We start from the raw sequence: 576,716 nt of genomic DNA, 5'->3' as shown, positions 1-576,716 counted from the left end.
GCTAATGTGATAAAAGACACATTCCTTTATGACCATAATTTTTTTATGCTGCATGTATTTGACCACAGAGTGACCAGGAGTGGTACCGCTGCACCCTGAAATCAACAGGAACTAAGCCAGGCAGAGTGGCAGGCAGAGTGGCTTCAAGGTGCTAACACAGTTATCCATCAAGGAAACACCGGGATGCACACTTAAGGACTTGTGGAACTATGACTTCCCATAGCCGAGTGTTCTGCCTCTACCAGACCAACAGCTCCCCAACTGACCATTCCAATAAACCTCCCAGTTTAGGGGCACAGCCCTCTCGTCTGGTCCACCACCCCCCTTCCTGCTTGGAGGAAAAGTAGTTGTGAGCTATCCATTCTGTCCTTAAGCTTTTTAAAAACCCAAGAGTGGGTCCTGTACATGGGGGACTAAATCCAGGTAATCTCTATGGATTGAGAAAAGGTGAAAGAGAAAGGAGACTAATTGTGCTGGGCAGAACCATAGAGTTCAAATCCTTTTTTCGATTGTATTTAAAGGCTGTGCAAAATACTCACTTATATATGTGATCAAGCAACGGGAGCGTTGCAAAATGCGTCGTAGCTCTGTCATGCCTTTAATAAAGCTGGAGATGGTATAAGAATTTTGTGGCGAACGGTGGATTTATTTTGGGAGACAATTATTGACGTCCTGACAGCTCCGAGTGCCGTCCCAGTGTGGAAAAGTGGAATTACCTTTCCTTTTGTTTCAAATATATATATGTATCCCCCTGGACGAATCCTTACCAAACTTTGCAAAAAATGTATATGGGGTACTCTGATTTTTTTGCATTTTGGTAATGTTTGGTTCAGGGGAGCAAACGTTATGGGGGGCTAAAAAACATCTTTTTTTCCCATAGACAGAATGGGGGGAAAACTTTGCGCACGCCTACAGGTCACACCGTTAGATAGATTTTCACCAAATTTGCGGCAGGGGCAGGGGCTTGGTCCCGAAAACGTGCTTTTGTATATTTGCTGACAATCCGTCCAGTATCCTTTAAAAGGAACAAAACATATGTCTAAAAAAATCAGTGATATCTATGTCCGCTCCGCGGTCACACTTCCCTGTTCGCTCCGCGGACAAGATACCGATTGGCCAGGTGGTGGTGTCATGACTGCGGACACGCAATGTTTTCGCCGATTGGCTGCAGCGAGCCGTGATGTGAGTCAGAATGTGTAGATGCGCCCGACATCTTGGATCTGAAGTCAGCGCGGTCGCCACCAGAGTCGAAATGCTGTTTAGAAATCTATTTTGATCTCCTACAGTGCTTTGGGAGGTTTAGAGAGTAAGAGATGGGTGAAATACTGTACTTGTTTGGGCAGCAGGTGTTAATGATGTATTCTCTATGGCCACCTTTTTTGGCAAGTTTGTACATGTAGAAAATGAGGGGTCTAATAAGGGTAGTATTTCAGTCCGTGCTGTCTACAGGTACCTTGAAACTGTTGTAAGGACACACGTGGTGTTAGCCACCATTACAATTGCGTACATGTCGTTATTACATTATTTTTTCCTATGGGTGTGCTATTGATTAGTACGCAGACATGGGTGTGACATGCTGCAGTGGTTGTGGCCAGGGCCTAGAGTCTTGGATGCATGTCCGTAGGCCGTAGGCCAAAGGCCATACTTCCAAGACTGTAGGCCCTGGCCACAACCACCGCAGCATTTCACAGCCATGGATACACCTGAAGTATTGATTATCGATTAGATGGTTGTGGGGAGTGTGTACAGTCTTGGGTTCATGGCCGTTTTGTTCGCAGGCAAGTTGAATCTGTTCTAAGAACACATCATGTGTCCTGGGATGTTTGTCCATAAACAAAATGGGGGTGTCCTGAGGACAGTGGATGTTCATCAATAAACAAAATGGGGGTATCCTGAGGACGGTATGCCTGTCTGTACTGTTCGCAAGCAAGTTCAAATTGTTCTAAGACCACATGAAGTGTCCTGGGATGTTTGTAAATAAACGAAATGGGGGTGTTCTGAGGACACTACACCTATATGTATTGTTCGCAAGCAAGCTGAAACTGTTCTAAGAACAGATGCTGTGTCCTGAAATGTTTGAAAATAAACTAAATGGTGTGTCCTGAGGACGGTAAGCCTGTCCGTTTTGTTCGCAGGCAAGTTGAATCTGTTCTAAAAACATATAATGTGTCCTGGGATGTTCGTCAATAAACAAAATGGGGGTGTCCTGAGGACGGTATGCCTGTCCGTACTGTTCGCAAGCAAGTTGAAATTGTAAAAACACATGAAGTGTCCTGGGATGTTTGTAAATAAATGAAATGGGGGTGTTCTGAGGACACTACACCTGTACGTATTGTTCGCAAGCAAGCTAAGAACACTCGCGGTGTTCTGAAATGTTCGAAAATAAACTAAATGGGTGTGTTCTGAGGACGGTAAGCCTGTTTGTTTTGTTCGCAGGAAAGTTGAATCTGTTCTAAGAACACATCATGTGTCCTGGGATGTTCGTCAATAAACAAAATGGGGGTGTCCTAAAGACGGTGGATGTTCGTCAATAAACAAAAAGGGGGTGTCCTGAGGACGGTATGCCTGTCTGTACTGTTCGCAAGCAAGTTCAAATTGTTCTAAGAACACATGAAGTGTCCTGGGATGTTTGTAAATAAACGAAATGGGGGTGTTCTGAGGACACTACGCCTGTACGTATTGTTCGCAAGCAAGCTGAAACTGTTCTAAGAACACTTGCGGTGTCCTGAAAAGTTTGAAAATAAACGAAATGGGTGTGTGCTGAGGACGCTGTCCGTAATGTTCGCTGGCAAGTTGAAATTATTGTAATAACACATCATGTGTCCTGGGATGTTCGTAAATAAACAAAATGGGGGTGTCGTGAGTACGCTATACCTGTCCGTACTGTGTCCTAAGAACACACGCGGTCTCCTGAAATGTTCGAAAATAAAGGAAATGGGTGTGTCCTGAGGACGGTATGCATGTCCGTTTTGTTCGCAGGCAAGTTGAAACTGTTCTAATAACACATGAGGTGTCCTGAAATGTTCGTAAATGGACGAAATGGGGGTGTCCTGAGGCCGATGTCCGGCTTGTTCGCTGGCAAGATGAAAGTGTTTTAAGAACACATCATGTGTCCTGGGATGTTCATAAATAAACAAAATGGGGGTGTCCTGAGGACGCTCTGCCTGTCCGTACTGTTCGTAGGCAAGTTGAAACTGTTTTAAGAACACGCATCATGTCCGCGGACATTAAAAGTGCCCATATAGCATAGTTAAAATGTTTGAGTCTATGGGTGTGATATGCTGCGGTGGTTGTGGCCAGGGCATAGAGTCTTGGGAGCATGGCCATGCTCCCAAGACTCTATGCCCTGGCCACAACCACCGCAGCATATCACACCCATTGTGGCTTATAACTTTGGGATCCAAGAACAAATTTATAAGCAATGAAGTTATAAGCCACTATGGGTGTGATATGCTGTGGTGGTTGTACTTATTATAATATAATTACTGTTTGGTTTAGTAACTGGATTACATGTATTTCTTGTTGATTTCTGTGATAAAAGAAAAGATCATGTTAGTATTGGTATTTTGTAACAACTTATAACATTGAATAATCAACATTTGTTTTGTTTACCCTAATATTTAGTAGATTACAAACCAGTGTACTGTGCAATTTGCTCAGTTTCTGTGTTTGTTGCTAAAAATATTGAGTCTGTGGGAGAAAATAGAATCCATGTTGGATTAAAAAAAATGTTTTTGTTATGCTACAGTCTATTTGTTTGTTTGTTGTCAGTGTTCACTTGTTGTTTCTGGCTAATGCTCTATATATTGGCTTGTTGCAGAATTTTGGAGCAGTTAGATACCTGTTGACATATTCTAACAGTCTATTTTTTGTATATAATGAAGTGGTATTGATTTATCTGTTTGGATATTGTAAAAATTTGGGGCAGTTAGATACCAGTTGGTGTATTCTAATTGTTTATTGTTTGATATAATTTAGTGGTATTCATTTATCTGTTTAGTTGTTGTAGAATCTTGGGGCAGTTAGATACCTGTTGGCATATTCTAACTATCTATTTTTAGACATAATTTAGTAGTATTCATTTATCTGTTTAGTTGTTGTAGAATCTTGGGGCAATTATATAGCTGTTGGCATATTGTAACAATTTATAGTTTTTTAATAGAAGTTTAGTTAATGTTTAAGTACAGTTTATTTAGTTAATACATTTTGGTTTTAAGAACATTAAATAAGCGTTTGTAAGGTTTTCAGGTAATCTCTCCTTTAGAGTAATGGTACTATCATTACATTCAAACCATCCACATGTTTTTGTATGTATGCAGTATAGTGAGTGACCTGCATTGGTTGTGGCTCCTGTGTGGTAGATTATACCTATTGTTGTGAAGGTTTTCTTACCAACTGATACTTGACCATGTTTGAATCCATTCAGCTTGCAGTTGTTTTTGGTACCATCTGCATTGTAACATAGAAGCATTAGTATTACGTATTTAGTATGTGTTTGTATTAGTAAGGTGGAGCGATTATCCGACTTGCAGGTAGTACATAATCTACCATGGTTTGCATTTTGTACAAGTTGCTGAAATGGAATGGATTCACAATTAGGTATAGATACATACACAAAGCGCTCATTGGGGATTTGTTCTTGTGTCACATTGTTGCAGAGAGTGCATGTATGTTTCCACATGTATGAAATCTAGAAGATTTCATTTATAGGTATGTTTTTGTTTTCCAGTACTTGTAGTAAGTACATTAGACATTCTCGTGACTCTTCCTGTGAGTTTATAGTGAATTTCACCATTCCAGTAGTCCAATTGTTGTCTTATTGTATAAACACTGTACCTGTTGTCAGGATTGTTTGTTGCTTTTTTATGAAGTACTAACATTTGCAAACACCATTGGTCTGTACTGTGTAAGTAAATGTTGTCAACAATTGGTGGTAATTGACATAGAATATTCATTGCCATATTTGCATAGCAATTTACACCAATTACAATTGAAAGATTAAATGGACCAGGTAGTTCTGTATCTGAGTGCTTTTTTGGAGTTTGTCTCCCTTCTTTGAAGAAGTACCTGGTTTACTTTCCCTAATAGGTTCTTTTTTGATTGTGGTACTTGATGAAGTATTCGTTTCTTTTAATCTCTTTGGAGGATTTGCAATGACATCTTGTTGCATTTCTGTTTGATTTAGTTTTCTTTTAGAACATTTTACTTTTTGTGGAACAGGATATGGTTTTAGATGGGGGTGTATAGTGAACAAAGTCTATTGTATTCTAAAATGCAAGGAACATCAGCGTTTACTTTACTTGCATCAAAGTTGATTAGAAATAGACCATCAAGTGTACGTAAGCGTGACAGTGCTACGTAGCACATGCCTTCTTTAAAGACTGTGTTACCAATGTCTATCATTGCTTTGTCTAGGGTAAATCCTTGTGATTTATGAATGGTGACTGCGTATGCAAGAGTTACAGAAAATTGTTCTCTGCGTACATACATGTCTTTGAAGAGAAGGAATCGAGCTGTTGAGCATCCTATCCTTTTCACTTCTGAAAGTTTGTCAAAGAGAATATTGACAAACTGAATGTTCTTGTCATGTGGGTATGTTTGAAAGCCTACAACTGTACCCAGTGCTCCATTAACTAGTCCTTGATCCACATCAAGGTTACATTTAAGCATTACTCTGCAATTTAAGGATAATTTTAATATTTTTCGCAATCCAGCTGTGTTGGAGATTGAATTTTGTAAACTATTTAGTCTTGTTGTGGCATGTTCACACATGGGTAGTGTCATACCAATTATGTCTAGTTTGTCTGTGGCGCTAATTTCAATTATTGGTTGCATTTCTTTTTTTAACATTGTTTCATTTAATTCGAAACAGCTTGCAAGAGTTGGCATTAAGGCCATACAATTAACATGTTTGTAGGCTAATTGTTCCATAACATCCATAGCATGTGCATTATCGCCATAAAGTGCATGAATGTGCCGGGTTTTCAATATTGCTTGTGCTTCTTGAGATAATATACCAACTCTAATACTTTTGGAGATGTTGGAATAAGTGAGATCTGCAGATTGCTGCATGTTTTCTGTTAATTCTCTGTATTGGAAATGTTGCCAAAGGTTGACATTTAAAAATGCTGCCAACCGTTTTACGGCAGAGTTTGTGTCCTAAGGTTTTAAAAATAGGCTCACCTTTCACTGGTGTAAATTGAAGAAGATCTCCAAAAACAATAATGTGTTTTCCTACAAAGAGCTCTTCGTAGTTTGTTTTGAGTACTTCTTGTAATCTGAGGTGAATCAAAGCCAACATTAGGTTGGAGACCATGCTCACTTCATCTATTAGTAACATTTTCATTTGTTTTAATACTCTGCGTAATTCCATTGCAGCTTCTGTAGAAAGTTTGAAATAGTCTAATTTGTTTTGGTGTTCTACTGGCAGGAGTAACAACCAGTGAAAAGTGACACCGCCTATATGGTCGACAGCTAAACCTGTGGGGGCAGTGACAACAGCTGACAGTTTGTTGTTTGTCAATTGTTGAAGAAATTTACTGATGATTTTCATTAAGAATGTTTTGCCAGAACCAGCTTCACCACTGACATACAGTAGCATAGGTTTGTAATTTTGGCAGGTGCATTCTTTCTTTTCATGTTGTAGACCATGTGCAATTTCTTTTCTTACTTCTTCAAACATGCTATGTTGTTCATTGTTTAGTTTTGATTGTAGTATAGTTAAGTCTTCTTTATCTTCATACTGACACATGGTGTTTTCTACTTCCGTCATAGCTAATTCTGCCTCATTTGTTATTAGTGGCTCTCCCAGTGGTTCTTAGCTTCCAGTTACAGAAGGTTGTACAGAAGGTTGACTACTGTCAGGAGTGTCCTTATGTAGTTGGGCCTGGAGTTCTTCTTCGTGTTGCTGTTCATTGTGCAACATTGTTTTGTACTGTGTGAAGTTTACATCGGTTATAGTGCTTTCATTTGCTTTGAAAGTGCCTTCATAGGATTTTATTTTTAAATTTGTTTATTGGCATTTTCATTAGTATCAATACACAATGGTCATTTGTGCCATACACTTGTAGCGATAGTGGTATTTTATCTTAACATTAACATTATACAAACAACAATAACCGTCTCCTAGTTTAGTTCGCCTCTTGTATTGTCTCTTGTCCTGGGGGGGGGAGCAAGGGGGTCCATCTGGCAACATCAGAGGGGGATGGTTCCCAGGGAGCTTCCATCTGTCACAGTTCTGCAACCTTGGTTGACCCTTGGGCGAGTCGAGAGTGGGTCTAGTCTAAGCTCTAGCTCAAGGGGGCTTATCATCAGAGGGGCGAAACATATGTCTAGTGAGTTCCTTCCATGCCTCAAGTGACATACTAGAGTCATCCGTAGATCTAGCAACACATTCCTCCCATGCCTTGGTCTCAGCTAGCACCCATCGCTCAGTCTCATTGTGCCATAGATTGTATTGTGGGCCCGCAGGCTTCTTCCAGGCCATTGCAATTGTTCTTTTGGCCAGTAAGCATTATATGTCCATGAGTCTTATCACATGTGTAAGCTTGGCAGGTCTGAGGTAAGATCCTAGGAGGCACTCCTCAGGTGTCCAGTTGTATTTGCCCAAGCCTGCTTTTTCACATGCATGTTTCACTTTGTCCCACAAGGTTCTAGTTTTGGGGCATTCCCCTAGCATGTGGATCAGATCCGCTTTTTCCCCATGCACCATATGCAGGTTGATTGTGTCTGCTGATTGAATTTAGCTAATCGGCATGGGGTCAGATAGGTTCTGTATAGTATATTTAGCTGGATCTGTCTGAATCTATGATTCCTAGATACCTCTCTGCAAAATGCAAGAGCTCTGTTCCACTCCTCCTCATACATTTCTCTGCCTGTGTCCCTTTCCCATTTGTTTTTCATTTCCATACTCTGAGGATTAGGTATGTCGCTTAGGTGGCCGTATATTTGAGATATGGGTCTGCAGCCCTCCTCTAAATTGTACATTAATGTTAGGAATGGATCTGTTTCTGGTTCTTCAGGCCATGTTTCCCATTTGTGTCGAGTTACAGTGCGTAGTCTTTGATACCATAGGAATTGGCCGGGGCAAATTCCTTCTTTCTCCTGTAACGAAGCAAACTCTCTAAAGGTGCCCTCATCATACAGGTCTCCCCAGGTGTAGACCCCTTCCCTTTCCCATAGTCTGATTTGTTTCAGGTCTGAGTTGGTCGTGCATAGATCTGTGATCAGTGGTATTTCCGGGACGTAGGGGTTTCGCAAGTGGGTAAGCGTTTTCACTCTGCGCCATATTTTCCTCCCAAGATCAGCCAGAAAGGGTATTGTCCCCAGTTTGGTCGGTGCCCAGATCAGCTCCTTCATGTGGAACAGAGGTATCAGGGTTTGCAGCAGTGGTGTTTCTGATGTAGGTTCATCATCCAGCCACTTGGTCACAAAACTAAGGTGTGCTGCCAGGTAGTATCCCTCCAGGTTCGGAAGTTAAATTCCACCTTGTCTATATGGCAATACCAGCGAGGACAGCGCTCTCCTATGTCTGCCTTTCCCCCATAAGAACTCTCGCACTATGGTCTCAAGCAGTCGGAAGAAGGGCTTGTGGATATAGTAGTGTATATTTTTGAACCCATAGAGGAATCGTGGAAGGACGATCATTTTGACTATCGAGGCCCTGCCCATCATTGAAAGGGGGAGTTTCGCCCAAAAGTTCATTGATTTGCGCAAAGCCGGAAGTGCCGCCTTTGTGTTGCGTTCATGCATTACAGCACGGGTGTGCATTATGTGCACTCCGGCGTATCGGAATGATGTGGTCTGCCAACTGATCCCCACTGCAGGGTGTGCCTCCACGTCCACATCTTTCAGTGCCGCAAGGGGGAACAGGCAGGACTTCAGCTTGCTGAAGTGTATCCCAGAGACCCTGGAATAGTTATCCAATACCTCGAGCATGGTCGGCACGTTGAGGTGCGGGTCCCGAACATACAGAAGGACTTCTTCTGCATATAGTGAGATGATGTGGTCCACGCCTCCCAGTCTTATACCTGCATCAGAAAACTGCTTTCTAAAGTATATGGCTATGGGTTCCTGTCCTAATATGTAAAGCATTGGGGATAGTGGACAGCCCTGTCTAGTCCCTCTGTGTATGCCCCAGGCCTCTGACACATGCTTCCCAGTCTTCACTCTTGCCCTAGGATTGGTGTACAGGATATTAATCCATCTAATAAACCCAGGACCAAAGCCGAACTCCCTGAGCACCGTGACTAGCCACTCCCAATAGATGGAATCGAACGCTTTAACTGCATCCAGAGACAGCAGTGCGTAAGAGTCCTTTTCATTATCAGTTTGTGCTATAACGTGTTGCAGCCTGCGCATGTTCATGGATGTGTTGCGGCCTGGTACAAAGCCACACTGATCGGTGTGTATTATGTCTCCTATTATTCTGGACAGCTGCCTTGCCAAAATCGTGGTTAGAATTTTAACATCATAATTTAGCATTGCAAGGGGCCGATATGAGTCACATTGGTCTGTTGGTTTGTTGGGTTTAAGGATCAGACAACAAGCATCTCTCTCATGCTCTCGGGCAATATGCCTTCTTCATACGCCTTTTGGTAGACTGCGTGTAGTAGGGGGGTCAAGGATGACTCATATGTCTTGTAAAACTCTGTGGTTAGCCCATCAGTACCAGGTGCCTTACATGTGGCCAAGGATCTGATAGCTTCAGTGATATCTTCAGATGTGATTTCTGCTTCAAGGGAGTCGGATTGTTCTGGGGACAACCTGGGGAGCCCTATCTCCTCCAGTGTTTCTGCTAGCTGTTCCTGGGGGACCAGTTCCTCGTGTGAGTATAGATGTGCATAAAAATGTGTGAATGTGTCATTTATGCTCTGCTGTGTGTGGTGCATGTTCCCTTCTGCATCCTGTATTGAGGTGATGATGTGTCTGGGGTGCTCCTTCCTGCAGAGCCAGGCCAGTAACCTGCCTGGCTTGTCCGCCTCAATGTGTGCTCTATTCGTCTTGGCAGTATAGTCAAACTTTTCTAGTGTGTTCCATGCATTTGTGTTCCTCACCCTCAACTTCTGCAGCTCCGCCTCCCCCTGTTGGGTGTTTATGGGAGTGGCTTCCAGCTTTCCGATTTCCCGCTCTACTTGATCTAGTTCTTTTCTGAGCAGCCTCCTGATGCCCCCTGCCTTCGCAATGTTTTCTCCCTAGCTACTACTTTCAGAGCATCCCACACTGTGCTTATGTGGTCTACACTTCCCATGTTAACCTCTAGATAGGCATCAATAGAGTCTTGTAATTCCTCCTTGAAGGATGGGTCTTTCAGAGCTTCTGTAGGCATCTTCCACATAGGAATCGGAGGTCTGGGTCCTCTGTGATTCCATGTCACTAGGAGCGGGGAGTGGTCAGAGATGGTCCGTCCCAAGTACTGTGCCCCCTCCACCCGGGACAGGTGTTCCCTACCTGTGAGGATATAATCTAATCTGGTATGTAGTGTATGTGGGGATGAGTAGTATGAGTATCCAAGTGTTCCTGGGTGCTTTTCACGCCATATATCCGGCATGTCTAGCCTGTTCAGCATGGCGGCCAAAGCCATCGTAGCTGTTGATGGGCCTTTTGGGTGAGGTGCGATCCTGTCCAGCATTGGGTTATGGACACAATTAAAGTCTCCTCCCCAGATGAAAAGGTCATTTCTATACTGTGCGACTCTGGGGTACAGTGTTTAGATATGTCGGTATATTGTTATTAGGAAGATATGAGTTCATAATGCATATTGCTTCCTGTTCACTGAATCCCCATATTATAACAAACCGGGTCTATCTCCGATTTGAGCACCCGGAGCGGGAGCTGTGGGTGAATCCAGGTATAGACTCCTCTTGCATATTTAGAGTAAGTGGTGCCAAATCCCTGCCCTCCCCAATGCGTTTGGAGTTTGGTCATAGAGTCCACTGTGCAGTGGGTCTCCTGAAGCAATGCTATCATCACCCCTTTTCTGTATAGGTAGGTTTTAACTCTATTCCTGCGGAGGTAAGTGTTCAAGCCTCTTACATTCCATGACATTATGTTGATTGTGGTCGTAGCCATGGTGGTTCAATGCGGTTTATATTGTTCTCCCGTTTCTCCTCCCCAGCTGCCCACGGGCCTGAGCCGACTTCCCTGAGGTCGGCCGGTGTCTGGATCAGGGCTCGGGCCCCTCTCTTCCCCCGTTCCCCTCTTCCTCCCCCATCGGTGTCACCAGGAGACTTACTAACAACAACAACCTTCATTTTAGTGAATGGAAACAACAAACCTTTCAACTTTAAACTGCCCCAGCAGTTGCCTCAAACTTGCAGCGCTCAGGGGCACCCGAGCCTCTCAGGCCTTTCAGGCCTCCTGGTCCGGGCAGTGTGTTGGCAGTCGGCCTACACGTGTTCCAGGGGGGTGTGTAGGCTTCGTCGTCGCACGTGTGGGTAGGTGCGCTCCTGCCCTTTGTGGCGTAGAAGGTGTTGTAAATCTTAATGCGGTCCGATGGTTCGTTCTTTGGGTATGCGCTCTTTGGTCATATTCCTGTTGCTTGGGGTATTCATTGGCCCGTGACCTCCTTCACCTTTCTTTCCTCATCATCTGTGAGGTTGTTGTCTTCAAGCCACATATTTGCAGCTGCTGGAGTCTCTAGGAAGATAGCTTTCCCCTTGTAAAATACTTTAAGGCGCGAGGGGTACATTAGTATGTACTTGAGGTTTAACTTGCGTAGTCTTGCTTTCACAGGCACAAATGAGTTCCTTGCCCGTTGCACCGCAGGGGTATAGTCTGGATAGATGACTATTTTGGCATCCTGCCTTTCGATTTCTCCGCCCTCCCTCAAAAATCTCAATATGGTTCTCTGTCTCGGAAATTGAACTTTTGCAATTATCGGGTGCGTACGCGAACCCGGGAGAGGTCTTTTTTGCAATGACCTATGGCCCCGTTCTATCGAAAAACCCTGGGTGAGTTTGCCAGCCCCAATTTCTTGCAATAGCATTGTCTCTATAAATTCTGTTGGATTTGGGCCCTCCATGTCTTCTGGGACCCCCAGGATTCGAATGTTGCTGCGGCGGGCGCGCCCTTCCGCGTCTTCTGACCGCGCTTCCAGCCGCGTTACTTGCAGTTCAAGTTCGTGGACCTTAGATTTAAGCTCTGTCATGCTGCCAACATTGTCCTGTAGTGTTGCTTTCGCTCTGGTCACCCTTTCAGTGAGATTTTGGGCGTCTAGCCTCATCAACTGCATGTCCGATTTGATTTTGTCTATTCTGGTTTCGATGGACGTGCGTAGCGCCGCTATGGCCTGTAGCACTTGCACGTTCGTGGGATCATCTTCCTTGGTTTTTGGATCATCCGCAGCCCCTGCTCCCAGTCCCTGTTTGGGTCTAACCGTGGTAAAGGTATCCATTGTCACTGCTTTCGGTTTGTTCTTGGGGGGTGACATCCCTTATCTCCGGGTTCTTCCCTCAGCCTGTCTCGGGGGACAGTTATTCTGCGCTGATTGCGAAATTAGTGGCAGCCTTATCTGGGTTAGGTGGTCTTTAAGTCATTGGTTGTAGATGGGCGTTGTCAGGGCTGGGGCAATTGGGAGTGTTTTGGGTGCTATGGGGCCGGTTACAGCCTCTGTTGGTGCCTTTGGGCGAGTTAAGGAAGCCCTCAGGTGTCCAACCAGCTTTTCCAGGCGAGTTCTCCACCCTTTTTGCAGGAACAAGGCCCAGGGATGGAGAACCGCCTGGAAACTACATTACCCAGCACATGCTTCACGGGCCTGCTGGGAGAAGAAGGACCACAAGCGCGCTAATTCGCATGCGCGAGCCGTGCCCAGAAAGCACCGCTCGCAATCCTGACCACCGGCAAGAGAGGACGTCTGTATCACGAGCTCCTGAAGGCACACCTACGTGGGGCACCACCCGCCTGCTTCAACCCCCGGCCCCGCGTACATGAAAAGCTAAGTACTCGTCCTTATTAGAATAGCTGATTTGTCCCGTCGGAGGGGGACGCGCTACGCGCCACAGGGACAGTTTGTTAAACTATCCGGAAGCATGAGAAAATGACTTATTAACCTTTTGCATGCAGTGCATGAATATTAACCCAGTGTTGGAGCTAACCTGGCGGTGAAGTAACCGCACCAGTAACAATCGTTAACCCTTTAGGGAACGTTCATAGGAACGACATTTTGCACGCACGTGCACTGACTTTGTCTTGCTATTTTCAGCTCTTTGACCTGATCGGATTGGGGAGATGTATCACGGCCCACCTGCACGAAAAGGCCGAAGGACCTAGTACTCCCGCAGAAGCCAGAGCTAAGTGTTTTAGCACCTAGTGTGCATGTTATTGTTTTCTACCCTCACATGGGGAAATGCGGGGAACTTGGGGTTTGCATATTGGAGAGAAGTGACCACTTATATGACATGATGTGGGGAGGGCTTTGTTGAGCACACAAGGGGATTGCCTACATGAAGTAATGTGGGGAAGGTGCTGAATTATCTGTGTTTAAGGGTGGCAGTGCCAAAGCAAAAGTTGCACTAGTGAACTAAACACGTTTGGTTAGAGGCTCCAATACAAAGGCCTCCCATCTGTGTAACTCCAAGGAGAGTGGTTGTTTGGTGTGAGCGTGCAAGGGCGGAGACACTACCAGCAACCACCAGCAAGAACAGCACAGGAGTAGAGGAGCATGTTTCCATAATTCCCCTTTCCAACCCATTGATATTCCCTAAACCTCTTTCCGGTTATCCTGAACTCCCTCTACCCATCCACTCAATGGACCATAACCCTCTTTCCCCAGAGGGTTGCGGTGGCCTCCGGTTTCTATTTCCCGGGTGCCAAGACCCAATGGGGAGGGAGGAGTTTGTGCTGCCTCTGCGCCAGTCAAGAGGAGTGAGGATCAGACAGGCGTGCTGCGCTCCTAGTCCCATGTGTGCTTGCGATTGCTGCATGTCAGTGTAGCTGCAATTCTGTTCTTTGTTCTGTGTCCAGGCCTTGGGTCTATGGCGCATTAATAAGCAGTCTTTCGTGAGGCCCAATGCATCGTGTGGAGGACTGGATCTATTGCAACCAGCCTCCCATGACTTTGCTTCCCTCTCACTCGTGGCGGAGGCCCCCTGTTAAGTGCTGGCCCAGAAACATGTAACCAGGCACTCAAATTGCAACTTGTCTGGGGGCATTCAGATGCTACCCATTTTTGCGCACCTTTAGGTTCTTCGCGCCACCTCAGGCCTTCCAGGCTGCCCCCGGGATCTCTGTCCTGTTGCCCCGTGGGCTGTTCAGTGGGCGAGGGGCTTTGGCGACTCACCGTCAGTCAGGAGCCGTCCACTTCCCGATGTTCCTCGGCCGGCGATTCCGGCCAGGTGCACCTCCCGGCCCACTTCTCCTCCTCCCTGCAGATGGTGCACAGGCTCCTCGTCTCCGCTTCATGAGTGGGGCCTCGGTGGTCGGCGACAGCTCTTGGCGGCTGCGTGTCGTGGTCCTGTCTCTCCGCCTTCCTCCTTCTTCAGCTCTTTCGTCTTTCGGCGCCATAACCGCCGCAAGCCGCGATCTGAGTGGCAAAGGAGCAGGCTGTAGTCTGCAGTGGGGATCCGCTCCTTCCAGGGTGCAGTCGGTGTGCAGGGCTGGAAGTATCGGGCCTTACTTCCTGCAGCCTGAAGGCTATCCGCTCCTCCGCTATGCAGTTCTGACGGAAACCGCGGGCGCCGCCATCTTGTCGGCCGGGGGTCACGTCTTTGCCTGCTCCGTTTACCAACTATCTCAGTCCGATTTTGCACAGGATCTTCACAGAGGGTGAGGAAACGGTTCTCCTCCTCGCTGCACCCCTATTTGTGTCTGTACATCGTGTTGAAGCTGAATGGTTCGGTCCGTTGTAGGATCTCGGGCAGGAGCGATGGGGATGTTCATCCTCACTCCATGCATGCTGGCCACGCCCCCAAAGCGTCTTCATAGGAGTCATAGTTATCTAGTATTTCTTCTTCTTTTCTCCATGGTTTAAAGAGTTGTAGCAGGGACATGTAATATAGTTTTTTTATGTTGAGGAGACTTTAATGACAATTGGATATGATTAATTAAATTTGGTTTGGTGAGTTTTACTAAGCTGCCTTTACAATTTGAAACTTTGTATTTACCTTTTTTTTCATTGGGTTTTATATTATTTGTGTATGTGAAGTTTAGGGCTATGTGCTATAAACACATGGTTTCCAAAGTGGTACTTCTGTTTGGGTAGTATGTGTCTAGTATATTGTTTTTTAAAATGTCTTGGCTGTTGGGATCATGTTTGGCTATTGTTTCTATATCTTCGTATGATTTTACAACTCTTTTTCTAGATTTAGGAAGGACCAAGACTTAGCCATACTATATTTTCAGATTTTCCATACAAAGCAGTACCAGTTAAACGATCTGCTGCTTCATAGGAGCCACATTCTCTATTGGAGAGCATTTTTATGCCCAAGCTGTATAATTTCTGAGACAGTGTTTTGTCTGATGACAGGTCATTCCAGAGGTCTTGGAGCTCTGTTTTTTCTGCTTTGGTTAAGTATGATGTAACATATCATGCAACTGCAGTGGAATCGTCTGCAATGTACTGCACATCTATGTTTGCATTCCATAAGTGGGCAATGATTGCATTGTAATCACTGATATATTTTTCTTCTTCTGTTCTTTTTATGTAATATGTATTTCTTTAACACTATGTCTAACTGAAGACATGAAGTTGTTCACTTGACCTGTTTTTGTAACCGGTCTAGGGAAACCAAAGCGGCATTTGGTGTAGTATTTCCCTTTGTTTTTGTGTTTGCAACGACAATATTTGCCACATTTATGTCTTTGAAATTGTAAACTTTGTGCATAAAGATCACTATTTGTTGCTTCGGATGGAATTTCACAAGTGACATATTTTTCAATAAACTGTAACACAGTGGCGTCATTGTCTTCACCAAATTTAGGAGCATCTTTAATCCATAAAAGCATGTGGATATGTGGTGCTCCTCTGGCTTGGTATTCTTTTCTCCAAAAGAAGTGTTGCACTTCCCCGAGGAGAGGAACAGTTTTATTACAAATAAAGTGTAGCATAGCAATGAAGCGATGGTGAAAATATCTTGAAACATTAACAGGATCTAGAGAACAAAGTTCTCCAGGTGTTAGTATCTCTATTTTTGTTTTGTTTTTGTTTGATATGCGTAGGAAATCATGTAAATCTTCCCATGCATATTCTGCACAACTTAATGTAACAAACCAAGTGGGTGGGCCAAGGTTTCTTATCATACAACATACATCTCCATGACATCGAAACCAGTACTCTTTAGTACCACGCATGTTTGCTAATAGATTTGTAATATTTGATTGTAAAACCTCATCCCTTTGTTGCACTTTTTGTAATAATTGTGTAGCTGACATATTTTGAAAGTGGGATCCTGATTTTAATGTGTGTGCAACTCTGTAACATAAAGTTGCTAGTTCACTTTCAAAGAGTAGGTGGAATATGTATTCCACATTTTGTCTAAATCTGGGATCTTCAGAATACATCCTCAACGAGCGGTATTCTGATGCTGTTATTTGAATAGGTCTATCATCGTACCTTCCTCCTTTGCCAATAGGAAAGAGTAGAGGAAAAGCATGTGCTTCTATACTTTTTCCCATATGCTGATTGGTGATCCTTTTGTTTGGTGCATTTGGTACGTTTCTAGTGAATCTTGTACTGTGTCATTAGAGTGCAATGGATGAATTGTATAATGGTCTAAAGTATTGGATACTGTAGCAGGATCTAGGAACTCAAATTGACCAGCTTCTTGTGACTCTTGAATTGTTTCAGTGGTATCCTTCAAGTTTTCTTCAATATTAATTTCTTTGTAGTATTCATTATTGTCTTTTAGATATTGCAAGGCTTGTCTAACTTTATGTAAATCTACCAGTTGTTGCCAAATGTGTTTGTCTTTTGTAGGTACACCATTTACAAAGATAATTAAAGATTGCTCCATTGGACGTTGCACTCCTAGAGTGTGCACATTTTATTTTAGATCTAATGGTAAATACACTACTTTTCCACGAATACCTTTCACTAATTCAGAGGGAGGTAATTTTGCTGTTTTTGGTTGTAGGCATATTATTGCTTGAAAGGGGTGCACTGTTTGAATTATGATGTTATCATATAAATTGAATTGTTGTAAGGGTTTTGCTAGTAGAAATAATTCAAAATTATTTGTGATAGCATGTGAAGGAGTTTGGTTGTTGTCAAGTTTTGTAGTGCAGTAACTGCAAAGTATTAAGGGGTCAGTTATTTCGTATTTGTTTTCTGCTATAAGGTAGAGAGCTTATTCAAACCATTTAGAATCTTCATTGTCTTCTATTTTGTATGTTAGGTCTACAGTTTTTGTGTGACTTTTATAAAGAGTTCTGAGGCAACATACACACACATGGTTTTGTACTTCAGCAGATGTACTTTTAAATGTCAGTATTTCTTTTTTGTATGTGTGTAGTAGAAGGTTGCCATGCATATAATTTTACTAATTTGCTTTAAAGCTTGTTCATTCTGTAATTGGCTTTCATTTCCAAAATATTTCTTCTGGATATAGTCGATTTCTTCAAGTAGGTCTTTTGCTGTGCCATGTAGAAGAATGTTATTTAAATTGGCTAGTGCTAAAGCAGGACTTTTAGCATAGTACAGTTTATAGAGTAGATTCTGTATAGTTGAATGATGTGTTGATATCATTTTGATATAATGGAAGGTGGTTTTGCAAGTAGGTCCTGAAAAGCAGGCCAACGAATGTCCTTGTAGTCCTGTGTACTTGTGCACTGGACAGGTATCCATATTTTGCAGTAGTTTAATTTTGATTTTGTCTTTGCCTTTCACATATTGATTGAGGAATTGGTGTAAAGATTGGAAAGATTTTTTGGGAATGTTACACATTGATGGGGCTATTTTTGTATATTCATGTGCTGTGTGCATGAGTGTCAGTAAAGATGTATGTGATGGTGTGTGATTGTGCATTGGGCAATTACAACTAGTTGGGATGGGTATTCTTGAATTTATATGCTACTAAACGGGGGTTCAGATGACAGTAGACAGTAAGCTAGTGGTGTGGAGAAGTACAAATAGTAAATATAATGGTATACAATTAAAACAGTTGTTTGTTCTATAATATCAAAATTCTAGGGGCTGAGTTGGGTCATTTGTGTGCCGAAAAATAGGAATTTGTGTGCCATTCTGCCTGTAAATCTGTTTCAGAAATGGGGATTTGTGGACAGAATGGTGCACAATCTCTATTTTAAGATGCAGAAATAGCATGAATTAACCTTACAGTGTGTTTGAGTAAATGTAAAGCAGGTTTCTTCTTAGTTGTTCTTTGTACTTAAATTCGGCTGCTGCTTTTCAGGAGAGTGGTCTTCACTGCAATTGTAAAGCAAACACATTAGTAATTTTGTTTGTATATAGCACTGATTTTAATTTAGACATTGATTTTTGTGTTTTTGTGCAAGTATTGTTGTTTGATATTTGAACATACTGTGTGCATGCAATTTTGTTTGAGTATGTTAACTCTTTATATTGTACTTTAAATATGTTAGTTCAACATGCTTTGCAAATGTGTGTGTAAAAAGAAATTAAATAGCAGATAGGTTTGGAAGTGACAGTTGATTATAGGAGATGGAAAACATGACAGTAAGTTCATTTTATATGTTATACAAGCTAAAAGTCAGTTCATCTGTTTATATGAATCTATAAGAATTGTACATGTACTGTACAGAAAATATGCAAACCTGTAGTTTGTGTTCATGCATATGGATATGCATGCAGCTGCAAGTAGAAATCTTGGAGACATGTACAGTATTTCTTGTAGAAGGTGCTTTCCAATGATATGACACTTGTACTCAGAGAGATTAACAGTACATTTGAAGTGCTGATCTATGATGATGCAGTTAGATGTAAAGGTCTTGGATGTGATTTGTGGATGGTTGTGTGACTGCTGAGCTATATCCAATGAGGGAATGGCACAGAAAGTGCCATGGAAATGGTAGAAGGACGGTCCATGTTACGATATGTCCGTGGACATGGCGGTAGTCTGCAGACATCACGTGTTACATCCGAGGATTTTGGGGTGGGGAGGCATGCAAATGGGAATGAGCAGAGCAAGGGATTGGTCAGTAAAGTGTAGTGGGTGTGTTGTGCCATGAGAGAGTTTCTCAGAAACTCTTTTTGCTGAGAGAAGAACAGATAGATATGGCTCTGTGTTTCATAAAACAGATTGTTTGGATTTTGGGAGACTCGTGGATACATTGGTTGAAGGTGCATGCAGAAAGCTGTGGAGTAGCTGTAGATCTTGGATTCCCACATGTGGAAGTGCACTGGCATGGAGTATGTGGAATGAAGTGGTTGGACTTGCTACCTCTCTGTGCTACTTTGGAGACAGAGCAACATCCAGACATAATTGTAATTCATTGTAGAGGGAACAGTTTAGGACATGCATGTATCTGGAATTTCTTTGCAATTTGCAATGAAAGAAGGACTTGGGAAGGTCATGGACATGTTTCCAAATTTTCAAGTAATTCTTTCACGGATTGCGCAGAGACAAATATGGCTTAGTTCTTCTTCATTTGGTCCACAAATGGAGAAAGCAAGGCGCAATGTCAATAAGGCTGTTTGTGCCTTTCTAAGAGATGTTGGCATGTCCTCTTTTCACAATGAGTCCATGTTACTTATGATGGCAATCAGATTTTTCTGAGAAATGTACAAAATGCATTAGAATTGCAGCATCCATTTTGTAGTAGGTGTTGAGCATTTCAAATTTTTCAAAAACAAACAAACACCACCAAAAGACTCTTTCAGAGCCACCACTTCCTCCCAGACAAAACTTCAATGGTTATGATAGGGCAGCACCCCAAATTTTTAGATGTTCGCGGACTGTCCGCGGACTTTTAAAAAATACACAGGTCTCTGCTTCATTTATTGTCACTTCTATTTTTAAACTTTGAAAGGCAGCTCTGAAAAAAGCCTTTTTTTATTTTTGTTGTTTTATATTTTTTGAGTTTTTTATACACGACACACTAGGAGAGGAGGGAAAAAGAGGGTAAGGGGGGTCACCAACCACGGGGATAAGAAAGGGCGGGTGGAGAGAGGAAGCTGTAGAGTGGCTTTTACTTGGGTAGTGAGCCGATATTCTCGTGCTCTGAGACCAGAGCCTCAAAAGCACTTCAAAGTCTCTCCCCCCTGCAGAGTACTGCGTCACAGTACATACATACAACTGTGACCCTCGAAAGGTAAGGGTCATCAGTATTGCATATGGCCTGTGAGGCAGTTTGAGGAATATGCTGTCCCACAGGAGTGTTCCTTGTGGTGACAGGATCGGAAACGGAGGATGTAGTAGAGGAAGTCAACCTACTATGCTCCTCGCAAGGTACAACCTTGCGAATGGCCCCAGTGTGGAATGATTTTAGGTGTCGCTTCATGGTAGTTGTCCCAAAGCTGTATGAACCAGGCCTCCCGCGACTGAGTACCATTTTGCAATCGTTGCAGGTGACTCGGTTCGCATGCGCCTTAGGTACATTACCATGAATGGTAAATAACCGCCACACCAAAGACTCACGCCGAGTGCTGGTAGTAGGGAGTTCCTCTACCTCATTCTTTTCATCCTCTTCCTCCTCCTCTGCATCCTCACTCCTGTTCCCCTCTTCAGGCCCTTGGGGAGGTGGTGGTTGTGAAGGGGGTGGAGGTGGTGCTGAGGCCGATGTAGCACCAGGTGGCAGTACTGCAGCCATGGATGCCATCAGGTTTCAGATGAAAATCTGGAAAGTTGGCAACAAAATGCACTGTGTTCTGTAAGATAGCCAGAAACACAATGAGAATGAGCTCTAGGATGTAGCCTTTTATAGGAGTGCTTGTGCGCAGTTCGCGGATATGCGATTTGTGACGTCATCTTTGATGTCCTGGGTGTTAGTCTTAGCAGTGCACAGTGGTGGCGCGAGTTATGGTTGTTTAACTTACCATAACTGGGGAATTTCAGGGGGTTTTCGGTTTTACTTGGAACCATAACGTCCCTTTAGCAAAGTTTTTTTTACTGAATTTCATAGGTTTTTAGTAGCGCAACTTAACCATAACGTCCCTTTAACAAAGTTTTTTTACTGAATATATATATATGTATATTACATGGTCTGCGGTAGCGGCCATGTAGTTATGGTTAAGTTGCTAAACCCATATGAAGAGCACTTTTTGGGTGGCTTATAACTTCCCTCTCCCTGGATGAATCCTCAACAAACTTTGCAAAAAAAGTATATGGCCCACTCAGATTTTTTTTTGTTGCAAAGTTTGCTGAGGTTTGGTCAAGGTGGGGCCAAGTTATAGGTGGGGTCCCAAAATTTCTTTTTTTCCCATAGACTGAATAAAGAAAAAACTTTGCTCACACCTACAGCACAAATCGCTGGACTGATTTCACCAAATTTGTGGCAGGAGCGGCGGCTTGGTCTCAGAAGCATGCTTTTGTAAATTTGGTGAAAATCCGTCCAGTATTTCTTTTCAAACGATGAAAAAGTAGGTCTCAACAAATTTTTTGTATCTTTCTGCTCTGCAGAAACACTTCCCTGTTAGCTCTGCGGAAAGGACTCTGATTGACAAATCGGCGTGTGTCGTGTCCACGGACAAGTGACATGTTCTGTGATTGGTTGGGATGAGGTGTGTGGCGCGTCACATTGTTTTGATGTGCCCGCCATATTGGATCCGCAGACATCTGTGGACAGTGCCGCGTCGAACTGAGCAAAAATGCAAATTTGGGGAGTGTGTTTTTGTGTAGGAGTGCTTGGGGGGTAGGGGAGTGAGAGATGGGCCAAATCTTGTATTTGTTTAGGTGGCAGGAGCTCTTGATGTGTTTGCGGTGTCTGCAGTCACCGCGGCTCTCCGCGAACATACCAAATATTGGGGGCACTACTAGTTATTTTACTTTAGTATGATGTTGGTTTGGGGTTATTAGTAGAGCATTGATTGTAATAACTATCCCCTATAAGTAGTCCACATACCACAGCAAAAATGTTTGGTAGCATAGGTGTGTTATGCTGCAGTGGTTGTGGCCAGGGCCTAGAATCTTGGGTGCATGGCCGAAGTATCAAACACCCATCAAATATCCAAAACCCAAAGGTTTGTGTACTGTTTCATTTATATTATTCAGTTAAGATTGTAGAGTTTGGTACAAGGACTGCAGCATAAAATACCCAAGGAAGAAAACATTTTGGATTGTGGTCTAGGGTTAGATGTTTGCTTGAATGGGTGTGTTATGCAGCGGTGTTTGTGAGTCCATTTATTATATACTTACTGTTTGACTTTTTGTGGTTGTAGGAAGATTTTTCATTACATGGGTAATTGGAGCATACATTTTTTTTCAATCTCTGTGATAAAAGAAAAGATCATATGTTAGTGTAGGTTGTTCATAATGAGTTATTGCATTGCATAATAGCAATTTCTGTATTTTTTCAACCCTCATATGTAGTACTTTTGAAGTAATATAGTTCAAACCAGTGTATTATGCAATTTTGTCAGTTTCTGTGTTTGTTTATTAAATCATTGGGTATTTGGGATAAAAAAATCAATGCTGGATTTAAAAAACTTTTGATGTTGTGGGACAATATATTTTGTTCATTGTTTTCCGTGTTCATTTCTTGTTTCTTGCTAATCTTCTATTTGTTGGCTTGTTGCAGATTTTTGGGGCAGATACCTGTTGGCGTATTCTAACTGCATATTTCTGATTTGATTTTAGTGGTATTTATTTATCGGTTTGCTTGTTGCTGAATTTTGTGGCAATTAGATACCTGTTGGCATATTCTAACTGTTTATTTCTTGTTAAATTTTAGTGGTATTCATTTATCTGTTTGCTTGTTGCAGAATCTTGGGGCAGTTAGATACCTGTCGGCGTATTCTCACCGTTTATAGTTTTGAAATTGAAGTTTTTTTTAATGTTTATGCACTGATTAGCTATTGCATTTTGGTTTTATGAATATTAATTAAGTGTTAACAAGATTTGCTGGTAATCTTTGTTTTAGAGTAATGGTAGTATCATTACATTCAACCCATCCACATTTCTTTTTTATATATGCAATGTAGTCACCTGCATTGGTTGTGGCTCCTGCATGGTCGATTATTCCTCTTGTTTTGAAGGTTTTCTTACCAAGTGATACTTTACCATGTGTGAATCCAGTCAGCTTGCAGTTGTTTTTGGTACCATCTGCACTGTAACGTAAACGCATTACTATTGTGTATTTACTATGTGTCTGTATTTGTAAGGTGGAGCGATTATCTTAATTGCATGTAGGACACAATCTGCCATGGTTTGCAATTTGCACAAGTTGCTGAAATAGAATGGATTCACAGTTAGTTATGGATACATACACAAAGCGTTCATTAGGGACTTGTTCCTGTGCCATATGGCTGCAGAGAGTGCATGTATGTTTCCACATGTATGAAATCTGGAAGATTTCATTTATAGGTATGTTTTGGTTTTCCAGTACTTGTAGTAAGTACATTAGAAATTCTTGTGAATCTTCGTCTGAGTTTATAGTGAATTTGACCATTCCAGCATAGTAATCCAATTCCTGCCTTATTCCAGAAACACTGTGGGCCTCATTACGACCCAGGCGGTAAGTTACCGCCTGGGCCGTGACTTTACCACCATGGCGTAAACTATATTTACGCCATGGTGGTTGGCGGACTTACCGCCCCATTCCGAGTTTGGCGAGGCGGTAAGTCACCAATCCCCATTTACCCTTCCCCATTCCCATTTTTGCCCCATAGGGCATAATGGGAGTGGGGAAGGCGTTAATTACGCCACCGTAAATTACGGTGGCATAATTAACTCCATGGTCCCTTACCGCCATGGATTTTAACACCTGCTAAAAGCAGGTGTTAAATCCGCCATGGCGCTAAGGGACCACGTACTCAGGCGGTAAGGGTCGGCGCTGTTTACGGCGCCATAAACCCCTTACAGCCTGAGTTGTAATGAGGCCCTGTAAGTGTTGTCAGGATTGTTGGTTGCATTTCTATGAAGGACTAACATTTGACAATACAATTGGTTTGTACTGTGTAAGTAAATGTTGTCAATAATTGGTGGTCATTGGAATAGAACATGTATTGCTACATTGCGTATTAATTTACACCAGTTGTATTTGAAAATTTGAATGGACCTGACAGTTCTGTGTCGAAGTCATTTGTTTGGAGTGTGTGTTGCTTCTTTGAAGAAGTAGTTGGGTTACTTTGAGCAGTAGATTCTCTTTTAGTTGTGGTACTTGATGAAGTATTAGCTTCTTTTACTTTCTTTGGAGGAATTGCAGTGAGATCCTGTATCGTTTCAGTCTGAAGTAGTTTTCTTGTACAACGTTTTGCTTTTTGTGGAACAGGATCGGTTTTTAGATGTGGGATGTAGAGTGAACACAGTCTATTGTGTTCCAGAATGCAAGGAATATCAGCATTTACTTTAGTTGCATCAAAGTTGATTAGAAGTAGTCCGTCAAGTGTACGTATGCGTGATAGTGCTACATAGCACATGCCTTCTTTAAAGACTGTGCTACCAATATCTATCAATGCTTTATCTCGGGTAAGACCTTGTGATTTGTGAATGGTGACTGCGTATGCTAGAGTTAGTGAAAATTGTTCTCTGCGTACATACATGTCTTTGAAAAGAAGGAAGCAGGCTGTTAAGTGTCCTATCTTTTTAACTTCTGCTAGTTTGTCAAAGAGAATATTGACAAACTGAATTTTGTTGTCACATGGGTATGTTTGAAACCCAATAACTGTACCAAGTGCTCTATTAACTATTCCTTGTTCCACGTCTAGGTTACATTTAAGCATTAGTCTACAGTTTAAAGATAATTTTAATAATTGCTCCAAACCAGCTGTGTTGGAGATATAGCTTTCTAAGGTATTTAGTCTTATTGTGGCTTGTTGGCACATGGGTAGTGTCATACCATGTACGTCCAGTTTGTCTGTGGAGCACATTTCAATTATTGGTTGCATTTCTTTTTTCAACATTGTTTTATTCAATTTTGAACAGCTTGCAAGTGTTGGCATCAAGGACATACAATTGACATTTCTGTGTGCTAATGGTTCCATGACATCAGTGGCATATGAGTAATGCCCATAGAGTGCATGGAGGTGCCTGGTTTTTAATATTGTGCGGTAAAAACCTCAAAATACCGGCATGGCGCTATCAACTAATAGCGTACCATTACGAGTAGGCGGACACGAGCATAGCGCCATGCCGATAAACCCCCTACCACCATGGCGATAAAGACCCAAAAAAGTAACTTACTGCCCTCGACGAAAGTGCAGATTGCACCTCCGCCCTCCTGCTGCATGCAAATCGCAGTCACCGCAATTAGCGGTGACTGTTAAATTGCAGAACCGGAAATAGCGTCATCGCACAGGAACGACAAAGAGCACGGCGGCCATCTTCAAACACACAATCCATTGACACCCTCTGCCCCCTGGACCTGTTTGGAGTCGTTAGCAGTTGAAAATCATCCGGGACACCTTCAACATGCCCAAGGCATTCAAAAAAAGCACTGACAGGCAGCGCAAAGAAATATTTACAGCAGAGGATTTGAACATGCTGACCCAGACCCTGGCTGACAATGCTGAGGTTGTTTTTGCCAATGACATGCAACGGCTGACACTACTTAAAAAAAAGCCATCTGGGAAGAGGTTGCGGTAAAAGTCAGTGCAGTGGGCACCAGCACCCGCACTGTGCGGGAGTGCAGGAAAAGGTGGGACGACCTCAGACTGCGGGTGAGGGGCATCCTTGCCGAAAACCACCGAATAGCCAGTGCAGGTGGATCTGGTTCACCCATCAGACTAAAAGAATGGGAGGAGACCTGTGGAAACCTAATCACTGTGGAATCCACTGAGAGAGTAGGCACCATGGAGCTAGACGTTGGTACCACTTCGGATGGAGGTGAGTGTACACATGACAGGATGCTATGTGAATGTACTGTTCCCCCCATATGTGAGCACAGAATCCTCTCATGCATGGACACACATCCACACATGCATCCATCCCTCACCATGTCAGTGTCAGACCCAAACACAAACACAGGCACACATCACCAGAGACAAGTGCCAAACACAAACATGCATGGATGAGGCACTGAACTGGCACATCACCTACATCCACAACTACTAAGTCCCAATGGCCACAACTGCATCATTGATGTATTCTGCATTAAGTATATTGAAATGCAACCAATGCCATCCCCCTTCCTGTCCCTGACAGGCTCACATACAGATGGTGAAGATTCCGCAAATGCATCCCTTGCACCAGCTACGAGTAAGAGGCCAAGGGCACAGGACTCGGAGGACACCCCCACAACATCAAGGGGCAAGGGGGGAAGGTCACACCTGATGAGGGTGAAACATCGTAGGAGTGCCACTGCCAGAGCAGAAGTAGCTGCACCACAAACTGCAGCCCCACCACCGGAGGTGAACCCACAGCCACCAATACCAGCCACCGAGGGCCCACCATCAGCTGTGGCAAGCTCCGCTGGAGAGGCAGCCGCCACTGCCCCCCTATCTGATCCTGAGGATACTATAGTTGGCCCAATGGAGATGCACACCCCAAGCCCCCCTAGAACCCCGGAGCCAGCACCATTCCAGACACCTGGGTCTGATGTTACTGTTGAGGACAACATTCCAGCCATAATGTCCCCCATGGTGGCTTCACCTGCTGCAATGGATGCATCTGAGGGCACAGCATCCAGTACACATCACCCAGCACTGCCCTCCATCTGCCCACCATCCTGCAGCGTCAACAGGAACTGACTGTGCTGGTTGGCCAGCATGTTGAGGAGGCTGCCCATATCAGGGAGGATATTGTGGAGACGGCAAGGCACTCCACTGAGAGGATGGACGCCTGTACTGACAGGCTGTGTGACGAGATATCCAGGCTCAGGGAGGTCCTTACTCGTATAGCCGACACAATGGACCGCCACTTTTCACAACCAGGACATTCTGCCCCATCGTCATCTGCCGGCTCAACACAGACAAGCCCCCTCCGCCGCTCAACACGCACCACCAGGCGCACGTCTGGCCATCCTCCAAATGCTGCTACAGACAATGACCAATAGGGGGTTAATGGCAATTCCTCTGCGTGCATGGGGCAACGCAAACATGGCAGACACATGAGGAACTGTTGTGGGGGGTGGGGTGAAGGGTGTCATGGGTCTGTTGTGGGGGGTGGGAGGAAGGTTGTTATGGGTCTGTTGTGGGGGGTGGGGGGAAGGGTGTTATGGGTCTGTTGTGGGGGGTGGGGGGAAGGGTGTTATGGGTCTGTTATGGGGTGTTGGGGGAAGGGTGTTATGGGTCTGTTGTGGGGGGTGGGGGAAAGGGTGTTATGGGTCTGTTGTGGGGGGTGCGGGGAAGGGTGTTATGGGTCTGTTGCGGGGGTGGGGGGAAGGGTGGTGGGATGTTTGGGGACATGCACTTTTTTTATCTTTCCGTTACTTAATACACTGGTGTCTAATCAAAACACAGGCTTGGACATCTTCATTGTGTTTGTGTACTTTATTGGAGACAGTGTTCATTGCGTACTTCTAAACATACACCAGTGCATCACTACCCATGTCCATGTGACCGCACCAAAACATGTCCCTCAGAATATTTGGTTGATCAGATACTGTCTCACAGCACGTCCCTCCTGGCCATCCCCTCTTGCATGTCCTGCATCCTCTTCGTCTCCGTCCTCATTAGCTTCATCATCCTCATCAGGTGCTTCTATTTCAACATCAGGGGGCAGTGGCACATTCCGTCTGATACACATATTGTGCAGCATGAGACATGCCATGGTGATCTTGGCCACTTTCTCATGGCCATACAGGAGAGCGCCACCAGGCCTGCTAATGCACCTAAACCGTGATTTCAAAAGGCCAAAAGTATGTTCGATCATGATGCGGGTACGGGTAGGTGCACGATTGTATTCCTCTTCATGCCTGTTCTGTGGGTTCCGTACAGGTGTGAGGAGCCAGCACTTCAGGGGATAGCCTGGGGGAACGAATGGGGTCCTGTTACTGTTCACCTGTAGAGCAGCCTGTTCATATCACACAAATTGACATTGCATAGTGATTCCAGTACACAGTCAATGGCATACATGCAGATGGTCCGTGTGACAGCAATGTGCAAGGGTGAGCTTGACCCTGCAAGTAGACATGCCCCATTACTGTCTACTACACTAATTGACATGTCCTGGATGAGGCAAGGTGTTAGGTGTCTCTGGGCCCAGGCAGATTTTGTTCCTCACTGTTGTTCTACTGCCATTCCAACATAGATGTTGCCATGCAGTGAGGCATCGCTTCAGTGGTGGTAAAGGTGTGTGGTGAAATGCAATGTGTATGGCTAGGGCTGATCCTTTTGCATGCATCATACGGCACATTGCATTATTGATGTTGTGCTGGACTGATTCCGGATGACTATCTTCATGGCACGTATGGAATCTGGCCATTTTGTGGCGTACAATGTTGTGCAATGTGTATGTGAATGGATGTTTAATGCTACTAGACCTGGAATTTCTGGTGTGTAGTGTAGCTCATACTTGCATGTCGGTTCATCTCTAGTACGTTGCGGACTTCCCAGATGGACATTGGCGTACATCTTTATGTGCATTTCCCAGACAGATGACAAGCCACACCCAGTTGGAATATGTTCCTCTCCCCCCCCAATCACACCCAGTTGGAGTATGTTTCTCTCCCCCCCAATCACACCCAGTTGGAGTATGTTCCCCCCCCCAATCACACTGCCATGTGCTTGCCCTGCTACTCACCAAGTAGCCACGAACGTTGTGCGGTTTGTCGCTCCATGTAGCATGGGATAGTTGAGTTCCGCAGGACCATGTAGTCATGGGTTGATCCGGGAAATCGGGCACAGCAATGTGTGATTATCTTGTTGGAGTCACATACCATTTGGACATTGATGGAGTGGAATTGCTTCCTGTCTCGGTAGACCACTTTGTTGCGATGTGGGACCACCAATTCCACATGTGCACAGTCGATGACCCCGATGCAACTTGGGATGCCTGCCAGTGAATAGAATCCAATTTTGGTGTTTGCAATCTCCTGGGCAGTCCGTGGCATGGATATGTGTTCAGGTGCATGCTTCAGGAGGGCATCAAGTACCTGATTCAGCATGCGTGAGAATACTGGTTGGGAGATGCCATGCATCTGGGCCACTGTATGCTGGTAGGTGCCTGTGGCCAGGAAGTGGAGCACAGTCACCACCTTGAGTATAGGGGGGATGGCAGTTGTGATGTCTATGAGGCTCACAATGTCGTTGTGTATCATGTCCACGATGCTGGTAATGGTATCCCGGTCCGACGGTACAGGGTGTGTATCTGCACAGGGGTTAGGTTAAATGGACTGGCTCTGGTCCGGGGGATTGGTGGGTACCTCTGTGGTATGATTAGGTGCCGTGGTGGTGCTTGCAGTGCCTGTCTTGCCCTCCTCCTCCCCCTGCGTCTTCTTTGTGCTGCCTGTTGTTGTTGCAGCTGCGCTGCAATCATGTCCCCCACCCCATGTAATGCTGCTAGTGGTGGAACCATCTTGGTGTTGGAAGGGGTATGTGAAGGGGTGTGGTGTGCTCCTTTTGAGCTGCCACAGTCTCCATTATCTCCGACCTGTGCTGATTGTGTCCACCTGTGGCAGGTTGGAACACTGCTCAGTTCTCTTAACGTGTGGTTTGCGATGCCGGTATTTGCGCCATGGCGGTAAAGGGTTTGGGGGGCTTTACCATGCCGCTATTGGCGTGTCCGCTCAACTTGTGATGCTGTGCTAATAGCGGCATGGCGTAATTTACGGGATGGTGGGTCGCGCACAAGCGGACTGCCCGTTATTAGTGGCACCGTACTTAGCCGTGCCGCTAATAGCGGTGTGTCGATCGTGATTCACATGGGAATTTAACGTTACCGGTATTTCATTACCGGTAACGTTAAATCCCTACCGCCTACCGTGTAATGAGGCCCTTACTCTAATACTTTTAAAAATGTTGGTGTATGTGAGGTCTGCAAACTGGTGCATGTTTTCAGTTAATTCTCTGTGTTGGAAATGTTGCCAAAGGTTGACATTTCCTATGCTGCCAAGAGTTTTATGGCACAGTTTGTGCCCTAAGGTTTTAAAAATAGGTTCTGCTTTCACTCGTGTTAATTGAAGAAGATCTCCTAAAACAATAATGTGTTTTCCTCCAAAGAGTTCTTTGTAGCCTGTTTTGAATACCTCTTGTTATCTGAGGTGAATCAAAGCAAACATTAGGTTGGAGACCATGCTCAGCTCATCTATTAGTAGCATTTTAATTTGCTAGAAAACTCTGCGTAGTTCCATTGCAGCTTCTGTAGAAAGTTTGTAATAGTCTAATTTGTTTTGGTGTTCTATTGGAAGGAGTAGTAATCGGTGTAAAGTTACACTATCTATGTTGTAGGCAGCTAAACCTGTGGGGGCAGTTACAACAGCTGACAGTTTGTTGTTTGTCAATTGTTGGAGGAAATTGCTGATGCTTTTGATTAAGAATGTTTTGCCTGAACCAGCTTGATGACTGAAGTATAGCAGTACAGATTTGTAGTCTTGGCAGGTACAGTTTTTATTTTCATGTTGCACACCATGTTCAATTTGTTTTGTTATTTCTTGAAAAAAGCTACGCTGCTCATTGTTCAGTTGTGATTTTAGTACAGCCAAGTCTTCTGTAGATTGTTCATACTGACATATGGTGTTTTCTACTTCTGTCATGGCTAATTCTTCCTCATTTGCTGTTAGTGGCTGTCCAAGTGGTTCTTGGCTTCCTGTTACAGAAGGTTGACTACTGTCGGGAGTGTCCACATATAGTTGGGCCTGGAGTTCTTCTTCATGTTGCTCTTCATTGTGCAACATTGTTTTGTACTGTGTAAAGTGTACATCTGTTATAGTATTTTCATTTGCTCTGAAAGCGTCTTCATAGGAGTAATAGGTATCTAGTAACTCTTCTTCTTTTCTCCATGGTTTAAAAAGTTGTAGCAGAGACATGTAATACAGTTCTTTATGTTGAGGAATTTTAATGACAATTTGATATGATTTATTAAGCTTTGTTTGGTAAGTTTCACTAAGCTGCCTTCTAAGTGTGTTGCTGAGAAGCAAAGGACTGCTTTTGTTACAGAAACACTTACCTGAATCCATGTGTCAGCCTACAGCACTGTGAGCTGAGCGCTCTTGCTGTAATTCTTCCTGCTTCCTGGAGGAGGCGGGATCAGTCCGCATCACGTGACTGATCACGTGATAATATCCGAATATTTACTGAGGCCTGAGCCGCCCGAGCGGCGTGTGTTGCTGAGAAGCAAAGGACTGCTTTTGTTACAGAAACGCTTAACTGAATCCACGTGTCAGCCTACAGCACCGCAATCTGAGCGCTCTTGCTGTAATTCTTCCTGCTTCCTGGAGGAGGCAGGATCAGTCCATGTCACGAGACTGATCACATGATACTATCCGAGTATTTACTGAGGCCCGAGCTGCCCGAGCGGTGTGTGTTGCTGAGAAGCAAAGGACTGCTTTTGTTACAGAAACGCTTACCTGAATCCACGTGTCAGCTTACAGCACTGCGAGCTAGGCGCTCTCGCTGTAATTCTTCCTGCTTCCTGGAGAGGCGGGATCAGTCCACGTCACGTGACTGATCATGTGATACTATCCGAGTATTTACTGAGGCCCGAGCCACCCTTGCAGCGCTAAGCCCTTCGGAGCCAAGGCCATTGGCTGTTGTGCGGCTTTTAGGTGCAGGAGGCGCGTACTACAAAGGTAGAAAAAATTGCAGTCCGTACATAGATCTGGGATACTAAACTCTTGTTGATGGTGAGGGAACCCTCATCCTCAGCACCATAACAACCTCCTGCTCTGATTAGAGAAAGGTGTCATTGAGGTAGACCTAAAACTAGGAAAACCAGGAAGATTTCTCTCTTATCTTTTATAGATAAATATTAAACCAAATCTTATATAAAAAAAATGTCCTTTTTAATCCTCTACCAACACATCAATATTCTGTGGGGGGACTATCTTTTTAAATACTTTTAGCAACTATCAGACCCACCAAATGAGACTTTGTAGTTCGCCGGATATCGAAGACATGCTCGATCAGGAAGGCTCATATCTGGGCGAAGGGGAGAAGATGGTGAACGATGCCCAAAATACCCCCGTCCAAACCTTAATTTTGGCAGCCCCCGTTGTTACACAAGCCCTCATCCACATGAATGGGCAGCAAACAAGGGAGGAAACTGCCCTTACCTCCCTAATTCAGAAAGGATGGAAACGGGGATTGGAATTCACAATCACAACTAAGAAGATTCAGAGTCGAAAAAATGATCATTTTCCCAGGAAAAGACATAAAAGTACAAACAGCATGGCTGAACTATTGATTAGTACCTGGCAGCCTTCTGAATATATCCAAGCGGATGAAGAAAGGATACCCTCCCTGGAAAGATCTCAAAATAGCCTCTCGCCTGTAGATACCAATATACAAAATGAGATACTATCTGCCTCTCCCCAAGTTCTCCTGGAAGGCCCTGTGATTGTTCCGAGCAGAGATTCCTCCCAGACCAGTGACAGCACACTGGCAGCACTCAGCTTTGTTCTAAACTCCCTGGTTTCAGTCTTTGAACTTCTAAAATCTGAAGTGCAGACGCAGGCTGGCCTATTGTTGGAATCAACTAATGAAATGTCCAAGAATGAGTCAGCCATGGTATCCCTTAGTAACATCATGAACACTATTCTGGTCCCAACCCTAAAACATATGCAGGTGGAAGGAGTGCAACAAGGGTTGGACATCACCCAATTCTACAGCATATTGGAGGAGGGTACCAAGGGAAATACTGTTACACAAGAACTCCTAAAAGATCTCCCAAGGAAAGTTTCAAACTACCAAAGCTGGGGTCAGCCTAGTAGGGCAGAGGCCCTTAAGGATGGTACAATATTTGATGATACCCCATTATCAGACTCAATCCTAGATGAATTCAGGAGACTGGCCAATATGCACATTGATGAGTTGGTGGAGATTCCAGATGTTTCTGTGGATGGGAAGGAAGAGGCCCAAAAAGGCTTGTCAAGTAAGCAAACAAACTGGATTCCAGTGGACTCTCAGGACTTCAAAGGGAGAAAGAGGAAAAAAGGAAAAGAGGGCACAGTGCAAAACCTGCAACGTCATTTCCGCAGACAAAAAGAGCCCAAAAAAAAAACCAAAAAAAAAATCCAGTTTTGAAAAATACAGGTACTAATTCTTATTTTTTTTAAATCTGGCTCTGACAATCGATCAGCATTTGTCAGAAACCATTGCATCTGTCACATCCATTCCAGAGTTACCACAGAGCTCCAGTCCAAACCAAACCCTGTCTACCAAATCAGTTACATGGAAAAAAGGGAACAAAAAGCATTTTTTGCACCAAAATACTGAACCCCAGAGTTCAAAAGTGAAAACCTCAAACGTTGGTCTACAAACAGATCCTGTAACATCTCCAAAAAAGGATCCGAAGACACAACTGAAGTGGGAGAATGGAAGACCAGGCTCCCGTCCTTCACCTCTCGCGCTTGGCCTAGAGAGTCACGACCCAGACACCCGCCACGAGAAGAGTTTGTCCATTTACCAGATGACCAAATACCCTGGTATAGGAACATACGGATGTGTCCATCTGCCTGCCCAACAGCCCGCACTGGCCATGCCGACACCTGCGGCACGGACCAACTAGACTAAAATCTACACGTCGTTAGAGATGCCATGACGACCTAGACAACGGGAAGCACATCTGTACAAATATACACATTGGACATTCCCACACCGATCTACACGAAGAATATACTCAGTGCTATGACGTAGGCGACAGGCATATTCACGGACGTGCATCTTTATTATTTTTACATAGGCTTTCAGAATGCAGAAACGCAAGACGCGTCATGACCTCATCTACAAAGCTTGCTCACGCTTCTCTTGAAACCAGTTACCACCATAAGAACTATAATGAAGACACGATACTGGTCATGGAACTATATGCTACTATAACTTAAAGCACCCATACACCAACCGGACCACTTATGCACCAGGCCCAAGTAGGCCTCAAACAAGAGCTCCCGTGGACATTAACAAAGCAAGAGTCTGGTTGCTGATCCTGCAGAAGGGGCCCGGTGAAACAACCAGCCAAGGTCGCGATGTTGCAAACCCACATTCCATGAACAAAGCATCAAAGGCACGATGTTGCAACCTCGCACTCCGCGCACCAACGTTAAGGTCACACCTGCAAATTAAACCAGACACACAGTGGAAAAGCAATATTAATTGTGCAGAATTCTGCCTCAAACACGGTCCCTCCCCACGTGACCAAGCCGAACCTGACGAGATGCCAAACCCAGGAGAGAAAAGGCGTCTGGGTCCCTCGCTACGAGACACAGGCAGATACACTTGAAAGGCTCAATGGACATCTGCTACAGTGGGAGCGGTCAGCCTTCCAACTATGAATAAATCCTCACATTGTCTGCACGTACCCATATTGAAACATTGTTGCAATCGCAGGTACACCGAGAGCTGGGAACAACGGTGGTCCCAGGCTGGGAAGCTCACGGGTGCACCAATCAGAACATGGGGCTCTTATCTCAGATGTCAGTAATATTAACCAATCCTCAGGAGTCTTCATGTAACAATTTTAATGTATCTAATTGTAGGGAAAACCCAGATATATCACCTGACTACCCTTTGTCCACTAACATTGTCCTCTATATGTGTGCTATACTAACCCTACCACTCGAGCAACCAATTAAGAGTGGCGATAGGTTTTTTGTTAACTTTCTGAAGTGACGCAAATAGCGCGTCATAATGCAGTAAAAAGGGCCTGCGAGCCCCACGATTGTGTGTGTGTCAGGACGGACACGTACGCTCCTTGACCCATCCCTGCCGTTTTTGTCTAATAAACAGCAGAGTCACCTTGCTCCTTGTGTGTGTCTCATGCTCTGTCTCAACTGGGATATACGGGAGGAGTTGGGGCCTCCCTGCCTGGAGGTCCGCGGACGGCCCGGCCGACCCCGGCAGAATTTCCCCCCGACAAGTTGGAGGCACTGCTGAGATCTGTTTAAGATCGACTTTTTATTTTTTACTTCGACCTTCTATTTTTAATTTTTCCAGGCACTCCCGTTGCGAGGAGGCCCGGCGGCGCGGCCCCCTCTGCCGTTGCCCCTTCTGAGGACTACAGGACCATCGCGGAGCTGAGAGAAGACCAGACAGCGCAATCCGGATATTGGCCCTCGGGAGCCGGTTGAGAAGTATCCCGCCCGCGGTTGGCGAGTGTCCAGACGTGGTCCAGACGAGGGGAGGTGGCGAGCCGCTTGGAGGGGTGCACGCAGTCGAGCGGCCCTGCATCGAGAGAACTTGGTGAGCATGACACGCACAACAAGCAATGCGAAATTGTGAGGGAGGGGGGAGGAAGTAAATGAGGGAGGTGTTGTACAGATGCGCGGCGAAGGTCTAACAACTTAGTGTTGCAAATGGAATAAATGGTAGCGAAACGAGTGCGAGAGCAGTCGGCTACGTTACGCGGAAGAGGGAGGGCAGAGCACGAAAACATCACGTGCGGCCGCTCGTAAGGCACTGATTGGCCTAAGTCGTGACTACGTGTAAGGGTGGGGTTTCCTACGATTTGGCATTTATTGATCAATGAGTAGACGAGGATCCCTATTGTTCGAGCAAGAAACTCTATAGGTAGATGACGATTCCCTGTAGGCGGTGGCTAGTTAACTAAGTTGCCCAATACGGAAGATAATTGGCTGGTTAAGCCCTCCTGTTGAGGGGCGTATCACACGCGAGGCGACGCAGCGTGCGCAGTCCAATTATATTATTGATTTGATTACCTTGTTCCAGGAGTGACAGGAAGACAGCTGTAGGGTTAGCGGGGGTAGGTTGCAAGTGTATTTTGAACTTAAAAGAACATAATAAGAATGTACCAGTAGCTCGAAGAGATCGGTGACGTCACCAGTAGGGATTTAATAGGATAGCGCGAACACAAGGAAGTTTGGTTTTGGGAGTGGTGGGGAAGAGAAATGTGATAAGGGAGCGGGCGCGGAGATAAACGATAAACGAGTGGATCGGGAAAAGGAGAAGGGGAAAGGGGCGTGGCTGCGCACGGAGAACGCCGGCAACGGCAAGTGTAACAGGGGGAGGAGAACGGGGAAACAGGACGACTGTATAAGAGCGTCGTAAAGGGTACGCAGCCGCAGGGGGCTGTGTGCGCTTCGGCCGCAGGGGGCCGTAAGGGTGTAGTAACAGAAGGGAATCGACAAATGTAAAACCATACATAACGGATTGTCGTAAGTCCCCATACTTACGGGGCCAGGTAAACAATATAAGGTTGTATATTGTAAACTACTAGTGAAGGGAAGGATAACAAGTGGAGCGTCACTATGTCATACGGGACAGGGTCGGGAGGGTGGGGGAACACCCTCACTACACCATTACAACACATATGCACCACACTGCCACCCCATAGGGAGAAATTAATTAAGTACAGTATAGAGTGGACCCAGGGGACGGATAACAAAATGTTAACACCATGGCCGCCTAATGGGAGTTTCGATCCATATGCCCAACATTCACTGCTAAACCATCTGCACAATACATACAAGGGGAAGAAGTTGGCAAACCATGTGGAGGTGTTTAACTTATGGAGGATGTTCCAGGGGTCCCTACCGGGACCAAATGGAATGTTCACTATGGGGGGAAACACCGGAAGAAAAGGAGATTAAGAAAGAAGGAGAGGATGGGAAACAGGGGCGTGAAAGCACAAAGAATACGGGGAACGGAGGAGAAGGAGGAGAAAAGATTGTTAAATCAGATGACATAAAAAAGGAACCGAACAACTAGATACCCATAACACCGGGAGTGAAAACGGAGGGAGGAGGGTTGTACCCTTTAAGAGAATTAGGAGAAATAGAAGGACAATTAAGGGCGGCTGAAGGATACTCGAACCCGGCATACAGCCCTCCACCATATGTGGCTCATAGGAAAATGGCAGTGGGGGAGGGGAAGATTGGAGAAGAGCAGACTGTAGAGATAGGACATGATGAGTGGGTAGCTGCACAGATATTATTAAAATTACGAGGTTCACTAACTGGAGAAGAGAGGGAGGTAGTAAAGAGAACAGACAAGGATAGTGCAAGAGAGAGTGAAATGAGGGGGGAGGAGCTATTACGGCAAAAGGAAGAGATTTTAGAGGAAAGATTAGCAAAGCTAAGGGATGAGCAGAATGAACTGATCAAACAGCTTGAGAGGGAGGAAAAAGAGAGAGTGAGGAAAAGAAAAGAAGGTAAGAACGAATTGGAAAAATGAAGGGAACAAAATGAGGAGCAAAGGACAGAAGCTGAAAGGGTAAAAGCAGCAGCAGACAGGGTATCAAGAGTAGTGTTGAGAGAGAAGAAGAAGGAAGAAGAAGAAAGAGAAAAGGAAATGCCAATATGGAAGAGGAGGGTACTATCAGAGACAGCTAAGAAATATGAAGAGGGGAAAATAATAGAAAGTATAGTAGAGAGAGAAAGAGTGAAATGGGAAAGGAAGAAAGAGGATGAAAGAATATTGGAACAGATGAGCAACGAAGTGATGGAGGAATTGAAAAGGAAGAGGGAGGAAAATAGTAGGAAGATGGAGGAGAAAAGTGAAGGAGAAAGAGCAGGGAGGAGTAGGGAGAGTGAAAGATGGGGGGATGTATATAGAAGTAGAGAAGTAGCAACAACATCAGCACTAGGGGGAGCGGTTGATAACAAAGGAAAAGGAGAAATAGACCTAATAGACTTAGAGACAGTAACAATAAAAGGGAAAAAGGCAGAGTGGGGGTGCCAGTTATGAATGATTTTTGCAGTGAGGAGGAAGAAGGAGTGGAGAGAGAAGAAAGAAAGAGTGAAAGGGAAAGCTTAGATAAGCTATACCTCACTCGAACAAACATAGACTCGCCATGGATCAGTAGGAGAAGGGAGGACTTGGAGAGAAGTGAGGAGGGAGTGAAAGGACTAGTGGAAAGACAAACCCATGAAAACACACCATCCCCATCTCCATCACGCCCTCCCCCATCGCACCCTACATGCTCAACCACCGCACGCTCGCTGCGCAGAATAAAGCTCGCGCCCTTCATGGACGAACTGACACCCTATGCATGTCGGCTTAGAGACCTCCCTAGTCGCAGGCAAGACAGACAAATAAACACGCCCACATTAACTACAGGAAATGACGAAAGGGGAAAGGATGGAGAAGGAGTTAGGAGCAGGGGTAATAAGGACGGAATTGAAGAGGTAAAGGAACCGGAAGAAGAGGAGGGGTGTGAAGACTCGATATTGTGGAACATAAAGGGTGACACAAGACACAACTTAATGCCACTGTTGGAGAGAGGAGGGGTTAGACCACAGTACGTCCCTTGGAAGCATACGGATAAGGAAAATATAAAATGTAGGCTCCCATCACTAAGTGGAGGTGCGGGTAAGTGGATATATGAAATGGAAAAACACACCGCAGGACAGAAACTAGCAGTAGGAGATGTAAAGGGCCTGTTAATATCAATATTAGGGGATAGAGCGGATGACATTTGGAAGAAAGCGGGATTCCATGTGGTAACAATAACAAACACATCGCATGATGGGGCACCATTTGCAAACTGCAGACATGCGCTATGGCAGGCACTGAGAGTACAGTACCCAGACACATCAGACATAGGAGCAATTACTTCCCGTAAGATGCGTGAGAATGAGGATCCTGTTGATTATATCCAGGATATCCAAGAGAAGTGGCGCATGGAAACTAGGGAACAATGGGACAAAACACCAGCCATATTTTATCATATACTAGTACAAGGGCTCCCAGAAGGAGTTCAGAAACAACTAAAGAAAGTAGTGGGAATGGAAGCAAAACCATGGCCAGAAATACAACTGACTATAGTACATCACTGCAGGACATGGCAAGGAAAAATGAAACAAAAAGAAGAGGACAGGAAAACAGAAGAGGCTAAACTAGTACAGAAAAAACTTACTAAATACACAATGGAAGGGGCACTAATAACTACGCCCACACCAATGGCCCAAAGCCCCATACAAGTAGTGGCTGCACAAGATCCTGCTCAAATAGCACCTCCACAGACTATAACACAACAAGTCCCAGTCCCGCCACTGCAATTACACGCACCAAACATGGGAGGAGGGTACCCAATGGAAGGAGCTGGGTATTATAGTTATAATAGGGGGAGAGGAGGATTTATGAGAGGGAGAGGATACGGATATAATGCCCAACAGCAGGTGGGAGGACTTAGAAATTCCTACCCCACAGGGCAACCAGTATACCAGGACAACACAGGGAGCTTCCCATGACAAAGCAGGGAACCACCCGTGTGTTGGAGTTGTGGGTTATTAGGACACATGTCACGTACGTGTAGGGTCAGGCCAGGAACACCAGCATGGAATGAACAAGCACAACCTAGGACCTCACAAGAACAGCAGGGCATACAACAACAGCAGACGTTACAACAGGGAAGTGACCCACAACAACAACAAATACCACAACAACCGCCACTGCCACAACAACAAGTAACGTTAACACAGCAACCCCAAACTCAACAAATGCAATTGGGTAGGGTGACGGTCCTGGGACACAACCCTTACACAGGGAATGGCCAATCATTGTACCCACAATAGGACAGCCCACAGACGGCCTTGGTGTGTCCCATCCTGTCAGTAACACCTAATAGTGGGGAGGAGCCACGCATAGAGGTAACGATAGGTGACAAAGAATTATCATTCCTTGTTGACACCGGGGCAACCCGGTCTTGCATAAGGGAAGGTAAATTTAAGATGTCAGGCGAAGCCATGAACACCCAAGGATTTTCTGGGGCTAAAGGGTTGGTTCCCTTTACTGATAACGTTCCCTTATCTATTGGAGATTATGATCTGTCAGTTCCACTTTTATATTATAGTGCCTCACCAGTGAATATACTAGGGAGGGACATAATGAACAGGTTGAATATGACGATCTCCTTTACAGAGGATGGCATAATTTGCTCTACTCCAGGGATTAACATGCTCGCAGCACGACAGATTATGCAAGCATACTGTGGACAGACAGCGATTAGGGCGGAGCCAGTAGATGGCGAGCTATTCCAGTATGGAACAGACATGGCGTTTGCATGGATGCCAGGGATAGAAGGGAAGATATGGAGGAGGCCAGCAGCCTATCTGTTCCGACCAGAAACACATGTTAATGAACCAGAAGGAAAGGTGTTTGTAATGGACATTGAGAGCATTATTGCAACAGCTGATTATATTGCTGTACATGCCCAAGACAAAGAAGAGAGAGCATGGAGGGCAGTGATAGCACTAGCAGAAGGATGTAGGCTGACCCAGGTGTCAGATGAGGAGCTGTTCTCAGAAGAAAAGGAGGAAGGTGAAATGGTGTTCCTGATGAGTGTAGGAATATGGCTAAGGGTGGCTCACAAACAAGTAGCACAGAAAATTGCAATGGCACTTGAGGCACCCGCATGCACCCCAGTCCCCTTCTTTGAGGAGGATATGTCAAAGGTGCCCAAATCGTTATGGACTACTAGCCCTTATGACGTGGGATGCATAAAAAGCATAGGGGGTGTAAGGATAAAATTGAAAAAAGGTGCAATACTACCAAGAGTGAAACAGTACCCACTGTCAAAAGAGGCAGATGAGGGCATATATGAAACTATAACGGCCCTTATAAACAATGGCATATTGGTCCCCTCAGAGTCGCCCTGTAACACGGCTGTGTACCCAGTGCGCAAGGCTAAAGGGGGGTCTTGGTGCTTCATACAGGACCTCAGGCCCTTGAATAACATAGTAGAAGCAGAGTATCCAGTAACAGCAAACCCGGCCACAATATTGTGTGGCATTCCAGCAGAAGCATCACGGTTTACAGTGATTGACCTTAAAAATGCTTTTTTCCCAATACCATTACACCCAGACTCAGAAGATTTGACAAGCTTCACTTATCGAAATACAAAGTGGAAACATACCAGATTGCCACAGGGGTATTGTGAATCACCCTCAATTTTCAATAGAGTAAAACAGATGGATTTGAGTAACGTTGAAATGGAAAGCACAGTGTTACAGTATGTGGATGACATAATAATTTGCAGTACAAACGAAAGTAAATGTAGAGAGGACTCCTTAAAAATGTTGACGATATTGGCTGAAAAAGGGTACAAGGTAGACATGAATAAGATACAATACTGTCAGGAACAGGTACTTTACATTGGCCAACTGATATCCCAACATGGAAGAAAGATTGCACCACAAAGAGCACAGGCCATTTCAAGCACTCCAATGCCACAGACTGTGAGAGAACTGCAGCAATTTCTGGGGCTGTGCAACTACTGTAGAGCATGGGTATTTGATTACAGTTCATACATAGGACCCCTGCTTGAGGGTTTGAGAGAAGCAAATAAAGGGGAGAAAAAGTTGAGGTGGACTATGGAAATGAGGGAGGCCTTTGATGAATTGAAAGACGCAATTTCAACTGCTCCGGTACTGGCATCCCCAGACTATGAGCGACGATTCTTTATATTTTCACATTGCGACTCAGCAGTGATGAAGGCAGTATTGGCCCAAAAAACGAGCATGGGCTATAAACCAGTAGCATTTTACAGCGGTCACTTAGACCCTGTGATGTTAGGCCACTTCCCTTGCGAACAAGGTCTCGCTGCAGCTGCTTTTGCAGTGGAAAAAGCATCAGCAATAACCATGGGGTGTCCGACTACACTGTTTGTGGAACATGCACTATTTGCAATATTGAATAAACCTAAGTCCACACTAACAACGCAAAGGGCATCAGGTTATGAGATCATCTTGTCTAGAGCTGAACTAGCAATTGTTAGATGTAGCACGGTTAACCCTGCAAGGTTCCTAGCAGAAGTAATTGAGGAGGGAGATTATGCCCATGACTGCACCCAAATAACTGAAATGTACTCGGGTACTAGAAAAGTTGAAGAAAACGCACTAGAGGGAGGTGAGCTTTTGTTTATTGATGGGTCATCAACTATTGATCAAGGAGATGGGATAAGGAGGACTGGGGCAGCAGTGGTTAAAATGATGGAGGCGCCGGTGTGTGTGGCTATGAAATGTGTACAATTACCACAGCATTATTCTGCTCAAGCAGCGGAACTGGTTGCACTAATATTGGCATTGAAGGAAAGTTTTGACAAACGAGTAACCATATATTCCGACAGTGCATATGTTACATCCACTGTCCACTCAGGGCTATCAAAATGGAGAAGAAGAGGGTTTAGGAGAGCTGATGGCACTCCAGTGCAACATGCCCTCTTATTGGCTGAATTAATTGAAGTAATAAACGACCCCCAAGAACTAGCCCTAGTAAAGTGCACCGCACACACCAATGGAGAAGATCACGTCTCAAAAGGGAATGCAGCAGCAGACGCACATGCGAAATATGCTGCATACTTTGGTGAGATATGGAACCCCACAGACTCACAGAGAGGGAGAGGGAGGGGAATGGCTAGGGAGATGTTGATAAGAGAAGGGTACACCCATCTTCCAGCCACACAGATTATGGAGCTACAAGCGGCTGCACCAATGGCCGAAAAAGAAATATGGGTAAAAAGAGGATGTACAATGTCACCAACCGACGCATTATGGCGCCAGAGTGGCACTGGGAAAGTTGTAATACCGTTGGCACTTTTAAACACCGCCCTGAGCCAATTACATCACCCAGCCCATACAGGCAAGGAAATAATTGCAGCACGAATTAGAGAAGATTGGTTCTGTCCTGAATTAAATTCTTATGTGTCAAATTTTATCAGCAATTGTCTTACATGTCAGCAGTTTACGGCCGGTCATACCCTAAAGGTGATAAGAGGTACCATACCCCGGCCAGAGGGACCTTTTCGGCACCTTCACATTGACTATGTTGATATGATCAACATATGTCAAGGTAATAGGTATATGATTGTAGTAGTGTGTGCATTCTCTAGATGGATTGAAGCAGGGCCCTGTTCACACCCAGATGCATTTAGAGCAGCCAAATTCCTAGTAAGGGAGGTCTTCCCCAGGTGGGGAGTGTGCGAGGTGTTAAGGTCAGACAACGGCCCACATTTCGCAAACGAAATGTTCCAACATATTACATCCTTGCTGAGCATAAAACATAAATTTGCATGTGCATACCACCCACAGGCTAACGGTGTATGTGAACGCCTGAATGGCCTACTGAAGGAGGCAATTGCAAAAATACAACAAACAACAAAGAAAAGCTGGTTGTATTGCCTTCCATTAGCCCTATTTGAATTGAGGAATAGGCCAGGGTCCGACCACCACCTCACCCCTCACGAGGTGGTTGCTGGACGTCAAATGCGCCTTCCCCTAACGCCAACGTCAAGGGCATTCACTGACCACGAAAGTTCAGCAAGTGTGTTAGGTGATGAAATGTATCAATATGTGTCTTCTTTGATTACTAGTGTTGTGTTTGTGTCTCAACAGCTCGAGCGCACACGGGGCGGGTCTACCAGCAATCCAGAAGAAGGCGCCAGTACCGAATTGGAAAAGGAGAACTTGTGCAAACTTGCCAAAGGTGACCACGTGCTACTTCGCAATTTCAATAGAAAGTGGAACGATAAGAGGTTCACTGGCCCCCATCTGGTAGAGGACGTATCAACAAGAGCAGTAAAACTAAAAGACAAGCGTGCCTGGAACCACTTACATGATGTAAAGATCTACAAACTGCAGACCCGCCCCAGGGCCAACGACAGGTCCAGTGGAAGAGCAGCAACAACATCCCCGACAGAGGAAGGAAGTTCTACCACAGACAACGACCCAATTGTTCCCTTACCGTGTCACTACCCAGCTTCCCCGGAGACAATAACTGACGAAGAAAGGGGTGATCCCCATACTGCCCACCCCATGGTCACACGCTCAAGGAGTAAAAATACTTCCGCCACCTGAGCCCAAACCCCCCGCCCATTGACCCCCAAGTATAGTTATAACTGACCTGAAAGACATTGCCTCACAAATACACCTGTAAACACGTGAATGTTCTCTTTTTCTCTCGCACATACAGGAACTGCGTATTGTATTGTTAAGAAAATAGCTTACTAACAAGTTCACTGCCCAGGTGTAGATGGTACTCCCAGACGATAACTACCCAGAAGAATTGTCACACCAATTTGTATACGAAATAAAAAGGCCAACGTACCTAAAAAGGAGAAGGGTGCGTGTCTACTACACAGCATTCCTCTTGGCCATAGAATATTCCATGCCCCACCTCCGCCCATACTTGCCGATCCTAAGAGACAGATCACTTAGAGTAGCGTGGGAACAGCTCTTCGCCTGGGCACTGAATGACTATTTGATAGGGAGAGCTTAAAGGAAACAAAACACTAACATTTAATAACAAGCATTTTGAGAATTTTCAGGCGGGCAACTTTAACGTCGCAAGAATACGCTGCCAGGACTGCAGCAAGGTAAGAGCAAAATGCCGGTGAGACTAGCATATGTAATAAAGGTAATAGGGATTTTGATGATCACCGGGTTCTTGGCTGCTTCTGTATGGCAGTACAGCTATGCTATTAATTTTATTGCTGCACCTAAACCTAATATACCCCCGTCCCCTGCTGCAACAGGTGTTACGTCAGGTGATAGTAGTAACTTTGCACCCAAGCAAAATAGAGTTAAACGCAGCACATACTCAGACAATAAAGGTATTGATAATTTTATACAAGATTCAGCACACGTCACAAACAACATATGGTACCAACACATGACCCGCATTGGTAAACAGACAACTGAGGACAGCTGCTACGTTTGCTCATTAATACCATACGCCATGAGTGCTTCACGAACATTTGTTGCCACAGAAATTGATGAAAAGATAGCACAATGCATAATATACTTGGCACTGTTCCAAACGAAAGGAAGATTTCAAGGGACGGTAGTGCACATGACATGGAAAACACGAGACTCATATCCATATGAAAACAACTTCCTCAAGACCTATTTGAGTTACCACAAGACCAGTTTACATGCAGAAGCATTCAGATACATAACAAGTGGCCCTGCAAAAGGAGAAACAAAGAAAGTAACACTGCAGTATGCAGTGATTGGTACGCCACCGAAGTTCCGGGTAAACAAGGATGTTGGGAGAGGCCGCTGGTGACGATAACAGGAAAGGTGTATCTGGACAACAGCTGGGAGATAGGAGTGATTGGCAGCAACATGGTAACAAAAGAAACTATCTCAACTATCGAGGCCCACAATCACCGATGTTGGACGACGTGGATCAAGTATGTACCAATGCTCACGTGGGTAGAAACAGATGAAGACCCAATAACAATACTACCGCTGACTGCGCCCAAGGTATGCTACCAACATAAAGGAGAGGTGGACGTAGGATATAACACCAATTGTGCAAGTGTGACGGAGTTACCTGAGGGGGGAGCAGGAACAGCAGTAATAATGGACCATTATTGGGCCTGTGGAGAAAAGGCATACCATACACTGCCCCCCCTGTGGAATGGTGTGTGCACAATGGTGCACGTCAATGTACCATCACTAGTGGTACCTAAGAAGCATGTTAATGTGGCGAACTTTCCCAAAATGGATGAAGGGGACAAGAGAAAAAAGAGATCTGCACCACTTCAGGAGGAGCAAGGGAACAGGACCAACAACAATGATACTGTCCTAAATAGAAGGAAAAGACCAGGAGAGCCACTGACAGGAAATTACCTGTGGGGAAGGTCGGAAACGGAACTAACCTCCATACCGCCAGAACACAGACTATTCAGCAGAGCAGCAATGTTCTTCTCCTCAATAATACACCCGGGACTGCAGGCTTACGCAAACGCGAAATGGCTCCAAATAACTAGATGGGAACTAATGATGACCATCAATTCTACAGTAAATGGGTTTAACGCAATAAAAGAGGAGCTGCGAGCTATAAGAATGGTAGCACTCCAGAACAGATATGTATTGGACCTTCTCACAGCAATGGAAGGAGGAGTTTGTGCAAAGATAGGACAATCATGCTGCACGTTCCTACCTGCCAACGATGCTGATAATGGTACACTGACTGAAGCAGTTTCACAATTGGCCCAGATGCACTCCAAAATGATGGATGAAAGTAACGGTGTAAACAAGGATAAGAGCTGGTTCTCAATATTATGGTCATGGATGCCATCCTGGCTGTCAGATGGACTGAAAATAATAGTGGGTTGTACTATTTTGGCTGGAGCTACGCTGATCATAATTAGATTTTGGAAGGCCCGGAAGGCACGCACCACTGACGAGTTGCTCGAAATGGTGGGAATGCACCCCCTGATGCCAGCAGATGACGGCCAACATGCAGGTGTGATAATACAGGAGAGGGAGAAGCTGCGCACACAAATCATCACCAACCATCTAGACCCACCATCAGTGAAGATCGAGAACCCAAGAAACCCCAGGAGTTACATAGGGAAATGGGTATACTGTACTCCTGGAGGAACCTGTGAATATATGTATTGGTCATTTGAAGATCATGTGAACCATTATGGACATCTGGGAGGAATAACTAAGATATGGCGAGTAAGAGGAGACAACGAGAAGGATATGTTTGTGGTCGACAAGTCGACCAGAGGGGGGACTGAAGTGGGAGAATGGAAGACCAGGCTCCCGTCCTTCACCTCTCGCGCTTGGCCTAGAGGGTCACGACCCAGACACCCGCCACGAGAAGAGTTTGTCCATTTACCAGATGACCAAATACCCTGGTATAGGAACATACGGATGTGTCCATCTGCCTGCCCAACAGCCCGCACTGGCCATGCCGACACCTGCGGCACGGACCAACTAGACTAAAATCTACACGTCGTTAGAGATGCCATGACGACCTAGACAACGGGAAGCACATCTGTACAAATATACACATTGGACATTCCCACACCGATCTACACGAAGAATATACTCAGTGCTATGACGTAGGCGACAGGCATATTCACGGACGTGCATCTTTATTATTTTTACATAGGCTTTCAGAATGCAGAAACGCAAGACGCGTCATGACCTCATCTACAAAGCTTGCTCACGCTTCTCTTGAAACCAGTTACCACCATAAGAACTATAATGAAGACACGATACTGGTCATGGAACTATATGCTACTATAACTTAAAGCACCCATGCACCAACCGGACCACTTATGCACCAGGCCCAAGTAGGCCTCAAACAAGAGCTCCCGTGGACATTAACAAAGAAAGAGTCTGGTTGCTGATCCTGCAGAAGGGGCCCGGTGAAACAACCAGCCAAGGTCGCGATGTTGCAAACCCACATTCCAAGAACAAAGCATCAAAGGCACGATGTTGCAACCTCGCACTCCGCGCACCAACGTTAAGGTCACACCTGCAAATTAAACCAGACACACAGTGGAAAAGCAATATTAATTGTGCAGAATTCTGCCTCAAACACGGTCCCTCCCCACGTGACCAAGCCGAACCTGACGAGATGCCAAACCCAGGAGAGAAAAGGCGTCTGGGTCCCTCGCTACGAGACACAGGCAGATACACTTGAAAGGCTCAATGGACATCTGCTACAGTGGGAGCGGTCAGCCTTCCAACTATGAATAAATCCTCACATTGTCTGCACGTACCCATATTGAAACATTGTTGCAATCGCAGGTACACCGAGAGCTGGGAACAACGGTGGTCCCAGGCTGGGAAGCTCACGGGTGCACCAATCAGAACATGGGGCTCTTATCTCAGACGTCAGTAATATTAACCAATCCTCAGGAGTCTTCATGTAACAATTTTCATGTATCTAATTGTAGGGACAACCCAGATATATCACCTGACTACCCTTTGTCCACTAACATTGTCCTCTATATGTGTGCTATACTAACCCTACCACTCGAGCAACCAATTAAGAGTGGCGATAGGTTTTTTGTTAACTTTCTGAAGTGACGCAAATAGCGCGTCATAATGCAGTAAAAAGGGCCTGCGAGCCCCACGATTGTGTGTGTGTCAGGACGGACGCGTACGCTCCTCGACCCATCCCTGCCGTTTTTGTCTAATAAACAGCAGAGTCACCTTGCTCCTTGTGTGTGTCTCATGCTCTGTCTCAACTGGGATATACGGGAGGAGTTGGGGCCTCCCTGCCTGGAGGTCCGCGGACGGCCCGGCCGACCCCGGCAGAATTTCCCCCCGACACAAGGTAAAAAAAAAGGGCTTAGAAACATGGAGATTGCCCCGATATTCTTAAAAAAAAACAAGACTCTGAAGATTGATCAAGTAAACCCCAATCAGGAACCCATAAAAGGATCTTCAAAAGTCATTGTAAAATTGGCACTGATATTTTTAAAGCCTATACTAAAACCAGCTCCATTATCAGCTCAGATTGTCTCTCATCCCTTGCCCAAGAGGAAGTGGGTCAAAGATCTACGCTTAAGGAAATTGAAAGTCAGAATGGTGTGGGTAAGCATAGAACACTCACACCATCTACTCAGGGGAATGAGGGATTCTTGTATACAACACCTGAAAAGACAAATGATGAACAGAATGTGGGAGACTTTAAAATCCCTAAAGTATGGCTAAGATTGGTCAAGCAAAATAAGAATAAATCACTTTGTAGATCTGTGTTACTATCTGAGATAAAAGAAAATCATAATCTATTCCTCTTCTCATCTGAGGTGATCGAATATGTTACATTTCCACAAGGGGAAGAACTATTTTTTGTAGAAATCGGACTAAACTCGAGCAGAGCCCAACAAGCCCTGCATAACAACAAAAAGGATCTTGCCAAAGAGGGCCTGATGGTCTATGAGACTAGTGAGGAGACACTATCTGATACTGTTCCTAGAATAAAGCAAACAGGCGGGGGGGTCCCAAAAAAACAAAGTACCATCAGAGAACACAAGAGACCTAGGCAGAACTAAGGTACTGGGTCCAAGCATAAATGAGAACCTTATAGCCAAACTACCAGAGATTATCTCTCAAATAATTCTGAAACTGGGTGTCACGGAAAATAGTCTTTAGGCAAAGGGGCTTACGGGCAATCTCCTGGAACACAAGAGGACCAAGTTTCCTGAAAATTAAGAAAGTGAAAGAAGAACTCTTAGGTCCGAATGACATTCTTCTGCTCCAGGAAACATGGCTCGTAAACCCTATTGAGATAGAGGGCCTCACAATCTTAAACCTCCAAGCTCAACAAAAACTAAAAGGAAGACCAGCAGGTGGGATGATAATTGCACTTAAAAATTCCAGCATAAAATAAATTATACCTTTATGTAACAATGGAGTGGTGATTCAAGCCTGTATAGTAAAACTGTTAATAGAAGCCCCTAATTTTACCATTGCAATTATCAATATCTACTGGAACCCGGCCAATTCTAAACTCCAACACTTCCTAGAAATCTTGGACTCTGTGCTCATAATGGTGAAGACTGAGTGCGAGGGAGCACATATCCTATTAGCAGGGGATCTAAACACAGATCACATATACCCTGGGAGCAGTCTGTTTGCACAACCAAAGTTGAGTAAACTACGAAAAGCCAAATTATGGAGAGACTTCTTGAACTCTTGAGACGTCAAAATGATCCTTGTAAAATCCAGGGGTGATGATAAAGCAGGCACAACATGGCAGCAAGGGTCCCTAGAGTCCACTCTGGACTATTTTTTGTTTCTCCCGGCCTCTCAGTCCTCTGTCCAGAACTTTCCCTTAATTAGAAGGGGGAAGTGATCACGCAAAGTTACAACTTCTATTTCCTGACATACAGAAGCCTACGCACTCTATCAGTACGCAGGAAATCGAAGGTCAAAAGGAAAACTGAGAGTAGTAAAATACAAACAGGGTGGAAAAACACTGAATAAACTTCTTGAAAAAGTTCCCTCCTCAATATGGCAAGATAAATTTCATTCAGAGAAATTTGGAAACTTTGTTTGGTCCATCTGTCCGCCAAGTGAAGTAAAAGCTGGAGATAAACAAGTTCATATACACCCTTTTGTTGAAGAAACACATAAGAAAAAAATAATTTTAAGAAAAACCCTCTGTTGTATAAGAAATGGACAAAACGATCCAATCCTACGCAAAGAAGATCTAAGGCTAGCCAAGCAGACCTACAGATATTGGTAAAAAAAAACGTAAACATCAGAAAACTCAAGAGGACGGAGAGAAAATGCTTTATCTACTAAATGCAAACAATTGTAGAAACTTCTGGGTGGCTATGAATCAATTAGAGTGTGGTCAGAATAGCTCTCTTTGTAACCTGGTCCCAGAGAAAGAGTGGATGGCTCACATGTCCAACAACTTTAAACAAACAGGGTCCATTGACTTTATCTTACATCAGACACACACTGGGCTCTCACTCTTGAGGAACAGGATATTTTAGACCTTATTTGTTTGTCCTCTACATCGAAAGCGGCAGGCCCCAATGGACTCACCTATCAGGTTCTCAAAGACAACCCAAAAAAGTGGGCTAAACTACTATACTGCCTCTTTAAAGAAATCCTGCAAAACAGGGTATTCCCACCATCATGGAAAAATGCTTTGGTAATCCCATTTTTTAAAGAGGGCGATCGGTTAAGTCCAGCAAACTATCGCCCCATCGCCCTTCTGGATATCGACAGTAAAATGTTCATGCGGTTGCTGCTAAAAGATCTTACTATCCGTGTGGAGTCTAAGTAGATTCTCTCTCAACATCAAACAGGATTCAGGAAAGGTCTTTCCACCAGCCTCAATGGGCTCATCCTGAACCTCCTCAGTGAAAGCACCAGTGAGAAAGAAGGTGTCCCCCTCTATGGTGCCTGGGTTGACCTGTCTAAGGTATTCAATCAAGTAGATAGATCACACCTGTGGCGGAAACTCCATAGTTGGGGGATTCCCCCTTCTCTACTTGCAATGCTAGTGGAGCTGCACAGGAAGACTACCATCAAAGTGAGGTTGGATAATTTGGGTAAATTGTCAGAAAGAATACAGGTCTTCAAAGGGGTAAGGCAAGGTTGTCTTGGAGCCCTCCCTGTTTTTCAACCTATTCTTGTCAGATTTGGGAGATTTTCTGGTGTCTTCTTCAATGGCCAGCCCGAGGCTAAATGGGAGGAGAATTCATTGGTTGGCATATGCAGATGACCTGGTTCTGTTGGACAGCTCGGCGATTGGCATGCAGAGGCTTCTGTCCAAATTAGGGGAATATGCTACACAAAATGGACTGTTAATCAACCCTTTGAAATCCAAGATTCTCATTTTCAAACATCCCAAAAAAAGTCTGGGTTCTAGAAATTGGGTCCTGGATGGAAAAGCAGTCCCCCGGGTTGAAGAACTTACTTATCTTGGTCATGAAATTCTTGCTTCCCCTTCTCTGAACAAAGCGTCAACAGTTGTTTTGAACAAAGCCACAAATATGATCTCCCAAATGAAGAAACTGAACAGTAAATTTTGCAAATTCTCACTCCTTCCACTCGTTAAATACTATATGGCCAAAGCAGTCCTGGTTCTCTTGTATGGGCTAGAAGCAAAGCCTTTACTCTGGCATTTCAACTGGGACAAGGTTGAGGGGCTCTTGTGGAAAAGAATCGCTAAACCTTCCAATGTGTACCCCACTAGTAATCCTTAGATTTGAGTTGGGATTGACTTTGTTGAATTGTCGAGCCGATTGGAAACTTCTCTCCCAGTACCGTGAAATAATAACAGCTGGTCGGTCCACTCTTTACTTTGAGGTAAACGAATATCTCAAAAAAGCTAAATCAAAGCAACTCGCAGGTTTGAAGAAGAAAGTGGGAAGCATCTTGATTGGGCTTGAGACAATGCCAGAAACCCTTATCTGTAATCCATCGAAAGTAAAAAAGCTTCTGGAGACAAAAGACTGGATTACCACCATCGATGGAGTAAGAAATCTGAAACCACCAAACCATTTTTTAAAAGTGGACAGAAAACTGGGTTCTCTTCCTCGTTATCTTCAGAAATATCCAGACAGAGCTATAAGAAACAACTTTATGAGAGTAAGACTCAATATTGCACATTGAGGGGGAAATACTGGCCAGAAGAAACCAGGGCGACAAAGCTATCATATTCTGCATACACTGCGATCCTCAAAGCCATCAATCCCTCAAACATTTGCTAATGGAGTGTGAGGGCGCTCGGGAAATAAGATCACAGCTGCTTGGAAGATTTGTGGCAAAAGAGGAGCGCTTAATCTGTGATCTGTTTCGGCATAGACTGATCGGAGGGCAAGAAATTATGCTCACGGCCACAATAGTAAAAGTTTTGGAAAAACTCTTCACACTATTGAGCCCTAAAGACCTGAATAAGTCGAATGAGCATAATAAGGGCTGAGCTAGGTTCCAGTCAGGTCACCCGTGGCTACTTCTGGCCTTTACTAGTTTTATTCTGGGTTTTTAAACTCTTGTTTTGTATCAAGAAGATTTCTCTCTTTTTGTAAAGGTTTTTCATTTAAAACCAAAACAAACAAATTAATAATAATAAAAAAGTACAGCCAAGTCTTCTGTAGATTATTCATACTGACACATGGGGCCTCATTACGAGTCCTCCGCGCTGGAAAGCGGTGAGTCTGTGTTTTGACGGTGACTCCGCTTCTGCAAGGTTGCGGAAAGATGGGCCGATTACGGCCTGTGGGTCGCGCGCAACACACCGAGGCGGAAACGGAGTCACTGCCGTCACGCAAACACCCACACGAGCGGACCTAGCGGCACATTAAACGGTGCTACAACCGTGTCCGCCACCGCTGACACGGAAACACCGGAAGCGGAAATACCATGACTACGGGAAAAGACCAGAAACAGAGAGGCGGCCATTATATAAAGCACAATCCACTGCCACCCTGAGACACCACAGGTCAGATCACCTCCCTGAGACTGACAAACCATCCAACAGCATCATGTCATCGGGGATACCAGCACGCAGGCAGAGAAAGCAGCACTTCAGTGAGGCTGAGCTCACAGTACTGGTGGAGCACATTGTTGAGCATGCTGAAATGCTTTTCAGTGCAGATCAGCGGCGTGCCACTCAGCAAAGGTGCAAGGAGGTGTGGGTGGAGGCAGCATGCAAGTGCACAGCAGTTGGCGTGACCACACGTTCAGTGAAGGAGTGCCACAAGAGGTGGGATAACCTCAGGCTCCGGGTGTGCAACCTCATCACAGCACACCGCCAACATAGCACTGGAACTGGTGGAGGCCCTGCATCCCCTCTGAAGCTGCAATCGTGGGAGGAGCGCTGCAGCAGTGTAATGCACCTGGAAGGTATCCATGGCATAGGAGAGGCAGAGGCAGGAGTGAGCCCACCTGCGGATGCGGGTAAGTTCACAGAGTACAAAGCCATACGTGTGAATGGGAGGGACCCAATGGACCCACTTCTAATGCCCCCCCAACAGAGCTGCAGTGACCCAATGGACCCACTTCCAATGCCCCCCCAACAGAGCTGCAGTGACCCAATGGACCCACTTCCAATGCCCCCCCAACAGGGCTGCAGTGACCCAATGGATCCACTTCCAATGCCCCCCAACAGGGCTGCAGTGACCCAATGGACCCACTTCCAATGCCCCCCCACAACAGGGCTGCAGTGACCTAAAGGACCTACTTCCAATGCCCCCCCCCAACAGGGCTACACTGACCCAATGGACCCACTGACTGGCCAAATGATGAGTGACACATCCCCAAGGAATGACCACTCAACATTCATACCGTGCGTGCCTGACAGGAAGCACAGACACACTCCTGTGTGCATAGTCAAAAGTGTTGTAATGCAATTGGATATGGATTGTGATGTCTGATGAAAGTGATGGACACATAATGTACAACCACACAATTAAACACATATCCTCTGTATCCCCATAGTTGTGACAAGTGACAGCGACAATGGACAAGATGCGACGCAGCGGCCACCTGCAGGCGCACAACGTAGCACTCAAGTCCAGGACGATGATGCAAGCTGCTCTGGCACACAGGCACCAGCAGAACCAGGCACACCGGCAACATCAGGAACTCCGGCAGAACAAGGCACACCAGCAGAAGACACTACCCACATGCAGCCAGCCAACCATGCCCCGGATGATGAATCACAACCCATCTGCACAGCTGAGGAGGCAGCATCAAGTGATGGGAGTGGTCCGGCCATGCAGGCCGAGCAAGTGCAACAGGGTGATGGAGAAAACATGGATGGCGTGTCACCCATCCATGGGCTAGAGTTCAGCCCCGAAGAAATGCACAGCCCCATGCACTCCCCAACACCATCCATGGGCGAGCTATGTGCAAGATTGCAGCACATTGAACAACAGCAGGCCACCCTGATGCAGCTGGTGGAAAGACAGCTGGAGGAGGCCAGGCTCCAGCGTGAGGAGGCCATGCAGCAGCGTGAGGAGGCCAGGCTACAGCGTGAGGAGGCCAGGCTGCAGTGTGAGGAGGCCAGGCTGCAGCAGTAGACCAAAGCCACGTCGGTCCGTCGGCTCACCAGGTCCATTGGCAGATTTGCAGCCACAATTCTCACCCTGGCACGCCATGTCAGGGAAGGGAACAACATGCAGTCAAGCATTGCTGAGTCCATGTTGATAGCCCAGCAGGCCTTTCAAGGACACTTGCCCATCATCACACCAACGGTCACCTCAGCCAGCACCACCCCATCCAGCTCTGCCACTGGCAGCCCACAGAGGCGTTCCATTCGCTTGACTGGATCCACGAGCAAGGACACACCTGCAGACAAGCATCCCCGAAAATAGTGGCATGTAGGGATGCCAGTGAACATGGCATTTGTGGACACCATGGTTTTTGGATGGGTGGGAACATTTGGGTGGCGTGGGTGGTGGCGGTTAGTCATTAGGGGGTTAGTTGATAGGGTCCTGTTTGGGGGTTGGAACGTTTGGGTGGTTTTGGTGGTGAGTGGGCATGGGTGTACAGCTTCCCTAGACCCAATGCACCTTCTACCCTGTTGAAATGATAATACAAAACCTTTCAATACTGCATCATTGAGTGGACATCTGTTATTTCATTCACAGAAAAACATAATTTAATCATTGGCTTCGTCATATCCATGCTTTGATATCAATGTGTAGTCTCTCAAAAGTAAATGCAAATGAGTGCATCCCGTGCTTGTTGGCCATCTTGGGCACCCCTGGGAGGTTGAGCTGCCACTCCATCCTCATGCCCATCCCCTTCCCCATCGCCATCCCCATCTTCATCTTCTGCATCTGGGGGAAGTGGAATGTTCCTGCACAAGCACAGATTGTGCAGCATGGCACACACAAGCACAATTTTACCCGTCTTAACTGGGCTGTACAGCAGTGATCCTCAAGATCTGCTCAAGCAGCGGAACCTGGCCTTCAGTAGGCCAAACGTGCTCTCTATCATGCCACGTGTGCGGATGTGTGCCCTGTTGTACGCCTCCTCATGCCTGTTCCTTGGCCTCCGCACAGGTGTCATCAGCCATGGCGTGAGTGCATATCCAGCATCACCTACATGTGAAGTAAATGTGTGGGTCATGTCAGTGTTTGTGGTTCATCTCACGATCTGATGCAATGCAATACTGTGTCATCATACATTCATCCATAAGGGCCTTGCCATGGTCTGAAGGGCAGGCGATTACCATCCAGCGGTGATTGTTGTAGCTGGTGTCATTTGGACATAGCACTATTACTTGTTGTGCATATGAAGTGGACCTTATACGCGATAGTGGTCGTGACTAATGCACTGTGCAATGCCAGGCACACATAGAAGACGAAATCCATGGCCTGTGATGATTATGCTTTTGCAGGATGTCACATGAGCAGACAACATGTGTATTGGCGGGAAGTGGACCTAGGTGTGGATGGCTGCATTGAGAGGATCCACCTGTATGGCCTGTTGGTAGCATTGGTCGTATGTATCCTTATGCAGGTGTTGTACAGTGGCAACCTGTCATGTCTATATTTTAGATGTGTGGGTTATGCTGACCGTCCATTACATGTGCAAGGGGTTGATGCATGTACAGTTGTGGAAGCCCTCTTACACGGGTCATTGGCCTAGACATTCAACACACTTCCATAGGACATGTGCATTGGCAGAAGTACTCACCCAAAAGCCATGTGCTTTGTCCAACGTAGCGTTCCATGTAGCGTGACAATGTTGAATTCCGCAGAACCATTGAGTCATGTGTTGAGCCCGGAAAACGTGCACAGCAATGTGTAATCAGCAGTCTGGCATCAGATACCATCTGGTGCATACTGGAGGGAGAGCCCAACACAGACCCAGGACTAAGGGCTAAGGGCCATAGACAAATGTGTACAAAAGGGGATGTGTCCTGGCTGTAGGAGTCAAAGCTAATTAGAACTTGTTTCTTGTAAATAAGATTCTTAGACAATACACTATCCTATGGTGGCATAGTTTATGCATACCTAGGTTAGGAGTACATGAAAAAACAATAATCCACATGGGCTAGATTATTAGTAGGAAGTGGAGCAGTTTTTATTAAGTAACTGTCCTCAACCATTTAGACATTTTATAAAATAATTATGCATTCAATGTACAAAGGTGTAAACATTCCACCTAACAAACCACAATTTCAAACAAATGTAGGTGATCAGAATAGAACGGAGACCAAAACAAATTGATACATGAACATGCTGTAGGATAACCAAAGGAGAAAAAGACACGAGAGACATGAATATGAAGGCATCATATTATTTGTAATGCATTCTGTTCTTCTCATTGTTACCCATGCTATGGTAGGTATTAAACACGTTTAACCAATCACAAGGTGGAACTAGCAAATAATTATTGGTCACCCTTTAGCCTGGCTATGTTAGACCCCCTTCCAAGGTCTTCATTCTAGAGGAACAATAGGTTTTGCTTGTTTTTTTATGTACTCCTACCCTAGGTATGCATAAACTACGCCACCATAGGATAGTGTATTGTCTAAGAATCTTATTTACAAGAAACAAGTTGTAATTAGCTTTGACTCCTACAGCCAGGACACATCCCCCTTTTGTACACATCACATACCATCTGTGCATTCAGTGAGTGGTACTGTTTCCTGTTGTGGTATACCATCTCCATTGCACGTGGTACTGTCAGCTCTATGTGGGTGCAGTCTAATGCACCTATGCAATTTGGCATTGCTGCAATGGCATGGAATGCCAACTTGGTTGCAATGACCTCTGCAAGTGTACGGGGTAGGGCGATGTGTTCGGACACATGGTGCAGCAGAGCGTCCAGTACCTGTCCCAATATTTTAGAGAAACAGGGTTGTGAGAGCCGATACAGCTCACCAATTGTGTGCTGATAGGTTCCTCTGCCTAGGAAAAGAAGTACTGACACCACCTTCAGGAGGGGGGGAATTGCAGTCGAAATGGCAATGTGGCTGCTAATGTCGTCCTCAATCATAGCGGTGTTGTACATGATTGTTCGCCGGTCCAGCCGGTATAATGTGTGGATCCTTCCTTGGCTCAAGTTCCACGGTGAGGCCCTGATGCAGGGTATTGCAGGCTGCCTGCGGGGCCGTGCCGGCTGTGCATTTGGGTTGGGCATAGGTGCAGGGTTTGCTAACTGACGCCTGCGCCTCCTCCGCCTCTGCCTCATCCTCCTCTGCAACATTGCTCCCACTATGTGCACTGCTGCTGTAGGTCCAAAAGTCCCAGTCCCAATGCTGCTGCTGCTGCCTGCATTGTTGTGTTTGGAGTTGGCCAGGGTGTGGGTGTATCCCTTTTGTAGCCTCCCAGTGAGCTGCTGGGTCTAGCTGGCCTCATTTGGGGCACCTGTGGCCTGATTTGCCTCACCTGGTACTGTTTAACGTCATGTTCGCGGCAGCGCCGTTACCGCCTCCGTGGCCACGGTTTTTCTGCCATTTTTTTGACAGTGTTTCCATGTCGGTGGTACTCGTGATGGCCATGGTATTTTGTGTTGGCGGTAAGTGGGTGGTTTCACAACCGTCGCTCTTTACGGATTCCTTATCTACGCGGCAGCGGTTTGTGGTGGTGGTGTTTCCGGGTCCATGGGTTGTGATTGCACGGTCGCAGAAACAGCGCCGGTATGGTTTTAGCAGTGAGGTTAAGTCCGGGTCGGCGGACTCGTAATGAGGCCCATGGAGTTTTCTAATTCTGTCATGGCCAATTCTGCCTCATTTGCTATTAGTGGCTGTCCAAGTGGTTCTTGGCTTCCTGTTACAGAAGGTTGACTACTGTCGGGAGTGTCCACATATAGTTGGGCCTGGAGTTCTTCTTCGTGTTGCTGTTCATTGTGCAACATTGTTTTGTACTGTGTAAAGTTTACATCTGTTATAGTATTTTCATTTGCTCTGAAAGCGTCTTCATAGGAGTAATAGGTATCTAGTAACTCTTCTGTTTTACTCCATGGTTTAAAATGTTGTAGCAGAGACATGTAATACAGTTCTTTATGTTGAGGAGTTTTAATGACTATTTGATATGATTTATTAAGCTTTGTTTGGTAAGTTTCACTAAGCTGCCTTCACAATTTGCCAATCTGTATCTGACTTTCTTTTCATCTGGTTTTATATTATTTTTGTATGTGAAGTTTTGGGCTACGTGGTAGAGACCCATGGTTTCCAAAGTGGTACTCCTGTTTGGGTAGTATGTGTCTAGTAAATTGTTTTTTTTTTTAAATGTCTTGGTTGTTGGGATCATTTTTGGCATTTGTTTCTATGTCGTCATATGATTTGAGAACTCTTTTTCTACATTTAGCAGGACCAAGACTTAGCCATATTATGTTTTCAGATTTTCCATACAAGGCAGTACCGGTTAAATGGTCTGCAGCTTCATAGCAGACACATTCTCTATTAGAGAGCATTGTTATGCCTAAACTGAACAATTTCTGTGACAGTGTTTTGTCAGATGATATGTCATCCAAGAGGTCTTGAAGCTCTGTTTTTTCTGCTTTGACATATTATGCAACTGCAGTGGAATTGTCTGCAATGTACTGCACATTTATGTTTGCATTCCATAGTAGGGCATCGATTGCATTGTAATCATTGATATATTTTGATTCTTCTGTTCTTTTTTGTAATATGTGATCTTAGGTGATTGACCTTTGACACTATGTCTAACTGAAGACATGACGTTGTTTACTTGACCTGTTGTTGTAACTGGTCTAGGGAAACCAAAGTGGCATTTGAACAATGTTCAAAGATTGCCAGGGTTAAATCCCAACTGCTGCAGTTCAAATGTACAATAGTTCTACTCCTCCAAGTACTTTCAAGTCTCAAACTCTCTTCAGGGAGGCTGTGTAGGCTGTGTTCCCTTTCAGGGCATAATAACCCCAGTATATAAATAGCATTCTATTATGAAGTTCTATCCAGTATACTAAGCTACTCATGCAGAAACATAGGCATTGTGTGCAGCATACATGATGAACGTGCAATATTCATAATCTTGCCATGTTGAATAGTGAAATGATAACTGCTTTCTTATTAGAGTTTTACATACTGTGAAATATGTAATAAGTAGCTAATAAAACCCACTTAGTACATAATTGCATTATTACAGACAAAACACAAAGAGACAACAACACATACAAATATGAGTATATACAGGGAAAGTGAAGTAAGCAAAAAAACAGAACTTAGTAGCAGAAAGAGTTCATAACCTAACTGATTATCTTTATGCAGAGAACTGATTGCTCTGTTTCAAATCTGCTACTTACCCTATGTATGTGTATCACATGATGTGACTGGACACTAAGGAAAGTATTGTGAGTACAATGTATACAAATATGAGCATATACAGGGAAAGTACAGTAACACAAAAAAAAACTATCAGAAAGTGCTGATAACCCTACTGATTAACTTCATGCACAGAAAGCCTTGCTGTCTTTCAAGCCTGTGTCTTCCCTTATGTATGTTTCATATGATGTGACTTGACCCTAAGGGAATTACTGTAAGAACATACTTGAAGGATAAGTCCACAAATATAGTACCTTTTACATTTTTAGTTCCTGACTGTTACTGAACAAAACCATGTGGCCTAGATATGTCAGTAAAGGAAAAAATGGGGAGCCAGACATGTGATGTCATCAGTGATGTCATCAATGACATTTGTGATGTCATCTTTGATGTCCTGGGTGTTAGTCTTAGCAGTGTACGGTGGTGGCACAAGTTATGGTTGCTTAGATTACTATAACTGGCGAATTTCAGGGGGTTTTCGGTTTTACTTTGAACCATAACGTCCCCTTAACAAAGTTTTTTTACTGAATTTCATAGGTTTTTAGTAGCGCAACTTAACCATAACGTCCCTTTTACAAAGTTTTTTTACTGAATTTCATAGGTTTTTATTAGCGTAACTTGACCATAACCTTCCTTTATCAAATTGTATTTTACTGAATATACATATTCATAGTGTAAATTTGAAAGATGTTTACTAGGATTCCCTTACTTTATATACATGTAACATAGAACATACTGAACCCACAGCTAGTGTTTTTGATGTCCGCCGACTGTGCGTATATCTGCGGACGGATGAGGACAACATCAACACTACCGAAAAACTCAGGGGGTATCTTTAAGTGTTCTATCATGCCATATGAACACTACACACGTTCAAAAAGCAACACACAAAAACATTATGTGTAATAATAAATTAGAAGTGGAACCTATATATCTAACACATCAACCATCCATTTAAATACCGTATGTACTAAAATGGAATATACCAAAACCAAAAAGATACGCTTCATTTTTCTTATATATTTCTAAACTTTCTGTATTAGATACAATAAAAGTAATATATATTTTTTTTACACAGGAATGTCCAGTACTTTAGAATGGCTTGAGGAAGATTTCCCACGTGAGGAAATGTCTGAAGATAGTGATACTAATGATAGACACTTCTCTATATAACCAAATTAATAAACATGACTTTATGTGCACTTAACTTATATATATTTCTTTTTAACAGACCATACAAACATTGAAAATAATACATCAAAAGAGACGTTAGAAAATACTCTGCAGTGCATGGAACAAACAATGGACATGCTCATGTAAATTTAAATCTTTTGAAATATTTTGTGGAAGACCACATAAAAGAAAAAACTAAATATCATTGTCCCACATGTACCTGTCCCCCTTCTCCATATCCCAGTCAACTATCCCCAAACCCTCCCCACCAAGAAAAACGTTATGATAAGACTTGCATCCCTTCATCTCCTCCTATCCATTCTCTTGAAACCCCCAATTCCCCTGTGTTTGTGTCAGTTTCTGCTTACGCCTTTCTTTAATAAATTTTACATCTGTATTTAATCCAAAAAAATAGTATGTGTGTTTTAATTCAGTCCTTTGTGTCTTACTTTTTTTTAAAAGGCAGTTAAGATGTCTGCGCACAGGACGGGTGTCCTCGATGTCCGTAATTATCCAAAATGGGGCTGTCCTAAGGACACTATACCTGTCCGTACTGTCCGCAGGCAAGATAAAACTATTCTAAGAACACACGCAGTGTCAGGGATGTCTGTAATTAAACAAAATGGAGGTGTCCTAAAGACACTATACCTGTCCGTACTGTATGCAAGCAAAACAAAACTGTTCTTAGAACACATTCGGTGTCCGGAATGTCCGTAATTAACCAAAATGGTGGTGTCCTAAGGACAGTATTCCCATCCGTACTGTCCACAGGCAAGTTGAAAATGTTCTAAAAACACGCACAGTGTCCGGGATGTCTGTAATTATCCAAAATGGAGGTGTCCTAAGGACACTATACCTGTCCGTACTAACTATAGAACATCTACGCACATTGCGCACCACACCCATGAGTCCTACGAACATTGCGCCTGTCCGTAACTGTCCGTCTCACTTGTGTCACACTTTTAATTACTTTCAGGACCCGAACATTGTCCATAGAACACTGGCGCGCATGCGCACAAACATTCCTGTCCATTTGGTGTCCTGCAGACACACATTCCCTTCGCTGACGTGTTTGCAATGTCATCATGTGACCGCACCCACGCTGAGCATGTGTTCTGAATTGCGGACAGTGTCTGGGTCCCTGAACATTTTAAAAGTACTTTTTCAGACAATCCAATGTATTTTAAAGTAAAAATGCACCATAGCACATGACCCTGACATTCTACATACTTTTTGGAATTTTTGAGCCTTTTTTAGGTGTTCGATCTGTCCGCGGACAGTGCAGATGTCCACGAAGCGCACACCAGCACCACTATAAAAGGCCACACCCCAGAGCTCATCCTCATTGTGCTTCTAGCTATCTGACAGAGCATTGTCTACTTTGGCTGCTAATCTTCCAGATTTTGCTGCTCTTGCTGCTTTCCATCAGACCTGATGGCATCAATGTTTGCTGCTCCAGCTGGTGATAAATCTGTCTCAGCACCACCCCCAACCCCTCCAACACCACCACCTCCCCAAGGGCCTGAAGAGGGGAACAGGCCTGAGGAGGAGGATGAAGCGGATTACCAGGATGAGGGAGTGGAAGTCCCTTCTACCAGCATGCGCCGTGAGTCTTGGGTGTGGCGGTTGTTTACCATTCATTCTGACATACCAAAAGCACGTGCGAATAAGGTCACATGCAACCAGTGTAAAATGGTGCTGAGTCATGGGAGGCCTGATTCGTACAGCTTTGGTACTTCATCTATGAAGTGACACCTAAGGTAGTTCCACAGTGGGGTCATTCGCAAGGTTGTACCTTGTGATCAACGTACTAGGATGAGTTCCTCTACCACATCCTCTGTTTCCGTTCCTCTCACCACAAGAGAAACTCCTGTGCGAGAGCGTATCCCTCCAGCTGCCTCACAGGCCATTAATGATGCTGTTGATCGTTACCTTTCGAGGGTCACAGTTTTGTGTATGTACTGCAACGCAGTACTCCCCAGGGGGGAGAGTCGTGGGAGGCCTGGTTCGTACAGCTTTGGTACTTCATCTATGAAGTGGCACCTAAGGTAGTTCCACAGTGGGGTCATTCGCAAGGTTGTACCTTGTGATCAACGTAGTAGGTTGAGTTCCTCTACCACATCCTCTGTTTCCGCTCCTCTCACCACAAGAGACACTCCTGTGGGAGAGCGCATCCCTCCAGCTGCCTCACAGGCCATTCATGATGCTTTTGATCCTTACCTTTCGAGGGTCACAGTTTTGTATATGTACTTCTTTCTTTTACAATTGCAGTGAAGAACACTCTCCTGAAAAGCAGCAGCATCTGAACTACAAACAACATATCCGAAGGAACGTGCTCATTCCACACAAGAAGAGTAAGTACAATACTACCTTAATATTCTTACTGTTACTCAAACACACCGTGTGGTTCATTCATGTAATGTGTGCACCAAATAAACAGAGCTTTCTGAACCATTCTTCCCACAAATCCCCATTTAATAAACAAGGATTAGCAGGCAGAATTGCACACAAATCCCTGTTTTTTGGAACACAAATAACATAACTCAACCCCTAGAATCTTAGTATTACAAAACAAAGAACTGTTTTAATGTTATACCATTAGATTTACTATTAGTGCTTCTCCTCACATTAGTTCACTTTCTACTGTCATCTGAACCGCAGTATAGTAACACACAAATAGAAGAATAGCCTTTGCAAATAATTGTAGCTGCCCAATGCACAATCACACACCACCACATACATCTTTACCATCATACTCAGACACTCATGCACACAGCACACATACATTGCAGAATATCCCAACCCCTACCTTCTTTTATTTTTCAACAGACCCCAAAGAATGCCTACCAAAAAGCAAGTCTGTAGAGAGCAACGCAGAAATAGAGCAAATGAAAATAAAAGTGTCCAAAATAAGCATCCATCTCTAGCAGAGTTTGTACAAAAAGTTCAAACAAAACAGCTAATACAGTCATTTAGCGAAGCAAAACAACATTCCATTACAGAAATGTTGCCTCCTCTATCAAAATGTAAAAAAGAAACAGAAAATGATTAACACAAATTCAGCTACCACTACTGCTAAAACTGCTCCTATAAATCTTCATAAAGTGGCAAGTAATCATATCAAAAAAAGTCTTTTAGCAAAAATGTTCCGCCACAGACTCCTTCAGAAACTTATAAAAGCAGGAGACAAATCATGCACAACCCTTAAAACCTACCATAGAAAATGAATCTTAGAAGCTTTGATAGACAGTGCAATCCTTCTCAAAAGAAAGTTGTTTATTTTAGTGTTAAACAGAATGAAACCACTAACAAAACTAACTACTAAATTACAAAAAAGACTTATCAATAAACGTAATGTCAACAAAAATAACTTCTTAAATATCTGTGGGGGTGAATGGAGTCACACCATGAGCACAGAACCATATTTTAGTAAAGAAGCATACAAACAAAACCAAACAAACACAGTTGCCATACATAGCAGTGGACGAGATTATGAAAAAATTAATAATACCATAATGCAACAAGAAATACTGCTTACAAAAATATCCCCAGAAAACTCATTATTACCTCTCTATTCGACTGAACCAGAATGTCCAGTTTACAAATGGCAATGCACGTCAATGTGTAACATTGCCAAAAAATCTTTCAAATCTTTACGCCAGTTCCTCAATCAGTATGTGAAAGGCAAAGACAAAATCAAAATGAAACTGCTGCAAAATATGGATACCTGTCCAGTGTGCAAATACACAGGACTACAAGGACATTCATTAGCCTGCATTTCAGGACCTATTTGCAAAAGCACCTTCCATCATATCAAAATGATATCAACACATCATTCAACTATAAGAAATCTAGTCTATAAACTGTACTATGCTAAAAGTCCTGCTTTAGCACTAGCCAATTTAAATAACAATCTTCTACATGGTACAGCCAAAGACCTCCTCGAAGAAATCGATCATATCCAGAAAAAAATATTTTGGAAGTGAAAGCCACTTACAAAATGCAATAGCTTTACAACAGGCTAGCAACAATTGTACAGATGGCAACCTTCTACTACACACATACAAAAAAGAAATACTAAAATGTAAAAGTACATCCGCTGAAGTACCAACCCATGTGTGTGCGTGTTGCCGCAGAACTTTTTATAAAAGTAACACAAAAATTATTGACGTAACATACAAAATAGAAGACAACAAAGATTACAAATGGTTTGAATTAACTCTCTACCTTGTATCAGAAAAAAAATACGAAATAACTGACCCCTTAATAATTTGCAGTCCTTTACGTGCTATTACAAATAACTTGGAATTATTCCCACTACCAAAACCCCTGCAACAACTCAATTTATATGAGAGCATCATAATTCAAAAAGTGCACCAATTTCAAGCAATAATACGCCTTCAACCAAAAACAGCAAAATTACCTCCCTCTGAATTGGTGAAAGGCATTCATGGCAGAGTAGTTTATTTACCATTAGATTTAAAAGAAAATGTGCACACTCTGAGAGTGCAACGCCCAATAGAGCAATCTTTAATTGTCTTAGTAAATGGTGTACCTACAAAAGCCAAAACATTTGACAACAACTCGTAGACTTACATAAAGTTAGACAAGCCTTGCAATATCTAAAAGACAATAATGAATACTGCAAAGACATAAATATTGAAGAAAACCTGAGGGAAACAACTGAAATAATGCAAGAGTCACCAGAAACTGGTCAATTTGAACTTCTAGATCCTGCTACAGTATCCAATATTTTAGACCATTATACAATGCATCCATTACTCTCTAATGACACCATAGATGATGCATTAGAAACATACCAAATTCAACAAACCAAAGGATCACCAATCAGCATATGGGAAAAAAGTATAGAAGTACATGCTTTTCCTCTACTCTTTCCTACTGGCAAAGGAGGAAGATACGATAATAGACCTATTCAGAAAACAGCATCAGAATACAGCTTATTACGAATGTATTCTGAAGATCCCAGATTTAGACAAAATGTGGAATACATATTCCACCTACTCTTTGAAAGTGAACTAGCAACTCTATGTTACGGAGTTGCACACACATTGAAATCAGGAACCCACTTTCGAAATATGTCAGCTACGCAATTAATACATAAAGTGCAAGAAAAAGATGAGGTTTTACAATCAAGCATTACAAATCTGTTAGAAAACATACTTGGTACTAAAGAGTACTCGTTCCGAAGTCACAGAGATGTACGTTGTATGATAAGAAACCTTGGCCCACCCACTTGGTTTGTTACATTAAGTTGTGCAGAATATGCATAGGAAGATTTACATGATTTCCTACGCATATCAAACAAAAACAAAACAAAAATAGATATACTAACATCTGGAGAACTTTGCTCTCTAGATCCTGTTAATGTTTCAAGATATTTCCATCATCATTTCATTGCTATGCTACACTTTATTTGTAATAAAACTGTTCCTCCCCTCGGAGAAGTGCAACACTTCTTTTGGAGAAAAAAATCCCAAGCCAGTGGAGCACCACATATCCACATGCTTTTATGGATTAAAGATGCTCCTAAATTTGGTCAAGACAGTGATGCCACTGTTTTACAGTTTATAGAAAAATATGTCACTTGTGAAATTCCATCAGAAGCAACAAATAGTGATCTTCATGCACAAATTGTACAATTTCAAAGACACAAATGTTGCCAATATTGTTGTCGTAAATACAAAAACAAAGGGAAATACTACACCAAATGCTGCTTTGGTTTCCCTAGACCAGTAACCGAAACAGGTGAAGTGAACAACTTCATGTCTTCAGTTAGAACATATATTACATAAAAAGAACAGAAGAAGCAAAATATATCAATGATTACAATGCAATCATTGACCTCTTATGGAATGCAAACATAGATGTGCAGTATATTGCAGACTATTCCACTGAAGTTGCACGATATGTTACAGCCTGCTTAACAAACGCAGAAAAAACAGAGCTTCAAGACATCTGGAATGACCTATCATCGGACAAAACTCTACCTCAGAAATTGTACAGCTTAGGCATAAAAATGCTCTCTCATAGAGAATGTGGCTGCTATGAAGCTGCAGATTGTTTAACCAGTACTACTTTTTATGGAAAATATGAAAGTATAGTATGGCTAAGTCTTGGTCCTGCTAAATCTAGAAAAAGAGTTCTCAAATCATACGACGACATAGAAACAATAGCCAAAAATGATCCCAACAGCCAAGACATTTTGAAAAACAATTTACTGGACACATACTACCCAAACAGGAGTACCACTTTGGGAACCATGTGTCTATACCACATAGCCCAAAACTTCACATACAAAAATAATATAAAACTCAATGAAAAAAAAGGTAGATATAGAGTGACAAATTGTGAAGGCAGCTTAGTGAAACTTACCAAACCAAGCTTAATTAATCATATCAAATTGTCATTAAAAACTCCTCAGCATATAGAAATATATTACATATCCGTGCTACAACTTTTTAAACCATGGAGAAAAGAAGAAGAGATACTAGAAAACTATGACTCCTATGAAGACGCTTTCAAAACAATGTTGTACAATGAACAGCAACATGAAGAAGAACTCAGGGCCCAACTAGATAAGGACACTACCGACAGTAGTCAACCTTCTGTAACAGGAAACCAAGAACCAGTGGGACAGCCACTGATAGCAAATGAGGCAGAATTGGCTATGGCAGAAGTAGAAAACACCATGTGTCACAATGAAGAAGATACAGAAGACTTAACTGTACTACAATCAAAATTGAACAAAGATCAGCGTACCATTTTTCAAGAAGTAACAAAACAAATTGCACATGGTGTACAACATGAAAATAAAGAATGTACATGCCAAAATTACACACCTATACTACTATACGTCAGTGGTGAAGCTCGTTCAGGCAAAAGATTCTGAATCAAAATCATCAGCAAGTTCATTCAACAACTGACAAACAACAAACTGTCAGCTGTTGTAACTGCCCCCACAGGTTTAGCTACCTACAACATAGGCAGTGTCACTTTACACCGATTACTACGCCTTCCAGTAGAACACCAACATAAATTAGTATATTACAAACTTTCTACAGAAGCTGCAATGGAACTATGCAGAGTGTTAAAACAAATGAAAATGCTCCTAATAGATGAAGTGAGCATGGTCTCAACCTAATGTTGGCTTTGATTCACCTCAGATTACAAGAAGTACTTAAAACAAACTTTGAAGAGCTCTTTGGAGGAAAACTTATTATTGTTTTCGGAGATCTTCTTCAACTGACACCAGTGAAAGGTGAACATATTTTTAAAACCTTAGGACACAAACTCTGCCCTAAAACTGTTGGCAGCATAGGAAATGTCAACCTTTGGCAACATTTCCAATACAGAGAATTAACAGAAAACATGCACCAATCTGCAGACCTCACTTATGCCAACATTTTAAAAAGCATTAGAGTTGGTGTACTATCCCAAGAAGCACAATCAATATTAAAAACCCAGCACATCCATGCAGTTTATGGCCATAACTCATGTGCTACTGATGTCATGCAACAATTAGCACACAAAAATGTCAATTGTATGTCCTTGATGCCAACTCTTGCATTTGTTCCAAATTCAATGAAACAATGTTGAAAAAAGAAATCCAACCAATAATTGAAATTTCCTCTACAGACAAACTGGATGTCCATGGTATGACAATACCCATGTGTCAACAAGCCACAACAAGACGAAATACCTTAGAAAATTCTATCTCCAACACAGCTGGTTTGGAGAAAATATAAAAATGATCCTTAAACTGTAGAGTAATGCTTAAACGTAACCTTGACGTGGAGCACTGACTAGTTAATGGAGCACTGGGTACAGTTGTTGCCTTTTAAACATACCCACGTGACAACAACATTCAGTTTGTCAATATTCTCTTTGACAAACTTTCAGAAGTAAAAAGGATAGGGTGTTCGACAGCTCGATTTCTTCTTTTCAAAGACATGTATGTACGCAGAGAACCATTTTCTCTAACTCTAGCATACGCAATCACCATTCACAAATCACAAGGTCTTACCCTAGATAAAGCATTGATAGATATTGGGAACACAGTCTTTAAAGAAGGCATGAGCTACGTAGCACTATCATGCTTACGTACACTTCACAGTCTATTTCTAATCAACTTTGATGCAAGTAAAGTAAACGCTGATATTCCTTGTATTTTAGAATACAATAGACTACGTTCACTATACACCGCCAATCTAAAAACATATCCTGTTCCACAAAAAGGAAAATGTTGCAAAAGAAAACTACTTCAAACAGAAATGCAACAGAATCTCACTACAAATCCTCCAAAGAGAGTAAAAGAAGCTAATACTTCATTAACTACCACAGCCAAAGAAGAATCTATTACTCAAAGTAACTCAGGTACTTCTTCAAAGAAGTAACACACACTACAAAAAATGACTTGGACACAGAACTATCTGGTCCATTCAAATTTCCAAATATAACTGGTGTAAATTGCTACACAAATGTAGCAATCAATATTCTATTTCAATTGCCACAAATTGTTGACAACATTGACTTACACAGTACAGACCAATTGTGTTTGTAAATGTTAGTCCTTCATAGAAATGCAACCAACAATCCTGACAACACATTTAGGGGGTAATTAATAGAATTCAGCGCACAAGTGGTGCACGCGGCTGGCGCACAGTGTGCGCGTGCGACAGTCTGCACCAGCCGTGTGCGCCAAAATCCATTTCCACGCACAGCATATTCATGGATTTTAACATCCAAAACCAGCCGTGGCACAGAGTGGCGCAGCGACCCTGCAGCAGCGCCAGTTATGCCCCCAACCCCTCCCTGTGCACCATGCACAGCGCACATATCCCGTACATGGCGCACAGGCCAGTGGACCAGCATACAACCCCCAACCATGAAAACGCCTGCAAAACTCCTTGCGCACCCCTCCGAATACATGTACACCCCTGCTCAGGGAGAATCACACGCGAATGGGCCTCTGCGAGCGGTGTATGTGTATTACTTGGGTTCACGGGAGTTTCACACGTGATTGGGCCTGTGCAAGAGGGGTACGTGTATTACTGCGGTTCGCAGGGAGTTTCACACGCGATTGGGCTTGTGCGAGCGGGGTACGTGTATCACTGGGGTTCGCAGGGAGTTTCACACGCGATTGGGCCTGTGCGAGTGGGGTACGTGTATTACTGGGGTTCGCAGGGAGTTTCACACGCGATTTGGCCTGTGCGAACAGGGTACGTATATTACTTGGGTTCACGGGGAGTTTCACATGCGATTGGCCCTGTGCGAGCGGGGTACGTGTATTACTGGGGTTCGCGGAGAGGTTCACATGCGATTGGCCCTGTGCGTGCGTGTTACGTGTATTTCGAGGATTTGTGGGAAGTTTCACACGCGATTGGCCCTGTGCGAGCGGGGTATGTGCATTTCGAGGATTTGTGGGAAGTTTCACACGCGATTGGCCCTGTGCGAGCGGGTTCGTGTATTTCGGGGGGTTTGTGGGAAGTTTCACACGCGATTGGCCCTGTGCGAGCGGGGTTCGTGTATTACTGGGGTTCGCGGGGAGTTTCACATGCGATTGGCCCTGTGCGAGCGGGGTATGTGTATTACTGGGGTTCGCGGAGAGTGTCACATGCGATTGGCCCTGTGCTAGCGGGTTACGTGTATTTCGGCAGTGCGCGGGAAGTTTCACACGCGATAGGCCCTGTGCGAGCGGGGTATGTGCATTTCGGGGGTTTGTGGGAAGTTTCACACGCGATTGGCCCTGTGCGAGCGGGTTCGTGTATTTCGGGGGGTTTGTGGGAAGTTTCACACGCGATTGGCCCTGTGCGAGCGGGGTTCATGTATTACTGGGGTTCGCGGGGAGTTTCACACGCAATTGGCCCTGTGCGAGCGGGGTACGTGTATTACTGGGGTTCGCCGGAAGTTTCACACGCGATTGGCCCTGTGCAAGCGGGGTACGTGTATTACTGGTGTTCGCAGAAAGTTTCGCACACGATTGGCCCTCTGCGAGTGGGGTACTTGTATTTTGGGGGTTCACGGGAAGTTTCACATGCGATTGGCCCAGTGCGAGCGGGGTACTGTATTTTGGGGTGTGTGCAGGAAGTTTCACACGTGAATGGCCCTGTGCGAGCGGGGTACGTGTATTACTGGGGTTCGCGGGGAGTTTCACACGCGATTTCTCTGTCAGAGCGGGGTACGTGTATCCAGTGGGGTGCGCAGGGAGTCCCACACGTGAATTAGCAGTGTGGGTCCTCCCAAGTGTGCCCTTTACTGCCTCCATGGACCCAGAAGGCATCCCACACCACAGGGGACTACCCAGCACCCCTGGTCATGTCCCGCACACAGCCCATCCACCATGGGCATGCCCCCCCAGCCAGCCCACATGTCACCTTGCACTAGTGATCACCAACTCATGTCCCCCAGCACCCCCACCCCCCAGCATTGAGGCTCAGGCCCCGACTCATGTCCCCCAGCCCCTCCACCCATCCAGCAGTGAGCCTCAGGCACTGACTCATGTCCCCCAGCACCCCCACCCACCCAGCAGTGAGCCTCAGGCCCTAGCTCATGTCCCCCAGCACCCTTACCGCACAGCAGTGAGGTTCAGGCCCTTACTCATGTCCCCCAGCACCCCACCCACCCAGCAGTGAGCCTCAGGCCATGACTCATGTCCCTCAGCACCCCCACCCACCCAGCATTGACGGGCACCTGCCAGCAGGCCCTGACTCATGTCCCTCAGCACCCCCACCCACCCAGCATTGACGGGCACCTGCCAGCAGGCCCCGACTCATGTCCCCAAGCACCCCCACACACCCAGTATTGATGGCACCTGCCAGCAGGCCCTGACTCATGTCCCCCAGCACCCACTCAGCAGTGAGCCTCAGGCCCTGACTCTTGTCCCCCTGCACCCTGATCCCCCAGCTGTGAGGCTCAGGCCCCGACTCATGTCCCCCAGCACCCCCACCCACCCAGCAGTGAGCCTCAGGCCCTGACTCATGTCCCCAGCACCCCCACCCCCCAGCAGTGTGGCTCAGGCCCCGACTCATGTCCCACAGCACCCCACCCCCCAGCAGTGAAGCTCAGGCCCCGACTCATGTCCCCCAGCACCCCCACCCACCCAGCATTGACAGGCACCTGCCAGCAGGCCCCGACTCATGTCCCCCCAACATGTCATCATGATCCACAATCATGGGCCTTATGGCCTCCCAAATCCCACTACACGCCACCCCTGTGCAAAGACCCAACCAAGTATCCCATCCACCCCACATTGAAATGCCCATTACATGATACAACCCAAATGGCAAGAATGTACATCAACACATGTCTGTCACACACACACACAATGGGTGCTGGTGATTGTGAAAACCTACACTGTGACATGCATGAAACCAATGAGAGAATACCACACATCAAAGTAATAAACCAAAATGTATTGGGCACAAAAAGAATGTAATCAAATGAAAACATGAACAAAAAAATTGAAAAAAGATGAAATGCAGCATGTCCAAAACACAAAAAGAAAAACATGAAGTCTGAATCCAAATAAATCGAAATGAAAATGTGTCCAAAGTCTCCGGCCACCAAATCAAATCCAAAGGAAACGGAAACAGTAAAATCCATTGCTCCATGGTGAGAAAAATAGTAATAGATAAATCCACTGTTCAACTATGTACAAAGAAGTAATCCAGGGTCCATGAGCCCAACAAATGAAATGAAACCTAGCAAAAAAACGACCTAATAAAGAACTATATAGAAAAAGGCGGGGCACAGTCCAAGCGCCCCAAATGAATGAAAAAGATAAAGGAAACCTAAAACTACAAACTATATACAATGGCAGCAGGCTAGTCCAACGGCTCACTTCCCGATTTCCCGGGCGAGGGCATCATCGAACTCCTGCTCGATGTTCTTGAGCCGGTCCTCTTCCATGGCCCCGAGGGTTCGCAGGAACAATGCCATGTTGACCTCCAACTCCCTGCGAATTGCCTTGAGGCACTCGGCCCGCCTCAATGCCCTCAGCATGGAGTTCTCTGCCCTGACCATTGTGAGCCGTGCCTCTTCCGCCCGCTGCCACTACGCACCTATGGCCTGGCCCAACCGCTGCCACACGGAAGACACTTGTAATCCTGTGTCCTCCTCCCCTCTGGCCGATGCCTGCCCCTTGGATGTTGAAGGCCCCGAGCCATCATGGCTCCCACCTTGTTGCTGCTGCTGCTGTGCCTGTGCCCTGGCTCTTGCTGCCTGCACATCCTCCTCCGGCTGGGGTGCAGTTGTTGAGGTGGCCACCGCTGCTGGACGTCCGACTCCAGACTGTGGCAGGGATGTGTCCTCCACCAGCCTGGCCGCAGGGTCAGAGGCAGCTCCACAGGGTACCCAGGTGATACATGGGTGGGAAGAGGGCATGGAGGACGACTGGCGCAGAGGGGGTTCAGGTGAGGAGGGGGTCGGAACAAGGTCCAGCATACAGAGGAATCCAGCCTTGGTGACCTGTCCCAGTAGGTCAATGCAGTCAACGAGGCATCCGAGATGACGTGCAGTGTCTTCATGAAAACGCTGCAGACAGGGTGAGATAGAACACAGGCATCAGGGCACTGTACAATGGACTGATACACACATGACAGTTGCACATGAATGGCAGTGTAAAACTGCAGACATGGCATCACACTCCACAACACACATGTCATTTCACCTCACACACATGAGCAAATCAACAGGAATCTTGCACCAGGCAGCACCGTCCATACACAAACAACAGCACGAGCAGCCGAAGGTGAGCCTGAGGTCACATGAAACATGGGGAGTGCACAACACATGCACACACGCCACCAGACTTACATGCATGTGTACATCTCCACCAACTGTCGCAGTGACAAGATCACTCCTACATGTCAGTGTCACATGCATCCATGTTGTATCACAATTGCACACTTGTCAAATACACACACATGCACATGTACACAGTGCAGATACATGCAGCAGCAACCACCATCCATGTGTGACACCACAACCCTGCCAACGTACATACACAGAAATTCAAACATGTTTGCTCCCACACCTGCATTTGTCCAGCATGCTTAGCAACACATACTCCATTGATGTGTCTCACACATGAGAGGACTCACATGTGGCAGCCTCATGCCCCTGTACATACACATCCATACATGGTCCTACAAAAACACATGTGCAACCTGCACACTACTGGCACACCACAACATGCACAGCGCCCAATCAGCATGCATGTACACTTACCGCTCGACTCCAGATGGGTCTGCCTCTCAAGGATGTGGACGTGGAGCGCTGGGCGTATGCGTTCCAGGACCCTCATTTGGTGGTCGGACAGGTGGCCCCAGCGTCCCTCCGCATCTGCTGCCTTCAAGAGGTGTCGGTCTTGTCGAGGGTCCTGGACCTGAAGTCCTCACAGCGCTTCCGCACATGTTTGATGTCACGGACTGCCACCCCCTCCACATTGATGGCAGTCACAATGTCCATCCGGATCCTGGTACGTCCTTCATTGTTGGTGTGCAAACTTCCAAAGAGGGCATCATACTGCCCCAGGACTTGCTCCACCAGGACACCAACCTCATTGGCACTGAAGCTTGCGGCCCTCTGCCTCTCTGGCTGGGGGTTGCCAGTGGTGCCAGATGATGTTGTGTCCGACATGGCAACCCCAGAGGCAGGTGTGGGTGGGCAACTGGGTCCTGGGGCTGGGCTGTGGAGCGATGGTATCCCAGTCGGGAGTCTTCAATTCCAGAAGGGGTGGTCACAGCAACTGCACCCCTGGCTGACGTGCAGGCACCAAATAGCAGGGCACATGGGCTGCAGGCAGGTAGGCAGCAGCAGATGGCAGGTGGGAGTGTGCTCGGGGCTCTGGGGAGCAGTGATTCAACCTTCTGGGCAGGAGGGTGGTCTTCCGTGTGTTGTTGTGTGACCAGCTTGATACGGAGTGATTTGGCACGTGACAAAATTGCACGTCAGCGTGTAATTCGAGGAAAGGCCCTTTGCGCGTAATCGCGTCTGACGCGAGGCGCTCGGGCGTTTCAATCGTAAAAGTGGGCATAGTGGTTAAGTGCATGCGTGAAAAAACTGCATGTCCGCGTGTGAATGCATGTAATCTGAGGAAAGGGCCTACTCGCGTAATTGATGCGACGCGCGCGGGCGTTTCCCTCAGCACGGGTTAAAGGTGAGCGGGGCCAGCTGTTCGCTGTATGTGCCTTTCGTGGAGACCGACGTGTGCTGCTACTTCGTGTTGTTTCGCACGCCATCACAACTTCACAGCGGATCAAGGACGTATCTCTTATTTTGGCGGGGGTATTGGCTACATGTGTTTTTCATTATCACACTAGTCAGACGGTGAGTCGCGCACGCTATTTTTCCCACTACGGGTGCCCCTGTGTATCACACCCATTTTCGAGGTCATAGTAGCCTGCGTGTCCCTGCGTGTCCCACGCGTATGCGTTTTTCATGTTACTGGGTGCCACCGCGTACTGCGAGAGGTTAATTCCACGCACGTAGGCTGCAGGGTTGCGTGCACGGTTTTACTGCAGTTTTGGGGTGCCTGAGCATTGCGTGACCCGTCACTACATCACTGGGGTCACATACAGCCTTGATAATTTGGACCAATTTTCTCTTTCAACTAAATAAATCAACAGAGCGCTCTCCAGCACATCCCCCGTGCATCCTTCCCCTTCCGTGTTGCATTCCATCCCGCCCACCTCCAACCCTTCCCACCACCCTCTGATTGACCCTGTTGTTGGAGGCCTTTACTCTGACAAAGTCCTAGCTGGCTTTGAGTGACTGTGTGCGCATATTTGTCCTGATGCCTCAAGGGTGAGTAAACCAGCCTCTCTGCTGGTGTCCATAATAATTTGGCCCAGTTTTCTCTCTCAAACTAAATAAATCAACTGAGCGCTCTCCGGCGCCTCCCCTTTGCATCCTTACACTTCCTTGTTGCTTTCCATCCTACCCAGCTCCAAGCATTCCTACCGCCCCTGATTGGCTATGTGGACCCATTTAGTCCAACCTCCCAGGGCAGGCCCCTGCCTGGGCAGCCCCACTGGCAAAGGACTCAGTGGCACAGGACAGCCCCTGAAGAAGAAGCATCCCGAGACCATGTTGGCCTGCGTTACCCTGTGGCGCCTGCAGCTGTCACCCAGCAGTGACTGCCAATGTAGGCGCGGTCTGGACAGGTGTGATCAGCAATCAATGTTTCCCATTAGACTGTACAACCCCTCCTATTAAAACTAGTTTGGTTGTAGAGGTGCACATGTTAGTTACTCTTGTAAAGTCAATGAGTTATCAAACTAAATACATTTTAAGGTGCACCCTGTTGGATCTGTACTAGCAGAAGGGTTTAATGCCGGAAGTGTGTAGTATATGATTGGTGGTGTACTCTTAAGCCTATTCAGATAGGTATCCCCTGTCTAGATACCATGATATCATGCAGTCTTCAGTAGAATACAAAACTGTTTCTGTAAATCAAAGAAACTGATTACCAATTTTTCTGTTGATGAATTTTCACAAAACCTTCTGGTTTTGAAAATGTGTGTATTGATGTTTATAAAATGCAAATACTATTATTGTTTTGTGATTATTAAAAAAAAGTTTTCTTTTTATTCGAGAATATAATCATTGAAAATGAATTGAGAGTAATTTCTTACATGACTTGTTCATGAATATAATTTACAACTCTTTGAGTTGTTTATGCTGTGCCTCTGTTTGTATCTCAAGGTGTTTTGAGGTACCACCCCTTTCTATCATCGGTCCAACCCCTCTTATTATCCTACTATAACATTTTCTAAAAGACTGTAGTTTGCTGCACATGTGTCCCTTAGCCATATTTTGCATCTTGGTAGATTGTGTCCCTTAGCCATATCTTGCACCTAGATAGATTGTGTTAGCTAAACATATGTTGCATCAGGTGGATTGGGTAAGTTAGCGATATCTTGCATCTAGGTAGATTGTGTTTGCTAGACATATCTTGCATTAAGCTGGATTGTGTCCCTTAGCCATATATTGTGTCTAGGTAGATTGTGTCCCTTAGCCATATCTTACATCTAGAGAGATTGTGTTAGCTAGAAATATGTTGCATCTAGGTAGATTGTGTTAGCTAGACATATCTTGCATCTAGGTAGATTGAGTCACTTAGCAATATCTTGCATCTAGGTAGATTGTGTTAGCTAGACATATCTTGCATCTAGGTAGTTTGTGTTCCATAGCCATATCTGGCATCTAGTTAGATTGTGTTAGCTAGACATATCTTGCATCTAGGTAGATTGTGTCATTTAGCCATATCTGGCATCTAGGTAGATTGGGTCACTTAGCCATACCTCGCACCTAGTTCAATTGTGTTAGATAGACATATCTTGTTTCTTGGTAGATTGTGTTAGCTAGACAAATCTCGTATTCTGACAGATTGAGTCTGGTAGAAATGTTGCACATCTAGGCTTGCAGCAAAGGCATTTTGCCCTCCACACTGGTATGCCAAAACTTGTAGCCACTGCCTGCATTGCTACACCATCATCTAGGCATGTAACCATCTTTCCAGGTGTCCCTAAACTAGGTTCCACTGCATATTACTGTCTACAAATGTGAGTGCTACTGTATCTTACCGTACACTTTTGCAACCCACCCTTGCTCATTTCTCCCACTATCCAGGTGTCCCGGATATAGATGATACAATATTTTACTTCCTATTGCTGCATTCCCAGTTAGGCTTCTCTCACAATATACAGGTGTCCCAAATCTAGGTGCCACTGCATATTACTGTCTACAAATCTAGGTGCTACTGTATCTTACTGCCTACTTTTGCAACCCCCCTTGCACATTTCTCCCACTATCCAGGTGTCCCGGATATAGGTGACACATTATTTAACTTCCTACTGCTGCACTCCCAGTTAGGCTTATCTCCTAATAATCAGGTGTCCCAAATCTAGGTGCCACTGCATATTACTGTCTACAAATCTAGGTGCTACTGTATCTTACTGCCTACTTTTGCAACCCCCCTTGCACATTTCTTCCACTATCCAGGTGTCCCGGATATAGGTGACAGTATTTTACTTCCTACTGCTGCACTCCCAGTTAGGCGTCTCTCCCAATATCCAGGTGTCCCAAATCTAGGTGACACCCTTTTTTACTATCTACAAATCTAGGTGTTAATGTATGTAACTATCTACTGTTGCAAACCCCCCCCCCCCCTTAGACGCTCCTCCCACTATCCAGGTGTCCCAAATCTAGGTGTCATCGTATTTTACTGTGTATAAATCTAGGTGTTACTGTATTTAACTGTCTACTGTTGCAACCCCATTTGGGTGTTTCAGCCACTGTTCCGGTGTCCCAAATCCGGGTGCTACTGTATTTACTGTCTACGATTGTATCCCCAGTTAGGTGTTTCTCCCACAATCCAGGTGTCCTAAATTTAAGTGCCAGTGTGTTTTACTGTCTATAAATCTAGGTGCTACTGTATTTAACTATCTACTGTTGCAGCCCCCATTTGGGCATTTCTCCCACTGTCCAGGTGTCCCAAATCCGGGTGCTATTGTATTTACTGTCTACAGTTGTATCCCTAGTTAGGCGTTTCTTCCACTATCCAGGTGTCCCAAATATAGGTGCCACCATATTTTACGATCTAAAAATCTAGGTGCTACTGTATTTAATTGTCCACTGTTGCAACCCCCATTTAGGTGGTCTCCCACTATACAGGTGTCCCAAATCTAGGTGCCACTGCATGTTACTGTCTACAAATCTAGGTGCTACTGTAGATTACTGTCTATTGTACTGTACTGCTACTGTATTCACAACTCTAGTTGCTAGTTTATATCATTATCTAAAGTACTATATTGCTACTGTATTTACTTTCTACCACTGTACTCCCAGTTAGGTGTTTCTTCCACTATCCAAGTGTCCCAAATCTAGGTAACACCCTATTTAAATGTCTACAAATCTAGGTGCTACTGTATTTAACTGTCTACTGTTGCAACCACCGTTTAGGCGGTTCTCCCTCTACCCAGGTGTCCCAAATCTAGGTGCCACTGCATATCACTCTCTACAAATGTAACTGCTACTGTATTTAACTATCTACTGTTGCAACCCCTGCTGAAGCATTAATCCCACTATCCAGGCATCTCAAATCTAGGTAACACTGTATTTTACTGTCTACAAATCTAGGTGCAACTGTATTTAACTGTCTACAGTTGCAACCCCCATTTGGGCATTACTCCCACTGTCCAGGTGTCCCAAATCCGAGTGCTACTGTATTTACTGTCTACAGTGTATTGCTAGTTAGTCATTTCTCCCACTATCCTGGTGTCCCAAATCTAGGTGCCACTGTGTTTTACTGTCTGCACATCTAGGTGTTTCTGTATTTATTTAATGGTCTACTATTGAAACCCCCCCTTTAGGTATTTCTCCCACTATCATGGTGTCCCAAATCTAGTTGCTAGAGTACTTTACTGCCCACTGTAGTGTCCGCATTTAGGCATCCCACTTGATGTCCCAAAATCTAGGTACTAGTACATTCTACTTTTTTTCTGTAGTATCGCCTGTTAGGTGCCCCCTCTCTATTGGGGGTGTCCCACAACCCACTCCAACTGCCCTGAACAGGTCCCCAATGCTGGGTAAGTACACACCTAGTGTTGCACCCCAGTTGGCCATGCCCCCACTACTCAGACACATAACCAGATGTACCCTTCTCAAAGGTTAGTCACCATGCCACACACTGGCCAAATCAGAGCCGCAAATTGGTGCACCGCTAGGCCAGACAAGATCCACCATACCCTAACCCAGCCACCACCAATGCACAGCCCATCATCCCAACCCTCCACCTTGTCTCATGGCCCTCCTGAACCCCAAGATACACATCTCCCCTCTCCACCTAATCGGCGGTCCAGCTCCCTCTCCCCGGCCTGCTACTTCATCAACATAGACTTCGCTCTGCTCAATCAAGAGGGGCAAAATGGAAAGAGGGCACAGAAAACATTGTCCCACAGAACATACCAGACTACCCAATGACCCAGGTAAAACAACCATCCCACCCCAACCCCACCACTAACTACTCTCCTGCACCCTCTGCTTGCACCTCTTGGGAACAACAAAGCACCCCCAACTTGCCTGTCCCCTCTCTTTGCGCAGAAAGAGCAGCTCTGGCCAAAACCCCAAACTCCACAACACCCCACAGTTACCCTGACCCCATGGCATGTCCGAAAGTCAAGGAAAGGGCAAGACGAAGGCCACCTCAAGCCCCTCCTAACATCACGCTTTCTCCAGCCCAAATACCAAACCCTGACACCACACCATAGTGCCCAAACCTCATCAACAACACCCAATCAGGTCCTAACCCTATTCACTTCTTCCCCATCCTCCATCCCTGCTGGTCCACGTCCACTACACTATGCTTTGCCCCTCACCACCCGACCCTTTTCCCTTACCCACTGCAACCGCTCCCCTTCCCCTAACAACCCCACCCCGTAGTCTCACTCTTCACCAACCCCACTCCTTAACTCTACCTCCTTTTACCATTCCCAACCTCACCCGTCCAGCACTTGCATGTATACCCCATCAACTCTCTTGCGGTCTCATCAACACCATGTCAGTTTCCAAAAATAAATCCTACATCTGTGACCTCATCACAGAAGAAAATCCAGATGTCCTTTCATCAAAGAGACCTAGTTTGCTGATGATTACAAGCTCATTCGGCACAAGGACTTCCCACCCGGTTACTGTCTGGAACAGATCCCAAAGGGGTGGAGAACTTGTGGCACTACACAAACACCAACTCCCACTAATAATTAAGAACATCTCAACCAAAACCACAGACTACAAATCTCTTCTGGTAAACTCCAACTCTCACCCTCTACCTCGCATAGCTTTCTACTCATGTACAGACCCCCTGGCTACAACAAAAACTTTGCAGACATGCTCTGCAAAACTCTGACAACAAACCTCAACCTCCATCAAGCACTTACCATCCAGGGGAATTTCAACATCTGGTTTGACTCACCCTCAAACCATATGATCCGATCTCTCACAGACAACCTAGAAGCAATAAACCTGACGCAATACATCTCCACACCAACCTGCATGGAAGGTCACACCCTCGATTTGATCTTCAGCACTACAAAAATATCCACACTGCCCTCACACCTCCTACCATGGACTGATGACACAGTAATGTTCTTCTCTGTACCACTGACCACAGTGGGCTAAGGCCATGCACAACCACCGCCAAACCCCATTCCCACACCCGCTATTGAATAAAGTCATTATTTAATGTATTTAATTGATTTTTTATAAGGCGCTTAATATCTTAGTTTGGTTTCTAAGCACAGATCTGGTATTCGAACATCTGTGCTCTGCGTGGTTTTGCTTCCAAGACCCGCACGTTGCCCCTCTGCTATCCTCCATTCACCCCAGATCTAGCCAACTCCCTGCTCCCTACACTTTCTCTCCAGGAAGGACTGTTAGGGAGAATTCTCCAGAATGGCTAATTTCCCTTACCTACTGAGTCCCTCAGCAGCTTTGCTGGATTTCTAGGATTAATTTTTTTCACCTGATAAGAGCGTGAGCCTTTTTTCCCACTCTTACATGTGGTTTTCTGTGTGTGTTGTAACATTGTTGTGTTCATAGACTGTAGAGCCTGACCTACTCCATTGGCATCATCTTTTTACTGTGTGTTACACAGCACCTTCAGTGCAGTGGCACAGGGTTGTCTTTTAGACTTCCCAACTCAGACTGCATTTTCTGGGACTGACTACTGTCTCCCAGAACATGTAAAGTTTCCATTGACTTTATTAGTCTCTTTAAAATCCACAGACCCAGTGCAAACTATCTTACATAGAGTACTGGAAAGGGTTAATACTTATCCTTTTTTGTCTGTTTCTCTTGGAGCATTGTTTTGCTCCATTTTCATCAAGACTTGATGGTGGCAGTGGTAACTCACCTATTTTTCCTACAGCGGTTATCTTAAATAACCTTGGTATTGTTTTAGGCTATCTTGGTAGCCTCGAACTTAAATCCGCTGGACCATATACGTTTTTATATGGTTCTGGCTGGGTTTATTTGCCATTTCTTTTTGAAAATGTCTTTCTTGTGGTTTACTCTGCACGCCAAACCAGATTTGGTTGCTTTGTTCACCGTCTTTTCGCTGGCTTCTCAGTAGAAGCCCTCCTTAGATGCCTGAAAGTCTGGGTAGGCAGGATGTGAGGAAGGGGTTTTAGGACCCCTGCCATGGGTTCCCTTGGTAACCCAAGTCATACTCCTGTTTGATTGGCTAGGTGACTGTCCCACCAGGACAGCCACCCTGCTGTGTGATTGACAGCCAGGCTCTGTGAATGGGGGAAAACTGCATAAAAAGCAGGTCTCTGGGATTGGAAAGGCAGAGTCGCCACTGGAACGAAAGAACCAACGAGGAGCTGACAGAAGAGGACCCCTGCAATGACTGAACCGCCCAGTGAAGCCCTGCTGCAGGTCCGAATCTTCAGATTCCAACTACAGAGAATATCTACCAGGAACATTCTTCCCCTGAGCTTGTGGGACTAACCAGTTCACCCAAACTGCAAGCCAGGGCTCCCTCCTCTGGTCTAATTTGCTGTACAGAGCTACAGTGAACCGGATAGACAGGAAGGTCGGACCCTTCTTGGGTTTTAAGGAACACACCTTTTATGTGTTGCTTTGCTCTGCTGCTGGTTTCTTCCCTGGGCAGTGCAGGACCCTCCAGTCTTCCTACTTCATGTCAGTCCGACAGTCGCTTCAGGAACCATGAGCCTGCAGGACCTGCCAGGAACGTGCGCCTCAGCTACAGCTTCTTCTCCATTTAAAGGTACTGTGCAAATCCAGTTGTTCGTTTCGTTCAGCCACAGTGAAGGTGTGTGAAACCTTTCGCCAATCTGAGGGCATGTCCTCCTCTACTCTTTAAACTAACTTTTCTGCCGACCAACTTCGTCCGGAACTCTTGGCAAAGACTTAACCGCGAACTACCCTGAACTGTGTGATCTTGAGCAAAAGACTTTTGTCCTATTGACTTTGGCCCTAAGCCTTTTTGATTTGATTCCATCACTGTAGTTTCTCTTTCTAGATTGCACTGCTTACTTACCTGTTGGTGCTGCTCAATTTGTATCTAACGTTGTCTTTCCCTCCCTTTTTAAATTGTTGGAGTGCCATTTTGCTCACACTTCATTTTTGAGCTTAACCTGTCCAGAATCTGTTGGGAGTGGTGTGGTGTATTAAGAGTGTGATTTTTCAACTGCTTTATTTAAGTGAGATGTTATACAACTGATGTGTGAATAAATGTATATTATTTTACTCAGAAACCTTGAGTCATTGTTTGTTTGAATCATAGTAATTGCTGTCCTTTGTGCAACTATTGATGCTGCTAACTTGCTCTTGAGATAAGTCTGGCTGCTCAGCCATCGCTACCACTTTACTGTGTAGTACAGGCTTGTACCAAAGGTGAATTTGTACTGTCACTTGTAGTCTTAATTGTGTGTGGTGTTCCCAAAGGGTACTGCATATAATTCTGCCTAACAAGGACCACCCCCATCAAAATCTTTGACCTCTGGCTCTCAAACACCCTTACAGCCCTCACTCCAACTAAACAAACCTCTCAGAGATCAGGACCCATACCCAGGTGGTTTACCGCCAATCTCAAATCACTAAACATCCTCAAGCACCCTCTGGAATGGACCTGGACAACCAGCCCAGAACAAAACCACCCTAGCAAGACTAACCAGGGCTGCAATTGTGACAATCTCATTTTTTCAATATTCTTAAAGAACAGAGAGTTCATACTATGTGGACAGAGGCAATGCTGGTACCTATTGACTAGAAAGAAAGATCTGTGGATCTGTGGAACTTCACTCTTATTTGGTACGTTACCTTTAAAAGATACCAGAAGTTACCAGACAATGGGCCTCATTACAACTCTAGCAGTAGCCGTGCCGGTAAAAACGGCAGGCTGACGCCAGAGTTGTGTATTTATTCCGGTGCCTGGCAATGGAGAATCACTGTGGCATTACAGCCCCAGTGGTCCCTGAAACCAGGCGTCGGAAAAAGTATCTCCCCATTCCCATTTGAGTCCAATAGGAATAAAATGTCATGAAAAAGACACTGTAGCGAGTGGAGGAACCGTTGGTCTAGAGTGAGTATCCAATCCTTTAACGCAAGTAGGCCTGATAAGTGGGGACCCTTAAGCTAACTATCAGAAGGTTTGTGGAACATGTTTATTTTTTTATCATTAAGCTGCGGGTCGAATTCTGGTGAGGCTGGGCTATCGATTAAGATGGCTGCATGGCCCTGAACGAGTGAAACTGGGAAAAGAGCACTTGATTTTGACAGAGCTGTGTGCAGTTCTCTGTGGCCCTTTCCAGTAAGCCCTTAGCACACGACAGAGCTGCCTGACTGACTAGCGGTGTGAGGTCACCTCTGAAGAGGGGCCCTATTTATTTCAGCTGCGTGGCACATGATGATGCGACCAGCGGCTACTCACACCAAGATTGTTACGGCTGCAATCCTGTCTGCACAGTATTGTCTGCTGCAAGATGCCATAGCGCACAGACAATTTGAATAAGGGACGTAGCGATTTTCTGAAGCGCACAATGCAACAACTGTTAAGTGTGGACTGGAGCTGGAACGATGGGTTCCCAACACAAACAAAGATGGAGCACTTCACATGGGGGCCACCATCTAAGAAATACTCTTCACCCAAACAGCTCCAGTCATTGGATCGCAGTCCTCGTTTACATGCAAACACACGTATGATTTGATATGATCGTTTATTTATATAGCGCCTGTAAACAATGTGTTTCAAAGCGTTTCACGACAAGGGAGGGAACAAAGGAAAATACACAACATTCTTACAGGCCATGAACAACAAAATGTGAAATTAACTTTCGTACTTGGCCTAGCGACATTTCAAGTGCTAAGACACAGAAAAGAAGGAAATGGGAACAGACAGGCGACTACCGTACTAGGCCTGACGACATTTCTGGTGGAGCCGGAGAATTACACGCGGTGAGGTAGCGGGGAGGAAAGAGGAGGGAGAGGAACAAAACAAGCAACTAGAGTACTAGGCCTGATGACATTTCAGATAGTGCCTGGAGGGGGAATAACAAGTAAGGGGGGAGGAGACAAATGGCAGTTACTATCATACTAGGTCCAGGGACAATTCTGATAGAGTAGGTGCACAGACAAAAGTAGGGGAGGAGAGGGGGAGAGAGAGGGAGAACGGGAAGGGAGAGGAGAAGAGAATAGAATAAAAACAGTGAAAAGAGCAGAGAAGCAGAGGGGAGGATGAAAAAACTTTGAAACTGCAATGTTCAGCCAGTGGGTCTGCATCACTGTTCTCATCTGAGGCTGTTCCTGGTATGGGCATTGTGGAAGAAGTGCAAGCCTTTTTATCCCTTGAATGGCCATCAAGGCACAAAACCATTAAGTAGTGCCTCCCGCATACACGTGCATTCATGCTTTTATAGTTAATTGCATATGAACACTGCATGACTTGTGTTACATAATGGACTATCAAAAATTGTTATGCTCTCCAAATTATCGCCTCTATCTAATTAGATATTAAGTGCTGTGATTTTCCATGGAAACCTCACATTTTGCAATAATGTATTTTCAAGAACAATTCAAATCATGAAAAAGAATGAAGTACATTATTGTATTTGCTCTCGTTGAGAGTAATTATCATGTTTCCAGCGAGCAAAGCAGACAAAGGAAGATGCAGTAATATTGCATATATCCAAGGGCGACCTGTTTCCTCCATAACTACACTGCTACGTTACCTCCTATAACCATAGCACTTTAATACAAAAGATAGTGACACATGTTTCTGACTCATTAGTTATAATGCTGTTACATTGACAAAAGCAAATCTTTGTGCACATATTGTAGGCTTGACTGCAATACACTTTTTACAAAAATCAATTTTCCTAATTTACTGAAGAAACTTCATGAAATACTTCAACCCCATCTTTTCTTTTCCAGATTTTATAAATTGTTATTGCAAATTAAGATTCTAGTGCTAACTTGCATGTCTATGATATGTTGCTCTAGTGATGTTAAACTGCACTGCACTACATTGATTATGGTGTGCATAACTAACACTAGTGACTTGTTTTGTGTTTTTTTCTCTGGGTTTATGTCTCATGGGTAGTCAGTATGAGTGCTCAACAACTGCAAACACACACGCACAATTCTCCTGGCATATTCACTGGTGCCCTCTACAATTTAGTGGCACTGAAGTAAACTCATAATGTAATGTAGCACATTTATCTTAATTTTCTCACACTCATCCTTAACATTGTAACTGAAATACATGCTCTTTTGTTGACTTTTCATTATGAACACTGAACAGTCATTAAGGCTTGCTAAGGGTACTCCATGCTAGAAATTCTTTATTACAATATATTTCCAAAAGAACAAGTGCAGTTTGTGCATGCACACATTAATTTAGTGCCAATGCAAAGGAATCAGAGCAAATCCAGCTCTACCCAGCAATCACAATCAAAGAGAATGCAAAGTCCTTTATCCACAAAGCCTATTGGTGAGCAGGTCCATGATACACTCAATAGAAAATCCTCTGCCCTGCACAGGAGGTAAGGTTGCCAACTCGAAGTTTTTGTAGGGTCTGGGAACTTCTCCTGGAATAACTCTACAATCAAGCTTCTCATCCATATCTCTGGAGAGGAATATATAATCTTAACCGTATTATATAAGCCCATACTGTTGGCATGTTATAGACATGCGATTTATTTTTCATTTCTCAAAATATTTAAGGGGCTAGAAACATCTAACAAACATTTTTGACGATTTCCTTTCTTCCTTCCCAGTGGAATAGCTATCCCTTATTAAATCCCTTTTTAACCAGAGGTGTGGCTATCCCATGTATCATATCAGTAGAGTAGAACCCAGATCCCAGTCCAATGTAATTCAAGCTCATGGTATTTTAATAAAGGGTTTTTTTGTGCAAAAGAGCAGATTAATTCACTTGTTTAATCACTTTCCTATTGATTTTCACAGACAGTGTACCCATTAATATAACATTAAAATTAAAGTTGAAGAACCCATTCCATTTTATCTTGAAAATCAACTTTTAAATTGAGATGAATATGGAAACCAGGCATGGAATATGGTAAATATATAAAAAATGTCCATATTAACGATGGGCGAGAATTAGATGCTCGACTCGAGACCCAATTCGAACCCTTGAAAAACATGGCCTCTATAGTGTTCCATGGATCAAGGTGGATTAAAAAATGTTTTGGAATCCATATGGATTTTAAGAAAGGATAGGGCAGATTTCCAAAATATTTTAGCTCACCTGCGAAAAATACAAGTACCAGAATCCTTAGAGCTAATTAACTTGCCACACCTGAAAAAGAAATGCAGACCTGCCTGAAATAACTAAGAAACTCAGCCTCCCTGAAGATTGATGAAGTCATGAAAATGTGCGTTAGGAGTAGAAGCTAAAGAATGGTAACAGAGCGCCTGCCTTTACAGCTTTAAACATTGTTCCAGAAATCCCGGCAAAGGCAGAAGCAGCAGGGCCATCATGCCTTACATTGGAGAGCCACAACCATGGCTTTCCCTCTCCCCCCATCAAGGGGAAGATTTGTGCTATGGAGGGAGTTGTTTCCAGTCACCTGCCATCAAAATCAAGTGCGAAAAATACAAGTACCAGAATCCCTAGAGCTAATTAACTTGCCACACCTGAAAAAGAAATGCAGACCTGCCTGAAATAACTAAGAAACTCAGCCTCCTGAAGATTGATGAAGTCATGAAAATGTGTGTTAGGAGTAGAAGCTAAAGAATGGCAACAGAGCGCCTGCCTTTACATCTTTAAACATTGTTCCAGAAATACCGGGAAAGGCAGCAGCAGCAGGGCCATCATGCCTTACATTGGAGAGCCACAACCATGGCTTTACCCCCTCCCCCATCAAGGGGAAGATTTGTGATATGGAGGGAGTTGTTTCCAGTCACCTGCCAGCAAAATCAAGTGCGAAAAATACAAGTACCAGAATCCTTAGAGCTAATTAACTTGCCACACCTGAAAAAGAAATGCAGACCTGCCTGAAATAACTAAGAAACTCAGCCTCCCTGAAGATTGATGAAGTCATGAAAACATGAGTTAGGAGGAGAAGCTAAAGGCTGGTAACAGAGCGCCTGCCTTTACATCTTTAAACATTGTTCCAGAAATCCCGGGAAAGGCAGCAGCAGCAGGGCCATCATGCCTACATTGGAGAGTTACAACCATGGCTTTGCCCCTCCCCCCATCAAGGGGAAGATTTGTGCTATGGAGGGAGTTGTTTCCAGTCACCTGCCAGCAAAATCAAGTGCGAAAAATACAAGTACCAGAATCCTTAGAGCTAATTAACTTGCCAGACCTAAAAAAGAAATGCAGACCTGCCTGAAATAACTGAGAAACTCAGCCTCCGTGAAGATTGATGAAGTCATGAAAACGTGCGTTAGGAGGAGAAGCTAAAGACTGGTAACAGAGCGCCTGCCTTTACATCTTTAAACATTGTTCCAGAAATCCCAGGAAAGGCAGCAGCAGCAGGGCCATCATGCCTTACATTGGAGAGCCACAACCATGGCTTTCTCCCTCCCCCCGTCAAGGGGAAGATTTTTGCTATGGAGGGAGTTGTTTCCAGTCACATGCCAGCAAAATCAAGTGCGAAAAATACAAGTACAAGAATCCTTAGAGCTAATTAACTTGCCAGACCTAAAAAAGAAATGCAGACCTGCCTGAAATAACTGAGAAACTCAGCCTCCGTGAAGATTGATGAAGTCATGAAAATGTGCGTTAGGAGGAGAAGCTAAAGACTGTTAACAGAGCGCCTGCCTTTACATCTTTAAACATTGTTCCAGAAATACCGGGAAAGGCAGCAGCAGCAGGGCCATCATGCCTTACATTGGAGAGCCACAACCATGGCTTTCTCCATCCCCCCATCAAGGGGAAGATTTGTGCTATGGAGGGAGTTGTTTCCAGTCACCTGCCAGCAAAATCAAGTGTGAAAAATACAAGTACCAGAATCCTTAAAGCTAATTAACTTGCCACACCTGAAAAAAAATGCAGACCTGCCTGAAATAACTAACAAACTCAGCCTCCCTGACGATTGATGAAGTCATGAAAATGTGCGTTAGCAGGAGAAGCTAAAGACTGGTAACAGAGTGCCTGCCTTTACAGCTTTAAACATTGTTCCAGAAATCCCGGCAAAGGCAGCAGCAGCAGGGCCATCATGCCTTACATTGGAGAGCCACAATCATGGCTTTCCCTCTCCCCCCATCGAGGGGAAGATTTGTGCTATGGAGGGAGTTGTTTCCAGTCACCTGCCATCAAAATCAAGTGCGAAAAATACAAGTACCAGAATCCCTAGAGCTAATTAACTTGCCACACCTGAAAAAGAAATGCAGACCTGCCTGAAATAACTAAGAAACTCAGCCTCCTGAAGATTGATGAAGTCATGAAAATGTGTGTTAGGAGTAGAAGCTAAAGAATGGTAACAGAGCGCCTGCCTTTACATCTTTAAACATTGTTCCAGAAATACCGGGAAAGGCAGCAGCAGCAGGGCCATCATGCCTTACATTGGAGAGCCACAACCATGGCTTTACCCCCTCCCCCATCAAGGGGAAGATTTGTGATATGGAGGGAGTTGTTTCCAGTCACCTGCCAGCAAAATCAAGTGCGAAAAATACAAGTACCAGAATCCTTAGGGCTAATTAACTTGCCACACCTGAAAAAGAAATGCAGACCTGCCTGAAATAACTAAGAAACTCAGCCTCCCTGAAGATTGATGAAGTCATGAAAACATGAGTTAGGACGAGAAGCTAAAGGCTGGTAGCAGAGCGCCTGCCTTTACATCTTTAAACATTGTTCCAGAAATCCTGGGAAAGGCAGCAGCAGCAGGGCCATCATGCCTACATTGGAGAGTTACAACCATGGCTTTTCCCCTCCCCCATCAAGGGGTAGATTTGTGCTATGGAGGGAGTTGTTTCCAGTCACCTGCCAGCAAAATCAAGTGCGAAAAATACAAGTACCAGAATCCTTAGAGCTAATTAACTTGCCACACCTGAAAAAGAAATGCAGACCTGCCTGAAATAACTAAGAAACTCAGCCTCCGTGAAGATTAATGAAGTCATGAAAATGTGCGTTAGGAGGAGAAGCTAAAGACTGTTAACAGAGCGCCTGCCTTTACATCTTTAAACATTGTTCCTGAAATACCGGGAAAGGCAGCAGCAGCAGGGCCATCATGCCTTACATTGGAAAGCCACAACCATGGCTTTCTCCATCCCCCCATCAAGGGGAAGATTTGTGCTATGGAGGGAGTTGTTTCCAGTCACCTGCCAGCAAAATCAAGTGCGAAAAATACAAGTACCAGAATCCTTAAAGCTAATTAACTTGCCACACCTGAAAAAAAATGCAGACCTGCCTGAAATAACTAACAAACTCAGCCTCCCTGACGATTGATGAAGTCATGAAAATGTGCGTTAGCAGGAGAAGCTAAAGACTGGTAACAGAGTGCCAGCCTTTACAGCTTTAAACATTGTTCCAGAAATCCCGGTAAAGGCAGCAGCAGCAGGGCCATCATGCCTTACATTGGAGAGCCACAACCATGGCTTTCCCTCTCCCCCCATCGAGGGGAAGATTTGTGCTATGGAGGGAGTTGTTTCCAGTCACCTGCCATCAAAATCAAGTGCGAAAAATACAAGTACCAGAATCCCTAGAGCTAATTAACTTGCCACACCTGAAAAAGAAATGCAGACCTGCCTGAAATAACTAAGAAACTCAGCCTCCTGAAGATTGATGAAGTCATGAAAATGTGCGTTAGGAGTAGAAGCTAAAGAATGGTAACAGAGCGCCTGCCTTTACATCTTTAAACATTGTTCCAGAAATACCGGGAAAGGCAGCAGCAGCAGGGCCATCATGCCTTACATTGGAGAGCCACAACCATGGCTTTACCCCCTCCCCCATCAAGGGGAAGATTTGTGATATGGAGGGAGTTGTTTCCAGTCACCTGCCAGCAAAATCAAGTGCGAAAAATACAAGTACCAGAATCCTTAGAGCTAATTAACTTGCCACACCTGAAACAGAAATGCAGACCTGCCTGAAATAACTAAGAAACTCAGCCTCCCTGAAGATTGATGAAGTCATGAAAACATGAGTTAGGACGAGAAGCTAAAGACTGGTAACAGAGCGCCTGCCTTTACATCTTTAAACATTGTTCCAGAAATCCCGGGAAAGGCAGCAGCAGCAGGGCCATCATGCCTACATTGGAGAGTTACAACCATGGCTTTGCCCCTCCCCCCATCAAGGGGAAGATTTGTGCTATGGAGGGAGTTGTTTCCAGTCACCTGCCAGCAAAATCAAGTGCGAAAAATACAAGTACCAGAATCCTTAGAGCTAATTAACTTGCCACACCTGAAAAGGAAATGCAGACCTGCCTGAAATAACTAAGAAACTCAGCCTCCCTGAAGATTGATTAAGTCATGAAAACGTGCGTTAGGAGGGGAAGCTAAAGACTGGTAACAGAGCGCCTGCCTTTACATCTTTAAACATTGTTCCAGAAATCCCAGGAAAGGCAGCAGCAGCAGGGCCATCATGCCTTACATTGGAGAGCCGCAACCATGGCTTTCTCCCTCCCCCCGTCAAGGGGAAGATTTTTGCTATGGAGGGAGTTGTTTCCAGTCACATGCCAGCAAAATCAAGTGCGAAAAATACAAGTACCAGAATCCTTAGAGCTAATTAACTTGCCAGACCTAAAAAAGAAATGCAGACCTGCCTGAAATAACTGAGAAACTCAGCCTCCGTGAAGATTGATGAACTCATGAAAATGTGCGTTAGGAGGAGAAGCTAAAGACTGTTAACAGAGCGCCTGCCTTTACATCTTTAAACATTGTTCCAGAAATACCGGGAAAGGCAGCAGCAGCAGGGCCATCATGCCTTACATTGGAGAGCCACAACCATGGCTTTCTCCCTCCCCCCATCAAGGGGAAGATTTGTGCTATGGAGGGAGTTGTTTCCAGTCACCTGCCAGCAAAATCAAGTGCGAAAAATACAAGTACCAGAATCATTAGAGCTAATTAACTTGCCACACCTGAAAAAGAAATGCAGACCTGCCTGAAATAACTAAGAAACTCAGCCTCCCTGAAGATTGATGAAGTCATGAAAACATGCGTTAGGAGGAGAAGCTAAAGTCTGGTAACAGAGCGCCTGCCTTTACATCTTTAAACAAATTATTAGTGACACAGGTAGGCTAATTCTTGTTTTTGTGAAACAGTTACCAATGTATCGATATTTCATTGTGGAGAGTACCCCAGCATAAACCTTTCATTTTCTTTTATTTAAATACGTTCATATTTTAATTAAACACACAACCTGTTTTTGTTCCAGAATTTTAGTGTGGCAAAGTATATTAGGAGGCTTTAAATGGTGCACTTTGAGATGATAGTTATAACATAGACAAAATATTTTGACAAGGTGTTCACCTATTAACTGCCAAGGACAAGTATGCTTGTCCTTTTTTCATAGACTTGCATACAAGCCTGGCACTTAATTAAAGACTAAAAACATCATGGGCCTCATTACACTTAGGCAGTAGCGAGATAACGGCGCCGGTAGAGCTGCCGGCCCGTTATCCCTCTACGGCCTCATTACCAAGTCTGCTTGTGGGTCCCGCAAAGGACGTCTGGAAAAACCAGGCAACCTTAGCGGGACCTGCGAGCAGACCAGGATGCTAACAACGGGCCCGTCATTAACGGACCTGTTGTTAGCATACTCCCCATTCCCATTGAACCCTATGCGGGCTCAAATGGGAATGGGGATTTACCGGGTCCGGGTTGAATGAAAATATATGACCCTATTTTCTTGAGTTGTTGGCGACTAATTCCAAAGATGGTGCTCTTTTTATTGCCAGCTAGTAATTTTGTGTTTATATTGAAACCGTTAAAATGTTTAATCACCAGATAGTAATTTCCAATCTGTTCAAATTCTCCCACAGAAATAGCCTGTCAACCAGATCACGGGAGACACACTTACATTGGGAATTATTATTTATCAACAGATTGCTCTTGAATAATGAATTCAAGATTAAAAACCTGAGCCAAGTTTCAATGGTGCTTCAATCATTCTCTTTTCAACAGTCATATCATTTTATTTTCTAGAAGCCATTTTTTTTAAACTTGCACTAATGCTGTTGTAGTAACGTCTGTCACTGCCTATTCGGTACATGCAATGCCATTAATGCTGCGCACAGGCCTTGTGACAAACTAACATGCAGAAATTCAATATATTTTGAAGGAGAATATATTTCCTCAAATTATGTTTCCTCAAATAACCTTCCTGGGAAAATAAAAGTATATCATAGAACTTTTTATACCCCGCAAAAATACATATAACAAACACGTACTACTGGGAGACTATCTGCATGTCAAGAAATCAGTAAGACTGATTAACATATCTGTAGAATTATGGGAGTTATTTAACAAATTACATTCATGAAAATGAATGCGGACAAGGTTTTGTTTGCTTAGTGTTTGTGTCTCTATGTGTGTTTTTTCTCTGAAAATAAGCCTTCACTGCTGTTCCTCATGGGACCTAATCTTTTGATATGATATGATATGGCATTTATAACTCGCCTGTACACAAGTGTTTCTAGGCGCGACAAAACAAAGAGGGGGAAACGAAGGGAGGACAAAACAATGATCTCACTAGGCCTTGTGTCATTCAGATTGCGCAAGCACAGTGAGGGGGAGGTGAGAAGTGCAAAAGATAATGGGGTTTGGAGAAGTGTAAAAAGGAAGGGGAGATGGAGAAGTGCAGGCAACAGAGTGCAGCCAGCAGGTGGCTAAGTGCCGGTAATCAGAGGGTGCAGACAACGGGTGGCTCATAAGTGCAGAGAGAGGGTGAACTGTAAGGTTACAGGTACAGACTACAAATGCTGGGGGGCAAGAGGCAGTGCAAGGTGCAACGGGACAGGCAAGGAACTGGGCCCAAATTCAGAGGGTGGCCAGGTGACCAGTGAGTTGAACAGACAGGTCATCTGCAAGGAGAGGAAGAGAAAACGCAGACGCGAAGAGGAAGGTCTTGATTTGCTTCTGGAACCAAAGGTGGTTCTGCTGAGGTTTGAGAGAGGCATGGAGGCTGTTTCATAGGGAGGCCCTAGACGAAGAAAGAGATCTGCCCCCAACTTTCTGCTTGCAAAAGTGGCTGAACCTCAGAGAGTAGGAGGTGGATGAGTAGAGAGCTCGAGCAGGGAGATACTTAAGAAGAGAGAGTTGGAGATAGTGTGGGCACAGGCCCCAGAAAGCCATGTGGACAATGTAGAGGGTCTTGAATTGATCCGCGCTGACACTGGGAGCCAATGAAGAGATTTAAGAGCTGGAGGGATACGATTCCTGGTCTTGACGCCAAGGACAAGTCTCGCAGTCCTCTTCTGGATATGTTGTAAGGGACGGAGAGTAGAGGCAGGAAGATTTAGAAAGAGGCCATTGCAGAAGCCCAGCCTTGAGAGGACCAGAGCACTGGAGACAGTGAGCTTCTGGGGGAAGTAAGGAAGGAAAGAATACTTCTGAGGGGGTGCAGCTGATAGTTCGACTTCTTAGAGATGTCAGAAATGTGAGGAGAGAAGGAGACGGTGGAATCGAAGATGACCCCAAGGCTCCTAGTCTCACAGGTAGGAGAAGGAAGAGCTCCCTGAGTGGGTGGCCAGAGAGAGAGGGGAAAGGAAGGAGCTGGGGTTCTGATGAGGAGGATCTCTGTCTTACTGACATTAAGGCATATATCATTAGCGGCACACCACTCCTGAATTGCAGACAGACAGTCAGGAATGAGAGAAGGAATAGAGGCGGCTGAGGGGAGCCTGAATGACAGCTGGTTGTCATCCACATACCACTGAATGTTGGAGCAGAGAGCAGCTATGCAGTGGGCAAGAGGAGCCAGGTATTGGTTAAAACAGCCAGGGAGATAGGTTAGACCCCTGGAGAACACCACATATATATAGAGAGAGAGATAGAAGATAGGAAGGACCCCAGTTGGACCTGACAGGGTTGGTCGTTTAGAAAGGTTATGCATTACTAATCTCCCACTAGTCTCCAAGTAAAGTTTATGCATTGCTAATCCCCCATTATCTTAAAGGGCATTGTTGCAGGTACAAGATTATTTTCAAAGATAGTGCTGGAGATGTGGCACTGATTTAAAACGATGCTGTCTCAATCTCCTTGTTCAAAACATGTATGCACCTGGGTGTGAATCAATGCTTATCCCCATGAATAAAACACCTTGATATTCTTATCTTTCCTCCTCATCGACAGGAAGCCAGGTTATAATTTAGACCTTAAAACATAGAAAAATGTTAGCTAATTTCACCCCTTGGACTCTTACTCTGCACCCTAAACATTTAATCTGAGGAAATTTCAACAAATGGTTGGAACAACTTTAGATTAGGGCGAGCAAGTGATTAATATTCAGCGTAGAGTGCCAACACTTATACGTCTTAAAACTGAACCAGTCCACACACTTTAGATGCCGCATTTGAGCCTCTTAACTTCATGCATACCCTCGCTCTAATTAATCTACAATGGGATGATCATTCAGGTCTATGCTTACAAATATCCCAGCTCCTACCGTATCAGCATTTACCAGAACAAATTAGTTTTTACAGAAATTGGCAATCAATCATTATCATTATTGACCTGATTCCATTATTAGACCTTTCACTTCCTGCAGTTTGTACCTTCTTGGATCAGTGGTTCAATGGATGCCTGAAGAAAACTCAATGAAACAATAAAACATTGAAGGCTCTTGCTGGAGCAAACGGAGTAAACAATCTAAGTCCGTTTTCCTTTAACATATCAGAGGATACCACATGGAAATCTTAATACTAATAAGGCAGACTTGCCAAGACCATGAACTCTCAGAGAGCCACTTTCAAAATTATAGCTTACAATCTGCAACCCTTGTGCACTTTCAACATTCATTTCACCTTCTACATCTCTTTGAAACTCAGTGGAAAAACAATATTAATTGTGCAGAATTATGCCTCAAAAACGGTCCCTCCCCACGTGACCAAGCCGAACCTGACGAGATGCCAAAACCCAGGAGAGAAAAGGCGTCTGGGTACCTCGCTACGAGACGCAGGCCGACACACTTGAAAGGCTCAATGGACACCTGCTACAGTGGGAACGGTCAGTCTCCCACCTATGAATAAATCCTCACATTGCCTGCGCGTACCCATATTGAAACACTGTTGCAACCACAGGTGCACCGTGTGCTGGGAACAACGGTGGTCCCAGGCTGGGGAGCTCACGGATGCACCAATCAGAACATGAGGTTCTTATCTCAGACGTCAGTAACGTTAGCCAATCCTCAGGGGTCTTCATGTAACAATTCTTATGTATCTAATTGTAGGGACAACCCAGATATACCACCTGACTACATCTTAACCACTAATATCATTCTCTATATGCGTACTATACTAACCCCACCACTCGAGCAACCAATCAAGAGTGGCGATAGGTTCTTTTGGTAACTTTTTGGAATGACGCAAGTAGCGCGTCATAATGTAGTAAAAAGGGCCTGCGAGCCCCACTATTGTGTGTGTGTCAGGACGAACGCGTACGCTCCTTGACCCATCCCTGCCGTTTGCATAATAAACGACAGAAGTTGCCTTGCTCCTTGTGTGTGCCTCATACTCTGTCTCGATCCGAGATATACACGGGAGGAGTTGGGGCCTCCCTGCCCGGAGGTCTGCGGACGGCCCGGCCGACCCCGGCAGAATCCCCCCCGACAAGTTGGAGGCACTGCTGAGATCTGTTTAAGATCGACTTTTATTTTTTATTTTTCCAGGCACTCCCGTTGCGGGGAGGCCCGGCGGCGCGGCCCCCTCTGCCGTTGCCCCCTTCTGAGGACTACAGGACCATCGCGGAGCTGCGAGAGGACCGGACAGCGCAATCCGGATATTGGCCCTCGGGAGCCGGTTGAGAAGTATCCCGCCCGCGGTCGGCGAGTGTCCAGACGTGGTCCAGACGAGGGGAGGTGGCGAGCCGCTTGGAGGGGTGCACGCAGTCGAGCGGCCCTGCATCGAGGGAACTTGGTGAGCATGACACGCACAACAAGCAATGCGAAATTGTGAGGGAGGGGGCGGAAGTAAATAAGGGAGGAGGGAGGTATTGTAAAAAGGTGGGGTGAAGGTTTAATTGAGTGATGATAATGGAATGAATGGTAGTGAATTGAGTGCGAGAGAAGGCGGCTAACGTTACGCGAAAGAGGGGGGCAGGGCACGAGAACAACACGTGCAGACGCTCGCAACAAAAAGCTAACGTTACGCGAAAGAGGGGGGCGGGGCACGAAAACATCACGTGCAGCCGCTCGAAAGACACTGATTGGCCTAAATCGCGACTACGTGTGAGGGTGGGTGTGTGTGGTTTCCTACGATTTGACATTTATCATTCAATGAGTAGATGAGGTTCCCTATTGTTCGAGCAAGAAACTCGATAGGTAGATGAGGTTCCCTATTGTTCGAGCAAGAAACTCGATAGGTAGATGACGTTTCCCTGTGGGCGGTGGCTAGTTACGTAGTTGCCCAAAACGGAAGATAATTGGCTGGTTAAGCCCTCCTGTTGAGGGGCGTATCACACGCGAGGCGACGCAGCGTGCGCAGTCCGGTTATAGTATTGATGAGATTACCTTGTTCCAGGAGAGACAGGAAGACAGCTGTAGGGTTAGCGGGGTAGATTGCAAGTGTATTTTGAATTTAAAGAACATAACACGAATATACCAGTAGTTCGAAGAAATAGGTGACGTCACCAGTAGGGATTTAGTAAGATATCGTGAACACAAGAAGCTTTGGGTTTGACATTGGTGGGGAAGAGAAACATGATAAAGGAGCGGACACGGAGATAAACGATAAACGAGTGGATCAAAGAGGAGAAGGGGAAGGGGGCGTGGCTGCGCACGGAGAACGCCGGCCACGGCAAGTGTAAAGGTGGGAGGAGAACGGGGAAAAAGGACGACTGTGTAAGATCGTCGTAAGGGGTACGCAGCTGCAGGGGGCTGCGTGCGCTTCGGCCGCAGGGGGCCGTAGGGGAAGGAATATAATATAACATCATAAATATATTTGTTTTATAATTTTTTTTTTTTTTGTGATTATTATCATTGCATAATTTGTCAAAGGATTGTCGTAAGTCCCCACACTTGCGGGGCAAGGTAAGCAATAAAAGGTTGTATGTTGCAAACTGGTAGCAAGGGGAAGGGTAAGAAAGGGTGCGCTAGTATGTCATACGGGAGAGGGTTGGGAGGGTGGGGGAATACCCTCACTACCCCACTACAACATATATGCACCACACTGCCACCACATAGGGAGAAGTTAATTAAGTACAGCATAGAGTGGACCCAGGGGACGGACAACAAAATGTTGACACCATGGCCGCCTAATGGTAGCTTTGACCCATATGCCCAACATTCACTATTAAACCATCTGCACAATACATACAAGGGGAAGAAGTTGGCAAACCATGTGGAGGTGTTTAACTTATGGAGGATGTTCCAGGGGTCTAGACCAGGACCAAATGGAATGTTCACTATGGGGGAAACACCGGAAGAAAAGGAGATTAAGAAAGAAGGAACGGATGGGGAAAAGGAGAGTGAAGGAACAAAGAATATGGGGAATGAAAAACTGGGTGGAGGAAAGGTTGATAAATTAGCTGACATAAAACAGGAACCGAGCAATGAGATACCCTTAACACCGGGAGTGAAAACAGAGGGGGGAGGGTTGTACCCTTTAAGAGAATTAGGAGAAATAAAAGGACAGTTAAGGGCGGCTGAAGGATACTCAAACCCGGCATACAGCCCTCCACCATATGTGGCTCATGGAAAGGTACCAATGGGGGACGGGAGGAGAGAAGAGCAGACTGTAGAGATAGGAAACGATGAGTGGGTAGCTGCACAGATATTGTTGAAATTACGAGGATCACTAACTGGAGAGGAAAGGGAGGCGGTAAAGAGAACAAACGAGGATAGTGAAAGAGAGAGTGAAATGAGGGGAGAGGAGCTGCTACGGCAGAAGGAAGAGATTTTGGAGGAAAGATTAGCTAAACTAAGGGATGAGCAGAATGAACTGATAAAACAACTTGAGGGGGAGGAAAGAGAGAGAGTGAGGAAAAGGAAAGAAGGTAAGGACGAATTGGAAAAATTAAGGGAGCAAAGTGAGGAGAGAAAGAGGGAAGCTGTAAGGGTAAAAGCAGCAGCAGAAAGGGTATCAAGAGTAGTGATGAGGGAGAAGAAGAAGGAAGAAGAAGAAAATGAAAAAGAAATGGAAATATGGAGGAGGAGGATAATATCAGAGACAGCTAAAAAATATGAAGAGGGGAAGGTAATAGAGAGTATAGTAGAAAGAGAAAGGGTGAAATGGGAAAGGAGGAGAGAGGATGAAAGGATATTGGAACAGATGAGCAACGAAGTAATGGAGGAATTAAAAAGGAAAAGAGAGGAAAATAGTAGGGAGATGGAGGAGAGGAGTGAAGGGGAGAGAGAAGAGAGTAAGAGGGAGAGTGAAAGATGGGGAGAAGTATATAAAAATAGAGAGGTAGCAACAACGTCAGCACTAAGGGGAACAGGTGGTAACAACGGAAAGGAAGAGGGAGACCTAATAGACTTAAAAACTGTAACAATAAAAGGAAAAAAGGCAGAGTGGGGGGCGCAATTTATGAATGATTTTTGTAGTAAGGATGGAAGGAAGAGTGAAAGGGAAAGCTTAGATAAGCTATACCTCACTAGAACAAACATAGATTCGCCATGGGTGAGTAGAAGATGGGAGGAGCTGGAGAGAAGTAAGGAGGAAGTGAAAAGAATGGGAGAAACACAAACTAACGAACACACGCCACCGACGCTCACCAACCAACACACGCCACCCACATCACCATCACGCTCTCTAACGCCACACCCCACATGTTCAACAACTGCACGCTCTCTGCACAGAATAAAGCTCGCACCCTTCATGGACGAAGTTACACCTTATGCATGTCGGCTTAGGGACCTCCCTAGTCGCAGGCAAGACAGGCAAACAGACGTGCCAATATTGAACACAGGAAAGGATGAAAAAAGGGGAAAGGAAGAAGAGGGAGGTAGGAGAAGAGGTAGTAAGGAAGGATTTGAAGTAGTAAAAGGAATGGGGGAAGAGGAGGGGTGTGAAGAGTTAACATCATGGAGCATAAAGGATGACACAAGACAGAATGTAATGCCACTGCTGGAGAGAGGAGGGGTTAGACCACAATATGTACCTTGGAAACATACGGATAAGGAAAACATAAAATGTAGGCTCCCATCATTAAGTGGAGGTGCGGGTAAATGGATATATGAAATGGAAAAACACACCGCAGGACAGAAACTAGCAGTGGGAGATGTTAAGGGCCTGTTAATATCAATATTAGGGGATAGAGCGGATGACATTTGGAAAAGAGCGGGATTCCATGGGGTAACAATAACAAACACATCGCATGATGGGGCACCATTTGCAAACTGCAGACATGCGCTATGGCAGGCACTAAGAGTGCAGTACCCAGACACATCAGACATAGGAGCCATTACTTCCCGTAAGATGGGTGAGAACGAGGATCCTGTTGATTATATCCAGGATATTCAAGAGAAGTGGCGCATGGAAACTAGAGAACAATGGGACAAAACACCAGCCATATTTTATCATATACTAGTACAAGGGCTCCCAGAAGGAGTTCAGAGACAATTAAAGAAAGTAGTGGGGATGGAAGCAAAACCATGGCCGGAAATACAACTGACTATAGTACATCACTGTAGAACATGGCAAGGAAAAATGAAACAAAAGGAAGAGGACAGGAAAACAGAAGAGGCCAAATTAGTACAGAAAAAACTTACTAAATATACCATGGAAGGGGCACTAATAACTGCGCCAACACCAATGGCCCAAAGCCCAACGCAAGTAGTGGCTGCACAAAATCCAGCTCAAATAGCGCCCCCACAAGAGGTAATAGAGCAAGTGCTGCCTCTGCAATCACACGCACAGAACGTGGGAGGAGGGTACCCAATGCAAGGAGCTGGGTATTATAATTATAATAGAGGGAGAGGAGGGTTTATGAGGGGAAGAGGATACGGATATAATACCCAACAACAGGCTGGGGGACTCAGAAATAACTACCAGACAGGGCAACCAGTATACCAGGACAACACAGGGAACTTCCCATGGCAAAACAGGGAACCACCCGTGTGTTGGAGCTGCGGACTATTAGGACACATGTCACGTACATGCAGGGTCAGGCCAGGAACACCAGCATGGAACGAACAAGCACAACATAGGACATCACAAGAACAGCAGGGCATACAACCACAGCAGATGTCACCACAAGGGAGTGACCAACACTATTCCCTACCACAACAACAAATAAAACAATACCTGCCACAAGTAACTGGTGCAGCGTTAATACAACCACCACCACAACCTGAACGAACGCAATTGGGTGGGGTGACGGTGTTGGGACACAACCCTTACACAGGGAATGGCCAGTCATTGTACCCCCAATAGGACAGCCCACAGACGGCCTTGGTGTGTCCCATCCTGTCAGTAACACCTAATAGTGCGGAGGAGCCACGCATAGAGGTAACGATAGGTGACAAAAAATTATCATTCCTTGTTGACACCGGGGCAACCCGGTCTTGCATAAGGGAAGGTAAGTTTAAGATGTCAGGCGAAGCCATGAACACACAAGGGTTTTCTGGGGCTAAAGGGTTGGTTCCATTTACTGATAACGTTCCGCTATCTATTGGAGATTACGATCTGTCAGTACCACTTTTGTATTATAGTGCCTCACCAGTAAACATACTGGGGAGGGACATAATGAACAGATTAAATATGACGATCTCCTTTACAGAGGATGGCATAATTTGCTCTACTCCAGGAATTAACATGCTTGCAGCACGACAGATTTTGCAAGCATACTGTGGACAGATAGCGATCAGGGCGGAGCCGGTAGACGGCGAGCTATTCCAGTACGGAACAGACATGGCATTTGCATGGATGCCAGGGATAGGAGGGAAACTATGGAGGAGACCAGCAGCCTATCTATTCCGACCAGAAACACCAGCTAATGAACTGGAAGGGAAGGTCCTTGCAGTGGACATTGAGAGCATTATTGCAACAGCTGATTATGTTGCTGTGCACGCCCAAGATAAAGAAGGGAGAGCATGGAGGGCGGTGATAGCACTAGCAGAAGGATGTAGGCTGACCCAGGTGTCAGATGAAGAGTTGTTTTCAGAAGAAAAGGAGGAAAATGAAATGGTGTTCATGATGAGTGTAGAAATGTGGCTAACAGTGGCTCACAAACAAGTGGCACAGAAAATTGCAATGGCACTTGAGGCACCCGCTGGCACACCAGTCCCATTTTTCAAAGAAGATATGTCAAAGGTGCCAAAATCATTATGGACTATTAGCCCTTATGATGTAGGATGCATTAAAAGCATAGGGGGTGTAAGGATAAAATTAAAAAAGGGTGCCATACTACCAAGAGTGAAACAATACCCATTGTCAAGAGAGGCAGATGAGGGCATATACGAAACCATAACAGCCCTTATAAACAATGGCATATTGGTCCCCTCAGAATCCCCATGCAACACAGCTGTGTACCCGGTGCGCAAGGCTAAAGGAGGGTCTTGGCGGTTCATACAGGACCTCAGACCGTTGAACAACATAGTAGAAGCAGAGTATCCAGTAACAGCAAACCCGGCCACAATTTTGTGTGGCATTCCAGCAGAAGCATCACGGTTTACAGTGATTGACCTTAAAAATGCTTTTTTCTCAATACCATTACACCCAGACTCACAAGACTTGACAAGCTTCACTTACCGAAATAGGAAGTGGAAACATACCAGATTACCACAGGGATATTGTGAATCACCTTCAATTTTCAATAGGGTAATACAGATGGATTTGGGTAACGTTGAGTTGGAAAGCACAGTGTTACAGTATGTGGATGACATAATAATTTGCAGTACAAATGAAGATAAATGTAGAGAGGACTCATTAAAAATGTTGACGATATTGGCTGAAAAGGGGTACAAGGTAGACATGGAAAAGATACAATACTGTCAGGAACAGGTACTTTACATTGGCCAACTGATATCACAATATGGAAGAAGGATTGCACCACAAAGAGCACAGGCAATATCAGGCACTCCCGTGCCACAGACTGTAAGAGAACTGCAGCAATTTCTGGGACTGTGCAACTACTGTAGAGCATGGGTATTTGATTACAGCTCTTACATAGGACCCCTGCTTGAGGGTTTGAAGGAAGCAAATAAAGGGGAGAAAAAGTTGGGATGGACTATGGAAATGAAGGAGGCATTTGATGAATTAAAAGAAGCAATATCAACTGCTCCAGTACTAGCATCCCCAGACTATGAGCGACGATTTTTTATATTTTCACATTGCGACTCAGCAGTAATGAAAGCAGTATTGGCCCAAAAGACTAGCATGGGCTATAAACCAGTAGCATTTTACAGCGGTCACTTAGATCCAATAATGTTAGGACAATTCTCTTGCGAACAAGGTCTTGCTGCAGCTGCATTTGCAGTAGAAAAAGCATCATCAATAACTATGGGGTGTCCAACTACACTATTTGTAGAACATGCACTATTTGCGATATTGAATAAACCTAAGTCCACACTGACGACACAGAGGGCAACAGGTTATGAGATTATTTTGTCCAAAGCTGAACTGGCAATTGTTAGATGTAGCACGGTTAACCCTGCAAGGTTCCTAGCAGAAGTAATTGAAGAGGGAGATTACGCCCACGACTGCACCCAAGTAACTGAGATGTACTCATGTACTAGGAAAGTTGAAGAAAACGCACTAGAGGGAGGTGAGCTTTTGTTTATTGATGGGTCATCAACTATTGATCAAGGAGACGGGATAAGGAGGACTGGGGCAGCAGTAGTACAAATGATGGAAGCGCCAGTGTGTGTGGCTATTAAGTGTGTACAATTACCACAGCATTACTCTGCTCAAGCGGCGGAACTGGTTGCACTCATATTGGCACTAAAGGAAAGTTTTGATAAAAAAGTTACTATATATTCCGACAGTGCATATGTTACATCCACTGTCCACTCAGGGCTATCAAAGTGGAGAAGAAGAGGGTTTAGGAGAGCTGACGGCACTCCAGTACAACATGCCCTCTTGTTGGCTGAACTAATTGAAGTAATAAACGATCCCCAAGAACTAGCCCTAGTAAAATGCACAGCACACACCAATGGAGAAGACTATATATCAAAAGGAAATGCAGCAGCAGACGCACATGCAAAATATGCTGCATATTTTGGTGAGATATGGAACCCCACAGACTCACAGAGAGGGAGAGGGAGGGGAATAGCGAGGGAGATGTTAATAAAAGAAGGGTACACCCATCTCCCAGCCACCCAGATTATGGAGTTACAAGCGGCTGCACCAATGGCCGAAAAAGAAGTATGGGTGAAAAGAGGATGCACAATGTCACCAACCGACGCACTATGGCGCCAGGGTGGCACTGGGAAAGTTGTAATACCATTGGCATTGTTAAATACCGCCTTGAACCAATTACATCACCCTGCCCATACAGGCAAAGAAATAATAGCAGCACGAATTAGAGAAGATTGGTTCTGTCCCGAGTTAACATCCCATGTGTCAAATTTTATCAGCAATTGCCTTACATGTCAACAGTTCACGGCCGGTCATACTTTAAAGGTGATAAGAGGTACCATACCCCGACCAGAAGGACCTTTTCGGCACCTCCACATTGACTATGTTGATATGATCAACATTTGTCAAGGCAATAGATACATGATAGTAGTAGTATGCCCATTTTCTAGGTGGATCGAAGCAGGGCCCTGTTCACACCCTGATGCGTTTAGAGCAGCCAAATTTATAGTAAGGGAGGTATTCCCCAGGTGGGGAGTGTGCGAGGTGTTAAGATCAGACAACGGACCCCATTTCGCAAATGAAATGTTCCAGCATATCACATCCCTACTGAACATTAAACACAAATTTGCATGTGCGTACCACCCACAGGCCAATGGTGTATGTGAACGCCTGAATGGCCTATTGAAGGAGGCAATTGCTAAAATACAGCAAACAACAAAGAAAAGTTGGTTGTATTGCCTTCCGTTAGCACTGTTCGAACTTAGAAACAGGCCAGGGTCCGACCACCACCTCACCCCACACGAGGTGGTTACTGGACGCCAAATGCGCCTTCCCCTAACACCAACGTCAAGGGCATTCACCGACCAAGAAAGTTCTGCGAATGTGTTAGGTGATGAAATGTATCAATATGTGTCTTCTTTGATTACTAGCGTTGTGTTTGTGTCTCAACAGCTCGAGCGCACACGGGGCGGGTCCACCAGCAACCAAGAAATAGACGAAAATACAGAATTGGGAAAGGAGAACTTGTGCCAACTTGCCAAAGGTGACCACGTACTACTTCGAAATTTTAATAGAAAGTGGAACCAGCAGAGGTTCACTGGCCCCCATTTAGTAGAGGACGTATCAACAAGAGCAGTAAAACTAAAGGATAAGCGTGCGTGGAACCACCTGCATGATGTAAAAATCTACAAACTGCAGACCCGCCCCAGCGCCAACGACAGGTCCATTGGAAAAACGCCAACAACATCCCCGGCAGCGGAAGAAAACACAACCACAGACAACGACCCAATTGTTCCCTCGGAGAGAATAACGGACGAAGAAGGGGGTGATCCCCACACTGCCCACCCCATGGTCACACGTTCAAAGAGTAAAACTGCTCCCGCCATCTGAGCAAACCCCCCCCCCCATTGACTACTAAATACAATTGTAATAAAAACTAAGGACTTCGCTTGCACCAATACACATGTAAACACGTGAATGTTCTCTTTTTCTCTCGCACATACAGGAGCTGCGTAATATTGTATTGTTAAGAAAAGTTATCTAACAAATTCAGTGTGCAGGCGTAGATGGTGCTGCCAGACGATAGTTACCCAGAAGAATTGTCACACCAATTTGTATACGAAATAAAAAGGCCAACATACTTAAAAAAGAAAAGGGTACGTGTATACTACACGGCCTTCCTCCTGGCCATAGAAAATTACATGCCCCACCTCCGCCCATACTTGCCGGTCTTGAGAGACCGATCACTTAGAGTAGCATGGGAGCAACTCTTCACCTGGGCACTGAATGACTATTTGATAGGGAGAGCTTAATGAAACAAAACTAACATTTAATAACAAGCACTTTTTGAGAATTTTTAGGCGGGCAACTTTAACGTCGCAAGAATACGCTGCCAGGACTGCAGCAAGGTAAGAGCAAAAATGTCGGTGAGGTTAGCATATGTAATAAAAATAATAGGGATTTTTATGATCACCGGAGTTTTGGCTGCCTCTGTATGGCAGTACAGCTATGCTATGAGTTTTTTTGCTGCACCCAAACCTAATGTACCCCACCTCCCTGCTGCAACAGGTGTTACGTCAGGTGGTAACAGTAACAATGAACAAAAGCGAAATAAAGTTAAACGCAGCACATACTCAGACAATAAAGGTATTGATAATTATGTACAAGATTCAGCACACGTCACAAACAACATATGGTACCAGCACATGACCCGCATTGGTAAGCAGACAACTGAGGATAGCTGTTACGTTTGCTCATTAATACCATACGCCATGAGCGCTTCACGAACATTTGTTGCCACAGAAATAGATGAAAAAACAGCACAGTGCATAATATATTTGGCCCTGTTCCAAACGAAAGGAAGATTCCAAGGAACAGTAGTGCACATGACATGGAAAACACGAGACTCATACCCATATGAAAACAACTTCCTCAAGACCTATCTGAGTTATCACAAGACCAGTTTACATGCTGAAGCATTCAGATACATAACAAGTGGCCCTGAAAAAGGAGAAACAAAGAAGGTAACACTGCAGTATCTACCATGTGATTGGTACGCCACGGAAGTTCCGGGTAAACAAGGATGCTGGGAGAGGCCATTACTGACGATAACAGGAAAGGTGTTCCTGGGTACCAGCTGGGAGATAGGAGTGGTTGGCAGCAACATGGTAACAAAAGAAACTATCTCAACCATCGAGACACACAATCATCGATGTTGGACGACATGGATCAAGTATGTACCAATGCTCACGTGGGTAGAAGAAGATGAAGACCCGATAACTATATTACCATTGACTGCGCCCAAAGTATGTTACCAGCATAAAGGAGAGGTGGACGTGGGATATAACACCAATTGTGCAAGTGTGATGGAGTTACCTGAGGGGGGAGCGGGAACAGCAGTAATAATGGACCATTATTGGGCCTGCGGAGAAAAGGCATATCATACACTGCCTCCCCTGTGGAGTGGTGTGTGCACAATGGTACACGTCAATGTACCATCACTAGTGGTACCTAAGAAGCATGTCGATGTGGCGAAATTTCCGAAAATGGATGAAGGAGACAGGAGAAGAAAGAGATCTGCACCACTCCAGAAGGAGCAAGAAAACAGGACCAACAGCAATGATACTGTCCTAAACAGGAGAAAAAGACAAGGAGAGCCATTAACAGGAAATTATCTGTGGGGAAGGTCGGAAACGGAACTAACATCAATACCGCCAGAACACAGACTATTCAGCAGAGCAGCAATGTTCTTCTCCTCAATAATACATCCGGGACTGCAGGCATACGCAAACGCAAAATGGCTGCAAATAACCAGATGGGAACTAATGATGACCATAAATTCGACAGTAAATGGGTTTAACGCAATTAAAGAGGAGCTGCGAGCTGTAAGGATGGTAGCACTACAGAACAGATATGTATTGGACCTTCTCACAGCAATGGAAGGAGGAGTTTGTGCAAAGATAGGACAATCATGCTGCACGTTCATACCTGCCAACGATGCCGACAATGGTACACTAACAGAAGCAGTTTCACAATTGGCCCAGATGCACTCCAAAATGATGGACGAAAGTAACGGCGTAAACAAGGATAAAAGCTGGTTTTCACTATTATGGTCATGGATGCCATCTTGGCTGTCAGATGGACTGAAAATAATAGTGGGATGTGCTATTTTGGCTGGAGCTGCACTAATAATAATTAGATTTTGGAAAGCCCGGAAGGCGCGCTCAACTGATGAGTTGCTGGAAATGGTGGGAATGCACCCCTTGATGCCAGCGGATGACGGCCAGCACACAGGTGTGATAATACACGAAAGGGAGAAGTTGCGCACCCAAATCATCGCCAATCATCTAGACCCACCATCAGTGAAGATCGAGAACCCAAGGAACCCTAGGAGCTACATAGGAAGATGGGTGTACTGTACTCCTGGAGGAACATGCGAATACATGTATTGGTCATTTGAAGATCACGTAAACCATTATGGACATCTCGGAGGGATAACCAAGATATGGAGAGTAAGAGGAGATAACGAGAAGGATATGTTTGTGGTCGACAAGTCGACCAGAGGGGGGACTGAAGTGGGAGAATGGAAAACCAGACTCCCGTCCTTCACCTCTCGCGCTTGGCCTAGAGGGTCGCGGCCCAGACACCCGCCACGAGAAGAGTTTGCCCATTTACCAGATGACCAAATACCCTGGTACAGAAACATACGGATGTGTCCATCTGCCTGCCCAACAGCCCGCACTGGCCATGCCGACACCTGCGGCACGGACCAACTAGACTGAAATCTACACATCGTTAGAGATGCCATGACGACCTAGATAACGGGAAGCACCGCTGAACTATTATACACGCTGAACATTTCCACACCAATCTACACGAAGAACATACTCAGTGCTCTGACGTAGGCGACAGGCTTATTCACGGACGTGCATCTTTATTATTTTTACATAGGCTTTCAGAATGCAGAAACGCAAGACGCACCATGAGCTCATTTATAACGCTTGCTCACGCTTCTCTTGAAACCCGTTACCATCATGAGAGATATAATGGAAACACGATACTGGCCATGAAACTGTATGCCACTATAACCTAAAGCATCCATGCACTAAATGGATTACCCGTGCACCAGGCCCAAGTAGGCCTCAAGCAAGAGTTCCCGTGGACATTAACAAAGCAAAAGTCAGGTTGCTGAGCCTGCAGAAAGAACCCAGTGGAGCAACCAGCCAAGGTCGTAATGTTGCAAACCCACAGTCAAGACACAAATCTTCAAAGGCACGATGTTGCAACCTCGCACTCCACGTACCAATGTTAAAATCATATCTGCAAATTAAACCAGACATACAGTGGAAAAACAATATTAATTGTGCAGAATTATGCCTCAAAAACGGTCCCTCCCCACGTGACCAAGCCGAACCTGACGAGATGCCAAAACCCAGGAGAGAAAAGGCGTCTGGGTACCTCGCTACGAGACGCAGGCCGACACACTTGAAAGGCTCAATGGACACCTGCTACAGTGGGAACGGTCAGTCTCCCACCTATGAATAAATCCTCACATTGCCTGCGCGTACCCATATTGAAACACTGTTGCAACCACAGGTGCACCGTGTGCTGGGAACAACGGTGGTCCCAGGCTGGGGAGCTCACGGATGCACCAATCAGAACATGAGGTTCTTATCTCAGACGTCAGTAACGTTAGCCAATCCTCAGGGGTCTTCATGTAACAATTCTTATGTATCTAATTGTAGGGACAACCCAGATATACCACCTGACTACATCTTAACCACTAATATCATTCTCTATATGCGTACTATACTAACCCCACCACTCGAGCAACCAATCAAGAGTGGCGATAGGTTCTTTTGGTAACTTTTTGGAATGACGCAAGTAGCGCGTCATAATGTAGTAAAAAGGGCCTGCGAGCCCCACTATTGTGTGTGTGTCAGGACGAACGCGTACGCTCCTTGACCCATCCCTGCCGTTTGCATAATAAACGACAGAAGTTGCCTTGCTCCTTGTGTGTGCCTCATACTCTGTCTCGATCCGAGATATACACGGGAGGAGTTGGGGCCTCCCTGCCCGGAGGTCTGCGGACGGCCCGGCCGACCCCGGCAGAATCCCCCCCGACAAGTATATCAAAGATTGCAACATGGATCAAAAACAAGATATGTGTAATGATCACTACAAACCGTTTCCGGCAATAAATCAGTCTTCTTGCATTGCAACACAGAAAGCGTAGAATCTCCTACCTGGAAATAGATGAACGACCAAATCGTATCTCCAGTGGTGTACCAGGTTTCAAAAAGAAAGGATGGAAAGATATATCCCAGTAGAACATAGGAATCCCCCTGGCAACCCCTTAGGAGCCCGGTTAAGTACTTGGCGACCGTGGGAAAACCAGGGAAACCCTCATGGGGGAGAAAACCCTATGAAGAGCTGCTGGGGAGCGTTGGTATAGGCGAGGCGGACAGGAGGAAACTGAAGGACCTCAGGTTCCGATGATAACGTTATATGTTGGTTAAATGCTGGAGAGGTATAAGGGTAAAAACACAAGGTTCAATTGAAAGATGAGAAAACAACACAATAAGGAATGATGGTGAGATTGGAAGAACAGAAATTACCATTCAAACATCAAGACAGGGAGTTTAGTAGCTGAGGAACCCGGGGAACCGAGCCCGTTCAAGAACTATTCCTGTGTATGAAACGGGAAGTTCTGGGAAGCAAGATATAAAGAATTTAAGGATCAAAGAAGGATGGATGGTAAAGATTGGAGTGTACGAGAAAGAAATCTACCTTCAAGGGGAACACAAAATAATGTCGAGATTAGCCGCGTACTGTGGGGGCGTGGCTTAATCGTTACCAATACGAAACCCTCGATCCGATCGTATTCCGGATTCTAAGAACAAGCAGATGCATGAATAAGAAGAAAACAAGGTACGGATAGAAAGAAAAAAGGGAAGCAATGAGATTAAAGGCTGAACTAGCTATACTCACTGAGCGTCCGTATACTCCTAAGAGAGTAGCAACGCGCCGGTATCCAGGACTTCCCGGCTGATATGCCGAAGAGAGATCGACTTCCGCATCCTGCGTGGCTCGAGGCAGGGAAACAACTAGACCGTTGCTAGGGCTGCCGCGGTCATAACCCGGTGCGGCCATCTTGGAATAGGTATAAGAGGAATGATTCGTCCTCACAAACATTACAGTATGCCCCTTCTTAGGTCCATCCCCTCCCGGCTTGTCAGGATGTCTGGAGTGAAATAGTTTTACGAGACGAGGAGCATGTACAGCGTCTTCCGGCTCCCAGGTACGATCTGAAGGGGAATAACCCTTCCAATTGATCAAATATTGTAAATGTCCTCGATGAATACGAGAATCACAAATTCACTTCACCTCAAACTCAGGACCAGATGAGGCCAAAATGGGGGGAGGATGAGTCGTTATCGTTGGATGAAATGAATTTCGATTGTCCGGTTTCAATTGAGAAACATGGAAAACAGGGTGAATTCGGGACCAGGTTTTAGGAAGAATAAGTCTAAAGGCAGCACTGCCAATGGGTTTATCCACCCGGAAAGGACCAAAGTATCTTGGAGACAGTTTGGATGGTACCAGGTGTCTGGGGAGAAACCGTGAAGACAACCATACCCTGTCTCCTGATTTGATGATAGGTGCAGGAGAACGAGAACGATCAGCAAATTTCTTCATTCTATCCTGGGTTTGCAATAGGGTATCTTTAGCCCTCTTGTGGCCCTGTCTGATTTGATTCATTAAATGGTCTACATCAGGAAATCTGTGTTCCGATCTTTTTAGTATCGGAAATGCTGAGGGACTGAATCCATAGGAGCAGAAAAAAGGAGAAGTGCGAATGGTGGAGTGATAGGAGTTATTGTAAGCATACTCTGCCAAAGGAAGTAGATCTTTACAGTTATCCTGAGCTGCCGAAATGTAATTCCTTAGATATCCCTCTAGAGTTTGATTGAGCCGTTCCGTCTGCCCATTGGATTGGGGGTGATAACCGGAACTGAGGGCACGGGAAATCCCGAGATGTTGACAGATAGAGAGAGGTATATTGTGTTCCACGGTCAGATATGATTGTATCTGGTAGGCCATGTAACGCGGAAATGTTATTGGTAAAGATACGGGCCATAACGGCCGCTGTAGGAATCCCGGCAAGAGGTATGAAGTGAGCCATCTTTGTAAAAGAATCGATCACCACCATTATTGCCGAACACCCCTTTGAGGGGGGAAGATCAACGATGAAATCCGTTGAGATTATCTGCCAAGGACGCGATGGAATGGGCATCTTGACCAGTAGTCCTAATGGAGACCTTCGGGGAGACTTGTTCTGAAGACAATCTGGACAAGATCCAATGTATCTTTTTATGTCCTCCCGTAGAGTTGGCCACCAGAACCAGCGTGAAACCATTTCTTGTGTGGAAGTGATTCCACGATGTCCCGCTACCTTAGATTTGTGACACATATCCAATACCTCCTTCTGGAGGGAGGTTGTAGGGATGAAAGCCCGATGACCTAGGAAATAGCATCCATCCTCCTTGACCAATGTGGGTAGCGTCCCTAGTGATATTCCTGATTTTCCAACTGATTCGGATTGATACCTCAGACGTGTCAGGAAGTCATGGGAGGTATGTAACCCTAACGCCATCTTAGGAAAAATCGGTTCAGATCTAAAGGAATCATTAGGGAGCTGTTCTTTATGTGATAAAGCGTCAGCGATTACGTTATCTTTCCCAGGTATGAAGGAGAAAGTGATCCTAAAAGGAGAAAAAAAATGAGCCCACCGGGCCTGACGACTATTGCAAGTCTGGGCGTACTGTAGAATACGAAGGTTGTGATGGTCCGTTCGAACTTCCACCGGGTACTTAGCTCCAAGTAGTAAATGTCGCCACTCTTCGAAAGCCCTTTTGATGGCTAACAGCTCCTTCTCCAATACCGTGTAATTTAATTCTGCAGGTGCCAATGTCTTAGATAGGTATGCCACTGGATGTTCCTGTTCGGAATTATCAGACTGAAGAAGAACTGCTCCCAAAGCATATTGAGAAGCATCAATCTCCACGATAAACTGACGATTCTGATCAGGTGTCTGCAGAACAGGGGCGGACGTGAACAGATCTTTAAGTCTCTTAAAGGCTTGATCTGTAATCTCAGGCCAAGAAAAGGATACCCCCTTTTTTAACAGATTTGTCAGTGGTTTAGTCAGGCTTGAGAATCCCGGAATAAACCGCCGGTAAAAATTGGCAAGGCCGATAAACCGCTGAATGTCTTTCCCTGAGGTCGGGATAGGCCAATCCAATACGGCGGAAACCTTCTCCGGGTCCATAGCTACACCTTTGGCCGATAGAACATAACCTAAGTAAGTGATTTGAGGTTGGTGGAAGGAGCATTTCTCTAATTTGCAGAATAGGTGATTTTGATGAAGACGACGAAGAACCTCTTCCACATGTTTAACATGGTCCTGTAGAGTATAGGAGAAAACCAAAATATCGTCCAGATATACTATTACATTATGTAAGAGTAGATCAGCGAAGAGATGGTCCATAAAGCGTTGAAATATCGCCGGGGCATTAGAGAGTCCGAACGGCATAACATGGTATTGGTAATGGCCAAATGGTGTCCGGAATGCCGTCTTCCATTCATCTCCGGCCTTGATCCTTATCAGATGGTATGCTCCCTTGAGATCCAATTTAGTGTATAAATTTGCCCCCCTGACTGCTTCCAGAATATCCGGTATCAGGGGCATCGGATATTTGTCTGGTATAGTGATTTTATTGAGACCCCGGAAATCTATGCAAGGGCGAAGTTCCGTTGTGTTCCGTTTAGATACAAAAAATAGGGAAGCGGCTGCCGGTGAAGTAGATTCAGTGATCAACCCATTCATAAGATTTACTCTAAGATATTCTCGTAGGACCTCTTTTTCATTATGAGATAGGATGTACATTCGACCAAAGGGTAAAGGTTGGTCAGGTATTAGATCGATGGCACAATCGTCTCGTCTATTAGGTGGTAACTGTGAGTACTCAGAGGTGGAAAAGACTTCTTTATATTGATAGTACATGTTGGGAAGACCTGTGATTTGATTGAGAGTAGTGATTCCCTGAAATTTAGGAGAGGAAGAGCTGGTGTCCAACAGAACCTCTTGTTGATCTTTTATGCAGTGGCCAAGACAAAATTCGGAACCCAAAAAGAAGGACCCAGCTGTCCAATTAATAAAGGGGTTATGCTTCCTGAGCCATGGTATGCCCAAAATAATAGGATGGTGTGCTGCCCGGATGATGTCTAGAATTATGAGTTCTTGATGAGAAGAGATAGACATAAGCAGAGGACCAGTATGATCTGTAATGGGTCCAGATGTCAAAGGACTGCCATCAACACTTTCCACGGGAATGGATTCTATCTTACAAGACCGTGGGATACCATGAGAAGAGGCCCAGTGATCATCGATAAAATTCCCGGCAGCACCACTATCAATAAGGACCGGGATATCTTGTAGGACCTGTTTCCCAAAGGTTAGAGATACCTTTACAACCACCATGGTAGTATCCGAGGGATTGTTACAAGTGGATGTATGGACAACTTGTGAGGAACCTTGTTTAGTCATAGGATCCCGAACCGTGGTTCCCCTTACGGTCGGGCGTTTGCGTTTCCCGATCTCCTTGGTGGTGCGATTGGACACTAATGTACGGTGTGGGTATTGGAACCACAATACATACATAAACCAAGGGATCACCTTCGACTCCGTTCCTCAAAGGAAAGAGGTCCCCTGCCTGTTGCACCTAGTTGCATGGGTTCCTCGGTGGATGGAACCCGTGGAGCAGCAGGCAGATTAGCAGGAAAACGGGGCAACCATCCTTTCCTTTTTTCACTGGTGCGTTCCTTCATTCGATAATCAATCTGAAGGACTAGTGCGATAAGCTCAGTTAAAGAAGAAGAACGAGGAACCCTGGATATTTCATCTTTCAATTCTTCTGACAGTCCTCTCCTAAAGATGGTTATCTGTGTGTCATCGGACCAAGTAGTTTCGCTTGGCCATTTGCTTAAATCTGCTTATATAAGCCAAAATGTCTGAATTTCCCTGTTTTAAGTCTAGTAAGTGTTCTTGGGAAGCTACTCGAATCTCCTGCCGGCCAAACATAGTACGAACACTATTACAAAAGGCCGTATGGGAGTCTAATATAGGGTTATTACTGGTGATTAGGGGTGTGGCCCAGGCTAAAGCTGGACCAGTCATTTGGGACACCATGTAACCCACACGATCCCGATCAGTATGAAAAAAGGCGTTTTTAAAAGCAAACTGAACGTAACAGGAATCTAAGAATTCTTTCACCTTACGGGGATTCCCATCGAATTGGCCTCCAGGAAGAGGCCCTGGAGGGACCTCTGAACAGTGAGGAACCCGTGAGGCAGCAGTATGTTGTGCTAGTTGTTGGGCTATCTGCTGAGCTGCCTGTTGTTGATTCTGCTTTAGGGCAGTATTCTCCTGCTGCAGTTGTTGAACCTCAGTGGTTAAGGATTGTACTGCAGCGATCAGCTGTTTGATCTGCTGTTGTTGTTGGGGATCCATTATGAGGATTTTCTAGGCTCCTAGTTGCAATGACTAAAAGACAAAGTTTGTTTTAGGCGTTGCTATCTGTAATGATCACTACAAACCGTTTCCGGCAATAAATCAGTCTTCCTGCATTGCAACACAGAAAGCGTAGAATCTCCTACCTGGAAATAAATGAACGACCAAATCGTATCTCCAGTGGTGTACCAGGTTTCAAAAAGAAAGGATGGAAAGATATATCCCAGTAGAACATAGGAATCCCCCTGGCAACCCCTTCGGAGCCCGGTTAAGTACTTGGCGACCGTGGGAAAACCAGGGAAACCCTCATGGGGGAGAAAACCCTATGAAGAGCTGCTGGGGAGCGTTGGTATAGGCGAGGCGGACAGGAGGAAACTGAAGGACCTCGGGTTCCGATGATAACGTTATATGTTGGTTAAATGCTGGAGAGGTATAAGGGTAAAAACACAAGGTTCAATTGAAAGATGAGAAAACAACACAATAAGGAATGATGGTGAGATTGGAAGAACAGAAATTACCATTCAAACATCTAGACAGGGAGTTTAGTAGCTGAGGAACCCGGGGAACCGAGCCCGTTGAAGAACTATTCCTTTGTATGAAACGGGAAGTTCTGGGAAGCAAGATATAAAGAATTTAAGGATCAAAGAAGGACGGATGGTAAAGATTGGTGTGTACGAGAAAGAAATCTACCTTCAAGGGGAACACGGAATAATGTCGAGATTAGCCGCGTACTGTGGGGGCGTGGCTTAATCGTTACCAATACGAAACCCTCGATCCGATCGTATTCCGGATTCTAAGAACAAGCAGATGCATGAATAAGAAGAAAACAAGGTACGGATAGAAAGAAAAAAGGGAAGCAATGAGATTAAAGGCTGAACTAGCTATACTCACTGAGCGTCCGTATACTCCTAAGAGAGTAGCAACGCGCCGGAATCCAGGACTTCCCGGCTGATATGCCGAAGAGAGATCGACTTCCGCATCCTGCGTGGCTCCAGGCAGGGAAACAACTAGACCGTTGCTAGGGCTGCCGCGGTCATAACTCGGTGCGGCCATCTTGGAATAGGTAGAAGAGGAATGATTCGTCCTCACGAACATTACAATATGCTGCACTCCTGCCTTGATTACAACCCACATTCAAACACTATTCAATGACTCTTTCATTGGATTTAGACATCTCTTTTCATAGAAATTCCACTGTTTAGTGATAGGAAGTGGCATACTATGTTCACTGATGGACCCTTGCCCCCACCCCTTTTTAAAGCTTTATTTCAAACTTCCCACTGGACGGAATGAGGCTAAGAAAAATATTGTTGCTTATTTCTTGCCTGGGATCTTACCAAAAGAATTTAAAGAATCTTTTTGTGGACCATTAATTAAACAAATGAATACATACAAAATAAACACTCCTAGACCTTTTAAATCTCAACAATTTTAGGGCGTTTTCCAATTACAGATTTTTAACAAAATTGGCAGCCAAAGCATCATTCAAAGAACTCCATGTCACCATCAAATCAGTATACTATCTGTATGAGATTACAAGAAATTAATTGGAGAGCGGGACAGGGTTGCTGGTCTCACTCCCTTTTTTCCAGGATATCTAATTTTATCATGTAACCATTATGAATATGGCACACAACGGGTTGGCTAAACTACCAAAAACCAATGTGGCAGAGTGTATTCAGTTTATTCAGGTTATAGACAAATGGATTGCATCATACCACCTCCTTCTAACCACCAAGAAAACTCAGATCATGATCAAAGGCAAACCTTCCTTACGGCACTCTTTACTGGGAGATCTGTAACTCTTCTGCACAGGTTAGTAACGTAGCAATAAACCAGTGCTCAAACTTGTCTGACATACCCGTGCAGTCGACAGACAAGACTTTTGTCACCTCAAACCCTATGAAGAATGTTTCCTTTGCTAGCAGTCCTTCAAAAATGCAAGGGCATGATTGCAATCATCCTTTCCAGATTAGACTATACAGGTAGTCTGCATTTAGCATGTCCAACATGCATAATATCAAGGCTACAAAGATTCCAAATGACAGCAGCTCACAAGCTGCTTGGTTTAGTACTAAGGGGCCCTATCCCACCTACTGTTTCTCCCTTCACTGGCTCCCATTTTGGAACATAATTGTTTTTGCATCACCTTTAAAACAATCTTTAATAGTGTTTTGGCTAGTGATTCTTCAATTGAAATTATCAGGACACTTTGCTACTAGAAATCTGAGGTCATGCTCTCATATAGCCAATGTTGTCCAATTCTTCTGTAAAAGAAAAGTATCTTTGTGCCTCATAATTCTCTATTCATGTATCACAACCCTGAAACTCCTTCCCACATAAGATCCAAACCCTCAAGGAATTATTTTACAAAGGCCAGCAAAACATGGTGTTTTACATTCTCATTTTCCTCATTCCAAATTCAATTACTACAACCTGACTAATTGTGTATACTGTCACTTTAAAGCTAACCTTTTATTTACTGATTTACCCAGACCAATGAAAGACCTCACTTGATTTTCTACTTGACCACCAACTTGCCCCCAAACATTATTCGTGCATGTATATTACAGTAGCTATTTGGGCAGTATAATTTCAAATGTGAAAGCCAAAATATAGCGGGGCATGCCAAAAAAGAGAGATATCCTGGACCGAGGAGGAAGTGTGCACAATATGTTCAGAATACTGAGATCTTTTGGAAGCTGTGTGCACAATTCTACCTCCTGCTATTGAATAAAGATCTGGTAGAAATATATAGAGGAAGTAGATTCATTAAACTAGTAATGATAGCAAAAGGCAGCTACTTGCGAGCAGCAACTTTTTGATAAATCCTTAAACAATGCGGTGGAAAAGGGGGGAACGGAGAAGAAATAATTATAGAGTAATGAAACACATGGGGTAAAGATAGTTGTATAGCAGATGTGTCTTTATTTGTTGGTTACTTATAAAGCTATGTAACACACGGTAAAAATAATATTAATAATAATAATAATAATAACAATAATCATTTGAATAATTTCCTGACAATACATTCTGTAAGCATTTCTATTCATTTTTAACTTAGTTACTGCATATCCAAGTTGATATGCTATAGCCTACTACACCATACTCAATTGCAATTCATCAGATCATGCCATGGCAATTTGTTCTACCACGATTTTATGAAACCATAAATGTGCTCAGTGTGTCTAATTCACAATAGTACCTGGCATGGGTGTGTCCACGGGATACATGTAACGTTATTGGCTTGTTTCCGAGCCATAACATGGTGTAATCCCGTGGACGCACCTACGTGCCTGAGTTTGTTCCCAGCGGGGGGAGGCGTGGCTGTCCCTTAGCCAATGAAGAGGCTCGAAATGGGGCAATCCCTGCTTCAAGCCTCCCCAAGGCCGGGGACTCAGGTACGTTTTTCTTTTCCTCCACCCCCCTCACCTCCAAACTATCCCCTCCCTACCCTCCCAAACCCACTTACATTCTTTTTTCTTCTTTTCTCGGAAGCATCCGCTCCTGATGGCCGCCATGGAAAGGGAAAACGGACTACGTTTTCCCTTTCCCGGCGGCCATTTTATTTGATTTTTTTTTCGTGTTCCGAAACGCTATGCTCGGGCCTGTAACTACGGCCCCGGGGGCAATACCTGGGCCGGTATTGGCTCGCCGTCTCGTGGTTTATTGCCACAATAATGCATTTTCTGTTATTTCATAGTCCCTTAGATGTTTCTTTGCATAATGCTGTTGATAGCAGGGGCTCTGTTTGTCAGGCTTTCTTTATTAAATACCTCAATATGAACTATTTAAATAGGAAATAATATTGAGAGCTTTAACAATTGCAGTGTCCATCGGTCCAGTTTTTTTATTACATGGCAACTTAAAATGTTTTGCGTAGCATACTTTTTGGCAATGCCTCCATATCTGCCAGGGTCAACTAACTTTATGGCACTGTCAAAACATGTGTTCCGAGTATGCTCCTTTGGCAAGACAGTTTTGACCACTAGCACTTAAGTGGGTGTTGAACCAACAAATCATTGAAGGATTCAGATATAAAATATATTTGCCCTCATTACGAGCATGGTGGTATTTACTGCAAAATTCCCACCATACTCATTTACCATAACCACCACTCATATTGACAGTACATGTGTTGTGGTAACTCAGTGTTAGTCAAAATGCATGGAGTGCAATAAGGCTCAACACCATTGTGGACCTAGAGAATTAATCATGGGTGGCAATTCCCCAAAAAATAATTCCACCAGTTTTGCGAGTGCTGTTCGTATTGCCTATACTATATCTTCAAACTTGTTGGATGGTGAGTTGATGAAAGTGGGAGTATTTCAATTCTGGTTAGATTTTTTATGCAATGCCGTATTCGTAATGCCCCCCCTTTGTGTCCAATAATGTAATCAATGAGAATGATACCTAAAACAGCTCTCCACAGAGCCTTATTAAATTGCTTCCATTGGTGAATCAAAATATTCCTATACAATCTCAAATTACAGTACCTTTAAATTCAGAAAATATTGATGCATGCATAACACAAAGCCCAATGATAATTGTGGCTGCTTACGATGAGGGGTCCCCACCTTACCCCTCACCAGGATTGTGTCACAAGTGGGGCCTGTAGATAGTGTAGTAGGGCCCAGCCTAAGGGCAGCCTGCAAAGGGACGAGCATTTGTTCTAAATGCGCAGGAATGACAAAACAGAGATAGGAAGCTCAAACCATTCAAGGGGGGTTCATTCGAAGATCCAGGTCACCAACAATGCACATAAGAGGATTCCAATGCATTTTCATAGTTTAGTACCTTTCCCCTACACCAACCTCTCTCTCAAATAATAACCCTCAATTTGGATTTTTTGCACCCATAAACATGCCATGCCCCTGTTAAAAACTGTTGACCCCCCACCGGGCCCCAGCCTCTCATACATAGACACACACACACAAATACACACACAGACACACCAAACACATAAAAAGACACACACAACCACATAGACACATACAAACACACAAACTCATGCACATTTATACACATTCATCCACCAGACACATATCCATACAGTTGCTCTGTCATTCACACACGCACTCAGAACATTCATACTGCATTCTCATTCACACCCGTTCTCGGACCAATGTACACCATTCACACTGCATTCATTCATACATACACACATATGCACTTAAACACACCCTCGCGAGCATGCACACATTCATTAATACCTACATACAATCCTCGCACACACGCATACAGAAACACTAAAAAACGTTTTCTTCCATTACCTGTTTCCCTCACCACGCTACTGCCTCCTCAGCTTCTCCGTAGGCCTCCGGCTCCTGCACAGACAGACACCAGGAAGCAGAGATAGCTTCCTGGTTCCTGACATGCACGCAGCAGGGTCTGTTCTCCGGCTCATCTGCACAATGCTCTGATTTCCCGGAGAGCAAACCCTGCTGCTCAGACTGCACAGTGGCAGTTGTAAATGCCCACTCAGCAGTGCTGAGTGGGCATTTACAGATTTTGGGTGGGCCTTGCCCCTCTGGGCCCTACCCTGTCTAAGCCTCTGCCCCTCACAGAATATAGTTGCAGACCTGTAAAGATCTAGTAATAGCCGCAAATATTACTCTTGATACAGTCAAATACAATATTTGTAACTTGCTGACATCTCACCCGTCCCCAGCCTTCAGCAATTGCTTTTGTGTAAGAGTTCCAGATCGTTGCCTCTAAGTGTTATACCTTTCTGTTTCTTGTAAAATCAAAATTAATTGAAACTTTGTAGACATTGATAATAATAAGATAGATTGAAAAAAAACAAAATTGATAAGTCATACATTGCAAACATTTCAGGATTAATCAATATGCATTAAATGTATTATTATTGTATTTATAAGGGCGGGCCTACCTTTGGGAAGCAACATAGCGCTTTACAACCATAGAGGGAATAACACAGTGAGGGAAGCAGAGAAAAGCAGGGAGCTAACAGGGGAGGGTGAGGGTGGGCAATTGGCAGCAAAGGACCTATATGCATCTGGGGGGCAGTGTGGAGCAGGTCATTGAGTCTTGGATAGGGTGGGAAGTGCAGGATGTGTGGATCTATGTGTTAAGAAGGAGCCATTCCTTGAAGAGGAAGGTCTTTAGCTCTTTCTTGTACTGTGGAAGTGATGGAGTAAGTCTGATGTTGACGGGGAGGTGCTGTGACAAATCAACCTCCGGGTGAACCAGTGGTTCAGGGATTAATATTGGTTTCTAAACCATCAATCAAGCCGACACCTCTAGTACACCAGAAGGCATCCAAACAGATTGGAATACAAGTGAATTATAAGACCTCCTTGTTCAATTTTTGGCAACGTGGACGGAATGGCAGGCTTATCTCCACAAGGTTGTGGCTAGTTGGTTAGTTGGAACACAGCAAAAATACAATTATTACCGAATGATAAAAGGGACTGTCCAGTCAAGGTTGTTTAAAACTAGCTACGTTATTATCACTACAACAGACAGTTCTAGCACACTACACATACTACCACCCTGTAAAGGAACACAGAGGACAGACAGTTTCACAAAGGAAAAGGGATGCACTCTGGATACTTATAGGAGGGTAATTGGCTAAGTAATCAGTTTTACAGTTCAAGGTTATTCGGTTTCACCACCACAGGGGCAGAGGGTCATAACTGTCTCTATGGGCCTTCGGAGAAGTATGGCGGGGGCAGAACCACAATTTACCTAGTGCTAAAGAAGGTCTTTATGCTCGGCAGCATCAAGGTGGTTCCAGGGCGCTTTGCAGCCCTTGAGACAGAGTTGGTGGCGGGAGACAGCTGTGGGTACCAGGTGGCAGGCAGTTTGTAAAGCGAGGCTGGACAGATGTCTGCACGCTATCCAGAGCGGTGGCTTGGGCCAAGAATCATCTTTGTGCTGGTTGGCGGATCTGGAATGCTGACAGGGCATCTTGAACAGCACTTGTGACTGCACTGTGACAACAGTCAGCGGTGAAGCCGGGTGCAGTTCGAGGACTCGACTGTTTGGAAAATGTCCTTAAAAGATGGAAGCTGAATGATGCTTGTGTGGCAGTCCTCCTAGCTACTTTGCAGGGCTTGTGTCATTTCAAGGCGGATAGCCGAAAGCTCAGCAGAGTGTTTGCAGGCAACAGCCTTGTACTTAGTTCAGATACTCTCAGGCGCTTCCCACCTCGGAAGCTTGCCGGCAGAACCTAGCAGGGCACACTGTGTGCTTTCTGGGTACCGGTTCTGGAGCTGCTGGATGGGTCCTATGAGTCTGGCATCTCCCTCTGTTCCCCAAGAGATGATTAGGGGAGGGATATTGCTTCCCTCTTGGAACTCCTGGCCTTGCTTCACTGGCAGAAGATGTAAGGTAGACTGTACCTTCAGATCGGGTCCAAATGAGTCCTTCTTCTTCTCCTTTTCAAAGTCTTCAGATGATCTGCTAAGTGAGGGGTTCAGCCCTCCTTTAAATCCATATGGGCCCCAGTGATTGGTGCAGGCTAAGCCTACCTTAATAAATCAATCCTGGGTCCCCACCAACAATCTTCTGTTATGCATGAGGTCAGGACCAGAGCTCTCTGCAACAGGACAGACAAGTAGGTGACAAAATATACCTAAATAGATGCGGACAAAAGAGAGCAAAGCCTACGAGCCTTCATGTGGGCCGCACACACTGATGCCCAAAAAGGTTTAATCTATTTCAAAAATGTTTTTCTTGTTTGTAATATTCAGCTAGATCAAACTAATAAATGATGATTCTGTCAAATTTGTTTGTATCAATTAATGTATCTTCTAATCCAATAGAATGTACGACACAATGCTACACATTTTTATAGCAAAGAGCGAGAATAGACCTATGCATTTCAGACCATCTGTCCTTCATCAGGGCCTTGTGCCCTAGTTTGTAAACTAAAAAATCCTTGTAGTGTATACATCATCACAGACTACCCCTTTCCCCTGTATTAAACCAATTTGTAGACCCAAACCTGTCACACAAAGATTAACACGTTTATCAATGTGTATAGACCCAACTCCAACACTGCATGTTTTTACAACGGAATCATACATTTATTTATTTTACAACTGATTCCCTACGTTCAAGGTGTATTCTTAAAGCATATAACAACATCATGATTTTCAACAACAGAGCCAACAATTACTCTCATTCTATATGGGTTAGTATACAAAACAATGGCATACGTCTTATGCCAAGGAATCATTGATTCTACAAAACATTGCCAGGAGTTCACATAGGTTACTGAACGTCTTGCAAATGAAAAACTCGGAGATAGGGGCACATTTCACAAAATAATTTCAAACCAAATAAATAAATGTACATAACATTGTCTTCATCCTATTATATCACAGACCCATCGACAACAAAAAAAATAGAGGGTGTGACCAGCTATATATCTTTGTATAACTCATCAACATATTAGAAAGCAATCAATTCATACATTATATCATTGTTCAATCAAACAACACACAGTTGGTATTGATTTCATATTCAAAATTGAATTAACAGGGCGCCAACAAAGTGGAAAGAAACAAAACATCACATATAACATATAAACAAGAGAAAACAGATGGAAACATTTAATTAGGCTTATCTCAGCCATTAAATATAATGTATTTCATAATTAGTCACTATGGTAGTGCAATTAGTTTCTCTCTACCAGCGGTAGCGACAACATATTGTGTATATTAAAGAGTTTGAATGTTAATTTATGACAATGGACATTTTGATGTGCATATCCAGATTACCCAGCTGTCAAAAAGGTGCTCTATGGGGTGTTTCAGTTAAAACGGCATAGATATATACACTTAACGTGTTGTGTGTATTCTCGAGACTGTAGTTTATATGCTGTGTAAGAAAACTTAGGTAAATAAAACATGTTGTATCTCTATAACCTAAATGCAGTGCCTTCTGTTTTACATATACACAATTTGATGTTGCTACTCCTGGTAGAGAGAAACTTAATGCACAACCATAGTGACTAAATATAAAGTGCATGATATTTAACGGCTGAGATAAGCCTAATTAACTGGTTCCATCTGTTATCTATTGTTTATATGCTATATGTGACATTTTGTTTCGTTCCACGTTGTGGGCACACTGTTAGTTCAATGTGCATATAAAATCAATAACAACCGTGTGTTGTTTGATTGAACAATGATATAATGTATGAATGTATTGCTTTCTAATATGTTGATGATTTATACACTACAAGGATTTTTTGTTGACAAGCTTGGGCACGAGGCCCCGATGAAGGACAGATGGTCCAAAATGCATAGGTCTATTCTCGTTCTATGCAATTAAAATGTGTACCAATTTTTGGTACATTCTATTGGATTAAAAGGTACATTAATTGATATAAACAGATTTGACAGAATAAAAATGTTTTACTTTGATCTATCTGAATATGACAAACAAGATTTTTGTTAATATAGATTAACCCTTTTTGGACACTACTACAGTGTGCAGCCCACATCGAATGTTCATAGACCTTGGTCTCTATTATCTGCATCTACTTATAAGTCCCCTCCACAGTGGTACTTGACAGTGGACTGCACCCCACAGAAGCAATTTAACTGAAATTTTCTTCAAATAACTACCATTACCTAACTAGCTGCGCCCACTCACCCACACAGTTTAACATATACCTAAGTCCCACCCATCTCCCTGTCTGTTGTAGATCAAAGAGTCTCTCTAGTTAATTGAGCCATCTGTGACTCTTGATTAAAGCGCTGGGTTCCCTTGAGGTTTGTGCTGGGAGCAGACTTACTGTCTTCCCCAAACCGCATACTCATACCCTCTGAAAGGGGTCTGCTCTGCAGGGACAACTGCGGTAACTGCTGGACCCAGACAGGCCATTCACTGCCTTTCATACAGAGAGGTGAGAAGTAGCTTCAAGTTGACAGATTGCATACCAAAGCGGGTTCAGTCCTGCCTTCCTGTTGTCTCTTCGGCAACCAATTCCACTCAGCCGGCTTGCCTCAATTATCTCAGTATTATGCACTGCCACCAGCCGGATGACAAAAGGAATGCAGATCCATGGAGCCTTTGATATTTTAATTAGGCTGCCCATGCTGGAGGAAGGTGTGCCTTTCCCCTCCTTGAGAGGCTTTGATTTGCCAGGGGTTGTCATATTCCAGTTGAATATGACAGGAGAATATTGCACCTGTAGGGTGTGTCTTCCCGGATAAAATGTGACTGTGCATTTTGTGCGGGAAGCAGAGGGATCGAGCGGAAGGGCCTCAGACAGTCCTTGGAGGTTGATCTCCCATCATTCATTTTCATTTATCAAAAAATCAAAAAGCCCAGGTGAGCGCACTCTCCCTGTGCGCAGGGTCGAATTCCTCACAGAAGGTTCCAGAATCGTGGAGAGTAGACAGAGAAGGCCTGTCTTTTGATTCTTTCCTTCCTGTACCATCAGTATTCAGGTCTTCAAATTTGCTAACTTCTGGTGGATCACAGGCCTGCAGAGATGCTGAGTTTCTCAGTGAGGTAGCTTGGGAACTTAAGAGTGACAGGGCCTCATTACGACCCAGGCGGTAAGTTACCGCCTGGGCCGTGACTTTACCACCATGGCATAAACTATGTTTACGCCATGGTGGTTGGCGGATTTACCGCCCCATTCCAACCTTGGCGGGGCAGTAAATCCCCATTTTCCCATTTACCCTTCCCCATTCCCATTTTGCCCCATAGGGCATAATGGGAGTGGGGAAGGCGTTAATTACGCCACCGTAAATTACGGTGGCGTAATTAACTCCATGGTCCCTTAGCGCCATGGATTTTAACACCTGCTAAAAGCAGGTGTTAAAACCTCCATGGCGCTAAGGGACCTCGTACTCAGGCGGTAAGGGTCGGCGCTGTTTACGCCGCCGTAAAACCCTTACCGCCTGAGTTGTAATGAGGCCCACAGCCTTGTAGATGATTCAACAGGGTTTGGAGATGACATGGGCTTGCAGCATGAGCTACAGCGGTTCAATAAGGGTCGGGGTGATGTGGTCGAATATGCACACCCCATTAAGTGTATATATCTATGCCGTTTTAACTTAAACACACCATAGAACACCTTTTTGACAGCTGGGTAATCTGGACATGCTCATCAAAATGTCAATTGTAATTAATTAACATTCAAACTCTTCAATCTACACAATTTGATGTTGCTACTCTGGTAGAGAGAAACTAATTGCACAACCATATTGACTAATTATGAAGTACATGATATTTAACGGCTGAGATAAGCCTAATTAACTGGTTTCATCTGTTATGTTTATATGCTATATGTGACATTTTGTTTGATTCCATGTTGTGGGCACCCTGTTAATTCAATGTTGCATATGAAATCAATACCAACCGTGTGTTGTTTGATTGAACAATGATAGAATGTATGAATTGATTGCTTGCTAATATGTTGATGATGTATACACTACAAGGATTTTTTGTTGACAAGCTATGGCATGAGGCCTTGATGAAGGACAGATGGTCCAAAATGCAAAGGTCTATTCTCGCTCTATGCTATAAAAATGTGTACCAATTTTTGGTACATTCTATTGGATTAAAAGATAAATGAATTGATACAAACATATTTGACAGAATAAAAATGTTTTACTTTGATCTTACTTTGATCTATCTGAATATTACCAACAATATTTTTTTTTATATAGATTAACCCTTTTTGGGCACCACAGTGTGTGCCCTGCACTGAATGTTCATAGACCTTAGTCTCTTTTATCCGCATCTACTTATAGGTCCCCTGCACAGTAGTACTTGACAGTGCGCTGCACCTCACAGAAGCAATTTAACTGATATTTTCTTCAAATATCTATGATTACCTAACTAGCTGCACACACTCACCTACACAGTTTAACATACACCTAATTCCCACCCTTCTCCCAGGTTGTCGTAGATTCAAGTGTCTCTCTGGTTAACTGAGCCATCTGTGACTCTTGATTAAAGCGCTGGGTTCCCTTGAGGTTTGTGCGGGGAGAAGACTTCCTGTCTTCCCCAAACCACATACTTCTCCCCTCTGAAAGGGGTCTGCTCTGCAGGAGCAACTGCAGTAACTGCTAGACTCAGGCAGGCCATTCACTGCCTTGCATACAGAGAGGTGGGAACTAGCTTCAAGTTGACACATTGCATACCAAAGGGGGTTCAGTCCTGCGTTCCTGTTGTCTCTTCGGCAACCAAGCCCACTCAGCCGGCTTGCTTAAATTATCTCGGTGCTATGCACTGCCACCAGCCGGATGACAAAAGGAATGCAGATCCATGGATCCTTTGATATTTAAATTAGGCTGCCCATGCTGGAGGGAGGTGTGCCTTTCCCCTCCTTGAGTTGCTTTGATGTACCAGAGGCTGCCACATTCCAGCTGAATATGACAGGGGATGATTGCGTCTGTAGGGTGTGTCTTCCTGGAGTAAATGTGACTATGCATTTTGTACGGGAAGCAGAGGGATCGAGCGGAATGGCCTCAGACTGTCCTTGGAGGTTGATGTCCCATCATTCATTTTCATTTATCTAAAAATCAAAAAGCGCATGTGAGCGCACTCTCCCTGTGCAGATGATCAAATTCCTCACAGGAGGTTCCAGAATCTTGGCGCGTAGACAGATAAGGTTGTCTTCTGATTCTTTCCTTCCTGCACCATCATTGCTCAGATCTTCACATTTCCTAACTTCTGGTGGATCACAGGCCTGCAGAGATGCTGAGTTTCTCAGTATGGTAGCTTGGGAACTTTAGAGTGACAGCCTTGTAGATGATGCAACAGGGTTTGGAGATGATATAGGCTTGCAGCATGAGCCAGTGCAGTTCAATGAGGATCGAGGGATGTAGTCGAATTTGCAGAGCCTTTAATAAGTCTGGACACAAATCAAGACTGCCAGTCGCCAGAAGGCCTTCCAAATGGGCATTGCCACCATTCAGGAGAGAGAGGACCAAGACTTGGACAGCAGATCTGAAGTTGTTTTTTGTGGTGAAGGGCTTGATTTTCTGCAGGAGAGAAAATTGGTACCATGCCATTTGTGTCTTCCTTGCTATGTGCTGTTTGCACGTGAGGTGTCTGTCGATGTTGAACCCAGGGGGGACTTGGCATGGGGGGCCAGCTGGTTTGTGAAGCCCTTGAGGTTCATAGCAGAGAGCCAGGTCTGGATGTCAGGGTGTTTGTTGTTGTTGGTCAGTGTGATGCTGGAAATGGATCTGAGGGACAGGGCCTCTGAATCCTTGTCCTATTACTGTTTTTACCGTGTGTTCTGTTATGTTTTCTGCCCAGGAGTCCATGTGGGACTCCTGGCAGTGCAGCTCTCTCTTTTGGTTTGGTGAACAGACCCATGGGATACCCTTATGGCACCCATGGGTAGGGGTACAACCCTGTGCCCCTAGTGTATGTTTTTCTGGGCACCTGTGGGTGGCCCACAGAGCAGGGTATGGGCTGGTGGCAGCTCCATGCTGAATTTGACAGGTGCTCTGGGTGTCCTCCATTTTGGGATACCCAGGCCCTGCCATTGGGATCAGTTGATTCCTGATAGAAAACAAGATGGCCCCTGTGGCCTCTTGCTTTCTATTGCCTGTTATCTTGTTTTTCCCAACGTCCTGGGAAGCCCTGACTCTGTCCCTTCCCCCTGACTGGCTGTTGGGTGGAAGGTCCATATATGGTGTTGTTGTGAAGGCCCAGCTAGACTGACTGGAGCCTTCCCATTGTCTGTATGTTGTGGGTACCTCCTGTGGGTGGGACATGGGTGAATGGAGTGGGTGACCAATATACACTCCTTGTTGTGGTTGTCTGGTTTCTGGCATGAGAGACAAAGACTGAGACAGCCCTGCCCGAAACTGGCCTGAATGCAGTGTGTAGTGTTGAATGGCTGGGTACTTGCCCCAATCCACATTCCTTGTTGTGAGTGTCTGAAAGGGAGGAGTGTGGCCTGAATGCACTGTGTGCCTGATTGGCTGACTGACTGCATGAATGCCCTTCTGTGTGATTGGCTGCTGTGTGTGTGCCAGCAGTGTGGATGAGAGACAGAATAGTATATCTGGGGACCTCTCACCACTGAAAATTGTTCAGAAGCGTTCGGAAGCTGAGTCTCCACTCAAGAGTAACTGGAACTGCTGATCCTCGACGTCCAGCTGGAAGAAGAAGACTTGCTGTGGCATTTGCTTCGACCGATCCGAAGGCTGACGAATTCGTCGAGGGCTGACCCGAGAGAGGACCTGGTAAGGCGCCCTCTTCCCGTGCTCCGAGGGACCATCGAGCACCGCTGAATCTTCGCCGAAGCGCCCTGGAAGTCAGACCCTCGAAAGGCTGCCGACCCGAGACGGGACCGCCGAGGAGATCGAAGTGAAGCACCCGGACATCGACGCTGTCGAAGTCCATTGCCGTCGACCAGGGTTCGCAGGTTTGTGTAACCGCTGGAGGCCCGTCGAAGTTGTGTTGCCCAGCCGTGGGAACCACTTGACGCCGTGCCGCCGACGACCGGAGCAGTCCGCTCCTTTGCCTAAGAACACTCAATCGAAGGACTCTCTCGACCGCTTCGTCGACCGCTTATCCTGCTGGAGAAAGTCGAGGACGACCAACGCGCCGAGGAGAAACCTGCCGGTGGGTTTCCCGCCACCCGACGACCCCAAAGACTCGGACGACTCGACGCCCTTGCTGGGCTCCCGTCTCTACAATCTTTGCGGTCCAGAACTATTGTCATCGAGGTGCCCCGCACACCTCCGCCTTGCAGGACGCCGACGCCCCGACGCCGACGAGCACCGCTCCGACGAAGCTGCCGCCTCTTCGACATCGTTCTACCTCGTTTGTCGACGGACGTTCGACACCCCGTGCCTCCCGCTTGAAAGGGAAGGCATTCAAGAAGGGCCGTCGATTCCCCGTCGCCGAACAGCGAGTCCCTCGAGGTTTGTCGACGCCTTTTCGAGGAACTCGACTCCACCAGGTACATTGGGGGGGTAAACACATTATAGGAGAGAATAAGACTTGCAGAGCAATATATGGACTGGGCTTGTGCTATATCTTTCTTTACAGGTTGCCCAGGTGGGGGGATCTCCACACAGAACTGTGCCTAGTGGTAGGGGTCAGTATTCTGCCTATTGCTCAACCATCTTATTTTCTCTCCTCTCTCTATTGCTGGTTTCCCTCTATTGGTCTGTGTGACATTGTACAGTATTGTTCATGCACTTCAATGAGATCTAGGGTGGTACCACTTTAGGATTGTAAATATTTGCCATTGTAGATTTTGCCAGAGTACAAAGTGAGTTATTATGATAAATGTACATAACCTTAACTATTGATTATATAAAGACTGTGTTCTAACCAATACAGAGTGTGGATATTCCTTTGTGGGGGCTTGGGGATACACTGTACTTAAGAACCAGCCTGCATCACCTCCTGAGAAGCTAGGCCTTGATTGCTCGACCATTGCTACCGAATAGAGAATCTTGGCTGGGGTCTCCTGTGCCTCTCCTCCACCATATAGGGAGTGGGAGTACAGACACCCCCCACCGGTCGTTGAGGCCCGTTCTCTCACACTGGTGGCAAGCGGTGGGATGCTTATGGTTTTAAGAATCAGTGTATAACCGTGCCACTTACAAACGATATTGGCTCTTTATTAAATTAAGGTTTAGTTGTGTACAAGGTAACTGCATTACAAACAATGGAGTCTATTGCGAATGGCAAATTAACTCGGATGAGCTTGGAGGCTCTCCAGAGTGCTTGTGAAGCTAGGGAGTTAGACTTTGTGGATAAGTCTAGGGCTGAACTGATAGCTGCCCTGGTGGACTACCAGACTGATAGTGAAACTCTTGATGAGGGGGGAATGCAACCAATGAGGACTCTGCTCCTGGGGTTTCTGCTGAATCTGTTTCTGGGAATGCCGCCATTCCTGCTGCCTCTATTCCAAACTCCAGCAATTCCTTAGAGCTTGAGTTATTAAGGATGAAATTGGCCTTTGAATACCGCAAGTTGGAAATAGATGCTGAGCTTAGGAAAGAGGAGTTGGCTCAACAAGTGGAGCTCAAGAATAGGGATCTTGAACTCAAAAATAAGGACCTTGAACTCAAGAGCCAGGACACTGAATGTCAGAGGATCCAGCTAGAGAAAGCTAGAGTGGAGACTTCAGCTAGAACCAGTGAGAGTGTCAGGTCCCCCGCCACCAAGTTTATGAAAGATTTGGTTGGTGTATTTGTGGAGGGTTCGGATATCCTCCAATGGATTGAAGCGTTTGAAATGGCTTGTGAGATTCATGATGTGGATAAAAAAGATTGGGCGAAGTGTTTGTTAAGCAGAGTGCCTCAAACCGGGTATGACTGTATTCTGAAGCTGAGTGTGGAAGAAAGGGGTCAGTACGAGTGTATGAAGTCTGCTTTGATTGCCAAGTTCGGCAAGACACCTACCCAATACCTTAGAAGGTTCAGGGATTTTAAGAAAAAGGAGAATATGTCTTGGGTTGACTGGGTGAGTGCTGCGCACATGAACATGATGGGGTGTATCGATGGATACAAGGTTAAGACTTTTGTTGAATTGTCCCACCTCTTGTTTTTTGAGCATTTCTCTGAAGCCTGTTCACCAGAGCTGCGTCAGTATGTGGCTGACCAGAACATTTTGGACCCCTTTAAGCTGGCTAGGTTGGCTGACATGTGGGTCTCCCACCGGGTGTCCCCTAAGGACTCCAGTGGGAAGGACAAGGACAAAGAGAAGGGGGCCTCTCAGAAAGCTGAGGAGTCCCCCAAGCAGTCACAGTCGGGTAAACCAAAACCTTCCTCTCCTAAGACCCAAAAATCTAGTGGGGATAAGTCATCTGGGGGTGGGAATAAGAGTAGTGGTCCACCTGCTGCAAAGCAGGCTCCCAATGGTTCCAGTACCGTACCCCGCACTCCTCGCGCTTGTTGGGACTGTGGGGCTCTGGATCACAGAAGGGGTGACCCCAAGTGTAAAGGTAAGGCACTTGGAGTACAGGCTGTCAGCCTGACCTACCCTTACCCCGTGTCTGAGGTGGAGGCCACTGTCCTCCCCTCCTCTGCCGGGATCACATTTGGTGCTCCGGTGGAGATTTCCTTAGTGTCCCTTGGGGCCTGGGACCAGTATGCGGAAGTACTGGCGACTATCCCACAGAACACCGGTAGGTTTTTGAGAAGTGTCCTCTTGAATGGCCAGCCTTCTACTGGTTTGAGAGACACTGGGGCAAGCATGACAGTGGTGGACAGGACCCTGCTCAGGCCAGAGGACTATGAAGGTGCTCCTCTGCAAACCACCAGGTTAGCTGGTGGGCCTCCCAAATTATCACCTGTAGCCTTAGTCACACTCATCATTGGCGACAAGACAGCGAAGCTTCCTGTCCTGGTTCAGGACTATGTCCCTGCTAACATTTTGTTAGGGAATGATCTAGTAGAGTTGGGGTTGATCTCGGATGGTCTTCCCATGACTGCTGCTGCAGTCACTAGGTCACAGGTGACACCGGGTCTGGCTGTGGGTCAGGTACCCGAGCCAAAGGCGAGGCCTAAGGCAAGAAGGAGGAAGACCAAGAAGGCCACCTCTGTGGAGGGAGCACCTTCTCTTCCTGCTGCACCCATTGGGATCCATGCTCCGGACGGGCTGGGTCCAGTGGAAAACCCCAACTCAACTCCTTTGGGAGAAGAGACAGAAGACTCTCCTGTGGGAGAGGTTCTCAACCCGGAGGATCATCCCGACCTTCAATGCTTGTTAGCTGAAGGGGGACCCTCCCGGGCAGACTTCTGTAAGGGACAGAGAGAGTGCCACTCTCTCGAGGGACTGAGGAAACAGGCCCTGGCCCAGGCACAAGGAGAGGTGCCTAGGAATTTCCGGATTTATTGGGAGGGTGAGCTCCTTGTTAGTGAGCCCACTAAGCCTGAACCTGGTGCCCGCAAGAGGTTGGTGGTACCCGAGGTTTACAGGCTCTTCCTACTGCAGTTGGCGCATGAGGTGCCCTTGGCTGGTCATCTTGGGACCAAGAAGACTAAGCAGAGGCTCTCTGCCCATTTCTACTGGCCACGGATGGGAGTAGAGGTGGAGTCCCACTGCAGGACCTGCCCAACTTGTCAGTTGTCTGGCAAGACTGGAGGCAGTGTCATTGCCCCACTGCAGCCATTGCCAGTGGTTGGCACCCCATTTGAGAGGGTGGGCATCGACATCGTCGGTCCCCTTGACCCTCCCACTTCAGGTGGACATCGGTTCATCCTGGTCTTGGTAGATCATGCCACCAGGTACCCTGAGGCGATACCCCTTCGGACGGTTACGGCCAAGGTGGTTGCCAGGGCTCTCCTGGGCATTTTCACCCGTGTTGGATTCCCCAAGGAGGTTGTCTCTGACAGAGGATCCAACTTCATGTCGAGTTACATGAAAACCATGTGGAAAGAGTGCGGGGTAACCTACAAGTTCTCCACCTCTTACCACCCCCAGACCAATGGTCTGGTTGAGAGATTTAACAAAACTCTCAAGGGCATGCTAGGTGCTTTGGAAGAGCCCCTAAGGAGGAAATGGGATCTCCTCCTGCCATGCCTGCTGTTTGCTTACAGAGAGGTACCTCAAGAGGGTGTTGGTTTCAGCCCCTTTGAGTTACTCTTTGGACATCCCGTGAGGGGGCCCCTCGCCTTGATCCGAGAAGGCTGGGAAGCCACTCCTCCAGGTCCCGCCAAGCAAGTGGGGGACTATGTGTTAGGCCTCAGGCGGAGGATGACACAAATGATGGGTCAGGCAACAGCAAATCTCAAGGCCAGCCAGGAATTGAATAAGTACTGGCATGACCTTAAAGCTTCGCAAGTGGATTGGACTCCGGGACAGGAAATCCTTGTGATGGAGCCTACAAAGCCTAGGGCTTTGGCCGACAAATGGACTGGACCCTTCAGGATAATCTCCAAGATGGGCGAAGTCAATTATCTGGTTGACATGGGTGCCTCTGGGGTAGCTCCTCAGATATTCCATGTCAACAGGCTCAAGCCTTTCCACAGGCGAGCAGAGGTCTCATGTCTCTTGCTAGCTTCAGGGCAAGAAGAGGATGAGAGTGAGCCCCTTCCTGATTTGCTGCATAGCAACCCTCAGGATGGCTCAGTGGAGGGAGTACATCTCTCTCCAGATTTGACAACAGAGCAACAGAGGGCCTGTAGGGCTTTGCTCCAACAGTACGCCTCTCTGTTTTCACTGAAGCCAGGCCTTACACCGTGGTGTAAGCATGAAATTGACACTGGTGACAGTGTACCTGTCAAAAGCAGGTGCTACCGTATGTCAGATACCGTCAAGAACCACATCCAGGCTGAGGTCGCCAAGATTTTGGATCTGGGTGTTATTGAGCCCTCAGCCAGTCCCTGGTCCAGTCCAGTGGTCCTTGTCCCCAAGGCAAGTTCCCAGGCGGGTACCAAGGATTGGAGGTTCTGTGTGGACTACCGAGGAGTCAATGCCGTCACCAAAACTGACGCGCACCCATTGCCCCGGGCTGATGAGCTCGTGGACACCATCGGTGCTGCCAAGTTTGTGAGCACCTTTGACCTTACTTCAGGCTATTGGCAAATAGCTCTGACGGACCATGCCAAGGAAAAGACGGCATTATCCACACCTGAGGGACTCTACCAGTTTAGGGTCATGCCTTTTGGGTTGAAGAATGCCCCTGCCACCTTCCAGAGATTGGTCAACCATGCGCTCAGTGGGCTGGAAGCCTTTTGTGTGGCTTACTTAGACGACATTGCCGTCTACAGTTCCACCTGGGAAGAGCATTTGACGCATCTGGATAAGGTGTCGCAGGCCTTGAAAAGGGCTAACCTCACTATCAAGGCCACCAAGTGCCATATAGCTCAGGGGAAAGTTACCTATCTTGGTCATGAGGTAGGAGGGGGTCAGATCCAGCCTCTCTCCAGTAAGGTACAGGACGTACAGAACTGGGAGACTCCCACTACTCAAACCCAGGTGAGAGCCTTTTTGGGCCTCACTGGGTACTATCGCAATTTCATGGCAGACTATGGGACCATAGCTGCCCCCCTGACAGCTCTATCTTCGCCCAAACAGCCTAGGAAGGTTAAATGGACCGAAGACTGTCAGAGGGCCTTTGATGGCTTGAAAGAAAGTCTGTGTAGGGCACCTGTGTTAAGTGCGCCTGACTACAGCCGACCCTTTATCGTCCAGACGGATGCCTGCGACACCGGAATTGGAGCTGTCTTGTCCCAGTTAGATGACAAAGGGAGAGAACACCCTATCATATTCATCAGTAGACAACTCAAGGGTAGAGAACTTAGGTGGGCTACTGTTGAAAAGGAGTGTTTTAGCATAGTTTGGAGCCTTAGGCGTTTTAGGCCCTACCTTACCGGGTCTACCTTCAACGTCCAAACAGATCATAAGCCCCTGAAGTGGCTTATGCAGATGAAGGGTGAGAACCCGAAATTGCTCAGGTGGTCCATTAGCCTGCAAGGGTTAGACTTCACCATAGAGCACAGACCAGGGAAGAGTCACGATAATGCAGATGGCCTTTCCAGAAGGTATGTTGACCGTCTGGATGAGGGTGTCTATCCCGTGGGAGATTAGACACCCTCCACCTCAGTCTGGGGGGGGGCGACTGTGATGCTGGAAATGCATCTGAGGGACAGGGCCTGTGAATCCTTGTCCTATTACTGTTTTTACCGTGTGTTCTGTTATGTTTTCTGCCCAGGAGTCCATGTGGGACTCCTGGCAGTGCAGCTCTCTCTTTTGGTTTGGTGAACAGACCCATGGGATACCCTTATGGCACCCATGGGTAGGGGTACAACCCTGTGCCCCTAGTGTATGTTTTTATGGGCACCTGTGGGTGGCCCACAGAGCAGGGTATGGGCTGGTGGCAGCTCCATGCTGAATTTGACAGGTGCTCTGGGTGTCCTCCATTTTGGGATACCCAGGCCCTGCCATTGGGATCAGTTGATCCCTGATAGAAAACAAGATGGCCCCTGTGGCCTCTTGCTTTCTATTGCCTGTTATCTTGTTTTTCCCAAAGTCCTGGGAAGCCCTGACTCTGTCCCTTCCCCCTGACTGGCTGTTGGGTGGAAGGTCCATATATGGTGTTGTTGTGAAGGCCCAGCTAGACTGACTGGAGCCTTCCCATTGACTGTATGTTGTGGGTACCTCCTGTGGGTGGGACCTGGGTGAATGGAGTGGGTGACCAATATACACTCCTTGTTGTGGTTGTCTGGTTTCTGGCATGAGAGACAAAGACTGAGACAGCCCTGCCCGAAACTGGCCTGAATGCAGTGTGTAGTGTTGAATGGCTGGGTACTTGCCCCAATCCACATTCCTTGTTGTGAGTGTCTGAAAGGGAGGAGTGTGGCCTGAATGCACTGTGTGCCTGATTGGCTGACTGACTGCATGAATGCCCTTCTGTGTGATTGGCTGCTGTGTGTGTGCCAGCAGTGTGGATGAGAGACAGAATAGTATATCTGGGGACCTCTCACCACTGAAAATTGTTCAGAAGCGTTCGGAAGCTGAGTCTCCACTCAAGAGTAACTGGAACTGCTGATCCTCGACGTCCAGCTGGAAGAAGAAGACTTGCTGTGGCATTTGCTTCGACCGATCCGAAGGCTGACGAATTCGTCGAGGGCTGACCCGAGAGAGGACCTGGTAAGGCGCCCTCTTCCCGTGCTCCGAGGGACCATCGAGCACCGCTGAATCTTCGCCGAAGCGCCCTGGAAGTCAGACCCTCGAAAGGCTGCCGACCCGAGACGGGACCGCCGAGGAGATCGAAGTGAAGCACCCGGACATCGACGCTGTCGAAGTCCATTGCCGTCGACCAGGGTTCGCAGGTTTGTGTAACCGCTGGAGGCCCGTCGAAGTTGTGTTGCCCAGCCGTGGGAACCACTTGACGCCGTGCCGCCGACGACCGGAGCCGTCCTCTCCTTTGCCTAAGAACACTCAATCGAAGGACTCTCTCGACCGCTTCGTCGACCGCTTATCCTGCCGGAGAAAGTCGAGGACGACCAACGCGCCGAGGAGAAACCTGCCGGTGGGATTCCCGCCACCCGATGACCTCAAAGACTCGGACGACTCGACGCCCTTGCTGGGCTCCCGTCTCTACAATCTTTGCGGTCCAGAACTATTGTCATCGAGGTGCCCCGCACACCTCCGCCTTGCAGGACGCCGACGCCCCGACGCCGACGAGCACCGCTCGGATGAAGCTGCCGCCTCTTCGACATCATTCTAACTCGTTTGTTGATGGACGTTCGACGCCCCGTGCCTCCCGCTTGAAAGGGAAGGCATTCAAGAAGGGCCGTCGATTCCCCGTCGCCGAACAGCGAGTCCCTCGACGTTTGTCAACGCCTTTTCGAGGAACTCGACTCCACCAGGTACATTGGGGGGGTAAAAACATTATAGGAGAGAATAAGACTTGCAGAGCAATATATGGACTGGGCTTGTGCTATATCTTTCTTTACAGGTTGCCCAGGTGGGGGGATCCCCACACAGAACTGTGCCTAGTGGTAGGGGTCAGTATTCTGCCTATTGCTCAACCATCTTATTTTCTCTCCTCTCTCTATTGCTGGTTTCCCTCTATTGGTCTGTGTGACATTGTACAGTATTGTTCATGCTCTTCAATGAGATCTAGGGTGGTACCACTTTAGGATTGTAAATATTTGCCATTGTAGATTTTGCCAGAGTACAAAGTGAGTTATTATGATAAATGTACATAACCTTAACTATTGATTATATAAAGACTGTGTTCTAACCAATACAGAGTGTGGATATTCCTTTGTGGGGGCTTGGGGATACACTGTACTTAAGAACCAGCCTGCATCACCTCCTGAGAAGCTAGGCCTTGATTGCTCGACCATTGCTACCGAATAGAGAATCTTGGCTGGGGTCTCCTGTGCCTCTCCTCCACCATATAGGGAGTGGGAATACAGACACCCCCCACCGGTCGTTGAGGCCTGTTCTCTCACAGTCAGCAGTAGGAATTCAGTCTTGGAGGGGAAGAGCTTCAGGTGAACACTGGACAACCAGGACGGGATCAATGAGAGACAGACCTTGAGCCTGTGGATATCTATGATGGAGAATATCTTGAGGTAGCGCTGTGTTCCATCTGTGTATTGGTGAATGTGGATGTTTTGTGGAGTGAGGAGGGTTCTCAGTGGTTCCATGTGAAGATTAAAGATCATGGGAGATATGATGGATCCTTGCGGGACTCCACAGCTGATGGGTAGAGTTGGTGAACCAGCTGAGAATGATCTCACTGATCCCCATGCAGCAACCCAGATTGTTAGTAAGTGTCTGGTTGTCTACTGAGTCAAATACCGCTGAGATATCAAGGAGAACTAGGAGGCAAGATTGGCCATCATGGAGGATATTTAGGGCATCATCAGTCACCTTGATGGTAGCTGCTTCTGTGTTGCATTTCTGTCTAAAGCTAGATTGGTAGGACTGAAGGAGGTTTTGTGTTTCATTGTGTTGAAGGACTGCATGGCTACTGCTTTCTGAAGGATTTTACCTAGGAAGGGAAGATAGGTGATGGGACAGTATTTGCTGAGATTGTCAGGGTCCAGTGTTGGTTTCTTAAGAAGCAGGACGATTTGTCCATTCTTTAGGGTTGTGGAAACGTTGCCTTGTATTAGGGAGCTATTGATGAGTGTAAGGTAAGGTAAGAGTGCTTCAGTCACATGGGTCTTGAGTACAGAGGCAGGGAGGATATAATCTGCATATAATGTGGCCTTGAGCAATGCTAAGGTTGCATTGAGGTCTTCCATAGTGTCTTGAAAGTTGTCAGGGTAGTTGTGGTTTTGCAAGATGGGATGTGTAGTGTGCTGTTGTTAGTTGTGGCATTGGTCTCTATGTGATGGTGGATCATGTTGATCTTGTTGACAAAGAACGAGGTGATGGCAGAGGAATTGTAAATAAATTTGGAGAGCCCAGGCTTCTAAATCACAATATAGTTTTAGCAGACTAAATGCAGGGGTCGATTATTGTTATTATTGTTACTAGTAGTAGTAGTAGTAGGAGTAGTAGTAGGAGGAGGAGTAGGAGTAGGAGTAGTAGTAGTAGTAGTAGTAGTAGTAGTAGTAGTATTAGCATTATTATTAGTGTTATTATTATGATTATTTTTATTATTATTATTATTGTTAGACATTTTGATAGCACAAGCCTAGCTCGGAAGCAACAGCTTGCTGTACAGTCCTATCTCGCCACACAAATGTCAAAACTAGAATATGCCATTTGAGGCAAGTCTCACATGCCACAGCACAACCCAATTAACATCACTGGAAGTGTTCTTCCGTCTTAGAGAAACAAGATCCAAGCACATATGCTAATATGCCCAATTGCAAGCCGTTAGCTCCAGAAAAATGTGTTTGTTTAACAGAACAGCGCTATGTTACACTTAGCTTCCTCAACCCCACACAGAGTCTACAGTAAACTACATGGTTAATTCACCCTTAACAGGGATCATCAGTAAACTATAGTGTGACAAACTTGGGGTTTGGAACTTTGCTGCAGGTATAGCAAATACCTGCAGAGTTATGTTTGGATGAAAGAAAGCTTGAAACAAACCTTACAATTGAAATGTGAAAGTAGAATAAGACATGTGAACGAAGTCACACATACCACAGTGCCACACAGAAGCCATCACTGGACGTTCACCTCCAGTTCAGAGGCACATGAGCAAAGAAAGCATTTTGGATGAGCAAATTAGCCCAAATGCAAGCCTTTAATACATAAAAAAGTTCTTTTGTCCAATAGGGCAACACTATATTATATATAGCTTCTTCAACACAAGCCAGACAGTTCTCAAGGCTACAGACATTGTTAACTCATTCTCTGACACTTATTTGTCTATAGCTTGAACCATTTTCCCATGTTTGAGGGGCTTTTTGTTATATGTGACCATGCCTCTTGCCTTCCAGTCAGGCTAATATTCTACAAAGCTATTTCGTGCATAATCAAATCAGTCAACAGGACAATTTAACTGAATTTTTTAATCAACTGCAGTAGTAATTGCTTTATAAATAGCTGCTAAATCTACTATCTGGCTACTCCTAGCCCCAATTCTCATTCCTATTCTAGGAATGTCCTCACATCTCAACCAGTCATTTCCTATCCCTGACACAATTGTTTATTGCTGTCATTTTCAATGAGAAAAGGACAACCGGCAACATACACAATTGGAAATTCCTTGCATGTATTTTCTTCAAAAGCTTTATGTGGTGATTGTTCAAACTCTTGTAAACTGGACTGTAAACTGGACTCCATCTCTACCTCATCTGATAGGCACTCAGCTGCACAGTCATGTACATCTGCTAACCCTTGAGCAATTGTGCTCTTTTTATTCTGGCCATATCTCACTTCTACAGGAAAGCCCTGCAATGCCAATGTCCATGAAGTACTTCTGGTCTGTGCTAGATTGCCCAATCTAATCCTTTTACTCTGTAAAAACTGCAATGGTTGAGGATTTGTCTCAATGATCGCCTTTTCCCCTTAAACAATGGGACGAAAATGTTGCAATGCCCATACGGTGGTCAGAAGAGCCTTTTCACATTCATTAAATTTAGTTTCAACCTGAGAAAAGGCCTTACTTTCATAAGCAATAGTTTTATTGTTCAAATCATGTTTTTGAGATAACACTGCTGACATGCACTGCTCAATGAATCCTATTTCTATAAAGAAATCTTTATTCTTAATGGTATGGGCCAAACATGGTGCCTTTATGAAACATTCCTTCAATTTATCAACTGCCTCAGATTGCTCCTTTTCCCATTTCCAGAGCGTATTCAGCTTCAATAGTTTAGTCAATGGTTGAGTGATTTCAGCATAATTTTCAATACATTTCCTGTTATATCCCGTCATTGCTAATACACTTTTTAAATCTTTCATGTTTCTAGGATCTTTCAACTTCTGTATTGGCCTCCACCTTTTTCTTTTTTGGATTTAACCCATGTTCAGCTACTTCATGGCCTAAAAAATTCACCTTTTTCTTTTGTAAAGATACTTTGGCACCCGCCTTCTGCAATTGGTCAAGTATATGTCTAATTTCATCAAAATGACTAATGGTCCCTCTTTCTGCGGCATCTGGCATAGCTTTTTCTCAAAAATATGCCAAATTCGCTCCCACTATTGACATACTCAACTGGTGTTCTGGACCAAGCGTATTGCATTTTATCAAATGAAAATGTAAATACAATCTGAATGTCTTCTGCCAATGGCACACACCAGTACCCAGATGTAAGATGTAATGTGGTAAATACCTTTGACCCATGCACCTTAGCAAAGCCTTGAACAATGAATGGCATCGCCCATCTAGACACTGGCACTCTTTTATTTAATTCCCTCAGGCCTGCACACAGACCATTTGGCTTCAATACACCCAAAATGGGAGTGTTGGAGATACTATGAATGGGTCTAATAATTCCCCTAGACTCCACGTTTTTAATTATCTTTGCCAATGACTCCAAGCATGCCAATGCCAATCAATATTGGCGCACAAATACTGGATTTCTACCATACCCCTCTGGTATTGTGGCAACATGTAAATCAGTTAGGCCGCAATCATATGGTCTTTGGCCAAAACTTCCTAAATTCCATAAATATTTTTCTAAAATCATTCTTATCCTCTTCGCTATTTTAGGCACCTGCTAACAGAATCTGATCCTCTACCATTTTTGAAAATTCTGAGAAATCCTCCAATGGAGGAACCTCTGTGCTTTCTTCCAACTGTGTGGCTGTATCTCTCTGCAGAGTTGCCACTTTTAGATATTTTGGCATATCAGCCTCCATTTCAATGTGATGATTTCCTGTTTCATTTTTATTTAAATCAAATAATATACAATTCTCCTGGTGACAGCACACCGTCTCAATGGAATCATAAGGGTACACAGATTGAATTTTGAACTTCCCTTTGGGTTGAGAATGCAGGGACTCTGGCAACACACCTGTACATCTACCTATCTCTCAGGGATATTTCCAATCACCATATTGTTGACATCTGCAGTATAATGTGATTTTTGTATTGCCATCCTATCAGGGAATTCTCTTCTAAATGAACATCTTGACATTCTTTATTCACCATAATTTTGACGGACCACTCCTCAAGATCTACCAATGGGGTATATTCATAGTCCAACCCTTGCTGTTTCATGGATTATTCAAGCACACAAATGCAGCAGAATCCTACATTTGCTCTCCATTTGTGCACTTTATTGTTATAGCAACCTTCCCGGTGAATGCAGGAATAGTAATATCCTTCTTCACCTATAGTTCAATTGTATATGGCACCAATTGTGCACAATGATAAGCCTTTCTTTTGTCTTCAAATTCAGGCGCAGGCCCGCCCAGCCGAGACCATCCTTTTTGGTTAAGGAAATCTAACACCATGCTCATCCTGTGCATGATATCATTGCCCAGATAAAAATAATTTTGTGTTCCACTCACTATCCATACATTGTGGTAGATGGATTTTTGTCCAACAGTAATCGATTTTCAACATCTGGATTGTCCAATACAGAGATGTATTGGTTTTTAATTCTAAACTTCGGGATCTCCTCCCTTTCCATCATTCTCTGAAGTAATTTCTCATTAATAAAACTAATTTCCTGTTAAAGTGCCAAGGTGGCTTTTATCACTTCAGAATGGCCATTTATAACAATATGAATCCATGGCTGCTCATCTTCTATATGTATTTCAGCAAGAGTGGTGATGTGTTTTTCTGTGTCTGCTTTAGGGATGGTGTTCTGTTTGCACTTCTTTTCTTTTAAATAGAAGTGCAATGTGTGTTAATCTATTTCAGTTTGCCATTTCTTCCTAGGATCCAAATAAATCTGCATGGATTGTTTTTCTTTTTCACTTTGCATTTTGTCCTGACACATTAAAATAACGCTGACACTAGACACACAGCTATTTTGGAGGTACACTTCCACTGCATCATTTGATTTGGCAACAGTATGGCATTCATTTACACTGCCATTTTGCGACTTTATTTTCTTAGGCCTTAATGGTTTTTTGGTTAAAGACCACAGAACCCCATTTCCCCCATCAATGAGAGGAGACAATCTTTTCAGGCAATCTGTTCCCATCATGAATGGAATTTCACAAATAGATGTGATCAATACTTCCTGTTTCATTCTGTGTTTTCCTATCTTTATGTCAACTTCAGTGACACCTTCAATAGGCACCTCCTCACCGTTAAAGTTTAGGTACTGGGCCTTCACTTTGTCTTACTTTGATCTGATTCTGTGGAGATCTCCCTTCGTTGATACTTTATACCAATTCTTGTGGCCTGTGCACCTGTGTCAATTATTGCAAATATATTGCACTTTTCTTCCATAGTAATGAAGGTATAATATCTGTTCTCAACTTCCTCTAATACACACAAAAAGTGTGAATTTATACTGATTTCAGGACTCACTTTTCTTAGACCCTTCTCACTCTTAGCTAAGCACATTGGTAAATGAAAGGGCATTTTTCCCTCCTTTTTGTCCATTTCCATTTGAGATACCTTGCCCATCTCCCCATGTTCAGAGGTCATTTGGAGTGTGGCCACTGTTCACCCTTCCATCCTGTAATCATCAGAGTTCACACTGCAATTCTCCAACTGAATATGCGCATACACATCACCTGATAGGTTGTCATTTTCTAATTTTGGACATTTGTTGGTATTTGACATGATATCAATCTTTTTAATTTCTTCAAAAATATGTGGCTCAGAGAACTCTGTACTGATCTGAGACTGATCTGTACCCTCCTTTTTAATACGTATTCTTCCTGCCTGCATTTTATTAGCATCTTGATTGTCTAGGGAGGGTGTTCTAACATTCACATCTACTCCCTCATCAATTTTTATCAGTGCATCCATTGTCTTTCTTAAATCTGTCTCTTTGTTCCTTTGGAACTTTGTTTTTCTCCTTTTCCTTTTTTATTTGTACAGATTTCCAACGTTTGATTCAATGCTAGGTTAAACCAAACCTCTTTTTTAGATGTGTTTGCAATCCCTGCCTTATGTTCATTTGCAGGTATTTTCATTTTTAAATCATCAAGCAGCTATGGGTCATTATGCAAAACCAGCTAAGGGGAATCTGTCTTTTTATCATTGCAGGTGTCGTGAATATTTAGTCACTTATTATCAGAAGCCACCAGGTTACTTCTATGACCTTCTGCCCCTTCATTTGATGACTGTTTTTGAACTGTACAGAGTGTTCCTATTTGTTCAGACAACATTTTTACTTGGGCTTCGAGACACTGGAACCTTTCCATTTCTCTAGAATCTTCTCTTTGCGGCCTGTGCCGGTATTGATTGTTCTCCCCCTGGTTAAATCTATTCTGATATCTCTCAGGAGAGTGATTCCTTTTTGAATTGTTTCTGAACTCTTGATTCATGTGAGGCGGGGAGCGGGGTGTACCTATTCTTTGGTTGTAATCCCCTGGTAGTGGTGATTGATTGTATTGACGTGGAGCATAGTTCATATTCTGCCTCATGTTCTGTCTCTCATTTTGTGAGTACTGCTCCCTAGGCTGATTCCCATTTTCAATAAATCGATCCACATACCATGGTCTGTCCTGGTTACCATATATCATGGTGTTGGGGTCAAATCTGCTCTGTTTTCCCAATGTCTCGTAGGGACTATTACCTCTTTGATCTTGATTTTGTCTCTGATTGTTGTTCATGCCTGACATATAAGGTCGTTATCCTACCCGGGGTCTGTCTCCTAAGTACCTAGGACTAATGTAACTCTCTTTACTACTAGGATCATGTGACTGAAACATCGGTGCAGAGGGCAGCCACCTCTGTGGAGTACTTCTCTGTTCGGGTGTCATATTATTTTTGCCTGTACTTTGATCGGACTCAAGTGACATTTTACCTGACCTGATCTCCATTACTGTTGCCGGGGATTCTTCAGGTTTTGATCTTGTTTCTTTCATTGTATCACCCTCTCTACCCTTACAGTAAAGCACCTCATACAGTTTGGTACTTTGGTGCACAATCCATTCAAGTGACTTCTCACGATCAAACTCACGGACTAACTGTATAATAAGGTCTTTCTGCAAACCATAAAAATAGGCAGTTTTAAATTCATTGGAATTGGGATTAAAAGATACATCAAAACGAGAAAAAGCTCTTTTTAAGTCTTGAAGAAATTGGCGAGGTGATGTATTTGGCCCAGCTGTGATCGTGTATGCAACTTTCTTCGCCTCCTGTAATGACTGGAATGGCGGAAAATGACGCCTAACTTCCCTTTCAAACATATTCTCTTATTCATTCAATCCTCTGAGGATACTCGCTGTGGGAGCATCCAGAGTTAAGTGAAAGTATTGTCTGTATTGTTCCTTGGGTAGGTTTAGGGCTTTAACTATATTGTGCAACGCTTCTAAGTGGTCCTCTATAGAGCACTCCCCTCCTTTTTTGAACGGTTTGATTGAGTTCATTATCTTGATAGGGCTACTTGGCGCTATATTTGGAATTGCATTACTTTGTGGTTCAACCCTTGTCTCAGGTGTATGGAATTGGTGGTAACCTTCAATGGGTGAGCCAACCGCCCAAAGGCGCTGCAACCAAGTCCAGCCACCGGAACAGCCACCTGGATGCTAGTTCCCCATGCAGAAATGGAGTTCACCTCAATCCCATTGAATCTGGTGCCTTGTCACTTGTCCTGAGATCTGAAATCGCATATCTGCTGTTCCAGATCTTTGCACTTTTTAAGGAGTCGGTCTGCCTCGTTACACAGGTAAGTGTTTTCATCACCCATTTCATTAATAACATTTTGCATATTGCTCATCTGCATTTGACATTCATTAAATTCTTTGTCCCGCTTGTCCCTTTCTTGACACATTTTAGCTATCTCTTGTTCAACAGTCTGGAGCTCACCTTCTTTCTCTAGATTCTCTCTTTGTAGAACTTGTATTTCTAAAACAGCCTCCTCTTTATCTTATCTAATGTGACCTACCAGCCCTTTCAGACATTTTAATTGCATGCCTTTTTGACATACCTCCAGTTGTGCTCTTAACTTTTTCTCCTGTTCACTAGTTGCATCTAATTCGACTTTTCGTCTGCTAATTAGCTTGGCATCATTTTCTTGCATTCGTAGAGACCTATATAAAATGAACCATGTTTTGGCACAGAGCTGTATCAAACAGTCTTTCTAAGAATGTTTGTCAGCAGCATTAAATAATCTCAGAAGACATACCTGAATTATGCTACCTTCTTCAAAAATGCTGTCCAGTGGTTCTTTCTGAACTTCTCCATAGATACACTCTTGCCATTCTGGGGCATCATTTGATGACCTTGTTCCATGTGCATATAATTTTGACTCCAAATATTTCACCAATTCTGGGAATGTGGCATTAATTTGAGACATTTTGAGATTGACTTTCAGTGTCACACTGCTCTCACAAAATGAGTTCCCTTTAATGCACGTATGGCGGTGTGGAACACACTTGCTACGCCCAGTAATTGCTCCACAGGGCCAATGCACCATTTTGTTGGAGGTTTTGTCTTATTGGAGCATTTTGTGATTTGGCAGTATTTTCTTATTGTGATATTTTGGTGGTAAACTGGCAGTAAACTGGCCTTAGCATTAGAGATAATTCTGTATTAATCTATTGTGGTGAGCTTGTGTTGGTGGTAATTTTAGTGGTATCTTACCTTGTGGTATTTTCAGAATTACCTTATTTTTGTGGTATAGTGGTGAGCATCACTACAGCCCCATCATAAAACAAACCTTTCCTCTCTATTAGAATGTCTCTTGGTCGCCTGTAGAGAACCCCCCAGACCTATCACACTTTTAGAGAACCCAGTGAGTTTATTCAGAATGCCATCTATTGTGTGTGGCTTGTATTACTGGCTTATTTACATCCAGTAATCTATTTGTCCAGATGACACCGCTCTCTCTAATGCACACCGAGAAAAGCACATTCAAAACACATACACACACTTTCCTACCTTGCAGGTATTTATTCACTCTTCCATGCTTGCTACTTTAACTACACTGGCAAAATAGCAAATGCTTTACCGCTCTGCTATAAACATCAAACCCTTGTGATTCCCTTGTATGGAAATGATTCACAGTCGCATGAAATGACACCAAAATCCCAGCCTTTGTTTTTTGTAGACTATGTATTACACAACCATTATAAACATAGTTCCATCTTACCACATGATATCACAGCATCAGGCCTACAAAATATAAAAGAGAACAGAAAAAAACAGGCACATTGCAAAAAAACAAATTTGGTGTTCATCACTTTTAAAGGTGGAGAGATATGAACATGCAGTATTATTTTTTCTAACTCCCTGCACTGCCAACAAATTACGTCATTTCCCATTCATTCTCATTCCTCACTTGGCACCTAACTCACCACGGACAAGCAAAGTTTGAAACTCTCATTGTCAGGACCTTATCTGCACGACCTTGCTGCTTTGCAGACCCAGTGCTAAGGACTCCTTCACATCAAAACCGGCAACTCAACCTCCTGGTGTGGGGAGCTCCCAGCTGTTTAAATTTGTAGCCAGTGCTCACACCCACATGGAATCCGGCAGCATTTCCTTGGAAGAACCGTCTGTACCTCTGTCTCAGCTTGAACTAACTCTTCCTACCGCCTTATTCATCAAGAAAACTCCTCCTGTCTATCACCCCTAGGTCATCCCTCTATTGATGTGGCCCATCCAGCTCCCATCCCTGCCAATCAGAATAAAAGAATATGCCCTGTACCAGCCCTTGTTTTTCAAGACAATGAAGAGGTCAACCCTGCAAAGCAACTGTTTCTGTTTGCCTTCCTGCTAGTGACATATTTCTGCTTTCCCGGAAAACACTAACATGGTATGAATTTCACAGTGTGCATCTCTCAATGGAAAAAATAAAGTACATTTTAAATCGTTCATGTCGAATTGCATTAACATGTTAGAGGGGCAGTTGGTATATTAGTAGGACAATTGGTATAAGGTTAATTAATTATGTATTTCTAATGCAGTTCGCACACATGAAAATATCTAATTTGTAAAAATGTGCACCTGTGCATTTTAAATGACAGCACACTGTGCTAAAACGTTTTACTAAATACTCTGAAAAATTGCCTGCTGGCTGTTTCCGAAAACTGCTTTGCAACTATTGTGCACCTATTTTGAAATGGCTGCATTTAGATATTGCATACTGCATACTCCCAACAAACTAAATGCTTTTAAAAATAATGCCTGCAGTTAGAAAAACTGTGCCTGGCTGCATTTCCATACTGCATACTGTCAATAAAATCCCCAAATATATCCTTACATTGTGAATATGTGTATCAAATAAACCAAAGGAAGGTCAATGCAGTGAATGTCACTAACTATATGCTCATCAACCCCTAAGGTGAGTCTCAAACAAATAATAGACCCGAATATCACCAATTAGATATATAAAACACATTCCTCAATTTTATTGCATAAGTGATAACAAATACATTCTACATACAAAAGTGGTAATGGAAACTACTAATATCTATACATAAAACCTATCATCAAGAACACATTGTATACACAAATTACACAACATGTTAATGTTAATTGTGTCGGGAGGTCTATTGTTTGTGAATCAACCTACGGATTGATGAGAATATAAGTAGTGACACCCACCTTATTGACCTTCCTTTGGTTTATTTAATACATTTGGACACACCAGGCTGAAAATCATACTGCAAACACAGCAAAGCAACAGCTTGCAAACGAACAGCACTCGAACACTGGCAGCTTTTTTTGCCTAGTTGTGTCCTAGCTTCACAAGGAATCACCCTCAATGGACCCTGGCATGATTCTGCACTGACAGTGTGATGAGACAGGAGACTGGAGCCAATCCCATGCACTGAGAGTGCCGTCTGACTGGAACCCAAAGAAGCTCCAGAGCATGCCTAAGGGAAGCCCTGTTGGCCACACTATGTGTACAGCCCCATCCCTCAAGGAAGATGAATCTGGAGGGGAACCCACAGAAACCTACAACAAAGCTACAGGAGCCTTCTGTCAGAACATCCCCAGTGTCAAAGGCACATCAGCCTAGAACAAACTGGCATTGGTGTAAATTGGAGCAAATACCACTGAGAAACACAGTGCACATTCAGCACAGCTAACAGTACTGTGTCCACTACAAATACAAAGGGAGACTAAGTAAAGGAGAGAAAAACTTTTCCCAGATGACAGTTTGCAGGGAAGCAACCGTGCAGTGCAGTCAATACTGTGGATATTGCATATGAGAAGACACATACGTAATGGATCTATGGTCTGCGTTGTGCAGCTAATTGTGTAATGTTTAGGTGATCATTGGTCTGGTAACAGCTTTTCATGTCACAGCATCATTATAACATTTCAATATATCAGTAAGTTGTTTATTGTCACTGACAAGACCATATGACTGTGCAATACCCAGGTAACGTTGGCAGGTGTCAGCAATCTACAGCACTTGTAGAAAGTGCTGAAGAGTATGGTTTATTGAATTCCAGTTGTAGACAGGCAGGTGTGCATGTCATCTATGGGGCTGACACCCTCACTTCCATCATATTAGAAGAACAGCAAGAGAACACTGTGCATGGAACCTGCTATCATCCCAATACCACATTGATGGTGCAAGAGACAACCTATACTGAATGTACCCTCAAAAGGATGCAGTAGACATAAGCCTGTAGATACCACTGGACAAGGTCGGATTGGCCCCTCTGCCTCTCGGCCCGTGGCCGGGCCAAAATTGGACCAGAGGAGTGAGGGCCGGTTTCTGCCCACCCCTGGGCCCGTTTGGAAATACAAAAAATATAATAATAATAATAATAATAATAATAATAATAATAATAATAATAATAATAATAATAATAATAATAATAATGTTGAAGAAAAAAAAAAACACCTGAATGGGTATAATTCATCAAAGCAAGGTAACAGATGTTGATGATTGATTATCCCAACCCAAGAGTGCGGCACCTATTCAGCATGTTATGTTACTCTGCTTTTTTACTGCATCGAAGCAAATGCTAAAAGTAATCTACAGTAAGCGGTGGCGGCCTGCACAGAATAGCACAGGACATAGGCAGGTGCGTCAAGTGGCATTGCACTAGAGTGCCAGTACCAAGCCAAAGCAAGGGTTAAGCAGTGTGCAACAATAGCCATGACAAGCCCTGTGCAAGAGTTGGGAGCTCATGTACGATCAATGGGCAGCACTCTGCAACGGGTGGTCACCAGCATGAACCAGACAAAGGCAAGTGTGGTAAGTTCACCTGCATAGTATAATCAAGCGCAGTCTAGTGCATGAGCTACACTTTGGCACAGTATAATATGTGGGCAATGCAATGAAGGGCTGGGTAGCCACACAACTTGGGCTATTGGCAGTCTAAATCACCTGGCTCAGCACTGGCACAGAGGTAGCCAAAGGGAGCCTAAAAGAGGACAGCACAAAGCCATAACATGAACCTTGTCCAATACAATGAAAGGGCAGGGCATCAATGAGGCATAAGTAACCCATTGAAAATCACAGGAAACACAATCATTATAATTATTGGCAGCAGTGAGCATTCGCTGTGCACTAACAAGTAGTAAGACAAATCTGGTAAATGCCAGGGCCATAAGTGTCATCCTGATAAAAAGGCAGGACACCCCCAAGCCTTCAGGTGTGTACAGTCTAATGAAGGTGATAGATAAGTGCAATGCGTGAGCCCTGTATTTTCTAGGCTCATGACTGGAAACTTTCAGAGCTTAAAAATGAATAGGCCCAGGAACAGACTTGGCATTAAACATATCATGCAAAATGCCCGGTAGGACAGCTGCATAAATGGCCAGAGGGCTAGTCCCTTGCTTATTAAGGGCTGCATCACAACATTGTATAGGTCAAAACTGGGACACCTGCATCAGTATAATTCATCAAAGCAAGGTAACACATGTTACCTTGCTGGATGATTGATTCGCATGCATGATGTGTGCATCATAAATGATGATGCATGCATCATTCACATGATGCTGCAGCATGCAAAGTTGCGAGGACGGCGCCACCGCCGGGCTGGCGGCTGTCACTGTGCCGACACTCCAGGGGGCACAGTGCCCCCTGGAGTTGTTGTGCTGTTGTGCTAGTGATAATTATGTCTTAGTGATATTAGTGATAAATGACCAAATCTAGAGTAAAATAAGCATCCATTTCAAACTATGTATTTTGCCTTTTGCAAGTTGCAGTGTAGCATGTTTTTTTCTGCCATTGTCTCTGTTATGATCATCATAAGACATTCCATCTCGGTGTCCTCGGTCACTTGACAAAATCCTTTTGCCTAAAAGCTTCTGTACAGTGTAGAAATATTTCACCACAGCACATCAAGTGGCTATTGACTTAATTGTGCCACAATGAATGCTTTGTTGTAATGTGTCTATCTTTCCCATCTCCCTGGCATGCTATTCACGATGTTTGTTTGCATGTATGAGGTAACGAGTGTTCAGAGTATGGGATGTCCTGTGAGTGCGCTGCTTTCCCTATTTTGCCAACCTCTGAAGCCTGAAAGTAGATGCATGCAGGCTTAATCTGTGGCCAACTTTGCACCAGACCTGCAGATGAACTTAAGTGGTCTGCTGTTAAATCTCAATTACCAGTGTAATGGTATCCACTACAGAATAATTGCTCATTGTACTATAGCCGATGTGATACCTCAGTCGGTTGAGCGTTCGCCGCTGCGGTGTGTGTGTGATCTGCAGTTTCGAATCCCAGCAAGGCCATCTCAGCCTTTCATCCTTCTTAGGTCGATAAATGAGTACCAACGCAGGTTGGGTGATATTGCATGCATATTTGTTCAATAAAAAAGAGCTTTACCATAAGTGCTATACAATAACATATTATCATTTGGTGTTGGACGTCTGCTTGCATTCACAGTAATTTGACAATATGGATCTATACACAGAGATATTAATGATACATATGGTGCTCCATTCTTGTATGAAATGTATATCACATTAGTGAAATCATAACCATATTTTTTGTAGTGTACTTAGGAACAATGCTATTTGATGCCACTTCCTGTTTTGTCAAGGGGTGAAAGGTCGTGTTTCATCGCTCCCCGGCTTGTCACTTAGGGGTGGGGCCAAATGACATCACTTCCGGTGATGTAATCAGAGGTCAAGGGTAATGAGGCGAGGGGTGGACCACTTTTCTGAGGCGAGGGTTGGGCTACTTTTATTTTGGGTGTCCAGGTCTATTTCTTGTCCCAGTCCGACCCTGCCGCTGGATATAGAAGAACTATAAGTAGAGTCTGACAAGTGTGAAGTGACGTCATATCATTAAGCAGACTAGATATTGATGACGAGGAAAGGGATAACAGACATACCATTTGGACTATAATGATGTCAGATGAAGAAAGAGAAGAAAACGAGAGAGCATGAGAAAACGGTGCATGTGGCTCTTTGATAGACCCAGACGAAGGAAAAGGAGTAAAGTGGTCAGAGTTAGGAGAACCGTAAACAAAAACACCAGCACCTATAGCATATCCTGAAGGATGGTTGCACAATTTAGGGGAAATGCCCCTGCGTTATGTAAGTAGATTGAGGTCATTGCGAGGATGAAGACGAGCCACAAATGGAAGACAAGAAGCGTAGGTGGATACGATTGTAGAACAGGGTTTGCACAATTCACATTATTAGAGAAACGGGGAGACAACCGCAATGTATACCATGGCCGCAGACGGATAATGATAATTTAAAATTCAAGTTACCTAGTTTGCCTGCAGTAGCAGGAACGTGGGTTTATAAGTTAGAAAGAATGACAGCTGGAATTACATTAGCAGGGGGTGATATAAAATGCCTTCTAGCATCTATCTAACGAGAGGCATATGCGAATATGACAGCAAAAAACACAATACACGATGAAGCGCCACTTAATAATTATAGAGCAGCCACATGGAGGGCAATTAGAGTACAGTATCCTGATACGTCAGTCATGGGTGCGATTATGATACGGAAAATGCGAGAAAATTAAAATCCTGTTGCATATATTCAATAGATTCAAGAATGTTGGCTTCTTGAGACGAGAGAACCATGGGATAAAATGGTAGCATTATTTTATCATATTTCATGTCAGGAACTGTCTGACCAATGCAAAGGTAGATGAAAAAAACAGGTAGGGATGGAAGCGAAGCCATGGCCAGAAATATAGTTGACTACTGTTCATCATTGTTGATTGTTACAAGAGAAGAATAAGAAAAAATCAAGGAATAGGAAGCTTGAGGAAGCAAAGTTAGTTCCGAAAATATAGTAAAAATTCACCAAAGAAGGAGCAGTACTGACGAGCAGTGAAGGAATGGTTACACAAGAGTCACAGCCTACACAGCCAATCAATGTAGGGCATCAATAGATCAGAGTGGGTACAATTCCTGGACACTTGGTAGAGAGAACAGGCCCAAAGGATTTCAAAACCCTCAAGTGTGAGGAGGATTTAAGAGAAGGCAAGCACTAAAGTGCTGGAGTTCTGGAAGAATCGGACATATGGCCCACACATGTAGAAGTAGAGGGGGCATGCAGCAGAACTGGCAAGCTCCAAGAGGGGGATGGGCTATTTTTCATCGTATAGTACGGAACCACCAGAGTATTATGCCCAAGATCACACGCAGTATCATACATGTGAGCCGCAAGTACAGCAAATGCAGCAAATTGCGCTGCAATCTCAGTCACCACAAGAGCCACCACAGCAGGCGCCTACGCAAACACAACAAGTATAGACCCAAAAGTACACTCCAACACACCAGGCATTGATACCACAATGGAACACGAATACAGTAGCCCCAAACACCTACACTCAGCATAAAGAGTGTGACAGTGTGGGAGGAAATCCTTTTAAGGGTGCAGGGATGAATTTATATCCACAATAGGAAAGGCCACAGAGATGCCTGATGTGTTCAGTCTATCAGTGACACCAGACCCCCAAGAGGAACCGAGGGTCAGGGTAACGATAGGAGGCAAGGCATTTTCATTTCTTCTTAACACAGGAGCAACTTCTTCCTGTGTTCGGGAGGGAAAGTATCCAATGTCTGGCATCACCAGGGCTTCTCTAGGGCTATGAGTTTGGTTCCATTTACTGATGAATTACCAATTTCAATAGGAGAACATGATGTATCCATGCTACTATTGTATTCCTGACAGACACCAGTAAACATATTACAACGTGACTTGATGACAAAACTTAACATGATGATATCATTTACTGACAAGGGGGTAATATGTTCCACTCGAGGGATACATTGCATGAATGTAAGAGAATGTATACTAGCATTTCGAAGCCAAAAACCATTGCAAGTAGTTCCTTTAGACCCAAAAGTATTTTTGTAGACAGGAAACGTTTTGTTGACATGCCTTTCTGGATTGATTTGTAAATTGCTGAGGATACCTGATACATTTTTGCGAGGTTAAGGAGGTTTTTAAGGCAGGCTACTCCTCTTGCAAATGAACACTGAAGACAGAATCTGAGTGTCAGGAAAAGTGCACTGTTTTGTCCCGATTGCCTCTCTGAACCTCTCCACGAAGTTCAGGAGGTTTTGAAGGCAGGCTCCTCCTCTTGCAAGCCAAAAATGAAGACAGACTCTGTGTGTGAGGAAAAGTGCACCGTTTTGACCCGACTGCCTCTCTGAACCTCTCAGCCTGCTAAGAATCACAGAATAGAATTTGACACTAAAATAGTGAGATGCGCTTTGTCTCCTGGAACGTGAAAGGGATCAATAGCCCATTAAAGATGAAAGAGGTTCTTAATCACTTGAAGAGCCTAAAAGCTGATGTGACATTTTTGCAGGAAATACTTCTCTCAATTGCCGAGACTGCTAAATTACAGAGAGGGTGGGTAGGTCAGGTATTTGGTTCCTCGTTTAACACACGATCAAGGGTCATAGCTATATTCTTATAAATATGTGAGTACATGAAAGATGTTCATGGATTCAATTAAGTGCTACAGTGGAGTAGGAATTCTGCTCTGTTCTGGCTCAAACAAAAGGCATGGTGACGTCACCACTGAATTGCAGTATTTGATTAAATAACAGTAATTATGTAATCGTCTTATTACAGATCAGTTGCAATGACACAACAAGCCTACAATAAGAACATTATTTGCAGGCGCGCATGCGTATTGCAGGCTGCTATGTATTAAATAATAACAACACTGTTAAGAACAATAATAATAGAATACAAACAATGTCATCCAGTAGTTCCTGTTCACGAAACACGACACACTGTTTGTACACACAGTTGTAAGATTATTGCTCAGTCCTAATATGCAGTTTATTTTGTGGATATTTTAGGGCAACAAAAAGAGTGTGTGGCCGAGGCTTGGCTCGCGAGGAGCAAAAGCTCTTTATTTACACAAAGGCAATGCACGATGTTCTTGAAAACATAGTTTGGACAATCAGCTCAAAGACTGAATGGCAATGAACACATAGAAATGCATTAAAAAATGCTTACATGTTATAAAAGTCTTATGTCGTATTCTCTGAAGTAATGTAAACCAGTATCCTGTAATTAGAATAGACCACCCACTCTATACATGGAAGGTATCAAGGTAAATGTTGCATAGTTATTACCTATTGTGTTAGTTAATGGTATGCAAACTTAAACACTGTCTTACGTATATTTACAACAGTACCATGTACTTATCAATATGACGAATATGCGTGAAATATTTGGCAGTACAAGTTGTTCTCAAGATGCTACTGTAATTATCTCCCACTGAAAGCCTAAGCACATTTTTAGAGTTATGGTTTCACCGCCCACAAAACCCCAGGTCCAGTTCGTGCGCATGCATGAGTCACATTGCTAGTATCCCAAATGACAGGTTCACATGCACGCTTACGTGACTACAAATAGGGATGCATCATATTTTTGGAAGCGTCCTTCATTCCCCTTTCCGCATTTTATCTAATGGGAAATGCACTTTTGGTGTATTCCTAGTTGATGTGTTCTTTGACATCATCCAGTTTCTTTTGGAACAGGTATGTCGTTTTTGTTATGGCTGCAGGGCCGGTGCAAGGAATTTTGCCACCCTATGCAAACTGTTAGATTGGCACTCCCCCCCCTGACTCCCACCACTCCTCCAATCCAGATCTGACCCGTTCTCAACCAACTGTACTCATTTTGTTACCGATTGCCGCAAACCCATTACCTCGACCTAACACATTGCTCATGTCTTCTGCTGTGGATGGACGCCATAGCACTTTCCTTACCCTCACATCTACTCAGATTGTTAGGTTTCAGAAGTCAAATAAAAGCCTCTGTGTTTCATAAATGCAGGTTGATTAAACAAGTCAATGATACTATAGCAACAACAAATGTAACGCTGAGCATGTGGATCTAATCCTTTCTGTAAATTAAATACAGGCAGCACAAGCATTAGGAAAACGTTTTTGGTAATACATACTATACACCTGTGCACAATTATGCCAGAGGGAGATTAAATTAGTTGTCCAGGATCACACATTTTGGGTAAACAGTGAAGCAGTGATTTTAACCCACTCTGCTTTTTAAGCACTTGGCCGCACAACCACACAGATTTATTTGGTGCAAATATTTTAGATTTTCAATTTGTATGTTCATATATATTCCCAGAATGCAAAATAATACAAGTCTGAAACAATTCCTTGTAACACCAATGTACTTTCTCCACTTTCAGACACACACTGAACAAAGTTGTGTAATAAACTAGCTAAGTATGGAGATTGTGTCACAAACGTCCAACTCCTTGTTATGCACTTTCTTTCACACATTAATATTAAGAACATGTCATTATCTTCATAAAGATAACCTTTTTATTGTGTGTACCTCCACTTATTGCAAGTCCCAAAATAGCTTCCTCCCATCTCATGTATCTCCCCTCCTCATGACAATAGTTGCAGCATATATGTGGCACTTTCAGTTCCACTTAATAGCCAAAACTAATGAGGAGATGGTGGAGGGCTAACCAGGATGAACCTGGAGGCCCACCACCCTCAAGCCCTCATTGTGAAGGATGTCCTCAGGTTGACCTACTGTGCCCTCACACTGGAATCTGTGCATTTATGACACCTTTTCAAAATACCAGGTCACCCTCATTCTGGTTCCTACAGCTTCAAGGATCCTTCTGTCAGAATTCATGTCTCAACATTTGCAGGACACTGGAATACCAAGGAACTGTCAGATTCCTTTGCAGGAAAAGCTTCCAGATGTGGCCTGTAAAAGTGATTCCAGCACTAAGCACAGGATCACACATTGCTCTGTTGTCATGGAGTCTGTCCTCCAAGGTAAAGGAGGACATGTGTCGATGTCTTTGCTCAGTAGAACAAAGTCAGCTCCATAACTCTCTCATGTCAGATACAGTGAATTTAGGACCCACCACCTCATTTCCATAGCATGCAATGCCTCTGGTGTAAGTCAGAACTATCAAGAGACTGGCATAATACCCACACTGTGAATTACAGCTGTTGCCACAGCATTTGAGGGGGTCAGCCACCCACAAGCCAAAACCACCCAAGGCAATTATGTGGGAAACATTCCTACATGTGAGGCATGGCTACACTGAATAGCACTGTCATAATACCCTTGATTCCCAAGTGCTATGGTGAGGTCCAGAGCCTCGTGCCTGGCTTTGGGATGGCCAATTAGTCCATAGTGGCCTGGTAAACAGGTAAGGCAATGGGTGCCAAAACCAGACCAACAAATCTCGACCCTGCATAGTGACAAGTGAGACCTGGGGTCTTCCCAGCACAGAGTACCATATTACCACTCTTCCCTCCACATGTTAGGGCCAATAACCTTAAAATCATCCCTCGAACACACCTGGAAAGATAAACATGACAGGCACAAGGGGGCACAATATTTAACAAAAGATGCAGGAAAGATCAAAATATAACACACAAACAATCTAGCAACCAACACCTCATCACAACAGTGGCAGAGTGGGAGCTGAGACCACGTTGATTATGGTGGGAGCTACCATTGGGCAGTCTTTTCCCAGGCATGGTGTGCCCACTCTGAGGCACCAGCCTGCTGGTCTTTAATGGGCCGCCGTATTTTCCATAGCAGCACATAAAGGTATTAACGGTATGTGTGATCAAGAGTCATCCCTGCTCCTGCTATTACACTGGGAAACTGACAGTGGAAAAATCAGGCTTTCATTTATAATGTAGTGAATACTGAAACTTTGTAGCACACACCTCAAGTCTAGGCATGGACGGATGTGGACAGTGGTTCTGGATTTTGTGCTTTCAAGCAGTGGCAGATCGAGAGGACAGAAAAAGGGAGTGACATTCTCCCTAGAAGACCCTCTGCACCAGAGTGAAACAAACTGTCAAATTAGTTTAAAGTGAGATTATTTAGGCAATAGGGTTTGCTTACTGGTGTGCTAGCTTTATCAAGAAGTAGTATTAACCTCTGGTTGCAATGCCTGTCTGAGTTATTTAAATGGAGTCTAGTGCAAATTAATGGCTTTATTGGATCTTTACATGCACTACTGGTGTAATAAACATTTCTTAACCAAGTGTGCCTTCTGCCACTTGATTCATATGGTGTGTGCATGTGCTTTACTGAAGTTCTGTTAAAAGCAAGCATTGCCTAAGCCAACAGGTTTGGCCTGCTTATAGATATTAAATCATTTGCCAGGCACTACTGTTATACGCCGAGCTACTTGCGTCATTTTACAGCAGCTGCCAATAATTGCCAGTTAGTACCATTACAGCAGTATCTGGCAAATAACTATCACTATCCTACACAAAGATCAAAACTTTTGGCATTGCCAATGCTTGTTCAGCGGTTGTAGTGGCTTTTTTGGAAAAGTAGACACTTTCCTCTTACAAATGCACTGCTCACAAACTCATTTAGAAATTGCTACCAAACAAATCAACATTTGATCGAGGACTTGTGATCACTGCCCACTCTGTAAATGACCACCAGATCACTGAGCCTTACAGTTCCCTACACTGCATGTATGGAAGGCTCATCTCCCGGACGTTATTTATGTATTTTTATGTTTATTTCGATTTGTGATGCTCCATAGGCAAGTACACACCACATCAAGGCCACACATGCAAACAATCTCAAATGGCAGCCCTTGGAGGTGCTGCTGGGCAGCTGTGGCTGTCCCCTGAACCTGAATGAGGGGAGTGGAAAAGTGTGAGCTCTGTGACATTAGCCAGACTTGCAGTGATGTCTTCACCTGCGGGTGGTCTTGCCAGTTCCTGTGTTCTGTGTATACTTACTCACTGTGAGCAATGCAAGACTAGTACTTCTTAATAGCCTGGAGACATGCATCCCTGAACAGCCCACCAACCAACCTTGTGAGTAGGCAGGTATCCTTCAAAGTCAAAAGGCCATCCTGATCTGCATTCTTAGCCACACTCTTACATTCTCGTGTATGTAAACTGTGTGATATTTGAAGGCCAGACTAGCAATGCTGCCCTTGGTGCTTCGCCTGTGGTCACAGATATGATGGACTGTGACCCCTGCTCTGTCCAGGATTCGGAATTTATCTGGTTAAGATCAGCGTTGGTGTTTCTAAACACAGTTTTATGGCGCTTCATGGGCCCATGGGTCACGGGCTCCATGGGGCGCTGGTCCGCTGGACACAAACTTTCATGCAGTAGGGCATCAATAGACATGGCGTTAAAAGAGATACTGAAGCGAGCGAGCTTGAACCCGAGCACACTCCCCCAAAAAACATTTCAAATCATGCTGCTAAATGGTGAGGCATTGTTACGGAGAATTCTCTGTTTAGGCTGATTTTCCTAACCTAGTGAGTCCCCCAGCAGCTTTGCTGGATTTCTGGAGTTTGTTTTTTTCCATCCTGCCAAGAGTGAGAATCTTTTTTCCCACTCTTGGACATGAATGTGGTTAATTCCTTTAAATGTCAATGGCCCTCATTACGACCCTGGCGGAGATCCATGGTGCAATTTGCACCATGGACCATGGTGCAGAGCTGCCAACTCCGCCATGGGGGTTGGCGGACTTACCGCCCCATTCCGACCTTGGCGGGGCGGTAAGTCCCCAATCCCCATTTACCCTTCCCCATTCCCATTTTTGCCCCATAGGGTATAATGGGAGTGGGGAAGGCGTTAATTACGCCACCGTAATTTACGGTGGCGTAATTAACAACAAGTCCCGTAGCGCCATGGATTTTACCGCCTGCAAAAAGCAGGCGTAAAAATCACCATGGCGCTACGGGAAGTTGTAATCTGGCGGAGAGGTACGCCATGCATTACGCTGGCGTAAACCCCTCTCCGCCAGGGTCGTAATGAGGGCCAATGTGTTCTATGGCTATGGGGTCTTTTACTCCATAGGGTCTCATATGTTTTGCTATGTGTGTTACACCGCACCCTCCGTGCCGTAGCACTAGGGTGTCCTAGAGGATCCCCACCATAGACTCCATACCCTGGGACTGACTACTGTCTCCCAGGGCATGTAAAGTCACCATTGGCTTCACTAGACCTAATTTTACTAACAGAACTAGTACAAACCATCCTATTGTGGACGTACTGGTAGGGGTAATTCGATTACCTCTGGGTCTGTTTTTCGAGGGGGCACTGTCCCGTCCCCCCTTGTCGAGTTTTGGCTGGTGGCAGTGGAAACTACTTGTTATATTCGAACCCGAATATAACTCTATGGGATTCTTCCCATTGTTGGGGGCTAATACTTTTTCCCGTTAGTCTCTAACATACCGCCGGTTTATTTGTCTTAAATAAATCTACTGGTTGGTATTTTCTGCCAGAACTTAGTTTTTAAAATGGCGTCTGTGTTCGCCTCTGTAACTCCGAACCAAAGGTTGAGCCCTTGGTTTCACTTTTGGCGGGCTTCTGCACAGAAGCCCTCCAAAGTGGTGCCATTCTGTTTGGGTACCACAGAGAGTGTGGGAGGGGGTTTAGGCACCCTGGACTGAGTTGCCTTGCCAACTCAAGTCGCACTCTGGTGTGATTGGCCCAAGTGGTGAGCCACCCCACTCACTACTTAGCATGTGTTGATTGGCAGCTAGGCTGAATGAATGGGGGTTTTCTGCATAAAAACAGGGCTTTTGGGACGGGATCTTCAGAAGTCGCCACAGGACCTAAGAATCCGACGAGGGTAAAGCTGAGCCGACCTGCAATGACGACACCTCCGGTGGAGCCCTGCTGAACCGACTCACCACTTCCCGACGACAGAGGAGATCTCCCGGCCGGAGAGTCTTCTTCCCCTGACTGGTGGGAACAACCAGTCCCCTTTGCTTGTTCTTAGCTTCCAGGACGTAGTGGTCGAATTGCCCGTGCTGAGCACCCTGGCAACCGGATAGCCACTAACCACTGTACCGTGACTAAAAGGTGGTGCCTTTGACGGAGCACTCCACGACTGGTCTCTTCCCTGGTGGTGCAACGATCTTCAACTTTCCTTCGACGACGAGAGCATCTCATCTCTTGGCAAAGCCCCGACTTGCATCCACCACCAGGAACAACTGCCCCCGCCAGAGCTGTCTCTCCACATACAAGGTACCGTGTCCGCCTGGCTTCCCTTGTGACGGTTAGCGTGAGGTGTCTTAATCCTTGCTTCTCCAATGGGTCACCTGCAAGCTTTCTTAACTTTTTGTTCTAAACCGGTCCAACCTTTCTGTGACAATCTGCTACAAAGTCTCGAAGTGCATTTCAACTGTGATACTTTTTGGGACATATTGCCTTGCCTCTCTCTGAGTGGACCTGGCCTCTGAACTTTGTGATCAACAGTAGACCCTGCCTTACTTGCCTTGCATTTGCTTCGTAAACGTGTTGGTACTGAGTTGGTTTCATAACCTGCCTTTTCTCTCCCGTTCTAACGAATATTAGAGTGCCATCTGGGTTAAAGCATTCACCTCTGTCTGCAAATAAGTGGTGCCGTGGAACCTAGACTTGTCGAAATATTGTTAGAGGATTGAGATACTTATAGTAATTGTGATTGAAATTGTTTGCCATATTAGTGCCAGTGTGTTTTTCATAGATGTGTTTTTATAAATAAATAACTATATATCTTTACACCCAAGCTCTGTTCCGTGTCTGTTTTTTCTACTGTGTAAATTGCCCTATTTTGTATACTCCACATACTGCCTAACTTTTCTTGAGAGAAGTCTGACTGCTCAGCCACAGCTACCAAGTGAATCTGTGTGGTACAGATGGCTACCAAGTGGGTTTACTGCCAAACACCTGTAGGCCTAAATCTTTTGCAGTGGTCCCAGAGGGAACTGCACAGGTTTCCGCTTAACACTAGTGTACAGCGGTGGGATTTGTATCGAGTATACCGTTTAAAGTGCTTTTCGACACTTTAGGATAACTAACCACAAAGCTTAGCACTAAAAAGCAACTTTCAAAAACATGTCTACTATGGAAGTTTACAGTCAAGAGTCCTTGTCAGGCGAAAATACTGAGAGTTTGAGAGCTCTCTGTAGACAAGAGAATCTTTCTGTAAGAGGCAAGAAAGTAGAACTGATACCGAGATTGCTGGAAAACCAAAGTCTAGGTACTGGTTCAGAGGAACCAACTTCTCCAGCAAACGTAGAAAACAGTGATGGTATTGATCTGAATCAAAGTCTTGATGAGTCAGAAGAGGAAAGTGAACCTAATGAAGTTAGCCACTCTGAGCCTCTGTCTGCCTTACTTACTGTACCTACGGGGCCCATACCAGGTCCCACATGTAACCCTGCTTATTTTGACCTTGAAAAAATGAAGCTCGAATTAGAGTACAAACGTTTTTTAGCCCAATCTGAAAGAAACCAAGAGCTAGAGTTCAGACGGATGAATGCCCAGGCTGAGCAAAAGCAACCTGAGTTAAGGCTCAGAGAAATAGAACTTAATCATGAGTTAGAGATGAAAAAGTTGTCTGTGGAAAATGCTTCTCTCTCCTCTGGTTCCTCTAGAAGTTCCATTCCCAAAGACCCCAGATGCCTAAGGAATTAGTGGGTATGTATGAACCGAGATTGGATGTGTTGGATTGGTTAAAACTGTTTGAATATAATCATGGGCTCCAGGACATCACCGGGAATGAGTTACTTCCCTGGTTGTTCTCTAGGCTTCCCCCTGTTGCGACTGATGTGGTAATGGAGTTGGGGGAGGTGGATAAGAAGGATTACGAAAGTGTGAAACTAGCTTTGATAGCTAGGTTCGGGAAGACCCCTTCCCAGTATCTTAAGAGGTTTAGAACCCTCAAAAAGCATGATGGTACCCCTTGGGTTACCTGGATGAGTGAAGGGTTGAAACATTTAGGGGGATGGATTAAGGGTTACAAGGTGAACACTTATGAGGGTATGAAGAATTTTTTTATGTTGGAGTCTATTTATGATGCCTGTTCTACTGAGCTCAGACAGCACTTGGCTGATTCGAAGGAATTGGATTCCAGGAAGCTAGCTAAGGCTGCTGACTTGTGGGTTGCCAACAGGGCTACTCATAAGGATTCTGGGGCAACTCAGAAAAAGGATGAGGGAAAACAGCCTAAAAAAGACTCAAAAGAGAATTCTAATAACTCAAATTCCAAAGAGGGCTCCAAACAAAACCAGAAGGGTAAGCCACAAGGAAAACCGCAGCAGAATAGTGTACCTTCTGGTGCCAAACAAGAAGGAGGCCAGAACAAGCCACCATTCCAGAAAGCATTCAGTAAATGCTTTGTTTGTGGCTCGACTGACCATGTGAAAGGAGATCCCAGATGCAAGGGTAAACCCTCAGGGGTCCAGCTTGTCTCCTTAGCCTTCGCTCCAGAGGAGGAAGTCCAAATGGCAAGTGGAAACTTTCTACTACTGGCTGATGAACCCATTGGAGTCTCAGCCAGTGTTTCTTTAGTATCTCTGGGGTTGTGGGAACAACAGAATTTAGATGTCTATAATTCTATCCCAGATAATACTAAAGAGTATTATAAGGACAGTGTCCAGGTGAATGGTCAGGAGACTCCTGCCATTAGGGACACTGGGGCCAGCATAACTGTGGTGGATAAATCTTTTTTTCAGGCTGAGGATGTTGCTAAGGCACCCAAACGCCTCACCAAGTTAGCTGGAAGGCCTGTGCAGATGCTTCCCCAATTACTAGTTCTCATCCAGTGTAACGACATGACTGTGAAGATACCTGTCAGCATACAGAGTGAGGTACCAGGACGCGTTCTGTTGGGTAACGATTTAAAAACTCTCGGAGTTGTGTCTCATACCCCCACACCTCCTATTAAATGGTTACAGGAGCTAACCAGACCTGCAAGGGAGAGAACCATGAGAGGTACTTTCACGGAGATGATGAAGAAAGATATCACTCCACTAGAATTGTCAGCTGCTGTCTCCAAGAAATCAGAAGCGAAAGGGAAACCTAAGACTTCTATACCGAAACCAGCAGCCAGCATTTCAGTGCAGCCAACTAGGACTTCCCCGCGGTTGTCCAAAGTTACACCCATAGCTCCCCCTCCAGCTGAGGCTGAGAGGGAGGTACAACCCTGTGTGGTAGAATTAGACTCTGAGGAAGAGCTAATGGAAGGCCAGGAACTTGTTGGAGATCTGGATCCTGTTGATCATCCCGAGCTGCAGTCTTTACTGGCAGAAGGTGGACCCAACAGGGCGGACTTCAGTAAGGGACAGAGGGAATGTCCAACTCTGGAAGGTCTTCGCCACCAGGCAGAAGCTCAGGCTGAAGGGCAAGAGCCTGGGAAATACAGGTTGCACTGGGAAGATGGCCTCTTCTACAGTGAACCGACCGAGTCTGCACCTGGAGACTACAAATGACTTGTAGTACCCCAAGAGAACAGACCACAGTTCTTGCAGTTAGCCCACGAGATTCCTTTGGCTGGTCACTTGAGTTTCAAGAAGACTAAGGAAAGGCTCTCTCTCTACTTTTATTGGCCAAAGATGGGGGCCGAAGTAGAAAAACACTGCAGTAGCTGCCACACCTGCCAGACCTCTGGTAAGGTTGGCTTCAAGAATGTGGCACCTTTAGTGCCTCTCCCAGTTGTGGGAGTCCCGTTTGAGAGAGTAGGGATTGACATTGTTGGTCCCCTTGATCCTCCATCTTCCTCAGGCAACAGGTTTATACTTGTAGTAGACCATGCTACTAGGTATCCTGAGGCAATTCCTATGAGGACTGTTACGGCTCCGGCTGTGGCTAAGGCCCTCCTTGTTATTTTTACCAGGGTCGGGTTTCCTAAGGAAGTAATCTCTGACAGGGGGTAAAACTTTATGTCCCACTACATGAAAGCCATGTGGAAAACCTGTGGAGTTACTTACAAGTTCTCAACAGCTTACCACCCACAAACCAATGGGTTGGTAGAACGGTTCAACCGAACCATGAAGAGCATGATAGGTGCTTTAGAAGAACCCCTTAAACGAAAGTGGGACCTTCTACTGCCATGCCTTCTCTTCGCTTATAAAGAAGTCCCTCAGGAGGGAGTAGGTTATTCTCCCTTTGAGCTTCTCTATGGTCATCCCGTCAGAGGTCCGTTGGCCCTGATTAAGGAGGGGTTGGAGAGTGCTCCTTCCCCCAAGCCAGTCAGAGTGACTGACTATGTGATAGGTCTCCAGAGGAGAATGTCGCACATGATGACAGAAGCAAGTGATAACCTGAAAGCTGGACAAGCATTGGTCAAGCACTGGCATGATCAAAAGGCTAACATGGTTGAGTTCACTCAAGACCAGCTAGTTCTCGTTATGATCCCAACAAGGCAGAGGGCCTTGCAAGACAAATGGATGGGACCCTTCAGAGTTGTGGGTAAACTCGGAGAGGTCAACTATCTGGTGGACTTGGGCAATCCCAAGGAGGCTCTGACAGTCTTCCACATCAACCGACTCAAAGCGTATGTCTCGAGACCTGATGTAGGAGCGTTGCTTCTAGCATCATCAGAGGAAGAAGAAGAGAGTGAAGCTCTTCCGAATCTCCTCAGAGGCTTACCTTTAGACGAAAAAATTGAAGGAGTAAATCTCTCTTCAAATCTGACACCTGTGCAACAAGAAGAGTGCAAATCTATGTTGAATCAGTTTGCCTCTCTGTTCTCACTTTCACCAGGCTTGACCCCTTAGGGCCAGCATGACATACTCACTGGTGACTGTCTGCCAGTCAAAAGCAGAGGATACCGAATGTCAGAGAACGTACGAACCCACATCAAAGGTGAGGTCAGCAAGATGCTTGATCTCGGGGTAATAGAGCCCTCTACTAGTCCATGGTCTTGCCCAGTTGTGTTAGTACCAAAGGCAGGAACTAAAGAACTTAGATTCTGCATGGTATATAGAGCTCTTGATGCAGTCACCAAGACTGATGCCCACCCTTTGCCAAGAACGGATGAGTTGGTGGATAAACTTGGCTCCGCCAAGTTCCTCAGCACGTTTGACTTGACGTCAGGCTACTGTCAAATAGCCCTGATGGACCATGCCAAGGAGAAAACTGCATTTTCTACCCCCGTTGGCTTATACCAGTTTAAGGTAATGCCTTTCGGACTGAAAAATGCACCTGCTACATTTCAACGGATGGTAAACCAGGTCTGACTGGGATGGAGGACTTCTGCATGGCATACTTGGATGACATAGCAGTGTTCTGCAATTCCTGGGAAGAATATGTAAACCACCTAAGAGATGTTTTGCAGGCTCTTGGACGAGCCAATCTGACCATAAAGGCGAGGAAATGCCAAATTGGACAGAGTAAGGTAGTCTATCTTAGACATGAGGTAGGAGGTGGAGAAATAAGGCCTTTGTTCAGTAAGATTGAAGCTGTGCAAAATTGGACAACACCTACTACTCAGACCCAGGTGAGAGCCTTCTTAGGTCTCACTGGGTATTACAGGAATTTCATTGAGAACTATGGGACCATAGCTTCTCATTTGAATGTCATCTCCTCTCCCAAATTTCCTGAAAAGGTTAGATGGAACGAGGAATGCAATCAGGCTTTTGAAAACCTGAAAAAGGCTCTTTGCCAAGCCCCAGTACTCAGAGCTCCTCATTACCACCAAACTTTCATTGTGCAGACAGATGCTTCAAATGTAGGAATAGGTGCAGTACTCAGTCAACTGGATGGGAAAGGTAGGGAGCACCCCGTTTGCTTCATCAGACGCAAGCTGAAGGATCCTGAAACAATGTGGGCAACAATCGAAAGAGAGTGCTTTGCTATCGTGTGGGCTCTGAAGAAGTTTAGGCCATGCTTGTATGGTTCTACTTTTGTCATTCAGACTGACCACCAACCCTTGAGATGGTTAATGCAAATGAAAGGGGAAAACCCAAAACTACTGAGATGGTCGATCTGCCTGCAAGGGTTTGATTTCACCATTGAGCACAGGTCAGGGTGTCACCACCAAAATGCTGATGGTCTCTCTAGGATGTATATCATCGTCTAGAGGTATGAGATTCATCCAGAAGTGGATTAAATCCTCATGTCCCTTACTCTGGGGGGGCGAGTGTTAGGGAGAATTCTCTGTTTAAGCTGAATTTCCTAACCTGTTGAGTACCCCAGCAGCTTTGCTGGATTTCTGGAGTTTGTTTTTTTCCATCCTGCCAAGAGTGAGACTTTTTTCTCCCACTCTTGGACATGAATGTGGTTAATTCCTTTGAATGTCGATGTGTTCTATGGGCTATGGGGTCTTTTACTCCATAGGGTCTCATGTGTTTTGCTATGTGTGTTACACCGCACCCTCTGTGCCGTAACACTGGGGTATCCTAGAAGATCCCTACCATAGACTCCATACCCTGGGACTGACTACTGTCTCCCAGGGCATGTAAAGTCACCATTGGCTTTACTATACCTAAATTTACTAACAGAACTAGTACAAACCATCCTATTGTGGACGTACTGGTAGGGGTAATTCGATTACCCCTGGGTCTGTTGTTCGAGGGGGCACTGTCCCGTCCCCCCTCGTCGAGTTTTGGCTGGTGGCAGTGGAAACTACTTGTTATATTCGACCCCGAATATAATTCTATGGGATTCTTCCCATTGTTGGAGGCTAATACTTTTTCCCGTTAGTCTCTAACATACCGCCGGTTTATTTGTCTTAAATAAATCTAATGGTCGATATTTTCTGCCAGAACTCGGTTTTTAAAATGGCGTATGTGTTCGCCTCTGAAACTCTGAAACCAAAAGTTGAGCCCTTTGTTCCACTTTTGGCGGGCTTCTGCACCGAAGCCCACCAAAGTGGTGCCATTCTGTCTGGGTAACACAGGGGGTGTGGGAGGGGATTTAGGCACCCTGGACTGAGTTGCCTTGCCAACTCAAGTCGCACTCTGGTGTGATTGGCCCGAGTGGTGAGCCACCCCGCTCACCAATTAGTATGTGTTGATTGACAGCTAGGCTGAATGAATGGGGGTTTTCTGCATAAAAGCAGGGCTTTTGGGACTGGATCTTCAGAAGTCACCACAGGACCTAAGAATCCGATGAGGGTAAAGCTGAGCCAACCTGCAACGACGACACCTCCGGTGGAGCCCTGCTGAACCGACTCACCACTTCACAACGACAGAGGAGATCTCCCTGCTGGAGAGTCTTCTTCACCTCACTGGTGGGAACAACCAGTCCCTTTGCTTTTTCTTTGCTTCCAAGGTGTAGTGGTCGAGTTGCCCATGCTGAGCACCCTGGCAACCGGATAGCCACTAGCCCATACCGCGACCAAAAGGTGGTGCCTTGTGACGGAGCAAGAATGTATTCCTATGGAGCCCACCTGCATTTACCAGGTTATAATTTCTTTTGTATTCCATAGGAATCCATTGTGTTAATGCCAGCATGAAAATCCATGCTGGTTTGTTTGTTTGTTTATTTATTTGGTAATGCAGACCAAACCCTTAGGTAGCTGGGCGCTGCAGTTACAAGGATACTTGAAGCTTAGTTATAGAGTGCAGGTACATGAATACAGATAGAGGTACATGAAGACATAAACATATGTATTACCTACAGTTTGGAGGGGTATACACACAATCAGGGTTGTATTGAATAGAACAGAAGATAGCAATGGCCACCTAAGATCTCTCATATTAATGTAAGGGTCACTGGTCCAGGTGGTGAGCAGTATTTAGATATTGCTAGTGCGCAGCCAGTTCAACCAGTTCCGTCTAAAGCTCGAGTATGGTTGTTCCACTCTGAGGGAAGTGGGCAGGGCATTCCAGGAAGTAGCCGCTTTGACAGGGAAACTGGTTCCGCCAGCTTTAGAGAGTCTGAATCTAGGAGTTTCTAGACAGAGGTAGTTGGAGGCCCTAGTGCAGTGCGTTGGGGTTTTTCTGGTAAGGCTGGCAGAGAGGTAGGGAGGAGCAGCGTTGTTAAGGCATTTGTGAGTGAGGGATGCCATTTTGAGTAGTATCCTATCAATGGTTTTTAGCCAGTGCTGGTCTCTTCTGGACTTGGAGATATGCTCTCTGCGTGGAATATTTAGAGCAGCTCTCAGAGCGTTATTTTGTAATATTTGCATTTTGTTGATGGTATTTTTGTTGGCACTGGCATACAGAGCATTGCAATAATCTAGGTTAGACATTATCAATGCATTGGCAAGTGTGATACAGCTAACTTTAGATAGAAATGGTCTGCAGGTCCTTATTAATTTACAAATATAAACTGTAGATGAAGCCAAGGAGCTATCTTGTTTTTTTTAGTGATAGTGTGGAATACAGGTAAAAACCTAGGGTTTTTAACTGAGTAACTACTTTGATTGTGTTACCATTGATGGTGAATGATTGGTAGTTGGGGTAGTTTTTCAGGTTGAAGTCAGAGCCCAGGATCAGAATCTCAGTTTTGTCGTCATACAGGCAGAGTCCATGTGAGGTCATGCATGCCTGAATGAAGAGGTATATCTTGTTTACAGCCATGTCTTCAACAAAGTTGCCCGAGAGGGGAATGAGGAGCTGAGTGTCATCAGCATAATTCGTATATGTGACACCCAGTCGGTCAAGTTTGTCAAAGAGTGGCTTAGTAAAGATGTTATACATTGTCAGTGAGATGCATGAACCTTGTGGGACACCACAGGTAATTTGGATTGGGTCTGCTGACGCTGACAGGGAGAAGACTCTCATCTTGCGGTTGGCTAGGAAGGATTGTACCCAGGCTATGGCATCACTCGAGAAGTGTGCAGCAGAGGCTAGGTGTTCACATAACACTGCGTGATCCACCAAGTCAAAGGCTGCTGAAAGGTCGAGGAGGAGTAGCATAGCTGTTTTACCATTGTCCTTCAACTCGTCGATTTGTGTCTTTAGATCAATTAACGCCATTTCAGTTCCATTTTGAGGTCTGAAGCCTAATTGGCATGAGCCTAAAAGGTGGTTGGTTTCCAGATAAGTTTGCATTTGTAGGTAGGCTACTCTGTCAATAATTTTGAGGGGAAAGGGGACAGTTGTGATGGGTCTGTAATTAATGGGAATGGGCGGGTCAAGTGTCTGTTTTTTAAGAAGTGGTAGTACCCATGATTCTTTGAGGTTAATCGGGACCATGCTTGAGTTGAAGGAAGAGTTGATGAGCTTGGAGATAAAGGGCGCCAAATCTCTAGCTGCATCCTTAATTATTTGTGCTGGGCAGCTTTCTCCCTGGCAGTTGGAGGGTTTCAAGGATATTATAACCTTTTCAGTTTCCAATATAGAGATATTAGTGAAACAAAAGGTTGTGATCGAGATGGGTGTAGTAGTGGGAGGGATGAGGTGCATCTCAGTAGAATGCAAGGAAGCTTTTTTGACAGCTATTTTATTCTGCAGCATGGCTATTTTATTAGATATAACATTTTGGATGCTACTCCATTGTTTATTTTTGGGACATTATCTGTGGCCATTTCACAAAGGATCATAAAGAGCTTCTTGGTGTTGGAGTTTGCTTTGGAAATTATTTATTTTGGTGAGGATTATTTCCTTTTTATACATGTTGGCGAAATTGGTTAGAACGGTTTTATGCTCAGTGTCGCCAGATAGCCTGAAGTTTCCTCTTTTGGAGTCTTAATTCTTTGAGGTGGGGAATAAACCATGTATTAAGATGGAACTTTTGTTTGCTTTTGCAGAGTTTGGTTGGCGCAATTTTGTCAAGAGCCTTTGTCATAGTATCATTAAAGGTGGCTACTGGTGTTTTTGGGGCAGTGTTATTAGCGATAGACGAGAGTGTGGGTCGGATGAGAGGGAGTAGTTTTTCCACAGTTATGTCTTTTTTTACTTCTGGTAGGGAGCGGTGGTGCCATTTCAATGTTTTTCGGTTTTTGGGGCTCTATGGTGGTCAAGAAGTTGATTAGGTAGTGGTCGGTCCAAGGTTGGGGAGTTATTTTGGTGATGGTAATGGTGCAATTTAGATTAGCAACTCAATCTAGGGTTCGCCATTTAATGTGCATTGGAGTGAGGACTTTTTGGGTCAAGCCATGCTCAGTCAGAATGGTTTCGGCCCTTGGGGTCATTATAGCCCAAGTTGAAATCTCCCAGCAGTAGGAGCTGTGAGGTATCCTTGATATTATTGGTAAGGAGGCTGGATAGGTCTTCTTCAAAGGTGCCGATTGGGCCAGGGGGTCTATATATTAGGAACATTTATAAGGTGCTATTGTCTGAGATTGGGAGTTTGGCTGAGAGTAGCTCACAGGATTTGAGTTCAGGGGGTGTGGTCAGTCTTAACGCTAGTTTAGTTTTATCTATAATGGCAAGGCCGCCCCCTCTGACATTAGGTCTGTCAACTCTGAGGATTTGGTAATCCTCTGGTAAGGCTAACATGAGGGCTGGGCCCGCTGCATCGTGGAGCCAAGATTCGGTCACAGCTAAGATCATCCATAGAAAGTATGTCTGCAATTTCTGTGGAGTGCGCCATGAGGGATATGGCATTGATGATGGCTCCTGTGATGTTAGTTGCTATATTGTGCCTTGGGGTAGAGGGTGTTTGTTTATGGTGGCTGGATATGGGATGAGTTATGTGCACAGTTTTCGCAGGTGGTATTGGTCGATACCGGTCAGTGGCTTTGGTGTTGTGCCAGGTGCCAGAGTATTTGGGGCTGATGGTGTTGGTTCGAGGTTCATATATACGAGGTAGTCTTGCTCGGAGTTTAGTGTTTCTCTCTTGAAGGGTGCATGGTCTGAGGTTAATACAGGCCATTATTATGAAGGTGCAGAGAAGGGTGGATTGTGTAAACGTTAGTAGAGTCTTGGTAGTGGGCATGGTAGAGTATGACTAAGTGGTTAATTAGTTCCCTGGGGCGAGTACAACCAAGACATATAGGAGGTAATGGGCAGAACAGGTGTTATTGGCTATGCTAGCAAGGAAGGCCAGTTCGGTCAGAAATGGACTGAAGGACTTCATGTGCTAGCGAGTGGGCAGAGTCAATATGCTAGAGAGCTACATTCAAATCACAAGTAAAAGGCACAGTGTACAGGCAAGAGTGTCATGTACAGTGCAGACACCTGGTGATATATGCTTGCAGCAGGGCAGAGTCAATATGCTAGCAGGGTGCATTCAGATCATAAACAGTAGGCAACAAGTACTGGCAAGGCGGCATAGTCAGTTCAGGCGATATGACTGACGAAGTGGGAGGTACAGTGGGCAAGGCAAATGTTGCCATAAAGTCAGTTGGGATAGGCAGCTGAGTGTGCGACTAATGCTGTATGTGGTATTTGATTTGGGTAAATGGGAATTGTTTGGGGTCTCACTGTAGGAGGCCGGCGGGCTTGCCAAGTGTTATTGGGCAGATGGTGCTCCTGTAGTAACGAGAGGAGCTCCCCAGATAGGAGGCTGAATGGGGTTCACGTTAGTTATGGGTGCCTACGAGGCACTGTGGATATGGTCGGGTGACTTGGCTCATAAAGGATTAGCATTTGAGGGGCCAAATGATTTAGCAGAAAGGTGTTGAGAGGGCACTTAACAGTGAGTGCACCTGAAGTCCGCCGTAGAACAGGTGTAGTAGGGTGCAGGGTCCCTTGCGCACGGTGCTCGTCGTGCTCAGTCAGGCTCAATCAGGAGCCCTAGTGTTAGTTTTCAGACCTAGCAACACCCCTGGTGTTAACCTGGTGTTAAAGCACCTACATTTGCACTGTGGACATCTTATGTCCAGCTCACTCCCAAAGTGCACCATACCAACAACACAAAATGAGGCAGACCAACATACAAAAAAGAGGCTAAACATACTGAACATCATTGTTTTTGCTGTGCTTCAACTGGAAAATGACCCCCAAAGACGATTTACTGGAGCAAAAGGCATGCATTTGAGATAATTTGAATATCCACATTGCTCTGTGGGTCTAAACTTAAGCTGAACTTACAGGGATGGCTATTCGGTCATGGGGTGGCATGTGTGGCTCAACTGAAATGCCCTAGTCTACACTGACATTTCTGGAAGAATTTTGTTGCCACATTCTTTAACCCTACATAACATTAATGGTGTTTGCTAAACCTACCCCAACACTCCAAGGACAAGGATATCAGATTATACTGCACTTGTGACTTGTAAAGAGGATAAGCTTTATTTGTTTTTGGCTGTAAAGTTACGAGCTGTCCATATTGGGTTGATAAGGTCATGAATAAAACAACTCTTCTATAAAGGACTAAGGCAGTTTCTTCTAAAAAATTAAGTGTGTATTTGAGTTAGTTTGAAAATCAACAATGGACTGCTCTGTGAATCTGAAACATTGTTAACCAGAAGCGTTGCTAGGGGCGCTGAGGGGGCTACAGCCCTGGGTGCTTTGGTTGTAGGTCCAGATAGAAGTTCAGGGGCTATAACCAAACGGCTAGCCAGACCCGAGTCCCGACAGTCCCGACATTAACGTAGCCCTGGATCGTTTTCAGACCTAGCAACACCCCTGGTGTTAACCTTGCAGGCATGGCTACTGGGTGATGCTGTGATATGTTGATTGATATTTTATTTCTATCACGCTCGTACACAAGTGTTTCAGGGCGCGATATGTGAGGTTCACCTGAAATTGTCTCGTCTACTCTCAGGTTTTAGGTAGAAGGGATGATTTTCATACTTTCTTTAAAACCCACCATAGCATTGATGGTGGTTTCTAAGTATTGTAGGATTGTTTAGCGTGTTTTGGGAGCACAGAGCGCAGCACCACTGCACAGGATCAATGTATAGCATGTTTTTTGAAGTGCAGCGCCACTGCGTGGGTTTGGTGCATTGATATAAGGTGGTACAGCGAGGCATGTGTTGCCAGTGCAACCTATGGACATGTAAATGAAAACAGGCTATGCAGTCAAAAACGATTTCTGCATATAAAATGCAAATAATTTCTTTTCACAGTTAAAAGCATATTTTTTTACCTGAAATTCCTCTGTTGCAGGAGACACATTTGAGGATTAATGAACTAACCTCATTAACAAAAAACTAACATGCTAACTCATTAATAAAATAATGTGTTCTCCACTGCAAAATGAGGCAGACTCTGAAAGTCAGTTTAAACGCGAATCCAGATTTTTTCTGTGCTGCTTTGTCCACAGTATTTGCAGGAAGCAAGGATTCGAATAGCAGGAACTCAGTTTTGTTACAGTTGCCTACTGTAAAAGATTTCTATTGTGTGCAGAGGGAGGATAGGACATGATAGAATTTTATTGGTTAGGATCCTTTGGTAGGAGGTAACCAGAGTTTTCCTGTATAATCTCGGGGAAGAAGCTAGGCAGACAACATCTTGACACAGCTCGGAGAAGGACTGGGTTGATAGCTGGGGATGCCTGATTCCTAAAGCAGATTCAATACTGCTACAGAGACTGGGATTTCAAGTCAATAAGTCCCAGTTCGAGTGACAGCAAATGCTTGTCCTTGCTGGGTGAACCCCTCCAGAAGGCGACCAGCCAAAGAAGTTACATGCTGAACAAACCCGGTAATTATCTCGCTGAAGTGTGGGGGCTGTGTGTATGTGTGCAAAAATATCCGGTCAGAGTAGGAGAGGAGATTCCTGTGTTTTAACCACATGTTTAATGTTGCAAATTGAATTCTTGTTCCTCGCCACTCTCTTTTCATTTTGTTACAGATAATGTTGTTACTGTGAGTTTTCCATTTATTTCTGTAAAAAAAAAGAGTAAGCTCGTGTTGAAATGCAAGTTTTATAATACAAAAAAAATTACCTGAAAGCAGGCGGCAAGTGTGTTTCATTTTTATCTTGACCTTTGTGCATCTATCATTATAACACTGGTAATATGGGAAGATCTTTGCACAGTGCAATTGTCATTTTTAAAAGTTGCTAAAAGATAAGACATGGCGGTAGCTGTGTGCATGAATCCATTCAGTGTATGAGTGTGTGTGTTTTCTGAATGGAACATAATAATGACAAAATGAAATAGCCTGCTGCCGAAGGTCTATGAGTCGGCAGAAAGAGAGACCCTGGACATAGCTCACCAAATGTAAATAAGTTGGTGATAAATACCACATATAGCTTGCTGTTGTAGATAAGTCAGTGAGAACAGCCCATGGTGGCACTCCAATTGGAAATGTGGTGTTTCTGAAATGCAAGCTTGAGGTCTCTCTAGTGATCACAAGAACAAACTAAACACAAATAAGGGGTTCTGGATATTGTGGTCACATATATAAAACAAAGGATTTATGCTCACCCATAAATACCACCAATAACACATACCAACATAATGTATACCACTAAATGTATCAGTGTGCTGAAATAATGTATGTATACTATAGTACTATATACCAAATCTAATCTGAATGCAAAGAGTGATTATTACTGAATTATTTTCATTTTGGCGGTAAGAAAATACTGCTAAGCCCCAGATCTATACAAAATACCCTACATATTTATGGTGCTTTGGCCAGGAAAGTGATCACAGAGCACCTACTGTGCGTGGCAAGTGTGTCTCACACTGCCATCTTTACATTAAGGGAACCCATTTTATTATAACAGTGTGTTACTAAAAACAAATTTCAGAATGTCACAAAGGGAAACCACATTCTCAGACCTAGTGCAATATTTAGAGGCAAAGTTGTTTGTACATGGGACCTGGTCATCGAACAGTACCTTAGAATGGCATGACCGCATTCAAGGTGAGGTGCAGAAAGAAAAACTAGACAATATTATTGCAGAAGGCAGCATAATTCAGGTCTGCCTTACAAGGTTAGTGAATGCAGCCGATAAAACTGCAGAGAAAGACTGTTTAATACGGCTATGCGCCAAGATCTGGTTTATTTTGAATAGGTCCCAGCGAATGCAAGAAAATGATAACCAGCTAATTAACAGGTTAAAGACTGATTTAGATGGGGCAAGCAAAAAAGAGACGATGTTAAGAGCGGAATTGGATTTATGCCAAAAAGACATGCAATTAAAATGCAGAGATTTTGATGCTCAGTTGTCCAAAAGCAAGAAACAATTTGAGGACAGTGAGCAAGAATTGGTACACTTAAAAGCCTTAGTGGACCACATTAGACAGGATAAAGATGAGATTGTTTCAGAAATGCAGATTTTACAAAAAGAACATTTTGAAAAAGAAAGTGATCTCCAAGGTGCAGAGCAAGAAATGGTTAAAATGATTCAAGAAAAAGACAAGAGAAACAAAGAATTCAATGAATGCCAAATGCAAATGTGCAACATGCAGGAGGTAATAAATAAAATGAGTGATGAAAACAACTATCTGCAAAATGAAGCACAAAGGCTCCTTAAAAAGTGCAAAGACTTAGAACAACAAATGTGCATTCCCAGGTCCCAGGAGAGGCGGCAGGGTACTACATTCAATGGAGTGGAGGTGAATTCTAGTTCTGCCCAAAGAGCTAGTGCTCCAGTGACTGGGCCGGTGACTGAACTTGGTTGCAGCGCCCTTGGGGGATTTGATACTCCCATTGGGGGAAGCCACCAATCCCATACACCTGAAACCAGTATTGAATCACAACATGGTGCAATTCCATGTATTGCAACAAGTAGCCCCATAAAGATAATGAAATCCATTAAAGCCCTGATCAAACCATTTAAAAAAGGAGGGGAATGCTGCATTGAGGATCGCGTAGAAGCGGTTCATGACATTTTAAAGCACTCCAGATACCTAAGGAACAGTACAGACAATATTTTCATTTAACTTTAGATGCCCCAACGGCCAGCATCATAAGGGGATTAAATGAACAGCAGAATATGACATGGGTGGAGTTTGAAAAAGAAATTAGGCGTCATTTTTCTCCTTTTCAGTCATTGCAGGAGGCAAAGAAAGTCGCTTGCACAATCAATGCTGTGCCTAACACATCCCCTCGCCAATTTTTACAGGACTTAAAAAGGGCATTTTCTCGCTTTGATGTATCTTTTGACCCCAATTCCAATGAGTTGAAAACTGCCTACTTCTATGTGCTACAGAAAGACATCATATCACAATTGGTCCGTGAATTTGACTGTGACAAGTCCCTTGAATGGATTGTACATCAAAGCACAAAACTATATGAGGTACTCTATTGTCAGGGTAGAGAAAGTGATAAAATGAAAGATATTAGACCTAAATATAAAGAACCCTCAGCCACAGTGATGGAAATCAGGTCAGCCAAAATGTCCCTTGAATCTGCTCAAAGTCCTGGCAAAAATAATTCGCCACCTGAACAAAGGGTTAATCAACAAAGGTCATCACACTCTGCACCGATGTTCCAATCACATGATCCTAGTAATAGGGAGAGCTACATCAGCCCTAGGTATTTAGGGGATAGACCCCGGGCAGGATATCGGCCTGATATGTTAGGTATGAATAATAACCAAAGACAAAAACAAGATCAAAGAAATGATGGTCCCTACCAGACATTGGGGACACAGAGCAGATTTGATCCCAACACCATGATATATGGTAATCAGGATAGACCCCGATTTGTGGATCGATTTGCTGATAATGGGAATCAACATAGGGGTCAGTACCCACAACATGAGAGACAAGACATGAGACAGAACATGAATTATACTCCACGTCAGTACAATGATTCCCCACCAGGGGACTACAACCAAAGGATGGGTGCACTCCGTTCCCCTTCACAAATGAATGAAGAGTTCAGGAACCATCCCAATAGAAATCACTCACCTGAGAGGTATCAGAATAGATCCAATCAGGGGGAAAACAACCAATATCGACCTAGGCCACAGAAAGAGATTTCTAGAGAGATGGAAAGGTTCCAGTGCCGCGAGGCCCAAGTGAAAATGTTAGCTGAGCAAATAGGGAAGCTCTATACCGCGCAAAAACAACCATCCAAAGAGGGGGCTGATGGCCATAGCAATGACCGGGGGGCTTCTTCTGAAAAGTGACTAAGTACTCATGATAACTACAGCATCCGAAAAGACAGATTGCCCTAATGTAATTTTGCATAATGACTCTGAGATGCCTAATGATGTAAACGTGAAAGCACAAATGAATGAACATGTAATAGAAAGTGCAAATAATTCTAAAAGAGAGGTACGGTTTAACCTAGAGCTAAATCAAACATTGGAGATTTGTACAAATGAAATGAGAAAAGTTGAAAGAGAACAAAGAGACAGATTTAAGAAAAAATGATTCATGCATGGGGAATACCAGTGAACAGGGAGTAAGTGGGGATGCTATAGCTCCTTCCCTGGACAGTCAAAACGGTGAACAAACACAGACAGAAAAAGGAAATACTCAAAAGGAGGGTACAAATCAATCACCTGAAGAATACTTTGAGCCACATATTTTTGAAGAAGCTGAAAGGGTTGGTAAAACACTAAATGATCACAAATGCACAGAATTAAACAATGACAAATTACTAAATGATGTTGTTACACATGTTCAGTTGGAAGGTTGTAATGTGGTCCCTGATGATACCCAGATGGTGGGCAAACAGTGGCCACACTCCAAAAAACCTCTGAACATGGAGAAATGAATAAAGTCTCTCGCGCAGAAATGGGTAAAAAGGAGGGAAAAATGTCTTTCCATTTACCCATGTGCTTAGCCAAAAGTGAAAAAGGCCGGAGAAAGGTGAGCCCTGAAATCCATAAGAATTCACACTTCTTATGTGTAGTAGAGGATGTTAAGGACAGATATTATGCACCCATCACTGTAGAAGAAAAATGCCAAACATTTACTATGATTGACACTGGCGCACAGGCCACAATTATGTCCAAGGAGCTGGTAAAGAGTATCAATGAAGGGAGACCCCCACAGAATCAGATCACAGAGAAGGAAAATCAAGGTCCAGTGCATAACTTTAATGAGGAGGAGGTGCCCATCATAGGTGTAACTGAGGTTGACATAAAAATAGGAAAGCACAGAATGAAACAAGAGGTATTGATCACATCTATTTGTGAAATTCCATTTCTGATGGGGACAGATTGCCTGAAAAGATTGTCTCCTCTCATAGATGGGGTGAATGGAGTGCTGTGGTCCTTAACCAAAAAACCATTGAGACCTAAGAAACTTAAATCACAAAACAGCAACATAAATGAATGTCACACCGTTGCCAAAACAAATGATGCTGTCGAGGTATATCTCCAGAATAGTTGCATACCTAGTGTCACGGTTATATTAATGTGTCAAGACAAAATGCAGAGCGACAATGAAAAACTACCTGTACAAATATACTTGGACCCAAGGAAAAATTGGCAGACTGCCATAGATGAGCACACATTACGTTTTTATTTAAAAGAGAAAACAATCAAACAGAATATTGCTCCTAAAACAGATTCAGAAAAACGCATTACCACTCTTGCTGAAATACACATGGAAGATGAGGAACCATGGGTTCATGTTGGTATAAATGACTGTTTTAAAACAATAAAAGCCACTTTAGCGCTTGAACGGGAGAGGAGCTTCATTAATGAGAAATTGTTGCAAAAGATAATGGAGAGGGAAGAGATCCCGAAATTTAGGATTAAAAACCAATATGTTTCTGGGTTGGACAGTCCAGACTTTGAAAACCGAATTGCAGGCAGATGCATGCTTAAAATTAGCATTGGGCAGAAAACAATTTACCATAATGTAAGGATAGTGAGTGGAGCACAAAATGACTTTTACATGGGCAATGACATCATGCACTGAATGTGTATGGTTTTAGATTTCCTTAATCAAAAAATATGGTCACGCCTAGGTGGGCCGGCACCTGAATTTGAAGACAAAAGAAGGGTGTATCATTGTGCACAACTGGTTCCTTATGCAATCGAATTACAAATGAGGAAAGATACTATTATTCATGCATTTACAAAACAGTTTGCAATAACACTGAAATGCAAAAATGGACAGCAGATGAAAGACTCTGATGCATTTGTATGCCTGAATGAATCCATAAAACAGCAAGGCCTGGATTATGAATACATTCCATTGGTAGATATTGGTGAAGGATCTGTAAAAATTATGGTAAATAATAAAGGTTGTCAGGATATTCATTTAGAGGAAAACTCCCCATTAGGAATGACCATACAAAAATCACATTATACGGCAGATTTAAATAACATGGTGATTGGAAATATCCCTGAAAAGTATGTAGATGCCAAGGGTGAGTTGCCAGAACACCTGGACTCTCAGCCCAAAGGAATATTTAAAATTCATTCTGTGTATCCTTATGATTCAAATGAGACAGTGTGCTGCCATCAAGAGGATTGCATAACATTTAATTTAAATGAAAATGAAACGGAAAATAAGCCCATTGAAGTGGAAGCTGATTTGCCAAAATATTTAAAAGTGGCAGCTTTACAAAAAGACACACCCACACAGTTAGAGGAAAGCGCCGAGATTCCCTTACCAGAAGATTTTCCAGAATTTTCCAAAATGGTAGAAGAGCAGATCTCCTTAGCGGATGCGTGTGACAACGACGAGGATAGGAACGAACTGAGAAAGATATTTATGGAATTTAAAGATGTATTTGCAAAAGATGCTTATGATTGCGGTTTAACTGATTTACATGTGGCCACACTTCCGGAAGGGTATAGCAGAAGTCCAGTATTTGTACGCCAGTATAAACTACCGCTGGCATGTTTAGAATCATTAGCAGAGATTATAAAGAATTTGGAAGCTCGGGGAATCATCAGGCCCATTCATAGCACATCCAATACACCTATTTTAGGTGTGTTAAAGCCAAATGGTTAATGGCGGCTATGTGCAGACTTGAGGGAGTTAAATAAAGAGTGCCAGTATCCAGATGGCCACTGCCATTCATTGATCAGGGCCTAGCTCAGGTACATGGTTCAAAAGTGTTTACTACATTAGATCTCACCTCTGGATATTGGTGCGTGCCATTGGCAGAGGAGATACAGAATTTATTTTCCTTTACATTTGACAGGACTCAATACGCCTGGCTTAGAGCTCCGTTCAGGTACATCAATAGTGGGAGTGAATTTGGCATATTTTTGAGAAAGGCCATACCAGATGCAGCGGAAAGAGGAACCATAGTTTATGTGGATGACGTCCTGATAAAAAATGAAAGCCTGAAAAGCCATTTTGATGAAATAAGAAATGTGCTTGGCCAATTGCAGAAAGCAGGCGCCAAAGTGTCTTTACAAAAAGCACAATGGTGCAAGAAAAAAGTTAACTTTCTAGGCCATGAAGTGACTGAACATGTGCTAAATCCACAAAAGAAGAAAATAGAGGCCATACAAAAACTAAAGGACCCTAAAAATGTGAAAGGGGTAAAAGGTTTATTAGGGATGACAGGCTATAACAGAAGATTCATTGCAAATTATGCTGAAATCACTCAACCATTGACTAAACTGCTTAAACTGAATACACCCTGGATATGGGAAAAAGAGCAGTCTGAGGCAGAAGCTAAATTGAAGGAATGTCTTGTAAAGGCACCATGTTTAGCAGGGTAGGGATTTATTTTTAGAAATAGGGTTCTCTGAACATTGTATGTCAGCAGTGTTATCACAAAAACATGATGTGAATCACAAAACCATTGCATATGCAAGTAAAGCATTTTCCCAAGTTGAAATGAAATTCAATGAATGTGAAAAGGCCCTATTAACCACTGTGTGGGCGCTACAACATTTCCGCCCTATTGTTCAGGGAGAAAAGGTGATTATTGAAACAAATCATCAACCTTTGAAGTTTTTAGAGAGTAAACGAATTAGGTCAGGTAATCTAGCGCAGTCCAGAATCACTTCATGGACGCTGGCATTACAAGGTTTTCCTGTAGAAGTGAGATATGGACAAAATAGAAAGAGCCAAATTGCTCAAGGGTTAGCTGTGGACAAAATAAAAAGAGCCAAATTGCTCAAGGGTTAGCTGACTTACATGACTGTGCAGTGGAACAAGTATCAAACAAAATGGAAGTGGAACCTAGTTTGCAGGAATTTGAACAATCACCACACAAAGCTTTTGATGAAAAAACAGGCAAGTATCTGCCAACTGTATATGTGGATGGTTGTGCTTTTCACATTGAAAATGACAGTAATAAACAATTAGTGTCAGGAATAGGGAATGTCTGGTTGAAATGTGAAGGCGTCCCCAGTGTAGGGATGAGGATTGGAGCTAGAAGCAGTCAAGTGGCGGAATTGGCTGCCATTTATAAAGCAATTGCTACTGCAGTTGATAATAAATTCAGTGAAATTGTCCTGGTGACTGATTCTGACTATGCAAGAAATAGCTTTGTGGAGTATTTACCTGGCTGGAAAGCGAGAGGCATGGTTACATACAACAAAAAGCCACTTAAACATGGAAAAATGATACAAGCCATAGACAAATTGGTGTCAGAAAATGATTTGACAATATACCGCAGAAAAATTTGTGGGCATTTAAAAGCACCCGGAGAGGATAAGGAGTGAAATGATGAGGCAGACCACCTGGCTAAAATTGGGGCTGTGATGGGAGAATTGCTACCTATAGATGATTTACTGGGTGAAATACAAATTGATGCAGTAACACATTCTAAAGCACCAAAGGAGGTAGATCAACCAGTGGTACAGTGGGGTCATGATATGCCAGACCAAGATTTGATTGAGGCACAAAAGAATGATCGAATTTTGGGAATCTATTATAATCATTTGATAGATCCTGAACAAAACCCTTTAACAGAAAATGATTGTATGGGAAAAGAAGAGTTGAGAGTGCTATTAAAGAATAAAAAATGAGTTAGACTGCAGGATGGACTCATGATTAGAGAGTCCATAGCAGGACAAATACAGTGGGTGGTACCCCTTTCATTTAGAGGGTTAATTCTACACCATGCACATGATGCAATAACTGCAGGCCACAGAGGTTCACTAAAAACATTGGAAATACTAAAAGATTATGCTTACTGGCCACTTATGTCCCAAGATGTGGAATTATATACTAGAGGATGTTTAGTATGCACCCAATTTAAACCTGCTTCACCAATGCGTAGAGCCCCATTGATGAAAAGAGGCCTAACTCTTCCATGGTCAGATTTGCAAATAGACTATGTAGGCCCTTTAAAAAGGTCGAGCAGAGGAAACCGTTACATTTTAAGTGTGATGTTTGATGTCGAAGTGGATTGAATGTATTCCTGCACCAGATTGTAGTGCGCAAACATCAGCCACATTGCTGGTGAACCATGTGTTCTCAAGGTTTGGGTTGCCACAAAGAATTGAGTCAGACAGAGGAAGTCATTTCACAAGTACTCTAGTGAGTAAGGTATGGCAAATACTAGGTGTGAAAAGGAAACTACATATCGCATGTCGGGCAGCCTCTTCAGGTGGAGTTGAACGGAGCAATAGGATGTTGCGGACATATTAAAGAAATTTGTGGCAGAAGCAGGTTCCAGCTGGGATTTACGTTTACCGTTGGTTTTGATGGCAATCAGATCAACTCCTGTCAAAGCAACAGGTATTAGTCCACATGAGGTCTTAACAGGTAGGAAAATGGTATTACCACAACACCTACTATACAGAACACATGAGCAGACACTTGTGAGTGCATCCACAGTTCATGAGTACATTGATGAATTGAGGAAGCATTTGCAACATGCATTTGCTTTTGTGCAGAGAAATCTAGAAAGAGTTGCTGACAGTGCAAAGTCTTATTATGACAAAAAGACATCAGTAAAGGAATACAGTGTAGGGGATCAGGTGTATAAGTATCATTTTGGAAAAAGTAAACAGAAAAATTCTAAATTTCTAGCAGCCTTGCAGGGGCGATTTTGAATTATAGATAAGGTTTCTCCTGTAGTTTATAAAATGTTAAAGACTGAAGGTGAAACAAAAATAGAGCAATTTGTACACGTAAATCAGTTTAAGCCATGCCATCCCAGACACGAGATCAGGCAGCTTGAGTATGTAGAAACAGATAAAGTATCTTGAACATAAAAAGATGGAGTGAATATGTCTAGTCAGGAGGCAGTGACAGAGAAGTTAAAAAAAAAGATGGTTGAAAAGGTACATAAACACTGTAATATATGTAAATATATATAAAATATAAATAATGTAAAAAGTAAATAAATAAATTTTAAAAAAATAATGGAAGCTCATGGTTGGTGTGCAGAATGAAAATGCATTAAATATTGAATGTTGTTTTATATATGCTTGTTCTCTATAACCTGTGCTTAATTTCAGAAGGCGAGAGAAAAAGGGCGAAATATTTTACAAAGCATGTTTTATTTTTGGCAAAAGGGTGAAGTCGGTATTGTGCTATATACTTAATCTGTTTCTTTTCTATTTGATTTAGAATATTAACATATTTGTACCGGAGGTCAGGGGAGACGATGGAGTCCTGGAACCCACGTGGACGGATTCCGGAAAAGCCCCAAAGGGGGGCGAAGACCAAGGCTGCAAAGCGATCAGCATTGAAGATGACACCAACAATATGGTTAATGATGATGATATTCAGAGGGATCTTAAAAAATTCAGAAGCACAGGTTGTCATTGAACCTGGACCGGCATCTGGTATCACGGTAGAAGAGGCACCAGGATTCATCATGAGTGATAGAAGGATGATTTTCCAAAATATCTACTTACCATTGAATCCTGAGATTTTGATTGAAAAACATTTGAACAATACCGGAATAAAGATTGAACAGACTAAAGAGTGGCTAGAAATAAGAAAAGAGGACTTTAAGCAGTCAATAAGAGATATATTGATGCAATTGGAGAAAACATTTGTGAATCCAGCAGTCATTAAGAAGAGGAGAGGAAAGAGAGGAGCCGTGATGCTGGCGATCTCATTGGTAAGGTCTATAATTGGAGCCATAATAGGTACCACGATAGCAACAGCCAATGCCATTTCAGTAGGGACACTAAGCACTAAAGCACAACAACTGAGTGTTGACCTAGAAATAATACAAAAAACATTAGATGGAATCAGAGGGGGATTGGATGAACAAGTAAGGTTCATAAATGAAACTGCGATCATATTGAATGAACGAACAAGCAGATGTGATGCAACGAGCAACTAAGTTAATTATTAAGCATGACAAAACACTCAGTGAGATTTTGAATATAATGAGTCCTGTGGATAGACTATTGACAAATTATATGAGAGAAGTTCAAGCTGCAATTTCACAATTGATTCAAGGACGTATACCATTGTATTTTGTTTCACAGGATATTATTCATCAAATGATAGAAAGGTTGACCAGGAGGGAGATTGATGTGCTACAAGTAAAAATTGCATTTGAAATGGGTAATGCAATGCCATTATATGTGGACTTGGAGAGGTTGGAGATGGGGGTTTTACTATGCATCCCATATGTGGCTCCGAAACTTATTTATCAGACCAAGTGGGTACACAATGTGGGATTTTGGCAAGAGGACAAATCTATTAAGATTAAGGGCCTCATTACGACCCAGGCGTTAAGGGTTAACGCCGTCGTTAACACTTAACGCCTATTCTGATTTTAACGGCTGCTCGTAGCAGCCGTTAAAATCCATGGCGCTAACCTGCCATGATGCTAATTACGCCACCGTAATCTACGGTGGCGTAATTAGCGCCTTCCCCCCTCCCATTATGCCCTATGGGGCAAAAATGGGAATGGGGAAGGGAAAATGGGAAATGGGGATTTACCGCCCCACTCACCTTGGAATGGGGCGGTAAATCCGCCATCCACCATGGTGTAAACATAGTTTACACCATGGTGGTAAAGTTGGCGCAATTAGCGCCTGGGTCGTAATGACCCCCTAAGACTCCAGAAGTAGTGGCATTTCAATTGTGCAAACTTGAAGTTTACTTGATACCAAACTTGGAAACGTGTGTCAAATTTAAAGAACAAAACTATATGTGCCCGGGTAAACCGTTTGTTCCTGATGCCACAGACGATATTTGTGGTTTGAGATCTGACCCAAGTTTATCAGAAGGATGTGAAGTGATCATTAGCAATATGGGGAGTGAAGAATTGGCACAGGCTAAGATGGTCAGAGGTAAATGGTTAGTCAGCACCTATTTAAAGAACATGACAATAATACATTTGAATCATGGACCATATGTGGTTAAACAGGTGAAATATAATGTTTTTTTTACTTGCAGGTTCCGAAGGATATAATTGTGTCAATTGTAACAAACGATATTTGGGAAAGCCAAGTAGACAATATCGATTTTTTTCAAAGGGACACATTTCCAATAGATCCGGATGTGGAGTTTTTATTGAATCACAAAGAAAAACATGTAATGAGAATGAATTAAAAAAAAAACAATATTACAGTTAGTAACCTGGATATAATAGAAGTGAAAGATTTAATTGGGGAACCTGGGGAGAACGCTCTATAGTGGGTTTGGCTGTCCTGGTGCTAATGATGGGTGGATGGTTGATTGTACTATCAGTAAAAATGAAAATGTTGCTAATTTTGGTAGCTACGTCTGGAAGAGAAAGATATCCCAATACACATACATTTTGAAAAGAAGAAAAGAAGCAGGTTGTTTTTTTTAAATTGGCTTGGATCGCAGCCAAGTTCTAAAAAAAAGGATGGTATATGTAGGATTGTTTAGCGTGTTTTGGGAGCACAGAGCGCAGCACCACTGCACAGGATCAATGTATAGCATATTTTTTGAAGTGCAGCGCCACTGCGTGGGTTTGGTGCATTGATATAAGGTGGTACAGTGAGGCATGTGTTGCCAGTGCAACCTATGGACATGTAAATGAAAACAGGCTATGCAGTCAAAAACGATTTCTACATATAAAATGCAAATCATTTTTTTTCACAGTTAAAAGCATATTTTTTTACCTGAAATTCCTCTGTTGCAGGAGACACATTTGAGGATTAATGAACTAACCTCATTAACAAAAAACTAACATGCTAACTCATTAATAACATAATGTGTTCTCCACTGCAGAATGAGGCAGACTCTGAAAGTCAGTTTAAACGCAAATCCAGATTTTTTCTGTGCTGCTTTGTCCACAGTATTTGCAGGAAGCAAGGATTCGAATAGCAGGAAATCAGTTTTGTTACAGTTGCCTACTGTAAAAGATTTCTATTGTGTGCAGAGGGAGGATAGGACATGATAGAATTTTATTGGTTAGGATCCTTTGGTAGGAGGTAACCAGAGTTTTCCTGTATAATCTCGGGGAAGAAGCTAGGCAGACGACATCTTGACACAGCTCGGAGAAGGACTGGGTTGATAGCTGGAGATGCCTGATTCCTAAAGCAGATTCAATACTGCTACAGAGACTGGGATTTCCAGTCAATAAGTCCCAGTTCGAGCGACAGCAAATGCTTGTCCTTGCTGGGTGAACCCCTCCAGAAGGCGACCAGCCAAAGATGTTACATGCTGAACAAGCCTGGCAATTATCTCGCTGAAGTGTGGGGGCTGTGTGTATGTGTGCGAAAATATTCTGTCAGAGTAGGAGAGGAGATTCCTGTGTTTTAACCACATGTTTAATGTTGCAAATTGAATTCTTGTTCCTCGCCACTCTCTTTTCATTTTGTTACAGATAATGTTGTTACTGTGAGTTTTCCATTTATTTCTGTAAAAAAAGAGTAAGCTTGTGTTGAAATGCAAGTTTTATAATTCAAAAAAAATTACCTGAAAGCAGGCGGCAAGTGTGTTTCATTTTTATCTTGTCCTTTGTGCATCTATCATTATAACACTGGTAATATGGGAAGATCTTTGCACAGTGCAATTGTCATTTTTAAAAGTTGCTAAAAGATAAGACATGGTGGTAGCTGTGTGCATGAATCCATTCAGTGTATGAGTGTGTGTGTTTTCTGAATGGAACATGATAATAACAAAATGAAATAGCCTGCTGCCGAAGGTCTACGAGTCGGCAGAAAGAGAGACCCTGGACATAGCTCACCAAATGTAAAAAAGTTGGTGATAAATACCACATATAGCTTGCTGTCATAGAGAAGTCAGTGAGAACAGCCCATGGTGGCACTCCAATTGGAAATGTGGTGTTTCTGAAATGCAAGCCTGCGGTCTCTCGAGTGTTCACACGAACAAACTAAACAAAAATAAGGGGTTCTGGATATTGTGGTCACATATATAAAACAAAGGATTTATGCTCACCCATAAATACCACCAATAACGCATACCAACATAATGTATACCACTAAATTTATCAGTGTCCTGAAATAATGTATGTATACTATAGTACTATATACAAAATCTAATCTGAATGCAAAGAGTGATTATTACTGAATTATTTTCATTTTGGCAGTAAGAAAATACCGCTAGGCCCCAGATCTATACAAAATACCCTACAGTATACCCCAATCCCTAATGAGGATGATATGTGTTTGTGGTTATGTGCACCCTTGAAAACTGCCTGTCTTGTGTTGATAAAGCTTTAATAGGGCTACTCCAAGAGATAGAGCCAAATGTCTGGAGCAAAAGCATGTTTCTGAGATAATTTGTATGCCCACAGTGATTGCTCAATAACTGTTGGATAACTTCGAGGGATGGCTACTTAGTGGCACTGTGGCTAGGGCTAAATGGCCTATAGTATGGTCTTGTTTCAGGTGTAAATGCTTTTTATTGCTTATCCTAAATAAACTATGATATATATGTGTTTGCTGAACATACCCTCATGCTGCAACACCAAGGAAGTGTGACTATCCCACACTAATGCACTGTAAGGAGTGCTTAACATGTATTTTTTATTTTAAAATGTTTTTGTTGGCATTTTGAAATTAGCATTACATCAGTGTCAATCTCCCCCTCCCACTGATTTCTTGCGCCATTTTGTAATTTCAAAACATTTTCGATTGGTTCCTAAAAAGTAACAACAAACTGAACAAAACAACATTTGAAAAGCTTGAACTGTCCTCATGCTGAACGATTGTGGCGATTACGTTATCTTGGATCCACCTGGTGGCCTGTCCATGTCTATTCGGTAGGGGGCGGGTGGGGTTGACTATCTGCCCCATCGTGTGGCATCTCCCTCTTTACTTCATTATGAGCCTCGCACTTCGTGTGGCTGTGCACCACTTGTCCCGCCTGTTGGTTCACGGGGGCATGTCATCGGAGGGTAGGAACATGTCTCTCACCACGGCCTTCCATGCATCAAATTTAGCATTAGTACCGCCCTCATCCCCGGCGATCCCTATCCCCCATGCTTCTGTTTCTGCGGCCGTCCATCGCTCCATTTCCCTCTTCCATCTCGTGTATTGTGGGCCTTTTTTTGACTTCCACGACATCGCTATCTCCCTTTTCGCCAGTATGCATGCCATGTCCATCACCCGTACAATGTGCTTTATTTTGCTTAACCTGGGATACATGCCCAGCAGGCATTCCTTCATTGTCCACTCATATCTACTTACTCCGCCCTTCATGCATGTCTGTTTGATGTTGGCCCAGAGGGTGCCTACCTTTGCACACCCCCAGAACATGTGTATTAGGCCTGCTTCGTCATTAGTGCACCATGGGCAGTGCGCCTCCGCTTGCCGTTTGAAGCTTGCTACCCTTTTCGGGGTCATATATGTTCTATATAGGACGTTTATTTGAATTAGCCTGAACCTGGCGTTTCTGGACACTGCCTTTGGGTATTACAGTGCCCTTCCCCAGTCATTGTCTGAGATCTCCTCGCCAGTGTCCGTTTCCCATTTGGCCCTCAGTATGGCACTGCGGGGGTTGGGCCTGTCGTTTAGCTGCGCGTAGATTCTCGACACTGGCCTCCACCCGTCGCTCAGGTTGTACATCTCTGTCACTAGGGGGGTCATCGTTGGTTCCTCTGGCCAGTCAGTCCATCTCACCCTCGCCTCGTGCTTAAGTTTCTGGTACCATAGAAATTGCCCCATAGGTAGGCCCTCTATCTCATGCAGTGATTCCAGCTCTCTAAATTCCCCATCCTCGTACATGTCCCCCCAGGCGTATATACCCAGATCCTCCCATTGCCTAAGCGTATTGACATCAGCTGGTGTCATTATCATGCCTGCCATTAATGGAATTTCCGGGGAGTAAGGGTTCCTCGAGTGTGTGATGGTTTTAACTCTCTCCCATACTTGTCTACCCAATTCGGCTAGTATTGGGGCCCTATCGGTTCGATCCTGAGGCGCCCATATTATTTCCTTGAGGTATATGGGTTTGACGAGATCACTCAGTAGGCCGGTTTCATTGGTGACCTCATCTGACAGCCATTTGGTAACGTGGCTGAGTTGGGCAGCCAGATAGTACCTTTCAAAGTCCGGGAGCTGTATGCCCCCTGCATCATGTGGAAGGGTCAGGATATTCAGTGCCAGTCTGTGACGTGCCTTCCCCCATATGAAGTCTCTGATATGGGCTTCCAGTTTTCGGAAAAAAGGTGGTCTGATGTAGTGACAGATGGTCTGGAAAAAGTATAGGTATCGAGGCAGTATGATCATTTTTGCTATTGATGCCCTGCCCATCATTGAGAGTGGTACTCCAGACCAGAATTTCATCGAGTTGTGGAGCCCTTGAGTTACCGACAGTGTGTTCTGTTCATGCGTGAGTTCAGGTGTATGTCTGATCCTGACCCCTAGGTATTTGAACATATCGGGCTGCCACTTCACCCCAACCTGCGGTAGGTTGTCTACTCCTACCCCCCTCAAGCCCGCTAGTGGAAACATGCATGACTTTTGTCTGCTAAAGTGTATCCCTGAGTAGCGAGCAAAGTTGTGTAGCACTTCCAAAATTGTAGGGGCATTGTTTTTTGGGTCTGTCAGGTAGATCAAGACATCATCTGCATATAGTGAGATAACGTGGTGCCCCCTTCCCACTCGTATTCCAGCATCCCAGAATTGCTTCCTTATATAAATTGCGATTGGCTCCAGCCCCAAAATATAGAGCATGGGCGAAAGGGGACAGCCCTGTCTAGAGCCTCTCTGTATGTTCCAGTCTCTTGATACCCATTTGCCCATCTTTACCCTGGCTGTTGGATCATTGTACAGTACCTTGATCCAGCGCACAAATCCTTCCCCGAATCCGAACTCCCTTAGCACCTCTATCAGCCACTCCCAGTAGATGGAGTCGAATGCCTTTATGGCGTCTAAAGACAATACTGCCATGTGCTCCTGGCTTCCTTCTGCGTGCGCTATAATGTGCTGTAGTCTCCTCAGGTTGGCTGTTGTGTTGCGGCCAGGGACAAAACCATTCTGATCCTCGTGGACCAGACTTCCTATCACTTTGGATAATTTCTTGGCCAGGATAGTGGTCAGTATCTTACTGTCGTAATTTAGCATAGCTATCGGTCGGTAAGAGTCGCATTCGTCAGTTGGTTTGTGCGGTTTGGGAATCGGGACTATTAGCGTCTCTCTCATGGTCTTGGGTAGGGTTCCCGTCTCGTAGGCTTCCTGGAATACCTCGTGTAGTAGTGGGGTTAGTGTCGTCTCGTATGCTTTGTAGAACTCCGGGGGGAGCCCGTCCGTTCCTGGGGTCTTGCATGTGGACAGGGATCTAATAGCGTCTGTGATGTCCTCAGGCGTAAGAGGCTCTTCTAATGAGTCTCGTTGTTGGTCACTCAGCCTGGGGAGTCCTATCTCTTCCAGGGTGTCTTGTATGTTTGTCAGCGGTACTTGGGTGTCGTGTGCGTACAGTGTGGAGTAGAAGTCAGCAAATGTGGTGTTTATTGAGTGTTGGGTTGTTCTTATTTCTCCCTTCTTGTCTCTTATCGCGGTCACTGGGTGTTTTGGGTGCTCACGCCTGCACAGCCAGGCCAGTAGCCTGCCTGGTTTGTCCCTGTTTATGTGTGCTCTAGTGGTACGTGTTGCGTGATCGAATTTTGCTAGCCGCCCCCACGCCTGGTGACACTTCGTCCGAGCCTCCTGCAAAATCTCCTCCTCCCCTCTAGTTCCGGCGCTGTTAGCTTCTCCCAGCCTTATTTCCTCCTCCCTCTCCTCCAATTCCCTCCTCAGCATTTTCCTGACTCCCGCTGTCCCGGCAATAACTTCTCCCCTCGTTACCACCTTCAGGGCCTCCCATACTGTGCTCCAGCGGTCCACACTGCCACTGTTATTGGTGACATACTCTACTAGTTTTTCTCCCAGCTCCTCCTTAAATGTTGGGTCCTTCAGTGCCTCCGTGGGCATTCGCCATAGCGGGATAGGGGGTCTAGGGCCCTTCAGGGCCCAGTGCATAAGCAGGGGAGAGTGGTCCGAAATCGATCTGCCCATGTATTGTACCGATACTACCTGAGCTAGGTGTGCTCTGTCTATAAACATGTAGTCGATTCTCGTGTGGAGGTTGTGTGGGGAGGAGTAAAATGAGTATCCCCTGTCTGTGGGATGGTGCTTCCTCCAGGCATCTGCAAGGTCTAGTTGTTCCAGCAAGTTGTTCAGCACCCTTGAGGTCCTATCCGTTCTCTCCAGCGGGGGTTCGGACCTATCTAGGTTCCCATCCCTCACACAGTTGAGATCTCCGCCCCATATGTAAAGGCTGTCTCTGTTTCTCGCCAGTTTCGTCTGCAGCCTAGCAAGGAAGGACGGAATACCGTGATTTGGGAAGTATGTGTTGACTAGGCAGATTTCCACTTGCTCAAGCACTCCCCACAGTATCAAATATCTCCCCTCCGTGTCTGCTTCGGTCCCTAACACCTGAAAGGGCACCTCAGGATTAATCCAAGTATACACTCCCTTAGCGAATTTGGAGTACGGGGCCCCCTGTCCTTGACCTCTCCAGTGCTCCTGTAGCCTCGTCTGGTCCTCCACTGTGAGGTGAGTCTCTTGGAGCATCGCAATGTCTACTTTCTTCCTGCGGAGATAGGACCTGACCCTGTTCCGGCGCTGGTAGGACCCCAACCCCCTCACATTCCAAGTTAGTATTCGAAGTTGCATTGCCATGCATAGGGCACCCCCCCGGGGGGCTCCGTTTGACTCTCGCCCTCTCACCTCTTTTCTTGCGTCTTCGGTTCGTTGGCCGCCGTTCCTTGTTCCTCGTTCTGCATGAAGGCTGTAGCATCAAATTAAAACTGCTGCGACAACTATCGCAGCTTAAACAGTCAACTTTGTTAACTAACAGTCCAACAAACCAGTAGGTCAGACTGTGTAACTGCAAACTGCCCCCAGCAGTTGCAATGAACGTGCAGCGCTCGGGGGCTCCCAAGCTTTCTGGGCCTCTCCAGGCTTTCCGGCGTGGGCGTTGTGCGGGATTAAGACCTGCACATGTCTCGTAGGGGTGGGCCATTAACATGTCCGCTTGTGGTTTCCGGTGCTCCTGTCCGATACAGCTATCTTTGTGTTGTAACCCCAGGTGCAAGCTAAAAGACTGCCTTGTGCTTTAGTGTGGGGTCTGACGCCAATATTTGTGAGTCCGGTTTCTTGTTCATCTATTGTTCATTTTAGGAGGTTCCTCGTCGTCGTCCGCCAGGTTATTGTGCTCGAGCCACATGTTTGCGGCCGCTGGGGATTCTAAAAATACTGCTTTTCCTTTATAAAGGACCTTAAGGCGAGATGGGTAGAGCAACATATATTTAAGATTAAGTGTCCGCAGTCTCGCCTTCACTGGAATAAAGGAGTTCCTGGCGCGTTGCACTTCAGGGGTATAGTCAGGATACATGACTATCGTGGAGCCTTGCTTTCTAACCACTCCGCCTTCCCGGGAATACCTCAGTATTATTTCCCTGTCCCGGAAATTGAGGATCTTGGCTATAATCGGTCACAGGTGCGAGCCTGGTGGTGGGCACTTTTGAAGAGATCTGTGGGCCCGCTCCGCCGAGAATCCTTGTGAGAGTTTACCCGCACCAATTTCCTGCTGCAGCATTGTCTCTATGAAGTTTGTCGGGCCCAGGCCCTCCATGTCTTCGGGGACACCTAGGATCCTGATATTGTTGCGCCGAGCGCGTCCTTCTGCATCCTCGGAGCGCGCTTCCAGCCTTGCTACTTTTTGTTCTAGGTCGCGGACCTGCGCTTTCAGTTCTGTAGTGTTTTCTACATTTTCTTGTAGGACAGCTTCATTAGTGTTCACTCTCTCCATTAGGTTGCGGGCGTCCTGGCGCATAAACTGCATGTCCGATTTCACTTCATCAATCCTGTTTTCGATGGAGGTGCAGAGCTCTGCTATGGCCCGGAGGACCTGTGTGTTGTCGGGCGCTGCTTCTGGATTCGAGGGTCCGGTGTCGGCCGCGGGGTCAGATTGCGGCAGCTGCTTGGGCCTTACCGTCGTGAAAGAGTCCATTGTTGCTGTTTCGGATTTGGCCTTGGGTGGCGACATCACTTTCCTTAGGGGCAGCTTCCTCTGTCCTGTGGGCGCCTGTATGGTTGCGAGACCTGCCTGTTGTGTGGTTTAGCCAATTCAACCCAGTTGTGGGCCTTGCAGAGGAGCGCCGCGGTGGAGTACCGTCTCCCGTGCCCCGTCTTTCGTGTGCTGCCGGTGCTTATGCTGCCGTGTTCCGGGTACCCCGCTCACTCCCAGAACCGGGACCAGGGGGGCGACCGGGTCGGTGGGCAGCGCCGATCCAAGTGTGGCCAGGATCAGGGTCTGTAGCGATGAGCGGTACCTGCAGGAGGAGCAAGCGGAGACAGTTTCCACAGTCTCGTCGGAGGAGTGCTTAACATGTATGTTGTTGTTTGTGATCTTTAAAGCTGCCTGTTTTGAATACACCCCATTTGTGCTTAATTGCAGGTCTTTCTAACAGTGAAACAAAGGGGACTTGGTTTTAAATTTAAAACACACAACTGTCGATGAACGAAGAAGGGGTTGTATTCGTTTTGGGTAGTACTGGTGAAGGTCCAGCAAAAACAGAGGAGGATTTGTGTGACTATCAGGAGAGACTGAGTAGACCTTTGGGCCGAAACACAGATGTGTCAACACATTTGTTTATGAACATTGTATGTGATGACATTTTTGTCAATTGAAGTGTGCAGGTTTACGCACGAGCACCACACTTTTGGTGGAAAGAACTCTGGTGCGAGCACAGTGCAAACACTGTAATTGTATTTTTTTCTGATTGCAATTACTGATCTGTGAAAAACCTCAGACGGATACAATGTGTTTGAATTCTAGATGCCCAGTTTAAAATTTGAAAACTGGGTGTGAATATACATTCTGCCTCACTAACTAAGACCCACTGAATAGGTTGTTGGTTTAATTAGAGGTGGTGCAAAAATTGTTATGATATAATTCTATGGACCAAAGTATGTATGTTTGTATCGATTACTTTTATATTAAAATATCTTTATTTTTGTAAATGATTGGTCTGTACTGAGCTGTGGCAAGAGGAAGCAGGGTATTTTGATAGGCTAGGAGTGTCTTTTTTTTACTTCTCACTAGTACTCCCACATAGGTTTTTAGTGTTTACACTGTGTTGGATTAATAAAGGTAGGTCTACAATTGAACTGCTGTGAAGAGCAAAGACAATGGGGCTCATTCTAAGTTGGCCGGTGGGGCACCTGATTTACCTTCAGTCAATAGGTGTCAATGGCTGCAGGTAAGTCAGAGGCCTTACAGGCAAATCCCCCAATGAAGTCCATTTTACAACCCTTCACGCCACTTGTAATCCAGCGGTTATTCCGTCAGACCAAGTGGGCAGGCTAGAATTTATTTCGATGCTCTACAGTTTAAGCATCATGAGCTTTGTCTTCAGGGTTTGATAAATGGCAATGTGTATGACACACATATTGATTACTGGGATATTTACAGCAAAGAGTAAAGCCACTAATAGTTATCAACCAACCTTTAAGTGAGAAATGCATCCCCGATTCATGTATCTTTGACGTAAAGAGGAGACTTACAGATGCTGACAATCAGTGCTTTAAGTGGGCCGGGGCCTGCCGGGGCTGGGCCCCGGAAGTCTCCAAAAAGTGGGGCTGAGCCGGGGCCCTGCCGGGGCCCCAGTCCCACCGCACGCAACATTGGCGGGATGCATTATCCCGTCGCGGCCGCAGCCGCGACGGGAGATGCGCCTGCCATGAAGTCAGGCTAGCTGACAGAAGTGGCATCCAACCACAGCGATGCTGTGTCTGGCTGCCACTTCTGTCAGTCATAGTACCTGCCTCTGGTGACCCTCGCGCGAGAGGTCACCACAGGCAGTTACTGTCCCTTTGTTTCCCCAGGTCACGGAGGCTTCTTTAACCCTCGGCGGACCTGGGCAATCCTCGACATTTTTCGAGGTTTATGAAAGATGGCTTGAAAAGTACACAATTCAAGCCATCTTTTATAAAGCTTTGCCAACGGAGAATTTGTCTGTAGTCAAAGCTTTATAAAAGATGGCTTGAATTGTGTACTTTCAAAGCCATCTTTTATAAACCTGAAATGTTTAAAAAATATGGCCTGAAAACTAGGCAAACCGTAAGGTATGCACACAAATATATATACATGTTATATATCTGTATGCGTACCTTACTATGATTTGTGTACTTTGCAAGCCATCTTTTCTAAACATAGAAATATATTGCATATTTCTATGTTTAGAAAAGAAGGCTTGCATACTACACAAACCATAGTAAGGTATGCACACAGATATATAACATTTATATATATTTGTGTGCATACCTTACGATTTGCGTACGTTTTAGGCCACACCCCCCCACAAGCCACGCCCAGATGAGGGCCACCCTCGATTTCTTACCTCGCTTAAAGCCCTGCTGACAATGTGTAGTGGTCCTATCACAAGGAAAATGTGCACACACCAACAATGTGTAGCTCAATTCCAATGTGGGAGAGTCATACACATCAAAAATATTCAGTGGTTTTTAAAACAGGAAATTATGCCACCAGTTTGTTTGTTTGTTTGTTTATTATATTTCTATAGCGCTTGGACCCCGGAGTATAAGGGCGCTTAGTACAAGTTACAATGCACAGTACATGGTAATAATCAGTAATAGTAGTGGAACAACAAGTATACATGATATATGTACGTATATATATGCAGAATATACAGACAGTAGAGGCAATAGCAACCAATAATGACATAAATGAGCCATGTGCAATATATACAGTTTATAGCTGAGGTCTAACTTGAAGGTTGACTTTTTGTCAGAAGCCACCCAATGGCCAGCTTCCTGAATTTGTGGCTGGAATGGAGGGGGGAGTGCTTGTTGCACACACTCCTGAGTCTAAGCAGATTGTACTTAGGGGTTGGGACTCACTGCAAAAACACAGTTTTAATAGTACCCAATGGGGAGGTTTACATAAAAATGTAATGCAAATTGTGCATTTTAAAGAATATTTATTCAGTAAAACTGGCCAAAACTACTAGCCGCATTGTGAAGTATCATATCAAACTGGCCTAAAAACGTGGCACACTTTGGCCAAAACAACTGGCCCTCACTAGCATTTTTGATTTTGGTTTGGGCATTGCCCTATTGCCCTATAGGCCAGTCCGAAACTGCTTGCGCAGAAATAATGTGGCAAAGCAGTTAGGGCTGGGCGAACCCCTTTTTTGGTAGGACCAAGCCTGATTTCCATATTGTCTTTCCTCTTTCAGCAATGGCTTGACGAGCTGAAGGACAATGGTCTGGAGGATTGCCCAGAGCTATTGCCAGAGGACAGGATTCATTCAAATAATTCCAGCCACAAAATACTTTAGTTTCAGGCTCTAGCACTGACATGTGTTGTAGATGATCACTTAATTTGCTCCATTCATTCAAAGGAGGAAGATTCAATGGCAATATAAACATCACTCAATGCACTGCCAAATGATGGTAGTTGTAAAACCTATAAATACTGCTTCTCGTATCCCGACAGTTAAAATATAATCTAAAACTCCGAAAACAACCACAAATTGTAGGTTGTTTGAGTAGGAACAATGATTATGAAAGGAGGACATGTTGTGCACCCTTCCCTGCTCGATTCCACATTTAGCAGCAATGTTCACAACTGTTAGACTGTCTTGTGGCAAGCCTCATAATCGGGTTTTCTCTGGGTGAGCCTGGCTTAAAGGGAAGCACGTCGTATAGTTCTTCTATGTGGCATTTTCCTAATGTTTTATTGCTTCATAAGGGTATTATGGGATTTTCCTGGAGTATGCAGATACAAAGATCTGCTTTTAGGAGTTGTACTTAGTGCCCTTGTTTTTATAGTAGAATTTGAAAGTACATAATGTGGTTGTTTTCTTTTTTTTTCTTGTACATTTGTATGGCGCCTATGCTCAAGTTTTTCAAGGTGCCAAAAGACAGGTACAGGGGAGAAAAACAACAATAATAATTGTCCTACTAGGCCTTGTGACATTCGGTCCATGCAAGTGCAGTGACAAATAGTGAATGGGAGGGGGCAGGACAGGGAGGATGAGCTGGTATGAAGTAAGGGGATGGGGGGAGTGCAGGAAGGCAGAGGCACAGGGTCTGAGGAAGTGCTGAGGGGAGCCTAGGTAGACAAGTGCCAGGGGAAAGGAATAGGGGTCAAGTGTGAGGACGGGTGAACCAGAGTCAGGCTAGTCAGGAGGGTGCCCAAAGGCACGTGTTGGTTGTGGGGTGCTGGGGTAAACTGGATGAGGAGGGTCTGGCCCCTGTAAGGCACATAAGGGATCAGGTGCACGTAACAGTGGCAGGGTGACATTAGTGAGGCAGGGGTAGAGGGAAGAAGGAAGGGGAGAAAAGAAAAGTCTTCAAAGGTTTCCAGAGCTAAAGGCGATATGGCTCAAGTCTGAGAGGGGAAGGAAGGCCATTCCAGAGGGAGTATCCAGCCAAAGAAAGAGATCCACTCCCCCCCTCTCTGCTTGGAGGAATGTCTAACCTGCAGAGAGTTGGTGCTAGAGGATCAATGGACTCTAGCAGGGTGGTATTTCGGAGGGAAAGTTGGATGCACTGGGGTCCCAGGCCCCAGAAGGCCTTGTGGATGATGCAGCGGGTCTTGATTTGATCCCTGCATTCACTGGGTGCCAGTGAAGATATTTTAGGGCTGTAGAGAGGCATTCCCAGTGTTTGAAGCCAAGGATAAGTCTTGCAGCCCTGTTCTGGATTATTTGAAGAGGTTGAAGGGAGGAAGGAGGCAGATTGAGGCAGATTGAGGAATAGGCTGTTGCAGCAAATCCAGCCTAGAGAGAGCCAGAGCTCTGGAGACATTGAGCTTCTGGGAAAAGGTGAGGAAAGGGAGAATACCTCTGAGGATGTGAAGCTGAAAGTTGGACTTCTTGGCACTGTCCGTGATGTGAGAGGAAAAAGCGAGAGAGGTGTCAAAGATGACCCCACAGTATTTCGCCTCACAAAAGAGTGAGGGGAGGGGTCCCAAAGAGAGCGTCCAGGGAGTGAGAGTTTATCCAGGTATTGGGTCAAGCTTCAGTGAGTTAAGCTCCAGGCATTGCAACTGTTCTGTGGAGGCTGTTTCATTGTGCTGTCATGTTGACATTAAGAATAGCTAGGTATTTTCCCAGGGTAGGTTAAACTCAAGGAAAGAGGGGGTTTAATAGCTGGATTCTCAGAACGGGAATGGTGGTGGTGTCCTCTGTAAACCTCTAGGGTAAACAGCTGTTTCCTTGGTTTTGTTCCTATGTGAACCCCTTTTACGAATACAGATGGTTGTGTATTTTTATGAAATGGTGCATACGCCAGGACAAACAGTTTTTTTTGGGGTGTTTGTTACTATATTGTGGTGCTTTAATAATAGCAATACTGCTTACATTTGGGTCTACTTCCAGTTGAAACCTTTCTTTCAACAGAGGTTCTTCCAGGGGAATAGTATGTTAAAGTCGCCTTGGCAGGATTTCCAGAGAGTGAGTCACTCTGTTTCATGGTGGTTCCTCTATGCATTGGAGTTTTCATGCTCATAATTGGGGTGGCCCTATGAGGACTGGTCTGAGCACATGGGGAAACAGTAATTTCACATGAGTTGAGGAACTATTATTCAATTAGCACCTCATTAAGGGTTCAGGTGACTCCCTAGCCAACCTGGAAGATCTGAATGGGGTTGTTACCCTATTTACTACCCATCACAAATATAGTTGGAGGAGAAACTCTGTAAAGGCTTTATTTGTGTTTGATTAAGAACCCTAGGCTGAGACTGCAAAGATCCCAAATACTGAACCAAAGTGGACCAATGAGCTTCCCAAATATGATAAAATTCCATAAAGCATGGATTCTTCACCAACATCGTATTTGGTTTGAGGACCTTATTGAAAGCAATGAAAGAAGAATGCCCTTCCATTATTTATGATCCACATTTCCATAAACATTCAATAACACATCTGATCAGTGTTATGAATACCAAACACAAGTCTAAAGGAGCAGGTAAGTGCTATCCTGCTAGTTCCCGCCCACTCACCACAGTCATATTGGAACAGTCAGGGACGAGGCATAAATGGCACCCCCTGCAATGTTTCTATACCACATTGAATGTTTGAGAGGTGTTATGCACTCAGACAGCCATACAGAATGTACCCTTGCACTGAAAGTGTGGAAGGCTATTGCATGGAAGAAAGTTACATGGAAGGATGTTGTCTGCCAAAATGTCAGAATGATTTGGTAAATATCATGGATGGACTTTAAATGAAATCTGAAAAAGAGAAAGTGATATCATGAAGAAGATATATGAACCTATGTTGAAACGATATGAAACTACTAAATAACAAAGTAACTGAAGCACTAAGAGTAACATGAACCTGAAGCTAAAGTAATCATGGATCTAAAAGAAGATGAAGTAACTTACTGACCAATAACTGTAAATATGCAGTAATGCAAAGTATAAAGACAACATATAGAAGTTTGCTATAGTGGAATATATAACTTGTTAAGGATGGTGTTAGCAGGAAAATGGATGACAGATCACGTTGAATGTAACCAAGCTACCTCAGAAACAGGTTGAGGCTGTAAGAATAAGGAGATGCAGAAAAACAGCCCCTTGAGCAGACCCGACGATGAGTCAAGGTTGGCCCAGAACGAAGATGCTATTTTGAGGGATAAGAGCAGAGCAAAAAGGGAGTACATGGATAAGCTCTGAATGTGGACCATTCTTCATAGATGAAGCAAGACAAAAACATCTGTGAGAGCCAAACTGTTGGTCAATTAAAAGTGTACAAAGTTCATTTGAGGTTGAGTGATCAAGTCTCTTGAGGCCAAAAGGAGCAAAAGCACTCTGCATAATGAAATCAAATAGTAGTAAATGGAAGGCTGAAATTGACACATTTGTGGTCCACTCACACGTGACTCGAAGTTGAAAACCAAGACTATTCATTGGAGCCTTAATTTGAGATAATGGTGTGCGCTCACTCCCTTGAATGTTCCAGGATGTTGAGCAGCATCAAGGTCAAACCACAAACGAGAGACTTTGACTTGTGGCCTACCGATGAGAGATGATGGACTAATTGGGAAAAAGGGGAGGTAGACTGATGTGATTCAAACACCTACGTTTTGTTTCATGTACGTGCTGCTAAAGAGCCAAAAGTCCAAGGTTGGGATAGCATGCCAACCAATCAGTGGGGCCGGGCGACAAACTAACATACAATGTTGCAGGAGCCAATCCACTGTTGTTATGCCCACTATAATCATTAATTCATGCATTTAGAGGTAGTTCCAGACATGCCCTACAGAGAAGGGGTAGCCAATGAAGCACTAACCCTTATATGTTCTATAAGTAGACATGTTCCCTTAACCAATCCCTCCCCTCAGTAGGTTTTGTATTTTGCCACGTAGTATGATGCCATAAATGACCCATATTGAGGTATAAGACCTCCATGTAATCAAGTTGTTGTGTGACTGTGCATGCATCAGTCCGATGCCTGTCAGGTCTCCCTGCTTTATTAAACTGAGAATAAAGTAGTACTTTGCCATATTCCTTGAGTCTGTCCTATTATTGGGTTTAAGACCATTATTGTAATTCCATCTAGCACAATATACAGCACAATTTGATAGCAGAGAATCATTACTGTCTAATTGCCCTAAGCCAGATCCAGGCCCCAGACGCTCAACTGCTTCCCGTCATTAACCAGAAGACTGGAGAGCTTCCTGTGGAGATCAGAACACAGAGTCACGTGTGAAGAAGATTTGGCCGTCAGGTCCCTCTTTGACGAAATTCCTGTCCAGTGCATGCAGGTGCCCCATGGATTAAAGACAAAATGGTCGGCTGAGGGGAGAGGCGATGCCAGAGGACTCAAACTGGGTCACAGATTTAGGTAGAAAAATGAGCATGATAAAACATAGAAAGAGGGATTGTGTTGTAAATAAATATGTGTAAAAAGTAACTGGATTTTTTGGAAAGATTATAAAGGGAAAAGAGATACCTTGAAGGCTATGCACTAAATTATTAAATATTCTTGAGGCAAGGCTCACAGAAGAGTGTGTATCAAATTCCAGACTGGAGTAAAATGGAGACAGCATACATTTACTAAGATAGCAAAGGAAGGCGTACGCAGTAAGCACAATTTTTTGTGCAGATGTGTGGGTTTATGTGTGAGTTTATGCAATAAATGTTTTGTTGTGGCTAGACTGATAAATATAAAATGATAGCAAAAAAATTAAAGAGATTTGTGAACATTTTGACCAAGAGATTGACGTCAATCAGGAAGGGAAAAAAATCAAAAGAAAGTAATATATAAGTAAAGAAGAGACACTTAACCTACTAATATACAAGAACAACATAAAGAAAATTAATAAAAGTGTAAACGAAGGAGAAAACTAAATGTCATTGCATAGATTTGTAAGATAAAAATAGATCTAATATATATATTTCGATTAGGCTTATAAACAGTGATTGAAGGTGCCTATGCCAATTAATTGGCATGGTATATTTGATCAAATAAAGAATTGCATGAAACAACAGGTGAGTATCAACCTCCAAACCGATCTGCCATCATGGGGGATCCACTACTCTTACATTTAATAAAACACTTATGCCGTGGCCTCAGGAGGGTTCACTGTCAAAAGATGTATTGCAGCATATGACCACATATTTTCATGCCACATATAAGGGGAAAAAAGCTGCATAAAATGTTGGCCGTTTTAGAACTTTGGAAAATCTACCAGAGTGAGAAGGAAGATCCAGCCTAAAAGGAGTGGATGCTCAATCAGCATAAAGGGAGGATAAACCACATTCGGCTCTCCTTTCCCCTCCTGAAGAGAAAAGTGCAGACATAAAGGTGCAGGATTGTTATCCCTTAAAGTAATTAAAAGCAACATTGGGGTATGTTAATCCAAAGTTTGCAACCCCCGCTTAGAGCTGTCAGGATAATGCGGAAGAGAGCAAGAGTAGAGAACGCAAACATATTTTAGCACGCCATAAAGGCAAACTACGTGATGAGAGAAAGGATAGACACGACAGGCAAATGGAGACAGAGGAAGTAACAGGGAAACAGAAAGAAATAAAGGATAAAACTAAGGAAGTAACAATAGTACAGAATGAATGGATGGAAGGACAAATATTGCTGAAGCTAGACGATAAGGACATTGATGGGGTTCCAGCAAGAGAGAAGAGTCGGAAAATAAAGAGAATGAAGAAGAAAGAGGATATAAGGAAGAGAGGGATAAAGTGTGCAAGCAACGAGAAAAACAGAGTAGATATGAGGCAAGAAAAGAAAAGGCGAGACTGGAAGAGAAGAAACGAGAAGAGCTTGAAGCTCAAGGAATGAAAATACGTAGGTTGCAACAAAGGCGTGAGGAAGATGATTTGAGGGAGATGAGGAGAAGAGAAGAAGAAATGAGCAGGGGTAAGGGATAAAAAACTGATGAAATAGAATATTTATACCATGGGAGCATAGTGCCGATTGAGGTACAAGATCGACTGGAGGAAGAGAGTGGTTGACAACAGCCCCGTAGGGAGCCGCAAGGAATGCTACAATCAGCATGGGCTGGTGGGCAAGACACAGAAGATATAGAGCACAGGCTTGGGAAGCTATATAGGCAAATGAAGGATAAAGGGAGGTATGGAACCCAAGATAATATAGAAGGATCCCTATTAAAGGGAACCGAAGGTAGATCATATGACGTTATAACAGATGAGTATGGAACATTGGGCCTGGCGGTAACCGCAGCAATAAAACTGCCTGGTTACCGCCGGACTCGTATTACCATTCCGCCTCCGTGACTCCCGGAATTACCAGGGCATTACAGCCCCGGAGTCCCGGGAGTCACGGAGGCAGAATGGTGTTAATCCCCATTCCCATTGAGTCCCGGAGGACTCAATGGGAATGGGGAAGTGGAAACACTGGCACCATCTCGTGATGGTGCTGGTGTTTCCACGTCCGCCTGCAGGCCGGAGGTGTTCAACAAGCCAGGTCAGACCTGGCGGGAAGATCACCTTCCGCCTGCAGGGGTCGGGTTCGGGCAGTCCGGAATTAACAGTGGCGGCGGGTTTACCGCCACTGTTAATTCCGGACCGCCCGACCCGTAATGAGGCCCATTGTCTTTAAACAGATTAGATCTCGATAAGGCAGAAGGAGACAATAGTCATGCAAGCTGGGGCATAATGATGTCAGATGAAGAAAGGGAAGAGAATGAGTGTGTGCAAAGTGAGGGTGCAATCAGGTTTTCAAAGAATGGAGTGTAGAAAAATGGGTAAATAAATGGCTATATAAATGCCAAATTAAAAGGGTGAAATTTAGAGAACCCTAAAGAGAGGACACCAGAACCAGCACCATATACTGAGCGACCACCAGCACGATCACGTAGCACAGGGGATTTATCCCCGCCAAATGTGAGCAGGTTAAGACCGATACCAGGAAAGAAACAAATGGGTGAGGCAAGCTCTGCCTTGAAGACAAAGGAGTGTAGCTAAACATGATTTTGAATCAGGCTTATCACAATTCCCATTATTGGAGAAGGGGACAGGGCGACCACAATATATGCCATGGCGACTGATGGATAACATTAATTTAAGGTATGAATTGACGAGTTTAACTTCCGGAGCACGGAAATGGATTTATGAATTAGAGAGGCGACATAAAAGGGTTGCTAGCTGCTATTCTAGTGAATAGAGCTGACGACATTTGGAAGTGAGAAGGATACGCAGGTTTGACTGCGCTGAACATGACAGACGATGGAACACCATTTAATAATTGTAGAGCAGACGTATGGCGGGCACATAGAGTACAATATCCTGATACATCAGAATTGGGTGTGATTATAACTATGAAAATGGGTGAGGATGAAGATCCTATTGTTCATTCAAGATATTCAGGACAGATGGCGGCAGGAGATTTGTGAACTGTGGGATAAAACAGTAACATTATTTCACTGCATCTTGTGTCAGAGGATACCTGAGCCAGTGCAACAGCAATTAAAAAAGTAGGTGGTATTGGAAGCGAAGCCATGGCCAGAGATGCAATCGACAATCATGCATCATTGCCGATTAATGCAGGAGAAAAATAAGAAGAACGCTGAGAACAGAAAGTAGGACAACGCAAATTTAGTTTAGAAGGAGTTGTCCAAAATAGCCATTGAGGGAGCGCTATGAACAAGTAATGAAGGAGGGTTGACAACGGGAACACAGACAGGGCTGCAGAATAACACAGGATATCCTGCAGATCAGAGTGAGTGGAATATTTGGCCAAGAGTAAGAGGGAATGGATCTAGAGGAGGAGGATGAGGTGGATTTCAAAATGTTCAAGGAAGTGGAGGATTTTATGGTGGACAGCAACAACAATGTTGGAATTGTGGGAGAATGGGACATATAGCTAGTAAATGCAGAAGCAGAGGAGGCATGCAACAGAATTGGCAAGTTCCAAGAGGGGGGATGGGTTATGCTCCACAATATCATAGAGAAGCACAGTAATATAGATGCCAAGATCACACGTACACTCAGACATATGAACTGCAAACTATACAAATTCAGGCAGCACTGCTGCAAGTGCAATCGCCAAAAGGGCAACCACAGCAGGCCCTCATGCAAACATAAGCACCACTGCAGCAAACCTAGATACAGCAGGCTATGGTACCACGATGGAGCATGACCTCAGGACAACAACAGGCATCTGCACCCACAATGGCGAGTTTGACTGTGATAGGAGGAAATCCTTTCACAGGAAAGGTATACATTTATATCACCAATAGGACAGCCCACAGAGTGACTTGATGTGTTCAGTACTATCAATGACACCTGACCCCCAAGATGAACAAAGGGTCAAGGTGACAATAGGAGGCAAGGCATTTTCATTTCTAGTAGACACTGGAGCCACTCATTCATGTGTCCATGAGAGAAAATACCCAATCTCAGGTACTGCCACAAATGCTCAAGGGTTCTCTGGGGTAACAAATTTAGTTCCTTTTACAGACAAATTACCAATTTCTATAGGAGAACTGACATGGTCCACAGAGTGGCACGAACCAACCACCCTGTTACAGTTTAGGGCCCTGCAAGTCGGGGCTTAAACAGGGCTCTGCAACCCCAGCAGGGAAGTAGGGTTATGGTATCACTGGTTGCAGTGACTACTGTTGTCTTAGGGCAATGCACATGGCAGGGTGCACTGGTAGGGTGCGCCGATGCATAGGCACTGTTAAACATGCACTGGGGGCCGTGCAGTGGTTAATGGCTATATGCACAGAGCTCTGGGCTTTTCGCGTGCTTTGTGCGGCATGCAGAAGCAACGCACCTATGCAGTGGGAGGCAGGGTTCAGGACTTGAGTGGGGCTGGGCCCCCTACATGACCCCCTGATCCCTGTGGCAGCTGAAGGACTTGGAGAACTTATCTAAGAATGCGAGGGGCGGGATCTCAATCCGGTGGGGCGTGGGACTTGTGTGTGGGTTGTGCCGGAGCTCCTGATGACATGTCTTTCTGGCGTGTAATGGCCTGATGGGTTTTCTATTTAGGCATGATTACTTTGTTTGTCCATTTCTTTTGCTTTCTGTATGGAGAACACTCAAGGTGGCGTGTCCCAATCCTTTTGGCCTTGTCATGTCCTTTCCCTGGCCTCCAGCCCTGACATTACTCCCCCCATTTGGAAGGGCCTTAGTTTGGGCTTGCTTGTGTAATAATGGTGGAACATCTGTACCAAACTTGGTGCATTTACATTACTCGCTTGCTCTCAAGAGCGGTCCTCAGGGCCGTATCCCACCCAATCCAGCAAATAGTACACATGTCCATCTTCCCTTCATTGGGAATGTATGACCGCCTGTACCTCATACTCTGGGTGGCCATGTACCACTATGGGTGGAGGTTGTTTGGTTCAGATGGTGGCTCGGGCTGGCTTTAGGCGGGCACCATGGAAAGTTGGGTGTATTTTCATTAGAGTCAGGAGATCGAGTCTTACTGCCACTGGGTTTACGACTTTAGAGTGAAAAGGTTTATATATCGTGGGCATTGTTTCCTGGGACCCTGGATGTGGATGTTGCAGGTGGACAACCACACATGGTCGCCCACCTCGTACTAAGGGTTAGGTCGACGGTGTTTGTCAGAGTAGTGTTTTTAGGAGGTTTTAGCATGATTTAGATTGGTTTGCATGTTTATTCCAGATTTGTTGGGCATGTGAATGTTGTCCAAACAACAATAGTTGATCAGGTGAGGGTGGCGTAGGAGCAATGGGCAAGACCCGAGGATGGCACCCGTATAAACTATAAAATGGGGGGTGTTTGTTTGAGTGGTGGACAGTGTTATTATAAGCTATCTCCACTAACCAGGTGTACTGGACCCAAGATGTTTCTGCGTTGGTGGTGAAACTTCACAGATATTGTTTGAGCCCTTGATTCACCGTTTTAGTTTTCCCATCAGTCTCTGGATGATCCCCCAAAAGCAGACGATGTGAATTGTGGACCCCTCTTCGTGATTACTTGGGTTGGCATGCCGTGAAGACATACTACATTTTGCAGAAATAGTTCAGCATTTTGTCCTGCTGTGAGTACCCCTACACATGAATCAAATTAAGCCATATTGGTCAGAGAATCCACGATAATGAGTATTGAGGTATATTTCTGCACTGGTGGAAGGTCTATTATAAGGTCAATGGTGACAGTATGCCAGGGTGCTGGTGTCGTGGGTATGGGCTGCAGAAGACCACCAGGCCTTTGGTGACTAGTTTTATTCCTGCTACACACCTCATAGTTGGACACATATTGCTGTTTATCTCGTTGGAGAGTGAGCCACAAAATGTGTCTGGCTACCAATTCTTGCGTTTTATTTATACCGGGGTGGCCAGCCAATGGGGTATTGTGGCACCACTGCATAGCCTTTTTTTGTAGTTCCCTATTGGGCATGTATAAAGCATGAGTATTGTAGGGGAGTCCATTGAGCCGTTTGTGGTGTACACCAGCCTTGCACAAGTCATGTCGGTTTTCACTTCCGAGCATATAGGTGATAAGAAAGTCAAAGTTGCCGATGAACAATGCCCAACGGAGCTGTCGTGGACTAAGCGATTTGGCTGTCTTGATGAACTGGAGAATACATTGGTCTGTTATTACTGTCACTGTGTGATGTGCCCCTAGCAAATAATGCTGCCATTCTTCAAATGTGGCATTGACAGCCAACAATTTGCTGTCTGCTATGATGTAATTTGTTTTGGCTGGTAGGAGCTTTCGGAAACAATACGCTACCGGATGCAGCAGTCCAGTTTGTGGGTTTGTCTGTGAAAGCACAGCACCCAAGGCATAGCTGAAGGCATCCGTTTCTACAATGAATGCTTGAGCTGAGTCTGGATGTTTCCGAACCGGGGTGTTGGTAAATGCCTTTTTCAGCTGTTTAAACCCATCCTCAGCTTCACTATCCCAATCGAACTTCTGCCCTTTCTTGTGCAGTTTGGTTATCAACGTCACCAGGGCGGAAAAATGTTTAATGAATCACCTATAAAAGTTGGCGAACCCCAGGAAGGATTGGATGTCTTTTACTGAAGTAGGGGCGGGCCACTCCAAAATGGCCTCTACCTTATGCTTGTCCATCCGTACCCCCGATGGCGTGAGGAAGTAGCAGAGAAACTCGACTGTGGTACAATTAAGTTCACATTTCTGCAGCTTGGCGAAAACACTGTGTTCCCTCAACCGTTGCAGTATGGCCTTGAAATGTTTGACGTGTTCTTGCTCATTCTGGGAATATATGAGTATATTGTCTTTGTATACAACAGTGAAAACATCAAGGTGTCCACATAGAACTTCATCTAGGAAGTGCTGGAAGGCGGCGGGTGCGTTTCAGAGGCCGAAGGGCATTACTTGGTACTCATAGAGATCAAACATAATTCAGAAGGCTGTCTTCCACTCACCCCTGCAAGCACCTCTTAGATCCAATTTTGTGTATATAGATGCTTTGTGCACCTGATCAAGCAAGATCGGAATGATGGGCAGCGAGTAGTGTTTCTTTACCGTGATGCGATTTACCCCACTGTAGTTTAAGCATGTGTTTAAGTCTCTACTTTTCTGATGACAAAGAAAAGAGGTGAGCACACCAGTGAGTTTGAATGTCTGATAAAACCATTTTGGAGATTGGACTCTATGTATTAGCGCAAATGTTCTGTTTCCACTTCGGTCAGGGCATAGGCACGACCACACGCAAGACGGCACCTGTCTCTAGGTCTATTCGGTAAATGAACGGTCAATGCAGGGGTAGGTTCTCTGCAACTTGTTTACGAAACACATTGTAGTAGTTGTGATATTCTTGGGTCAAGGGACTAAGGCCTATGTGCTACGACAGTGATGTTGTAGCAGCCACACCCATCACCGCATGTGCGTGTCTACTTCCCTGTAAGGGCCTGCATACGCAGTGTTCTAAGCAGTACGAAGAACGTTGCTGGATGCTGTCTTTTGACCAATGCATCTGTCGATTGTGTCTTTTCAGCTAAGGGAGCCCTAATATCAACCCGAACTGTGGCATGGACATCAGGTCAAAACAGATCTCTTTGTGATGGCTGTCCCCACACAGTAGTATCACAGACTGGGTGCACTGCGTGATGTGACCAGAACAGAACGGAGTGCCATCGACAGCCCTAATGGCTTTCAGCACAGCTTTGTGTCTCAAGGGAACAACTAACGTCACTGCATACTGGATATCGATGAATTGCCCTATGGCCCCTGAATCCAGTAGTATGGACACCTGGCGTTCCTGGTCCTGGAAAACAGCCAATCCGGAAGGGTAATGTGTGGTGCATAGTTGGTGCAAACATTGGATGGTGCTTGCTTAGTTCCAAGGCTCGACCGTGTGACCCCCTACGACCACCGAGCCAAGGCGTATGCATGGGTTTTGGGTTTGGAGGGACGTTTCCATACAAAGTGAACCATAGTATGGCAGTACATAGAGAGACCGTCCTTCCATCGTCTCTCATTCTCTTCCTTGGTGAGCAGCCCCCTAGTGGAGCCAATTTGCATGGGCTCTTTTCCTCCCTGTTTATCCCCCGGCTTGTCGGTAACCCGTGGGTGTGATTGGTCAAGTCGTGTAATTGGCTGGACGTCACCCTGTCTTCTGTCGCCCCGCCGTTCTGCTTGCTGGTGGTCTAGGCATAGAGCCAGGTCAACCATGGCTGAGCATTCTGTTGGCTGACGATCTACTTGTCCAAGAAGATCCTTGAGTTCATCCCAGAGATCCTGTTAAAACAATGACATCCTTTTCTCTGTAGGCCACTCTGCCTCGGCCACCAGATGATTTAATTGGGTGACATAAGTGACCAGTTCCTTATTTCCCTGTTTTAGGGCTAACAACTGCTGGTCCTTACACAGGGTTGCTGCCTGCCTGTTAAATATCTTGCCGAATTCCTCAAGAAACACCTCCCAATCATACAATATGCAATCATCTCTGGTGACAAAGGGATTTGCCCATGCCTCGGCATTGCCACTCAGGTATGAAATGACAAAGGCAGTGCTAGCCTGCACTGTTCTAAATGCGGTGGGCTTTGAAAGGAAGTGTAGAAGGCATTGGGTGAGGAAGGTCTGGAACTTCTGTAGGTCACCTGTATACCGCTCAGGTGAAGCTAGTCGCACTTGGACTTCGGGCGTAACTTGCACTTGGACAGGGACTGGGGGCGATGTTGGGGTACGGAGCAGCAGGACTGTTTGAGTGGCCAAGCTGTGAACCTGATTCGCTAGCTTAGCATACTCCTGCCTGGTGACCGTTAACTCGGCTCCCAGTTCCTGCAAAACCTGAGCAATGTTTTCCATAATAGAACCGGGTTGTGCCACTCAGGCACCTGAAAACACGTAGGATTGTGCTTTTGACAGGGTCCACAGCTCCAAAGCGCAGGAGTGGCACAAACCATCCAACCCCACTACCGTTTTGGGCCCTGCATGTCGGGGCTTACACAGGGCTCTGCAACCCCCACAGGGACAAAGGGTTAGGGTGTCGCCGGTTGCAGTTACTACTGTTAGGGCTATGTGCAGGGCAGAGTGCACAGGTAGGGCACGCTGATGCATAGGCACTGTTAAACGTGCACTGGGAGCCATGCAGGGGTTAACAGGTCTGTGCATGGAGTTCCATGCTTTTGGCTTGCTTGGTGCAGCATTTTTCTCAGTGGGATGCAGGGGCTATGACTTGATTGGAGCTAGGACCCCTGTGTGACCCCCTGGACCCCCTGGTCACCCACGCAGGTGACGTGCTTGTGGTACTTATCTGAGGCATACAGGGGGCTGTGCTCTCGATCTGGTGGGATATGGCCCCTTGCATGTGGGTCTGGTGCCTGAGCTCCTGATGACACATCTTGCTGGCGTGAAGTCTCGAGCACAAGCCCCATGCTCCCTGTTGCACACATGTGAGACGAGTAGCCACTCCCAACATGGCCTGCATTCTGTAGTTTGTAGCCCAGGAGCTTCTGGGAAATGCAAACCTGTAGGTGTGTGCCCTGCACAGAGGGCAAAGGAGTCTTTGTAATGTCCTGATGGGATTTCTAGTTAGGCATGCTTGCTTTGTTTGTCTTTTTCTTTTTCTTTCTGTGTGGAGAATACCCAAGGCGGCGTATCTCAGTTCTTTTGGCCTTCTCATGCCCTCTCCCTGGCCTCCAGCCCTGACAACAACATGACATGTCAATGTCATTATTATACTTGAGGCAGCTGCACGCCAATATATTGGGACGTGACTTAATGACGAAACTTAAAATGACAGTATCATTTACTGCCAAACGAATAGTGGTTTCTACTCCAGGGATAACTACAGGAATGTGGGAGAGTTTATACGAGGAATACCTTTGGATCCAGAAGTATTTCTGTATGGCGTGAACATTCTATTATCCTGTTTAACAAGGTTGGAAGGCAAAATATTGAGAATACCTGATACATTTTTGTTCAGACCAGAAATCTCCATGGACGATGAGGAAGGGCAGATCATGTCCTTTGAACTAAAAGCAGCAGTGATCAGAGAAGAGTGGTTGATGCTGCATGGAACCGACAATGACGGAACGTGATGCAGAACAGTGATAGCTCTTAGTGAAGAACACAGGTTGTCAGATTTGACAGATGAAGAACTGTTTAGCGATGACTATTCTGATGACTAAATGTTAGTTTTTTATAAGCATCACATTATCGGATTGAAGTGAAAAATATAGAGATACCGCAGAGCATGGTATTGGTAAACAAAAAGCCGCCATTCAGCAAGACTTAGAGAAAGGGCCAGAGGTTTAATGGACTAGGGCCTCATTACGACCCAGGCGGTAAGTTACCGCCTGGGCCGTGACTTTACCACCATGGCGTAAACTACGTTTACGCCATGGTGGTTGGCGGACTTACCGCCCCATTCCGAGGTCGGCGGGGCGGTAAGTCCCCAATCCCCATTTACCCTTCCCCATTCCCATTTTTGCCCCATAGGGCATAATGGGAGTGGGGAAGGCGTTAATTACGCCACCGTAAATTACGGTGGCGTAATTAACTCCATGGTACCTTAGCGCCATGGATTTTAACACCTGCTAAAAGCAGGTGTTAAAAGCGCCATGGCGCTAAGGGACCTCGTAGTTGGCGGTAAGGGGTCGGCGCAGCTAACGCTGGCGTTAACCCCTTACCGCCAGGGTCGTAATGAGGCCCTATATGATGAGGGGTTATTAAAATGGATGGGTGCAGTCCAGATTAAATTAAAAGCAGGAGCTCTTTTATCACAATCAAAGCAATACCCCCATGTCCAGAGAGGAGGATGAAGCTATATTTGAGACCATCTCTGCATTAATGAAGCAAGGCATATTAGTGCCATCAGACTCATCATGTAACACAGCTGTATACCCTGTCTTATAATCAAAGGGGGGGTAGTGGAGATTTATTCAGGACATTTGCCCTCTAAATAATATAGTTGAAGCTGGGTTTCCTTTGGTTCCAAATCCTGCATCGATATTATGCAATATTCCATCCACGACCAAGTAATTTAGAATTGTCAGTTTAAAAAATGCATTTTTCTCGATTCCCCTTCATGAAGACTCACAGGATTTGAATTCCTTTTCATATAGAAATACATGACTGAAACATACTAGGCTGCCTCAAGGGTATTGTGAGTCCCCTTCAATCTTAAACAGAGTCCTTTAGATGGAGAACTGGAAAGTGTGATCATTCAGTATGTTGAGGACATGTTGATGTGTAGTGAGACAGAGGAAAGGTGCAGAAAGGTAAACTCATGACCATACTCTGAGAGAAAAGCTATACATTAAAGATAAACTCAAATATTGCCAGGAATAAGTCTTGAACATAGGACAGTTAATCTCTCACGAAAGGAGAAAAGTGACATCTGAAAGGGCAGAGGCAATTATGAAAACTAGTACCAAAATATGTGAGGGAATTGCCACACTTTCTAGGCTTATTCCATTATTGCCCAGCCTGTGTTTTTGATTTACAGCACATATTTCGTCCACTTTTAAAAGGATTTAAAGAAGCAGAGCTACACAAAAGCACAATAACATGGATAGATGAGACGACTGAAGGGTTTGAAAAATTGAAAAGAGCAATCAGTACAGTCCCTGTGTTGGCAATCCCACATTATAATGAGGAATTTTATTAATACTCCCATTCAAATGGAGAAGTCATGACAGCAGTTCTTATACAGAAGTCAACATTAGGACATGGACATAAACCATTGGCATATTACAGTGGGATTCTTGATCCAGTAATCAAGGGACACCATCCCTTTGAGCAATATTTATGTGCTGCTGCATATGCAATTGAAAAGGATTTAAGTATAATGATGGGGTCTGCAATTATGTTATTCGTACAGGATGCACTATTTGCAATTTTAGAGAAGCCCAAAAGTTAATTGACTACACAAAGAGCATTGGGTTAAAATATTGAGATGTAAGGCAGTGAATAGAGCAACTTTTAGAGCAGACCCAGTAGGAGAGGATGACTATGTACATGATTGCACAACATATGTTGAGATTTATTATTAAATCCTCCAAGTTAGAGAAAAGGCTATTGGTATGGGAAAAGTTATTTTTATAGATTGTGCTTCGAAAATCTACCAAATGACTGGGGAAAAGACATACTGGAACAGCAGTAGTGAAACTGAATAGAGATGGTGAATTTGAGGTTTTAACAAGCATGAGGTTGTCTTTGACTTATTCAGCACAGACTGTAGAATGAGTGGCACTCATCTAAGCGCTGCAGATCTTTGAGGATGAGGAAGTGACTGTGTATTCTGACTCCGCCTATGTGATGTCAACTGTGCATTCAGGCTTGGCACTTTGGAAAAGGAGAGGCTGCCTTGACCCAGACACAACTCCAGTGCAACATTCGGCCATATTGAATAGGCTTACAGAAGCATTGAGTCTTCCATTAACCCTAGCAGTTGTACAATGCTCAGCACATTCCAAACAAGCAGAATTAGTTTCCCACTGAAACAAAGCTGCAGGTGTAGAGGACAAATAAGCAGCCTATTATCCACTCACTTCTAGTTTAGAGAAAAGAGATGTTAAACTAATGACAGGACGGTGCATTTCGGGAAAGGAGGGCTTTAACATGCTGTCCATTGTCCATGTGATTGAAATACAAGGTTGAACTCCACAAGAAGAACATGATTTATACAAAAAGTATGGGTGTTCTTTATCCCCCACTGAGTCAATTTGGAGACAATATAGCACTGGAAAGCCAGTTATGCCTCTAGCATCATTGAGAGTAGCACTGGAGCAGCTTCACTACCCAGTACACATGACTCGAGAGCGTCTAGATGCAACAATTGCAGAAAAGTAGTTCTCACCCAATCTCCTGAAACATGTGGCACAGTTAATTCTGAATTGTATAGTGTGCTAGAAGCTTACTGCAGGACACACTCTGTTAACAGTAAGAGGAGCAATCCCTAGACCCAATAGCCCATTTCAACATTTGCATAGAGATCATGTAGATATGCTACAGATGTGCAACGACTACAGATATATGTTGGTTGTAGTATGTCCTTTTTCTAGATGGATAGAGGCAGGTCCATGCACGCACCCTGATGCCTTGTACACTGCCAAGTTCTGGTGTTCCTCAGTTGGGGCATATGTTGCATTTTGCGTTCTGACAATGTACCACATTTTGTAAATGAACTTTTTGAGCAGATAGTATTTCTATTTGGTATAAACCACACATTTATTTGTCTGCTTATTGCCCACAGACCCTTGGTATCTGTAAGAGATTAAACTGACTCCTTAAAGAGAGGATAGCCAAAATCAAGATTACCTTAAAAAAGGGGTGGTTGCATTGTCTGCCCTTTGCGTTGTTTGCCCTGAGAAAACAGCTAGATTCAGATCACCATCTGATTCCTCTTGAGTTGGTGACTGGGCACTGTATGATAACCCCATTAACTCCTCCAAATAGGGTAAGAACCGATGCCCACAGTGTAGGGAGGGCAATAGGTGATGAGTTGCATGATTATATAACAACAATGATGGCAAATGTTTCTTTCATGTCTCAACCTATCAAAAACTGAAGGGAGGGGTAAAAAAAGAAACAACAAATACAATCAATCACATGAAACTGAAGATTTGCTAAAACTAGGTGCCAGTGCGTAAATTCATACTCACCTGGAGCACACCTCACTTTGAGGGTCCCCATGAGGTTGAGGAAGCTAGACCCACAGCAGCGAATTTGAAGGGGCAAAGAGCGTGGCTACATCTAAACAACGTCAAACCGTATAAAGGCAAAACATATGCCCCTCGCAAAGACATCACCAAGAGAAGCAGGAGAAGTAGTCCTGTTTGTGCTGATCCATCTAAATGAAGCAAATGGAGTTGTTCCTTGTGTACTGATCAGTCCAAACAAAGGAAAAGGTAAGTTCTATCCATGCAGACTCGCCAAATGTCTAGGAATGAGCACAAGGAGAATGAAGTGCACACAAGCACTATATATTAGGGTTTAACATCTTTTAAATCAAATGAAGATCATTGGTTCAGAATTTGATAAGGAGAAAATAGACTTGCAGTGACTTTTGAACACTCCTTTTTGGCAGATTTCAAGGAGCAAGGAGAGAAGCGTACGGACTTTGAAAAAAAAGAGAAGTGTTCATCATCATTTATGAAGCCCACACTTACACTTGTATACACATTTGTATCTGTTCTTTCTTCCTACATTTTGCAGACTTGTCCAACCTTAATTCGAAGAGGAATACATATCTTTTTAGAGGACCTTAAAAACAATTATATTGTTTAGAGGATTGCAATAATATTCCAGTTTTTGATATAGAAGTGATTAAAAAGGAGATCATAAATGTGCATATTAAAGTGAATATAAAATAGATAGACCTCAACATTTTAGAAGTTCATTGCCATCCAGAAACTCAGTAGGTTTTCATGGGATATTAATGATGATTTCCATTGGTCATATGATTTGTATTTTTCTTGTTATTATGGCAATTCGAAACGTGGCAAAATTAGTACTGATATGGAGGGGAATAATGAAACATCTATTATTGTCCCTACTAGAGGCACGGACAGCCTGTTCTTCAATATATAACTTGGATGTTATTTCAAATTAAACGGGATGCTGAGGAATATCACAAAGATATAAGTACATATCTGGATAATTCGGCTCATTTTAAAAATAACCTGTGGTACCAGCACATGAAGAAGGTGGGACAGAAAGCTTCAGATGAAAGCTGTTATGTATGTTCCTTAATACCATATACCATGAATACTGCAATGACATTTATTGCAAAGGAAATACCTGAACTTGATGCGAGGTGTCTCAGTCACATAGCAGCATGCACAACAAGAGGACAATTTGAAGGAAAATGGGCAACCCTAAGATGATGGTTGAGAAACAAATTCCTATAAGAAGATGAATGCATCAAAACACAGCAAATGGAAAAGGACCCAGGCTGGAAGAATAGTATGCTCCTGTATTCCCTTAGTGGTATATCTGGATACCAAATAAGGATTGTCGAGCAAAAAAAATACTAGGATATGCAGATACATGGAAGAAACCAAGTTTGCCAGGATGTTGGGAAAGACCTCAGTCATTAGTATATGGATGGGTAGCAACCAACAAAGGATGGGAAGATGGAATGCTGGCCTGTAGTGTACACGTATTAAGGACAGCACCATTAAAGATAGTACAAGTGGTGAATGATGACTGTCTGAATTCATGGGCTAAGTATGGAAATCTACTAACATCAGTAAAGAATGAGGCAGGACCTGTGTTCATATTAACAATGAAGAATACCACATTGTTCTTCACAAATACAAGATCAATCAAATTGGGAGAAAAAAAGAAATACATACAGATAGTCAAAATACCAGGAATGAGTGGAGGAACTGCTGTACTGATGGACCGATATTGGGCCTGTGGATCCAGAGTTTACATGAAGTTGCCTAAAAATTGGGGAGTAATATGCTCAATCTTGGTCATATATGTTCCAGCATTAGTGATTCCCTGAAGTGACCTCCTTATAGATGAATTTCCAAAAATGGATGGACACTTGAGGAAGAAGAGGTCGCTCAACCTCTATCACAAAAAGAGAATTATTTTTCAGCAAAATCAGAAGATGCATATTATGACATTTCACATGAACATAAACTGTTTTGCAAAACAACACTGGTATTTCCATCTATTTTCCTGCTACGACTATGCCAAGTGGTTGCAGATTGGGAGCTGCTGCAAACAATAAACATGATAATTAAAGGATTTAATGCAATAACAGAAGAAATTAGGGCAATGAGGCTGATGACCCTCCTGAACAGGTATGTTCTAGAATTAATTACAGCAATGGAAGGATGTGAGTACACTAAAATAGGGCCATTTTGCTGTACATGAACACCTACCCATGATGAAGAGAATGGAAACCTGACAGAAGCAATAACCATGTTGTCAAGTTTGCACACAATGATGGTGGAGGAAGTAAATAAAATTGAGGATAACGATTAGTTTACATATCTGTTCTCATGATTCCAACCTGGCTAGCAAATGCTTTCAAAATGTTTGGAGCAATGCTAGGGTTTGTGTTGCTAGGATTGGGTCTCATAAGGATCATAGTGGGACAATGTCAGGAGACAGCCAAGAAAGTCATTGGGATAGAGATAATGATTGACATGCTGGAACGGGTGAGAAGTTGCAAATTGAACCCAGTACCCGTGAGAATATAAAGAAAATTAGTCTTGCACCTCCAGGAACAAAGTTCCATTGCCCTAAGGATCAGAAAAGAAATGTGGGACGTTGGATATTCTGTTCACCATCTGGAGAGTGCTGTCAAATTACCTCAAGTGTGGATGAACACATAAAGAATGCAGGGCACCTCAGGGGGGTGACCAAGATTTGGATCCCGAAGAAAAAGTAAGATGAAGAAAAGATGCTGATAAATGATAAAGAGGAGAAAAAGACCATGGAAGAAGAGAATTCGGTAGAAAATTCAACCATAGGGTGGAATGTAGAGAAGCAGGTCGGTGCTATCCTGCCAGTTCCAGACCCCTCACCAGTGTCATATTGGAACAGTTGGAGAAGCGCCATAAATGGAGCCCCCTGCAAAGGATATCACATGGAAGAAAGTTACATGGACGGGTGTCATCTGCCAAGGTGTCAGAATGCATTTGTAAATATCGTGGATGGATGTTGAATGAAATCTGACAATGATAAAGTGATGTCATGAAGAAGATATATGAACCTATTTTGAACCAATATGAAAATACTAAATATTGAAGTAACTCAAGTACTAAGAGTAACATTAACCTTAAGCTAAAGTAATCACGGATCTGAAAGAAGATGAGGTAACTTACTGACCAATAACTAAATACTCAGTAAAGCAAGTTACAAAGACAATGTATAGAAGCTTGCTACAGAGGAATATATAACATGACAAGGACCACCATATCAGGGAAATGGACGCCGGTTCACATTGAATGTAACCAAGCTACCTCTGAAACTGGCAGAGTCTGTAAGAATCAGGGGATGTGGAAAAACAGCCCCGTGAGCAGACCCGATGATGAGTCAAGGTTGCCCCAGAGTGAAGATGCTATTTTGATAGAAGCACAAAGGGAGTACATGGATAAGCTCTGAATGTGGGACATTCTTCATAGATGAAGGAATGTGATAACATTTTTGAGAGGCAAAGTGTTGGTCAATTAAACGTGTTCAAAGTTCATATGGAATAAAGTGAGCAAGCCTTTAGAGGCCAAAAGGATCAACATCACAATTCAATCACATGGTAGTATATGGAAGGCTGAAATTGACAAATGTGTGGTCCAACCACACTCAGAAGTCAAAAACAAACACTCTTCATTAGAGCCTCAATTTGAGATAGTGGTGTGTTCACACTCCCTTGAATCTTTCAGTATGTTGAGCAGCAACAAGGTCAAACTACGAACAAGAGGCTTTGGCTTGTTGCCTACTGATGAGAGATTATGGAATAATTGGGAAAATGGGGAGTAGACTGATGGGATTCAAACACCTACGTTTCGTTTCATGTATGTGCTGCTAAAGAGCCAAAAGCCCAAGGTTGCGATAGCATGCCGATCAATCAGTGGGGTTGGGGGACAACCTAACATACAATGTTGCAGGAGCCAATCCACTGTTGTTATGTCCACTATAATAAGTACTGTATGCATTTAGAGGTAGTTCAAGGTGTTCCCTACAGACAAGGGGTAGCCAATGAAGCACTAACCGTTATATGTTCTATAGGTAGACATGTTCCCTTTACCAATTCCTCCTGTCAAAAGGTTTTGTATTTTTCAATGTAGTATGACATCATAACTGATGAATATTGAGGTATAAGACCTTGTAATCAAGTTGCTGTGTGAGTGTGCACGCATCAGTCTGATGCCTGTCAGGTCTCCTTGATTTATTAAACAGAGAATAAAGTAGTAATTTGCCATATTCCTAGATTCAGTCCGAGTTATTTGGTTTGTGACCATTATTGTGATTTATTTATTTCATTTTATTGTTCATGTATAACATGGATTAACTGTGTCTACAGTGTTGTATTGGGCACCAGTACATCTTATATCTTGGCCAATATGGCTAGCATGGTAGTCAAAACAGGGGGGTATGTGTCCAAAACCTGTTGCACCATGAAGCCATGGGGTGCCAGCCGTGGCTGGCACCCCCTATTGGCTGTTTGCCTTTCTTGTGCAAGCCTCTTGGTAGCTTGATCCTCCTCCTGGATTCCCTGTTACACCGCTGCTAATTCCAGGACAGGAATATGCCTTAGGACAATGTGACAAATACGTAGGTACCATACCTGGTGTGACAGTGACGGGGGACAATGGTTAGTCTTTTTCCTTTGTTACAGTGCTAGCCTTTTGCCTTTGTTAAACTGATCTCTGACTGGATTGACTGTTATTGATTGCTATAAATTCATGGAGGACTTTTGGTGGTTTTCAGGGTACCCCAATCACCTAAATCAGTAGAAATGAGGGTGCGTACATTTTGAAAAGCAATCTTTCATTCAAATCACAATTTTAATGATGTGACGTTCTCCAAAGGAAACATGAATATTTGGTAATACATGTATCTAGACATTCTACTGACAAGAGTTTTCTTTAACACTTTTTTGGCATTTAATATGTAAAATCGTATCTGGACAAGCAAAAACAAACATTAATACCCCTGCTGTTTATCTTTAATTTTTTTGTCAAAGGATGTATTCAGGATAATATCAGCGAGCCGTTTCTAAGCGCTGGATCAGGATCCAAACCTTGTTTCCAAGATAAATGTGTTGTCCCTGAGCTATCCTTCATCATTCCATGTAGCACAAAAAAAATGCTTCAAGGTGCTAAACCCCACAAGTAAAACAGTTAGTTAAAACCATGCAGAATGACTTGCCAAGCCTGCCTGAGGAACCCATTTGCAACAGCCTCAAACCTTTAATTGATGGCAAGAAGATTGATTGGGAATATTGGAGATGGACGAGAGTCCATAGCATAATTCGGTTTGGAATGATCTGAGCCTGTGCAGACTAGATATCTTATTGTTAATTTCCACAAAGAGAAAGGGGAAGTGCTGAGAGAGCTGTTAGGTGGAACAGGGGAAACGACGAGTGTGGAATTTATCTACATCAGACACCTGACTTCAGAAGAGGATGAAACGCAGTTTCTACTTGACAAAAAGAGATACATATGTCTGTGCTTCTTTAAATGTTGTCTCAGAGATACCGAAGAGTCAAATAAATAGGTCCATATTTGCACCTAATTCTAATGCAACAGAAGATGTTAAGAAGACTACTCTGGACATTAAACGAATTGGACAGGGAGGGCTTACAGGAGTATGACAGATGAAGGTCATTCAATCAAATTAGGGCACACTATGCTCACTTTTCGTTGACTTGCCCTAAATTACCAAAATACTATTCTTAAATATTCATAGAAAATACAGTTGTTCCAGCAGAAACACGATTCTTTGTATCCTCAACTCCTCATATTGAAAGACTCAATCAAACAGGCCAAGTTGAAGAATGCGAGGACCTTTGGCCAGAGAAGGCAGTGATGATTGGTAAATGTGTGTTCCTGTGACCCTGGAAGGGATGGATCAGGCCAATGTCAGCCTTTGACTTACTGAAACGATACAATTGGCATTTTAAACACGTTGCAGAAAATGTGTCACTAAATTAATATATATTGGTGTGTCTTGACATAGCTTTTGCCTAAGTTATTTTGTCTATCTAGGTGCCAGCTCCTGCATGGTACTGGGTGCTTCATTGTGCATTTAAGGCAGTTGTTTTGCAGTAACATTGCATTATTGTTGGACCCTGTTAATTCAGAGCACACGTATATTTATAGCAGGCTAATCGAATCAATTGAAGAGGACATCCCCCAAACTTCCCACAAACCTTTGATGGAAAAGGTTCTATATGACCGAAGTTCAATGTCTGTAGAAAATTGAGTGAGGGAATTATAACATTGAACTGTAGCTCAACATTGATGATATATGGCTGGTCACTTTAAAATATCACATAATTGTGTACTTGATGTTCCTTTGCATTTCAAAGTTGTGCTAGTATCTTGGAGAAAGTTGTTTGATTGATGCCATGTGACAAACTGCAGGCTCGCAGAAGAGCCACTGACAGAGACATGCAGTACAATATGTAGTTTCTGATCCGGATTAATTATGTCTACTATGTTGTATTGGACGCCAGTACATCTTATCTTTTGGCCAATATGGATAGCATGGTCGTCAAACCAGGGGGGTATGTGTCCAAAACCTGTTGCACCATGAAGTCATGGGGTACCAGCCCAAGCTGGCACCCCCTATTGGCTGGTTGCCCTTCTTGTGCAAGCCTCTTGGTAGCTTGATTCTCCTCCTCGATCCCCTGTTACACTGCTGCTAATTCCAGGACGGGAATATGCGTTAGGACAATGTGGCAAATACGTAGGTACGAGGGGACAATGGTTAGTCTTTTTCCTTTGTTACAGTGCTAGCCTTTTGCCTTTGTTAAACTGATCTCCGACTGGATTGACTGTTATTGATGGCTATACATTCATGGAAAACTTTTGGTGGTTTTCAGATTATCCCAATCACCTAAATCAGTAGAAATGAGGGTGCGTACATTTTGAAAAGCAATCTTTCATTCAAATCACCCTTTTAATGATGTGACGTTCACCAAAGGAAACATGAATATCTGGAAATACATGTATCTCGACATTCCACTGACAAGAGTTTTCTTGAAAACCTTTTTGGCATTTAATATGTAAAATCATATCTGCACAAGCAAAAACAAACATTAATACGCCTGCTCTTTATCTTTCATTTTTTTGTCAAAGGATGTATTTGGAAACAATATGCTCTACATATGCTTCTTCATGACAACTCCTTTGGGAATTACAAACGGTGGGTTCTATGTGATTTCAACAAACCAAAACAAAAAGAATTACATTTTAACAAACCCAAAATAAGGGTAACAATTGCGAATTTCTATTTTTTGGGAGAGGTGGGAGGGCTCCTCGTAAGCCCCATGTTTCCCCATGTTTAAAACCCCACCCCACCAGATGTAACCCTTTACCCCACCCCACATATATTTCTTATTCAGTATTTTTCCATTGTTTTTTATTCGCTATAAATTAATTGTTTATTTTTTATCACGTATAATTACTGGATAGCATTACAAACATCTTCCAGATATGACTATGGATACCAATTAGTTAGTGAAATACTTGGGCTCAAAGACTAGATATTGGTCTGAAGTACACACAATTAAGTTCTGATAAATATATATTACTTGTTTGACTACTCCAGCACTGCCAGTATGTTAATATTGTTTGGCGGTATGATATGGAAATATATAATAAAGTATTTAAAAAAATGATAAATGACTCCAACCTTTGCACAAGATGCTAAGAAACAACCAACTACGGCGTACTATCTTCATTTCACCTGTATCAAAGTTATAATTGGGCAGTAAAAACGTTATGTTTGTTCTCAAGCAATATGGGATGCATGGTCAGACATGCTTATCACATGGACATAGATGTAGGCAGTGCTTTATGTGGGCCGGGGCCTGCTGGGTCCGGGCCCCGGCAGTCTCCAAAAAGTGGGGCTGAGCCGGGGCCCTGCCGGGGCCCCCCGGCCTCACCACGCCATGGCAGGACGCATTATCCCGCCGCAGCCGCGACGGGAGATGCGCCCGCCACTTTAACGTCAGGCAAGCTGACAGAAGTGCCAGCCAGGCACAGCGTTGCTGTGATTGGCTGGCACTTCCGTCAGTCACTGTAACTTTCTCTGATGACCCCTCATCTGAGGGGCCATCAGAGGAAGTTAGAGTCCCTTAGTTTTCCCTCGCCAGGTCACTGACCCTCAGCGAACCCGCGGGCTCCGTGATCTAATCTGCAGATTAGATCACGGAGCCCGCGGGTTCGCAGAGGGTGAAAGACACCTCGGGCTCTGTGATCTCTGCTCTAAGCAGAGATCACTGAGCCCGAGGCGCCTTTCTGCTTTGGCAAGGCTTTATAAAAGATGCCTTCAACTGTGTACGTTTAAGCCATCTTTTATAAACGTAGACATATTTCTATGTTTATAACAGACGGCTTGAATCGTACACAATTCAAGGCATCTTTTATATAGCTTTGTCGACGGACAAAGCCACTTTGGGTTTTGTCCGTCCTCAACGCTTTATAAAAGATGGCTACGTTTCAAGCCGTCTTTTATAAACATAGACATATGTTACAAATGTCTATGTTTTTAAAAGGCAGCTTGAAAAGTACACAAACCATAGTAAGGTAAGCACACAAGTGTGCGTAACTTACTATGGTTTGTGCACTTACAAGCCACCTTGTATAAACATAGAAATATGTAACATTGCTATGTATATAAAAGAAGGCTTGAAAAATCACAAACCATAGTAGTATGCAAACAAATATTTAAATGCTCAAATACATTTATATATTTGTTTGCGCACCTTACTATGATTTGTGCACTTTTAGGCCACGCCCGCAATGGAAGCCACGCCCCCAAACGAGGGCCCCCCTCAATTTTTTACCCCACTTAAAGCCCTGGATGTAGGCTCTCAGACCCTGCATAAGTGTTGTTTTGGCGTATGCTGTGAACACAGTACTTAAGGCAAGCTGTTTCTACGTCATTCTGATTCACTGCAGAACCCACAAATTGGAAAATGTAAGGACATTGCATTCTTGTGTAATTCATTTGGTAATAATGCAATCTTGTAGTTATTAGAAAGGAGCAATGTATATGGGAATGTGTGTGGTTGGAAGCAGCAAGTAACATTGTTTTTTTATTGTAAATGTTCTAGATATTTTAGCACAATAGACCTTTGCTGTGGAAAAATATTGAAGAAGGAAACACTTGATTAATATCAGTTACAATAGTGTTTGTGTGATTTCACTAGTTTGTTGTTGAAAACATGTCTGTTCTCGATTGGCATGGATGAAGACCGAAAAAACAATAAAAATATATTGATCAATGAGTCTACTATTTTCAAGGAATCCATTGTAGTGAAGTAGGAGTGCACCGTTTCATCACGAGCAGACATTGAGTGTAAGGACACAGAGGGCGCGGAAGAGAAAGGGAGCGCCAAGCTGGAAAAAGGAAGCTGGAAACTTTTTTTTTTCTGCACCTAGTTTGATTTACTATGTGAGAATACTATGACATTTATGTTTCACGAGTCTCATAATTACTTTTATGGAAACGTGTTTGCTTTATAATGAGAGAGAAGATATGTACCTACAAAGAGGTGTACTGCCTGAGTATGGTGTAAACAATATAATGCTATAAGAAATTAAGGCACAGGAACAGGGAGTGGGGCTATTCTATTGCCCCTTAACGAAACCAAAATGGGATTTTTGATGCTGAGTCGAGGAAAATGCGGGACTGAGTGGGCATTTGCAACCAGCCGAGTAGGTAAATACGCTAGCGTAATGGGAACAGTAAACTAGTCCAAGATGGAGTTGGGGTTAGTAGTTCTAAAATATACTAACACTAATATGCTGACGCGAATGATGTAATTATGTCTGCGCAAGACGTGATGACATCATGACGGCGGCAATAGACGGAGTGATGTCACAAGGTGGCATTTCAAATTAAGTATACTCGGTGGATGTCTTCCGCATGTATGGAAAACCACTGATGAAATCATGAGATGCTATTAAGTACTTTTTTCAAGTAAGTAGGTTAGGTCTGCTTCTTTATATTGGAACTATGAAAGAGCTAGAATGGAAGGCCATTTTGGCGCTTTGTGTGGCGTCCGGATGCCTGTGGTATAAGTTAGTAAAATAAAAATGAAAGGCCATTTTGGGACCCTATTTTTTAGTTAGTAAAATAAAAATAAAATAAATTAAAATCATATGACAGGTCAGGGAGGGCCATCTCACCTTTTATGTTCTGTTCTACTGGTGGTCATGCCCACCCTCCCAAACCTATGCTCGTGGTTACATGCCTGTAATATACCTACACCGGCAGGTGCACATAATAAACAACTGATTTGAAACAAACACACATTGCACAGACTGCATAACCCCTAAACCTAATCATGATCCTGCCCTTTGGCAGCCATTAATACATAAACTGTAAAGACTCTCCACACACTTCGGCACAAAGGTTGGTGGAACGCTTGTTGTGACCCAACTTCCTTCGGTAACTAAGTCTGAGGGAAATGCAGCACAGGGAACATAATCTGCCAAGACATAAAGTCAAGTACATTATTGTGCAGACAGCAGTTAGTGGTAATAGTCCATGAGCATTGCATATATTATGCTCTGAAAATTCCCTGTGACATCAAATAACATTTGGTATTTGAACACCAAGAGAAACAAACAGTTTATGATATGCTCTATTAATTAAGAATTTTAATTTACGATCATATTTTTAAATATTTGCCCTGTTTTAATTAACTAAAAATGTAAGTTAACATGGGGGTGGAGTTCAAACATTTACAAACAAATGTGCTACAATTAAGTGGTAATGAGGTCTAGTAATTTAGGCATAAATATTATCATGCATATTAGTGCATAGAAATGTCCGCTTTGTCTGTGAGCTGTGGCCAGAGCATCCAGCTTCCTCTCTCCAGCTCGGCTCTCTCTCTCTCTTCCGCACCCTCTGTCTTCCCACGCTTAGTGTCCGCTCGTTATGAAACTGTGCTCTCCTACCTCACTACAATGGATTCCTTGAAAATAGTAAACTCATTGATTAAATTATTTAATTGTATTTTAGGTCTTCATCCATGCCAATCCAGAAGAGATACGTTTTCAGCAACATACTAGTGAAATAACACGAACACAATTGTAACTGATATTAATCAAGCATTTCCTTCTCCAATACTTTTCCACAGCTAAGGTCTAATGTGCTGAAATATCTACATTTACATTAAAAAAAACCTAAAAAACAATGTTACGCAGTGCTTCAATCTAATCGTAAACAAAAAAGGAAAGCTCCACAAGGAATTCCTCTCAAGGGGACTCTTGACATATTTAGCAGTGTGGTTGATAATAAAATTGTCAAATTTTATTATGTATCAAAAGAAAATGTGTTAAAATCTATGCAATTGATCCTGTAAAACATGTATAAAAATATACAATTAAAAACATACAACTAATTTAATCTCACACACATATATTAAGGCCCCAAAAAATGACACTGTTCACTTTCTTATTAACAGATTTTCTAAGTCAAATACAAGTAATTTGCAAATTCTTGTTCATTAATAAGCCCAACTTGTCCAAGTTTCTGTCCTCTTTAATATGCTGGAAATTCATCAGGGTATAATAGACTTTGTATGTTTGTTGTGTTCACTGAATTCAGTGCATTCCCATATATCACGAACCCTTGAAATACAACAAAAAACACATTCATATGATTACTTAGTCTCCCAGTGACTTTCTTGTAACATCATCAGTAACCCTTAGATACATGATATGGTGAATTTATGCTCCATATATTACCGCAGGGTCTTAGAAATTATCTTTATGACCACCTTCAACTTTAAATGTCGACGACGCTCCCAGGTATAATACTGGTGCGTACTTAAACTACACCACAATGCTATTCTGCAAAACAACCAAAAAAAGCAAACCCAAATCTCTTTACTCAAAATGTCCACAATGTGACACCAAATTACTCCAATCACACTTCCTATGTCGATCTGTGCTCAAAAAAGGGAGACTCACCTCTACTTGCCAAGAAACAGCATTTATGATCTCTATGTATCCATGTTGTTAAAACGCCATTGGTTCTAGGCATGGGAAGGGTGACCTAGAAATACGATACATTGCAGTAAGGTTTTAGGTAGGTAAAAAATAGGGTCCCAAAATGGCCTTCCATTTTTATTTTACTAACTTATACCACAGGCATCCGAACGCCACACAAAGAACAAAAAAAAATAAAAATAAAAAAAATAAAGCAAAAGAAGCAGAGAACAGCGGAGTCAGCCAGATCAAGGACAGATTCAAATTCCAGTATTGTTAATACTTCTCAAACAGCAGAGTTTTAAGATGTTTCCTAAATACTAAGAAGCTAGGTGTTAGCCGGATGTGTCGTGCCAGTTCATTCCAAGAGCAGGACGAAGGTAATAGAAAGATTTCCCATTGTCCCGTTTGACAAAGTCTGGGTCAAAAAAGCAGTGCTTGCGAATTAGGCCGAGTATGCCGGGCTGATTTATACGGCTGGATCGATTCAGCCAAATACCCAGGAGCCTGGTCATTTAGGCATTTGCGTACCATGGAAAGCAATTTAAATTCACCTCTTACTTTCATCGGAAGCCAGTCCACCCTAAGATCCAAAATGTGTTGCTCATGATTGATTCAGGCAATAGTTCAAACTGTGTCATTTGTAAAACTTCCAATTTCTGATTGCTTTCAACTGAGGTTCCAACAAGCAAGCTGTTACAATAATCCAATTTGGTGAGGACGACTGCTCTAGCAATGGTGGCACTGTTATTTTAAGAAAGATAAGGGAGAATCTGCAGAAGCAGAATTACCTGCAAGCTTGAGGAACTCACCAGTGCACTGGTGTGGCAGTCCATAGGCAGTGAGGAATCTAATGTTACACCCAGGGTGTTAACCTTTTGAAGAGTATTTATGGAACAGCCATCAATGCAAAACTGATTGTAATCTTGTTTTATCCTCGCTAATTTCCTTACTGGACCAATATAAGATATGTCTTAGCGCCATTCAAACACATCCAGTTGCAGCCCATCCAGGATTTGTCAAGTGTGTAAGTGGTATTGATCTTCTCTTGTTCAGTAATAAACTCACCAGACAGTTCAATGAACAGCTGTGTATCCTCCTTAAATATGGTAAATAAAACATTATGCTCATGCAATAGATTGCGAAGTGACTTCATATATACATTGAAAAGAGATGGTAACAAGCAGGCAACCTGAGGGACTTCAAAGTCAGTGGGCCTCATTACGAGGTAGGAGGTAGCCATGGTGCTATTAGCACCATGGCTACCCCCTTACCGCATTCCGGGTCCGGGTTCTCGAAATAGAGACTCACAGGGTCATTCCCAACTTGGAGGACCCGGTAAGTCCCCATTCCGAGAACACATTCCCCATTCCCATTCGAGCCCCCATAGGGCTCAAAGGGAATCGGGATGGAGCTAATAACGGGCCCGCTAGTAGTGGGCCCGTTATTAGCTCCCTGGTGTCCTAACGGCTCCCGCTAAGGGATCTCGGAATAGGACGGTAAGGGTTTACCGGCACCGGTCTCCTTATCGGTGCCCGTTAACCCTTACCGCCCACCTCGTAATGAGGCCCAGTGTCTCTTCCACTGACATATTACTTCGCTCAGCTCATTTTAGATTACCTGTTTGACAGAAATGACAAAATACATGATACAGAGTTGGCGCATAACCCTGGATTTTTGCTTAGTGTTTTTATCATAATCTCATGATCTAAAAGATCAAATGCTGCCAAAAGATCTAAAAACACAAGAATCCCCATCCCTTCCCTGTCAGTGATATCAAACATCTGTGACTGGAGATCAAGGAAGGCTGACTCTGTACCATGTTCGGGACGGAATCCTGACTGACAATGGTGTAGAATATCATTTTTTTCAATATATTGCTGACATTGGCATGTGTCAATTTTATACACCACCATATGTAATAATGAAACATTTGTTATTGGATGATAGTTATTCGGTCCAGATGGATTAAGGCCAGATTTTTTTATAAGCGGTGCAGCTTGAGCATGTTTGATATTCTCTGGCACTAAACAAAGCTGGAAAGTAGTGTTGGTAAAACAAGTCAGAAAAGGACCAAACATTTTTGGAAATTTAAGAACAGGCTTGTCTGGATAAGCATCATTATTAACGGTTGCAGGTTGCACAGATCATATCATGCACTTCATTTTTTTTAACCCCTTGACTGCGGAAGGCAGGAATTTACATCCTGTGCAGTTGGTTCCAGTGCAGACAACGTGATATCTGGTCCTGCGCACTGCTAACATTTGGGGTGGACCACATCCCCCCCTTGTTGCTGCAGCGATCCTCCCGCCCCCAGACAATGAAGAGGTTGGACTTCCCCTTCTGTGGCTGGGGAATGGGAGGGCAGCTGTGATGACTTTGGCACATGTTATGCGCTAATGTCACCAGGAAGTGAAATATGCATGCTTATGCATGCTACTTGGTCATTTTTCATCCAATTTCCGCATGGGAGAGCTTGTTGGAAAGGGGAGACTCTTCCATTCCAACAAACCCTCCCACAAGGCAGATTGCTGGTCTACGATCATTCGATCCTCAACCAGCATTCACAAATGGACTGCCATGGAAGAGATTTTGGCGGTGGCCCGGGCAAACAGGCCCGACACACACACAAAAGAAAATAAGGTGGCACAATGTTATGCCGTGTTTGGGGCAGATGGGTGCTGTTTTGAACCCATTTGCCCCCAGGGAAGGCAAAACAAAACAGGCCACTTTGAGTAAGGCACACATTGGGGCATCAGGGAGATGGCCATGTGCATGTGGTGCCAGCCCCCTCAGCAATCCCATTAAGGAGGGGCAGATACTTTCTGCTTCCCTGGGGGGCAAAGGTGGAGGTCTGGCCTAGTTCCCCACCCCACCCCCTGGGAGTTAGAAAGGAACCCTAAGCCACAGGGCAAATGTTTTTGGGGTTTGGGGCACCCCCCAGAACAAACAGCCCTCCACCCCCACTATAAACAAATTCAAATAGATGGCACAATGTTGTTTTGCCTTCTTTGGGGGGAGATGGGTGCTGTTTTGCACCCATTCATCCTCAAGGAAGGGAACACAAGATAGAACATTGGAATGTTGGACATGTGTTGTTGCACACATGTTTCAGTGGTTTCTTGGTCATAAATGTCTCAAAATTGTGTTTTCTCCCATACATTTTGGACTTTGCTGGACATTCTGGGTAACACATTGTAGTCCAACACACGCAAATGAGACCTCTTTGGATTCCCATCAGCGTCTTCCTTTCAGAAATGTATGGAGTTCCCTGTTTTCCCTGATGGCTATGACACCCCAGGCCCAAATCTTTGGGTTGTCCAGAAAGCCTATAACACTCTACAATTTATCGTCTCCCCGGGATGTTTGATGTATTGATGTACCAGTGAATTAGGCTTTTCACTTTGCGTCCAGGTCAGTGCATCCACACATGTAAGGTATTGATTTAATCAGAACACCTGTGGGAACATGGGAAGGTAGGGCATACATTGTTGCCCACATGTTTCAGTGGATTCCTGGTCGCAAATGTCTCTAAACTGTATTTTTGTCCATGCATTTTGGACTGGATAATAAATTGTAGCGGTTTCCACAGGTGTCTTCTGTTCAGAAATGCATTGGGTTCCCTGTTTGCCTTGTTGGATGTGACACCCTCGACCCAAATGTGTGGGTTGTTCACAAGGCCAAATCCAGTCTTCCCGAGGGTGTTTGGTGTACCAGTGGTTTTGCCTTTTCCCTTTGTTCCCAGGTCAATGCACCCACACATGTGAGATACTGTTTTCATTGCAACAACTGTGGGAACATGGGAAGGTAGGACATGAGTTGTTGCCCATGTGTTTCATTGGTTTCCTGGTCACAAATGCCTAAAAATTCTGTTATTTTGCCTACATTTTGGATTTGCTGGGCATTCTGGTTAATACATTTTAGAGCGACATATGCAAGTGAGACCTCTTTCGATTCACGCAGGTGTCTACTTTTCTGAAATGTATGAATTACCCTGTTCTCCTGGGTGGCTTTTACACCCCCAGTCCCAAATGTGTTGGTTGTCCACAAGGCCAAATCCAGTCTTGCCCAGGGCACTTGGACTACCATTGGTTTTGTCTTTTCCCTTTGCACCCAGGTCAGTTCACCCACACTAGTGAGGTACCATTTTTATTCCTACTGCATTTATTTACACAACTCTTTCATTTGCAATATGTGCCCTTAGATTATTTGCTGCATAAGGCGCTGTACACTTGTGTGACCTATGCAAGTCACCTATCCTTCAAAAGCTTAGCCTGTGCTTTGTCAAAATATGTATACTTGGCATTCTTCACAAAATTGTTTTTTGTTATTTTCAAATGCTAAGTATTTCAGTTTAGACTATTAGCATAGAAATGCAGTGTACCATGCCTCGGTTTCCTGCTTGTGGTATTGCTTGGTTTCTGAAACATTACAAAACAAGTGTGATTTCCTACCTAGAAGAGTCAGGGGAATGTAGTGGTGCATTCCTTTTCTGCATATTCATGCAAACCTTTACCTTAATAGTGCAAACATGTCCAGTATACTTTTTCAATAGTTTGCCAAGCTATTGGAAGTATGGGTACATGGTTGTTGCCTGACCTGCACAAATGAACTCTACCTGAACTTGGAATTGTATCTATTTTTCAGAAATGTATGCCTTTCTTTGTTCCCATTGAGCTTTCTTACCCTCCTCTTCAATTCCGTGCAAGCATACTCTATTTACAAAAGGGAAAAATCACCAATCGCCTTCCTCCCGCATAACTGAAGGTACCTTTATGGAAAATATTTGTTTTTCTTTACACTCAACCTGTTCTTGAAAGCGTTGAAAATTGTGAATTCAGAACTACAAACCTTTTTGTTCCTTTCTCTTACAAGAGAAAAACAACAGGCTTCTTTGTTCATCATTTTATTGGCATTTTCTGGAAAAAAAAAAAAAATTAGTCACGTTTTTGTTATTTTCTCACACACACACCCTAAAACAAACCAAACATCCTTGGTGGCAGTATGACCAGCCTACATGTGTGAAGAAAACTGTGCAAATTTGGCAGGATATTGCTAGTAACAAAAAAGTTACAAGGGATGGAATGCTAACATCCCACAATTCCAAAAAAGGGCTAAGCGCTGGCAGTTAAAAACCTCACCAGTTAAGGGGTTAGATTTTGATCAAGAGAACAACTGTGGCCCCTTTTGAGCGCTCAGATGTAGCATTAACAAGACACTGTGCTGATTTAGTAGCAATTATTTCTTTCCTGGTCTTTCGAATCTTATTTTTTAAATTATCTTGGACTCTTATACAAATCCTGAGTGTCAGGGAAAAACAATCTCCCATTTCTATAGAGCATTTTAACTCGCCTTAGATGGAATATTTCTCTGAAGGGCCTCCCAACCAGTAGTTCAGGTTGCCCAAGATAATAGTGGACATGTTGGGCTTATATTGAGGCAAAAGAACTTCCATAAGAGCATTGTGAAAGTGAGTCATGTCTTTTGGTGGCCAGTAAACTAAGATGAAATTAGTACAAAAATTGTCACGTGGTGTATGTTTTCCCAAAATGCCTTTGCAGTTACCAATAGTATCCATCTGACTTTGGAATAATCCAATATTGGTGCGATAAATAACCGCCGATCCACCTCCTTTTTCCTTTGCCCGATTGACATTGCAGATAGAACAAACTGCTGTAACTGTGATGTCAATTGGAGGTCGTGTAGCATCAGATAGCCAAGTCTCCATAAGAAATAGCATATCCAGATCCCTATCAACAATTAAGTCCCTTACTACATTACATTACATTTGTTATGCGCACTATTGTCCCTCAGGCATAAAGGCGCAGACTAGACAGACAATAAGGAAACAGGGAAAGAGACACAAAAGAACAAGAGAACAAAAAAAAGGAAACCATGTGTAGTGTAAAACAAGGGTCCCATGCAAAGCAAGTTAAAACAGGGCTTCACATCATAGAGATGTCTTACTACGAGTCAGGAAGGTAGGATTCCCGATTGCTGATGAAACCGGATCAAAGAAAAGAAAGTATCATGGAAAAAAATGAGAGTTTTCAATTCTTTCTTGAAAGCCTGGAGGGAGATAAGGCTCCTTAGTCTGCCAGGCAATTTGTTCCACAGGGAGGGTGCCTTCACATTAAATGACCAATTTTCTGCCTTTGAGGTCTTACATCTAGGCTGTATTATCAGATTTTGATTTCCTGATCTGAGAGTGTGTTGATTACATTTCTTTTTTATATGGCTTTGTAGATAAGCGGGCATTACTTGTAGCCTGTATTTGAAAGTAATGACCAGCACTCTAAAAGAGAGGTCCGGGATTCAATGGGAAGCCAGGAAGAGAGTGCCTGGCCTCAGTTACTTGGCTGTGCCTAGGAAGTCTGAGAACTACTCTGACCGCCCAGTTCTGAGCTACCTGCAGCCTGCGCTGTTCTTGCTGACTGATGCCCAACAACAGACTGCAACAATAATCCAGCTTTGCTTCAACTATTGCCCTGGCAATTGTCTCAGCACTTTCTTGAAAAATCATGGGCCTCAAGTGACCCAATAGTTTAATATAATACACTGCTCCCGCCACTACTCTAGAGACATGGGCATTCATGCTCAGTGTCGAGTCCAGAGTTACCCCCAAAATGATTGTTTTAGGTGGAGGAGAGATGATGTTATCTCCCAGTTTGAAAGAGCTTAGAACTACCTACAATCAGAAACTCTGACTTGCTTCGATTCAGGGCTAGGAAATTATCCAACATCCACCTTTCGATCAATGCAAAGATTCCATTAACCTCTAACTCATCAGTCTCATGATGTCTGGTTAATGAGATGACACATTGGGTGTCATCTGCATAGTTTGGGAATACAACCCTCTCTTCCTCTAACATGAAGAAGAAGGGGGCCATAAACAGATTGAAGAGGCAGGGTGACATACTTACCCCTTGTGGAACCCCATACAGCACAGATAGCAGAGTGGCTTCAGCAGAGGTCGAGCAAATTCTACTGCTTCTGTGCTCCAGAAATGATGCAACCCACTGGATGCCAAATCAGAGAGGTTTGCTACCTCCTGTTATCTGGGAATAAGAATGGAGTGTTCAATTAAATCGAATGCCGCGTATTGGTCTAATGAGAAAATCAGAGACAAACCGCTTCTGTCCATTTCTCCCAAAAGTTTAGTTTTCATCTCTAGAAGAGCGGTTTCTGTCCCATATTTTTTTCTGAAACCTGAATGGTTAGGATGCAGAATAGGATGTTACTCCAAATGCTCAGCCAACTGACCACAGGGCACCCTGTCCAAAATGTTAAGTTAAAAGGGTGTTTTGGAGATGGGGCGAAAATGTAACGCATTATCCATTGCCAAGTTTGGCTTCTTAAGAATTGGGGTAACCATTGTAGATTATAGCTCATCTTGTATATTGCTTTCCTTCTTAGAGGTGTTTATGAAGGTGCGCACAGCTTCAATGAGACGCGGGGGCATGTTTTCATAATCATAGAAGAACAGGCATCTCCTCTGCACTGTGATGTTTTCATTTGCTCGATAATCTTTTTTAGTTCACTCTCAGTGATGGGATGAAAGTTGACCTGAGGAATTGAGGAGTCATGACTGAACCCTTTGTTTGAGTCCTTACTAGAAGGAATGGAGGAGTTCTTTTTTTCTAACATTGTTGTCCGAATTTTATGTAGCTTATTGTGTAATTCTTCTTGCATGAGTTGACACCAATTCTCATCATTTTTAACTTGAGTGTCTAGTGGAGCGGGAGAAATCTCCCGTTCCTTTAGTATCTTAAAGATTTCCCTTGTATTTGATTTTTGCCGTGTTAATGTGGTCATTATGAAAGTCTCACTTGTCTCGAGAATTGACTTTTTGTACTCGCCTACTACGTTTTTATACCCTGCAAGGAGTGCTGGGTTGTATTCCTTTTTCCACTCAAAGAAAGCTTTACTGACTTCCGATTTCTTGGTTCTGAGATCCGCAGAGAACCATGCTTTGCTTTTATGTTCAGTATCCTTTATCTTTTTTAACTTGAGCGGTGCCAACTTATCTGATATACAGGTCAGGTTGTTTATCAAGATTACAGCCATGTCCTGGGAAGACATATCTGTTTGAGAGTTTAAGAGTTTATTATCTAACAATGAGTCAATGTTCTCAACCGTGATACGTTTAAGATTCTGCAGCCATAATTTGGGTTGTTGATCGAAAGTTTGGTTGGAAAAGGTACATGCAGTGTAAAGTGTACAGAACAAGTGATCAGACCAAGGACATGGACTGGCATCAACCTTGCTGCAAATAATATTAAGACTACCAAGCCAATCCAAGGTGTGACCAGATTTGTGGGTTGGGGTTGTCATACATTGGGAGAAACCCAAATGATGTAGTGATGTTTTAAATTCTGTAGCCAAGAGATCAGTATCTACTCCCAACTAATAATTAATATCACTAAGGATTAGAAATCTAGACGCTGATTTCAGATGAGGTAGTACATATGTACATAGTGCTTATATCTTCAGCATGGTTGCGCAAATACCAAGTGTTGAGGAGCGCACAGCTCAAGTTCCCTGGAATAGCGGTGCAAACATAAAGCTCCTCCATATCACTAAGGACGTTGATCTCACTTGGATGTAAGTAATGGAGATCATGACATGCAGCCAAGAGTAGCATTTAAAACACAGTTCAGTCACATCAGTCACATCAGTTAGCTAATAAATGTTACAGATACTAAAGGCAGCTCGGATTGAGAGCTCCAAAAGTAAACCAATACTTTGCAATAGATATATCAAATAGTGCCAAAGAAAACATACTTATATGTCCACCCAACGCCACTGCTGCTCATGATAAAAAAATCTTCATGAGAAAACATGCTCCAGAAAATGCATCACAACTTCTGTGACTGAGATTATGGCAGTAGAAATGCCTGTATAACTGCTGTGCCCAGCTGAGCCCTTGTGCATAAGAACAGCATACTGGCACATCATTATATAAGAAAGGATGTACATACTAATGTCTTAATTAATCTGTGACGAAATGCCTGCTCATCAGTAGGAGCGCCAAAAAACGCGCGCCAATCAGTAAATCTGCTCTAACATTCCCAGACCCCCATTTGTGCCACATTAACCATGCCTATCAGTCAATGGGCCATATAAGCGTATCTGCTACTCGATTCCCAAATGTTTTACCATTGGATACCTTGACAGCTATGCACCCCAACCAGTTCATGTGCCAGAGAAATGTTAACCAATAGTTTTGTTTACTTGACCACCTAATGCCTGAGCTTCATTTGTTATTTTCGTATTGAATTGTTTTTGTTATATAGCAAATCATGACTGATCACTCAGGTCTTTAAGGGGGTTCATTGGTGGTGGTGGTGGTGGCAGAGGTGCACAGTGTGTTAGAATCATGGTTAAAATGATTGTTTGTGTATGCACTGTGTAATTCTGGTGGATTTGTAAGATGGAGTAGTGGCACATTTGTCATTCCCAAATCCACAACCGCCATCTACTCTCACATTCCAGAGCCCTTCTGTCTGCATCTGATTTTGATGCAGGTGGAGATGCTTTGGACAATTATGAAATCCCCATGTTTTTGCATCTGCAAAAAACAGGTGAATTTCACACAAATCCACGTAGATGCTTGCTGCCCGGTATGGATTTGGCAGCATTTATGATTTGTTATATTCATGGGTTCAAATGTACCCAGAAACCCATACTAGCCTGGACCTCCATGTGCAAATGTACACCGATTGACAAATCAAAATAGCACGGAGCGAACTGCCTAATTGAACGTGTAATCGCAAGCACTCCCTGCCCCGATATTTACATGTAGAGGTGAGCGAAATTCACACTTGCAAGTTACATTGTCAATTTTTCACTTTCAATTTTGCTTTGCCCGATGGTGACAAAAAGGCATTGAATGTTCCTATACACAATACGTAAAACCCCAAGAATGTGTTTCTCCTGAAAACACTTTTTACATTATTTTGCCTGTGAAGTTACTGCAAAACTGCAATTTCTTTACGTGGGAAGAGGACAGTGTATGGAGGATGAAATTCGATGCAACAGGCAAATATCTAATGAATGTGCACACAATCTCATGGATAGTATTCACAGGAATTCAACCACCCCTATTTTTTTGTAGTTATGCATTGTATTTAAATATATAGAGCGCTTTACGCCAAAGTGCTAAAATAAATGGAATACATCAAATGGTAAAATTACAGAAACAATCCAAAATTTAGGAGGGACGCAGGTGTGCCTTAAGGCCAGAACAGAAGACAGTATACGAAGAAAGAGAACAGAGAGGGAGGAAGAACATTCCAGTGAAGAGGAGCAAGAAGAGAAAAAGAACAAAAGCGGGATTGTGTGCAGGGAGTACGAGGGACGGACAGAACAAATTTGGACTAAAAACAGAGATGAGCGGGCAATAAAATGAAAGCAGGGAAGACAGGCAATGGGGCGAGATTATAGATAGACTTAAAAACAAGGCATTGGAGATTACACTTAAGGCGACAGTGTTATGGTAACCATTGAAGTGTAAACAGGGGTGGAGAGATGGAATCCCACTGGGACAGCAAAAAAAGGAGAATTATAGACAGACTTTAGAGGGCTGAGACGAGAGGCAGGAAGTCCAAAAAGAAGGGAGGGTCAATAGAAGAAATGAGAGAACATAAGAGAGGAGACTAATAGTTTAGCAGCATGAACAGTGAGAAAAGGCTGAGCTTTGTAGATATTAAGCAAATGGATCCTGCACGAGTGAGAGAGGGATGAGATGTGAATAAAAAAAGAAAGGGAAGGATCAATATAGACGCCCAGATTCTGGGCAGAAAGCGAAGTAGGAAGCGAGGAAGGAGGAAAAGAGATTGAGGGAGGAGGCAGTCGAAAAGAAATAGTTCAGCCTGGGAAGAAAAGAACCTCAGTTTTAGAGGGATTGAGAATAAGATCATGGTCAGGCATCCAAGACTGGATAGCCAAAAGACAAGAAGTTAAGGTAGCATGGATAGAAGAGGAAGACGCAGAAAAATACAGGAAAAGTTGAGTATCATCAGCATAGAGATGAGCAGACAGACCAAAAGATGAGATTATAGCTGCATGGCGGCAAGTGTAAACAGAAAAAAGAAGCGTACCCAAAACGGAGCCAGGATGGAGGGGAGGCATAGGAGAAGATTTGCCAGCCCAGGAGACAAAGTAGGTGCGATCAGAAAGGTAGGATTGGAGCCAGCGTGAGACATCCCCAGTAAATCCAACAGAGGAGACAGAGAAAAGGAGAAGTGAATGGTCAATAGTATCAAAGTCAGATGATGAATGAATTTGACATTCTAGACGATTGGGACCTGAGGAAGAAAAAGTCCCTCTTTAGTGCTGAAAAGCAGCTTAGGGACTCCTCTGATTGAAGGATTGGGGCAACATCACTGCTGCCATCAACATGGAAGGTATGTGTGATGAACTGCCATCGGACAAGTTTGTAAAATTCCTGGATTGTTTGATTTGTATTACATTATATGACTTTGTACACACACGTGTGTGCATGTGTAAGGAATTGCAATTTTGCAAGGGTGTGGAAGCCCTAACATTTTTTTTAATTAAATAATAGAATAATGTACATCATTCCATCTCTGAAAGGGAAATCTGCTAATCAGATGCCCTTTTCATAAGCTCCATGCCAAAAGGATAGTGTGCGTGTGCGCTGCTGCATCAGTATTATGATTCTTGACAGCTGCAGTAACATCCAAGTCTCTGCAGTGCAGGGGCTGTGTTTAAAATATGCATTCCTGTTTCAAAAACTGCATACCTCTGAAGGTCCTGTGCTGGTGGTATGCAAAACTGTAAAAAATAAGCCATATCTGAGTTGGGGCCTGGTAGCCAGCATCTCTTAGAGTTATCCCAGCCATGTGGGAGGGGAAGCTACCTGAGTCTATGCAAAAGTTGTGGTTGTTATATTTTTAAAACCCTGGAAGGCGGCAGCTGAATGCTCTTCCTACCGTTTAAACTTGCTTATTAACTTGGATAATAGGATCTTAGAGAAGTTGTTAGCTACGAGACCATCTAAGCCAGTGTGCTGCCACTGCTGGTAGGTGAATTGGGCCGGACCAATGTTCTCTGAGATGCTGTGCTTGACACTCAAGCGCAGGCTTCACAGCATCACAGAGCGTTTGTCATGTTGTTTGCCTATCTGGCAGATGCACTCAGCAGCGGTGGTCTCTTTGGACAGGCCACATTACTAGCATGCCTTCACCTCATTAGCTGTGCTCCGAATAACCACAAATTGGGCCTCCATATTTGTCATCTGCTCTGGCTCAGTTGCTGCCTGGCCATCAGTCTCTTCATGTGCCTTTTGCCTTTTGGCGATGGACGTATCTACTAAGACAGGTGAGTTGCCATCTAGTATTGGACTGCGGGGGGTAAGGGGGTTGCATGCCTGGGTGCTTGCCATGATGCCTGTTGGAGAACAGACTGTGGTATCCAAAGAGTCTGTTGAAGACCGTGCCAGCAAGGGTTCTTCTCTTCACAGCCATCTTTGCATAGAGAGAAGCAGTGGCTGAGAAGGATTGCCAGGCAGCTGAGGTTGTTGAAGGATATTGCGACCACGGCAGATAGGGGACATCAACAAATCAGAAACATCTCCCATGCAATTCATGAATCCAAGCTAAGAGTGCAGACGCAGGTGGCAGCTGTGTTGAAGGAAATGAGGCAGCAGGAAGAGGCGAGCCGCCAGGCTGCCATTGCAAGAGTCAGAGCAGAGGACACCTTGGCAAATTCTCGGGCTTCAATCATGGAAGAGTCTCTTAGGGCTACCCCAAACATTGAGGTGAGGATAAGGCAGGCCCTGGAGACCAGGCACATGGAAAGGGAAGCCTGATTCCAGGAGTCTACTGTGGCGGCAGAGTAGGCCTTTACCCGGGCATTGGCTGCACTGGCGGAGCACATGGATATTTGATTTGTGAATGTGTAGTCGGTGGGCTTATTTATTATTTGGTACGGGTAGAGTTAGGCTTCTTTTGATCATTATCTTTTACTTTCTGCACATATGTTCTTTTTTTACATATCTTCTGTGCTTTTTTAATGCATTCCTTACTTTTCTATTTCAATCCCCAATGTTGCTTTGTTACTGTAGCATTTTGTGTTGGTGTATACTTGCCATTGCATGTGTTTATGAGTGGTTTAGTGTGCATTTCACTATATGCTTTGCATATCATCTCCATGTTGCAGGGTCTGTAGCATGAGAGTTAGAAAGGTTAGATGCAATATTCAATGGGTCTTTCTAGTAATTGACATGTTCTTGCATGACACGTGCCCGTGCTTCATGGCACTGTGTAGGTATGCACCAGTGCATCATGGGCACTGTATGTTGATGGTCACTGAGTAGTGTTGGCAGTGACATGTTCATTCTCTTGACATCTTTGAGTCTCTGACTAATATGTATTTATTTTCAGCTTCCAGGGTTTTGTAGACTTGCAGGCAGATCATTACTGTAAGTCGCGGGTGTGGGTTGGTGGTTCTATGAGTAAATGCGATGGGCTTTGAGAACCTTTTTAACTTTTCCTCCTTTTGATTTAATGTTTTGTGTTTCTTTATGGTGGAGTTTGATTCAGGAAGGTACAGAGCACTGGCTTGGTCATATGGGGATATGCACTTGCTTGGATGAGTGCATTGGCAAGGGATCATTGCAAGGGAATGGAGAAGTGACAATGGAAGAATGGAGGCATATATGCTGCAAGAAACATCCATGCGACTAGGCGCTGTGGCATGGGGTTGAGAAGGTCCAATGTCCGATTTGGTGGAGAGTGGAGGATGAGGTCCCCGGAGGTTGGGGTTGAGGATGAGGCATTTCTTGGAAATTATGTTTTTGGGGAAATTCCTAAGAGGTATACGTGTGGTGGTGAGTCAGATGTTGACTGTGCAGGAGTTACAGGGTCTGTGGTCATGGACAGAGAAGGCCTGTGTTCCTTTCCTTCCTACCAGAACCAGCAGAGCGGATGTCTGCACATACCCTTGCCTCTGCTGGATTGTAAGGCTGAAATGATGACCACATTAGCGGGAATGTGGATTTGGACTGACTTGAGGGAGACAGGCTTGTATATGGTGCATGCTATTTTGAAGGTGACCTGTGTTTGTATTGTGAGCCAATGCTGTTTGATGAGGGTTATGTGATGCTGGAAATGCATCGGAGTGAAAGGGCCTCTGTATCCTTGTCCTTTACTGCTTTTTATTGTGTGTTCTGTCGTGTTTTCTGCACAGGAGTTCATGTGGGACTCCTGGCGGTGCAGCTCTCTCTCTTTTGATTTGGTGAACGGACCCGTGGGATACCCTTATGGCACCCATGGGTGGGGGGTACAACCCTGTGCCCCTAGTGTATGTTTTTGGGCACCTGTGGGTGGCCCGGAGAGCAGGGTATGGGCTGGTGGCAGCTCCATGCTGAAATTGACAGGTGCGCAGAGTATCCTCCATTTTTGGATACCCCAGCCCTGCCATTGGGATCCGTTGATTCCTGATGGAAAACAAGATGGCCCCTGTGGCCTCTCGCTTTCTATTCCCCATTACCTTGTTTTCCCAAAGTCCTGGGAAGCCCTGACTCTGTCCCTTCCCCCTGACTGGCTGTTGGAAGGAAGTGCCATATATGGTGTTGTTGTGAAGACCCGGCCAGACTAGCTGGAGCCTTCCCGGTGATGTATGTTGTGGGTAGCTCCTGTGGGTGGGACCTGGGTGAATAGAGTGTGTGATGAATATGCATTCTGTGTTGTGGGTGTCTAGTATCTGGTGGTTGACACAATGACTGAGACAACCCCGCCCGAAACCGGTATGAATGCAGCTTGGAGTGTTGAATGGCTCGGTACTTGTCCCAATACACATAACTTTCTGTGAGTGTCTGGAGAGAAGTGAATGGCCTGAATACCTCATGAGCCTGATTGGCTGCCTGCCTGCATGAATGCCCGTAGTCGTGATTGGATGCTTGAGTGTGACCCAGCGGAATGAATGGGAGATCAACAGTATATCTGGGGACCTCTCACTGCTAGGAATCGTGTTCAGAAGCTGAAGTCCACTACGACGAGTAACTGGAGTAACTGACGCTTGACCTTGAAGCCCTGCTGGACGAGAAGAATTGCTGTTGCTCTCCTTCACCATCTGAAAGCTGCTGTGCCTCCAAGGACTGACCCAGAGAGGACCGGGTAAGGCGCCCTGTTCCCGAGCTATAAGGGACCATCGTGCACATCTGACCTTTTCCAACGCTCCCTGGTAGACAGACCTTCGACAGGCTGCTGACCCGATACTGGGACTGCTGCGGAACTCCAAGGAGAAGCACTCGGACTGTTGTCCGCCACTGTCGATGACCGCCGTCGCCGACCAGAGCCGCCGTGCTCCTGTTTGCCTAAGAACTTCCATTGATCATCGGACGCTCTCGTCTGCATCGGACCACCGGTGGGTTTTCCGCCACCTAAGGATCACAGAGACGCCGACGACTCGATGCCCTTGCTGGGCCACAGTTCTTCATCATCTCTTTGCGGTCCAGAACTATCGTCATCAAGGTGCCCCGCACGCCTCTTCCTTGCAGGACGCCAACGCTCTGTCGTCGACGAGCACCGCTAGGAACGAAGCTGCCACTTCCCTGCCGTAGTTCACCCTGTTCACCGTCGGACGTTCGACGACCCGTGACTCTTGCCTTAAAGGGAGGGCACTCAAGAAGGGCCGTCGATTCCCCAACACCGAACGCCAAGTTCCCCGACACCTCTCGACGATCCGTGGCTCCCGCCTGAAAGGGAGGCACTCAAGAAGGATCGGTTGACGCTGCGTCGGAGAACTCTACTCCACCAGGTACATTGGGGGCGTGACACCTTAATAGGAAGAAGTGAGACTATTGAACATATGGACTGGGCTTGTGTGATATATCTTATTTTACAGGTTGCCCAGTTGGGGGGATCTCCACACAGAACTGTGTCTAGGTAACGGGGCCAGCATTCTGCCTATTGTTTCAACCATCTTACGTTCCTGCCTATCTCTATTGCTGGTTTCCTCGTTATTAATCTGTGTGACATTTTAACTGTACAGTTGATGCACTTTAATGAGATTGGATAACATTAGTGGTACCACTTTAGAATTGTATATATTTATCATCATTGACTTCCGAGTACAAAGTGCGTTATTGTGATCGTGTGCCTACCTTTAATTATATAAAGACTGTGTTTTCAGTAATACAGTGTGTGGACATTCCTTTCTGGGGGATTGGGGACTACACTGTACTTAAGAACCAGCCTGCATCACCTCCTGAGAAGCTAGGCCTTGATTGCTCGTCCATTGCTACCACAATAGAGAATCTTGGCTGGGGTCCTCTGTGCCTCTCTTCTACCATATAGAGAGCAGAAGTACAGACACCCCCTACCAGTCTTTACAGGTTGTTTAGCTGTGTTAAACATAGCAGTCCGTTTTATGGATGATTATGCAACATGTAGAACTGGTGTGTAAGGGTGGTGTAATATAACAAGAAAGGAAGTGCTCATATTGTCAGAGACAGTTATTTACTTAAAATACCATATTGTATCAATTTTCAACTACAAAATACCTCAATAAACAAAATATCAAAGCCCTAACCGTATGCGTCCATAAATTCGGTGCATCATATACATTGTACATAAGAGATTACATCTGAAATCACAAGAATAAAGTGCTTGTCAAACAATACTAAATAATGAGTACCAGACACCCCAAAACACACAAGAAAAAACAATGAAAGACAGAAAAACTCCATTTGCATTACAAAAACATATACATTCATAATATACTAATCAACAAGAATCAACATCCCACACTAGTATTTTATATTTCAAAATACACCTCTCTAAATGTGTGAATTCTAGTCCCTATGTGTTTCAGTACCTAATATTTCTTGTTGGACATTCATCAGGAAAAAAACAGACATAATTGGCATATCTTCTAGCTGGTATCTATTATACATTGTACACATGTTAAGATCGCTTTCTTATTTATACATATATATCTTCCAGACCCCAATTTGTTGAACATTTTTTAAAACATCTTTCAGGTCCAACAGAATACTCGTACATATAAGTGTATATGTAAATCCACATATGAGGAGTACCTAAAATGTTCTGCAAGGATTATCCCCTGGGAAATTCTTCTTTAAATCAGAAACAGAATGTATTCCGTTGTCCCTGAAACAGCAAAATATGTATACATGTTATTTCCGGCATTCAAAACAAATCATAAGAGCGTGCAAGTATAAGAGTAATATCCAGAATGTCCACCCATTCCAAAAGTCAATGGCCTGTATACTATATAAATACCTTGAATGAAATAAAACAGGGCATCCCAATACGCATAAAATGTGCATGTGGACCAGATAGATTTACTCAGGCATGTCCATCAGTCCATTATATTGTGCTACTAGTGAAAAAGCTGGAACAAAATATGTACCAGTTATTAGGACTATTGCATCATTTGTAATAGAGCCTCCCTCCTGGAAAAATCCAGACGAATGAGCGTTCTTACCCCTTAGGAGTCTGTTATTTCATAGCAAAAGGAACAGGGAGACGTATGCACTGAATACGTGTTTTAAACTCAACTAGTAGTAAATCGTGGCAAGAGTAATATTCTCTTGGAATGTGAGTGGATTACTGAACGCATAGATACCTATGTTATGTAACTTAGACAAGTAATGATGTGTTGAGTTGGACTTTGATTCAAACCTATTACCTGAAGATTAAGCACAAAGTTCTGCAGCAGACAGATGCCAAACTGACAGAGCTATATCACCACCATAGCACACACTGCTCAAGGCAATGCATGTTAAGGTGAAGGTGAGCAGCTTTCACAATAAACCTTGGTCACGTTAAGATTCACACGAGTGAACGAATGTAACTCAATTTCAACCAACCTTCTGCAATCAGCTTCGGTATTGGCCCTCTGGTGTAAGGCAGTGTGTCTAGAGCTGGGAAACGTCGTGTAAGGAACAGAAGATGCACTTCCTGCTCAATCTCAAAGACTTCATATTTGCTTGAGTAATCGAAGTACAGTAGGTGAAGACACTGATTGTAAATCGGATCCTTAGCTCAGGAGATCTTTAGGTAATGTTACTCATGTTATTGTGGATCTCTATTGGACGTGAGCCTAGCTTTAGAAAGCAACAGAGGTTGCAGGTTTCCTAATGAATGCATGGGAAAACCAGCCAGCGAGATCGTTAAGAACTCTTGGATGTGTAGTTAAACCATCAAAATGGACAAAACAAAACTACAAGTCCCCGAATTCTAAGAGAAGTTCAAGGACTGGATGGAATTCTTACACATGTCATTGAGAATCGTGTGAGCTCTGAGAGTGCTGTTCATCAACAAACAATGTGGGCATAGATGACTTACTTACATCAATTAAAGAAGACACACAGATGGCAGGAGGTTAATGTAATGAGGCAGGAGATTTCCTAGTTCTTTAAACCCCGTTCTAATACAACTTTAAAGCTTACCAAAGAGTGGACTGCACACGTGCTGTTAAACAAACAAACACATACCCAACACTATAGACAATTAGAACCCTGGGCAGGTGAATAGCACTTTCCCATTGGTCAATTTGCAGGCTATAAGACGCGGTATAGCTCGCAGTTTCATTATAGCCCGCAAATTTGGCCTTTGTTTTTTGTAGCTCGGAAAGTCGAGCACTAACAGTGCTTCACCCCTCTCTAGTGGCCTTCTTTAAAATAACATGTGCCTACAAATACCATGCTTTTTTTTATTTTGTTTAAATGCATGACAACTGGGGTTGCAGTGAGGTCAGAGAGGGACCTTTTTACTTGTCCCTCACTCCCCCATTCCATGAGCCTGAACACTCACCTCAGGCTGTGCTCCCTCACTTACCTTCTCTGTGCCCCCTCCTCCCTCACTGTGCACTCATTCACCTCCCTCAACTATCCTTTCTCTGCTATCCCTAACTCTTCCGTTGTCCTCGCTTGCCTTCCCTGTACTCCTCTGGTCACCCCCTCTCTGTGCTCTGTCGCATACTCACACCTGCTAACTTCTCCCTCAGAGAACATGTTTCCAACGCCCCTACTGTGCCCTTTTACTGACCCTCTATGTGCCCACTGACTACTCACTGAGTATCCACTCTCTCATCACCTGACTCACTTCTTCGCTATCTCGCTCCTCTGTGTGCCCACCCACTTCTCACTCTGTATTACCTCTCCCACCGCCTCACCCACCTCTTTCTGTGCCCACTTAATCCCCACTGTTGACCCTCACTCCCCCTCTCTCTCGCCCTCCCACCTCTCTGGAGCTCCAGGATCCAGGATGAATGAAACTAATAATTTACTATAAATAAGAATTTAAGTCCCCAAAAAAACAATTGTAAAAACATTATATTTTTAAATTAACTCTTTTCTCTTTAACCATGGGTTCAAATAGCTTTTTGTCATGTTGTTTTTCATGTTTTTTATAAACTTAAATATTGCACGTGGAATATTTAAGGTCTCCCCCCAAAAAAACAAATATTTAAAAATACATATTTTTACATAAACTTTTTGTGCGTTTGCCCATGGGTTGTAATGGCTTTATAGACCTCGCCCTCGGGCCGTACTGTCGTTATGAGCCCTGATACCTCGTTAACTCGGTTGTCAGGGCCCATAATGCCAGGTATGGCCCTCGCTGCAGGGCTATAATCTATGATATAGTTGATAAATAAGCGTGCACGGTCATGCTAAAATTCAAATGAAATATCTGTGGAATGCTGATCAAGCAAAGGGTGCAAAACTAAATTGGCTGACATGGTAATCAAAGGGTAAGAAGTCAAGCATTAAAACATGGTGATAATTTGAGACCGAGTGAGTGAGAAAGGTGATAATTACGTTTTAGTTTAGTTGTGAAAAATGAACAGAATTAATTGACAGCAATTCCGTAGTTAAGCATACTGTCCTACTGCAGCGAGGCATGGAACATGTGCACCGCGAGGAGTACGCTTCCATTAGAAAAGAACCAGGTGGAGGAGACACCTGCCATCGGATGAGGATCAATGCCACAAACCCAATGATCAATCGTTTGTGCTGTTACTCTCCTGCTGTTGCACTTCTTTGCCTGGGTCCTCGCGGAAGCAAGTCACATGGGCAGGCAGGTCTTATAAATCTGAGCCCTGCTAAGTGAGGTAGCGTGGAATGAGCCTTGCTGTTAACAGCTGCAAGGTGTTCCTCCAATCTGGCCTCCAGGTGTTTGCTCGCGTTCCTGATGCAAATGAGGCACATTCGGTGAATAAAAAAAATAAAAAATAAATCGACAGTGTTTTTGGAAGTATAAGCCACCGTTTTGGCAGTGAAATTTCAGATTCCAAGGTCATTCTATATATTTAAATGCACCCAGATGCCTCAGGGTTAGGTGTGCTATACAAATGTAGAAACAAATAAATAAATAATATAAATGCGCCACCCAGGACAGGCTGAAAGTGTACATCCACCTGAATGCGTTCGGCCCGCATAGTTCTTCTGTGCATACCGTAAAAGGTGCCAGGGTCCCTGCGAGAAGGCAGTGACACTCCACCAGTATGACTGTGACAACTGATACTCCTGTACAGTGCAGAGCGGTGCGACCAGTCTAACCTCCGCCAGCATATAAAGCAACTGAAGCACTGTCTGTATCAAAGCACTTTGCTTGCTCTGTATTCCTATATTCAGGTTTATATCTATTTATGGTTGTGGCCAATTAACTATTGCTCCGCAGGAGCACGGGGATGAGTCGTGGGTAAACTGTCTACTCAGCACCACACTACCACTAAACCAGCAGGGATCCCAATCATAAAGAGAAAACAGGCACAGCCCGACGTAGTATATACCTCCTTCAGCTTTTGTGGTAATGTGGACTGAAGGCTGGCTGTACTTTCAGGGGGGGGAGTGTGCAGCGATCAAAACAGCAACTCAAACAGCAATAGTTCAAAGACTTCAAAATAAAGGAATGTCCAATCAAGGTTCTATACAAAATATGCATACTTTAAGTTAACACTTCAAAAAATCAAATATCTAAACTAAAAACACAAACAAAAACATAAGCCCTGTGAAAAGAACGCAGATATTGCAGAACTTATATGTATTAGAATTCTAGCGGTGAAAAGCCAAATAATTGCAGTAAAGTAACTTGAACAGTATATGGGTTTGTAGGAGTGGGGGCAAAATGGGTCTTATCAGTCCCTATGGTCACAAAAGTGGACCTCTCTAAGGTACCAGGTTCTTGAGTGGTTAAACAGCGTCAAACCAGGCTTCTCAGAGCTGCCCTTGCTGATCGAACTGGGTTGGAGAGTCGGGTTCGAAGCTGAGCTCTGTGCGCTTCGATGCTGTGACCAAGCACTGCAGATCAAGAGTTCACCACGGTCAGTGCAAAGGTCGAGCCGGTTCGAAGCTATTGAATTGACTAGCAATATCACAGGCTGTTCTTTCTTTTATAGTGCAGTAACAAGGCGTCTAACAATGTATGCTGGACTATATAGCTTCCTATCTATCAGTTAAGGATTACACAGTATGGATAATCCTTCTAGTTCTCATTTGTAAGTGCTAAGGGTACGTTCAAGCATTAGCGTGAATACAATGCAGCGAGGTCTATTTGAATAACTACTTCTATTAGTATTCATTAATTTAAACATAATCTGCCACCAAGTGAGGCAGTATTAAATAGGATGATAGTTGTGTCTTTTCATGAGTAGGTGACTTAGGGGCACACTCATTTTTTTTCCAAAAATGATATTCGAGTTTAGGATTAGTTACTGTCATGTGATGTTTGCTTACATATGTACACATACACACGCACTGCATTCTTTTGTCATTGGTCTGAGACTGTTTGAAACCAAGTTTAAGTAATAATAGATATTTGTGAATGGCTACAAAAGAATCGTTTGTTAACTGATGAGCCTAGAAGAAGTGTGGTAACGAAACCTATGTCAGTGTGGGTCGCCCTGCAAGCGGAGAGCAGTGCTGTTAGTGAAATATTTATTTATGTATTTATTTATTTATTTATTCGCATTTCTTTAGCGCACAGGCAGCCCAGAGGGCATCGTGGCGCTATGGTGGCTGTCTGGCGTTTATAGACCATAGTGAAGAGGATTTATGGAACATGTGATTCCCTCGTTTTCCTATCGATGTGTACTCACTGGCCTCTGCCATTTAGTGCATCACTTCCGTTTGGATTGCTCCACCAAATAACTTAAACTAAAGAAAAATGCACTTTTGTGTTGTTGATGTGTTTTGATGTATGCATCGATATTTATAGAACCATGTTCCCTCTGCCATTCTGTAATTGTTATAAATGTGTGATGCTGTTACACACAATGGAGGTCATGTTCCTCAAATGCTTTATTTGGTGGCGGGGAGCCGTTACGTGTAGGCATACATGTAAGCGGCTCCCCTCTGACAAATGTTGGTGATTTGCGAGGCAGAGTGTCAAAAATGCGGGGCAAAAGGTGGCGTACACACGCTGCCTTTTTCCCTGCACTATTGCGCACCACCGTGCAAAGTTTGTAAAACGCTGCCTGACATGCAAACATGGCAGACAGAGTTCAGTTTTAATTGTGAGCGCTGCTTGCGAGCATGGCAACCGGTGCTCAAAATTACAATTACACACTGCCCAACATGTTTGCATGGCAAGTAGCCTTTAATTGTAAATGCTACCTGCCATCAACACTTACAATGGATCCCTATGGGGTGCATAAAGCCAGCACACCCCATAGAGATATTTAGCATTTGTGCCGGCCTTAAAATCCATGGCGGCGCAGCTGCTGGAGCATTTGTCTGGGGGAGAGGGAGGAAGGTGGTGGAAATGCAAGTTGCTTTCCAGCCCTCCTCGCTTTCATCCAAATGCATGAAAATGTGGCGTGGTGTGGTTGAATGGCGTAAAAGCCTTACTCAAGACTTTTACACCTTTCAGTCACGCTACACCACATACAAAAATGAGCTTCAATGTGGTTCTCTGACACTTCAAGGGTACATGAATTGCAAGTTATGTAAAATATAAGACAATGCCTGTCCTAGCGTACCCCAGGAGGACGTTGTGATCCCCGCCTCGATCCCCCCCAAGGGTGGCCACTGTCGTCTCATTTGCTTTCTGTAAATAGGAACGCAGAAAACATGTGTGCACGCCCTTAATCACAGATCACCAATCCACTGCTCACTGAATCAGTAAACCAGCGCACACAATTCCCCCTTCCACACACTATGTTGCATCAGAGTGGAGAATTGGCACACAAGTTACAACAGGCCTCCTGCGTATTAGCAAGATTTAAAATGGCCATACCTCTGTAACTATTCCGCTTTAATCATGATGGGATCTTTCACCAATTCAGTAAATGGCCACCATTCAACAAGGTTACCTCTCAACTTATAGAAAAAGACCAAAACGTAATATAGGAAGACACTGGGACAGTGGTAGAAGTGTACCAGCCAAAGTAGTGGAGCTGTGACTGCAGCAGGGGACAGAGTAGGTAGGAAAGGAGCAACAGGTAACACATTTTCCATTGGTTGAAACCATGCTGGTTGACAGCCAATCAAGTTGAAACCGATTTCAGTTTAGCTGCAACTGCTATTGGATGGTAAAGTAGAGAAGTGTGATTTAACTTCACAGCGAACAGTTCCAGAACGTTTAAATTGTAAAACTAGCAGTGGAACTGTTAACAGTAAAAGCATAATAGTATTGTATTGCTGCTCCCCACCGTTCCAGCTCACTTTGACCACTGAACTGGGGTAACACCGATGCCAATCGCAACACATGTTTTATCCTTGCAAGTTTTGTATTGAAATAAGCATATTGTATGAAGGTGATATTACGGACAGGCATTTAGTACTCTGAAATTAAGAATTGCATCATCATAACATGGCGACAACTAACATCATGGGCAGTGTGTACTTTGTGATACAGTTTGGATCATTTATACAATTTAGTTTTTTATAGCTTTTTAATCATATTGTGTATACATTGTAAACTTGTGTTTGATTATTTGAATGTGTATACGTTTTATGGATGCTGTCCAAAATTCACATGAATAGAATTAATTGTTTACTGTAAGAATGTCTGAATGGAATGTTTCGGTGTTTCTCTACATTTCACCCTTCTGATTAGCATCAGTTCCTTATATTTTCAACCCATTTTATTTAGTTACAACCAGGAGAATGCAGGCAATCAACACATACAATCGTATTGCCTCGCAGTTGGTTTTATTGCAACAACGTTGGGACAACTGAACATCACAGGTAGAATTGCTCACTCCAGACATGACTCAGTGTATGAGAAGAGACTCCGTAGATCATGGCAGGCCACCACCACATTGGCGCCCGTCTAACCGTTGTGTTTTATGCTGAAAGTAAACAGAAGATATATGACATTCCATGCACAGTTCTTTCCTCTTTCCAGATAGGCCTTACAACATGAGGACAGATACCTAAGATCAGAACAAAACTCACCAACAACACCAGCCTAAGGGATTGTAATAGGTACTGACACTGAGGCGAAGCACATAACTCGCACAGGAGCTTGATCTTTACGTAATCAGTCGCACACCCAAGGCACGTCATAAACAGCCAGCGGACACTCACTGGAGTACATTTTTCCATGAAAGGAAAGTGTGTGCCAATGAAACTAACACATGTGTTGGAGCTTCATGAGATAGAGAAGGAATGCTCAGAGTGCTAGGAGGCCACCTGTCACACCAAGGGAGGAGAAGCAATGCAGGCATGATGAAGCACACTTGGGGGGATTACCATTGAAGCTAAGTGGGGAGCAGAGCGGTGGTAGGGCTAGCAGCTCTTTGCCCATCTGGGCCTGTCTCGAACCATGCAGATGCTGCCATTTGCCAGACTGCTCTGTAGTGCTGTTTCAGTAGCCAATAAGGACCCATGTTAAATAACAATGTTGCATATGGAAGTAGCGATCAGCAGTAAAACATTAATGTCAGTTGTCAGTTGCTGGGTACTGCAACCGTACCAAGCTGCTGCAGGGAATTATAATATGTATGTATAATTGAAATGTGGATTTTCCATTGAGATATTACCAGGAGTGTGGCCTGGACAGTCAGTTGCAAAGAGATAGCATGGAGGTTATACTTGATGACCAGGGAGACTGCATTCCAGTGGACTGGGGAAAGTAGTGAGAAGGTGCGAAGGCAGGAGGATGCACAAAGGGCACAGCAAACAAGTTGTTGAGAGAAGAATAGCACAGTGTCCAAGAGAGTGAGTATTGTGTGATGCAGTTACCAAGGTAACAGTGGCAAGCCCATGGATTGATATGAAGAGAAACAGCAACTTAAAGAGGGAGTTATATTTCATAGCAGGCCATTGAGTGTGGTTAAGGTAGGTCGAGGTAGGTGAGGATCTGGGATGGTTGAAGAGAGTGTGCATTGTAAAGTTCAGAACATTGAAATGAAAGTGGGGAAGAGCAAGGAGTAGCTAACGTGGTAGTGAAATTTGCTGAGCGCCAGGGTATACAATCTTAGTTTTTTCTGAGTTTTGGTGATGGGGATGGTTCAGCCAGAGTTGTGAGCAATGGGGGAGGAGTGAGTAGGGAAAGGGCAGAAGGGCGAGTTGGGTACGCAAAGTAGGCTGGGAGAAAGGTGACTTGTGTATTAGAATTTAACAAATGACAGTTCAGAGCCATCAAGCAGCAGAAGGCTGTAAGGCAACAGGTAATGGCTTGTGATTTAACCGGGTGAGCGTTAGAAGATCTGGTTATAGCTCAATTTGCCTTGATAAAGAATTGGCTTGATACAAAGAAGAGATTTTGGCTTACTTAACTTAGCAATTACTGATCCAATAAAAAACAGTAGAGAAAAATGTCTGTGTGTGATACATGTGTTCATCATATCAATCACAGGAAGAGTTTAATCTACACAGCTCCTCTTGTTATGTTTATGTACACATGCATGAACATTTATATAACTTATTTTATGTTTTGCTAGCTTAAGAGCAGAAGAGCGCTTCACAATATGAGGGTGTCGTCATTGGGTTGGCATGTTACCCAGTAGCACCGTACTGTTGGTGGAGGGAGAGATGGATGTTTTATTTGTCCAGCAGGTATTGTTGAAAGAGCTACTTTTTAGAGATGTGTGGAACTTGGAGGAAGGTGGGACATTTCAAGTGTCTGCCGGGATTGAGTTGCAGATGGTCAGGGTAAGGCAGGAGAAGGACTGTACGCAAGTCATCTTTTTATGGGCTAAGTCCAACCTTTTGAGAGTTTTAGCAAAGGGAGGTGTGACAGCCTCCAAAGGTGTGGAGTTTAGCCACAAAGTATGCTGGTGTTTCCGTTAGAGTCTTCTTTGTGGGTGATACATGCAGTATTGAATATAATCCTGGCAGGGAGCGGGAGCCTGTGGAGCCTGTACAGTGTTGGAAAGCTACAGTACAATTAGTGGGCCCCTGTCATGAGGCGGGCTGCAGCATGGTCAGCTGCCTTGAGGGGCCAAGTGTTTGGCAGGAAGCCCAGTAAGGAGAACATTAACCAATTGAAATTTGAGATCATGAGAGCTTAGACCACCATATGAAAGTCATGTGAGGGGATGAAGGGTTTACATTCTCCAAAGTGTGGAGATCTGTAGCAATTCAGTTTGCACCATTTTGGCTATGTGCTTTTGGAAGCAAAGGATGCCATCAGCAACAACTCCCAGACATCTGACTGAGTTTGACAGTTGAAGGATAAATCTATCCAGCCACAGTGCATCCAACAGCCTGTGCATGTGTTGCTGTTCTGTGAGTTGACTGATGAAGCGAAATTCAGTCTTGGTGGGGTTCAGTTTGAGGTAGGCTTTTGCCACTCATGTTTGGAAGGTACCCAGGCATTTACAGAGGTGAGCAAAGTTTAGGAGCCAGGTACCTTTATATATAATTGCGTGTCATTAATGTACCGATGGAAGGCTATGTCTGGGTCATTTAAAAAAGTTCCCAAGGGATTGATATAAAGAGTAAAGATTATTCGGGACAAGATGAAACCTTGGGGTGGGCATAGGAAGCTAATATTGCAGGACATTGGGATCCCACAACTGAGGCGGACGTTTGTCTTTCATACCTTTCAGTAGCCAGGCCCCCAGTCCCAGTTGTTGGCAAGGGGACAGCCTCTGTGCTGTTCACCAAAGTAGGGAAGTGAGGGAGATAGAGGGGAGGAAAAACCATAAGCTGCATCAGGTGGGCAAGCCAGCCCCCTGTGGCCACCAAGGAGCCACAGGAATGACCCAAGATCTGCTGCAACATATGATATGGACCACTTGAGGTAGGACATCCGCTGGGGGAATGGTGAACCACTGGAATGTCAGGGCATCCACCCTCTATGCCTCCGACTCCAGCAGTCTGGAGCAAAGCCTGTTAAGGAGACAATTTGAAGCTGAGGCAAACATGTCCACCCTGGGAGGCCCCCATCTCTGGCACAGTGTTGTTGGGTGTCCTGACCCACGTTTGAGCTATCATGCTGCAACATTTGGTGCTGTGGGCTTAGAAAATCCAAGATGGCCAAAAAGCCCACATGTGCGCCAAAATCCAGGAGAACCACGCAGTTTGCGCACACTAAAATGGTTGCCTAACTTGCCACCCACCAGTGCGAGCACGATGGGCGGGGGTGCCATGAGTGAAATGTGTGCCAAAGTTAAAACCGCACTTTAAAATCACCTTTTGTTTCTCTGAATGCCAGCTCAAAATGCCTATTTTCAAACATTGCAACACATCCAAAAATCTCACTGAACACCAGCGGACATCTGGCAGAATGAAGTATGTGTGCATACTAAATCTGGGAAGTTGAAGAGCCCCAAAACAATGTTCATAACAAGACTGGCTGAGCTCTGCAGGTCTGCAGAAGCCTAACTGAAACTGGATTTAAAACTACCAAAAATCAAAAATGTTTAAATTAACTGAGTGACCTACTTTGAGTGTCACATAGTTTGTCACTGTTGAAATGTCATAGTTTTGAACTTAGAATCAGCATTCTAGCTGCATATGTAAAAATTGTCTTGCTTGAACTGGGAAACAAAAAGTGACATTTTATCTGAAACCTGGCTTAATGAAACTGAATTCTGCCTGACATCTACCCCCACAGGAGTTAAAACCTGCTCAGCCACTCTTCCCCTTGCCAAAAGGAGTTGTCACCTCTCTGATTAGATTAGGGGTGGAGCAGCTACAGGGAGTTGAACAAAGGCCTGTCCTGGGCCCAGGCAGATGGTTTATTAGGGTGGTCGTAAATGGCTTCCTTTTGAACAAAGCCCTTCCTTGACTCAGGCAGATGGTTTATTGGGGGGACTGTAAAACAGCCTCCTCTTGGCAGAAGCTGGGAGGGGCAGGGTCTCTGAGCTTGGCAGAAACTGGATAAACTGGTTTCTACACCATGTGACCTGAAAAGACACACCCCTGTTGGCCAGAATATGATTCTAAGAAAGATGTATAACTCACAGTGCGAACTTGTCAAAATTATTTAAATGATACCATAATTCTTGTGAATTTTCTGTGCACGTTTTAAGACGCGTTGGGAATTTGTTTGATGTTCTGGGGCAAAACCCCGCTATTTATGGATACTACAGACTCTGTGTTTAAGCTAGAGACATGGGAATTTACTGGAGTATGTATGGACAGGCCGTGTACATGTGTACAAATCTGGAGAAAAATCCGATGTTGCAAAACCACTAAAAAGCACAAAATGTTGCCATTTCTGAATGCAAGCCCCCAGGAAGAGCAGAGTTTGAACGGAGTATACCTCATGTGATATGTGATGGGTGCATGTAATTTCAAACCACTGTGTATCTATGAAATATGTCTTTTTGATCAAATATAGATTTGTGTGCAATTTGACAGGAGAGTGTCCTTTCTGCAGGCCATATAATGACATCGCTCTGACAGTCCACTTCTTTTCCCCAATCAAGAGAGAAAGGAAAGCTTGACCAATGGGCAGTTGAGAGAGGGGCTGGCTAGTGATGCTGCACACACACCCACTTTCAAAAGACATAAAAAGAGCCACTGGAAGCTAGAGAGGACATTCAAAACCAGTTGCTGCAACGCGCTCTGCCGGATACACAACATCCAGAAGATACTAGATCCAAAACTTAGACTTCAAAACTCCAAAGAACTTGATTCAGAACTCAAAGCAAGGGCCTAAACCCACAAACTGAGAACTCTTCTCAGTAGGCCTCAGCATCCAGCAAACCTAACAGCGGTAGCAGCATCCAGGAGCCGTGCAGATCAGCGCTGGGTCCAGAGAAAGCTGTGCAGAAAGATCCAGAAGCAGTGCTGTACCCAGAGAAAGCAGAGCAGTATCCAGAACCAGAGGCCAGAGATCCAGAGTGACCCAGACCGCTGTTAGCAGAACCAGAGAGCTGACCCAGATCACTGTGAAGTGCCGAGACCAGAACCGGAGTCCAGTCCAAAACCTGACCATATCCGTGGCGAGGCCTAATTCAAAAATATATTGTCAGTACCTAGCAGAACTGTGCAGAACCAAACTCTTAGTTAAAATAATATAATTCAATCTATTTTAAATCTAACCAGAACTGCCTCCTAACTGTCACCTGTCATTTTCTAGCTGCAAGCTGTAACCTGTCGCTTTGAAGTTTTAAAATTTCAAATCCGAAAAACTACCTTTATTTAATCGTCCGTATCTCTGGAACCGTTTGGGCTAGGAACTTGGTTTAACTTTCCTCTGAACGCTTAGAATCTCAGCTTTTCAACAAGCTTAGATCCTCATACTTTTGCTGTAATCACGATTCTCGCACCCGCGAATTTTGCCGCGATTTGCGATTTGGCCCGATTTCTTTACTTGTAAAAAGATAGCTGCTTTTGCCTGAACTACTAAATTTCGTTTGCCTCTTAAGAACCATCCCTGAATCATTGCTAGGGTGAGCCTGGACTAATATTAACTAGATACCACTCAACCTGAACCTCCTGGAGGGAATTAAAAGCATTTTCAGCATATTTCTCACTGCATTGTCACCATATTCAAAGCACTTGGGTCTGTGTTTCAAAACTCCTATCTGTTGTATAAGCTGCTGGGGGGGAATTGAACTGAACTCTATTTGATTGCCTTCCTAAGAACTGAGTCCCATTCTATTCATCTCCTTACATTGCATTAAGGGGGGGGTGAATTGTCCAAGAAAGTGATTACATTGTCTTTTGCTGAAATCCTATCAAGTTATTTTCTGTACTGTATTTCATTCCACATTGCATCCATTTGAAACCATAAAAGTATTGTCGCTATCTTATCCATCCTATAACCACTCATCATTGATTATAAAGCAGTGTGCTAGTGCCGGACTATCCATTGTTGATTACTGCTCAGATTAAGTGTGATATTCAATTATTAATTTATTATAAAGTGTGATATATATATATATATTGTTTAAATTATCAAATAAACCTTTTAAACTTGCAAAACAGAACTACTTCTTGGCTCAGTGGGGTCAGGGGGATTCCAAGAGAGGGGTGTTATATAGGTGTAGTCATCCAGAACTCATGAACTGGACATAAAGATATATCAATAAGGGTTTCCATTCAGTATCCCAGACTAGGCATTGACTTAGCTGTAGTGCTGGATTGAATCCTCTTACAGTGTCCAGAACACTGCCTTCGATATTATCCATTTTGAAGATGCAGGAAAGCTCTGACTCAATTAATCTACCCAACCATTCTTTATCCCCATCAGATGAACTTTCCTCATGGCCAGTAGACTGGTGTTTTCCCAAGCCCGCAGGGAGCAGGCAACCCTGTTCAGTAAGGGAATGCATGCCTCCCTAGTGGTTGATGTAGGACTGTGCCAGGGGAGGCGTTCTCCCAGTACTTCCTCTCTGGGACCTGTGTACTTGCCTAAGAGCTTAGCTGAAAGAAGGCTGATAGTTAACGGGAACCGCAGAAACGTCCATGGTGTACAGTGGTGTCTCTTTGTAGCTTGCACGTATGCTAAGCTTCTCGGGTCTCGGAGCGCGTGGTCATGTGACCTCCATGTTCCGCTGGTGTGTCTCAGTGGCAACACTTGTTGGAAGAGGTTGGCAATCTTGAACCGGATAGAGGTATAGATCAAAACAGGGTATGGAGCTAACTGCTGGTGTGTGCCCACACACTGTGCCTCATATGTGAAGTCACTGTTTGTCAAGTGTCTCAACACCATTATGCCCATACTAATGGGTTACATAGTCATAATCCTGTGCTCACATGTGGGCATAGGATGGAGCGAGATCAGTCTTATACGGCTGTATGTTCTGACCCAGTGTCATGCCTGTGGGGACTTGTAGAGTGACCAGCTCGCACTATAAAGGCAGTGTGTAGTTCACTGTTGGGGCCATGTGGTCCTATGTACTGTGGGCCTGTATTCATGGCCCATGATAGTGTTCTGGGAGTGGAGGGAACCAAGTTGGAGGGGGCTATGATCAATTAGAGATGACCCATCCATATATGAAGACAACTATCAGTACCAGTTACCAAGGATATGGAACTCATTGGGGCACAGAAGGGAGTAGTTGCCACAAACATAGTAATGCTCATTGGAGGGCACAGAGGTAAAGTGGTGTGAGATGTGCAATGACAGTCATATAATGGCATACCTAAGAATGAAGCATCTCAAAGGGAATCAAAGAGGTGCTTTCACTGGAAGAGATGCTCTATCAGAAGGGTGCACTTGGAGCCTGCCATATCCCTGTGCTCAGTTCAAGAGGGCTTCTGGTTGCATGTATGCAGTGGTGCATCAAAGGGATCACCAATGGTGATCGGTCCCTGATGTGTGGTCCCATGGGGCTACCAAGCCACAGATATGTTTGTGTCTAGGCCATCACATCACGGCCAAGTCATGCCATTGTTTGTTTTCATTGAGACCCTTCCTGAAGGTTTCCAGGCGAAATATCCACTGTTGCTCTTTTTTAATATGGTTGCATCAAAGTCCCAACTGCAGTGCGGTGGATGCAATTTCTCAAGGATGTTCCATTTAAAACCATTTGTGACATGTCCCATCTCTGTCAAATGGGACACCATGAGTGCAATACAAAAAACACACCAAGCCCATTGTTGCCAACGGGCAACCCTGTTGCACTGTTGGTGGACCAAAGGTCTTATATATAATGTCATTAATTCCAGTTGGTAACATCACAAGGTGTGCAACCAACCAGCCACTGTTCAGAAAATGCGTTCAAATAGAATAAAAATCACACTATTTCAATAAAATGACTTCTGAAGAAATATTCAGCACAATGTATTATTGTGGGCCAGGTACCAAGTCCCATCCTTCACCACACTTAAAGGAAAATAAACCCTGTTGGGCAACAGAAAGTATATGTGCCTAGTGACAAAGTATTTCATACGAATCCAGAGCAGATATAAACCAATACTCCTCTACCTGACAAATATTTAATGTAACATGTTTTGTATTGTGGCATTATTTAGAAAGCAATCACCCATTTAATGGTCGGGCCAACTCAATATAAACAAAATTAATATTTCATAATTTACAAAACACCATAAAGTTTCGATTTTATACACAATATTCGCAGACGCATTTCGGATTCACACATCCATCCTCAGGGCTCGAAGCTTAACGTTCATATCATTACACATTCCTTTACGCGTTCATCTGTGTACCAATGATGTAACCTGAAAACTAACTTAGCACATGTGATCAACAACTTATGTGCTTGCATTCTGTGTGGACATACATAATTACATTAACCTGCATATGTTTGTGGAGATGCTCAGTGGAATGAAAAACCTACATGGTAAAAAACGAAGTCAGACAAAATATGAGTACATTGCAAGTACCAAGCTCCATTTTTACATGGTTCCTACTTACACAGCTTCTCATGGTAGACACCAAACATGGGGAGACCAACAGGTTTGCTGGATTGTTGCGTGTTGTGGCTCGGTGCTGCTCTGTGAGCAGAAAGCAGAGAGCCCCATTCAGATATGTCATGCAAGCAGTTGGGTCGTCCCTCCCTCAAGTGGGAGGAAGACTGTGGCTGCCGGCTTCTGTTCCCCATTGCAATCCAACTTAGTGAATTATTATGCTTGGGGACATTCATGCAGACCCTCCCTGCCTAGCAAAACGTTCGGCATGCATAGTCCTCGCAGGCCGCAGGAATTATGTAAATCACATCCTGACTGTATGTTAGGTGGATGTAGCCGCTGTATCACATACTTGCTTCATGAAGAAACCCCTCAACATAACCCAAAGATAACGGATATTTTTACCAGGACAGCTGAAAAGTACTTGTCCAAACAAACGTAAAGGGATGTGTAAGGGAAGTGGTGCCCACAGCTAGCAATCCCTCATGTAGGCGGAACCTTTTACTAACAAACAAAACGCTAGGGGGCTTGATTCTATGTTGCGGTAACTCCCTACCATAAGTGGTTGACGCGGCAGTTCTACCTATAAGTCATACTACTGAGACTCAAATACTAGAAAAATAAACCATTTTATTAAAGGTAATGTAATTCTAAAAGCATACACATTTTTTTTTAAATGATATTCACAAATGCAACTATGACCAACAGTTCATCACAGGTCAAAACATTATGTGCAAATATGCAAGACAGACAAAATAACATACCTGGGGCTCCTAAACGTTCGCCCAACAAAGTCCCAGAGATAGAGAGTGTCATTTCGTGTGCAAGTTCAACGCCACATTTCACATCAAACACTTCAATCAAACTGGTTTTCTCACACTCATACTCAATTCTTATTTCTCTCACACACTCATCCCGACATGTTTCTTTCCATTCATATGTGATGAAGGTAAACCGGAAATTCTTCATGGGTTGTCTGCATTGCACACAATGCATCAATAACAAAAGTGTGTGGTAGTATAGTACATCGAATGTTCCAATACTAAAGAGAGTTTAACAATAACTCAACACAAGGTATTGACACACAAGGGTGAAAACATGGGATCCAAGAGAGGGAGTATCATATGGAGCCATCGGTATTCTACCATCAACCAACGGTGGAGGGTGTCACCTGCAACAAGAGTGATAAAAAACGTAATGTTTCTGATCTATGGCTTTATTAATAAGTCATTTAGAATAGATGCTCATTCCATTCAGTGCTGTGACCGCTAACAAATTAGGGGCCTGTGAGCCTTATTTATGGTGGGAACAAAAATAACTAGAAAAGCTGGATATCAGGAGTCACAAACGGGCTCTACGCTGTTGCATCATTCTAAACTGGTGTTGCAATAGAGCTTGTTGTGCAAAGGCGCCGTCATGAGTGGATAGACCCAAAGGAAAGCCCTTCTACTGTTCCATAGAGATCTACAGTGATAATAGTGAAGTGGCAGCACCAGGAGAGTGTCTCAAGCATGCATAGAGGTGAATACTCTGGTGAACGGTGGTCATGCATATAAAGGGTTAAAGACAAGGCATACCGAGAATCTGTATCACTGTCTTTCACGGTCAAAGATTTGAATGTGGGACATTGACGGACCTGTATCAGTTCGGTAAAGTCTTGAAGATTATCACTTTAGGTGTGTTCCACAATTGACGCGTGTCACAAGCCAATCTAAAGAGCAAAAGGGAGTGTTAGTTGATGTAGGAGTGGAACGTTCTGTAGCCGAGTAATAAGGCTGAGAAGGGAAGTTACCTAAATTCATAACTGCGTCGAGTCTCTGTTCCTTAACGGGCATGGGGCTCGCATAACGTGCTTTCCGTGAATGTTCCTGATATGCCGAGTGGAGAAGGTTACTTAGCATTATGGCAGAAATAAGGAGTGGAGACCAGCGCCGATGAACCAACCGTGTTGTCGGCTAATCCTCTAGGGTTTGAGGAAGGGAAGGAAAAGCTCGGTAAGAAATAAAGCAGCCGGCAAATGCTTCATTCATTTATTAAATGCAGAGTATTCAAGCAGAGTGGCTTACCCATACATTGTCTATTGCTTCATGCTGATATTGATGTTGTCGCGATAGTCACATGATCAAGTTAAGGTGTAAATATACGTGTACAGCATAACAGCGCTGCATTCTATTGGTGTTCCACATGTTGGTTCTGTAGTGAACGCGTAGCGTCATTTAGGGTGTGGGAGTGTCTCTTGAGATGTGGTATGGTTCCATAGCGTATTACGGCAAGCAGTGGGCCATCCAATGGATTGGGTGTAAGGTGTCATTATCTAGATAGGCGATCATCAGTGTGTGCATGGAGGAAGAAGAGAATGTGGTCAGACCATGGAAGAACCCCAGCTGGGGATGAGGTACCGTTAATGTAATCCATAAAGACTGACGTTGGGCAGTCAATGTCTACTAGTTGGTTACTGGCCCAGATCTAAGGAAAAAATAGTTAGATTGAATTGAGCACACCCTTCGGTTGAGTTGAGTTGCAGGCGGTGTTATATTAAGAATTCCAGTGAATTTTTTCATTCAGACCTTCTATTGAGCTTTTGGTTAAAAAGATTCGCTGTTGTTCTTTTCTCAGTAAGGTGGTTTTGTCTCTGTTGGTATCCATGCTGGGTATGAGTTTATAAATGACTGTCCATTTGTAATCCTCTGGAGGGTGTATTAACTCTATCCAGTGATCAACCATGGGTGCATTCATTGTCCTGTTTTTGAGGCAGCTCTTATGTTCCCCAATTCGTGTTTTGACTTTCCTATAACTTTTCCCAATATAAAGTTTGTTACATGGGCACCAGATTGCATACACAACCATCGAGGAGTTGCAATTGGTATGTAGATTTTGTTTCCATGGGCATTGTAGTCCTAGATCAACTTCAGTGCTCTTGCAGGTGTATTTACAGTTAGTGCATTGATTGCACGTAAAGTGGGCCCCAACCTGGGGTAGTCCCCATCGTTCTGTAAATGTTGTCTCTTTCCAGGGTTTATGACTGATGTTGTTTCTTGTTGATTGTTCTTTGAGGCTTCTACTCCGTTTGTAAGCTACCACTGGTCATGGTACAGGTTGTGGGCCTTTTTCCAAAATGGACCAATTCTTCATCACAATTTTTAAAATTCCATTGGACATGGTACTAAACGTGTTAACAAATACAAGTTTTTGATCCTTCTGTTTCATTGCAGCATGTTCTTTGTATTCAAGTAGGCTGTCTCAATTGCTATTTTTAGCTCTTTTCAGTGCTTTCTCAACAACTTTCTGTGGGTAGCCTCTTTGGTGTAATCGTGTTTCCATTTTCCGTGCTTCTGAGTGGAAGTCAGGTTTCTTTGTGCTATTCCGTTTCAGTCTCAAAAATTGTCCTAGATGGAGATTGTCCCTTACATGCTTGGGGTGAAAACTTGTGTAATGTAGTAATGAGTTCCTGTCCGTAGGTTTATTGTAAGGTTTTACGAAGATGCTTTTAGTTTCCATATCTACTGAGATGGTAATGTCCAAGAAATTGAGGCTCTCTGTGCTCTGGGTAGATGTAAGTTTGAGAAATCTATCCTGGATGTTGATCCATAGCAGGAATTATTGTCGTTTCGACACAGAGTCATGCCATATGACGAGAATGTTGTTGATGTAGCGTCTCCATCTCTTTATGTGATTGAAAAAGGTGTTGGCCATGTGCATGATTTTATTGTGTTCAAATGTTTCCATGTATAAGTTGGCGATGCTTGGAGCCAAAGTGGCGCCCATCACTGTTCCCTGGATTTGCTGGTAGAATTCACTGTTGAAGTGAAATAGCTCTCAACGAGGCTCATTTCCTCACACCGTGAATTCACACATGACCGAGATTGGAGTTGTTCCTACATTATGGTCTAACATTAGTTTTTCTTCCAACATTTCCAAACTAGTTGTCTCCACGCGCTTCATCAGCATCTCTCTAATGTCCATATCTGTCACAGTGCTGGCCATATGTGGGGCACGTGGCTGGGACGGTGGTTTATATTTCATTGCCAAGACGACCCGACGCATGCGCTGTGGCGTTTTGGCCTGAGTGTCCACCATGTTGGTATGGGACATTTGCTCATATGGTTTATCCAAAGCACACTGATCTGATGATTTCTGCATCTGTTCATGAAAGAACCAAGTTATGGATAGGTACATAGGCCGTCATGGGGCCAGCTAGGTATTACATCCGTGGGAGAGTGAAGCGTGGCACATTTCCCAAGGCAATCTGCAACCTCCAGTGCCACCCCTATTGCTAAATGGTGTGGTAATCCCTGCATCTGGAATAAATAAATAAAGATAGGGGTGATGCGGGATGCAGGGCATCAAACAGGAGACAAACCGGCTTGGTGCCCCACCCCCGCATCTGGTCAATGGAGACTGGCACTTAGTGCCTAAATCACTGTTGGAAAATCATAATGAAATTAACAGAGATTGCAATGACACTAACAGAGAGTGCACAAACAATTGCACTCACCCCCACCGATACACTGGGCGGCCATTGCAGGAAACCTTCATTACTTGTGTGGCTCAAACCCTTTACAGTAACTCAGAGCAGAAGGCTCTGGAATAATACATAGTTTACTGGTTTCATAATGTTAAAGCAGAGCTACCGTCAGCACACTTCCTACTCCGACTGGAGGAGATGTTAATATTAATTGAGATATCATCATGGGGAAGAAACTCATAACAAGAACCTCATGAGGGTATCAATCATGTATAATGATGTCACCATTTCTCTGAGCTTGGAATCCATGTTATCCGTGTCTGGCTTTTCTGGTTGCTAGCTCAAACTCTTCAAACATGTGTGTGCTGTTATCCATAATAAAATACAGCTGTTACTGCTTAAAAACCTAAAATCAGTGTTTGAAGGACAGACTACATTTAAGATGCACACTGTAAAAGCCCTCCTTAATCAAAGTCCTTGAGGGGAACAATCACTCCTGGTGATAGGAGAATCGTTAGGTGCTAGGCATCCCTGTTGGTCCTGTCGGGCTTTTACCAGCCCATACTCTGCTGATGGGTATGGACCATTCTACATATAAATCATTCTCCAAGAGCTCCTTTCAACTTTTTCAAGACAAATTACATTCAAGGCACTCAGGGATTAGGGTATCTCAACCTGCTGTACAGCTCGTCTCACCAGCTCACACTCTCAAACAAGGCCATGAGCTGAATTAGGCCCAGAAAAGGACATTGTAATGTTGGTAGTCAGTGTTGGAGACAAAGGAGTAATGGGAGACAAGAGAAAGTGAACATATCCCTCTTTCCTACACAAAGCACATTAGATCATAGTCATGATTCATCTATCGTGGATTTAATGAGTCAAGCATGTTGATCCATTCAATCTCCCGCTCAAGCAATCTCTTATGTAGGTCACCACCTCTAGAGCCCAATCCCACATGTACTAAAATTACACATTTAAGTTGAGCCACAGTGTGCCTGTCTTCAATAAAACGTGTAGCTACATGGGATTTCAAATTCCTTGTGCGGATGTTGGATTTATGTTCCGTCCACCTGGTTTTGTCTTTACGCATTGTCATGCCTACATAGTAAAGGCTGTATGGACACTTCAGTGCGTGCACTACGTTTGTTGAATCACATGTGCATGAATGTTTTAAGTCAATAGCTTTGCCAGAATATGGATGCATGATACTTGTACCATTAATAATGTTGATACAATGTTGGCAGTTATAGCAGGTTATGGTGCCCTTATGTGGCTTTCTGTTGCCTTGTGTTGGGGAGAATTCTCAACCAAGTGCTAAATTCCCTCTACCTTAGAGCCCTCCAACTCTTTTGCTATATTTTGGGACCTTGAACTTTTCATTTTCAATGTGTGTTTTAGTTTTGTGTTCTTTGGATGTGGAGTTTTAAAACAACTCCATAGTCATCATCTTTTTCTTGTGTGTCACACAGCACCTTCAGTACAGTGGCACAGGGATGTCTTTCAGACTTCCCAAGGTTTAACCTTCTCTGCGACTGACTTCTGCCTCCCAGAGCATGTAAAGTTAAATTGACTTTTTCTAGCCTTTTTTAATTTACAGACGCAGCACACACTATCTTCCTATAGAGTGCTGGAGGGGTTGTCTAGCATCCCCTGAATCTAACCACTAATTTAGCAGTCAAATGTTACCCAGTCCCTCTTGAAATGGCTGGTGGCAGTGGTTTAGAACAAACTGCCATGGTTTTTCCCGACCGTGAAAACCCGTAGCTAAAAATCGAGTCAGCCATGTTTTGCAATATGTCACCCAAGACCTATCTGTAAAAACAGACTCTGGTCATCTTATGTTGCCGTTTCTTTAAGGAAAGGTCCTTCTTGTGTTTAACTCTGCGTGCCAAACTAGGTTTGGTCCCTTTGTTTGTTGCCCTTTGGCGGGCTTCAGTGTTGAAGCCCTCCTCTGGCGGATGAGTGTTTGGGGTGGACAGGATGTGAGGGAGGTGCCCGAAACTCCTTGTACTTAGTCTCCTAGGAGAGCTGAATGCACTCTGGTGTGATTGGCTGGCTGGCTGTCCGCAAAGGACAGCCACCCTGGTGGGTGAGTGAAAGCCAGGCTGGAATGAATGGAGCAAAACTGTTTAAAAGCAGGCCTCTGGGACTTGGAAAGCAGAGCCGACCACTGAAGCGAGGGAACCGAAGACGAGCTCAAGGAAGACGACTCCTGCAACTCCTAGTCCACCGGTGAAGCCCTGCTGCAGGTCCAAATTGCCTGAAACTCCCTCAACAGAGAAGCCCTTCAAGGACAGCGTCTTCCCTTGAGTTTGGTGGGAACAACCAACTCACAAGTCACCTGGACACCGTCTCTAAACTGGTCGAATTTTCTTCAGACTGCTGTTGAAAACCGGATAGCCAGTGAGAAGGATACCAGTTTGTGGTCTTTAAGGCACTCATACCTTAAACCAACATTTTGCCAAGATTCTGGCCTCCTCCCTGGGCAGTGCAGGAACCTCCGACGTCCTCCTTCTTGTCCCCACGACTGAAGCTCAGGAACAGCAAGATCTGCAGGAACTGCCAGGAACAACTGCCTCAGCTACAGCTCTTCTTCATTTAAAAGGTACTGTGCAAGTGCGGTCAGGAAATCCTTTCTGCCGCGGTGAAAGTTTGTGAAACGTTCCCAACTTTGAATGCATGTCCTTCTCTAAACCGACATATACATTTTCATCTGACCAACTACTTCTAAAAACAGTGGCAAACTCTTTACCATTTACTACCAGAACTGTGCTATCCTATCCAAGACTCTGAACCATTGACTTTGGCCCAGGCCTATTGTATTGAATTGTTGGTTGTAGTGAACTGAAACTATATGCCCTACCTCTGAATGTATTGGTGCTTTTATTTCTTTTAACCTTGGGGGTCATTACGAGGTTGGAGGTAATGGAAAAACGATGCTGTGGCATCGCATACAGCTCTGGGCTATTCTGAGCTAAGACCCCAGTATTAGCAGCACCGTTAATAGTGACAAGTGCCCGGCACGCGGCCCATCATACCGGCAATACCGGTATGCCGCAAATGGGTGGACATCACAAGTCAGGCAGACATGCAAATACCGGCATCATGAAGGCACTAATTGGGGACACCAGCATGCCAGTAATACCGGCATCGCGAACCAACAGTTAAATGCTATGTGCAGTGTTCCCAACTGCCACAGGTGCACGCAATCAGCACAGATGGAGGCAATGGAGTCTGTTTCAGCACAAAAGGAGCACACCCAAACACCACACCCCTTCCCACACCAAAATGATTCCACTAGTAGTATTAATGCTGGGGCTGGGAGACATGCTTGCATTGGAACACCAGCTACAACAACATCAACAGCAGGCACCACAGAGGAGATACAGCAGGAGAAGGAGGGTGAGACAGGCCCAGCATGCCCAACCATTGCAGCCAGCGGTACCACGCAGTCAGCCCCCAATCCCTCGCATCAGAGCCAGTCCATTCAACCTAACCTCTGAGCAGATCCACACCCTGTACCGTCTGGACCGGGACACCATCACCACTATCGGGGACATGATACACAACAACATTGTCAGCCTCAGTGAAATATGCACCGCCATCCCCCATCTACTCAAGGTAATGTTGGTGCTCCACTTCCTTGCCAAGTGCTGGATGCCCTCCTCAAGCACACAAGGGACTACATATCCCTACCACAGACTCCCCATGAGATGTTTGATACAAAAGTTGGCCTCTATGCACTGACAGGCATGCCAAATAATATAGGTGCCCTCGACTGCACCCACGTGGAGGTGGTGGTCCTGCATGCAATGGAGGTGGTGTACCGCAACCGCAAGCAATACCACTCCATCAATGTGCAGATGGTATGTGACGCCAGCCAGATCATCACACATTGCTGTGCCCGATATTCCGGATCATATCATCACTCTATGGTCCTGCGGAACTCCACAATACCACGCTACATGGAGCGACATGCTGGACGACGTGACTGGCTGCTTGATAAGTTGTATGACAGGCACATGGCACTGAAATGGGGGGAGAGATGCACACACCGCCATGCTGTCAATGTTGATGTGATAGCACAATGTGCACATCACTAAACACTGTGCCCCAAAGCATCCCAAACAGAACATGACACTCAAATCCCATAGGAATGAAGTAAGGTTGACCCCTATCACAACATGACAAACAGTAAACCACCCCACATCCCACAACACGTGCACCACTCATCAGCGGACCTCACCCTCCGTAACACCATCCAGCAACATGCAGTGAATATGCACTATGTTGCTATCTCCGTAAAATCACACACAGGACAAGCATCCATGGGAGTGCATTGAATAAAACCACCAAGTGAATCCACTGTCTGTCACAGGGCCACCACAACCACAGGAATGCAGCATTTCACCATGAGAAAAATCAGCGCTGAATGCCTAACTTTGCAGAGCCTACTGCCAACGCTCCCAGTCATCAATTCCTACAGAACACAACACATCACAAATTAGACACAATTACAGCTGTATGCATACACAATGCATGAGCAACAAGATGGCAGTGCACACCGTGTATCATCTTGAAGGTGCAACACACACCATTAGTCCATGGCACAGGACACATTGAGGGCCTGAAAATGGCGTGCATACAATCAGGGATATGTGCATGTGACCAACGATAATCTGCAGGTATGTGCGACTAGTACAGCTGTCCATCATGAATGGACTGACATATACTTTTTTTGCCTCCCATACAGGTGACAGTGGCTATCCCTTGAAGCCGTGGCTCCTCACCCCTGCCCGAAACCCACAGAACAGGCACGAGGAGGACTACAATCGTTCCCACACCTGTACCCATGCGGTCATTGAGCAGATCTTTGGCCTGTTGAAGGCACGGTTTCGCTGCCTTAGCCGGTCGCGTGGGGCACTCCTCTACAGGCATGAGAAGGTGGCAAAGATCATCATGGCATGTGTAATTCTGCACAATATGTGTATCCGACGGAACATGCCCCTGCCCCCTGACATTGAACTGCTACCACCTGGTGATGATGAAGGGTATGAAGAAGATGTGGCTGCACATAATCGCAGTGCCGATGGATAGGAGGGGCGTGATGTGCGTCAGTCAGTGATTGCACAATATTTCTGACACACATAGCCGCAGAGGGTGACATGATAGTTGGACAGAGGGCACTGTGTGTGGGAGTACATGTACACTATGCACTGAATATGAATAAATGACACAGGCACAATGATGAATTTCCACTAAAGATGTTTTTTTCACACAATGGGTGTATTGAAATTTACAATGAAGATGAAAGTGCACTAACCCCCTAACACCCCCCTACTCCCCCCACAACTTCCCCACACACCCTCACCACCCTCCCCCCACAACACCCCCACACATGTCCAAACAAGTATCTATTGCCTTCATCTGGCTGGCCAGTCTACTTCCTGCCACTCCCTGCACCTGATGGCGGCATGTCTGGGCGGCGCAGGGTGCGTGCCCACCTGCTTAGTGGGCTAGTCCATGTGGAGCTCGAGAACAATGGGGTGGCTGCCTGCTCCATTTGGCGTGCCGGATGCTCAGCCTTCATTGCATCAGCGATGCGGCTGAGGACCTGCCACAGGGCTGATTCCTCCTCGCACAGTCTAGTTGTGCTCTCGGCAATGATCTTGCCCACAGACGCAGTGTTTTTGTGCCACTCCTGCCTTGCTTGGGCATTGTCAGTTAAGAATTGTCGCACCAGGGCAGTCAGCTCCTCCTGCTGCTGCACCCTCGCCGGTACACCTGTGCAGGTGGAGGGTGCTTGTGGATCATGCACAATTTCTATTGGGTCCCCTATGTGACTCATGGCCCCTTGGTTGTACTCCCCCCAGACTGCTCTGGGGTGGTGGCGTGGTCAGAGTCTATGGATGTGAGCTGCGGGGATGGTTCTGGACTTGGTGTACCAGGCAGTTCGGAGGAGTCGTCCACCACGGGCTCCCACACCTGTTCCTGTGGCTCGTCCTCAGCCAGGGGTGCAGTAGCTGCCGCCTCCCCGACAGAACTGTTCTCTGCTGAGAGTGCGGCTTCAACAGTGTCCTGTGCCAGTGTGACTGGAGTTGTGGATTCTGTGTCGACGGCCCTTGGCGGCACCGGTGCCGTAGAATCCAGAGGTGGTTTCCACTGCGGTGCATGCCGAGGCTTGTGTTGTGCTTTTGAGGTGGAAGGCCTGTTGACGCAACCCAGGCCCTCTTCCGGGGTGTGGTCGGCTGTGGGGGTGAGTCCCAGGCCTCGCTGTCATGATCTGAGCCTGTGTGGGGCGAAGAGGGACAGCATGAGTGATGGTTTGAGAAGCATCATGCATATATTTGTATAATTGCTCATCTACACAATAGAGGGTAATAGGCAGTGGAGTTGGGATGATCACGTTGCTCGCTATATGGGTGGGAATGCAGGCATCCATTGGTTCACTCATGTTGGGGCAGACATATGCTATGTGACAAGCATATTTATTTAGTTGTGGCCTGCATGCAGTGTGGTTTGTGTAAGGTATGGCATTGCCTTCCTGCAGACATCTGCATGTGCCTGTGCTGTGGACAACAAGTAGGCTTGGAATGTGTGTGTATTAGGGCATGGCTTGTCTCCTCAGACAGACACATTGGTGGACTATCATCAGACTATGCATCATAGTCTTTTCTTAGGGCACTCAGCTCCTTCCGTCGTTGATGTTGCACCACACTCGCTGACTTTTCCTGCCTCCAGTGCCCAGATCTCCTTCTTTCTGATGACAGCCTCCCTCTTGAGGGACTGGGCAAACACGACATCGGCATTCTCTGCCGGGGTCTCGCCAAGCATGGTTAGCTCATCTTCATTAAAGCGCTCCTTGCGCTGACGGGAGGCACCCTTTTTCACAGCCTTGGGTATTCTATTGTTGTTGTGGATGTAATTTGGCACAAAGCAATATACTACAGGTCCTGGCTGCTGAGGGAGGCAATGGGTTGTGTTTTTAAAGATGGCCATCATGCTCTTTCCCGTTCCTGTGCGATGACGCTACTTCCAGTTCTGCTTATTTATGGCGACTGTTATTAGCGGTGACCGCTATTGCCGTCTTGATTCATGCCGGTAGTGCAATCTGCGCTATACATGATGCCGCTAAGGGCCATTTTCGGGACTTTAGCGGCATGCTCTATTAGCGGGCTCTTACCTGCACGGACACAGTATTTGCTCCATGCCGGTAAGGACCGTTACTTACCTCCAAACTCGTAATGACCCCCCCTTGTCTTTTTACTCCTTTTTTAAGTAACTGAATTGCCATTTTGCTCCCTCTTCAGCGGAGCAGAACTTGCTCACAAACTGATTGATTGTTCATTGCAGGATATTAGAGTGTGATATTGAGCTGCTCTTGCTAGTGGAATGTTTTCCAAATGACTGTGTAAATAAATGTATATTCTTTTACCAAGAAACCTTGAGTAAGTGTTTGAACCACTGTGATTGCTAGTCCTTTGTGTAACCCCTTGTACTGTTCACTTTACTCTTGAGATAAGTCTAATTGCTCAGCCACTGCTACCACATTACTGTGTAGTACAGGCTTGTACCAAAAGTGAAATTGTACTTACACTTGTAGTTTTAATTGTGTGTAGTGTTTCCAAAGTGTACTGCATGTGATTCTGCCTAACACCTTGCTTCTGGGGCAATTCTGGAAATTTGGAAACACGCTTTGTAACTAGGGGTCTAGTTGCAGCATAGACCAATTCCGCTTAATCACCTTTTTAATCTTGTTGCTCTGCTTTGAGTGTGTCGCCACATGCACCAATGGTTGCACAAGCTCCATGGGTGCAGCCAGCTTGTAGGTATGAATACAGGACTTGTGTTCAATCAGCCTCTTTTTGATGGCTAGCGCCGTCATGCCTACGTACCGTTATGAGCATGGACATGTGATAAGGTATATAACCCCTGGGCTGTTGCAGTTGGTAAACTCCTACTGAAGCCAGGGGGTCTTCCAACCAATGTCGATCTTGGTGCTCCAGCATGTCTGTGTGCAAACAGAGCACCAGCCACATGGAGCATGTCTTGTGCGTGGGTGTGTCGAGTCTCTGAGATATTCTATTTTAGCCTATATGTTTGGGAAAGAATTGTCAAGAATTGCAGCGGCTGGGAAGAGGAAATTCCTTTCCAAACTCTCTTCTACGATGGTAGTTCACTAAATAAGCATGCTGATAGTGGCCTACCTCATTAGTCAGTTGCACATGTGGAAAATAATGTACGCACAACAGCAAACCAGTTCTGCACATAGAGAAAAATAATTACAGGGAACATTGGTGTCGACCATGAAGTCTGTTGTCCACTTGTTTTTTCACCAGTCTCTCTCGACTTGGGTAGGGCATGGGCTAATCTGTCATACAGGTTCTGTCTCTGTGTAATGACAAACCAAGGGTGCCCAAGGGGGGTGCTGCCTGTATTCAAGATTGGCCAGAGTTTTTAATCTCTGTTGATTGAAAAGTGGAGAGTAGGTAAAGTCAGTCGTTATGTTGCCCCTGGGTGGTGGTTTTGGTCTTTGGTGCAATGTGATGTCCCTTGGGATTTTTCATGCTCTCTTATATGTGTTTTTTATGATTTTCTTAGCGTGACCCCTCTGTAGGAGTTGTTTTTTTTTGGGATCCCACCCAATCTTTGTAGTCAACAGGGTATGTGCATGTGCGCCTGTACCTCAAAAATTGGTCAAAAGAGAGGTTGTCCTGCAATGCTCGTGGGTGCTGCTAACTGTTGTATAAGAGTAGGGTATTAGGGATCTGTCGATTTGTACAAACCTTAGATACAAGGTTGCTTTCCTAGGCCATAATTTGGATATCCAAGAAATTAATGTAATGCATGCTGGCCTCTAGGCTGAACTTGCGATTCATGTTGCATCTGTTCAACCAGATCTTGAAAGTGTCTAGGGCCCTCATTACGGGTTCGGCGGTAACCATGCCGCTATTGGCGGCATGGCTGCCGCCGAAATGGCGTCGGGGCCGTGGTCCTTGGAATGAGGACTTACCGGGCCATTCTGAGTTCGGAAGGCTGGTAATTCCTCCCTCCAAGGACCTGGACACGGTCCTTCCCCATTCCCATTTCAGCCCCTATAGGGCTGAATGGGAATGGGAGAGGGAGCAAACAACGGGCCATTACGAGATGGCCCATTGTTTGCTCCCTCTTCCCCTCGCGGGACCCGGTAAGCATGCCTGGTTTTTTAGCAAAGTACCAGGGAAAGCCACTTCAAAATAGACGAGAAGGGTTAGATCTCTGGAGGATGTTTGAAGAAACATCCCCTGTGAGTGGTACAGATAAAGAAGCACTGTCCGAACCGGCACAGGCCCCAGCAGAGGGGGAGGAGAAGTGGATGAGGGGAAAGTGATGAAAACAGGTGACGAAGAGCTCACTAGGCTTTACCCACTCTTAAACAGGCCCGCTGCGGGGTACGGTGACCCATCTTATTTGCCTGCACCAAACACACCCTCTGCTCCTGCAGCGATAGCCCCACCTCCCTATGACCCTAGAGGGTTGTACGGTCCCATGTGCGCCCCACCAGTAAACTTTGCAAGCCTCACTAATGATTTAGAAAGACAACTCGCTACCAGGAGGGCCAACACCATCAACACTCCCCTCCAGGAGCTCATCTAGCCAGCTGGTAGATGAGTGGAAATCGGGGGAGTTTTTCTTCCACCTTAACAATATGCTGATAAAGGTACGAGTGAGACAAGAAGGTAGTCAAGCAAGTGAGGAGCATGGAAGTGTAGAATCTGACAGAGAGATAGATGAAGTGTGGAGTGATCTAGACGAATATGAGGAAGGAGTGGTGGTGGCAGGAATGCCACTACCATTATGAGAAGAGCCGGAGGATGGGGTGGTACGAGAAAGGTGACAGGGGAGGCTCGGAAGTAGGTTGGGAAACAAGGTCTTGAGTAAAACGAAAGGAGTAAAGGTAAGTAAGAAAGGGGGCAAAACAAAGTTGCAAATGCCCCTCATTCACAAGGGAGCAGGGAGGCCCCATTACATACCATGGGCACAGATGGATAAGAATAATTTGTTGATGGCATTTCCCCCACTTTTGAGAGGGGCAGGAATGTGGATATATGCTTTTGAGAAGGATACTGCTGGGGTCCCGCTGGCTATTGGGGAATTAAAGAGTTTGCTGGTGTCTACTTTTGGAGACCAGGAATATGGAGTGTGGGTGAAGGCTGGTTTCCTGGGAGTGACAATAAATTGGGGCTGCCATGATGGGTCAGCATTTAATAATGTAAAGGCTCAAGTATGGAATGCACTACGGAGGACCTTCACTGACATCCCAAATTTACATCCAGTGATGCAATGCACCATGGGGGACAAGGAATGTGGAATCAGAAAATACAATATTAAGGCTTTTACACCATGCAAAGGAAAATACACCGACACAGGCTTGTAAAGATTCCTGGAATCTTTATTACAAAACTGAACAGTACCGAACACAAATAGCTATTTGGCCGTCAATACATCGCAGAGACCACCAGCAGGGTTCAATGTGAGCAGTGAGCAGGATTTGCTAGCTGGACATCAGCATATATATACAGTTTGTTATAATGATGTCAAGCCTCTTACAAGTTAATTATGTACTGGGCTACGGTCGCGCCAGGTTCATTTCCTAATTTACATATCTCGGGCATGCGGTTTACTTTTCAACATATTTACTAACACACACTATTATTCTTTAGTTTAACGTTACACTCTTTACACATTGCTTTAATACAGATCAAACAAATGTTTCGCATGTCTTGTTTGGATAGCGTTATTGTTCTTGTATACTTGTAGGTTAACATCGCCGATTCAAGTAATCCCCTGATCCCGAGGTCAACAAAGGACAAGGTCTACATGACCCTAACATGTAGCCTGAAGGCAGGTTGGACATTAACTCCCCTACAGAGGTTGGAGAGGTTAAAGCAAGAACAAGAGCGCACAAGGCGGCCATTTTAGACTACAGGATGACTTTGTACGATAAACTAAAATGGCGGCTCTAACCTAAAATGGAGGCTTGATTCACTTCAGGTCACGATCTTCTAATACGGATTTCCTCGCAAAGCGACTGGGCATAGGCCAACATATACAATGAGGACGAAACAATATTATATCAGTTCTAACAGGAAGAGGCTGCGCAGTACATTCCCTGGGTGCAGGACCTGTGGAGATCGGAGACGGGTATGGCCTGGGATGAGTCAACCTTCCTTTTTTACTTTATCATCAAGAAAGGCCTCCCGAAGGATGTACAGAAGGGGATAGAAGCCAAGGATGGTCTGAAATTCAGAGCATTGTAGTACACCATTGTAGGAGGATCAAAGAAAGAGAAAAAGAAATTGCATAGAGGAGGTTGGCAGATGAGGCCAAACTGGTACAAAATAAGCTGGTGAAGGTTGCCATGGTAACAGCGGCCCTGCCTATTGAGAGACAGGGAGAAGGGGAGGAGGAGTCGGGAGTTTCACTGGCAAGGATGGCAGCAACATGGTCCGCAAACATACAGGGACAATGGGCTGGCAGCAACATGGTCCGCAAACAGACAGGGACAATGGGCTGGCGAGGAGCAATATGAGGGACCACATTGGCAGGGAAGGCCTGGAAGAGGACGAGGTGGGTACAGAGGACAGCGAGGTGGGCTTGGAGGACAAGGGCCTGCGGGAGGTGGGGATATTTTTCAAGGGAATGCCGCGCCCGAACCATGGGATATTACCAAGGAACAAAATGACTGGGAAATGACCAGTAATTCAGCCACCCTCACCCGGGCAGCCTTTACGGATTATCGATGGGTGGTCAAGGGCAACTGGAGCAATATTACAATAATTTTCAACAGGGGACACAACCAATCTAGCAAGGGCCACCAGCAGAACAACAGGACATACAGCCACAATTAGCACCTCAAAACACCATGGGGAACACCCACACAAATGTTTTCGTCAGGACGGTGAATGGAGCACCTGCGCCATTCCGTGGAACAGCGTGTCCCGGAACAAATACCTACCCAGATGAGGACAGCCCACAGAGAGCACTTATGTGTCCAGTCCTATCAACTACCCTAAGTCCAGATGAGGAACCAATGATGGTGGAGGAGATAGGAAACAAGCAGTTCATCTTTATAGTGGACTCAGGAGCAGAAAAATCGTGCCTCATGGAAGGCCGGTTTCTGCTGTTGTGCCAAAATTTGGAAATGCAGGGATTCTCTGGGGCAATTTTGAAGTTTCCCTACACAGAAGATTTAGATATTTCGGTGGGAGGAGAAACGGTGCTAGCACCCCTGTTATACCATGAAGATTCACCCATAAATTTGCTAGGGAGGGACTTCCTCAGTTAACTTAATATCACCATCTCCTTTACAGAGCGAGGGATAATGTGCTCCACTCCAGGGGTATGGCCACTATGAGCAATGCTAATGATCAGTACCATGACAAATGAAGTAGCAGTAAAGGGTGTGGCCACAAATGTTGACATGTTTATTTATGGGATACATGTACTAGCTAGAGTGGTGTCTGAAATAACACAAAAAGAATGGCGAGTACCATCTGATTTTATTTTTCGCCCAGTGGTAAGCCCAGAAATTGTGCCGGGTACCATCCTCTCAATTGACCTACAAGGGGTGCAAGTATCAGCTAAATGTATTGTGGTGATATGACTGGACAAGCATGGATGTGAGTGGAGAACAGTGTTGTGTATAGACCGGAACATAGCGCTACAAGATCTTAATGATGAAGAGCTGTTCACTGACAGTGACACTGAAGGGGAGATAATCATGGACATTTGTATGCCCTGCGAAATAATGATTCAAAATAGAGAAGTAAATAACACCCTCATGGCCAGTGTTAGTGCACCACCTTCTATTTTTGATGAAGACATGAAGCAAATATTGCCGAATTTATGGAGATGTAGGACTCTTACAGGAAGTAACGCCCATAAAAAGAAAATAAAACCCGGTGTAGTGCCACCCAGAGTAAAGCAATACCCACTGTCCAGGGAAGCGGAGGAAGGTATAAAAGAGAGGATAAATGCACTACTACAACAGAGCATTACCATGCCATCAAATTCACCATGCAACACGGCTATCTATCTGATCAAAAAAGTGAAGGGCAGGGCTTGGAGGATGATACAGGACTTTTGCCCACTTAATGACGCCATACAAAAGGAGTTCCCCCTAGTCCCAAATCTTACATCCATTTTGTGCAGTGTTCCAAAAGAGGCCACATGCTTCACTGTAGTAGACTTGAAGAATGCTATTTTCTCAGTGCCCCTCGACTCCAGTTCCCATTACCTAACGGCATTCAACCTGGGGGGAAAAAGATATGATCATTGCAGATTGCCCCAGGGTTATTGCGAGAACCCCAGTATTTTTTACAGAATTTTGCACGAAGACCTCGGCAACATTGATGTAAAGAGCACAATAATTCAATATGTAGACAATCTTTTAGTCTGCAGCGAAGGTGAAGAGCAATGTTGAGCAGACTCAATAACTTTGTTGAATTTACTAGCAACAAAGGGGTACAAAGTAGACAAGGGAAAATTGCAGTACTGCTTGGCATAAGTGTTGTATCTGGGGCAGCTAATATCCAAAGACGGTAAGAGAATAATCCCAGACAGAGCAGCAGCAAAACATGCAACACTAATGCCCAAAACTGTAAAAGAGATGCAGAAATCCCTTGGCATATGCAACTATTGCCGTGTGTGTATACTCGATTACGCAGTATACACACGCCCCCTTCTCCAGGCACTGAAAGAAGCCCAAAAGGAAAGTGCCCTCATAAAATGGACACAGGAGATGATCACACAGTTCCTTTAATTAAAAGACATTAAAGCAACAGCACCAGTCCCAGCAAAACCAGATTAATATCAGGAGTTTTACCTGTTCTCCCACTGCAATGGCACGCTAATGACAGCAATACTTACACAAAAAACATCACTGGGCCATAAGCCATTGGCCTATTACAGTGGCACATTGGACTCTGTAATGCAAGGGCACTTTGCGTCCGAACAGCCCTCGCAGCAGCGGCCTTTACAATATAGAAAAGCGCCACCATGGTAATTGGATGTTCAGTGACGTTATTTGTCGAACACTCTTTGTTTGCCATACTCGAAAGATCAAAGTCCACACTCACCACGCAGAGAGCCACCGCCTATGATATAATCATTGCAAGCCATCTAGCCATCTAGAAGACATGCAAGCTCACGACTGCACCACATATGAGGGGGAAGGTGATGATATTCCCAAAACCAGTGAAAATGCCCTAGAAGGAGTTGAGGGGTACTTCGCGGAAGTATCAGCATCCATTGATCCTGGGACAGGAGAAAAACACGTAGGGGCAGCAGTAGTGAGAATAAAAGGAGACGAATACGAGGTGATAATGCAGAAACGTCTCCCTTCGAAATTTTCTGCACTAGCGGCAGAATAAATAGCCCTAATTGAAGCATTACACACAGCAAAAGGATGCACAGTGACAATACACTCTGACTCGGCATACGTGACAACGACGGTGCACTCCGGCCTGTCACAATGGCAAAGAAGAGGAGTCAGGAGCGTGGACGGATCCCCAGAATAACACGCACAGTTGTTGAATGGCCTTATTGAAGCATTGGCTGAGCCATCAGTGGTTGCTTTGGTGAAATGCCAGGCTCACACGAATAACACTGACGCCATCTCATTCAGAAACGCAGCGGCGGATGCCGCTACGAAGGAAGCAGTGTACTTTAATGCTCCCCAGGCAGCAGAATGTGTAGTAAAAACGAACACACAAAACGATATGGAAGAGGAGTACAACTCCATGCCAATCAAGCAAATAATAGAATTACAGAAGTGCACCCCAATAAAGGAACAGGAAATGTGGTTAAGAGGTGATGCAAGCAGTCATCCACAGACCTCCTCTGGCATCAAGAAATGACGGGAAAAGTGGTGATGCCAGTAGAATTATTGCACTTGGCCTTCCAACAGCTTCATTTCCCTGCACACGTTACCAAGCAACACATAGCAGCAGATATCCAGGAGGAATGGTTTGTTCCAAACTTAATAATAGAATGCATAACATGTCAAACATACAGTTCGGGGATGACCCTTAGAATGCTGCGGGGAACACTGCCGCACACAATAGGACCATTCCGAGAGTTACGCATAGACTATGCCGACATGGGCGAAAGTTGCAACGGAGCAAGATATCTCATTGTGGTGGTGCGCCCTTTTTCACGGTGGGTGGAAGCAGGACCTTGTGCACACCCAGACACAAAATGCACAGCAAAGTTCCTGGTAAGGGAGGTATTCCCTAGCTGGGAATTTGTGATGTAATATGCTCAGACAATGGCACTCATTTTGTAAATGACAGTTTCAAGGAATTGGCATCATTGCTAGTTATGAAACACAAACTGTGTTCGATTTACCACACGCAAGCTAATGGAATGGTCGAGAAGATAAATGGCCTCCTCAAGAGCAGACTCTCCAAATTGTGTCACACCCTAAAAAATTATTGGGTGTATTGCCTGTCCCTAGCACTGTTTCAACTCAAAATGCAGCCTAGTAAGGAGCATCTTTTGTCCCCGCACAAGATAATGACGGGGAGGCGCATTCAAACCCTGCTATCTCCAGTGAGGCAGGCGTCAGACACTCATAGAGCTGCTACAGTGCTGGGGGATGAATTTAAAGAATATCTCACCCAACTGACATGAGCTGTGCGAAGTATAGCCAAACAAATAGTGCCCCCATTTACATGAGAAAGCGAAACAGACACAGACACCCCAGCAGCAGACAGTCCGACGCTGCGGTTAATGCCGGGTGAAAGTGTATATGTGCCTGGTTTCGTGCGGAGATGGAACTCTCCAAGTTTACACAGCCCTTATGAAGAGGTGTTTTGCACACCTTCTGCTGTGAAGGTTAAGTGCCTGAAATATTGGATACACCTCTCTGATGTATGAAAAGCACACGATAGCACAGCACCCCATAGGGAACCACCACAAGAAAGGGAAAGTGCAGTACCATAAGTAAAAGGTAGAAAAGGAAAATATGGGTTCAGAATTCCATGACTATGTACAGTATGATGAAATACATGTGAAAATGAGAAGAAAAAAAAATCTTGTATATAAACTGCAAGGAGATGTCTCTATACCTCTCTCTATCTATCTCTTGCACTCCTTCCCTATTCTCTGTCTCTCACTTTTTCCCTATCTCTCTTTCCGAATAACTGCTGGCCCTCAAATAAATGTAAATAAATTGCCTGTTGAGGAGATACATGATAGTATATTGTTTATCTGTGTATACTTAACCCATTCATATCACCCCTTCAGGTGGAAACATGGTGGAAAGGAGGCTCATCACTAACAACACTACAAATGTAGATAGCAATAGAGAAGAAGTTAGTGCTACTAGAGCTTATAGTTACAATTGAGGGTTATATTTTGTTGCCATTGTTTTCTCTCTAATATTGTTTTGTCTAGGGTTATACTTGAGCCTTACTTTTATATTAGGTGATATAAAAGAGGGGGGAGGGGTAACACTGATACAAGATGTATCGAGCCTCATTTGGAATGGATTTAAAGTAATATGGGCCCACAATGCCTCTACAAATATTAATCTCACCACTCTGCCCAAAAACCGAACTGTCAGAACCCCAACTCTTACATGCTGCTATGAGTTATGCTGCTGATGAAGTATCAAACGACTATAATGTTGACACTCCAACATTTGATGTAGTGGTATTGCCATATGTACATATGCACGCAACAGGGAACCTACCTCAGATGCCGAGAATATGCACTTTAAGCCCCATGCCTCAACCCCACAAACATATTCAATAACACATCCTTGCAGAGTGATAGTAAACACAATGATGAAACATGGACAGATATCTTCCCTATATGATATCAGAGGGTGAAAAAGTTATATAATGGGTTAGGGGGGAAAGAAGACAGAAAAGGGGGGCAGAACACAAAAGGTACGACGCATACCATGGCCTGGGATTAGATGCTGTAGAAGATCCCCGCAACCCTGACCATTCTAATAAATAGTATTCAGATGTAAGTGCCATGGCTAAACAGGCGACCAACAAAAGTTGTTACGTCTGCTTCTTGATACCCCAAGCCTCTGGAACTCTCAAAATCCTTGTGTCAAAAGAAATGCCTTTGTCGGATGCCCAGTGTTTGTTCATCTAGCCCTTTGTAGGATTCATAGTACCTTTCAGACACACACCATAAAAGTACAAATGCTGCAGAACAAGAGAACATGCAATAGCAAACACCAAGCAGTACTTAGTGTGAAGGAGCCGTTCTTTATCATCAAAGGGACAATGTTCGTTGAAAACAAATGGCAAGAAGAGACAATAACGTGCAAGGCAGAAGTGCTGCAAGGACTCTTGGAAGATAGGTTTCAATGGGTCGAACAAACATGCACTCCAACGTGGTCCCAACACATCGCCAAACTGACCTGGGTAAAAGCCCTTGAAAAACCAATCAATATACAACGAGAAAATCAGTACAACCTTTGCTTTCACAGAGAAGGGAAGGTATCCATGTTACTCACGGGTAAGGGGAGCACGTGAAAACAGAGCAGGCCTTTGAACTGGGTATTTGCTTGAAGAGCTTGGGTTGGGGCCTCTATCCGAGCCTCCTCTCTGTGAGGGTAATGAACTCTTTAAAATGATATGACCACCTGCTGTAATGTTTACCAGGCAAGGGGACCGATAACTCAAAAGAGCGGGGAGAACACACCGCCACAGACCCAGCTGCAAAGAAAAGACAAGAGGTGAGTATTCCAACAGAACCGACCCCTTTCTTCCCCAAGATCCTAGCCCTTAATAGAGTACCTGAGTGGTTTCCCCTTATGCCATGAAAAAGGACCTGGAGCAACCTATGAAGCAGAAGATACTTTAGGTACTAGCTAAATGAGGATAAGTCCAATAAGAATGGTAATCAAGGAATAATACCTTACCACTGGTGGAGGCAAGAATAATGGAATGAGTCCAGGGCAAGAACGAAAGTATAAAACAAAATAAAGGAAGGTCAGTAGGGTAGCTAGACCCGGATGGAATGAGGGTCGCACTGGTTTCGGGGTGGTGCACCACAGCGGAGCGTTCCAAAATGCACTTAGGAATGAAGGTAATGCAATCCAAAGGATGAGGTAACAGTTCAGTGAAAAAAGGGACTCAAAAATGAGGAAGTTAGCCTTACCAGTGTTACGCTCCAGGAGAAGGCTCGCCCCCGAGGAACGCGGGCGTGAATGATCTTGATAATCCGTAAACAGGTGAGTGAGATTTGTAATCACGCAGGAAGAAAACTGTAGCAAAATCGTGAACCAGAAGTTCGTTAACAATAGGAATTGATTCGGTACACGGTCGGCAGCAAACAAAGGCAATATCACGATCCAGAAGTCCAGGTGCAGGCAAACAGGTCTGATGCACGGGCGGGCAACAAGCAAAGCAAAGTCACAATCCAGGAGTCCAGGTGCAGGCAGAGGGTCTGATACATGGGCAGACAAAACCAAGACAGAATCGGAAAATGGAGGATCGTGTGCAGGCAAAGTCGCCCCACGGAAAAATGGGAGATTTCAGCAATAAAGCACAGAAGGTAGCACTTCGGAAAATGCCAGCTACAACTATAAACAGAAGCCGCCGTAGGTTAATATCAACAAGGAGGCGGAACAAAGTTGAAACGAGGCTCCTGTGCTAATGCCAAAGAACTACAACCCATGTTAGGTTTTCTGGGAAATGTAGTTAATTGCAGCTAATTTCCAGGGCAGCTGCTATCGTGAGAAAAAAGGCAAATTACAGCGCCATACCCCCTGGTGAAGAGCAACCACTCTCTTGTTCTTCCATTTCACTTTACAAAGAGATTCCCAAATGTCCTTGCTAGGATGGGAGAACAGGGGGTCATGGGGCAGACGCCGGGACATGAGACGAGGTGAATATCGGGGTGTAACAATCCATGGGCTAAAACAAATACTGCAACAAAATGCTCATCCTTCCTGACATGAAGAATGGCACAGCAGCATTAATGGACACTTACTGGGTATGTGGCAAGCAGCGCACCTGCACCTCTCACCGTCATGGAGAGGAACCTGCACCATGGTCACACTGCATTTGGCCCTGATGGTGATCCCCGAAAGCCATGTCCAGGGGGAAAGGGTACCAATCGAAAAGTCTTCAGCACCCCAGCAAGCAACTGAAGAGCCCCCACATATGACATCCTGTGAGAAGATAAGTTGCAGGAAAGAGTGTTCCTCAAGAGATGATCGTCAAACTATATCTCCAGCAAATCCTCCAAACTCCTGGCAGAAATCCCTGACCAATACAGACTCTTTAACACTGCAGAAACATTTTTTGCCTCCATGTGCCAAGTATCCAGGCAAGAGTGAATGCCAAATGGCTGCAAATCATCTGCTGGGAGTTGATTCAGCTGGCCAACAACACAGAAGAGGGATTCAACGTGATCAATGTGGAACTCCAAGCCCTGCGGTTGATGACCATGCAAAACTGGTACGTTGTGGACCTCCTCACAGCAATGGACGGCGGTGTTTGCTGAAAAATCGGGAGTGCATATTGTACATTTGTACCTTCTGCTGATGCTGAAAATGGAACTTTATCACACGTGATATCTGCTGTGCACAACCTTGGTGAAAGAATCAATAAAGAAGGAGGGATCCAACCAAGCAACTGGTTCGACAACATTTTTCACTGGGTCCCTTCCTGGTTCGGAACTGTGATGAAAATACATGTTCCAATTATAGTTTTCCTGTTACTGATTTTTTGTGTGTGCCAGGTAGGGGTTCAATGTTGTGCGAAACCAATGCCTAGTTCTGCAATGTGATGCTGACGATGGTCAAACTGACAAAGGTGCAAACTATGAAGGATGCGCAAATGCAGACCGGGGAACCCAGCTACCGTAAATATCGCATGACCGCGCTAGATCATAACCCAGGGGAAAGGAGTGGATAGTTTGTTTCATACCTCAATCAAAGAACCCCAAGAATGGTATAAGGAAGTGGTATAAGGAAGTGTGGGTGGGTCTGGATGGGGATGGGAGCATATACATGACATGCACCCCAAATGAATATGCTAGAAAGGGTCAAAGTTAACGAGGTGTTTGTAGGTCGTGGATGCCAATAAAAGGGACACCTGCTTGGGATGAGGCAGTGCTGGAGGTGGAGCAATGCAGGAATGCTAATAATGCTAAAAAGTAATTTGTTACTTTAAATGTAACAAAAGGGGGGAATGTAAGGAAGATGGGGTCGGTTTTGCCCCACCATACATTCTACATGAAAGGGTCCACCTGCTCTTGCCCTAGTAGATGGATGCCTTCCTTGCCCTTCTGTGGCCGCAGCGGATAAGTCCCTGGCACATACAGAGGGGGTGGCTATTGCAAGACACATATGGACCCAGACTACACCTTTGGACTAGGCCGCATGCTTGTAACTGTGAAGCCTTCTCTCCCCTCAGCAGCGCCACGCACAGCGAGCACTGACAACCTCTGCCTTTTTCATCCCGTGCCTGTGCCTGCCAAGTCCATTTCTCACAGATGCTCTGGCGTGAATTGTTGCAAGCAAACAGTGAATTCTTTTCATCCTTCCTCTGAGATCTCTGCCCTGTGTGTGACCGGGCCGAATCATGACTTGTAGCCCATCTATCTCAACAAACCCACACTTGCACCTCTCACCCCTGCTGTTGGAAAATTACTGCCTGTTCAATCCTGTGCCCCTCCAAAGCTTTTCTTTTAATGTAGCAGAAGTGTGACCCTTCCTTGCTGACCACCCTAGAGTGGCCCCAATAAAACCAAACTTGTGTCATTATATATTCAGTCCTAAACTAACATATGTCACTCCATCCCCTCTCGCTATTCCTTCTACACAGCAAGAAATTCAGTGTTTTAGCCAGTTTTGTACAGCAAACCTGTATTATCACATTCCAGAATGAAGTCAAAAAATAAAAAAAAACGTTACCCTTTACCAACCTTGAAAAATATCCAACCACCTTTTCACTCCCATCAAAGTCCCCAATCCTCTAATATAAACCCCATCCCCTTTTAACCTTTTTCAACCATGTGTTTTCACCTACGCTGCCAGGCTGGGCATGGGTTCTATCTCCTCCTCTAGGCCTTGGTTAGTCTTACAGTCTCATTTTCTTCCCTGGTATATGACTTCACTGGCATTCTCTCCACATGGTCTCTGGGACTCGTTTGAACCAAGAAGCATTCCTCGCTATCCCCTGGCTGCCCCGTCTGACTGTTATCATTGCTTGCTTCCATTGGGTTATTGTCCATGGGTGATGTCAAAAGGGTTTGTAGCATTTTGCAGGACCACTACCTGATCGCTGACCTTGTAACGGGACTCTTTGGCTTGTTGTTTGGCTCTCATAGGTTCATTGGCCCTAACTCTCTTTGCATGTGTTCTGAGTCGGTCAAGGCCGTTTGCTCATTTACTGTTATGGTGTGATATGCACGAGTTCAATATCATACCGAACATGAGATCAGCTGGGGGTGTGCCAGTGTAGGTGTGAGTGTCAACCTGTAGTTCCGCAGGAAACCATACAGCTTGAATTTCCACAGATTGTTTTTTGCCTTTGCTATTCCTAGTACCTTGTTGACTGTTCTCATGAAACACTCTGAGTCCCCATTTGCTAGGGGCCACCGTGGGGTAATGTGGTGATGGTGGATGTGAAGGTCATACATGTATTTCGCCAATTCTTTTCCTTGGAATGGTGGCACTTTGTCACTATCTATGGATTGGGGTAGCCCATATGTGGCAAACATTCTAGCAGCAATAGTAATCAATGGATACTAGGAGGTATGTTCCTTCTTGTTTTGAGCAAAAGTTGATGCTTAATGCCTCCCATCATGAGGTGCCTCTTGGGGCTGAACGAATGGGTTCAGGCCTCAGCGGTGCACTTGTTGAATGGCAGGGGAGACATGACAACACAATGCTCTCCACCGTTGCTGAGGGAAGCGCACGCTCTTGTGTATCCGGGCTTTCGTTCTAACAATGCCTTGGTGTCTCTCATGTGCAAGGTTGACAATCCTGTCTTGCGTACTGAGTGGTATTAGGATGTGTGCACTTCTCAGTATTAATCATTGCTCGTAATGGATCATTTGTGGTGAATACACCTGCTAAGAAATCCTTACTCTGTGACTCTGTGACCTTGGCCGCTGTTGCATCATGGGCGTGCCTTGACAGAACATCTGTGGGATTCTGTGCTCAAGCTCGTACTTACTGTAGCAACCACTTTTCAATCCTTGCTGTGGGGTGTGGTGCTGAGCCAATAGAAATAGGAATTAGAGGCTTGTGGTCGGTATAGGCTTTTAATTTCCATCCAAAGTGGTGTAGATGAAAGTGCCTGCACCCCCATTAGACGTTGATGGCCTCCTTCTCAATGTAGGAGTATCTTTGCTCCATGGGAGTCAGTGCTAGAGAGGCATACACTATGGGTCTTGCTTCTCCAGTGGGGGAGTTTTGCACTAGGATAGCTCCCGGTCCGACTGGGCTTGGATCGACGTATAGCTCTGTCTGTAGAGTGGTGTCATACTATGCCATCGTGCATAGCAAATCCTTGATGCATTCAAATGCTTCTTGGCAGCGGGTGCTCCACTCCCATTTGGTGGCTGACTTTGTTAGCCCCCTCAGTGGTTCGGAGATCATGGCCAGGTTATTTATGAATCTGCAGCAGTATGTCGCCATACCCAAAAACGTTGCACCTCTGTGGGCGTGGTGGGTGGTGTTGCCCTCTTGATATCTGTGACCTTGAGGCGTCAGCAGATACACCCTTTCTATTGAACACATATCCAAAAAAGTTTAACTCTTCCTTCAAGAAATTGCATTGCTCCTTGTGGCCGGCATCATCTAGTCTGTGGAGGGCAGCTGCTAACCTGTGTAGCAGTGGAGATCCCAAAATTGAGGTCCAGCTTCAAGAAGTACTTTGATCCTGTAAGGTCTGCCGCGATGTTGTCCAGGGTCGGGTGGATATGCCTTTTGTGGTTGATAACTGCATTCGGTAGGCACATGCCAATTCATATGCAGACTTTCCCGGGTTGCTTATGCTTTTTGCTGACTACCATGGGGGAGCACCAGGGTGTAGGTCCTTTCACGTTTTCTATTATGTCCGCCTTCTCCTAACCTGTGCAAGTCCTTTGCGACCAGGTCTTTCATGTTAAATGGCATCCTCCTGTATTGCACTGCCTTCAGTTGTACGGTCGTGTCCATATGCAACTTGATCAGTATTCCTTTTATGCACCCTATTCTGTGGAGTAGGTTGGGATTCTTTGCTAGTAGGTTATTTACATCCTCCATGTCAGTGACATTGCAGATTAATTGGTTTAGCCCCAAGTCCTCTGCTGAGCTCCACCTGAGTAGACATATATCTTGGATTGGATCGTCATGTTCCCCCTGCTGAATGTCAATCAAAACTGCCCTTCAATGGGTAGGGGTGTCTGGCAGCCATAGGCGTACAGGAGTGTGTTTGTATTTTTCAATGGCAGTTGAGGCTACATCTGTTTGAATGTTCCCAGTGGCATGACATTCAATGAGGCCCCGGTGTCAATGGTCAATTCTGTGTCTTGCTCGTGGATTTGTACGAGGCATCTGGGCCTTCTTTTCCTCTTCTATTGTCTTCCCCCTGGCTCCAACACAGATATCAGGTGGACTTTCCCCCTTTTCTTCATGTGCTGGGCTTTGAGGACCGCTGCTGTCCTGTCTTCCTCCTCTTTTGATTCGTTTGAGGAGGAGTTGTCTTCAACCTAGACCCAGCGGGTCTTGGCTTTTTTCTTCTTCTTGAAGGTAGGCCCTGGGGCCGGGGGACAGTTCTATCTCAAATGTTTTAATCCATATGACCCACCAGGGTCCGACTGAGGATGGGTCCGAGTATGGGTTGAAGAGGGCAGTAGTGTCCCCATGACACCTTGTGGTGGGGGTTTGGGCTGAATGCAGCTTCTAACCTGGATGGCATGCTCGGGCCTGACGTGAATGTTGTCCCGTCCTTACCTGATGAAACTGTGCTACTTTCCTGTGGTTCATTTCTGGACAGTATGTGAGTAGGCTTGTGGTGGTATATGGTCCTTCCCTACACCTTGTGCCCACTGTGGCAGTTTATGCCCCCTGTGGCAGTATATGGGTGTATATGGGTGTTGCACCTTGTCTCTGTGTATAAGCGCTATATAAGCCTAATAAAATACAATACAAATACCCCCATTGAGCCAATTTAGAGAGTGAGCTATCTCGTGTTTGTCCAACTCTGTAGGGAACAGCAGTTCCTGGTCATATCTTTCGTGAGTGTGGGGTCCACCCGCCCACTCGTCCCTTGTGTTGAATCAGAGGCCGACAGCTGACTGGCCTCCGATGGGGGTTTGCTCATGTGGCTGTGCGCAGCGCTGATTGTGGGGTACAGGAGCAGCATGAAAACACACGCCAGGCATGGTTGCTGGTTAGCACGCGACTTGCGGCTTCCTGCCCGGAAATTCCCAGCATCCACCGTTTATTCACCACATCCCACCCGGCGCAATGACGTGGCGTGATACATAACATCTATGTCGAAGCTTGTCTATAAAGGATGATGCAGCAAACAGAAATGAAACCCTCCCATCTGACCCTTGAATGCGTACCTGGCACATATTTGTGTTTCCAAAAGCTGACTTTTGGGAATGGGCTAGGCTAGGGAAACACAATTCCACTTGCTATAGATAGCTCTTTGGACTGGTGATAGGCCTTGTGTTAGTGGCTAATAAAGTAGGTGAACCAATAGCCCAGTAGCAGCTCTGCTATACAGAAGGCTGACCTTAGTGGCAGCCTGATAAATGATGGAAAATCGACATGGCATGCTGCTGAACGCCGCAGCTACCCATATTTAATGTACATTGTTTGCAGAGGGTCTAATCCATTTTCAAGCAGCTTTATTTTGGGTTACCTAGGTTTAAGCAACACCATTATTTTCTATGTCGGATGTATTTCTTATTCTGAATACTTAAAATGCAGGTGAACTGCCACAGGATTCAGGCGTGAGCCAGCTCATCCTTCCTTAATGTGCCCATCTGGCCAGTTTGAAGGTCAATTTAGTTAGCAGAAACCCATTTTCTAGAATTAGGAAACCATGGCGAATAGCTGAACTCTGTATTACTTCAGACTGTCGTGTTTTTAAGGAAGAAAGGTTTTAGCCGGTTAATCCTATCAGTTATTTAGCTGTAGCACGCCGCAGAGGTCGGCTTTAGCCCTAAGAGCCACATCCGTCATTATCATGCTGCTAACATTCTTTTCTATATCAAGCACTTAGGCGGTTGAAATGCAAAGGTTAACTCAATGTGCATGTTTGAATGAAAGAAACGCTGACATTAGCTTTCCTGTAATGAGGAGTAACTTTCCAAGGCAAACATGTCATAACCAATGAAACTGAAAACAAGAAACTTAAGAGAATGATGATGGAAATGTTTTTCTTATAATGGTCCCTGGGACTTTCGAAGCCATCGAGATGCATTACTTTAGTGTGCATCAAAATGGATGATGATACAGCTCGGGGGAATTTCTTTCCGCCACAACTTATCACTTACACGGCATCAGTGACAGTGGCTCGGAATGTGGATATACTTGCTGAAGGCAAAAAAAACAGCATCTTAGTCCCAGTACACAATGCATATGCTGACAACCCGAGAAGAGGCAATCAGAATCAATTGCCACAGCAGGACTCTTCTAAAAATATCCGCCATTTTGTGGATTGCTTTGAAATGTACGCAATCCACACATCTGCTTAAGGGAAGGGCAATGGCTTTAATAAAGAGCTACATGGTGCCAGGTAAGACCTGGGAGCGGTAACTGAACCCCGGTCGATTCAAATTGAACCTGAACATATTTCATTGTAGTCAGAAAAATGCATGCTGAGCAAAAAATACTTTTGTTCAGGAAACATGCCAAGTACAGAACAAAAACATACAACCAATCTACATCATTTATGGTAGTATCCATGTATCCAAGAACGCTGAGCCCTATGTCTCTTGTAGTTATGTTATTGGAACACTCAGCAACAGATAGATATCTTTTAAACCTCCATTTTGGGGAAACGTTCAGCTCTGTTTGAAATGTGAATCGTTTTGTATCACGAAGCTAAACAGTTTTATTGCTAGACAGGCCAATGGCCAGCGAGCACGTTTTAGCGAAAATAAAACGGTGCTGACTGCCTAATTTTTAGCAGTTTGTTAAGTGAAAACTATATGTTAGTCTATGACAATTTTAGGATCTGTGCAAAACCAGAGCTCTCAAGTTTCACGTGTCCATGCGTGAGAAGGCCATCCAGTACTGTTTCTTCACTTTGGATTCTGCGATTGTTTCGTTTTTTTTTTCCTTTGCCATTTGAAATGTAGGAAAACAAAAAAATCCCAGAACTGTAAGCAATATCAGGGCTAGGAAACGTATGGAACGGTTAATAAACGTGTGTGCATTTAGAGTACTTGAGTATAAAGTGGGAGCTGCGCTCAACAGATTTTGCTGGGATAAGCAAAACATATTTAGAGTGGCAGGAGGCACATTAGTCAGTGAATGCACAACACATTTGAAACAATATGACAGCACCCAAATGACTCAGAGGCAGGTGGTGATGTGCTGCTCTCTGTGTTTTCCTTCAAGCGGCAGCACTTGCTGCATGCACTTGCAACTGCATGTGGGTAATAAAGGTTATATTCTATCTCATGTGCTAACCCCACCCCAAGTAGATGTGTAGTACTTATACTAGTACAAGAAAAAGAGACATTTCATACATCTCAAGTCCAGAAGGATGAGGTGAAAAGATATTGTCTACTGAATATGACTGAAAAACAACAGTGTAGTTGAACAACAGAAGGAGTTTGAACAACCCTGGTCTCCATCTCCTCCGTGTCATACATGATCTTCGAGAAACAGTGCTTCTGTCACAGATCAGGAAGTCCATCATGAGTTTTCTGGATGAGCAGGCCTTTGGAGTAGATTAAGCAGCAGTAAGACATTCAAGACAAATGACAATGGTGCATGTTGACCTTTTCTGATTGAATTTGTGTGACGTCCTTTTATTTGGTGTTTTAGTTATGTTACATTATGAAGTTGTAGGTTTAGTAGACTGGTTCATAATACCTATAGTCAATTGGAAATTAATTAACAATGTTATGCTGGTGAAAGTGGTTATAACTGACCCCAGCCCACTTCAAATGACATTCAGGGGTGAAGAGAAATTCAAAGTGAAAGATGTTGTACTAATTATGCAGCCCATTTTGAATATTTGCAAAAGTAGCAGAAAATGGCCCTTATAGTATGAATCAGATCAGTTTGCTAGGATCGTACACAATAACTTATATACTGTATTAGCATGTCTTGGCAATAGTCAGGAATGCCGATGTTCTCTGAATTAACCATGGAGATTAGCTCATTGTTCCAAATAAAAAGTAGAAAGAATGGTATGTATCGATAAAAATCGTGGTTAGAAACAATTTATAAGAATAGGAAATTCAATCTTTTATGAGATTTAAAGGAACAGACAATTTATAGGAATACAATTCGACATTTTAGGGAGATGTATGAGATAGCTCTTTAGAATAAGAAACACATATGTAATCATGAAATGTAGGACACAATTAAAGAGGCTGCTGGAAAAAAAGACTTGTAAGAGTTCTGAACATTGATCCCAAAATACTAATCTGGGAGTAAGATGTCACCCAAGCTACCATGTTATGTCCTTCCTGCTCACTGTATTGCTCATTTGGAGGCTCTGTATTGCCCATTGGACCCATCAAAGCTGGATCACCCTGTCCAAATCATGCAAAACATTTTCTGATTGATGGAAATTGTGACTAATGTGACTATGACCAAAGACAAGCTGATCCTATTCAGAATAAAAGAGGTGGAATAAGCGTTAGTGAAACAAACTGGTAGTAAATGTCTACACCCAGATGTGATACCAACAGATCTTTATACATTTATGACAAAATTATGGTGTCCTTAAGTTGGTCTATAGTTTAATACTATAATACAATGCAGAATACTTCTGTCAACTTGGGAAGATTGTACTATAGTTCATGTATATACAAAGGGCCCACAAATGCGACCCACTTCCCATCAACCTCCTACCAACTAATTGTATTGATATGTGGTATGACTAAACTGTTTAGGAAAACAATTTACGGTAGATTAATAGAGTGGGTAATGAAAAATGTGGCATTAAACAAAATTCAACTGGGCTTTCACAAGTCTGTTGGAAATGAATTGCAAGGTTTCAATCTGTATTTGATTGATCATATGTGCAAAGAATGTCCTGGATTTCAATAAACTCTATATCTGGCCTATATTAATCTTTCTTCATCATTTGGCAATGTCTCAAAGTATGATTTATTTGAAGTAATTCACAAAAGCTAATGTGAGATATAATGGGAGATAGACGGCAGACGGTCAAGCCAACAATAAGTTGTTAAGAGTGTCTGATAGAGAGTCTTCTGACAATGATACATGTTTATCTACATACAATCTCATTGAAAGTGGAAGGAGACAAATTAAAACTGGATGTCCTAAGAATCGTGCAGCAACGTAAACCATTACTTATGTATGCCAATGATACTGTGTTGTTTGCTCTCACTCCTGTGGCTTTACAGGCTTTACAGGTTTTGACCACTGTTTATACAGACTACATAGCAAAAAGAGCTTTGTGAAGATTCCATAGATGTTGTCACTTCTCTCCAAAGGGGAGCCCTTTCCCATGAGGCCAGGGAAGTGACGTTGCTACCTGATAGTCCCCCTAGGGGTGGTAGACAGTTTGAGGATCTCATGGGGAGTGACTAAACTTCTGAGGACAAAGTCGAACATCTAAGGTACAGCCCCTATAAGGTAGTAGTACACCCCAATACTCTTGCCCCTCTTTCTTCTACTAACCTCGTTCTAGACAGCAGATCAATGTATTTTTGCAAGGTAGAACACTTAAGTATACTGCAAAGCACTAATATGAAAAAGAGCTATGGAAGCACAGGCAATCTAGGTACTGGGACGAGTTGCCCCCCAGATTTATGAGCATGGATTATGTGCAAGAGAGAAAGGACTTATGCAATGGACCCAGACCATGCTGGCAACATTGTATAAAAATCAACAATGGACTTTCACTGCTATCAAGACTGCCCTGTGGTGGCAGCAGGCATGGAAGCTGTCATGGGAGCTGTGTGGTGAACACCAGAGAGCAGAGCATGCTGGCGGGAAGCAATAGGCGGCTCTCCAGGATCCAAAGTTAATGGGTACAGCATCATACAGGTGAGGCAATGGTACAAATACCGTGAGATGGTGTACTGCTCATTTCCACCCTAGTACTGATAATGCAGGGAGCCAAACCAGGTGGAACGGCCAGCCATCCTGAACCAGACACCCGGAGGAAGCAGGCAGAACACCATCTCAGGTCCCAGGAAACACTGATCCCATACGCAAAGGTCCCTAAAGTTAACAGAGGTATGGGCAGGCCAGCAAAGACACAGGGAATGCAAGGGGGTCTCCAAAGCATGCCACAAGGATCACTGGGCTGAGAAGAAGGCAAAGAAAGGTCTGGGAGTCTTAGAAACTGACAACAGAATGAGGAGGAAAGCATCCTTATTGGGGTTGTCAAGTAAATCCCACTGACCACCAGAGAAGCAGCATTATGAGTCATCTTTCTCGTGGCAGTCCTTGGCAGGAGAATGAGGCTTGGTGGCTGTGTAAAAGAAGAGAACAGGGGCCGGGGACACCAAAGAAAAGCAGCATTGTGTATCATCTTCCTTGTGGCAGTGCTTGGCAGGAGACTCAACCAACTGGGCCAGGTAAAAGAAGAGAACAGTGGTCGCGGACCCCAAAGAGAGGCAGCATTATGAGTCATCATGCTCGTGAAAGTCCTTGGCAGAAGAGTGAAACAAGAGGGCCGGGTCAGTACCCCAAATAGAAAAAGCATTATGAGTCATCTTCCTCATGGCAGTCCTGGGCAGGAGAGCGAACAAAGGGGGCTGAGTAAAAGAAGAGAACCAAGGGTCGTGAACCCAAGACTAAATTATCTTTATTGTGTTAAGTCCTCTTCCTCGTGGCAGTACTGGGCAGAGGAGTGAGTCAGGTATCACAAGTACAAAGAAGAGAAGAAGAAAAGGAGGATCCAGGTGAAGGGAGTCATTGCCGCTGTACTTGGTGGTCATGGCAAGTCATACCAGGAGAAGGGAATCATTCTCCTGGCACTCACTAACCAGGTACAATTGTTAAGAACAGAACAATGGGGGGTGGGAGGCACTAGCCCGTTAATATATAACTTGCTAATATTACTTTTTAAAGACAAGGGGTATTCAAAAAACAATTTAGAGTTCAGAATTAACTCCAAGTGCAAGGGGGTAAAAGCTACGAGGCCACTCGGGGCAAATTAAACACCAAACAAACAAAACTGTGAGTTTCCACACAGTAACCCCATATGCACTCCTCACGGGATAATATCCCTTAGGTAATTAGAGCAATTCACTATGTCATAAGTGATTAATATGCATAGCTCTCAAGTAGAGAGCAGGTGCTCAATGATAGTAAACTTGAAGTACTGGCAATGAAGCCAATATGGTAACTACAAAAATGTTCCAACAAAGTTATCAACATAGGTTTTTTTTGTTTTAATACAACAAGAATAGCGATTTTCCAGAACACGATAAAATTCGCCAAATGTTTTTAAATAAATACATAAGTAACTAGTGTTTACAACATTCACACTAGCGTTTTTATGAACTCATTAAAGTCTCTGAAACACATTCCAAATAGCACCATTAGATTCAATCATTTGCCAACGCATTTCGGATTATCACAGAATCCATCCTCAGGGCTAAGGTAACTATTTGTTCCCCTTCTTCATAATGTTTCACAGTTCAGATCTCTAGAAAGTAACGAAAAGATATAATCACTAATAATTAACATACTCAACCTTAATTCAATCACTAGCAAGAAACGCTAGAACACTAACCTTATAATCCATCAGCAATAGGTGTTGTCAATTCATAGAACCAAACTTTACGGGACCTCAGTGCACGACTGGGACCAGTTGCAGGTAGGCGTGGGACTCTGAGTATTCCAGTATCCTAGGGGGAGGGGGAAAGTATGCATATGTTAAAAAGGGAGAACCTAACTCCAATCGTAGTGAATACCTCACTACAACCTCAGAGCGACTCCTAGCACAACATAAAGAAACCTTAAAATGGGGTACAGGATTTAATTAAATCAAACCAACAGAGGGGCATCTAACCAACTACGTCTCATCCCCAGAGTGAACAGTCAAGGCTGTGCAACACCGAGGGGCAGATAAACGTTTGCATGGAGCGGCCAGGTTCCACCTAACCTGGGTCCAGAGACGTGCAGCCGAGTAGCGTGATGAGATTTAGCTCGATTTCAAACCGGTATCCGCCGGTGTTCCAAAAAATTAACGGGCGTTCCGAGACGCTCGGATCTGGGCATGAATATAGACCCATCCGAAAATGACAATACTATGGACTAAAACGTCCGTGTATGCACTCACCTCGTATCGAGTGCGATGTATACCAAAAAGACCAGCCGTCCAGCGCATTCGCTGGGGGCTGTCGATGACTGTTGTTTGTAGGTTTCCACCGCGACGCCACACATGCGCAGCAGTGTGATTGGCCGCCATCTTAGAGTGGGCATGTCCCCAGCCGTATACCACCGTGTGTGTGCACCATCAGAATTCTAAAGCTTAAGTATTCGGGGCGATGCGATTGATCAGAACGTCATCAGATAACGTTGATACCCGGTTAGTGCCACTTCTTAAGGGATAATTATTGGGGCCGGAAGGAACCCTAAACCAGCCCATAGTGTATAGGATCGGACGGCACTTAGGAGTGGGCAGCAAGGAAAGACGCAGAAATCAATCTGCTCGGGTCCTCGTGGCCACAAAGTTAAGCCGGGCTAAAGCCTGGAGTCTATGTTAGGCAAAGGTGCCTATCATGGTAATAAGGTGGGCATGGGTAAATGCAGAACAAGATCTGCCAAAGACCTCATGTGCGTCAGGTTCTAGGGGTGGGCAACAAGGAAAGACGCAGAAATAAATCTGCTCGGGTCAGAAAGACAATCAGATAAGGTATTACATAGGCAAAAGACAGTTCTGTCCGTGGTCTAACCCGCTTGTGTCCCACAATTATCTCAATAGTCTGACATTTTCATAGACAAGCAGATAAGGTATTACATAGGCAAAAGACAATTCTGTCCGTAATCTGCCCCACTTGTGTCCCCCATGACGGATGTCCAAGAGGTTCACAATCTAATCAATCTAATCAACCACCTTAGATTGTATTACAGAGCACAGCATATCTCATGATTAAACCGGAGACAAATATTGACATCAATTCCCCATTATGTCGATATATGTTTGCATAGTTCAGATTTCAAAAGACCATCATTTTGAAGAAGCTCCTAATCTGAAGCTTCAGGAAGTTAAACAAAACACATTAAATCTAATTCTAGGTTCATACCCCTTGGACTAAGACAGTCAAGCAATTCAATCCATAAGATCTCTCTTTGTTGAAGTTTCCTTGTGATTTATTTATTTATTTATTTATTTAAATTTGTATAGCGCGCAAGCTGCCCAGGGGCATTGAGGCGCTGTTACTTGCATGAGCTTAGTTACAGGCATAGTATAAGTAAGAGGCATAATACAGATAGGAACAAGCAAGGTTATCATTACAGCTTATGCGGTTGGTCAATACAAATTAGGCAGTGGGTCATATGGTTGGTATTATGCAGTTGCGAGGGACCTTATGAGAAGAGGGTGGTTTTCAGTGCTTTGCGGAAGGCTAGGAGGGAGGCCTTGTCCCCAATTTAACCTGTTCCAATATGACACATTTCAATTGGGCTACTGTGTGTCTAGCTTCTGTAAAGTGGGTTGCTACCGGTGATTTTGGACTCTTGGTGCGGATATTGGATTTATGCTCAGTCCAACGTATCTTAGCCTTCCTCGTGGTCATCCCTACATAGTAAAGACCGCAGGGACATTTAAGGCCATAGACCACATTCATAGCATCACAAGTGCAGGAATGCTTTAGCCAAATGGGTTTCCCTGAATGTGGATGTCTTACACTGTTTCCCTTAATAACATTAGCACAATGTTGGCAGTTCAGACAGGGTGTCGTGCCCCTAAATGTGCTTGTGTCTGATCCCCGGTTTTGTATTTCTGCTTTAATAAGGCTATTGCGTAACGCCTTATTATTCTTATATGCAAATGTGGGGGTTTGAGGAAAGAGTGTTTGCAATTTCGGGTCCATTTGTAGCATTGCCCAATGTTTCTGTATGATCTTCTTAATCCTCTTACTCTACGTAGAGTGTGTAGTGACATATACAAGAGTCTCATTGGTCTTCCGGGGTTTAGGGGTAAGTAAAGTATCTCTTTGGATATTGCTCACTTTTTCTTTCACTTTTTCAATGAGAGTGTGTTCATATCCTCTTTTTTCAAATTTTCTCTCCAAGATAGCTGATTGCCGTATATATTCCACAGGTTCTGAAATATTGCACCTGTATCGCAGAAATTGACTTAAGGGGACACTGTCCAGTGTCCTTTGTGGGTGAAAGCTAGTTGCAAGCAATAGGCTGTTCCTATCAGTAGTTTTGGTGAATATACGGGTCTCTAATTTCTGAGCTTTTACATAGACTTCAACGTCCAAGAAGTGAATATTGGCAAGTTATATATTAACGTGCTAGTGCCTCCCACCCCCCATTGTTCTGTCATTATCCCTAGCGGCCACACACTTGGGAGGGCACACATTAACTGATATCCTTGTTTGAGTATATGGACCAGTATGTCCTGGAATACTCAGAGTCCCACGCCTACCTGCAACTGGTCCCAGTCGTGCACTGAGGTCCCGTAAAGTTAGGTTCTACGAATTGACAACACCTATTGCTGATGGATTATAAGGTTAGTGTTCTAGCGTTTCTTGCTAGTGATTGAATTAAGGTCAAGTATGTTAATTATTAGTGATTATATCTTTTAGTTACTTTCTAGAGATATGAACTGTGAAACATTATGAAGAATGGGAACAAATAGTTACCTTAGCCCTGAGGATGGATTCTGTGATAATCCGAAACGGGTTGGCAAATGATTGAATCTAATGGTGCTATTTGGAATGTGTTTGAGAGACTTTAACGAGTTCATAAAAACGCTAGTGTGAATGTTGTAAACACTAGTTACTTATGTATTTATTTAAAAACATTTGGCGAATTTTGTCGTGTTCTGGAAAATCGCTATTCTTGTTGTATTAAAACAAAAAAACCTATGTTGATAACTTTGTTGGAACATTATTGTAGTTACCATATTGGCTTCATTGCCAGTACTTCAAGTTTACTATCATTGAGCACCTGCTCTCTACTTGAGAGCTATGCATATTAATCACTTATGACATAGTGAATTGCTCTAATTACCTAAGGGATATTATCCCGTGAGGAGTGCATATGGGGTTACCGTATGGAAACTCACGGTTACAATTGTTAAGAAACCAGGGGAAGGAAGTCATTCCCCCTGGTTACAGTGATGAACTATACATTGGCTTCCCATGCAGGGGAAGGGAGGCATTCCCCCTGGCTAGTTTTGTGAACTTTAATTATGGAACTTTCAACCCTGGGCAGGGAGTTGTTACAGGCCCTACAAGGCCTGCGGTAGTAGCTCTGTAGTTTTGGTTAATTTGGTTAAGTTGCTCAACCCATAGGAAGAGCAGTTTTTGGGTGGCTTATAACTTTGGCGCTTTTTGACCAATTTGCACAAAACTTTGCACAAAATGTATATGGCCACCTCTGAATTATTTTGCAAAATGTCATGCGGTTTCATCGAGCGGGGTAAAGTTATAGGGGGGGTCCCAAAACTGTTGAAATCCAGATAGAGATGAATGGAAATGTATTTTGCTCGCAACTATAACCAAAACCGCTGGATGGATTTGCACCAAACTTGCACGAGGAGGGGCGGCCTGGCCCCGAAAGTGTGTTTTTGTAAATTTGGTGTCAAAATGTCAGCCAAAAATATAAGTGATATCTGTGTCCAGTCCGTAGACTCACTTCCTGATTCGGTGTCCGCGGATGCCTATGGGCCAATCTGGGAGACGTGTGATGTTCGCGGACCTTGTACGCACTTGCTAATTGAACAATTAAAACCGTGAGGTTTGTGAAAACATTCGAAACAGATGCCATGTTGGATTCACAAACACGCCCTTATTCCACGGACATTGCAGTACAAACATATTAAAACACATAACATTGCACATGTCTAACTAATGAAACAATCTCTGTGGAGGTGAGGGGTGATGAGGATGGGATAGGGCCAGAAAAATCCAAAGCATCAGGTGTTTTTTCTTCTCCGATGTCCGTGAACATCTCAGATGTTCTGGGACATTGTTGTGATGTTCGCGATCTTGACAAATGTTCGAAGGCCTCCATGCATATTTATGCATTACACGGTTGGTAAAGAGCAGTTTTTGAATGGCTTATAACGTTGGCGCCATTCAATGGAACTGCATGAAATGTTGAAATATAATTGCATACCGAACGTTCAATGTTATTGGACAGTTTGGTGCCTTTTCTACAAGCGGAGGCAATACTAGAGGGGGGTCCCAAAATGTTTGAACGGCTTATAAATTTGGTGTTGTGTGACGAATCATCATACAGGTTTATGAGAAGAGTTTAGGCTCAACATGTTTTTGCAAAGTTTGGTGGGGTTTTTCAAAAGGGGGCAACATTAGAGGGGGTCCCAATATATTTAGATGGCTTATAACTTTAGTGCTGTATGACCGAATCTGCACAAATGTTTGCATAGACCCAACTTTGAAAGTTTGTGCAAAGTTTGAATATATTTTGTCAAGTGGGGGGTAAGTTATATCTTTATGTTTTGTACCTACGTTTTGACACTTTTCAAAAAAATAAAACACAGATGGATTTTGCAGCAAACCTGTCAGTGGAGCTTTGGCAAGGGCCCAAAAGCATGGTTTCATAAAATGTATCTGTGTTTTATTTTTTGAAAGTGTCATAATGTAGGTACACAAAATATTGATACACCTTTGGTGACTGAGGTCTGGCCTATGGCCAAGGCCAGTGGCCAGATTGTCTGGGGCATGGCCTTGGCCACTGTCCATGGCCATCATTGACCAGCAATGTGGCTAAAGTGGGCATGGCCACGAGGGATGGACTATGTGGTAACGTTTTTCAAAATCAGGATAGGTTTGAATGGGAAAAGAAATTCTGCTCATGGACGGGATTTCAGCAAATGTGCGTGATGAGCATCAGCAAGGACTTGAAAGCATGCTTTTTGCAAATCTGTCTTGTGTTTTATTTTTTCCAAAGTGTCAAAATGTAAGCGCAAAAAATTGTGATATAACTTTGCTGCCTGGGCAGTGTGCCTGGCCCTAGGCCAGGACAAATGTCGACACTGATTTGCTAATTGGGGCATGCTGCTTGGCTGAAGCCCATGCCCATGGATTGTGGAAACTGGCCATGGCTGCAAGACAAGAGCACTGGTCATTGGTCACTTTATCGGATATCGTCAACACTGGACTAGTATTCAGACTAGGTGCAGTGGATAACAGAGGTCTTTTGGTGGGGCTGGGGTAATGGTTGAGCCTCATGCATGTGCATGGCATCTCCAGCATGTGCTGCTGAAAACAACACATACCAGTATGAGCTCCAAAATATATGTTTGTTAACAGAGGTTTATGCTTATTTCATGTATGTTAAAAGTGGAATTATTAATAACTTTTATACAGTGCTTTACCATCATGAAACATTTTCACTAATGAAACCCTTTGAAATTCACTGAAATGTGTTAGTAAAACGACGTTGGGCCTCATTACGAGTTCGGCGGTAACCATGCCGCTATTGGCGGCATGGCTGCCGCCGAAATCGCATCGGGGTCCGGGTCCTCGGAATGAGGACTTACCGGGCCATTCCAAGTTCGGAAGGCCCGGTAATTCCTCCATCCAAGGACCCGGACACGGTCCTTCCCCATTCCCATTTCAGCCCCCAGAGGGCTGAATGGGAATGGGAGAGGGAGCAAACAAAGGGCCATTACGAGATGGCCCGTTGTTTGCTCCCTCTTCCCCTCGCGGGAACTGGTAAGCACGCCTGGTTTTCCCAGGCATTGCTTCCTGGGTCCCGCGATGGGAACTTGTAATGCAGCGGTACAGGGTGAACGCTCTGGCACCTTTTACGGCGCTGTTCACTCCGTACCACCAGGGTTGTAATGAGGCCCATTGTGTTTAAGTTGCACTAATAATGACATAAGAAATTCATTAAAAAACAGTGTTAAAGGGATGTTATCTGAAGTGAACTGTTGACTGTTGGGACCGGCTGAGCAAGGTCTGTGTTTGCGAGGACTTCGCTCTCGGCTCGTTATTTCCTTTGCTGATACTGCAACTCGGCGGCGAGAGGACGTCTTACAAAGCAACACCCATCGTGCCTGACTCTCAACTCTGCTGTGATTGGAGTCAGAGCTTTTCCCACGCCTCTATCCCCGCCCTCCCTCTCCTTCAAAATCCGAGTGCGTAGCGCTCCCGGAAGTGATCTGAAGTGAACTGTTTACTGTTGGGACCGGCTGAGCAAGGTCTGTGTTTGCGAGGACTTCACTCTCGGCTCGTTATTTCCTTTGCTGATATTGCAACACGGCGGCAAGAGGACATCTTAAAAAGCAACACCCATCGTGCCTGACTCTCAAGTAATTAGGACTCGAACTATCCAAGGGGTTTCAAATTGCAGTGTTGCCAACTGTAGTTTTCAGCTGTAGCTTTCAGCTGTTCTTCAGCCTTCCCGAGATTTGATTTATTTTGACCCTCCCTCTATTCTCTTTGTTTTGTCTTTCCTCACTGCAGCTCTGCTGTGATTGGAGTCAGAGGTTTTGCCACGCCTCTATCCCAGCCCTCCCTCTCCTTCAAAAGTGATCTGAAGTGAACTGTTGACTGTTCACTGTGAACAGTGAGTGGTGAGGGCACGGTACGTTTTACCTATTGTAAACTCCTGCTTGCTACAAATCCAATATGGTGATATTATACTCCCTGCGGACTAACATGCCGCCAAACTTCAAACTATTGTTGGATAAATCACATGATACCCACACTACTCCCAAGCGAAACAACAATGGCCCCCAAATTCGAGGGTCATCGAGGGGTCGTTCAGTATCACATACAAGTGACAAGAACATTCTATGCTGAAAATATGTCAGAAACCCACGAGGAGGTGGGTGACTTTGCTATTCCCATTGATAACAAAATTGTGACAGAAATTATGATACACGAAGGTCCCGGAATTCAAAATGACCTTCCCACTGATAATATCTGTATGAATGATGATGCTAATACAAATGGCAATGAATCGCAACTGCCACGAAGTGAAGACAATTTAATAAATATAGTTGCTCAAAATGAACAAAACTGTACAGAAGCCAATGTAGACCACCTGTCTCAATCGCCTGAAATGTTTCCTGAATGTACTGCCGATTCTTCGGTGTTATCTATATAATTTACTCAACACACTACCAATGACTACAATCGTAGTATGACGGTTTAAACTCAAATCAATGCCCTCTTATGTTGGCATCTTCTGAACTCACTTTACAGTCCATGAACACGGCCCTCTTCTCTCTAGCAAAATTGTATGAAACACTTGATGCTAGACTACTTGATCAAAACTTTTTGCTTAGAGAATTGTTGGAAAATAAAAATATCACGTGTCAAGAACCAAAACCACAAATCTCTAATGATCCCTATAATCCATCTAAAAAAGAGATAAAAAATGTGATCACAAATGAGGTCAAACAAACTCAAACCGACATAATCCCGATATTTACAATTGAGGATAAAGTCAGCTCTAATTGTGTTAGTTATGAAGAAAGTATGATTGAAATTGTTGATCATCAAGACCTAAAACCTGCTGATAACGATATTGTAGAAGATGAAATGTCCGGGATATCGAGTAAAGAGGACTCTGCCACAGGGAAAAAGGACTCTACTGTCTCTTCTATGGGAATTAATGAAACATACAACATATTTAGTGTTACAAAAAAAGGAAAAAAACAAATGCTAGGTATTCCATCTGAACGTAAGAAAACCAAGAATCAAAAATTGACGAAAAATGCAAAGAATAAGAATTCGAGTCAATTTATTAAACGACTTACCACTCCTGACAAAAGAACGCAAGAAAAAAGTGCAGCTATTGTACGAAAATACATAGCTATCAATAGAAGCAGACCAAATTTACCGGTTATTCATTTGGGCCCCTAGAGGAGACAGAGATGTCCCACCCAAGGAATTGAATTATGAGCCTCTTGACAATTTAGTAACTGAGATCTGCAACTATGAATTGCCTGTGGATAGCTTAAAACGTTCCTGCCCTCACAAAAAATACAAACTAAGGAAAAATGTGGAGATAATGAAAAAGCCTCAAGAGAAGCCACATTTACAACATTAGAGGAAAGGCGAGAGGACATTTTGAAATCCACGGGTGTCTTCCACTCATATAACAATACGAATGCTGGCATGAAAATGTCAAACTCATATCTCCCAAATATCAGGCATCCAGAGGTCTCTGCCCCAAGTATTTATGAGCCTAAAGTAGTGCAAAATAAAGTTAGTTTTGGGGCCAAAGCAGAGCCGGTTCTTGCAAAAAAACAAATGGCTCCGCTTAAAGAACAAGAAAAGAAAAATAAACATAACAAATGTAGCGATTCCTCTCATGTAAGTCTCATATTGCAATGCCGAGGAGGCGATTTTGGATTATATGATTTAAATCGCTCCTCTGTTTTAAATATTATGCAAAGTGTACAAACGCTACAAGAAATCAAGTCTGAGGATTTTGCTCAGATAGAGTTTATTGATGATCATGACAAGTCTGTTGTTAAAATGTGGATGTCGTCTGCAATTGTTAAATACTCTATATGGCAAGCTAGAATCGAAATTTACCAACTTGGTTTTGAGCTAGATAATCCAACAGCCTCTGTAAATGTAAACAGTACTATGATGCCTAAAGCACCAAACATCTACCCTTCAAAGCATGCAAACACATGCATGAATCTCATTCATGAAAAGATGCGTTTTGCTGAAAGACAACTTGACCCAATGACAATAAAGTATTTCACAGCAGATGACAATCAAACTAAAATAATAATGACTTTTACTCAAAACAAAATAGTGAACCAATGATAGCTAGCTTCCAATAGAAAAAAGAGACCTCTCCAGCTTGCGTCTTGGAACACCAAAGGTCACATGCATCTTAGGTTGTCTTCTAAACATGTCTTAAGTTCATTTGACATTGTGATGCTACAAGAGACTTGGCTCTCTACCCCTCCAGTCTAGGAAAACCATATGATAATTTTTGAACCCGCCATTAAGTCAGCTAGAGGCCGCCCAAAAGCTGGGCTCCTTACTGCAGTCAAATTAAATATTGGTTTGAGAGCTGAGAAGTGGGCTTCGTTTGGCAGTTACATGCAACTGACTCGCATCTCAAGTAATGACCATGGTATTGCTTGCGTTAATATTTATTGGAATCACTTGGCCATTTCGGAAAAAAATTTTTTTATAGACTTGACCAAATGTTTGGACAAGATCGACAGTGATCAAATGGTTCGTTATATTATAATTGCAAGCGACTTGCATATGGATTGCATGAATGTCAAAGGGGGGAAGATGAGTAGGACATAGAGCAAATGGAGTTCCTTGATGCATGAAAGGGGACTTTATATGGTAAATGGTGCTATATGTGGTGATATCCCTAATAAAACAACTTGGCAACAAGGCTCTGCTACACCAACTATAGATTACATCTATACTAATTCAGAGCTTTTTGATAATAAAGCAGGCAGTAAGTGATCATAGCCTCCTCCATTTCTCTTGGAATCATACATGTGATTTGCGCATTAATGAAAGTGATATCCTTACAACTGACTAAAGGGTGTCTACCAAGACAGTTATAAATGGACTCCCCAAAATCTCAATGACCTTCTACTTGCAGTGTCTTACCCAAAAGACATTCTCAAGCCTGCTTTACAATACGCGGATGGTAATTATGTGGCCGCCATACAATTATTAAAAAACCCATCTAAAACACTTAATACGGTACAGAGACAGCACTTACATTCTTATGATGTTGAGGTTAGCAGCAGAAAATCTGCAATGAGAAGAGAAATCCGACAAATAATAGGTCAGAATACTGTTGATAAGGGTTCTCTGATATCCAAATGTAAAAACAAATATAGAAACTGGCTAAAACAGCGCCGTGCGCATATGATGATGCAAGATGCTCACTCTATGCTTTACTCTATAGAATCCAAAAACTCTGCCCTAGGGTGGGGCCTTATTAAAACTGTTTACGGGTCAAAACAATCCATAAAACAAATGAATGCTGTTCCTGAGGAAATATGGATTCAATATTCCAATTCTTTATATGCTGACATACATTATGCAGGAAACATCTATCATTATAGTATGGATGAGGCTCATGACCTATCCTTTGACAATTTGGATATTGAATTGTACATTAAAAATTAAGCAAATCCAAAGCCCCCGGCCCTGACGGCCTCTCTAATGTAATGTTGAGGTCAAATCCTGAAATTTGGGCTGCCATATTAGGGGTTATCTTCAGACAAATAATCTCAAGCAAAAGAATCCCGGGCTCATGGCAAAAGTCAATTATCATCCCAATTTATAAAAAAGGGGACAGACTTAATCCAGAAAATTATAGGCCCATAGCCTTGCTGGATGCACCAGGAAATATTTGTTCTCGTCTTGTGCTGAGAGACTTCAATAAATGGACCAAAGAAGTGAAACTTACCGACCCATATCAAACTGGTTTTATAGTAGGAGTTGGCACCTGTGTGAATTTATGGGCTATTGATGCCATTAAACAGCACGAATCGCAAGTAAGCCAGGCCCTATTTATGGCCTTTATAGATTTGCAAACCGCTTTCGATTCAGTTTCACGATCTTTACTGTTCGAAAAGCTAAGGGAAAATGCATGTCCAAAGTATCTAACTCATTGCATAATGCAGTTTCATGTAGATACATCAATTCAAGTGCGCCTGTCCATGGACGGCGCCTTATCAAAATCAATCAAGACCTTCAAAGGCCGAAAGCAGTGGTGTCTACTTGCTTCAACTCTTTTTAATTTCTTCATTTCTGATGTTGTGAGGAACTTTAGTAGAGTTACTTCAGACGCACACCGCCTTGGTAAACATTCCATACCATGGATGTTTTACACTGACAACTTAGTTCTAATGGCAAAAACAAAAAAGGGATTGCAGAACTTGCTTGATCAACTGGGAGAATATGTACAAGCAAATGACCTGGTGATCAAAATTGCTAAGACTACAATTCTAAAGAGTGTACCCAACAAAAAGGCAAGAGCATCTCGTTCCTCGTTTTTATTGGGGGGCAAAATCCTCGAGAATGTATCCCAATATAAATATTTGGGGACGAATATAAATACTCTAAAAGGTGATGCCCCATATTTAGATGATTTGAAAAAGAAAATTAGCACTTCCATCTCTCAAGCAACCATTATAAAACGAAGATTCTGCACTTTTTTAAGCCTATAATCTTGTTCTATTGCCAAAAAGTAGTCCCGGCAATTTTGTATGGTGCGGAATCTAAACCTTGGAGAAACGAGATGTTCAATGGGAATGGGCTCAATGGGAATGGGGAGGCCAGATGCACCGGCACCATTCAGAATGGTGCCGGTGCATTTGACATGCTCTGCTCGCGGGTGCCGGTACACCCGCCAGGTCCGACCTGGCGGGTGAAAAGGCATCCGCGAGCAGAACTCATAGTTTGCCGGTCAGGTAACTACAGTACCGGCAAGCTACTGGTACCTTAGTTACCCGACTGGCAAACTTGTAATGAGGCCCATTATGGTTAAGTTGTTCTAATAAAAACCATTCATAAAAAAAATTCTTAAAGGGATGTTATGTTTAAGCTGCACTAATAAAAACCTATGAAATTCATTGAAAAACACGCTGCTAAAGGGATGTTATGGTTGCAAGGCAAAATCGAAAAGCCAAACAAATTTGGCAGTTATGGTAAGCAGAGCAACCATCACTCACGCCACCACCATGCACTGCTAAGACTAACACCCAAGACATCAAAAATTACATCACAATGATGACATCACTGATGACATCACATATCCAGGACGGTTGTTTCTGTTCAGTGACAGTGAGAACTTTAAGCAGATTAATTAATCTGTTCACACAACATTGAAAACATGATACACATATTCTAAAGGTGCTGTATATGTAGACCTTAACCGTGTGCTATGTTCTTAAGGTATTTTCCTTGGGGTTTGTCCAGAGCTCATGGCGCACATACATGGGACAATAAGCATACCCCAGACAGACAATTCAATTTTATACAGGTTGATGAACTGTAATCTTAGTGTCATTTTCTAGTCATGGTGTTTCTTTCATCCTAACTAGAGTTTCCCTGTATGTGCCTCAGATTTGCATGCATTGATGCTCTGAATATGTATTTATTGTACTATCACACGTATGTAGTAATTCTTGTATTGCTAGCTGTTAATTTCAAGTTTCACATTAGTCAAGATACTGTTAGGCTTGAATTTATGGTACTAGTGGCCAATATGACCAGATAAAAAAATCCTCTAATTCAATGGTCCATGCTGCAGCCATTGCCAATGTGTATGTATTATTAGATTGCTGTATTATCAACAACACTTGAATAACAGGTTTCTGTTTCAATAGGTATATTTTGTAGCACATGGAGTACTTCATGAGAGGTCTCCCTATCACCCTTCATATGTTCCTACAAACATTCTAAACATAATTGATGTCATTTGTGATGTCATCTTTGAAGTCCTGGGTGTTAGTCTCATCAGTGCATGGAGGTGGCGTGAGTTATGGTTGCATAGCTTAACATAACTGCCGAATTTATTTGGATTTTCAATTTTAACTTGCAACCATAACGTCCCTTTAGCAACGTTTTTCAATTGAATTTCATAGGTATTTTATTAGTGCAACTTAACCCTAATGTCACTTTAACAATGTGTTTTCAGTGATATATAAATATATATATTATGCCTTCATGCAGGTGCAAGGTATATTTCAGGTTAAGATGAACTTGCTATGGCGTTTGACGTTTCTCAATAACTTTTGAACAGTTGCATGAAAAAATAAGTCAATCTCATGCAACAGCACCACAATTCTTCTGGGCTGTTTTTGTGTGTTTTATAAATACAAATAAATAAATAAACACACAACCATATGCTCAGCAACCATGCCGCCCATACACACAGCAGCTATAACCACACCCATTATACGCACTAACCCCCACTGTGTACACATTACAAACTTAATTCAGGCCACAATATGCAGCCAGCATTATCATGACCACACACAACATACTGTGGCAAACTTGAAGGAGGAATCAGACAAAAATGTGTCATGGTATGGAGGTTTTTATTCAAACAACATGAAAAATGCCTATCCGGCCCTAGCACGAAGAGGGAAATTCCCTGCCTTCTAAAACAAAAACTAAGAGTGCTCATCGTGTCCAAATTAAAGAGTCCTGAATACCAAAGCACCCAACTACTAACTGGCCCTACCACTTTAGGAAAACGTATCTAAAAAGAAACAGAGCCATGCACCAAAGCATCAGCATGGGCTTCTGCCTGGCTCAGCTCGTTGAGGACTTATCTCAGTCTCAAAGTTCTATTAGAATATCTCTACACAGTATCCTGTGCTCGTGTATAGTTTGTTGATTCAAATATAAATCTCTTTTATACAGTTCTCATGTTCTCCCTCTCAGAGAATAAGACAATTCTTCTTTCTTTAGATTATGCACTTGTTATCACTAGTTAAATTCCTCCAGTATAAATTCAGCTTTTACCAGAATTAAAATCCCTCCAGGATTACCTTTACATGTGTTTTCCTTTATCCCACCACCTGTAACATTGGGACTCCCCAATTTCCTGTGGATCTGTGGTTGGATTAGTGACTCTCAGCCCAAATATTTATATACATTTTTAGCTTTTCCAGACTGGATACAAATCACATGCATTCCTTTAACTCCCTGGTCCAAAGGAAATGTGTACATATAGTTCTGTAACTTTCTGATACTGTAAACGATTACCCCAGCCTTTATAGATAGTGTTTGTGTTTCTTTCACTCTCTTTATGCCCGTTCCACACATTCAGGCTTTGACATGCGCAGTGACTTCTTCAGCCTTGATATGCAATATTCACAACTGTCTCATTCCAAATTGCTTTGGTGTTGAGCTTGTTCTGTTTTGCCAGTTTTTAGTACCAGGAATGGTTTTGGCAGTCTCTGACCCTACAGCTGTTCGCTCTCGCTGGTGTACTCATGGCAGGGGCATTCGCCTCCCTGTTGGTGCTCATCTAGCTTGGACAGGCACTCACCATGTGGAGCGCGGAGGCTCCGGCTCCTTGCTTGCGGTTTTGGCATTGGTTGCTGGTCGCCTGGACCACCTCTGAGCTTTATTAGTCGTGCCAACAGAAAAGACAGTTTACTTCCCATTTAGACACCTCTCCTGACCGGAGCCTCCAGCTTGGTCATCATACCTGCTTCGTATCCTCCAGCTAGAGGGCCTTGCTCCTGCTACGCTAGCACTGGCTCCACAGCTGTACAAAGCTCTGACCCTCCAGGACGTGTTCCCTGAGCCTCAATTCGTACCTTGGATTCTGCTCCCTGTGTATGAGTCATGCACGGCTTGCCCAGCCAAGATGTGTCCTTCCTTTACAGCAGCCCTCAGATAAAAGTCAGCATTGCCTGAAGTAAATACTGTGGAAGAAGGATTTCTGGTATTATTGGTAAAAATCTGAGAACATTCCATGTATGCAGACAATGTTGTACTTTCAGGAAGGTCCTTATTGGTGTCGGAGTCCAAGTCGCAGAGAGGGGAGTCACATCCAGTGAGCTTGCACTTGCCCAGACCCTTAGGGAGGATCTTGCTGAGCAGGTTCACCTCCCTATCCTCACAGGGTTGGCTCCTCTCTGAGGATAAGGCACCAATTTGCCAGATTCATCACAATATGCACACAACCCCAGTATGTACACATAACAGACATATACTCACTCAAGCAACAATATGCAAACAGCATTATCTTGAACAAAGACAAGATACGCCCCCACCTCCACTGCATACACCTTAGAGACATACACTCAAGCAAGGAAATGCAATCCAAGCAACAATATGCAGCCAACATAATCATGGCCACAAAAAATTTGCATACATCCCCACTTCACACACTTTACAGACATGCACTCAAGCAAGGAAATACAATTGAATCAACAATATGCAGCCAGCATTATCATGATCAGACACAAAATATGCAAACCCCCACCCCCACTGCATACACATTACAAACATACACTCAAGGAAGGAAATACAATTCAAGCCGGCTCAGATGCTTCTGGGGAAAAAAGGTAAGAATATCCATCCTTTATCTCATCTAATACTTCGCCATCCAGCTCTTGTATATCTTTTTTCTTGCCAAGCAATTAACAGTGATTACATGGAAAGAGTCATACTGCATGTTTAGTTCTGTAGCATCTTTATTTCGTGCTTTGTTACATGCATTGCTCTTTTAAAGAGGGCATGAGTAAGATGCCCTTGGGCCCGGCGCGCTTTACAAGTAAATTAAACACAAATAAAATACAAAAATCTGTATTGTGCTAGACCCCGCTGTCCCATGTTTCATTATGATTGCTTTACACTATAGATGTCAGGAGTGTGTTTCGGATGCATGTGCTAGGTTTTCACCAACTACTTCTTCCTGTTCTGTGTTTCTCGTGGCAATGCTGCACATTACATGTAATGTCTATGATATGTTGTTGTTGTCTTGTAGATTCTTTGTTGCTTTGGCCGTTGAGCCTCCATGCTTTTCGCAGGGGGCGTTAGAAGGAGGAGACCTCCTCTGCAGGGGAAGAGGATGCATGGGGTAGAGTTGTGAAGCGATGCATGAGCCACAACAAGGTCTGCGAGAGAAGATGAGTTAGGGTGAGTCGGCAACTTGGGATTGATGAACGATTGCTGAGGAAGATCTCAAGTTATGGTCTTGGCGGGTCGGGTCTTTCTGTCAAGAACTGAGATGGCTGCCAGATAAGTGTTGTTTGTGCACTCTATTTGCCATAGTGTAAGTGCTCTAAATATGTGGTTGGCTTTTTTCATCCCAACTATTTAGTGATGTTTCTTCATGGAGGGTTCATTAAGGATATTTGATGCCAGTTTTTGTCTTAGGGGATTCGCATTTTTTGGATTCCCGGGACCTGGCTTTTTTGTTTGGGGAAAATGGCTCTGTGTTTCCAAAGCTGCACAGACAGAGGCTGAAGTTGATTGTGAAGCTGGCATTGCACAATGTTGTTTTGCTTTGATCTGCGTCTGACCACTAGTTTCTTTTCATCCTTTAGTTTGAATTTCCTGTTTGGCTTTGGCGTATTCGACATTTCTTTGGTAATATTGTTGGAGTGGTGAGGTCTCATTTGTTCCCTTACAGAAAGTGTTTACGCTGTGTTATGAAGTGCTCTGTGTATGCCGCACTCACCAGCTCTTTTATGTTGTGATTTATTTTTGTTTCCCATCTCTACATCTATGTTAAAAACGGAACGACCAAGTTTTCTTTTTTTAAATGTTACAAATGTTTTATTTGATGCATGTCCTTGTCTGGAAGACAACGCTGTGGTTTCTAGCCTCTCATGCATGCAAGTAGTTTGTTTTATGCTTCACTATTGACCTTTGATCATTTAAAGCCTTGGGTGTTTTGGTTTCTTTGTCTTGAGCATGGTGACTTCACTTTTGATGAGTTTCCCACATCAGCTCTGGTGACCGTGGGAAGATAATTATTATCGCTGGTGAGCTACTCCCATTCCCTCTCTTACGTTCCCCCGCCACCTTTTTCATGCCTCTCATGCAGCGTTCAAACCTGCTTGCTGTTTTCCCTCTCATTCATGTCCCCTATCTTCCTTGCTTCCATCTCTTCACTCCCCTCCTCACCCTCCCCCAGCTTGGCTCCCACACTCCTACTCTCCATTATTAACAAAGCTGAGCAAATGCCTTTGTTAAGTGTCTATTTCCCAACTTTCCTTTCTGTCCTTCATTCCACATCCTCGCCTTTTCTGGCTTTAACAGACTGTCCATGCTGCTTTCCACAATCTCTGCAGTCTGTTAATTTAAAACGTGTGTCATCTTCTAGTACTAGGGTAGTGTTAACAGTTACAGGTTAATAATTAATTGTGTAATAATTAATTGTGTAATGTTTAGTAGTTTTAGACAGCTCAGAGGGTCCATGCAAGAAATGTCACGAGGGTCTGGAATTTGCGAAGTGATTTCAAGGAAAAATCCTTGTGTGCACTCAATGAAGAGTCAGGATGATGTATGTGACAAAACGAGCACTAGCCTCACACACTTTAGTTGTATATACTTTCAGCAAGATTGTATAGGAAAGTGTAGCTATTCCGGCAGGGTTTTGTAGGCGGGATATATATTTGTGAATTATCTCCTGAAGAAGTGTGTCTACACTCTGGGTGAGAAGTAGATGTAGTTAGAAACAAACTATGCACAAATCAGCCTAGAAATGCATTCACAATGCCAGGGGTTCCATGTTTATTGTCAATGACTCACGTACTGCTGTTTAGGGGGACTAGACAAGCAGATGTGGTGGGGAGACTGCAAATTAGGCAGGATCCACCGGAGGATGGAGAAGAAGACCCAGTCCGAACTAGTGAGGGTACAAAGCTAAGCTGTCTGGGGAAGTGAGTCATCAAAAGGGCCATTTATGGCGATGTACAGATGAAGACTGTGGTGCCTGCTTTGCATTACTGGATCTGGGTAAGATATGCAATCCATGCCATGACAGGAGCTAATTCCGCAAGTATTTTTCTACGGGTTACGCAATACTCGTCATTCTTGTTTCATTGCCTGATTCAAAGGTGATTAAGACCCACTGGGGGTCATTACGACCCCGGCAGTAGTCGTGACAGTAAAAATGGTGGAGTTGTATTTTTTTTCCAGCACCTGGCAATGCGGATTCACCGGGGCACGACAGCCGGAAAAAGTGACATCCCATTCCCATTCGAGCCCCATAGGACTCACTGGGAATGGGGAGGACGGATGCACCGGCACTGTTGCACACAGAACTCTGCATAACTCGGAGTGTGCCAGTCCGGTAACAACGGTGCCGGTAACTTACCGGCACCATTGTTACCGGACCAGCATACTCATAATGAGGCCCACTGTCTGCGGGTTGCTTGCTGATCTCCCAGCAGGCACATACTCAGTAAATAATCTTCTCTTTTTGAGATCGATTGACTTATCATGAGAGGCCTCTCTCTCATGCACTCAGTGATGCCTATGTTTAGCATTTACTATTGTCAAGCTTTGCATAACCAGGGAAGCTGTCCTGAGGGGGACTACTGTTTACCCACACATCAGTGAGCCAACCCGGATCATCATTGGGCCTTGAGGGATGCGGCCGGTGGGCATTCTTTCCTTCCAATCCCTGCTACTTTCTGCCTGTTCATCAACATGCTCTCGCTCCTATCCCAACCTTTGTGTAATTGAAAATAAGCATCCATGCTATCCACTGACCAGGTGAGAGGACTGTGTTTTCTTTTGTTCTTTGGTTGAGTGCATTAACTTGCAATCCTTTTCCAATTGTATTTTGATGAAAAGATCCAGATGATTCAATGCTCTATCCCTGTAGGCTCTCCAATGGCCTTAAAGCTGGTTTGACTATCCCTTCAACCTGAATATCACCTTTGCCCTCTCCTTACCTCTTCCTACCCCTTCTTACCCTTTTGCAAATATTTCTAATAAGTACTTTTCTTATGCAATGCCTTTCTCCCTGTGCAGAAACAACATATGGCTTTAACTGGGCCATTTTTCGTTACCGCATGTGAAGTCTATTGCAGGTCTAATGTGGGCCTTTGAGTGGACATTTGTGTGGGTGTGGGCTATCACAGTGGGACAAAGAAGTCCTAAATCTCCGGCTTGCTTGAGACCTTAAATAGGCCAAAGGTAGATTACTGTTTAGGCTTTGTGGAAAGGAAGAGTTTTGTAGAGGATATGGTAGGGGCTAGGAGGATTTTTCTGAGGCGATGGCCTGATTTTTTAGCACTGCATAATTGTCTTGTTTATGCTCCATGAAGATGTTTGTTACTATATACTTCTAACGTTCTAAAGACCTCTGACAGTAACTCTACAATTACTAAAAGGCAAGAAGCTAATTGCATACTTTACAACAAAAGTGTCAAGGTGATATAACATAACAAATGTATCCATAAAACAGCTTTATATGTTACGCTATTCTGTACCTCATCCAGGGGTGAGCTCTGCAACTAGTTTTCTTTGATAATGTCCCTTACCATCGAGGACCCCAATAACCCTTCGAACCTAAGTACACTCCCAGCTACCCAGGACATTACTGTGCTTCTCTATATAGATCAGCTACAGTACATCATACCTAATGTACAGCCAAAGTAAAGCAATACTACTGGACTCAAGAACACTGGTCACCTCCCCCCTTACCTCATACCCCATGTCTTTTGTTTCCCCACATATTCATCTATACACGGAAAACTCTTGTCACTGACATATCTGTCAGCTGGCTTGGCAAGAAAATCTCTCTCCCATATTAGATGGAGTGTTTTTTATTAACAAAGCTGGTGAAAGCCTCCACAATACAAGGACCCGCTGGAGCACTTCTCAAGTCCACCATGTAACCACACACCAACTATATCTAGTACAATGGATTTTCTCATTCTAGATCGTGCCATCACAGTAAAGCCTTTGCTTTACATGCAGCTTCACATACCTGTAATATATTCCTGCTATTAGTTTTCACAGATAAGATTCATTCATCCCTACTACCACAAGCATAGTCATTTTCCCTCATTCCTCTGGTTTTACCCTTACTTAATTGGTTTGTCTAGTTGCAAAACCCTCTTTCCTTTCCACTCCCCCAAATGTCTTGCTTACTAACCACAGACTAAGGTCTTGCAACACTGTGGTGGGGACACAATCCATCACCTCGAACAAGGTCACGGGCCATATACTACTATGGTGATGTATTGTGCAGTATAAATAATGGATAACATAACATGGCCACACACAGCATACATACTCACCCCAACTGTGTACACATTACAAACATACACTCAAGCAAGGAAATACATAATTCAAGCAACAGTATGCAGTCAACATTATCATGACCACACACAGCATACACACTCACACTTACTCCGTACACATTACAAACATACACTATAGCAAGGAAATACATTATTCAAGCAACAATATTCAGCCAGCAGTATCATGACCATGCAAAGCATTTACACTCACCCCCACTGCATACACATTACAAACATACACTCAAGTATGAAAATACATAATTCAAGCAACAATATGCAGTCAACATTATCATTGGCACACACAACATACATACCCACACCCACTGCATACATATTAAAAACATAAACTGAAGGAAGGAAATACATAACAATGTGATAACAAAAAACAATATGCTGTATGCAAGAACAAAAGTAAAGCAGCCCATTACTGAAAAACATAATGTGAGCATTCAAAAATATTGCCTAAAAATAAACTATTCCCCTCATTATTCTAACATACTCCATCCATGCCAAAAATACTGTCAATTTGACTTTAAATAAATGCTTCACTGAAAATTAAACTGTACGTCATGTTCAACTAAAAATGTATATACACATCAATTTACATTTATACAAGCAAGGTTTATAGTGCAATGATTCACACTTTCCTGCATTAAAAGTTTACATGCTGCCAAACATAGATCATTTTAGTTTCGGGAAATAAGCCCGCTAGGCCTACAAAATCAGTTGTAATGTCAACAGAAATTTCAGTTCCTCTTCGGTAGCCAAGATAATTTCCACCAGCATGAATTCAAATTAAATCAGGGGTTTTCTACACTGTTACAATACGTGACACAATTCTAAATAATGTTTTGCCATTTGGCACCTCGATAACATAGCCATTTCACCTTCAATTTGCCAAATTGTGAAGCAGTTAGAATTCAGTGAATATAATACTCCAGCCAAAAGATCCAAGTGTCTCTAATTATTAAAAATGTTTCCCCTACAAAAAAGCACTTTCAATCACTATCTAAACATAGAAAAATATAATAGACAAATGCATACGCAATCATAAGTAAAGCAAGCGAAACGTAAGCTATCAAAATAATACATATACAAGAACATCCGTAATAAAATAAAGTGCACACATATATACAGACGATCATGAAAAATACAATCATTTCCATCACGTTCAAAACACCATATGTACACACACGCATTACGTACAATATACCCAATTTAACATACATATTATAGCAAACAAAGGCTGTTTATAATGTATGACCAACCAAGCAAGGTTCACAAATATAACATGTATTCACACAATTTACAGCCAATAATATTTGACATTGAAAAGCAATCAACCACAATACATGAATTAGACAATTCATGCATTAAATGACCGAAAGAAGTGTCCAAAGGAAACATTCATGTAAAAACAAGAGCATATGCAAGGTTATTGGCTCTAACCTAAAAAATAATGTATATACAATTTATACATCAATACCCAACATGTTTCTGTCGATGTTGCTAATCTGCTCGATATTCTTCAGGAGAAATACTGATAACAATTCATATCAATTGCTGGGACGTTTTCAATTGTGAATCCTCCCCAAGACTGACAAAACCGTCTCCATGTATTGTATGTACACCTCAACACTTTTTCTTTATTTCAGCCAACTACAATAAAACCACAAGAACAGACTCGATCACTAACAAATTGCGTCTGGACATAGTGCCAGAAATTAACCCAACAATCTAGATGTCAAAATGATCCTTCTTGAAACATATGTCTACCTGTTGCAATAATCTGTCATGAAGCACGTCAACCATGGAAAGTCATGTATTACACTATGAATGTCTGTGTTTTTCAAACTGATACCAAAGGTCTCTGAGTTTACGAAAATTTAATGGCATCATTTTAATTTTGGCAATTAATGGTTCTTAGCAGTTTATATAGGCTGTGGCAGGGTGCTGTAGACGTACAGTATTAGGCTGCATGTCTTCCACAGGTATACACAGCTCATTAGGTTGACTTTACGTGATAAAATATGTGCACAATTTTGCGAGTTGTCTTTTAGGGATTTCTTTGAGACATTCCTTACAAGTAGAACTACTTTTTTTGGATGTTTTACAGATTATTGTTAAGTAAATTCTGAGGCCTTCGGGATCAGTTTGAAAAACACACATATTCATGGTGTCATGCATGATTTATCATGGTTGACATGCTTCCTGACTGATAATTGCAACAGGTAGGCATATGTTTCAAGAAGTATCATTTTGACATCTAGATTGTTGGGTTAATTTTTGACGCAATGTCCAGGGCACATTTGATAGTGATTGAGTCCATTCTTTTGGTTTCATTGTAATTGGTTCAAATGGAGAAAAAGTGTTGAGGTGTCCATGCAATACATGGAGACGGTTTTGTCAATCTTGAGGAGGATTCACAATTGAAAAGGTCCAAGATATGGAAATGAATTGTCATCAGTATTTCCCCTGAAGTATGTTGAGCAGATTAGCAACATCGACAGAAACAGGTTGGGTCTTGATGTATACATTGTATATGCATTATCAATATCGTTGAGCCAATAACCTTGCATATCCTCTTGTTTCATGAATGTTTCCCTTGGAGACTTCTTTTGGGCATTTAGTGTATGGATTGTCTAATTCATATATCGTGGTTGATTTTACAGTGTCAAATATTTTTGGGGTGTAATTTGTGTGATTACATGTGAATACATGTTATATTTGTGACCCCTGCTTGGTTAGACATAGCGTGACCCACAAACCATAACAATATAATTTACCTATTGGTAGTACTTCTTTAACTTATACATCAGAACATTCAACAACTAAAGAAATATCATATCAAAATATCCGTAGTACTGACAGTAGTAAAAGCATTTTAAGCAACGTTACCAGAAAAAACAAAAAGAATACATATGAAACTTAAAACAATATAACTAACTTTAGAACAATCCCTTTTGGCAAATTAAGATCTTAGATTTGGGGCTACTTTGAAACTACTGAAACAGATGATGTGCAAAATGTTACTCAACTAATTTGCATTATCTGCAAAGCAATATAAAAAGGGGTAAGCCTAAAACATTTAGGAACTTCAGCAATGTTAGTGCATATGCGAAAATGAACATGAGCAGATGTACTTTAAACATATTTATAACAATGAAACAACCAAATAAACCTCAATAAATAAATTCCATTGTAGTTACAACTAAAAAACAAAATACTAAAAGAAAGAATATATAATATGTAATTGTAGAAAAAGGACATGAATGTATACCTTCTAAAGTTCCTAAAACATTATCAAGTTGGTGATTCTGTGTGACAAACAAATTTACCAATTATTGATCCAGAGTTTGCTTATTCTTTTTTAGGGTGCTTAAAATGTGGAACAATAATTGCAGTAGAAGAAACAAATGCTGCAACTTGTCTGCAAAAATTGAAGTATCAACAATTTAGACAGATTTTTGAAAAGTATATATTTATTAAAACCAGGTATTTTCTACAATGTAGCATACATATACAAATAATTAATATCATTGTTTTGTATATTTTGTTGCTTGTTCTTACTTATGGACCATTGCTGTTTAATAATAATATTACAATTATTAATATTGATAATACATGTATTACAATGACATATTAAAGCTCACAATTGTGTGAAAGACACTAGTTGGCAATGGCCGCCACATTTTAAGCTAATAGCTAAGGTATTATATGAGGAATCATGTGACTAAGCTGTGACTGCTTCCTGTGTGTGGGTTTGAGGTTTCAAATAATGAAACTGAGTCAGTTTGCCTTTAATATCAGCCTAAGGAAGGCTGTATACCAAACGGAACGCATGGTGATTTTATAACCCGTTGTTTTGAGATATTTTGCACTTGTATCATGGCATGTCAACAATTAATTGTTTACCTAAGTCTCAAGACTAATGGTTTAATAAGTTCATTATTTTTTGGGACTTTTTCCAAACATTTGAGCACCAGGGGTTTCTCATTTTTCATGCAAAAAGAACACATTACATTTTCATCTGGATTGGATGTTTGTTTGTTGCACCATGTTTTGTAATAATATTACATTGTTACAATAAAATTGTGTATATTTCCAAAGTAAAATAGAATGATATTTTTTAATAATTCTAAATTCTGCCACAAAAACTTATTATTATTTCAAACTCTTAAAAAACATATGTATGCATTTTACAAATTACAATTTATAAATGGATAATTAAATTAATATGTTATCATAAAATAAAAATGTACATATATTAACATATATTAAATATATAAATAATAGATAACTATAAAACACACTCAAGTATGTGTTGTACATACTACCGTTACTAAATGTAAAATATTCAATAACAGTAAACAAAGAATACAACCAAAACAAATTATATATTTTAATAAATTGTAAATCCAACGTTACGGACCCAATTTACTAAGGACAATGCGAGTCGTAAATTCAACTTACTCCAAAAATAAATCATACGATTTATGGAGGTAACTTACACCTATTTAGGAAAAGGACTTAAAACAAAAACATAGAAAGGTGGAAGTCCAGCAAAAGGGCATATGTCAAAGCGGAACTTCTATCAAAAATGGGAGTTACGCAAAGGCGAAAACGCATAAAATAACCCCAAGAAGACATCAAAATAAATATAATTGTAAAATAATTACTGAAAAAATACACAAAACCCACAATCACCACAAAACCACCCGAGAGGAGAATGCACACACAAAAACCCAACACACATCCTATAACACACCACAGAACACATGAAGCACACATACTGCCACATCATACTTCAAACCCATACAACAATCCTGTAAAGGAAAAACATCACCATGCTGAAACACACACATACCATCAGCAAACAAAATCCACTTGTACCCCATACACACAGAGCTGCAGAACATCCCACACAAACAAGCACAATCCAACTCATACAGCGATGATGAAATTAGCACTCACTTCATGATGCTCTACATCCCTATATGAAGGCACACAGTGCCATTCCACACCTCCCACCTCATGAGATGTATCCCTGCAGACTTGCTATAGTGCTCTATGCACATCAATGGCACAATGCTGCTGCTGCAGCTGTCACAAAACAGTCAAGGAGGAGATGAAGGGAGTGGGTCTTCCGCACAAGGGTCACCCTCTTTGGCACGACCGACACAGGGGTCTACTGAAAGTGTTGCTTCCCTCCCAACATCATCATAGACATGTTGTAGGAGTGGGTGGGTAATTTTCTCCCCACCTCTGTGCGTTCACATGCCATTGGGGCACCTGTGAAGTTCCTGGCAACCCTGCATTTCTTGGCCAATGGCTTGTTCCAGATGACCAGTTGCATCACTGAAGGCATCTCCCAGGCCAAGCAGTCTTTTGCCCTGCACCAGGTCATGGCATGCATCATATCGAGCATCCAGTTCCATGTCTACTTGCCCTTGATCCAGGATGAACAAAGATAGTTGGCACGTGGTTTCTGCATGGTGCACCGATTCCCCTGGGTCATCAGTGACACGGACTGCACCCATGTAGCACTATGCGCCCCCAGGTCAATGTGCACATGTACCGGAAATCGGCACTACTGGCACTCCATCAATCTGCAACTCGTCTGTGATGCCGGTGGCAGTTCATGGGTATATAAACCAATTTCTCTGGCTCTGTCCACCACACCCACATATTCCAGGTCTCCAGCTTGTGTGCGCTGTTGGAAGCCGGATACTATGAGGACAAGTGGCTGATAGGTAAGTACATCAACTCCCACCACATTCCAAAACACACATGCATCCACACATCCACACACAGGCACACAGCCCACAACCATCATAAAACAATCATGCCATCACAGGGTCCACTAACGCCAACTATCAAACAATCAGCACAACACACAAAGGGACACCAAATGTGCACAGACACCATTCATGTACTTCCTCATGCAGCTGATGCAGGTTATCCATTGTGCACCTGCCTCATGACACCCTAAACTCATCCCACCAGTACACAACAGAAAAGGTACAATATGGCACACCGGACCACCAGGGGCATCATTGAGTGACCCATAGGACTCCTGAAGTCACGATTCAGATGCCTAGATAACCTGGCAGGGTGAGGGTCCCCTGTAAAGGCCACACATTGTGTGCATCAACATACATGCCTGTTGCATCCTGCACAACATTGCACTGCCTACAGGTGTAAATACAGACCTATTACCTGACCTCAGGCCAGAGCCAGGTGCTAGGCCACCGACACAGGAAGTGATCAGTTCAACAGTAGCACACGTGAGGGGGTGGCCGGTCAACAGCTTTGTCACATGAGTTTTGATTTTTTAAAGGATCAGCCTATCTGCGCATGCACGTTTTTGACAATTTTGTTAAAAAAAAACATGATGCCACTCGTTTGTATCCTTGTTTAACAGATGTTTATTGTATCATCATAAGCAATTCCTGTTATTATCAAATTGGATTGTCTTCAGTCCTTTCAATAGTATAGAAAGAGTATTTTGTTGTTATTTGTCCTTGTCCCATTCGGTCTGTCCTTATCCCAAAGAGTATCTTGTTGTTATTTGTCCTTGTCCCATTCGGTCTGTCCTTATCCCAAAGAGTATTTTGTTGTCATTTGTCCTTGTCCCATTGGGACTGTCCTTATCCCAAAACGTGTTTCCCGTCTTTAGTGGGACGGTTCTTCAGGGGATATATATGGGTATCGTGTTACAGTTATTTTCCTGTTGAGTTTAGGATATATAAAAAATGTGTCAAAATGCATTCAGGTAGTGCCCCTATGTGTGTTTATATGCTGCTATTTTGCAGGGTACTTACTATTTGCTTCTCAGTGGAGAATCTCTCTGGGCCTAATTCATGGAAGCGTTTTATCATGGGAAAACCCCATTGGAAAACATTCTGTGAATAAGGTGTTCTGTCCTTTGGCGTGTTGGCCTGCATATTTCCCAATTTGGTTGTTTCCAATATTATGGAGAGAGTTCCTCTTTCGTTATTTCTATGAAAAATATATAAGTTCATCCCATTAGCTGGCAGTCATTTCAATCCAATATATTTATTACCTGCAAACTTTCTGCCACAGTGTTGTAGCCTTATGCATTGCTTTTTGTGCCCATTACCATGGCCAAATGTTAAAGTTGCAGTTTAAATTAAGATGACATCCTAGATTCTAATTGGGTTTTATTCCGTTGCGGTTCAAGAAATATATTGCATGCTGGACATATAACATACTAGTACATTTCATATTCTAGTTTGCTTGCTTACCTTGGGATTCGTGAAATATGCTCATCTCGTCTGTGATGCACGGTGCGATTGCTGTGGATACAAAGATGCGAGACAAGCATTATGTAGAGTGGGAAGACGTGGTGCATGTACGTGATTGGGCGCCATTTTGGATTGGTTTACCAATTGTGGTACCGTGTGTGTAGATGTCGGCCATTTTTGGTTATTCTAATTGTTATTGTTCTTATAGAATATTATATTTGCTTAGCATTGCCTAGGGGCATGTCGTCCTGTATTAAAATATGAAAGGGTTTTGTATAGGCAATCTGTCCTTGTTGGTAAGTAGTATGTATTTAGGTAGGCTGCAGTGCCTGGAGGCTAACTTTCTGTATGTGTGTACTTTAGCTTGACAGTGTGCCTACTGCTGTCTCAAAGATGTGTACCTGGGATTGTTCTCTCGGGAACAAGGGTGTGCCACATTTCTAACACACAAAAGGAAATTACATAAAATATTATTAGGTTTACATTAATACATATTTCTTTACATATTTGCAATCTTGTTTAGTACATTTGTATATTGAGTTCATGTTGGAGATTGCAGAAAGTGATGCATCTCCTGATCCACATTTAGACCTTTATTCCATGAGTCCACAATGCATATCCAATACGCTTCTAGTTTTCTTAGTATGGATTCTAAATTGCCTCCTCTCTGTGGTGACTTTATTTGTTCTATCCCAAAGCATTTCAATTGTGTGATGTCCGAATGTGTATGGGTTTCTTGGAAATGGGTAGCAAGAGGTAATCTCAGGTCCTGGTTTGTTATCGCTCAGAGATGTTCACCTATCCTAGTTTTCAATTTTCTTTTTGTACTGCCTATATATATTTTTTGGCACACACATTTAATTGCATATATGACCTATTTGCTGTTGCATTGATAATATTTTGTATTCTTGTTTTTAGCCCGTTTGGCTTTGTCAATTCTTGTTTATCATGTGTTTGCAGGTGTGTCATTGGCCACATCTGTAGTTTTCTTTTGTTGGGGCTGATAACCAGATTTGCTGTTCTAGTCTTTTTGGTTGTTCTAATTTCGTTCTGTCAAAGTTCTGTCAAAGTAGGATGGGCTGAGGATATGTTTTAAACTTTTGCTTCTTCGAAAAGTATTGTTAGGATGGTCTTCTAGAACATTTGTCTTGTCTGGGTCTGTTAGTAGAATGTTCCAAATTTTCGTTTAGAATCTTCCTAATAGTAGAATTGTTGGCACTGAATGTTATGATGAACCTTATTTTGATGCTTATTGTGTGTCTGTTATTTTCGTCTTGGATCTTAATAGTTCAGCTCTTGTTCATCTTTCCGTTTTTCGAAAAAAAAAGATTTTTGTAGAGATTTGGGCTATATCCTCTTTTCTTTAGTTGTTCCATTGCTTTAGTAGCATGTTTAAGATATTCTTCTTCTGTGGTGATGTTGCGTTTAATTATTAGTAATTCTCTGTATGGGAAGTTTTGTGTAATATGTTGAGGATGGTTGCTGGTTGCATGTAGTATGCTATTAACAGCAGTAGGTTTTTTATACAGAGTAGTTTGCACACAGTTGTTTCTAATGTATAGGTGGAGATCCAGGAAATCTATTTCAGTTTTGCTGTTCTTGAGATAGAGTTTCCTCAAATCTTGTTGGCATGCCTTTTGAAAAAGGTCCACAGTATTGTCAGTTCCTAGTATCGGTATAAATTATGATTTGGGTTTAAGTTTGGATTCTTGTGAGAGTCCCAGTGTTATCCCATGTTCTTGAAAAAATGTGTCTGTTGTATGAATGTCTTCAGATTCCGGCAGGTTCATTAGAGTGACTGTGTGCGCTCAACATTTTGTTCTGACATGTCTGAAATTCCTGTATTTTTGGTTTTAGATTTGGCAGGGATATTCAAGAAAACAATTTTGAGTTTCATTTTCCTACAGAATCTGTACAGGTCTGTATTTGTTTCAAAATAGTCATATTTGTTGGTGTGCCAAAAGGTAAGTCCCTTTTTAGTACAGAGGTGAGATATTTAAGTCTGTGTTCTTTGGTGAGGTTAACTTCTAGGTTTTCTTCTGTCTGTGTTGGTTCTTGGATCTTGTTTGGATTCCTGGATTGGGATTTCCGTGGCCTGAGTTGTTTATTGCCGTTGCCCCTTGATCCCGTCTTGGTCTTGTTTGGGATTGAGTCATGGTTGTGTCCCTTGTTGGGTATGATCCGAAGTTATTTCTTTTTTTTGTATTCTTTAAACTCCTCTAAAAATGTGAAAATGGTTGTGTTGGTGTCTGAGAGAGGTGCCTCAGTAGGTGTTTGATTTGGGTCTACAGAGTCCTGATCCTGTTCCATGTCACTCACTGAGTCTGTTTCTGTTTCTGAGGAGGATGGGGTTGGTTGTGATTGTTTGTCTGTTGGTTGTTTAGGTGTAGTTGCTCTTGGATTGTTTTCTACTCATCGGCCCATTGAATGTATAGACTCTCTTGAATTTGTAGTCTAGTTCATCTCTGATGAACTGTCTTTGTTTTTTCATTTTGATTTCTTGTGAAAATCTTTCTATCACATCATCTAATATTTCATAATATTCGAAGGTATTCTCTGGTATTTTGTCTTTAATGCTGATAATCTCTTTTATTATTTTGTCATGCTGTTTCTTGTTATTTTGAATTAGCTTGTGGATATTTTCTCGATGTATTTGTGAGTAGCTCCTCCCAATCTTTTAGACTTTCCACATCCTCTTCATCAAAAGGTGGAAAAATACAGATACAGAGGCCTCCGGGTATGCGGCCTACTTGGAGATATTGTTCTAGGGTTCTGATTTCCCACCATTCTGTGAGTTCTGATTTTGAGTCATTTCTCCTGTTGTTCGAAGAGTTGTTGCAGGGATTTTGTTGTTGGTTCTCTGGTCGTAGAAGGTTGAGTCAGATTGGAGAATATTGAGTAAGCCTCCTGTTTCTGTTTGAAAAATGATTTTGCATGTTTTGTTTTATCCCACCATTGGGTCCACCTCAGTGAAGTTCATCATGCCCCGGACCACCTTTGTAGCTTTGATCATGCTGGTCTCCACCTCCTCTTCAGCAAATCGGGCTGCTTGTAGGATGGTACTTATTGATTGTGAGTGGTGTGGGTGGAGGCATTTGACTCTGATTTGGATGTGTGGGTCATTCATGTTGATGTTTCTTTCCATGTGTAATGTGATTGGAGGTGTTTTGAGTGTCCTGTGACAATAACTGCATCTTTTCCCCTTGTGTGAACCTTATTTGCTGATTGTGGAACCAACATGTGTTGATGGTGTCACATGTGTTGTCATGTCGCTGTGTGTGTTTGCTATGTTTGCGTACTTGAATGTGTTGGAATGTGTATGTGCCTCTGTGTGATGTTTGTCCTGTGGGTGCTGTGTTTATCTTTCATTTTTTTTTTACTATGTTCACATCGTCGGAGTGGTCCTTGTATTTATGTGGCATATGGCATATGTTCTGTGGCATAATGTCTGAGTCGGGATACCCAGCATGTAATGTGCATGCATTGAACCTTCATTCGCTGGTTACTGGTCATGCTGGTGTTTCTGCGGGTGTGTCCTGTAAATTGTCGGCATGTCAGTGGTTGTGTGTCTATTTTCACTCAGTATGTCTGTGGGAGTGTCCTTTCCTTTGGGGGTGTTTTGGTGGGTGTGCCCTTTCATTTGGGGGGTTTTGGTGGGTGTGTTTGTTTTTTTGTTAGGCCTGTTTGGAGCATTGTGAGTCACAATGAGTGTGATGCCCAAAGAGTGTAAGTATGAAGGTATTTACGAAGTGAAGTCAGATCTTGTGAGATGAGTGTGGAGTGTCCTAAGTTAAACCATGATGTTAGGGGTTTAAGTGTGGTGCACTATGCAGGTAAGTGCGTGGATTCATGTGGTGGCAGCAGAGATGATTGGCAAGAGTGTGTTGGTGCTCTGTAAAAACATTTGTGGGTGGAATGTTCACATGTTGATCATGTTTTTTTTAAATCACTTTTTATTCAAATTTTCAACAGAAACACATTACCATAACATCCCTTTAACCCCAACCATCTCAAAACATCCAACTTGTGCGTGAACAACTTCATTGGATACATAGATTCATACTGAGTATGGGTAAAAAGAAAGCAGATATGTATGACAATGTACCACAATGTACCAGAGGGGTCCACTGTAGATTGAGTGACATTGGAGTGGGCAACCGCAGCAGAACTGTTCCCTCATGAGTGGTGCCGGACCCATCGCCTCCACACGTCCTTATCTATTAATATCGATGTCCCCTGAGAGGGACCTGGCAATAAGGCATTGGCCTTGTTGAGAGGGTATGTCTGAAATAGGCCCAATAGACCAAAGCTCAAGTTCCGTGAGGGAGGGAGCTCCTATACGTTAATTCTCGGCATTCACAGATCTTTAGCATTTTGATCCACTCCTGCACTGTTAGTGGTCTAGTTCTTTTGCATGTTTTAGCTATTAATGCCCTTGCCAGCACTGATGCCATAGCAAGGTGTTTCTGCTCTGACGTCCCAGTGATACCAAAAAAGGCGAGGAGCCACGCCATCAGGGCGTTGTGAGGGCAATCTGGGATCATAGTGCTCATGGCAACATACACTCCCACCCAAAATGATTGCATGAGATGACATTCCCACACCATGTGCATGTAGTCAGCTGGGTCAAAACGACATCTAGGGCAGGCAGACACTCTCTCAGGATAGTATTTGTGAAGTCTGGCAGGGGAATAATAAGACTGATGCATACATTCAAAATGTGTCCAGTGGAATCTGGAGTTTAGCGATCCAATCATCCTACAGATCGCCCCCATTGGTACTCCGATGGGGGTGTGTCTAGTGCTTTGTCCCACCTCGCCCTGAACAATCCTGTGTTGGTTGCATAGTTTTGATGAATTTTTACAATGCTGAGACCACACCTTTCAATGCAGGGGGGATAGTTACAAATTGGGCCTGGGGAGTGGGGGGACATGGGGAAGTTGACCCAGATGCCACAGAGGGTTTCTCGTAATCTATAGTATAACAACTGGGTGACAGGTGTTCAGGGGCCATGTCCCGTAAGTTCCTTGCATGGGATAAACTCGCCGTCCCAGACTATATCCCCCATGGAGCATACCCCCAGTTTCTCAAACTGTATTCTAAATGTCTTTTTCTGTGTGAGCGGGAGCCCGTGGACAGCATACATAGCGAAATCCTCATGAAATGCTTTGTCCCTATTGGTACCGGGGGGGTCTGCACCCTTGCCCAACGGGTCACATCTACAGGGTGAATATCACCCCTTTGGGTGGACTGGGGGTTCCTCATAGCATTCCCCTCAAGTTGTCTGGTCATAAGGTGGCGTTCTTGAGCTTAACATGTGGTAGATCCGCTGGCGGGGTGCCACCACCATGCAGCATAGTGTACGTGTGAGGCAAGAAATTAACAATAGAGATCTTGATAATCCAGCCCACCAGTGTGGCGTTTGTTAAGGTCAGTGTATGGAGTGCAACCTGTGCTTGTCCCCCCACCCATACTAATCTAGAAAGCAGTGATCAAGTGTGTTTCCTGTACCAGGCAGGTGGAACAAGTGGGACGTTGTTAAAGATGTACAGAAGCTTGGGGACCATGACCATATTGGCCGATGCCAGTCATGCTGCTTGTGAAAGGGGAAGGTGGATCCATACAGTGACTCTGTTCTCTAATTATTTGAGAACAGTGAGATAGTTGTCTGTGAAGAGTGTAGATGGGGAGGTGGAGAACATTATGCCTAAGTATCTCAATCCCCCGGGACATCACCGAAAATCAGTACCAATGTGTTCCTGAAGTGCTGTGGATGTTATGGGGAGAATTTCTGATTTGGATCAATTGATTTGTAACCCTGAGAATCCGCCGAACAATGGTATTTCCTGTACTAGGGGTTGTAGGTTTTGTTTTCGGTTTTTGATGTACAGCAGGATGTCATCAGCATAAAGAAAAATAATTGAAGCATGTGAGAAGATCTGCACCCCTCTGCACCCCTCTATGTGAAAGGAACTCTCTGATGGTGCATGCAAAAGGTTGCAAGAGGATGAGGGAGAGCAGGCATCTTTGTCTTGTACCTCTAGTTGGAGAAATGTACTCTGAAATCAGCAGAAGGAACATAATCGAGGCCCATGGGGCTGAATAAAGCAGTCAAATGCAGTGTATGTATTGAAGGACCAGACCAGTTATACAGAGGATTTCAAATAGAAAGGGCCACTCGACGGAGTAAAAGGCCTTTTCTTCATCTAATGCGGCAACTACTATGGGTACCTCATCATAGACGTTGCGTGTAAGTGAGAACATCCACCTTAGGTTATTTTGTGTGGATCTACCCTGCCTGGTAAGGGAGGACAAGGGCACTCATATGTGGGATGAGTCTGTCTGCCAAGAGCTTTGCCAACATTTTATTATCTGTATTTATGAGGGACAGGGGCCTATAGGATGCACGGTTGGTAGGGTCTTTATCGGGTTTGAGCAGTAGAGTAACCACTGCTGTTCTAGTGCATTCCGGGAGAAGACCTGCGGACATGGAGGCCTCATGCATATGGCTGAGGTGAGAAGCAATGGTGCTGGCATATTCCTTATTGAATTTGGCAGCTATGTCATCTTGGCCAGGGGCTTTGTCACCAGGTAGATCATGGATAACCCTGCAGATCTCCTCAACTGAGTTGGGCATATTCACAGGTCTACATGTACTGGCACCAACAAACCCTGGGCGACCCAATCAAGATATGACCTAACCTAATTTCTTCACAGGAGACCTTCAATTGTGGCGAGTATAGTGAGTTATAATAGTCACAAAAAGTATTGTTGAATTCACCAGTATCCCGAACCAAGCACCTGGAGGTATCAGTGACCTCCATAATTCCTTACTGGCCGATATCTTTGAAGATTGCCCAGGCAAGTGTGTGGCTGGGTCTACCTCTCTCAGCATATTTTATGGCCCCTACTGGGTCACCCAGGTGTATATCCTCCCTGCTCTTTATCTTATGGTGCTCAAGTCTCTTACAAGATCACAGTTCCTCAGTCTGGGGATCCCTCCCACCGCTCTGTCTATGTTCCTGGTTTTTAATATCTTTCTCCAGGCTGTGGAGGGACTCCCTCACAGATTTAAGAACCCCCTCTCCCTGGAGATACAGCAACCCCTAATCTATACTTTAAAGGCCTCCCACACGGTTCTAAAGTCAGGCACTGAGTCTAGGTTAATTTGGAAAAATTCCTCAATGACTTCCCGGATCCCTGGCTGGAACACCTTGTCTTCCAGGGCCCTGGGGAAGAAGTGCCACCACAGGGTGTGCAAAACCATATCATGAATGGAAGTGGTTGCCACTATCGGGGAATGGTCAGGGAGTGTCCTCAGCAGTATTTTGGAGAGTCGTGTCATCTCTACTAGGGGAGCAGTAAACATAATGTAGTCTATCCTCGACATGCTGCCGTGGGCTCCCAAATAAAATTAAAACTCCCTGGTGGTAGGGTGCTGATATCTCCAAACATCCACCAACCCAGATTTTCTATGTCCCCCCAGGCAGTGGCAGCGTTGGATTGGGTAATTTGCATTGTTACTGATCGTTCTAGGTCCAAGGACATGGCGACGTTGAAATTGCCCACCCATATTACCTGCCGAGAATGTATGAATCATTGCTGCACAATTCTGGAAAAATTTGGGAGAGTCTGTATTAGGAGCATATATATTAATAAGAAGAGTTTTGCACCCTGAAAATTCCCTCTCTAGGCAAATGTAGCGGCCCCTAGAGTCACTTATCTTTTCGTGGAATCGAAACATCAATGACTGGAGTATGTAAATCGGGACCCCTCTGGACTGTGAAGAATATGAGGATCCATATCTATGTACCACCCAACCACTAGCCCATGGTAGTGGGTTGCCAGCCGGGAGGTATGTCTCTTGTAAGCAGAGTACATTAACCCCATGCAGTCTAGCATAGTTTATCACCAGGCAGAATGTTTTGATGTTGGTGACCCTCTGATGTTCTAGGTCATAACTTTTAGTGATTCACCCCCCATGGTCACTCATTTTAGGGATTGGGAATAAAACATTTCGGCATGACAGTAACATCCTAGCCAGATACTGCTGTCAGCATATCACACATCTGTTATACTTATGAATCTGCAAATTGAATCTTTGATTGTGTATGCACTGTAAACATAAAACAACCCTTCCCTCTGCCAATCCATGCCAGAAACACCAACATACCGGCTAAATACCCATTCCAAATAAAATAAAACACATTGCCAACAGATGCAGTGGCTGTGCAAACAGGGTACTGGAAACAGCAGTATTGCTCGCTCAACACAGCGGCAACTCCAGTTTCACACTAAAGTGACATCGACAAAGCCCTTCTCAGTTTTGGGCTGGGGCTGCTCAATCACATTGCTTGATGGTGGACATGTGTATACATCAACTGTAAGGGTCCCATTGGGTCTTAGGTAGCTCAGACACAAAGCGATCTGCCGATGCAGGGGTGGTGAAGAACCAGGTCTTTCCTTTGTAGACTATGCAGAGTCTAGTAAGAAAAAGCATAGCGTACTGGATGGTCTTCTTTCTGAGCTTGTTTTTTACCACTCAACACATCTTCTTATGCTCCTGGACCTGTGGACTGAAGTCCAGAAACAGCCAGACGATGGAGGAGCCAAAACAGAGCTCGCCCTTGTCACGTGCAGCTCTGAGAAGGATGTGTCTGTCTCGGTAATTAAGTATTCTGGCGATAATGGGCCTATCATAGGCCTCAGGGGGAGGCCTGGGGGTGAGAGATTTGTGTGCCCTCTCAGCAAGAAACATGGAGGATAGTGGAGGGCGATATATTATGTGCAGAAGGAGTTTCCCCACGAATAGCTCCATATTATAAATGTGTGTAGATTCTGGAACCCCGACAATTCAAATGTTGTTTCTGTGGGATCGCTCCTCAAGGTCATCATTCTTGGCTTGCACACATTTCACAAATTGTTGCTGGGACACCACCTCCCTCTGTAAGGTTACCAACCTATCCTCGTTTTCCCCTAGGCAAGTACCGACAAGTAATGCTTTCCCGCTTTGTCGCAACGATGCGGCGGAGGGTGCTTGTCGGTTACTTAACGCCCGTAACCATGAGTAGCTTTGACTCACGAGTTTTGTTAAAAAGAAAAGCTGAATGCGCACTCATTTATATTCTTTGAAATCAAGCATGCCAGATTATCTGAACACGCCTCAGAAAATGGCATCTGTCGAGCAAAGTCGTCCCAGAAGAACAACTCAGAAGGTAATCGTCTTAACCACTGTCACTTTAAGTAGACAACAATTAGTAAACACGGATATGCGTGATTTTTGTTCAATGCAACCAGAGTGTCAATCTGTTTTGCTCAGTGGTCGAAGTGTACGAAAAGTTTTACTGGAGCTATGTTCCCTACTGGTCTACACCGCTCCACCTAAAAACCCCATTGCCACACCCCCTCCCAAGCACGATATAAACCCCCAAATGCATGCACTTGCAGTTTAAGGGAATGTTCAGTGCACTGCACTGAAAGTGCAAGTTTCAAATGCTTCCTACACTTTTATTTTAAAATGAAACCATTCCGGAACGGTTCCTTTTTAAAATAAATGTATAGGAACGTTAAAACCTCATTAAAAGAAGTAGAGGAGCATCGCTCCCGACCGCTCCTGCCCACTTCGACCACTGGTTTTGCTTGCTCAGAAGGCAGGTTGTAATAACCGTCCCATTAATTCTGTAACATCGGGACCTGTAATTTCTGATCAAACAAAACTTGGAACAATACAATCGCCCTAGCGGGCGCTATCAGTTAATATAATTGTCCCAGATGTGGTTGTTGAACAATTGAATATGAGCCTCTTGATTTCTGATATATCTATTCATGCGAGTGTGTGTGAGTCGACCATTATCATGAATAACTCTCATTCTCCTAATTACCATGATTGTTGTTCAATGGATTCCTCAGTTAATTCTGTATCCTATGCGCAACTCAAACCGCAAAGGCGAATGTTGTCACAAGTTCAAGCACAACAAAACGATGTAAAACACTGATGCTAGAAATAACCCTTTCAGCTGTCAACATGAGGATAACCAGTTTGTTCAAGCTGTTTTAGTCTGTAGATGCAAAAATGACACAAATGTCGGCACCAATGCAGCTGCTCTCAGACTGGATTGCCCAAGGAATGGCAATAAGAGCATATAAAAATCCCTTGCACGGAATGCCTAAATCGTGTCTCGTGGCCACTCTACCTGATTCTCGATCATTACCTCTGGAAATGTCCACCATACCCTCTACTCTCTTTGTTCGAACAAGTAATCAGACCAGTAGGAAATGATCTTGTTGACACATAAGTTGTAAGAATTAATGATTCTTGGGTTAGTGTAGATCAGAATAATTCCTTGCAGCTGGTTGCTATCACACTGCATCCTTTTCACATATTTACTGATAAGGGGTTACATAAAGGAATACAGAACATATCCAAGACCAGACCAAAACAAACAGAACTGCAGAAAAAATAAACTAAAAACATGCGGGCAATTAGGCCGGCTAGTATAAACAGCTCTAAACCATTAAATTGAGCCATTCGCAGTGTTCAGAAGAGTCCCCCCAATAAATATTGAGTCTCTAAATAAACTGATATTAAAGAAATCTAACACAGCAAAAAGAGTGACTGATCAACAAAATAAGGAACATACTTTAACGCATGCACCTTTGAATAATCTTATTGCGGTCCAAGAACAAGATTCAGAGATCACACTATCAGAAATAGAGACTGTACAGTCAAACAGTTAGGAAGAGGAGGATATCAGAGACAGTGGGAACCCGAACAGATGCAAACACACAGCTTCATGGGCTGGTAGTGAATCTTTCTAATATTAAGATCACTGAAAAAGAATTAGAAGTACTCAATAAGGGTCTCGAATTTTGTATTTACCAAATTGCATAATCCTTTTGAGTTTAGGATCGAATTCAACAGTTTTATGCGAAAAGTACATCTAAAAGAGTTCTTTCTGGACAATATATTTGATAAAGGAGATAATTGCAGTGGTTTTAGAAATCCATCAACATTCTGTGCTCCGGCTAGTGCACACTCTGCGGAATCCAAGGTTTTTGAAAGGAAGGTTCTAGAGGAGATTACCAAGTTGGAAACTAGAGGTATTCCTCACCATTCCAATTTGAGTATAACGGAACATAAGATGTTGAAGAATTTGGGTTCCAATGATAAGATCATTATCCGTCAAGCCGACAAAGGAGGTGCTATTGTAATATTGAATAGGAGTGACTACATTAAGGAATGGGAAAGGCTACTATCAGATGAGAATCATTATCGAAAAATTGACAAAGATCCCAGCATTGACTTTTTAAACATTATCCGAGATAAGGTACACAAGGCTGTGGATGAACATATGATTAGAAAACAAGAGGGTGAATATCTTATTAGAGAGAATGGTCAGGTCCCCGTCTTTTATACACTCCCCAAAATCCATAAGAGTTTAGAGAACCCTCCGGGAAGACCTATTGTTTCAGGTGTAAGCTCCCTCCTGGAACCACTTTCCAAATTTGTAGACTTTTATTCCAACCATGAGAAGCTACATAAAGGACACCACAGACGCTATCAACAGAATAGAGGAGAACAACTTTGACCCAAAGGTAAATTGGTTAGTATGTTTAGATATCCAAGCATTATATACTAATATACCCCAACTGGCCACATTGGAGGTAGTGGAGGAAACATTATTGAAAAGAGATGATGAAAATCCAGTGTCTAATTCATTCATCAAATGGTGCACAGAAATGGCCCTTACAGAACATTTCTTCCAGTTTATGGGACAGTTCTACAAACAAATTGAAGGTATGGCAATTGGGTCAGCTATGGCCCCCAATGTCGCTAACCTATGTGTGAACATGTTTGAGGAAACTGTCGTCTACAATGATCGTAATCCATTTCAGAATAATATTCTATGTTGGCTATGTTATATAGATGATGTAAAACGATATTTAAAATGTACTATTAACACTCCTTGTAGTTAAATCAATATTGGTAACAGAGTGCATGAACTCTGTTTTACAGGGTGGCCATCACTATTTGAGATCCAAACGTGTGGGAACCCAGAGATAATCGTTTGGAGATTTCCAGACTGGTAAGCATAAACACCTTATGCGGTCTAGACACTAAAAGACAATATAGGGGATGATATAGATGTCCCGTGGTATTAAAATGTCATTGGTTCATTAGTTTAGAGAATAGAAGAGGAAACGCAAGAACTCCCTGAAGAAATTGTGAATCTGCAGAAAGAACCAGAAAAGGTCCAAGAGTTTCTAGTAGGAAAGAGAGGTATGTAATAAACAACATACTGCAATACCCTTTGAGGGATGAGGGTGTGATTATATGTAAATAGAGATTCATACTTTATCAATGATTACTAATAGGATGTCCCTTTTTGATTAACAGGGTACTCTCTACAACCTAAGAAGATTTTTAATATCGGCACAAGATATACTCCCCTGAAGAATGTCCTACATTGTTGTATATTAAGGACAGAAACCTGTACAAGTCGGGTTTTTATGAAATATACTAACAAGAAATAGGCTGAAAGTAGTGAGGCATGGGAATCAGAGTGTTATTTTTATACACATTTGAGATCCTTGAAAATGTATTGTAACGTGACTCACTTATGGTGTTTCTACTTGGGTTGTCAACATATTGTCTGTGTTTTATGTTTTATGATAATTTTTTATGATTGTTTGATGAAATTGATTTATGATTAATACAATTTTGTGATAATTAATTCCACTTTATGTGGGAAGAGTATAAGGTGACACTGAATAGAATAGAAGACTTTCTTCTTGTATATAGAATCTATACAGTCAAACAGGGAACATCGGGGCACAATCTAGGTCAATACATCACGGGCCAATAATGACTCAATGTATGAAGAAAGGTGTAGAGAGATCAAAAAGGCATCCACTATCTTGATGCCTGACGCAAAGATAAAACACCTCCTTCTAATAGATCAAGAGCTGCAATTGGCACTACACAGAAAGAACCATTAAATGAGGAATGTTCGCAACACAGGAACCCATTGTATCAACACTGCGAGGCAATGGTTGATTTGCAACTGAGTCCAGTTCATGTGATCAATTGTTGCTCACAAATAGGCCAATTACAAGTAATAGTGCAGATATCATGTCTGATCAGGGGGAGTTGAGTTGAAAACCTTTACGTACCAATGAGAAGCCTGTACAGCGAGCACACTCCCTAATAATTAAATTTCATGAATCACCTTATGACAAATATGATCTATGTACATCAAGAATTATGAATATCCTTTCAGAAGTGCCTGCATTGGAAGATATTACTTCAATTGACATAGATCATGGCGAGTTCCTGAGAGACGTTCGCTTATCCATTGTTAGACTTTGGATCTCCTCTGGTGTAGTGTTGAACACAGTTTGGAAGGCAAATATGGATCTGTTTAGGCTGGGCTACATCATAGCTCAAAATCCTGATAGGAAACACCCCACTTCCGTAAGTAACAAAATCAACCTGCCAATGTCAAAATGCATCAATTGTGAACATGCAGTATCAAAGCAGTTGCCTTCATGACAGTATGTTAAGGCATAACCATCAGTGGAAAAGCAGCTTATACAAATGAACCTGGACAGTTGGAACACCCGTGGCCATGTATACTTACAATCGTCCATTGATAATCAGATAGACAAATTCGATGTTATAGCTCTCCGGCAAACCTGGTTGACTGAGACCCCGATATGGGATGACCATGACATCATCTTTCTTCTGGTTAATTCATCTACAAGGGGCAGACCAACATCAGGCCTGCTTGTAGCAGTAAAAACAAGAAAAAGCTCTGGTCTTACTATTCAATCATGGGCGGCCCCAAATAATTTCTTGCAATTGGTCAAAATTAAATAGGATGAGAATTTAGCCCTGTTGAATATATATTGAAATCCTGCCGGTATATCAGATGATAGCTTCTAATTATCCCTAATATTATTACTAGACACCATACTCATGACCTCTGAGATTCTCTCCATTATAACATGGGATATCAATTTAAACTGCCTGAACATTGAGTATGAGACCAGACATCTTGATGTAATAAGATGGACCGCGCTTATGGCTGAAAGACATTTCAGAATTCCTAATGGTTCACTGCCGGGTGATGTACCAAGCCAAAGTACATGGACTAGATGCACATCAAAGAGCATCATTGATTACACCTATCTTGACGATCAATTGTTTACAGCAGTTGATAGATTTGAAATTGTTAAACAAACCCACAGCGACCATCACATGCTCACATTGCTTTGGACATGAGATCTTAAAAACACTAAATCAAAAGCGCAATGGTATAAACCGTAATTAACAATTAACAAGGCAAAGACATATTTCCGTTGGTCTGAGGACAATTTACACCTAATGAACAATAAACTCTCACAGCTTAATTTGGGTAGTACCGTTATTCAATATACAGAAGACTTCAATCTTTTTAAGATCTGAATGATCATTTCTGGGTCCACATCATTCAAACGTAAACTTTGCTTTGATCCCTAGCTCAAGCAGAGAAGAATAGTATTCTAAAAAGAAAAAAAAAGCCATTCTCAAATTGCCATTAATTGATAGGCAGATAGCTTTAAAAACAGCTAAATGTAGGTAGCGAAATTGGACAGGAGGAAGAAGAGCCTTCACGTTTCAACAAGATAGTGAGGCCATGTTGCTATTGCTACAAAATAAAACTACAGCTCAAACCAGGCACCTATTGAATAACACAGAGTATAACATGAATGGCAGCCAGATCAATGGCGTCATGGAACATCAGTGGCTAAAACCCTACACTAGCCTGTATGCTGATGCTGAATTTGATAATCTGGTATATTTACAGGACTCTTCAGAAATCATGGGACCTACAATTCTCTGAAGAAACAATAGAAGGTCTAGTAAAAAAAATCGAGTGGCTCAAGAACAATGGGCCCGAATGGCCTGAGTAATGCTATGTTTAAGCCGAAACTGGTCTATCATATTGAACAACTTTTTCCAGGATATGGTGACAAAACGCATCATACCAAACTCAAGGTGCAAATCATTAATTGTCCCAATCTTTATGAAGGGTGATCGTTCTTCCCCAACCAACTACATGCCCATAGTGTTGCTTTATACTCCAGGGAAGGTCTTCGCCTGGCTAGTCCTTCCAGATTTTAATACATGGGCCCAGGCGCATCAGAAACGAGATCCAAACCAGACGGGCTTTGTAGTTGGCATAGGGACAGCAATAAATGTACTATATCTCAATGCTATCAAGTCTGAGGCAAAATTCATTGGACAACCCATGTATCAATAATATCAACAGTCACATACACTACTCAAGACATTGTCTAATTATATGTTTCTTTCTGACCACTCTTTTACTAACTCATGGACCACAGGCATTCATCGAATATTGGCCAGCGCTGTTGTTACTATTGAAGTCCATGTCTCTGATCCATTACAGAACTAAATGGAAAATATATCTGGTAGACTGGATAGAAACAAGGGGGCTGATTCATGGAACAAATGTGCGCCGAAAATCTTGGCGCAAGCGTGTAAAAGCAAGCGCACACGCAGGCGTGTGATTCAAGGAAGGGCCTGTGCGTGTTTTCCCCTGGATGTGCGCCAAATCCATGTGTGGTGCACATGGGCACACACGTCATTGCAACATCCCAAACGCTGTGCGCGACACGCAGAGGGAAAGCGCATAATGTCGGCGCACACACCAAAAAGGGGGCGGGACACGGGGGTAACACGCGGAATGGGGAACAACACGTGAAAAAGATGGCGTAACTGGGGAAGTACTGCAGGGAAATACACGGAACGCCCACATGCAGTCAAACAACATGTATCATGGAATTGAATACGGGAAACCAGCGCACGCTAAAAGACACGCAGAGACATCAACACGTCCGCCACACGAAGGCCAGCGGAAGCGTCCCCGTGCACCCCTCTGAATAGACGTACCCCACTCGTGCTAGCGAAAACACATGTAAAACTCCCCGCGCACCCCAGTAATACACGTACCCCACTCACACAAGGCCTATTGCATGTGAAACTTCCCGCACACACCCCAAATACACGTACCCCACTCGTAAAGGGCCTATCCCGTGTGAAACTTCCCACGCACCCCCAAATACACGCAGGCACCCCATCCACCCTGGGCATGGCACACAGGCAGCCCATGCCATATGGGGGTGCTTTTTGTATGCAATTTACCTGACGCGAGCGGGGTACGCGTATTCTGGGGCGTGCGCGGGGAGTTTTCACGTGTTTTCGCGGTTGGGGGGCTGTATGCTGGTCCACTGGCCTTTGCACCATGTACTGGATTTGTGCGCTGTTCATGGCGCACGGGGCGGGGTTGGGGGCATAACTGGCACTGCTGCAGGGTTGCTGCGCCACTCTGCGCCACGGCTGGTTATGGATGTTGAAATCCATGAATATGTTGTGCGCTGAAATGGGTTTTGACGCACACGGCTGGCGCAGACTGCCACACGCGCACACTGTGCGCCAGCCGTGTGCGCCACATGTCTGCTGATTTCTATGAATTACCCCCACAGAGACTTTGTCTAAAATACAAACATTTTGAAAAATGTTTTGGCAAAAATACATTTGGGGTGATGGAAGCATATCTATGTAGGTGTCCTTCACCATCCATCATATCATCTATCCTGCGATTTAGATTAAATGTATGGCCGACTCGCGATTTACAAGCAGAGCGAAAAATAATGAATACTGAAAAAAACGTCTGTCGATTTTGCAGAACATCGCTCTGTAAAGAGACATTACAACTGTCACACCCTAGTACCAGAAAGACGAAAATTCTTGGCAAATCATTATAAATATCTTGGAGAATTGAATTCAAACCTCAGGTGGCAGTTGATTTTGTCCACCCCTTTAATTAGTATCAGAACAGCGACTGTAAACCTTCTAACAGCTTTAGCTTTGAACAATGCGATAGATATAGAAAGCGAGCAGATGTAATTTGATGACTGATTTGTATTGATTGATTCATTATCAAATGACTTTGATTAGCTGTAATAGGAAAATCTAGTAGTAATCAATACCATTAAGGAAAATAATTGTGGCCGCGTAAAAACTTGTGCATGTGTGGCCCCAGAACTGAACATCTGAATTTTGGCTTGGAAATATCTGAGTTTGTTGTATTGAATGTCTCATTGTCATGAATTTTATACCATGTAACAACAACTAGGCTATTAAAAGTGACAATCTAAGATGGTTAATTAGTGCAGACTAAGTGTAATCAGACTACCGTAGTTGGAATATTATTGAGTAGATATTGAAGAAATGCTGTGGAACTATAACATTTGGCTTAGTACTGCTTTTACTATGTCATCAAGTGTCAAGCACTAATATGGTGATAAGAATGGAAACATCAAACAACATCCTGATGAGTTATGAGATTACCTATAAATATCACATCATGATTGTAACAGGAATTAAAATTCTCCCTATATGTGTCATGATTTATGATTTAAAGTAGCATGCTATTATGTTATTATTTTATTATGTTATTACCTTTTTATGTCAACATGATTTTACTATTGTTTCTTTTAAATTTGTATTGAAAAGTTGATTAATTCAGCTAATTCAATAAAAAAAAAAATTGAGCGAGTAGTCGAACATATGATAGCAATCCCTATTGAATGCACATCAAATTCCTATAAAGAAGCCAAAACTGTTTGCTTTGCCAATGCTGATTTTTAACCAGACTTCATTGCAGAGAACGGATATAAATCAAGTGGGCGAATGCACACCTGTACAGGTGCAAAAGACATTAACTCTCAGCAGACAGCTTTGAAATAGCACTAGTATGCCATGGATTGATGTTGCTGCTTGAACAGACTGATCTACAATGAGATCCCCAGAGGGTGTGTATTGGGCAGGGAGGGGCAGGTAGTGCGTGAGAATATCAAAAAGGACTGTCACGGCTATAGGCAGTAAATGGGTGGGAACGATTTTAACAGCGCTCACAAGCTGTGTCCCTCCTCACGTCTCCTTCGTCCTAGATGCACTGCAACACAATTGTGTTGTCTGATAAGTGGCATGGAAGCTAAAAAGAAGGATTGTTTCTGGTGTAAGAGAAAGTTAAAGGTGGAATCACAAAATAATATTGAAGTATGTACCGAGGTGACATTGGAGCAAGGGACTATACTGACTGAAAGACCCCAATGCTAACTAGTATGCCAAACACAGTTCCAGTGCGGGTGAAGTCATAGGAGTTAGAGTTCTGTGGCAAATAGAACGCATTTGCTGTAGAGCTCTTTACATGTTTACAGACAATGAGCTTTTCTTCAGACAAGAGCCTCAAGCTATTCCAATAATCTTTTGAGCTTTGTCTAGGCAGAATTTAAAACAAGCCTGGGGTGTTCCTCTAACCGTATTGGCGCCTCTGTTTGTGGCATTTATTCACTAGGAGCGTTTTTTTGTTTTTTTTGTTTTTTTTATGTCCTCAGCCTTTGCCCGTACATAAAGAGTTAGACTATGTGACCTCTTGGAGGGAGCTGATCCTGACTTCAGATGGCTGTTATATCTTTTACCCAATTAGCTGCCAGCAGCAGATCTTAAATAATGTTGGAACCATCTTATGATCTTGATTTTAAAGGAAGTCTTTTAGTACATACAGAGGTCGAAGTGGGCGGGAGCGGTCGGGCACGTTGCTCCTATACTTTTTATTTTTAAGTTTCACTGTTCCTATACTTTTATTTTAAAAATAATTCTTTTTGGAACGGTTTAGTTTTAAAATAAAAGTGTAGGAAGGAGTTGAAGTGTGCACTTCTGTGCACTGCACTGAACATTCCTTTAAATAACAGGTGTGTTTGTTTGGGGGTTTGGATTGTGTGTGTGAGGGGCACAGCGATGGGGTTTGTGGAGAGCGGGGCAGACCAGCAGGGAACATAGTTCCACTACTTCTTTTCGTACACTTCGACCACTGAGTACATAGGGATGTTTTGAATTCTGCTTTATTGCATAAATTAAATGCAAGACACGCAGAGATTGCCTGGAACCTTTGCAAGTGGTGCTTTTTAACCCTAACTCGTACGCAGGTATATGCGCGCCGCTCACCCAGTTCTTGCAACAGCTAAAGCACAGTTCAGCAAATGATTTATCAATAAACCTCCTCGGGAACAAACACATTGTTCTTTTAAACGCCTCTGCCTTGCAAGGGAACAAAGGGAAAGCAACTTCACAAAGACACCGCCGTTTGATTCTTCTTCCTCCCTAAAAGTTTTTTTTTCTGATATTTTTCCAAGTAACGGCGAGTTCAGGTGAACAATTTATTCCGCATCCACGGGTGAAAGGAAAAGTCAGGAATACTGAAAGATCAGCTCACAAGTTGCAACCAATTTTCAGCGACATCCACATTCTGGAGCCTGGCATCCATGGTTATGTGAAGAGGAAAGCTCCCAGAGCAGAGACAAGTCCGCAGGGACAGCCCTTTCTTCCAAGACTGCAGCTCAGCAAGCTCTGCAGGTTTGTTCTTAAGTGGCAGCAAAACATTCTGTCAAATAAATCTAGATATTAAAAAGGGAAATGTGTAATGGGTTACTTTGCTTTCTGTTCAAAGTACAGGTAAGCTCTTTGCAGAAACAGGGATTAAGGACTTCAAACTGGGAAGTACTGAGGACCTGTTCACTCAGCTCACAACCATGTTTTTCTCTGCTAGCTTGCCGTGCATTACATTTACTTTCCACAAATAGCAAGCTTGAAAAACCGTGTACTATGCATGTGTACTAATTCATGAACTGCATTTGCACATGCACGTGTTTTGACGTGCATTCACGTGATTTAAGACACACAGTTTTTCAGAAGCGTGGTGACAGTGGCTGTGTAAGGCAAATGTGTAAGTGTATCCACCGAGGGGTTTGGGGGAGATCATCCATAATGGGTGACAGGGCGTGAAACGCTAAGATTGCACATCGAGGTGATTCACAGAATAAAGTCAGTGCAGAATCCAATGGCGCATAGGAAATTCGGTTGTGCTGGCCATGCCCACAACACACTGGGAGCGCAGAACCTTATAGCGTTGTGTGCCCGAATTGCGCCACAAAGGGAATTGCTAAACAGGGGACTGCATTTGTTTTATTTATTTATTTATTTATTTATTTATTTATTGGGCATTTGTTGGGCGCCTACACAACCTATTGCTGTTTCCAGGTGCCACAAGGCAAAGTGGGCAGGGGGCAAGGGTAATACATAATAATGACAAAAAAAACAGTAGATATACAATCGTGGTCCTACTAGGCCTAATGACATTCGGACGTGCAAGTGCAGAGAAGAGAAATGCAGGAGATGGGGGGAGTAGTATGGACAAGTGTTTGTGAGAGCCGGGAGGGAAAGGCTAGGAGGACAAGGGGAGGAAGCCACTGACTAAGTGCTAGGGCCGGGGGAAGCCCAGGGGTGGGATGAACAACAGCCGGGTAGGGGGCCGTGGTGGGGGGGGAGCTGCTGGTGTCAACTGGGCAGGGGCCAGGTACTTGTGAGATTCATGAAGGTCCAGCCCGCCAGTCTCAGCAGCAGTGGGGTGCTTAGCAGGAAAGGGGAAGAGGGAAAGAGGTAGATAAAAGTGGAGTTTTGAGAGGTTTCCAGAACTTAATGCGGTCTGCCTCAAGTCTGAGAGTGATCCGGGAGGCTGTTCCAAAGAGAGGCACCAGCCGAAGAGAGATACATGCCCCCCACTCTCTACTTGGATAAGCGTTTAAGAAGCTGAGAATTGGAGTTAGAGGAGTGGATGTCTCTAGCAGGTAAGTATTTAGCGAGAGAAAGATGGAGACAGCGTGGTCCCATGCCCCAGAAAGTCTTGTGGATGATGCAGATGGTCTTGCATTTGATCCTTGTGGCCACCGGGAGCCAGTGGAGAGATCTCACAGCTGGAGAGATACAGTCCCTGGGCTTGAGGCCAAGGATAAGCCTTGCAACCCCATTCTGGATTAGCTGAAGGGGGCATAGGGAGAAAAAGGGGAGATTGATGAAGAGGATGTTGCAGTAGTTCAGCCTGAAGAGGACCAGAGCTCTGGAAACATTGAGCTTCTGAGAAAGGTCAGGAAACGGACAATGCCTCTAAGGAGGTGACACTGTAATGGGCCTTCTTGGCAAGGTCCTATATGTGAGGGGTGAAGAAGAGAGAGGAGTCAAAGATGACCCCAGGGTTTTTGGCCCCACAGGATGGTGAGGGTAGAGGTCCAACAAAGGCAGCCAGAGTGTAGGAGGGAACCAGGTTGCAGGTATCCAAATCAGAAGGATGTCCGTCTTATTGGCATTAAGAAAGAGGACTTTAGCCACATACCATGCCTGGATAGCCATCAGGCAGTCAGGGATGAGAGAGGAGGAATGGTAGGTAGTAGAGTGAAGTTTAATGGAAAGCTGTGTTTGATCAACATAACACTAGAAATGAGGAGATAAGGAGGAGATCAGTTGAGCTAGATGGGCACAATAGATATTGAAGAATCATGGCAATAGGATAAAGCCCTGGGGGATGCTACAGGTAGAGAGTGAAGTGGTGGAGGAGATAGGGCCCAGCTGCAACTGGGAGGTTCAGTAGTGAGGAAAGAAGTCAGCCAATCCAGTGTATGGTCCGTGATGCTGAGGGTATCATGCAGCCATTTTATGAGGATGTAATGGTTGACCGTGTTAAAGGCAGAGGAGAGATCAAGGAGAATGAGAACAGCAGGCGAGTTAGAATCAAGATTTGCCAGCATGTCTTCACGGGTGTTCGAGAGAGCAGTTTCCATGCCTCTGGATACTCGGAATCCAAATTGATGGTCATGGAGACAACCAGCAAGTTATGATAGATCAGTTGGGAGAGGGCCAACTTCTCCAAGAGTTTAACTAGGAAGGGGGTGGTGGAGAGAGGGTGATAGTTAGCCGGACTGGTGGGTTCAGCAAGCAGCATTTTTAGGCGAGGGTGCAAAAGAGAGTGCTTGAGGGATAGAGGTTAAGAGCCAGTGGTGAAGGAGGGGTTTCAGAAATGAGCAAGAGCGGGGCAAGAGAGGAGATGTTGTCCTTAATGTTTCTAGAAGAGCATGGGAGTACCTGTTTGGATGAGACCTTCATAGACATCATCAGGTGCTATGGGCAGGAGGGAGGAGAGTGCCCGGGTGGATGGAGGGGAGCCAAGGGAGGCAGGGGCGGGAGTGAAGGTGGGGGAGGTGGAGATTTAGGACAAGATTTCCTGAGCTTTAGAATTGAAATGTGAGGAAGAAGTGGTGCAGAGAGCCTGGGAAGGAAGAAAAGAGGTGGAGACGGTAGTTGGATTGGTGAGTTCCTTGCAGATTTTGAAAAGTTCAGCCATGTTGTTATTAGCTCCAGAAATGTACGCTTGGATATGGGCCCTCTTCTTGTAGCGGATAGAGAAGCATTATTGCCTTTGCAGCAAGTGACAAGCCTGTTTGTCATAGGATGGACCTGAGGCCTGCCACTTCCGTTCAGTGACTCTGCACTTTCATTTCAGAGATGCTCGATCAGAATCATAGCAGCCGTTGCACTTTGAGGCAGGTTTCAGGTAAATCCTCATGACAGGGGCAAGGATGTCGAGGTTGTTAGAGATGGAGAGGTGAGGGTTAGTGTGGACAAAATCATAGGGAGAGTCAGAGGCAGGGGTTGGGGGCTGAAAGTGGAAGCAAAAGCAGCAACTGACACTCACGTCATTGGCCGAATGATGACAAAGGAGGCTGGCAGGCAGGGGCAGCTCAGCTAGAGGGCTGAGTGGCCCCAAACTGAAAGAGAGGAGAGAGTGGACAGACCAGAAGAGAAGGCCGGTGACTGGGTTACAGATCGGGATGTTTCTAGAGATAAAGGCATCCAGAGTATGTTTGTCTGAGTGGTTTGGACCAGAAGGAAGAATGGTGAGAGAAAGGGATTCACAGACATCCCAGAAAAGTGAGGTCGGTGTGTAAGCGATATTCAATCAACACTACAGCTAAGTCAATGCCTAGTCTGGGATGCTGAGCAAAACCCTTATTGATGTATTTTTATAATCAGTTCAGTACTCTGGATGACAACCCTTGTATAACACCCCCCTCTTAGAATCCCCCTGACCCCACTGAGCCAAGAAGTAGGTTTGTTTTGCAAATTAAAAGGTTCATTTGAAAAATTAAACTATATATATATATATATATATATATATATATATATATATATATATCACACTTTATAATAAATTAATATCTGATAGTACACTTAGACATATGATGTTGATCAACAATGTGTAATCTGGCACTAGCACACGTCTTTACAATCAATGAGGAGTTAGTATAGGATAAATAAAGTAGCAAAAATACTTTTATGATTCCAAGGGGAAAAGCAATGAGGAATAAAATGCAGTACAGAAATACTTGATATGATTTTAGCAAAAGATAAGATAATCACTTTTTCTCTGGCAATTCACCCCCCTCCCCTATGCAATGTAAGAAATGGAAGGAGATGGAAAGAGGAGCACACAGTTCTCAGGAATGCAATCAAATACAATACGAAATTCAGTTCCCCCCCAGCAAGCTTAGAGGAAACAGGTATGAGTTTGAAACACAGGCCCAAAATGCTTTTTAAATGTGATGGCAATGGATGAAAAATATGCTGAAAATGCTTTTAATTCCCTTTAGGAGGTTCAGGGTGAGTGAGAGATACTTGGGATGAGCTCAGGCTCACTTTAGCAATGATTCAGGGATGGTTATTAAGAGACAAACGAATTTTTAGCACAGGAAAGCAAAAGGCTGCTATCTTTTTACAGGTAAAGAAATCAGGTCAAATCGCAAATCGCGGCAAACTTTGCGAGTGCGTGAATCATGATTACGGCAAAAGTATAAGGAGTAGCAAGTTGGTCCTAGGTTCGTTGGAAAGATGAGATTCTAGGCTTTCAGAGGAAAGTTAAAAGTTCCTAGGACAAACGGTTCTAGAGATATGAACGATTTTGTAAAGGTTGTTTTTCAGATTTAAAGTAAACTCAAAATGACAGGTGACAGCTTGCAGCTGCAGAATTGACAGGTGACAGTTGTGCAGCTTTAAAAATGACAGATGACACGATTTCTAGGAGGCAGTTCTACTTAGGTTAAAATAGTTTGGATTAGATTATTTTAACTAAGAGATTGGTTCTGCACAGTTCTGCTAGGTACTCACAAGATATTTTGTGCAGGAATGGGCCTCACCACGGATCTGGTCAGGTTTTGGACTGGACTCCGGTTCTGGTCTCGGCACTTCACAGCGATCTGGGTCACTGGTTCTGCTCACAGCGGTCTGGGTCAGCTCTGCTCTGCTGGTCTAGCCTCTCTGGATTCAGCGGCCTCTGGTTCTGGATACTGCTCTGCTTTCCGGTCCGGATCAAGTGGATTCTGGATGTAACACTGCTTTCTGGGTACTGGCAAGAGTTCTTGGCAAAAGAATTCAGACAGCTCGCCCGCCTGTGGAAGAGTTTGCAAATGATTTGAGGCCTGCTGACAAATACTTTTGCTTGCAGTGGGCCTTCTTGGTTCAAAGTTCTGTAGTCTCTGTTTAGCTTGGAAGTCTAAGTGTTGGATCTCTGGATGTGAAGTCGTCGGTCAGCATGCTCCGCAGCAAATGGAATTGAATCTCTCTACCTGTCCCAGCAGTCACTTTTTATGTGTTTTGAAAATGGGTGTGTGCCTGGGCCTAGCTAAGTCTGCCCCTCTCTACTTGTCATTGGCCCAATTATCCCCTCTCCCATGATTGGGGGAAGGAAATGTGAGTCAGAGTGATGCTGTAGGTTTTATGGTCAGAGGAACCTCCCCTTGTCAGATTGCACACAAATCTATTTCTGACCCAAATACATATTTATCTATGCACCATTTTTCTAATATTATAGGTCCAGTTAACATATTTTCTGTAGCACCAAACCATCCGATCCCTGTCTTTGTACGATGTCGTGTCCACTGATGACAGAATTCTCCTCTTTTCATCCAGATAACGACCTCTAAACCTTTCCAGATTTTACACAAATGTGCACCAGGGATATATATGGGTTACAGATGATAAAGTGTCCGATTTTTAACATGCATACATTTGGAGTGAGACCCTATTTTCCGCTAGCAACCCCCCAGAATACACCACAGGGTCCAAACGCCTCATGTTCACAGAAAAATCACAAAAATAATGATATTACTTATATAATTCTGACAAGTCCGCACTATGAGTTATCTATCTTTTTAAAATTATGCTCTGGTCAAAAAAGGGGTGTGGCTTCCCACATCACAGGGTGGAATAACTGGTTTATCCACTTCCCCCAAGCTCAGCTGCTAGCAGAGGCACTGCCCCTCCCAGTTTCCCCTAAGAGGAAGCCACTTTTACGACGCCCCCAATATAACATTTGCCTGAGTCCAGGACAGGCCTTTGTTCAACTCCCTGTAGTCCCCAGTAGCTCCACCCCTAATCTAATCATAGAGGTGACAACTCCTTTTGGCAAGGGGAAGAGTGGCTGAGCAGGTTTCAACTCCTGTCGGGGGTAGTTGTCAGGCAGAATCCAGTTTCATTAAGCCAGGTTTCAGCTAAATGTCACTTTTTGTTCCCAGTTTAAATCACCGGCTTTCTGATAGTGGTGAGTACTGGTAATGCAACCATTTTTGGGATTAAGAAAATGAATTCCCCACAGTTCTGAGTTGCTTTTTTGGCATTCCCAATGGTTTCAGGCTACTGTGTGTGTAGCCCACTGGTGGTTTTAGGCAGTGTCCTCCTGTGCTCACAACATAGGCAAAATTGGGTTGCAGCCTATTCTTCATGTTTTCCCTGTGCACTCTCTGGGGAGTTCTGGCCATCATGATGTTTTCCATGCCAGTACTGCACAGTTTTATTGTAGGGCTTGGATGCATGGGTAAAAACATCCCACAAGCCCCCCCTCTTGCAATGGCCATTCTGTCCTTTCACTGATGGAACTCGCAAGATCTGGGATGTTCGCCTCCTCTTCTTCCAATTCCATAGGTGGCACAGTTCAGCAACTTTTCCTCCCTCCAGTCGATCAATCAGTTCTCCTTGCTGGTCCTGATGGGAGGATTGGGCGGTACCCTGGGCCCCTTGGGTCTCTGCTCCCGGTCTCCGGATCATCCTCCTTTGCCAGTCTCCAGGTTTTCTTTCTCCTAGGACGACAAAGGAAAAGCGTCAATACCTATTCGTAGACATTTTTCCATCACTACTAATGGTGTGGCAGACATCTACATTTTATACTTTAACATACCTAACATTTTACTTTTGAGATACAAGTTATCATTCAAAGACAGTGGCTTACAAGAGTATAATATTTTAGAGACTATATGTGGGATATTTTAGGGTTGGAACTGAATTCATCTGGCGCGGTCCCCTCTGGTATTGCAGAGGACTCCTCCAGTTGCTGCAAAGTGTGCCTGGGATGGCAACACTTTAGCTGGTGAATATGGACCCACTTGTCTTCCCCTTCCACCAGACTGCCTTTGGGGATGCAGATCTTATAGGCAACAGGGGAGATCGTGTCTATAATTTCAAACGGTCCCTTCCATGTAGGTAAGAATTTTCACTGTTTGGCCTGGTTCCTTTGGAAATTGTATAGATAGTCCCGATCACCCACCTTATATTCCTTTCGGGTAGTTTTTAAATCATAGTGGGTCTTCATGCTCTCGGCTGATCTTTCTAGATTCTGCTGAGCATAGGCAAAATCATGCTGAAGGTGTTTCCTTAAATTCTCCACATACTCATGAGTTGTGGAGGCATTTATCAACGTTTGCTCTTGGGTTCTGTAGAGCAAATGCTGGGGAAGCACCATCTTGCGTCCAGTCATCAACTCAAATGGTGACATTTTGGTTGCAGATGAAGGGGTAGATCTGATGGCCATTAGGACCAGAGGTAATCGGATATCCCAACTTGGCCCAGAATCTGCCACAAACTTTTTTAAGATGCTCACAATGGTTCGGTTATATGTCTCCACTGCTCCAGAAGAAGCTGGCCGGTAAGCAATATGTAGCTTTCTTTTAACCCCCAGTATCTCCAACATCTTTGTCATTACTTCACTGGTGAAGTGGCTACCTCTGTCTGACTCAATCCTTTGAGGTAGACCAAAACGGGAAAAGATGTGGTTAATCATCAGGGCAGCTGCTGTTTCTACCTTGCAGTTTGGGGCTGGGAGACATTCCACCCACTTGGTGAACAAGCATGTAACGGTCAACATGTACTTGTTTCCTCTAGACGAGGGATTTACAGGGCCTACAAAGTCGATTTTCAAATCTGACCATGGCAGTGTCATCCCCCTCTTTTGGAGAGGCGCACGGTGTGTGAGGGATGATGGCTGAAATTATGCACACACAAGACACCCCTTCAAGTATTGGTCGAGGTCCTGCCCCATGTGTGGCCAGTATGCAACCTCTCTTAAGATTTGCAGTGTTGTGTGAAACCCCCTATGACCGGCGGTGGCCGCATCATGGGCGTGACTTAACATCAGGCTTCGGAATGAGGTAGGAACCACCCACTGATCATGGCCAGCTTTGGATTTGCTTACCAGCAAACCGTCTTGGATTCGGAACATTTTTGGACATTTCATCAAAACTCTTAGGTCCTCTTTCCCAATGTAATCTGTGTCTGTCAGGGGAAAGCTCTCAGGGTCCTCAAGGTGTTGGTAAAACTTACCAATGATTGGATCCCCCTTCTGAGCTGTAATCAAATCAGCATCAGGGGTCTCCTTGCTCCATTGGGCAGTTGAAAGATCATTGTGAGCATTTGTCTGGGACCTAGTGATCGCAGTGACCTGGATTTCCCCTAACAGGAACTCTATTTCTATTAGATCCCGTTGGATGGCCCCGGTTTTGGACAGCTGATCAGCTAAGTCATTTCCAGTTTTGTCTGGGCCCTCTACTTTGGAATGGCCCTTGATCTTTTTCCAGTAGATGGTCATCCCATTCGATGTGACCAGATCATCAATATTTTGGATTAACTTCCCATGTTTCAGGGGTTTGTTATTAGCGCATAACATGCCTCTGGTTTTCCAGTTGACCAGATGCTCCACAACCCGTTCCGTACATAATCCGAATCTGTGATTATGACCAGTTCATGGAGTTGATGCTGGACAGCAGTGAGGATGGCCTGATGCACAGCCATCAATTCTGCCACCTGACTACTAAGGGGACCAATTTTGTATCCAGCGGAGGGTTCTGGAAACTCCTTCACCCATGCATTTCCTACACCGGCCACCAGTTCTTTCTCCCCGTTGTTGTTAACATGGTAAGAGCATCCATCCACATAGACAGTGGGCATTCCCTCACACTGGTCTTCTTCAAAGACTTTGTGTGGGGAATTAAGGTATGCCTCCATGTTGTCCTTGATTTTTAGACTTTCGTCCTCGAGTCAGTTTTCTCTGGCACAATCATGCAAGTCAGCCAGACCTTGCGCGAGGGGACTCTTCTTATTTTGGCCATATCTGACCTCCACAGGAAAGCCTTGCATTGACAGAATCCAGGAAGTAATTCGGGAATTACTCACATTTCCGGCCCGGATTCTGTCACTTTGGAGATATTGCAGAGGCTGGTGTGGAGTCTCCACTATGATGTGTTCCCCCTGGATAAACGGGCAGTAATTCTTCAATGCCCACACCGTTGCCAGGAGTGCCTTCTCACAATCGTTGAATTTTTCCTCCACAGAGGATAAAGTTTTGCTCGCATAGGAGATTACTTTATTGACCTTGTCATGCTTTTGGTATAATACTGCCGTCAAGCACGTATTAGAGAACCCTGTCTCCAGGAAGAACTCCTTGTTTCTGACAGGGTAAGCAATGCAAGGCACTTGTGAGAGGCTTCTTTTGAGTTGTCTTACCGCCTCGGATTGTTCTGGACCCCATTCCCACTTGACCCCCCCCTTCAGGAGATGAATCAGGGGTCTAGTGATCTTTGCGTAGCCCTCAATGAACTTTCTGCTGTAATTAGTCAGTCCAAGGAGGCTCCTTAGTTCCCGCAGAGTTGTGGGGTCTTTCAGTTTCTGAAGTGCTTCCACTTTCTTTTCCTGGGGACAGAGACCCTGAGGAGTAATCTCATGCCCCAAGAAATTAACACGGGTTCTACACCACTGTGCTTTCTGAAAGGAAAGTTTTGCTCCAGCGTCCCTCAACTGTGTCAGAACATAACGGATCTCCGCTATTTGTTCCTCCACAGATGAACTTTTGATGAGGACATCATCTACATAAGCCAGGTTACCCCTCGCACCCAGGTCGGGCATGGCCTTATGTAGGAAAATGTTGAATTCATTGCCGGAGTTGAGGTATCCGAAGGGAGTCCAGGTCCATGTGTACTGCTGGCCCCCAAAGGTAAAAGCCAGTTTGTATTGGTCCTCCCTACTGACCGGCACGGTCCAGTATCCATTGGTCAGGTCTATTGCTGTGAATACCTGTGACCCCTTAATCTGGGCCAGCCCTTGGTCAATGTAGGGCAGATGCCATCGGGAAGTATGGACCCGTTTGTTGAGCTCCCTAAGGTCGGTGCAGAGTCTCCACTGGCCGTTTGGCTTCAAGATTCCCAGCACCGGATTATTGAAAGTGCTGTGGACTGGACGGATTATTCCCCGGGACTCAAGGTTCTTAATTATTTCAGTAAGGGACTCCATGGATGCGAGAGGGAAGCGATATTGCTTCACAAACACTGGAGTCATTCCAGGGTCTTTGGGAATTGTTGTTGTGTGGATGTCGGTGCGACCACAGTCATATGAGTCTACCGCAAAGAGATCTTGGAAATCCAAGAAAACTTGTTTCAACTTTTGCTTCTGTTCCAGAGTCACACAGGCATCAGCAAGGTTGACTCTCTCTTCCACCATCTGCCTGAAGCCTGGAAAGACTTCTGGTTTGGCTATCTCAGCGGCCTCCTCCAGCTGGGTGGAGAAGTCCCTGGTCAGAGTGCTGATTTGGACTGGAGGCTTCAGGTGGGAAAGGCAGCCCTCATGGACCTGGAAAATCACCTCATCCCTCCTGAAGTCACAAGTCACATCTTCCTTACCATAAGGGCAAGAAGTGTACACCAGGAAGTTCCCCCCATGCCAGGTGAAAATCCTGTCTGGTGTTGTATTGTCCTCACTGTCACTGTCAAAACAGTCCTTGGGGATTGGTCCTAACAGTTCATTTCCTAAATCAATGGAGAAATGACGGTCATCAATCGCCATTCCAATAGTGGTGCCTGCGGCTAGAGTAATACTTTTTAAGTCGCTGTCATCCACCTCTATTGGAATGGTGTCATGTTCTACGTTGGCTAATGGTGTTGGGTTTACCCCCAACCCTTGCTGTTGGAGAGAAGCATTTAGATGAATATAAGCATCAGGGTTTTTCAATTTTTGTCCTCCTTTAGCTTTCACTCCCAGGGAGAATTGTCGGGTCCTTTCTGGGATGGTGACTCCCTCTTTGAGTTGAATTTCAACTGCATAAGGTAGCAGGACCTAAATGCTTTTTCTGGATCATCAAAGCCCATGGGATTATCCGCTAATCGGGACCAAGCTTTGAAGTTTATTAGGTCCAAACTAATGGCAAAGCGATTGAGAATGTCACTGCCTAAGTAAAAGCGGCAGTGACGTCTCGCACGAGCCAACAATTATGGACTATGCTCTTGTTGCCAATGGAGATTTTGAGCATACACCTGCTTGGCAGGAGATGTTTGGAATTAGGTGCTTCCAGGTCCATTTCCCATTTGTCTATCAGTTTGAATGTGGGAATGGCTGGATCTTTTGGGAGTTGGTGGAACATGGCTTCACTGATGAAGCTCTTACCGTTGTTCACACACACTTGAGCGAGAACAGAGTCCTTCCCATCATTTAACTGGACAGGGATGAACAACTGCTCTCCAATTTGCTGAATATCAGCCAGGCTCTGAGCTGATTTCATATCTTTCTGGACTATAGGAGTGGGAGTTTCTGATTGTGGATTAGTAAAGAATTTCAGGGTGTTTCCTTCCAGTGTGGAATACCAGCTTAAACTGGAAGGAAGGTTGATTTTCAGAAATAGAGAGGACCCCCCCATCACCAGTCTGTTGTCCTACTGCTATTCCTGTCATGTCTGGAATTTGGTTGTTCTGGAAGTGAAATTCTACTTGGTCAGATTTTTGTTCAACCATGTGGCAGGTGCCATTTAAACTAACATGGTTGACACTCTGTTTTAATTTTATTGGTCGGCTAGTCTGGGTCCAGAGGACCTTGTTTACGCAATCTATTAGGGGTGACAACCTTCTCAGGAGGTCATTCCCTAGTAAACAAGGGGTGCCCTCTGGAGTCACTACTATGACCGGGTGTTTCACCTTGTGTCGCCCAATTTTAATGTCCACGTCTGCAGTCCCTCAACTGGAATTTCCTTCCCGTCAAAGTTCTGCAGTTGTCCAGGAAGAGAGGTGAGAGGAATTCGGTAATTCTCCCCCCTTCCTGCATTTAGTTCCTCAAAGGCCCTTTTGGACAGAAGGGTAGCTTGGGATCCAGTGTCCACCAGTGCCAAAATTGTACCCTGCCCCTGTACTTGTACCGGGCATAGGGGGCACAGATAATGCACATTTTTGGACAACTGGTGGGCTAACTTTCTGGTTTTGGACATTGCTAGCGAAGAGATTTGGGCAGAATTCTGTGGAGAGCCTTGGGAATCTGAAAGAAAAAGTTGGCAACTGGAGATCAGAGCCATTGTGGGTTCCCCTGGTTCCGGTTCTGGGCTGCCCCCCCCCTTTTTGGAGGCAGTCACCAGGATGGGTTTGAACCAGGGTATTTTGGTATTGTCGGTTCTGGGATGAGATGATGGGCGGTGGTAGCTCATTCTCCACATCTCCCCAGTCTGGATTGGAATCCCTTGGGACCCATTTTTCCTTGGGAGGAGTTCCCCCATCTCTGAAGGAGAAGATCCTTTTCCCAGGATCTTCTGAGGATCCCTCTCTCTCAAATTGGAAGACCTGTACCTCCTCCACAAAGTGGGTCTGTTTGGGTCCTTTGTTTCTCCTCCCCCCCTCTGCTCCTTGGGAGGCAGGCTTTCAGGGGCAAGAGATTTTGTTTCCGGTTCCTGGTTTTCCAGGGGCTGTTTACAAGTTGGGAAGGAACCTTCCTCCAAGGCTTTACACCCCCCTTCCCCTTGTGCCTCCTCCCTGGGAACCGGTGGGTTATCGGGGTGCTGCCCCCGTCATTGTTCTGGAGCACCCGGTCCAGAGTTTGGGGCATTCTGCGGTGGCATGCTCATCGGAGGGTTCTGTTGAGCCCTCAGTATGTGACCCAGATCTCGTGCCATATTTTGGACCTGGCGCTCAAGTTGTGAAACCCGCTCACGCTGATACGGGGCTCTATTTTCTCCCCTGGGCTGATCCCGGGAAGGGTAGCTATCCCTTCTCTGGTAGTACACCTGGTTGGGAAGATTTTGGTACCCATCCACCCTTGGCCTCCCCTCTCCCGGATTAGGTTATCTGGGCTCAGGGAATTGGGGAAAGAAGGATGGATGATTTTGGGGCTGGAAATTGGGTGGATACCTGGGGAAAAAGTTCTGCCCAGGATTTGGTGAATTTCTGCCCTCCTGGGGGAAGTTAGGAGGGAAGTTCCCTGGGTCAGGTGCTTGGCTGGATCCCCCCCCTTGGGCTGGAGGAGTCCACACATAACCCAGGATTGGTCGGTTTCCCTTGTAGCGGGGACTTACATAGTCAGGGGAGCGGGGACCCCATTTGTGGGACTACCTCCTCGACTCTCTGTCTGTGACTGGCCCGAGGGCCTTCTGGGCTGTGAATTATTTGGTGCAGGCAGGTTTTTAGGTCCCCCATCTCCAAATCTAAAATGGGGGCAACCTTTACCTCTGCCACCTTGGCAGCAGCAGGGGTGCTGTTGGTTTTGGGGTTTTTCGGCGCATTATTTTTATTTTCGATGGGCTTCTGCACCTCATAGATCCGGGTAGCCTGTTCAATGACCCAGTCTAAAGATCTTTTCTCATGAAAATCTCTCAGGAGCTGGGTCATTATGTATTTGGGGAAGGCATGGAAAAATGTATTGATAGATTCTCTGCTATCCGTGCGCACCCTTCTGGTGGTCTGCGCAAAAGCACGCTTTAATTCTTGCACAAACTCTTGTGGGGCTTGATCCTCCCCACATTGCAAATTGTAGGCTACCTTGCGAGCCTCTTGAGGATTTCTGTGCACAGAAAAATGTTTCAAGATGGCCGCCCTGTATGTGGACCACCTTGAATGATTTTGATCCTCCATCCCCGCAAAGAAACTGGAGTATTCTGGTGAGTAGTTCCACTTTACATATTGAATACAGCTTTGGCTGTCCTTCAAATGGAAAGTCTCCATCATTTGCTCATAGAGCTCCAAGTGTTCCCAAACAAAATACTTAGCGTTCTTATGATAAGGCGTGATGACACTCCTTATTGCCTTTATTTGTTTCAATGGGTCCTTAAGCAAGGCCCTTTTTGCCTTATTGGCCTTTTTGGTTCGGGTAACCCTGGTCCATTCATCCTCCGACTCAGAAGCACTGCTCCCAGAGGTGCCCGTCTGATCTTCCAGGTTTTCCCGGATTCTGCGAGCCTGGGAATGGCTGGCAGAATGTGGGGACCTGGTCTCCAGTGTCCTGTAATGCTCAGAGGAGTCTTCAGACCCCTCCTTGCTGCCAGGACTTGATGGGTACCCCCCCACTGACCTAACTGGGAAGAGGTTTTCAGGATGCCCTTAATGGGCCTACTCTCCTGGGGTTCCCCACTAAATTGCACTGTGCTTGGGTGCCCATACCCGGATGCCCGCCCATCCATTCCTGGGAGGTACTGGCCTATGAGCCCCATACTTCTAGCTGGATAGTAATCTGCCATCCCCGTGGTCCTGGGCTCATGTGCGCGAGGGGACATGGGGGTGGCAGAGTCCAGGGACTGGGAGAGATGAAGGCCTCTGGTACTAGGGCTGCTGAGGTTATGCTCATGAGTTTCTCTTTCCCAGCGAACCTCATCTCTATCCGCCCCTGCTTCCTGTTGCAATGCAAGAGCCTGCGCTTTCAGTTCCTCAGTTAAGGCCTTACTAGACTCTATCAGTCTCTCCTGCATCGCTACCTGTTGCTGGAGCCTATCATTGTGCTGACAGAGAGCCTCATTTTCTCTCTGTGCCTCCTGATTGGTCCTGGAGTACTGGGCCAGTCTCTGCTGCAGGTGGGTTACCTCCTGAGCTGTGTCCCTATTGGCCTGCTCCTTTCTTGCCAGAGCATCCTCCACCCTCCTGGTATGCTCTAACAAGTTCTGGTGTTCTTTTTGGAGGTCACCCAGTCCCTGGAGGGCCAGATGATTTTCTTCCATTTTCCTTTTTAAGTGGCAGACTTCCTGGCCTAAGGTATCCCTTTCCTGACTAAGAGCCTGCATCTGTGCCGCCAGATCGTCCCTTTGCCTTTGGAAGGCACCAGCTTTCTGGAGCTCCTGGTCAAACTCTGCCTGGGTATCCAGGTCTTTCAAAATCAGTTTATTGCTCTCTGCCTTCTCCCTATCTAGGTGGCTTTGCAGGGTGACTACCTGCTCGGCACATGCCCTATTGAAATCTAATTGTTGCTCCAGCTTTTTCTGGCTCTGCAGTAGGGAGTGCAAACCTTCTTGGTACTCCTTCTGCAAGGCCAGAAATCTGGTATCCTGGTCCGCCTTTTCCTGTTGCAGCACATCCATATCCTCCTTTATTTTAGTGATGTACTGTCTGCTGTCCTTTTTTGACTCCTGGCTCCTGAGCAGCCTCTGCTCAGAAGAGTCCAGATCAGATTGGGCCTTCTCTAACGCCATCTGTTGCCTATTTGCCAGATCTTTGTCCTGCATGGCTCCCATATATAGATACAAATATGCAGCTATCCTGGCAATCTTATTATGTTCATCTTTGGCTTTAGGGGCCATATATAGTTCACTCAGGGCCACATGTAGGGGACTCTGATCTCCCCATTTATCTGACCCTGTTTCAGTGACCTGTTGCGCGATTGCCTGCAACCAGACCGTTTGGTCCTGATGAGTCCACTCACCTCTCACAAATAGCTTATGTAAGAGGTGCTCCCTCGCTATTTTCATGTCTACCACGGTCGTCATTCTGGAATTTGAGTTCCTTCCTGACTTACAGAAGTTTTTTTTTTTTTTTGCAAAACAGACCGTTTCCTTAGAGCGTTCCTTTGAGGAGTGCTTTACAGCGTAACACAGCGTGGTGATCCGACCGGATGTGTGTATCTCGTCAGTTGGCACACTATATTAACCCTTTAAGTGCCAAGGACGAGGTATCTCGTCCTTGACAGTGCACACGCAGTGCCAAGGACGAGATAGCTCATCCTTTTCGGCACCTTGTTTTGAGCGATCCCTGCAAAGCAGGGATCGCTCAAAACTGTAATCCAACCCCCGGGCTATGTGAGGGGGAGGTCCCCCCTCACTGCCAGGGGGCTGGATTACCTTCAGTTTCACGTCGGCGTGCGTAACGCACGTCGGTGTGAAACTGAAAGTAAATCCACCGCAGCAGCCATTTTCGGCTGCTGCGGTGGACAAAGAAGGTGAGTTCCCTTCTTTGTCAGCCTCGATCTCCGGCTGTATTTCAAGCCGGAGATCGAGGCAGGTATCGTTGGAAAGGGGAGATTCTCCCCTTTCCAACGATACCAATTGTGTGGCATTGCTGCCCGCGGATCGGGCGCAGGGCGCCTCGATCCGCTGGCAGCAACGTCACGGATCAAATGAAGATCCGTTTGTGACGCGGGGGCGGGGGGGCTGCTTACTAGGTAAGCGGCCCCCTTCCCCCGTGGCCCCAAAGCATGGGGCCACAGCGCCAGGGACCCCTGGGGGCAGATGATCACTGCCCCCAGGGGTGAAATAAAAAAAATAAAAAAAAACAAGGGATGGAAGGAGGTTGGAGGGTTTTGGGGCCCTGGGGCCCACTGGACCACCAGGGATGGAACAAAAGTGGTGCCCCTGGAAAGGGGACTTTCTCCCCTTTCCAAGGACACCACATATGAGGCATTGCTGCCCGCGGATCGGGCGCAGGGCGCGCGATCCGCGGGCAGCAATGCCAGTGGATCAATGAAGATCCATTTGTGACGCAGGGGGAGAGGGGGCTGCTTACTAGGTAAGCGGCCCCCCTCCCCTAGTGGCCCCAAGGCATGGGGCCACAGCGCCAGAGACCCCTGGGGGCAGATAATCACTGCCCCCAGGGGTGAAAATAAAAAAAAAAACATAACAAAAAATCGAGGGGAGGTGGGAGGTGGGAGGGGGTTTGGGGCCCTGGGGCCCACTGGACCACCAGGGATGGATTACAAAAGTGGTGTCTCTGGAAAGGGGACTTTCTCCCCTTTCCAAGGACACCACATATGAGGCGTTGCTGCCCGCGGATCGGGCGCAGGGCGCGCGATCCGCAGGCAGCAATGCCAGTGGATCAATGCAGGTCCATTTGTGAAGCAGGGGGAGGGGGGGCTGATTACTAGGTAAGCGTCCCCCCTCCCACAGTGGCCCCAAGGCATGGGGCCACAGCGCCAGAGACCCCTGGGGGCAGATAATCACTGCCCCCAGGGTTGAAAATAAAAATAAATAAAAGCAAAAACAAATCGAGGGGAGGTGGGAGGTGGGAGGGGGTTTGGGGCCCTGGGGCCCACTGGACCACCAGGGATTGATCAAAAAGTGGTGTCCCTGGAAAGGGGACTTTCTCCCCTTTCCAAGAACATCACATATGAGGCATTGCTGGTCACGGATCGGGCGCAGGGCGCGCGATCCTAGTGAGGGGCATCTGACCCCAGGGAGGGATCCAAGAGGTGGGGCCCCCCTATCTGCCGCCAGGAAGGGGGGCCCCCAGGGAGGGTTGCATGAGGTGGGGCCCTCCATTTGGGGTGGGGGGGCTGAGGGCCACCCTCAGTTGCAGTACATCATTCGCTGCCAATTTAGGGTGCCCCTCAGCCCCCCCTAAAAAGCAGCCTATGAATTTGTATTTTTTTTTTTGTTTACCCAACTTTGCTTGGTGCAGATGGCCACATTAGTGTGGCTATCTGCCCCCAGGGTGCCCAAACCCCACTGCCCCATCTATTGGGGGTCCTGCCCCACCTTTTGGGGTGGCCCTCTCCCCCCTCACACCAAATGGAGGTGGAGTGTACCTCACGCAGCCGTTTGGAGGAGGCCCAGGGAGGCCTGCATGAGGTGTGTCCCCCAGCCATTTGGGGTGGGGGGGAGAGGGCCACCACAAAAGGTGGGGCAGGACCCCCAATAGATGGGGCAGTAGGGTTTGGGCACCCTGGGGGCAGATTGCCACACTAATGTGGCTGTCTGCACCAAGCAAAGTTGGGTAAACAAAAAAAATAATACAAATTCATAGGCTGCTTTTTAGGGGGGGCTGAGGGGCACCCTAAATTGGCAGCGAATGATGTACTGCAACGGGGGGTGGCCCTCAGCCCTCCCCGACCCAAAATGGAGAACCCCACCTCATGCAACCCTCCCTGGCGGAAGATAGGGGGGCCCCACCTCTTGCATCCCTCCCTGGGGTCAGATGCCCCTTCTTAGGAGCAGATATCAGCCCCCAGGGAGGGTTGCATGAGGTGGGGCCCTCCATTTGGGGTGGGGGGGCTGAGGGCCACCCTCCGTTGCAGTACATCATTCGCTGCCAATTTAGGGTGCCCCTCAGCCCCCCCTAAAAAGCAGCCTATGAATTTGTATTTTGTTTTTTGTTTACCCAACTTTGCTTGGTACAGATGGCCACATTAGTGTGGCTATCTGCCCCCGGGGTGCCCAAACCCTACTTCCCCATCTATTGGAGGTCCTGCCCCACCTTTTGGGGTGGCCCTCTCCCCCCTCACACCAAATGGAGGTGGGGTGTACCTCACGCAGCCGTTAGGAGGAGGCCCAGGGAGGCCTGCATGAGGTGTGTCCCGCAGCCATTGGGAGTGGGGGGGGCACCCCAAAAGGTGAGGCAGGACCCCCAATAGATGGGGCAGTAGGGTTTGGGCACCCTGGGGGCAGATAGCCACACTAATGTGGCCATCTGCACCAAGCGAAGTTGGGTAAACAAAAAAAAATATAAAAAATCACAGGCTGCTTTTTAGGGGGGGCTGAGGGCCACCCTAAATTGGCAGCAAATGATGTATCGCAACGGGGGGTGGCCCTCAACCCCCACCACCCCAAATGGAGGGCCCCACCTCATGCAACCCTCCCTGGGGGCAGATATCTGCTCCTAGGAAGGGGCATCTGACCCCAGGGAGGGATGCATGAGGTGGGCCCCTCCTATCTGCCCCCAGGGAGGGTTGCATGAGGTGGGGCCCTCCATTTGGGGTGTGGGGGGTTGAGGGCCACCCCCCCGTTGCGGTACATCAAACCCTACTGCCCCATCTATTGGGGGTCCTGCCCCACCTTTTGGGGTGGCCCTCCCCCCCACCCCAAATGGAGGTGGGGTGTACCTCACACAGCCGTTTGTAGGAGGCCCAGGGAGGCCTGCATGAGGTGTCCCTGCCACCCATTTGGGATGGGGGGGAGAGGGCCACCACAAAAGGTGGGGCAGGACCCCCAATAGATGGGGCAGTAAGGTTTGGGCACCCCGGCGCCAGATTGGCAAACCAATGTGACCCTCTGCACCAAGGGGAGTTGGGTTACCAAAGGAAAAAAATTAAAATGGTGGAACGCTTTTTAGGGGGGGGCGGTGGGGCACCCCAAAGGGTCAGGGAATTTTCTAATGGGATGGGGCGTTGACCCCCTCCTCCCCTACCCGCAATGGAGTGGGTGCCAAGTCATGCAGCCCTCCCTGGGACCAGATATCTGCTCCTAGGAACGGACGCCTGAGCCCAGGGAGGAGTGCAGGACAGCCCCCCTCCTTATCTGCCCACGGGGAGGGCTACATTTTGCTGGTGTGACCGTAGGTAACACATGCTCTTTGTTTTGTTTACAGCTTTTTCTACCCGAGCAGCTGCAACGTTATGTGAGTACTGTTTTTTATTATTCTATGGTTAGGGCCCACTGTCAGTGGGGTGGGTGAGACTGGGGCTGGATTGTTGGTGGTGTGGGTGGGAATGGCCCGTCTGGGCAGATCACCTCCAACTGTCCTGATGTTGCGGCTGGGCTGCATTACAGCTTTTCCCTTCGGGGAGGTATTGGCACCCTGCCGAGACTCCTTGGTGGGGAGAAGCTGTAACGCAGGGCAGCCAGGGCTCTAGCAAAGTCGGCGGTAACATCCCTGGCCTTGGGCACCCTTCTCCCATGTGGCTCTTTGCTGGTGGTTCTGGGTATTACATTCTGGGCCGATTTGCGTAAGTCAGACCTCTGTGGATTCCCACTGGTGTCCTCTTTTGGGAAATGCATGGGGTTCCCCGTTTCCCTTGCTGGCTTCGACACCCTAGGCCCAAATCTGTAGGTTGCCCACATGAACAAAATGGGCAGTGGCTAATGGCTTGGGGTTCCCAGTCGGTTACCCTTTTCCTTTTGCGCCCCCGGTAGGTGCACCCACACATGTGAGGTACCGTTTTCATCGGGACACGTGTGGGGACGCGGGAAGGTAGGCCACGTGTTGTTGGCGGTGTGTTTCGGTGGGTGGCCAGAGAGAAATGTCTGAGAATTGTCTTAATTTCCGACCAATTTCAGAGACATTTCCCTGTGGCCACTCACCGAAACACGTCGCCAACAGCAGATGTCATACCTTCTCGTGTTCCCACAGGTGTCCCAATGAAAAAGGTACCTCGCATGTGTGGGTGCACCTACCTGGCTGGCAAGGGGCAAGCCGAAAATGCAAGCAACCCCCAGCCTGTTTGCAGAGGGGAATCTCAGCCATTCTGCCGACCGGCACAACATACAGATATGGGCCTCGGGTGTCCAAGCCTCCAAGGAAAACAGGAAACCCCATGCATTTCCGAAAAAGAGGACACCCGTGGGAATTGGCAGAGGTATGATTTGCGCACATCGCCCCAGAATTTATTACCCAGACACCCCCGCAAAGTCTGAAAAGTGGGGAAAAAAATGCATTTTCCGCACATTTAGCTTGGCGCACCCATCGAAACACGCCCCCAACAACACATGGCCTACCGTCCCGCGTTCCCACAGGAGTCCCGATGAAAACGGTACCTCACATGCGTGGGTGCACCTACCTGGCTGGCAAGGGGCAAGCCGAAAACGCAAGCAACCCCCAGTCTGTTTGCAGAGGGGAATCTCAGCCATTCTGCCGATCGGCACAACATACAGATATGGGCCTCGGGTGTCCAAGCCACCAAGGAAAACAGGGAGCCCCATGCATTTCCGAAAAGAGGACACCTGTGGGAATCCGCAGAGGTATGATTTGCGCACATCGCCCCAGAATTTATTACCCAGACACCCCCGCAAAGTCCAAAATGTGGGCTTGGACACCCGAGGCCCGTATCTGTACGTTGTGCCGGTCGGCAGAATGTCTGAGATTTCCCTCTGAAAACAGACTTGGGGTTACTTGTGTTTTAGGCTTTCCCCTTGGCGGCCAGGTAGGTGCACCCACACATGTGAGGTACCGTTTTCATCGGGACACCTTTGGGAACGCGGGACGGTAGGCCATGTGTTGTTGGGGGCGTGTTTCGATGGGTGCGTCGAGCAAAATGTGTGGAAAAAGCATTTTCTTCCCGACTTTTCGGACTTTGCGGGGCTGTATGGGTAATAAATTCTGGGGCGATATGCGCAAATCATACCTCTGTGGATTCCCACGGGTGTCCTCTTTTCGGAAATACATGGGGTTCCCTGTTTTCCTCGGTGGCTTGGACACCCGAGGCCCATATCTGTACGTTGTGCCGGTCGGCAGAATGTTTGAGATTTTGCTCTGAAAACAGACTTGGGGTTACTTGTGTTTTAGGCTTTCCCCTTGGCGGCCAGGTAAGTGCACCGACACATGTGGGGTACCGTTTTCATCGGGATACCTGTGGGAACGCGGGACGGTAGGCCATGTGTTGTGTTTGTGTGGTTTTCATAACGTTTTGACCCATTTGCTGGTGCCCTTTGTCTCACAACCCTTTCTTTTCCCAAATGTGACCTACATTTAGTCGCTGCTTTAGCCACCATACACTTTTGTAACCTGCACACGTCACCTACCCTTGGAACGGTCTGCCTGTGCTCTTTCAAAAAATGTATGGCTGCCGTTCCTCACCACATTGGTTTTCCCAATTTACACATGCTAAGTGCGTCTGGTCAGGCCGTGAGCATAAAACTCCTGTGTACCATGGCTCAGTGTTTGGCTTGTGGTATTGCTTGTTTTGTAAAAACACTAGAAAAATGGTATGCTCTCCTAACTGCAAGAGTCGGGGGAATATAGCGGAGCATTGCTTTTCTCAAAATTCATAGAAGCCATTGCCGTACCAAGCCAACCATGTCCAACACATACCTTTTTTTTCAGTCATTTTCCCGCTTTTCCCCCATTCGATGGCAGTTTCCCCTACCTAGTTGTTGCCTGACCTATGCAAATCACCCCTTCCTAAACTTGGAATTTTGTCTACTTTTCAGAAATATATGCCTTTCTGTCCTCCAATTTGGCTTTCCTGCCCTTTTCTTCCATTCTGTCCATGCATGTCCAATTGGCAAAAATGGCAAAAATCGCCTACCTCTCACAAAACAGTCGATAACCACATCAAAATAATGTTTTTCCATTTCCACTCAACCTGTTCCTGAAAGCCACGACATTGGGGAACTCAGCACAGCAAACCATTTGTTCCTAGCTCTTACAAGGAAAAAAACCACAGGCTTCTTTGTACATCATTTTATTGGCATTTTTTGAAAAAACCCAACATTTTCGCACTTTTTCCTTATTTTCTCTCACCCCCCTACAGCAACCTGTGCTCCCTGGGTGGCGTTACGACCGCCTACACGTGGGAAAAAAAGGAGCCAAATTTGGCCGAGATATCTCATGTAACAAAAAAGTTACAAGCCATTGAATGGCCACATACCAAAATCACCAAAAAAGGCTCTGGCACTCGGGAGAAATACCCATGGCACTTAAAGGGTTAATCTGCACAAGCGGTAAACCTAACCCAGAATATCCCAGACGAGCCCCACTTTTGTAAGCAATATTCAATCAACACTACAGCTAAGTCAATGCCTAGTCTGGGATGCTGAGGAAAACCCTTATTGATGTATTTTTATAATCAGTTCAGTACTCTGGATCACAACCCTTGTATAACACCCCCCTCTTAGAATCCCCCTGACCCCACTGAGCCAAGAAGTAGGTTTGTTTTGCAAATTAAAAGGTTTATTTGAAAAATTAAACAATATATATATATATATATATATATATATATCACACTTTATAATAAATTAATATCTGATAGTACACTTAGACATATGATGTTGATCAACAATGTGTAATCTGGCACTAGCACACGTCTTTACAATCAATGAGGAGTTAGTATAGGATGGATAAAGTAGCAAAAATACTTTTATGATTTCAAGGGGAAAAGCAATAAGGAATAAAATGCAGTACAGAAATACTTGATATGATTTTAGCAAAAGATAAGATAATCACTTTTTCTCTGGCAATTCCCCCCCCCTCCCCTATGCAATGTAAGAAATGGAAGGAGATGGAAAGAGGAGCACACAGTTCTCAGGAATGCAATCAAATACAATACGAAATTCAGTTCCCCCCCAGCAAGCTTAGAGGAAACAGGTAGGAGTTTGAAACACAGGCCCAAAATGCTTTTTAAATGTGATGGCAATGGATGAAAAATATGCTGAAAATGCTTTTAATTCCCTTTAGGAGGTTCAGGGTGAGTGAGAGATACTTGGGATGAGCTCAGGCTCGCTTTAGCAATGATTCAGGGATGGTTATTAAGAGACAAATTAATTTTTAGCACAGGAAAGCCAAAAGCTGCTATCTTTTTACAGGTAAAGAAATCAGGTCAAATCGCAAATCGCGGCAAAATTTGCGAGTGCGTGAATCATGATTACGGCAAAAGTATAAGGAGTAGCAAGTTGGTTCTAGGTTCGTTGGAAAGATGAGATTCTAAGCTTTCAGAGGAACGTTAAGTTCCTAGGACAAAGGGTTCCAGAGATATGAACGATTTTGTAAAGGTCGTTTTTCGGATTTAAAGTAAACTCAAAATGACAGGTGACAGCTTGCAGCTGCAGAATTGACAGGTGACAGTTATGCAGCTTTAAAAATGACAGATGACACGATTTCTAGGAGGCAGTTCTACTTAGGTTAAAATAGTTTGGATTAGATTGTTTTAACTAAGAGATTGGTTTTGCACAGTTCTGCTAGGTGCTCACAAGATATTTTGTGCAGGAATGGGCCTCGCCACGGATCTGGTCAGGTTTTGGACTGGACTCCGGTTCTGGTCTCGGCACTTCACAGCGATCTGGGTCACTAGTTCTGCTCACAGCGGTCTGGGTCAGCTCTGCTCTGCTGGTCTAGCCTCTCTGGATTCAGCGGCCTCTGGTTCTGGATACTGCTCTGTTTTACGGTCCGGATCAAGTGGATTCTGGATGTAACACTGCTTTCTGGGTACTGGCAAGAGTTCTTGGCAAAAGAATTCAGACAGCTCGCCCGGCTGTGGAAGAGTTTGCAAATGATTTTGAGGCCTACTGACAAATACTTTTGCTTGCAGTGGGCCTTCTTGGTTAAAAGTTATGTATTCTCTGTTTAGCTTGGAAGTCTAAGTGTTGGATCTCTGGATGTGAAGTCGTTGGTCAGCATGCTCCGCAGCAAATGGAATTGAATCTCTCTACCTGTCCCAGCAGTCTCTTTTTATGTGTTTTGAAAATGGGTATGTGCCTGGGCCTAGCTAAGCCTGCCCCTCTCTACTTGTCATTGGCCCAATCCTCCCCTCTCCCATGATTGGGGGAAGGAAATGTGAGTCAGAGTGATGCTGTAGGTTTTATGGTCAGAGGAACCTCCCCTTGTCAGATTGCACACAAATCTATTTCTGACCCAAATACACATTTATCTATGCACCATTTTTCTAATATTATAGGTCCAGTTAACATATTTTCTGTAGCACCAAACCATCCGATCCCTGTCTTTGTACGATGTCGTGTCCACTGATGACAGAATTCTCCCCTTTTCATCCAGATAACGACCTCTAAACCTTTCCAGATTTTACACAAATGTGCACCAGGGATATGGGTTACAGATGATAAAGTGTCAGATTTTTAACATGCATACATTTGGAGTGAGACCCTATTTTCCGCTAGCAACCGCCCAGAATACACCACAGGGTCCTAACGCCTCTTAAAATGTTCACAGAAAAATCACAAAAATAATGATATTACTTATATAATTCTGACAAGTCTGCACTATGAGTTATCTATCTTTTTAAAATTATGCTCTGGTCAAAAAAGGGGTGTGGCTTCCCACATCACAGGGTGGAATAACTGGTTTATCCACTTCCCCCAAGCTCAGCTGCTAGCAGAGGCACTGCCCCTCCCAGTTTCCCCTAAGAGGAAGCCACTTTTACAACGCCCCCAATATAACATTTGCCTGAGTCCAGGACAGGCCTTTGTTCAACTCCCTGTAGTCCCCAGCTGCTCCACCCCTAATCTAATCAGAGTGGTGACAACTCCTTTTGGCATGGGGAAGAGTGGCTGAGCAGGTTTCAACTCCTGTCGGGGGTAGTTGTCAGGCAGAATCCAGTTTCATTAATCCAGGTTTCAGCTAAATGTCACTTTTTGTTCCCAGTTTAAATCACTTACAATTTTTACATATACATTAAATAATTACTTCCTTCAAGTCATTTCAGAATATAGTTTTACATTGTATCCACCTCTTAGCAAGTCTTTCCTTGGTCTGGTTTTGTTTCATTTGTTCAGTTTCACACAAAAGTCTGGTGGTTTTAAAACGCCGGCTTTCTGATAGTGGTGAGTACTGGTAATGCAACCATTTTTGGGATTAAGAAAATGAATTCCCCACAGTTCTGAGTTGCTTTTTTGGCAATCAGCATTGCCATTCCCAATGGTTTCAGGCTACTGTGTGTGTAGCCCACTGGTGGTTTTAGGCAGTGCCCTCCTGTGCTCACAACATAGGCAAAAATGGGTGGCAGCCTATTCTTCATGTTCTCCCTGTGCACTCTCTGGGGAGTTCTGGCCATCATGATGTTTTCCATGCCAGTACTGCACAGTTTTATTGTAGGGCTTGGATGCATGGGTAAAAACATCCCACAGGTGATTCAGGAGAGTCAAGGTGGATATTGAAGTCACTGAGGAGGAAGAATTTGGAAGAAGAGGTCAAGAGGGAGGAGGTGAGGTTGGCCCATTCAGAGAGGAAGACAGTGATATTACCGAGGGGGTCTGTTGATGGTAGCAAGGGGGAGTGAGAAAGTAGGAGAGATCCCAAGCCTACAGATGTGGCATTCAAAAGAGGAGTAGGATTGAGTAGGTATGATAGAAGCAGAGACCCATTCAGGGAAAATCAGGGCCACTCCCTCTCGGGCCAGTTGGGTCTGTGTTTGGAGAAGAGTTTGTAACCCTCAGGAAGGAGAGTGTTAAGAGCAGTGACAGAGCTGGCATTGAACCACGTCTCGGTAAGGGCAAGGACATTGAGGTCAAAGTCTTCAAGAAGGAGACAGATGTCAGGGGGGTGTTTGACAGTAGAGTAAGCATTCGGAGTAGCTACATGGAGCTGATTACCACCTTTGAAAGTTTGCTCAGGAGAAATAAAGGTGCAGGGTTCTCCCATCAGTGGTGGTGCAGAGGTTAGAGGAGAGTAGGAAGTTGGATTTGGAGAAGAAGGGAGGAAGTTAACGAGTGAGGTTAGGTGTTGGTCAAGTAGGAGAAGAGTAGGTTGGGAATTTAGGGCATGATAGTGCCATTGTGGTAGATATTAAGGATGCAGCTAGATGATGAGATGTAAGCCAAGAGTACTTCCAATTTAGTACCACCATTAATGGGTGAAGAGGAAAAAGGGGAGAGAGTGGAGATTAGGTGGGGAGTCCATAGGTCCGGGGAGGGGACAGAAAAGAGGATGTCAGTAATAGTCTGCCTGGAAGTAGCAATGACATAAGTGTCAGCTATAGGTAGGCCTGGATTAGAGGCCAATAGAGCTGTTTTAAGCTTTTGTCTTCCAGACTTTGTGAGAGCGATAGACTAGGTGATAGAGCAGCAGTTAGAATATATAGAGGAGATAGAGAGTGCCATGACATGGGAGCTGCACAGTGCACAAGTAGACTCACCGGGCAGCCTAGCAGCCAAGCAGGCACAGGAGAAAGAGGTGCTTTAAACAGTTATCCACAGGGTAGCAACATTTTAAGTACCAAGACTGGGTAAGCACTTAAATGCAGCAGAACATAATCAATGCACAGGTTTAAAGGCGCATCTAAATTGGACATTCCAGCAAGGCACAAACATGCAGCAGAAAACAATCAATTCACATATTTAAAGTCACATCTAAAATGCAACTTTCCAGCAAGGCACTAAAATAGCAGTCTAGGTTACAGGCTAAGGTTACGGCAGGAAGTGGTAACACAACAAGAATGAGAAAGGGGGAATCAAGTGAGAGGGACCAGATTAACACTGTCATAGGAAATAAACAATGCCCAGAATCAAGATGTTTAGGGACCAGCAGGAGGGCAAGGTTAGACAACAACAAGGAGCCCAATATTGAGGGCAATTAAAAGGCAAAACACATTTACACCTAAATTCAACTTGGCAGCTGCACACTAGAAATGTAGGATTATGCAGGGCGTGTTCAGAGTAGGATCATAATACATTTGGTATGAAAGCAGATGAGTCAGGGTGAGGATAGCCACGGTTGAAGGCCACATCCAGGATATCTAAATAGTTCATGAAGGCCAATGTTCCAGAGGATGAGAGGAAGTCTCAGAGTGCAATCAGGTAACGAGTCATGAACATTGTAAGAATCCTACATGCAATCATACAGAGTGAATGGTTGGATTAGCTATTTACCATTCATCTTCATTACTGCCATACCTACTCTTCCTTGTTACAGGACTTACACTATTAATATGCTCTGTGTTAGTAATGTACTGGTAGTACTCATTACCCCAACATATTACCCTTCCTCATCACAGTACTTACACAATGAATGCGCTATGACAGCCCTGCACCGGTAATCCGCATTACTCATATACGTACTCTTCCTCGTACAGTAATTGCACTATGAAGGCATTCTGATATCATTACCTACTCATATCTCTTCCCCTTCCCAGTCCTTAATTGAGGCTTCTGTTTCATGTGGCAGGAACTCCCATTATCACAAATTCAATAATTTCCCATGATTGGGGTCACCCTTTACCCTCTCCTGAGGTGGGTAGGTGATAAGGGCCACCCACACCTCCTCCTTTTGGTTTTCTGGCTCCAGGGAGAGAGACCAATTTCCTTTTTTTGGGTCACTTTTCTCAGTTGCCGCTAGGGAGGGAACAAGTCTCCCTCACTGCTCTGCTTTTTTCCTGGTTTAGGTGCAGGTGGTGGGATGGCATATGATGATGGTAGGGGGGTCTACTTAGACACCATGTTATTGTGTCCTCACTCAGGGGTCCGGCTTCTGCAGCACTGGTGATATGCCAATGCCGCTCCATGCCGTTGTAGACTCCCATTCACCGGTACTAGACTGAGGGCAGGGGAGGAGACTCCACATTGCCTGTGGCAGGAAAGGTCAGCCATTTAAGGTAAGTAACTTGATGAGTTGCAGGGTAGGTATCATGGGGGATTTGGCCTTGCCGGTTGTACTTCTTTAGCAATTGAGTGTAGTGTCCCAATGGTTGGAGTAATTGAAGGCATCTCTAGTGAAGGCCAATGTCCCAGAGGATGAGAGGAAGTCTCAGTGTGCAATCAGGTAACGAGTCATGAAAATTGTAAGAATCCTACGTGCAATCATACAGAGTGAATGGTTGGATTAGCTATTTACCAGTCATCTTCATTACTGCCATTCCTACCTACTCTTCCTTGTTACAGGACTTACACTATGAATATGCTCTGTGGTAGTCATGCACTGGTAGTACCTATTACCCCAACATATTACCCTTCCTCATCACAGTACTTACACAATGAATGCGCTATGACAATCCTGCACCGGTAATCCGCATTCCTCATATACGTACTCTTCCTCGTACAGTAACTGCGCTATGAAGGCATTCTGATAATATCATTACCTACTCATATCTCTTCCCCTTCCCAGTTCTTATTTGAGGCTTCTGTTTCATGTGACAGGAACTCCCATTATCACAAATTCAATAATTTCCCATGATTGAGGTCACCCTGTACCCTGCCCTGAGGTGGGGAGGGGACAAGGGTCACCCACATCTCCTCCTGTTGGTTTTCTGGATCCAGGGAGAGAGGCCGACTTCCTTTTTTTGGGTCACTTTTCTCAGTTGCCGCTAGGGAGGGAACAATTCTCCCTCACTGCTCTGCTTTTTGCCTGGATTAGGTGCAGATGGTGGGATGGCATATGATGATGGTGGGGTCCATTTAGACACCATGTTACTGTGTCCTCACTCAGTGGTCCGGCTTCTGCAGCGGTGGCGATATGCCATGCCACTCTATGCCTTTGTAGACTCCCGTTCACGGGCACTAGACTGAGAGCAGGGGAGGAGACTCCACATTGCCTGTGGCAGGAAAGGTCAGCCATTTAAGGTAAGTAACGTGGTGAGTTGTAGGGTAGGTAGCGTGGGGGGTTTGTCCTTGCCGGTTGTACTTCTTTAGCAATTGAGCGTAGTGTCCCAATGGCTGGAGTATCTGAAGGCATCTGTAGTGATGCAGGAGAGGGCATACATTGCAATCTATCTCCCAGTTCAGGAAGGAGCAGGGGGGTGCTGGAGGGACTTTGTACCTTGCTATAGAAGCCCCAGTTGGCCTGTGGAGCTAAATTGGTCTGTATTCCATTCCTCAGCGACCGCATTGTTCCTTAATATCACTGTGATACAACTTAGGGCTATGATCACACAGACCATCAATACAGCAGTTGATGCCCGTCTCTGTTTAATTCCAGCTGCTGCTCTGGTATCCCTGCTACCTGCTCTCCATCTGGGTTTTCCTCAGCCAGATGGCCACCCTGATCGACCAGGACTGCTTGGGAATGAGGAGATTGCAGGGAAACGTCTCAAGAATAAGACCGTGGATGGGGACGTTATGCTCCACAATATGAACCCACAGGATGTTAGGGTGCCCCCTTCCCTTTAGGGTGTCTCTGAGAACTACTGGCGTTATGTTCCAGTCCCCAGTTCTGTCCTACCTGCCCTGCAGAGCATGTGAGACGTCATTCACAGGGACTGGCAGGAGCCAGAGAATGCATAAATCCTAAACTGATGGTCCAACCGTTATCCTACGCAGGGGTTAGGCCAGGAATGACCTGATCTGCTATGGGTTAGTTCCATTTGGCTGTCCTTTGCTGGGAATACCTCATAACTAAGGAAGATACTGCACAGTGTGACATGGTGGATACACAGTTGAACACCATCCTAAAGAGGGATTATGGGACTACCAGGTTTGCTCTCAGTGTGGAGGCCTACTTTGGATATGTTACCCAATCCCTCGTGAAGTATTTTCAGGAACGTATGATGGCACTAAAGGAGGAACAGGACTGTGAAGACCTAGAGATTATAGAGAAGAACTTCATGTTGGCTTTGGATATTTCCATGGACATTTTGAAAGCAGTTGCCATGGGTACTGTGTAAGTCAATTCTGGCAGAAGACAAAACTGTCTCTGTCAGTGGAATAGAGAAGCATCCCAACTTTGTGCTGGAAGGTCTTTGGCCAACAAATAAAAAAAAATGGTCAAACAAGTGTAGGGTGAATGACCCGAAAGCTGCAGCATAAAAACAATCCCAAATAGGCCAAATAATCGATGAACCGTTTGCAAGCAAAACAATGTTTTAAGATAAGCAAAATGTATTAGACGGTCCTGTAGAACCGAACTAACACAGAGCTCACCCCACCCAAAGAAGTTGCCTCTTTTATAGCCGAAAACCACAAATTAACAAAACTATGCATAATAAAGATTAATACATGATCCCGCACTCCCCATTGCATTAAACCTATATACAATTTCTAACTATCCCCTATAGACTATTACCCTATTGGTTACACATTATCTAAACACATTCCTCTAGACTTGTGATCTACTACATCAACACTAGGAGTTAATTACCTACCAGGTACATTGTTACCATAATATATTTCTCTGACAAGTAGAATATTCTCGACCATCATGTGATGTGCATCCCTCGTCAGATCCTGATCAAAGTGTGAATAGGGCGGTCAACTCTGCTTTGATAATACAATGGGCCTCCTCATTATGCCAGACACTGTGGCATGCACAAACAGCTCTCTGCCCTTGGTGATGCATTTAATGGCATCACCTCTGCTCATCCCATCGCAAATGATGGTACATCCCTAGCACGTCTCCTCCTTATCTCTCTAGAAACCCAGGTGCCCATGAATGACGTGATTGAGGCACCACTGTTATGCTTGAATTGGGTGTATTTATTGATACTTAGAATGCACCGCCTGCAGTTCAAAAAGGATGATCGCTCTTCGGGTAAGGGCAGTAGTGCTCTAAATCTTTATCAGGCCTCTTGGCATCACAGAACCCCATGCCCTGCTTACATTAATTCAACCTTCAAAAGGCATATTTCTACCCTTCCTCCCTGGACCCAACATTCCTTTCCCAGCTCCTCCGAGCTCTGCAGCTGGACTCAATTAACTGTTATCGAGACAGCGCAGCTGCCTATGACCTTGACAGCATAGCTTCTCCCTGGGGGAAGGAAGTGGGACTTGTCTCAGGATCAACTGGAACAAGCCAAAGCTCCACGTTAGGACTGTTTCTCATACTTCTACAAAATGCATCCTGTAACATCCTCCAAAATCCAACATCGTAGAACTCCTGCTACCTTAGTCCCCGGAACTTGCCTTTACCACATTTCTCTGATTCCATCTCACATGCCTTCCTATGTCAGCTACCTACTCACACATCCCTTAAAAATATAATAATGTATACTACTGCAAAATACAAAATATACGAAACTACCTTTAACCTCTGCATCCGCAATGTGAATACGTTGTTGCTCTTTCTATGTGGCCATATGGTGTTTCTAATATGTGTCAAAGCTACCTATAAATGGATACATGTGCATACTGCTGCGCCCAATGAGAACTGCTAGCACTAGGCTACCTGCTGATATGTTTTGTGCAGTCTAAGGGCCTCATTACAAAATGGGCGGAATGGGATTAACGGCACCGGTAATGGTGCTGGCACCGTTAATCCCATTCCGCCCTATTACGAGGTTCCCTCGCGGGACCCGCTATGGACGTCTGGTTTTACCAGACGTCCATAGCGGGTCCCGTGTGGGGACCAGGGAGCTAACAACGGGCCTGTTATTAACGGGCCCGTTGTTAGCTCCCTCCCCATTCCCATTGAACCCTTTGGGGGCTCGAATGGGAATGGGGAAGGACCGGGTCCGGGATCACTGAGGGAGGAAATACTGGGCCCTCCAAAGTCAGAATGGCCCGGTATTTCCCCATTCATGGAACCCGGACCCGGACACGATTTTGGAGGCAGCCATGCCCTTATTAAGGGCATGGCTGCCTCCAAAGTCGTAATGAGGCCCAAAATCTCTTTGCCTGCTTGGGACATTGCACTTGCATCCCAACACAAGCTAAAGAAGATAATGCCCCTTCACCATGCCTTGCCCTCAGGAACACAACTATTATGTGGGCGCTCCTGGAGAGGTTAGGTTGCGTGTTTAATACAAACAAGGCTATGCTGCACCGCACTCAGGTACTGGAGTTTATAGTGTCTTTGGTACTCTGAGGTCCTTTGTCCTTCAGGGGAAATGATCCAAAAGGGAGGGGGAGATGTCCTGAAACTAAAAGGAAGTAAGTCACACTTGGAGATCTCTTAGTGCTTTGACCCTTCAAATCTTTAGGAAGACTGTCCAGATCCGATCTGCATGGACAATCGGGTGGTCAAGGTATACATGAATGGCCAGGGCGCTGGCAGATCCCACTCGATCCCACCCTCTAAAACAGGTCTGTGGTCAGGATTATGGAATGGGCAGAGGGAAATATGAAGTCTCTTCAAGAATCCTATATTTACGGGGGTGGAGATCTTACAGGCAGACACTTTCTTCAGTAGACATGTCCTTGGGTGTCCCAGTGTTCAGGTCTATCTGTGACAGGTTTGAAAACATCTGTGTCAGACCGGATTCCTTTCATTCATGATCCCCTGCTCCTACATTACATGTCAAGGAGGTGGGATACTCTAGTGATGGGTACATATGCCCTGTCTTCACCCTGCCCCTGTTTCTTCTGTTTGCCTTTACTCTATTCCTGCTGATTCACAGCATCCTTTAGGTACAAGAGATCAAGGGCTCGGTTTCCATTCATGCTGTCACTCTCCAGAGAGGCTCCTCCCTCCCATGTTTCTGGGGATCTTAGCCCTGAACTGGCCTGCCCACCTCAGACCAACTGTGTACCAATTCTTTTGGTGGCTGGGCTTCTGAATGAAGGTGGGCCTGTTCCTGGCTGTGCAGGGCAGCAGCCATCCATCCACTCTCAAGACATATGGCTTTTAATGGTGGTCCATTGGCTGCTGTCTTCTAAAAAAGTATGTTAATTCCCCCCATTTCCTATGACCATGTGTTGGTATTCACAATGAATCTGGTTTGGGGTTTGCACCTCTACCCTTAGGACTTAGTTGGCAGCAGGCAGGGACATAAGGGCCACCATTGGTGGCCTTTGCACCTGAGGAAGTCCTGGTGGCTCACCTTCCTGGCGGCGGGGGAGTGGAAATTGAGATATTCTGACCAAGGATTCCTTTCCCTTGTTCCTAAGGGCCCTTTCTGGAGCCCCACCTCCAAGCCATTGGAGGAGCTTTCCAACACTCTCTTGTCCTACAAGTGTCTGTTTCTGGTGGTTACGGCATCTTCCGATATGGATTTGGGGCTACTGAGTGCCTCAGAACCTTAACTGAGCTTCTTCCATAAGGGGCGAATCCTCCACCCTTCCCTATTTTCGGGCAACTGACCTTTCTGATTACCATCTCCATGAGAGTCTGCTGCTTCCCACACTTATTGACTTCTCTGGTGAGGTTAGTGCCTCCATGTTTTGACCCCCATGATGTGGGCAGGTCTGTGAAGTTGTGTCTGGCCAAGACAGAGGTTTCAAGACAATGTGACCAGTAGTTGTTCACCATTTTCCTTGGGCATGCAGTTAGGCAGAAGTCTATGGTTACCTTCAGTAGATGAGTGAGAAGGGTCCTTAGCATGGATCTTGAGGAATCTGATTTCCCCCCTCCTGAGGCTGTGCATTGTAGGCCACTCATGCTATATCTGCCTTCTAGGCAGCCTTCAAGTGTGTTCTGTTGGTGGGTAATTGTATGGCTTTGTCTTTGGCTTCCTTTGAGACATTCATCTTTAGTTATAAATGGTATGTTGCTCTTTCTAGGGAATCCTTTGGTTCTGCTGTGATATTTTGTGTCAGTAACTAATGGTTTTCATTGAGTGTTTTGGTGTTGCACTGCAATGTGTGTGAGCACTCTTTGGTGTGCAATTCATGCCTGCTGATGCTGTGTATATCCTCACATATGGACTGACAAGATTAAAAGAAGGACTCGTTGGTGGGATTACCAGTAAATCTGGATGTTCACTGGTAATCCCAATAACTCCTATACCTACTTCTCCTGATCACAGTATACCACTCCACAAAGTAAACCAACCCTCAAAATATTGGACTAGCACAAACTTGCACTACTAAGGATGTACACCTCCCCCTCCTCTCCTGCACAACAGAAGCACTGTCCACCCCATGGAGAGGCACAAGCATGATGCCCCAAAGAGAGAGAGGGAAGTGCAGAGGATATCCCTCGCATCAGACCAACAAGAGAGGGACAAAAAGCCTTGCACAATAGATATACATGTATGAAGTCTGTTCAACAGGCCTATGCCGGGCAGCCCAAGGTCCCTAGACCTGGACAGTTTGAATGTCTACACCCACAAAAAAAACACAGAAGCCACAGGCAAAGACTGTGAAGAAAGCATCCCTAACCTACTCTCAGTGCCCTGACAAACAACTGAGCAAGACAGGGTCAGCATTCTCCGCTGCTCAAAAAGTCAGCTATAGCAACCTAATTCCCAGAACAAGATTACCAGGAAGAGCATTCCAGAAGCATCCACATTCAACAGCAATCCACCGACATCTGCTCAGTCAGAGTTAATGTGTGCGACTGGCAAACTGTTGCAGACGGTGAATCAAAGGAATTTAAAAGGACTAACTAGGCTGGAGGGTGATGAAAGAGCACCAGGGCAGGTCCTCACCAAAGAACTAGGGAAAGAGGATTGGGCCTCTAAGAGCTTGACCCACACTATGGCCCATGAACAATGAACTGTGATCACTGGGGTAGAATGCTCATAAATAGTATGTGCTAGGAGGTGACTGCCATCACCTGAGTGTGTTTTCTGAATTAGAACACTATGATATGTAACAAATCCTGAGATAGCATCACTGCTCTAGATCGGGGAGCCCCTTTCCATGAGGCCAGAGAGCTGAGACTGCTACCTGATAGTCCACCTGGTGGTGGTGCTCTGCGGAAGAATCTCAGGGGATGGGAGTTCCCCATTGAGAGAACTGGCCACCTTGGGAGAACGCAGTATCACTTTCTCCCTCCCACCTTGCTTCAAACCCCCCCCCCAAATTGCATGGTAACCAATGTCCCCATGTGTTTGTATGTTTATTTATTTTGTAATGCGCACCAAACCCTTAGGTAAATGGGCGCAACAGGTGCAAGGATACTTAAAGCTTAGTTACACAATAGGCATAAGCACAGATAAGTACAGTAAAGGAAACAGGAAGAAAAGAGAGAAAGAGATGGAAGCAGGTGCAATGAGAGGGCACAGTCGGTTATATATATAAGGCAGGTACAGAGTATATATAGCAGGTAATCAGACAGGATCATATGTCATTAGATCGTAGCCAGTTTAGAATGTTGCACCAAAAGCTGAGGTAGGACTGGTCAGTTCTGAGGCCTGGGGGTAATGCATTCCTAGACTGTGCGGCTTTCAGCGGGAAACTTCATCCTCCGGCTTTAGTCAACTTGAATCTGTTATTTCTAGGCAGTGAGAATTGGCTACTCTGGTGGGGTGGGCCGAAGTTCTCCTAACCATTCTTTCTGTAAGGTATGGGGGTACTGCATTATTGAGACATTTGGAAGTGAGAGAGACTGTTTTCAGTAGTATTCTGTTGCTTATCTTGAGCCAATGATGTTCTCTTCTAATGTTGAATATGTGTTCTCTGTTAGGTATGTTTAAGGGTGTTATTTTGTAATAATTGTAATTTGTGAAGGATATATTTGTTAGCTCCGAGTTATAGGGCGTTGCAGTGATCCAACTTTGAAAGTATTAAGGCGTTGGCGAGATGCAACTAGCTTTAGTTAGAAATGGTCTGCAAGTCCTGTTGAGTTTACAGATGTAAGCGGTAGAGGATGCCAGGGAGTTAACCTGTTTCCTTAGAGTTAAGGTGGAATCGAGGTAGAAACCTAGCATTTTTACCTCTTTAACTACTAGGATTGTATTGCCGTCTGTACTTAATGCAGAGTAGTTGGAGTTCAGTTTTTTTAGGTTGGCCTAAGAGCCAAGGACCAGGATCTCTTTTTTATCGTCATTCAGGCAGAGGACATGGGATGCCATCTATGCCTGAATGAGGAGGTATGTTTTATTTACCAAGGCCGTATCCGTTACAAAATTGCTAAAAGGTGAATGAGGATCTGAGTGTCATCCGCATAGTTTGTGTAGGTGACATCCAGTCTGTCCAATTTGTCGAATAGGGGCTTGGTAAATATGTTATACATAGTAGGCGAGACACATGATCCTTGTGGAACACCACAGGTAGTCTGGATCGGGCATGGGCGTAGGACACGGGGGATACAGGGGGACAACCCCCCCCCCACAATTCTGAGTGGGGGGGATAGAATTGCATTTATCCCCCCCCAGTTTGTGTGTCTGAGCTGGAGATGGCTGATCTGTAGCATGTGCACTGATGCATGCAAACTTCAGACTCTGAAGTGACTCTGAAGTTTGCACGCAGCAGGCGCGGGTGGGTCGAGTGGATTCTATCCTTCCATTCTGTTACAACAAGTGGGGGAGGGGAGAATGCAGTTCAGGACCATGAGTAAGAGTTGTTGAAAACAACTCTTGCTCGTGCGTTCCCCTCCACCTCCCCCACCCCCGCACCTGCTCATTTAGTGCCAAGTGCCTCAGCAGGCCAGCCGGGCCCGCCGGGAATACGGCACGTGCCAGGCCCTCGAGTGCACAGTGCACTGCTGCGTAGCCTCCTCTCACCTTCCCAGAAGAAGCCACTAGCAGTCAGCAACACATGCTGCTGGGCTTCTGGGAGAGTGAGCCATGAGCGAGGTGAGACCACTAGTCCTGCCTCCTGCTGACTGTGAAGCGATCACTCATCACTCACGCTGCGGCTGACTCACGACAACCAGCTCCTCCTGTGAGTCCTTCATGAGACTCGACGTCGAAGATGAGACGAGACCTACTCTGACTGAGTCAACTGCTAAGGTAAGTGAAAAGTAATGGCCTCTGGCGGGCCCTGAGTGCAGGCAGGGCCGCATCCGGCGCATCAGGTTGGAATGGGGAAGGTGGGTGGGAGCGTGAGTGCCTAGTGCAGTGTGCCTGGGAAAGAGAGTGCAGCTGGAGCCAGCGAGACCGGGCGAGTGCGACTGTGTAGTTTAAGCAGGGTGTCATGAAGGTAGTAAGTTGACAGTTCATAGCTGCAACAGCAGCAGCTGACTCAGACAGTCAATAGGCAGTTGTGAAAAGGGATATTATCATACAAGGCAATTGGGTGCTCCAGTTCAGAACATAGGCAATGTTGGCTATTCAGCAAATATGATAGGTAGTCAGTGGCAGATGCCAGCAGGAATGTTCTATAATATTTAATAAATGAAATTCAGAATTTTGAATCCTTGTGACCAGTAACGATCCCGCCAGCCACTGCCTGAAAACCAGATGAGATCTGGGGAACTTGAACAGCTGACCTCTTTGTCAGAACCAAGAAGGCATCTGCGATGGACCAAACACATGGTCTCAGCAAGAATGTTAAAGAATGTGCTTTAATTGCAGAAGCACACTTTAAATCCCCAGAATGGATGCAAGAGAGATTCTGATTATTGTGCAGGAGCTTTACATGGATACCTTGCCTGCAACCCTACTGTCTCAGAGGATAAACATGTGTTAAGAATGCCAGCATGAACTACTGCTGACTTTCATATTGACTTTTGTAGTTCCATGGACTATTTAAAAGCTGAAATGTGGTAGGGTCCTGTTGGTGGGGTTGGGGCAATTGATAGAAGCAAGGATGCTCCATAGTTGGATGACACATATCAAGGCTGCAATTTGTGGGTGTATAGCTATGCAAATATCGGTAAAGTGAGTGCATCGAAAAAATGAATTTGCTTCTGCTGTCCTTTTAAGCCTCCATCCTAGGTGAGGTCATGGTGGGGGGACGGTCACCCCCTTCCCTAAATCAACCACTCGGACTGAATGAAAGAGTGTCCAATCTCTCGGTCACCCGGCGATTCCTTGTTGGATGACCCTTCACTGGTGGCAATAGCAGAGGAGCAGCAACAGTTTGACTTTTCTTAGAGCCTACCGTACTGACAAACTATACAAGTCTAAGTGAGGCTTCTTACAGACCCCAACCATCCAGCCTTATGTGCCCTGAGTCAGTCATGCGGTAGCTTAGGTACATGTGGTGCCAATTGAGGGAATACATTGATGTTATCAGCAGATCGTGTGTAAGGACCCAAACTAAATCAAAGTTAACTTGCCATGAAACGGAACAAAGTGTTAGATTAGGTGCTAAGAGTATCTCGGGTGGCGTCCAGCATTAAGCTGTCCCAAAATCTAGGGGCTTCCATGTGTCTGAGACTGCGACTGTGTGCAGACCGGCTTCAAAGTATGCGGGCTAGTGTTTGCTGTAGACGGACCTTAATTAGGGCAAGGATGCCAGACTGCAGCTGCTGACTTGAATACATCATGCTGTCAGTACTACACAGCGGGCTGCTGTGTAGTACGGGTACCGACAGCGTGTATTCAATTCATTCAGTGCCTGCCAACTAACAAGTATTGTGGGGACCAAGTGGTATACGCTGTGAAAAGTAAAGCCACTGGTCTAAGCAGTCTGCTGGACTAACGGTGGTATTGAGGGCCCCTGATGTGCATTACAGAGGCTGAAGTGGACCAGCAGTTCCGAATTCTTGTCACTGAGGGCGCATCATCATACGCTGTCAAAGATGACTAATGCTGCTGCATGATGATGGAGCAAGTTCGCAAACTTGTGAGGGGAACATTCCCTAGGAGTCCTTGTCTGATGTCTTGAGTTTTTAGATTACCTTTCTTCCGTGGAAGAGAATGCTATGTACTATTTGTTCAGACGAAATTATGCAAGGTGTAATCAATGACTGTTCATGCCAGTTATGATGCAAACTATGCAATTGGAAAATATTTTGATGAGCTCACAGTTTCCCTCACGAATTAGCAGATTCTCAGTAGTCTCTTCTAGCATGGACAGGGTTCTTAAAGTGGTTGTCTTGTTCACAGACCATTTAATAAGTAGGTGTGATCTGCTTCGTAAAACAAGCTGGGTTTTATTCCATTGGTTTTCACCTTAGATGAAAAGCTCAATTGGTTATGCCACAGCTCTGTTTGTAATATACAGTGACTTTCAAACATGTGAAGATGCAAACAATCTATTTCCACATAACAAGCAATAATACATGCTGGGATATCTCTAAGCGCAGTTCGTGGAAACCGTTTCAGTTCACACATAGTATCCAGGTTTGATGTTGGTGACGTTCCAGGAGGAGCGATGTGCATGCCTGACCCTAAATGACTGTTGGATTGGAGACGTGCTGTCTGTCTTCTTCTTGCTGATAGATTTTATCCATCAGCTGTGATTTTTGGATACTGAGCCTGAGCCTCATTACTCCATCTTCTTTGGTGCAGTATGTAGTCATGGGTTAGGATTCTTCTTGGTCTGTGTGGACACAGTAGGGCTGGTTTCACAGGGTCTTCGGTGTGAGACACACATGCATATCGGAGTGTGCCATATATGAGAGTCAAATTGGAGTGCTTGTTCCATCAGAGAAGTCCTACATTATGGTAAAATGCCTGATTGGGAAGTAGAAGCCCTTTGAGGTTATGGTTATCATGCATGGTGTGCCAAACATGGTTGGGGAGGTATGTTTTCACATGTAACTTTTTGGGTGATGTGTTCTCCTTTTCCTCCCTGCCCTCTCTTGTGTGATTGTTTTCTACATTCCTGTAAAGAGGTGTGATGTTCTCCTTGGTTGCTGTCTGGCATTTTTGTTGTCCTTTTGGCATTGATGCGTTTTTGTTAAGTGAGAGGTTGCATCGCACTTGCATTCGCCATGCATCTACGAAGAGGGAATACATGTGATAAAGGTGGTTGTAGTGCAACATAGCGTACTGATTGAAGCCATGTGTCAGTTGGTGCCCGTGTATAGTGGTGGGTTTTCACTGATATCCCGTGACCAAAAAGTAATCGAGCAACTTTTTACATCTGCACGAGGCTCTTTACATTACTATTACCCTGGGCAGAGCATCACCAAAAATAACAACATAGGAATATGCAAAACAAAGGTGGGTCTGGGAATCTCTCTACCAGCACGAACATAGCCCTATGACCTGTTATTGGGTGAATAACCTCTGGGAGAGACTCTACCAAGTCAACATAGGAATATGTGTTTAATTTCTTACAGTTACCAGCGCTTTTAAAAGGGTGGTAACAGGCATAATTGTTCTTTTAAAACACTCAAGAAATCCTCTGTGGCACCTCGGAGAAGGGCAATATACTGTATGCAAATGGCCAAGCCAGTAATGGTGGGTGGACATTTAATCTTTTTGGGACGAGCTATGCGCAGGCCATGAAAGCCTTTTGACCTGGAAAGTGGCAATATTTTTACGTGAACTGAGCCTTCTGAAGTGAGACGCGAAATAAAAGGATTTTGTACTCTTAACTGCTTTTCTTTTTCTTCATTTTGTTCTGTTTTCTTTCCTTCTTTTCTCTTGTTTTATATAGTGATGATATATGTGATTTAATATGTACTGCTTTTTTAACTTTGTGAAAATTCGAGTTCTTTGACTAAAACAAAATAAATAAATTTAAAAAAAGCAAAGTCCCAAGGTGTCCCCTGTCCACCCCCAGATGTTATGGGTCTCGTACGCCCCTGCATTTTACACCAGCTTCTTTGAGAAAATTAGGGAAAAAAGCCACACTGTATAATTGTTTCACTATGGTAAATTATGAAAAATTCCAGTGATAGCTATTTTATTGATTTATTTTGGTATTTGTAGAGCGCACCGGAACCCAGAGCTATCTGGGCACTGGTTACAGAAAAGACAAGATAACGACAGACATTATTGTTACATCATTATAAGAAGGTGTTACAGTTGTAGAGGAGCAAGATGGTATGACTGGTTAGGCATCTAGCGTGAAAAGCCAAGTTTTGAGGCCTTAATGCAAGGACCAGAATGAGGCTTCTGATCTCAGAGCAAGCGGGAGAGCGTTTCAGTTTTTAGCCACCACCACTGGGAAGCTACATTCCCCTGCTTTTTGCAGCTTGAATCTCGGAATTGAGAGGAGGTGAGAGTGGATGGCCGGGGTTGGTCTGTTGGATTGGGGTTTGGCAATACTCGTGGCCAAATTTTGCATGCATTTGTGTGTTAATTAAAGCGTTTTGAAAATGATGTGTTTATTACATGTGCAGCCAATGGACAGTCCGTTTTACAGGAGAGATAAGCTCTTTCTTAGCGATATTCAATGCTGCTCTTAGGACATTATTTTGAATAATCTGTCATTGTTAGATATGCTGTGTGGTAGAACTAGCAAATAGTGCATCGCAGTAGTCTATTCTGTAGAGAATAAGCACTCTGGCAATCGTGATGCAGCTTTCGAGGGTCAGGAATGGTTGGCATGCATTGATAAGTTTACAAGTGTACACTGCAGCAGAGGTGATCAACCATACACAGGTGCGCTTTACAATATTTCCATGATGCCTGTGTCCAGAACACATTGCAGCATTGCGACTGTAACTCACTGTCATGCAGCTTCACCCATAATATGTGCCAGCTTTTACAGTGCAAATCACATTGATATTGCAGCCACAATCTATTCCAGTATGGTCCCTGTAAATATCTTTTATGAAGCTACAGCCATAATCTATACCAGTATGGTCATTGTAAATCACTCCCATGGAGATGCAGCCACAATCTATGGCAGTACTTATTTATTTTATTTATTTAATGAGCATTTGTTAGGCGCTTATTCAACTTAATGTTGTTTTCAGACGACACAAGTCAACGTGGGGAGGGAACAAGGGGATAAAATAACATTGGCAAAAACATTAAAAATACAATTGTGGTCCTACTAGGCCTTGTGGCGTTTGGATGTGCAAGTGCATTGAAGAGAAGGCCAGGATATAGGGATGGGTGTGGGTGCAAGGAACTGACAAGTGCTGGGAGAGCTGGGAGTGAAGTGACAAGGGGAGCCAGGGAGGCATCAGGCTAAGTGCTAGGGCAGACGAATCCCAAGGCTGGGATGTACAGCCAGCAGTCAGCAGGTCCACAGTGGGCAGTGCTAAGGGGCTGGGGGGTCCTGGTGTCAACTGGGTAGCAGCCCTGGTATCCTGTGAGTTTCATGAAGGTCAGGCCACCAGTCTCAGCGGCAGTGGGGTGATTAGCAAGGAAGGGGGAAAGGGAAAGAGTTAGAGAAAAGCAGAGTTTTGAGAGATTTGAAGAACATAGGGAGGTCCGGCTCAAGTCTGAGAGGGTCAAAGAGGCTGTTCCAAAGGGAGGCACCAGCAGAGAGAGAGACCTTCCCCCACTATCTGCTTGCAGAAGCATATGACAAGTAGATAGTTTGAGTTAGAGGAGTGTAGGGCCCTTGCAGGGGAGTAATCAGTGGGGTAAAGTTGGAGATAGAGTGGTCCCAGGTCCCAGAAATCCTTGTGAATGATGCAGAGGGTCTTGTATTCAATCCTCATGGCCACCAGGGGCAGTGGAGAGATTTTAGGGTTGGAGAGATATGGTCCCTGGGCCGGAGGTCAAGGATAATTCTTGCAGCCCTATTCTGGATAAACTGAAGGGGGTGTATGGAGTAAAGGGGGAGAATGAGGAAGAGGCTTTTGCAGTAGTCCAGCCTAGAGAGGACCAGAACTCTGGGCACATTGAGCTTCTGGAGGAAGGTGAGGAAAGAGATAGTGCATCTACGTAGGTGAAGCTGGAAGTGGGCTTTCTTGGCAAGGTTCAAGATGTGAGGGGTGAAGGAGAGAGTGGGGTCAAAGATGACCCTGAGGTTGTTGGCCTCACAGAATGGTGAGGGTAGAGAGCTCAAGGAAGGCGGCCAGAGGGTAGGTGGAAAACAGAGTGCAGGTGTCCCAATAAGAAGCTGCACACCATGCTTGGGTGGCGTTCAGACAAACAGGGATGAGAGGAAGAAGAGGAGGTAGTAAAGGGAAGTTTGACGGAAAGCTGAGTGTCATTAGCATAACACTAGAAAGGAGGAGAGAAGGAGGAGATCAGGTGTGCAAGAGCGGTAAGATAGATATTGAAGAGCCAGAGCAATAGAATAGAGCCCTGGGGGACGCTGCAAGTAGAGAGTGTGGTGGTGGAGGAGAAAGAAGGCAGAGGAAGATCGAGGAGAATGAGAAAAGCAGGAGAATTAGGGTCAATATTTGCAAGCATGCCTTCACAGGTGTTCAGGGAAGCAGTTTCCATGCTCTGGATGCCCGGAATACATGTTGATTGTCATAGAGGCAACCAACAAGTTCAGTGTGGAGAGTTAATTGGGGGAGGCCAATTTCTGCAAGAGTTTACCCAGGAAGCGGGTAGTGGAGATAGGGTAATGGTTGGTCGGACAGGAGGGGTCGGCAGATGGCTTTTTTTAAAGAGCCTGTGCACAAGGGAGTGCTTGAGGGAAAGAGCAAGTGGCGAAGGAGTGGTCTCAGAAGTCAGCAAGAGCAGGGGAAAGAGAGGAGACGTTGTCCTTAATGGTACTAGAAGAGCAGGGGAGCACCTCTTTGGAGGAGACCTTCATAGAACGGATAACTTTAGAGACCTCATCCGGTGCTATGGGTAGGAGGGTGGAGCATTTGGCGGTAGAAGGAGGGAAGTCAAGGGTGGCTGGGGAGCAGGAGCGAGAGTGGACATGGGGGTGGAGGAGTTTGAGTATAGGATGTTGTGAGTTTTAGATGTGAAATGGGAGGCCAATGCCATGCAGAGAGCATTGGGAAGGAAATAGAGAGGTAGAGACTGCAGCTAGATTGGCAAGCTCCTTGCAGATTTTGAAAAGTTCAGCCCTATTAGTGGCTTCAGAGTTGCAGACTTGAATATGGACTCTCTTCTTGGAGTGGATAGAGAAACAATACTGCCTTTGGAGCAGGTGATAGGCACGTTTGACAGAAGATAAACCCGAGGCCTGCCGTTCAGTAACTCTGCACTTTCATTTCTGAAATTATAGATCAGAGTTTTTCGAGCTGTTACACTTGGAAGCAGGTTTTAGGTGGATCCTCATGACAGGGGCAAGGATGTCAAGGGTGTTATAGATAGAGCGTTGCAAATTAACAGGACAGTGTCTGAGGTAGAGTCAGAAGCACAGGTCGGAGGGGGGATGAAGGTGAAAGCAAAAGCAGCGACTCATACTCGCTTCATCGGTCGAATGATGGCGAAGGAGGCTCGCAGTGCTGGGGGTGGCTCAAATAGAGGGCCAAGGGGCCCCAAGCAGGAGGAGAAGAGAGAGTGCTCAGACCAGGAGAGGGGGCTGGTGACTGGGTTAGAGATGGGGATGTCACCAGAGATGAGGGAATCTAGAATGTGTCCGACTGAGTGGGTCGGACCGGAACGAAGAAAAGTGAGAGAGAGGGAGTGACAGAGGGCACGGAACTGTGAGGTGGCTGATTCAAGGGAGTTGAAGTGGATATTGAAGTCACCAAGAAGGAGGAGTTTAGAAAAAGAGGTCCAAAGGGAGGAAGCAAGGTCAGCCCATTACGAAATAAAGAGAGAAACAGGGCCCAGGGGTCTGTAGATGGCAGCGAGGGTGAGAGAGAGAGTAGGCTAGACACCAAGCTGACAAATGAGGCATTCAAAAGATTTGAAGAGGATTTTGTATCCCTCGAGAAGGAGATTGTCAAGAAACGTGAGAGAACTGGCATTGAACCACATCTCAGTAAGGGTGAGGATGTTAAGGTCAAAGTCTACAAGAAGGAGACAGATGTCAGAGGAGTGTTTGACTGCAGAACAACCATTCAGAGTAGCTAAGTGAAGCTGATTACCACCTTTGAAAATGTTCCGAGCAGGGGTTAGAGGGGCATGGTACTCCCATTGGTGGTGGTGGAGAGGTAAGAGGAGAGGAGGAAGGAAGTATAGCAGGAGAAGGGCGGAAGTTAATGAGAGAGGACAGGTGCCCACCAAGGAGGGGAAGAGTAGGCTGAGAACCTTGGTCCGTGATAGTGCCATTGTGGTAGACATTAATGATGCACCTAGAGGATGAGAACCTTAAATCACTTTCATAAATCTTCTGCCAAATTATAAACTAGAATTCCCAATATAGCACTTTGTTGGCATTGCAGAAATAAAATAAGAAGATATTGTCACTTCAAATTACTTTAATGAAGAAGTTCCTGCTGCCTAACACATGTTGCATCTCTACTGCATATACACACAAACAGTCTCTCTCAAACACACACACACAAAAACATATACCCGCAAGGACACTCATCCAAAATCTAGCACACTCACATTGCAATACATTAAAAAGTCACACATACGAACACATTTTTTTTTTATAGCTTACCTTCAAGATATCACACTGCTGCTTTGGTGGGCTTCCCGTTGTGGAGACAGACCAACAGAAGACTTACCTACCTACCTGTGAGCAAGAATATGCAGTGCCTGAATGCCATAGGGCCGGCGTGGAATGCAGCTCACACATTCATGACATTTTTAATGCAATCTTTTTCTGTCGCTCAAGGTTCTCCTCACATAGCCCTGAGGCTCCTCTACAACATGGTGTGAGTGTCCAGTGGTTGGTCACGTCCATAATTTGTATGCGCCTATACCAAGCAGGTACACATATCCGTGTACCATGAAGCATGCCCCAAATGTACTGCTATTCAGATATCTGTGATGCACGCAGCACTCTCTGTGCGCTGACTGTGAGTGCTTACAGACATTTCCTACGGTCAATGTTGCTCAGACCTGCTCGCTTGCATTATCCACAAACGTGGTAAAATGGCAGAAAAGTGAGTTATTGGTCTCATACAAAACACCTAAAATTACCAAATACATAATGGCTCTGTTTTAAAAATTCAGCATCCACCTTATTAAGAACAGGATTTGTGTATTATGTCTCAGGGAATCTTATTTTACGCGAAAGAAATGGATGCTGTAAAGCATTAGCGTGGGCTTCCACATGTTGTAATCTATGTCTATTTAATTCAAGCTCTGTTCAGATTTCAGTCCCTTATTTTAATACTAAGTCAGCATCGTTGCACTATTTCTTCTTCTCAGCCCCGAATGTGCTCTATTTTCACAGTGATTGATGTCTCTGACAGTTGGGGGTTTCAAACAGTGTAATTACCAAATAATCGGATCTTTACAAATGATGTTTCTTATTACACTTATTAAGGATATCAAACAATGCAGCTTTCAAAATGAGCAATCCCCTAGCTGAAAAATGTCTCGATCAAAAATGGATTCACATTTTGAAATTAAATACTTGTACAAGAAACAGAAAAATATGCGTTCATGACAAGTTAAATATTGAACACATGTTTTCACTCTCACCGAGAATGCATTATATTCCATTATTGACCGTGAAATGGATTAGCTCACGTTTGCATTGAAGTGACTGATTGTCGCACTGGCTGATTACCAGGTGACTACATAGCTAAATTTCGATGAGCACTCTTATAATTCCCATTAATGCACAAACTAGGTTTACACTTCACTGATTCAGAACTCTCACACTGCTTAGTCATAGATGTACAAAATGTTCCTTTCCTAGTAATGTTTAACGTTTTGCAATGGCATATTTGTGTTGCTGTGTGTGTGTGTTCTGTGTCTGCGTGATAGTGTGCACCCGTGAATGGGTTACTGAAAATGTGTTTATTTTTGAAGCACGATTTTTAATCTTTATTCCTCACGCGTTTATTCGTGTACTTTTCTAGATTTATACTCCACCTTGTTGCCAATACTTCACTAACCACTTAATAGCGAGGACATAGCAGTCCTCTGCCTCTTGTAAACAGGAAAAAAATGTGCGTCCTCTGCACGGTAAGAATTTATTTTACAGTTAAACTGTTAATATTGATGTATTTCAAGCACTTCAGGCATATAATGGCAGAGGGCCTCATTACGAGTTTGGAGGTAGCCATGCCGTTTTTAGCGGGTTGTGCAATGTGTGACGTGTGGTCTATGCCTCCATGTAATGGTGAGGACGATGTGCGTCTTGCTGGACTATGTGTGACTGATCTGATGGAGTGTGATTGTGTGATTTGTCTGTCTTCTTACTGTATGACAATTACACCTCTTTTTGCTGTATGAGTGTTGTGAGGTGGAGACATCGGGCCTCATTACGACTGTGGCGGCCACGGTATGAACGGTGCCGGTAAAGGACCGGCACCGTTCATACCAGGCCGCCACATTACAAGTTCTGCAGTGGGTCCTGCTCTGTACACCTGGCCAGAAAAGACGTGCAGAGCTGCATCCGCTAGCAGAACAGGATGCTAACAATGGACCCGTCATTAACGGGTCCATTGTTAGCTGGGAATGGGGACGTTCTGGATCCGGAAAATGGGATTTACCGGGCTCGCAAATGTCGGAATGGCCTGGTAAATCCCATTTTCCGGGAACCGGATCTGAGTTTGGGGGTAGCCATGCTGCTAACAACGGCATGGCTACCTCCAAGCTGGTAATGAGACACATAGACTTAATGTGGTGGCAGTTGGTATTGCTCAATGATATAGTGGGTTTTAGTAGGGTTTCACCTAATAACCCAAGCACAGCATCTGCAGTAGAGATGTATCATATCCATCGAACACACAACATTCCATTTATTATGTTAAAAATTGTAAAGGCTGATATTTTTTCTTGTATTTTGCTTGTGTGTAGTGCAATGCATGTCTGGACTATTCGATTGAACCAACACAGTAGAGTACCTTCTTGTCATTAAGTGCATTATTTGAGAGACAATGATAAGACAGGAACACGTCTGCTGCTTGCTTTCCCAGTGGATAATGTGCACTATGAGTACATGCTCACAAATATGGGGCAGGAGTGGTAGTGTGGTGTTTGTAAAGGACTGCCATCTGACAAGGGTGTGGAGCCCATCTGAAAGCTGCAGTGACATCCAAGTCCCGGCAGCGCAGAGGCAGCACTGAAAACATGCACCTCTGTAACAAAACCCTATAATTATGAGTTTACTATCCTGGTGGCAGATACATTTTTAAATGTAAGCCATACCTGAGTTATGGTATGTCTCATAAATATTACAGCCACAGCAGTATGGTAACACATGAGTCAGCCTTGTGAGCTCAGCTCAGTCAGCTGTGAAATGATTGTGAGTATTCTATGCAGACAGGCTGTCTTTTGTACTGCTATCAAGTCCATTGCCTTGGGGATGGCCTCTTTGTGTTCCCTGGTAAGGGCAGTAGCACCCTCCCCAGAAAGACAGCCCTCGACAGAAAGCTGTCCCGGGAATAGGAATTACAGGGGCACGGCCATTCACAAAAGGGGTATTCTCACAACAGGGTGCTGCATATTGATTCTACTGAGAAGGGAGCTGGGTTACTGTAGAAATAGGGAGCTCTTTACAGCTAGAGGAAGGTTCCACCATCGTATTTCTCTCTGCCTCTATATTTCCTTTCTGTTCCCTCCACTTTCTGCAGCAACAAGTACTTTGGGTGTCATTTATTTTTCATTTGTAGATTACACGTAAGTCCTTGGTCATCAGGCCGCTTTACCAGTTACATGGGCCCCAGGTGGGCAAAGGCGTGAGTATAGTTACAGTTTACAAGGAGCATATACATATAGAAAAAATAGCTTGGCAAGGTTGCTGATAGAGTGTGGGTGAGGAGATACCTAATGGGGTACCCTTCATACCTCAGCCGTGGTAGTTTGGGGATGAAGCGTGGGATCATGTAAATTGATTAGCCATGTCTTTAGGGTTTTGCGTAAGACCCAGCAGTATTCTTCTGCTCTGAGGGCAGGTGGGAGGGAGTTAAGACAGGAAAGCTGGAGCCTCCTGCTGTGGTTCGTTTGAACTGGGGTTGGAGTAGTCTGTGGGAGTAGATGGCACATGTGGCCTGTTGGGTTGTACTTTGATGATGTTCTGTGCTAGATACAGTGCTGCGGAGTTAGAGATGCACTTGTGGGTGGTGGCTAAAGTCTTGAACAGAATTCTTTCCTTCAGCAGTAACCAGTGGACAGCTCTTCTGGCGGGCGAGATGTGTTCACAGCATGGGATATGAGTGCCGCGTGTAAGGCATTATACTGAATGTTTTTTTATTTTTATATTGCAGGAGGAGGTACCGGCGAAGAGGACATTGCAGTAGTTGAGCCGGTTGCTAATTACTGCTCGGGCTATCGTTAGGCAGTTGTCTCTGGATAAGAAAGTCCTGCAGCATTAAGTAACTTCGTATTGTAGGCAACCACAGAGGAGCTGGCATTTACTTGTCGGGTTAGTGAGAGAGTGGTATTGAGATGGACTCCGAGTGTTTTTATCGAGGAGCAGATGGGGATCACAGATCCGTCAATGTTAAAGGATGAGTATTGGGAGTCAAGGGATTTTAAGACAGGTGCTGGGCCAATAATTAGAAGCTCAGTCTTTTCATCATTAAGGCAAAGACTGTGGGTAGTCATCCAGGCTTGGATGGTAGTGTATGTGGAGCTGAGGGAAGCAGCATCTTCCTGGTATGACCCAGAGTGCAGAAGGAGAATCTGAGTGTCATTGGCATAGCTCGTATAGGCTATGCCGAGTGAATATAGGTGATCACGAGGGGCTTCATGTATATATGGTGGAGCGTGGGTGAGACACATGATCCTCGGGGGACCACACAGTTGTTAGGGGATGGAGTTGTACAGGCATTGTCAGAGAATACTTTCATCACTCTCCCATTGAGGAAGGAAGCGATCCAGGAGGCAGCTTCTTGGGAGAAGGCGGCAGAAGATGTGAGGTGGTGGCATAGAGTGTTGTGGTCCACTAGATCGAAGGCCGCTAACAGTTGAAGAAGGAGGAGCAGAGGCAGCTTTCCCTTGTCTATGATAGTGTCCATTTGAATTTTAACGCCTAGGAGGGAGGACGCAGTACCGTGGCCTGGGCGGAAGCCTAATTGGCGGATGCCTAGAATTTGGTTTATTTATGGGTGGCATTGTATTTGTAGGTATGGCGATCTGTCTAGGATTTTAAGGAGGAACGGGACTGTGGTGATGGGTCGTTAATTATTGGCGATGGTCAGGTCGAGCGTGGGTTTTTTGAGTAAGGGGAGGACCCAAGCTTATTTCAGGCCGGAGGGTACTAGGTAAAAGAGGCATTGATGAAGGCAATGATAAAGGGGGCTAGTTCGTGGGCACAGTCTTTGATCAGAGGTTCCGGGCAGATGTCCCCTTTATATCTTGGGGACTTTAAGCCTTTTAGGATGCTGGAAATTTGTTGAATGGTGACCGTGTTGAAATGGTACAAATGGTCTGTGCTAGAGGGGGCGGTTGTCGTGAATGTGTGCAAGGAATGGTACAGAATGCAAGATTATTTAGCTTGGATTTTTGAGTTGTAGTCGATTTTGGATAAAAGGATGTTCTGGATGGTTTTGCACCAAGCAGAGCCTTTGAGAATCGAGGAGACTTGGGGGATAGGAGGGAAACCTGCACTGGCCTTGCACATGCTATACCTGTACCAGTGTGAGGGAAGTTTGCACTGATCGGTTTGTGCCAGAAATGTACCAATTTGAGTGAAGTGTGCACAGGCCCTTGCAATTAGTTGCTCTGCCAATGCTGTATTTGTACCTGTTTGTTAGGGAAGCTTGAAGTGACAATGCAAATAGTGTGTCTGTGAGCGAAGCCTGTCTGGTCCTACCCATGCTGTACATGCTCCCAAGTGTTAGAGAAACATGTCAAACTTGTCCATGCTTCACTTGTATCCACTTGTGAGGGAACCATGCACTGGCCTGTCCACTCTATACCTGCTCTTTTTTGTGAGGGACGCTTGCATTGGCTTTTTTGTGAGGCAACTTCCACTTGACCATGCTGAACCGTTTGTGAGAGAAGTTTGCTCTTCTATACATTCTGTATCTGTTTGAGATGGAATGCTGCACTAGCCCTGTCCATGCTGCATGTATACCTGGTTGCTGGGGAAGCTTGTAATGGCTTTGTCATTTTTAAATAATGAAATTAGAGTGAACAGTTTTGTAGTGCACACAATTTTTATCTTAATTTGCAATTACAACTCATTGTTTTTGGACATTGTGTCTAGAGTGTTTCTCTTTATACGTATTGTGTTTTAGTGGGAATAGTTTTCATCATTGGCAAATATTTGTACTCTATGCACACATCCCAAATATATTTACGGTTCATAATCACAAAATATAGATATTTTTTATGTTTTTCCAATAAATTCAAAATCTTAAAAACAAGTACAGAAGGAACACTGATTTCATTCTATTGTACTACATAGACATGTTCCTGCATTACATTAATTCAAGTCAAGCTAATAGATACTACCACAAACTAAAAATACTATATGCATTCTTCATTGTATATAACCTTGGCACACCACCACATCTTTTTGTGGAGAAACTGTTCCACATTGGACTCAATAGCCTAATGCACAATTCTGCTCTATTTCATTTTTTCAAAACCATGATATGGCAATGTAGCTAGCCCTGCAACAATCACATGCATCTGAGTTGTAGATATGCACAATTTGAGTCTGTCATTTAGAGCTCTTGTTCTCGGTCAAAATTTCTCTTATTCGATCTTTCCAGATCGTTATTATTATTATTATTATTATTATTATTATTATTATTATTATTATTATTATTATTATATTATTATTTATTGAGCGTGGACCTCGCTTTGGGAAGCAACAGAACACTTTACATTCTCAGGAGTAAGGACAGAGTGAGGAAAGCAGAGGTAGAATGGAGCGGGAAGCAAGCAACAGGGGATGGGGGAGGTGGTCAATTTGGCAACAAGAGATTTACAAGAAACTGGGAAGGAAACAGGGGAAGCAGATTGCCCAGTCTCAGGTGAGATGCAGAGTGTATCTTGTTTGAACCTAGGAGATAGAGGGGCGCCATTCCTTGAAGAGGGAGTTCTTCAACTCCTTTCTGAATATGTAGAAGCAAAGGGTTGCATCTCATTTAGACGAGAGGAGGTTCCAGACTCTGGGGGCATAGGTACAGAAAGCCTGTCTTCTAGTTGTTTCCTTCCTGTACTGGTTGAGTTAATGTCTGCACATATCTTTACTTCTGCTGAGTAATACTTCTCCTGAGATGGTGACCTTCTCAGCAGTGTAGCTTGGGGACTTGAGGGCAACAGTCCTGTAGATGATGCAGGAAGACTTCAAGGTTGCAGTTTGATGAGTGTTGGGGTGATGTGTCCTAATTTGCAGCATCCTTTATTGAGTTGTGCTGCAGCTTGTAGGACACGAATCAGGAGTGCAAGAATGGTCGCCGGAAGTCCTTCCAGAAGGATATTGCCACCATGCAGGTGGAAGATGAACAATGCTTGGATAGCAGATTGGATGTTGTTTGCTGGGATGAAGAGCTTGATTTTCCACATGCGGGAATGTTGCTACCAGCCCTTTGTGTCTTTCTTGCAACATGCCCCTTGAAGCTGAGGTGCCTGTCGATGTAGAACCCAAGGGACTTGGTGCAAATGGTCAGCTGGTTTCTGAAGCCTTTGTGGTTCATAGCAGAGAGTCAGATCTGGATATCAGGGTGCCCATTGTTGTTGGTCAGCAGAAATAATTTAGTCTTGGTCGGTGCTAAGTTTAGGCAAGCAATGGTCATCCAGGACTGGACCAATGTGGGGTAGTCCTTGAGCCTGTGTGGTGTCTTATATGGAGGATATTTTGAGGAAGAGCTGTGTATCATCGGCGTATCATCGGTGACATAGTGAAGGTGTATTTTGTATGGGGTCAGGTGGCCTCAGAGCATTTTCATGTAAAGTTTGAAGATCAAAAGGGAGAGGATGGATCCTTGCAGGACTCCACAGGTTAGGGGTAGAGTTGGTTACCTGGATGAATCCATTTGAACACATTTAAGGTGGTTAACAAGGTAGCATTTGAAGCAGCGGAGGACGGTTTAGCTGAATCCTAATTGTCAATGTAGAATGTCGACAAGTTTTTCTCTACTGTGTTGAATTCTGTAGAGAGGTCGAGGTGAGCTAGGAAGCAGGGATTGCCATCATCAAAAATATTAAGGACATAATCGATCACCTAGCCGTTTCAGTGTTTCATCTGGGTCTGAAGCCAGATTGGTTTGAGTGAAAGAGGTTTTTGGCATGGATGTGTTGGAAGAGTGGCATGACAGTTGATTTCTCAAAGATCTTAGTAGGAAGTGAAAATAATTGATGGGACAGTAGTTGCTAAGGTTATCAGTGTCCAGTGTTCGATATTGGAGAAGAGGGAGGATTTGTCCAGTATGGTGAGATACAAATAGCATATTAGTCAAAAAAGCATCTCATCCTTCTTCATCGTGGCAAAGAAAGTACATGTGACTCAAGCCAGTAGAAAATGAAAGTGGCCAGGGGTAAGCCCTTGAGTCTTAATTGCGGGTGTGGTTGATTAATGGCTAAAGGTTCGATCTCATCCAAATAGGATTCTGAAACAGGGAGTAGTTTTGTAGATTGATACTATTGTGCATGTCCACAGTTAAACCTGTTTGGAGCATATCCTGCAGCACCAGAGTTACATAGCCCTCTTTTATTATGGCAGTAGCTTGTGGCATATTGCAGGAGGGATTGAGCCCCAGGTGTAAATTCAGGTGAGCTAGCATGTCAGATCAATCATTTGTGAGCTCATAACCTCCAGAAGGGCCAGCTCATAGACATCCAGCTTGTGAGTGGAAGAAAATCTAAACCTAGTTTAAAGTTGTTTTTTAACATACTAAATAGTTCATTCCCATTAACCCTAATTACATCATGAACTGTGTGTAAATGCAAAAGTGCACTCTAAACGTAATGCAAATACCTTAAAAATGTATCTGTATCCCCCACATCTGAAAATTCTATTCCTAGTCAACCTAAGCAGGGTCCGTCTGTGGGCACTACCTCACGTGTAGTTTCCAACACTTTGACTCAAACAAAATCTAAGGTCAAAACAGTAAAGTACCTGCTACTAAACAAATGTTCATTGGTCAAGCACTGCCATGAGGTGGCTGATCTCATAGTACAAACCCAAGTGGATATCTGTGCTTTAACAGAAACTTGGGTACATGATGCGGCTATTCATTCCCTTCAAATGGCTACTCCACCTGGTTATCTGTTCTTCTACTCTAATATACAGGAAAAACGGGGTGGAGGAGTGGCCCTTATATTTAGATCTTCTCTCAAACTGCATGAATCAGGCAAACCCGCACTGGATCAGTGCGAGGTGCTTTTCCTTAAACTTGGTCTTGACTCAACATCCTCCTTTAATATTCTATTACTTTATAGACCTCCCATTAACACACCTCTTTTTGAAGAACAAATATTGGCTTTTATTGGTAACTCCTGTAAATCACATTCTCCTATCATTATTATAGGAGACCTCAATCTATGGGCAAATGACTCATCGGATGGAGCTTCTACTTCCTTTGCCGAGTCCTTATCCTCTATTCTTTTTGCTCCGCATATCAATGTTCCCACTCACATTGGTGGTAACACACTAGACTGGGTCGTATCTAAGAACGCTCGCATTACTAATATTGTAGTGTATATAAGTGCATCTAGTCACATCATTACTTAATACGTTTTGAGATAGATCACCACAATACTGTCAGTATTGATAAACAATCTCATACACCTTGTATGACTAGGAATGTTTGTAAAATTACGCAAGATGCTTTCCGTGATGCAGTTCTTCCTTTGCTGTCATCACTTGAAGAACCAATGTCTCTTGAAGCCTTCGTATCCAATATTAGATCTGCAGTTAATGTAGCATTTTATGCTCTCGCTCCTATCTAATCCTCTGTAAAAAAAGGGAAATAGTCTTTCATATGTCCCTTTTTCAGCAGAGATAACTGAAGCTTGTGCAAAAAAAGTCAGCTAGAACGATCATGGCGAAAGCACCCGACCGAGACAAGCCATACTTTATACAGGCTTGCCGTTAGACATTACAAAGCTCTTATCCTTCTTACTAAAGAATTACATCTGAATTCCCCGATTTCTAAAGCTAGATCAAGCTCTAAGGAGCTTTTCTCTATCCTTCAGGAATTGAAGGGCTGTTCCACAACTACTGTACCCCATGCTGATAGACATTGGTGTCAAGATAGCCAGAATAGCTTCACTAACAAAACCTCCACTCACCAAAATAATATTAATGCCCAGGTCAAACTTATTCCTAATTATACAAACCCTTTATCAGATATCATAGAACCTGTCAAGGATCACTCTGTCTTTTCCTTTAGTTCTGTCTCTGTAGAAACTGTATTGAGATAGTTTCTCAGCTTAAACTGACCTAATGTAAAGGAGATGTATTTCCTGCCACACTATTTAAAGAATACATTTCTATCATCGCCCCATGGGTGACTACCTTTATTAATCGGTCTTTTCACGAGTCATTCGTACCTGAAAACATAAAGGAAGCGTGGTTTACACCATTGCTTAAAAAGGAAAATCTAGATCCAGCAGATGCTGGCAATTATCGGCCAATCATAAATGTTCCCTTTATCCTGAATATTTTGGATACAATTGCTTATAGTCAATATCAGATGTTTGTTGAGAAACAAGACATTTTAGCTACACAACAGTCTGGATTCCCAATCATGGAACCGAGACTGCAATGCTGGATTTAAAATCTTATATTGCTGGCATAGTCGATGAGGGTAACATGGCCTTGCTGTTGCTTTTGAATCTGTCCGCCGCATTTGATCTTGTTGATCATCAACTCTTGGTGGACAGGTTAATGTCAGTTGGCAAATGTACCAAAGAAGCAACGACCTGGTTCAAATCTTTCCTAGGCCCACAAAATATGAGAGTAACTAAAGACAATGGGCCTCATTACACGGTAGGCGGTAAACCATGGCGCTATTAGCGCCATGGTTCATGCCGGTAATTTACCGGTACCGCCTTGGAGGAAAGGGGAATTACCGCCCTATTCCAAGGTTGGGAAGGCGGTAATTCCTCCTTCCTCCATTGCCCTTCCCCATTCCCATTTTTGCCCCACTGGGCATAATGGGAATGGGGAAGGCGCTAATTACAGTACCGCAAATTGCGCTACCGTAATTAGCACCCCAGTCCCTTTGCGGGTTTGTTTTTTAATGCCTGCAAAAAGCAGGCGTTAAATTCCCCAACCCTCAAAGGGACCTCGTAGTAAGGCCGGTAAAATACTGGTACCGGTAAACCCTTACCGCCTACCGTGTAATGAGGCCCAATGACTTTTCTATTTCCTCTACTCTACTATGTGGTGTCCCTCAGGGGTCGTGTTTGTCACCCCTTCTCTTTAATATATACTCACATCTTCTCTGTGCTCTTTTGTCGGCAATGGGCATATATTTTGCCAATTATGCCGACAATACGAAGATTGTCATCAAACTTACGGGCGAGTATCAAATAGATCTTGAGCATATCAATTACATCTTTATGGAAATTCAGAATTGGATGGCTCTGAATTCTTTAACCCTCAATAATGCCAAAACTGAGTTGCTCATTTTGGGCACTCAGCAGCGGCTAAAGAAATTAGATGTGAAATATGATAACTTTCTGATTGGTCAGCATGTTATTCACGTATCAAAAAACGTAAAAACTCTTGGGGTCTTCTTTGACCCTCAGCTGTCTTTCACTCGGCAGACCAATTACCTTAAGTGTTCATGCTATTTTTACATCCAACTCCTATGGCAGATTCGTCCCTATCTGTCCAGAGAAAATCTTGCACTGATAGCGGCTGCAATTGTGAACTGCAAGCTGGATTACTGTAACAGACTTCTGATTGGTACATCTCAGGCAAATCTTAGAACATTACAGGTGATCCAGAACAGCGCAGTGCGAGCTGTGCTTGGACATGGGCGCAATATGCATGTTTCTGAAGCAAGACGCAGTCTGCACTGACTGCCTGTCCGACAACGGCTGCATCACATGGGACTATCCATCGTGCATAAATGTTTGCATGGTAAGGCCCCATCATACCTTAAGACCAGGTTAAAAAAGAAACCTGCTGGTTGTTTATTACGATCTAACAGTAATATCTCTCTGCTCCGACCCATGTCTATGTTGAAGGGGTTTGGAGGAACCAGTTTTAATTCCTGGGCTCCTACCCTATGGAATTCCATGCCAAAACATCTAGCTAATATCAGCTCAGTAACTGCTTTTAAGAAACAACTGAAAACCTTCCTATTTGATCTAGGCCATGGGTAAAGCTTCTTCTCCTTTTGCTAACAACACTACCTTCATCGTGTCTGTCCTATAACATCTTATGACTCCTCGTTTTTCTTGTAGAGTTTGGCTTGCTTCCACCATTTTTGTCCTCTTCCTATTCTATGATAGATAGATAGATAGATAGATAGATAGATAGATAGATAGATAGATAGATAGATAGATAGATAGATAGATAGATACTAGCTTGTCTTTCGGTACATTTAACAGCAACCAAACATTACAAGTGTAAAAGACTAGCAAATACAAAAGTATCCCCACTGCACTGCATTTTAAGATACTGTATGCACTGTTAAAACGTTACCAAAGAGGGTACAAATGTAAAAAATTATAAAGGGAAACATAATTTCCCAGTACTGATAGTCTGAAGGACTGATCAGTTTACCAATGACAAAATGAGTAAAAGGACATGGGAGTGGAGCTTAGGGCTTCACTTCACTGTAAAATGTCAGGACAGGTTCAAAATCAAAAGCAAAACGTGTTGGGGTCCACAGAATATGGAAGAAATGTTGCCTAAAGAGAAATATTTCCTAACAAGCAAGAACACAATTTCTATATCAATAAGGAGTACAATTCACTGCAAAAGATTTTTGGGGATGAAATTTCTAAAATACTTCAGTTCAGTTCTTATTAACCCCACTAGTGAAACAAAACTAAACCTAAGTATTCAACGATCAATAACAGGGATGGCTGCAAGGGAAATCAGCATTCAGCTAGAGGGACACAATATATTTTAATGAACTGTGGATGTGCGTATGAATATTATCATTATGTGTCCCTTAACAAAGAAATACATGCCCCAAGTAAATCTACATTTAGGCTCATCACTCTTTCAAAGCAGATAGAAAGACGTTTGTTAAGTTTCTGACATCTGCTATATCTAATATGTTCCAGGAGGTTATGTGAGATGTATGACATGGTCTTATAAATGGTAGACAAATGACAAAGCATAGCTACTTGGTATCTTCATTAACAGAGGTTAGATGTATAAAGCAATTCCAGTTTGCCCTGACATTTCCTGTTGGTGCATTACACTGTATGGGAAACCCCCCTTTGTTCTTACCATATATATATAAAAGCCTTTCAACAGCACCCACGATCTAAGATAATTGCTCTGTGGCCTCGCACAGTCAGAATTGGATGTTTCAAGGAGCAATAGTCATGGGAGCACCATGCAACTAGTTTGTTTGCCTTGTTTTTGGAGTCTTTAGACATAGGCATTGTATGAGCCCAGACTTGTATTCCATTCAAATGTACCCAAAATGTCAATGTGAAGCTTGTTCTGTATGAAGATTATGAACTACTAGTTATTTTAAACCCTGAACTTTCAGTGATCTCATGCATGTAGACCGTTTCCAGCAGATCCAGGGTTAAGGAGATGGTTGGAAAGTGAATTGCTTCAATTTACATCTGTGCCTCTCCCATTTAAGGCAGTCTGTCTGAAACACACCTGCCTTGGAATTAACTCCATCATTTAGAGTCCTACATGATGTTGCCATTGATGTACTGTCCTAGATGATCAGTCTGTGATAAAAGTGATCAGCCTCTCCTGATTCCTCTTCCTGAAGTGCAGTCCCCTATTTGCATCCTCTCTCTTTTCAGTTGCTTGGTCTGTGGACATGGCTACCGGATGCCCCTCTTCTCTCCCTTTTGTATCCTCTACTCTACTGCCCTCTAGCCAAACTCTTCTTCCTTTTGTCTTCCTGGTCATGGAGAGTCCTCCTGCCTACTCTAAGTCTTGATATACCCTCTATATTAATGGCTGCTCTTTGTGCATAGCCTCATTTTGTGATCCTGACATAGCTCTAGCCATGCAGATTCCCAAGGATTAAACAAATGACTGTGCTTTCAAATGGCAGTTAGTGGCTTCTCCTGACAAGCCTGTAAACCTGGTGGGATCGTCATATTGTATAGCACCCTCACTCTCGTTTAATCATCAAGTACAATGGAAAGGCTTTGGGGAAAAACCTGAATAACTGTGACCCACCCCATCTAGACGGAAGTCCTTCCTGGTAGTTAAGGCACAATTGCACTCTTTACTATCTTCTTTACTTTCGAAGGTGGGGTTGGTTAGAAGGGGGTTGAGCTGCTGCAAACTCCCTTCTATTTCAAACCCTGATGAGTCTGGTTGTTACAGTTTTGACAGATCCGAATATTACTCGCAAAACAGCTGGCTACCTAAGTTGCCTTATCAATAAAGAGCTAGCCACCGCTCGACAGGAGAACATGTTAATTCGTAACACATTTAAGAGCTTACGAAAAAGGGTAGATGACCATCTGATGGGTCTAGGGCACATCAGCCTCACAATATCATGGCATCACAGAGCAACCTATAGTATTTCTTTATCAGAATGGTTTAATAGGGAGTCTAGCAAGATTCATGACGAACAGTCCCAATGCATATTACATATTCTATTATTTATTTTATTTGGCATTACATGGTTGTACATTATAGAAAAACCTTTTGCCATTTTAATTCTTTTAACATAAAAGTTCCTTATTTACTAAACCAGTCCTTCTCACTAATATAGTCCGATTATCTACGCAGATATTCTTTCTTTGGTAGCTTCAATTCTTTAAAGAAAATTCTATTAACAATGTTAGCAATGCCAGAGTAGTCATGATTCTTTCTCCTCCCAAAAGTATTGTCCACCACTCATCCTCTGTCCTTAAGCTACATTTTCTGAGCCCCTCACCTAATTGCCTCATTCTCAGATCTTTCGTCGCTGGACAAAGTAAGAAAAGATGTTTCAGTGACTCTTTTGATTTTTCTACTTGACAGAGTCTACATGAGACTTCACCGCAGTTGCCAGTTGGAGGCCTCAGTATTTCTCCTGTAGTGAGTTAATTCAATCGGAATCTCATGAATTGGTCTCTGTAGCACCAATTTGGGAAAAGTTGCAGGTATTTCGGTAGGCAGTTTAATTTTATTGATTCCTGTAGAGATTTCCCATACAGTTTGTAGGGTTTCCTTTCATCCTGTGTTATTATCCAGTCTTGTCTATATCATTTTTTTTAACCTTATCTCGGTTCTCTAACAGGGTTTTTCCGATACCCCCAGATCTAACATGATCGCTTGTAGTGTAGTTTTGGTGTTTCCATCTAGAGCACTCTTTAGTACCCCAAATCCTCCCTTCTGAGATTCTTCAATGCACTTTCTGTAAAGGGAAAGGGATTTCCACATTACTACAGCCTTTAGTGATGTTAGGCCCAACTCCATGCGCGTTGCCTGGATTGGTGTGCTTTTGGGGAGCCGGAGTACTTTCTTCCAAAAAATACCCTCCAGTTTTGGCCATTTCTCGCTCTCAAAAGAATAGGACATTTCTGCTCCATAAGTTAAGATTGGTTGGACCTTCATGCGATAGAATGTGATCACTTTAACTTGTGTTTAAACAGAGTCTGAGGTAGGTTAATGACTTCACCATTGGTATTTTCTCCCCGGATAGGTACCATGCCTTACATCTCTTGTGGCCTCACCCAGTGGATTCTCCAAATATCTTAATCCTCGATTTTTTGGGATTTATTAAAAGAACATTTGCTTCAACGTACTTTTGTAGCACATCTAGTTGCCTATGTAAGCCCACCTGCATCTGATCCACAAATACAACATCATCAGCATATAGTAGTCGTCCGACCAAAGTATCAGTGATTGTTGGGGGAAACATTGGATGTCTTTAAAGGCATGTTTTATGTCTGATATAAACAAATTAAATAGTTCAGGTGCCAAAGGGCAGCCCTGTTTTAGCCATTTATTAGTTGGAATTTCTCTTGACAATAGACCTGACAATAGACATCCTCACTTTGACTGTAGTTCCAGAACATCATTAGGACAACCCCACTGTGAAAGTTTGTGCCATAGGTTTGGTAATTTAACAGTATCAAAGGCCTGAGTGAGGTCTATAAATGCTACATACATTTTCAGCTATTTCTTCCTCTCTACTCGAGCCTTAAGAAGGTTAATGATAAAAATGTTCAAGGATGTAACCTACACCACTCACAAACCCTGCTTGCCATACGTCCCGATGGCCAGATGTAATAGCCCACCTCACAAGGGTTTTCAAAATCAACAAGGCAAAAACCTTACCCACCATGTCTAACAACGCGATTGGTCGATAGTTGCCCGGCTCATCCCTTGCACCCTTCTTGTAATGAGGGATAATTACTGATGACTTCTATGTCGCTGGTATTTTTTTTTTACTTCATGATATGGTCAAATATGTTAAGCAAAAATGAGGACCATTGTGTCGGGTCCTGTTTTAACAAGGCGTTGCTCATCCCTTATCGGGCTCTAAAGTTACTGGACATTTTGATGATCTCTTGTATAGAGGTATTGTCAATACCCGGATGACTCCACAGACTTTTCCTTGTTATCAAAGGTGATTCCTCTAATTGTTCTAAATCAAGGAACTTGTCAAAGTGTGCTGCCCATTTCTCCACAGGTATCGGATTCAGCAACAAGGCGTCCAATCAATTTATTATGGTCCACATTTTAGCCGTATTTTTAGTTCTAATCTTATGGAGCATTACTGCTGCGTCTCGCTGCAAGAGGCTTTTCTTGGTAAGTTTTGACCAATTTCGATATTGCTGTTATAATTTTTGAATTTTACCATTTTCCTGTTTATTTAATGTTTTCTTTAACCGGCAAATCATCTGGTTCAGGGTCTTCTTTTTCCGAACTACCTTCAGGTCATAACATGGCGATAAGTGATGTTTGGTCTTGTTCCTGTCCCCTTCTTTATTTCAAAAGCTTTAAGAAAGTGTGGATAGTCGATAGTCTGGTCTCCCCCCTTCCTTAATTAAAGAAAAAAATAGTACTTTTCAGTTTCTGAGTTAGACCAGGAATTTGATTTGAGTTGATCTTCAATCTATTCCTGCCCGGGTTGACGTCCAGCTTATCACTATAGACTTCTCCTTTTGTTTAACACAAGGGGGCCCAAGTCAAAGTTAGCAGATTGTGGTCACTTGAAGGCTTGTTGATAACTGTCAGAGATGAAATTGAGAGTTTCACCCCCAGACTGACCATTTCTAGTTATTTTTCCCAGCATGTCACCCTGTGTGGTACCATTCAAAATGACTGTATCTCTTGGACATGGGGTCTTTCTCCATGCTTGGGCTCTTTTGTATGCCTCAGTTGTTGCAAAGGAGTACACCTCTATTACCAGTCCATTTTTATCGAGGCACGCACAGTTCAAGTCACCACTCAGGATGAACCAAGGATCTTTCAAGTTTTCCCTTGAGCTATCAATCAAATCTGCTACCTGACCAGAGAAGTTATTGGTATCCCCTATTACCGGGTTTCAATAAAGGTTCACGTGGAGCAATTTCTTCTCCGTTATTTTGCTCTTTCCAGGACCTTTCCCGCCAGAAGTTGGATACATGGATCGGAATTAAGCTCTTCTAGCAGAATGAATTGGAGGTCATCATTGATGACTATCAGGAGGCCCAACATTTAAACCTCCCTTCGCGGCCTGGTTCAAATACACTCTGTAGCCATCTAAGATAGGCAGTTCTCTAAGCCATGTCTCTTACAGACAAATTACATCGTAAATGCTAATGTTCATATCTCCTTTACAATACAAATGGGAGAATCCCGTGCATATTTAACTGGTCAACTTCAATGGAGGCCTTCCTCCAATAGGTCTGCTTTTGTTTAGACTCCTTTCCGCCTTTTCAGATCTCAAGACCCATAGTTCTTCCTGTTTCTTTCTTGATGGTGATTTAGTCTCTGTTCTTGAGGAGGCTGGCTCTGTAAGGTCAAAGGGCAATGGCCTCAAACGGCCTGCCTTGTCCTTTAGAAGTTGTTTTTATCAAGGGTGTAGATGAATAAAGAACAACTCTGTCCATCCTCTTTCCTTAGGAATTAGATTATAACCATGTCGTCAGATGTTAGCAATCTTAGGCTTGGCAAATGGTGAAACAATCAAATCACATTGGCCATGTTCAAGATTAGGCCATCATCTACAGCTTGGGTATTCTTATTGTTCTAGTTTAGTCATCTCTCTCATAGTTTAATTTTAAGAGTGGATCCTTACCACACCAATCTTCCTTCTGTCTTCTCTTTTCTTTGTATATTTTCAAAGGGGAGATTATGTATTTATCTTCTCTCCCCGAGGTAGTTACTTCCTTAATCTCATAAAAGACATCATTTTTGTCTATCTTGGCCTCCTTACCAAGCTATCTGTTAATCTCTCTTCTCCTTTCTTTTGATGTTTTTATAGTGGACAACACCTCTTCATCCTATGTAACTGCGTTTGGTCTATTCTCAGCTTCACTCCCTTTCTCTTGTCACATGGCTCTTCCTTGTTGCTCCCTTTTTGTTTCCATTGGTCACTTGTTGTTGTCAAGGCTTTTTCTGTTCTTCGCTTCACTCAAACAAATGCTTTTACTCATCTGATGTTCAAGCACCTTATCACCCTGCCAACTCACACAGGGATTTCTATGCTGTTCACTTTCTTCTGATATTCTTGGAGTGGAGGTGTGTCTAGTCATGGTGCACCAAGCGGTCTGCGTGTAATACCGTCTGCCATCTTGGAATGGCCTGGAGCATAAAATGTTAGCTGTACAATATGGTTTTCAATTTTGTTTTAGCATCTGTGCGCATATGAGCTTGGTTACCCCGGCTGTTTGATGCTGCTATGCGTAATCATAGTGTTTTAGGTAATGGGTGAAAATTGACACAAGCTTGATATTAATCCTCATATAATTTAAAATAAAAAGTGCAGAAATGTTGTAAGTTCAACAAGCACTATCATCATATTTGAAGCCCAAAAACATCTCTTCTTATCCCTGTTCAGTGCCGCATGTGAGCCCAATAGCTTTAGCATGGTGTGCACATGCCCATTGGAGCAGTAAAGGTACTGCTGGTAACAGCCCTGACCACATTTCTCGGGAGTAGCCATTTTGGAATGACCTGTAAGGGCTTACAGTTGTTGCCAAATTTTTTTTAGACACCATTCATGCGGCAACGGTGTGTGCAACGGTGTTCTAAACTCAAATAGAAAGATTATCTGCAACCAATCACTCCGTTCTATGGGGTATACAGTGATGCCACACTGCGGGCAATTATATGTGTAGCTGCAATTAGATCAAAAAAGGATGGTGCTTGAATATATGCCCATTTACATTCAATTTAACAATATAGTAGGACTAAGGTGTGATGCATACCGTATGTTTGTAGATAGCGCATGTATGCTGCGGACAATATTGTTCTGAGTAGAAAGTTTATGGTCATTATGAGCATGATTGGTCTTGAGGCGCTATCTTGGAACAATGTGGTATTCAATGGCGGTATATCCATAAGTCTTTTGAAGTGGACCGATGTGATGTGTAATTTTCTTAAAAGTCCATAAAGGCACTTACAGTGTCCATCAGTGCTGTTGTTGTCAATGGCGATCGATTTTGGTATGTATGTCCAGGTGGGTTACTTAATTTTGTTTTGAATAGCCTGCTCTGTCTCCTGTACATTCTTTATAAAACTATGATATAAAATGGGGTGTCTGCTGCTGGGGTCCCTTAATCAATTTCGTGTGACCACTATAGTGTGTTCATGTGGTGATAAACCTTGCAAACGTACTAGGTATTCATTAGTGCCAGTATTAACAGGATCAGTCAAATAAATATGCATATCTACATGTCCAGGCATGGCAAATTTATCTTCTTTGATTTAGAGAGCCCGACCCACTGTCTTGGGCATGCTGGATGTCTATTAAGAGTTGCATATGATGATATCTGAGTTCCTATTGGATGAGTAACTCTCTGAGTTTAGTTCATGAGGGAAGTTCCATGTGGAACTTATTGGTGACAAACAACTTGGCTTCGCCGGGTAGCCAGACTTTGCCAACTGGTGGTCTCATTCAGCCCCATTGTATCAGTTTTTAATCTGAATATCCAGGACTGTTCTCTCCTGAACAATAGAGCAGTACTTTCTCCCCTGCTTTTTGGACCTTGACTTTTTCCAAAATGGTCCACGTAAAATCTAGGTGTGAATGTCTTCATGTTGAAAAGTGCTCCACCATTCAAACCATGAGTTTTTTGGTTCTGATATAGGAATGGTGTCCCCTGATTCCTATTTTAACTGGGCTCGATATCATAGCGATATATCTAAATCCACATGGACATGTGATCAGATAATTGACATCTGCTGTGTAACAGGTGGTGAAAGTCCTTTGTGTCCAGGGCAAGTGCTCTACCTCAGGATATCTATTCATTAGAGAATATTTTACTTTAATTCTATGTTTAATGCAAACCAGGGAATAGGGATGTTACTTTTTCCCATATTGAGAATAGGCCACAGTTTTCGAATCTCTCTTTTTACCCAATAGACATGTGTGCGAATAACTGTTGTTATGTTAAGTTATTATATTTATACCGTGCCAAAGCCTGTGAGCATCCAGGCGCCGAGAAGCAGATAAGTAGAAGTTAAGACTACAAAGAGAATCATTCATATTGATTGAATAAGACCGTGGGGTCTTGGGCGAGTGTGATGTCCCTAAGGATATGACGTGCTTGTTTACATGCATGTCTGATCATTTTGTGGGGGTAACCACGCTTTTTCTTTGTTTTTGGACCAACGTATATTCTTGTGTGTCATATTCCTGTAGTGTGTAACAGTTCCTATGGAACCACAGAAACTGTCCAAAAGGCTATTGGTCACCTAACCCCAGATAGGCGGCACACCAGCTCCTACTAAGGCTAGTTACCCCACCGGGGACATCTATTCGTGTTTGGTGGGCAAGTTCAGCTAAATTAGATAGCTTTAAAAATAATTCTCTGCAAAGTGACAATGAAACAGTTCCACCAACACCTAGTTGCAAACATTACGAATTTACAGAACTCGATAACCAAGGCCCAGTGGTGTCAAGAATCCCAATTCACAGCGTATCAACATGGATTATGAGATGTGCTACAAGCTGCATTGGTGCAAGCGCACCTTCAGCGCATACCGTAAACCACCTTGGCTAATAACTGTGGGGAAGGAAGACCAATCACAAGAGGAACTGAGACCATGTGTTACTCTCCTTTTGATCAGGATTGTATGTTCTGATTCAAAGCAGTGACACCGAAGTGACAAGTCCAGATATGTGGGAGCGGGCTGTTAAATTGCCCACTCACAACAGAAGAACAACTTCACCGATTTCAGGCTATTCTATGCAGGTACTGTGAAAACTATGGGCATGTTGTACATACTTGCCAGCGTTTACTATTGGAAAATGGGCTCAAAAAAGGGGGTGGAACTTTTGAACATGGGGGAACATCTTCAACAATCCCCAGGTGTGGAAAAAAACACCAGCTGTTTTGCTGCACTTTTCCTAATACTGAAATCTATTGCCATAGAAATCAAATGGAGGTTTTGTTGTTGGTGGTTTCGGGTCCCATGGGAACTATACGAATCTATGTTTCACTCAGCAAAAGGCCACTTTCATTTTCTTATCGCACACCAAAAACACCCAAAACATGTATTGCATAGCTGGGGATAGTATACATTGCTTCCATTGAAATGTAGTGCATAGCTAGAGTAACCTATCTTGCCAAATATTGTCTCAACTTTGCAGACATGAATTAACCCATTACTTAGATGATCTACTTGCTACTGCTTGAACTGCGTATGTAGCCAAACTAACTTCACTATTTATTTTACTGAACATTACCTCATTGTCAAATAATTTCATTGCATAACTAAAGTGGATTATCTGGCATCAAACGAACTTAATTTGTCAGTTCATGTTGTTGTGCAATGACATTCTCTTGACAGCCTGATACATTAATACAGTTATGCAGCGAAATTCAAAGGGATTGAGATTAATACATCTGGTTATGTAGGGACGTTTGCAGTTTAATTAATCTGGCTTTTCAGTGAGATTCAAACAAGTGAAATTATTAATATGGCCTGCAGTCAAATTCAAAGCCAGCAATAGCATCTGATCTGGCTATATGGTGGGATTTTAGCGAAGTGCAATTAATACATTTGGTTATGAGATGAGATCCACTGGCAGGAAAAAAAAACAATCTGTCTCTGGAGTAACATTCAAAGGTAGCATACACAATTACTCTGGCTATCTAGTGAGATTCAGAGGCAGCAACATGAAATCGGTGTGGCTATGCAGAGTGGTTCAGAAGTGGAAACATTATGAATATAGCTATGCAGTGGAATTCAAAGATACATAATCCGAGTATGCAATGAAAAGTACCAGAATCAACAAGGAATTAATCTAATCATGGAGTGAAATATAACAACAGCAATATTGATTGTTTCTGCTATGAAATCTAGTTCAAAGGCCTCAACATCAATTAATATGACTATAAATTATATCAAGCTCTATAGGCTATGCAGGCTGGCTATGCAGTAGAATATAAAGACAACACAAATCAATTATTCTCTCTATGGAGTAAAATAAAAAGATAATAAACGATGAAATCTGGCTATGTCGGTTGATACAGAAGCAGCGAAGTGGATTAATCTGGGCATGCAGAAGAATTCAAAGGAAGTGAAAGAAATGATCCTACCAATGCAAGGAAACCCAATGGCAGCAATATAATGAATCTATCTATGCAGTCAGATTCAGAGGCATCACCACCAATTAATCTTACTAGTGCAAGCAGCAAGTGAATTAATCTGGCTGTGCATTCAAATTTGAACGCAGCTAGATTAAATAATGTAACTATGCAATAAGACTCAAGGTAGCAAGATCAACAATCTGGCTATGCATTTAAATTCAGTGGAAGAAAAAAGTTATCTGCCTATGCATTGGAATGCAAATACATCAAATAATTAATCTGGCTATGCAGTAAAAGTCAATGGTAGCAAAATAAATAATCTGGCTATGCAGTGGAATATTAAGGTATCAAAGAGGTAATATAGCTATGCAGCGAGTTTCAAAGGCAGCAACATTAAATACTCCAGATAGGCAATGAGATTGCCAACCAACAAACAGAAATTAATGTAGATATTTAATGGGGACTTTCTGGTAGAATTATGAGAAAACATCTGTGTGAATATCGTGATTATTTGCTAAACAGATGGAGAAGCCTAGCTAAGCTATTTAGTTCTATGACTGATGAAAACATTTAGGGCTTGATTCATGGAAGTGCTTTATAATGGCGCAATCCCATTGGAAAACGTTCTGTGAATCAGGCCCTTAACTGGAATAGAGATTACCTTAATAGTGTTCTTCCTTATTCGTTTCTCGTGTTGGTCTGTTGGGAAATTGGGTGCCAGGGTCAGGGTTTGGGTGCCGGGCAATGATGAAACACTCTCTGCTTTGAACCTTTGCGGTCTGCACAGTAAAAACTGCCCTAGGAGACTAGAGTTGTTTTGAGTCATGTAAAATGAAGTGCTGGTGTGTATGCCTGGTGCCTTCCTCATTCCGGGTAACATGACCCCTGTGAAAGAGGGTGGGGAAGCTTGGAAAACAGTGGAGAGGAGGGAGCACAGAAATAAATGTGCCTTAAAGCAATGGTGAATGATGGGAAGAAGTGGGAGGATGCACAGAAGAAAACAGTTACTAACGCAATGGAGAACAAGGAATAACGTTGCACACACGAATAATGTGAGGATGGACAGGTTGTTCTCAGCTCTCTCGCCAAATGCAGGTGCTAAGGTGAGTCTGCCTTGGCCCATCCTCATTCCAAGTCATGTGACCATATTGGATGACCAATCAGATGCCTACAGCTACAGGGAGATCTGCTCCATACCCTGTGGTTTTGCGCATTATAAATCAATCAAATCAATTCGGGAAGGATAGAGAGAGGGTGGGGAACGGCTGGACGAACAGTGGGGTGAAGGAGAGGACAGAATGAAACGTTGGCTAAAAGTAATGTTGAATGAGGCAAAATATTGGGGAAGTGTACAATATGCTTAGAAAACATTAAAGTGCAATGTTGGTGACGCTGCCCGGGCCTTTCATCACACTGCGTAGTAGTAGTCGTAGTAGTAGTAAAAAGTATTTATAAAGGACAGAACTTCACAACGGCAAGCCAGGATCACGCTGCTGGACAAAGTCTAACATAGAAAGGAAAGATAAAACAATATGAAAACAAACTCAAAAAAATAAACAAGCATAAAAACTCAGTAGTGCCTCTACCACTTCAGCATTTTCTCAAGTGCTTTGTGAAAAGGCCAATCAGGTTCCAGGAAGGCCAGAAAGAGGGTGGAGTAAAGGGGAGCAAACAGTGCAGAGAGGGAGAGCACAGAAAGAAAATGTGGCTAAACACAATGTAGAAGGAGGGGAACAGTGGGGAGGGTGAACGTACACAAAGAGTAGGTGTCTAAAAGCAATGACGAAGGGGGGATCCCTTGAGGTACCTATATGGAGTACCTGTAGATTTGCAGCTGAACCTCAGGTGTTTTCTGACCAAAAACCTTGAAAGCCTATACCTGAAATGTGAGACATTGAGCCTCATTACGACCTCAGCGGTAGCCATGCCGCTATTGGCAGCATGGCTGCCGACGAAATCGCCTCAGGGTCCGGGTTTCCAGAATGAGGAATTACCGGGCCATTCCGAGTTCAGAGGGCCCGGTAATTCCTCCCTCCAACGACCCGGACCTTCCCCATTCCCATTTCAGCCCCGAAAGGGCTCAATGGGAATGGGAGAGGGAGCAAACAACGGGCCGATTACGAGTTGGCCTGTTGTTTGCTCCCTCTTCCACTTGCGGGACCCGGTAAGCACGCCTGGTTTACCTTGTTTACCAGGCGTGCTTACCGTGTCCCGCGAGTGGACCTCATAATGTGGCGGAACGGGTTTAACGGGTCTGCATCCTTTTGCGGCACCCGTTAACCCGTTCCGCCAGGGTCATAATGAGGCCCATTGTTTTTTCTTTTCCAGACACTATTTGCAGTCCTTCATACCATCCAGGAACAAATCATGACTGGGTTGAGGGTCTATCACAAATGGATCTTACCCCCAAGAACTGCAGTGGAGCATGCACTAACTTGGAGAAACAGCTCAATTTTCCTTGAAAAATCCTCCAATCTCAAAACTGTTCCACCTCCATCCTTAGATGAGTTCAACAATTGAGGGAACTATATGTTATGTACTCGTTGAAACGACTAGCCTGAAACTGCTGCAATGGTGTCATGATAGGATGTTAGCGGACATTGGGAGAGAAAAACAGACGCATGAAATTGTACAATGATGGATTCAGTGGAGATAAACAAGAGAAGAGGTTGTTGAGTATGTTCATTATTGGACAGTCTATGCTCATCAAGCTTACAACCTCTCAGTTATAATGGTGGTAGCTGATACATACACTAAATTGGGTCATTTTACTGCACTCTCAACATCGCTATTAGCAGAGACATTGCCATAGCATGTCACACAGTACACCTTCAGACTGCTGAATTTACCAGGCATACTTTGATTTGGAACTAACATGAACAGCTATGTTTTGGCAAACTTTGCCAGGGAAATTCCATATTCAATATAATTAAATGTTATTTAATCAGATTTAAACGTCATCAAGCATTGCATTGAATCTGGACTATTTGTCCCTTCTGCCCAGAGGGGACCCACCCCCTTTGAGGCTAGGGAGGTGAGCCCGCTCAGCAGGACTCTCCCTAGGGGTTTGGGCAAGTAAGACCTCACTCAGAGTGGCTCCCCTCTTGGGGGCAAGGACACTCCCATTCCGGTAAGGATTTCCCTGTCCAGAACTCATTATCTGCCTACATGGGAATTGGGAAGATTGTTGTTACTTCTATTTCGGATTCATTTGGTTGTGACATTTCTTCTTTTTGGCTTTAGGTAAATCTGGATCCCGTCTGAACTCCACAGTCAAAGAGAAACAGCACATGTATTTTGTTTTTGATGATGTACAAAAAACAATGAGGAACTTGGAAGCAAGGAGATAGAATTCTATGTGGAGGCAAGCCACTGATGGGAAGACATCCTGCTAAACCACTCAGCCAGCTATAGTGTGGAGAGTGAGCGAATTGCTAGTGAGACTCTGGAAGGCTGGTGTTGAAGGAGATACGGAGACGGTAAAGCGACCGTCACACCTGGTGGCACAACCACACTGAAGCCATGGTGGGCCTGGGGCCTGTTAACTGACACTGAAACCAGAACACAGTGGAGAGATTGTATCCTCAGTCTCCACATGAGAAATTCATTACCTGCCGAGCTGAGCAGTGGAAAGAATGCAAAAGCTCCTGAAGAGTGAATGCCATTGAGAGGGGCGAAAAGTGATATTCGAGGCTGGGAAAGCCACATGGGTTATGAGAGCCAGATAAACCCTTACTGGCCAATGCCCCCAACAAAAAGCAAGCTAAAGCAATCGAATCATAGGGCCAGAGTCCTTTGGAGAGCCCTGAGACAGATAAAAACATTAAGGTTTGAGACTGGAGGAGCCACAAAGGTTACAGGAGCCAGATAAACCTGACCAGGCAGACACTCTACCCAAACTGAGCTAATTAAATCATATCAGAGGGCCGAAGTGCTCTGGAGAGCCATGAGAAACCAAGAGATTTTAATATTTGAGGCTGGGAATGCCACAAGCATTACAGGAGCCAAGAAAACCCGAACCAGCAGATGCTTCACGGGCACCATGCTAAAGTAAGCCTGTCAGATGGCCAGAGGACTTTGGGATTCCCAAGAACCACTAAATATAACAAACAGAACTGGAAAGAGAGAGACCTGGGAGAGTTACAATCCTTAAGTACAAAACAATGCCATTGCAAAGTACCAAGTCAGAATTGTTGGAATTGTATTAAGACATCTTTTCCTGAAGAGAGGAAGCCGTGTGTCCTTTAGTAAAAAATAAGAAGATTGCCAAGTATTGAATCAGAAATGATGGAATTATTTTAAGAAAAACTTTTCTTCCTGGAAAGAGGTAACCATATGGAAATTTGACATACAGAACCTACAGAGAAGTTGAGTAAACAAACTCTATCACCTTGTATTACGCCAAGTGAAATCAATCACACTGGTGTAGTATTTCAATCAATGTATTGTTTACCATGAATTGATTAGGTTCTGAGTAGGTTGACAGTTATTACAAAACTATAGTATGTACTTTTCGTTTATCATGAACAAATTCAATTCTGTGATGGTTGATGATGCTCCAAACATGTGGCTTGGCCTTTAATAGTCTCTCTTGATATGTGGCTTCACATTGACATCATTTAACTTGAAAGTCTCACTTTTTGAGATGTTACTTCATCATTGTTGTTAATTGCAAATGATAATTTCCTTATCCTTAGATACTTTCTTTGAAATAGTGTTGTCGCTTAGGTGTGGAAGTTCTTGAAGGTCTGAACATGTTACTTCACATCAGTATCATTAGTTTCAAGTTTGTAGATTCCTGATTGCTTATTTTGATGTTACTTCACATCAATATCATTGTTGGCCTTACTTAGTGGCGTGGGTTTCTAAACAGTGCCTCTTATTAGTCCCTCGACACATGTTTCCCCAATTTTGTGATTGGTTCTTCAGGAGGGTTTATCAAACAAGTGAAAACATGGTTTTGGTTTTGAGTTAAGTCCCTAAGAGTAGATACAGAGAGAGACATTGTCAATGTGGCTGTTATGCCGATTCTATAGTGTTTATTTCAGCAGGATTCGTGATGGTTAAATATTGCAAGTATTTTTTAGATATTTCTGAAGGCTGAACACAAAGGTATAGCTTTTCATAATGGATAACAATATATTTTGCTAAAAATTGTTGATTTGTGCCATTATAAACACCCAAACAGTATCATTTTTGCACTGTGCCCTTTGGGCATGTCGAATTTAAGGATACATCGTGTACTTACTTATAGAATCTTGCCTTTGGTCTTTAATGCTGGGTAAATATTGCAGTATTTCCTGGATTTACATCGTAATTACTTTGGATGCTGCTCCAGAAGGCTTTGTTTCCTCTAACGGTGCCCAGATGTTTAACTCCATCTTGCTTCAGGGCAATGCATCCCGTTATCAGATGTTTCATGGTTTCTCTCATATCTGTCATGCCAAAAAACCTGCAGTTCTTATGGCCTGAGCCAGCTAGCCAGCCACTCACCCTCTCTAAAACCGGGAACTGATTTAAGCGAAAACGCAAATATAGATTCCTCTTTTTAGGAGAGGGAAACATTAATAAATATTTTGACAAAATATAGCTTTAATAGTTCAGTTTTGCGTATTCTTTGTAAAGGGTATATGTGGCAAGCTCCTTGTTTGTTTGGGCCCAGTCAAACAAAAATAATTTATTTTTTACATCGAGATTTGTGACCAGCTCTTCCTTAGAGGACCCTATCAGAACCAAAAGGACATTCAGTACTTGGTTGAACTTAGTGATTGTGAAGCCGAAAGTAGATGTTTGTTCTGAACCCCATTTTTCATACAGTGATTGTGGGGGCGGATTTAGCAACCTGGCATAATCTGTGAGTTTTCTCCATTTGGCTCTAGTAGCCAAGGAGACAAGTCCTAACTCATGCCTCACTACCGCGTTGGGGACAGAGTTTGCCAGACCTAATGTCTTTTTCCAAAGCATTCCCTGTGATGTGTTTCATTTTTCTCCCAATTCGTTTAAAATGATATCTAATCCGTATAGTATGGTTGGTTCTACTTGCATAAAGTAGAACTGGATTAGAGGTTTCAGCGAGAAGAGACATAGTTGAGTGTGTACCGTTTTCATTTTTGTCAAAAGCGAGCTATATTTTACATTTATGAGTTGGATTCCGGATTGCTTTGTGATTGTGTTTGAACATTCACAGCCCAAATAAGTAAACTGTTCACCAAATGTTATCCATGTGTACTAAGAGATTGTAAGATGTATTGATATTTGTGTCTGGCTTTGGAATACATATATGACTTTTCTGAATCACTGTGCACCATCAGGAGTTTAACAAAACAAAAACAAAAACAATTGATGGCAAGGAGAAATGGTTGTTACATTCTTGGGTCTGCATGCTCTGACAGTACCCTAGGGCTCTCATTGTACTAGCTACATATAATAATTGTTCCCACCTACTTGACTGGCCTTCTGCTGTGCTCCAAATGTCCCTAAGATATAACCAATATTTTGCATATTCTAGAGTAAACTGGTAGATGCCTCTTTCCCATCAGAAGGATCTGCTTTTTCAGAATTGGCATCCTTACTATGGGGCTTATTCTTTGTCTGTCTATTCCTCTAGTTTCCATGTTTGTATACGTAATACCATGTCATCATTTGTTTCTATGCCGGAGAAGCTAGTGCTATCTTGCACTTTGCAATTAGGGGCATCATGTCTCCCTATCCCAATGATCGAAGCATTAATTTTCCCCATTTATTTAACAGTACCACGATTTCATTTATCAGACATTAGCTTCCTCTATAGGTTTGCAAATCGCTGCTGTTCTTTTAATAGGTTTTGACAATGGGGATACAATGCGGCCTCAGAATGAATTGGATTCTGCCAGTAAGGTGGTACTTTACAAATGCTAAAAACCCTTACTGCAAAGAGACTATTTAAAAGTGAATTCAGTGTTCTTAATCAACAAAAAAAAATAGAATTATCAATCTCTCAATTGTTCAATAATTTATTTAAACAATTCATAAAATCTAGAACAAACACATATACAAACCACATATCCAATTAATTAAAAACACAATATTGGATGCTACAGAAAGACGTTAAAGTAACAGTCAATTTTATACATTTGTTATAAAAGGATATACAAACGTAATTCATTATATCACAGCCTCAAATGCTTCTGTGTAAGGGAGATATTGGAGCTCAAACACTATTATGGCGTTAACATTCCCATGGACGTTGCCAATCTATGTGATCTTCCTCTGGTCATTGAAGGGAATGCCCAATGGTTTTTGGGGCACCCCCCATCAAATGACCAGTCCTGTATTGCAGAGTGTAATGTGTCCCTGTTGTAAAGACGGCCACCTTTACAGAAAACATTGTTAGCAAGGCGAGTTTGGCGATGTAGACTAATAGTGGCAGTAACAGACTTAATGCCACTTTTACCACACTGCCAAATTAGAGGATGACACTAATATTGCTGGTGGAATTAGACCCAGTAGAATTACCTCAACATCAGGCAGAATTAGAACCAAGCTAATTCTTCCAATGGAATAACCGGCAAGGTGCAAAACGGTATTTCCACTGTATCACAAGTTGAAATACAACCAAAATATCACCAATGAGCAATAACTCTGCCAAACACACTGTGCATTTACCTCCACCTAAAAGGAGGGAGTGCGCACAGACCATCAGTGGTAATGCTAAATATCTGCTGAAAAGCAACTTTGGATGGTAATCTGCCAATTTCAGGTGTTATTACCGTTACCGTCACGCACATCAGTGGTAATTCCACCGGCAGAATTAGCGACGATGGAAATACTGTTTCCAATGAATTTCTTCCTCAAGTTGTTCAAAGATGATTCCAAGATGATTCTACAAAATGTTCTGAAAGAGGATTCTCAGAGATTATTCAGGTGTGAGGGGAAGGGAAGCAACACTTTATTTAGTGACTTTACCATAGCAAATTGGTCTACATCAAGCCTTCTTTAAGGGACTAACCCTGACTGCTTAAACAAGGATTATTTCTTGAGATGTCAGATCAAAAAGTGCCTTGTATGTAGGAAGGTAGGGAGTCTTAGAAAGGAAGTGATGTCTGGGCATATTCAATATGACAGGCCCATCTCAACTGTACTTTTCCCTCTCTCCTGAGGGCCTCTGATCAAAGGGACTCCATTAATTCCATTGTCACCCTGGTTTGTTTTCCCCATCATGTTGTCCAGGCCAATTGGAGGACTCACAGTTCCTACACTCATCCACAGAGGAGATGAATTTTGTTCTCTTTGGAAAAGTGTCAAACCTTCCTAGCAGAGTGCAAATGAATTCCTGGGAAAGGCCCAGCATGTGTTGTGGGTGAAACTCTAAGGGCCAAATGCAATATACAGTTTTCTCTGCAGCCACAGGTCACATTGGAAACCAAGTGAATAATATAATGACATTAGATTGGGTTTCTGCAATTGAACCTGTATTTCTTCACCAAAGTCCTACCACCAGGCAAGTGAGGATATGAGGTTAAGGTATTTTGAACATGGGTGGCAGCACTTTTACATGCAGACAATGACTGTTGGAAATCATTTGATTCCAACAGGCGGTTTTAGGTTGGCACATGTGACTCTGTAGCCTCCATGTTGCCAAATCACATTGCATCTGTTGGTGTGTAAGTAGACAAGGGCCATCCGTGTACACCTGTGTTCACTATACTTTTCAGCGGAACACACTTTGTATAGGCGCATTATAAATACCCAAGCAATCAATCAAGCATGGAGCATTGAACATTGGAGTCTCATTATTCAATGAGAATTTCATGAAGAGAAGTTTATCATTATTTGACATAGCAAAAATCGGAAAAAAAAACCCTCAATATTCCACACCCTCGCAGCTGGCATTATGTCACAGACTCCCATATTTTTTTCGTCATGGCTATGTAAAAACTGTCACTTTAAACACACCTGCACAGGACATGGCACTGCAATTCAAAGGATTCTGCCTATGTTTTGGGAGCTTTAAAATAAAATGTAATATGTTAAAACACTATAGTGATTATTTTATATGGAGCAAAAAGAAAAATCAAGGGGCCAAAACAAGGTGTAATGCGTTGAAGCATTGATTTACAACTCTGGTCCATTTTTTGATTCCTTTGATGGCAGAAAAGGGACCCAAAACAGAATTATCATTTTGGCCATGTTTTCCTCCTCCAAATTACGATTCATTTTACGCCTGCCTGAGATACAAATGTCCATGCAGGTGCAAAAAGAATGGACCTGGTTTGCATAGGGATCGATTGGTATGGACCATCTGCAAAGCATAATTTGCAGGTGGCATTTACACTTGTTTCAAAACAAAGAGAACAATGAAATAGTAAAGACGATTTTCCTGGTCTTACTCTTTTATTTAACGCTGTAGACCTGATCTACAAACGTGTTTTTAAATGGGAAAGGCCCATTTAAACATGCTTTGTAAATCAGGCCCTATTTTGAACACATGTAAAATGGCATTCAGAGGACCCAACAGCATTTAAGTGCTAATGTTTGCGGCCCCCTTCATGCAATGTACGCTTGCCATAAAATTACACTACATTTTTAGTGAAATGCTGTACTTTATGGGAGTCAATTTACAGAAAATGCAAACTGCATGTAGGAGACAAACAACATTACCACTTATGCAAAAATGGAGTGCAAATGTAAAGAGTACAAACAGGTGTTAACGATTTCAATGCTGTCTGCAAATAGATATTTGCAGACGGAATTTACAATGGATTCTCATGGGCCCCACCGCCTTGTAGCAGGTGCTAAAAGCCGTCCGGCTTCAGTAGTATCCCATCCGTTTTACATCAGCATTAAAACCTCATGCTGGTGTTACTTCTGGAAAAATAGAAGATGGAGCGGGAAGTTCGATGAGGAAACATATCTCCCCTCCCATCTCCCAATTTCTGCAAATCCTTTTTTTTTTTTTTAATCTCCCGGAGCAGCAAAGCAAGGTTTACAACGTTTTATGCCGCGGATTAATACTGAGTAAGTAATCTGGCCGTTTTAGAATGACCCTCACTGAGTGTCAAACGCATGCATAAGGCTGTGTTTCAGGCCATGCAAAATGTGTCCTGATCAATTAGTGTGTAGGTCCTCTGTGCTTGAACCGAGGCAGTATAATATACCAATTCTTAATAGGGCTTTAAAAACGATGAAATGTGGGCAGCTGACTTACAATTGGTTTTGTATTTGCATCGGAGAACATTAGATATGCTTAATACCACCTTAACCAGACACACTGTCAAAGGTACATGAAATGTAATGTAATAAATTGTGTTACCTCTTTTAAAAGTTTAAAACATACCTTCTTAATCGGATAAACTGTTTTGTACCACCATTTCAGATTGAAATGCAAATAACTATAGCGACACATCATATATGCCCCCCCCCCAAATCTCGGAGTGTGCTAAGGGGGCTGGCTGAAGGCATTTTCAATCACTTGGAGTGGTAAAACATGTAATACAATATTTGTCAGAGGTTTAGACACCTTTTACCACTCTAGTGCATTTTGCAATGTCTCTAGTCGGAGCGGTGGCACGAAACACATGTTTCATTTCTGCCTTTCCCATCCGCTCCACCTGCCATATGGAATGCGTTACTCCAGTATCGGATTTTGATGCTGGTGTTAATGCTATGGAATCAGCATCTGCTAATGGCTGGCAGATTCCATAGACATCCGTGTTTACTCTCACCGACAATGCGTACATGTTTGCACTGCGAATTGTATAAAATTAACGTTAACATTGATCCACCCAGGTTTTTTTTATTTTGCAGTTTGGTGAGGGCGAGAACAGTATGCCAAGCTACCAAGCAATACGCTTCATTTAGATGTTCTCTATTTTTGCATCTTTTTGTGCGACATGAGAGGGCGTCTTCGAAATAATAATAATAATAATAATAATAATAATAATAACAACTTTGGCATGTTTGCGTCTCTGAGGGAATAGTCACTGTGTAGGCATAAAACGTATATCAATGTTTGCCAGCTGGGTACATGGAATGTCCCAGTACCATTATACACATGGGTGGACTGGCCTACAGGGAACTTTGGAGATTTCCTGGTAGGCCTCTGCGCATTGGGCCTCTTTTGTGTAGGTATTTCCAAATGTTCTCATAGGAAAAAGGTTGTCCTTGCTCAAAATGTGTAATATGGGGCCACTTTGAACATTATTTCCAGGGCCTCTTTTGGTTCCCAGTCCAGAAGCCATTGCCACGGATCCTCTTCCTGAAACCACCTCTGCTGACCGAGAAGAATCCCGACTGGTGTACAATCACTCCACAGCCCAGCCCCAGGACCAAGTTGCCCACCCACACCTTCCTCAGGGGTTGCCATGTCCAACTCAACACCATCTGGGGCCAGTGGCAACCCCCAGTCAGAGAGGCAGTAGGCTGCCAGCTTCAGTGCAAATGAAGTGGCATCCTGGTGGAGCGAGTCCTGGGGCAATATAATGCCCTCTACTCACTATCGCGCGATGACAAGGAAGGACGGAGGAGGATCTGGGAGGACATCGAGGGTGCCATCAACGCAGAGAGGGTGGCAACCCGTGACCTCAAGCACGTCCTGAAGCGCTGGGAGGACTTCCAGTCCAGGACCCTCAAAAAGGCCCGGCACCTTGTGGAGACTGAGAAAGGAGTGGGGCGCCAGGGCCAGCTGTCCAACAACCAGATGAGGGTCCTGAAGCGCATACGCCCAGTGCTTCACCACCAGGTCCTCCAGTTGCAGACCTGTCTGGAGTCGAGCAGTAAGTGTCCATGTATTCTGGTACAACACAGTGCATGTTGAGGTGTGGCAGGAGTGTGCACCTTGCACATATGTCTGACATGGCCCATGTATGGATGTGTGTGTGCAGGATGAGACGGTGCTGCATGTGAGCCCAGTCAAGCGAGTTCAACATCAATGGTGTCTGTGTTGCAATGCATAATGTGCACCGGCATGTGATAATGCACACATGGTTGAATCCCTGTGTCTGTACTGGAACATGTCTGTGGTGTGAGACATGGATGCCAATGTCAAATTCATGGATGTGAACAGTGTACATGTGCATGTGTCTGAGTTGTGAGTGTGTGACTGGGAAACGTCATGGATGCAAGACACATGGCCATCTCATTCAGATGTGGCACAGTTGGCAATGAGTGCACTATGACATGAGGTACACAAGTCCAGGTGCATGACTGTCCAGTGGTGTGTGTGCATCTCATCAGCATGTTGCATGTGTAGTTCAGCAACCCTTCTAATGTTCCAACAGTGGCTTGGACATGGCTGCAAATTTATGTTGCACGTGCCATGCTTGTATGTGCATGTGTGTTGCTTGCACTGACCCGTGTTTAGTGGAGGGAGATGATGGTTGTGATGTTTGTCAGTGCCACTCATGTCCTTATGCTTTGTGTCTAGCAGACTTTGGTTCAGTACCCTGATGCTTGTGTTCAATGTCTCCCTTTCTACAGCGTTGATTGAGGAAGAGGGCGGAGACGGAGCTGTGGAGCAAAGCAGCAGAAATGCTTCCGCCAGCTGGAGACGCAAGGCCCAGTCACCCGCCCATGTTATATCATCTTCCGAGAGGGAGGTGACTGGTGCCACATCCGCGGCCGCAGCTGCCGAGGGGATGCCCAAGAGGGCAAGGTTGAAAGTGGGCTCCTTGGCAGCAGAAGGGACAGGTGAGCTCCCACAGGGTCAGGGCAATGCAAAAGACGGTGCAGAGACATCCAGGTCAGTGGTGGTTGAGGAGGAGGAGGAGGCTGCATCAGACACACACATGGGGCCTGGTGGGGGTGATGCCACCGGTGCAAGTGGTGCAGTCCAGTGGCAGGGGCAGGAGGCAGCGCAGGTCGCTGCAGAGGTGCCTGCGTCTAATCCTGTCCCTGATACTGTGACTGCATCACTGTGCACTGGCAGGGATCCCTCGGGTCAGGCCCGTCCGCAGGTAGAGGAATCGTCCAAGTCAAGTGACATTCCTCCACCTGGAGACAAGGCAAGCCATAATAGGGTTGAGCGTGTCCTAGTCGGTGTCGTGATGCACACATGCCAGATTCGTGATGTGCGTGCTTCCTGGGAGGAGCACACACATCATCACAAACAGCCATGTGATGTGCAATCCTGAACTGGCTAGAACAGCTCATTATCGCGCATTGTTACATGTGCTGCGCCTTGATGCCACCCCCTCCTCCTCTTCATCCACTATGCGCCAGTCGTCCTCCATGCTGTCTTCCGGTGCAGGTTGCCATCACTGGTGGGGTGGGGGACATGAATCGGGGCCTGCCTGCAGGTTGCCATCACTGGTGGGGTGGGGGACATGAGTCTGGCCTGCATGCAGGTTGACATCACTGGTGGGGGACATGCGTCGGGGCCTGCCTGCAGGTTGCCGTCACTGGTGGGTTGGAGGACATGAGTCGAGGCCTGTCTGCAGGTTGCCATCACTGGTGGGGTGGGGGACATGAGTCGGGGCCTGCATGCAGGTTGCCATAACTGGTGGGGGTGTGGTACATGAGTCGGTACTATTCAAGGAGGTGCGCGTGGAGATTTTCATGCGATTTGGCTGGCGCGAGCGATGTATGCATATTCAGGGGTTACGGTAAGCACTTTTCACGCGATTCGGCGGGCGCGAGCGGGTTACGCATATTCAGGGGTTACGGTAAGCACTTTTCATACGATTTGGCTGGCGCGAGCGGGGTACGCATATTCAGGGGTTTCAGTAAGCACCTTTCACCCAATTTGGCTGCCACGTGCGTATTCAAGAGGGTACGCGTTGAGATTGTCATGCGATTTAGCAGGCGCGAGCAGGGTACGCATATTAAAGGGGGTGTGTGTGGAGATATTCACGCGATTTGGATGGCGCGAGCGGGTTACGCATATTCAGCACTTTTCACGGGATTTGGCTGGCACGAGCGGGGTACGCATATTCAGGGTTTTCGGTAAGCAACTTTCACGCAATTTGGCTGCCGCGTGCGGGGTACACGCTGTTTTTCACGTGATAAGGGTGTAGGGGGGTTGTGTGCTGGTCCAGGGTTAGTGGGGCCCTTTGTGACGTATTTTGGATTTGTATGGGTTTTTGTGGCCCATGGGGCATTCTTGGGGGCGTAACTGACACTGCTGGATGTTCGCTGCACCATGGCTGCAAATGGCTCTGGAAATCCATGAATGCACAGTGCGCCAAAATACTGTTTAGTGCATGCGGCTGGTGCACGCTGGTGCACGCTCCCTCACTGTGCCAGCCACGTGCGCTACGTATGCGCTGAATTCTGTGAATTGGCCCGTATGTCTTTGTATGGTACCCAATAATGAGGAATAGAATGTACGCTGTTAAATAGTATTTGTGTGTATAATAGAACTAACAATTACAAATGTATGTTATCAAGGAATTTAAAGTAAATAACGAGTAAAAAAACAAGCCTCATGGTAGCAACACATTGAAAGGGAAAGGCTAAAAATTAAAAGTGGAAGATTAATTCCAAAGATTTCAAAAATAAAAAAAAATCTTGAAAAAAACAATTAATTACTGCTCACTATTAAAAGAAAAAGTGTACAAATTAAACACAATTATGCCATTAGAAAACACGCTTCTCAATTAAATTCCCTCACGTGATGCCCATGTTCTCTGCAATGGAGAGCATGCAATTAGAGTTTACTCTATGGCTATCAATTGATCATCTATGACTCTGTTCATGAGTTTTCCAGTTGTTTGACCCGGATACAATTGGCCACACATTTGAAATGACAAACAACGGCCCTCATTACAAATGACCCGGTCCAGAAATAAAGGTACTGGTAAAATGTTACAGTACCTTTTCTGGACTGGGTCACTGCGAGTCTGTCGGCAAGGACATGGAACTCCCGGCAGGCCTGACCTGCCAGGCTTTTCCCTGAAGCACTGGCACTGTTACTAATAGTGCCAGTGCTTCTGGTTTCCCATACCCATGGAGTCCTATTGGTCTCCATAGGAATCGGAAATAACCATACTGCTGCTGCCTGTGATATCCTGTGGTATCCCGGTAGCACCAGAAAGTCAGGTGGTGGTAAGAGTGTTACAGGGTTGCCGGTAACACATCGCCTACCGGCGGGTTTTACCGGCAACCTCGTAAAGAAACCCTATAACATTGATAGGATCTTGCCTGTATTTGTTTGTGTTTATTTTCAATGTATGTCTTTTATGTTGAATATGGTCTTTTGTTAACACAAAATATGGAATACTCAACTAAAATATTTATTTTATTTCGTGATTCAAACTATTTGAATATAGCAAATAAGCGGAGATTTCAGAGTGAGAAAAAGTAGTAACCCATTTTTTTTTACTCTTTGTGGCCCGACTGAGCCCAGGATATAAATGGGGTTATGCTTCTAGATGACGTTTGGAGAAGCTGGGACTGTGAGCGTCTTTGAACCCACTATTTGCTAAATTTGGTTTGCACTCCATGCCTATTTCTATGTCCCCCACTTCAACTGTACACATGCACATTTCGTGTTTGATTCACAAATAGCCTTGGAAATTCCACCTACAGCTCGAATGTGACAAACCCATATTCACCGTGGATTCCACCTCTCTCTACAGCAAAATGTCAATCGTGCTGTTTCTATTTCAATCATGGTTCAAGTATGGCTTTATAAGCATGCTAGATCATATTTGTATACACACGCTACATTTGAAATATTGGGCCTGATTCATGGACTTTTTTAGCGTGGTGCAAAGTCACTTTGCAATGCCAACAAACACAATATATTTTGGCAGTGGAAATCGCCTTAGCACCACTTTTGCCCCAGTGCAAAGTCATGTTGCTCTCCAAACATACAGTTTGCACGGCTCTGTGAATCAGGGTGGTTGTTGACAGTGCAAAGTCACTTTGCACTGCGCTAAAAGTTTCATGAATCGGGCCCGTAGTTAATTGTGTGATTGGTATGAGTTTGCTCAAATAAACAAAATGGCTTTCTATCAAATCATAAACATACTGCTTGCATGTTCTGTGATTGTATTGGATACAAGGAACATTAACCATCACACCTGGGAACGATGAGACATAGGTTTAGGGAAGTCATCTGTGCTGCTGCCCCTCTAAGCCATCATCATGCAATACCTATTATAGGAAATTGAGCTGTCAAGTTCCCTTTGGCCAAGGCTGCTCACAGCACAACTGCATTAAAATACCCGTCAAGCTAAGTATAACTTAGAAAAATGAAAATAGCTTCCATGTAATAACATCTGGCTAGATTCAATTTAAGCCTCGAGTTGATCATTTTCTATAGGATCCACGATGTCTGCTTCCAAAACATTGCCCTTTATGTGTTCTACAGCAACACAGCGTGGTAATAATATAGTGGCTCATGAAAAGCTATTTATTATTTGAAAACTGCAAAAGAGAATACCTTGGCCTTCTGTAAGGAAATCAGGCTTGGGTATTATGCTGTTCATCTGTCTACCTCTTTCAGAAAGGTGGAATGCTCTGCATAACTGGAAAGGCTTTTCATGTTGGTGTCTCTAAATTAATGCAGGATACCTAAGTGTCTCTTTTATAGCCTCTGGTACATTTTACTGCACAGCTGCAGGTACCATTTGCCAGATGCAATACGAGTGTAACTATTCTTTCTAAAACCTCAAGCCTAACATCATGCAAATAATGTGTAAAGACCTTGCACTCGAAATCAGGGTTGGTCGAAATCAAAAGACATCCGTGCTGGCAGTTTGCTTCTGGGCAGAGCTGATTTTAAATAGGGACCTGAGCTGTGGGAATCGTATTTTTTATTTTATTATTTAAAGTGTGGACCTAGCTCGAGAGCAGTGGAGCGCTCTACAGAGTGTGGTTAGCCAGCCTTCTGGCTGGCATCTTTTAACAGTAGGGAAGTACAGTGAGGTCTGTGCATCAGTATGTGCGTCCTTCTGAGTTAGCCCTTGGTCAGGTGTTGTTGAAAGAACCATGTATTGAGAGATTTCCTAAATGAGAGAATTGTGGGAGCATTTCGAGCAGACACCGGGATCGAGTTCCGGGGGATTGGTACATGACAAGACAAGGATTGTGTGTGAGTCCTCTCTTTGCCGATGAGTTGGATTGAACCCAGTTTATTGATTTGCTGCACGTGGACAGTGTGCCACAGATATGTGGAGCTTAGCCATTAGGTATGCTGGTGTGCTACTCATGACTGCTTTGTAGATGATACTTGCAGTCTTTAACAGTATCCTGGCTTAGAGTGGAAGCCAATGTAGTCTTTGGTGGTAATTCGGTCAAATGTCCATTCTCCCGTAATAAGACGTGATGCAGCAGGGTGGACTGCTTTTAGGGGAGCCAAGTGAGCAGGTGGGAGACATGTCAGGAGAGCATTTCCCTCATTGATGTGCAAGAACACAAGGGCCTGAACTATGGTATGGAAGACCTAGGGCAGGATGAAGGGTTTGATTTTTCAAAGGGTAAAGATTTTGAGCCAGGCTATTTGGGGCTTCTTGGCTATGAGTTTCTGGAAGGACCGTCTGCTGTCAATGGTGAAGCCTAAGGCGGTTTCTTAGTGTGAGATTTGTGGATCAAATCCTTCTAGGCTCATATCATTGAGCCATTGTTGTACAAGATGTTTTTTAATGGGCGGACCGATGAGGACAATTTCATTCTTGGATGGGTTTAGTTTGAGGCAGGCATTTGACATCCAGGGCTGGATGGTGGCTAGATAATTGCAGAGACAAATGATGTCCTGCACGCTATTTGCTCTCATGTACAACTATTGTCTGCAATTTGGTGGATGGTTATATTGGGATCTTTGAAGAGAGTGCTCAGAGGCTCCATGTATACGTTAAAAAGGATCGGTGAGAGGATAGAGCCTTGAGGTACACCGCAGGAGACCTGGAGTCAGTTGAAATGCAACAAGTTCATCTGGACAGCCTGGTGTCTGCCTGAGAGGTAGGCGGTAAACCTATTCAGGCCAGTGACAGAGAATCCAATCCCATCAGAAAGGAGGGGGAGAAGGATGCAGTTGTCCATGAAGTCAAATGCAGTTGAGAGGTCAAGGAGGACGGGGAGGCATGAGTCTTGTCCCAACCATTTACTCCACTGGTTTACATATCACCCTTTTGACGTAGACTCATTGTAAGCTTTTAAGATCTGGGTCAGTCTACTACAGATTTTATATTAGATATGTATGTGAGTCAAACAGATAGGCCTCTCTGAAACCTATTTTATATGTGGATTTCCCATTGGACCTCTTCCAACTCCAATAAGGAAGAAGCAGAAGTGAAGGGACACCACATCTAAAACAGTGACAGTCCAAAACAGGCAGGCAGATGGTAACAGGCAGGGCGAGTGGTAATGTACTTCTTTTATTCAACTATGCCTGAACATAAATGCCTGATGAGTGCTGAATCATGAATTTTATTTGCAATATCGCAAGTTAGGGAGAAGCGCTAGCATCTTTTAACAGTAGCCCAGTACTGTGATTTGAGGTGTATGCATTGGCATATGCATCCATTGGGATTAGTCCTAGGTCATGTGTTGTTAAAAAAAAGAAACATGTCTTAAGCATGTATTTGCCAAACTGGAGAAGAATTGTGGGGGAATTCCAAGCCAATACTAGGATCGAGTTCCAGAGGATAGGTGTGTGACAAGAGAAGGATTTTAACAGTTCCTCACTTTGCGGACGAGTTGTGATCCTAGCCGGTAGGTTGATTTGCTGCTCGAGGACCTTGTGCCTTTGGATATGTGGATTTTAGCCGTAAGGTACACTGGTGTGTTACCTGTGACTGCATTGTAGATAATACATGTAGTCTTAAACAGAGTCTTAACCTGCAGAGGAAGCCAATGTAATTTTTGTAGAACAGGGATCATTCTATCAAATTTGTGTGCGCCCGTAGTAAGACGTGTTGCAGCGTGGTGGACTGCTTTTAGAGAAGCCAAGCGTGCAGCTATGAGTCCTGCCCGGAGGGCATTTCCCACAACAATGTGCAAGACCACAAGAGATTGCACTTTCTTCTGGAAGTCCTGCAGCGGGGTGAAGGATTTGATTTTGCGAAGGGTGGAGATATTTAGTCAGGCACTCTATCTGGTGTCCCAGTGTAATCACTAGCACCTAATTCTAATAGCGATGGGTGCAGAAAAGACACAATAAAAAAGACATTCCCTTCCAATTTCCAAATAAACCCATGGTCTCAGCTTTTCACTTATGGTCCTGGAACCCTACAAGGAAAGACATTTGGGAACTCTTCAACCTCTCTGTGGTAGCAGGCACAATGACCTAGGGTTTACCTTGATTTGAATGCTTGGTAAAGTTTTATACACTGAATCAGGGCTCCAGTGGAGACTGATCAACCCATGTATGCAAAAGTGGTCAAGCACTTTCTAACAGATTCTCCTCACTCATCATAATCATAACAGACGTTTGTATGTTAGGCAGGTTTGACTGAATAGCTCCATTCTCACCCAAACTGGGGCCAGTTAACAAGGCTAGACAGTTTATCCATTACACTTTCTAAGCTATCTTGGGAACATTGGGGCATTTGAAATATTGTTATCAACATGTTAATATGCTGATCTGTAATGCATCTATTAATATAATGCACATGTGTCAAAGCCAATTAAACAAATTAGCAATAAAGCAAAGTAAATCGGACACTTGTTATTACAAATATAGTCCATATGTTTTCTCAGATTCTATGTTGATATTCAATCAGCACTTAAAATACAAAAAGAAAAACAATTATTTTGTTCAAGCAATTATATACTTTTTCCCCTATCTTTTGTCACCAATATATCAAGGTAGCTGTCTGGTACGCCCATCAATTTGGAACAGTCATTAAATATGCTATCAACATTGCTATGTAAATGTAGGGATGTTCAACATGAAATATCCCCCACATTATAAAAATTGTCAATTATAGTATAATTTACTATTTGGAGAGACTCCCCTTTTACTGAATGATTGTCGGCATTCCCTCCAAAATAACCTACAACCTCTGGCGACTATACAATGAAGTATAATACTATTAAACTGTGATCCTTACTCTTTCGTACTATAGAGAGCTGATTCATCGATCCATAATATGAATGTGTTTTTGAATGATTAGTTGTAAAATACTATCTAAACATACAATTAGGATGTATCCTATGCCAATCAATATCTTAAAAAGCACTAGTTCAATGTTATTTGACATTCGCCCTTTGAGCTATCTCACCTCAAAGTTAGAGTACCAATTTTACTCACCTGAATACATTATGTGTATTTTACGCACGTATTGATTCTTATGTTTAGGTCACACATGATATCCATCCGTGAATCTCTTCATCTGGGGCTATTTAAAATGTGCCTATGAAGATATTTTTTAAGCTATTTTTTGAGTTAGTTGCACAAGATTAATACTCACTGCATTCTACTGTCATGATTTGACTTAATTGTTGATGTAGCACATAATATATGGAAATTGCTGTCTTTAAACTAAAGCATATGTGTCCAAGATGTTTAATTCACATTACAGCAATTCAAAAACGAAATATGATTTTCACTGACAACCCCCAAAACTAGTAACGTAATGTAATATGAAGTAATTTATGAATGATGCAATTAGTGCCATTTTGATGGTCCCTTGTAACTTGGCACTGAAATTGGAGGTACGAGGGTAACACTTAGAGAAGGGAGAGGGAGAAATAAGATGCAAGACTTTATGGAGCTCCTGTTCAATTGAGTCGTAACGTGTATGCAAGGCGTGAGAACCTTGAGTAAGGCTTTAATGCCTTGCATTCACACCACAACTCATTTTCCAGGATTTGTATGGCAGAGAGGAGTGGAGGAACGCAACTTGCATTTCCCCTGCTCCCTTCCTCTCCACCATACCAATGCACCAGCAATTGCGCCGGCCTGGATGTTCATGTCAGCGCAAGTGCTGGAGATCCTTATTGGGTCCGTCTGTTTTCTGCACCACCGTAAAGCAGGTCACTTTTGTGTTAACCCCATTGGGATCCATTGTTACTACCGCTTGCCATGCATGTGTGCGGCGCTCACAATTGAAATGGTAAACAGTGTTCCCAGTTGAAATAAAAAACGTCCACGACAAGCTCCAATGTTGGAGAGGGTTTAATTTCAATTGTAAGCACTGCTTACATGCAAACAAGGCAAGCGGTGCTCACAATGGATCCCTAGGGGTGCCTGCTTTATACTGAGGCAGAAGGAAGACGGGCCCCATAGGGATCTCCAGTATTTGAGCTGGCAAGAAAATCCACTCTGCTGTAATTAAGACTGAATCTACAGCACTATTCATCCTAGCGCTTTCATTTTAGGGGTGAAGTCATGTCTTAAATGTCACACTATGACACGATTGTACCCAACATGTGCACTCTTACAATTCAATATGATTACTGTATTTTCAAAAGCATTTTATGCTGTTTCATTGTTTCATGTTTATTTCGGCATTTGAATATTTGACAAAAAAGCGAACTAGCAGCAACAATAAATAAGATGTGCATTAACTGAATGTTGTGAACAATAAATAAATGTACTAATAACATTGAACGTTTGGTGGATAGAAAACTGTCCCGGAGAATTATTCAGCGTTAAAATGCTTTTGAAACTATAGTAATCATATTGAAGTGCAAGTTGTACATGTCGAGTACAATTGTGTAAAAATTAGGGGCTTCCCTCGTGTATTGTTGCTTAAATGTAACACTGCCTCAAAACAAGCTAATTATGTTGTTTGATAGGGGACATGTTCAGAATTAACTATACAGTTAGATACATATGCTGTTTATCTGTATCTTGTTCCTTACATGTGGTCATGTGATATCTGACAGTCGAAAACCATGAGCTTTACTTGTGAATAGTATACATGATGAAAAATAATGGTGCTTCTGTTGGCTTGCAGCTTGCAGACTTATGTATCATGTACACTGAATTAAAAAAGCAACAAAAAGAAAGTCCTATTCTTGTTCGCATGGTGTTACAATACTGCACTGCCATCTAGTTGGTTCGATCATGATTGACATATCTTAGTAATCCAACAATTTCTGATCTCATCCTTTGGTTTCCTATTAAAATATACCGAGGAAGTTAATATCTGCTTCAAATGCCAATGGGGGTCATTACGACCCAGGCGGTAAGTACACCAACTTTACCACCATGGTGTAAACTACGTTTAGACCATGGTGGATGGCGGATTTACCGCCCCATTCCAAGGTGAGTGGGGCGGTAAATCCCCATTTCCCATTTACCCTTCCCCATTCCCATTTTTGCCCCATAGAGCATAATGGGAGTGGGGAAGGCGCTAATTACGGCACCGTAAATTACGGTGCCGTAATTAGCATCAAGGCGGTTTAGCGCCATGGATTTTAACGGCTGCTAAAAGCAGCCGTTAAAATCGGAATCAGGCGTTAAGGGTTAACGACGGCGTTAACCCTTAACGCCTGAGTTGTAATGAGGGCCAATGTCAGTACAATCCATGTCCATTTTCTGATGGCAGGAGAATGTGGAGCTGTGTGAGACTAAAGCAGTTCTTCTAAATAAAGCTCTCCTGAGTCACAATCTGTCTGTTTCAAGAAAGTAGCCTATCCTTTTAAGTTCTGCTCTGCTCCTTGGCCATACTATTTATTAATATGTATTCATAACAAACAATGATGTACTTAGTTTTATTGAGACATTTTCACAGGAGGACATAAAGGTATTTTGAAATATCTCTGTGCTCACGCCAGCATCATGTTATCAACTGCAGAACATTCAGGCTGATCTTGTTCAAATAATAGTTTTGACGAAAATGTATGGTTAGCAGGATATGGGATGGTGGCATCATTGCTGTATATTCATTATACATAAGATCACTGATAGTCTGCTGGAAAACTTAACTCCACGGTCCCAGGCTACCCATAAATGTTTGTACACAAAAGGAGAAAACATTTCGAGCAGAGAGCTGTTATAGTTATATTACAGAATAGTATAAAATGTGGTCTCTGTGAAGATGTCCCCTACCTGCTTTTGGAGCTTACCTAGTGGATTTTTCCCTGGTCACATTACCTGAGCGCTGGAACATGGTAGAGGATGGTCACTTTGCCTCCTTACAGGCCAGTTCTATGGTGCAATGCCATCCCAACAGCATCTTGGGGCAGGCCAACCCTTGAGGTTTGAACATTGACCTATGCCATTATAATAATCTGCAAGTGAATGGAAAGCCTCCTCCAGAGAAACTAAGAGAGCATTAAGTGTGCCCTGACCAGTGACATATCTCCAATACTAAAAAGGTAGGCTGTGTAAATGACAAAGGTAGTGTGCAAACATTGATACTGTTACCAGTTCACCCGGAACATCAAAGGAATTATATTTAAAGCTCGTGGGACCCACATCAAATATTGCGTTTGCAAGGATACAAAGATTCTCTACTCTCAACGCATTTGTTTTCCTTACAATTAGGTTCCATCGGTAGTAGAGGTGGTGATGAAATCTCATTTGGGGGCTACAGCTATAAATCTGAGCAAAGTGGGCCTCGAAGTTTGTCAATCATTGCGGATACTTGAGGGTGTTCAAGACCAACATCAATGTGTAACTGCCCCTCGGACGAAGGGGCCTTTTAAATCAGGTCATGCAGTGACGGAAGATGGCGCCACAGAGCTCAATAAGAGGGTGAAGGAGCAGGGGTCCAACGCAGAAAATAAGATCTGGGATCTCCATCCGGGGATCATCACAGAGGTTTTTCAGAAGCTATCCGTGGCTGATGACTTTCTTTAGTGAAGCAATGTTTGAGGGTGGTCAGTTGGAATACGCAGGGCTCAAGTTCAAATACAGTGAAATATATGAAGTCATATATCTTTGAGACTCCGGATGTCATCCTTCTACAGGAGACATGGCTTATGGAAGAATTGTATCTTGATGGTTTCATGTCATTTCATCAGGGGGATCAAAAAGCTCCAAAGGGAAGACCATGCGGTGGTTTGATGATAATGATAAGGAACTCCCACATATCCAAGCTCGAAAAACTGTCAATTAGTAGGCAAGAGATTCTTGTGGTGAGGGCATCGTTTCTTTTCATTTCTAAAAATTCCATTGATCATAATTGGTCTATACTGGAGCCCCACCCATTCCAATATGTCTGACTTCCTGGACCATCTATCGGATCTCTTGTCACCTGTGTCAATAAAATGCCCCGATGACAATATTCTGTTGTCAGGGGATTTAAACTCTAATTGTTTAAGGAATAGTGCATGTGCTAGTGAGAAGGCTCCTACTATCAGATATGGTTGTCGGTGGTCTAATTTCTTTGGAAATTGGAACTTTCGAATAGCCAATGGCTCGATAGAGGGCAAAATCCCAGCCGCCAAAACATGGAGAAGTGGTGGGAAGTCATCTACCATAGACTATTTTGTAATGTCAGATCATTTCTTTGCGAATTTTAGGGAGTGTAAAGTTGTGGACAGAGGGTCTAGTGACCACATTTCTCTCTCCTTATTCTTTGATTTACAGAAAACATCACAAGTATGGGACATATATAACACTGCACTATCGGTAAATCAGAGTGAAAATTGTGTCCGCAGTTTCAGTCAGCAGGGTGATCAATTAAATAACAAATTAGACAAACAAATGAATAATATTAAGAGTAATATTACCCACCCACTAGCATCTCCAGCTACATTTGTGGAATCCCTTTGGGAAATCAAAAAACCTATAACAAAAAAGGGAGGGAACCTAGCAATACACCTGCACAGATTTGATCAAGAAACCGTTGATGTTTAGGGAAATAAAATCTCTGTGAAATAAACATTGAAACTGGTCTCGACTCCAAAGGGCAGGTAGATTAGACTCAGATGGTAAAGGGATGTTGTGGGCAGTAATGGAGTCTAAGTCCAGACATTTTTAGAATGTAATTAATGTCTCTTCCTCGATGAATTCCAACTCTTAGTCTAATTGTATTGGTGAGCTGGTCTGGACAAAATATTTTCTATCTAAATTCGAGGAATCTAATCCAATCGAGTGTTATCTGGAAAATGGTTATAAGTGGTTATTAACCATGGACGAAAATCAGATCGAGGAGCTTATCTGTAGCTCTAATAAATCAAGAGCATCCGGACCTAATGGTTTGACTAATGAGATTTTACGTAAGTCAGCTGGATTCTGGTCTTCTATTCTACTAGCTCTGTTCAATAACATCTTGAGTTTTGCAAAGCTCCACCTTCATGGAATAATGCAATAATTATTCAAATATTTAAAAAGGGTGAGAGATCAAATCCAACCAACTACAGACCTATAGATTTAATGGACGTGGACAGTAGAATCTTTGCCAGATTGGTCCTTAAAGACTTGGAAGATTGGGCGGTCCAAGCCAACATAATATCGAAACATCAAACAGGCTTTCGCAGCAGTCTTTCTACTTCACTAAATGGTACCATATTGAAAATATTATCTACTAATAATGTAAAACAAATGGGTCTGTGTGTGGCATGAATGGATTTCTCTTGTGCATTTGATACCATCAATAGAGGTAAGCTATGGTGCAAATTCAAGAAATGGGGCATACCACAGGGGCTGCTAGCTATAGTCATCCATCTGCATAAAGCCGCCACAATCCAGGTCTGTTTGAACTTGGGCAGAGACTGGTCTTCAAAAATAGCAACAACTAAAGGTGTAAGACAGGGTGTATAGTGGTGCCCTGCTTGTTTAATATGTTCTTGGCAGACCTATGGCACTACCTCATGGGCTTGGCATTTGCACCTCCATGGATGGGAGATCAAGAGATATGTACCTATAATGCAGATTGACTGTATGGAGATTGGACTGCAAAGACTCATTCTTGTGTTTGCAAACTATGCTAAAGAAAATTATCTGCTAATAAATCCCCCAAAAACAGGGAGGTGCTGTAAAAAAATGTAGGTGGTATCTCGATAATATCAAAGTGTCTATAGTAAAACAAACAAAGCATCTCGGTTGCCAGATCAGAGCACATCTCACAATTGTAGTGATTGAGACTCATCTCAATAGTAAAATCAGACAGTGTGTAAGTGAGATGAAATCAATCTTACATACTGTAAATTCTCTTTGGCTCCCTGCTGAAATTTTATCAAGGCAAAGTAGTCCCGGTTCTGATGTATGGGATGGAACTGGAATCCTTGATGACAAAAATTAACTGGACTCGATCGGAGGGCGGACTGTGGAAAAATGTTCTAAACCTGCCACCCCCTCATCGGTGTCAATGATGAGGTGTGAGATGGGCATTCAATCCCTAGGTTCTGAAGTGAAATGGAAAATAATGGCCCTATTTAGGCTCATCGTAGTTCCAACAAAAGATTCCTTATATGACGACATTAAGCGTTTTTTGGAATTAAATACCAATCGTTTCTTAAATGATTTAAAAAAGCATGTCATGCACCAGCTCACACTTTGCAACTTGACAGAAAGGGAGTTCATTGAAAATCCAGTAAAAGTGAAGAAAAAGATTGCAGAGACCGATTGGATTAATCTTTATTTGTGGAGATGAAAAGTTTTGAGGATATGTTACCTCTTGATAGACGTTTAGGTGAGTTACCAAAGTATTTGTTAAAATTTCTGAATAATTACTGGAGTTCTAACTTTTTGAGGTTCAGAATGAATCTGGGGTAACAAGAGAGACCCACAGGTTAAGAAACAAAGCTGTTGATAGTGAGGGTGTATGTGACCTTTGGGACTCGGGCGAAAACAAACAGTGAAACATTTGTTGATGGAATGTTTAGTATTAAGTTCTTCTGGCGATTTGTCCATGGTTCTAATTGGTTGATAGCTGAGGAATTTTGGAAAATACTATGGGAAGGGAATGAGGTTTTCTTATCGTTGACATTTCTGAGATTCTTAAAAGAGATTGAAACCTTGAATAAGACTTGAATGCTTACTGGTCTATTCTATTTGGAAATGAAGTCTGAGCTTTCTCAAACAAATAGACATCCTAATGAGACTGGAATGTTAAGTTACAAAATTGATGTAGTGGGGGTGTATATTGAGAAACATGTTGAAATTTCCTTTGTCTTTTTCCTTGTTTCTTTTATGAAATTCTAAGTTTTTATTAGATAATGAATGATACCGATTTTAGTGATGCCTTTGATGATTGATTTGTTGTAAGATTGTTTTATTAACAGTTTATTTTTTCTTTTCTTCTTTTTCTTTTGTTTTTTTCTAAATTGATGATTTGCATTTTTTCTGTTGTTTGAGGTAAAAGACAAATTTTGACTGAGTCACAATACAAAAAAAAAAGATGCAAAGATTCAAGCGTGCAGATTCCCTAAATGATGCGAAATACAACTCCTGTATTTCCTGTCAAAAGTAAATCAGGAAAGGCACTAACCACCAAAAATGCTCCCCAACCAAATTTCACGCATAAATACCACAACCAACAGCCCAGTGGAGGCAGTAAATGAGATGTTCAGAGGGGGAAAACCAAAATTCAAGAATGCAAATAGGCCCGATATAGACTTTGTTGAACATCAGAAATCCAATGCAGCCCCAGGTGCACTCAGGAATAACAGAAAATAGCAGCCCTCATTAACACAATATAAATGCAGGAAATAAAGGAGTAATGGAGTACTTGAGGGAAGTCCATTCACACACAGTTGGAGGAAGGAGGTTCTAGTGTGTTAGGTTGAGTACCGGTTGAACCAGCGGATGGGAGGCAGAATGAGACAAGGACAGTGACACTGCAGTCAGATCAGAGAGGCAAAGGATGGCAAATTAAGTGAATCCTTAGGTAAAGCCAGGTATCATTGCAAAGCTCACTCTTCCAGCTATTGCAATGACCTGTCTGCTCACAAGACCTTTTTGCCTACATCAATGATGGGGATGGGACACAAGAAAGCCTGCACTTAGATTAGATAAAAGAAAAGGGTTCCGTCACTTGCTTCAGGTGTCCAAAGGCCCTAGCTACCCACACTATGGGAGAAAGACCTTTGAGAAAAGAACACTGGTTATCATATCTAGCGGGTAGATCCCAGGTTTGCATTTTACTTGTGCATAATAAAGTAGTGATATGACAGCATGTAGTCTTGACGTCCTTCTCGATCCCGGATATCCTGTGTGACTGTCTCATAAGGTTCAACCTCCCTGTGCAATTGTCAATGGCAAAGCCTTATATTTAAATCAATGACCTTTAAATGCCCAGACAAAGGTGACACGCTTTACAGGCATTCTTGGTAGAAACTGCCATGGTTAATAATGATGAGGAGTCCAAAATTAAAATTGGCCTGTCCAGGGTGATTACTTTGGTTAGAGTAATTCAGCAAATGATAGTCTAATGATGCTTATGTCAGTGTTTTTAATACATTTCGAAATTTTAAGTATTTTTTCACTGTTTACTTGAGGAAAAAGATATTTCAACCCATGTGCTCATTTGGTCACTAACTTTCGGTGTTGCTTATAGGTTGGAGTAAGCTGGGCGATTGTTGCAAATTGTAACTCGGTAAGCAAATGGGGAACACAGCATGTGTTATGTTGTGAGGCATGCTTGCATGGGGACAATCTGTTCAAAATACCAAACACAACACATCCAGAAAACTTCTGGCTTCTCCTTCCCTGGCACAACATAAAGGGGACATCACTTGATGGAGCATAGTAGGTGACAATTGTAGGACATCGACAAACACAGCTTTATTTCTGTCATTTTTGGCCTTGTCCTTAATGTTTCTTTGCAAAAGTCATACAACTGTGCACCACCAGTCATGTGTAAACTGGGCAAGAGACGTGCACCTTGAATAGATGAGGACTTTCTGCATAGATATGGGGCAATCTGCATGATTGACTGCCTCTTTACTGGGATGATGCTGGAAACCTCTGAACCATGCAGGTTTACCCCAAGTCCCATTTGTGTTCATGGAGCTTTCGCTCCATAGCGATAACTGAATAATCCTATACATTTCTTTAAGAGCCATGTAATAATTAAATATATTATCAAGCATATCATCTATGTTTAACGGCAGGCACGTCCATTGTTCGTATCTGAGGCTATAAAGACATTTGTTTAACTTCCAACTCAATTTGAATAAGCCAGCAAAGCAGAGAAGACAGACTTGCTCTTAGAAGAGGTGGTTTATTTTCTGTGCATACATAGGAACACAGAGTCTTGGGAGGATAACTCAGGGGCAACACGGTCACCTTGGAAGCAAGAAAATGCAGAGCAGGGCAGGTTCGATTCCTGGGCGTCCCACTTAGAAACCTCTGGGTGTTAAGCGCGTTATAATTACCAATTAAAAATAAAACGCACATACATTTTGATAGAACAAAGATTCAGAGATATCTCCCAAAGCCGAATATTACAGTTCCCCGAGAAAGGCCTCATTTACATAGCCAAGGGTCAGACAACTGCCATAATTGCCAGTGACAGTTGATTGTACTACTGTTCTAATCAATGCATGAGTTAAATCAGACAAGAACTGGCTATGAATAAGACCGCCCTGATTATTCGAACGTTATATGGGAATTAGGAGTTGGTTCTTGCTGCTTAAAATATTTGCAGATAACTGTCAGTAAAGGTTTAATCGGATTGAAACAATCCATTAAAAACACACATAAACATAAAACGGTACATCATGAGATATAAACAAAAGCATGTACATCAACCTGAACAGTTAAGACACCTTCAGAATATACATTTATATTATTAAAAATAAGTGACAACATTAATTTTCCACTTCATAAAATGAATGCCGAGACACACGGGGAACATACACAAGATTAAAATCATCATATGGGAAACACAACTGAAACTAAAGAGCTGGGATCTGCAGGCCCAAGCTCCTTTAAAAAAGCTGGCAAGAGCAAAGGTCCTTCCCACATCGGGAGAGAGTCAGCAGCCTCAGGAAAGCTGGTGTCCAGTGTGAGAATCCAGATTCACGGAGGAGATTCAGAAGAAAACCTTTGTGGATGTTGTGATAGTGTGGGTATAAGAGAACAAAAGGTTCACGGGATTCCCACTGTCTGCAAAAACAGAACCTGTCCCCTTTGGACTCCCCGGACTACTTGCAGTTCACTGACATTAGGTGGAAACCATTTAGCCGGGTCTTGGTTTGCAAGAACCGGTGGAAAGTATTAAGAAGCATAACCAAATAATCACCAGGGCACCCTACCACAGATAGAGGGAGGTAGCGCCTAACAGAGGCCTTTCACAGGTTTACATCCTCTCTCATGGACCCCAAAATATCCCAAATCTCTCCTTTATCAACTTAATGGGAAAACTAGCAATTATCTCTGGATTGCGGAAGCAGTCACCCATCCCCAAAAGACTAGGTATTTTTTACATAGGCAAGCCATTCCATTTTCTGATAGTTCTCCAGTATCAGAACATGTGTAAGGAGCAATCTGGTTAATGACCCTTCTTTATTAACCCACACAAATGCCGCCAAAACAGGAGTGGCCGCAGGGAGAACAGTTCTGTATGATGTTCCATACTGAGCTCTGAGTGCAAATGTGTAATGATGTAGAAGCAGATAGCCCTAAGAGGCGTGTGCAAAAAGTGTTCTCAGCACTCTTTAAAGACTTCACACATGCACACACCCAGAGTTCACTGCCATATGCTCCTGTTGTCAGAGCGTTCCATCTTTATGCCTCCAACATGTGCTCTACTGACCTATGGCCCATGCTTTTAACTGGTTCATTTTGGAACTCTGTACTCCTGTGTTCCCCTCCCACATCAGTTCATAGTTTAGCCGGATCCACGAATAGGAGTAATCTGTACGGTCTGGTAGACATACACCATTCAGTAATATGTTGGGGATCTTACAAGGGTGGTTGGCAAAGCACATAACAACATAGCACTTCCCAGTATTTGCTTTGAGGTCACGATTTGACATGTAATCGGCCTAGGTTAATACAGAAAATCGGCCTAGGTTTTTCACAAGTGTCTGTAGGAATCTGGGCATCCATGCCAGCAGTACTGCATCATCTGATTAGCGTAGGATCGTTAATCTCCTGCCCTGGCCATGAGGTTCATGTGCACTGGATGCCACTAGGGTCGAGACAAGGGAGTGTGTACAAAGATAAACAGCAAGGGGACAAGAACTCACCCCTGCCTCACTACCTTCCCCACTCCAACAGGAGCATTTATGCCTTGCTTGCCCTATAGCGCACCCTGACACAAGTATCAGTATGCAATGCCTCTTGCAATCAAATAAGGGGCTTCGGAATTCCCATCCTATTCAGAGTCACCCAAAGGAATGTCCTGTCCATGTGGTCGAAGGCCGAGTTGACCTCGATAAAGGCCACCTAGACAGGAGAGCCCAAGAGAAGAGCACTCGTGGCCAAGATCAGGTAGAGGTTTAGGCATTGGTGGACAGTGGCCAGACCCGCTCTGAAGACCAATTGAGTATCGGATAAAAGACCATGATCCTTCACCCACTCCTCCAGTCTTCCTAATAGGAGCCCCACGAAGAGCTTGGACATCCTGTCCAGGAGTGTCACAGGGCAAAAAGATGCTGGCAATGATCTGCTGCCTTTTTTATCCATAGGCACAATTATGCCTGGTTTGCAGTTGATAGGTAGCAGCCCTGTGTGAAGATCACACTTAAAACAGGAGTCAAATAGGGCGCGAAGAGTGCAGTATTACCACAAAAATTGTTGTTGGGGATCCTATCATGCCCTGGTGCTTTGCCATTTTGTTTCTGGCAACAACCCAATTATTTTCAGACACATCAAAAAGTGCCTAAAATATCATCACTATTAGAGATACAAAATGTGTCTGTCCCCAGGACGTTAACATTTAGAATGTAGAGTGAAGAAAAATGCTTGACCCTGCCTTTCTCGGTGACATGTAACTCCAGAACCACACTATTGGCATCTCTGGCAACAATCCTCCAAAAGGCCTCCCAAAGAGAGTTAGCGATCTTAGCCCGCTTCTTAGCAATTTCAGCTTTATAATCCTTCTGCTTCAACCTGATGATGGAAGTAATTGGGGGAGAAGCTTTGAGTACAGCTAGAAGTAACTCCCTCTTAGTCTTGCACATTGCTGACAGCCAAGAAGGAGTATAAGCATTACTGCCCTTCTTATTATAGTTCTTTCTTGTAAAGATTAATCTGCAGTTCACTAGAAAAGAGCCAGAAGCACTATTTATATCTAGCTGGGAGGATCAGGGGTTGAGGCAGGCCAAAAGGGGTTCCTTATTCAAAAGAACTACCCTCTCAAGAAATTAAGACTTCATTTCCACTTTCCAATGAAGAACATAGACTTGAGATCCCTTCTCAAAGGGCTGGGCTTTTAACCTCCCCAGGTCGAATCATATCCTGTCTGCCCCTGCTCCAATTAAGTGAAAACAGGAAATTATCACTTACACACCTAGCAAGAATATCAAAATGGTCAAAGAAAAATTCCCAGCTCTCTCTGAATCAAATCCGCCATGTATAGGTCTATGCCCAGTCTCCACTAGGCTGTCCCACAACAGAAGAGAACTTCTTGAAGAAGAGAAATCCTGCAAGCAATGTTTAGCGATTAATATTGCTGCCTCTTCCTCAAGATCCCTCCTCGGGATCATAGGGTAGATCCTCTCCAGACCCCAGTAATGAATTGAAAAATCCTCCCTCTGATACAGGAAAAACCAGGCCTAGGTGATCGCAATCACAACACATACATTCATAAAGTGTTCTAAGGAGAATAGCCAGCCCCTTACCCTTTTCGTTAATGAAGGTTGGAACCTCTTGCGTTTTCACCACCACAATGAGGAAGTTGGCATTTTTTCAGATCAGCACAGTATGTGTCCCCACCAAGAATGGAAGAGACATAGGTTTCCAGACCGCAAGCTGGTTGAGCTTTCACATGGGGCTTCACTGCATATACATGGAAAAGGGGAAACCTCTGCAGGTAAATGGGCTCAATTGCCCAAAGTTCCTTAAGTATAAGTACCTCATAGTTCCTAAGTCCCAAATGTGCTGGAACTTTCCAGAAACTTTGTAACACCCACTCTGCGTCCCATCCACCCCAGTCTGAGCTTCTCACATAAAAAGCCAGCTCAGAGAACTCTAAGGCTAGGTAACCCGAAGTAGGCTCCAACTTAATAGGCTATAGACAGTCCACTGCCTCTAGATCCCCAAGGCAAGAGTATCTATTGGAAAGCCTAAGATCAGATTAATTCCGGGGGCTATTCCTCCCATGGAAGAGGGAGAATTGCATCACAGCAGCAGTGCCATCTCCACCAAGAGAGCATTAATATGGTCTATCTCTCCACCATAGCTCTTGGTATTCACCTCAGCTACAAGCTTATAAAAGAAGCCTAGACGTACAAACTGAATATTAGAGTGGGCCTGTCCTGCTGCTTCCCCAGAGTATAGTCCAGGTGGGTTTCCTTCAGTATCAGGTTATGAGAGAGATCATCAGGCGTTTGACACTCAGAGAGTTGGACAATAGGGTTAGTGCAAGCACCTTCCAGTCTAGGCTCTGATGAATGACCGCTAGGACCCCCAAATGAGACTGCAGGTGGTTGGCATGGGTGTCCACTCCAACTGGGCCTCTGGAACAGTGTTCTGATCGAGTCAAGTCAGGCAAATCTCAAGCTTCACCCAATGAGGTCTCCAACTGGTGAAGAATCTCTTCAATATTTTAGAGATACTTTCTGGAGTGTCCTTGCTGGCAGTTGATTTCACTGCCAACAGAATCCTTTCATCAAGAGCTCCCACAGCTGTTTAAAGAAAATGTTCATGGGACCCTGCCCTACTGACAGGGTCCTTCTTCCCCCTGGGCACATTTAGCGCCTGCCAAAAGACCAGAGGGTCACCTATGCCCACTTTAGGATTTGTCCACTTTAGAATTTGTCTTAGTTGTCGGGCCAAGCACAGCCTGCAGCTGTTCAGAAGCGTTGAATTTCACCATAGCTGCACTGGTTGTAATTAGCGTTGACCATCAACAGGCTTCCTAAAAAGCACAGATTGGGTATCAAATGGTATAATTAGTGGGGGACCCCTTAGCCGGGGCAGGCCAAAAGAGCAGTGTAAAATAACAAGTGAGGCATGTAAAGTGTGAAAGTGAATGTCCACAGTGCATAAAATGCAAGGATCTAGTACAGAAGTCTAGAAACAGGAGAATAACTTAGAAACACATTTAAAAACAGTAGGAAGTATTAAAAACTGGCCAGTGGCTGAAACAAAAACCATAAAAACTGAGTAGAGCCACAATAGCCCAGCACAAGTATTAATAATTCCATCCGAGTTCGGATAAGGCAGTCTCAAGTCAATCCCAAATGCGAGAGACTCTGTGGAAAGGAACGCTCGATAGGATCAAAGGATCAAAGGATCAAAGGGCTGCCACAGCCTCACAGAAACAAAGCCAAGACAGGCAAGTCCAGGCAATCCCCATACAAGGACCACAGTAAAATTAGAATTGTATGACCTCTAGCGCTTGGCTGCAAGAAGAGCTGCTGGGTCAATTATAAAACACTTTTCCACTCTCCCAATGAAGACTCTCCCACAGAGAGTCAGGAACTGATATTGCTTGTTGGTGCCAATATTTGTGCCAATTGTCTTTCAAATATGTTCTAAAAAAAATCCATGTCCCCTTGTCTCCAACTGTGTCATGTAGATCATGCCAGATGGGCTCCACAATCTTGACCCTTATAAGGAATATCCCCATAAAGAATGCAAAGAAAAACCTATGCAACAGCAGATGCTGAGTTTGAGGTAGAAAAAACTGCTTGCACCATTGTACTTCTGCTCCGGTCATGCAGCTCCCTGCTCACCACTGGTGCTGGGCATAACACTGCACCAGCCTCCATGATGTTCCACGTGGAACAGGTAGTAACAGTAGTAACAGTGAGAAACAGCCACTCCTACAGCTGCTCCACTATGCTATGTGATTTGTGCACCTACGAGGTTGACCAGGAACCTCCTACTGATTTTGAAAGTGCAGTGGGGAACATCCAAAGGTAACCAATGGTAATACGGTAGAGACCAAATAATATATATATATATTTTAAAAGACCTGTCGTAGCGGCCCTGTAGGTATGGTTAAGTTTCTCAACTCAAAGGGAGAACACTTTTTGCGTGGCTTATAACTTTGTCTTCCCTGGAATAATCCTCACAAAACTTTGCAAAGAATGATATGCCCCGCTTGGAATGTTTCTGCGAAGTATGGTGTGCTTTCATAAAGAGGAGGGTTGTGAGGGGTCCCAAAATGTTTGAAAATTCTCATAGATGCAATAGAAAAAATAATTCCGCCTACAGCACAAATTGCTGGATGTATTTTCACCAAATTTGCACCAGGAGTGGGGGCTTGGTCCCGAAAGTGTGCTTTTGTAAATTTGTTTAGATGTTGTGATTGGTGAATAGTGACAGCATATGCAAGAGATAGAGAGCATTGTTCTTTGTGAAATTACATGTCTTTGAAAAGAAGGAAACATGGTAGTGTGCTGCCAATTTATTGAACTTCTGAAAGTTTTTCAAAGACTATGTTGACAAACTGAATGTTGTTGTCATGTGGAAATGCATTGAAGCCAACAACTGTACCAATTGCTCCATTGACTAAACCTTGTTCTACGTCCAGGTTATGTTTTACAATCACTCTGCAGTTTAGACACAGAGTTAATACTTTTTCTAATCTAGCTGTGTTGGAGATACATTTGTCTAAACTTTTTAGTCATGCTGTTGCTTGTTGACACATATGGAGTGTCATGCCATGAACTTCTCTTTTGTCTGTGGAGCTGATATGCAGTATGGGTTACATTTCTTTTTATTAACATTGTCTAATTGAATTTACAACAGACTAATGCATGTTTTGAGTTAGTTCTCTGTAGTGAAAATGTTGCCAGAGATTTACATTTATCAATGCTGCCAAGTTTGGTAAAGCATTATTTGTGTCCTAAAGTTTTTTGAATAGTTTGATATTTTACTGGTGTTAACTGTGGGAGGTCTCTGAAAGCAATAACATATATTCATCAAAACAGTTCTGCGTAGTTGGTTTTTAGGACTTCTTGCATTCTGAGGGGAATTAAAGCCAACATGAAGTTCTTAACCATGCTTAGTTCATCTATCTTTAGCACTTGGATTTGTTTCTGAATACTGCTTCCTTCAGTAGCAGCTTCTGCTGATCATTTGTAGTATTCTTATTTGTTTTTGTGTTTTCTTCTGGGAGGAGCAGTATTTGGTGAAAGGTTACACCTCCTATGTTGTTGGCAGATAAATATGTGGGGGCCTTTACAACAGCCAAAAGGTTGTTGTTTGTTAATATTTGTAGAAATGTGCTGATTATTTTAATCAAGAAAATGTTACCAGTACCAGCTTCATCACTTACATACAGGAGCAGAGGTTTTTATTTTTTACAGTTATAAGTTTTAGTTTCATGTTTAAAACCATGTTCAATTTTTCTTTTCAGTAACTACCAGATAAATGGTGAGTGGCTCATCCTTTAGCTGTGATTTCAGCACTGACAAGTCTTCTTCAGATTGTTTATATTGATACATGGTATTTTCTACTTCAGTCATGGCTATTTATGCTTCATTTATAATGAGTGGTTCTCCAAGTGGCTCCTGGCTTCCTGTAAGGGAAGGTTGACTTCCCTCAGGAGTGTCTTTATCTATTTGAGCTTCAATTTCTTCTTCTTCTTGGCATTCATTGTGTAACATTTCTTTGTATTGTTTGAAATTGACATGTCTTATTCTGCTTTCATTTGCTTTGAATGCTGCTTCAAATGATTCATAATTACGTAATCATTCTTCTTCTTTTCTCCAAGGTTTAAAAAGTTGCAGTAGGGCCATGCAATACAGTTCTCTATGTTGTAGAGATTTAAATTGTAACCTTACATGATTAATTTGGATGGTGTTGGTAAGTTTTACTAGGCTTCCTTCACAGGTTGAGACTGAATATTTGCCAGTTGTCTCATCCGGTGTGACATTGTTTTTGTAGGAGTAGTTTTGGACTATGTCGAACAGGCACATGTTTTCCAAAGCAGTAATTTTGTTTCGGTAGTATGTTTCAATTGTATTGTGTTTAAAAGTGTTCTAACTGTGGGATATTGTTTGTTTCTCTTGGTAGGATTTTCATACTCTTTTTCAGAATGAAGCTGAACCTAGGGATTCGCCCGACAATGGTGGACCCGGTAATTGCCCATTCCATGGACCTGGTAAAAATCAATCCCCATTCGGGAATGGGGATGATGCTAACAACGGGCCTGTCAATGACGGGCCCATTGTTAGCATGCTGTTCCCCTCACGGGACCCACAAAGGACGTCTGGTCTGACCAGGTCTGACCTCGTAATAGGGCAGAATGCGTTTAACGGCACTGGCACCTTTACTGGTGTAGTTAACCCCATTCTGCCAGGGTTGTAATGAGGCCCTATGTGTGGTTTCTGAAGGTATGTTGGAAGTAATGTATTTTTTCATTAACTGTCATGGGAAAAATGTGTGAGAATTGTTTATCCATAAAGTATGTGGATGTGTAGTACTCGTCTGGATTGATATTCTTTTCTCCAAAAGAAGTGTTGCACTTCCCCGAGCGGAGGGGTAGATTTACTGCAGATGAAGTGCAGCAGGGCAATGAAGTGATAGTGAAAGTCCCTTGATACATTGACATGATCAAGCGAACTGAGTTCTCCTGGTGTTTTTATATCTATTCTCCTTCTTTATTTTGGTTTGCAGTGCATAAGAAGTTGTGCTTGCCATCCTATGCATACTCTGCCCAACTTAAAGTAACAAACCATGTGGGTGGGCCTAGGTTCCTTAGCATACAACATACAGCAGCATGACGTTGGAACCACTATTCTTTTCTACCATGCATGTTTGCCAAGAGATTTCTTATACTTGACTGAAAAACTTCATCCCGTTTTTAATGTGTGTGCAACCCCATAGCACAGAGTTGCTAGTTCACATTTGAGCAGTATTCTACAGTCTGTTTGAGTTTGGTGTCTTCAGAAAACATTGGTAAAGAGTGATATTCTGATGCATTAATTTGTTTGGATCTTTCATCACATCTTCCTCCTTTTCCTGTAGAGGAACATAACTTGCTTCTACACTGTTATCCCATATGCTCATTGTGGATCCCTTGGCTTGACTCATTTCATATATTTCTAATGCATCTTCAATGGTGTCTTCGGAGTGTAGTGGGAGAATTGTATACACTGGTCTACACTGGGTTTTGTTTCATGAAGTTCTCTTAAAAATGTTACAGTCACCTCTCTGTTACTACCCTCTGTTTTCACACCCACTGACACGCACACACAACTCCCTCCATTGCCACTACCCAACAATGCCCCATGCCTGCCCACTTCTGGCTCATCTACAGGGTCATCATCCCCTCCTCTGCAGGAGACTACCAACAACTCTCCCATTAAAAAAGCTCTCCTTTTCCTTTCCCCTTGCACTGTATCTGAGGTGACCACGATCATCCTCAACATGAAGCCCACATGTAAAGGTGATGTATGCCCATCCAGGTTGTTGGTACAATGTCTCGAGACTATTAGTCCTTGTATTACCAAACTGATTAATGAGTCCTGTATTGAGGCCCATGTACCTTCTAACCTCAAGGAAGCTTGGATCACGCTTGGAGAAAGCTAATCTAGACCCCCTACTGGCCTAGCACTATAGGCCAATAACTAATGTTCCCTTCCTTCTGAAAGTTATGGACCGTTTTGCCTATCTTCAACTTCAGAAATGTATTGATGACAACACCATCTTTGGTCCTCGTCAGTCAGGCTATCGAGCACGTCATGGCACAGAAACAGTCATGCTGGATTTAAAATCTAATCTAGGGTCCATCATTGATCGCAGCCATCCGGCACTTCTGATGTTGTTAGATCTTTCCGCCGCATTTGATTTAGTTGACCATGAGCTCCTGGCAACAAGGCTGCAATACTATGTTGACTGTACAAAATGTACCACACAATGGTAAGCCTCCTTTCTTGGTCCTCGGAACGCCTGCGTGGTTCTTCAAAATTCTTCTTCTATTCCCTCTTTGCTGACATTTGGTGTTCCCCAGGGATCCTCTCTGTCCCCTACCCTTTTTAATATTTATATCCTTCCACTTCTTATGTTGCTTGATGACCCGAGTGTCCTGTATACCAACTATGCTGATGACACCCAGGTCATCCTCGATCTCTCAGGCTACTATTCTACTGATTCTAAAGATATTTCCGCCATTATTCCATCATCCATTCCTGGATGAGTCAGGATTTCATGGTGTTGAATGCTGACAAAACAGAGATCATCATTACTGGATCCAGTCACATGTTAAATAACCTCTCAAAGGAATATGTATCTTTTATCATCGCCAATGTGTCCATTCAAGTGGTTCAAAGCGTAAAGACACTTAGCATCACTATTGACGCTGAACTCTCAATGCGCTCACATGTGGCAAAAACTCGAGTCAACTGTGGATGAATAAACAGGAAACTTTACTCAATGTGTCCTTTCCTATCTGTTAGCAATATGTCCCTTCTTGCCTCTGTGCTTGTAAATTCAAGGTTCGACTATTGCAACAGACTCATGGAAGGAACTTCGGCTACTACTATAGCCACCTTTCAGATTACCCAAAATGGCCTGGTCTGAGCGGTGCTTGGCCTGCCAAGGCATCATTCTATTACCGAAGACCGGAAGAAACTGCATTGGCTTCCCATCAGGCACAAGGTATCTTTTAAGATATTCACTAAATGCCTGAACAATACTGCACCCAGCTACCTGACACAGCATATTCAATGTTATGTCCCAGGTCGATCAATGAGCAAGTCAGGCTTTGTCAGCCTCGCTTTTGCCTAGTCAAATTCGGAAAAAACAACTTCACCGTCATTGTGCCAACTCTGTGGAATTCACTTCCTCTTCACCTAAAGAGCGCCACTTCATTGATCAACTTAAAAAAGAATCTCAAGACTTCTTTACCTTGCCGTAGGTCCACTGCTAGACTGCCTCTATCCTCCTTGGTCTTTGACCCTCTCTGTTCATTCTGATTTGTCTTGTATGGTTTGTATGTGCGCTGTGAGGCTTGCGGGCGATTTGGTGCTTTACTAAGAATTATAATAAATAAATAAATAAATAAATATTATGGTATTAACAGGGGGTTAACATTATTTCATGCTGCTGGTGATTTATGCGAGGGGAAAGTGGAGAATATTGCATTTTTACGGAGTGACTAATTTCCTATTAATCTGGATGTAGAATTTTTATTGAACTACCAAAAGATGCATACCGTCAGGATGAATTTAAAAAAGGATAACATCACTTTGAGTAGCCTAGGTTTGCTAGAGGAAAACACATTTTATTGGGGGTTTGGGTGGAAAGATGCATGGTGATTTTGGCAATTCCAATTGTCTTAGTGGGGGGATGGCTAGTTGTACTTAATATTGAGACGAGGATGTTAATCATACTTCTGACAACAATGGGGAAACAGAGGTGCCATGTGGCGCACGCATTCTAGTAAAATTGATTGTTGTTCCTCCTGCAGTGATGTCGCAAGCGATCTCTGCACCAGAAAAAGGAGGGAGTATAGGAATATGTAGGGAAAGATAATGCATTGGTTTCATGGAGGCAGTAAACTGGACTTTCAATGGAGGCATTGAAATGAATGCAAAGACAGCAGATTGAAATGCACTCAGCACGTGTAAAAATGCTCCATGTTATAGTGAATTCCCCATCTGTACAGTTTGCACTGAATTAGCTAACACAAAGTAATCAATTAACAATTTCCCATTAAATAACATTTCCCCAGTAATTAATTAATGTACCCTTTAACAGATCAATGCAAATGATTCAGATGACCATTTCTGTTTTTCTTTCCGATCGGTGGAAGTTTAAAACGTGCATGCAAAATGCATTGGCTTTCTTTTTCATTCAGATGGGGCATTGCGTGTTCCAGGAAGCAAATTGATACAAGTATACTTCAGAGAGAGAAATGTCATGATTCTAGAACGATCAAATGGGGTGACAGGAGACGTCAAGAGAAGGGGCAAGGTCAGTAAAGATTGACAGACCTATGCTATAAATATATCTAGAAGACAGGGTGGAGATTCAGTCATCATTTTGTGGAGAGAAGAGATCAAGTCTGCAGCTGTGCACGGAGGGCATAGTTAAACTGTGCAGAGAGAGCAAGATACTTGGCAGCAGTCTGAAGGAGGTTGGAGTGAGGTCACCGGCTTCTCACTGGGCTGCCCAGAGCTGTGAAATTTGCAACACTCCCGCTTGCAGATAAGGTGCTTCAGAGATGGGCTCCTTTGTGATAAACAGCACAGAAATTCTACACATTGGAAGTGAATAATGGTAAACAATTTGAGGAGCGTGAAGATGATTGTGTGCATTTCCCATAAATCAGTCAGGGTTAAATGTTTATTTTGAACAATGTTTTTTTTTGCTTTTCTTTTGCATGTGTAATGGGGAATCACTGAAGTGTGATGTGGGAATGTTGACATGATATTGTGCTATGTGCATTATATCTCTTCTCTTAGACAGGGACGTCATTTAGGGGTCGCCAGAGGTTGCAATTAAGATCTCTGTGGTCTCCCTTGCGACCTCTAAAAAATAAAAAAATAAAAGATTTTTTTTTTGTATTTTTTTTGTAATGCAAGCTCCTGGGCTGTGGCCAGCACCTTGTGGCTCTTTACTTCTGGAGTGGCTGGCTTTCTTGTTCAGGCCCCTTAATCAAAAAGAAGAAAAATAGGAACAGGAGTGTCACAAGTTAACACTTTCAGCACTGACCCTAAATAAGAAAGAGTAGGAATACCAAATAATTTGTCTTTCTGGAATTCTATACAATAATTGCTAGACTCATTAAAGGTTTATTTCAGGCACACTTCAGGGGGTGAGTCACTGATTTAGTCTGTTCTTAAACACCTCAACTCAGCCTTTCATCCTTCTGAGGTCGATAAATGAGTACCAACACAGGTTGGATGATATTGGGTGTATATTTTTCTATATAAAGCATTTAAGGGTAAGTACTAAATAATAACACATCACTATCATTTGGTCATGGGCGTCTGCTTGCATGCACAGTAATTTGGTAAAATGGGCCTATACACACTGATCTGAACAATACATATGGCGATTCATTCTTGTATGAAATGTACATCACATTATAGTGATATCGTAACCATATTTTTTGTAGTGTACAATGCTATGTGATGCCACTTACTGTTTTGTCAACGGGTGAAAGGTTGTGCTCCATCGCTTCCCGCAATATCACTTTGGGGTGGGGTCAAATGACATCACTTCCTGTGATGTCATCAGGGGTCAAGGGTCGTGTGATGTCACTTCCGCTACCCCTGGCATTTTGGTGAAATGACATCCCTGCTCTTAGATAGTACACTCTGGAACCACACCGGGTTTCAAGGACTTGGTAAGAAAATATGAATGTTTTCATTGTGAACAAAGGTGGCTCATGTATCTGTTGCTGAAATATTGGGCCTCATTATGACCAGGGGGAATGGGTTTAATGGTGCCGGTGCCGTTAAACCCATTCCGCCCTATTACGAGGGAGGGAGTATAGGAATATGTAGGGACTAGGGAGTCCCTACATATTCCTATATGTACTAGTTACTAGGGAGCTAACAACGGGCTTGTTATTAACAGGCCTGTTGTTAGCTCCCTGGAATGGGGATGGGTTAATTGAATGAGGACTTACCGGGTCCTCCAAGGTTGAAATGGCCCGGTAATTCCTCATTCAAGGAACCCGGACCCGAGTTTGGAGGCAGCCATGCCGCAAATAGCAGCATGGCTACCTCCAAACTCGTAATGAGGCCCATTAACTTGTAATATATGTATCGCAGAACCTATTTAAATCACAACACACATAAATGAAAATACTTACAAAATAAAACGAATCAGTGGGGTTGCATTTTAGTGTCTATGTAGATTATTTTTCAAAGAGGGGAAATACCAAGTAAACGTCTTGGTGTACCCAAAAGCAGTAAAATATTTGCCACATGTGGTAAAGTGGGAGGTAAAATTTGGACACCATCTAGCAAGCTAGAAAACCTATAATGCATGTGTGTGTGTGTGTGTGTGTGTGTGTGTGTGTGTGTGTGTGTGTGTGTGTTGGCTCGGCTGTGCATGCTGACAGCTGAGCAGATCCATCAAAGATGGTAGTCTGGTTTTGTAAATAAGTGACCAGAACAAAACTGCTGATGCTGTTCTATCCCTATAAGTGTGAAGTCCACTAACCTGCACTTACAGTAAACCCTAAACAGAATGCAAATATAAGGCAGGGTAGACCTGTCTCACCATATGGGGCATTACTGTAAATTCCCTGTGCTACAGCTAGTTTACCACTATTTTACCACAATACTAAAATACCATCCAAGTTGTTTAATAGCCCTTAGACAAAATCCCTGAAACCCTAAAGAAAACACGGGATACAGCAATTCAAGAAATATCTTTTAGTGGAGACATTATCTCACCTTTCGATTGGTGTCCTATCGCCAGACTACGCCGTTTGGTGTAAAATTACACTTATTTGAAAACAGAGTACCTAACATACAAGAAAATATTGGTCCCGTAACTTTGAATTACCAAAATGTCTTTTACGTATCACCACTGTTTTTTATTATATTATTTTATTTGCAAGAGGAACGATATATAACCATCTGAGCCACACCTCATGCACACACCCTTGCTGTTGGATAGTAAAGCAAATGTATGACCATTGTACCATGCAAAAAGAAAAATTCCTCAGGGAATGTCTATGGAGGCATAGTAGATTTGGCTCAACTATTTTATTGATTTATAAGTACTGGAGCTGTATACATTGTAGATGCAAGGACGGTACCTCTTCCTTTCCTATTGGATAGGCAGTGCACCACCTTTGACCTAGGGATAGCGACTCCCTATAGGGATATGTTGTACTTCCACTTAGGGACATTTGTAGCATGCACATTGCATGAAAACAAGTAAAACGGTACTACTAGCATTTAATTTTGGCTGTCCATGAACACCATCAGGTGGGAGACAGACAGGTGCATGCAAATGGATGTCTGCAAATGGGTTGGCTATAAACAGACTAAAAAAAAGTGTGTCATGCCATACTGGACATGTCGGGACACAGGGTGCTGTCCGCGGGCACCGCCATTTTGTGAATGGACATCCCGGACATTACTCTAATCTGCAGACTATTCAATGGTGTTTAAAAACAAAATAATTATGACAGAACAATACTTACTCTATAAAAAATAAATGTATTTATTAAAGGGATGCAGTATCAGAATGGAAAACATAAATATGAGAACTTGGAATGTCTGTAAAATGATTATGAGGGGAGGTAGGGAGTGAAATGTCATAAAAGCATTTTCCATTTACACTTTGGGAATTTGATGGGGGTTATTGCTGGGGGCAAGTGGGAAAGATACAAGAAGGACAGTGATAATCAACATTTCTAATAACATGATTTGTAACATAATTTAAAAGTTCCTTAAAGTCACTACTAAGTTCATCCAATTTTTCAGATAAGACCATGATTTCATTATGTACAGCAGGGGATAGAGATTGGCTGTGTGTTTCTTTTGATTCTCCATAATTAAATGGGGGGTGTTGTTTCTTGATGTAAAGTATGTGCTATAAGAAAAGAAGATATTATAAATTCAATGAGCTTTGCACTATGTGTTTATATTGAAAGCTGTATTGTTTACCATTAGAGATGTTATCATCACTAATTTCTTCTTTTGGAAAGTTTTATTCCAACCACTCAAGTGTGCTTGCCATTTCTCTTAAAATAAAGAAATAGTGATATTTGCTTATAATAAATGTTTACATAATGAATGGTAATAACAGAGAAATAAATAAAGTGAACTTACTATTTGGTGAGAGATTCTTTTGGAATAAGCACCTGGCGTATGTGAGTTTGTATGAAGAGTTACATTGATGTGATAATATGAGGTGTACAGTTTTGGTTTGTGCTTGCTGTATTCCATTATATTGTGTGATAAATGAACACATCATTTGTACATTTTGAAGTGATGATTTGTACAGAAAAGGTATATTTAGGTGCTGTAAATATAAGTAATGTTGTTTTATGTATATGTGTTTCTTTGGTGATCTGTAGAACAATTTCTGTTCTCTCTTGTGTTTCGGGCTTTGTGAATGCTACCATCTGTCGCAGACATTCATACTGTCCATGGACTGTTAAACTGTTACTTTGGGGGTGAGTATAAGATAAGGAACATGTAGCAAATTAATGGTGCACTGGTAAAAACCTATGAAATTCAGTGAAAAAAAAGTTGTTAATGGGACATTATTATTGCAAGGTAAAATTGAAAAACCAAAGAAATGCGCCAGCTATTGTAAGCTTGGCAACCATAAGTCGTGTCTCCACCATTTGCTTCTAAAACTAACACCCAGGACATCAAAGATGGCATAACAAATTGCACCATTGATGACATCATTGATAACATCACATATGACATCAATTCTGCTGAAAAGTCCCTACACTGGGTTCTGTTTAGAATGTTGCTAGCAACATATGACAAGTGATTGCAAGACCTTTCAAGGTCAAGGAGAATTAGGATAGAGGATGCCACTTCCTGTTTTGTCAACGGGTGAAAGGTTGTGTTCCATTGCTTCCTGTGATATCACTTTGGCGTGGGGTCAAATGACATAACTTCCTGTGATGTCATCAGGGGTCAAGGGTCATGTGACGTCACTTCCGCTACCCCTGGCATTTTGATGAAATAACGTCCCTGGGAGGGAGTGCGAAGAAGGTCAGGAGAGAGGGGCTTATTAGGAGTTTTCCGGTATCCTGCCGGTAATTCTGGGGGGATACTGGCAAACTGACCTACCGTTACCCACATCTAATATCTCAGAATATCAGGGATATTACAGTTGATGGCAATGGTAGGTAAATCCCCATTCTAGTACTGGTGCTCTTAGTACCAGCTGTTTTATGACAATAGGGACCTGATTTATCTCCATCTCTTGGCTCAAGGTAAATCAATCACCCCTCACCGGCAAACCTCTAGTTTGGAAAAGCGAATTGAGTGATGAGTGAGCAGTCTATGCAGTCTGACTGCAGTCTTTTTCCTGTTGCCCTGAATTTTGGAGGCAGAAGTTCTCTGGAGTTCACCCAGAATGTTGCATAAAATCTCCTAAACATCACAAAGTGGGTCGCAGAGTGAGTCATGAGTGAGCAGTCTCTGTAGTCTGACTGCAGTCTTTTTCCTGTTGCCCTGAATTCTGGAGGCAGAGCTTCTTTGGGGTCCATCCAGAATGCTGCATAAAATCTCCTAAACACTGCAGAGCAGGCCACAGAGTGAGTCATGAGTGAGCAGTCTATGGAGTCTGTGAAGTCTGTGAAGGATGGTTGGGCGGATATCTCCCTAAAGGTAAAGCCTAATCGAGCTACGTGACTGGTAAAGTAGCGTTGTTGAATATTGTTGCATTGTGAACCCTAATCAGTGCTCCTGCAGCAAGATGCACAGATCAATAACACTTGCTTCTTTCATGTTTGTTTGAAGCGAAGCAAAGTGAAGTGGAAGCAAGTAAGTGCCTAGTGAGCTGCATGTTCGGTGGGGGAGACTTAGGAGCAAATAACCATACTCTGTTGTTTTTAGGGTTAGTAGAGTTCTCTGTTGTCTAATATCAGCCGAGCTACCTGCATCCAGTTTGTGCTACTGCCTCTAGCCGTCTCTTGTCGATTGCAACATGTGTAAACAGAGGTTTCTGTGGATCTGTGGAACTTTAATGGCTGTTTTATAACACGTCTGTCCTTGGCTATTGAACATTGGCATGCTGCCAGGCAAAACTCAACGTAAGACCACGTACAATCTGAGAAACAATAAACCCTATGTAAAAGCACAGGGCTACAAATGTGCTGGGAACTCAGATGTGTGTGTTGGCACCAGACATGACCTACCTCGCCACAGCATGTGTCTGTGACTCTTAACACTGTAGGGCCCGGGTGTGGTCAAATTACCTCTTATTTTAAAGTGAATAACAAGGAGAGAACGACAAATAAGTCACTAGAAAATGTGCCTAGTGTAATTGAGTAGTCTTTAGAGGTCAACAGTGTACATCTAGTTGATGGTTACTTACATTTTACATGTGAAGACATTGACAATATCGATAATAACTCACTGCTTGAACTATGCTACTGAATGTGAATGTGTCATGCTAATCCATGCCCTGTACCGGAATACTATGATGTTAGTAATACAAATGTAATTGACTTGTGCAAACAGACAAATTAAGAAATAACTATGATTACAAGATTTTCTGCATCAACCAAGATGTTTATGTCTAATTGTACTAGAAATGGGAGTCAATTGCATGCCACTTCTGACACACAAGTTGATGTTTCCAACACATGTTCAACGGCAAAATCAATAACTGGTTGTGACCTAATAAGTGGTGACCCCGCATGCTCAATTTTGCCATAAAAATCCTGTTGAAACTTTGTGGTCGCATTCATGAAGATGTTAAGAAGCATGGCTTAACTCTTGGGCAATTGTCATTTAATAACAATCAAGCTCAATCTATGAACAACGGGGGTGATGTTGCGCAACAGACCAAGATGGCCGCTGCCTGAAAAAGCTCTGCCAACGACAGGCATAAATCCTGGTAAAATATCCTGTTCCTCCTGTCCCTGTTCACTAGGAATAGCAGTGGTGTGACAACTAACCTTCTAGCACCGGCAGACGGAGTGCTGACGCGGAGCCGCCATTGCGTGAGTCCTCGGCACTGAAGAGCGAAACTGCGGCACTGGAGATAAGTGTGTGGGGGAGGGGCTGCCTTCCTGGCTGCGGAGTGCTGTGGAGAACGCAGCAGCTGGTGTATACTGGCGCACGGGGGAAGCTGCCTGGCTGAGCCTCGGATTGGTGGAGCGAAGCCCAGCTGCACAGAGGATGGTGTTGCGGATTGGGGGGCAGGCGTGGACCGCGTGGCGGTTTCTGTGGACAGACGACCTGGAGAGGGCTTTTCCTGCCTGGTCTGCCCCTCTGGTGAGTCCGGGTTGCTGCAGGCGTGGAGGGGCAGCCGTGAGGCTTGGCTCTGGACTGCCGGGGCTGCGATGGGTGGTGGTGTGTCCCTGCGCGTGATGTGTGACCTGGGGCGACACTGGCCTTCCTCTCCTTGTGTTACCCCGGCCCCTCGGAGGCAGAGGACAGCGCCCCGGTGCTTGAGCTGCTGCATGTGCGGTGACTGTTGGCTCCTAGGAACCATTGAACGCTCCGTCCCTCAGCGGCCCCGGGATGCATTCCTGCCTGCGGACGAGGTGGAGGTCAGATCAGCTCTGGCCATGGAGTGGTGGTATGAGGCTGCAGGGGGGCGGCTGTGTGGCAGGACAGCACGCAATATGGGTGGATGATTCACAGTTGGACATCTGGTTGGTCACTTGCAGACTTTCCAGACAGCCAAAAACATACTGAGACGTAAGGGAATAAAGTACTCCATGATGTACCCGGCCAAGCCTTGCGTGCAGCACAATGGGTAAGCAGTATTCTTTACTGCACCGGATGTAGTGGAACAATATGCTAGAAATGTACCGGAGCCGGGGGGATCACTGCGGCACCCACTTTGATCTGGATCTGATATCCTACGACATGGGAACTGTAAAGGTTGCTTGAAGAACATTGGCTAACCTAAGTTTTGGGGGGTGGTGGGTGGGAGAGAGGTATGTTATATATGAGACTTTGCCACAAGGAGCACTTTGGTTGCCCTCAGAGCGCCAGTCGCTGTAGACACTGCAGTGTAATTTAGGTCTGGTTGGGGAAGGGGGGGAGGGTAGGGGGTGCAGGTATGTTCTTGTTTCTGGCGTGGGTGGGATGGGGAGAGAGGGGGTTACTCTTTTGGTTTAACTGTTATGTTGGTTTGAGTGGGACGACTCCAATGTTATTTCAAAAGTTTGCTGAGAACTCTAGGAATGTGCTACTTGAACGGGGCAAATAGTCTGTACTGTTCACCCATTCCGGGTGGGGTCATTTCGTGGTTAATTATGCACTGGTGGGATGACCCAGACTTTTGTGAGAGATGTTATTGGGGAAAACACTAAGCGGGGAGCAGTGTAATTCCCTCTGCTTGCAGACACGATATATTTCTTTAATTCTCGATATAGACTGATTCATTATAAATACATTCACCAGGCATACTATTCCCCTCTTGCACTGTGTAAATTATTTTCTGACCGGTCATCTGCATGTAAAAGGTGTGGTGCAGACCGAGCAGATTTCTTTCATGTCTGCTGGAGTTGTCCCAATACCAGAACTTTCTGGGGAAGGATTGAAGAAGTCATGTCAGAAATGTTGACATCAACATGAACATACTCACCTGAACTTTGGCTCCTGGTGCTGATAGAGGGGGGTAGACGTACCAAAAAAAAATCTGTTGGGCATGGCCTCTGTGGTAGCCAGATATCAGGTGGCTAGAACATGAGGGAAGGCGACCCCCCACCTTTTCTAGATGGTCAGAATGCATGGACCTTTGTGGGCGGCGGGAGTCTATGTTTGCTTCAACTCTTCCGAGCACCAGCCGTCCGTTCGATTATAGGCCTCCGTAAAGACAATATCAAATGGACAGGATGCAGGCTACACAAACCCCTGGAGCATCCTCTGATTGATACGGGGAAGAGGACCATGTACTCTATTGTCCTGGGAGTATGGCTTGAGCAATAGTTTTCTTTTGTTCGACGGGCCATGGTTTATGGTTGAGGAATGTGTACGAACTTAATGGTTGGAGTGGACTGTGAGGGTAAAGTTGTGAGTCTAATGTTGTGGGGTGGTGGGGTGGGGGAGTATGGGGGTTATTTACTGTTTGAGTGTTGGTTTTTGTTTTAAAATAATGAAGAATGTTTTACAAAAAAAATCTATGAACCATACAAATATACCTCAGAACTTAACTGATGATAATAACATGATGAATAAATCACATGAAGTTGTAGATGCAGAGAGTGATTCTATTTTGAAACAAGCAGTAACGTGGCTCTTAAATATCCCACCCAGAAACAAAATCATAGGAACAAAAAGTCAAAGAAAAAGGTTATTAATGCTGTCTGTTGAATTCGAATGTGGAGTCTGCTGAGGTGGAAATAGGAGAGCCCCTGAATTTGACTATTGTGGCTGTGATCTCACAGAGCAAAATGGCAAATAAAGCCAAGAAAAAAAGGTGCTAGGGAGGAGAAAACATCACCAACAAAGTGCTGGTATACTTACCAGTTTGTTATTACAAGAAAATGAGACTCACATGTCCTTTTTGAATTATAGCAAAGTACATGTTGACATACCAATAGTTGACCCAGCAAGTGCAAATACTATACAACCTCTGATAACATGTGTACCTGGTGCTGTGGTGATAGGGTGGGGGGGGGCTCAGGTTTAACCTGCATTCAGCCAGTAATAACAAGGTGCACAAGTATTGGGGTCACGTTAGACACACGTATCTTGACCATAAAACATAGAGTGGAGGCTGGGATAAAGAAGCCCTTCAATAGACCTGATTTTATTGTGCCAGAATGGAGGGGGGGGGCTGGAGGTATGGCTAGTGTGAACTGTGTGCTGCCCTTGACAGCAGATTGCATTAGAAATCAATCAGACTCATTCAAATTTCTAGGATATGAATTGGATAAACCCTGTATACCTCTTTCTAGTACTGCATGTTGAGACCACTGTAGAAAATTGTCTATGGTGATACCACCTGTTAAAATAACAAGTAATATGTCTAACGTGGACTTTGATGATACAAAAGGATGGCAATGGAAGAAAATAAAATTGATTCCTGGGTTTGAACATGCCCAGATGTGATATTTGGAACACCCATGGCCACACACAGTCAATCTCTCTCGATATGTTAATCGAGTCATCGATATTCATGCTGCAGGGGACATGGCTGATGAACCAGCTTTTAATTGATGGATTTGTTACATATCAATCCATAGCTTAAAAAGGTTTGAAATGCTGCCCTTATGTAGGACTTATGATAGGAGTCCAACAAGAGATTCACTCTGCAATCGTTCAACATTCTAGAGCCTCAGATTGTGTACTGGCCGTTGACATTTTCAGCGATGGTAATACTAGCCAACACACCTATGATTTCCCATTTAACAAAACTGAACAACTCCCATGCACCCGGGCCAAAAGGCCTTTCTACAGCGGTACTCAAGAAACATTTGGAAACATGGGGCATCGTATTATGGGACCTATTTAAAAAGTTTGTTGGGAATGATGTATCCCTGATTCATGGAAAAAGGCTATTTGCATTCCAGTGTTTAAAAATGGAAATCTTCTACTTCCGGAAAATTATCATTTGTTGTCTCTTCTTGATACCACAGGAAAGGTATTTGCTGGATTTGTGCTACAGTATCTTCTGTTGTGGGTCTCTGAAAATAATACTGTACCCCCGTACCAGATGAGATTTTGTAAGGGTTCCAGCACCATTCACGACATCGATTGCTTTATGCGGTGATGCAGAAGGCAAAAATGAAGCGAAGCCCTTCTGTGTACAATGCGTTCATCGAATTTTGCGCTGCATTTGATCAATTAAAGCGCATGCTGCAATGGAGAGAACTTCGGGCTCTTGGATGCCCTGACTGGCTTTTTCAAATCTTAAAATCTTAATGGCATTACACACTGCGACCTCTGCACAGATACAGCTTGATGATAATGGGCTTTTATCTGGAGAGATCTGCATAGATAGAGGGATAAAGCAGGGGTGCATATTTGCAGCCTTGCTGTTTAACCTTTGCATAGCCGATCTCCCCTGCAGGTTGATGACACATGCAAAATCCCTCCTAAAATTGGACAATATGTTGTTGCAGCAATGATCTATATGGATGACCTACTATTATGTGATCATATACTTTTGGGTAAGAAAGCCATGCTATCTGCTCTTGCCTGTTATGCAGATGAGCATGGGTTAGATAGTAATGATTTTTTTTTTTTTAAATCCATGCTCGTTACTGTGCAACATATTAAAAAGCAGCCTGTGTTGGGGCACATTGAATATACCCAGTATTACAAATATCTTGGAGTTGAGATGTCTGAATCTAAGGGATATCGTGAGCTAGTTACCTTTAAGATACAAAAAGCTAAACATATCGCACTAATGGAATGCAGGTTTGTATATCACCATGCTGGATTTTCCTTGGGTGCTATCCTTGATTTGTATAGGCAAAGATGTTGTCCAGTAGTTCTATATGGAATTGAAGCATTAGAATTGAGTGATATTGGATGATATTGAATGACTTAAAAACTCTTGACGGGGTGTATTATGACTCCCTTTCTCAACTTCAATAGAAGATATGAGAATGGAATAGGGACTATTGTCGTTAAGATCTATGGCGCTAAAATGTAGAGGAGAACTTTTCCTGAAATCTAAAACATTACCAATATGTCCAATTCTGGGAAAGCGTGGCTCTAACTATTGTTTAACTCATGGAACCTGAAAAGAGTGTGGGTTTATGAAATTGGTAAGAATCTTGTTTCATGACCTTGATAGGGAACTTAATTTCCAGTGATGCTTAAAGGATGCCTTTTGTTGCTGCTTGAATAAGTGGGATTGGGTCAGGAATTACGATAATTTGCAGTCATTACAAAGTTATAGCCAAGCTGCACTTGTATGCCATAGAATCATGAAGCCCCAACATTATCTTCTCCGCTGTCCTGACCCAGAAGTGCGACGGTTTAGACTGCTACTGCGCACAAACCAACTTCCTATTAGATCTATTTGTGGTTGACAGTGGAGAATCCCTAGGGATGATAGATATTGTAGAGTTTGCGGGATACCAGAGCACATCGAAACTGCTAGGCACTTGCTGAGTGAATTCCCTAAATTGTGTTACTTTTATATGACCAATCTGGGCCATTTAACCTATGACTATAACTTGATAAAAACATCTGAGTTTTTGCTCTATATAAAGTCTGGTTTTTAGTAATATTTGGGCAAAACACATTGACGGAAATAATGGCCCATAATGTAAAATATGGATGTTAATGAAAATCAGGGTAATACTACTTTAAAGTAATCTCACCTTTCCAGATGTATGTTGTGGCTACTGGACTGTTCATATGTAGATAGAGAAACGTTAATAATATGATTGGAATTGAGAGTGTAATGCCCGGTCTCAGTATAAAATGTGATTATATGTGATTACATGTATGTATTAAGTCATGTTTTAATGTCTTTTAATGTATTGAATTTTATTGAATAATTGGTAAATGTTATATGAACAGATGAAATAATGAGAATATAAATTTTGTGTATTTATTGATTTTTGTAAAAGTTCATTGATGAACTAAACACCAATGAATAAATTCAATAAATGCGGGAAAAGTGTCGGAAATGGAATTACTGCCACTTTTTTTCCCACATGCCAAACTTATAAAGAGCCCAAGAATCTCTAATTTCGGAAATTGTGCTGCAAAGTATTCAGTCATTAGATGTGAGAGTGGAGCTTACAGTCATAGACTTGGGAGGAGTGAGAACCAAGCTTAGGGTTCCTTATAGCTGGTGAGGATGCCAGAGTGAGAGTCAATGAGGGTTATGTAGAATTCCCTTTTTGATCTCTCAAGAGTGCACTTGAGAGCATTTAGAACAGAGAGGTAGAGTAGCTTGTCCTCGTGGGTCTGCCTCCATTTGGCCAGCAGCCCATGCAGGTCTGTGCGTAGAGAGCACATAAATGAGATGACTCATGGCTGAGGATGCTGAGACTTAGGGGTGAAAGTAAGTAGTGGGAAGTGAGAGGAGAATTAGCCATATAGTAGGGATTTGAAGCTAGAGAAGACATTGTTATTGGAAGAGGCATCAGGTGTGAATGAGAAGAGTGAGAACTGTAGGTCGGAGAGAAAGGGGGGAATGGCAGAAGGTTTACATTTCCTTTTAGAAAATAGGTGAACCAACTGTTGAGGAAAGGTCAGAGGGTGGAAAGGGGATGGAAGGTGTGACAGAAGTATTAGCGGCGGCGAGAGAGGGGGAGATTAATAAGATATCCAAAGCGTTGCTTAGGGTGTGGGTAGGTAGATTATGGATAGAGTGGAGAGCGTGGTCACAAAGAAAAGACTGACATTCAGATTTCTGAGTAGTGTGTGGAGAGGGAAAGCTGAAGTCACCTAAGAGAATGAGCTGATGTTTAGTGGAAAGAGAATCAAGGATTTTGCCAAGATCATCAAAGCCTGGTCCAGTGGGACCGGGAGGGCAATAAATGAAGATTTGAACCGAGTGAGGTATAGCAATAGTAGAGATGGTGGATTCAAAAGAGGTAGGAGAGCACATGGAATTGGAGATTTGTGAGCCATTGAAATGGGAAGAGAGTAAGTGTTCAAAACCTCCACCGCTGCCAGTCAGTCGAGTAGAGTGAATAAAGGATAGTTTATAGTCATCTAGGGCCACCAGAATGGCAGTGTCAGATGGAGAATCCCAGGTTTTAGTGATGGCAAGTAGGTCTGGGGAGGATAGCTGGAGTGAAAGTAGTCAGCGATAAAGGAAGTGTTGTTGCATACAAACTGAGCATTCCAGAGTGCAATGTTCAGTTGATGAGACAAGGAAGAGTAGAGAAGTTTAGTCTCAGAGGCAGAGAGGCAAGGTGGATGGTTATTAGAGAAGGCATGGTTAGCTTTGTTTATTGGAAGGAGGTGGAAAAGAGATGGAGTAGTGGGAGTTTGAAATTGTGAGTTTATAGTAGGGATAGGAAAGGAGGAAGTTGCAGCATGATTGGAGAAAGATAAGGGAGAGGTGAATAGGAAGAGCAGCAGGAGGAAAGGAGTGAATTGAATTGAATTGATTGTTTATTTATATAACGCCAATATACAATTTGTTTTAAAGCACTTCAAGGCATGGAGGGAACCAGGGAGAATACTGTGACATTCTTACAAGTACTTGATACATTAAGAATGTGAAATTAACTATTGTACTCAGCCTTGTGACATTTCAGATAGTGCAAGAGCTTTTGACAATGAGAAGGAGGGGAGACAGACAAGCAGCTACCTTATTCGGCCTGACGACAATTTTGGTAGTGCCCGCATTTAACAAGAGGTGGGGTGGGGTTGGGGGTTAAGGGAACAGGGAGACGGAGAAGAACAAAAACAAGCAACTATCGTACTAGGCCTGACAACATTTCAGATTGTGCTGAAGGGGGAGAGAGAAGAGAAAAAAAAGCAAGTGCAGGGGGCAGAGGGGACAAACAAGCTGCTATCATACAGGTCAGGCGACATTACTGATAGATTAAGAGCTTTGACAATGAAAAGGAGGGGAGGGGGGTAGGAAGGGAATGAGACAGACAAGAGGCTACCTTACTAGGCCTGATGACAATTCTGGTAGTGCCAGAATTGAACAGGAGGTGTGGTGGGGGGGGGGGCAGCGAGAAGGAGAAGAACAAAAGAAGCAACTATCATACTCGGCCTGATGACATTTAAGATAGTGCTGGAGGGGGAGATGGAAGAAAAACAGGTGAGGGAGGGGAAGAGACAAAAAAGCTGCTATCATATAGGTCAAGCAACATTTCTGCTAAAGTAAGTGCTAAGGATACACTGAAGGGAGCGGGGAGAGGAGAGAGGAGGGGACAGCAAGTAGATGGATTCAAATAGGTAGACATCTAAAGCAAACAACAGGGGAGGGAGAGATACAATAGGCAAATATACAGGCAACCCGGGGGGGGGAGTTAGAGAAAAAGGATAGAAAGAGGGGTAGGGAGAGGCAATAAAGATGATTGCAACTAAGCTAAAAGCATGAAAACAAAGCCACATTTAAACTAAGCTAAATGCATGAAAACATTTCTAAAATTAAACTAGGCTAAATGCAGGAAAACATAGCCATATGAATGACTTATAGGTGGGTAGCAGAGTGTGGATAGACAGTACAGTAATTAGGGATCTTGAGGTACTCACAGGTGAAACACAGAGAAAGGAAAAAGCTATGATTCATAGGCAAAGAAGTTGGTCAATGGCTAGTCTAAACCGTTTTCTATTTCCACCCTAAAATGAGGCACCCCTGGCTGGATACCCAACATCCAGCCAGGGACACATTCTCGTTTATCAGCATTGCCCCCATTTTTGTCCATCATTCATCCTTGTGGAGGTTCTATCCATCTTGCAGCTTGCTTCAAATGTGTTGCTACCTTTCAGTAGTATGGTTTTTAGGATGGGACATTTTGAGTGCTGCAGGCCTACATTTTGCCCCCAGAAAATGCCTAAAAGACACTCAATGGAGTCCAGCATCACATATTCTTTGCTTATGCCTTTAGGTTTTTCCAATTCCCCCCCCACACAATATTGTGTCACCTTGCGGCATCGCCATTAAATGTGCATGTAGGGGCCCCTCCCACCACATACTCACCTGCAGAAACTGTCACCTCTTTCCCAAATCATATGTTTCAATCGGTCTGGGATGAGGTAGTCTCTTGCCAGAAACGTGAAGCTCCACTGTGCATACTACACTCTATGGGTTGCACTAAGCTAACCCCTCAAACCTCCCTCCATGTATCTTCTGGAAATTCAGCCCCCAACACTTTGTGCCAGGTCTGAACATATATGGGTGTCGTTTCTATTTTTTAATGCATAGATATTTATAGGGGAGGGTTACCAGGCCCAAGGAATAACAAGGGGGAAATAAGATTTTCTTAAAATCTGTAATTGGCACATTTGTTGCTTCCCTAATAACCAGTTGCTTTGCTGAGTGCCTAAGCTGCCAATGTTGGAAATGCTCGCTATCAGACACCCCGAAGGTTCCCTTGTAGGAGTCAAATGATCGACTTTCACACCTGTCAAATAGGTGGTATGTGTACTCACACCCCTAACTCTACAATTAGAGAGGCCACTCCATCGTAGGATGGCTGAAAATCAAGATTGAAATGTATAGGCATGGCTAGCGAGGGAAGGATCGAGAGGCCCAGTTGTAGACCTTCCCATCCCAAACCTAAGGGTCATTTTCATGGTCAGGAGCTCATACAAACCCAGTGGTCTACCCCTCCTTTGAAGCCATGGCATGTGCCTAATAGGTCTGCCCACAAATTCCTCTTCCAAATGCCTCCATTGCTTAGAAGAGAATGAGTTAATCCAATCATGTACAGCTCTTAATTGAGCTGCCTGGTAATACCTTGTATTATTTCCAAGTTCCAATCCCCCACCCCCGCCCCCTTATTTCTGGGTCTATGAAGGGTTCTAAAGCCATGATAGCCATACAGTTATGTCAAATGAATGCCATAATGTCTTGTTGAAGGGTTTTGAGAGCTTGCATAAGGATTCCCACTGCGAGTGACTGAAAGTTGTAATGCAGACTTGGGAAAATATAAATTTTGACTGATGCTATCTGCTCAGCCAGTGGATAGCCTTCAGCCCCCAGAACCATAGGTCTACCCTATTCTCCGAGAACAGCATTAGAAAGTTTGGCAAGTAAATATCCCCACCGCGAGGTGGTAACCGAATACCCAGGGTTTTTAGGGAGCCCATGGCCAAGTGGAAGGTAGTGCCCTCACTTATGTGCTCACTGTGGCCGGGTCGAGAATTGTACAAAGTGCTTCACACTTGTCAATGTTTACTTTAAAGCCGTAGACATCATGGAAACCCTCTAGAAATCCAGCCAGAAAAGGAATCAATGACACTGAATTTGTTAGCTTTGAAATAATGTCATCTGCAAACAGGGAAATTGTGTGTACCCCATTTTGATATGGGATTCCCTTCACTCCCTTATCTGCTTTGATCCTTGTTGGAAGGGGTTTGACCGCATCGGCAAATAGCAATGGCGAATTGGGATATCCCTGTTTGGTCCCCGATGTCAGGCTGAACCAGGCCAATAGGTAACCATTCACGGAGGCCTTTGCTACTGTTGTAAATTATAGGGAAAATACCCCTTTCATGAAATCATCCCCAGGTTGAACCTGCACAGGGCTTCCCTAAGGAAAACCATTCAACATGGTCAAACGCTTTCTCTGCATCTAACCACAAAAGCATGGATGAGATGCAAGATTTGTGAGACTAGTCCGTGGGGATAATTACGACTTGGGCAGTATTCAGGTGGAAAATCCACCAGAATATCACCCAACAGAATTACTGTTACTGAGTTAATCCCCATTTTTTGAGAGTCCATTGGACTCTACGGAGGATTTTTGTCAAAATGATCGCCACCATTTTTTCCCGTGTCGCCATACTCATAATGAGCACCACAAGTATCATGGTCTTCCTGACATTGTCATTCCCCTGTCTGCCCCACATAACACCTGCTTGATCACTTCCCACCAGGAGTGGCAGTACCTTATACATCCTGTGTGGCCGTATTTTGGCATATATTTTGATATTGGTACTTAACATGGCAATAGGGCGATATGCAGTGCAAAAGTATGATCCTTGCTGTCCTTCGGAATCACATGTAATTTGGCCTCTCCCATGGCATACAAAGAGATCCCTTACATAAACTTCACGTTGAACAGGCTGTGAAGCAAGGTCACCAGCTTGCCCAACTATCGCCTACAAAACTAAGCCATCCAACCGTGGGGCCTTTCCACTTTTCAAGGAGAAGGCAGCCTTAAGGATTTGTTCCTTTGTGATCTACTTGTTAAGCTGATCTCACTGCTCCGCCATAAGCTTTGAGAAGGGACACCTATCGATAAACCTTTTGGTGGGAATCAGGGCAATCTATGGTATAAAGTGACATATAATTTCTATCAAACTCTGTCAGAATTTCAGTCTCCAAGCCTACTATGTCTGCACTGTGCTTTCTGAACCGACTTTCTGCCCAGCAATTTTCTGTTGTCTAAGTTTCCAGGCCAGCACTTTCCCTCTTTGAAGTACTTTTGCCTTAACCACATCAACACCCTCACTCCAGTCTTGGCCAATTTCTGCAATCACTCTTGCGCCACTGGATTTTACCCCTCTCTCCTCAAGCCCTCCCTTGTACATCTCCTCCTTAAAAAGCCTTTGGCTGATCCAACCTGCCCGGCAAACTACCGCCCGATCTCTATCACTCCTTTCATGGGAAAACTCCTGGAGAATCTGGCCATCTTCCAATCACAACCATCAGTCTGGCTTCAGAGCAGCCAGAGGCATGAAAACTGCTCTCCTGAACACCCATTAATATTTGCTCTCTAATCTTGACTCCAGCCTTCCTTCTGGCCTCATCCGCTTTGACTTTTTCTCTGCTTTTGACACAGTCAATTACACCATCCTGATCAATCAACTCTGCAAGAACCTGAGCATCACGGATCAGACCCTGGAGTGGTTGACCTCCTTCCTTCTAGATTTACCCTCCCAGGTCCAACTTGGGTCCTTTCTCTTTGCCATCTCTCTCTCCACACGTGGTGTTCCCCAGGGCTTTACCCTCTCACCCTGGCTTTTAAATGTCTACTTAGCTCCTTTGGCCCACTTGATCTCTACCTTTTCCTCTAACTTTCTGTGTTATCCGGATGACACTCAGCTCTCTTTTAGGCTCCCCTCAGCCTCCTTTCCTTCCTTGCTCATTCCTGATTGTCTATCCGTCATTCAGGATTGGTGCACCTCCTGCAATCACTGCCGTAATGCCAGTAAGACAGAGATCCTTATAATTGGGATCCCTGCTCCCACTTTCCCTCTCTCACTCTGGCTGCCCTCCTGTCCATTGGTAAGGTGAGACCCCTCTGTTAATATTATATGCCCCTTTGCAAAGGCCAGTAACTCCTAGATAGCAGATTGCAGGAAGTCATTCTGCACCACGCTCAGGCCATACATTGAGGCCAAGGTCCCATGCATCCCTCCCATCAACCCTGATATGAATATGTGCATCCCTTCCCTTTTGGCCTTAGTCCACTCAATGTGAAGGTGAGATCTCCCACATATTAACATGCCCACACCCCTTTTCTTCAGATGGCAAGAGGCAAAAACTGTGTGGATAGAGATGCAGAACCTTGCAGTGTCAATGTCCTGCAAATGCATTTCTTGCAACAAAAAAAAACTACATCTATCCTTTGCGGTTTTAGCTTTTGGAGCAATATGGTTTGCATTATTGGAGAGTTCAAACCCCTTACATTATATGTCATGCACCTCAGCTCTACAGCAGACATATTCTCAGGCATTCCACGGACACATTTTTTGACATCCCAACCAGCCTATCCTGCAGCGCTTCCTCCCCACTACTCATGCCACCACTGCCAAAGGTTTAATGCTGGCACCCACAGGGGACGTAGCAGACAATGTTATCCTATGCTTCATAACCTTGAAAAATCTAAATACATTAACACTGAAACAAGTAATTATTTTCTGCAGGTGTGTTAAGGCTGTCATTAGCGTTCCCAAACTGGACTATGTAAAGTGCCTCAATAGGGAAGCGCCTGCCAATTAACACACTGGATGACACCATCCTCCCCCTCCACTCTGCCCTCTCCCCATAATACGTGTAAGCATCAACAAATATGTCTTGACTACCTGTCCAGGTTAGGGTCCTATAATAACCACTGTGTTGTGCTCATTTAGCTCACCCATGTACTGTATTCCTCACCCGCCTCTAGTTCCCTTTAGGTAGCACCTTCCAGATCCCCTCATTCTCATCTTACTGGGATCGGCCCAGTGAGGGCTTTGGCTGCCTCACGCGGGGCCATGCATCTTCACTGTTGGCCTCCCATGAGAACAGTAGACCAAAGGGAAAGGTACATCTGTATTTAATCTGTTCTTGTTGAGGTTTCACTTTGATGGAAGACTTGTCTCTTTTGGATGGTTAATGCTGCGGGTACTTGCTAAATAAGCAGTTTCTGGTTGTTGTTGTAGGTGTTCTTCCCTTTCTCCTTGAATGCCCTCAAGATCATCTCCTTGATCACTTATGCAAGAAAATACATTTCATTTTTCTGCAAGTAGGTGTGCTTGTGAGCTCTTATGCATGGGTCTAACCCTGTGGACATAGTCTAGTCTGATGGTTTTGCATGAAACTTTGCTGAATTTCTCTTCAAAGAACCAGAAGACTAAGGGCATTAGGTCTCTACTGTCTGCATGTTCTTCTAGGCCCCCAATTTGCAGGTTCTCCCTCCTGTGCCTGTTCTTCAGATCCTCGATAGGAGACAGCAAATCATCCACTCCGTACCTCGCTCTGGCCAGTTCCCCTGAAGATGGATGACATCCTCCTACAGGGAGTATAGCCTCTTTAGTGTATCCCGTGTCTGCCACTCTCGTGTTGATTTGTTTCAAGATTTTGGAGAGGTCCAACAGCGATTTTCAGATCCCCTCTGTCACTCCCGTGATTTCGCTTTTGACTGTTCGGGTGAGTTCTTCTTTTAAGGCCAGAAGAACCAGTTTCTCAATGGGGGCCCCTCTGGTCTATCCCGAGGTGAGGCCCAGTATGACAACCGCACTTCCTTGTGCCTCCTTCACCCTCAGAGACTGCTTCAGTGACCAGATGGACGTGATAGCAGTACCCGTACCTCAGGCCTTAGGTGGAGAAATGTAGAGAGCCAAGGCTCTGACTCCTCTTAGATAGCTTTCCTCGTTCATCTGGTGAAATAAGCCTCTGTCAGAATAAGCTTCTGGAGACCACGGGTCAAGAAGGCTCTTATTTGTCCTTGAGAAATTGCAGTGGCTCAGTGTTTCCACCTTTCCTTACTACCAGGAGGGGTACCACACAGTCTGAAGGCAACATCAACCTCTAAACCTCAATTACCTCTGGACTGGAGGCACAATCTTCATTCACCAGTTCTGCAGAACAGCTAGGCGCCAGAGGAGAACCTCCACAGTACACTTCCTGCACCCTCTTCATGTAGAAGCATCTGCTTCCAGCTATTAATGGTTTCTGGATCAGGGGTCCAGGCCAGACACCATGATCCCGCACCCCAGTCCCCTTATTGCTATTCCTTCAGGTGCTCGCAGACTTCTCGGAAGAAGCTCCCACTATCCTGTTTGTCATTCCGGGGCCTAACTGCTATCACAGGGATGCCTCCACTGGGACTATGCTCCCATGGTTCCAGTCTGTTTCCCCTATGTCAGGCTCTCCCACCTCATTTCAAAACTCATTCCAATGGCTGCTGCTGCTCCTTCTTCCTGCCTTCATGACATCACAGCTAGCTCACCCCAACTCTAGCACTGTTTGTATTCTGTGCCTCTGCAGTCACCTGGTCAAGCCACTGATTGCAGCTCCCAGAGGCGGCACAGATGCTGTAAAGTGTAAGGACTGTGCGATCACCGCTGCGTGCCTCCCTTCACCTCCTTAGGGGCATGCCCAGGGTAGGGGGTTGGTTGGCACCTCTCTGAGCAAGGTGCAGCGCCTCTCTCAGCGCAGAGAATTCCTCCCAGAACACTGACTCCCCACTTTATTCAGGGGCATCAGCTGCACTGCACGCCTCTTCCCGGCCTAGGCCTCTGGGCTGGTCTCTGAACGTACTTCACAGACAGGCTCCAAAAGCTGGCACCCATTTCCCACGGTGACCTACAACATTGCCTGTGGTCCATCACCTCTTCATTGCCCAGGGAGTTCCCTAAACTGGGCATCTCCTTTCCTCACCTGATTAATGGTGGGGTGGAGGACGTGTCGTCTAGGGTCAACAGAGATCAGAAAGAAGTAGCCATTGTCGGCACCACCCGCCACACATATGGGAAGAGCATTAGTTTAAAGATTCAGGAGAAATTGTTGCCCAATTTTGAGCAATGGAGACACAAGGTGCTACTGGACAAATGAAGGGGGCCTTGGCTAGGGAAATCTTTAAATGGTTTTCCAACCTGACCAGGGCACGGGAAGACAATTAATTAGATCAGCAGCGTTCAGTGGTCAGACTCATAGAGCCAGAAGGATCTATGATATGATGATAGCAGCTTTTGAGAAACGTTACCTAGCTTGATTGTAAAGCAGTAATGAGTTGAACAAAGTGGAAGAAACCAAGGGCAAGAGGAGCCAAGCAACACAGGGCTCACTGGGGCCAACAAGGAACAATGAGGGGGAGTGAAAAAGATAACTCAAAAACAGTTTGAACAGAAACCAGAAAAACAAAGCAAACCACGGGAGAGAATCCGGGCCACAACACGTCAGATTCCCGCAGCTAGGCGTCTTGCTTGGTTTTTACTTATTACTTGACTTTTATATCTATTTAGACTCATCTTTAAATGTAAACATTTAAACAAAGAAATCCCTGTTGATTAGCTATGAAGACAAGTTGCATTGTGGATAGAAAAACAAAACAATACATTTAATTAATACTTAAATACTGAGAAATGTAATTGATATATTCTAGTGATAATAATGTAGCCCAGGTAACGTTTAAATCAGATAGCAATGCTACATAGTATCTAAGTAAAAAGTGACAGTAATTGGGCAAACCTTAGTTAATTTAGGGACACCATTATACACGATGCCAATTGTTGCATAGTACCCCTCCTGGGAGCATGGCAGCTCCCAGGATTTAGTAATGGGTCACGTGGCAGTAGCCACGTGACCAACATAATAAAAGGAACAAGCAGCTTCCGGCTCGTCAGTCAAGACCCAACTGAAACTCTGGTGTGTGATTGTTTCAGCACCATGCTGGTGCCACACCGCATGCGCTGGGCCCAAGGACGGGGCCCAGCTCGAGGACAGCGCCCCTGCTGGGCAAATCCGTTCCAGGGTGATCCCCAGGCCATGTGAACATGGCCACTGGTGCGACCCCGGCCTGGGTGCCCCCAGAGCCGGGGCTGCGGTGTGCTGGGTGCCCACGGCCACGTGGGTAGCTCCGTTGATCCGGAGCGGGTGGGGTGACCCCCACCCATGCATCCATGGGGTGAACGCCGTACTGAGAAAGCCCGTCGGGTGACCCCAACATGAGTCTCGGGCCTGCCCGGTGACCCGGAGCAGGCCCCCAACACCACTCACGTGAGGCTGTTTTCGCGTATCCAAAGATTTCCAGAGCATGTTTAAAGTATTGCCTCATATAACATACCACAAATCACAAAACAGTATGTGATAGTATCATGACAGTTGGGACAGTAGATTTAAAGGTAGCGCATGTTTTGCGATATTTGTGACAACAGTGACAGACAATGCAATCAATGTATATTGAACACATGTAGAATGTGCAAATCGTAGGGTTGCACTGGCAAAGTGTGGGATATGGATTAATTGGCAAATCAGAAACATCAAATGTTTCACAGAGCTTCAAAAGGCCAATCAGATCTCCCGATCCTCCGAGGAGGGTTAGTGGCCTGATACAAAGCCCAGCTCAATTCTTCTTTCTCGGTGGATTGTGCTTTGCTGTTAGCAGGAGAAACAGAGCTGATCCACATGGGGAGAGAGCAGCGGACCTTGTGCTGTAGCCACTGCGATCAATTTTCCTGTGTCATGTTTACCTTCCACTCCCTGTTTATGAAATTCCATTGTAGATTTTGTGCTTGTTTTAAGACGTTGCTTAAAGTCCTACTAACCCTTTGAGAAACTCTTTGCAAACCCCTTCCTGATTGTTGTTTTTCGACTCTCTTCCTGCTCCTTCCTCCTTCAACCCTAACAAAAACACAAAAAAAGATACCGTTACAAAGCACATGTCTGCACCCTTTCCCATTACGTTTCCTCCTTCCACCCTAGGTAAAAGAAAACATGAGAAACACACCTTTATGATCGATGTTATTTTATTGTAATCCTTTAACCTTATGCCACCCAAAAACGTGCATTTACACTAGAAACCTTGCTTTAACTTGGTGCAACACTACCACCCGTGCACATGTTTCTGACCATGTTGACGGGCCTCATTAAGAGCATGGCGGTCTGGGAACAACAGTACCGGTAAGCATGCCGGTAGCGTAGTTCCCGCACCGCCATACTACGAGCTCTGCTCGCGGGTGCCGTCTCACCCACCAGGTTTTTCCTGGCGGGTGTAACTGCATCCGCGAGCAGTGCATGTCGAATGCACCGGCACGACTTTGAATGTGCCGGTTCATCTGACGTCCCCATCCCCATTCAGCCCAATGGAGCAGAATGGGGATCGGGAGGCCCTTGATTCCGGCACCCGCAAATGGGCAATTACCGGGTCCGCCGAGCTCGGCATGACCCGGTTCTTGCCCATTCGCGGGTGCCGGATAAAATGCAACTCCGTCGGCAGCCGTGCCATTTTTAACAGCACAGCTACTGCCAGAGTTGTAATGAGGGCCGATGTCTTAGGAGTAGCTCATTATCGCGTGAAAAGGAGGGTCAACAGCAGGTGGTGCAACATGGGGAGGCAGAGGTGATGGAGATGAAGGAAGTGTAACATAGGGGATAAATAGATGAGCATTTTGAGGGGGAAAATGAGGAGGCAGATGTTGAGGGGCAACATAGTAGGGACACAGAGATCTGAACGGGGCAGTAAGAGGATCGTGAGGTGGAGGAACCGGAGGCAGATGTTGAGGGGCAACAGGTGGGGGACACAGAGATGTGGGTGGGGGCAGTAAGAGGTTCATGAAGGGAGGAAGAGGCAGATATAAGGCAGGAAGAGCCAGATGAGAAGCCTTAGGAAGCTGACGAGAAGTAAGAGCAGCCTGAGTAACTGGAGGTCGATTCAGGGCATGAGGAGGGTGAAGATAGGGTGGGGGACGAGGGGCAGGAGGAGAAGGTGTGGCAGCCAAACAAACTGGAGCAGGCTGAACAAGCTGATGCTGTTGACGCTCATACTGGTGAGTGAGTAAAATGTGACATAGGCATGAACAAACACAATGGTACTCCTCCACAGGGACAAACACAATGGTACTCCTCCAACACTTTCTTGTCCAAGCCCCTCATGCATGTGGCAGTTCTTCCCCCTGCCTTCAATAAAGGCACATATAGGATTTTGTGCAGTTATTGGCAAACTCTACAATAAGGAAGTGTGGCATGCACAGCAGAGTAGCATTATGGATTGGGACATAACTGCATTGCATGAACACTTTTGACAGTGGAATGCAGAACATGGATGTCAAATTCGATCAGAAATTACTTTCATTAACACATTTACAGATGGCAGAGGTATTACTTCGAAAGGTGTCTGTACAACAGCACAAAGTTGAGAACAAGTGTTGAGCAGGTTTATGACAGTGTATACAAAAGGGTAGGACATAGACCAGACAAAGGAAAACAAATATAGGTAATGTTGGGATGGAAATGAGCCTATCCCACTCGCCAAGGCACTTTAAGGTGAGGCAAATCCCATATGAGATTGTGTAGTGTACAAGGGGGGAGAGAACCGCATTATGAAACTTGGCACGGATATAATGTAATGCGAAATAACAGATGCATAACCTTATGAGGCACATAGAAAGAAACGTCATTTTGTAATTAGGAAAGAGTCACAGGCTTGCATAGCCGTGCTGCACCAGTCTAGCTCCATGGAAGGATTTGATTAGGCCCAGATCATTAGGCAGAATGAGCCTGCACCACCAGTTCTCATGGAAGCTCACTTCCCCCTTGTCCCTTCACTGTTAAAAATACTTAGTGTCATTGGGAGGAATGCACACTGTATCGCCGTGAGATAACACCAGCCTCCTCGCAGTGCCCATTCATCACAACCAAGCTGCCAGAAGGCCTCTAACCTCCACCCAGCCAAACCAAAGCCAGAGCCCACACCATTGACCTGACCCGACCCACCTGCATTTCATGATAGCAAGTGACCCCCATCCTCTGGCATAAACCAAGTGACCGTAAAAGATCTAAGCATGTGAGACTGTTTCACCCCTCAGCATAAAATACATCATTTGTAAAACGAGGTGCGGGAAGGGATACATTATAGATCAAAACAAGGGTGGGAGCCTTGATTGCAAGAGGAGCGGTGTCAACAAAACCTAGAATGTGTGGGTCAATATGACTGTATTTCTTCCTCCCTTCCCTCTGGTACCAGTCCCCAAATCTCCCAGGTGCATGCCACAGTGATGTAGTAGTAGGCTTAGCATAGTATTTGATTTTTTACAATGTGACGTATGAGTGACCTGACCTTCACTCCATGAATAGATGAGCCCAGCTGACCCACATAGGAATCGACAAACAACTGAGAAACAAACCAATTGTAGCATGGCATCCCCTATGGAGCAGGATCTTGTATAATGTTTTACCAATCATCTGTGCTGGTACAGACCCTATATGTGATGACATCAGTGATGCTGTGGCCTCTAAAAAGGGACTAACAACCTTTCTGGAAACAGAACGTTCTCAAGCAGCAGAGTCCTTTGCTGATATTTTGTATTCTATACAATTAAACTTTGTTATCCTTGCAAACTATCTCTTGGTCTATTTCCCTAGAGGGTTGCATTCATTCTGGTGTGAGCGTGATATGGGGCAGTGTAAAAAAGGGCATGACATAGACCAGACAAAAGAAAACAAACAGAAAACAAATATAAGTAAGGAACAGGTGAATTACAAAGTTTATATATTAACCTACGGGTGGATGTATTTCAAACTACAAGGGGAATACTGTTAAAAAATACAACACTGCATTATTATTTTCCCTTTTTAGCAATTAGGTTTAGCTTTGAGGAGATCCACAGATAGTCTGGCTTTCATTGTGATGGGCAGCAGGTTCCTTTGGACTTGGGACAATGTCGTTGAATTCAGATGAAGAGTGGAAGGAATGAGATGGTGAGTAGATAGAGATACAATGTGACAGGTACTGATGAGCAAGACCATTGATAGCTTTGTAGACTAGAAGGACATTGAAAAGGGAGCAGCTGTGCATAGTGAGCCAACCAATATGTTGTTGGTATGTAGCGGTGGGGGATGATCTGGATGAGTTGTTCATAGAGCAAATAGCAAAGTTGAGGACGTTGTCTAGCGGGAGGAGGGAGTAAAGAGGAAGCCCAAAGAGTAGAGTTGAGCAGTCAACTTTGATGAGCACAAGCGGTGAGTGGTTAGTAAGAAATAGATGAAATCTTCAAATGTATATAAGGTTCATATAAGCTGCAGAGGCAATGTTAATGGCAAATTGTTACATTTGGAGGTTGCCAGTCTTGGGTGAGGGAACAAGAAGGTCAGGCAGAAAGGAGATACAAGACGGGAGAGTAGAGATGGCATTTGTACCTAGGAAAAAGAGGAATTCCATATTTTTATTGTTCTGCATGAGGCAGCATAGAGTGATACAGTGACAAATTGCTGTGTGACAGATGGCAATCTGTTCCGAGATGACTGAGTTGAAAGAGGGAAAGGTGAACAATATGTGTGTGTCGTGAGCAAAGAGGTCATAGTGAAATGCAGAGGATGAGGTAAGTCTTCACAGAGCAGAGGTATAGAGAGTAAAGTGTAAAGTCCCCTTGGGGACACCAACTAGGAGCATTTTGGGGTCAGAGGTTTGCGAGTGATTTGAAAGGATCAACCTTCCAAGTGCACCGATCCAGCTGAGACTTGCCATCAAGTTAAAGATGGGAGGCATAGCTAAGAACATCCAAGGGAAGCTAGTGTGAGGATCATGCTACCATGATTTGTATCGAGGAACTTGCAGATATGTGGGACATGAGCGGTACACCAGTCAGTGAACAACTCTTGAAGTGAGTGGATTGGACGTGCTGTTGGGTGACAACTTGGAGGAGAAGTAGCATAGAATCCTTGAGCACAGCTCATACAAGCCTCACAGTCGATTTTTATAGTCAGAAGTATCAAAGATTCGGGGAAGAATGTGATACACCAACCAGCACCCTTCTCTTGAAGTGAGTGATGTTACATGTCCAATAGGATGACACGTGGGGTTGGAGAAGAGGAAACCCAAGTGCAGCTAATGTGAGAATTCTGCTCCTTTGATTTTTGTGGACAAAAGGAGCAGAAATTTGCAAGGTGCATGATACACCAGTCAGTGAGTGAATGACACATTGGGACAACATGTTTGATCTTATCCACCAAAGACCAGAAAAAATAACACAATTTAGTTGCACAGAAGGAGGAGATTGAACATTCCAGCTTTCTATCTGTCATCATATTTGCTGATAAATCAGAAAATAATGGTGATGAAAATTACATGTATGATGATCAAGACAAAGATTGTAATCCATCAGAGTCCTGCAAGGAATGTGAATTGCTCTGACAGAACACACACTTTCCATGTACCTGAATACTTATACTACAAAGTTCAGAAATATATTTTACATTTTTAACGGATTTGTTTGTAAAATAAAGTAGAGATGATGGGGCAAGTCAATCAACTGAGATCAGCACTGGAGCCTGTAATCCATGGAACACATTTTAATCTGTGACACACAAATAAATGATAACCCTAAAGGTACAAAGCCATAACATTATGTGAAAAAACACATTTAAAACTACATTTTCCGAACACATACGCAACATTTCATAGCATCACATTTTGTACTAAACATCCGCGAGCATCCTCTAAAGTGAAAATGACATGTAAAGTGTGTGAGCTGAGCAACAACAAATGTATTCAATAAACCATTTGTGATTTACATATTCATACATGAAAAGTCAATAATAGAAAAAAAACACGAAAGGACACAAGTCCAACATTTCCTTGAGGTTACTCGTCATCAAGGGAACAATGTAAATCATTTCAAATGTTCAAATTACATGGACCAGACATAATAATATTCGATCACCTCACAGGCACAATATGACATGTGAAAAGAGTGCAAACAATGATTGTACATGGCAAAGCTTGCCAATAAAACATGGCCTGCTAATGACAATTGAATTGCACATCATTTTTCCCACAAGCACATTTTGATGAATATGTGGTGTAATTGTTCCAACAATAAGTATACAGCCTCATCTTCCTCAGGGACAAACATTAAGTATCAATGACAAAGGAAGAAGACTACTCTTAGGTCCTATGTTATTCAGACCACTTAACAGTGGCAATTCTCCACCTAAAGGATACCTGCTAATCTAAATTGCTTAATCAAAAGATGACTGAAAGTTCCATCCTTCTTTTCTTGAGGAGTAACCAAGCTCCCATTTCTTTGGTGGCTTAATCTACTGAGAGCAGGGAAAATTAATAGTTTATTTGCTGGATGAAGACTCAAAGGACACAGCAAAATACATGTGTACTAATTTACCATGTACTTTGCTAAACCGCAGGAACACATAATGGACTTAAAGGCAAAAGTATTGTGATTTACCAAGCCGAAAACCCTTCCGCTTTTATGTGTCAATTGCATGACTTATGTTGCATGCATGCCAACACTGAAATGTTAAAACAACTTGCATCACCACTCTGTGAAGAGTACACTGGCAGAAGCTTTCTTCTGTTCCTGTGACCTACTTATTAAATAAGGCATGCACATAAACCATGTTCACGGAATTGTACAAACGGACCGCATCCAAAAGTATGCATGGAAAAAAAGTGCGAAAAATGCTATCACCAAAGGTTCGAATACCAAAAGTTGGAACCTTTGGTGGTAGCAGTATAGGTAAGTATAACAAAAAAGATTACAGGGGCTCTGGGGGTGGCCCCAGCAACACCCCGCTCACTATACTGTGTGGTATAGTGAGCACGGTGTTGCAGGGGACAACCTCGCAGCACACCTGAAAAAAAGAAAAAAACGGGGGCTGCAGGGATGTCCCCCACAACAACCGGCAGCTCATTGTGAGCGGGGTTTGCGGGAGAAAACCCTGAAGCCCCCGTAAAAAAAAAAGACCCTGCGGTGCCGATTCCCGATCACGGAAGTGAAATGGAACTGGCACTGCAGGGACTCAGCGTGAAAAAAAAGGTAAGTAGGGTATGTTTATGTTGGCGGTGTGGGTGCTGGTGTGTTGAGGGTGTGGGTGGGGGGTTTGTCATGGGTGTGTTGTGGGTGTGGGTTGGGGGTATGGGTATGTAGGGGTTGTGTGCGTGTGTTTGCATGGGACGCATGGGAAATGTGTGAACCTTTGGTGCTTCGCACATTTCTCATGCGAACTTTCTGGCCGCAGGAAAATATACCTCTTCGGATAACCTAGATCCATGTTCACAGATATGAAGTACATATATACGTTGTTTGTTTCAATCATCTAGCCAGGTATTGCATGTAAATAAAAATAAAATAATAATCCAAGATACATGTTAATATTGCATGCTCCTTCAAACATTAAACCTGGAACAATGAATAAGCAGAAGCTAAATATACATTTTAAAACCAATGCAGATTGTAAACATAATCCAGTCTATTCTATGTAGTTATTAAGACCATCTCTATGTGCTCTCATATCATAAATCCAAGATTGTTCTCATTCTTCCAACCTCTGGCCAATGGATCCACCTCTGGTATCTAAAGTTACCTTCTCTAGAACAAACCATTTGAGATTATCTTGGTTATGTTGGAACTCACAGTAATGTGATACCGAAAGCGCTGCTGTCCCTTTTTGTGAATCCTACAGTGATGTTCATTTATTTGTTTATGGACAGGATGTTGGGTTTTAGCAACATAAGATTTATTACACGGACTAACAATGAAATAGATGACATTCTGAGATTGATTATAAGTGTGTTATTTTAGTGGTCAAACCCTATTTTCAACATTGAATAGAGCTGTTTTTATGGTAAATCGGTACATAGAAAAATTGCTGCACTCATTGTGCACAATGATTGGTATTAAACGTCATTGGCTATGGATATCATCTGACGTACATTAATTACATTTCTCAAAGCAAAAAAAGGTTTACGTGTATCTGGGTCATAAACTTCAAGGATATGCCTATTGCGCTGTATCAAATTCCATATCAAATTACTGTGTGGGCAAAATGTGGCAATACATATCATCCTGTCCACTTTTTATGTTCCTTTTGTTGTACAAAAATATTTCTATCATAGAACCTTGCTCTCTTCAGCAAACGTTTGAGAAGTTGTTTAGGGTAACCCCTCTGTGCAAGGCATCCCGAAATTGTCTCGGTTTGAGCTTAACATTCTTTAAGGTTGACACAGTTCCTATTTGCCCTTAAAAGTGTATTAAATTATATGTTCTTGCGTATACGTACTGGATGTTAGTTCTCATAATTTAAAGTGCTGTTCCAATTGATGGGTTTCCGGTACAACCCACCTCAACCTTTCCTTCAGACTCTCTTCTCAAAGTGTCTGAAAATGCAATTTCTGTTAGACTGTAAGTAGCAGTACATCTCAGGTTAAAATTAAGTGAATGTATCCAATACAAAAAAGCATTTAATTGTGCCAAGTCTCTGATACATTGAGTAGGATATTTGTAAAGCAAAACACAATTTTCAGAATTATGCAGTTGGGTCAGCATCTCTGTAGCACATTGTCCGTGCTTTGAATCACAATGCCTCTTCCCTTACTACTGGTTTTATCCTCACTGCTGGGTCATTCCTCATTTTCTTTATTGCTTCACATTCCCCTTTGTTAAGATCAAACTTAGCACATCGTTTATTGGATAACACTTTATCTACATCCTTGATGATGACAGACTGAAACTTTAACACTTCATATGGCATATCTTCAGTGGGTGGAATAAAGGTGGATTCAGCTCGAAATTCAGAAATAGCAGGCAGTGTGTCACCCTCTTCAGAAGCTTGAAAAAACACATTGAGTCTATTTTTTTGCAAAACTTGTCTGATTTGTGTCTCTATTTGTACATCAGAGGGTTTCTGGCTTAGCACAAAACACAGCCCTCTTTTCAAAAGACTAATGTCTGCAGTTGTCAGATTTACAGTTATTAAATTGAAGATGCTGTTGTCAATTTCTTGATGGTCTCCCTGAGATAAACTCTTCGGCATGTTCTGAATTCTCCCTATTGTGTCTGAAAATCTGAATTGTGCCTTTGTTGAGGTAGACCTCATGAATGTGAATTGCTGCTGGAAAGTAGTGTTACTGATAAGGATATGGAGTGTGAAATAGAAGCTTGCCCCCTTCTATTTACCGTCTCTTTGATAAACAGCTTTCCTGTCACAGATCAAAAGTACATTATATCCTTATGTGGCATATAGAACACCAGCACTGCACTGCCAGCACCATTGTTTCCATATGAGCCCAGCCTATGTGTAATTGTACTTTTCAGACATTGGACAAGTTACATAACAGTGCACTACCATCACTGTCTGCTGCATCACTCACAGCAGATATCTAGAGGGGACATGTTTGTCATTGTGTCAATAGTAGCTACTGTCTAATGTCTATTCAGTGATACGTATTTTTGAGGAAGCAATCAAACATGCAAGTCATTCCTAAGTGAAGTTCTCCCTCTTTTGTATGTTCTTAAGGTGAACCTGTCGAACATGATGAGGGCCTTTGGTTTTGCAGGTTATGCAGGGAGACCTTCTTTGAACATTGCCTAATGATTTACGCCTAGTTAGATGTATAGGTAAAATTAAGTTTGTTTGTTTGTTTCTTTTATTATTTATACTGCGTGAGTGTACCCGGAGGTATCAGGGCACAGCCTTTTCAAGACTTTTCGAAGCTTAATCACAACACACATAGAATATACATAATAAAAATGCGGCACACCAATGTTATATACATAGCAACAGTGAAGCCAACAGGCCGTTATATACAAGTAAGCAAGAAGGCACACGTGGTTACAGTGTGTGCGGGTAGCGCAGGGCAATTAGTTGTCTTAGTGGGCCTCCAATTTCAGCCATGAGACTACCTTGGAACGGAAGTTCTGAAAGGGCAAGTTTGGAGGCAGGGAATTCCACAGTTTGGCTGCTTTCACCGGGAAGCTATTGCCCCCTATGGTGGCACGTTTGTAATGAAGAACGGAAAAGCAGTCTTTGTATGCAGTTCTGACGAGTCTTAAGGAGGACTGTCTGTGGAATCTATTAATCAGATAGGTTGGGGCAGCATTATTAAGAGACTTGTGGGTGAGTGATGCCGTTTTTAAGAGAATTTTATCTCTGGCGGAGAGCCAGTTGTTCTGTTGGCTAAGTCCTGTAATATGTTCTCTTCTGGAGATGCCCAGAGCTGCTCTAAGAGCGTTGTTCTGTAGGGTTTGCAGTTTTCTAGTAGTGTCCTTGGAAGATCCCAGGTAAAGGGCATTGCAATAGTCGAGGCTAGACAATATGAGGGCTGTGGTGAGTGTAAGGCAGCTAGTGTCCGACAGGAATGGTTTGGCTGCGTGGATTAATTTACACGTATAAGCCGTGGAAGATGCCAGGGAGCTCACTTGTCTTTTGAAGGAAAAATTGGAGTCTAGATAGAATCCCAATGTTTTGACCTCCTGTCCGACTTTGATGTTGTTACCGTCAATCATGAAGAAATTATAGACCGGGCCAAGTTTCTTTAGACTAAATGTAGTGCCTAGAATGATAAGTTCTGTTTTATCATCATTCAGGCATAGTCCATGAGCGGCCATCCATGCCTGGATGATGATGTACACCCTTTTTAGCAAGGCCAAATCCATTCCATAATCTCCAGAAAGTGGAAGGAGGATCTGAGTATCATCTGCATAGTTAGTGTAGGTGATACCAAGATGATCCAAATCATCGAAAAGGGGCTTGATAAATATGTTGTACAGTGTAGGGGAGACACAGGAACCCTGAGGTACACCGCAGGTGATGGGTAGAGGGTCTGCTGCCACAGTTGGAGAAAAGACCCTCATGGCCCTGCCGTTAAGGAAGGATGTAATCCAGGTGATGGCCTCGGTGGAAAAGTGAGCTGAAGTGTGGAGGTGTGAGCATAGGAAAAGAATGATCGACCAGATTGAAAGCTGCAGATAGGTCAAGGAGGAGGAGTGGGAAAGCATGCCCATTGTCTCTGAGTGTGTCGATCTGCACTTTCAAGTCAATGGGCCTCATTACGACCCTGGTGGTACGGGGTTAACGGCGCCGTAAAAGGTGCCAGCGCCATTTACCCCGTACCGCCTCATTACGAGGTCCCCTCGTGGAACCCAGGAAGTAACGCCTGATCAAACCAGGAGTGCTTACCGGGTCCTGCGAGGGGAAGAGGGAGCAAACAACGGGCCAACTCGTAATGGTCCATTGTTTGCTCCCTCTCCCATTCCCATTCAGCCCTATGGGGGCTGAAATGGGAATGGGGAAGGACCGGGTCCGGGTCCTTGGAGGGAGGAATTACCGGGTCTTCCGAACTCGCAATGGCCCAGTAATTCCTCATTCTGTGGACATAGACCCGGACGCGATTTCGGCAGCAGCCATGCCGCCAATAGCGGCATGGCTACCGTTGAGGTCGTAATGAGGGCCAATGAGTGCGGTTTCAGTCCCGTGTTGGGGACGGAACCCTGATTGTCTAGATAATAAGAGGTTATGTTCTTCCAGGTGCTTCTGTATTTGTACATAGGCAACCTTCTCCAGAATTTTTAGTAGAAAGGGAACAGTCGTTATGGGTCAGTAATCAGTGGGTATGGCTGGGTCAAGTGTGGGTTTTTTCAGTAGAGGAAGTACCCAGGATTGTTTTAAGTTGGTAGGGATGGAGCCAGTGGCGAAGGAGGCATTAATCAATTTCGTATTGAAAGGGGAGAGGTCGCGGGCATTGTCTTTAATGAGCTGTGCTGGGCACAGATCTTCTTGGCAATTAGAGGGTTTCAAGGACAGGATCATTTTTTCAACTTCGAGTGTACTGACTTTGGAAAACTGGAAACGGGTGAGATCTGTGGGCATGAGCTTATCCAGAGTTTTTGATGGGAGGGTGTCATTCAGGGAAGCTCTTTTGCTGGAGATTTTACTTTGAAGGGTCGCGATCTTATTCGCTAAGGCACTTTGAATTTCTGAGCACCAGTTTTTATCTTTGATACAGGTGTCAAGGGGTGCTATGGGGGTTTCTATTTCTTTAAGGATGGAGAAGAGTTCTTTCATGTTGGATTTAGCTTGGGATATGGGAGAGTCAAAGGAGGCTCATTTGGCTAGGTAAATTTCTTTTTTGTAAAGTGCAGCTAGTTTGGAGAGTTTGATTTTGTTTGAAACTGAGGGGGATTTTTTCCAAGTTGCCTCACAGTTTCTTTTTTGCTGCCTTAGGTTTTTGAGGAATGGTGTGTACCATTTGTTGAGGTGCGTTTTCGGTTTACTGGATCTGATCTTAAGGGGGGCGATACGGTCCAGCGAGGTGGCCATAATCTTGTTCTTCAACCAGGGACTCTGGGTCAAGGTTGTCAGGAAGTGTGTTGAGTGTGGGGAGTAGGTTCGGTATGAGTCTTTCTGCTGTCATGTTCTTCATGTTTCTAGTGAGAGTTGGTGGGGCCCTAATGGTAGGCAGGGGTGGAGGTCTGTCAGTAGAAACCATGAACGATACCAGGTGGTGGTCGGTCCAAGCTAGGGGTGAGATATTTGTGATATTCGCTTGGCAATTGTAGCCAGCCACCCAGTCAAGTGTTCTACCTTTCGAGTGCGTGGGTGCCGTGCATGTTTGCGCAAAGCCTAATTCAGTAAGAGTGTTAACTATAGTACTAGCGATATGGTCTTCCGGGTCATTGTAGCCCAAGTAAAAGTTTCCCAAGGTGAGAACTTGAGTGGAACTTTTGAGGTTGCTGGATAGAATAGAGTTGAGGTCTTCATCGAAGTACCTCCAGACTTCCTTTATGGAGTCACCATCAAAGTAAAATTGTGTGCTGTTCATCTGCCTCTGTCTGGGAAGGCATACTCTCAGCAAACACCTCAGTGAGGAGACATTGGGCACCTGTACAAGGATGCTTTGCTGAAGTGCTTCTAATTTCATTTGGAGAAAGAACTCACACAGCAGGAAGAACATCTACCAGGCAAACATGTTCAAACTAAACCAGGCCTGCCAAGCTCAAAGTTGAGTACATTTTAAGGAAGGGCTAGTCATTAGACACTACCGAACTGTGATCACACAGAACATTACACAGAATGGTTCCCAGCGGAAAAGGGGCTTAGTGGGTATTCAAAACGTATTATTCACACCACCAAATAAATGTTTCATTTTTGAGGATATCTACCTCCTATATTAACTATCGAAAACTGCATGAATCAGTTAGACAACGTGTTTATTTATTATTTAATAAACACATGGTTTCTTTATTTCCGAATCACAAGCTAGACATCACAGTAAAAGACTAACACATGTATTACTAAAGGCAAGGACAACTCGTAAAATGACAAAATAACAGTAAAAGTCTATAAAACCATGTGCCTTAGTCAATAGCAGCCTTAAATGTCAGTCTAACTAACACAATCCATCTAATCTAAAATGCACATTGTTGAATTTGGGTATTGATGAATTGATGAATTAACCTATGATAAAATCATTGGACTTAATGTGTGGCATGCATGTGGATGGGCAGGTGTGTTAGCCAATAGAATGCAGCATAAGTTTCGGAGGAAGTGATTATTAATCCGCCCTCATCAGGGCCGAACACTCAATGTGACCCATAGGTCAAAGGCTGGAGGGTCATTGAGGTTAACACCAGAAGATCAAAGGGACATAAATTGTGTACCAAATTTGGGGTTGTGTGGTCCATGTGCTGAATGAATCGTCATGGAGCCATCGATCACCAGGTAGACGTAGTTGGAGAAAGAGGATGTAAGTCCATGCTGAATCTGCTTGGACAAGTCTTAACTGCCCATCCAAGTACTCTGGCATGGAATTGACACCCGTACTGAATACTTTTAGGAGTTGAGGCGTAAAGTCGTCTCAATGTGAATGATGTAATGACGTGATCTTGGATAAACTTTGCCATATGATTTACTTTCTGACGTGGTGTGAGAAACTGAAGTTGTCACCCTAGCTAGTCCCTTGGGATCTATCATCCAGATGGCCAGGACACGGCCATCGCTATTAGATCAAGTTTCTGGGGGTTGACCAGTGAGGGAGGATCACCTGGATGGGTGGTGCTTGGGAAGTGGGTGTGGGACACCGATGCTGAGACACAGTAGCCCCCTTCTTTAAATACCTTTTCCCCATCCTACCACATAGGATATTCCAAAACACTCCCCCCCCTTTTCCGTCACAAACACTTTCACACAACACGAAAGACAATGGACTAACACCAGAGCCGTTTACCTGACATATCCCAATTCAAGGGTCAGGCAATTGATCAGAATCACACACATCTGACAGCCCTTTCCCTTACCCACAGGGAGAAATGGTGGAGCACGAGAGCACAGGACGAGCAAGGCAGACCGAACAACGTGAGAGCAAAATCGGCACAGCAGAATAAGAGGAGGCGAAAGATGGCACATACCGAGAGGGTGACAAGGAGAGAAGCAACCCTGCCCTTTCCAATCAAGGTCTGTGAAACCTCCGCAGATGGAAACAAAAGCTGCAAACAATAGCTAGCATGTGTTACAGTAGGTGTCAATAGTACACAAGACCCTCCTCTGCTGATTCCCAAGCTGGGGAGAAACGCTTGTTTCTGTGGTACCAACCTTGACTCAGATGAGAAGGAAAGCCAAGCAGTTCATCACAGCCGGTAGGGCGAGGGGAAAGTCAAAATAGCAAAAGGCTGATTTGAACTGTGAAATAACTATTGATGAAAGAATGGGAAAGCCACAGCAACAGAGGCATATGGCACCACGGGTGGCTCACAAATGAAACTCTGGGTGATTATCCGATGGTAAAGACTAGAGTAATTAGAAGGCCTTGGGAAGAGGTGAAGAGAGGTCTAAATGGCCATACAGGGGTCTTGTAAAATCCTCTGTACCGTCCAAAGTCTTTGACTGGCAGATGATTGTCAAAGCAAGGGAAATGAAGCCGGCTTGGTGAAACAAGCACATGAACTGTGTGTAGTAAAAGTTGGCAAGAGTGAACCCGACGGAGGGATGCTAACGAGAAGGGGCAAAGTCTAAAGTCCATAGTGAATTATTCGGTAAAGTTTGTCAAGAGTGAACCCAGCGGAGGGATGCTAACCAGAAGGGATGAAGTCTGATGTCCCATGAACATTGTGTTGACAGGAGTGAACCCGGCAGAGGGATGTCCTCAGTGAATTGTTTAAAAAGATAGTAAGACTTGTGAAAGTAAGAAAAGCAATAGTGAACCTGAAGGAGGGAGTCTAAGGTCTAAAAGGGGTATGAGCACGAAAGAGGGGACCCAGGGGTGAAGCCATCACCCAAAGTCATACATGGAGCAGTACTTTGTGTTTGTTTGTTGAAAATATCAAGCCCTCAAAGGCAAGAGACCTTTGTTAAAAGAGACTTAACCACCGAAGAACCTGATAGCTGGAACAGATATTTCAACTCGTGCTGGGAAAACTCAAGTGTGTGCTCTACTCATGAGATACACCTTCTCCCATGCTCAAAATATGGGGAAAAGAGACCCCTGGCAATCTCATCCTGACTTATTATTTGTGGACACTTTTTTCTTTACTGAAACCCCTATTCTGCACACTTTCTTTACTTAGTTGTAAGGAATTGGCAATAGTTATTTTTTTTAGTATAGGCCTTTTTAGTATGACAAGACGCCACAAGGACTGCCTTTATTTAATTTGATGGTCAAAGCTTGCTCCCATCTGAGATTTAGGTTTAGGTTAGGAGTTTTTACACCCAGCATTTACAGTTTAACAAACACTCTTGAACTGTGATCTCTTTTGTCTGTATTTACTGTTGCCACCATGAGTTCCTTATATGTGGTGTCAGGGTGGGATGTGACTCAATTGAAAATAATTGGGGAACACTACAATTTCAAAAGCTTAGTCAGAGAGCCTCTAGCCCTTCCTTCGCCACCAAGGAATCAATAGGGTTTGACATCTGCAGCAGTAGAGAAGCTATTATCCCCCCTGGGAAAAGAGGAATGATTCCTACAGGCTTGATTTTGATACCTCCTCTCGGGTGTTACATTTGACTAGCCCCAAAATCTGGCCTCTTAAGGGAGTTTGGGATAGACGTCTTAGCAGGCATTATTGATCCCAACTTTCGGGGAGATGTGAAGGCTCTCTTACAAAACCATTGCGAGATCCCTTTTGATTTATGTCGGGGAGATCAAGTTGGCCAGGGAATTTTGGAAAGAGCTTTATTTCCTCAGTACAAAGAAAGTGAACCAGATAAAAAAGAAAGAGGTAACCTAGGCTTTGGGGAAGCTGATAAATCGATGAATATTGATGAAAGGAAGTCAGAAGAACCCACCATCTACCCCAACCTAGCCTTCGCCCATCAAAATGATCCAGCGTTTGCTGAAGCATTTTTACAAGCAATTCAGGAAGAAGGCGGCTTAGAGAAGGGTAGTACCGTTTTCTTTATAACACAGGAATTGCTTTACAGAAGAGAAACCTCCACAGAAGGTGTGGTAAAAATACAATTGGTACACCCAAAAGCCACCAAAAGGTTGCACTGGACATCGCGCATTCCCATCGTACTGGAGAGCATTTACGACAATCTAAAACACAGGTGCACATTAGTGGAAAGTTTTACTGGCCAGGTATCCACGCCGATGTAAAAAAATTCATCCAGATGTGAGAAATATGTTGAAAAAACCAGCAAGCACGTCCCATCACCTGTCCCTCTGAACCCATTGCTCATCATAGAAATCCCCATTTCGAGAATTGGGATGGACATAGTTGGACCACTTGAAACATCCAGATTAGTTAATAACTATGTCCTCTAGATCATGCATTATGCAACCCCATATCCCAAGGCATTCACAATGTGAAATAATACCCCCCAGCAGATCCGTAAACATCGTCCACCGTATTTCTCCAGGGTAGGTTTTCCCAAGGAAATGATAATGGACGAGGGCTCGAATTTTATGAGTAAACATATGGCCGAAGGCAAAGAGCTACTCCACATTACCACCCTGTGCACCTCTGTGTACCATCCCCAGACCAATGGCTTGGTAGAAAGATACAATAAAACCCTAAAACTAATTCCATGAAAACTGGTAGACAAGGACAGGAAAGACTGGGACTGAATGACTCCATGGGAACTATTTGCAGTGAGGAAATCCCCCCAAGTGTCCACATGTTTCTCTCTCTTTGAGTTGGTCTATGGAAGAGAGCTGAGAGATGTCCAGGGCATGCTCCAGTTAACCTGGGAAGAAAGTGAGGAGGCCCATATTCCCATCTCGTAAACGGCCACCTGAATGCGAGAACATATGAAATTGGTCTGAGACTTAGTTTGTACTCATATGTTATGTTATGTTACTTGTTATGTTACTTTGGATTTATATAGCACCTTATGTACCATTGGTATGGTCTCAAGGCGGTGGTAGGTTGAACGCCCTTGGGAACCGAAGTTCAAGTCAGTAGAGAGAATAGAGAGAGTCAAAGGTGCGTGTGAGCACTGTATATGTGTGCAGCTGGTGTGGGATTCAAGTGATAGCTTCATAGCGGTAGGTGTGGTGGTTGAGAGATCAAGCGTATGTGTTTGTTCTGGCTGGTTGTTATCCAGACCGAATCTGAGGAGAACGCCTAGGCTGGAGGGTGTGTAACCAGCAGTGTTTAGTTAGGGTGATGGGCAGTATGAGACAAGTCATGGTGTGAGAACAGTTATACCGAATGGTGTCATAGTATCGCTGTGTTCTATTTGAGTGGTGGTGTAATGAAGAGAGTACGCATGGGGTGTGATATGGTGGTTTATTTTAGGTGAATGAGATCACGCCCATTCCATTAGTTCCATGTTCTCCATCCGTTCCATGGACTCAGACTGTTCCATCCACATATTTCACCCATTCTATCCACATGTTTCATCCGTTCTATCCATATGTTTCATCTGTTCCATCCACCTACTTCACCTGTTCCATCCGCATACTTCACCTGTTCCATCAACATGCTTCACCTGAACATCCACATACTTCACTGATTGCATCCATATACTTCACCCGTTCCATCAACAAGGTTCACCCGTTACATCTATATAGTTCACCCGTTCCTTCTACATACTCCGCCCGTTCCATCTACATACGGAAAAAGCCCAGAGCCAACAAAAGACCACTTATGACAAGAAAGTTAATTTAATCTCATTCTCCATAGTTCAGAAAGTATTTGTCCTCTTGCCTATCTTAGAGAACAAGCTTGTCTCCAAATGGCACAGACATAATGAGATAATCAATCAAATGGGAACCAGTACTTATAGAGTAGCCCAACTGGATAGAAAACAGAAAATCAAATTATACCATGTAAATCTCTTGAAAGAATGGGAAGAGAACCCGTCAGCCACCCATACCAAAGTATTAGCCTGTCTCATTCCTGAAGACATAGATAACTTTGATTTGATTCCTTTGAAGTTATCTACTCAACACCAACAAGTTCTAAAAGATGTAGTAATTCAATTTACTGATGTAGTCTCAGAGAAAACAGGAATAGTAAAAGGTACATACCACTATATTAGAACATCTAAAGGTAAAGCGGTTTTAACATCTTAAAACCATATGGACTGCCAGAAGCCTGTAAACAGATAGTGATTGAGGAAGTCAACAAAATGTTGAAAGCCAACGTTATTGAGCCCTCCTCATGTCCATGGTCCTCTCCTATTTTGTTGGTCACTAAACCTGACCGTTCCTGGAGAATCTGTATAGACTTCCATCACATTAATGCCAAATAAGATTTCAATGCCTATCCCATGCCATGTATCGACAATCTAATTGATCAACTCGAAGCAGCCACCTTTCTATCGAACCTAGACTTAACCAAGGGGTACTGGCAAGTTTCTGTATATGGACCAGATAAGGAAAATACAGTGTTTTCAAAACCGTTAGTATTATTCCAATTTAAAGTCCTCCCTTTCGGTCTACACAGTGCACAAGCCACTTCCCAATGTCTCATTGATCAAATTCTACAACCCTATTCTGATTTCCGTACAGCTTATTCTGACGATATTGTCATTTATAGTAAGACTTGGGAGGACCATCTCTTCCATCTTTATACCATCATGAAAGTCCTCAGAAACCCTGGCCTAACTGCTAATCAAGCTAAGTGTAGATCGGCCCAGTCAGCCATAAAATATCTTGGCTTCTTCGTAGGGAATGGGAATGTACAACCCCAACATGAGAAGATGAAAGCCGTCTGAGATACCTCAACTTCCAAGACCAAAAGAGAGCGTAGAACTTTTCTCGGGTTAATAGGATACTACCAAAGGTTTATCCCCAACTTTTCGGACAAAACAGCCCGGCTGACAGATACACTTAAGAATGCCAAAGCCCAGAAAAGTAATTGGAATGATGAGGATGAGCTATATTGTAACACCTTGAAGCAAACGCTGTGTCAGAACCCAATCCTAAAGGTAGTCGACTTCTCTAAGGAATTTGTTTTACAGATAGATGCCTCCCATTGTTAAGGCTTTCAATCAGGCGATACACCCTGGTCTCAGCCTAGTATGCAGTGCACAACTGAAATGCTTATTTTGTCATATATATATATAGGTTCAATATTTTGAGAGGTACACCACTCATATCACACACCCTTTTGAAATACCCTGGGTCACAATGGACCAGGAACCAGGCTGGTAGGTAAAGGTAATATTTATTTATTTATGTATTTATTTGTGTATTTATTTATTTAGCAATTCAAGAAAACCACACACTTTTTAATATATGGGGCAGCCATCACCAGTGTTCTGACAATAACAAATAGGAAGGTAGGCAGTGCACTTAATTCATCCCTTTAGCAACACAGATAGAAAACACCAGGGAATAGAAACACTTTTGGGTTTTCCTGAAAAATAACACTCAAGTTAAGATTTCCCCCTGCAAAATTCCTTCAACCCACAAATAATAAAATCTGAATGGATATATAGAAGCAGCAGGTCATCAGGAATAAGGAATAAGAGACAAAATTCAAATCCAACCTTCCCTCCTCAAATGAGAATGAAAAACGGATTTGAAACCCTTGCAATGTTAAAATGACACTCTGAAATGGCTGAACAAAACAATATATGTGTGCAAAAATCCTTAAATAAGTACAATTCTTTACTGGAGCAACACTGGAAAGATACTAGCAATCATAAGCAATAGATTGAGCAAAAGCATACAATTTGATATTGAATGGAAGGTTTAAAATAATTTATAATCACAATCACACAAATAAAACTCCTCAGACATGTAAATTCCCACCTGAAATTAACCAGAAGGTTGGGGTGTATCTGTAGGTCTTAGGTACAAACTGGAAGTGGAATGAGGACTCTAGCTGCTAAATTGAGGGAGTTATGTAAAATCTAGTGAGGTGCGTTTTTGAGAAAATCAATCGAACGGGAACCAGTACTTAAATGAAGGAGTGAAAAGGCAAAGAAATCAGTTTTGACAAGGAACAGTTTTACTCTATGCGAGAACATTCAGGCTAGACTACCAGCTTGAGACACAGTAAGTTCCAGGGTGGATCTGCGGAATCACCTAGTTCCACCGTGGAACCAGTCTGATCACTCCAAACAGGATGAATAGCTTAGGATTAACACAGGACAGAATTATTAAAGTTGATGGCGCTATCACAATAAATCAATGACACAGTGGCAAGAATGAGTTTTACAATATTACAAGTTATTAGAATAAGTATAGAATGACTTAGAGATGGAATAGTGACAAATCAGGATATGTATACTATGGATTTCTATGGGGTGGGGATGATACATACAGTCCTATTTATTTTAGGATATTGGACCGTCAAGGGATCTGGTCACTACACGACAAAGCACCTGGTGAGACAGCTGGGCAGTTCGGTCACCGGATGGCACTGGACTGGTACTGGACTGGCACTGGACTGACACTGGACTGGCCCCTCTGGTCACTGGATACTAAGAATAAGCTGGAAGGCAGGTTTGCAGCAGGCATGCATTTAGTGAGCAGCAAGCCAGGTTAATTCAGGATGCTTCCCAAAATACCGCAGCTTCCTTTGGTCATAGGGATTTCTAGAGTTGAGACCTAGCTGAAACAGATCTGGAATCTAGATGAATAATGTAAGATGAAGACAGGAACAGGACAGGATGCCAGGTAGGAAATCAGGAATTGGTCAGGAATCAGTGTGTTTGTGTGTTTGTCACAGGCTCTTATTTATCATGTCAGGTGACATCATCACAGTATATGACAGCAGCAGGCTTTACTACACACACCTATGACAATAGGATTGGACAAGAGTAGACATCTCCGCCTAGCTCTTTGCCGGTTGGATCTCAGAAGAATGATGCCATGTTTATGGGTGATTTTTACAGTGTCCAGAAGCCTCCCAGAGTCACTGGAATTAAAATATAATTTTGCCACAAACACATATTTACACCATTACAACCTTTCAGTAAATCAGATACACAGGTTACATGTTTGTCCTCACATTTCATTCCAAACCCCCAGTGCCAGAGGCTTGATTTTGGCCCTCAGAGAGTTTTTCACACTTTTCAAGGGGATTTATATTACTCAAAAATCTGCAACTTTATACATGGGTGGAGATTGTCATGAGGAATGTATGTACAAAAATGTAGGTCTGCAATATTGATACTTTTCCTGTAATTTAACATATATCGCTGTTTCTGTCCAGAGTGTGTCAATACATTCTACCAAGTTTCAAAATACAGCCCCCACTTTCACTTTTACCCTGTAAAAATACCACATTTTTACCAATTTTGGCAACTGTGATATAAGTCTTTTTAAATTTCTTTATAAAATAGTCTTTAGAACAAATGGGAGTCACTGTCATTTTTTTTTCTTCCCTGCTGACACCAACTGGCATCTCCTTTTAAGCAGGATCGGGGGTTTCCTCCGCCTGATAGAAGTTATATGGTCTCTCACACCTCCGGTTTCCTTTCCTGAGAACAGCATTGTCCTGTGTTCCAACAGAGACACAAGTCTGTTCCACCCTATAATTATCAGTGGGGTGGCAGGAACTGTTGGGAAAGATAGCCCTTTTGCCAGAAAACCTGTTTTTCAACTTTGTAACTCAAGCCACCCTGGGTTTAACATCTTTCACTTTTGATCTTAAATCCAGAATTAAATAAGACTGTTACATCAAATAACACATGTGATATATTCTCCCCAGTGACAAACCCCTTTATCTTTCTAAAGACAAGTAAAACTTTTATTTACCAGTGTACTGTTATAAAACACAGGCATTCGTTTTTCACATGCCTATTTTCACATTCTTTAATTTGTTTTTGGGCAGCTCACTCAGATTTCCACAATGTCTTTGCAGCTTAAGTCATTTTTCCTCGAATCATGAGTTTTATCTGAACACTCGTATATGAAACTGACCAGGCTCAGATAGTTAAAGTTCTTTTGAAGACAGCTGATGTTTGCTACATTGTAAAGAAAATGAACGCATATTGCCGTGTTAGTGAAAATAAAGATCCTTGTTGAATTCTTTCCAAGCTAAGATGACTGGGCCTGTCATTCATGAACTAGGCCTAGTTTTGCTAATGCACAATGACTTCTCCAGGGCATGGCAGGACCTTTTCAATCACAGCGGTTTCATAGTAAATGGATGGATTTAGCCTCAAAACAGGGTGGAAAAAGGGTTTCATTCTGAAAAGGAATTTTGGGGTTTTCAGCAAGGAAATGCTACATATTTACTTAATTCCATGTTAAATGTTGCAGAGCACATTAGCACATTCCTGCAGTGTGTACTCTGTTCCACCCCACCTGAAATATGTGTGACAGGGTTTTTCAGCCATTTTTTTTGTTGGTTGTTGTAAAAATGCAATTTTGAGATCCTGGAGCGAATGCAGCGTTTTTGCTGTTTCTTGCACCAATGCAGCAAAGTGATGGGGTAAAGCACAGCTGAGTGGGTCAATATATCCCACACCATGCAGGGTTAGGAGCCGTCCAATCCAAGGTTTGCAATGGATTGGAACATCCCATACTATTCACCAGCCGCAAGCTGTTCCCACATGAAAAAAATGATTCCTTGTTGGAACTGGAGGCCCTGGCCATCAAGTGGGCCATAATCCATCTTAGGTAATAACTATTGTGATGAAAGTTCACACTCTTTGCTGACCACTCACCCCTAATTTGGATTAGCCAATGCAAAAACTCCAACTCTCGGGTCACGAAATGGTTTATAGACATACAACTATTGCTTCACTGTGGAACACCAAAAAGGAAAAGACCGGGGAATTGTAGATTTGCTTTCCTGGTTCCCCTGTGAAGGAAATGTGGCTACATTGCATGGAGGAAGGGTATGTGAGAAACCTGAAGGTGTCTCCCTAGCTAGTCTCTGGGGATCTGTCGTCCAGGTGGCCAGGACACGGCCATCGCTATTGGATTCAGTTCCTGGCGGTGGACCATTGAGGGAGGATCACCTGGATGGGGGTCTTTGGGGAGTGGGACACTGATGGGTGAGATGCGGTATCCCCCTTCTTTAAACACTTTTTCCCCATCCTACCACGTAGGATATTCCAAAACACTGCCCCCCTTTTCTGACGCAAACAATTTTGCACAAAACGAAAGACAACAGACTAACACCAGATCTGTATACCTGACATCTCCCAATACAAGGGTCAGGCAAACTCTGGCAATTTATTACACACACCTGATGGCCCTTTCCGTACCCCACAGGGAGAAAAGGTGGAACAGGGGAGCAAAGGATTAGAAAGGCAGACTGCACAACGTGAGAGCTAAATCAGTACAGCAGTTCAAGAGCAGGTGAAAGAGGTCGCATCCCGAGAGGGTGACAAGGAGATAGGCGGCCTTGTCCTTTCCAATCAAGGCCTGCGAAACCTCTGCAAATGAAACATAAGGACGCAAACAATAGCCAGCTTGAGTTGTAACAGGTGTCAGCGTTACATGAGACCCTTCTCTGCTAATTACCAAGCCGGGCAGAGACACTTGTCTCTGTGGTAACAACCTTGACTCCAAAGAGAAGGAAAGCTAAGTAGTTCATCACGGCCTGTGAGTCAAGGGGAGAGTTGTTAAGAAACCGAACTGTGTTGAACGAAAAATAGAAATGGCTGATTTGAACTGTGAAAGAACTATTGATGAAAGAGCGGGAAAGCCACAGCAACAGAGGCGTACAGCACAACGGGGGGCTCATGCATGAAACTGTGGGCATTTACCCAATGATAAAGACTACCGTAACCATAAGGCCTTAGAAAGAAGCAAAGAGAGGTCAAAGTGGTCATACAAGGGTCTTGTAAAATCCTCTGTATCATCAAAAGTCTTTGACTGACAGATGATTATGAAAGGAAGGGAAATGAATCCTCCTTGGTGAAACACGCACATGAACTGTGTGTCGTAAGGTTGCAAGAGTGATCCCGAAGAAGGGATGCTAATGAGAAGGGGAAAAGTCTAAAGTCCAAAGTGAACTGTTTGGTAAAGGTCGCCAAGAGAAAACCAGGCAGAAGAATGCTAACAAGAAGGGACAAAGTCTGAAGTCCCATGAACATTTTGTTGACAGGAGTGAACTCGGCAGACGGATGTCCAAAGTGAATTGTATGAAAAGACAGTAAGGCTTGTGAAAGTAAGAAAAGCCATAGTGAACCTGAAGGAGGGAGACTAACGTCTAAAAGGGCGCAGAGCCCCAAAGAGGGGGACCCAGGGGTGAAACCATCACCCAAAGCCATAGGTGGAACAGAACTGTTAGGGAGGATTCTCAGAAACATGCTAATTCCTCTCTACCTTAGAGAACCCCAGCAACTTTGCTGGATTTTGAGGACATGAATTTTTAACTTGGAGAGAGTGAGACCTTTTGTCCCACTCTCTCATGTATTTTTATGTGATTTTGAACACTGTGTTTCTTTTGGTTGTGGAGTCTGACACGCTCCATAGGCATCATCTTTTACCTTGTGTCACACAGCACCTTGAGTGCAGTGGCACAGGGAAGTCTTTTAGATTTCCCAAAGCTTTAAATACCTTCTCTTGGATAAACTACTGTTTCCAAGAGCAGTGAAGTGAAATTGACTTTACTTACATTTGTAACTTTCTAGACCCAGCGCACACTATCTTACAATAGGGTGCTGGAGGGGTTACTTAGTATCCCCTTTGTCTAGTTTCTTATGTAACATTTTTATGTTACCCTTTCCTCGATGAATGGCTGGGGACAGTGGTTTACTTTTAAGTTACATGGTGTGCTTTCACCGCGGGCTGCATTCGCAGCTGCAGTAAAGCACCCAAGGGTGCAAATTTTCTCAAAATGGCCCTGGTCTTCTTTTTTCACTGTTTCTTTGTGGAAAGGTCCTTCCTGAGATTTACTCTACGCGCCAAACCAGGTTTGGTCCCATTGTTCATTGTTCATTTTGCCTTTGGTGGGATTCAGGAGTGAATCCCGCCTCTAGCTGCAGGGTCTCTGGCGGGGCAGGAAGCGAGGGAGGTGCCAGAATCTCCCTGTGCTTAGTCTCCTAGGAGACAGGAATGCACTATTAGGTGATTGGCCGGCTGGCTGTCCCACAAGGACAGCCACCATGCTGGGTGACTGACAGTTAGGCTGGAATGAATGGGAGAAACCGCCATAAAAGTCCAGGCTTTTTGGCTTGGAAGGCAGAGTCGACCACTGGACGAAGGAATCCGAAGAAGAACTTGGAAGCGATGCCTGCTGCAACTCCTTGATCGTTGGTTTGCCCGGTGAAGTCCTGCTGCTATACTGAAGCTCCAAATTTGTCTTGTCTAGAGAAGCCCTGCAAGGATGACTTCTTCCCTTGAGTTGGCGGATCAATCAACTCCAAAGTAAGCCACCTAAACATCCTCTGGAAGCAGGTTGAATTTCCACTGCAGTCGCTGCTGGAGCCGATTAGCCAGGGAGAGGAACACCAGATGGTGTGTGTTGTTTTTAAGCTGGCCAAGAGCTCGTGGAAGATCCTCCGGACTAACAGGACGCAGGACTGACTGAGCCTGAGCCACCTCAACAGAGTGCTAGACCCCAGATACAAGGAAAGCCCATCTCAACAGCCAGGAACTACAGTGTTGCTCTTTGCGGTGGACGTGAGGAGCTGAAACACTGAAGTGCCACTTGTTTGAAGATTGCCGGTTGTGGCCAGTGACCATCCCATTGTAGTTCAGGAATCCCCAGAAGTCTTCCCTCTTGTCCCCACGACTGAGGCCCAGGAACACCAGGATCTGCAGAGGTGCACAAGAACAGAAGCCATCTGCAGCACTTTTCTTCAACCTAAAGGTACTGTACAGTCTAAGAGAACTTACCTCTTGTTGAGTAACCTCACTTATCCCCATTGGGGACTTGTCTTGGTTGCGTCTGTAGAGTTGCCAACAGCTTCTTTACCTCACCAGCCTAATCAGCTTGTGGCCCTACTTTGATTTCTTCTTATTCTACAAAGACTTCCAAAACATTGTTCAAGACTTTAACTTACCTGCAAGAAGTGCTTCAGTTCACCCTGACGTTTGCTAACTTAACATTGGCTGGCCTGGCTCCCTGAATGACTCTTCTCTCCTCTGCTTATATGTTGTGCCTTCCGTAAAGGAAAGAGTTAAAAGACTTTGCATTGGGAGGTTTTTGAAAGCACTTACCTGATTAAGAATAATTGTGTGAATACTTGTCTGATTCTGAAACCTCTTTTCTTGACACACCGCTCAATAATATTCTAAAAGCAACAGTGATATATTAATGTCCCCAGCACCCTAACTATTGAAGTCACCTAAGGGTGTAGGTAGTGTAGTGGGCCATCCCAAATGGGTATTTGCTGATTTAGAAAACTAAGAGTGTGTATTTTGAAGTATATTTGTGTGTTACTGTTATATTGCCCTTCTGAAGAAGGATTATTCAAACTGACGATTAAATAAATTAATAATTGTTTAATCAAGAAACCTTGTGTGTAAGTGTTTATTTGAATATTTGTCACTGTGAATCTCTGTGTAACTCCCCTACAGCTCACATTAACCCCTCTTGAGAGAAGCCTGGCTGCTCAACACGCTACCAACCTGTGTAGTACAAACTTATACCAAAGGTTGGGTTCCTATTGCCAGGAGGTCAGGGTTGTTGTAGTGCACACAAAGGGTACTGTGTACAATCCTGCATAAAAAGAACCTTGTGTTTGTGGAAAATATCAGGCCCTCGAAGGCAAGAGACATTTGTTAAAAGAGACTTAACCATCGAAGTACCGGAAAGCTGGAACGGAACTGTCGACTCATGCTGGGAAAGCTTGAGTGTGTGAGGAGATCCACCTTGTCCCCTGCTCAAAACATGGGGAAGGGAGAACCATGGAAATCACATCCTGACTTATTATTTGTGAACACTCCTTTCTTTATTGATAACCCTATCCCACACTCTTTCTGTAAGTAGTTTTAAGGAATTGGAAATAGTTTTTTTTTTTTTTTTTAGTATAGGCCTTTCTACTTTGACAAGACACCACAAGACTGCCCTATTTTTCATTTGATGGTTGAAGCTTGCTCCCATCTTAGATTTAGGTTTAGGGTAGGCGTTTCCCCACCCTGCATTTACAGTTTAATAAACACCCTTAAACTGTGATCACTTGTGTCTTTTGCTGTTGCCACCATGAGTTCCTTACGCGTGATCACTAACACGGCTGTGTGTATGTGCTTGCACATCAGGAATCAGGTTGCAAGTATCTTTTGGAAGCTTTGTAAGCAGTGTGGGCACAGCCTAGGGGTGGAGATGCTGTGGTATACCCTCCTGAGACTCTGGAATCTTGAATACAGTTGGGTCTTCCTCAGAAACATAGAGGGGACCATCAGTTTCACTGATGCTTGATGTCAACTACTGGACTCTTCATTTATGGAAATATATGATGACCCAGCAAGGTGTGAACACATTAATTGGTCCATGTTATCATCACTTGTGCGACTTCCTGTTTAATCACTAAGTGCCCCCCACAAGGAAGCAGTCCAAGACAGTTTAGTGGGGCCATGCTGCCATCCCTTAATGAAAGTGAAGCTGTGCAGTGCTGCATTTTGAATATTTGACATTCTTAAAAAGAATATGTATTTATTTATTTGGTTTAAAATACATGCGGCAATAAAGCCTTGTATAAACAACATAAAACATCTTACAGTGCATAACAAAGATTAAAAGAAATAATAATTAAAAAAGAATTGTGAACAATTAGTACATAAAAACACACTATATAGAAACACACATTTATATCCTCCATTAGATTAATATACCACGTCCATTTTAAGATGCATAAAAGTAATGTTATTAATATTTAAGGAGAAAACCGGCTTCATGGACTAAAATCATAAAATCTGTAAAATGCCTGTGTATTTCCAATAAAACTTAACCATAACATTAATAAGATTTATGTCATTCCTTTCCATAAATAGTGACCCTATATGTGACAGATCAGTGCAATCAATTTGGTTACTATACATGTTCATGTTCGTAGCTCTGAGTGTATACAGCCCTTCACATAGCACCAAAATATGTGTCAAGGTTTCAATTGAGGTTATCCCTGGAAATACCCATTTGACTGCCCTTAGCCTCCAACGTATCACAAATGTTACATTTGAACAGGAGATATTGCCGTAATACTCTGCTGTTAGGATATGATGAAAGATATAATGGTCTATCAGACCGCTTCATAACAAAACTAATAAAAGCAATGCTGTTACAGTTTGAGGCCAGTTGAACAATTCAATTCTCATGTATAAAGTTACTCAACTTCTGCTTTTGCTTAAATGTAATGGTAGGAACTGGGGTACTATTTCGGAGAATATCCATAACAGTCCCCCATCTGTTAAACACCCCTACTATATTACCACTAGTGCCCAAGTTCCTGAAATTCTCCGATTTGAGAAATGAGCGAATATAGTTTGCTATACTCATACCGTTGCTTAACCTGGTCAAATTTGTCCAACTCAGAAAATATCTTTGGATGAGTGTTGAAGCTATCCAAAAAACAATGATGTTAGCTATAACCATACACTTAGCTTTACTTTCTAGCCAGTGAACGTTCCATTTCAGAAAACGATCAACAATTAGGCCAAGATACCTGCAACTGGTTACAGTTTCTAAGTGAGTACCTTCCAGCTGCCAAGCAGGATAAGATTTCTTAGAAAGAGGAGAAATCATCACTTTGCTCTTATAAATATTCACTGTCAAGCTATTTTGAGTGCCATAACTCCCCACGGCTGTAATCATTGTCTTAAGACCCTTTGGCGTGTGGTCAAGCAGTATCAAGTCATCAGCATTAGCTAACCAACTGATAAACTCAATGCCCAGTTTCACTGCACAGTGACAGATATCTTCAAATGCCTTGTTCAAGTCAGCTAAGTAGAGATTAAAGAGAGTCGCTGCAAGAATGCACCTTTGTTTGACACTTCTATTCGTGCACAAAGAATCAGATTGTTTGTCTCTGCCATCCAAACATACCTTCACGTTGGTATCTTTGTGAAGAAGAATTAACATCCTTACAAGGCTGCAGGGATGTTCCACTTAGCTAGTTTAACCCATAATCGGTTTCTCAGAACTGAGTCGAATGCAGCGCTGAAGTCTATTAAGGCACAGTAGACCGCTGTCTCTTGCCTCGAGTATTCTACAGCAGATACTAGGGTTAAGATATATGGCTGGTGGTTGATTTTGCGCGGAAGCCATTTTGACATGGGCTTAGTATATTATTAAGATCTATCCAGTGAGTTAATTCTGCCAAAAGTACACTAGCGAATATTTTAGCAGGGACATCGAGCATCGCAAGCAGGGGATAGTTTGCTGGACAATTCTGCCGTCCTTTCTTATGCATCGCTAAGATATGGCTTTTCGCACCAAGTCGGGTGGATATTGCCAGATTTGCCAATATCTAAAAATAAAATATGTAAGGCACTAGCCCATAGCTCAGGTGTCGATTTCAGTTGGCCATTACACATGCCATCTGGTCTGGCAGCAAGAGACTGATTGAGGTGTTCAATCAGGAGGGTGAAATCAAAAGGAGAGGCCTTATATGGTGACATAATACACGCAGACGCTGGCTGATAGTAAGGTCCCAGCAGGAAGGACCCGTAAATATGCCTAACAAAGACGCGACATTGTAGAACACGTGATTACACTGCTAGCGGAACTCGATAATGAATGACCTATTTATCGAACCTGAAAATCGTTACTACGATGTACATGTTGAAGTCTTAAAACTGAAGTGGATTTTTCACGCACATTTTGTTACAAGAAGCGCAGTCCAATAGTGGACAAAGACATTGGGCCTCATTACAAACCGCCCGGTATGGAAACAACGGTGGCGGTGAACCCGCCGCCACCGTTGTTTCCATGCCGGGTGATCACAACTCCTGCAGGCGGGAGGTGTTGTTCCCGCCAGGTCTGAACTGGCGGGATTAAAACCGCCCGCCTGCAGGCAGACGAGGAAACACCGGCAGCATTACGAGATGCTGCCAGTGTTTCCATGATCCCTATTCCCATTGAGTCCCATAGGACTCAATGGGAATGGGGATTAACACCATTCCGCCTCCGTGATTCCCGGGAAACCGGGGTTGTAATGCCCTGGTAATTCCGGGAATCACGGAGGTGGAATGGTAATACGAGTCCGGCGGTAACCAGGCAGTTTTACCGCCTCGGTTACCGCCAGACTCGTCATGAGGCCGATTGTTTACTTGCCTTGAGAAAGACTGCACAGGTCGAAACACTTGTTTGCACATCGAAACAATCAGAGAAACACAAATTAAACCTTTATTCTGTTTACAGCATTGTAACTTTTCATTGCAATTTATTGGTCCCTATTACTTATAATTGTATTAGTGCATTGGTTCTGGCACCTCCTTGTCACCCACTTTAGATCTGCTGCTCTCCTTTGCCTTGGGCCCAATGTGTCCACTCAAACCTTCCTGTTCTGACCCTCTTCCTTATCCACCCGATATTAACGTCCCCCCCTCCGCCTGTTGTCTCTATCCTTCCACCCACCTCCTCCTGATCATCACCAACCTCCTCCTACTGCCGCCTTTCTTCCATCTCTTTAGGGGTGAACTGGCCTATACATAACTCTGGAGATTTCCTGATAGGTATCTGCACCCTGGGCCTATTTTGTATTTTATTTTCTCATGGAAAACAAGCTGAGTTTGCTGAAAATGTGCACTATGTGGCCACTTTGGAAACATTATTTCCAGAGTTGCATTGAGTTGCCAATCCACCCCTCCATCTCTTACTGATGTTACCAACCACCTCTTGCTGTATCACATCTACTACTTCCTTCTCTTCTTGTAATCTCCTCTCTTGCCATCCCTGCAAACACTACCTGCAGCCTTACTGAAGATTTACCAATGCTTCCAAAATGCCTTAAACAACATTCTCCAAGTACCCATTAGCTCTTCCTGATGTTTCCCTTTCTCTCTTGAATGTCTTAAACCACTAACTACTGATAGTTGCCTTCCTTCTCCTTAATTTATTCTAGCCCCCACTCCTGATGCTTTGCTTCTTCTCCCCAATGTTTTGCATTGCAGCTTTCTCCCCGTCTGGTCTGAAATCCTGCTTGGTCCCGCCAAGCTTTTTCTGCACTACATGTTCCTTCTACTCTCCAAAGTCCTCCAACTCAACAATTATATACAAACCTCTTCCAATGACTCTTTTCCAAACAACTTCTTTGTCTGACTGAGAGCATGGGAATGTATGGCCCAATGTACCCCTACCACCTACTGTTGACTCGCAGTGTGGGTTTGCACCTGTTTCAGTGGGCTGGTCAGGGGCCATTGGGTCCTACCTAGCACACCTGGATCTATCAAGGACCTTGTGTTCCAGACCAAATATTCAAATGGCTTGTATGCCATCTTGGATTTCACTTGGGTCTCTGTATGGCTTGCCTGGGGGAGCAGGGGCTGTAGTGAGGTATTGTGTTCTAGCTATAGCCTGTTTTGAACAACTTGGACACCCAGAGAAAGTCCCTTCCTATTCCAATGCACAAAGCATCTGACAGAGCCAGCTGTAGGTGAATGCAGCTTTGCTCCCTGTGCATAAGGAGAATTCATTCTTCTTTCTCAGGTCTGCAGTGGCCTTGTTGCAAAGATGCATCAGAATTATGAAATGGGTCTTCTGGTCCAAAAGGATTGCAATGCAGAACATCTGGTTCTGGCTGCATGCTGCATGGTTCTTGCATTTCTGTCCCAAGTCCTAAATTCTTAAATGGACAGTGTCATCATCTGCTCCCTGGGTTCCTATCAGTTGAAAGTGCTGAGCCCTTAAAGAGAGATTGGGGCTTTTTATAACCTTGCTGGTATCCTGGCGGTAAATCTGCCAGGATAACGAAAAATTGTAATACTGTTACCAGCACTCGGTCCAGTGGTATTACCGCCGTAGTACAAGTGCCAGTAAGGGTTGGTAATCCCCATTACATGGACTCCCATTGGACTCCATGGAGGATTTTGCCAGTAATACTGGTAACGGTAATACCGGCAATGTTTGCCAGTAAGGCGCCTGACTTACCTCCTGCTTTTAGCTCGGTCCAGAAGAATGGCTCCCTACTTTTGTACAATGGATCACAGTTCCAATTGTTAGCTGTCTACCTTCCCAAGGTTTCAATACCTTTCCAAAGCACAAAACAAAATTCCAGTTTGTAATGCTAAAAAGCAGTACAAATTTCAGTTCAAACTCAAAAGGTTAAGTTCCATTTCAAACATTGACATTACTTATTGCCCATAGCTGTTTCATCACTGTTCGGTTCCTGGAGAATGCCTCCCTTATCCAGGCTACAGGTATTTTGCTCTCAGTGTTTTCACAATGTCAGGGAATTGAGTCCCATTTCTTTGGCTTACTTGACAGTTCACAATACCAGGGGTATTGCCTCCCTTCCCCTGGCCTCTTTACAATTTTGGCACAGTTCACAAAAACAGGGAGAAATACTCCCTTCCAAAGGCATCTTTACTGTTTTGACACAGTTCACAATACCAGGGCAAATGACTCTCTTTCCGTGGCCTCTTTTTATGATTTGTATGCTTCTCCCCAACATAGACTTGGCTTCCAGTTGTGTGGGTGTGTGTCCCAAACCTGTAGGATTCTCTGCTGGTAGTGTGGCAGACCTGGTTCACTAACCTACCAAGTACTGCGACTATAAAGATGACTGATGAACGTTCCTTCTTGTGGGTGCAGGTCACAGACCCCATACTGCTTCACATATCACTTTCCCACAGTCTTTTTCCCAGACTATTTTCTCAGCCCTTATTCCAAGGGTATCTCCACTCTTCTTTTCTGGACCATTAGCCTCTCTCCTGTCCCCAAGTAGCATTGCTATGGGCTCTGGTCGGTCCAGGGACTTGCCTTTGTTCCTGGCCTGTCTTCCGCTGACTCTATTACAGCTACGGCAGCTTTGCAGCTGCTGGTTCACTCTGAGCTGCTCTACTGACGCGGTCCATGTGATCTCTCTTCCTCTGTCAGTTAAGTCAGTTGCTTTCATGTAGGGAGAAGGGTCTTCCCACTTCCGACCCTCGAGAGACAATTCACCTTCTCGCCTCGTGTCCTGGGCCACCTTGCTTCTCTCTGCCGCATCGGCCACTTGCTTGTGGCTCCTCCAGGTAGGGCTGAACTTTTTCTCCTGTTTTCCCTTTTCTATTTTGAATGCGACTTGGGCAATAGGAATTCGGGAAGCACTAGAATGTTGACTAGGGGTTCCGGGAGGGTTCTATATGCCCCTGCATTGCCTCCTTGTCTCAGTACTTGTCCCATTAGTTCTCCGCTGGGTAGACTAGACTCTTCCTCATCCCAGTATTTATACTATACTTCTCCCTTGGGTTGCCTAGATTGTTCCTCGTTCCAGTACTTATGATTCTGGCTTCATGACACATGTATATGGGGTTACAAGGCAAGAATGGTGTAGGTGAGGGGGGTTGGAGTGGTGTATACCATGTTCTCCTTGGATAATCATCCGTTATTCCAAGGGGGTCGGGGAATCACTCCCCATGAGATCCTCCCGCTGAGTACCACCTCCAGAGGGAATATTGGGTAGCAGGCTCATCGCCCTGGCCTCTTCTGAAGGGGCTCTGCCTCGGGGAGAAGTGACACAATCCAAGAATATATCACACCCTCTACAATGGCAGGCACAGAGAAAGGCTCCTCAACCATAACATACGCACCCCCCTGCTCTGTCTACTTCTCCTGAGGTAGGTCCACCATCCACTGCTGCACCATCAGGTGCTGGCCCTCCCACTCCGGTTCCACGTGAATGTCCTCTTGCTCCTCAGCACCCTCAATATGTTGGGTGGGGGCCACTTCTTCCTCAGCAATGGACCACATGGGAACCATCTTCCAGTATTATCTGCTTCCAGTGTTCTAGCTACGATCAACCCCTGCTACAACCTGATGCACATACTAGTGTCCACCCGATCTACCTGCATTGCTTCCTGCTACAACAGAGACCCTTTCTCTATGACAGCATCAGAAACAGGGCTGAACTGATGACATGTATCACCAGATCTGGATACCTTCCTATATAGTGAATACTACTGCATTCACAATGCAAATTATAACAAAATCACAAGATAATGTCTTTGAATCTTCTTGATGACGATCGGTAATGGTGCGTGATATGCCATCTTTACAACTGAAGTTGCAGAATCGGTGGCTGATGCCGTTTGGACTATTTGGGCTAGATGTCCATCATCAGGGATAGCTCTGTAGATAATGCAAGAAGATATACATATCTACGATCTGGTTAAAGTGTGGCTGTCAAATAACATTAGTCTATGTTATCAGCTAGACATACCTGTCCTTCCGGGCACTAATGTCACCAGTGATTAAAACCTATCTACAAACAGAACAAACAACAAAATGTGTACCTAGTTATGATGCCATGTAACTCCCATGACAATTAGATGGTATCTGGCTTCTATGTCGAAGCATTCAATAGCACTTGAAACTGAAGAAGGTCTGTAAGGTATAGGCTTATAATAATTTGTACAGAATTCTCACATGTTAGTCAACCTGCACTGAGTGAAATATACTCGAAATGAAACTCAAGATGTGAATCCTTATTAGTGCAAATGTTTTCCATCCAATTCAAATGTTCACGTGTTGTACATGTAGTACTACGTTAACTAGTAAGTGAGAATTCGGTAAGTACTTTAGGGCTGTCATGTGGTAACAGCTCACACTCTAGTCTGGTGCAGTCAGTCCAGCATATACAAATCTAATGAACAGAGGAATTGGTTACTGTTTACTGTCAGGCAGGTGGACTCTTCACATACTTATGGGCCCTCAAGACAGAGGCCAAGTGTGTAGGAGCCAATGGGGAAAGAAAGTAGCTTACCTAGTCCTCAAAAGAACAAGCGTTTCCGCCAGAAAAAAACAATAGCAATGGCGAGTGACCACCGTGCTTGGATGTTCTCCGTTTTATAAGAAAAGGTTGAACGGGAAAAAATGTGTCAAGCGTGTGACGTCATCGATACCCATTTACGTCATCACGCCAGTATGTACAGGGTGCTCGAAGTGAATCGGAAGTACTATAGGCCCCTATATTCATACCTTTGGACGCATGGTGTGTTTCATGCCCCATAGTGTACACAATCCAAGATTTTATACATGGCAATGATATAGTTTGTGCCATTTTTTAAATAATTATGATGCTGAAAGGCGTTGTAATGTAAGTCTAGTAAAAGAATCATGATGCTAATATTTTTGACTATACTATAATAAACACTGGCAAAAATGTAGATACCCAACATTATATTGTAATAGCATTATGTACAAAGCAGCATTAGTACCTTGGGAGGGGGAGCCAGCCAATCAGGTGGCTAGGAACGCAGGCTTGAACCGCCGGTACAAGCCCGCGTTCCAAGCCGCCTGATGGCCGATCCCCGCCGCCATCTCCCCCCATCCCACCTTTTGTCCCATTTTTCTTTACCACATACACCCCCTACTTACCTTATTTCGGCAGCGCCCTGCCTTCCCATTCCTTGGCAGCTATCTAGGAAAAGGATTGTCCTTCCTAAAGCGGGACGCTTCACGCCGCTGTAGGAAGGAAAATCCTTTCTTTTTTAGCACCCTGGGTTACCTAACCAGAATGCACTGAAAACTTCACTACAGGTTAACCAGGGCCACACCAACACTATTTCGTTTACCTGTGGCACTAGGCAGGGATGCCCCTTATCTCTCCATATTGTTTGCCTTGATTATGGAACCCCCAGCCAAAAAGATAAGAAACAACCCTTGGATGGAATGTCCGCTCTTTACAATCACTTTACCCAATAAAATGGAACCTGGAGTCCATTCCACATTTAGTGGTCCAAATAGCAGCTTCCCCTGAGAAACTCTATGGCGTTAACGTTCCAGCCCTATTCAAAACATTAGAAGCTGACCCAGTGAGATGGTTGTCTCAAAAAATATTTCTAATGAGAAGGATAACAGCCTGCAAAATGAACCTTTTGGTGCGCTTATTGTGCCACCTTGCCAGTCGAAATCCTGCGAAACACCCTCCTTCGTTTACAATGGAAAATGCTCTGATTCATTTGGAGGGTAAAAGGGTGAGGATTTCCCAAAAAGTGATGAAGGCGAATGCACACCTCGGAGGCTTTGGGGTGCCTAACAAACAGAAATACTATGCTGAGGTTCAAATGGCCAGACTTCTTTACTGGCACGCCTCGTCAGATACGTCGACATGGGTTATAATAGAACAGGCTGAGACCCCCTTTCACTTCATTTGCTACCACATGTTCCTCACTCATTTTGCAAATGTTGGCCAACTCTATACGCTTCCACGAAAGTAACAGTTAAGTTATGGGACTGGGTTTTGACACGCAAAGGGATCCAAAAGACATAGGCCCCCTCGGTCCTATTTTTCATAACCCCTGTTAAACCCCAGATTTAAGCTTCGGACATTTTGACAGCTGGATTAAAGGGGGCCTACAAATGCTATCACAGTTATTCGACAATGGTCATGCCTGTACTTTTGAAAGCTGCAAGGAGAGATGTCACCTGAATGAATCACATTTATTTACGCCCATCGTCAACATTGGTTGACGCATCCCTCTATTAAGTATCCTTAAACTAAGAAGCAGAGTCGAGGGACCGCTTGTGACCCACTGGAAGGTTTGGCACCAAGAGCCCGCTGTCATCCTGTGGGACCCCTCTGCATCTGGTAGTCCTAGAAGGTCTGCGAAGACGCTTCGACCCATTGGAATAGTGGGACCAACTTCTCATGGCACCTTCATCAGAACCTGCAAATAAGCCTTCTCTGAAGTGTCCCTGGGCCAAGCAGTGGGCTCACCAGCTTAAGCAGGACCTTTGCTTTGTCACCACCACTGTTTCGAGGAGGCCCTTGAAACTTGGTACCCCGTAATCTCTGTGTTCACGGCACTCTCACACCGAATTTCGTACATTTGGCTTTCCGAGGTCTGGAATAAAGTGAGTGCGCCCGAACTGGAGTACACGCAGTTACTGTGTCGCCTAGCCATGGTGATGAACTTCCCAAGTTCATTGCAACCCTAACAAGTGTCCCCAGGTGCATCCATCCATTTTTACGCACAAGTGGCCCCTGAGTGCTCCTCTCCTTTCCACTGCTAGTCCGAACTAGTGAACTATTCCCGGACTCTGGAACCTGCTCTGCCCTGTTGGGGAGACCCTCCACGAATAGTGAGAACTTATTCTTCATCACCTCACCCACCTTCCTGAGCTGCTACACACCCTTGAAGAGATCACGTTTTGCCCACCTTCATCACTGCATGCGCCAGCATTGCAAGTACATTCGAGCAATAGGCTCCACTCTTCTTAGGGATTGGACTGCCCTTCAGCTAGGATTGTGTTTGATGCAGAACGGACTAAAGACTATTGCACTGCCTGTTTCCTTCCCCTTTTAGGCTGTGGACCCATTTTGTGCATTAACCCTTTAGACTCCATTGGTCTTGTATATATGTATATTGATAGGATTGTGTTGGCTTAGAAATATTACTGTGATTGTATTTGTGTGTTGAAACTCAAAGGCCTTGACATACATTTATTTGTATTTTTAATATATCTACACCTGACTGGGAGGGATTTGTAAGTGTCCTTTACTCTGTGTGCTCATTGAGGTCTTTCAGTCACCCTCACCACTCCTGAGACCTTGTCTTGACCACAGACAAGCTACCTTGATTGGTCTGGCTTGTCCAGAAGGTTGCCCTGTTCCAAGAAACTATGCTGGCCTTCTAAACCTCTGCCCACCAGATCAGAGTTCAGAAATCCATCTTAACAGGACCCACTCATCTTCTTCCTGTGTAACAAATAAGGAATATGCCCTGAAACGTCTACTCCATTGGTACTTCCCCCCAGTTTGGCTTCATCATGTGCAAAATCCCATGGAGGCTATTTGTTGGTGGAAATGTGGTGGACAAAGCACATATGTGGTGTGGCTGTCCACAGTTTAGTGCCTTCTGGAGGGACATAATGGTTCATATTGAAGATATCACATACATCAAACTCCTTCTCTGCCCCAAGGCAAAAACCACTATAGCCCATGCCTGGAAGTCCCTGGAGGGCCCGATCCTTGCCTGGTGGTTGATACAAATCTGCAATATTTTAGAAGGAGAAGAAATCACATTAGCCAAGGAAGGTAGACTACATCAGTTTATTGCCATTAAGTCCCCACTTTTGGACTATGATTCTAACTTTCTGGCACTAGTTCATAAACCTCACCTCCCGAGACTGTTCTTACAGGTGAGATAACTGCTGAGCAGCCAATCAAGTCTATTGGAGGGAAATTAGAACTCGAGGGGGAGGGCTGCAAAGGTTTTAGGAAACAAAAACTGCAAGTGATGATGAATCATATATGTTTACTGTACTGATTTCATGCTCATGCTCCCGATTCCAACCAATTTAAATACAGTTGCTATTTATTTAATTATTTATTGTTTCCTTGTTAGGCGTTTAAACAATGAGAAAATACTGTTTCAAAATGCCCAGAGGACAGTGTGAGAGGGTGAGAAATACATTACAACACAATGCCTCATTTTAAGTTTGGTGGTAGCCTTGAAGGTAAAACCAGCAGGCTGCCGCGAAACTTCCGAAAAAATTCCAGCACCCACAAATGGGCAATTACTGGGTCATTACGGCCCTGCCGGACCCGGTAATTGCCCTTTCGCGGGCAACAAAATTTAATGCTCCCCATTGCCATTGAGCCCCAGCGGGCTCAATGGGAATGGGGAGGTTGGATGCACCGGCACCATTCAGAATGGTGCTGGTGAATCCGTCATGCTCTGCTTGCAGGTGCCGTTCCTCCCACCAGGTCAGACCTGGCAGGAGAAAAGGCCCCCGCCAGCAGAACTTGTAGTTTACCGGTCTGGTAACTATGGTACCAGCAAGCTTACCGGTACCGTAGTTACCAGAACGGCAAACTGGTAATGAGGTCCAATGATTGAGAACAGAAGGGGGAGAGGGAGAGGCCAACACTACTATGCCTTGTGAGTATTCAGAATGTGCAAGTGCAGAAAGCAGCGGGAAGAAGGGGTAAGTGCTGGGGAGTCCGAGCTCTTGGGTGAGCCATAGACAAAGTGCTAGGAGTGTTCAGTGCTACATGGTCTATGTGTAAGTGTGTGCCTCCAGAGCGGAGGGTGTGAAGATGCAAGTGCTGTGGATAGAAAAGAGCTTGGAAGTATTGGTGTGGGAGGTCAAGGCCCTGAGGATGCATGACAGCCATGGTTACCGATTCACCCACTGTGGGATTAGCAACTGCGGGATTATTAGAGGAAAGAAGGAGGGAAGGAGGAGAGAGGAAAGTCTTCAGGAGCTTCCGGAATTTGAGAAGATCCTGCTGAAGGCACAGGGGGACGGGAGACTGTTCCAAAGGAGGGAGGCTGCAGAGAAAATTGAGCCGCCCCCGCCCTCTGTTTAGCAAAAGGCTTTACACACAAAGAGTTGGTGCCAGAGGACTGAGGTGGTCTAGAAGGAGAGTATTTAGTGAGATAAAGTTGAAGATAGTGTGATCCTAGGGCCCAGACAGCCTTGTGGATGATGCAGAGGGACTTGCATTCAATCTGTGCAGCAACAGGGAGCCAGTGAAGACTGTTTAGTGCAGGAGAGCTGTGGTTCCTGGGCTTAAGGCCAAGAATAAGTCTTGCTGCCTTATTCTGGACAAGCTGGAGGGGTTGCAAGGTAGAAGAAGGATGATTCAGGAGGAGGCTGTTACAGTAGTCAAGTCTAGAGAGAACCAGCACTTGAGTCACATTGAGCCTCTGAGGGAAAGTTAGAAAAGGTAAGATTCATTTGAGAAGGAAGAGCTGATATTTGGACTTATTGGCAATGTCCTGACTGTGAGGGTGGAAGGGGAGAGAGGAGTCAAAGATGACTCCCATGTTTCTGGCTTCTGTAGAAGGTTTACGGGGAGAGCCCAAGGAGGAAGGCCAGAGTGAGGGGAGGAAGGGAGGAGCAGGGGTCCTAATGGGAAGGATATCAGTTTTACAGGCTTTGAGGCAAAGGTCATTGGAGGCGCACCAGAACTGGATAGCAGATAGGCAGTCAGGGATGATGGAGGGTGCAAGAGGGTCGGCAGGGAGTCTGAAGAAGTGTTGTCTGTCATTTGCATAACACTGGAAGTTAGAGGAGAAGGTGGAGAAGAGGCATGCAAGGAGAGCAAGGTAAATGTTAAAAAACCATGGGGACAGAATAGAGCCGTGTGAGGCACCACAGGTAGCGATGGAAGTAGGAAAGGAGAAGGGGCCCAGAATGACTTCGGAAGAGCTGTTATTGAGGAAAGAGTACAGCCAATCTAGTGCCCGTTCCGAGATACCAAGTGAATCGTGAAGCCTTTGTATGAAGATGGAATGGTTAACTGTGCCAAATGCAGAGGAGAGATCTGGAAGGATAAGGACAGCTGGGCAGTTGGAGTCCAGAGATGTGAGAAGTTCTTCACGGGTGTTCAGAAGAGCAGTTTACGTGCCTCTGGATGTTAAAAAAATAAAATCCATTCCACGGCTTCTAGGCTACGAGATATAACATCTATAAACAGTTCATATCCCTTTTTACTAGAATGTTGTGTGTGTCAAGGACAAGAGAGTTAGTGTGTTAAAAACATTTGTGGTATCCTTGATATAGGTGGACAATGCCAGTGATTCTAATAGGGGCTGAGGAAAGGGTACCAACCACTAACCAATAACCCACCTCTTCACACTCCTTCTCTCCTAACCTTGCCTCACATTTACAGAGATTTGTGAAGACTACCCATGCCAAGAGCTAGACAGATCTGTGAAGAATAGCCATCTAGGCATGCATCACCTTTAGATAGATTTAGGTGTATTAGCCATGTGTTGCATTAGATATAATTGTGAAGATTGACCATGCATCATATTTGTTTAGATTTGTATAGTGTGCTCTAGCACCTTGAAGCGTCTCAAGTGCTAGATGGAATTACCAATAATGATCTCAGACCCAAAAAAACAGACAAACTCATAGTATATGTCAAAGTACTAGTTTATTATCAGCTCAAATAAAGTAAGGCAATTTGGCAAACAACAAACTGTAGTCCACACATTCACATTTTCATTGCACAAAGGCATTATACTTCATTGTACATAACTTATGATGTCATCCTATGTGGCAAATTGTAAAACCTTTTGAAGAGAGGGATGGGTTACGGGAACATATGTATCTATATATCATATAAGTATTAGTAATATCACTGGATGTCCCTTATTATATAGGCACACCTTGAACCACCTCTAAATATACATATAATACAGATTATGGGAAACAAACAGCAGCAGGTTGGCATGTGCAACATTGTATAGTATGTTGCTAAATAGACCTTCTGATTGGTTGGCATTCTCTTCCTACCTTGGACTTTCATCTTGTTAGCAGCACGTAAGCATCTCTCATCGGTCAAGCCCCGAGCCAAGGCTTATTCTTTATAGTTGACATTGCAGCCTGTTGTCTGTTCTGGGACTGTCAAGGGAGTGTAGCCACACCATTATCTTTGTCTCAAGCTTAATGGATAGCCCTTGTTTTTGACTTCTGAGTCATGTGTGTGAAGACCACAATTGTGTCCATATCATCCTTTTATTTACTGCTATTTGATTTTATTAAGCTCAGTGTCATTACTCCTCTTGGCATCTGGAGACTTGCGCACTCCACCTTGCATATGCTTTTCACATTTTATTTTACCAATACATGCGTATATACATTTACTTAATCTCTCCTCACTTATTTCTTTGGTGCATATGATTTCTTCAGATTAGATTACATGTTTCTCTTATGACTTCAGTTACATCTTTATTGTATCCTATCTTTATTTTCGTATTGTTTCATTGCATCTTCATGTCTTTCTTTCATGGCGTCACTCAGCCCTTTTCTGATTTCACTTATAGCTCGTCAGTGTCCAACAGTGTGTGCAGACATCCTTCCACCCTTTCAGTGCGGGCGCACATTAGATACGGTTGTCTGAGTACATATCGTCACTCAAAAACTCGATGCGGTATTGGCACAATACCTAGTATCCCACTTAGGGTTCTTTTCCTACTTTTCCAATATAATTGAGGTGAGGGATAGGAGCTAGGGTTTACTTGTTCACCTGCTCCTCTACTTCCCCCCTCTGGTAGATCAGATCGGTTACCAAGTGTCAAAATAAAGATTTATGAAGTAAAACAACTTTGGAATACAAATTGACATTTCTTAAAACTAATAAGGAATGAATGGACTTGTAGCTATTCTGGAACTATTCTAGATAGGAACAAGAGACAATGGCCCTCATCACAAGTTGGGTGGTAGCCCTTAAATGCACCGGTAACGGTTTTATCACTGCATTTAAGTGCTGGCCTTATCACGAGTTGGGCGCTGAATGGGTTGTTTTACTGCCAGCTTATTATGGAGGTGAAAATCCCCTTTACAAGCTTGTTTTCAGCGTAATTACTACTGGCTGTATTAGCGTGTGGTATTTGCACAGAAAATTCCCCATTGTGTCGAATGAAACCCAATGGTGAATAGGGATTTACCATTAATGACCAACCCATGATCCGGTGGTAATGCTATTACAGTTGGGCGGTATTACAGACAGGATTCCGCCCAACGCGTGATGAGGTCCAATGTATTGACATATCAGATCCAAATGAAAAGAGCACATTTTATCTTCTGTGCTGCCAATTATAATAACATTACACACATTCTTTTATGCTGTTTTTATTTTCAGAATCATTATCACTATTATTCTGCAGTTTTTGATATAAAAGTGTGATTTTAAAAAAATTACACATTTGCATATTGAATTAAAACAAGTTGGAAAGGTTCTAAAATATAAGGGACTCAATTCCATCAGGAAAATCAATGAGTTTTTCCAGAATAGCAATAATGATCTAACTTTGAATTTTGATGTGTCTTTCCTTCCTTATTATTATGGCATTTAGACACATACTGATTAAAAATACAGATACAGTGGTTGCCAATGAAACATTTCTTATAATCCCTAACAAAATCATGAGTAGTCTCTTCCCTGATTTTATTAAATACATTGTTTGACTTAAAAGGGATGCCGGTGAAGATGATGAAAATATAAATACATATCTTGATAATTCGGCCCATCTATTAGAATTACATGTGGTATCAGCACATGAAGGAGGTGGGAGCGCGATTGTCAGATGAAGTTACACTCACCTGGTCTCTGCGGAGGCGTTGGGGCACGGTCGCAGCCCACCCACAGATGAAACTTCTCCTCTGCGCCTAATTGGGAACTGCAGTGATAAGCAGTGTGGTTCCTGCATGAATATAAAGTGGGATTGTGAGGATATGCAGGCTGTGGTTCTAATCCCTTCTCCCGACCTATTCTCCCTTGATGTGGCTCCCCGGGCGTTGTGCTATTCTGGAAGGCTCACCTGCTGAATGATAATGATGAGCTCTCCGTCCTGCTGCTTCTGGCAGGGGTGCTTGCCGAAGGGGACGAGTTTCCTCACTGGTGCCGTGCTGTCAAAGACCCGGCCAGCTGTGACTCATCCAATTCTCTAGCTGGTAAGTGTTTCCCTTGTTTCCACTTGCATGCTTGTCTTCTGACTTTCACAATTGTTAAGGTTTTTTCTTAACTTAAAGTCCGTTCTATATGTAATGTCTCTTTCTCTGCTCTCTCTTCCTTTGAAGGTGTTGTAGCGGTTCAGGCAGTAGCTGCAGTGATCGAAATGCAGCCAGCGGTATGGAGGAGTGGAGCAGCGAAGGTTCGGCAGCTGGTAAGCAGTCTTTATGGGTACGCATATGATTTTAAGCGAGGCGCGACCCTGAGACTGGTGTTGTTAATTACTCTAACCTTGTCGTATCTTCTTTCTCATTTCGGGTCTTCGGTTTCAGGAGCAGGAGTGCGGATGCTGCAGAGTTGGGGATTCAGAATCTGCCAAGAATATGGATGCTGCCAGGCTGATGAGAACCAGAGTCCAGGTAAGGTTGCAGCCGCTGCAGGATCCCACGAGGTAAGTTAGCTGGGTCAGGCGGCGGTGAGCGTCATTGCACGGAGGTGCAAAGTAGTGCGAAGCGCTTGTATGAGGGATCAGTGGGAGTGTTGTCCTTGTAGCTCTACAGCTGTGGGTGTTCCACTTTGCATGGTCCCTTGAATCAGGGTTTATTCAAAGTGTGAACACATTTTTTCGTACCTGTGCCTGGTGCCATGGTTATAAACTTTGTTGCTTCAATAGATTGCTGGGATCATTTGGATGGCTGTCTTCTTCTCTCCACTCGGACCCTTCCCCCCGGTTCTTGATACGTTGAGAAATCAAAGAGACACCAGCGGTCATAGTTGCCAGATAACCATGCTTCTCATTATCTAATGTCTTCGCTGCACTATAATGCATAGTTTAGGGAATGAAACCACCCATTCTTTAGAGTAATCTTTATTTTCTCTATCCTCTCTTTAAGGAGTCTGTTTAATTGTTTACAAATCCATTTGTCTGTGGCTGATAGGCAGAAGAGAATGTGTGCTTTATGCCTATAGGATTAACCTGCTCATGTATTTCATTTACAAAATGCCGTCCATTATAAGACCTAAGGACTTTGCACAAACCCCATCTTGGAAACACCTCATGTACAAGAAACATGGTAGCACATGTGGCATAGGGGTGCATGCATGGACCTGCCTCAATCCATCTGGAAAAGGGACATGCCACCAGCAGCACGTATCTATAGCTGTTGCATGTCTGCAACATATCCACATAAAATATTTCTAGATGCTGAAATGGGCCATTGGGTCTAGGGATTGCTCATCTCACTGTTTGCAATGTGTGCCCTGCCATAGATTTCTGGCACACAATGTAAATTTGCCAAGTCTTATGCCAAGTCTTATGCGCAGAGTAGTGAAGCTGCTCCAGCACTATCCTTTTCCAGTGCTATACTGCCCCCATTTTACCTCAGTGGGGGAAAAAGAACACCCCCACTTTCTCCATAAATCTATTTCTTCCGTAGGGCTCAATCTTGTAACTCAATTAAATGAACAATAGACAACATATTAAAACCCTTGTTTACCATCACACACCATCCTGACATCTGTTTAACACTTTTTACTACAATATCAGAAATATTTGTTTAATATACTGCCTTTGGCTTCTAAATCTGTTGCTTCATTACCGTGAGAAATCATGTCTGTTCTTTTAGTGTGGGCTACACATTTCACGACTGTGATAGCCAATATAAGTCTTAGTGCCAAAATAAGCTTATCCAATAAGGACCCTTGTTGCACGAAAACCAAGGCTCTGCAGTAGTTATATAGGCTTACAAATTGTTGCATTTCCCTCATTGTTTTAGGTTCAGAAGTCTTGATAATTGCTTCTGCTCTTTCATGTGTAATTCTTCTGCCTTCTTGAGAAAATAGCTGTCCAATATGCAGGGCCTTTTCCTGGAAATAATGTCATTTTTATTTGTCTACTTTGTATCCCCATTTTCTGATAGTATGGTCAAGAGTCAAATTGGATCTTCCTAAATTTCATCTACTTACTGAATTATTGCACTCTCAAGCTGTACATTACCTAGGTCCACCTGGAGCAACCTGTTAAAGTATGAGGGGACTCACAGTACCACTGAGGCAAACAAGTGTGGTTCAGGTGTGTATTTCAATACGAAAAATAAGTAAAATCTTGTTAGTCCTCATGAAGGGGAATTGAGAAGAAAGCATTTTGTAAATCTATACCTGTAAAGTACTTGGCTTTAGGTGGGATGTTCCATAATATTGTACCAGGATTTGAAACTAAAGGAAACTCTGCTTGAACAATATTGTTAAGGGGTGGAGATCCTGAATAAATCTCCACAACCCCGCAGTCAATTTGTTAACTGGTTACACAGCCGTGTTAAATGGGGAATCGGATGGCCCTAATATTCCCAGCTTCATTAAAGCACATATAGTCTCAAATATACCTTCACCCGCTTCTCTGGAAACAGAATATTGCTTTGCTTTTGAAAAGATTGCTCCTGGTTTAAGCCTGATTTTAACTCCTCCTACTCCTTTGAATAGACCCACGTCATATGGACTGGTAGTCCAAAGAATATTTGGCACTTTCTCTAAATCCTCTTGGAAATATAACAGTTTATGTTTTACCATTGCCATTCTCTGCAGTATGTCTCTATTCGGCACTTTAATCCAATAAGTGAGACTTATGAAACGGGGCAGCTTGGTCTCACGGTGATTGTCTGGTTAGTGCTAACCAGACTTTCACTGCAAGACCAATCAGCTCCGTCTTTGCACCGAAGGCAGGAAATCTACCCAGCTATCTACATAGGACCCTACTCGACCAAGACCCCTACGGGACAGGAAGCAACAATGTTTACGCCCTGAGAAAAACCTATGGTTGAAACACGTATTGGCAATTTAAGCAAAAGAAAACAGCTTTGCTTAAAGTCCCAGGAGGATAGATCAGCGGCAACGTGCACGCCTTGGAAGCAAGACGACATGAAGCAACACAGGTTCGTTCCCCGGGTCCGCACTTAGAAAACGCTGGGTGTTTAAGCGCGTTATAAATACGCAACTAAGACAAAAAAAATGACGCAACTAAGAAACAAACAATTCTTGTAACAGTGCCTCGATGCCTGTGGGCTGTGTGAGCACTTTAAAAATGTAAATAAATAAAGCTCATGACATAAATCCATCAAATGTATACAGAGATGCATGTCACATGAGTGGCAACTATTTCTGGCATAACGTACAACTGACCATATGGTTTAATAAATGTATCCTATCTCAAAGCACACAATGATGTCTCCTATCATTTAAGAATGAACTTGGATTACTACAATTGAAAAGGGCTAACACCCAATGCAGCGCCACTGGACGACAGGGTTCCAACCCCAAACCCGCTCAATAAAATAGTCACTGAGTACAAAAATGCTTCTGAATCTAAAGGGACTCCTTGTAATGCCTTTTGGCCTTCTAGCCTGTGAAGGCTAATATAAACTCTTTTCACACTATTCCTTCATCAGTAAAAGGTATTGGGCCTCATTACGAGGTTGGAGGTAGCCTTGCTGGTTTGACCGGCAAGGCTACCCCCAAACTCGCATCCAGCTCCGGCTCCCATGAAAGGGTTATCACCGGGCCATTCCGACCTCAGCGGACCCGGTAAATCCCCTGCGTGGGTGCTGGAGCCAGTACGTCCCCATTCCCATTTGAGCCCCCATAGGGCTCAATGGGAATGGGGAGAATGGTGGCAGCGGTACCGTTTATAACAGTACCGTTGCTACCATCATGTTTTGCTCGTGGGTACCGGTACGGCCACCTGCTCAGACTAGGTGGCTGCAGGAGCACCTGCGAGCCAAACCCCCAGTAAAACAGCACGGTACCAGTGGTGCCGGTAGTGATACCGGCACCGTTGTTGCCTTACCGCCATACTCCTAATTAGGCCCATTGTCATGATAAGTTTGTCATCAAGTCACACCTTCATATGTTAACTGGTGTCTGCCAAGAATATAATAATGGCAATGACATGTCATGTTCTCCTGTAGAGATTGGTAATTCATCTGTAAAAGGAAGTAAGATCATCATCCCAGAGAATCCCTGCACATTCTTGGCAATGCCTGACATTGGGTATTTGTTCTCATGGACACAGGAACAAGATGCTCCAGTGTCTACAAGGAACACAATTGTCTTGCCTCGTATTGTTTTACCTTGACCCTTAGCTCCTCTTGGGGGTCTGGTATCACTGATAGCACTGAACACATCAGGTTCCTCTGTGAGCTGTCCTATTGTGGATATAAATTCATCCCTGTACTTGTGAAAGGAATTTCTCCTACCATGGTCACACTCCCTATTATAGATGCAGGTGCATTCTGATTCCATTGTGGTACCATGAACGGTTGCATCTGTGGTTGCTGCGTCTGTATCTGTTGTGTTTGCATAGCCACATGCAGTGATTGCCATTGTGGCGATTGTATTTGTAATGGAGCTTGCTGTGTTTGGTATGTTTGCGGCGCACATGTCTGATTCTGCATGTGATCTTGAGCATAATATTCCTGTGTTCTGTATTGTATTATGGCACATAGCCCATCCCCCCTCTTGGAGTTTGCCAATTTTTCTGCATGGCCCCTCTACACGTTCTGGCTATATGTCCTATCTTCCCACAATTTCAACATTGTGGCAGTTTTCTGCCATTAAATCCTCCTCTGCCGTTAGGGTTTTAAAATCAACCTGATCCTCCCCTAGGTCCATTCCTTCACCCTCGTAGCCCAAAATTGTACCCACTCAGATCCATAGGGTACGCTACATTGATTTTATGCACTTGTTGTCTCTCTTGTGTCATCAAACCTTCACCACTCATAAATACCACTCCTTCTATGGTTAATTGTGACAATTTTTCTGAACTAACTTCGCTTCCTCCTGCTTTCTACTCTCAGCTTTCTTTTTATTCTTCTACTGTAACAATCGACAGTGATGAACGATAGTCAACTGTATTTCTGGGCATGGCTTCGCTTCCATCCCTACCTGTTTCTTCATCTGCTGTTATACCGGCTCGAGCAGTCCCTGCCATAAAATGTGGAAAAATAATGCCACCATTTTATCCCATGGTTCTCTCGTCTTGCGGTGCCATCACTGGTGAATATCTTGAATAAAGGTGACAAGATCTTTATCCTCAATCATTTTCCTAGTCATGATCGCACCCATGTCTGATGTATCGGGATATTGTACTATGAGCGTCCACCATACATCTGCTCTGCAATTATTAAATGGTGCTCCATAGAGTGCCATATTTTGTGCAGTTACACCTACATACCCTGTTCATTTCCAAATTGTCAGCCTTCTCCCCTAGAATGACTGCCATCAAGCCTTTTATGTCACCTATTGCTAACGTCATTGCAGATGTCATTCTCTCTAACTCATAAATCCGTTTTCCCGCACCTGAAGTCAAACTACGTAATTTAAATGTCAAATGATTGTTGTCTATTTGTGGCCATGGCATACATTGTGGTCGTCCTCCCCCTTTCTCTAATAACGGGAATTATGTAAATCTTGATCCGTAATCATAACCACCTACACTTCTTGTTTTCCAGGTGGGGCTTGCCTTGCCCATTTGTCTCAATCGGGCAGTGACCTTAATCAGCTTACCTAAGGCAGGGATGTATCCCCCATAGCATGTGGTCCCATTGTATGGTGTCAGTTCTGGTGTTTTTTCTTTAGGGTCCTCTAATTCTGACAATGTTACCACTTTTTCTACAGTTGAGTCTTTTGAAAAACTGGATGTGTCCTCTCTTTCCCACCTTCCCGTTTTCTTCCCTTTCATCATCCCAAATCATTATGCCTCAATATATATGGATCTCATCCTTTTCCACATCACCAAGATGTATGTTTGTCTGTTATTACATCATCAGACTTTCCCCTTGTTTCCCGTGATAGAGATTCTTCGACATTCTCTTTGGTTTTATATCCATCTTTATCCCTTAGCTTCGGACAATAAATCCCCAATCCTTTTCCCTATGTTTTCTGCTTCATGCTCATCAGCCGGTGTTTGAATTCTCGGCATCCCTTGCAGCTCCCTCTGGGACTGTTGTGACCCTCTCTCTTCTTCCAATCATTCTAATGCTTCAATCGGTACCATGCTTTATTGAATAGATAATCTATTTCATCATCTCTTTGTCCCCTACTCCTGTTCATCTCTTATTCCCTTCTCTTTATCTCTTTCATCTCTTCTTTCGCTTTCCTTCCTTGCAACGTACGTACTTTCAATCTCGGCATTTCTATCTCCTCTAATTCCTTCTCTTCTAATCTCTAAATTTCTTTCCTTACCTCGTACCTTCTTCGTTCTTTCTTTCACTTCCTCTCTTTTTTCTTCTCTTCCTTTGAGGCTTTCTCTTGTTCTCTTTCTTTCCCCGCTCTTCTTTTTCTTCTAAAACTACTATATTTCTGTGGTGCATGCTGCACTCATTGTCTATGTGTATCGATTACTAGGTTATTTTATTAACAAGAAAATTCCAATATAGCATTGTGTTTAAATTAGTACATTTTTAATACATTAAGTACTTCATCAGAACACACCCGATCATCCCTGATATGTTGCTACAAACATTGTAAACCCCTTGTATTGACTTTTCATTAGAATTAATTTTGAGAGGTGATGTCATCAGTGATGTCATGAATGGCATTTGTGATGTCATGTTTGATGTTCTGGGTGTGCACGTTGGTGGTGTGTGTTATGGTTGATTAGCTTACCATAGTTGGGAATTTCTGGGGGTTTTCGATTTAACTTGTAACCATAATGTCCCTTTAACAAAGTCTTTTCACTGAATTTATGGGTTTTTACAAATGCACCCTAATTTTCTACTAACTTCCTAATATCCTACTAACCCAAAATATAGCAGCATTTTTGCCAATCTAGGAAGTTTCAAGTGAAAGTGTTATCATTGCCCACCATCTAGCAACATTCTTAATACTTCTATCAATTTTCTACATCTTTTGACACATTTATTTTCTTTGCCAATGTTCATGAACGTCCAACATCACTGCAGACAATCCCAGACAGTGTAACATGACCACACGTGGGTGCGCTGTGATGACATGTTCGCGTATGGGTACGTGCTACAAGGACATTTTGAAACTGCATTTTCAGCTGATCTTGGAAGTTTCAAGATGAAAATGTTTCATTGCACAGCTCCTAGACCTATTCTTACTAATTTTTATCTGCAATCCAGGAGAGAGCACCTGCTTTGAAGAGTATTGGAACACCTGCTATTTAACTTAAAAATGGCATCAGCCATGGCCATCCCTCCACCCCAGGAGCCACCACCACCAACACCATCACCACCAGCTGGGCCTGGACAAGTTAAAAGGCACAATAATGCAGAGGAGGATCAAGAGGAACAGGAAGATGCAATAGAAGAAATGCCTACCTCCACCACTCAGAGAGAATCATGGCTATGGCAGTACTTTAAGACAATATGAGTGGGACCAAAGGCTCAGGCTACCCATGTGTAATGCATTGCATGTGGAATCATACACAGTCATGAACAACACAGTCAGTACCCTATTGGTACCACATCTATGCACTGCCACACATGCTCATACCACCCAGGTGCTCTGAGAAAGCCTGTTCCTTTCTCAGAAAGTAGTAAGCTGTCTTCTTCTACCTCATTTTCCTCAACCCCTACTGCCACCGCACAGGCTACTCATGTGGGGCAGAAGATCATGCCACCTAACTTGAGAGCCATAAAACAGGCTGTTGATCCATATCTTTCCAAGACAACAGTACTCTATATATACTGCAACACACCACTCTGCAGGGGTGAGCAGTTTCAAAGTGCTTTTGACACAATAATCAAAGAGCATGAGAAACACTGACCCCTACCTTAGATATAAAGCATGCCCAAAATCTTCCCTTGTCCACCTGCCCCTCCGTATCTGTGGTTGTTGCCCTTCTACAATACACCTTCAAATAACAAGACTCACCCATACCCCCCATGACATCCCAATAATGTCTGCGAACAGAAAAATTATTGGCAGACACGGCACAGCTTTTTTTCACCTATAAAAATAGCTCTGTATCAACTCCCTCAACCTTTCCAAGCCCTCTTTCGTCCACAAAATAACCCAAACATATTTTCCAGGCTACTCTTCCTTAACGCGCTGTGCGCAGACAACCACTGTGATCCACCCACCCAACATGGCGACTGTTTCTAAAATTATGACGCACCTCATGTTTTTCAAACATGCACTCATCATGCACCTCTCAGCAAGGTTTGGTGACCAATCATCAAATGGCACCAAAGTTATAGAAAACTTTCCCAAATGAAGAAATTAGTGAATATGAAATCTGTAATGGTAAACAATACATCTTTCAATATAATGAATAATCTCATCTATGGTGAGATCATTGAAATAATAATTTCTTCTTTTCTTATAGTACATAGTTTACATGAAGAAACTACACCACAGATTAATTATGCAGAATCTCAACATCAGAAATACAATGCAAAACCCAAACTATACGGAATAAAAACATTTCTTGTGTTAACAATTGTATGACCTTAGCAATGACTTTAAAGAACTTGTAAATTATGTTAAAAATCATGCTATTAGAAATGTTGATTATCACCTTCCTAGTTGGCCATGTCCCCCTTCTGCCAGCAATCACCCCAATCTAATTCGCAAAACAGAAATCAAAAGACGCTTTGATGAAACTTCGCTTCCTCCCTCCCCAGATGATGACTTTATTGAAATTCCATACTCTCCCATTTGTTTCCCATTGTAATACTGAATATTTCTACTAAAAATATATTATTATATTAAACATCCTTATTTTTTTCTTTAAAACCCAATCATTAGTCCGCGGACATCACAACTGTTTGAGGGTCCATTTACGCAATGGGGTGTCCGGTCATGTCAGGTCTTGCATGATGCACTTTTAATTACTTTGCGGACAACGTGCACTGTCTCTCCCACTCAACAGGGTTCACAGACACCTGCCACTACCGTGGCCACCCCCAAATGTCATGTGACTGCGCCCGTGTGGCGTGACACGTGTCAGCGTACAGTGTGCATCACCTCATACAGTTTGAAACTGCATTTTCGTGGAGTCCCTGAGCCACTCCTCATGGTACAGGGGGTAGCACCACACAATGCAACGTGGAAGTCAAATCCAGAGGGAGCAGGGGCTGGCAGAGCCACTCCTCATGTTACAGGGTGCAGTGCCACACAATGCAAAAGTGGAAGTCAAATTCGGATGAAGCAGGGGCTGGCAGAGCCACTCCTCATCGTACAAGGGGCAACACCATACAATGCAAAAAAAAAAAGTCAAATTCGGAGGATTCGGCGGCTGGCAGAGCTACTCCTCATGGTAAAGGGGGCTGCTCCACCAAATGCAAAAGTGGAAGTCAAATTCGGAGGTTGCAGCATCTGGCAGAGCCACTCCTCATGGTACAGGGCGCAACGCCACACAATGCAAAAGTGGAAGTCTAATTCGAAGGATACAGGGGCTGTCGGAGCCACTCCTCAAGATGCAGGGTGCAGCGCCACACGATGCAAAAGTGGAAGTCAAATTCGGAGGGAGCAGGGGCTGGTGGAGCCACTCTTCATGGTACAGGGCGCAACGCCACACAATGCAAAAGTGGAAGTCTAATTCGAAGGATACAGGGGCTATCAGAGCCACTCCTCAAGATACAGGGTGCAGCGCCACACGATGCAAAAGTGGAAGTCAAAATCAGATGGAGAAGGGGCTGGCAGAGCCAATCCTCATGTTACAGGGGGCAGGGCCACACAATGCAAAAGTGGAAATCAAATTCGGAGGATTCGGGGGCTGGCAGAACCACTCCTCATGGTACAGTGGGCAGCTACACACAATGCAAAAGTGGAAGTCAAATTCGGAAGAAGCCGGGGATGGTGGTGCCACTCCTCATGGTACAGGGCGCAACGCCACACAATACAAAAGTAGAAGTCTAATTCGAAGGATGCAGGGGCTGGTGGAGCCACTCCTCAGGGTACAGGGTGCAGCACCACACAATGCAAAATTGGAAGACAAAATTGGAGGGCACAGGGGCTGGTGGAGCCACTCTTCAAGGTACAGGGTGCAGCACCACACAATGCAAAGTGGAAGTCAAATTTTAAGGATGCACTCCACATGGTAAAGGGGGCAGCGCCACGCAATGCAAAAGTGGAAGTCAAATGGTGGAGCCACTCCTCACGGTAAATGGGCCGCACCACATAATGCACACACTGCTGGTGAGAAGGGATAAGCGCGCAAACCCATCAGCATGTGACATTGGATCATTGCACAAACAGATAGTGCTAGGGAGGTACACTCGGTGTAGGCAAGGTAGGATATGGACATGCCTCAGGATGATATGGCCATTATAGGATACCGATGGAAAGCATTGCCAGGTTGATGCATCTTGTAGGGTACTTTGTATAGATTTGGGGCCTAGCGGTATTTTCTTACCGCCAAAATGAAAATAATTCAGTAATAATCACTCTTTGCATTCAGATTAGATTTGGTATATAGTACTACAGTATACATACATTATTTCAGCACACTGATACATTTAGTGGTATACATTATGTTGGTATGCGTTATTGGTGGTATTTACGGTGAGCATAATTCCTTTGTTTTTATGTGGCCCCAATATCCAGAACCCCTTATTTTTGCTTAGTTTGTTCGTGTGATCACTAGAGAGGACTCAGGCTTACATTTCAGGAACACCACATTTTCAATTGGAGTGCCACCATGGGCTGTCCTCGCTGTCTTATCTACGTCAGCGAGCTAACATGTGGTATTTATCACCAACTTATCTACATCGGTGAACTATGTCCAGGGCCTCTCTTTCTGCTGACTCATGTACCTCCAGCAGCAGTCTATTTCATTATATTATTATTATATTCCGTTCAGAAACATACACTTATATACTAAATGGAATCATGCACAGACCTACCGCTAAGTCTTATTTTTAGCTAGCTTAAAAATGACAATTGCACTGTCTAAACCTCTCCCCATATTATCAGTACTGTAATGGTAGTGTAAGAGAAAAATAAAACACACTATCCATCTGCTTTCAGATATTTTTTGTGTATTATAAAAATTGCATTTCAACACGATCTTACTCTTTTTACAGAAATAAATGGAAATTGCACAGTAACAACCTTATCTGTAACAAAATGAGAAGAGAGCAGCGAGAACATACTCAATTCGCAACATTAAACCTGTTGATAAAACACTGGAGTTCCCTCTTCCACGCTGACTGAATAGTTTCGCACACATACACACTGCCCCCACACTCTGTAATATAATTACCAGGCCTGTCCAGCATGTGAAGTTCGTCAGCTGGTCGCCTTCTGGAAGTGGTTCAATGAATTCTTCTTAAATCACCCCAACAAGGACGAGCATCTGCCGTCACTCAAACCGGGGCTTATTGACTGGAATTCCCAGTCTCTGCAGCAGTGCACTGGGATCTGCTTTTTCAATCAGGAAAATCCCCAGCCACCAGCCAGGTCTTTCTCCCAGCTGTGTAAAATGTCTTCTCCTTCCTTCTTCCCCGAGATTCATTAGCAAAGCTCTGTTACAGTCTGCCAAACGAGTTCAACCAATGAAATTCTATCATGTCCTACCCTCCTTTTTTTGAACAATGGCTTGGCTTATACAGTTGCAACTGTAACCAAACTGATTTCCTGCTTATTCGAGTCCTTGCTTCCTGCAAATACTGTGGACAGAGCGCAGCTAGAAGCAAAGAAAAAAATTCTGGATGCGCGTTTAAAATGACTTTTAGAGCCTGTCATTTTCCATCCCATTTTGCACTGGAGAACACATTATATTATTAATGAGTTAGAATCATTAGTATTGTTAATAAGGTTAGTTCATTAATCCTGAAATGTGTCTCCTGCAACAGAGGAATTTCAGGTGGAGGAAAAAAAATATGCTTTTAACTGTGAAAAAAATTATTTGCATTTTAAATGTAGAAATCGTTTTTGACTGAATAGCCTGTTTTTCATTTACATGTCCATGTCACACTGGCAACACATGCCTTGCTGTACCGCATTATAGCAATGCACCAAACCCAGGCAGTAATGCTGCATAAAATAAAAAAAAATGCTAAATACTCTTACAATCTGTAAGGGTGCCCTGATGACAGTAAAAGGCAGTGGAATGATTGCCATAACCTGATATTACAGAGTCCAGGCTACGTAAGATACTTTGTGATAAGTGGTCGCCCTGAAGATGAGACAAACGAGCACGCAACATAGTGACAGATCAGGAGGTGTGTTATCTCCTTACCTTAATGCAGATGGCACACTATTTGAGAAATTAATAAAGGGTAACATTGTCACATCGTCCACAGCTGGACAAGGCCAGACAAGGGCGAAGACTGCTAGCTTGAAGTCATCCTCATAAATGCTGCTTCTGTCCAATCCGATGCATGCACAGCAGCCATGAAGTAGCCAGGCGGCTACTGAGTGTCGCGAGATGCAGGGAGGTGGCCTTGGTGGGCCTAGGGTCTCTCAATCGGCTATCTTGGAGGGAGCAAGGGCTCCATTGTGGAAAAAGGAGATTTAGGCATCTCACGTTGTATGCACTCCTGTGCAATGCAGGAGGGATGGGATGCAGGTCAATTAACGTGTTTATCGTAACAAAATTGTGCCTCTTGAATTAAACTTTTTAAAAAAAATGTTGTGGGGTTTTATATACTGAATTAACAAATATTCTATTGAACTTAATCATTTTTTCTAAACGGCTTCTAATTTTCTTTCTGTTTTGGTTTTTTATTGATCAGAACTACTAACAATACACTTCAGAACAGATTGTACAAGTTCACAAAAATAGTTTCAGTGCATTTTGGATATTCAATAGAAAAATCTGATTTCCGACATTTATTTATTTATTTTTTTGTCACTTGTATAGTGCACAAAACCCAGATGTATCTAGGCGCTTTTAACTTAAGAATGCGGTTTTAGCAAGTGCTTCAGGTTACAGAAGAGTAAGTGTAAGAGGTGAATTACATCGTGGGACGTGCAGAAGGTAATACATCATACGCCAAGTGCAAAAAACAAAGTACATGTTGATCACATCCATTGGGCCTTACCCCATGTAGCAGGGCGCAGCAACATGCAGATGCAGCATCAAATCAGTGGGCAAATCCATGGTGCCTAACCCATGTGGAAGGACGGCAGCACCCTGTCCAGAACGCCCGCCTGACCTGCACCCTGCATCTTGCTCCAGGATTGGTGCAAACCGGCAATACATCCTGCCCCCAATCGCTGGCAGGTGAGAGCCGGCCAACGAGGTAAGGCCTAGAGTGAAGCTGAGCCCCAGCTGGATCCTCTCCATGGCCAGTAGTCACACCGTCGCTGAATCTGCTGCAGGAGCAGCCCGCGCTGCCCACGAGATGCGGAGAGGAAGAGGTAAGCTCCAGGCATAATTTCTGCTGCCTTAGAGCCCTCGCTATCCTCATGCCACCTCCTCGCCTCCATCCGCTCTAAATTCGATTTTACCCCAGGGAACCTGATTGCTTCACTCTACAAGGCCTGCTTACCCCCAAAAACAACAGCCTCCAAGCACATACTGCCCATGTGTCCCTGAATCTGTTCGAAAATCGTCTGCTCCGGCAATTCCAAGATGGCCGCCGTGCTTTGGTGCTCCCGCGCCTGACCCTGTCCAGAACGCCCGCCTGACCTGCACCCTGCATCTTGCTCCAGGATTGGTGCAAACCAGCAATACATCCTGCCCCCAATAACCGGCAGGCGAGAGCCGGCCAACGAGGTAAGGCCTAGAGAGAAGGCCACCCCCCTGACTGAGCTGACCGAGCGCAGCCAGGCGCATCGGCGCAGAATGCTGAAAGTCAGCCCCTCATCACCGTCTCACCAATACAGTCAAGGTAACTTTACTCCCAGCCCGCGTGAAGGCTCGCAACACAGGCACCCGCCCCCTCGCACTCTAAAATAGACTTAATGCCTATAACGCTGTGGTCCATGCGCTTGCAGTATAACCTGTTTGATCCTCTGTTGCACCTCTTGATTGCATAAGTGTCACCAGCTAGTAGAAAACCGCTCTATGACTGATGTGTATGCTCCACTCCTTCTATATGACCTCTTTTGAACTGGCTCCCTGCAGACCAGCAAACTGAACTGTGGTCAATGTTAGTGCACAAACCATTTGTACTGCTAACTACACCTATCCCTTGCATATTACTTGCACATATGGCACATGACACCGTGACAGACCAGTCCTACATGCAAGTAAACAATATGTGGTTTTAAGAGGTGTCATTCTAGCATGTATCAGCCTAGTATCTTGCATTAGTGACTTTGCACCTAGCATCTTCTTTGTCCCTTCCGATTCTCATTTGCTGTACACAGCACCTACATTGCTGTACATGTGACCCTTGCTGATAGGAAACATCCCTTCTAGCCCGTTTTTGCTCCCACCATTCCTGTCATTGTACTTACTGCCTCGATGTGTTCCATGTACCTGCCTACACCCGCCTAGCATATACCCCCAGCTGCTACCGTATGGCATTTATTTGTATTCAAATCTAGGCACTGCCTCATTGTAACCTAGCCCAAGTGTGTACCAGATTTGCATTGCGCAGCCGCGCGTCCAGACCATGATCACCTGGCTCACTCTCACTTTCACCATGTTCCTTTTCTGCATCATACCGGACAATGTACACTGTACCGCCAATATCTTCATAACCGTCAACAACGGCTTAGCCAATCTAGGTTGCCCTAGGCACTACCCGATCCCCTGCCTCACGCCCTGCCTACCCTCCCAGCCGCCTTTTCCACCTAATCACCACTCTCACCTCACCTCCTCCGTAGACAACCGCTCTCCTGCCAATACAACCCCTAACAAAACTCCCAATCACAGTACACTTAGTGTTCCATGTCTCTCTGTGCCCCCCGCACGAAAATCTCCAGAACCCCTACATTCTACCAACCCTGACGTCACTGCCCGTAACAACAGACTAGGCACTAGGCTGCCCCTTACAAATAGCATCCACCCTGCCAAACTCAATACCAAAACCAAAAAGAAATTAAAGACCCCTAATGAGCCTGTCCCACTCCCCCTAAAAGGAGCCTTAATCAATACCAGATCCCTGCCCACTCACCCCACAGAAATTGCTGACACCATTCTAACATATGATCTTGACTTCCTTGCCCTAACGGAAACAAGGCTACACAAGGCCTCAGGACCACACTTATCGTTAGCCATTCCTGCCAACTATTCCATCCTCAGAGCCGACAGACCCAATGGTAAAGGAGGAGGCGTAGCGTTCATCTCCAAATCGCCGCTAGGCTGTAGATTAGTATCCACCATATCACTTAAATCCTGCGAGTTACTCACAATCAAGTTACAAACTTCCCCCACAAGTACGATCACACTACACCTTATATACAGACCCCCAGGCCCTCCAGGACCTTTTGAAGAAGACATTACATCGCTCATCACTGAAAATTCCAAGCCACTAGCACAAACTATTATCCTCGGCGACTTCAATCTGGGGTATGACAACCCCAAGGACGTACCAGCCGCATCCTTAGCAAACGCCCTCACTGAGCACGGTTTTGCCCAATTTAGCATCTCACCGACCCACCAGAAAGGCAGAATTCTCGACTGGGTAGCAACTCTCAACTGCAATACCGCCTGCAAGGCACCCCAACCACTTACATGGACAGATCACTACCTTATCCCACTCGGAATTCACACCAACCGGGCCACGCCTAAGAAACGCCCCCTGGCTCCAGCCTGCCCAACCAGAAATAAGCATAACATTACCCCCGAAGCCTTACTACCTCTGGTCCTACCCACCCTTAACGCTCTACCGGACAATGCTGACCTTAACCTACTAGTTTACACCTTCAACAATTCCATGGCTACCGCCATTGATACCATTGCCCCTTTGAAACTACGCAAAAGCAAACCAATAAACCACCTGAACTCGTGGTACACTCCCGAACTCAAACTACTCAGGAAAAAGAAAGCTAAACTAGAACTACTTTGGAAAACCAATCCATCACCTGAAAGCAAATCCAATCTCAAAAACATCTCCACGCTATACAAAAGCCAGATAATTTGTACTAAAAAAGATGCCTATAATGTCAGGATTGACCAGGCAGGCTCCTCCACCAAAGAATTATTTAAAATTCTAAAGGAGCTAGAAAACCCCAATCCCCTTCCAGACAACTGCTCAAAAGATAAACCCTGGTGCACCAGCATCCAGTATGCCCTCAACAATAAAATCACAGGGCTCCAGACCAAAATTGAGAACAAACGTCAACAACTCCTCAGCAACAAAACCACCAACCCCAGCTTAAGCCCACCAACACCCGACAAAGCCAACATAGACTTCACCTTTAAGAAAGTGACTACCCTAGAAGTCCAAAAAATCATTATTTCCCTAAAACCCTCTAATTGCAAAGGGGACAGCTGCCCTGCCCAAATAATAAAAGACGCTGCCAGAGACCTCTCCCATTTTATCACCAAGATAATCAACCTCTCATTCGATAACAATTCTGTCCCCAACAACCTAAAACAATCCTGGGTACTCCCTCCCCTAAAAAACAATCCCTAGACCCAGCCATATCAACTAATTATAGACCCATCACCACTGTCCCTTTTCTGCTAAAAATGTTGGACAGAGTCGCCTACATCCAGATACAGGAGTACCTGGAATCTAACCAACTGCTAGGTATGCGTCAATCTCTCTTCAGACCTCAACATGGAACTGAAACAGCTCTGGTTGACCTCAAAAGTCAGATTGATGAAATCAAAGACAAAGGCAATGCAGCAATCCTACTTCTCTTAGATCTCTCAGCGGCCTTCGATTTAGTCGACCACGAAATACTATGCAACCACCTATCTATCGCAGCCCACTTCTCTTCCTCTGCCTCTGCATGGATACAATCCTTCCTAGCAAATAGAACCATGCAAGTTTTCTCCACTACAGCTGCTGCTGACCCGATCCCCATCACCTGCGGAGTCCCACAAGGCTCCTGTGTGTCCCCCACCCTGTATAATATATTTAAGAAGCCTCTATTTGACAAATTGGACCATCTGGGTGCCACCTACACCAACTATGCAGATGACACCCAGATTCTCCTCACCATCTCAGGCAACTACAATGCGGACGTCATCCGGAACAACGAAATCTTCTCCATCATTCAGGCATGGATGGCCACCCACGGCCTCTGCCTGAATGATGAGAAGACGGAGCTTCTACTGGTCGGCTCTCCCAATAACCTGTCCAAACTCAGTCCCAGCTACAAGAACATTATCATAGATGGTAACACCATCCCTATCGCTAAAAGTGTGAAAACTTTAGGCTTCCACCTTGATGCCAACACCAACTTCGTCAAACAAATCAACTCACCTACCTCGGCCACTGCCTATACGGGTAAGCTAATCAGGGCTAGCAGACCCTTCCTATCCCCCGACAGCTGCCTCATTCTGGCCAAAGCACTCATTCAATCCAAACTAGACTATTGCAACAGCTTGTACCTAGGAGCCAACCAAGCCGTAACTAACAAACTCCAGGTTCTCCAGAACAATGCTCTACGCGCAGCACTCAACATCCAAAGGCGTGAGCACATCTCCACAACCAGGAAAGCGTGCAAATGACTCCCCATACAGCAAAAAATTGACCTCAAAACTATCTGCCTCACTTACAAGGTCTTAAACAATCTAGCCCCACCGTAACTCTCCAACAAATTCACTTTAAAACCTACATCTAGAACCACTAGATCTTCCAACTCCTTATGCCTGTTAGTGCCCAGATTTGCCTTAAAAAGAGCAGGAGGCACTAGCTTCACTGTTCTAGCCTCCCAACTTTGGAACAGCATACCACTCAAAATTAAAATCACTTAATCCTTCCTGATCTTTAGGAAACTTGTTATTGGCTGGTTACTGAACAAAGAGTAGCATTTACCCCCACCTCTAATAAGCTAACAGCCGCAACCATACTTGTATTATATGTACATTGTTGTATATAAACCCTTGTTTTGTAAACTATTGTACTTTGTAAATGTAATGTATATGTTATGCCTGTAACCGCCTTCTTAAGTGCCCTTCTACCCACGGGTCCGGAGCGCTCTACAAATAAATTAAACAAACAAACAAACAAACAAACAGCAACACACAGATTCGAAATTCCAGCAATAAGCAGATACATGGTGCCTGCCCAACTTAACATGGTGGCAGCAGCACAGAGCTGTCGAAAGTCCAGCAATAGGCAAATACATGGTGCCTACCCCTTGTTGCAGGGTGGCAGCAGCATATAAATGCAAAGTCCAGCAATTGGCAAATACATGGTGCCTACCCCATGTTGCGGGGAGGCAGCAGCACACAAATGCGAAAGTCAATAAAAAGGCAAATACATGGTGCCTGCCCCATGTTACAAGGTGGCAGCAGCACACAAATGTAAAAGTTGATCAATGGGCAAATACATGGTGCCTACCCCATGTTGCAGGGCAGCAGCAACACAGAAATGTGAAAGTCAATCAATGGGCAAATACATGGTGCTTACCCCATGTTGCAGGGTGGCAGCAGGACAGAAGTGCGAAAATCAATCAATGAGCAAATACATGGTGCTAAACCCATGTTGCAGGGTGGCTGCAGCACAGAAATGTGAAAGTCAATCAATGGGCAAATACATGGTGTCTACCACATGTTGCAGGGCGGCAGCAGCACAGAAATGCGAAAGTCAATCAATGGGCAAATATATGGCGTCTACCACATGTTGCAGGGTGGCAGCAGCACAGAAATGCGAAAGTAAATCAATGGGCAAATACATGCTGCCTACCCCATGCTCCAGGCTGGCAGCAGCACCGAAATCTGAAGGTCAATCAATGAGCAAATATATGGTGCTTACCCCATGCTTCTGGGCGGCAGCAGCACAGAAATTTGAAAGTCAATAAATAGGCAAATACATGGTGCCAATCCAATGCTGCAGGGAGGCAGCAGCACAGAAATGTGAAAGTCAATCAATGGGCAAATACATGGTGCCTACCCCATGTTGCAGGGCGGCAGCAGCACAGAAATGTGAATGTGAATCAATGGGCAAGTACATGGTGCCTACCCCATGTTGCAGGGTGGCAGCAGCACAGAAATGAGAAAGTCAATCAATGGGCAAATACATGGTGCCTACCCCACGTTGCAGGGTGGCAGCATAACACAAATGCGAGAGTAAATCAATGGGCAAATACATGGTGCCTACCCCATGTTACAGGGCGGCAGCAGCACACACATGAAAAAAGTCAATCAATGGGCAAGGTGGGGGCACACACAGCAACACAGGCGACCAAGGGGGAGGATGGGGGTACACACAGCATCACAGGCGACCAAGGGGGAGGAGTGGGGGTACACAAAGCATCACACACGACCAAGGGGGGTACACACAGCATCACAGTCGACCAAGGGGGGGTCGGGGTTCACACAGCATCAGAGGCGACCAGGGGGCGGTAATATAAACACAGCATCACAGGCAACCATGGGAGGTACACACAGCATCTCAGGCAACCAAGTAGGGGTGGGGGTACACACAGCATCAAAGGCAACCAGAAGGGGTGTGGGGCTGCACACAGGATCACAGGTGACCAAAGGGGTGTGTGGGGGTACACACAGCATAATATGTGACCGATGGGTGGTGGTAAGCGTACCTGTAGCTGACAGAGAGCAGTCAGGGGCCTTAGTCATGGGTATTTGTGGATTGGCTAGCTCCCGCCTCCCGGTTGCAATGATTGACCTTTCTAGATCAATGGCAACCAATGGGAGGAGCGAGTGAGGGAAGGCCAAGTCAGGACACTGGATGTAAAAGTGCAGCCATCTTGCAGCACATCCACAATAAGCCATTTGTAATGGGAAAGCATTTAAATCACGGCGAAAATACATCAGGGAATGCTGTAAAAGCATCAAAGTAGAACACAATGCAGACCACAGGCTGCATGCAATTACGGTGACATGTTGATGCTTTTTCTGATGGGACATTAGCACACAAGATTTCAGGCCTTAGGCCAGCTCAGTGTTGTGTCCATGGATCAGTGAAAGCAGGAAAAGGCTGCACGAGGAGGGAGAGGAGCTCCGTGCAGGGTCGAGGTCGACATCAGAAGAAACAGCATGATTTGACATCAGTCAAATGCACTCCCTCTCCTCAAAATATATTTACGCCATCCGACTTGATATTTTCATTGTCAAAAGATGCCATTCCTAAAGCATATAAAAAGCACATACACCTTTATTTTCATTCTGTCTAGCTTCTTTTTATCACGAAAAAAGTTTGGGCATCTCCATATTTGTCTTTGATTGATTTCTGACCCAACCCCTTACCCCCTGTGAGTGTGCTTGTGACACCCACCCTCCCCCTTGCCCCCCGTGAGTGTGCTTGTGCCCCCAGCCAACCCCTTGCCTCTGTGAGTGTGCTTGCGCCCCAACCCACTCCTTTTCCCCCTGTGAGTGTGCTTGTGCCCCCACCCACCCCAAGCCCCTTTGAGTGTGCTTGTGTCTCCCACCCACCCCTTTGCCACTTGGGAATGTGCTTGTGCCCCCCACCCACGCCCTTGCCCACCGTGAGCGTGCCTGTGCCTGCCCCGCCCGCCCCTTGCCCCTTGTGAGTGTGCTTGTGCCCCCTCCCAACCTAATGCCCCCTTGAGTGGGCTTGTGAACCCTACCAACCCCCATGCCTCCAGTGAGTGTGCTTGTGTCCCCCAGCCACCTCCATTCCCCTCGTGAGAGTGTTTGTGCCCGTCACCCACCCACATGTCACGCGTGAGTTTGTTTGTGCCCCCTCCCACATCCATGCCCCCTATGATTGTCTTGGTTGCCCCCTACATCTCCTGACCTTCCCTCCAACTGTTAATTTCAGGCATTACCTCAATTGTCATCAGGCATAGCAATCGTAGCCGCCTGTCTTTCACTGCCCCTACCGTCTCCCCCCTACCCCTCTCTTGATAAAGTCTGGCACTACCCCAATTGCCCCGTCAGGCATAGTAATCATAGCCGCCTCTCTTTGCAGCCACCTGGCCTCTCCCCCCTCTTGTTAAATAATGTTATTACCCCAATTGCTATCAGGCATAGTAATCGTAGCTGCCTGTCTTTGCAACCACCTGCCCTCTCCATCCCTCTCTTGTTAAAGTTTGGCATTACCCCAATTGACATCAGGCATAGTAATCGTACCGCCATTCTTTCTAATCCACCTTCCCTCCACACCGCCTCTGCCTCACCCTTCTTGTTAAAACCTGGCATTACCTCAATTGCCGGCAGGCATAATAATTGTAGCTGCCTGGATTTCATCCCCAACCTCCCTCTCCTTCCCTGCTCTGCCTGTTTTGCAGCCACCTCCCCCTCTCCCCCCTCCTCTCCCCCATTATTTGTCCATTAGCACTTACTCCTATAATTTGTCGCATGACCTCTGACAGCAGCATGTCTGTCCCCGACGTCCCTCCTTGTATTCTCTTCCTGCTCCCCCAGCACTATTCTGAATTGTTATCTGACCTATTATAATAGTCGCTTGTTATTCCTCTCCTCCTCCCTCTCTCCACCACCCTCCTGCCCTCCCCCTCCTCCTGTTATTTCATGCACTGCATCAATTGTCATCAAGCATAGTAATATTACTGCTTGTTTTGTCTCATTCTTGCCTCCCCCTTTTTTCTCCTTAATTGTTGTTAAGGAGAATTCTCAAGAATGTGCTAATTTCCCTTACCTTTTGAGACCCCCAGCAACTTTGCTGGATTTCTAGGATTTTGATTCACAGATTTTATTACCTGTGAAGAGAGTGAGCCTTTTTTCCCACTCTTTCATGTATTTTGATGTGTGTTTTACTTTTGTGTTCTTTGGTTATGGGGTTTTAAAACAACTCCATAGGCATCATCTTTTTCTGTGTGTCACACAGCACCTTGAGTGCAGTGAAACAGGGATGTCTTTCGACTTCCCAAGGTTTAAATACCTTCTCTGGGACTGACTACCGTCTCCCAGAGCATTTGAAGTTAAATTGACTTTACTAGTCTCTTTAAATTTACAGAACCAGCACGCACTATCTTCCTTTAGAGTGCTGGAGGGGTTGCCTAGATTCCTCTGAGTCAAAACACTCATGTAACAGTCAAATGTTACTCTTTCCTACTTTAAATGACTGATGGCAGTGGTTTAGATCAAATACCATGATTTTTCCAGACCGCGAACGGTAGCTAAAAATTGGGTCAGCCATGTTTTTCAATATGGTGCTCAAGACCTGTCTGTAAAAACAGACTCTGATTGACTTTTTCACCATTTCATTTAGGAAAGGTCCTTCTTGTGTTTGTCTCTGCGCGCCAAAACAGGTTTTGTTTGTTGGCCTTTGGCAGGCTTCAGTGCTGAAGCCCTCCTCTGGCGCCAGGATGTCTGTCAGGATGGGAGCAAAGTGCCCGAAACTCCCTGTGCTCAGTCTCCTAGCAGACCTGAATGCACTCTGGCGTGATTGGCCGGCTGGCTTTCCGGCAAGGGCAAGGGAAAACAAAACCTGTTAATTGCTAACAGGAGACCCACTGCTGCACTCCTGTCGGGATATAACAAATCCCAAGTTAGTTATCACAGCAGTGTTCTGGGGAATGCCCCTACCTTCTGGTAGATAGCCCCAAAAACAAGTGTTAAACTTACATAAACTTAATAATCACATTCAACATGCCTACAAAATAAGCAGGGAATATCAATAAATTGTTTGCAGTCAATTTTGTGTCTAACTATAAGGGTGTCAGAGTGTCTTGCGACAAAATTGACTCCACACTAGTCATATTTCACATTAGTCTTTAGTGGTCATAAATAAAAAAATTATAGATGAGAGAGGAACGTCAATTATAATACACCATTGACAAACGATTTCTCGATTTGAAATGTATACAAGCTCATCTTAAATCACAGTGGTGAGGTACATAATTGTGTTAGTATCACACAGGAATGTAGTCATCAACTTAATCTGCATTTAAAATCTGATCCTAATAGGCTCCTCAAGATGTTGTGTGATTGCTGACACGTTTCGAATAAAATCCGTCTTCAGGGCAAAGTGCCTATTATTCCTTGCAAAATTCAGTTCTGTTCTTGGTGCATTCACTTCTATAACACCTAAAAATAATAATATAGAGACTCTTAGTATCTCACATACAACTTATTGTGTATACTTGAGTGTTTTTAGAGCATTAATGACCTTAGAGTCTTGGTGGCCAGTACATGTGTATGTATCCAACACAAGACAGCCTTTTTTTGTTGCTGGCTACAGGATTTTAATGGCGTGACTGCACTCAGCACGTAGCTGAAGAGCGAGGGAAGGAAAGATCGTAATCGGTCGGGGATTCACCTAAAAATAAATAGATGGTGTTACCAGAGTTATGTAAGCCATATGTGGCGTTGTATCTAATGTACCAAATGAGGCTAAACCTCCCTAAACGTGCCCCGTGTTACTGGTGCATATAGCTATACAGCTGATGGGATGATTCCTTAACAAATCTGTTCACATTGTGGAAATCAAGCTCACCTTCTGGGCACTTACGCCACTCGTCCGCATTTTGTCAAGCCAGCATTTGCTAGCGGGTGAATATGTGTATTCGTGGGTTGCCGAGTGATGCCCGCTCATGCGCGGTTCGTCCCAAGGCATCCATCTTGGTGTGGGAACGTTAGTATGACAACATCCCACACTAATATTCAGGCGGTACAGATCCAAGTGTATGCAGTACCATACACAAATCTGGGGGCCCCTAAGGCCCAAACTTACAGAGGGTATGCAAGAGTAGAGGTTCTGTTACTGGTGACAGGGTGCGGGGCTCATATCCGAACAATGTTGGTCGGGCGCCCTTAACCCTGTGCAGTTCATGATTGCGCATGTTGTGCCATGAAAAACGCGGCAGAAGGCAATGACCAAGGCAGGTATGTGCCTATACACCGTGTGGTACTAGTAAGTTAATAATATTGTGGACGTGATTGGACAATTGGGTGTCATAGTCCCTCATCCTTCCAATGTCAACCTTGCAGTATTCCTGTGGTTTACATTAACATGACATGTATGTGGGTGCTTCTATGGCACGCAATAGAGGCAATAAGAATTAGACATTGAATACCATTATATTTGAAAATCATATACTCACACTTACATATAAAGCATAACAGCGTGCATATTGATTTGACCCTTGCTTCCCCGGTGTTTGCAGGGAATACCTTACTTCCCAATTCAGATCACCATGTATTAGGTGTTTAGGCAAGGTATTACCCTCCCCAAACATTAATACATATTAGAATCCAGAAAATCAAAATGACAAGGTATTACTATACCACAACCTTAATGCATCTTCAAATCCAGAACATACGGTATAGAATGAATAGTATTGAAAAAACATAATTGCATAAATCTGGTCATCAGACACAATCACATTGAAGAAATCCAAGAAATCCCATAAGGAGCATCATGCAGTTGTAGACCATCCAAAATTTTAGATCTAAAGTGTCCAATAGTTGTGCTACTCAGTACATGGAGCACATCTTCATACCCCCAAAGTTCTAGGCATATCGGACCCTTCCTTGAGCTTACTGTAGGGAAGAAAGGTTAATTAGACAAAAAACATAAGATCAGATTTGCAGTTCATTCCTCTCGGATATATGCAATCGAGTAGGTCTATCCACAGCACCTACCTTTGTAATAGTTTTCTGTTCAGATCCCCACTCCTGCTGCCCAATGTGACTTGTTCCAAAATTACGCATTTCAGTTGTGCAATGGTATGGCGGGCCTCCACAAAGTGCATGGCTACTGGTGATTTAGAATTTCTAGTCCTTATATTAGATTTATGCTCTGTCCATCAAATTTTTGCCTTCCTTGTGGTCATACCAACGTAGTAAAAACCACAGGACATTTCAGTGCATAGGTCAGATTTTTGGAATCACATGTTGATGAGTGTCTCAGTGTAATGGGCTTGCCAGAATGAGGATGCATAATGGTGTTGCCAGTAATAATGTTGCCACAATGTTGGCAATTGAAGCATGGTTGCGTGCCTTTGAACGTCATCCTGTTAGGTTCCGATGTGCATATTTCTGCATTAATCAAGATATTTCGCAGGGATTTGTTGTTGCGGTATGCAAATATTGGTGCTTCCCTGAACAGAGGTTGTAATGTCGGAGCCATCTGTAGCATGGGCCAGTTTTTTCTGATGATCTCTTTGATATTGTGAATCTGTGTGGAGTGTGTTGTAAAGTACACCAGGGCTTCTCCTTGCTTAGATGATTTGGGGGTAAGGAGAGTGTCTCTCTCGATTGCATCATCTCTTGATGCTATATCTGAGATGAAAGTGGGGCCGTAACCCTGTTTCTTGAACTTGAACTTTAGGGTGTCTGATTGTTGCCTGTATTCTTCACTTTCCGAGATGTTTCTTCTGTAGAGGAGAAATTGGCTTAAAGGCACGCTTTGAATGGTGCCTTTGGGATGGAAACTTGTGGCCATCAGTAGGCCATTACGATCAGTGATCTTAGTATAGATTCTGGTTTCCAGAGAATTGTTCTTATTGTAGATCTCAACTTCAAGGAAATGGATACTCGTGCAGGTTGTGAATTTGATGCGTGAGTGCATATTATTCATCATCTCGAAAAAATCGGTAAACTCTTCACTGGGACCTGACCAGATCCTGAAAAAAATATCATCGATATACCAGACATAGAGCAGGAGGTGTCGTGCCCATCTGGGCGAGCTAAGGACATTCTCGTGTTTGAGGTAATACATGAACGCATTGGCATACGTGGGTGCCATAGCTGCTCCCATGCTTGTTCCTGATAACTGAAGATAAAACTAGTCTCCAAATTTGAAAAAAAAGTTCATTAGTACGAGTTTCAGGAGAGTGAGGATGAACAATGTGTCACCTAAACAACTCTGTGACCGTAGTAAGAGCCACTCTACTGCTTTGAGGCCTGCTTCATGCACAATGTTCGAATAAAGGGACGTGACGTCCATCGTAAACAGAGTGTCTCTCCCTTCAATAAACTCGATGTTTGTCAATCTATTCAGAAAGTGCATGGTGTCACATATGTAGGTTTCCGTGGTCTGTATCAGTGGTTGCAAAACTCGATCCAGGTATCGTGCTAATGGTTTCAAAATGCTGTTGGTGGCAGCTATGATCGGTCACCTAGGTGGTTTATCTAACTTCATTGTGGATCTTTGGTGGAACATATAGCACAGCGATGATTGGATGTTGACTCTCCAGATACAAGCATGTTTTTGCCGAAATTACATCTCATTCAAGCCCTTCATCCAAGACTTGTTGAATTAAGGTGCAAATCTGTTCAGTTGGATCATATGGAATCTCCTTGTAGGTTTCAAGGTCAGCTAGTTGTCTCTGTATCTCATCGAGATAATCAGATTTGTCCATGAGGACCAGTGCTCCCCCCATGCCTGCAGGTTTGAAGATTATGTAATTGTTATTCAGCAGATTCTTGAGTACCTGTCTCTCCTGTTTAGAGAAATTGCCTTGTCTTCTAGTGTTGAAGGATAGTTTCTTTAGGTCTTCCAATACGTTTTCCAAATACTGTCAGTACATGATTCTGTACCGGTGGATTAAAAGTAATTTTAGGTGTTATCTCGAGGAATTCAGGTGCTTCATCTTCTTCCTCTTCCATGCTCAATCCACTAAAGAAGACCTTTAGTTTCAATTTCCTGATTAATTTAAAGAAGTCTATCTTTTCTCTAAGGCGATTACTACTATGTTCGGGGACAAAGGACAGTCCTTTTCTCAGTACCCCTAGCTCAAATCGAGAGAGCGTGTAGGAAGAAATGTTGACCACTATGTCTTCTTGTTCGTACCAGCAAGGACAGCCACCCTGCAGTGTGGTTGACATCCAGGCTGGAATGAATGGGGGAACATTTTTTAAAAGCAGGTCTCCGGGACTTGGAAAGCAGAGTCAACCACTGGAACTAAAGAACCGAAGACAAAGCTGAAGGAAGAGGACTGCTGCAACTCCTGGGCGACTGGTGAAGCCCTGCTGCAGGTTCGAATAGCCTAAAACTCCATCGACAGAGAACCCCTTCAAGGTTAACTTCTTCCCTTGAGTTTGGTGGGAACAACCAACTCATGAGCCGCCTAGACAACGTCCCCTCCTGGTCGAATTTTCGTCAGAGTGCTGTGGAAAACCAGTTGGCCAGAGGGAAGGATACCAGTTTGTGGTCTTTAAGGCACCCACACCTTAACCTGACATTTTGCCAAGCTTGTGGCCTCATCCCTGGGCAGTGCAGGAACCTCCTGATGTCCTCCTTCTTCTCCCCACGACTGAAGCTCAGGAACAGCAAGATCTGCTCAAACTGCCAGGAACAACTGCCTCAGCTACATCTCTTCTTCACTTTAAAGGTACTGTGCAAACACAGTCCGGAAACCTTTTTGGCCACTGCGAAAGTTTGTGAAACTTTCCATACTTCGAAGGCTTGTCCTTCCCTAAACATTCATCAAACTTTTCGCCTAGCCAAATTCTTCTAAACTCTGTGGCAAAGACTTAACCGTTTACTACCAGAACTGTGCTATCCTATACAAATACTCTGAACCATTGACTTTGGCCCAGGCATATGAACTGAATTGCTGGTTGTAATTCACTGAATCTCTTTGTCCTGCCTATGGAAGTATTTGTGCTATTGATTTGTATTCCCTTGTCTTTTTAACCCTTTTAAAAGTATCTGAAGTGCCATTTTGCTCCCACTTCAGGGGAACTAAACTTGTTCAGTAACTTATTGGTTGTGTATTTGTGGTGTATTAGTAAATTATATTGGGGGTCATTACGACCCAGGCGCTAATTGCGCCATCATTACCACCATGGTGTAAACTACGTTTACACCATGGTGGATGGCGGATTTACCGCCCCATTCCAAGGTGAGTGGGGCGGTAAATCCCCATTTCCCATTTTCCCTTCCCCATTCCCATTTTTGCCCCATAGGGCATAATGGGAGTGGGGAAGGCGCTAATTACGCCACCATAAATTACGGTGGCGTAATTAGCATCATGGCAGGTTAGCGCCATGGATTTTAACGGCTGCTAAAAGCAGCCGTTAAAATCAGAATCAGGCGTTAAGGGTTAACGACGGCGTTAACCCTTAACGCCTGGGTCGTAATGAGGCCCATTGAGCTGCTCTGGCTAGTGTAATGTTTTCAAACTGACTGTGTAAATAAATGTATTTCTTTTACCAAGAAACCTTGAGTAAGTGTTTGTTTGAACCACTGTATTTGTTGGTCCTTTGTGTAACTTGTTCTACTGTTCACTCAACTCTTGAGATAAGTCTGGCTGCTCAGCCACTGCTACCACATAACTGTGTAGTACAGGCTTGTACCAAAGGTGAAATTGTACTGACACTTGTAGTCTTAATTGCATGTAGTGTTAAGGGTACTGCATGTGAATCTGCCTAACAAATGTCTCTTGCAGAAATATCGCCAGTCTGATTGTGATAGTTATTTTTCACATTCTAAATTGTTTCAAAGACTTTGTAAGAATGTAATTGTGTTCTCCCATGTTCCCTGCCCCCTTGAAGCACTTTGAAACACATTGGGGTCATTACGATCCAGGCGGTAAGTACGCCAACTTTACCACCATGGTGTAAAATACGTTTACACCATGGTGGATGGCGGATTTTCCGCCCCATTCCAAGGTGAGTGGGGCGGTAAATCCCCATTTCCCATTTTACCCTTCCCCATTCCCATTTTTGCCCCATAAGGCATAATGGGAGTAGGGAAGGCGCTAATTACGCCACCGTAAATTACGGTGGCGTAATTAGCACCAAGGCGGTTTAGCGCCATGGATTTTAACGGCTGCTAGAAGCAGCCGTTAAAATCGGAATCAGGCGTTAAGGGTTAACGACGGCGTTAACCCTTAACACCTGAGTTGTAATAAGGCCCATTGTGTATAGGCGCTATACAAATAAACAATCAATCAATCAATCAATCAATCTGAAAAAAAAAATGTTGCAGCTGGAAACTGTTCCATAAGGCGTCTGAATATATCCTTTATAGAAAACTGCAAAGATCCTGCAGTCACATAGCCCAAACTGTTGCTTCCACAGTGCACAACATAAATATCTGGATGTTTAAAGTGAGACATATTCTCACAGAATGGTAATATATTTACCCAGTTTAAGCCAGAATCTGCATACCACAAAACATTCGATTTGCCCAATCCATAAGTAGCAGAGATGCCACAAGATTCAGTATAAACTTTTAATAAATGGATCCAAGAATCTCCCAGCATCTGCACACTCTGCTTCTTCAGAGCCATAGCCATAGCCATCTTTACTGCAGACAATAAAGAAAACACTTCCTATCCTTTACTCGTGTGCACTTCAACACCTCCTGCAGACCCACAAAACCTGATTGGCTAGTTCCCCAATGTCCTCTTTCCGTGACATATGTTCTTAAAAGACCTGAATGGCATGTGCAGGTCTGCGGACTTCTCCCGTGCCTGCGGACGCGGTCGCAGAGGGCAACCCTTCTACTTACATCAGCCAGAACCACCACAATACAATTAAATTATAACAAAAACATAAAATACACCTTCAAATAACAACTCACCCTGAACTGCCCCACTCCCAATGTAGTCCGCTGACAGTAAAGATGACCGCGGACTCAGCGGCACCTGCAATGCTTTTATTCAAGACCCTCTTTCGGCTACAAACTAACCCTAAATATGTTTTCCAGACTTATTAGTTACTGCGCTGTCCGCTGTGAGAAACCTGAAGGTGTCTCACCCGGTAGTCCCCGGGGATCTGTCATCCAGGTGACCAAGACATGGCCATTGCTTTGGATACCGCTGTTGGGGATGGACCAGTGCGGAAGGATCACCTGGATGGGGGGTCTTTGGGGAGTGGATGTGGGACTCCGGACAGTGAGATGCGGTATCCCCTTCCCTATAACACCTTTACCCCATACTACCAGGTAGGATACTTAGGGATTCAATTGCCACCTTCTTTCCAACACAAACACTTTCTCACGGACAACTAACTGTGAGGGAATACAGACTAACACCAGAGTCGTATCCCTGACATGTCCCGCCACGATGGTCAGGCAGGTTCAGGCAATTACTGATCATTACACACACCTGACTTCCATTACACTTCCCCACACAGATAGAAGGCGGAGCACGAGCGCACCCTCTTGGCGAGGCAAAGCACAGGAAGAAGCAGCAATTCCAAGATGACAGTTTAATACAAGGTGAAAGGTGGCAAAAACAAAAAGTAATACAAAGGAACAACGCTTGACTTTTTCATCGAAAGGCTGTAACTTTTATGAGCCTTCGTGAATAGAAAACCTAAGGCCTGGAATCAAGGCTGAAGACCCCTGCACTGTGTGTCGGAGGTAACTGGCGATCTCCTGCGTCGATAGTCAAGGCGGGGAGAAGCAGTTGCCAACGTTGTCCTTGGTTCCTACAACAAAGAAAAGCCAGTGAAGGCAGCACAGCCAGTGAGTTGGGGAGACTGAAACCGACCCGGACTGTCTGGACCCCAAGGTTGCAAGCGGCAACATTGAGTGAAGCAATTTGAAGAGGACAGTGCATGAAGCGTATGTGGCAAGTGATGCGTACCATGCCTTCCTTACACCACGGACTATGGCAGCTGTCTGAAGATCCAACATGGTGACCATTTAAAAAAACTCAAGCAGCTCACGTTTTCGAAAAAAAAAACAATCAGCATGCGCCTTTGATGTCTGCAGACAGCAAGCCACCCTCTGATTTGTCCAGAGGTGTCTACAGACTACGAATCAGGAAATGAGTCAGCAGAACAGATCCAGATATCACACATTTTTTTACCTACTTTTTGGCCATTTATTTAAGAACTACTGGACGGATTGACACTAAATTTGCAAAAGCATGCTTTCAGGACCAGGCCGTCGCTCCTTGCCCAAATTTGGTGAAAGTCCATCCATTGGTTTGGGCTGTAGGATTGAGCAAAATATGTTCTCAATTGTGTCTGTGAGGATTTAAAAAACGTTGGGACCCCCCTATAACTTTGCCCCCCCTGGATAAAACCACACTAAACTTTAAAACACCATTTCATGGAGGCCATATACTTTTTTTGCAAAGTTTGTTGAGGATTCATCCAGGGGAGGCAAAGTTACAAGCCAACCAAAAAGTGCTCTTGTCATGAGGCAAGCAACTTAACCATAAATACAGGGCTGTTACCACAGGTCCTCTAATAAGTTTTAGTAATATCACTGGATGCCTGTTATCTAATAGGCACACCTTGAACCACCTCTTAATACATATAATACATATTATAGCAGAATAACAGCAGTGGGTTGCCTGTGCAACACTGCATAACATTTTACTACATAGACCATCTGATTCATTGGCATTCTCACCCAACCTTGGACTTTCGGCTTATTAGCAGCACGTAAGCAAAATCTATCTCAGGTGCAGAGAGCAACATGAGACTCCTATCCACTTGCCCAGTTAGTCAATCATCTCTCATCGGTCAGCCCCCAAGCCAAGGGACTTTCAAGGAAGTCTAGGTACACCATTATATTTGTCTGTAGATCAAAGGATAGCCCTTGTTTTAGACCTCTGAGTCACGTTTGAGGAGACCCCAATTCTTTTCATTTCATACTTTTATTTACTGCTATTTGATTTAATTAAGCTGGGTGTCATTACTCCTCTTGGCCTCTGGAGACTTGCTCACTCCCACTTGCATATGCTTTTCGCATCTTTGATTGCCCAATACTTTGCGTTTGCAGATGTTTTCTTCTTTGCTTAATCTAAGAGAAGTATGTCTTACGTGCATTGCCTATCCTCTTGACTCCCTTTGTGCCTTGCAATGGGTCCTTGAAGTGGCATCCTTGATCCCAGACCAATAGACTCCTCTGTGTTCCTCACATGAAGCTGTTTTTCCAGAATCTCAGAATCTTCTGATTCTGCTGCCTAGGTCTGTCTATGAAGTAGCTTGATTCATTTCAACACGAGTCCTGCGTCCATCTTTTTCTCATGGCCACGATATGTTTTCTTCTGCAGCAATACATTCCCCTCATCTGTTCTCAATTATTGCTTTGGTGCATTTGATTTCTTCGTATTTGATTACATGTTTCTCTTATAACTCCAGTTACATCTTTATCCTTTAAATATTTGCACATCGTTTCAGTGCGTCTTTGTGTCTTTCTTTCATGACGTCACTCTGCCCATGTCTGATTTCACCTATAGCTCTTCGATGTCCAATCGTGTGTGCAGACATCCTTCCACTCTTTCAGTGCGGGGGAACATTCAATACGGTTGTCCGAGTTCATATCATCTCTCACACACTCTAGGAGGTATTCAAACAATACCTGATGTCCCACATAGGGCTCTTCTCATACTGTTCCAATATGATGGAGGTGAGGGGGCGGGACCTAGGGATGACATGTCCACCTGCTCCTCTACAGTTGATTAGCCATGCAACACTTCTAGATAGATTTGTGAGGATTAGCCATGTGTCACTTTAGCTGTTTAGTCTTACTGCACCCAGAAGCACACTGTGTGCCTGGTAATTCTGGATTCACAGAGATGGGCTAATGGGACTAGCCAATATATTGCACTCATATGAATTTGTGGGAGCAGCTAGTGTAATGAGCTTGGAGGTGGGTTGGGGGCAGCCAGTGTACTGCACCAGGAATAATTGAAGGGTACCATTGAATTTCAGCTGGATGAGCACAAAGCACATACTTGGAACAACCTTGTGAGGAGTAACCAACATACTAACCACCCTGCTCCTGCTCCCCTCCAATATACCTCACAAGTACAATACATGCCTCTGGGCTGTCAATACTACACACAGACAGACACCAAAAATGAACTAACATGAACACACAACAAACAACCCATACATTTGAACCTACCCTTACGGATACAACAAACCAGTACACAAGCTTAACTATTGGCAAAACTACACATGAAACACACTATAACACACACCCCACATAACATTCACCCACAAACAACAAATAACAAGGTCCCTGGACCTTCCCCTTATGGACACAACAAGCCAGTGCACATGATCACACAACTACCCACATGAAACACACAAACACACACCCAATATAACAACATTTGTATTTGACAAACAACTGAATCATTGACTCTTACCCTTATGGATACAACATGGACCAACTGACCTATAAGCCAACCCACACAGACACCGGTTTCTCCTAGTTCTAGACATATCCTATCATTATACCCTCACTACCCCCCTATTACTTGCGGAGCCATATGAGACCCTGGAGACCGCCCCCATGGTAACGTGGTGTAGTATAAGAGAACATCACATAACATAACGCATAACGCATCTCCCTCAAAGCACTCACCCTAACTCACAAGGCCCAGACAACACAGCACCCGCCTATCTTTCCACACACTTTACACAACATACTGCATCCAGACCCTTGCGATGGGCACAGGTTCACACCCTAACTATTCCCAGTTTCAAGCTGGAGACAGCCAAAGGCTTTAGCTTTCCAGTCCTTGCGGCCAAGCTCTGGAACTCTCTACCTAATGCTCTCAGAAATGTTCCTGCATTCCAATCCTTCAAAAATAAAACCAAACTGTGGCTTCATGAACAGGATGGCTTGGCCACCCCACCGTAATCCAGCCAATTGTTAACTGCAAAGTTGCTGCACACTGTATTCAGTGCACACACTTGCCTGCTCTGCTATTCTTGCAATGTTCTTATCCTCTATGTAGATATGTATAAAAATTGCTATGTACCTATTACTGTTACTTGTAACCGCTTTCTAAACATGTTGTAACCGCCTTCTAAACATGCGCCCAGATACCTCAGGGCAGGGTGCGCACTAATACAAATAAAAACATCAATTGTACATATACTTCTGTATTCATGTGAATGTTCACCAATCTAAATGGATACTTAATCTTAAGCCAATGAGTTTTGAATACAAAGGATTTCTTCATCATGGAAAGTTGTCCATTTAAATTCTCATTCATATTAATGAATATAGTTGTAATACATTCTATTATTCAACATGTGAATGAAATAGATCCTAAATTAGATTACACTGACCTGTTGGAGTTCATATAAATGTACTCCAACGAATTGTGTTACCTAAAAGTTAATTCTTGTAACTGTTTCAAATCTGGAAATGAGGAAGAGGAAATAAGTCCCCAAGATAAAATGTATTTATGACCAAGGAGTTGATATATTCATTTTCCTTTTTTAAAGTGCTTCATTTATAATTAAGTATAACTATGCTTTTCAAGAAATACCTGAAAACTTTACTTTTGGATGCTGAACTCGGCTGAACGTTAAGCTATTAACTTAACTTTCCTTGCTCCGACTCCTGGCTTGTTTCTGGTATCCGTCTCTTTTCTGGTATTACTATGTCTCTCTTTGTGAGCGCCCTGAGGCCCATGGGTTAGATGTGCTATAGAAAAATGCAGAATAGAATTGAATAGAATAGAAAAGAATGTAACTTACTGTTCTTCAAAAAGTCGAGGTGTATGTAAAACAGTCTGTGAGCTGATTGTCAGTATAGACCACCTATAAACGTATAAATGAAGAGTCCTGTAATGTTTCAACAATAACATACTCAAATAAAAGATGCAAATGGTCTCTTCCCTGAGGCTTACCTTAGTGTTCACACCTATCTTGTTCATAAAGATGCTGATGTAAGAGCCTAGCAAAACACACATTTCAATTATTTATTTGCACTTTTTAAAGCGCTCACACAGCCCGGGGGCATCGAGTCGCTGTTACAGGAATACGTCTTGGTTGTGTATTTATAAAGCGCTTTTACCCAGAGCTTTCTAAGCGCAAACCCGGGGATCCAATCTGTGTTGTTTCGTGCCACCTTGCTTCCAAGGCAAGCATGTTGCTGCTGAGCTATGCTCCCGGGACACATGTTTAAATCATCAATCTCCAAGTGCGGAAAGTTTTCAAAAGTCGTGTATCTGATATCATTGATGCTTACGTTCTATTCCACTACATGTCTAGAGCTGCACGAATTTCAGCACAATTATTTAATGGTCATAAACTATTACAATATCATATATAAGTGTAGGTAATTCAAGGGTAAAATATGAGTTTCCTGGTAAACTATGAATAATATTCCAAGATATTGCTATAATATTGATATTGATATTGATTTTTTATTTCTATCGCGCTCGCACACAAGTGTTTCAGAGCGCGACAAGGCAATGAAGGGGAACAGGGGAGAACAAAACAGCGATCTTACTAGGCTCAGTGACATTGAGAACGCGCAAGTGCATGGGAGAGGGGGAGGGGAAAAGTGCATGGAAGGGGGAGAAGTGGAAAGTGCGAAGCAGAGGAGAAACAGATAAATAACAATAAATAAATAATAAAGGCAACAAACAGTGGTAGTGCAGCCAGCAATTTGCAAGTGCTAGGTTTAAGGCAGCAGACAGGGTAGGTCTGATAAGTGCAGGAAGAAAAAGGGGGGCTGTATGGGTACAGATAAAGACCCCAGTGCAAGGGGTGGCCCAGAGGCAGTGCGGGAGGGTGGCAGGGTGAGCAGGTACCTGGGCCCGGAGGACAGAGGGTGGCCAGGTGAACGGTGCCAAGAGAAAACAGATCAGCAGGGGAAAAGGGGAACAAAGGCAGAAGAAAAGAGGAAGGTCTTGAGGTGCTTCCGTAACCAGAGATGGTTCTCCTCAGGTTTTAGAGTGGCAGGGAGGCAGTTCCAGAGGGAGGCCCCAGCCGAAGACATAGATCTACCCCCAGCTTGTTTCTTTGAAAAAACGACTGACCTTGAGGGAGCTGGAGGTAGAGGAGTGAAGAGCGCGAGAGGGGAGGTATTTTCAGAAGGATAGCTGAAGCTATTTTGGACCCAGGCCCCAGAAAGCCTTGTGGACAATGCAGAGGGTTTTGAATGTAATCCTTGCATCAACTGGGAGCCAATGGAGAGATTTCAGAGCTTGAGAGATACGATCCCAGGACTTCAGGCCAAGGACAAGTCTCGCAGTCCTGTTCTGGATTAGTTGCAGATGGTGGAGAGTAGAGGCAGGTAGATTTAGAAAGAGGCTGTTACAATAGTCCAAGTTAGGGAGAACCAGAGCTTGGGATACCATGAGCTTCTGCGGGAAGGAAAGGAAAGGCAAAGTACCTATAAGGAGGTACAGCCAGAAATTTGACTTTTTAGAGACCTCAGAGATGTGGACAGAGAAGGAAAGGGTGGAGTCAAAGATGACCCAGGAGTTCTTAGCCTCGCAGGTGGGGGTAGGAGGAGGCCGGCAGAGAGTGAGGGGAAAGGGTTGTGAAGGTGTGCCGATGAGGAGGATCTCCGTCTTGCTGGCATTCAGACAAAGATCATGGGCGGCACACCAATCTTGAATGGCAGTTAGGCAATCAAAGATAAGAGAGGGGGAGGAGGTTGCAGAGGGCAGCCTGAAAATGAGTTCAGTGTCGTCAGCGTAGCACTGGAAACAGAGGTTAGACCCCTGGGGAACACCACAGGTAGAGAGGAAGATAGATGAAAGGAAGAACCCAAGTTGGACCTGGGAGGGTCGATCTGAGAGGAAAGAGGTCAGCCAGGTCAGAGCCTGATCAGTGATACCCAGGTTTTCACCGAGATGGTTGAGCAGGATGGTATGGTTGACCATGTTGAAGGCAGAGGAGAGATCAAGGAGGGTGAGGACAGAGGGCATGTTAGCGTTAAGGTTGAAGGTTGGAGGTTGGAGAGCAGATCTTCAAAGATGTTCAGGAGAGCAGTTTCCATGCTTTTGGCAGCTCTGAAGCCAGACTGGTGGTCATGGAGACAGCCAACAGAAATGGAATGAAGGTTAAGCTTAGAGATAACCAACATTTCCAGGAGTTTGCCAAGCAATGGAGAAATGGAAATTGGCTGATAGTTAGCTCGAGAAGAAGGATCAGCTGTGGATTTCTTGAGAAGAGGATGCACAAAGGAGTGCTTCAGAGGGGAGGGGAAGGATCCTGAGGCAAAGGAGTGGTTGCAAAAATCAGCAAAGGCAGGAGCAACGTTGTCAATGTGGTCCTTGATGGTTTTAGAGGAACAGGAATGCACCTGTTTTGATGAGGCTTTCATAGATCTGACTTGTCTAGCAACCTCGTCAGGGGAGAAAAGAGGAAAGGATGAGCAGGTTGGTGGGGGGGTGGCGAAAGGAGGGTCAGCAAGCAATAGGTCCAGGATTGAGATCTATTGTATTATTGAGAACAGGATAGTAACTTGAGCATCCAAAAGTATGATCTCAAAGTAGTGCGAATGCAGGCGTCATCTTAGAACACAAGAAAGACACCAACTTCATAATAATGTACATTTGCCAAAAATGATTAGTCATTATTTAAACTATCCAAAATAACTATCAAACTATTTTATCTATTGCATCCAGGATTTTTTTTAACTCAAAAACATCAACTAATTTGAAATGTTATTAACTAATATCTGTATGAAAGCCAAACTCACTGCTGTTTTTCAAACGGTCAGTTCATTACTTCAAGCTCAAAACACAGCAAAACTCTGATTCTTCATTTAGTGTACATTATTAAAATCACCTAACAATTTGAATGGAACTGTCCTCATAATTATATCATTTAAAATCATATTCAAAGTAATCAAAAGTGTAAGGTCTACATAACCTTAATATTCAATAATGAGCCTTTCCATTAAATAAAACAAGAAAGATCACAATCCTGATTCATTCCTCTAGGTGTCTTTGAGTCAATGTTTTGATCCAGAATACTTTTCTTCTCAATAGGCTTTGATTCAAATGTCTGGGCTTATGAACTGGTGCCAAGAAACAGCATGAAGTTTGTTCTCTTCTCAGTAATTATGTGGATATGTCCCTCCTCCTGCTAGGAGAAATGCATCTCCTTCTTGTTCTCCTATCCTCTCAGCTTCCCAGCTTCTTGCACTCCCAGCATCACATGCACACCATTCCCTTCCTCATCAAAGAGGACCAATTTGATAATTAAGAAATGAGAATCACACCAAAGGAACAAGGTAATATTCCATGGAACAAGTATACTTAACTAGACAACATTGCAATAATGACATACTCACACAAAAACAAGCACAGACATGACATGACAACAACAAACATGTGGGGGGGGAACTGGGAAAGGTAAACACATGTATTCTTGTGTTGCTGTGCTATTCTTGGGATAGGATTGCTTTTTTAATTTTTGCTCAGGGGTCATAAAAGGGATCAGGAACAAAAGGAACCTTGTTTACGTAGTGGAAACTAAAATCACTGAACAAGCACAGAATACTCAACAGAAACACAAACAAACTGCTACTAATACTGTTCCAAAAGATGCCCAAAACACTGTTCAAAACTTTCACATCTCTTCAGAAGCACCAATAATATCCACGTCTGTGACTGCTCTGTGCAACACCATCCCGCACAGGGCACCCTTGAACTTCCGTTATGAAATTCTAGGTCTCTGTTTGGCTAAACTGACATGATGACCAAGTCTGAGATTCAATTCAAATACTTACATGCCTGATTCAACCTCAAATCATTGTGAGAGACCCATACACCAGCTGTGAGTTCAACCACACCAAAAACCCATGGTACACAAATTGCATAGAGGGAATCATGGCAAAAAAATTTGAGGTCCTGTTGGTCGCGTTTTATGAAGTTCTTTCAGACGTAATTACATATATTTGTTTCACAAATAAAATAAACAGCCTGTTGACAGCCCGTTAAACAAATTACAATTCATTTTATTTTTTACAAAAACAAAACAAATCTGTCAGGAAAGCACCTACTCAGCCCTCACACTTTCACAAACAAAGAGCCATCACACTCAAAAGAGTAAAACATGCAAGGTTAAGGGATATGCCACCTTTGCCTTTTGTGGTAGAGTGGGCCGAAAGAAAGCTATACCCTTAAGATGGGTGTGAATGTGGTACAGTTGGAACCCAAACAGTAAAGTATAACTGTCAAAAATAAAGATTGTCCAATAAATTATTACTTAAATCAAACACACCATGTACAACAATAACTAACTATAAAACACTGTAAAAATCCACCCCGTTAGAAAGAGCACATAATAAGTAGCACTCTGGTTTATGAAACAGGGGGAGAAAAGTAATTGAAAGCCCACAATGCCCAAAGGATATGTTCTTGCGGGTGCAATAGAGATCAACATGACTTTTCCAGTATCTAGGGTCCAAAGTTTCACTAGGGGAGCAGATATTAGTCAATAATATTGTTGCAAAGGTCTTGGTGGTTCGACAGTGTTGAACTATGCTTATCGGTGTCAATTTCAGCTCCTTTACAGTTTACAGATGCGGCAGGTGCACTGGTCCAGCTGCAAGCTGACGTCGAGTTGTGGTCAAATGGAAGGTGGCTGTGGTATTGAATCATCTACTCCCGCTGTACAGATCAGGTGGTCACCAGGTTTGGTTGATGGTTGAAGATTGACGGCAGTGAGCTGGTCCAAGGATGCACAGGCAAGTCTATTCTATGTACTGGATGAGAGATCCCTGTTCATGAAATACCAGGGTTGGTTGATTGACTTACAGGCATGGTGATGACAAGGTTAGTGCTTTGGATGGAGACTCATTGGTTCGAGCCAAAACAATGACGCCATTCAACTGGTGCAGTGCGGCGGCGAACAGAGTTGAACTTGCAAGCAGCATTTCGAAGAACAATGAATGCCAAAAGCAGCATTGAAGCGTCCTGATAGTTGGCTTGGTGTTGAACGTGCTCGAGTAACGGCTCACAACAAATACTCAACAACAAAAATCTTGACTGTTCTGGCTTTGAGGTGCTGTGAGTCCCACTCCAGGGTAGTCCTTTTTTCATGCTAATTTATGGGGAGGCTGGCACACTCCTGCGGAGGTCCTGCAAAATAGTGAGGTCCCAGACAACAGGGTGGCTGGCAGAGATGCATTCTTGGCCAGGCAGTATAAGTCACCCCCATTGGTCTCTGTCGATGGTTAGAGGACAGAGCTTGACTTTATCTCACAACTGGATGACTCTGAAAAGGACTGCTCTCTCAGCAGGTTCCAACAAAATATTCTTTCCACATTGGAGTCCAAAGGATTATTCAAAGAAGCAGTATGAGCCTTGCTTCTTTTTAAGGTAAAAGTCTGCAGGTATTTGGACTATAACTAGCCTGCTTTAGGTGGTCCAATCCCTGTTTTTCAAATTAGTGGAATTTCAACTTCTGACATCGCACCCAAAGTACTTTGTGTTACAGGATGTGAAAGGAAACAAAAGAGGTGATAGCTGTAAGGTTTATATTTATTCTTAACCTCTGGCATTGCTCTGAGCAACCCTCCGGATCACTGTTCTTCAACTGTCAAGCCATTACAAAATGAGAAAGACCATATGCAAATCAGACTTGGTCCCACCCCAAAATGGGCAGTCCAGCCGTCTCTTGCCATCTGCATGAGACCACTCTATCCCCAAACATGCTTTGGTCTTGTTGGGCCTCATCATTGAAGAGTAGTTTGGGCCTCAAGCCAAAGCAGGCACAGGACCCCTGTCAGGGCACACCCATCTCACTTAGGGTGACTATAGCAAAATAAAAGATGTGATGGCGGAAAGGGTTAGAATTAATCTTAACCTCTGCCATTGCTCTGGGCAAACCTCTGGACCATCAGTCTTCACCTGCCAAGCTATTCCAAAAAGGGAAATACCATATGAAAATCAGGCTTAGTCCCATCCGAAAAGGGTCAGTCCAGCCTGAACTGCTTGATCAAATCCCTTCTGCATGAGAGCACCCAATCCCTAAACATGGTTCAGCCTGGTTGGACCTCATCAGTCAGGAGTAGCTTGGGTCTCTAGGTTCAGCAGGCACAGGACCCACGTAGGGCATACCCGTCCCACTCAGGGTGAGTGGATGGCTGAAAGGTTTTGGATTTTTCTTAACCTCTGCCAGTGAAGGAGACAGGAAAGGGAAAAAGTGGTAGAGAGAAACAAGATGGCCGAATTTGTATTAACTTGTATAGATCTCCCTCTGGCTACACTAACCCATCCACATTCCCTTCACAATAGAAATCAAAGGTCTTTAGATACGCAAAACCATGGTGTGAGGCGATTTCCTTTGATGGGTGTGCTCGTGAGATGCCTGGTCCCAGGGCAGCTGTCTGCTGTGCTGCTGTTCCTTGCGGATGGTGGTACCTGCCCTCACAAAGAGATCAAATAGGAGACATCACTATTCAGGTTCCTTGCTGTCATTTGCCCGGCTCGTCAGAATACACATCACCTCTCATAGATGATCATGAGTCACAGGAGCTGAACAAGTGATATCAAAGTGGATGTGGCTGCAATGATCAAAGGTAGTGACATTCTCTACACCTTAACTCAGGCCTAGCTTTACTGTAACAGTTATTATTACAGTTTATCCAGCCACCATCTCTGGCTATTTATGATCATCTTAGGTTTGGTACAGGGGGGCATATCGTAAATGCATTCCCTGTGATGCACATACTTGGCGTCACTACAACTGTGACCTTTGAACCTGCTCTGTGCCATCAGGATACTGATCCAGCAGCACACCGATAGATACTATGCTTTCGGCAGACGGCAATATATCACAGGCGTAAAAGCACATTTTGTTGATTTTTTATCCCGTTTGCCATTCACTTTTAACAGAAAGAATAATAACATTTTACTCAGCACTAATAACATGAAATATATTTGCTTGGAATATGAATTTACATAATGTCTTTGTATTATGTTCCCTTATGACAGAAAATTGATTGCCATAATCAAGCAATATCCTATTATTTTTAAGCTCAACCATAATACAGATAAACTGTTCATCAAATTCCTATTGAAGAGCTTAGTTTAATAGTCCACTGGAAAGATAAGAACACCATGAATGTAATTTTAGTTGGATAGGTATGCCATGCTGGCTTGGATGGGCTCGTCAGCACGATGTAAACATGTTTAATGAGACGTCTCACTGCTTACCAGACAAAGTACACTCATGCAAACTGATTATACCTTCATTTGTGCTTCTAAAATGTTTTTCTTTAAAAGTGTTGCTAATTAGGATATTATTCATGGTTGCAAGAACCAAAGTAAAAGGAAGCCTTGAGTTTAAGATATCTTTAAAAACAGATACCAGAAGGATGCACTGTCTGTCTCAGAAGTACATGTGGAGCATTTCCAACATTAACCAAATCAGCGGAATGTTGTACATTTTTTGGTGCCTCGAGTTGTTCTGAATATTATCAGTGGTTTGGGCAAAATTATATTGGTGCATCACATTAAAATAGTAGAAACAGTTTCAGCTTTGGGATCAGTTTTGCTATGCAGAGGATGAGGCGGAGGATCACGATTAAACAAATTGAGGGAATAGGCTTTAGATGAGTGAGAGGTAGAAAAGAAAAAAAGATTGAGTTGAGAGGCAGGTACTTAATTAAAAAAGGATTTAGTTGTGGGACAGGTGTACAACTTAAACAGGATTATCAGAGCGAAAGGTAGAACATTCAAATAGGAGATATTGAGAGACAGGTAAGATAATTAAACAAGATAGGGGAACTTTTGCCAATTCATTATAACCAATACTGATTTTTTCACCTCCAAGTGAACAGTCCACCTGGCACATGTGAAATTTCTTGGGTTTAGAAAAGAATACCACAGAATAGGTTGGAGGCAGGTGAGCTATTAAATTACATACAGTGGCTGTAGGTGACCATGCCATCTTTTATCGTTCATAAAAACAACTAGTTACCAGATGCAAGTTTTATATTTCTTGGTGTTTTGAGGAGATTATATTCAACAGCTGTAAAACAGTGGTCCAGCTTACAGTGACTGGACCAAATACTGTTTATTTATGGTTGCAGATGAAAAAAACATATATTTCTTGGTTGACAGAAGGCGATTATATACAGTGTCTGTATTTTATTTTATTGTATATATCTGTTGTTTAAAGTGCAGACCTCTGTCAGAGAGATAGAGAGAGAGAGAGAGAGATAGAGAGAGAGAGAGAAAGTGAGAGAGAGAGAGAGAGAGAGAGAGAGCGAGAGAGAGCAAGAGAGAGAGAAGGCAGCAAAGAGCTGTACAGTGTGGGTATCCAGCAGCTGGGCTGGAATCCATTAACAGCACAGTACTGTGAGTTGCGGTATGTGTGTCTGTATGTGCATCCATTGGGATTAGTACTTGTTCAGTGTTGTTGAAAAAGCCATGTTTTAAGAGTGGTGCCGAAATTGGAGAATCGTGGTGGCATTCCAAGCCGACACCGGGATCGAGTACTGGAGGGTGGATATGTGACAAGAGAAGGATTGTTTGCGAGTCCTCTCTTAGCAGATGAGTTGTGATTCAAGCTTGTTGGTCGATCTGCTGCTCGAGGAGTATGTGCTACTGGATAAGCCACCGCGTATGCTGGTGTGCTACTTGTTACTACTTTGTAGATGATACATCACTGGGATTAATTGTTAGATTTCATTCCACCATCCGCCAAAGCAAAATCCATCAGATTATGCTCCGATTTGCTCAGATCCACGGTTCCACCTTACGGCTAAAAAATAAAAACGGCAACATTTCTCATGATCAGAATAAAACACACAAACTTTATTGTGTCGCTGCCCAAAACGTATATGCTTCAGAAATTATTGAATTATCTCCATATTGCCTTTCTTATATAAACATCCAGAGCAGGTTGTATACTCTCAAATCTCCTCTTTTGGCCACCTTCATTCTATTGTTACTCTTCAATCTGCATTCTTCCCTGCTCACTCTACAGAATCTGCACTATTACATGTTTCAAACTCCTTACTCTTCACTAGACACAACAAACCGTCTTCTATTCTTATCCTCCACGATCTTTCTGCAGGTTTTGACAATGTTAATCATTCTATCCTTCTCTCCTCTCTCTCCTCTGTTGGTTTGTCTGGGTGTGTTCTATGGCTGCTTAAATCTTATCTTTCAGACCCCTCCTATTCTGTCTCCTGGGCTGGTCAACTTTCTCCTTCATTTCCAATTCTCTATGGCATACCACAAGATTTTGTCCTTTGTACTCTTCTTTTCTCTTTGTACACAAGTCCTTTCTCTGCCTTCTTCTGCTTCTTTAATCTGTCCCTCATTGTTATACTGATTTGCATTTATTTGTGTTTATTTTAATTTATACCACCCTTTCGCCACAACAACATTACAATTTGAAAAGAACAAAAAACGGTACAATTAATCAATGATGGTATGAGAGGCAAATAAGAGTTGATCACCATTTAGAGGACAGGGATAAATGATGAGATTTTAGGTGAGTGCAAAAAAGAAGGTAGGTAGGGGAAGAACACATTGAAAGAAGGAGAGAATTCCAGTGGAATGGAGCGAGAAGAAAAATAGAGAGAAAATGATAAAATCCACAAGGAGGTTGATCCATTTGATAATGTCCCTGCAGAAATGCTGTCTGACAAAAATGTCACAAACAAATGACCATGGTTTGCAGGGACATCATCACATTGAACATGCGGGGGGGACCCCTGCAACACCAAAAAACTTTTTTTTAACGTGAGCAGGGGACACCCCCGCAACCTTCGCTCATCTTGACCCCATAAATAGTGTCGCCATATATTAAGTCGCCACAGCCTTTTCCTAGCAACCATATGTATGGCAACCATATATATGGAGATAATATTATAGATACCAAGGTAGTTTGGGGGCAAAAAGACAATAAGTGGACTGTTAACGGAAGGTACGGGCAGTGAATGAAAAGAAATGAGAGAAGCAAGGTAAGGGGGAGCGAGACTATGAAGACATTTGAAAACAATAGAAAGAATATGAGGCAAAAGACTGAACTCGAAGGAAAGAATAGCAGCCACAGAAAGAGCAGATCAAATATAGGTTCAGGGGAAAGTCCAAAATTGAAACAAATGGCAGATTTATCGATAGAACACTGGGAGGAAAGACGAGTTGCAGGCAGACCAATCAAGAGAGAAGAACAGTAATCAAAATGAGAAAAGATTAGAGTAAAGATTAGAAGTTTGGTAACATGAGAGGAAACCAAAGGAGAAGCCGGACGAATATTAAAGAGGAGAAAGTGACAGTTACAAGCAGTAAGACAGATATAAGGAGAATAAGAAAGAGAAGAATCAAAGAGAACCCCTATGTTCCGAGTCAAAGGCAAAAAGGGGAGCTAAGAAGTGGGAAAAAGAAGAGAGGAAGGAGGAGGAGGAGGAGATGAGGAAGAGGGAGGGGGAAAAACAACTATTTTTGATGGATTTAGATGAAGAAAGTGAGAGGCCATCCATGATTGGACGGAAGAGAGAAAAGCAGAAACTATAGAGGGGACAGACTCTGAAAACTCAGAAAAAGAGAACAAAATGTGTGAGTCATCAGCATAGAAATGACCAGAGATATTGAAGGAAGAGATGAGAGACTATACAGGGATAGTATATAATGAAAATATGAGGGGGCCAAGGATAGAGCCTTGAGAAACCCCATACAGAAGTGTGTGCAAACAAAGAGTAAGAGCTACCAGAAAGATAGGATTTAAACCAAACAAGAAAAGTGCCAGAACTGCACATGGAGGAAAGAAAAGACTTCAAAGTAGGGTGATCAACAATATCGGAAGCCCTGGAGAGTTCAGGTAATATTAAAATGGAAGTAAGTTCATTGTGTTGTGCATAAAGAAGAAAATCAGAAACATGCAAATGATCAGTTTTGGTCAAGTGAGTGGGCCTAAAGCTGGATTGAAGTGGATGAAGGAGAGCATGAAGATGTAGATACGATGAAAATTGCAAGTAAACATTCCTCTCTAGCAGTTTAGAAATGAAAGGAAGCAGTGAAATAGGCCTGAAGTTAGCAGGGAGAGATGGATCAAGTGGGGATTTCTTTAGGATAGGAACAGCAGTTTAATGTTTAAAGAACTCAGGAAAGATAGAAGAAGAAAGAGAAATATCAATGAGAATAGTAAGGTAAGAAAGAATCTGAGGATAGACTAGATGGATCAATGTGGAGGGAATTAGGGTTAGAAGGAAAGACAGTAGGGTTAGCATGAGTAGGGAAATGAACAGTGCCAGACTCAGTAAGTAGAGAAAATACTGAAAAGGAGGGAGAAGGCGAAGAAGAGAGAAAACAGAGAGACTAGAAGGAGAAAATTAAAATGGAAAAGTAGCATGATGATTAGAGACTTTAGCAGTAAAGCAGTCAGCAGGATTCAAGGCAGAGAAAGAATGCAAAGCATCCGGCAGACGAGGAAAAAGAATGTCATGAAGAAGCTGATACAAACCACAGGGATGGTGGTACAGAAAAAGAGTCAATGAAGAGAAATATTGCTTTTTGCTCACAAGAAGAAGAGAGTCATAATGAGTAGTAGACAATAGATCAAGAAGGGATTGAGACTTTTTCCACTGGTGTTCGAGTTTCTGGACCGAGGAACAGAGGGCAAGAAGAGAAGGAATAAGCCAGGGATGTGGACGTTTGTGTGAAGGAGTGAAAGAGTGCGCAGGATAGAAACTTCCAAAGTAGAAGTAAGAGCTGTTTGGAGAGAAGCAAGAGCAGAATCAACATATAGTGTTGGGAGAGAGTGGGGAGGAGGAAGAGAAGACTTCAAAGAAGACAGATAGGAAGATGAGTCAAAAGAATGAAGATCGCGATGTAGAAAAGATTTAGTAGAAGAAGGCAAAGAGGGAGGCAGAGTGATAATAACAGAAAAGACATGAGAAAGTGGTCAGAAGAATAGATAGGATAAGAGCAGAGTAGAGCATTACAAGGAATCAAACAAAATATGAGATCAAGAGAAGATCCTGAGGAATGAGATGAAGGACAGTCAAGATCAAAAAATGATATGAATCTAGAAGTGGATGAAAGGCAGAGGAGGAGTGAATGGAATCAAGATGTAAGTTAAAGTCACCAAATAGAAAAAGAGGAGAAGAAGAAGGGAGAACAGTAGAAAGTAAAATATCAAGATCAGAGAAAAACAAAAGAAGTGGTCCAGGAGGATGATAAATGATTAAAAAAGAAATAGGAAAACGTTTGACAAACAAGGGAAATTGTACTGGAAAGATGGGAAAGAATCAGAGGGTCTGATGAAACCAAGAGGGTTGAGAAAGAATATCTATCCCTTCGCCATGACTAGATTGATGAGGGGATGTGGCAAACATTTGAAGTAGCTGAGAAGAGAGAGTCCAGAGTGGTAATACTGGTTGGGGAAATCCAAGTTTCACTAAGACAAAGGAAATGAAGATTGAGTCGGTGAAACCAATCAAGAATAGCATGAGATTCATTACATACACACCTGAAATTCCAGATACCAATAGTAATTGGAAAAAGAGGCTGAGACTGAATAGGAGGGTAAAGGAGAATGGAAGCAGAACAGCAATGTGCATGATAATGGTCAGGGAGACGACAGGAAGTGTGGACACACATTTTCTTTTCCTTCTCTTCCTTCACTCCACCTCTATACAATACTGTTTCCTCTTGTCTCTTGCCAGTTAAGTCCTGGATGGCTTCTTGCTTTCTTCACCACAAAACTTCAAAAACCACTGTCCTTTATTTTCCACATTACTCCTCCTCTCCTTCTCTGCCTCCTCCTGCTCTTCTTTTACTACTTTCCATTCTTCCTTTCTCTTCCTTTGCTCATAATCTTGGGGTATTCTTTGACTCCGCTTTCTCCTTCTCTCTTTACATCTATAACACTGCCCATTCTGACCGTGTCCATCTTCATAATCTTCACTGTGCATGCCATTTTCTTCAGTCTGGGCTACCAAACCCCAGATTAACTTGTTCATTTTCTCTTGGCTCAACTACTGCTATGTTATTCTGCCTGACATTTGTATGTCTCATCTTATCCCCTTACGCTCTGTCTTTAACTCAGCTATCTGCCTACTCTTCCAGTTAATGCCTTCCTTCTCTATTAATCCCTCACTTCATTCTGCTTCCATTCTTTCTTTTGACCATTTCTTCTTTTTCACTTTATTTGCTTTGTCTATAAGGCCATGCATGGTCCTGTCCCTTCTTAGCTTTGCTATCTTGTATCTCTTCCTACTCAGCTCACTTCATTTGCTCTCAAACTTGTTTCCTTCTTTCTGTTCCTAAGCCATTGTGTGCCTCCGCTCGCACATTGTTCTTTCTCGCTTTTTCCTGTAAGCATTCAAACGCTCTTCCACTTCCCATTCATGCTTCCTTTTCCTTACATATTTTCTGCTCTAAATGTGTAAAAAAAAACACTTTCTTCTGTATGTATTATGCTACATTGCATCTCAGTCCATGCTATACCACACTGTGGCACTATGATATGATATGGCCACCTTGCAAAGCTAGGTTCAAAACTCAATTTTTCTTATTGTCTTATATAATGAAATTCTGAGTGATGACTCACACCAGATGCACATCAGAGTCTCACAGAAGAGTCTCACATCAGAATCTCACACCAGAGTATCACACCTCTTACTGTCAGAGTCTGCCCACGTTGAAAATCAGAGCCCTATTTTCCCTACATGACCTATGGGGTTACGTGATTTGACAAGGCTCCCACATGTTGGACAACCTGGAATTTGTGCCCATGTAACCTGTTTCAGGGTCTCCAATTCATCTAGTAGACCACATCTCCTACCACCCCATACGTAGGTTTACACAATGATACTAAAATTGCTTCACTTTGTTCTTCATGATCAGAACCAGTTATTTGTGTTTAATAAAAAGAATATGTGGTTAACCAAATCACATTCTAAATGAAAATACATAAAACAATTGTTAGCAAAACCTTTGGGCAAAACAAGTCTTATCTGGTGCGATGGGATGGGTATCAATATGATTACAATTGTCAATTCCTAAAGGCACTGAGCGATCAACTTTCCTTTTCTACATACTGCACAAAGTACAGTAATTTCCTAAATACACAAAAACACATAGAGATTTAGGTATTTATTTATTTATGTCATACAATTTACAGGCGAAACAATGCATTTTTCACTCAAAAATACTTACAAAACCTTTCAACAGTGGTTTACAGAGCAGCGGACCATAGTCCTTAAAAATGGGTGAGAGGATGTGGATATTACACTGGATGATGCAGGGGAGGTAGGAACATGAAACAGGAAAAAGGACAGTAGAACAATATATAGAAACAGGATAGAGGTGGAAGAGGCTATGTTCTAGGATGAAGGGGTGTGGAATAAATGCCATGGGGTTGTCGTAGAGAGGTAGGGGTCAAGGTCGAGGTCAAATGGGAGAAGTGGTGGTGCAGAATGCTTTCAGTTGGTTCTTCAGAAAGGAGGACAGCTAGGCGGTTGGATTTAAATTGAGATAGAGTTGGAGTAGTGCAGAGAAAGAGAGAAAGAGCATTCCAGAGGAACGAGCTAGGAAAGCAAGAATGTGGAAATGAGATGGACCACAAGGGGCATGAGAGGTGAGAAGGAGGCGAGCCTAGGATGATCCTAGGGAGTGGGGGGGAGAGAATGGTGTGAGATGTGAGAGGTTCAGTGGGGAATATTGAAGAGTTTATGTACGACAAAGAGAAAGACTCTGTTGAGAGGTGAAAAAGCATAGTTGGGAAAGCCATAGAGTAGACTGGCACAGTTGTCAGATCGAGGGAGTACTAAAAATGAGATTCAGTGCTAAGCAGTGTTGAAGGGAAGAAGATGTCTTATTTTTCTGATGTTGAGGAGATTAAGTGTGGCCGCAGTGGATGATTTGAAGATGAAGAGAAAGAAGTTGTGAGATGTGGCAAAGATTAAACTAAGGTTGCGAGCAGGAGGGAAGGTAGTCAGGAGAGAAGAATACAAGGGGGAAATAAAGAGTTTGCTTGTTTGGATGGGAAGTAGAGAACTTTAGTCTTAGTGGAGTTGATTTTGAACATGAGCAAGTGAGATGGCATCCACTATTTGATGGTAGAGACATTTGTGACTGTAGCTCTTCAGTGGAGATCTGAGTGACATCAGGTGACAAGAGTAGAGGTATGGAGAGTGAAGAGAAGTAGACCCTGGAATTGACCCTCGGGGACCATCAACAGTAAGGGTGTTAGTGGGTGGATGGGGAGGTACCTCTGTTCCAGGACACCTAGAAGTGTCATGGGGGTAAGTTATGAAATAAGCCAAGCGGGGGGCTGTTCCTGATGCCTAGGAGACATAGGTTCAGAATGGTTAAAGGTATCCAAGGCAGCAGACAGGTTCAGAAGAGTAAGAATAGATGAATGGTTAGCATGACGACCAGAATCGATGTAGATTCTGACATTGAAGAGAGCTAACTCAGGAGAGTGCAGAGGTTGGAAACTAGATTGAAGAGAATCCTAGGGGCTTTGTGTGTCAAGGAACTCAGTGAGTTATTTGAAAATGACACACTCTAGGTTTTTGGAATAGTGAGGTAGATGAGAGACTGGACGAATGATTGCAAGACCATTAGGATCTAGGCCAGGTTTCCTAAGGATATGAAGGACAGTAGCCAACTTGTAGGATGCTGTAAACTTGGCACTGACTAGAGAGGAGTTGAAGAACGAACGAAGTAAGATATGGAGCCACACTGGGAGTTTTGAGTTATACTATTTGTGGGGATAGAAGGACAATGGGGACACATGAAGGGGAAACCCTATGTAGAAGGTCATGAATCTCATCAGAGTTAGTGGGGAAAAAAGAATGACATTGTCACAGGAGAGAAAGGTAGATGAGATGGAGAAAAACTGTGCAGGTGGGAGATACAAGGTAATTTTCGAAGTATTTTAAATGTTGGAAATGTTTAAGCAAAGTAGAGAGCTAGACCATTAGCAAAAGGTGTACAGGAAATGGAGTGGGGCTTAGGAGGTGAGAGAATTGAGAGTAAAGATTTTTGGAGGCATTGTGACAAAATGAGAGAGAGATAAATGTCATGGTTGGCAGAGCAGAGGAGTATATTTGAAGGTAAGTAAAGTAGAGTTTGCAATCCGAGGATTGTTTAGATCATTGCCAAGTGTAAAGATATTTCCTCATTGTTGTTTTAAGGGTGCAGATGGTTGGTGTAATCCAGGACCATGAACGGGGTGGGGGCGTGGGGTTCCAGAGTGAATGTAGTAAGAGGGAAGTGAGAGTTGAAGGGAGCATTAAGAGCAGTGTTAAAGTTATGAAAAGCTTTGTCAATATACAGAATGGTGAATTTTGCGTTGGGGGAGGGAGAGTGGTTTAACTCAGAAAGGTAGATTGGGAATTTTGAGGAGGGAAACTTGTGCTTGGTAATGGAAGTAGTAGATGGAGAGAGTGGAGGGGGAGTAGAAGTGGAGTTTGAGGAAAATATGATGAAATGATCAGAGGAGAAGGAGCAGTCAAGATATTACAGGTGGAGAGATGAGAGGAGAGGAGAATAAGGTCAGGGAGTTACCATTTCAATGGGTGGGCATAGAGTGGACAGAAGAGAGTGAGTGATTAAGGAGAAAAGAGCTAAAGGTAGTGGATGGCGGAGTGGAGAGAGAGGGGAGATTAAAGTCACCAGTGACAAAGAGGTAATGGTTGGGAGGAAAGGAGTCAATTACTTGGGACAGGTGGTCCATAAATTGACCAGCAGGACCAGTTGGCCAATAGAGAGATATAATATGAATGCCATAGTGAGAAGTGATTGTGGAGATAGTGTATTGGAAAGAGGAGAGCTTGAGGGAGACAGGGGAGTAGGAGACATAGAAAGTTTGAAAGACGTGAACAATCCTACACCACCACCGTTTTTAAAGATAGTTTCCAGTGCTCTGCAATCAGGATTGAGGACATAGATAATATTTTTCGGATTGGTAAACATCAGAGGAACAGAGCTCGGCATGTTTTGGTTACCTTTTTACATATAAGATCTAAGGAGTGTTTGATGAAAGCTGCCAGACAGGTTGGGAATGCCCTATTCAAAGGTAGATCTGTTTATGTCTATCCTGATTATCCTAAGGAGATCCTACATAGAAGAAGATCTTTCCGGAGTGCTAAAGAACTGGCTAGACAACTCACTTTAAAAGCCTTTCTTAGCAGAAATAATGTTCTTACTGTTGTGTTTCCTGATGGGGACAGAAACACATCTGATCCTGCATTAGCCTTTGATTGGCTAGAAACATACAAGAGGGGCCTTCCAGCACCACCTATGAACAGTGAGTGACATTGTTAGTGACCCCGTGACTATGTTTTTTTTGGTTTTACTATGTTTTTTTTAATATTCGCTTCTTAAAATGGCGCCGCTGGATTATGGCAGTTTGAGTTATTTGAAAATTATTATGGAACCCCCCTACCATGTCATCCGATGGAATTGCATTGCGTGCCTTTGGATCCCGACTCACAGAATATACTCTGGTGGAGTACGGCGTGAGGAAAGGACCTTAAAGCGGATGCTTGGGACGTGTACTTGTATGTGTCATCACGGCCACTGAATCCGGAAATGCCGATCGCGTTGCATCCAGGAACCGGACTGTGGCGAAGCGTCGTCTCAAGACATGCAGCGACTTCAGTGTGAGTATTGGATTGACATCTAAGACAGGGTGCCTCGACTGCCACTTGGGTGCGAGAGGATATTGCAGTTGCTGAACCGTTTCTGGCAACCACATGCTATCATACCAGATGAAGACACTTGCATAAACTGGAGGTCTCCACAGAGGTAAGGCATAACATAATGTTCTCAACCAGCGTGCTGTGGGCAAAACCGGTAGGCCATAACTGAGCGCACCAGTGTTGGCCAAGTATAACGGTCCTGTGGCCACACAGCCATCCAAAGTGGGACAACGTGCATAAAGTGACATTGCAAGTGTGCATACAACCTTCACTGCTGTAGAGAGAAGGGGCAAATGGTAAACACAGGCCATTGATAGCAAGCAAAGGGCCTTTTCAGAAGACTTCTTACATCTGAAGAACTCTGGTGGAATAGTTAGACTGCCATATTGCCTGCCCGGTCTTTTCTTTGATTCAGAGCTGATGCATCTGTGCTGTGCCACCCATGAAACAGTCATCTTGCCCTCTGCAAGCCGGCACCCACTCCTCACTCTTAACAGGGTCAAGCTCTACAGACAGGAAGCTTGTAGCCATGCAGAGCTTTTGCTCTTAACCACCGGTGCTGCTTCAACCTACCCGGGTCCCTCCTGAAAACTTCCAAATGCTCCTGCAACCTACGGGCCCAGAAAGAGTCAGCTATCGAGGTAGTGGATTACACTTGTTGAAGTAAACAGCACATCCAACCTCAGGGTAGCGTCATCTGAACTATCTAAGAAGATGCCACAAATGTGGCACATACAAATGTCAGAATTCGCTCCAGAAGCAAAGGGATTTCAGGGTGAAACAGCCATAGAGATGAGGGAAGTCAGGCCCATGCACGCCTTTGGAAATGTTGGCTTGGTTGATGGAAGAGTTAGATGCTCGGCTTTGTGTAGGCTCCAAATAATCACCAACAGCGTTCCTCCCCATTCCTCTAAGACAGGCTGTTATGTATGTTATGTGGGACTGCTATGTTTATGTGGTCCGACGGGATTTTGAGGTATGTTCAGTCGGCGTCTGAGAGAGTCAGTTGTGGAAGAAGAGAAGAGGGGGGAGCTGGTACCAAAGGAGGGGTTTAAAAACTACCTACACCCAGTGTCGCCGATACGAATCCCCCTCCAAACTGCCCCTCCCCCCTATCTGACTTGAACAATGTATGATGAGATAATATACTTCAAGGCTGAGACTGCAGCAGTGTTGTATCCACTCACATGGCAGTGCCCGGAAGACTTCTGAACCATGGGCAGTGTCGGTGCATTGGGGAGGAACTGTCCAAGATGCAGTTCTTCCTTTTGCGCCCTGTGGACACACCGGCACACCTTCACTGCTAATCCAGCCGTGAACATCAGCCTCATATGTAACTATGGCTTAAACATTGGGCCTGAGCCCTATTCGGTTTGAATGCCTCTGAAGGATGTTGAGAAGTTGAAAACTTGTGAGGAATGTCAGTGAAATTCCGGCAGTCTTTGCCTTTGCACTGTCAATGTTTCCTTACCTTGCCTTATGACCTCCAAGGAAACTTGTTCACAAAGGGAGCTATGGAACAGACTTCTAGTCAATTGTGGTTGATTTAGTACATGTGATCATAACTTTGGCTAAAATGAACTACCGGGAAACACTGCCTTTGTCGCTTGGTTACAATGAGAAATGTGGGCTAGGACCAACACATGTGTGTGCCCAGTTTACAATCAGATTTTCAGGTTGCTTGAAAGTTAATGATTCTTAAGGCCATTTTACACACAAGTCCTCAGCCCGCATAATTAGTAGTAGTGTAATGCATTAATTGATATCTCTCTCCATGTAATGTATGAATTACCTATGTGAGCGTGACAACTCAGTTTTTTCAGCGCTTGTTTTCATCTGTGGTTTTGTTGCATCTGTCACACACTGCGTAAAGAGTAAGAGTGCAATTGTGATGTTTGACATATTCACTACGGTAAAAAATGGAAGGGTTTTTTTTGCACCTTTTCTGTGCTATCCTACAAGTGTCATATGTGAATATCCACATTTTCCTTTACCCATTACCTTTCTTTCTTATTCACTGTTAACTTTTATTGAAATGGTTCCATTGACGTGATCTTAGCCATCTCAAATGTTTCCATGTTTGCACTATAGTGGTGGGGTAGCCTGGTGTGCTGTGGTTCCTGATATTGTCACTGTTATTTGATGTTCCATGACACTGTCTGGATATTTATGAATGGTATGACCCCCGTGCTTCTACATAGTATATATATATATATACATTTGAAGTTACCTTTTATGGCCTTATTGTATTTTGCACGGTTCTTTCGATGTTGTGGATAGGCACAAAATTGTTATTTCTCTTCTATTTCTGGAAATTGTTGAGTGTGGGGGTGGGGTTTTAACTGTTTTAAAGTAGCGATTGTTTGGGGTACTTATTCTATGATTTTCTTTGTGATTTCACGATGGTGGGGGTTTTTTGGGGGCTGACTGGGGGTCTTGGGTTTTTTCATTCATTACTAATATTGTTATCTTTTCTTGGAAGGGTTTTTCTGATGAACACATAGATGGTTTTTTATTGTATCATAGGGAGGGGTCCTGAGGATGGTTCTCAATGTTGTTCAAATTTCTTTTTGGACTGAATAGACTTCACTGTCTTGTTCGTTCTTTTTATTTTTTGCTTATTGTTTTTAATTTTTTTTGTGTTCTTTTTACTTTTGATGTTTTTGATATTCAGAGTGTAATGATGACTTCCCGCTCAGGTGGGACTTCTGATGACCTGCGTATTATTTCCTGGAATGTGAATGGGATCAATAACCTGCTCAAGAAAAAGAAAGTGTTTCAAATGTTTCAGGACATGCATGCAGACATCTGTTTCTTACAGGAGACTCACATATTGGAGGATGACATTTCTGGGTTGGAAAGGGAATGGGTTAGTGTTGCTGTTGGCTCTTCCTTTTCATCCAGATCAAGGGTGGTGGTCATTTTGTTTAGGAAGAAATTACCTGTGAAAGTTTTATGCAAGATTACAGATAAAGACGGTCGAATGATTGCGTTATTGATTGAGATTCAAGGGGAATTGTTAAAGGAGAGTTCCGGGACTTTTTTTTTATTGTCCCTACGGTTCGGCCATGTGTTTTTAAGCATAACTCGGTAGATCGTGGAAAACTTTCCTATGGACCTTACCCGACTTTTCGTCCATTAACGCACTCGAAATCAGCCGCCATTTTATGATAATCCTATCGCTTGCCGCATCGCCCTGGCTCACCTGCTTTTGCGGCACTAAATCAAATCCCCCGCCCCCGAGGCTGACATCAGCAGACGCGTACCGCCCATTTCCCAACGCCAAAGCACGTTTCGTGTCAACAATCGCTGCGCCTCAGCTAATGAAGTGTCGCCATGGAAACGGCAGGACGCCTCTTTCCTCAATAAGTATAAACACACCGTTTCACAACACACAGCAGCAGATTTTCGATTCCATTACTCTCGCTGTGTTACTTTGAGTATTCTGTGACTCGTTTCTGTGCTCTGGTCAGCTACCTTCGTTGATTGTAGCCCGTGTGAACAGATACCAGTACCACCGCTATAAATTATTTTACTTTCTTTACCACACAATGGCTACAATAATGCCGTATATGTACGAGCCCGAGTACACCGAGGAAGAACTACTGGAAAGGCAAGCACGCGAAAACGATGGGGATTCGGACGGCAGTTGGGAGGACCAGTCAACGGATGAAGAGCCTGGACCATGTCGCATGGACGGCGTCTCCACCTGGTGCACGTGCAATCGGTGCGAGCTAATGCCAACTGAGGAGGAGAACTGCTGCTGCCGTGAAAATTCCGGGTGCTTGGCCTACATTTCGGAAGGCGAGCCAAGTCCGCAATGCATCACCGAGCTGCCAGAGTTCAGGGAAGCCTGCCTCTCACGGACCGTGTTGAGGATGATGATGGTGCTTATGCACGAACTTTGCGGCACTGTTCGTCCGCGTAATCCGAGTAACGAGTAAGTATACTCTGGTTGTGATGTCAGTGATGCCACTACTATTTCATGGTCGTCTCCCACATATAAAACTACATCTACATATCATTCGAATGCATGTAAATTGGTTCCATGTTGTGCATTTTCTAGATAGAATTTTTTTCAAAGCAGAATGACATTTTTTACCTGAATCGACAGTGATAAGAAAGTTGTCATTTTAATACAGTTTGCATCTTTCATTTTCACAGGTGGTACAGGCTGGTGGCCTATCGTTGCTTCACTTGGTGGCTTCACGGGAGGCTCGGACACCGCGTTCGGAGAGTAATACCTGCCTGTGCGGTACTTGCCATTAGACAACATTTCCCCAGCGACAGTGGACAATACCGCGGCTTTTCCCGGGATGTGCTGCAACCGCAACTTTACAATGTGTAATGTTTATTATTTATGTTCAATTGAAATTAAGATCTAAAATAAAACCCAACATATATTTTAACAATGGTTGTTTTGATTTTTTAAATGAATCTAGTGTGTCTCCATTGAATAGTCTTCCTGTGCCTTGTCTTGTCACACCACATGTCTCCGGCCAGCATCCTCCCTCACGCTGGCCGCCCACCTTCAATCCACATAACCGTTGAACCCATATGCAGCAGACATACATATGTTATTTTGCGGGTTGGCATCAAGCCTCCCGGCCTTGCCTCCTCCCCCAAAAATACTTACCACACCACTTTGTTCAGGGTCTCCAGGGTGAACTGCACCCATATATTCTCCTGGGAGGCTGAGGTATTTATAAACTCACCCCCCTGCCTTCCATGTACTAGATCCTGCAGCCTGCCTCTTACATGCAGTTAGATGGCCTCTCCTTGGTGAGGCCCTACGGCAAACGAGTCTTGTCTGCACGACCACCGCCCCAATCCACCCCCCGCCCTATCAAAGGCAGTTCGCACCGGGGTACTTGCGCTGGCAAGTGGAGCTGTCAGGGAGCGATAAAGGCCAAGAGGTGCCAAAGACCATGTACACTTCAAAGTGGTCTATAGAGCATGGGTTGTTGTTCCCATGTCTACCGCCAGACCCCGTGTCTCCTGCCAAGCATCTCCCCTCACGCTGGACAGCCCCCTGCAATCCACATAAGTGTGTCTCCATTCACGAGTCTTCCTGTGTCTTGTCTGCACGACCACCGCCCCAATCCACCCCCCGCCCTATCAAAGGCAGTTCGCACCGGGGTACTTGCGCTGGCAAGTGGAGCTGTCAGGGAGCGATAAAGGCCAAGAGGTGCCAAAGACCATGTACACTTCAAAGTGGTCTATAGAGCATGGGTTGTTGTTCCCATGTCTACCGCCAGACCCCGTGTCTCCTGCCAAGCATCTCCCCTCACGCTGGACGGCCCCCTGCAATCCACATAAGTGTGTCTCCATTCACGAGTCTTCCTGTGTCTTGTCTGCACGACCACCGCCCCAATCCACCCCCGCCCTATCAAAGGCAGTTCGCACCGGGGTACTTGCGCTGGCAAGTGGAGCTGTCAGGGAGCGATAAAGGCCAAGAGGTGCCAAAGACCATGTACACTTCAAAGTGGTCTATAGAGCATGGGTTGTTGTTCCCATGTCTACCGCCAGACCCCGTGTCTCCTGCCAAGCATCTCCCCTCACGCTGGACGGCCCCCTGCAATCCACATAAGTGTGTCTCCATTCACGAGTCTTCCTGTGTCTTGTCTGCACGACCACCGCCCCAATCCACCCCCCGCCCTATCAAAGGCAGTTCGCACCGGGGTACTTGCGCTGGCAAGTGGAGCTGTCAGGGAGCGATAAAGGCCAAGAGGTGCCAAAGACCATGTACACTTCAAAGTGGTCTATAGAGCATGGGTTGTTGTTCCCATGTCTACCGCCAGACCCCGTGTCTCCTGCCAAGCATCTCCCCTCACGCGGGACGCCCCCCTGCAAACCGCATAATGCCACGACATATACACGTCATTCATTCACAAACACACCCCTGTTTCGAATTCTTTATAACCCACTTCATATTTCTAATGAGAACTTCTTTGCGCTTTGCTAGTCAACCCGTGAAGGTGCTGGTTGTCTGCTCTTCGTCTCTGTGAACTTCCGTGACCACTTTGAGCAAACTCATCAGTTTGCAACCTGTGAACTGCTCCCTGTTCTACGACAAGAAACTACTCTGATCCCTGCATCTAACTGTTTGCTCGTCAAGGTAAGGCCATGTACCATACTCATTTTGCGTCCAATTTCTTTTCGTTCAAGACAGTACATGCAAGGAACTAGTCACATGTTCTGAGTTTAGTCAAATTATTTTTGTATTTTTTTAAAGTTATTCAAATACTTATCCGCATGTGAATAACGTGTATAGTTCCAAGAACCAAAACATACCTTGCATTGAACCTTTTATGTATTTAATTTTTTAACACATTGGTATTCATAGAGAATTGTTGATCTTTACTTTTCAGAACTTTCCACAATGCCTGCCTGTTCCATTGGCGGTTGTCCTTCGAAGACCCATAATAAATCTGAAGGTACTATAATGCATGTTTTCCCTAAGACAATAGATCAGATAAGAGAATGGGTCCGATATTGCGGATATCCACCCTCTGAGCTTGAAAGTAGAGTCCTAGAAGTCTTTGCGGACAAGAGGGGTGATCGATACCGCATCTGCAGCAGGCACTTTACCTCTGACATGTACTCCACATCATTGCTAATAAAGAAGAACACACCGCGAGCGAGGCGAAAATTGCTCTCAACCGCTATTCCCACTCTATTCGTCCACATCCCTCCACTGGTGAGTCAAGTTTACGTATTTATCTCTCGGCCTTGCGGTAGTGTGTAGCATTAGCTAACAATAATTTCCCCATTTATGTATCCACTCAATATGAAGGCGGAAGATTCTCCATCCGTGTCGTTATTGCAGTCATCAGCCACTTCAAGCGCCTATCGGGTAATCTTACTTGGCTATTCTGCCACTGACTTGTTTTAGGCATGTAAATCAATAGTTTTAATTTATCGTGTAATTATTTTACCTAATGGTACACCCTTGTACTCGTCCTCT

This window comes from Ambystoma mexicanum, chromosome 6p, assembly GCF_040938575.1.
Source record: "Ambystoma mexicanum isolate Mex_15411 chromosome 6p, UKY_AmexF1_1, whole genome shotgun sequence".
Classification (NCBI taxonomy): Eukaryota; Metazoa; Chordata; class Amphibia; order Caudata; family Ambystomatidae; genus Ambystoma; species Ambystoma mexicanum.
The sequence above is the reverse complement of the archived record's forward strand: the minus strand, read 5'-3'. Positions refer to the sequence as shown.